This window comes from Podarcis bocagei (genome assembly GCF_964188305.1).
Source record: "Podarcis bocagei genome assembly, chromosome: 8".
Lineage (NCBI taxonomy): Eukaryota > Metazoa > Chordata > Lepidosauria > Squamata > Lacertidae > Podarcis > Podarcis bocagei.
The window spans coordinates 50,852,086-51,325,657 of record NC_138133.1 but is presented as its reverse complement, the minus strand read 5'-3'; the positions used below and the strand labels follow the sequence as shown (position 1 = coordinate 51,325,657).

The 473,572-nt window shown below is 41.3% G+C and overlaps 4 protein-coding genes, 5 long non-coding RNA genes and 1 pseudogene across 49 annotated transcripts in view; 4 read left to right on the top strand and 6 right to left on the bottom strand.

Annotated features, from left to right (window-relative positions):
- Positions 1-4,905: 4,905 nt before the first annotated feature.
- CEBPD (CCAAT enhancer binding protein delta) lies at positions 4,906-6,702 on the top strand. The gene has a single exon (XM_081205931.1). The coding sequence runs from the start codon at positions 5,183-5,185 to the stop codon at positions 6,131-6,133; it is 951 nt and encodes a 316-aa protein (XP_081062057.1). The 5' UTR covers positions 4,906-5,182; the 3' UTR covers positions 6,134-6,702.
- A 1,778-nt stretch (positions 6,703-8,480) lies between these two features.
- On the bottom strand, positions 8,481-169,102 carry SPIDR (scaffold protein involved in DNA repair). 6 transcript variants are annotated; one of them, XM_081205855.1, is made up of 20 exons: positions 168,863-169,100; positions 166,693-166,848; positions 165,680-165,749; positions 164,444-164,611; positions 161,508-161,674; positions 109,737-109,993; positions 105,427-105,521; positions 93,981-94,200; positions 64,336-64,537; positions 62,215-62,489; positions 33,325-33,483; positions 29,493-29,580; positions 27,746-27,892; positions 27,586-27,645; positions 20,786-20,984; positions 18,529-18,681; positions 13,467-13,560; positions 11,661-11,775; positions 10,265-10,318; positions 8,481-9,542 (listed from the first exon to the last, which is right to left on the bottom strand). In XM_081205855.1, exons 1-20 carry the CDS (start codon positions 168,944-168,946, stop codon positions 9,411-9,413), a joined length of 2,895 nt encoding a protein of 964 aa, XP_081061981.1. In that variant the 5' UTR covers positions 168,947-169,100; the 3' UTR covers positions 8,481-9,410. The 6 variants fall into 6 exon arrangements, 5 of the variants coding, with proteins under 5 accessions (XP_081061981.1, XP_081061980.1, XP_081061982.1 ...); XM_081205854.1 differs by having other exon boundaries at positions 27,746-27,895; positions 168,863-169,099; XM_081205856.1 differs by having other exon boundaries at positions 27,746-27,895; positions 161,508-161,675; positions 164,457-164,611; positions 168,863-169,099.
- Positions 78,003-82,250, bottom strand: LOC308593484. The gene is made up of 3 exons (XR_014010979.1): positions 82,142-82,250; positions 79,843-79,951; positions 78,003-78,701 (listed from the first exon to the last, which is right to left on the bottom strand). It is a non-coding gene; the product is annotated as an uncharacterized lncRNA (long non-coding RNA).
- A 1,160-nt stretch (positions 169,103-170,262) lies between the features above and the next one.
- Positions 170,263-259,194, top strand: LOC308593481. 2 transcript variants are annotated; one of them, XR_014010975.1, is made up of 4 exons: positions 170,263-170,488; positions 174,255-174,372; positions 175,927-176,102; positions 257,883-259,194. It is a non-coding gene; the product is annotated as an uncharacterized lncRNA (long non-coding RNA). The 2 variants fall into 2 exon arrangements; XR_014010976.1 differs by lacking the exon at positions 170,263-170,488 and having other exon boundaries at positions 172,402-174,372.
- Positions 192,959-292,522, bottom strand: MAPRE2 (microtubule associated protein RP/EB family member 2). Of its 5 annotated transcripts, none has more exons than XM_081205890.1 (8): positions 292,445-292,522; positions 269,720-269,782; positions 235,502-235,629; positions 218,944-219,089; positions 218,334-218,547; positions 198,338-198,477; positions 197,646-197,804; positions 192,959-194,939 (listed from the first exon to the last, which is right to left on the bottom strand). In XM_081205890.1, the coding sequence occupies exons 3-8, from the start codon at positions 235,620-235,622 to the stop codon at positions 194,868-194,870; spliced, it is 852 nt and encodes a 283-aa protein (XP_081062016.1). In that variant the 5' UTR covers positions 235,623-235,629; positions 269,720-269,782; positions 292,445-292,522; the 3' UTR covers positions 192,959-194,867. The 5 variants fall into 5 exon arrangements, with proteins under 5 accessions (XP_081062016.1, XP_081062018.1, XP_081062017.1 ...); XM_081205892.1 differs by lacking the exon at positions 292,445-292,522 and adding an exon at positions 292,343-292,361; XM_081205891.1 differs by lacking the exon at positions 292,445-292,522 and adding an exon at positions 291,625-291,700.
- LOC308592609 (MICOS complex subunit MIC10 pseudogene) lies at positions 238,165-238,641 on the bottom strand (annotated as a pseudogene). Its single transcript has one exon. The product of its transcript is annotated as an MICOS complex subunit MIC10 pseudogene (transcript).
- A 12,125-nt stretch (positions 292,523-304,647) lies between the features above and the next one.
- DTNA (dystrobrevin alpha) overlaps positions 304,648-473,572 on the bottom strand; it is a 199,365-nt gene continuing 30,440 nt past the window's right edge. For 2 of the 30 annotated variants that reach the window (XM_081205886.1, XM_081205870.1), the window contains 23 exons: positions 395,729-395,796; positions 390,789-390,869; positions 379,146-379,283; positions 376,152-376,365; positions 370,161-370,246; positions 367,689-367,843; positions 366,246-366,351; positions 365,286-365,452; positions 362,448-362,572; positions 354,038-354,118; positions 351,053-351,142; positions 345,889-345,966; positions 344,560-344,652; positions 338,760-338,847; positions 335,828-335,940; positions 334,596-334,709; positions 326,837-326,933; positions 325,537-325,557; positions 320,755-320,914; positions 318,754-318,843; positions 317,910-318,078; positions 313,244-313,376; positions 304,648-308,378 (listed from right to left, as the gene is read on the bottom strand). In XM_081205886.1, the coding sequence (XP_081062012.1) occupies positions 308,229-308,378; positions 313,244-313,376; positions 317,910-318,078; positions 318,754-318,843; positions 320,755-320,914; positions 325,537-325,557; positions 326,837-326,933; positions 334,596-334,709; positions 335,828-335,940; positions 338,760-338,847; positions 344,560-344,652; positions 345,889-345,966; positions 351,053-351,142; positions 354,038-354,118; positions 362,448-362,572; positions 365,286-365,452; positions 366,246-366,351; positions 367,689-367,843; positions 370,161-370,246; positions 376,152-376,365; positions 379,146-379,283; positions 390,789-390,869; positions 395,729-395,795 (2,616 nt within the window). In that variant the 5' untranslated portion in view covers position 395,796 and the 3' untranslated portion in view covers positions 304,648-308,228. Of the gene's footprint in view, positions 308,379-310,970; positions 311,019-313,243; positions 313,377-317,909; positions 318,079-318,753; positions 318,844-320,754; positions 320,915-325,536; positions 325,558-326,836; positions 326,934-334,595; positions 334,710-335,827; positions 335,941-338,759; positions 338,848-344,559; positions 344,653-345,888; positions 345,967-351,052; positions 351,143-354,037; positions 354,119-362,447; positions 362,573-365,285; positions 365,453-366,245; positions 366,352-367,688; positions 367,844-370,160; positions 370,247-376,151; positions 376,366-379,145; positions 379,284-380,268; positions 380,423-390,788; positions 390,870-395,728; positions 395,797-402,384; positions 402,433-428,510; positions 428,698-437,438; positions 437,498-461,983; positions 462,075-462,284; positions 462,460-462,662; positions 462,799-473,572 lie in introns of those variants that run through there. The other 28 variants (XM_081205869.1, XM_081205877.1, XM_081205879.1 and 25 more) reach the window with 26 other exon arrangements.
- LOC308593482 lies at positions 363,160-365,279 on the bottom strand. The gene is made up of 2 exons (XR_014010977.1): positions 364,963-365,279; positions 363,160-363,900 (listed from the first exon to the last, which is right to left on the bottom strand). It is a non-coding gene; the product is annotated as an uncharacterized lncRNA (long non-coding RNA).
- The window catches only part of LOC308593486, a 94,355-nt gene continuing 26,810 nt past the window's right edge, over positions 406,028-473,572 (top strand). The window contains exons 1-2 of the long non-coding RNA XR_014010980.1: positions 406,028-406,381; positions 426,699-426,868. This is a non-coding gene — a long non-coding RNA (uncharacterized lncRNA). The remainder of the gene's footprint in view (positions 406,382-426,698; positions 426,869-473,572) is intronic.
- On the top strand, positions 433,969-445,111 carry LOC308593483. Its single transcript, XR_014010978.1, has 3 exons — positions 433,969-434,133; positions 440,952-441,011; positions 444,753-445,111. It is a non-coding gene; the product is annotated as an uncharacterized lncRNA (long non-coding RNA).

Sequence of the window (473,572 nt, the reverse complement as noted above, 5' to 3'; positions counted from 1 at the left end):
CACACACAAAAAACACAACCTTGCTGCACCAAATCCAAATAGTTAGTTAAGGTTCTTGGTTATTTGTACCCCTAACTGTACCTCCACAACTACAACTCCATATGGGGGGAAATTAAAGACTTGGAGAAATGGAATAAAGCCAACTTCACCCTCTCAGAATGCCCATGATCAAATTTTATAACGCAACCAAAAGTAACCTACTTATTCCAAACTCTCCCAATGTGAATTTCCCCAACCCAACTCCGTAAATGGCAGAAAAAAGCTACATTCATTGATCTCACACAACAAGCCATGAATAATACCCAAATACCTGCATCTCCTCAGCAGGAGGATGAATTCTCAACATAGAACTGTATTACATCACCAACCAAGTGTGCCACACAATCCCATACAACCTAGATGAAACAAAACAATAGGTGCATATGGAGATGGATACAATTCCCACAGTGTATCCATTCCTCCCACAAATTAAGGAGAATCCCCACAACACTAAACAGGTTCATACAGGAAAGAAAAGTAGGAAAACTACCCCATCCCCATGAACCCCCCTGGCTCACCACCCAATATTCTACCACACAGCCCAAAGCTTCCCAAAAAAAACATGGCACACCAAAGGCCTACACTGCATAACAAGACATCTACAAAATGACAAACCAACACAGGAAATATTAAACAAACTAGGAGACTATTGTAGTCTCGTGCTGAGCAACAATGAGCAGAGCTAAGGGGAGTGGGAGGCCAGCCAACCAGAAGAGTCTCTGAGGTGTACTTGCCTGGAGGCAGAGTTGGTAGCCAAAGTCAGGTCCAGTCCTGGGGTCAGGCAAACAGCAATCCATGTGGTCAAGCGGTCCAGGGGCTTAGGGAATCGAATGGTCAAGGGTCAACAGAAGCAGGAAGCAACAAGGTAGGGCCAGAAACTACAAGCACAGTTACCAGCACCTGACTGCTGCTGGAAGCTCTGCTTAAGAAGGCTGAAGCCAGCTGGTTCTCATCAGCTTTCTCCTCTGAGTCCTTGATGGCTGATCAGTTGCAGGTGGAGTCACTCCCTCTTCGGGCTGCTGTTCAGCAGGCAAAGCTGACTCCTGGCCCATGACAGAGACACTCAAATATCCTGGCTGACTCACAACCAACTACACACCTTAAATAATCCAGCAATAAAAGCAGCAGCCACTAGGCCTGACTGACTTTGAAAAACTCCTCCTAATAACTGAGGAACACAGCAGGGGAATGGTATTCACAATATACAAAATAGTAGTCCATGACCCCTCACAATAAAGACCAATGAGAGAATGAGATAGGATATGAAATAAGCCCTACCCAATGGTCTAAACCAGTGGTTTTCAACCAGTGTGCCGTGGCACCCTCAGGTGCCTTGAATGATGGTCAGGCCTCTTAGAAAAGCTAAGCAACATATTGAAATTAACACTGGGACAAACAAAAGAGGATGCCTTCACCCTGGTGTGGCTTCCCTTCAAGACAACAACCTAAACTCCCCAACAGCAAATGAATTGATATGGCTAACCCAGGCATCCCCAACCTTCAGCCCTCCAGATGTTTTGGACTACAATTCCCATAATCCCTGACCACTGGTCCTGTTAGCTAGGGATCATGGTAGCTGTAGGCCAAAACATCTGGAGGTCCGTAGGTTGGGGATGCCTGGGCTAACCTGACCCAATGACCCACCCCCCATGCACGCAACCAAAACTTGCAACAATCAATGAAATGCAGCCAACCAGGCCCTGGGATCTCCTTTATCTCACACCAACAAAAACAAATAAATGAATAAGCTAACTAACCACATGACGCTGACACAAATCTCCACACAGAAACCATCATTACCCCACTTATTTCTCTCACGTCTCACTCCTACTCACCTCCCCTGCACTTCACAGATAGCAGTGGCTTACAGCAAATGTAACTGACCTGTAGAAAGGACTTTATGAACTGAAAACAGAGACCTATGTACCTTTGTTATCCATTAAAATCTCTCAATTAAAAAAAAAAACCCTATACAAGCACCTTACCTTACAGCAGCCTTCTACTCATGTGGCAGAAAGCATCCACATCCAGAAACCTATTTCCTATACATAGTTCAGCCTCTGCTGGATAAGGGCCAATGAATTTTGTTTCTTCTCTGCAGATTTCACTGGTTCTGCTGCCCTAGTCCCACTATTATTAGTATGTTATAATTTTTTAATTATTTTTTTAAAAAACAGAACAAATATATAAATGTAGTTTTCTGATGCAACTGAAAGCCTAGGAGGAACATGGAAAGCTGCCTTATACCAAGTCAGACTGTTCATCCATGGTGCCCAGTATGGGCTAGACAGTACTGCCTAGCAGCCATTCCCAGCCCAGACTGGAGATGCCAGGGATTGAACCTATAACCTTTTGAATGCAAAGCATGTGCTCTTATCTACAACCCTTTGCTGACCCAGTGAATGAGAACCTATCTACATTTTAAACTCACATTTCGTGAATGACATTGACATGGTACAGTATTAAGAAAACTGGGACTTGTATCTTAGTGAGGGTGCTGAGACACATCTGCCGGAGAGTCCCAACCTGTCTCATAAAACTGCAATTCTCTGTATCCCTCAAGGAGAGGGAATAACTGATTGGACAGATTTCAGCAAAATACCAAGCACCTTCTACGTCACACTGGCAGTTGAATGCACATCTCTCCTGAATGCCACCAAATTATTTCCCTATGGATCATACCCTTAAGCAGAAGGAGAAGTGGAGAACCTGTGAGGTTTTTCTAGGAGCTAAACAGGAGGCTGAGCTCTGTGGATGCCCAAGTGCAAGATGCCAAACCAAGGATTTTATTCATCAGTGGTTACCTGCTAGGTAGGTGCCTGGATTTTTTTAATCCTTGCCCTTAACTGAGACATTTTACCAGTTGCCACTAGGCTCACTTTTTGTTGTTGTTATTGTTTACCCATATTCATAAATAAATTGTTAGTTGCACTGTTAGTATACTAGGTTGTCATTAAGTGTCCCAAGGCAAGCTGTGAGACTTGCAGTGCAACTTTAGAGTTTTGTTGCTGAACATTTTCATTTGTTTGCAATAGCTGTCAACTTGCTCTAAAAAAAAAAAATACAAGGCAAAAGAGCTGTGAAGCTTGCATTTTTTAATAAACCAACTGTGCTAAGCTCAATACGCTTTGTTGTTGTGATTCTCTAAATTATTTGTGGTACTTTACCTGAAAAATACCTCCTACTTAAACTTCAGTCTGTGCTATTTCTGGCCTTAAATGTTTCCTCCTTGGAGGAATAATTGTGGAAAAGCTTACTAAATGTTTTTATAGATATTCCTCCCTTTCTGATGTTCATTTTCAGCATGAAATTTATGATTTATTTGTCCTCTACTTCATGCATACCTATTTCTAATGATCATATGGAAACAGAATCACCTGTTGTTACTCTGCAGTTTGCACATACTTTTATCATCCAGAATATTACTACTGTGCAGTATTATTGCGATATTCAGCCACAAGGGGGCAATGCTTTGACGGTTATACTAAAGAGATAAATCAGCGGGTATTTTCTGTGGCAAGTAAACATAAAAGCAGCTACAGTGGGGAAAACTGGCACGACAAAGCAAAAGAGAAATATTACTTTGTGTTTTTAAAAGATGGACCAGTTTTACGTCAAGGGCTGACGAGGAGGCCAGTGCATATTTTGGCCATTTTTTCTAGCAATGAAATGGGAGCAAAATGTCACTCAAGTCTATAGCAAGGGAAGTTAACTTTTTAAAAATTCCGATGGACTCAGATATCCAGCTTTAAGGGCAACGTTGGTAAACGCAAGATAAGCTCAGCTTCGGATGTTTTCAAGGCACGTCCTGCTACTCAAATCAGCGTACCCCTGACCCTTCTGACGTTACAGTAAATGTGCCTCTAGCCTGTCTTGCTAAACTAACATCCAAAGCCTGGGTTCAAATGTCACTTCTGGGTTCAACTAGCCTTCAGCGAGTCGCAACGATCTACGACGATTCCAGGAACGGAGGCAAAGTCAGGCGAAGTCGCCAACGGGAATAGCTGCAACCACATGTGGCTGCCAGAAGCAAAACCCGAGGGCTCCCCTTCTCTCAAACGCTGCCGTCGGTTCTCTTGACGTCTCACTGACATCAGTAGCTGCGCTGCCTAACCCAACAGCCAAGAGGGGAGGCGAGCGGTTGTTAGGAACAGATCCATTCCTTCAAATCCGGACGCAAGCACAGAAAACAAAACAAAAGGGGGAGAGACCCAGGAAATGGCGCCATCCCAACCCTCCCCCCCCCCGCTGCACATTATGGGAAATCCCACCACGGCTCCCAGCGGAAAGTGCTGCCCCGTGCAGCTTAGGGTGCGGGGGTTTAAGCTTCGTGCGCCCCAGGTGTCCCTGCTCCAACTGCCCTAGTTACACCTGGCAGGACGGCGTGTGGCCCCACTTCTTCCTGCGCGGAGGGCTTGAGGAATTTGACCTGGGGAGGGAATCCGCTTCAAAGCCCCTGGGCCGGAGAGACGACACTGTCGCTGCTCGCGGCTCCCCAGACGCGGCAGGACACCAACTCGAGTGGGTTCGGGCCTTTCCTTCCTCCAGGGGGCGTCCTCGATGTACGGCAGTGGGGGGGGAGTGGGCGGGAGGAGGAAACGGCAGTCCCCGGTCGCTGCCCTCCGGATCAAAGGTGGCAAGGCGGGGGGGGGGGGGGAGAAGGAGAGCACATCCCGCCCAGACCAATCCCTGACGGCTGCGGCTGCTGCCGCTCCCGCCGCCCCCTTGGCAGCGAGGCCCGAGAGCGCGCAGGGCTCTCCCCACCCTCCCTTCCCGCCCCGCGGGGCTTCTCCAGCAACACCCTCCCGCAGTCACAAGGGCCAGGAGGTGGGGCCCGAGGTTCCTCTATAAAGGGCCGAGGCGGCACCTCGCTGCCAGGTTCACCCTGCCCCACACGCACACGTGCAGCTCCGGACAGGAGGCGAAGTCCGGCGTGAAGCAGAGTCCCAAAGAGGAGCCGACGGACGGGCGGGGGAGGCCGAAAGCAAGGTGCCTGACTCTGAGGCAAAGTCCACGCCCGGCCAGGTGCGCTGCCGCTCACACACACACGCGCGCGCCGCCTCCACCTGCGAGCGGGGAGAAAAAGGGCTCGAACTCGGCTCTCCGCCCGCTGCTCACTCACCTCGCGGCCCCCGGGCCCTCCATGAGCGCCGCCACCCTGGACTGCCTGGACTCGCTGTCGTGCTACAGGAGCTGGTCCTCCCTGGAGCCCGCCAATTTCTACGACGCCAAGGCGGGCGGCGCGCTGAGTCCTTCGTGCAAAGCGGGCGGCATGAGCGCCAGCGCCGAGGAGGTCTCGTCAGCAGCGCCCGGCGGCGGCGGCGGCAGCCGCGACCTGGCCGAGCTGAGCGCCGCCGCGCCGGCCATGTACGAGGACGAGAGCGCCATCGACTTTAGCTCCTACATCGACTCGATGGCGGCCGTGCCCAACCTGGAGCTGTGCAACGACGAGCTGTTCGCCGACCTCTTCAACAGCAACCACAAGGGCAGCGAGCGCGGAGGAAGCAGCGGCGGCGCCTACGGGGACTACCTGCCGCCGCCGCCTCCTCCTCCGGCTCAGCACGCGCCCGCGGGCGGCTCCTTGGCCAGCCTGCTGCACGCCAGCGTCCCGCCGGGCCCGCTGCGCGGCGCCGTCAAGCAGGAGCCCGACTGGGGCGACGAGGCGTCGGGCTCGCTGCTGCCCTCTCAGATCGCCACCTGCGCCCAGACCATCGTCAACCTGAGCGGGCAGCCCACGCCGCCCACCTCCCCGGAGCCTCCGGGCAGCGCCTCGCCGTCCAGCTACAGCAGCCGCTCGTCCGGGTCGTCGTCGTCGGGCGGCGGCAAAGAGCGCGCCGCCAAGAAGTGCGTGGACAGGTTCAGCCCGGAGTACCGGCAGCGGCGGGAGCGCAACAACATCGCCGTGCGCAAGAGCCGCGACAAGGCCAAGCGCCGGAACCAGGAGATGCAGCAGAAGGTGGTGGAGCTGTCGGCCGAGAACGAGCGGCTGCACAAGAAGTGCGAGCAGCTCACCAGGGACCTCACCAGCCTCAGGCACTTCTTCAAGCAGCTGCCCAGCAACCCTTTCCTGCAGGCGGCCACGGACTGCCGGTAACCGGCTGCAGAGGGAGCCGCCCCCCGGGCTGGCTCTGCCACAGACTTTGAACTTCTTCCAGAATACCTCAGAGCGAGCCGCACAGGACTGCAGCGGGGGCTGCGCGGGAGGGAGGGAGGGGGGTTGCGGGGAGGAGAGGCCTGCGGCGCCGCCACGGACTGGGCCAAAGGGCGCCTTTCCCCTCTCCGGACTTCTTCCCTGCTGAGGAAGAAGCAGCCTAAGCTACAAGGCCGGAAAGAAACGCCTCGTGAAAATGTGTTGCCTTTCACGTTTCTTTCTTCGAATATGGGCTAAGCTTGGGTCTTTTAACCACAAAACTTGCCCCAAAAAATAGGTGAAAGAAAAAGCTAAATGTCTCCTTTTATCTTCCTAAATTATTTTTGTAATGATAGTTTTCGTTTTTCTACATCTTACTTATACGGATGCAGCTACGGTACTTTGTAAGAAGCACATGATTTGCAAATACTTTTTATTGTAAACAGCAAGAGGGGGAAATAGACTGAGCATGCTCAAAACTTTTATATAAATTTTTACAGCATTTCTAAAAATAAAAAAACTTTTGAATTTTACTTTTGACTTTGTATTTATTATGGTGGGGGCAGCTGCTGAGGGATGCAGCAAGAAATAGTGCTCCATGCAAGAGTTAAGTGTGCGGTTTCTTGACTTTAAGCATGTAAAAAGGCACCATGATTACTGCTGTGTTAAATGACATTTAAATGCCAGTTTTATGGTGGACAGATGCTAATAAAACGGGAGTTAAAGGGAAGGTATCCATATTGTACTCTTAATTGCAAAAACACACTGGCTGCAGATTTCTGCATCAGGGTGGGTGGTTAACCCTGCATAAGAACCAACTGTATGATCCTAACCCAGGGTTTCCTAAACTTGGGTCTCCAGCTGTTTTTGGACTGCAGTTTCCATCATCCCTGACCACTGACTGCTACCTAGGGATGATGGGAGCTGTAGTCCAAAAACAGCTGGAGACCCAAGTTTGGGAAATCCTGCCCTAACCTGTAAGAGAGAAGCTGAACTTTAAGCACACACTCAGTGCAACTGCACACACACACATATTTGGGGGGAATACATAAAGGGTTGTAGCCAATTAAGTTTTACTCAGATTACACATCTTTAAATTAATGCACGTAAGTTGTTTCTGTTCATTAATTTCAGTTTGGTCTACCAGGACTAGCATTGGATCCACATGTCAGTTTTCAAACAGATACATGTACCCCATGTTTCCTGAAAACTGCCATCTTTACATCAGAGGGCAGCATTGCAAAGTGGTAAAATCTCAGTGCAAACAGAAGGTAGTTTGGTTAGGAGATTGAATAGCTAGCAGAAGTAATTTTAAGCAGTGATTGTAATGACGCTTGTGAAGGCAAACGAAGCCACAGAAAGATTGAACCTGTAAACAAGAACACAAATATGAGTAGTGTTAGTAGGCCTTTTCCAGCTCTAAACATAACCTTGGCTTGGTTTCAAAATCTTGAACTTTAATTACCTCTTAACACAAATCATTGAGGGGAGGGGAGGGGAGGGGAGGAAAGGGGGGTTTGGCCTTAATTGTTGTTGCTACAGGGCCATGCTACTGGGTTACTTCAAATGTTGACAGCATTCCGGCACAAAAAACACTTTTAGGAGCTGCTGTTCAATCTGCATCCAAATAGTCATACACAATGACCACACACATGTATTTTGTTCCGTGTTTGTGTGTTGGGAAGTCATAGTGATGGCTTCCAAGTGCACAGCAATGTGCATAGCTGTAGCTTCATCACAAGAGGGTAGCATTTAAAACATTTACATCCAACCTTTCTGTCCATCAAGGAAACCTCCCTTTCCACTGCTAAAAATAAAAACGTGAGCCACTTTCATTTTGTTGCCCACAGAAAATATGCACGACCTAGATTTCATACTGCTTCTTGGCTAAAAGCCCCAAATAAGGCAGAACTATTACTCGTTTTAGAATTACAAATAGGTAGGCACAAACTTGAAGTCTCTAGGCACTGTTCTGAAAAATTTGGAATTTGATAATTAAAAAACAAACACACCTGAAGTATGCATGCTTAGGATTCAAGATCCCAATATATTCTCTCTATCTCTCTCCACCTCCAATACAGAAATTCAACACCTGAGTATGCGAATGTATGCAGGGAGTTCCCTGTTCTCTGCAAAAGCAGTTCATACACACACAAGACTTTGTATCACAACTATCACAAGAAAGTCCAGCTATTCCCAGGATTTTACCTGACATTTGCAGGATTGTGGTATTATTAACATATATTATTATCACTAGCACCTGCCCTTTACCCAGGTTGGGTTAAAACATTTCAAGTCCAATTAAAAACAGTTTAAAGCAAACTTATTTTATTTTGTTTAGTGCAAAAAATTATTATGATTCCTTAAAGAAATAAGTGTAGATAAAATGACAATATGTTTAAAATCACAATATATCTGATATGGTTAGAAACTATTCTGAAGCCACTGTTCTTTAGTTTTTATGAACTATATAGCCCATTTATGTGAATTTGTTTTAAAGATACAACAGTTCAGTATTTATATTTAGATGATGGTTAATGCTGCACACATGCCCCTGACACCCTTCATCACCTCCGCAGGAAAAAAAAAATCTTATTTAACTCTTTGTAATATTTAATCAATTTTTGTAACAAATATAAATTAGCATTACTCCATGTAATATTAGACACACTGTTTCAATGCATACCATTCAGGAAAGCTTCATTAGAACATATGTTACTGGAGTAATAGCCACAGTTTATGTTAAAACGTATAGATAAGAAATTATTTTAAAATACCTCTTCAAACATGCATAATTGATTTTTACATCTACTGGGGGAGGTGGGGAGGATAGCTTGTGAAACCCATTACAAAAAATACCTTACAGATAGATTGAGACAATTGTTAGAAAAATACATTTCGCTTCAGTGCTCCAAAAATTACTTATGGATTACCAGAAAAACATACACAGTAGAAAAAGTCCCATCACAATTAAGCATTTGCAAGTTCCACTGGTTTCAATGGCAGATGTAGAAGCACATCCATTTGCCTTCTCTCATGGAAATCAATGGAAGCTGAACATGCTTAATATTGCCTGGCACATGCCCAATGTCCACGTTCAAAAAAGTAGCAGTTTCTTTTCAGAGTAATCTTTTTTTAAAATGCAGTATTTATCATGTCTGCATTACACATTATATACAAGAATAGTCCATAAATAACTATATTACAAAGTTCATAGACAGAGTAGCAGACGGTATTTCCTTTAGTTTCTTCCTGCATCTGGGAGAACAATTTCTTCCAATCCAACATAGCTAGTTGGGTGGCTGGTTACAGACTGAACATAACAATATAAAAACCCCACCTCTTTTCCCAGCACACTCTTCACTTCATAACTCTGTAATGATAAAGCACATTCATTAAAACAAACAATCTTGTACATTTTGTCCCAGTCACCAAACAGCTGAAATATACCCAGTGCAAGGTGATATCCAAAGTAAAATTTCTTGTTTTTTCTTGCTCAAAAAGAAAAGTAGCATGCATAGACATCATTTCTGCGACTGCAAGTAGTTTTCAACTGCTTTTATGATCATGTTTTAATTGCTGTAACTAGCCTTGGTCAAGTGTGAAGGGCAGGTAAATGTTGTTGTTGTTGTTATTACATTCCTAATGGGTTTGAAAAACAATCACTTTGATAAACAAATGTGAATTAAAATGTGATAAATACAGTATCACAAAAATTGCTTAATCAGGCTTGCTAATCATATATACACTACCCTGGGAGTAAGTCCCACTGAATGCAATGGGACTTAATTCTGAGTAGACATGTACAGAATTGTTCTGTCTGTGTTCAATTTAAGTGAAAACCAAACTGCCTCTAGGGAACATTCCAAGCATCCAATAGAAAGGATCTTTAGACCAAAAGGTGAATCAATTAATATTTGTGTTTTCTACAGAGACAGTTGTTTTTATTGATGCTTCAATAAACTTAAACCATTATCAATTGCCCATGTTCACTGCACCTTCATATGACACAGCCCACTTTTAAATGTCACCCTTTTACAGCTAGAATGATGACATTTCAATTTCTTTAATCAATGTGTTTTTAAGTATACATACCCCATTCTCAGAGGGGGAGGACTCCAGGAGTGAAGAAATTGTATTTTGCAGCAGCTAATATAACACATGGAGATAAAGAAAAGAATTATGTTAAAATTTTATTTGGCCACATAAAACAACAACAGTATTTAGTAAAAGTTAAAATTGTATGCCTATAATGATCTGTTCTCTTGATTATGATAAAGCCAAACAGAAATCAGCTTATGTCCCTTAAGGTCTAAGTTTCCAACAAGTTGTATTATATGTAACATGATGATGATCCCAGTAAAACCCCTCAAAGAAATTTCCCCACATTTAAGACCTTAGAAATTATTGCAGAAATATTATTTTAAAAAAGAGTTGCACCGTGGATTTATAATTCAACAGGACATAGCTGACAGACTCAAAACTTTGTTAAATCTTGAAATTCATTAGGTGGCCTTGGGGAAGCAGCTCTATCTCATCTTAGCCTCATAAACAACCTTGTGAAGTCAGAGTGAAAGATAAAGACACATTGTAGCCTGCCCTGAGTCATCATGATACAAATGAATAATAACATTGGAGCAGAGCTTTAAATTCTTGTCCCTTCTCCCATTGGGCAAGGGTGGCTAATGTGTGAGGCTCCAGATGTTGGAACACACAACTTCCATTAACCCTGACCATTGGCCCATGCTGGCCAGGAGTTGGAGATAAACAACATGTGGAGGGTTGAAGGTTACCAAACCTTGCCATAGAAATAATACTAGTCCTTGGTCCATATATACTTGGAAGTATTTCTCTAGAAATAGGAACTAACAAAGGAGCATGTGTTCCATTTGTTTCTGAAGGCCTGTAGTCCAAATTCCAAGGCTGATCACTCCACATGGCAATCCACCCATAACTCTTTACAGATCAACCAAGTTCATCTACATTATAAATATCCCATAAAAAAGGGTTCTGAGCATTGCAATTAAAGAATATATTTCTTCAGGTAAGATTGTTCATTCCAGAAATTGGCACACAAGTCTCAATACAATCCTATTTCTCTGTAAGATATGAATTGGTAGTCTGTGTGTGTCCCCAGCCAGTGCCTGGATGCAGTCATGGGTCAGATGACACCTCATCAACTGCAACTCAGTCCTGTCAAGACAGAGACCCTGTGGATAGGTGGTAAGGTGGTACCCAGGAACTGGGCTGCACTCCCTCTGAAAGAGCAGGTACATACAGTAATTTGGGAGTGCTCCTAGATCCATCACTGTGAAGACAGATCAAGGTGACCTCAGTGGCTTCTTTGAGTGCCCATTACCAACTTGGTTTGATATGTCAAATTTTACTGAATGTCATATTGTTATTACTTTTTTTGTTAAACAGCTTATATATTAAGCTGTATTTTTTAAAGGACATAAATCTTATAACCTGTACTTTGTTCTTCTCATACCTTTACTTTTACTATGCATAGTGGTCTGGACTGGCAGTGCAGAAAGACTTCCAGGTGCATCTTGAGAACTGGTGAAGTTATGGCATCACAACATTGGTTGCAGTAGAGCAAGCCTCTGAAATACAGGGAAAGGTCCATGTTATACATGCATCCAGCACCTCATTTTTCTTTATTCCTTTGACAGTTTGAAGGTGACCAAAATCATTCTTCTTGATGTGAATTTTGATCATTAGCTGGGAGAACTAAAAGCTATCTTTCCCCCATGTTCTCTTCATGCTAATGCCAGAGAAGAAGGAATCTGAAAAGGAGAACAGGGGTAAGAGGGGAGCTTAACCTTTCCATCCTCACCAATTATCCCCCCTATGCTCCCCCCCAGCAAGGCTCAAAGACCAAAATTAACCCAGTTTAAGGAAAAACTAATTAGGAAGGCACATACATGTAAGAGAAGCAACAGAGTTAAGTACCCCTCAATCCTACCCTGCTATTTTATTCCAATATTCCAGCAGTAATGTCCTTAGGAATTTTGTTCAGGGGTTATTTGTTTTTATATCTTTTTTTTAACATGCTCTTTTGCCAAAAAAGCTCCCAGAGTGGCTTACATAAGATTACTAAAAACAAGCTGTTCCCTGCCCACAGGCTTACAATCTAAAAGACACGTGAGGGGGGGAAAGGGGGGGAGAGGGGAGGATGAAGAAGAAAGAGCCAAACAACGCAGGCACCAATTCTTCAGGTAACGTTATATCCAGCTGAAATAGAAACAACTCCAAAAGGAGAAGCTCAGTGGACCTGGTCTCTCAGCAGAGCTGATGGAGGAGCCATATCTTCCATGCCTCCTTATGCTACAGCCTGATGGAATGCACTGTGAACAAGGAGATTATGAGAAATCCATCCTGTGTTGTTTGTTCCCAGCAATATTCATAGAGATACAGGTTTTGTTCTTAGTTACAGCAACGATTGACAGATCCATTCCCTCTGGTTCTGTCTAACCCTATAAAATGGCATCCTGTGGCACTGGATTGCAAATGTTATGTGCTGCATGCACGAAATAGTACTTTTTGTCTCTCCCAAATATACTGCCAATCAATTTTATTGGATGGCGAAGAGAACAAAATGTCTTAGGAGATAAAATATTTCCTTTTTACTTTCTTCATGCTATTCAGTTTTATAAACTGACCCAGCTCCAAGTGGGCCCAGTCAGTGTCCATATGCAGAGGGTTTAATAGAGCCATGCTTTGCCCCCTTCACATTCCCCATCCATTCCTCTCTTCCTGAGGTCCAGAGCTTGTGTTATTTGATCAAGCGGAGGGAAGGAGATGGACAGAAATTATAGGAGACATACACATAACTCCCACTCTCTGTAACGTCCAGTCGTGCTGCTTGCATGTGCATTGGGAAGGAGGAAAGAAAGCATAGTGGGAAGTCCTCTATATCTGGGCACACTGCCTATATGGGGAAGACTCACATCCAAGTATTCTGATGCTTCTTTGAGAAACAATTGGCTGGGTAATTATATTTAAAAAACCCGAGGGGTGTAACATTAAAATATGAGATATATCTCTGCACCACAACTTTTAATCCACTAGATGAAATTAAATAGAAACACCTTTGTAACATCTTGATCAAAATTTGGTAAGGCCACAAATTGCCCAACACTACATTAAGGGAACTTTTCTCCTATCCCTTTACTTCTAAATTTCCTTACAGCCTTTGGCAATGCACTCTGTCAAAAGGCTGAGACTCCCAAATATACAGTGCACAATAGGACTGCCCTTATCTGTATGTCAGTTGGCACAAGCTTGTTCTTACCTGTCTTGTGGACGCTGCTCTACTTTCCCATTGCCACATCTGTTACACGCAGGCCATGAGAAAGCAGTTCTTTCATTAACACCAGCAACAGTGCCTGGAATAAAGAAAGGAAATGTTTCTAAAGGCTTAATAGCCATCAGAGCTCTTGGCTTGTTATAGGATGGCTCCTTTTTCTCTGCCAAAATTAAGCATTTTTTTCATAAAGCGGGGGCAGGGGGGATTTCAGGTATGTGACAACCTGTTTCATTTTTGAAAATATCTTTAGATTAGCTTCACAACATCTAGAAACATTTTTCTAATGCCATTTATTTAAAAGCCCCATCAAAGGCAATTCACATGTTTCATACACAATACTACTTGGGGATGCACTACCAGAAGATGTAGCAATGGCCACCAACTTGGGCAGCTTTAAAAGGGGAGTAGGCAAAATTATGGAGAATAAAGCTTCCATTGGCTACGATTCATTATGGCTGTGTACTACTTCCAGTATCAGAGACAAAATTGTTACAGAGGTTGTGTGCCACTCCTATCCCTGTTGAGTGGTAGAGGGAATCCAGGGAATTTCCAGGTGCTCACCCAGGGTCTGTGTTCCTCTTAGAATCAAGATGAGGCGGAGACTGTCATAGCTTTAAGAAATATGATTTATTCACACATTTTACCCTTGAGTTTGGCTGGAGGGAGTCCTGCTCTTACAGCACGGTCATCTCAAGAGGGGCTTGTTCCCCACAGCAGTGCAGCACTGGAGTCCAACGCATTGCTCCCAGCTAGCCTGACAGAATGGTTCTGTTTTTGTTCTTCCTTCTTGTTCCCAGAACACCCTGCTAAATACACTCTTTTTCTGTCACCTCACACACACACTTGGCAACCTCTGTCCGCCCAGGCCCAAGGATTCCTCTCTCCAATATGGGCCATCACCACCTTTTGTCATGTTAACATCTCGATCCCAGAGGAGGATTGGAAAGGAAGTTTAGCCTGTGTTTTCCATTGGGCTGGAATCTTCCCTTCAATGCTCCAAATATTAGCTAAATCCCGACATTCATTAATTTCTACTATAAACTAATAGAATCTAGTACCCCAACTGTAACAGTATGTTTCTGAATGCTAGTAACGATAGACAACTGTTGTGTTCGTGTCCTGCTTGCGGGCTTCTCATAAGCATTGCTGGCCACTGTGAGAACAGTATGCAAAACAGATGGGCCTTTGGCCTGCTTCAGCAGGGCTCTTATTATGTTCTCACCCGACAGCTTTTAAAAATTCTGTCACTATTCTACATTTCCGCATTAGAGAGCAAATGTTCTTAGTCACAATGGTTTCAATCCTATATCTGGAAAATGCCAGAGGGATGGGTGTGGAATATCAACAGATAAGATAGCTTTCTTAAAACATTTACAATGGTCTAAAACCGGGACTTACTTTTTATTTATATCCACATAATTGGAAACTGAAACCTCTAAAAAGCCCTGACATACGTGACTAGAAACATTAGGGAACCGAAGGTCAGAGAGATATTCTGGATCGCGAAGCATTGTTGCCAAGTATTATAAAGCAAATAAATTGGGCATTTTATGGGAAGGCTAGTAAAAAGATTTAGAACAATGGCGATTTGTTGATCCAAGCAGTAAACATTAAGGATGTAGCACTGTTTGTGAGCAAAACATACAAATGGATAATCTTGGGACACCTGCAAGTAAAGGGATTACAGTTGCCAAGCCTACAGTGTTTATGTCAAAGGCCAATCACCTAGTAATCCTTGTTATGTTGATTAAGAGGCACTTAATTCTATGGTAAACTAAAATGTTGGAGAATCAAAACTGGCAAAGTCATGTATACTGGAGTAGCAAGGCTGGAACACTTTATTTAAAGTGAAAAAAAGGAAAGCATCCATGTAAGACTTTTTGTTGCTTCATATCCAATGTTAGGAGCTTCCGAAACATTTTAGGGTTGACAGCTATTTCCAACTGTATGTAAAAAAAAGTAGTACCGTATTTTTCTCTCTATAACACTCACATTTTTTCTCCTAAAAAGTAAGGGGAAATGTCTGTGCGTGTTATTGAGCGAATGTGTGGTCCCTGGAGCCGACTGGCCCGAGTGAGGGCAAAAATCAGATCGCGCGCTGCAGAGAGGAGGCTGCTGCTTTCCTGCATTCTGCCTCAGGGTCTTATTGCCGACCCTCTTCTGTTTTTGGTTGCTTTGTTTACAAAGTTGTAAAAGCTGTTTTCGGTTGCTGTGGTTACAAAGCACAGATCCACATGGATTCTCAGGATTTTTGCATTGGCCTACCCCAAACTCACCGTCAAATCACATGTCTGTAGCCACAGCATGAAGCACCAAAATGATACACCCACTGTTTCATTCAGAATTTTTTTTTCTTGTTTTCCTCCTCTAAAAACTATGTGCGTGTTATGGTCAGGTGCGTGTTATAGAGCGAAAAATACGGTAATTCTCAAGGAAAGCCTGAACCACAGTGAGAAGCATCAATAGATTAAGTGCAGCAGATTGACTGGTCACATTTGTATCTCACTTTCCCTCTAGGGAACTCAAGCTGGCATATATTGGTTTTCCCAAACTTATCCTTGCATTGATCCTGTCAAATAAGTAATACCTCTGAGATGACATTATGAGATAACACAATTATGTCTGGTGACATAATGAGGTCACCAAACCCCACTCCCTAATTAAGCTGAATTCCTGAGCATGGATTTGAATTCCGACCCAAGCCAAGCACTCTAGCTGCTCCATCACGCTGGTGACTAAGCCAATGTTTCAATTAGGTAATACAGGCAGTAAGTTTGAAATAGGGTGCAAAGCTACCTAAACAAGTGAATCAATTATCATTATTCAGAAATACGAGGGGCAGAGGCCACTGTTTCATACACACATCAATATTAAGTGAATGTAATAAAACATTCTGAAATGGGAGCTTTTGCTGTACAGAAGAGGGAAAAACATCAACTGAAAGCAAGTGCTATACTGTAACTGCAGCCATTTACTGTAGCTTTACTTACATCCAACCAGCTAGGTGATGCTGCAGAGTATTGTGCAGCAGAGTAAAGTGACATAGCTCCCAAACAGACATTCAATGATTAATTCAATGTTATAGGCCTCCTTTCATGGGCATCACCAAGATATTTTTTTTGGGGGGGCAGAACCGACACGATTGGTCAGTTAAATATTTATATTGTTTTACTTGATTTACTTGATTGTTTTACTGTATTTGTCCTGTACTGTATATGGGGCAGGCCTGCTCACCTGATCTGAAATAGTAGCAGGAGAAAAGGCTTTTGTGACTCTCAGCCCATTTTAGGCCTATACCTGGTGGAAGAGCCTAGCAGGAGCCACTATTTATTCCCTATTGACCCAAATGTTCCAGAGCTTAAGGGTGAGCAGCAACAGCATCACTACCTGCTGGTACTCTCTGTAAACTTCCTTCATGGTGAAGAGATGCAAGGAGGGGAAAACATAATTATTCCTCCCTCTACTGCGCTGCTCTGTCTAAGGATTTAGCAGTGAAAGATGGGTTTGAAATGAAAGCAGAAAGGCAAAGGAGAGAAATATATTATTTCCCCCTACCTCTGCTCTTCCCAGGGACGCGGACTTATAAAAAATATTGGGGGGGGCCCGGGAAAGCTCATGAATAATAAATAAGCTCATGAATATGCAAATAAAGTGGCTCCGGCTGAAACCGCCAGGAGGAAGGAAATTCCCCCCGGCAGTGCCTTGGCAGTGGCGGTGGTGCTGCGAAGCAGCGAGGCAGGAGCCCCCGCCCCCGGCGCTCTGCTGGAAGGGCGCCCGAGATTATTGGGGGGGCTGAGCCCCCCCAAAAATTTTTTTGAGGGGGCTCGAGCCCCCTCAAGCCCCATGGAGTCGGCGCCTATGGCTCTTCCCATACCTGTTAAGAGACGGGGAAGAATGTGGGAAAGGAAATTCTTCCATCTCTTTCCTGTCCCCTTGAACACACGGGTGAAGAGGAGCATTCGTCACTGCACTGTGACTCTGCTTGCAAGTAGTGATTAAAGTCTACTATGTGGCATAGCTACCTGAAGCTTTTCTCCTTGTTAGGAGATTGCCAAATGGAGAAGAGAGCAATGTCCCTGGTAAAGTTTGTCCAGACATCACTAGGAACATTGAAGTGAAACATGTATTTCTTTAGTAAAGTACTCAACCTTTTGCAAAAGAAATTGGTAAGAGAGATCTAAATGAGGGACTCCACCAGCTGCTCCCAGGACTTAGCCCAAGAAAAATAGCTCGCACACACATGCCCTTAGAAGATGCAACTGGAAAAATGCCTACGTTTGTAGGGAACAAACAGATTAAATAACTGAGGGAATGTTTGCCACCTTCACAACCTGCGATATCACACAGGGGCTGCACTTCTGTAAAGGTGGGCAATGTTGATGCCTTTGAGTGGTTCAATCCCTATTGCTGACTTGAGATCAAATTCTGTTATAAATTGCCATGGATTAGTAGAATACAGGTAAGGGCTAGGGTTATGAACAAAGTAGCTGGTATGCTAAGTGTTACAGGGGAAAACAAATTAGAAATAGTAATGGAGCAAACATTCTACAAAGTACAAGTACCCATCTATAAATTGACCTTCATTTTAAGAAATACTGCAAAAGTTTACATAAACCCAGTTCATATAAACCTGAATTTAGATCTATATAAATGTAATATCTGCTAATAATGCCACATAAGGGCTACAGTGAGGTATCTTTCAATTTATCCCAATAGCATACACCATTTTTCATTGCTGTTTTATTATTCCATACACCACCTAAAAAGTACTAGTGAGTTGCAGTGCTAGAGAGTTGGACTAGGACTGAGGGGGAACCCAGTTTAAAATCTCAACAAAGCTATGAAGTGATGCTGGGCAATCCTGAGCCTATCACATACACTCCCACCTAACATGCATCACGGGGTTGCTGGAAATTTAAGATGGGGAGAAGCCATGCAAACTGCCCTAAGCTTTTTGGAGGAAGGGCAAGATAAAACACAATGAAATTAAAGTTTCCAGTACGCAAGAAAGACTGATCAACTTTTGCTTTGGGAAAAGCTTACTAACCTCTTACAGTACAAATGGAATTGACTTGGGTTGCAGAATCCAGCTCATCTAGTTTGACAGGACCAGTCAGTTCAGTGATGTCAGCACCAACAGCCTTATACAAAAGGGGCCTTTGTAACAAGAGAACGGTACGTTCAATGCAAATAATCCTACCTGCCAACAAAGACATTTTGATATGTTACAGTAACAAGGAAAAAGGTGACCATGTTAATTGTCTGGGCCAATAAAGACAACATTCCCAGCCAGTCTTTCACAGAGCTTGATTTGGTCCACTTTACTCACAAACTCTGAAATGAAGCACATGCTATGCTCTTGCTAAAGCAGCTTCCAGTCCAAACTATCTTATGTGTCAATTATTTAAAGGGGAGAAAATCTAAGTGGCTTGAGATTGCTTGTGGGATCTCTCTCTCTCTCTCGTGGTGCCAAGCTGTTCTGAGGCTAGACATGTTGCACTTTGCTCTCAAAAGCAGGAGACAGGAGGGCCAAACCTTTGCTCAGCAGAGTGTCACGTGGATGATTCAATGGGTCTGGATGCATGAAAGGAGTCTTTTGTAAGTAGGTCAGTGGCTCAAATGCAACAGAGGTTCACAATGACCAAAGGTCATAATCATCTAATGAAAAACTTACCCTAAGCATGAGCACAATCCAATTCTATTTTTTTCCAGCACAACCATTGATACTATGTTAGCCATTCTAGGTGGGAAGAAAGGGACAGTGGTCATTATTGGACACTGTATTAGGAGGACCGCAGGAGGGACCACAGTAGTGGTTAGAGGGGTGGACTAGGACCTGGGAGATCAGGGTTCAAATCCCCACTTGGCCACAAAGTTGGCTGGGTGACCTTGGGCCAGTTACTGCCTCTCGTCCTAACCTTCTTCACAGTGTTGTTGTGGGGATTAAATGGGGAGGGGGAGAACCAGGTATACCACTTTAGGCTGCTTGAATGAAAGGTGGGATATAACAAAATGAAACCAACATTATGTGTGCAGCAACGTAAGTAGTTTTCAAAGTAGACAGGAGATCTCACACCAGTGCATCTTTCTTTCAACTGCCTTCTCAATAACTACACTAATGTGGTGTGCAAGACATAACTCTCACTTTGGCAAATGTATCTTGATTACATATACATAAATGTGTCCCAACAACAACTTGCTATGTACAACAATGCTACCTGAAGAGGCTAAAGTAGAGGCAAGAATGAGAAGCAGGAGTACTCCACGGATTCTACTGATATACCAATTCCACTGAGCGAATCCCTCCCTCCTTCACATGCCAGCATCCATTCCATCAGGATGTGGCAGAGGGAGAGAGATAGGAATCAAGACCACTGCACTGAATCTGCTGTGAGACCAGTTTCGTTTTCTTTCCATTCCAGCTGGTCATTATAACTACTGTACTCTGCTGTTTTGTGACCTTGTGCCCAAGTTCACTTATTTTGTTTCTTTCCTTCTCATCCCTTTTTCCTTTTGCGCTGCATCTTTTAGGGCCAAATTACACACTAGGTTTTGGGACGCGGGTGGCGCTGTGGGTAAAACCTCAGCGCCTAGGACTTGCCGATCATATGGTCGGCGGTTCGAATCCCCGCGGCGGGGTGAGCTCCCGTCGTTCGGTCCCAGCTCCTGCCCACCTAGCAGTTCGAAAGCACTCCTAAGTGCAAGTAGATAAATAGGTACCGCTTTATAGCGGGAAGGTAAATGGCGTTTCCGTGTGCTGCGCTGGTGCCGGCTCGCCAGAGCAGCTTCGTCACGCTGGCCACGTGACCCGGAAGTGTCTGCGGACAGCGCTGGCCCCCGGCCTCTTAAGCGAGATGGGCGCGCAACCCCAGAGTCGGTCACGACTGGCCCGTACGGGCAGGGGTACCTTTACCTTTACACACTAGGTTTAAGGTGCAGCATGCAGCTACATTGATGGTTTTTCTTTCAGGAATTACTGGTGCAGTGGGGTGATTGTTTTTGGGATTGTTAAAAAAGAGAGCAAGAAAAGCATTTTAGCAATAATTAATAAACAACATAAAAATGGCATCCAAGAATTACAGTGAATGGCTACAAATGGCCCCATTTACAGCATTGTGCCATGCTCACTGGTGTGGACAGATCATATTTATTTATTAAATTTGTATACCACCCTTGTGGGAAGTCAATTGCAGACAGCAGTAGGAGCCACCCTAGGGACTCATTAGGCTGTAATTTGCAATGGCACGAGGAAGCTTATGAATCTTATTTAAGATTTATCTGTCTCCACTTGTGCTGGAGCTTACCATTTCCACATAGAGCATCTTTGAAGAAAACTGCACATGGGGATGTGTTCTTCAGTGCCTCCATTACTTCTACACTGATCACACATGATGAAGCAATATAAACTGGCAGAGTTTTTGGAGTTCCAGCCCCACTTTGCAGGGAGAAAGTAGTCACAAACAGCCAAAATTGCCTTTGGCTTGAAGGAGTGCTGCCTGTTACCTAGAATTTGAAAGAAAAAGCATAAGTAATACATTAAAATTTAACAAAGCATTACTTTTTCTCTCCAGGATTAGATCAAAACTATTAATCAGTTCAGTGGGTATAATCCACAGTTTAGCAGGTAGCATTTAAACCTTTAATTCTGAAGGCTGAATTTTATAATACTTAACGTGATATAGATCTTGGTTCTATGTTTTGCTGTGTCACAATAGTACAGCAAAGGACTGAGTATAAGACTCACAGTATGTCTGTAATTCTCTATTATGAAATTTTTTAATTTTATTTTTAAGACTCAAAGTATCACTGTATGCATAGGGACAGCATCAATTACCACCACTACTGCCTTCAGACTGCAGGGAAGTCCTTATGTGGCATTACTATACAGTGGTACCTCGGGTTAAGTACTTAATTCGTTCCGGAGGTCTGTTCTTAACCTGAAACTGTTCTTAACCTGAAGCACCACTTTAGCTAATGGGGCCTCCTGCTGCTGCTGCGCCGCTGGCGCATGATTTCTGTTCTCATCCTGAAGCAAAGTTCTTAACCTGAAGCACTATTTCTGGGTTAGCGGAGTCTGTAACCTGAAGCATATGTAACCTGAAGCATATGTAACCTGAAGCGTATGTAGCCCAAGGTACTACTGTACGTAACCAGAGGTACCACTGTACTAAAAGGACAGCATTTGCTTTCACACCCGAAGCTATTATACAACCTTGAACCAGCACATGATTGCAATAAACTGTAGTTGTTTGAAGTCCTATGGACAGTGCCTGATTTACGTATAAGCTAAACAAGCTATAGCTTAGGGCCCCACTCTCTTGGGGGCCCCAAAAAAATTTAAAGGAAAAAAACAACTGGATGTACATTTCCAAAATATAAGATAAAAACAAATAAAATAAAACCTACATACAGCAACAGTGTTTTGTGTTGTGTAGGCTCCTATGATGTAAGTAATGGGCCCCGCCTGCTATATAAAGGGCCCCATTACCTTCAGTAGCTTAGGGCCTCATCAAACCTAAATCTGACCCTGCATATGGAACAGAACTGCATGAATCTTGCCTTGCCACAGATTGCTGCTTAACTGTTGTAGCATAAATCTTAGCAGTTGAACTGGCAGCTAAGACGGAAGGATAAACATTTTCCTTTTCCAGAGGGGTAGCCTGCTACTTGAAACCAGTGAATTACAATCAATGAAGAAGTTCAATGATGTCGCTTGTAGAATGAATTAGGACAAATGGTTTTTCTTTTTAAAAAAGCACGCTACATGTATTGATTGGCTTTGGAATTTCTGGATGTCAATGTTATCAATGTGCATGACCACTGTTAACACAATTATCACCAACTGTATTTTCCTGCTTTTCATTATCTTTTGACCTCGTTGTCTACAATTTCCCCCTGCCCAGCATACCTAAAACTCAAGGCAAAACTTCTGATAAAGTGGGCTGTAGCCCATAAAAGCTTACATAATAATGCATTTGTTATTCTTGAAGGTGCCACAATGGTCCACACCGTGTGAAATCGCTTCAAGATGCTTCATAGGAAGCAGCTCCTAAATGAAATAAGTAAATGTTTCCTTGTAATGTTTTCCTTGCCTGCACTAGGGCTTTCAAACGTATTACCTGAGCATTTCTTTACTAATCAACTAAAAAAAGCACTTCTTATTCATGATGTCAGATTATGACTTTGACCTAGTTCATTTAAAGAAATCTACAAATTTACATTTTTTCCCTCTGAATAAGAAAAACACCAGAAGCATTATTATTAAGCTGCGTAATATGCTCCACTCCCTTGGTAAAAACTGCAGTTGGTATGAACCTAGAATCTTTCCTCTTGGATAAATGTCAACATTTTTCAAGGATGCATTTAAACCAGATGATTCATAAAAGATAATGGGAGAAACAAATACATCTACCCAAACAACATAAATATCCTGCCCAGAACAGTGGGGAAAACAAGCTAAAGGTAAAGGATACAAAAACAAATGAACTCGTAGTAAAAGTGCCTACCCTTTGGGTTGACACTGGAAGTAGTTCCAGCTCAAAATTAGGACATTTAATTATTTTACTGGAAAGATATATAGCTAATGCAATTTGATTAAATTTGTCTGTAGTTTTTATAACTTTTTCATGTTTATCACTAAACTGCCTAGGGGCTGAATCCAATCATGGAAGGATGGCTCCTATCTCTAGCAGCAGCTTTCATGAATAGAAGGCATGGGGAGAAGATTTTCACTGATTCTCTCTTCCTTTTGTAGACCCCCAAATCTCCCCACCCCACCCACTAAAAAAAAATAATCTAATCTGCCCTTGGAAGCCCTTTGGAGCAGTGTTAGAAGTTGTACAGGGAGATTCTGGAGAAAGGGGGAATCAGTGAACTTTTGCCTTTCCCCACTTCTGTTCACAGAAACCTCCACTAGAACAAAAAGCCTTCTGGGAGGAGTCACATAACCCTAAATGTCTTCACTGTTTCTGCAAAATGGCGTCTTGTAAGCATCTACATAATACTACCATAAGTGTTTACATAATGTTACAGACTGAAAATATCAATGCAGTTACTGATTTATTTATTTTAACCCAAAATATAAATGAACACTTGAGGAGCTCTTTGGTCCTATACCATCAGTGCTAATGGCAAAAACAGTCATGCTATTCCCTGAATTTATACCCTATATTCCCTATAAGGAAAACATGGTTCTCCAGCTCCTCCATTCTCCAGGGGACAAGTTAGGCTGAGAGACAGGCTACCCAATGAGCTTCATGATTGAGTGGGGATTTGAATCCAGGCCTCCACAATACTAGTCTGATACTATTCACAGAAACCTTATAGCTGCCTTTGGGCTCCTTTAGGACCCAAGTAGTTTACTAGAAATATGGTGTGTGTATATATTAATAAGCAAAGGTTACTGAAGTAAGTATGCTTAGGTAAAAGCATACAATGTTGTTTTATTTCTCTCTCTCATTTGCAGCTTGTTACAATGAAGTATTTGTACTTTTAAAGAATAAAACAGTATTGTCTGGGAAACAACAAACAGATTTGCAGCACTCTAAAAGGCTAAAAAAATATTGTGGCAAATGCTTTGGTGGCCAGAATAAGTTGATTAGTCTTTAAAGCGACACAAGAATATCATTTTGCCTCCTTTTTGTTGATATTTCTACCCTTCTGGAAGTTGTAGAGTTAAGGTTTCATTCGGATGTCACCACTTATATAAATATTTATTTTTTTAAAAAAACCATATACCCATCTAATGATTTATTTAATAGCTGCATAGCAGAGAGGTTGGAAAATATTAATGACAAAATATTTGGCTAAAGATATGGCAATTTATTAAATTCAGTTTTGCTATTGTTCTTAAAAAAAAAACTTTTATATTTCATACCCAGAACTTACTTTCCATAACTACAGATTTTAAAAGTTAATTGAAAGACTCAGGGGTTTTTTTGCTTTTAAAAAAAGAATCACATGGAGAAACATTAGAAATCTGAAACTCTAACCTTTAGATTCTGACCAATGGGACAGTCAGCCAAAAAGTAAATAACAATAAATCATTTTAATACCATCATCTTTCTGTTTCTGTGTCAATTTGTTCTGAACAGAAAGGACAAAACAGACAAAACAGCAGCAGGATTGAGTTATGCGACAGTACAGCTCCCTGAAGCACAGATGGAATATATTTCCTTATTTTCCTTTTGTACCATAATACTTATTTTGAATAGTAATAATAAAAATGGCCATGTTTCCATTTCTCACTTCACATTAAGTGAAGTTCTGGAGAGTTCTAGTTCAAAGAGCTATACTGAACAACACTGGTGATTAAAAATAAAATAAAAATCTTATCATTGTTAAGCACAAAACTTATTTTAGAAATAAAATGCATAAAATCATACAGGGTTCATACAGCGGTTTCTCTCTCTTTCTCTGTGTGTGTTCTGAAAAAGTTAGTCAACAAGAGAAAACCAAACTAAGCCAAGGTCTTCACCTTCATATTTTATGATGCACTAGACTTGTGCGAAGGACGAATCTTTACTGGCAAAGACTGAAGCAGTAAACAAGTTTCAGCCATGGCATTTTGTTTCCAAAATGTTTACAAAAGGTAAGTTCCTTTTTTATCTTCACAGCTGCAAAATCAAACTCTTTTGGTTCTTTCAAATCATTCTTGAAGATTTAAACACTGGATTGTGGCTATAAAACACTATATCTAGAATTATCACTTATTAAAGACATCTGGGGTGAATTACTTGAGTAGCTATGATATCTTTTCAACATATCTGCCCAGGGATAAGGAAGCATCCAGTAAACACTGAGCTGAAATTAGAAGTGGAAACCAATTTAAACAGAGCTTGCTGGTGTCTTGAGTCTCTGGATGTTAACTCCCTCCAAATGTGAGGCCCATGTATCCAGAAGGCATACAAATTTATGTGAGAGCAGAGCACAACCAGCTTGAAGCAATGTTGGGGCATGCGACTTGCCAACAATTAATTTGTTGGGTAACACACAAGATTTATTTTTTTAAAAAAGAATTTTCTATTATAAAAAAGACCAATTCAATCTTTGGAGTTAACGCTTCAACAACATATAATGGCTTTAAGACAATTAATCATGCATCGCTTAAGTTAAAAGAAAGGGACAGCCTAAGTTTGGCTATCTTTAGGAAGTGGACTATTTCTAATCATTTACCTGAACTTTCTAGAGTTACATCCAAAATGACAAGTTTCCGATTTTGTTCATGTTTAACTGGATTTTAATTTAATGGGCCATTTTACACATATTTTTATGCGTTGTTAGCCACCCAATAAGAGACATCAAATATGTTTTGCTAGCATTGAAGAACTACATCCATTGGCAGGGTTGCTCTGTACTGCAGCTACAAAACCTCCCCCCCCCCCAGCAAGTGCCCACTATTTAATATAGAAATGTTAAGTGAGGGGAAAACACCAGGACTTGTAGGACTATTGCAGAAGAAGAGAAAAACAACAACACGATTGTTTTCCTGGATTGTTAAGAGACAGAGGGAGGGGCAGGTGAAATATGGCTCAGTCGTATGCAGTTTTTGTAATGCAATTTTTAGGTGTAGGAACTTTAGTCATCGCTCCTATAATTATATAACAGTGCTTGTTTTGTTCCCCAAATATAAATCTGATGTCAGATTTATGCATCTCAGGGTGGTTTCTGGTTACGGCAATAGCAAATGCCCCAATTCATACCATAGTAAAAATTTCTCTCCAATCTGCCAATCTTTTTGTAATCGGCCCATTTGCAATGCTATAGCCTCAACTGTCCAAATCACAGGTTGACAACCCCTGGCCTGCATTCACTCCTCAAATGCATGCTGGGACTGTTGGGAAAAGGGCTTTAACCTCCCACCCGTAGCACTCCTCATCCACCTTTTGCCGATGCTTCCCCAATCTTTTTCAGTACAAGTTAGGGTCCCTGCAGGTACACCCACCTTCCATCTATTTTTTATTCCCTACAACCCGTATATATACTATTAGCTGAATTGCAAATGCTTTGGTAAACTTCTTTCTTTATATCAGGAGCACGATACTGTGGCCCTCCTGATATTACTGGACTACAGCTTCCATCATCCCTGACCTTGCCGACTAGGGCAGAAAGCGGCTGGAATCTAATTAACAGCTGAAGGGGCAAAGGTACCTTGTCAAACTTAACCTATTCCAGGAGTCCGTTCGACTCTTGAAACTATTTGAAAACCAAGGCGCGGCTTCCGATTGGCAAGCGGAAGCCGTGTTGGATGTTTGGCTTCCGAAAAATGTTCGTAAAGCGGAACACTTACTTCTGGGTTAGTGGCGTCCAGGAGCCAAGCCAAGGTACCACTGTATAAGAATGTAAGAAGGGCCTGTTGGAAGAGGCCAAAAGTCCACCTGCTCCAGTACTCTGTTCTGTGGTTAACCAGATGTCCATGGGTTTCCCATTTCTGCTCTATAGACAGCCGGCAGTCAGGCCAAATCCCGTGAGGCAGAATCACATCATAGGTAATCAGGGACAGCCAATGTGGTGCCTCCAGAAGTTGCTGAACTGCAACACTCAGCATCTCTTATGCTGGGTGGTACTGATAGGAGCTGTAGAAACCTGTTATTCTGATTGTTATCGAATGGCATCAGTTACCTGTTGCTTGCTTTAAACAGTGCAAATGTATGCGCTCTCAAAGAATTTGGATAAATTCTGTCTCCTTTCCACTAACTGGAAACAGTATCCCCCTGCTCAAGGTTGCAAAATGATATCCAAAAAAGACTAAATAGAGAGAGAGGAGCCATCTACATATGCAGTGGTACCTCGGGTTACAGATGCTTCAGGTTACAGACTCCGCTAACCCAGAATAGTACCTCAGGTTAAGAACTTTGCTTCAGGATGATAACAGAAATCGTGCTCTGGCAGCGCAGCGGCAGCAGGAGGCCCCATTAGCTAAAGTGGTACCTCAGGTTAAGAACAGTTTCAGGTTAAGAACGGACCTCCAGAACGAATTAAGTTCTTAACCCAAGGTACCGCTGTATATATTGTCTGGACCAGCTATGTTTAAACAGAAATGTTTTGTTAGTTTGCAAAGACACAGACCTCTAAAACCAACTAACCAGCCCACTCAAAGAATTACCTGCAGTCTTCGATGTACAACATGTGCCCAAAAGCTGCAACACTGATGTGAGCCAACCATCTGAAATGCAATTAAAATGTAAGCAAAATGCATAATTTCAAACATGTTAATATGCTAATAAATATGCCACTTGTAAAACCTGTGATGACAACAAGAATACCTGAAGAATTTCCTCGAGATTGTGCACGGCTGGGGGGAAATACAAATCTGAAATTTGTTCTTCGCCGTCATCTACATCAATTTGTGTTTGGTCCGGTTGAGCAGCAATAATGTAACAGAAACTAGGAGCAGGCAGGTTAGCAGTAATCTGCTGAAAATTAAGCAATCAAAATAGGCATAGTCATAAAATGTGAATGCTCTACATTAAACTTATTTACTTGGTGAAGTAAAGTAGTGAAAATGATTGGGAATGGCACATTTGATTTAGGGAAACTTTTTCTTAAGGCATGGTTAATCGTAGCTTGTCCTCCAAATGTCAGAAGGCTGACCCTTTTGGCATAATCTGGAACAATATATCATTTATACATTCCTGAGTGGATACACCCATGAATCTATGTCACAAGAAAACATAGCTAAGCACAATCAACAATCAAAAAATCTTTTTTTTGTCATGGTAGTCACGGATGAAATGGATTCCATTATTTTCATGCCTTTCGATGATTTCTATGACATTTGAGAATTTTAGCACGTGGGTGAATTTGACAATAAACAGATGAAGTCGCATCACTGAGAAACATGAATGCTGCCAAATTAAATCTTAAGCAGCGAGAGAATAATAGGGAACATGAAGCAACGTGACTCTCTCCCCTTGTTATGATGAGAACAAATCTTTTTTGTTTCAGGAGAATATCCACTATTTATACAGATTATAGATCAATGTGTTTATCTCTCGTTTAGTGCTATAGAAGTAATACATTATTCATTTTGGGAGTCATTGCCTGAGAGTTACTAAAAACATAAATAAATTAGGATTAATGAAAACAGCTGTTTAGCTATTAATCCCTGTCCCTGACTTGCTCACAAAATGTCAGCCCGGGACTGGATTTCTTCCCGTTTCTCGTTGATACGCTGGGTTCTGATGACTCACAGATCCTTCCAGGAAGAAACAATAAATTAACATAAAGATTTAAATTTAGAAGGAGAAGAATGTGTACTGTACGGACACATTTGTGTTGCTAAAAATGATGGACATGAACAAATATATATAGAAACTGGCAGCGATTAAAAATAGCTCCTAGGATTGCTTATGACATCCCTGGCTCAAAGAAGAGCTAGCAAAGTGTTGGAGAACACTATCTACAATATGGGAAGACACAAATTCTAAATCTTGTTTCAGCTTCAGCTCTCTACCTTCATCTGTAACACAGGCTAAACAGTAGTACTGGCCTACGTGTCAAACACTTGAAATGTGCTACGCAAATGCTAGGCATTATGATAATGTAAACACAGCTGCAGCAGAGGGAGAGGAGGGAAGATCTACTCTAATGGCTCCATTTGGCTCTCACTAGCCCTAAACCATTTCAGTGCCAGTCGGTTCTTTGTAACTGATGCTTGAGTTTGTTGTTTTTCTCTTCCATCCTCATTCCTTTTTCCTTCTGTGTCATGTCTTTAGATTATAAGCATGAGGGCAGGGACTGTCTTGAGTTTTTGCTGATATGGAAACTACTTTGGAAGCCTTTTTGGGTGAAAAGGGGGATGGGGAAGAGTGATACAAGAAAGAAAGAAAGAAAGAAAGAAAGAAAGAAAGAAAGAAAGAAAGAAAGAAAGAAAGAAAAAAAAAGAAAAAAGAAAAAAAGAAAAAAAGAAAAAAAAAGAAATGGGTAATTAAAAGTTACTGCCATTTGAAAGCACTACTTGAAACGAAGAACAAATGAAAAGGAAAGGAGGAGTTTGAAAGAGCAGCTTACCATTTCACTCTCTTGACTTTGACCATGAACTTTTACAGGCAATAATGGTGGCCATAAACTGTCTATTAGGCTAAAAAGTCCCGGCACTCTTTGAAGAAAAGAAGAAAACAAAAAACAGAACAAAACAAAACAGACAACACACAAACATGGTGAAATTTAGCTTTACAATGCTGTATTACGATGCTTTAAAATGCTATATTCAGATAATTTCAATAATTTGAAACACCACAAAACCAAATTCCTGCCATATTGAACATTGCATTCTAGATTTTAATTTCCCTAATGGAATTCCATTTTGCTGTTACAAGGGGGAGGGGGGAATTGACTGCTGCTTTTAAAAAAGTTGAATAAGCTAATTTAATTCTAGTGCTATCTACATATTTCTAATATTATTATTGGATATTATTTCTTAGGCAAAGAAATAGTATCTACTACCTAGGGTTAAGAAATTGTCTCCATTTGTAGACACTAACTATTAACAATATAGAAGAAGAACATATATATGAACAAACTGTGTTGAAACTGCCCAAGTTTCAGAATGAGCTTGTGTATGATACAACAACTTGTTACACAGTAATATGATCTGAGCCCATAGTACACAAAGCATTCTCTCATCATACTCTTTTTTTTTTTAAGGAAGTAAAACCCCAAACCAGTTGTCATGCACTTTCATAAAATTAAAATTATATGTATGCTGGAAAATACAATCTTACAGGTCTGATGAGTTGTGCTAGGTGCTCTTTTTGCTAATATCAGAAGCTGAATCTTGCTAGAGATATCTTGGGCATTGGGTCGTGGTAGACTAAAAAGGAATGGGAGAAGAAAACCAAGGGAATAGTTGACAGAGAAGCCGGCCCCAAAGTGTGTGAAGTAAACAGAAGAATAAGGAGAAGTATAAGAACCAAATACATAGCTAATCAGATTCATTTTTTGCAATTTCTATAAAGAAGAACAATGCCAGTCAGGCAACTTATGTGATTCTTTCCCATGCCAGCACCACCAACTACAGAGCGGGGCAATGATAACATGGGAAGGATAATAGAATTCATCCAATCTACCAGCGCTGGCTGTAGGGAAGAAGAATGTCTAGGACAACAGGCCTTGGCAAAGAGGTAGAGCATGTTAAATGTAAAAAGTGTTTGAAGTAGATATACAGTAGAAAACAACAGTGTGCCAATGCAGAGATTAAAGGTCAGGATCATTGCATTAGCATAGCAAAAGGAGGCATAATTCAGAATTCCCCCTGCTGAAACAACTGAAGTGATAAAAAAAGGCAGGATGGAAGGCTAGCAAACTGATGCAAAAACCTAACAAGAGATTACTAGCCTTTAAAAAAAAGAGGTTTATCAGTAGATACAAAGATGAAAGCAGTAGTTCTTAAGAGTCACCAACTTTGGGAGGAGAAAAAAAAGGGAAAGGTGGTGGTATGTCTGTGAAAAAGTAGAGATAAAGGTTTTTCCCAAATCGACTGAGAAATGGGAAGGGGGAAGAGCTCCACATTTACAGTGTACAGCTAGAGACATTGACTCAGGAGGAAATGTCAAGAGATATGGGACTAATGAAAGATGAAGATAAGTATGTTGCAAAAGAGACAGAGGAGAGATGGAAAGGCCACCAAAACAGAATAATTCCATGGAAACACAATGATGGCAAGTAGTGATATCTTCCTGGCAATACAAGAGTTAATTGGCAAGTTCCAGGGCTAAACTCCACTCAAGTGGAGTTGGAGCCCTAATGTTGTTACAACTCCCCTGTGATCCATGAATGAAGGATGGCTTATAAATTTAGTTAAAAAATAAAATAAATAATGTGATCAGTGGAATTGGAAGGGGCACACCTCTGGCGAGCTAGTATTTAATCTCTGTGGATTACTGCTGATTCAAAGTATGTATCATCAGGAAAACACAAGACTATTGTGCTCATATTGCTTATGGGCTTACAACTCTTGGGCACTACACAGCAAATAAAACAGTCTGGGATAAGGATGACAAATCAAGGGAAAGGTGGGTTTTAATTGTTTTTAAGACATAAGGTTTTAATGACAGAGCCTCTATTCAGTGGAAGATTTTACCTAAATTGCTAGGAATCACTGAGGACTGGTTCTAGTTCTTTTCCTACACAGAATGACAGAAACCTGACAAATTCTGAAAGATATAATTCAGCACATTGCTCTCTTTTCCTAGTTTTATCACCATCTCTCATTAGTCACCCTTTGTTAGGCAGCGACAAAGTATTCAGGTTAAGGTAGCAGAGCTCAGGGAAGGCTGGTAGTCATGTGAGTAAGAGCAATAGCATGCAAGGATGCCAGGAAACAATGATACTGCCCTACATGCTGATAATGCGTCAGATTTAGTAACAACTGCATGCAGTTCTAGTCCCCCCTCTCAAAAACTCAGAAGAGCAATAAAAAAAGGTCAGGGATAACAAATGTCTTCTTTATGAGGAAAAGCTGAAGCGATAGTCACCCTTTAGGTTACACTGTCAAGTCCATGAGAACAGAACGCCCTGGAGAAATGCTAGCATGAACTGGGGCAGAGCAGCAATATATTTATAATGTATGTTTAATGGTAAAGCACCATGGATAAGAGTGCTTTAGAAGAGTAGTCTTCCAGCCTTTCAGGCCCAGGACCTTTATGCATTCCCAAACTGCAACATGGGACCCACTTCAACTTGTTATTACAATACAGTATATGCCCATTATGAGCCTTCTCTCTTTAATGTGGAGAGTAGGAAAGGCTCATTTTTAAAATATTTGTACAAAACACAGCATTTCGTAAAGTGCAGCTTGTGATGGTGGAGTGAAAAAGCAATAGCCACTCATGCAGGGTACCTACCTCCCCCTTTTCTCTCTCTTCTTAAAGAGAAACCCAAACAAAACTGTGGTCATGGCACTGTGCTCTTAACTCACCTGCTTAAGCATCATGCTTCAGAACAGGGGGTAAGCCCTGTGGACTACAACTCCCATCATCTGAGTGGAGAGAAGAACTAAAAGGTTTCAAAGGATCGATCATTTTTACCCAAGCATCAAATCTTACTTGAAAACAGGATAATTGGTTCGTTACATTGACATTTTTAATTTTCTAAATGTAAACTATTTTCTAATTTTTAAATAATAAGAGCGAGATTGCTTGAATGCAACTCTCCCCCTCCCTTTTTTTACAGGTTCCAAATTGTGTGACTACTGAGCAATCTAGAGGACCCTGGCCAATCTTTCTGCCAAGTCACAATAGAGTGGCACACTGCCATGCACCATAGTCCCATATGCAGCATTCCCCCAATGCTCTGCTGTGGCTTTGTGTCTGGCAAGCAGCACAGTGCAGGTATGTGAAGCCTGAGTTTCTGTATTAGTCAGATTCTTGCTCTCTCTGCCTCAAATCCTGTCAGTGCCACTTATAGCATTCATAATGCAGGTTTGTCACTCATTGTTTATATCCGGGATGGCAGGGACCTGTGGCCTTCCGAATATTGTTCCAACTCCTACCAGCTTAGCTAGCATGGCTGAGGGTCAGGAATGATGAGAGTTGTAGTCCAGAGACATCATAAAAACATAATCTTAAAGCACAGACAACAATGAATCTTGTGACACTTCAAAGACCATGGGAGTTATTAGGCTTTAATAAAACCGTTAGTGTTTAAGGTGCTGGTGTTTTTGCTGTATTACACAAGGACAGAATTGTAGAGTTGGAAGGGATCCTGAGGGACATGTAGTCCAATCCCCTGCACGGCAGGACTCTTTTGCCCAACGTAGGGCTCAAACCCGGGATAAAGAGTCTGGGCCATTAGACTAACACAGATACTGTTCTGGAAGATAAACTTATGGTGTTATTCTTACCTCCCTCTAGTAAGTCTCTGCAAAATTTTAATTCCTGATAAACGACAGTATTTTCCTTCCCATTTTTGGATACATTCTTCTATCTGTTCTGAAGAAAACAGGCCATGAAATTGTACCTCACTGAATATTCCATAGGCATCCTGAACGAGGAGGCACAACCTGCAAAAAGGTGTATAAAATTTAGTCTGTTAGTGGCATGCCCAAAGGAGCTCTCTAACATCTCAGAATTAAACATTTGTTCACAGGACAGAAGCCTTGGGTTTTCGTAAATTCTGATGATATCTTAATTCATCGCAACTGGTAGCAAAACTGATTTACCGTAGCTACACAAGTTAAAAAGATCCAAATGATGGGACGTCCTCTGCCTGTGGCCTTGGAGAGCAGCCACCAATCAAGGAAGACAGTATGTAGCCTCTGACTCTACAGAAGGCAGCTTCATTATCTTTATATGTACCCATGAAGAAATTTCACATGGTGCTTTAAAATATAAGGATGTAACAAAAAATTAATCTCCTCCACCCCACAAGGCAATGATTCCTAGTACTTTTTACTATCAGAGGCAGTAAGTTTCTGTATACCAATTGCTAAGAATTGCAAGTGCTGCTCTCAGATCCTGCTTTCAGTCCTTCCACAGGCAACTGTGAGAACTGGAAATTGGACTAGATGGGCCACTGACCTGACGTTCACCAAACTAAAAAGGCATGAGAGGCAAGAATAGCTGGGGGGGGGGGGATGTCAGTGAAACAAGCCATGGTTTGTTTGATAGTCTGTGGGACCCCTTGTGGTTAACATGTGATTTCTTAAGCCAGTGCCGGGCCCAGGATGTTTAGCCGCTTGAGGCAAAACAAAAAATGCCACCCTGCCCTTATCCATCACCTCCTTCTGTCGCCATTACATCCTCCTCTGCTGCTGCCTGAGGCAACTGAAGGAGGCCCAAGGAAGCCCCGGCATGCTGAAGGCGGTGGAGGAGGGAAAAGGAGGCTGGAGAGGAGCAGGCAGCAGTGGAAGCAGCAGAGGAGGCAGTGGTGGGTGAAAAGTGGTGGCAGCAAGCAGTGCACTTCCGCCCGCCCCCCATCTGCCAACCCTCCCAGCTGTCCCCAGTCTGCCACCTGAGGCAACTGCCTCACCAAGCCTCATGAGCAGGCTGGCCCTGTCTTAAACAAACCATGACTTATAGAGTTTTGTGTGAATCCATGTCTCGTAAAGTCTCGTAAAGTCACAATGTGTTCTGCAGGAGTCCAGTGTATAACCTATTCCATTTAAAATCTACTTGAAACCCTTGGGGGAAGTCATCTGTGGTTTGAGGTGATGTGTCATCAATACAAAATGACACCCAGTTCTATTTCTCCATGTCAACAGGAGAGACATAAGAAACTCAGTTAATGTGCTGGATTAGGGTGAATAAACTGAGGTTCTGGTAAGACACAGCCTGCTCCAATGGGAACCCCCCACCCCAGGGCCATCTACCAGCAACTGTTCTGTGGGAAGGATTACAAGAGAGGAGAAGAGGCATATTTAAACATATTCAAGGCTAGAATTTCTTGTCCTTCCCTCCCAGGCCTTCCAGTAAGTGCCCTACAGGAAGCATCCTTATGAATTATTACACTAATATTCTTATTGTGAGCTTCCGTGGAAGGACATGTATAATAAAATGCAATATACAAATAAGTTTAATGAATAAGTAAAGCTGCTACAGTCAGAAAGGTAGAACTAAGCTAGGCAGCCATCCAATGTGACTCCAATACAGTTTCACTTTGACTTTCTGCCAAGAAAGTACAACTCGGGATGTTGTTACTTTGTTGAAAACGCGCTCTAAAACTAGCAATCACCACCACCTTGCTAACCCAGCAAACAAAAACATCCCCATCTAACTGATATCAATACTGTTTGCTGTTATCATGGAACTATTGTTGATTTTCAAACTGCATTTTTGTTACCGAAACTTGTTATGAACCTTTTCATGAAAAGCAGTATATAAATACTGAAAAAAGTCAGTAATCATTGATTGCCATTTTATCCCTCCTTTCTCCAAGTTTAGAGTTGCATTCATGGTTCTCTCTTATTGTCTCCAAATAATGGTTACAACTGTACCTAGGTGCCTTGCAGGCACAACAGGACGTCTCCTTTTCTTCTTTTTGCAAAAAGGTGGGGCAGAAATTTGAAATAAATAAAAAAGTTAAGCGTGGTTAGAGTCAATTCATTAGCGGTAAGGAAATAACCTTCAGGGAAAGAGATGCCTACTTCTAGCTCAACATCAAAACAGGTGGAAACCATCCCGGGGTAAAAATGATTTTCCCTGCAGTTAACGCTGCAACAACATGTGCAGATGCCCCAAGACAAAAAGATACCATTAGGTGTGTGGTTAACTCTGGAGAATGCACAAAGGATGGGAGTGTGAGAACAGATGGATGAAAAATGCACATGTGATTCAGTGGGAAGAGCAAAGAAACAAAGGCAAGACGCGATAAGAAGGGAGGCAAAGATTAGGATTTTTATTTCCTCCCACTATGAGCTTCACTTACTTCTCCTTAAAATGTTAACAATGTGCTTGACATATATTGTGGAGGTTAGAATGATTTAGGGGTGTATGGGGTGTTAGCGGAGGGATAGCACCTCTGATAGGGGAGACATCGTGCTCCTTCCAGAGTGCTTTTTCCACCTTTGGTCCCTAGCCTGCACTCAGCTCTCACCTGTGGCTCTTAGAAGCTATCAGCAACCACACCCTGGGAATGGCTTTGACTGGCCAGCTAAACCAGGTGAGGGTAGCCAATAGGTCTCAAACCCTCAGTGAGTTAGGGTCTTCTCCTGCATGAAAAGATAGGCTCTGGCAGAATGAGTGAACGAGACCAGCAGTGGGTTCAACGGTCAAGAAGGCAGTTTGGGCACATGCTGTAGAGGGAAATGAGGGGCAGATGGAGCTTGTCAACCTGGGAAGGTAGCCCATCTGACAGGAGAAGGAAAACTCTCTTCCTAAACCTCCGATGCCTTGTGGGATATCTTCAGGAGAAGAAAAGGATAAGGATGAACCCTAAACAAATCTTGAGTGGAGTCCCTAATATGGTTGGACGGCGCCTTGTATGCCTCCTTCTGGCAAGTCCTGCAGCCAAGCTGGTGCCAGATATATTGCTCTGCTTTCCTTTGGGGCACATCAGCAAGAACAAGAGGGGAGTATTGTTGGCTGGGCAGATCAGGACATCCATACACACTGCCCAGGCTTGTGCACTGGGCAGGTATGACATCTATGCAGGGCCGTGAGGGCCCATGTCCCCCCCTCATTTCACTGAGGGGGCCAGGCCCCCTCAATATTCGCAGCCGGGCGGGCTCCATTGGGCCCTCCTGCGGCTGCAACCAGGTCACCTCAGGCCTTTGGGAGGGTACAACGGCCCTGTCAGCCCTCCTCCCATCATTTGATGTCACACACATGCACTGGGCACCTGCAATGTTGGGCAGAACCTGGTGTGCCTGACGCCGGGGAGGTCTCTCGGGTGCTGCTAACACAGCACTTTGACTTCACCCTAAGAGGCGCACACCATTGTCTCTCAAGACAGACAGATGACAACCATCAGGATTTAACATTCCTCCACACCAAATATAAAAACATATTTTTAAAAGTCCTACACAAAAAAACTGGCATGTCAGGTTTTTAAGGCTAAAGTAAGCCTGTCCTTCATAACACTGAGTTTTCTCTACTGAGCAACTATTTATTTTAATTTTTGTATTGGGGGGCATATATCTGCAATGGCACAGGCTAGACACAGATTTACCAATCTGTGAACTAGGCCACGGTGAATCTCATTTCAAAGCTTGGGAATATTCTGTTAATTTCCTAAAAGAGCTGGAGGCAGGGGAGAGGGAAGGCGAGGCCAATTATTTTGCATTTTTATGAGTGTGGTGGTAATGCTTAGATTTATTCACTTCCAAGTGGATATTTGGAAATGATTATGGTATTATGTCATCATGCCCCCTCCTAGTTAGTCATCCTTCTTGGAAAAGGTGGAAAAGGGATTTCTATTCAGTAATTATACAAGTCAACCCCACAACATGGTTAGAGGCTTGTGTTTCCTTGTATACATTTTGCTCCCCCAAAGGAGTAAGACTGAATAGCGCTCCATAAGACAGACAGGTGCAGCTCAAAAGAAAGGCATTAGAACAAGAAGAATGTACTGAGAACATGGGGTCTGCAATTGCTGTTGCAGAAAGGAGTAAAGAAGACACACACAAATTAGTGGGAACAATTATATGCTTTACAACAGGAGACTGACCCCTCAGGCTTCTGTTGATGTATTTATTTCTTCAAAGCTCAGATGAGGAGGGAGGAAAAAAGGAGACACTATAAAAAAGTTTAAGTGTATAGCCCACCCTCCTGATATATATGGCAACATTTGCTCATCCAAGATAGGGTGCTGCTGATTATGTCTGCTCCCTGACAGGAGACTCTTATCTCTTTGCGTATGTGCCCTCCTAGAAGCAACTAAAGCATGAGGAGGTGCACGCACACAAAATAAGATTTCTGTGCTGCTTTGTAAAAACAACAACAAAAAAACAGGCACAAAACTGTGCCTACAGAGTTCCAATCCACCAACATGTCTGGTCAAGTCTTGAGGTGGAGCTCCTTAACTTCTCCTGATGTGGCTTACAATCAACAGCAACCTTTGAAACTCCACCCAAACGGGATTTAATTTATCTGAATCTCTCAAACACAAACAAAATCCCTCCACCCACTGCAAATGTTATCTCCAGTGCAATCAGAATCAGAGACACATGTGTAGGAACAAAAGGACACAAAACACAACCTATTTTTGTCTGTAACCCTAGAGGGGCTCTTCTGTACATCTTACTTGTAGCAATTTAAAGTGTTCCATATCACTTTTAAAGTGCTCCGCATCACTTTTATCAGATGTATAATATTCTCACACCCCCACAGCAGATGCTGGCTATTGCATCCTCCTTGAAATACATCCCAAAAAAATAAAAGCTAGAATAACTAGAACCTGAATAGCACTAATCAGAATTACATCTAAGCAGTGATGTGGTTTTTGCAGAAAAAAATTGAATTGGAAAATGTTTCTGTACAAATTAGCAATCATAAAATTTCTGTTCCCCTACAGGTATCTTCTTTAGCTTTTTTGGGGGTAGGGGGTATTTAGTAAACTAAGCTAAAAACTTTGAAACTGTCACGCTTGCTATTATTTATTTGTTAGTGACATCCATTCATTCATACTAATGAACTTATGAAATGGAAAATTTCCCACATCATGACAGCTAACTTGAAAATCTATGCTAGAAATCCTTTCATATCTACAGAGAAGCAAATATGACTATTTCCATGTTTAGCAGATTTATTATTATTATTATTATTAGTAGTAGTAGTAGTAGTAGTAGTAGTAGCAGTATACCCGCAGGTCTCAGAGTGGTTCACAGCATAAAATCACAATATAAAAACACAAAACACATAATAAAATCAAAAACAAGAACAACCCAATAACCCCTCCTCCCCAACACATTTTAAAAGGGTGCTGAATGTCAATCAGTCTAAGGCCTGGTTAAAGAAGAACATTTTTGCCTGGTGCCTAAAGGTGTATAATGAAGGATGGTTCCATAAAAGCTATTGTGTCCAAAATTGATAAGATTAGTTCGCTCAGGCATGGGCATAGCCAGGATTTTTGTTGGGGGAAGGGCCAGGCCTTTTCTTGGGGGAGGACAAAACCTCAGTTTGCTATGGATTTTCATGGATTTTCATTGATTTGGGGGGGGGCAGCTGCCACTCACTGCCCCCCCCCCCGGCTACACCCATGCTCTCAAGGTGAAATCTTGTACACACCTAAGAGCCTGTCAGATTAAACTCAGTGGGGTTTAGTTCTGAATAGACATGTTTAGGATTGCACTGTTACATTATTCTGCAATCTCTAGGCAGAATTGCTCCCCAAGTATTGCATTTTAATATTTTCCCTGGTATCTTTCAATGTTTTAAGTCCTTATTTGTGATCATTTTATTTTTCTTCAAACAGGATTATAGTACACCATCTTCATACAACCAGTAGAATAGTGCTATTGTCTTGCCCTTTGATGGTGGTCTTTATGTTAATATCCCCTTTTCTACACTTTTCTCTTTTAAGCTGCATTACTTGCCTGCACCTTTCCCATTCAACACTTCCTGGTGTTCACCTTTTGTTTACTTTTTCTTCTTCACAGAAGCACAATAACACAAAAACAATTTGTTTTGTAATTGATGCACTAACATATGATTACACATAACCAACCTCAGTAGTTTTGTTTTCTTTTGAATGGCAAGGTTGGAAACAATTGCTGCAAACCGTACCACTAGGCACAGTTGAGCATAAACCATATTTGGTTAAGAATCACAGGTTTACAAATGTCTTTTACAGCCAATAAAATAAACAGAACCTGGGTGACTGCCCACTTGTAATGTGCCATATGTGCCAACCTCTTATGAATTTGTAGTATGCATGGGGTCAGGGAATGTCAGCAGGAAAAACAGTTTGAAGTGTGCAACCACAGCTGAAATTCCAACTCTAGCAGATTGCACTAGAGCAGTGGTTTGCCCACTGTTTCCCCCCACATGCCACCTGTAAATTGCTGCGGGTCTTGGTTGACCACTTAATGAGTTTTCTGCCCCATTGTAGTAATTGTAATTGCTATGCCAGATATTGTGTGATTTTTAATTGTATTTTTACAGATAAGCCAGAACGAAGTTCATGGGCAACTGGTGGTCCATGGCACATGGTTTGGGAACCCCTGCACTAGAGCATTAATTATGTAGCATTAAAGGAAACATGCAGAAACATCCTTATATGCTACATTACAGCACTGTCCTAGCTATACTCATGATGACCTCAATGGGATTTATGCTTAGGGCCACAGTCTTCCCTCAAGATACTGTTAAAAATGTACAGATTTCCTGAAATGTAAATAGAAGGCCACCTGCATTAGTATGTCTTGTGGCATACACAGAGGTACAAAATGCCTCAGCACTCTTCAGTATTTGCTAAGGACATCTCCTCCCCCTTTTTCACCCTCTGAAACCTTCCTCCTCTGTGCTATACACAGCAAAAGGTCTCAGGGATGATCAATGGCTGCCAGCTCTGAACTTCAGCTCTTTAGAGAGGAAGAGTAGCCGACATATATTGTTGGATTTCCAACTCCCATTAGCCCCAGCCAGCATGGCTGATGGTCAGGGATGATAGGAGTTGCAACTCAACAACATCTAGAGGGCACCACTTTGACTACCATAGGTTCATAGAATTGTAGAGCTGGAAGGGACCAAAATGGTCATCTAGCCCAAACCACTGCAATGCAGGAATCTCGACTAAATAACTTGAAGCCATTGGTGCGGGTCCTAGTCTCTGGAGCAGCAGAAAACATGCTTGCTCCATCCTGGCATGACTTGTTTCTGAGAAACCAATGCTGGGTCTTACTAATCTCAGCATCCTTTTATAAATGCTCACAGTTTAATTATCTGTTCTAGGACCTTTCATAGTATCAATATCAAGCTCACAGGTCAGTAGTTACCTAGATCTTCTCTCTCTCTCCCCCCCCTCCTTTTTGAAGATAGGGAAACACCCATTATACAAAGGGTTTAGGGAGCATACCAGGAGGAAGAAAGTGTTTTAATTTCATGGTTCACAACCCCCGGCTCTTATGTTCTATAAGGCCATTTCCAACATTTTTGTGGCTCAACTGCCTTAAACCACAGACTTAATTCATTTAAACCATTTTCTTTTCTTCCCCAGAGAAGAAGTAAGTTGCCAATATGAAACAATGGAGAAATCCATATCCCATTTCTCCTTCCACCCCAAAGAAGTGGTAGCAGCAAGGGGAATAGTCCCTGTCTGGAAAAGGTTTGTCTGGTTTCAGAGTGATTGCCAATTAGGGCCTAAGTACACATTATGTTAATGATATGATTAACCATTATGTCATGGGTTTTTAAAACATTAAATACCAGGAACCAGGGCGGAAGATGCCATCAGTAGAACAGTAGCGTAGATCCAGTTGTGATCATGGTAATAATCCCACACATACTCTGCAATTAGAATTAAAGGGGGAACTCCCATTTTCAGCAATGGAATATTCTTTTCATAATGCTAATTGCTGCATAAGGAGGAGAGATTTTTATTGAGTGTGATTGAGAAGGGAATACTTAAACCCCTCCACCTAGTGTGCTGTGGTGCCAATAGCACCTCAACTTTCCTGGTAGTTTTTTAAAAACAATGGCATGATTGCCAATCGTATCTCCAACATTACAGGCATTGAGTTACTCCAAAATTTGCTTATCTCTATATCTTTGCCATTTTAACAGTTTAAATTGGGCTTGGGAGTGAACTGGCAACCAGTGCAAGTCTTTCAAGGCTGGCACAATATGCATCTAGCTTAAGACACACACCAGCAGCCTCAGTGCTGCTCTCTGTATGTCTCTGCACAATAATTACTGGTGAGCACAAGTGGGGAAGTTGATGAGAGTTTTCAAAATGTACGGTATATGGTTGACCAATGTGAGAATAGGATGCTGCACTAGATGGGTGCTAGATCTGATCCAACAGGGCTTCTCTTATATTCTTATGGTCACAATAAATCAGCATGACCAGAAGATCTTATGGTTGGAAGCATGCCCCTCAGGTTGATCTGAAGCAACTGAATAAGGCAAAAATCAGGGAGATACATGACAGAGGGTCAGGGAGAGGAAGGAAAGTTGGACGGTGGTACCACACTCACTTTGTATGAAATACCATATAAAAAGCAGAAGCAGCATAAGAGAATTCTGTTGCAAGCCCAACCTCCATCAGATTATGGGGCTACCTCCCCCAAAGATCCAGGAATTGATGTTGAGACTGAGTTAAGAGAGAGCGTAAGGTAAAGCTAATCAAACTAAAGAAAAGGACATATGTGGGATCTTACGTGGATTTAATTAAGCAGCATTAAATTCTCACCCCTAAAACATGGGTTAATTAATCTACTTACAAAACTTGTGAAGGCAAGTCTTTTAAAAAAATGTTTTTTAGTCTTTTTGATGCATCTATGCCTTGAGGAATAGAAGCACAAGCAAACTGGCATTATGAAATGTTGGCTTGTGAACTGTTTAGGTTGTTTAGAGTTAACTGTTGTTTATTTTTAAAGTTACCTATCTGCTTCCCGTCCCCTTGATATTTCCATCCCTAATCTTAATAAATCTTCTAAACTTAGAACTTATTTCTTGACAACTCAGGGGAATCTTACTCCTCTTTGCCAGATCACATGCAACACGCTTTGACCAAAGTGAAAGAAAGGCTGAACTAGCTCAGATGCAACTCAGTAATTAGGTGGTGGTTGCCCCCCTTAGAATGAAATTAAAGATGTAACTCTTATAATTCCTTCACTCAAGAGTTAGAGTAAATTAAGAGCTGGTTGTTGCCTACAGCAGCTGGGTATCACCACAGAAGATTGTAAGAGTCAGTTGATTTGATATGATATGTCAACTAGAGATAGATAATGGTTATCTGGATCACTGGTGAGCAAATGCCACATACTACAGGATGTCCCCACAACCCTAGCCTGTTCTGCAGTGGATGTGAGAGCTCCTGCTTTTTACCTCTTATTCAAAGAGAGCTGAGGAGAAAGGAGAATGATTCCATAGCAGAGGGAGGAGAGGTGCTCTAGTCTCTAAACGTGAGAAACCCATGTGGGTTGGTTAAAGAGAGGGTCCAATTCTCCCAACTGAAGAAGCTGGACAAGCAGCATCAGAAAGCACCTTCCGATGGGAAAATCCAGACCATGTATATTTTTGACAACTAGTTTGTGACAAAGTTAAAAAGAGATCAGATCTTTCAAAGACAATGCAAACATGAATTCTCAAAAATTACATTTAAAAAATGCAAACAAAATTGTACTGGTTCAGAGATAGATAATCTCTAATGGAATGATTTAACCTTCGAACAATCAGACGTAATTTGTATGCAGAGATGAGAATGGATTTGGAAGCATTTCTCTACAGCTGCCCTCTGAATGGGATGCTAAGATAATTTGTAAATACACCACAGAACTAGAACTTTAAAAAAAGAAAGAAAAAAACCAGAAAACTGTAGGACCGTTCCAAAATTATCTTAGTAACATGAAGCAAATATAAACATCACAGCTTCAATGGATGCACAAAGCAAGTGAAATAAAACATAGTTGATTGTGGAATGGTGCCTACATTTGAGATATTCTTTCTGTTGAACTGCCACTGAACTAAAAATATATCCTACACCAGCAAAATAAACTACACAACAGAGAGGGGAAATAGCAGGAAAGGGATCTGCTGGAGATCCTTGTTTGGCAAAAGACAATTCCTGCTTCAGGTTACTAATCTTGGTTCTCTTCCCCCTCCTCCTCTCTAAAACACACGCAGAGACTTTTCAATTGTTTTCGGTTCTGAGTGCTTTTGCTGGCTCTGTTTCATATGTGCATGCCTCTGAGAGAGAGAGAGAGTCTTGTGTGAGCAGACTGTTTACAAAAGTTATGGTAGTGCTTCTCAGCAGCCCATCGAGAATTCCAGGAAATGGCCTCTGTTATTTCATTCTAGGTAAATGTCGGCTCATGACAAGCAGCAAAGCTGACACAGGACATCTCCCTCTGCTTTACAGTCCTGCAGTGAGGCCTCAATCGGAGGGAGAGCGAAAGCGAGAGCAGGAATGAGCCATGAGTGGGCGGAGTGCCTTCCCAGCACTCTACCAACCACAGCACAAGGAATTATGATAAACACCACTCTGGAAACAAGATACAACAGTACATTGTGTTCTTCAGAAAAACATCCAGACTTCAGTTCACTTCAAGTAAACAGTTAATCTTGTTTACCTTTTTAAAAAAATTGATGAGATGTTAACTGAACAATCCAGCGTGCAGATGAAACGAGGTTTTTCCCCCTCTATACAATTCAACTTTTGTGTTTGCTTTGCTCTCAGCAACAGCCTGCCACAAATTAGTCCAATATGCTAAGTTCTTATTATCTGCATGCACCATAGATTTCCCCCTCCTCCCTTTTTATTGTTTTTTTTATATATATATATTATTTATTTACTTACTTACTCACTTTGACTTAGCATGGTGCCAAAATAATGTTTTTTGCAAGCAGAAGAGATGTTGGAATAATTAAGAGTGCTTTGCTTCTTGCAAAGTTTGTAACAGAAATGTAAATAAATGATTAATTAATAAAGTGGGAAAACAACAGTCAAGCAATGAAGACCACATCCTAGGCTACCACTCTAAACACCTGGAGAAAAAAATGTGCACCCTGGGAAGCTTGTAGTCTGTTCTCAACAGAACTAAGATTAGTAATTATCCACAAATACAAACTAAAGAAAAAGTTGAAATTGCTTATTGTAACATATTTACTTAAAATATTGGTTTATTATCTATGCCTCATATATTATCATATATGGTAATAAGGTACAATTTAGGAATACAACAGAATGCAGTGTTAAAGTATGATAGTTACTGATAAATATTTTGAATAATGAAAAATTATCTGTAGTTACCGAACATAAAAGGTTTATTTTTGTGTTGTGAGGCAAACGAGTATATGCCCATTCTAACTTTGGATTTTAAGAATTTGTAGCAACAAGATAAAGTGCCACTTTGTATCTCTTTATTAGCTAATGGTAGCTTCTCTCTGTGGGACAATTCTACCTTCTGGGAAATAAGAAATACTGAAAAGGAATTTTGAATATTTATGACTGAAAGGTAAGAAACTGATTTAATAAGGTAATATGTACTAAGCACTCCTTTTAGGATTTAACTCAATGAGGTTTTGCATAAAACATTTTAAAAATCACATAGATTATAATTTTTATTATTATTGATTGATAATATATTAAAAACTCTTCAGTATTAAATTATGTCCACTTTTTTTAATCTGAGGCTGAGGATTTGATAACAGGCTATAACTTCTGGGTGCCCAAATTTCCTTGCATCTATGATTCTTTCAGTCACATGATTAAGAGGGCAGTCAGTCACAGTTGTCTGCAACACTGTATTTGTACAACTCAGCCCAGTCAAATCTTCCTTCTCCAACCACCCTTCTTCTCCATATCTGAGAGTCAAAGAGCAGAGTAAAAATATTTATTAACTGCAATCATACTAGCTATCCTCCACCCTGCAATTACTATTTCAACTTGTACCTTGTAACAGGTAATGGGCAATATTTAGAGGGTTCCCCCCCCCATGTACATACAAGCAGTGCTCACAACAAAGGGACACTCTCTGAAGCTATTCAAACAGCATGTGGCCATTCAACACATTTGTTTCTCTGCTGTGTTCTGCCTGCAATGCACAACGTGAGGGTGCACAGAGCCAGGGTCACAGGCAGGAGGAGGCATAGCACTGGGAGATGATTCTGCCACTTAATGGAAAGAAGTGGCAGATATCTTAAGTGTTGTAGACCCTTCAAGGTCATCTCTCAGCTGACAAGATTTGGGTTGCCATGTTAGCTTGCCCTCAAACCTGGTGGTACTGTTATTATGTGCCACGTCAGTCCACGAGAAAGCACCTCTCATTCAAGATTTGATCATGGATGAGATGGCTGACCTGGAATGTATTATTGAGGTGGATGAACCAGGTGGACCAGATCTATCTGCCAAAGTTTTCAGGTATAAACCAATCCAGTTTGGAGAGGAGACAGAATTGCTATCATCCATAAAAATGCAATCTTCTTCACCAGGAAACCATTCTTCCTGGGTACTGGATTTGAGGGGCAGTTCCTCATGCTGGGTCTGAGACACAGAACAGGAATAGTGTTGGCGTACTGCCCATCAGCCTCCCTGAGCTGCAAGAAGTGGTCTTGGGGTGGTGTGGGGTGCCCACACATTTCAACATCCATGCTAGGGCTAACTTGTTTAAACCAGCTCAGGACTTCATGGAGCTGTCTTACTACATTGGGTATTTGCCACACAAGGACCCTTCATCTAGTGCTTCCCATAAAACAGTTTGGAATTGGTTCTGTGCTGGTTACAGTCATTCCACTGTCACGGACAGCCCATTTCCTTGTAGTCTGGACTAGCAAAGGAAGATGGCATTTCCCTAAAGACTTAGGGAACCTAAGGAACTTCTGATTGCTCTGATATGCTTAGTGCTCCTGTCAAGGCCTGGTCTCACTATGGAATAGTGAGAAGAGGAAGGACACTGGCACAACTACTTCTAAGTGTCCTCTCCAGTGCTGTGGTGCTTAATTGGCTCCCTGGGCAGCTCAGAATGCTGAAATAGGCAGGGTGATAGCCTTGACTACAGGTGATGTATTTCTCACAGTGAATGAGCACAGATGAAAGGACAGGCTCATGGCAGTGATGGTGGCAAGGAAATTAAGTCCTCGGGTAGCCATCCAGCACAACTCTTTGGACTGGTATGGACTGGTTAAAATGGAGTCTCTCAGTGGTCTGCTGTGACAAATTTGCAAAGCACAGTCACTCATACTAGCCTGAATGAGACACCATTGTTTGTAGAGGCGGTGTTCAGTGCACCAGTGCTATTGTACTCCAGTCTTGTTTCAGGCCTCCCAGTATTTCTGGTTAGCCACTATGAGAATAGGCTGCTGGCCTAGCTGAGCCTCTGGCATGATCCAGCAGTAACCTTAAGTAAAATGGTATGAGATCAGATTCAGGGCTTGTGGATATTCTGAGATTATGGACAAGTTGCTTGAAGGAGTTTGGCTACCACAGGTACCCTCAAGCCTTGCCCATCTTGGCTTGTAACAGCTAAACAGAAGGCATTGACTGGTTGGGTCCAGTGGGTTGCAAATGCCTGATTCACTGGCAACTGTGCTTTCTCCCCATGGTGTTCAACATCTATACATAGCCACTGGAAGAAGTTATCTTTACATAATGAGCATGGTGTCATCAATATGTGAATGAGTGCCTGGACCCCATGAGGGCTGCTGCTGCCAGCCCGTATTGCCAAGCGAGAGCAAGTGCACTGGCTTAGATTCCTCCCTGACTCTTGCGCTTTGCTCCGCATGCATGCTTTAGCTGAGATTTCTGCCTTGCAGGCGGTTGGACTAGATAACCCTTGAGGTACCTTCCAACTCTACAATTCTATGATACAGTTTTTTCTCTATAACATTTGAATTAGTTGAGGCCACATACGTGCTGGAAGTAGTAATGGGGTGGATGAAGACTGAATGCCAGCAACTACTCTGGGTATTTGGTTCTTGGGTTTGGGTGGTGGTGGTGGTCAGTACCTTAAAAAAAAGCACTGGTTGTAGGGATTACACAAGGAGGAGAACCACGTACACCATCTTGGCCTCCTTGGAGAAAAAGGTGGGATATAAATGTAAGAAACAAACAAACAAGACTGTCTGGAAGCTGCAAGTGATGCAGATGCAGCCACTATAGTGCCAAATGGTATATTTAATTGCACCCATATAACATCCATTTTGCAGGGGGAAACATGGTTCTGAATAAAAGTATTGGGTGTTAAGCCCTACCCTGCAATTCTGTTTTAGGATGGTAATGCAGGAAACCTTAGCAGACTTGACTGGATTAGAGCTGTGCCTTGTGCAAAACAGAACATTCAGGAGAGGAGGCATGCAGGAAAGAAAAGCATTGGAAAAACAGAACAAGTCATTACCACACTTGACTCTAGCACTGATCAGAATTTCTGATGCCTTAAGGCCGATAACAGCAGTTCAAAATAGTTTCTTATTTATTATCTGAAACTTAATTTTGGAAAGTGCACCAGGTATATGTAATCAACAGACGACAAATCAGTGATGCTACTTAATGGGCACAGAACAGGTTCTAGTATTCCCTTGGTACAAAGTCCTAACTTTTAATGAAGTTGTATAGCTCTGCATTGAGATGAAAGGTACAACTAGATAGAACAGGATGACGTCTGGCCCTTTATCATCACATGCAGATTTGTCACCAAATGGTTTGATGGGGGTTTTTTGTTTGTTTGTTTGTCAGCCAGTCTTCCAGCTGATGAAGGATACACACATGAATTTTAAAACATTAAAACGTGATAAAGATATACCAGCATTTAGCTGGTATAATTTTGTGTGAGAAGAACTGTTTCTATTTTTAACATTTCTTTAAAAATGGTTTAGAAAGAGACATAGTTAAACTGCTGTGAACACATGAAGAATGGCAATCAAAGTTAATCAACAGCCGTCTCGCACTTATATATGACTTTTCATCACAAAAAACCTCAAAGAGCTTGACAAACTATCTTCAGGATAGATCTTGGTTCTTCTTTTCTGCTCCACCCACATAAGCAGTATTTCCCTGAAAGGGATGAGATTTTCTTTATCAGCACTGAAAAACAGGTCTATTTACTACTAGCCATAAGCTTAACACAAAAGCAAAGAATGCTATTATCTAATCTAAACTACAGAGGGAATTGAGGGAGACTGAAGGTAATCACACAAATTAGGATTGGACAAGGGCATTTTGTTAACATCATCAGCTAACGCATTCAAAATTACTCATGCAGTTTGGATATGAGTAGCTTAGCCTTTGATTTTATCCCTCATGTGAATGAAAATATAGATAGCAGAACACTATGATACAAACATACTGGACAGTAGCTCAGTACTGATTGGGGGTGGGGAAGGAAGGGGAGTATTGTAAAGAACCAGCTATATCATATTTTTGAATGTCACAGAAATCTGTAGTTTAACTGGTTCTGAATATGAATTTGTTCAACTAACAGCATCTCCTTGGCACTTCTGCCACATCTTCTCTAATTTGTAACATAAAACAATATATTGCTAGATTCTGAGCGTTTTCTGTCAGAAGACTTGCTGCACAAGAGCCAGCTGGTTTGTAGATGTGTGCACAAAAGTCTTAAACCCCTTCCTCTCAATGAAACTCTTTCTGATTGCTATGAAACTATATTAACTGCTGAACTAATGACTTTGTGAAACTATAGAGTTATTTAACATTAAGTCTCGCTCTTGCTAAAACGCCGACTGCTGTAAATTACAAGAGCAGACACACAAAACCAAGCAGATTTTTTGCTTGCCAAACATCTTCTCTTGGGGGGGAGTGGTTCTCTCACGTCTCTTATAAACATGGTTGTTCTCATGCTCACAGATAGAGGTTTGTTTCATTTTCACTCTAGAAGCTATCTCAGATAAAAATTCAGTTTTAAAACTCCGTATTTAAAGTACTCTTTATGGTTCAACAAAAGGTGTTTTTGCATGCTCATCTCTTACTCAGCTTTCTAGATTACCGGCCAATACTTTACTTTACATTTTATTTTATTTTATTTTATTTTATTTTTTTATTTTATTTCAAACCAGCTCTTCATTAGGGATATATGATGTGGTAGAGAGGGCACATCAGCATGATCTTTCATCAATGCAAGTTGTTGCAAAGATATACATTTATCTTAACTAGGTGAACCCTCTCATTTATTGAGGCAAGACTCCATGGTCTACTATACTTTACTGCAACAATGCTTCTTGATGTACTACAGTCATGGGGAGACTCTGGCTAGCATGCCAAATTTGGCCATCCATTTGGCCTGCAAAGCCATTTTTGGGAAACTACACTGACCCACCCTACACTTTGTCCCATTTGAACGACTGTTCATGCAAACAGGACTTTCCCACCCTCTCCCCCTTCCTGAACACTGTTGTATGCCTCCAAAATATGCCACGGACAGTTGATAACAGGGTGCTTGAGGGGAAGGAGAGAAACAGAAAGCCCTGTCAGGTCTGCTGAACTGACATTAGATCTCATCATTATTATTATTTTCATAACTGGGTGAATCTGAAACACCTGCGAGTTTATTAACGCAAAATGGTTCAGCTAAAACTAGTTATACACCATACTTTTAGAGTGCTTATGCTACTACAATAGAAAATAAGAATTTTATCAAAAGGTGGCTGTTATGTAATTTATTAGCCAGTGGATAATTTTGCTTTCTATATGCAAATATATTGTGCTTATTAATGGTGGGTATTGTAACTGTTCTGTTCATAAGTCATATCGACCTAGGGAGTGATAATCTACAAAGTGAAAATGGTTAAGCACTGCAATGGCTCCAAGGTACCCATAACATTCTCAGGTGTAAATGGAATCTTTATTTACTTTCTAAATCATATCACAGGACATAGTTCTTGCAGCCTACTGCTCACTGATATTAAAGCTGCTGGACCAAAAAAGAAAACAAACTATCAGACCAATGAATAAGTAAAATCCAGGGGTTAAAGTAAAACAGGCTCACTTAGCTGTTCCCCCACTGGCATTACTTACTTAGATAATTTCATACCACATGCTGCTCCAACATATCAAAAAGGGGAAGAAAGCAGGAGGGATCCATCATTGTACTGGATTTAAAGACAGGAATGATATGATGGGGTGGGTGGGATGATCCCACTGAGATCAATCTAGTTGAAACGACATGTTTCTATCATGATAGGGATTTTACACTTTTTTTCTTTACAAAAACACAGATGCAACCAGTGCTTGGGAGAAGGGAGGTTTAAGCCTCCACAGGCCAAGCTTCCGTTTGCAATATTGAACTGTGATGCTGCAAATAAAATAGAAGTAGAGCCTATGGTTTTATTTTGTTTTATCTGTGGTACCACAGGGACATGTGTTTTCAGAAAGTTTGAAGTTCAGCCTTCCACCCATCTGCAAGATAAGAGAAATATTTCAGCTCTATCTTGCACATTTATATTTCAACATCAGATACTGTGCTATCTGTAAAAATGCTATGTAATTATCAATTTAACATTTTATTCTTTCCCCCATAAGGTTGCAAACTGTACTATGGAGTTCAGAAATACAATTTTTTTTTTGCCATGTAAATTAGCCAGCCAAATGCCTCCTGTCAAATGTCCTTTCACAGCCTCACTTTTTAAACTAATCAGCTGCCACCAAATGATGTTTATGGGTTGAAAGAGGCTAAATTTTAGAACATTGCATTTTTCTTTTATTCTATACACAGTTCCTCAAGAAAAAGGCAATCCTATGTATCCCACAATTTTTAGAAATTAACTCATAAGCCCTCTTCACCCATTATATATATGAAGAAGGTTCCATAATAGAAAGGGCAGTGGGACACGTCACTGGCCCTGCCCACAATGTTTTGTAGCTCCTTGCCTCAAAGATCCACACACTGTGTGGATATCTGAGTAGGGAAGCCAATGCAAACTAGAACCCTGATTCCATTGAAAACTATGTGTAGGCTTCTCTACAGGGCAGCTGAGCAACATGGGGACGGGCAAGGCCGTCTCCTTCACATGCACAACACAGGAAGGCAAATTTAGTTACAGCATGGGTAGGCAAACTAAGGCCTGGGGACCGGATCAGTCCCGCAGACAGTCCAGGAATCAGCATGTTTTTACATGAGTGGAATGTGTCCTTTTATTTAAAATGCATCTCTGGGTTATTTGTGGGGCCTGCCTGGTGTTTTTACATGAGTAGAATGAGTGCTTTTATTTAAAATGCATCTCTGGGTTATTTGTGGGGCATAGGAGTTCACCCCCCCAAAAAAAATATAGTCCAGCCCCCCCCCCAAAGGTCTGAGGGACAGTGGACTGGCCCCCTGCTGAAAACGTTTGCTGACCCCTGAGTTACAGACACAAATGAAAGAGACAGAAGTCTACTTACCAGTAAATACTAACCAGTCGATCTACCACCTATTGTATGGTCAACTACAGTAATTCACACAATATTCTAGACAATATTCTAGGGTGGCTCATATCCATATAGCTCAGAGCCCCCATGTGAACCTGCAGCCATGTGGAAAACCACGAGCTTAGAATACAGAAGGTCTTAGGTCCCATCCCTGGTAATGGGGACTGACAAAAAAAGGGTGGGAGAGCTACACTTAAAACAAGAAACAGTGCAAATGGTAACAGGGAGGAGTAGGACCTCTTCCTTATTGTACTAATATCGCTGTGGCAAAGCCATGGGCAAGACACATCCTTCAATCTCAAACAGAGTGACATGGTAGGGAGCCCACTTCTTCTCATTGTATGCTTCCTTTTATGAAACTGAGTACTTTCTGAAAGCATCAGAGAGGACTGGGGAAGTCATTTCCCTGTTCCTGCAGTGTCCCTGCACATGACAAAGCTGTGTGATAAAAGTAGCAGCAGATACAAGCTTTCCCCATTGCTAAATTGCCATGCTGGGTAGGGTAGAACTGCACCTGCTATACTGTTGAGTGTAAGTCAGGAGATAGGATCATGCTGTAACACTTAGAACTTGAGAGAAAAGCTGAGTGGGAAACACAATGAAGTGCATTCAAAGCCTCAAGGGAAATGTTAAGATACTATTTATGTTCTGTTATTTTCAGTTTATTTCAAAGCACTCTTGGGAAGGTTAATTAGTTCATAGGTTTATAACACTTTGAAGATGTCAGGATTCAGTGAAAAATCTGTGCCAAAACCCTTGCTGCTATCTGGTTGTTGGTGTTCCCAAAGAAGTGCTGAGAAAAACTTATTAGTATCCATTGTATCTTAGTTAAACATCAGAAAGCTGAGTAGCTGCATTAGGCACATTAAAATAGGAAGCTGCCTTATAGGAAGTCAGGCCATAGTCAGGGTTGTCTAACAGGCGCCTCTTCAGGGTGCTGGCTATTGAACCTGGAATCTTCTGCATGCAAAGCATGCCCTCTAACATTGCTCTATGGCCCTCCGTCTAATATAACAAACAATATAAAAATATTGAAAAGGATTGAAAAACTATACTCCAAAAAGCTGGTAGACTTCCAAGACGTTTAAATAATCAGGCACTACTTCTGCAAGCTTGCACTGAGGTAAGACTTGTGAAGGGCACTGTGAATCTGACTGAACTGGTCTTTTACAAGTTTTACAAAAACTGCTACTACATACAGGGTGAGTCTTTTAAAAGAGGCCCTGTGGAACATGTGTACTCTGTATCCACGGGGCCTCTTTGAAAGGACTCACCCTGTACAAGCGCCCCCCCCCCTTACCTGGGGGTTACGTTCCGCCATAAGTGAAATCCCATAAAGCAAGGAGCACCCTCTAAATGCCTATTTTCCCCTGCTCTCCCACTCTCTCTCCCCACAATTGTCTCTTCAACTAGAGTTGAAGCTCTTTGGCTGGCTGGGGGGACTGTGGGAAAGCGGAGGTGGCAGCTGTGCTACCCAGCAGATCAGCTGTTAGGCAGGGAGGCTGAGCAGCCTAAACGAAGCCCTGCTGCACCTCCAGTCTCTCTGGGACTTCCTCTGCCCTCACTGACATCCTCTTTGGGCTCCAGGAAGGGTCTCCTCATGGGCCATGAGAACTCTCCAGCTCTTTCCTGCCTTTTCCTGGTATGAGTTTGTTTATTTATTTACTTATTTCCCAGTGCTACGCACAAGGTGCTATAGTCATCCACAAGTAGAATGTGTGTATGTGGGTGAGTGTATATATATTTCAATTTCAGGCCAGGCTTATTTTCCCCTTGCAAGTGTTCTTGGTTTTATAGCAATTGGTGGCTCTTCTTCCTTTGGTCAACGGATGGGGCCAGACTGTTATTTTCCTTTCTTGCTAAAATCCCAGGACAACACACAGCTGGGAGCTCAATGTTCTTTCAGGCAGGGAGGAGAGAAGCAAGTTCCAGCATCTGCTTCTTCCCTGATCGATGGATGGGGACAGCGTGGTCTCTCCCAGGTCAATGTTCTTTCTGGAAGGCATGGGCTGTAGCCTCCTGGTGGCCCTAGATTCCCTGGCTGATGACAAATGCCAGAGTGTGCATCCCTTCTGCTCTCCAGTCCAACAGCAAATGCTCAAATGTCACTTCAAATGTTTTGGAAGAGCAGTATTTAAATGCCTTAGCTAAATTTCTCCAGATGCCAGTTCTCAGGCGCAAACAGCAGGTCCAGAAGGAATGACCACAATATATGCCTTTCACTCACTCTGCATAGAATAGCAAGGGCCACATACAGACTCAAATCCAAGTAATCTACTCTTGCACCAACTAAGAACAGGAGTCAGCATTAAATAAGGGTTCATTAAACTGAAGTGTCTCTGAAAATCAGCTGTTAAGATCCCAAACAGATATGAAATCTCAGTTGCTAGTTAATCACTCCAACATTGCTTTGCTTTAGATCTGTGCTTTTTACCTGCATAAATGTACAATACATACTAGGTTCAAAGATCTTAGGCCAATAGGTTTGCTTGTGCATGATTTACAACTACCTAAAGGATTTTTTTTTAAAAAAAGTCTCCCGTAACCATATTTCCTTAAAACTTAAATCTGATTAAAAATAAAACCACAAGTCTTGCTATCTGTTCTGTACAAAGTGCCTCCTTGGGTGCAGGAGCAATCTAAACTCTTGCGTTTAAAACAGATGTGTACTGTTCTAATATATAATCTATGACAAGTTGGAGAGCCTTCTTGTAAACGAATGATACGATGACTAACAACTCCATTTCCATCAGAAGCCGTTAATCCTACGTAAGAAGTCTGCACGCTAATAGATGTCAGAGGCAAATGTTAACCAGCTACAGCTGGCTACAAGCTATAAAAAGCATTAATGAAAACACAAATACTAACTTTTGCCACCCCCTCTCTACTTCTTCTTAGTTCCTACGTCAAGGCTGTGCACAGGCATCACTTTCCAAGGGCTCTGTGTGAATGAACTCCCTGCTCTGAACTAGCTTGGTCTGGTTCCCTGAAGTTTGTTTACTGAACAGCATGTGCAGAGACACTGATCATGGGGGAAATGGGGGGAGAAACAAATCACATGATTGCTTGGCTCATACAATGGGTATTACTGATAGCCTTGAAATATGTGCTTTTTTAGAGCAAATAAGAACAGGAAGTGGATGGGAGGAGGTTCTAATAATGAAAAGTACAAATCCCAATACAGGAGAGAATGAATGTGCATTAATACAGTACACTTAAGTGAATGTAGAAAATACAAAGTGGAATGTATTTGACTTTGGGAAAGCAGAACATTATTTCTTTGTTCTCCTATATTACAAAACATTTAGTGTGTCAAATGTAACATGAACTTCCTAGAAATGTGGGGTTGCATTGTCACTTTTTAAAATAGAATAAAATGTGGACACAAATGCTTGAGAAGCTTTAACATAAAGAAATACTCCTGATTATTTCATAGACTCTGCACTACTTGCAGATTATTAAATTAGTGAAACCAAATTAGCTTAAAACCACTTTTACTTAATGGGCTGAGGAATGACTTGTTACAAAATGAGTAACACTTACAATATAGACAAAGCTAGTTTTAATATGACAGCACTATGTATAACAGAGCTGCACAGCTATTATGCTGAATATTCTGAATCATCAAAATATAATTTACAGACGTAATGCAGCCTGTCCTGAACTATTGTTAAGGGATCAGGAACTGGCTGAGAGGCAGCATGCTGCATTCCCTGAGCTTTTCTGTTCTCCAACACAAATCCCTGTCTTCAATCTTAACTATGATTAAGGCTTACCCTGGCACCAACCTTGACCATAGCTAATACTATGTGTATCCTGTGTGCATCCTGCAATAGTATAAAAGGATGAATTCAACCACACTCTACTAAAAATGAATACCAAAACTGGCTGGAGAGTATCATAATACTATATGACCCCATATGATATTTTAAGTAGGGGTGTTGTGACAAGTAGGAGAGCTAGCATATCTCTGATTGGTTTCTCTGAGCAGCAGCACATTAGCATTTTTTGCCTGGATGATGTTACCAAACTTATTAACTTTTTAGTGCTTGTCCACCCAATACTTCTATCTAGGTGTGTTCTCGATCACCTTTTTGCAGTGTGTGATTATAACCTCAGAAGATATGATATAGAATAAATATATATGTTGCCATAGTGACATAAAGAAAAATAATGGCTATAATATTTCAGCCTATACTAAAATACAACATCTACAGCACAATCTCACCATGTATAATTAAAAGTGCAACCCATCCTGCATTGAGCCCTGAAGCATGCTGTAGCCTGCTTGGGGTGGATTTCAACAATGGACAAAAATAATATCTCACAAAAATGTTGCCATAAGGAAGGGGTCAGCAAGGTTTACCTTGCCTGGGCCGGTTCATTCCAGTGGAGATCCCTCCGTGGGCCGGATCACACGCACGCCCACAATTTCTGGCATCTGCACATGCCCAGACATGATTTCCAGTGTCTGCATCTACAAAGACACGATTTCCGGCATCTGCACATGTGCAGACGCAATTTCCGGTGCTACAGAAGGGAGTCCCCAGTTCACTGTGCTGGTTTAGCGCAGCGGGGACTCGCCAAGCGGGCGGCTCAGTTCGGGGGTGGCTTGTGGGCCAGTTAAACAACCCCCGTGGGCCGCTTGTGACCCATGGGCCTTAGGTTGCCGACCCCTGCCATAAGACATGAAAAAAAAGTTAACGAGAAGCCAAAACTAAATTCCATTTGGAAGGCAACCTAAATTTGTCTAGACTACAAAAAGTGAGTTGGGTCCAATGAATGAGGAACATTTCTGTCAAAAATGTTGTGATGCACTCTACATCTGAGACATGATGGGCTTTCTGAGATGAACAGTGAATTTGGGGGGAGGGGGTTTAGGTGCTGATATCAGTAGATCTCCAATGAGACAGCCCATAAGAAATGTCTTTAAATTGAAATAATTAACATTGCTCTTCTAAATACCTGTATTCTGCTGCATCCCTCTTACTGTCTGTTAAAAGAAATACTACACCCCATATGATGGTTTCTTTTAAAAAAATTAAACCTGAATTCATAAGTAAATATTTTACAAATTGAGCCATCTAATCCTATACCTATTAATATTAACTCTATATACAGCACATCCAACAACATTGTACTGGGGTGCCAGGAGCTATTCTCTTTATAGTACTATACATAGCTTCACTTGCCTAGATTTCATTAGACTTCTGATGAGCTGCTCCAACATGATTATAGCACAACTTTTAGCCAGGCCAGAACTGAAGTGGGAGGTAGGGTTATGTTGTATACCTACTTGGACTTCTGCTTTTCAGCAAAACATTTAAAAGGCACAAATATCGAAAATGAAGAAATGTCAGAAAGAAAAGGAAAATTCCACACCTTTGATGTACACCATCTCAGAATACTTGACATATACCAGGTGCTGGAAAATTACTATTCTCAGGTGAAACTACTGACTAATAAGTAGTATCGCACATACTGGATCGCTGCTCTAGGGCAGGAAAGTTACCTTTACAAGTTGCCTATGACAGGCTCCTTACACTTTAAACCACTAGATAACTCACACAGAAACAGTACATCTTCTAATTTGCTCCACGGCAAATTGCATCCTGAATATATTGCAAAAAATATAATAAGAGAAAGAATAGAGTACTCAAACAAATAAGCAGCACTTATACAGCATCTTAGAGTACCACCTATGTAAGTTCTCAGTAATCCTTTCTACAACCCTACCAGGTAGGTTAGCATTATTATTCCCATACTGCAGATGTGGGGAAGGGAATACAAGATAGCATCAGCGCTCAGGTTAGGTTCCAGGAAGTTAGGTTCCAGAATACAGGGGAGCTTCCTGTCAGACCACGCTGATGAGAAGCAAGTGTGTTATTCAAAATAGGCAGGGATTGAATTTCAGAGCACTAAACTATGATAACAGGGCCCAAAGGAAGGTACATAGGTAACATCCACATCATACATTTAAAACATTTACTTCTCCAAATAATCCTAAGAACTGCGGTTTGTTAAGTGTGTTGGGAATTGTAGCTTTGTGATGGGTAAGTATGGTTCCTTGGGTTCTTGGAAGAAGCCATGACTACTGAAGCTGTGTAAATGTGCTTTAAAAGTATGGTGTGGATGCATCAAAACCAAGCAGGGGTGAGGATCCAATGCAGCAATCAGGGGAAAGGAGGTGGACAATTACACAGTATCATTAAGCAGGTAAAGATTTGTTTGTTTGTTCGTTCATTCATTCATTCATTCTGCTGTTATCATTATTATTTCCCAAGGAATAGGAGCTTCATATAAACCTCTCTAGGCTACTCAAAAGAAAGAGAGAGATTTTAAGGGAAATAATAAAATGTAATCATTTGGGGATGGCACCCATGCTTTCAATATGTGAATTACTGATTCCACCACTACATTTCCTTAGGATGAAACTTTACAGTACAATTTGATTATCACACTTTAATCTGCCATGGGATTAATCTTGCTCAACTAAGGAAAAAACTAAGGGAAATAATGTAAGAGCCCTTAAATAGCAATGAGACATCTTTATGAAAATACTACAAATTGGAGTCTCTTATTTACGAGATACTGAAACATTTCTATCATATGGAGTTCAGTGAGGCACATTTAGGTTGTCTGCTTCCTGTTTATCTTGTACTTGAAAAAAAAGTCCCATAAGTATTAAAGTTCTTAAAAATCATGCTCATGAATGCTTTGTTTAGAAACATTTACTTGAAAAAAATGAATGGTATGTTGTAAACAGAATGGAAGTTGCCCACAAAAGAAAACGATTTGACAGATGCTAACATCTGTGAACATGGATTTTCTACAAATGTCCTTTCCCTCTTGAGCTGCAATAAACACTAATTTAAAATGTCTTGTGTAACACAGGCTTGGGTTTTCCTTAAGGTAAACACAATAGTGACCTCAATTCAAATTTGCCTACCTTGAAACGTTAGCAATAGCATTGGACCCATTATCTTTACTCAGATAAAGAACTTGCAATAAATTGAATGGTGTTTGTGTTGAGATAGGTATAAGTAGATACATAAAAGTTCAGCACGGAAAAGCAAAAAATGTAAAGAAGCTTATGAATAATTCACATCCGAATCAGCTAAGTCTGATGTAGTCTACGTACCACTGTACAAACAAAAATGCTTTACAGAAACTCATTAAAAGTTGCTGGAGCATAATCACTCCCACTGAAAGGCACATATTGCATAATTCAAATTAAAAAATTATATTTTGCTCATTACCTACATCTTTTAGATCTAATCTAAACAACTAAGCACTTCACACTATTTTATTAATTACTGACAGGCACAGGTGGGCACAATGTTGTGTTTAAAGCAGGATGCAGCTTTTTCTTAATCCCTGCAAAACAACATGGGTGCTTCTTACACCCACCAAATTAAGCCAGAACACACACAACACATTAAGAAATCATATAGTTGGAAGGGATCACAAGGGTCATCTAGTCCAACGCCCTGCGAGGCAGAAATCTTTTGCCCAACATGGGGCTGAAACCCACAACCCTAGGTTAAAAATCTCATCTCACACCTACTGAGCTATTCCTCTGAACACTAGGGAAGAAGGCTTGGATTTCCCAAGGCTATTTCTAAAGCAAGGGTGCACAACTCTTGGCTGGGTGTGAATGTTAGTCATTGTTTCTAGTAGCTGCAAAGCTCAGTTTTCTAATTTCTCACTCCACTGGAGAAAAGTATATTCTTGTTGCTTTGTGTCTGTATGTATGGCTATAAGAACCCACCCCAAGCCATGCCACTGAGGCTGCATCTCAGCACATGACACGGACTCCCTTTTCACGCAAGCATACTCTGCATCTCTGTATTGCTGGTGGCTTTTGTCAAATGTGCCATTCAAGTGGCAGAATTTACTGGGGGCTTTCCCTCTTAATCACCAAAATTAATTTTTTGTTTGCCAATAGAGACTGTATTTGTGAAATAAGTTCAAATCTGAGTCTACTGTATTAACCTGTCCTGAAACATCTTAGGAAGATTTCCCCCTTTTATGGTACCTAGGTTCAAGAGTAATCTTTACAACTGTTTTTTTTATTATTATTTTATTTCTATGCTGGGCCCCTGTGAACTGAAACAACAGAATACCTGATGAACTACCATTTCAGATTAGATGGAAAATCAAAAACACAAATATGCACAATCCAACCTTCACTACAATGGTATCAGGATGGGGTACAGTAAAATTAATTGCAGAGTGAAACAATAAAAAAATTAATAAAGCAGTTAAAACAGTAAATACATTCAGCCACATGAAACTGAAGAGTGAAAATTGATATCAATCTGGGCTGACAATTCACAACTCATAAAAACTTGAGAAACCTGTATCTTAACTTGGTATTGTAATGTAAAAAAGAATCAGTGCCAAACATGTGAGCATGTGTAAGAGCGCCGGGTAACAGGGCTGTTGGCATGTGACCGTTGGAGGGATTCCCAGAGAGTAACATAACCTTAAGGCCAAGAAAAAGATTAGCCACCTGTGCCCTAGACAATGAAGGTAATTTGAATAGTCATATCTTGCCATCTGCAGGACCTCCATCAACACTGCCCAGCTTGTGCCCCAGGGAGGTTACTACGTTCCTGCTATGGCTGCAATCCCAGGGGGGTGCACTCTACTGTCTCTTGAGACCAGTGGTGGAGCAAGCCGATCAGGCACCTGTGGTGGCACGCATGCCCTGTGCCCAGGGGCAGGGCCAGCCGCCCATGGGGGCACCGCGGGGCCTCCGAGGAGTCTGCCTGCCTCCTCCCACTCAGCTGCCCTACAGCTGAGGGGGAAGGCAACGGGCGGACTGTTTGGGGCAACGCAGAGCCTGCGGGCTCTCAAGCCACCGCAACACTCCCAGGAGAGACACATGGCTCAGGTATGCTGCAGGCCCCATGGTGAGTGCTGCCTGGCATTATGTCACCCCCCCTCAGTGGGGACACCTGGGGCGGACCGCACCTACCGCACCCCCTTGCTATACCCCTGCTTGAGACAGGCAGATCTGCCAACTACAACAATAATCTGGAAGCACTCTGATTTCCTTGCAAATATGGCAGACTAACTACAAATTAACCCTTTCATCCCAACTGAAATAAACTGAGATAAACTGGTATTTGATTTTGCCGGGGACTATGAAAACAGACATCTCACTCAGAGCAAGAAAATATTAGAAAACCCAAGTATGTATGGTGCCAACAGTACAAAAACTGAAACAGTGAATTAGATTTTCCACCCTTCAATTGTCAACAATCTACATTTCTTTCCCAATATTTCCATCAACAAGATCTATGCGCCACTGCAAGCTGGTGGATTTCTTCTTTCAAGGTACTTTTCACAAGCTGTGTCCAATTCCTTTCGGGTAAACAGAAATTAAGCTCACTGGTATCTGACAGAGGAGGAGGTGAGAGTGAGAAAAGATGCTTTGATTAAGCATCACATCTCTCCTCCCCCAACTTTATACTGACTACAACATTAATGTCTCACATCAAATATAACTGATCAGTAGAAAGGACTTCATGATCTGAAAACAGAGACGATGTATGTACTTTTGTAACCCAAAAATCTTTAATAAAAACAATTTAAAAAAAGAAGAGTTCTGTTATAGGGAGACCTTGGATGAGCCAAGTTCTCTCGATATCAGTTTCCTATGCACAAAAAAATTGCTCTACAAAAAACTATATGAAGATTAAGAAGAAACTGAGAGCATTAATAGGGTAAAAACTAATTTCAGACGAGAACAACAATTGAGAATAACATGGGAAACATAATGAGACTGCAAATTTAATACAGCTACTTGATGAGTAAAATGTCCTGGTTTCTTAAGTACTTGGAGTCTCCAGGCAGGATTGGGTGAGATTAGCTGCTGCTAGCCAGTGAATAGTCAATATTAAGCTAAATGAACCAATGGCATGAAACAGCTCCCTATGTCCCAAACTGTAGTTTGGCATCACCAACATTATTATAATGATACAAATAACTGGGTAATTACATGGCTCACTACAAGAAAATTAGTTAGACAATTCAAACTCATGACAGATTTTGGATATGGGCTGCAAATGATGAATAAGTTATCTAGTCCTACTCTTTTACTTAAAAAAAAAGGAAAGGAGCACCTTGTTTTTAGCTAAAAGGTAGGATTGTTCTAGGCTTCATACAAAACTCAGGACCGCCTTATCAACATGTTCAGTCTAGCTTGTCTTGTAATTTGACTGTTCCCATCAATGCTGAGATTCACACTAGGCCAATTTCTAATACTCACCTAACATTTGGCAGGTGTGAATTTAACAATGGTGCAGTGTTCTCGGAAGTGTTGTTTTTCTGAAGGCGACACCTTAAACCGTCTTTAGCAGGCAAATAATACACCCTTTGAACAACCACTTGGACCTGGATTCCTCTCCCTCCAGCTCTTCCTTGTGTCTCCACAATATCAAGAAGAGAGTCGCTTAAGGGAGTAACTGCAAAGTGAGATAATTTGGGCTCACTGTTGCTATCGGTATGCACAGTCTTCAAAGTCTTCATATTGAGACAGGGGATCTGGCAAAAAAGGCACAAACCAAATCATTGTACAGATTGCAGGAAAACATACAGGAAAGAAAGGTTTTGCTTACCACAAATTCCCATCCTTCTAGCATAGAGGTGGACAATGTGTGGTCCAGAGACCCACCTCATTTTATATGCTCCCACTCCTCAACATCTCCAGAAGCTACCCTAATATTTCATCTCATCAGAGCTCCTTTCTTTCTGTTTGTTTCCTCCTTATTGTTCCTGGCATTAAACATGTTTCCTCTTTCTGTGTTTTTTGGGAGCAATTGGAAGGAATAGTATTTGATTTTGGGGGGAGGGGGGAATAAAGAACGTTTTTCCTGGTTGTATGACTTGAGGAAAAGAAGTCGTTCCCTCAGCAGCAATAACTGTCTCAGAACAAATTGGCAGGGGTCTTCCATATAATCATCTCTGTGTTTGAGTAGAAAAATGTGTGTGAGGTAGACATGGTGAAACCAAAGCAGGACAATCTTTATTCTGAATTAGTTCGTCTAGATGACAAACTGGTGAAAGAAATGGCAGTAGCTTTCTCAAAGCAATTTGTTCTTTTGTCTCTTAATAAAGCCATGTGAAGGTGAGCATTTTCTGCTTGGCCAGTCAGTTTTTGCCTAGGAAAGCACGGATAATCTCCCTCTGATGAGGTTGAAGACTGAATCTACCAACCAAGAGGAGATAAGCTGGATGTTCCAGCCTTTGTACTCCTATTACAGCGGCAGGGCAACTTTCCTTTTTCTGTCTAGGGCTGCATTCCCTTGGGAACAAACATGGTAACAGAAAAAACAGAACCGCAGTCACAAAAAATTAAGGCTACAATCCTATACAAACACTAGGAAGCCGACTGCTGACCACAGTGGGTCTTACTTTTCAGTAAACATGAATAGATGGCACTTTGAGATCTATAACAAACACAAATAACTGATAATATGGAGACAGTGAATCCCTATTTGTCGCCCCCCATTCCTTTTCAATTTGTGTCTATAGGTGCAGATCAGCCTAAACCTTAACCATGAGTGAACAGACTGCCCCGTCTTTACTCTGAAAAGAACAGGAGATACTGGTAAATAAAAATATATTTTGCTCTTGGGAGAGCAGAGGCCAATGCTTATATTCTAGAAGTAATCTCATTTGAGTATGTCTTCAGTTTGATCCTCCACATCCAAAGGCAGGACCTTTGGGCAGAAAATCCACTTTATAATGCCTGCTGTATGTGTGAAGAAGCTCAGAGATTTTCCAAGCATAAGCGAAGCTCACTAACAGAACCTTCTTAAGAGGAGGTTCAGGTCAGGAAACATTAACTAAGAGTTCAAAAGGACAGATTAGAGCCATGACCACCCAGTTCAAGTTTCATATAGGAATGCTGTGGACTTCTCCATGTGTTGTACAGTGTTGTACACTGTGCGTTTCCCCACCTTCCCTGCCACTAAAGGTAAGATGGAAAATGCTGCACAATGACTTCAGAACACATCCCTAGAGCTTATGCACAGGGAGGGTGGGAACACCACTGGCTTGCTGTTTGACAACATGTAGCTATCCCTTTAGAAAGGCTGGTAATTTTAAGTAGCTGAGCAGCAAATCAGATGAAAAGTAATTGCTAAATATATGACAGCAATACTACTCAAGACAGTAGTGAGGCTAAAGCAAAGTATCACATCAGTTCAGTGTGTCAACATGTAGGGAAAAATCTTGATTGTAAAATATTAATATTATTCACTAGCAAACTCTAAATCTTGCTTAAATGAAGGATATTGAGCGTACATAAACGTTCCTGCATGCACTGTTTGCAAATATTTGTTCATCAACTCGCTACAAAGTGTTAAGCTGTAAAATTAAACATTACCTGGTTAACTGCAGATGTTTGAGGCCAATTGTCTTTTATGGTGGAAAAATTGAATACCCAAGCCAAAGATATCTTTCTTTTAATAAGCAATGTTTCTTGAAGATGTTGCCTTTCCATCTCTGTTGGTTCTTTAATAACTTTCTGACTGAAGTAAGTATTCATGATAACTGGAATGCTATCATTTGGAAGAAGAAGCCTTTGCCTGAAAAACAGAATCATGGTTATCTCATTTACTTTAACAAGTTAGAGCTGTAGACTAGTAAGCAAACCTATAATCATGAATTAGAATCTGCTTCAGAAGTATATGTAGATTACTTTCCTGCAATCTTTTAAAATATTTTTTACTAACAAATTAAGACTCACTTTTTCCCTCCTAAAAAGTAAGGGGGAATGTGTGTGCGTCTTATGGAGCGAATGCAGGCTGCGCAGCTATCCCAGAAGCCAGAACAGCAAGAGGGATTGCTGCTTTCACTGCGCAGCAATCCCTCTTGCTGTTCTGGCTTCTGAGATTCAGAATATTTTTTTTCTTGTTTTCCTCCTCCAAAAACTAGGTGTGTCTTGTGGTCTGGTGCGTCTTATAGAGGGAAAAATAGGGTAAGTTTATTGACTATTGTAAGAAATATTAGTTACCACCAGCCATACATTATGGGTTTACAAAAGACATTAGGTTATGTGTTGTAAGCGTTTGATGTATTGGTTTAATTGTCAATTTTTTAAAAGGGCAGATTTGTGTATTAATCTGGACCAATATATGATTTAGCCTCATTAATTGCCCGTTACAAGCTTTTGTAAAATCTGGTACAACTGAGCAGTTTGATGTGTATTATGTGCTTTTGAACAACAAAAACAACAACAACGAGTCCATTCCCATACTTGGCTATGCAGAAGCAGTGCAACATAGCACAACACCCAGGGCTCCCAATATTAGCACAACAGAAACACTCCTCCCATTTTGATGCTGGAAGGCGGCTCTGCCTGCTTTGCTAAACAATAATCAGCACAACCGCTTTGATGTAGAGAAGAATATGTTATAATACACCTGCTTTGTTGAAGGGGAGGGGCCATCACTGGTTTCCTTACTTCCAAGTAAAGAATGTGGACAGAATCTGTGGAAGTATGAGATCTTTCACTGTATACTTGATCCCTGATTATGTCAGCTGCACGGGGTGTAGCCAAGTAAGTCAAGAGTGTAGTAAATGCCCATCCCTCTCTAAAGGATAATATATTTGCACCCATAGTTAAGATGGCTGTGTCCCATTCATGGTGAAAACACATTTGGTTTGGCTGCACTAGCTGCACCAGTATTGAGAAACAGCTTGCCCCTTGAAGTTCATATAACTTCCTTTCTGATTGCTTCTACTAGTTTGTATAGTCATCCCCCACACCCCACAGGCTTTTAACTTACAAGGTTGACATTATTTCATTGAAGACTGCTTTATCTGCTATGCTTGTCTTGTTACGCTCGGGTTACAGACACTTCAGGTTATGCGTTTTCGGGTTGCGCACCGCGCCAAACCTGAAAGCACCGGAGCGGGTTACTTCCAGGTTTCGGCACTCGCGCATGCGCCAAAACACTAAATCGCGCTTTGCGCATGTGCAGAAGTGCCGAATCACGACCCGTGCGTGTGCAGATGCGGCACTGCGTGTTGCGAATGTCCCTCCCGCACGGATCATGTTCGCAACCCGAGGTTCCACTGTATTGGAAAGGCACAGTATAAACCTTTAGAATAAATAATAAAAGTTTAAGAGTGAACTCCTAGCAACCAGCATAGCTTATTATTTACTATTGGCTTTTCCCTTTACTCTATCCCCTTTGTCTTGCACAAAATGACAAGAGATATTAGGATGCAAGCCTAAGGAAACAGATACGACATGCCTACTATGCTGAGAAAAAGGGAGTAAGAGGTCATCTAATGTATGACAATGCTGCCTATGCATTCATAAGTTTGTTTATTTAGTTTGATTTATTAAATTTCCATAGCGCCCTTATTCTGAGGATTACAGAGCAGTTTACAACATAAAAACACAAAAGTACATAATATAGTAACAAAGAAAAACAGTATCACCACTATCCCAGCACAGTTTAATAGGCCATAGATTGTTTAACTAGCCAAACGCCTGGAAGATGAATGTTTTTGCCTGGCATCTAAAGATATGTAATGCAGGCGCCAAGTAAGCCTTCCTGGGGACAGCATTCTACAGGCGGGGAGCCACTGCAGAAGAGGCCCATTCTTATGTTGCCACCCTCTTGACCTCTCATGGAGGAGGCACATGAAGAAGGGCTTCAGATGGTGATCAAATGGTGCACTCAGTTTATATAGGGAGAGGTAGTCCCTGAGGTTTTGTGGTCCTGAGATGTTTAAGGCTTTACAGCTCAAAACCTGCACTTTGAATTGGGCCCAGAAACTAATTGGCAGCCAATTGCCTCCCTCTCTGCTCGAGTTAGGTTGGTGAGTGTCTATGTTACAGATGGTGACTATTCACTTGTTTGAATAAACATAGAACTCTGTTTGCAGAGATTGCTAAAACTACAGGCATATGATGGGAAAAGGCATGGCAAAGTTTTCAAATAGTTAACTAAGTAGTGCAGCAGTAGCAAAATCAAACAGGTTGAGACACTGCTGAACTATATTTACATTCTGTTACTGCATTTACTTTCCAGGGTTTTTAATTAGTTCCTCCTATTCATTACCTGGGGTGTGTGGAAAGTTGTGACGCTCAGTCATACAGAAACTGCCTGACTACGGTAAATGAAACAATGATGGGAACATCACTCCAGGTTTGTCATAACAGGGCACACTTTCTTTTTGGGTTCTGTCGAAACCTCAATTCACAGCATAGTAATGGTGTCTGCAGATCAGAGCAGCTAACATTCCATAAATGCACTGGGAAATTATGGTAGGTACTTTTTAATGTAAAGCCACTTGTACATTAGTAGAACAATTCTGAACCAAACTGAAATAGACAAGTGATAAGAAGGGGTTGCATCCAACCCTGTTCTATAAAGAGTAAGCCTACTGAAATTAATGCACCTAGATTAATCATGCCCGCTAATTTAAATAGGTCTACTTTGAGTAGAAGTAGCACTAGATCTGCCCCATCTGCTGCCTATCTTGCTCATGCAAGGTGGCAGTCGTCCTATGGATCCTGAAGGTGGTGTTGACCAGTTTCAAATATATCCTTCATAGGCAAATTTGTAGCCAGACAACTACAGACACTGAATGACACTGATTATCTGGATCAATTTCAATTTACTGTTCAGCATTGAAACAGTTCTAGTAGGCCCAGGGAATGACCTAATACAAGGAAATATATATACTTCTGAGTGTTGCCCTGTTTGAGGCCCTCTTGGACCTCAAAGAGTGTTTTGATATCATGGTATACTACTGGATAGACTGTCCAAAATGGGGAATGTCATGTTCTAGCACAGGGGTCAGCAAACTTTTTCAGCAGGGGGCTGGTCCACTGTCCCTCAGACCTTGTGGAGGGCTGGACTAGATTTTTGGGGGGAGAAATGAACAAATTCCTATGCCCCACAAATAACCCAGAGATGCATTTTAAATAAAAGCACACATTCTACTCATGTAAAAACATGCTGATTCCCGGACCGTCCACAGGCTGGATTCAGAAGGCAATTGGGCCAGATCTGCCCCCCCTGGGCCTTAGTTTGCCTACCCATGTTCTAGCAGTTCTGATCCTCTCTGGATGGTTGTTCCAGAAGGTGGTACATGGCATCTATTGCTTTGCCCTAAGCTGTGCAACTGAGTGCTCCTATATACCATCTATATGAAACTGCTTAGGTCATTGAAGGATTTGGGGTGATATGAAGGCCGCTCTAGAGAAGACAGAAGTGTTGTTGTCTGACCTAGGAGGTGATGGTCAGCCTATGCTGGAGAGCACTGTACTTCCTCTGAAGGCTGGAAATGCTCTTCACTCCAGCCTTGTCTGTAGAGATCCAGCTGGAACCCATGACATGAAGCACCTTTAATTCAGGCTGGTGACCCAGCTACAACCTTTCTTGGCTAGAGATGTCCTAATCTCGGAAATCCATGCTTGGAATAACATCTACCTGGAGTGCTGCAATGTATTATATGCAGGGCTGCCTCTGATAACTATTCGAAAACTACATTTGGTTCAAAATACTGCAGCTAGATTGCCAACTGGGACTGAGTGAAGGGTCCATAATGTAAGTTTTAACACAACTACACTTCCTCCTGGGCCATTTCTATGCACAAATCAACATGCCAGTTTCTAAAACCCTAAGTTGTTTGAGACCTAACTACTTAAAAAAATGGCTGGCTGTTCTACCAGAAAATTACAGGACACATAAACCAGCAATATATTGATTGGGCAGGTAAAAATATTATGGCAATTTGTGGTGGCACACAGCATAGTGGGACAGGATATGAGAAGCCATGTGGTCACAAGAGAAGGATTTTAGAATTACAGCAAAAGACTCAGGATGTGTGAATTGGGGGGGGGGGCATGAATTAGGCACTCATTTCAGATTGTCAGCATACCAAGATCCAGTTATTCATAAACAAATATTAGTGAAATGTAAATCAGAAAGCAACAAGCGAACCATTTTCAACATGACACACACTTACCAGGGAACCAATGCTCTTTAGCTACTGGCAGCGAACTGCCAAGCTGTGTATTAACGTTATATCTTTTGTACAGGTGCCTGCTCTCAACTAAATGACAAGCAATGCCAAGAAGTAGAGGCCAATATAAAACAGACACATATTTTTCCTGATTATCATTTACAATTACACTTATTGTTCCCCACAATGGCATTAATCCAGTGCTCTCTAGAGCAGAAAAAAACTTGGATACAACTAGAACACATAAGCCACCTTTAAGAAACAACTGCCTGTTGTTTGACATTATTTTTATCAGGAGTGCTTATGTAAACAGTTGCTACTACAGTTATTAGCAGAAATCAGACCTTGTTCCGTGATCTATGCATTCTCCCAAAATGTTCCATGGCTAGGCCATGCTCAGACTTAATGGTATGTGCTAGCTGTGAACTGTTGGAAACTGTGGTTTATTTTCTAACACATACACAGATTACGTCATAAGTAATACACAAAGTAATACACATACACAAAGTACTTTTTAAATTTTAAATGCATTTTAAATATTTTAAAGTATTTTATTAAATTTATATACTGCCTATATAGCTGAGTTCTTGTATCTGCTATCAATAAAGCCATTGGTTTTCTGGACAGCTCCATCCCCCATAGCATGAAGAGCTGTTTGCACACTATTGGGATTTCACAAAGGGATATGATACGGTTAGCCTGTATAATATAATTACAAAATTTGGGTCCTTCATAACTCTCTAATTCCCCATATCAGATAAGAAATGAACAACAATACACTTTGAAATACAAAAAAGTAAAGTAAATAAAGCAATTGTAATTTCATTGGAGATCTGAAGTAAGATGGTGCTCACTGAGGCAGACAGATTCGGCAAGATAAACAATCAAGCTGAAGTTATTCTCAAGTGTTGGCAAATTCCACAACACAAAGTAAAGGCAAAGCTAAGACTGAAATTCTGTCCTCATATAACCCCACTGAGTTTAGCAAGCCCCCCTCCTTTTTTTCTTTGCTAAGAGCAAGAACAGCCATTGCACACTACAAAGTAAAGACTAATTTGCCATGTTTACTTTTCTCCCAATTCTGTGGAGTTCAAGATACATCTCAAATACATTTCAGTGTGCATTATTTTTTTAATTTTTATTTTAAATCTTACTGCCAAGCTGTAGCACTCTTTGCCAGGTTCCTGCACAAAGAAAACTTTATTGCCAACTTTAATCACTTGAGAATTATTAGGAGCTCATAATGAAAATATTGGCAGGTTTAACCAGTCCTTCAGTACTTCAGTTATTTCAAATTCCCAGAAGCTTCATTGTTCATATACTTCGTATTACTGTTTAACTCCAAAACAGAAATGGACTACCACTTCAGAATGCCCCGAGACTTGGGTTTTTTATTACACACAGGAAACAGAGAAGAAGGCAAAGGCTGTGATCAGGTCAACCATTAATTCAAGCATATTTAGCAATTGGAAACTAAGCTCAATTCTAGTTGGAGGAGAACTAAAAAGAAAAAAGATCTCTCATTTTCCTGTAATTAGTTATACTCTTGTAAGTAAAGAATATTATCTACGTGTTTTACATGCTTAATCAGAGGCTGGAAACCTGTGATCCACATCCAGCTCACAGCCAAGTTCCTGACTGAGTATGGTGACAATGAACTTTGATTAATGATCTCCCTAAAAAAATCCATAATTTTTTAATGACCTCCCTAAAAAAATCCATAATTTTTTTAGAGGATAAAGTGTAGACAGTCAAAATATAGCAATTAGGAATAGGTTCATTATAAATATTCCATGAGAATATTCCCAGAGTATCAAAAAGTTACATAAATTAGCTTTTAACACATTACAAAAAAATTGTTCAGATATTGCCGGGGTGAAGCAAGAGCAGAGAGAAAAGAGGTGGCTCCATCCACCATTGGCTCTGGCCCCTGATTTGACCTTCCCTCGAAAAAGGATACTTAAATAATCAAGCAGAGGTAAGAACATGAGAAAAGTCCTGCTGAATCAGACCAATGGCCCATCTACTCCAGGATTTTGTTCCCAGTGGCCAACCACATGCCTATGGAAAGTCCACAAGCAGCACAACACTCTCCTCCTCACGTTCCCAAGAAAGTAGTATTCAGAGGGATATTGCCTCCAATACTGATGGTATTATAACCAGTAGGACTAATAGTCACTGACTGCCTTAATTTTCCATGAATTTGTCTAATCTTCTTTTAAATCTTTCCAACAAAACCAATTAAGCAATCTTCCTATCCAGCTGTATTTCGAGAGAGAAAAATCATATGGGCATAACTATTTGCATGAAATAGCTTTACAAGAGCAGACTTGAAGGTTATAGCACCTTCATTTTATGGCTTCCGGAGAATGCACCTCTTTACCCTGTTTTCTGACACTTGAGGGGCATTTTTTTTTTTAAAGGATCCGCATTAATTCATTAATTCTATGATTGCAAGTTGTTTGAAACTGTTTTTAAGGTTGTAACCTGCCCTGGGACCTTAGGGAGGAAGGTGGCAAGTAAGTAAGTAAGCAAAGCTGAAAAAAATGTGAAGGGTACTTAGCACCACATTTCATCAAGAGAAGATTTCTTGCCTTCCTAGGAAATGTTAGAGGGTGCAGAATAAAGATTGTCAAAGGATTAGAAATGGTTTGAGCATTACAGTACCAACCCCTAATCCTAGGACGTAAGTAACTGCTGCTTTCTTGCATTATTAACATCCTAATCACTATATACAACACTTCTTAAAAACATTATCTGTTTGTCTGCTCAAAGCAGTTCTATCATGATGACCATGACAGGCTCTGGGCAAAGATGAGAGATCCTGTGCAGACCATATCAGTATCCAATTCCTGCTGGACACTTGCCAGAAGAGCAATATTACAGCCTTGGTGGAGACTGTCGGCTCCCTTCGCCTTAGGGCTAATTTTGAAATATACTACAGATGCTGATGAATAGGAAAGGGGTATGTTAGGACTGAAAGGAAAACAAGATGAATGAAAGAAAAACTCTTAACATGAACTGATTTTAGTTTTTCATTTATGTCACACTGAACCCACACAGAACTCTTTATTTGAGCTCAGTTTTTGACACATCTGGCCTATTACTGATTTCATGAACCAGTGACTAGGTATTTTAGCAGAAGTATGGACTCCTATAATTCATTTAAAAACAACAGCTACAATTAACTGTTGTTGTTGGCATCTGTCTGTCTCAAGAGACAGTGGAGAGCACCTCTGGGGGTGAAGTTAGCAACAGTGACCTCCCCGTGATGCAAGCCCAGGCAGAGTATGTATAATGGCCCTGGGCTGCCCAGATGACAAGATTCCCCTCTCAGCCTCACTCATGTAGTCCAAAGGAAAGCAGAGCAAGACATTTTGCACCAAAATGGCTACAGGAGTTTCCAGAAGAAGGTGTACAAGGCGCCATCCACACATTTTAGGGACTCCACTCCAGATTTATGTAGGGTTTACTTCTTAGAATTTTCTTCTCCTGAAGATATTCCGCAAGGCCAGTCCACTTCTGGGTGGGCCAGTGCTGTGAGCAGACCACACGGTCTCTCACTCACAAAGGGGGTTGGATGTTGCCCCTGCATCATCAGGAGAGCCCCTGCCGTGTCATGGCCCCTGGCCAACCAATCCGGTCAGCTGAGGGGCGTGGCTTAGGCAATTTAACCAGCCGCGTGGCAGGGGAATGTCCTTTTGGGTTCCAGCTTTGAGGATGTCCCGCCCTCCTGCCCTCTTTTCAGGTCTTTGATATTGGCCTCGTTATGGACCTCGGTTGGTCACCGTTGAGGGGCCTGGTAGGAATTTTTCCACTTGGCAAATTGGTACTGGCCAAGATTTGGCGTTAGGCATTTTTAAAAACTTTTTCTGGGGAGGGGAGGTGTGGCCATCACCTGCCCCTCCATACTAAAGGGTATTCTGTTAAAGGAATCCGGTGCTAGTGGTTCCTGTCCGAAGCCTGGGTGGTGGCTAGAGCCATGGCACCACCTTCCAGTGACTCTAGGTGGAGCTTCCAGTTGATGTGCATCAACAAGTTCCCCCTCCTGGTGGTTAACCCTTGTGAGACTTCCTGCAGGCGGGCAGGAGTCAGATATAGTCGGTTCAATACCAATGCCTAAGCCAATACCGCTCACATTCTGTAACCAATAAAGTTGTGGCCTAAATTTTGCCCATTAACCATTAGCCTAATATGCTGTGTCCTAGTGTCTTTATTCATCATGGGGGGAGGCCTCAGGGTCTTGACGTGCAACAGGACCAAAGGTGGACAAACTTCCCCAGAAGTAACATGACATGTCCCCCAACAAAAGTACCACCCCTCTTCTAAAACCCACTGCAATTAATAGAAGTAAACATAAAATCTAGGGCCAGATACAACTAGTCGGCACTAGTGGCAGCCAGTGCAATGTGTCCCGCTAAATTGGCTACGGAGAAAAGCACACAGGGGGAGGACTTTATTACTACGCTTCAATCCAAGAGTTGCTAGCATGAAAGGAAAGACACTTCCAATCGCACAATTTGGCCCCCAATTTCCTATTCCCCCATTCAGCTATAGTGAGCTTTGGTCTCTTCACTACATCTCATTCCATTCCATTCCATAAGATCCCTCAACCCTTAGGAATGGTGAAGGGGTGGGGATGGTACAACAGGCTGGCAGTTGGGAGTTCAAGGCAAAAAACAACAACACCCATTCTGTGAGTGGAACTCTGCTTCTGGTTCATAAGGTAGTGAGCTTACCAGTATTATTTTATGCGGAATGAAGTTTAGTAATTGCAGAACACCAACAGGAGAGCAGAAATAAACTATTTTGAGTGTTTGTGTAATGTAGGATTCCCAAGTTTTCTTCCACAATACCTAGTGGTAGCCTCAAAACAAATGTTTTTATGGAAGGGAGAAGTACTAGAAACAACAACACCAGCCTACAACATTTTCCCACTCACAAGTGTAGATTTACAACTTGCTTCATGCTACTGGTGTACTGAATGCCTTAATGCAGAATTGTCACCCTTGAAGCTAAATATTAAAATCTTAATCTTTCCAGAATGCAAAAGAGTTCTCTTCTGCACTTTAAAGTTTTATGTGCCTGTGTTGGATAACAGAAATGATGGATGAGAAAATAGAAAAGAAATCAAGTAGAAAAACAAGCTTTGCTTTTAGTAAATAAATATATAGTTCTGCAATTATTTTTATTATCTGCATGAGTAAATTCCTACACTAGTAAGTTCTGTCTCTCAGGCTATGAGCCTTGCCTGTACACTCAACAGTGTATTCACTGCTTCAATGAAATGCAACTGGAGAGGAGGTCAACTTCCTCAGGCCATGAAGATTCAGAGACATTGAGATAAGAGTCTACTGACGTGAGAGAACAAAACCAGAAACCAAATAGATGCATAGAATTTTCAAAGATACTTGCATTCATATATGGAGGAGAAAGAGACATTTTGATGTAGATAAATTCACTGCTCTCAAAGTTCTAGAATTAAGAAAACAATTCCATAGTCACTTTAGTTAACCTACAAATAGAGTAATTAATGTTAATCCTGCAACTAAGCCAAAAATTTGCTTCTGTATCCCCTTTTTCTTGGGGTGGAAGGCCATACCAAATTCTCTTTTCCTCCTCTGCCTCTGGCCTGGTGACACCTCTTGACCCAGTAGAGAAAGACACCGTCATAATCCTTTACCTTCTAAGCTGTTTGATTCCACTATCACGGGGAAGGATGTTCCAGCCCCTATATCAGACAGGATAGTTTTACAGGGACAGTTTTGGCTTTACAAAACTCACAGCTTCTGTTTATCTGGCAGCAGACCAGTTACTTACAGGGGCTGAAAAGTAATTTAATATGAAGGCAACTACCATCCATTTACCTGTGAGTAAGCCACCTGAACTAAGCAGGACTTAATTCTGAATAGACATGGTTACGACTGCATTGTATAGTACAAGCTAGATTTCAAAGGAGCAGAGGAACCAGAGACCAAATCGCAAATCAGCCCTGAGTGCTCACTGGAAGGACACGACTAAACAACAAAACTCAGTTAAGGAATAAAGTCTTAAATCTGAAGAGGAAGCTTTCCTTCACATCATATATATGTTTTCATAATCCACAATCAACATTTATGTCCAAAACATTTATGTCCCAACCATAAATGTACACATACAGCAGTACAGCACAGAGCAGTGCACTAAACCAGTAATTCTGGGAAGGTTTGGATCAGGGATCAGTGGCCAAGGATGAAGGGAGATGGAATACAACAACATCTAGAGCAGCAGTTCTCAACCTGTGGGTCCCCAGATGTTGTTGGACTACAACTCCCATCATCCCTGAGCCTTGCTAGCTAGGGGTGATGGGAGTTGTAGTTCAACAACATCTGGGGACCCACAGGTTGAGAACTGCTGCTCTAGAGGATCACCAGTCCCATCCCAAGCATAGATGACTCTGTTGCTGTATTTATATTGACTGAAAACAAAATAACCCCTACAATATTATTCAAATCCATGGCAATTACAATAGTAGCTTAATTTTCGGTTTCTAGAATAGCAGATAAAAGTGGTTCCAAAAGAATGGAAACCATTTTGCCTCCTTCTCAGGCTTTACAACTTTTCATATGATACTAGGAATAAAAAAAGTAAATGCGGATGTGCCCCAGATCAGATTCCATAGAAATGCAAGATTGGATATCAGTATGTGAACAGATTTGTTCTTCTATTGTCTATATATGTTCAATTTGTGATCTTTGGATATTACATAAAGATAGTGTCTTAAACCATCAGTCAAGCACCAGAGCTCGTATTATTATTTCAAACAAATGACGCAATGGAACAGCATGCTTTCAATCACACATTCCACTACAAAGGAATTGTGCATAATTATTTGGTGCTATAACAACAAGATGAAGGTTAACTTTACAATTACATGAAAAGAAAGTATTGTTAAAATGTTTTCAGTGATATTCAAAATCACATTTTAGATTAAAAACTGTTACTTAATTCTGAATATATTACACATCCTATATTCTTATATACACGTCCTATATTCTCAACTCAATCTCAACATGGGCAAAATATCCAGATTTCTCTCTCTCTCTCTCATTAGCTATGAGCTTTCGTGTGCATGCACACTTCTTCAGATACACTGTGTATCTGAAGAAGTGTGCATGCACACGAAAGCTTATACCAAGAACTAACTTAGTTGGTCTTTAAGGTGCTACAGGAAGGAATTTTTTAAATTTTTTTATTTTGACTATGGCAGACCAACACGGCTACCCATCTGTCATTAGCTATGCTTCGACACAACTCTAAAGTGATAAACCAGAGGTGGCTAGCTGTTCAGGGGTTTTACCCAGACCTCAAAACAAAATTTTTCAAGCCCCTCCAAAAACCCACATTTTGGCAGCAGTGGCAAAAAAAAAAAAGAAAATTAAAGTAGGCACACTACCAGTATGGAAGGAGAGGTCTAAACCCTGATGGGAATGCAAATCATGCCCCCACCATCAATAATTTGATGAGTGGGAACAGATGATAACCCCCTATTCTGCATGTGCATGCCTTAGTGTTGTCAATGTGATGCACATCCACTTCTAGAGCCCTTGGGGCAAAAGATTAGCCACTCAGTTGTAGCAATTGGAGGGAGGGGGCAGAATGCCAGTTTTATCTTGCTCAGCATTATCTACACGGACAGGCAGCAGCTCTCCAGAGTTTCAGGAAAAGGTTTTTCCCAGCCCTACCCAGAAACACCAGGGACTGAACACGACTAGGCAAATTAAACTGCACACAAGCTGCAATCTAACCAGAGTGGCTGCCTTGCTGTTTCATACAAACCAGTGCATGTATGTTTCTCCTGAACAAACCGGGAAGCTTAAAACAAATCTTGGTTGTTTGTTTGCTAGTTCAGATGCAACACTAAGCTAGATGCTCCATTACTTGTTTCTCCAACTGGAGGAAGAGAGGAGCAAAGCGGCAGAGCACAAGTTGCATGCAGCTCATGGACAGACTGATTTGTTGAACCATGCTTTACGGCCTCTCTGCGTTGCAATTAGGTGCCCTGGACTCTCAATGCATTTTCTGTTCTTCCACTATGTGAACAATCATAAACATTTTCACCCTCGTTCCTGGAGGATGATTTGTTCCAAACTGAAAACTATTCAGCTCTGTTTGGCTTTCCTGCCGCAATCAGTTTAAAAGATGCTCTGCCACTTTTTTAGGTTTTCAGTGCTTCACACGGTCCATAATTAAATATAGAACTTGCTGCCACAGAAAGAAGTGATGGCCACCAACTTGGATGGCTTTAAAAGAGGACTGGATGAATAAATTCATGGAGGATAAGGCTATCAATGGCTACTAGTCATGATGGGTATGTTCTGCCTCTACAGTCACAAGCAATAATATTTCTAAATACCAGCTGATAGAAGCCACAGAAATGGACAGTGCTCTTGAGTTCAAGTTCTACTTGCCAGTGTCCCACAGACATCTGGCTGGTCTCTGTGAGAATAGGATATACAAAAAAGTTGTTTACACCTTGTATGAATTGTTATCCAAGAGCTTTACCTAACAATCATGTGTTTTCCCAGGGTCATTTTAGAAGAATAACAGAAGAATAGTGCAGGCACAAGGTTAAAAGTAACACAGGTTTTTTTGGATGTGTGCTGTAATTGTTCATTATTCTTCCGGTTTTTTGAATATTTAAATATACAAAACTGAATATAAAAATGGGGAAACAGCAGTCTTACTTTGCTCACATTTTGAGTTGTAACATAGTAAAACACAGTATTTCAAAGGAGTCAGCTACCACGAATAAAGAGCACTTTTGATGAAGGGTGGTATATAAATCTAATAAATAAAATTAGTAAAAATAATAATCTTTTAGATTTCAGAAGCTGAAAACCTTTATCTCTAAGCCTTTACTCATGAACATGATACTCATACTAGCACTTTTAAAAAGCTAACCTGATAAACTAAAAAGCAGCCATGTTGAAATTTGTTTTAATGTATTTTGACATGCTACTCAAACAGAGCTTATGAAGAAAAGTTGAAATTTTATGAGAGTATCATACAATGGACTATGAGTTGACCTCTGGCACAGAACATAAATGAACTCATTCACCTCTGTGGGTTTCCCCCTCTTTTTCCCCACGATTCTGTTCTCCCAGGGAGTTGCTCATTTTAGTCAGTTACGGTACTTGGAAGAAGGCAGACAGCCAAACTGCAAACACAATGACTGGATTGAGTTCTTAAGCAAATACACAAGAATGGCATTCAATCTCTTACAAGAGGAATATAATTTTCATCATAAGTGTAACAAGAAACCTGGTCTAAAGCAAGGGTAGGTCATCACTTAAAACAGATATTTTGTTTTTTAGGAGCAAACTTTCATCTAATGATAACCCAAAAGAGCAAAGCAGAAGACTGCTAAAAACCACAAACATTTATCTCACAGCAAGTAAGTGGAGCAGGAGCCAGCAAATTTATCTGTTAAATGGTTGCGAACAGGCTAGCGTCAAAGAATGGGCCGAGGCAGAGCCAAAGGTAATAGTGGAGAAAATTACATTAGGGAGGCTCTATAAGAACTCACCTAATACTGTACTGAAAACAACAGCACCCTACACCCAAAGCAGATTCTACGCTTAACAAATAAGGGAAAAAACTGATCAGGATTCCTCTCATTCTCCACCCTACTACTCTGGTGTGTTTTGTTGCTTTTTTTAGTTTGTATGCCTGAGGGAAGGGTCTGACTCTCATTTTTATTTTGATGGGAGAAGTATTCATCTGAAAAGCAGAATAAAAGTACAATAAAATAAGTTAGCGTTATAATGGAGACTTACAGAAAACAGACAAAATTTCTCATAAAGGATCAGGACATTCTAAAAGCTTTGACTTATAAAAGCAGTTGTCCTGAGGAAGAGTCCTCAGGGAACGTCCTCCCACCCCCCAAAAAAGATTTTTAAAATAGTTATAGCTGCAGAAGCCTCCTACTGCAATATTAGTTGCTGACAATACCTAGGATTCTCAAAGTTCTGGGATTCCTTGTCACTAGCAGAATATACTAAAGTCTACTAGTCACCACCAGAAGGGCAACCCTGTGATTCCCACCCCCCTCATCTTACAAAATAGAAATCTGAATTCAAGCAGGCTAGACAGGTGGATGAGACGATCTAGAGCAATTTACCATTGCCTCTATTCGTCTCTTCCTTTACTCTTTGCTCCCCCATGTCTTTATTTTGATTGTAAACTCCTTGGTGTAGGGATTTGTTAAACTACTTAGTATGGCAGTGCACATAAACGACACTTTATTTACACTAAATAGAATAGGGTGGGGGGCGCCAAGCCTATCTTGAGCTAAATTGAAATATTCTCCCCTTCTGAAGCGCAAGCGCGCGCACAAACACAAAATATGCACATTTTGAGACTTCAGAGGCTTGACTTCAATTTCTTGGTGCATCTGGTGAAAGCCTCCACTCACAACTCCAATCCCACCCTGAGGAACGGATTATGAAACCTCTGTGAGGGGGGTGAGTGATGGGCATATCACCCCTAAATAGAGGACACACTTCAGGGGACCCACTGGGAAAGACGGGGAGATAGGGAGCTCAGAGAGTCTGGAGAAATCAGAGGTAGGCTGGGGGAGGATTGATCAAGCGCTTCCTGGCCCTGTTCTTTGTCCCTCAGCTCAGGAATAAGGAATTACAGAAGTCCTCCTGGAAATTCCTAGGTGAATGCTTCGCTGGTCTAGGTTCCCTAATTAGACTAAAAACAGTGATGGGGGTGGGGAGAAGAAGAAAACAACAGTCTTCTTTCTCATTCCTCCATGTTAAAGTTTTCAGTTTGCTTTTCAAATAATAATGTTGCTAACAAATGGCTTTGGAAGAGGTCTCACTGAGACCTGCCTGCTCCAAGGCAGGAAACATACTTGTTAGATGAGAAAGTCCACCTTCACCCAGGAAGTTAGTGTCCTTTTTCTGCCTTCTGTTGACCCAGAGAAGGGGACTTCCCAATCCTTTCAGCATGTCTTGCTGCTCCTGGTAGAGAATACACACACACAGCACGCAGTACGGGCATTTATTTCATTTGTTTATCAGTGAGGGAGTTCAACTATAGATAACAATTTATATTTCAAACTCTCCATTCTCAAATATCCCACAAGGACTATAACACGTATGATTAGGGGTGAGGGATTTGCTGATTAACTATTCCAATATTCTAACTAAATAAACACATTTGGAAGGAATGTATTCCTCCTTGACACAATTTTAAGCTGTGCTTGTACAATCCAGCTTCAGAATGTGAAAATCTGCAATATTTTCAATGTACGCATGTTAAGAGTGAACAAACACTTTCATCACAGACATTTTAGATCAAGTATTCCAAGTACAACCACAATAATACCACTACCAGCACACATCAACACATTATTTCCCGTTCCTGCTATAACAATTTGAACCTCTTTCTGCAAAACAAATCACGTGCAGCAACAGCTTTCCAAATGAAAGATTTGCTAACACTGGAATGTTCCTGCTCATCCTGGCTTTTCACTTCTAAACTCAACAAAAATGTTATGCATTTCAAAACTATGCCTGCAAGCACAGTTCAGATAAAAGTGACTTTATTGTGGCTGTTCACTACATTAATTAAAAAGTAGTTATTTGACTTCTATTTACATACAAACTTGGATGTTCTTTGAATACAGACTGTACCCATCATAGGCTGAAACATCTAAATATCATTTCTGACATTTGGCTTATGACTTACGCTCCTCCTCAATGAACCGTGGAACAAATTCCAAACACCACACTGACATTGACAAGACAGCATGTTCTTTCTATATTAAAAACATTGCATAGTCTTGTAAAGAATGCTAAATGCCTTAACAGAAAATGCTTTGAACCAAGGGCTTTCCTACACTAAAAACTACTCACTGTTTGAAAAGCTTCACTTTGTGTGGACAATAATGATTTCTTTCTGTTACCTAAGAACAGAGATCAAATCATTTCACTACAAATAAACTATTACCTGAAATTTGACTGAAGGCTAAAATGTAATTCTACTCAACGACACATTTTAACACATTGCAGAAAATCTTAGAAATGATTAGTATTAATATTTATTTACAAATTGCTGTTCATATGGAAGCAGAGTTTGTAACAATGCCTAACGCACAATGCAATACAAACATTAATTGGGAACTCCTAGATGGTGCATATGTTCATATATGTACATACATGATGACCATGTACTACTAGGCAAATACCACTGGCTGTGTTCACACACAATGATTTACTATGGATATGTATATACTTTCCTCCTGCCCAAATGTGGCTTGTCTGAGCAACATACAACACGATTCTCAGTTTAGATGCAACATTAAGCCCCGGATTACCGTTTGTTGCTCACACACAAACTAGAAGAAGAATAAAGTATGAGTAATCTCCACATTCACAATAAACCATGAACTATTGTTTAAGATGCAGCCAATAAAAAACATCAACTAATAAGTTTGATTTGGCTCTAAAAAGCTATCAAGTGTGATACAGAACTAGTTCCTGGGGTAAAGTTCAGGAAGACCCCCTCTGCCTCTATAGTATTTGGTCAACATTAGAGAAAACATATATTTCTGCTTTAGAATCTATATGCATTTGGAATTTTCCCTTTGAAGTGAAAGTGACTACTACCATTCATATTACAAATTCTCTTTTTTTATTTTTGCATAAATCCAACATATGATCCATGAGGTTCAAAACGGCTTCCTAAAACGTGAATCAAATATTGGTAGACTATACAATTCCAACAAGTTTTTTGGATCTATGGGTGATATCCAACTAAATCACATATTGAAATTAATGGACTTTAGTAACTTGTCCATTGATTCCATTGACTTTACTCTGACTTAATTGGGAAATCACCTTCTTATTTACATCTTTAAAGCCACTATGATCTACTGTTAACAGCTGAAGTGCCTTTTACAAGGCCTTAACAATGTTTTTTTGGGGGGAGGGGACAGACAGCAAAGGGCAGTAATGTCAGAAAAACAATTTGCTTTCCAAATACTAAAAATAGATAAAGAAATAACTCAAACTGTGAAATGTCGGTCAGCAAGCATTTTATGCTAAGCAAAACAGCCTCCCCCCACCTTGCTAAAAATAAAATTGTATGTTACTGCAATACTTTTCAGTTGCTTCAGCCAAGAACTCCAAAACCTCCCTGAAACTAACCTCAGCTGGATAACTTGCTTGTGTACTATGAGTCAGCAGTTCTCAACATTTCTGGAAATTCCTCAGTTTTAACTCCTCCCATATAGCAGGAAACTGCAGATCCAATTCAGTGTATACCAGGAAAGACACAAAGATTTGCACATTTCACTGGAGCCACATAAGCATTAGATTACATTTTTGGGCAGTTACCAACCATGCTGCTTTCAGTGATTCTCTTTGTTGCAGAAAAATAAAGCTTAGCTATTTTAATAGTGGGGATATTTCTTCTTCATCAGTGAACATTGTATATAAAGATATGAAACATAAGCACTGTTCAGCTTATGAGTAAGTTATTCTTACCTATGTGATTTAAGCCTCAAAGACAACATCAAATAGCAAAGCATAAAATGTTCATATTATACTGAACCTTAACCCCAAGATACTGGTTTCAAAACTGGTAAAGCTGTTATGTAGTACAACTACTCCCCAAACAAGGGTGTTCAGATACAAAACAGGACATAAGAGTGGTTCTTTGAAATGTTATACAAAAAGAACACCAGCAAGTACAGCTTTCTCATTACTGCATGACAAGCATTCCCTGGCCAAATATCCCTCTTCTACACAATTATTAAGGTACAGGACCTTTGTTTTCCTTTGCACCGAGTCATCCTATTATTCAGGAGAGTGCTTGTTTTATAACATGGGTAGGCAAACAAAGGCCCGGGGCCCAGATCCTGCCCAATCGCCTTCTAAATCCGGCCCGCGGATGGTCCGGGAATCAGCGTGTTTTTACATGAGTAGAATGTGCCCTTTTGTTTAAAATGCATCTCTGGGTTATTTGTGGGGCCTGCCTGGTGTATTCACATGAGTAGAACATGTGCTTTTATTTAAAATACATCTCTGGGTTATTTGTGGAGCATAGGAATTCGTTCATATTTTTTTTCAAAATCTAGTCTGGCCCCGCACAAGGTCTGAGGGACAGTGGACCGGCCCCCTGCTGAAAAAGTTTGCTGACCCCTGTTTTATAATAAATAACGTAAAGGGGAGGATTCATACCAATGCTTTGTAGCTTGAGAAGATTAAAACAACAACAATAAGCTTTGGATTCCCAGTCAGAAACATTCCAGGACCTAAGTATGTTGACATTTTCTGCAGTCTGGTGCCTATTAATGCACTTAGAAGTAGGAAGTGATAGGTAGATAATATTGAAATTTTGAACTCTTTGATGCCGTCTTGTCATCCCATTGCCATTGTCTCCTTGCCTGCAATATTAATTTGGCAAGACATGCCTACCACATATAAGATGCACTTGTTGTATTACGATCTTCAGTGCAGAATGTCACATACCACAAAAGGATCACATGGAATTCAGTTTTAATAAATAATGTTAACAAAGGAACTTCATCCCAGCAATATTATTTGTCCAAATTCTATAGTCTAATAATTAGACGGTGCTGTCAGACTAATTACTGGTGTACTCAAGTGGATGGAATTCTGTGTAGTGCTATGGCACAAGAATTTCAGCTTGCCAGACAGAATGATTCCCCATTCCTCTATGCCAAGTGCTTTTCCGGAGGCTCTTCCAAACCCCTGAACCATATTCAAGGAGGCATGAGGAATGTGTGGTGGAAGAGAGGGGGGAACCACATTGCACTAATGGAAGTCCTTACACAGGCCTCCACAACTGGAACTTGGTAGCTGAATCCAGCCCAGTTAGAACAAACGTAAGAAAAATATTCTCATCCAACATCATGGAAACCATATAAGAAGCTTCGATAAAAACAGCAGAAAGATCAATGTAGAATGCACACTTATGTGTCATTTCCCTCAATAAACCGTAGCCAATGTTTGCTAGAGGATAGTGGTGTGACAAGAAACAAGCAGTTGTCTGATATGGTCTAAATACCTTTTGATATTTTATCTAGGGATGCTAGAACCAACCACTTTACACTCTGAAAAAGTATTGATGGGCCCAGAATATTTTCTGAAGTCCACCAAAAACTCTAGACTCAAAGCAACCAACCTGCACACTGCATAAACCTCCAGAGTTTCACCAAACTGATCACAAAATTGACTCAAAGATGCACTGGTACATCACATACTACTTCATCAATTCGACAATGTCATCACAACATTCCAGAGATCTCTGAAGCATCACACAACAATGCAGAGTTGATGACACAGCTGACCTGCAAAGTGTATCAGATACTTTTAAAGATGAATGTTGAAATTTGGCATGGCCTAGGGACATCACCAGGTCACAATAGGTCTTAGTACACATGGACAAGTAGAGATTTGCTCCAGAATATTGTGATGAGATCCATAAGCCACATCCACATTTATGGCAATTTCTAGTGCTCCCTAGAAATTTTTGACTAGAATCCATTCTGGTCCAGACACAATTCCTCCCAATACAGAATTTAAATCCCAATCTAGCTTGAATTTCAGTGAGTGAGGAATCCTCAGAGAATTCTCAGCAGGGCCCACATTTCATGTTATAAAGTAAGGAGTAGCCATTAACTTCAGATGCTCCATTAATATTTTGCTCAAATTAAATATGCAGTTTCACTGGTAATGCTATAGACAGCAGATGCCAAGCTAAATACTTTGCAAATAAACTGTTGTTATATATGTGAACAACTAAAGATATTCACTCTTCCATTTATAATCTTTAGTATCACTACATTTCTCATTTCATGATGAACTGAATATATTATTTTACAGCAATAACAACATAATTAAGAAGTATGTATCTCATTGGCCCTTTTATATTGCACAGCTTTCTGCTAAAAGAGACTTCCTGCCCTCAAATTATTCTCCAAAAATACTAGTCTAAAGCTCAGTAACAAAACAAAACAAAAATCTGTTTTTCTCAACCTTTTTATTTTTCTTTTCAGTACAGAGCAATGAGATTAAAAGTGTGGCAGACAGCCAAATACTTCAGCCATCGCAGTCACTAATAGATGCATTTAACATTTATGCAGCTTTCAAATGTGAAGCATCTGGTTCCAATTTCAAATCTGGCTTGCATTGAAAGTGCCTCCTCCACAATACTTTTATTATAAACTGTTCTTTTCCCTACTTGTTCCCTCCCCCCTCCTTTTTGGAAGAGGCTGTTCCTTCCTTCTTGCTGGAAGCCACCTGACCACTGCCAGGAAGAGGAATGCAAAACATTCCCAGGAGCAGCTCCTGACGTCAGCAGAGCATTTCATCTCCCAATGTTCAGAACGGTCTGGAAATTCCAGTCTCTAGTAGAACTAATTGAATGCGATAGCAGCTGTAGCCTGCAATGAATCACATTAAAAACTGCTTCATGTTAAGATTATTGATGGTGGTATGAACTGCTCAAAACAAACACAAATCTGATTATTTTCCTATTGAACTAATGCACACTGTGATTGTGCCAACTTTGTTTGTTGTTACTTTTATCAGATCCTTGAACCTTGAGTAGTTGCCCTTAGAAAATTAAATACATACATAAAAGGACTGTGCATTGTTTCTCTACTTCTTCCATACATCTGAGGGGGAAGGGAGATGGAACAAAGAAGGGTTTAGTTATGCTAACAGAGGGTTAAACATGACTCAGCTAGAAATTCCTCAGATGGGTTCATGCCATGCATGGTTGTTCACGTCATCCTATCCAGCCTTCAGGATATTAACTACTTCTACACTAGAAGTTATCCAGCTCAGCATATTTACATTCCCTTTTGATTTTTAGTCAGAATCAGCAGTGAACCTTATTGCTAACCTACAGACAATGAAATGCTTGTGTTTTATTTCTTCACATGTAGTACCTTAAGCAAAACTACAGTCCCCAGAGTAGAACATCAAAGTAATAGATACCAAATGTCAGGTACAAAGTTCTGTACTTCCATAGAACGTTATATCCACCACTTCCACAGTGCTGCAAAGGTAGCTTTTTATTTTATTTTAAACATTTTGGCTATGGGAGCATGGAGGGGAAGGGAAGAAGACACAATGTGAGTAGTGGAATATCTAGAGCTTAGACAATATCCCCCCTCTCTAGAAAATGCTTATTATATTCTAAAAAAGAAGGAATGTGAAGCACTGAATTACTCCTTCACTCTCAGACTACAGTTTAGCACTTTGTCCATGAAATATAACGCTTTCACCATATTTGTTAAGCAATGTAGCTGTGAGTTCCATAGACCAATTGTTCACAGAATGAGTAACAAAATTGACTGATTCCACAGTATGATCAAGGAATATGCACAACCCTAAATTTAATTAGACGGGTCTATGGTTTTAACACAGGCAAGGCCCAAATAAATAACATAAAACAAGGTTTCCCAAACTTGGATCTCCAATTCCCATCATCCCTGACCACTGGTCCTGCTAGCTAGGGTTGATGGGAATTGTAGTCCAAAAACAATTTGAGACTCATTGTTTGGGAAACCCTGACCTAAAACATGATTTGAAATGATTCCGGATGTTTCCTGGGTTATCTTAATTATGACATTATATTTTTTATATAAACACAGTTTGATTATAAACCATACATGGTTTAGGGGTGTATTCTGGATTTGAAATAAATAACACAAACCTTTTAACATCCTTTGTTTCACAAAAAACAAAACACCACATTATTTATTTATGCCACATTCATACACTGTAGCAAGATTAGACTCCAAAAGAGACAAATTTTCATTTGAGCAGATTTTCAGCAAAATATATCCTCTGCCACTATATATGTATATAAAATTGGGTGCTGTCTACTACAACAGTTTTAGTTATTGAGAACAACAACTTTTCACAAGGCCAAAAAAGTTAATATCCAGGAAGGAGGGGTTGCAAAGGGATGTGGAGTTATGCTAAACAATTTATCATAACAAATTTTTCCATGTGTATACTACAGGGAAGAAGGTTGTTCAAAAAGATGCCTCAAAATCCCATGACTCTCCTGAGTCCCATTCCAGGGATTTGTGGTCATGCAGTCACATCCAAGTTTCCCTGGCCCAAATTCGGTAAGAGATTCGATTCCCTTTAAATCACTAAAGGGAACATTTGGCATGAAACTGTAAATTCAGAGATTCCCAGGAACATATAAACTTAAACTGAGAAAACATAATTTAGCAACATGCCATGACATAATTTTAACTTAGTTGTTAGTGAGCAAAATATTTTACAATGTATTGACTAGCAGCAAACTATCATAATGTCCACAGAAAGGATGAATTTGTATACTTGCTGGTAGTTTGAAAGACAAAGTGCAGCGTTGAAAGAGGAGTTGTGTGTGTAGGCAAGCTGGAAGCTGGAAGCAAGGCAGCAGGCTGGGAAGGCAGAGTCAGAGCCATGCCTGATTTTTGCTGGAATGCAAGGCTGTAGCTATGAAAGAACCAATACCTCATTGGGGTGTTATTGCTGTGAACCCCTCTATCAGGTTGTATATATGTGTAAACAAACCATATATCATATACCATATATCACGAAAAGATCGACAGAGGACGCTGTGTAGAGAGCATTGTTGGCTGCCCACTGTTCCACCTTAGAGCAGATTTATGCCACAAGGTGCCATAGGAAGGCACTGGACATAGTAAAAGATCCATCGCATCCTGGTCACTGTCTCTTCGAGCTCCTGCCGTCGGGACGGAGATACAGGACGATGAAGACAAGAACGAGCCGTCTTAAGAACAGCTTCTTCTCCAGAGCGATCTCGGCCCTGAATGGGAAGCCTGGACTTTGAAAGTCATCTAATCTTCCTTGCTGTATTATACTGTATTGTTTTAATTAGTGTTTTTATAGTTGTTTTGATTTTGTGTGGAGTGCTCTACCTGGGTGGATGGAGCAGCCAAGTAATTTCGTTGTCCCCGAGAGGGGGCAATGACAATAAAGATATTAATATTATTATTATTATTATTATTATTATTATTATTATTATTATTAAGGACATCTTGCTGCAAAGGAAACACGGACCATGGGTAAGCACTTGGAACCCCAAACCTAACATATAAAGAATTACTAGCCATGCTGATACACTAACAGAACTGAAACATAATTAATGAGAATAAAGACGTTTGCAAATGAAATGGTTGTGAACTTTTAAAACAAGCGTGCCCTGTTAGAAGAGTTCACCTGAAAGTGTGTCATTCCATTTATGACACTTTATTGGAAACTTTCAACTTTGACTAAAAACTGTCAAATTTATTTAGTAAATGGTATTTTTGCAACCAAAAACAAAAACACATGCACTTCTAAGGCTATGTTATAATAGAGTTCTGATGTTAATTTTTACCATAATTTATTACATTGTTAAACAAACTATAAACCTTCCAGTAGCACCTTAAAGACCAACTAAGTTAGTTCTTGGTATGAGCTTTCGTGTGCATGCACGAAAGCTCATACCAAGAACTAACTTAGTTGGTCTTTAAGGTGCTACTGGAAGGAATTTTTTTTATTTTGACTATGGCAGACCAACACGGCTACCTATCTGTAACTGAAACTATAAACCCTTTAACTAATCATATGTTGTAGCTTACACAACAGCTAAAGAAAGTAGTATGTGGCTTGAATCAGTTTGGTATTCTCTCTGCACCCAATGCTTTATTTTGTTATTAATTGCTCGTTTGTTATCTTTTGTCTTGTTTTCAGAGTTTCCCTGTATGGAGCGCAACATCACATAGAGATTAAATACTTCAGTCACATTAAATAGCAGCACTACCTCAATATTCATTACAAAATATAGAATCATAAAAATAGGAAATGGAAAAAATAACCTTAAGGTATGAATGGCTCAGAAATATGACATTTCCAGCATTAACAGCAATCAGACCTTGTGTTGGAACCATACTGTGCTTGGAATACCATGCACTTCAAATGGGCTCCCCTTTCTTAAACTACCTATCTTTCATACCTGACCAAAAAGGGAGTACATCCACATGACATTCATCCTGGATACAAGCAAAGTGCCTGATATTATGTCAGTTGGGATGTGCGTGGAAGGAAAATGCTACTCTGAAGTGATTCCTTAGGGCAGTGTGCGTGTATTCCCACTGGACCGTCAATGAAATCTGATTCAATCAGCCTCATGTGTGGTAGACAGGTTTTACCCCTAAAATAAAGCTGTCACCTAGTACAGCATTTCACTTTCCCTCAGAAGAGTGAATGACAGCATTTTACAAAGAAAATGTAAAAGGGTACACCCGGGATAAACACCGGGGGCTACCTTTTCCACTTGTCCATGAAGACCCCACTGTCCGGGGAAGAGGCAGTTCCCCAAACCATTTGCATTCCAATCTTCAGCCTGCTTACTCTATTCTATAGAATCAAATTAGAACTAATGCTGCCCCTTCATTTGCACAGTCCCATACTGAACTCTATATTGGACACGCTGGAGTGGAATACAATACTCCATGGGTAGGGAAACTAAGGCCCGGGGGCCGGATCCAATCACCTTCTAAATCAGGCCCGCCAGAAAAAATATTAAAATGAATAGGACTGAGAATCATGGAACTGGAATAAAGCAAAAGAGCATTCAGTCAAACCCTGATCAAAGGAAGTCCTTCCATTCACTAATCACTATACGGAATGGATTGCAGAGCGCTAGGGGGAAGAAAGAAACTGAACTGCAGAAAGATGCTTAAGGCAAATATTTCAAAGTAATACAAGTCTGCTTTAAGAAAAGGCAAAATACATCAAGGACCCTGGAAATCAGACCTTTGTGGGTGAGTATTCTTTTGTAACACAAAACATGCTGATCAGCTGGCACCTGAACCTGACCAAAGCCATCAGCTCACTCATTCTAAGGATACACCTGAACAATATCTTTTCCCTGTTGCAACATTCCATCAGACCTGGTGTTACAGCAGAGTACAGTGGTACCCCGCAAGACGAATGCCTCGCCCCTCGTGCGGGGCAGACATTCACAGCTTGGGGAGCCCTGCAGGACTTCCCCGCAGGGCTCTCCAAGCTGCGGATAGCAGCCTGCTGCCCCGCACGAGGGGCGCTCTTTAGCAGAGCGCCCCTCGTGCAGGGCAGACATTCACAGCTTGGGGAGCCCTGCAGGACTTCCCCGCAGGGCTCTCCAAGCTGCAGATAGCAGCCTGCTGCGCCTATCCGCAGCTTGCAGAGCCCTGCGGGGAAGTCCTGCAGGGCTCCCCAAGCTGTGAATGTCTGCCCCGCGCGAGGGGCGCTCTGCTAAAGAGCGCCCCTCGTGCGGGGCAGCAGGCTGCTATCCGCAGCTTGGAGAGCCCTGCGGGGAAGTCCTGCAGGGCTCCCCAAGCTGCAGATGTCTGCCTCGCACCAGGCAGCAGGCTGCTATCCGCAGCCTAGGCAGCCCTCCGGAAACTCTTCTGAAGGCTGGCGGCGGGACAAGGGCTTTTCTTCAGGCTGTTCTGAAGGCTGGCGGTGGGGAGAAAAGTCCTTCTTCCCCCGCCAGCCTTCAGAAGAGGTCTGGGGACAGACTGTCCCTGGACCTGGTCTGAAGGCGGTCTCCATAGGAACGCATTAATTGATTTTCAATGCATTCCTATGGGAAACCGTGCTTCGCAAGACGAAAAACTCGCAAGAAGAAAAAACTTGCGGAACGAATTAATTTCGTCTTGCGAGGCACCACTGTATTGCCCCAGGGCTTCTGGAGGGCCCACTGCCAAGTCTACCTCTTGAAGACTTCTCTGACCTTTGTCTGTTTCCTTGCAGACCACCCAGGATAATCACCATCAGTGTTAGAAGCGAAGATTTGAAACCTAGGTTATGGGCTCAATAATGGAATGTCTAGGTGCAATTAAAACTGCAGAGTGGAAGGAAAGGAGGACCTTTTTCTGCCTCCCCACTTCCAGCTACTCTCTGAAGACTGGAGAAGAGATCCTCTTAAGAATATTAGGGGAGTGGACAGGGGAAGGACTACACCATGTGAAAAATGAATATAATATTTTAGCTGCAGTTCATTCATTTTCAGCTTTGTATTCTTATTACTAAAAAATCGCACCTATCTCTGCAACACTGTCGATTAATCCTTAAAATCCTATTGTGATAAGATTTATTTTTAGTAGTTACATTAAGACTGAAAATTAGACATGATTCCCCCCCGCCCCCCATGAATAACTGTTTCAGGTAGCAGACAGGTCATTCATTGCTGGCAGGGGGCCATTAACTTGGCTAAGCCATTTGAAAATATTTTAGTGTGCTTTCTATCCAAAACTGTCAAAAGCAAAATTATTATCTTCTAACACGGCCAGATTTCAGTTTTACCACTTCATCTTTAAACAAAATGTGGAATTTATAATGGGATTAAATACACATGGGAATACTCTTAAAAAGAGTCATATATAATTTAAAGTTCTGCATCTAGCCCAGAGTTAATTCCTACTATACATTTTTACTGACTTTAACAAAACTGTCTGCTATCCCTTATTGACGTCAGTAGACAAAAGCCCAATAGCAATTTCTGTCACTGTAGTATCTTTGGAATTTCCTCTTTCATATGAGTTAGAGATTTCCAAGTCTAGAATATTCTTTTTTATGGATCACTAGAATAAAACAGGTATGTTCATAATGCATGACTCAGTTCACACATTTGTCAGAGGAACAGAAAATAAAATAAATATTCCTCCCTTCAAGGCAAAAGTTGACTTTTACAAACTTATCCTTTGACAACAATTATATTTTTTAAAGTATAATATTTTTGCTTATAAATAATGGGCAAAAGTATATTGAAGTTGCTACTACTATATTTCAAATGTATTTACTAATTGTATGATCCTGCCATATACTAAAAAAGCTAACATGAAGTATTAACAAATATTTGTTTGCTGGTGCATTCACCTCTGATCTTACCTATTTTGCTGTAAGAAGATTACATAACCAATTTACTTCTTAATAACACCCATTCTCTTAAATGTTTAACACCCACAGAGGATAAGTATTGCCAAAACAGATATTGATGGATTATCATAATAATGAGCCAACAGATCAATATGGCCTCTCTTGCTTTTGCAGGCTCAGTGTATTAGGTGATTGTGGCTGACATTTTGATCTATTTAGGTTGTAGCTAGGTCTTAAATTGGAAGTACACTGATGGATACTTCAGATCTGTAAGATTTGCATTATTCCACATTCATTTCTTATGTACACTGGATGCACATGACTGCACAACCATTGTTTAAGGCAGATTAATTTACTCAACACCATCATCCCACACTCCACTATTCCTAAGCTTCACATGTACCGTATTTTTTGCACCATAACACTCACTTTTTTCCTCCTAGAAAGTAAGGGGAAATGTCTGTGCGTGTTATGGAGCGAATGCCTGCGGGTGGCGGGGGAGATCTGCTGCAGTCGTGAGCAGAGGATCCATGGTTCCCCTTCCTTCCCTCCTCCGTGGTTACAAAGCATGGATCCACATGGATCCTCAGGATTTTTGCATTGGACTACTCCAAACTCACTGTCAGATCACATGTCTGTGGCCACATCATGAACCACAAAAATCATATATCCACTATTTCGTTTAGAATATTTTTTTTTCTTGTTTTCCTCCTCTAAAAACTACGTGCGTGTTATGGTCTGGTGCGTGTTATAGAGCGAAAAATACGGTATTATGTGTACCTTGACACTCCTCCCCCAACTTGCCATATCAATTCTGCAGCTCCACATGGCACAAGATAACATAATGCCAAAAAACAAACAAAAAACCACAAAGTCAAGCCACAGTAACACCACTGGCATTCGAAATCCACACTGAAAGTGTGTGAGAAAAGCTCAAAAAATGACAAACAAAAGTTATCCATTAAAAAAAATAAAGATACAAATTAGTATCCTCATCATTGCCTAGGGAATAGTTTAAAAGAGGAAGACATTCTGAAGAGCCTAAGTCCACATTAAAAGCATTACATTTATGAAGATTTTAATATCAAACACTTAGTACAATAATATAGAAGAATAAGAAAAGTTTAAGTTGTTTAAGACACTAGCCGATGACAATGCCTTTCTTTAAGAAACTGATTGTTTTAAGATGTAGGCTGCAGAATCTCAAAATATACTGTATTGGGAATTATTATATTGGATACAAGCTAGCCAAGGTTGCTACATTTCTCTCTCTCTCTCTCTCTCTCTCTCTCTCTCTCTCTGGATAGTTTATAATCTCCAACTCTAAAGTCTTTGAAGGAGTAATCATCAACAGATTGTATAATTAAATCTTTCTTCCAGCAGTGTTCTTGCAGTCAGTTACTTTGAATTTTGTTAAATTTTATTGTGGGGTGGCTGAGCTTCTTTTCCTTATCAGAGCTCTACTCTTTCTGCTTTTGCAAAAACTTCAAAGGAAGAATTTAAAAGACAACTAACTCTCTTTTTGATGGTAGGGATTTGTTTGGGGGTTTTTTGGTCCACATTGTCTGCTTGAATATCTATAACTTTTTAAATGCATACATTCTATCAAAGGGTTCTGCAGGAACAATATCCCTTGTTGGTCCTGGTCTGACTGATGAATGATTGATCCAGGGAGCTTGTGTTTATCAATGTGATAAATAGAGAAACTTAAAGATATACAACTTCCAGAAGTACAGCAGCATTTATTTGATTTGTTCTTGCTTGGTGCTCTCCCTCCCCAATAGTAGCTGGAGAACTCAACAAGGTACAATGCATTCCCCATCAGACAGGTAAAGGATTGATGTCCGCTAGGAAAGAACCAAAACTTCTTGTTCATCACTTGAAAGACCATTACAGTGTCTCATTTCATTATGCTTCACACATTTGAATTTAAAGTATTTTTCACAGTTATATCATTACATACACCTTGAAATGCAGCCTGGCCCAATAAGGTAAAATAAATACATTTATGGAGATACACGAGCATGCCAAGAACAGACTGTGAATATTTTAATAAATAATTAAAAATAAAAATACTTACCAAGGAGGATGGATATATAAGACATCCTGCAGAGCTAGCTTGAGGTGAGCTGCTGTTTCTTTTGCAAAAAGAACTTTAAGCCTAGGCTCAACGGCGGCAATTTTTTCTATGGAAGAACTGCCAGCACAAATTTGTCCCAACTGATGGCAGACGGTTATGCAGAGAGTGCATTCTTCGTGCATTTCTTCGATCTTCACAGCTAGTACGCCAGATTTAACACCTGGAAATTAAGCAATAAAGCAGCTAAGATAAGTACTCCATGGGATGCAGAATACACACACGAGGACACAGCCCTACTTCTTCTACAGACATCTATGTGTGCAAGTAGGTCTTTAGATAATGAGCTTAGTTGCACTTTTTTCATGGTTGCGTAGGTCAGATGTTACAACTCCCACCATCCCTGATCATTGGCTCTGCTGTCTGGAGCTGATGGGAGTTGGAGTCCATCAAATGGAGGTCCACAATTTCCCCACCTCTGGTATAGGTATTCAATACATAAAAAGCATTCCATCTTATTTAACTGTACAATCTATTAAAAACAATCTATTAATATTTACCAAGACAACTTTAAATAATATTTCAGTACTGTGCAACATTAAATAAATACACAAGACAAACTGAAATTATATCTGAGTCCATATGAACCATAGCTCACTGGTAGAGCACATGGTCAGGTAGCACATGGTCAGGTAGCAGATGGCAAGGAGAATCTCTACCAGAGATGCTTGGGCTACATAGGCTAATAGTCTGGTCTCCTATAGGGAAGCTTCCTATGCTCCTATCTGAAAGATATTGCTCTGCAGGCAAACAGTAAATGATAATATTGCACTTGACAAAAAGTGGGTTACCTAAAGGTTTGGGGGAACTTAAGTTATCCTCAGTCAGCCCAGAGGTTTTCAAAACAGAATAAAGATTTGCCTATAAAAAGTATTGCTTAAAATGAGTAAGGACATGCCGCATAAATTTTAGCAATGTATATGCTAATAGTGAGCTACAAATTTGTTGCTTAAATATGCAAACAACAACAGGCAATAGCTTCAGTGTGCAGCAAATCTATGAATTTGGACATAGATTAAAAGCTGCGTACCTAGAGAAAAAACACTTGACACTTGAAATATTTAAGTATCAGAAAAGATGCTTAAGTATAGCGTACCAGGGCTTCTGAGCAGCTAGAAAGTACAGCCAAGAAGGGGTTTAAAGCACCACATCAAAGGAGTTATGTTCCAGTAATACTTAAGTGTAGTGCATGCAGCTGCCATTTCAATTAGGTCTTACATGACATTTGTATGACAAGCTTATATTACTTTTATTGTCTTTTTGCTCTCATTTGTTTTCAAATACAGTACTGAACTAGAGAAAGAAAGGATATCACTTCATGAAAATTAGGCACTCCATGAAAATTAGGGCGGCAGGGTGATGGTGGAGAGAGAATCTACAGATAATCAGAAAACCAGAAATGTACTACTGCAGAGTATCGCAGACCTACATTTTTGAATATAGGTCTTCATTTTTGAATGAAGCTTGAACTGTTATGTTATGGGGAAACAAGATCTAAGTAGCCACTGTTATCTTCTTCAATGGAGTTGTTCCAGATCACCACACCTTTACATCTGTGCTACTGGCTCTCAACCTTTGGGAATGTTGAAATACACACACACACACACAAATAATTTAAAAATTGAGTTGTGCAAATCAAATTGGATCTACTAGACCCAAAATTCTTAAACAATGTGGACTAAATTCTTTTCTGGGGACCCTGAAGCTTAAGCTTCATTAGTTTCATGGCAGATCCGCTCCTGACTACAGGACAGCTGGAATTATTAGATGCAACTTTTTTAAGTCCACTCAGTACAATAATTTAGAGATGCCAACTCCAATGTACAGCCCTTTAGTCAAAGTGTAACATCTCAAAAATACGTTCAGAAAAAAGCAGATACTATTTGCTTTGACAATTTCAAATTGTTTTAAAATAAGACTGCTATGCTTTCTTAGAAAGTTCAGACTCATAAAATAAATTATACTAAGGGGCCAAAATATCTCCCCAAGAAAGCAAGAATATAGTTTTCCCCCAGTAATGCCCCTGAACCAAACTTAAACATATAAGCATTTTCCAACATGTTCCTGAACTCAGGCTAAAGTCAGCAAACTTAACTCAATCAGAAAACACTGCCAGTTATTCTTGCTTTAAATGCACACAAAGTTCAAGGTCTTTTTTTCAGTAATTCATTATATTAAGACAGGAGTAGGGAACCTGTGACCTTCCAGATGTTGTAGGACTAACAACTCCTATCATCCCTGGCTATTGGCCATGATAACTAGGACTAATGTGAGTCAAAGTCCAATGTCATCTGGAGGGCCAAAAGTTACCCAAACTGCACTAAGAGGTACACAGGCTGCTGGATTTCCTTGTGCCTCAGATGCTGATCCTTGTTTAAAGAAGAAATCACATGACTCTTGTTCTAGCACACTGAGTAAGTGGGTAGATATCAAAGAGAAACTGGAATAAAGTGATACAATTTGTGACGTCTTAATTGTACCAGTACATACATTATTCACTTCCTGAATACAGATATGCTATCTGAGTCCTGGTTTGATTTACAATGGGTTAGATAGCAAACTTTGAACTATCAAAGTTAGACCGACTACTGCAACTCTAGTTCTATGCCCTGCACAAAGGTACTTGGGACTGAAGGCCTTCCTAATCATACCACCTTAAAGTTTGAACCACCTTAAAGCTTTCAGCAAGGCGTTTCAAATACATATGTAAAGATATGTTACTAATTCAAGCAATTGAAAATTACATCTTTTCTCATCAGTTGAGTGCATGAGCATTGTTAGAAGTCGACAAATGTCCTCAAGTTTCTCTTTCCCCCACCCCTGTGCTTCTTTTTTTAAAAACACAAAACTTATTATTTTACTACTTTGCTTATAGAGTAGTTGGGCACAAGGCAAAATGCAGTACCAGTTAGACTCCAGCCACCTGGCATCTGAATATCTATAGATATCAGCATACACAAATTTATGTCCAGGGCACAAGGATTTGGGAGTGGGGAATATAGAACAGGGGTTAAAAACCTGAGTTTCTCCAAATGCTTCTGGACTACAACTTCCATCATCCCCTGAACAGTGGCTCTGATGGGTAGAGCTGATGGGAATTGGAGTCCTGCACTATCTGAAAAGCCACAATTCCCCCCAAGTCTGCCTTGCAGTGACACTCAATTTATTTTAATCACAATTTCCATTTTAGAGTGTTGAAGTGGTACAAGAACACCACATGGCAAGGGATCATAGCACAGAGATAGGACACAAGCTGTGAATACAGATGGACAGGTTCAACCTCTTGCATCTCCAGCAGCTGATGAGAAAGACCCAAAGACCCTAGAAAGCCACTGCTCATCAAAGCAGACTTTACTGGGTTAGACAGACTCTGACCCACTATAAAGTAGCTTCCTATGCTCCTAGGGTTGCCATAAGTCAAACTCTCTTAGCTTCTCTCCTTAATCTGCATTATGGGAATATTATTATAATACATTTATTTATACCCTGCCTTTTCCCCAGACAGAAGAAACAAGAATCACTAAAATATAGAGAAAATAATTAGGGGGGACATTAATAATAATAATAATAATAATAATAATAATAATAATAATACCCTTGTTATTATTAATAATAATACCCCGCCCATCTGGCTGGGCTTCCCCAGCCACTCTGGGTGGCTTCCAACCAAGTATTAAAATACAGTAATACATCAAACATTAAAAGCTTCCATAAACAGGGCTGCCTTCAGATGTCTTCTTAATTAATAGAATTAAAACTTTATATGGGTATAATAGCCTTTTAAAACATAGAAATAATTACAATAAAAATAGCATGGCAACAGCTCTTTTATTAAAAGCATTCAATTCCCCAAAGTCTGTTGGAACAAGGTCTTCACCTGCTGGTGGAAGGACAAAAAGGATGGAGCCAGTCTAGTGTCTCTAGGGAGGTAGCTCTGGGAGCAGCCACTGAGAAGGCCCTTTCCTGTGTCCCCACCAATCGTGCCTGTGAGGGTGGCAGGACCAAGAGAAGGACCTTTACTGAAGATTTCAAAACCCAGGTAGGTTTGTATGAAGAAATACGGTCTTTCAGATGGAGCTGAGCCATTTAGGGCTTTATAGGTCATAACCAGCACTTTACAGGGCTGTCTTAAGTTACTTTGCTATCTATAAGATGTAATATAATAGCAAAACTAGAGTACCATACAGCATTGTCCACACCCTCTCTTAGTCTTGGACCTTCCCCCTCATCACACTATTCACACAATTTCTTTCAGATTCCTGTCATCTATCTCTAATAGGGTGATAGCACTGGAAAGTTCATTTCTTCCCTCCTAATGCAGCAAGTGAACATTTGTCTTTGTTTCTATTTTTGACCTGGGGTGGGGAACACTATTGCCAAATTACTGCAGCAGTGAGGTCCTGTATTTCTAGACTGTTTCCTATGAGAAGCTGTTATTGTTAACACACTAATGAAATGGTAGAGGCATAAAAAAATCAGGTCCACAGATTAAGCAACTGTCAAATATATCTATCTATCTATCTATCTATCTATCTATCTATCTATCTATCTACCAAGGATTTGGCAACAAACAGCAAAGTGCAGGATGCAGTGCATAAATCGCAACTAAGATTTGGAAGCGAATAAAAACAGAGAATATTTCATAAGAAACTGCTGTTTCATACTTGCTGAACTTATAGTACTACAAGTTCTGTTACATGACTGTGCTCCACCCACTGGCAAGTGATGACCCCAATTTTCTTCTCTCACCCACACAATTATACTTAATGTGCAGCTAAAGCTTGTAACCAGAGAAGTGCTTTGGCCCCGTTGAGGAGATTAATACTGGTCCTTGTGACACTGCCACATGAGTGAGATCTGGATTCGGTTGGCTTGCTGTGCCTGGAGATCAGGACAGAGAGAAAGATCCAGGGCTGGTTTGAGGCAATGTTGGGTATCCCTGTTGCAGTAGCTAGATATTTTAAAAATCAACTGATATCTGTAGAGGATCTGAACTGTTCTTCAGTCTGCAATGACTCAATCTGATGATATGGTAGTGACAACTTCTTGGCTTCCAGGCTTGGCAGGCACTTTGGAGGGTCAGTCTGCCTTGCCCTCTAAAGACACCCTGAGCCTTCCACATGTTAAGACTGGGTCATTACAGGCCTGCACCTTGGACTCATGAAGGTGGAGTTTTAGGTTTGGCTGTGCCATTAGTTTGCTGCCTGCTCTTGTGCAAGTGACTTGATCTCTTTAATCCCCACTTTCTCTACGTACATAAAAAGAAAACAGCAAACATTTCTTCTGTATGGTGCCTGGAGTCTGAGTAACCAGAGCTATGCAAGCAATATCATTATGTAAACTCTTTTGCCATACTACAGATCTGAGTTCCGTAACCATATGAATACACGTCTACGCAAAACCTTTTGGTTTGAAACTGGAGTCTTACTAGTTTACCTGTTCAGGTTGTCAACACACTGTCAATTATGTGGAAATTGAAGTGGATCTTTTTCAATCATGAAAACATATCTGCCTTTTAAACAATTGGAGTTTATCTCCTCCACATCTATTGCATAAATCCTTTGTTTCTAATCCATCTAATTAACCTTGAGTCAGACATATTAACAAACACAAATGTTTACACATGCCACCTATAATATGAAATCCACAGCCAATGATTCAAAATTCTAACCTCTTGGCTCTAAACTCTAAACCTCAAACAAAAGAATAATTATTGTGTGACAACTGGATGTACAAACAGGGCTCTAAATACTGTGTTTATACTGATTACACAAACACACCAATACATGGAATATCAACATGGGGGACAAAATCATGCAATGGATAGTGTAGTGCCACTGAAAATGGGAGACTCTGTTCTAATCCCTAACCAGGTAAGACGTTCACAACCAGAGAAGTTACATTTTCTTAGTCATTCTTACTTCATAGGATAACAACTGTTAATAAACATTCACAATAAATGTGTTTTAAAATATTATGCAGTGGGCAAGACATGCAAGTTAGGGATGGAGAAGAATTTTGTTTGGTCTGCATTTTTAAGTGAACTACCGTATTTTTCGCTCTATAACATGCACCCGACCATAACACGCACATAGTTTTTAGAGAAGGAAAACAAGAAAAAAAAATATTCTAAACGAAACAGCTGATGTATGATTTTTGTGGTTCATGCTGTGGCCACAGACATGTGATCTGACGGTGAATTTGGGGTAGCCCAATGCAAAAATCCTGAGGATCCATGTGGATCCATGCTTTGTAACCACGTTTTTGCACCACTGCGGCCCCAGGCAACAGTGGGTGTGTGATTTTTTTGGTGCAAGCTGTAGCCATGGACATGCTATGTGATCTGATGGTGAATTTGGGGTGACCCAGTGCAAAAATCCTGAGGATCCATGTGGATCCGTGCTTTGTAACCACGTTTTAAGTGGGGAGGGAAGGAAAAGCACTCAAGGGACAAGGAACACGCGTGGGGTGGGTGGAGAAGGATGCTGTTAATAATGCAGAAGAGGGGTATAAGAGGAGAAGGCTCCTCTCCTCTCCCGCTTTGCTCCTTTAAAGCAAGCAAGCTTTCTGTCCCTCTCTCCTCCTCACTCAGCGGCTCTTCTCCCGCTTTGCTGTTTCAAAGCGAGCCACGGAGGAGGGAAGGAAGGGGAACCATGGATCCTCTGCTCACAACTGCAGCAGATCCCCCCGCCATCCGTAGGCATTCGCTCCATAATACGCACAGACATTTCCCCTTACTTTCTAGGAGGAAAAAAGTGAGTGTTATGGTGCAAAAAATACGGTAGTTAAGCGAAGTCCTACTGAAATGAACTTTGCAAGCCCTTCTTTGAATTTTTGTGATATAGGATTCATTTCAAAAAAATAGTTAACATCAGTAACATGTGTATTTTAGGATAAAACTAGTTTAGAAATATGAACATTAAAATAAACCACATATTTAAATATATAATTGAGATTAAATCTGTATTTAAATACAGATTTTGTAATAAAATAATACTGATGTGTTTAAATTTTCATATTGAAACCGACTTACGAATAAACATTTGCAAAACTGGCACAGACTAGAAATCAACTGGTCTGACTGTCCCCAATGCATGATCATAATGTTGACTGTTGTTAAAAGAAGCCCACAGTGCTATTTAAAGCCATACTCCTTTTGAAAGTTGTTGCCTTTCCAAGCTGTCAAGTCTGCTTCCCTGCAGATTTTCAAAGATCTAGAAGGCTTTCTTTGGGGAACTTTTCCATACTGAACACTTAGGATGGGTTGTTTCCACAAGTATAATTCTGTTAAGTCTGCAAACGAAACGTCATTCTTTCATTGTTCTTGTTTTCTGTTGAAGACAGTTCCACATACTTGAGCACAGGTGTACCCAACTCAGCCAGAAGGCATCTGGCAAGGGAAGCTTTTGAACATAAAAACCAATGACTCAAGCCAAAGAGAGGGGAGTTGTTAACTTTACACACACTGTACAAACTCCTGTAAGTGCTACTTTATGCCTAATCATAAAATCTTATATTTGAAAATGTTTACTTTTACCCAAGCAACACTTTGGATAGGAATATGTAGGCGAACAACAATGAACACTTAATCCTGCTTGGAACTAAAACGTAGTCAAACTTCTTTTTTTAACTGACATGCTCTTACTTTCTTCTCTCTGCTTTTCCTAAGAACTCCTATGTTAAAAAGAAAAATAGAAGCTTTTATTTCTGTGCTTTGTTTCCAACACCATAAAATATGAGGTGATAGGAGGACACAAAGAGAACATTGGCCACTTGCCATTCCCCTGTGGGTCTAAAACAACAATTTCTAGCATTCATTACAATTGTCAACAAGAAAACCATCAAATACAGTGCCAAAGAAGTAAAGCTGAAACACTTAGGAGGATGAAAAATGCCACAAAAAACTGTTCACACAAACTTTACTGCTAAGAGTGCCAGCCCAATGTGGACTGATACTGTATCGTTGAACCATAGATGAGTGGGACAGAATCTTTACAGCAGGAGGAATAGCCATGATGCAGGGAGATTGCCTAGTCACCTTATTAGTTTCAAACAATGAATATGCACAATTTAAAGTTGGAACTAGGAGCACAATGAAGACTCAACTTTAAATTTCCCTGTGAAGAAAAACAATCTCAGGAGGCTCAAAAGCTTAAACAGGCAAGTGCTGAATGAGTGGGGAAGATGGAAGATTTTAATCCTTTAACTATTGGCTGTTTTCTAGCTTCCCAACATCCCCAACTGCAACTTACAGACAGGCAAGTAGCTAGCGAAATTATGAACATGGAAACCCCCAGAAAGTTAAGGGTTAAGTGCCCCTTCCTCCCCCAGGTTGCTTATTAATATAAATAAATTAGGCCTCTGTTACATATATTTGCATGTAACATCTAGTTTGGCTCTAGGAATGTGCCTTAGCACCTCCATTGGTATATTTCAGCAAGAAGTATGCAGCCTAAAAGCCTTTTGAACTTAAATCTCAATGGCTAGTGATTAATGGGAATGAGAAAGAAGGGATAACTTGGAAGTGTGGAAGAATTTTGGCCCAGAATCCAGATTCCTATCTGTCCCCACCCCACAGGTTAACTTTGATGGGTGGGTAGGACAACCCACCTGTCAAAGGCCTTCCTGAAGCAATTTGGAAGCCATGTGCTCATCTCATCTCAAGCTCTGAGCACAGGGCTTGCAAAGTTCATTTCAGTAGGACTTACAGCAGCTGTGTGATCAGGTTCCCCAAGAGAAACTGAATCACACAGGTGGTCCAGCTGCATCTCTATATGCCCTACACATGATGTCAGGTATGGGACAGCTGAATCTTCCAATAATGCTCAAGGCTTTGCCCACAGACATTTCAATAATCAAATCATTGAAGACTAGTAGCAACTAGATGATTGCTATATCCAGATGTGAGGGGAAGAATAAAGTAAAGGGGGGTGGGGGTGGGAAGTGTTTGTAGGCATTGCCACCAGCTGATAGTCCAGATACAGCAGCATACTAAGAAACTCAAGGCAACAAATTAATTAACATTGAGGTCTGGACCCCATCAATACCAGTCCCCTTCCTCTGCAAACAGGTCTGTTAACCAAACATATTTGTGGAAGCAACTACATGTGACATCTGGAAATGCATGGTTGGACCTCCAGTAGGTTTTTGTTTAAGTTTAATTGAGTTGCATGGGCTCCCAACTACAGTTGAAGCTGAAGCACTGGTGGAAGCAGGGTTACACACTTTCTTTATGCTCCCCGCCCCCATGACACTCTCCCAGCTCCTATTTGCACTTCAAGGGGAAATATATAAATCCTATACCAGATAACTCATTCTGGGACGAAAATAAAGCCAGAACCTAGGATTTACCTACATCAGAAAAGTAGTCGCTTCTCTTTCATCACTGACCTTATGGTCTATGTGACTGTATGTTATAGAGTTTCTAAAGGGATTTAACAAGACTCCAAAAGTTAAGATGATCCAATCTCATCTCATTGATCTCTGAGCTCATCTGTCTCTTGCATGTTTGCCTTGAGCAACAACACAGAAGCAAGAAAAGTACAGATATCCCAAAAAATCCTGTGAGCCGCTGTATTTTAAGAAATATTAATAGGGAAACAAAACAAATAAAACCTCAAATGGCAGCAAGACAGCAGATGAATTGCTGCTAGATTTCCAGTAAAGATACTTTTATAATAATTTGCTTTAATGTATCACAGCAGGACACTACTTTTTTCTACATTCCACTTCTCTTATCAGCCACTGTGGATATATATTGGTCAGCTATCTAATACAGCTTTCTTTTAACATATGTTAAACCCCACAATAAAAAGAAGCTAAATGCATGCGCAAGCAATGAAATGTGCAGTCAAACTTAGAAAAGGCTTTTACTGCAACAGCTACCATGCTTGAAGAACCAAATCAAAGTTCACTTTTCAAAGTGGTTAGCCTCTTCAGCTGTCAAATTTGCTACAGCTCCATATATATATTTTTGTTAAAAAATAAAAATTACTCTGCTCTTCAAGCCAAAAATGGCTCCTAGGCTGGTCTGTAAATCACTAAACACAGATAGTTCCTGCCCTTTAGCTTACCCTTAAAAAGATAGTTCCTGCCCTTATAAAGAAAAACGTATTAGGGGGGAGAAGGAAACAAGCAAACTCAGGAACAAGTTCTTAATTGCAAGTTCTTCTAAAGACCAGATGCGACGGAAAAGCTTAAGGAGAGGAGGTGTCAGAAGTTGCTGATCTCTTGACTATGTTGATGGAGTGGCCCTCACTCCATCTGTTCCGTCCTCTGCTGCAGTCAGATGTAAAAGCTGCCATCAGGTAGCAGTTCATAGACAGAGGAGCCTGGCTTCTTGCTGATGGTAGCCCTGCATCTCTCCTCTCTTACAGCCTAATGCAGGGGTCAGCAACCTACGGCCTATGGGCCACAAGCGGCCTATGGGGGTTGTTCAACCGGCCCATGGACCCCCGCTGCCCACTCGGTTGGCTCCCGTGCACCACACTAAACCGGCGCGGAACAGAGCGGGGACTGTCTTCCGCGACGCTGGCTGGCTTCCCATTGGCTCCTGCAGCCAATGGGAAGCTGCACACGCCTCCTCCGTGCTGGAAGGAGTGCCGGAAATTGTGTTTGCGCATGCGTGCATGCGTGCGCACTCCGGCCCACTGCGGCGTCTGCGCGACCGTGAACCGGCCCAAGCCACAAAAACTTTGACAACCCCTGGTCTAATGGAATGGCTGTTAAGCTTAAAATAAAAAATGAGGCCCTGCCTTTTAAGTATTTCTTTGCACAACGTACTTCATAAAGAACAACAGAATTAAATGATGGGCACAGTTTGATTTCACTCCCAAAGGTGCACTATTCCACTGTCTCACAAGACAGACAGGTGTCAACAAAACCTGCCACTAAGTAGCAACAGTCCTCAGCCTTCTCATGTATTTTTCTGATATAGCCACAATACAGAACAGGTTGTCTACTTCTAAGACAATATAGTTGTTTTGTGTCTCATTAGTGTTAAATGACTTTTAGCATTAATTGATCAATGCCTTAATAGTATCACAGTCACATAGTGAAATCTTTAGTTTGAGGTAAGAACTATGAAAATATCAAATAGGTTTTTGTAGCACAACTGCAATCAGGACACCCTATTGCTGTTGCAAACTTCTTCCTGTTTGCAGTGAATATCCTAAGTAGTATTAGCAAGTACAGGGGTACAGCCTGGGAGTGGTGCACAGAGAACTGCTCAAAAACATAGGCAGCATATATTTTAGAAGTACAACTGTATTAATAATACAGGCTGTCCAACTTCACATCACTAATATAAGGATGTGTCTTCAGTGAAAACAAAAGCAAAAGCAGTACACTCTGCCCCAAGTAGTTTTCATAGTAATCAAATGTTTCTTACCAATGTGATCATCAGAATTACACTGATGCTTCCAAAAGCTAATGGCGGCCCTCTTTCGGTTCTGGAGTCTGTTCAGTCTCTCTGCAAGCCCGCCCCTACGGAGAATGAAGAATTATTCAGTTATACCAATATTTTACCTTTGTTCCCCAAAGTGCCAAGGAACAGACATGATGCCTCATTTAGAGCCAAAGGGGTGCTATAAATCAACACTTGCATATATTTGTAAAGCACATCAGCATATTATATAATCTACATTTAGTATAAGTTGTTTTCATACACAGTTTTTCCAGGAATAAAAACCAGAGCAATTCTGAAAGGGGCACTCCTTGGGTCAAAGCGGCTCTTCTGCTGAAGAGTGTAATTTCAGCCACAACTGAGTGCACTTTTGACCATTAGCCTAGAGCAGATTACTGGAAGATGTGTGACCACTGGCAAGGAACGCATCCCAAAATACTTCTCACACATACTTGACCTCATGATTCATATCATAAGCTGGGTCAAGTATGTACTTTCAGTGGTCTGAAAATTGTCCACGGCAGAAGCAGTTCAGTGTTCACAAGGGGAAGTGGCAAGCAAAGCAAATAAACTGAAGGTAATATTGTAGCAACCTATCTACAATTCAGATCAAAAACAGCCTATGTTAAAAACAAATATCATTTTATCTGAAGTTACCTTTTTGCTAATGACTGTCAGGTAAATGGCTGAATTATGCAGTGAATTATCTTTAACTACTCAGGTGAGCTCTCTTAGGATCCCCTCTTTGTGAGGTTAAATTTGTTGTGAAGGTAGGATGAAGAGCATAACAAGGCCCAATCTCCTAGGACCCAGTGTTATATATTTTTTAGTATTTCTAAACTGCTTATTACCGTATTTTTCACTCTATAGGACGCACTTTTTCCCCTTCAAAAATGAAGGGGAAATGTATGTGCGTCCTATGGAGCGAAGACGCCATAGCCCCGCGACCCTCTCCCAGCTGGGGGTCGCGGGGTGCTGCTTTATCCCCGGGCGCGCTCTCCCGGCTGGAGAGGTGACGCGGGGCTGTAGAGGCTTCTGCCATTGCCCTGCGTCACCTCCCCAGCCGGGAGAGGGTCGCGGGGGCTGCTTTAGCCCCGCCCGTGCTCTCCCGGCTGGGGAGGTGACGCGGCTATGGCAGGAGCCTCTCCGCTGCCCCTTTCCGCTGCTCCCTGACCTGCTCTTTGGGGCTGGTGGAGGGCTTCCCCCCGCCAGCCCCAAAGAGCAGGTCGAAAGGAACCTGAAGCCTGGAGAGCGAGAGGGGTCAGTGCACACCGACCCCTCTCGCTCTCCAGGCTTCCAAGGTAGCCGCCTGAACGCACCTTAAATGGCACCTTGTTTTAGAGCGGGAAAACAAGAGGGCGAAAGTTCTCCCCCTCTCTGTGCAGTGCCTCCTGCCGCTTCACTGAAGGGGCGCTGGGCAGAGAGGGCGAGAATTTTTTTTCCTTGTTCTCCCCCCTCTAAAACAAAGTGCATCCTATTGTCCGGTGCGTCCTATCGTGCGAAAAATACGGTACTTTAAAAACTGTCTAAGCGGTATACAAAATCACAATATAAAAACAAAAGAGTACCTATAGAGTTCCAGCTGAACTGAGCTACTTGGTAATTTATTTGGAACGTGAATCCTGTAATTTTTAAAAGCCAATATCCTAATTTTACCAATTGTGCTTTCAAGAAAACAGCTAAAGTCACAAGAATTGAGAAGCAAATAGAGGTAAATGATTGATTTGTACTTTGGTAGTAATAAAAAGCTCAAGGAGTCCGGAGTATTTTATAATCACTTGGGACCTCTTAACCAATTATTTGCCGGACAAAAAGTAAATTGAGAGAATTGAAGAAAGAAGAAAATATGCAAATACTGCATAAATGCCATTGTCTCTCGCTACCTAGCCCTTTTCTTTTTGTGTACAATGGCAAAACTCTTAAAATTAATTGCATCACTGCCCATGAATGCAAGGACAGCATGCAGGCTCAAATGACCCTATATTCAGTCTTGCATTCAAACCTTTGACAGTCTTCTTAGTTTCCATTGAAGACAAATCTGATCACAACAGCAATAAAAAAATGAGATAATCACAGCAACAATGAGAGTAACAGATGAGCTCAGCCTGTTAATTCTTTCACATAAGAAGAGAGAGTGCTACTGTGAGCATGTCCTACTCAGGGGCTTCTCATAGGAATAGAATGCTGAACTAAATAGGCATTTGGTCTGAACAAGCAGGGCTCTTCTTATGAGAAACATGCAATTTTTCAATATACCACTTCCTGAAGAGTATGTCTGGCTCTTCTAAAGTCAGTGTATGTGCCCACTTGTGCATGAATGTGTATGCACAAACACCTCCTGTTCCATCAGCAATAACAGTGAGAATTGCTCTTACTGGGGAAACTGAAACAGTAAATGCAGAGGGGATAGGGATTGAACAAACGGACTAAGGACAAATATAGATACAGAAAATGGAAACAGGGATAGATAAAACGTATGGTAAATAGCTGAAGTGCTTCAACTGTTATGTGTGTTTGCACATCTTTAATTGTGTATTGAAAAACAAAACTGAATGCAACTCATGACGTGGAGGAGTTATTTATTTTCACATTCAGTCTATTAACATTTTGGAGTAGTCTACCACATAGAAGCTTGGTCAACTAAAGCTGGAATATGAATCATTTGTTTGAAGCTTAAAATAAGATGGAACTTTTGGGTTCAGAGCAGTTTACATTTGATGTCATGTAGGCCTGCTACAGAGGCAATGCTGCATCATGTTATCAAGCATTTGTCCCTCCTCACCTTTCGTACAAGCATTCTATACCCCCCTTTCCATTTTGGAGGCAACCATGGTTGGTAGAGAAATGATTCTAACCACAGTACCAACTGAAGCTGGAAACCACAGTTAAAAGCAGATTTGAAGCCTGGTTTGATGCCAACTATAGGAGTGAGAGGGAAGAGAGTCGGAACATACCAGATGCACTCAATCACCAAACTACGGTGCTATATCTGCGCAATGGTATGTTGCGTAGAGCACAGTGAAGTTTTGACATTTATCTACCTCTTAATTTCTTCTCAAAAGAGGTTTGCAGAGCCATTTCTTACTTTGCCCTCTCATAAGCATAGGCTGTGGCCTAATACATACTCTGAGCATTACTCCATTTAGCTGTGGCTCTCCAGGGTTTCAGGTAAGCGTTTATCTCATCCCATCTGGAGATGCCAGGGACTGAACCTAGAGCCTTTTGCATGCAAGGCAGATGTTCTACCACTGAGTTGCTTACAGCATTGAGAGATATGCTATGAAGGGGCTCACAAAATGTACTGACTGGAATAGGAAGAAAAAGAAGGGCATCTATGAGACTGGTAGAATGTTAACTTATTCAATTAACAGATACGCACTTGTGCCATTCAACTAAAAACCCATTTAATTTCAGTGCTCTCTTTTCCTGTAGAATGCATTTTACTTCAAAGTTATTGCTCATCTCACAGGAAAAAGACTTTGTTTTACTGTGTGGTATTTTAGAACATTCTGTATTTCTACAACTTTGATAAGGTTAAGTCTATTAAATCGGTCAGATATTAATGTTTAACTATTCAACAGCAGAAAGCGTGTTTATATAACAATATGAAAGTTTTGTTTTGTTTTCTATCACAAATATTACAATGTGGAGAAAAGCTAAGACCAGCACTACTAAAATGTGAGTAACTTTACAGGGGGAGGAAATGCTATAAAATTGATCATCATTATCTACGGTAATTTGTTCAAATATATGACTCACATCTATGAAAATATTAATGTGATGGTGTGGTGCATTATTGCTATTTTTACTTCAAACTTACCCAATGACAACAGCCCCACCCACACTTCCAAACAATATAATTGTGGCGCACAATGTGAATGGAACTTAGCACTTTCAAATGAACTACAAACATTGTGTTCAAAATTCAGATAAGTAATTATATGTATCGATATGAAAAACAGATATGACACAGTTGTGCAAGATAGAAATATTTGAATCAGCACTGTAGAAGGAAATGTTAAGATGGTGGTTATTGTAGTAAACTCATGATAAGATGATTTGCTGCAGTAACTGTGTGAATGCTTTGAAAAACTGTATACATATATCACTAGAGAGCTAAAAATGAATTAACTCATGACTTACAGTGACTTAAAATGGCATGATTCATGATTTAAAATGGCCAACCCTTTCAAAAAGCCTTTGAATGTTAAAACTCTTAGATTTTGCTCATGTTGAAACTACTCTTGTTATTATTACCAGAATGCTACAATGAAAAAAACCCAAAACATATATACCTCAGAAATTTTCTTTTCTTTGCAGAATCTTCTGGAGTCTTCATGTTCTTGTCTCTCTTTTTCTCTGGTGTCTGTAGAAGCATCTGAGCAGATTTTAACCAGTCACTTGCTGACCTTCCTGTATCTGTTTCAATCCCTGCTCCAAAATTGAACTCGGGCTTTTTATGGAATTCTAAATCAGCAGCTTTAGTTTCTGCTTGGCATTTTTCCAGACTTTCACTGTCTGATGAATATTCTGAAATTTCTAAAGAAATTGTCTGCATAAAAGAAATATATAATTCAATAATTAGAAGAGAAGCAAACCAAATGTCACATCAATTAATAGGAACACAAAAATGTATTGCTTTGGCAAGCAGTACTAGTAATTTGTCCAATATATTCAGAAAGTCATAACAGTATAGATGTATACATTTGATAAATCAAAAGCTTGTCAGAAAGCAATTTTTTTTTTTAGTCATTGGCAGAACACTGGTAAAGAAGGAGCCAAATGAAGCTTCCAAAGCAGGGAGTTCCACGTTATGGGTGCCACACCCTCACCATCACAATGGATAGGCAGATTCACTTGGGAAGAGCGGGTCACAAGCCATTTAGTGTTTTAAAGGTAATGTACAGCATTTTGTACCCCTAAACTGTGAACCTGCTTTTAATGAGTGTGCAACCCCATTGGGAAACACTCACAATTCCCATTTCCTCCCATAATTTCAAAGTAGAGAAAATCAAGTTATGCCCAAGAGCCTCTCATGCTAACAGGCTTCTCCTAAAAGAGCTTATTTATGAAGGTACTTAATAAATTACACATGTAACAAATATATGCGGTCTATACTTTGGAACACACAACGTTCTGCACAATATGAAAGAAGTTCAAAACAAGAGAAAATCTGAACAACATGAGGGCTAAATTACAGCGCAGAAGGGAGCAATTGGGAAAACCAGACACTAAAGGGATGCACAACCCTTTCCCCACTCTAAACTGCTCTGACCCTAGGCACCCTAAGCTTAGTTCTGAAGGAACTCCTGAATGCCCTCTCCTGAGATGGCTGTTCATGCCAAAAAGAAGGCTAAAGCTATGTCTGTGTAACATGTAGCTTGGCTCTTCCTCTTTATTAATTTAAACCAGAAGGTTTCTATTTTAAAAAACTTGCACCTGCACACTTGCAATGAGCACATGCAGCTCCACATTCATTCCAGTGAAGAGTTCAAATCTGTGCATGCCTGATCTACATGTACATGGATCTCAGGACTGGGGTCATATGACAATGGGCCCCTCCCTCACAGCTTTCTGCTCTTTTGCTTAACTTTATACACCTCTTATCCTATCTCCTTCCTATCTCTATTAACAAACAAACAAAATACAGTAACAGATTTCAGCCAAGAACATATATCTCTGCAATTACACATTCTGAACAAACATAATGTGCTCAATAGGATATTTGGGAGGAAAAACACATTTAGATTTGCTCAATTTAGCCTTTACAGTGTGGATGAACAAGTATATATGTACATGCAGAATTGGGAGGAGGTTTTGGCACGTAATACAGTGGTACCTCAGTTTAAGAACAGCCCTGTTTACGAACGATTTGGTTTATGAACTCCGCAAAACCGGAAGTAGTGTCGAGGGTTGCGAACTTTACCTCTGTCCAAGAATGGAATCCAAATGGTGGAAGGGCACTGGTGGCGGGAGGCCTCATTAGGGAAAGCGCACCTCGGTTTAAGAATGGTTTCAGTTTAAGAATGGACTTCCAGAACGGATTAGGTTCGTAAACCGAGGTACCACTGTACTTCCAACACTGCTTTAAATAAAAATTAGCAGCAAAAATGTATCTCCCTTTGTTCGCTGTTCTTGTCTATTACTTGCTTTGACAGTGTCCCCATAGTGCTTTATTGTCTACATTAAATACTTGCAGTGCATGCCAAATATTTATACTTGAAAATGTATTTTATTTGTTCCATTAGTACACACTCAGAAAAGCCAATATAAACCTTTCCCAATTTACATCTGCTGATTTAAGTTTATGTTTGCACCTACTTAGTTTTCCGTATTGCACACAACGTTTTGAGTTAATCTGGTATTTCAACATGCTACCTGTGCCAAATCAAAAGTTTGTTTAGCTTCTCACATTTCTTTCTAAATCACTTTTAATCAGTAGTAAGTACTTGCCAAGTTCTAAGTAGACTTGAAGTGACATTTTTGACACATGAAAGCATATGAAGTGAGTAAGATTTTGTAATTCAGCCTGTTCGCCTTCCCAATATTATGCTGTTAACACTGATGTTTAAATTCCCCTCTAAATGTTCTAGGGTCTTTTTAAGTTCAACAGTACAGGAGGAGCCAGTTGTACTTCACTTCCCATCTCCAAAATGGGGAAGGCAATAACAGCTTATGAAACAGCCTCCTAGTTCCCCCTTTCTATCATTCTATGTATATAATATTTCACATTACTTCCCTCATTTTTTCATTTTCTCTTCAGAATTCTACATTTTTTATTTAAAATACTTTTCTTTACAATCTGTCTCTTTGAAGGATATTTTCTGAACCTCCCCCCCCCCAAAGAAAAAAAGGCAGTGTCTACTTTTTCCACTCACATTGATATGCAAAATCAGATGAGCTTGGCCTTAGGACAAGAAAAGTTACACTGGTTGAAGATGTTACATTAGTGACAAAAACATACTCTTCCCCACCCCCTTAACAACTGAAAATAAAAATTCATATATTTGAACTTTATTCTCTTCTTTGAGGTTCTTAGCATTAAGAAAATGTGATATGATCTAAAATGTGTTTTACATACATTTATTGTGACCAACATAACACAACAAAAGTTAAACCTGCATAGCATAAATGTGCTGTCATTTAAACCTTCTTTTAGAACTGTCATATTAACGTATTTTTAATCTTTTGTTGGAAGTTGCCCAGAGTGGCTGGGGGAACCCAGCCAGATGGGCGGGGTATAAATAGTAAATTATTATTATTATTATTATTATTATTATTATTATTATTATTATTATTATTATTATTATTATTATTATGCCCCTGATAATTTAATAATTATTAGAGAAGCAATCCTATGCACAAGAAACTGGCATAAAGGAAGCTGGTGTAAGGTAAGCCAGAGTAAATTTACACAAGATCCAAACTGTGTTCCGCAGCAGGATTGCTGCTGTTGCCCTGCCTTAGCCTGGCAGAGAGAAATCAAGACTTTAAAATAAGAGTTCCACATCAGGTCGCTTTGTTAAGTGGCTGAGGTGAACAGGCTTGAGATAAAGCCTCTCAGCTAGTTAAGACCCCGCTGAGCTGAGCTGAACAAGTTATACCACTGCATCTTTGGCTGAGCCAGGGTTGGGGTTTAATGCTGATGGAAATTCAATGGAACTTAAGGTGCTCATTCCAGCAGATCTTGCCACAGGATTGCCACCCAAGCCATCAATGTAGGGCATCCTAAAGTTTTACAGAAAAGAGACAGGTGTCTGCCCTTGTCTGAAAGAAAAGTCAGGGTGGCCGTGGACATATGTTATTGCTTTTAGAAGAAAGATAATACAGTATAATTATGTGTTAATATGTTTTGAATCGAATGCCTTTGTAGGGTTAATTTTCATCCTGATTGTCTCTCTCTAGCAAAACTGAATAGGTGGGTTAGTCTACAGCAGGCACCCCCAAACTTGGCCTCCAGCTGTTTTGGGACTACAACTCCCATCATCCCTGAACACTGGTCCTGTTAGCTAGGGATGATGGGAGCTGTAGTCCCAAAACAGCTGGAGGGCCAAGTTTGGGGATGCCCGGGCTACAGTATAGCTGAGGAAGCTTTACAGCTCTGTGAGCCAGGTCCTTATTGGGATCTGCATCACAGGCTAAAGGTGATGTCTAAAATCCCTTTTGCTCTCATCAAAGTGAGATCAGGTTTAAAAGAGAAAGGGGAAGCCTTTAGGATTCCCTTTTGAATCCAATCTCACTGCAATCTTAAACAGGGAGGTGTGACTCCCAAAGGCTTTTGAGAGAGGGCTCTCTGGTATGCTCAAACTCAGCAAGAATACTCTCCCTTTGTATCAGCTAATGTGAAAGGGGAGCAATCGTGTTTAGTGCTGGGTTCCTGCTTTGCGCAGCGCCTCAAAGGCTCCTAACAATCAGCTGTTTGCTGGGTGCTTTGGAAACGTGATTATGCTGAAATAAATTGCAGAAGCAGACGCAGCCTTTGAAATACAGGTGTCAACTGACTACCTTTGTTATTTTTGAGATTGAGACTGGGAAATAAAAAATAAAATCTGTTAGCCAGGTGATGCAATATGATACTCATTAGTATGAAATCCTTAGTATGAAATCCTTGGCTGGCTGACTGACCGAACCCAAAGGGTGCTCATCAATGGTTCCTCTTCATCCTGGAGAAGAGTGACTAGTGGGGTGCCACAGGGTTCTGTCTTGGGCCCGGTCTTATTCAACATCTTTATCAACGACTTGGATGATGGACTCAAGGGCATCCTGCTCAAATTTGCAGATGACACCAAACTGGGAGGGGTGGCTAACACCCCAGAGGACAGGAACACACTTCAAAACGACCTTGACAGATTAGAGAACTGGGCAAAAACAAACAAGATGAATTTTAACAGGGAGAAATGTAAAGTATTGCACTTGGGCAAAAAAATGAGAGGCACAAATACAAGATGGGGGACACCTGGCTTGAGAGCAGTACATGTGAAAAGGATCTAGGGGTCTTGGTTGACCACAAACTTGACATGAGCCAACAGTGTGACGCGGCAGCTAAAAAAGCCAATGCAATTCTGGGCTGCATCAATAGGAGTATAGCATCTAGATCAAGGGAAGTAATAGTGCCACTGTATTCTGCTCTGGTCAGACCTCACCTGGAGTACTGTGTCCAGTTCTGGGCACCACAGTTCAAGAAGGACACTGACAAACTGGAACGTGTCCAGAGGAGGGCAACCAAAATGGTCAAAGGCCTGGAAACGATGCCTTATGAGGAACGGCTAAGGGAGCTGGGCATGTTTAGCCTGGAGAAGAGGAGGTTAAGGGGTGATATGATAGTCATGTTCAAATATATAAAAGGATGTCACATAGAGGAGGGAGAAAGGTTGTTTTCTGCTGCTCCAGAGAAGCGGACACGGAGCAATGGATCCAAACTACAAGAAAGAAGATTCCACCTAAACATTAGGAAGAACTTCCTGACAGTAAGAGCTGTTCGACAGTGGAATTTGCTGCCAAGGAGTGTGGTGGAGTCTCCTCCTTTGGAGGTCTTTAAGCAGAGGCTTGACAACCATATGTCAGGAGTGCTCTGATGGTGTTTCCTGCTTGGCAGGGGGTTGGACTCGATGGCCCTTGTGGTCTCTTCCAACTCTATGATTCTATGATTTGATTCTCTTCTTAAAAAGAGAGACTTCTGTGACATTTGTCTTCCCAGCAAATGATAAATGTTGCATTGAAAAGGCACAAATCTTTAGGGTGTTGCCACAGCAAAGTGTACATTCCTTTGGCCATGACATTAACTTTGATGCTGTCCTGCAATTTGTGAGTGCATAAAGTCACATGCACAAGGTCTTGCTTTGGAGGCATTTGTTTGTGGAAGCCCATCAATGTATTTCCGCATGTTACATTAGTCATTGGCCAGAAAAACCCTTTTCCACAGATTTCAATAAACATTGCCATAGATTTGACACTTGCCCAAACTCTTCATGAATATTGCAGCGGACAGTGTGGAAACTGATTCATACTTTAGAGAAAACATGTATCCATGTTACAGTTTGTTTGCTTTTTGTGTTTTTTGTTTGTTTTTTGAGATTGTAACACTATTACATTGGCCACATCTTTTAAAACACAAGAAAGCATTGAAACAACTTGTGGCGTAGTTCTTGAGTTTTCCTGCAGCCCTACTTGGAGATGAAAAGCCCTGAACATGGGACCTTCAGCATGCAAACAGTTGATGTAACATCAAGCTACAGTTTCTCCTTTGCACATTAAGAAAAGTAGCAGAAGGCTGCTTTCAAACCAAGATCTCACTGATACATATTACTTTGATTTTGCAGCATTCCATTTAAAATTGTGAAACATTTTTGCCCCCCTTTTTGGATACCACCTGTGGGGTTCCTTTGATAGTAGTATGCAAAGGGAAAATCAGATACACACCCATGTTTTCACTTACCTACTTGTTTGTGTGTGCAGTATTGTGGTGACATCTCATCACTTCAAAGCATAAAACCACAGAGGCAACAGTCAGAATGTGAAAGATTAAACTGCCATGCGTAGGCAGAGTTAACAAAAACAAAAAAAGACAAACAACAACTAACATGACTGATAAATCACTGGCTTCTTATTTTTTTTCCACAGAGTGGCAAGCCCAAACAGAGTAAAATAATCAGTCACACAGGACTGACAATTATGCTTTATAGATGCAGGACATTTTGTTTCTTAGCATGTAATATTGCAGCTTTCCAAGATACAAGTAGGTAAAAGAACTAAATTTTAAATACTATAAGAACCATATTTCTGCATGAAATGTAACACTAGCAGACCTATTCAAACCTAGTTCTACTACAATCGTTTTAAGAGTTTTAGAGGAAAGGGGACACACAGGTGGAGGGGGATGCTAATTTCTCACTGAGACCACAGCCTGCAGTCTCTCTGCAGTCAGCTCACCCAGGTGTTTCTCTCCTCAGCTGAGTTTTGCTAATGGAAATAAGCTCGGTTGGCAGGAAACCATTTGGTGGGAGAAGGCTATGCAATGTTAAGACAGTAGACAAGAGAAGCACTCATCTCCCATTATCCGTGCAACCTTTTTCTTTTTGCTTAAAACTAGATTCAGTTCCCACTTTATACATGGCTGGGGCAGAATCAGTTTTAAACAAAGAGGCTTGTTGCCTAACACTGATATATATGGCTTTTGTCTTCTAAGGGCTGCATGTAAGCTACTAAACATTTTCAGCATTGGGGGGGGGGGGGGATAGCTTGTTTGAAGCCTGACTCACCATATATATTGCCCAATGCGGACGCTTTCTGTAACTGTCGAACTGATTGCTGCTGATGGCTACAGCTAGATGGCTATGTCTTTCCCAGCATGCCTCTAACATGACAGCTCCAAAAATATTTACTCAAAAGCAAACCCCATTAATACTATGAGTGGTGTTCAACTAAGTTTTACCCACAGTAGACCCCCTGAAATAAGCTTTGTCATGTTTATTAATTGTAATAGGTCTACTCTGAGCTAAACTAAGTTGAATACCAACCCCATGTTTAAGATTTCAGCCTTAGTAATACTAGGTCACCGCAACAAAATATGAAGACAAAGTGATTTGCCCAAAATTACCAACACACCTCTGCAAAGATCTGAAGCAGGTTAGGTATTATGAACTGCATCTCTCAATTCATTGTCTGCAAACCTCAACATCAGGAAGCTACAATCTTCGAAGTCACACTACTTACTACAAACAAATCTTTAGGCCAGTGCCAACTACACTGTATCCTAAACTGACATGTCAATTTAGGACAAGCAGTGGAGAAAAATAATATATATATATATATACTATATACACATATATAGTAGAACTTTAATCAGATCACAACTCATCAGATTAGAATTTAGTTAGAGCCACCACCCCATCTCTTCAGAACAGCGGTAGAGCGATCTTTAAAATGTGGTTATAACATTAATGTTATGACTCATTATCAGGGAAGATCTCACTTCCAGAAGCTGAGCACCTTATCACATTGGGGCATATTATCTCTATGTGAAAGTGGCCATCAATATCAATTCCTAGGCTCTTTGCACATTTTTAAAAAATATTGTAGGTATGCATCTGCCAACTGTATGTTCTGACAAGACTCCAGCCTAAGCATCATTATTAAAAATGGAAATTCATAGAACATTTTTAGGTAAAATTTATAGGAAAAACTGACCAGCAATACCTCTTTAAGCAACGGCAAGTGCCATATAAGAACATATATTTACACTTTCTATTCCAACATACTTCATGAGCTAAGGAAGATAATAATACCTTTTAATACAAGTTAACACAGAATATAACAATTATTTATCATATATACACATATGTTTTCTAATCATAACATTTAACCTTAAACTATTCAAAATAAATTAGGTTGGCAGAAAGTGATTAGTCACTCAGCTGTAACAGCATCCAGATTCTTCAAGATTTTACAAGTGAGTGTCAGCGCATTGAAACAACCACAAACAACAACCTAGTGCTTTCAAAGTCTTCCACATGCATTATATTGCTATAATTTTTGCACTGTTCCCATAAGGGCCTGGTTCACACATAACACAAGCCTTGTTTAATGCTAACTATAGTTATATGTAAGGTATCTGACAAATAACCATTTAAATCTTGCTTTATTCTGCACCCTCACCCCATGGCCTGGCTTTCTCCTGTCAAAGGAGACACCAGAAATAGTCACACTTCACATGCCACTCTGGAGCTTTCGGCCAGTGCCAACTCCTTAACCGTACTTAAGGAGGACATCCAGATTCACACCTCATACTAAGTCATGGTTAATTTTAACTAAGGATTATAAACCAATTACAGTGGTACCTTGGTTAAGTACTTAATTCGTTCCGGAGGTCCGTTCTTAACCTGAAACTGTTCTTAACCTGAAGCACCACTTTAGCTAATGGGGCCTTCTGCTGCTGCCACGCTGCCAGAGCCCGATTTCTGTTCTCATCCTGAAGCAAAGTTATTAACCTGAAGCACTATTTCTGGGTTAGTGGACTCTGTAACCTGAAGTGTCTGTAACCTGAAGCGTATGTAACCTGAGGTACCACTGTACAAATCTTGGTCAATGAGTGACCTTAATAAACCATAGTTAAGCTGCTGGCCTGGGTTCACCCATAACACTAAGCATAAGGTGTTAACCCGGTAGAAGTATACCAATATTATGAACCCCAAACCATAGAGGTGGCTGCTTGGCAGGGGGAAAGGCTTGCCTGGGGCCATCTAATAAGTTCATGTCAGAGGCAAGATTCAAATCAAGAACTTCACAATTCATAGTCCAGTATTTTATCTACTATAATCTGCCAGATCTCTCAGCACAAGTAGAGTCCCTTAAAAACTGCTGTGATATGCTCCCTGTAATTGGCAACTACCACAAGATGGAAGTGCTCTTCCCCAAACCCATGCATACAGCCGTATACCAGCATATTATAATAATCTAGCTTTCACAACTATGAAGGTATGAATAAACTTTCTATTTGAATAGACTCAGGGAAAGTCCCAGGAAGGTGATGAGCCAACAGTATCATCCTTGGTGCCTCCCTGCCAAGAATAAGTGGAGCCTGAGGAACATTGTTCCATGGTGTATATGAATTCTGTCGTCAACAAACACACATGAAATATATATATTATTGTATAGAGTCATCACCATGATTTCAGAAAGGTATACTGTTTACTTCCAGTGCTGTAACAACAGATTTAAAGTAATCTGTACAGTGTCAAGGTTTTTGTCCTCCTGTCATCATTCTATTAATCTTTCACTTCTGACAACATTGACCACATTCATCTCCATGCTCTTTCAATTTTGCGCACTGATTCTAGTCATATTTTATTTCCACAGTTCACTCAAGGTTTCTTTGTTAAGAGTTCTCTCTTTTCTCATTTCCACTATCCACTGGTGGTCTCAAGTCTATTTTGGCTTTGTTGTTTTACTTTTGGATCTCCATATGATTTCTATGTTATCTTTCATTCTTTCTTTGCCCGTATCATATTTACCTTACCAAGATTTCTGGTATTTGCTTCACTATTATTTCCAGTGCAATCTAATTTACTAAAACAAGTCAGCTAAAATTGAACTTCAAAATTGAACTTCTGCCTCTACTCTGCCATCACTTACCTCTTCTTTGATACTAAGTTCTGCTGTCTCATCTAACTTCTCTCTCTTAAATTTGAAACCTCCAGGCAACTTCTGCTTGAGCTTTTTCTTTTACCTCCACAATGTTCACTCAATTCATCTTTAACACTTGCCCTTCTCTCTTTGGCTACAAATCCAAATCCTTGTCCAGTCTCTCATTATTTCTCACACGGACGATTTAAACACTTTGCTCAGCCTTCTTGCCTCTTCTCATATACCTATTTCCTTCTGATGAAAGCAGTGTGGCAGGGAACTGAGACCAGGATTAAATTTTATCAATCCTTTCTTTGCAGGGGGTGGGGGGAACGAATCAGAATTCCATAAATTCAAAATAAAAAAAGCTAGCTCTGCACTAGCAATAGATTTGCTGGAATATCAAAATAGTAATATAATTAAAATGTAAATTAATATAATTTAAAGTTTTGAAAAACAAATGTTCAACAGAACCTAAATTACATTTTTTCAACTAAGAAAAGGGGAAATCAGTCACTTTGTCTGAAGATCAACTAACATTCTCATTAAACTAGCGCCAATCTGGAAGAAGACTCACTTGGGTGCTCTTAAGCATCTCAAGGTATCTGTTAATAAAGGTCTATATAGGGGGAGGGGGGGAATCACCATTATTTTTCAGAAAAAAATGAAGAAACATTATATTGCACATCATTAACCAGAGATTTGAACAACAGCTACCCTGGCAAAATTTTGCCTACAGTTTACATGTGCACACTCAGTCAGATGAGAGTACATAATCCGGGGGGGGGGCTGGTCCCACAGTTGCTTTGATTCCTATCGCCTGCTTCAACCTTTTCTCCTCTATAAGAGATGTAATTTGCAGTGTTTAAGTGACAAGGATCATTTTTATCTTGCAGCAACATTCATAGTATTCCAGAGAGTAGAGTTGAGTAGAGACAACAAAGTAAAGAAAAATAAAGGTGAGACAGAAAGTATGAAGTAGAGAAGCTGCAGCCCTCTTAGAGTTAAATAAGTTTTAGTCTCCAACTCTGATCAGAAACTTATTTTATGAAGCAAAGCAGGTTTCACAAGTTATACTGTTGGAAGCAGATGTACAGGAAAATGAAACAGGGAGGGGCTGATTGGCACCATCCTGGCAGCTGCCTGCTCTGCTCTCCCAGCCAACGTGTGTGTGTGTGTGTGTGTGTGTGGCCTGTATCAGTTTGTCCTGTTAGATACCTGACTGCAGGTAACAGCATGCTTGTGCTGATTGCAGTGATGGTACTGCTTGTTTGATTGCTGGCTAAATGAATATAGATAGGATTTAGTCTAGAGCTTGCCTTAGAAACACAGCCAGATGGGTGGGTTATAAATAATAACAGTAGTAGCAGTAGGGCAGGTGCACTACCAACCTGATCAATTAGGATACAGGCTTGCAGGCCAGGAGACAGGTCTGTGCCCTTTACCCAGAGGTGAGAGTTTTGGGGGTGGGGAAGTTGGTGGGTCCCACCTGAGTGAGAGACAGACGGAAGAGAGCTATACTATTTTTCACCCAACAGTGTGGGATGTGCCCACCACTTAGCCTAAGTTTATGTGACCCTAATTTCTCACTGGTCTAGTGTGAAACTTGATGATGGTCCTAGGATGTGTCTAGTTGGGCAGGTAGCAGGCAGTTGCAAAGATGTTGCCCCAGTTTCAGTGGTGGTGGGCAGAAGGAGGTATAGTTGGATTAAAGTGGCTGACCACCAACTGGGACACAGACCTAGATGATTGGTACCCGTCCCCCATTTCAGCCCTCCTACTCCTCCAGAAGTTACTGATACTGCTGAGCTCTCCAGTTTGGTGGTACTGTTACTGAATGGCAGAACGGACCATAATAACACCATGCCCATTCGTGACATGATTGTGGATGATGGAGCTGACCTGGCATATATTACCGAGACTTGGATGGCTGGCCCTGATATAACTCAGCTGTACGGCACTAGACCAAGGGCTGGTGTGGGGGGGTGGGGGGGTGTTGCTATTGCCCATAGAAATAAATCTCCTTTACTGGAAAACCTCTTGCTCTTGGGATGGGCTGTCCTGCACACACCCAGCCAAGGAAGGCAACTGGTCCATAATCAATTATTTATTGAAAATAAATAAATAATTTACACACTTACAGCAGCTCCTTACAAACACACACTCCTAGTGTCTACATAGCTGGCATTAACTTTTCCAGGCTTGTGCCCCATGGACTAGTTGAAGCAACAGTGGGACCACACCCTCCTGGGCTTATGTACCCTTGTTTGATGGGAGTACGCAAACGCAACCTGAGACTTCTGCTGCACAGAAGTCACAGAACCCCCTCCTGGTTCTAAGAGACAGTGGGGCAGAGGATGGTGGGCATTAGACCAAACCACCCCTCACACTAATAACTTCTCCCTCTGCTTCTGACATATCCTGAGCCTCCACCTCCAACTACTCAGACCCTTTCTCTTCTTCTTGCCCTGGCTCCTGCCTCATGGGTAGTACCAAACCTTATATATCACTTGTTCCCCTCTCCTGCCCCCCCCCCGGTATTTCTGTCACACATTCTTCAGAACCCTGCCAGTTCCTGACATGGACTTAGTGGGACTGCACTAGTGATGGACCAGTGAAACAGACTGGGAACAGTGATGGTCTATTGACCAGCCTTTTACACAGTGGTATCCCTGACCAAGGTGGTCTCTGACATGGTGGTGGAGGATTGTCAGCCTGGGTATTTCAGCATCCATGCAGAGATTGCCACTAGAACAAAAAATCTGAACCCCTCTAAAATTAACAAGTGGAAATAGGGTGGTTGCATAATTAAGAATTTCCAGTAGTACCGTTTAAAAGGGAAACTTTCAGTCTCCAACATAGCAATACATGGCACAGCACCAGTCTTACAGACGTTTCATACAAAAAACCTTATACTTGGAAACAGATTTCCAAGCACAACACACATACATATTGAATCAGTTAAAGGACCAAACTACATATTACATGGAGTTCTAAATAACATTCCTGTCACATCTCTTCAACCCCGCCCCCCAAGAAAATAATGAAAAGCAGCTGCAAGGCAGCAGAAAAAGGAGCTGGGAGCTCTGAAAGGAAAAAGGACAGCTGTACAAAGATGGTACTTAAGCATTACTCAGCACCTATTTTTCCTCTCAGTATTTTTATTTATTTAAACCATTTATAAGCTGCTTAAAACTTTTAAAATGTTGAATAGGTATAGACATAAAACAGTATTCTATACTGTATAATTAAACCAAAAATACAACATAAAACCAGTTAAACAGTAGTATAAAAGCATTCAAAATCAATATAAACAAGGATTTAGCTAAAACATACAGATAAAAAAAGGGGCTGATCTTATGAATGAGGGAAAATCTGGACGAAAAGGTATGTCCTTACAAGATGGCAGAGGGAAAGGTATGCCATAGTAGAGTGGCAATAGAGGAAAATGCCCATTTCCAGGTCACTTATGTCATTCTGTAGGATGTGATGCCCCATGTACAATTTCCTCAGATGATCTAAATGATCTTACATAAGGTCATAATGGTTCTGAGTTTTTCAAGGATTTATACGTTTAACAACAAGACTTTGAACATGGGCTGTTACCAAACTGGCAGCTAGTGCATCAACTCAAAAACCTGCATCTCTAAAGCTGCTCTTTCCCCCCCCCATGGGATAAAAGATACTGCTATAACCCAACCCATTGTATAGCCCAACAGTTCTCTGCAAATTAACTGCACTGTTGGAGCATTCCAAGTGGTTCATTCAGTGAAGGGACAAATCTTGGCAGGTCCTTTACAAAAAGGGGAACTGTGTCAGGCCTTATACATGGAGGGGTACATATCACTATTGACAAAGAGTACACTCAAGTGAGAAGGAAGGGAAGTCTTAAACTAACTTACAGTCCAAGAGCATTTCAGAGTCCTTAGTCACTCAGGCCCTACAATCTTATACACCCCACCATACTAAAATAATACACCATCATCTACAACAAGGGTGGAAACTTTCATACTCAAAGGCCAATGCAGTCATCCAGGCCTCTCTATTGATCGCTTGGTTGTGTCTGGCCACATCCACCTCAAATAATTCTGTATGAGGTTAATGTGGCCTCAGGATGAAAAAGATTCCCCTGCTCTGGTCTACACTTACATATGGCAGGAAGCTAACCTAACAACTAAAGTTGCGAAAAGCTAGAGTTCTTTTGTTTAAGTGAGACATACTTTTCTTATGGATATACTTTTGTCATGAATAAAGCAAACCACATTCCAAGTATTTTAGGGACTTTAAATAAAGTTATAATTCCTTAAATATATGTGTTGTTTGAAGTATCTTCCATATTTAATACACACTTTGCTTCTTAGGAGAAAAATGTGAGAAAGAAATGCAAACAATTTGTGTCTGCATTATGTCTGATCTTCATAGGGGAATGGAGAATTTTAGAAGTGGAAGTTGTTATCCTGTTTTCCTCATACTGCCGTTAATCATCCTGTACTGCCCTCCCCCAAAAAGGGGGGCAAGAAAAAGTTGAATATCATACTCAATGAAGTTCTTTAACAAAGGCTGCAATTGCAAACACATATGCTCTGGAATAAGTTCCACTGAACTGAGTGGGACTACGTGTTTAGCGTTGTCTTGAAAAGTTAGTGGAACAAAAAAGGATTATAGCTTCTAATCTAACTCTAAATCTCTATAAACCTTTTACTAACTGTAAATTTTTCAGCTGTTCTTAAAGGAGAATTTATGTGGAGAAAAACAAAGTTTGGTCAGTCTCAAAAAATCTCTTAAAAAACAATGACCTCTTAAAAACAGACACAGAAAGTTTAGAAAATATGTTACTTGGATTTGAAACACTTTTTAGTTCCCAGTATGATGGATCAACGTGCTTTTCTATACCATCAATTTTGCCCTTCTTTTTTAAAGAGACGCAATTCATTCATTACAACTTTTCTATAACATCCTGAGCACTACTTACTACCTATCTATCTAAAAGTAGCCTTATTCGCCTATAGGAAAAAAACTCCAAAATTCACAGATGAACAATAAAGGTATTAGGACCAATGCAGATCGTCACAGAAGCATTACAAGTTTTTGAGTTCTCCAGAAGGGTATTGAGGAAAATAAATGTTTTTACTATAAACTCATTCTAGCCATATGAATATAGATGAAAAGGACAAGAGGGACATGATGACAATAATTAAAGATGTTTGTAGAATAAACCAAAAATATTACAGAACATTTTATTTGTAAAAGTTCCAGAAACTAACATAGAGAAATGAAATGGAACAAGGAGTTCTCACATATTAAGTACTATGTTTAGAGAAGTTAGAAAAATTGAAAGTTTAAAATACAGAAGCAGTTAATACTTCTAAAGCATTAAGACAGACAACTCTGAGGCACCCAAAAATAACAATCTTGATTACAGAGAAATGTGAAACATTTTGAAAAAAATAAATGTAAATATTTTCAAGGAGATAAAAAAAGCATACTATGTGCGCATCCTTGTAATACAGAAAGAAAATCAAAACATTTGGCAGGTGATCTCCTAAGCCCTAAGGATTAACTTACATCAGTATCAATCAACCGTGGCTTTTGGGGATCACTTTGCTCCATGTCCTGTGTATAAACCTTGGAGCAGCATATCAGAGCCTGAAGAACAATAGTATTGTCAAGGGGGCCCACAGAAGATGGCTAGTAGTTTCGAATGCTTTCAAGAATGCCTAAGTTAGATTGTCTCACTATACTTGGACATCAGATGGGAATGGTCAGTTATTTCCCAAGCTGGAATCCCAGAACTGCCTACCAAATACTCAAAAATGAAACATACTGTATAGTAGTCACAGGAGATTTCAACTACCCTGATATCTGTTGGAACTCAAACTCTGCCAATAATGTAAGGTCCAACAAATTCCTCAATTGTCTTGCTGACAACTTCATTTCCCAGAAGGTGGAAGAAGCAACAAATGGATCATCTCTCTTGGACCTGGTCCTCACCAACAGGGAGGAACTGACTGATGAAATGAAAGTATACGGAGCTTGGGAGGAAGTGATCATGCCCTCTTGGGTTTCATTATACACAGGCAAGGGAAACCTGAGTATAGTCAGATATGCACTATGGTCTTTAAGAAGTCTGATTTCCTAAAGCTTAAGGAACTACTGTGTGAAGTCCTATGGTCAGAAATACTCAAAGGGAAGGAAGTCCAAGGTGGATGGGAGTTTCTTAAAGATGAAATATTGAAGGTACAAGAATAGATAATTCCAACAATAAAGAAAAGTGGGAGGCATCTAAAGAAACCAGTGTGGCTGCATAAAGAACTTACAGATGAGCTGAGATATATAAGAAATTGAAGAAAAGTGAAATCACAAAGGAAGAGTATAAACGAGTAGCCAACAGTTGAAGGGAAAAGGTCAGGCGGGCCAAAGCTCAGAATGAACTCAGGCTTGTAAGAAAGGTTAAAAGCAATTTTAAAAAAATTATTTGGCTATGTCCGAAGCAAGAGGAAGAACAAGCAAATAGTAGGTCCCTTGTGTCAAGAAGAGGTAGAAATGCTACTGGGTGACAGAGAGATGGCGGAACTGCTCAACACCTACTTTGCCTCTGTCTTCACCCAAAAGGAAAGCAATGCCCAACCTAGTGATAACAGAACAAACAATGAAAGGAGGAAGCTGCAGTTCAAGATAGGAAGAGGTGGTTAGGGAACACCTAGTATGAACTCAAATATCCAGGGCCTGATGAGCTGCACTTAAGGGTACTAAAGGTACTACCCTGAGGAGGTGTAATCTCAGAGCCTTTGTCTATAATCTTTGAAAATTTATAGAGAACAGGTGAGGTCCCAGCAGATTGCTGTCCCAATCTTCAAAAAGGGGGGGGGGGGAAGAAGACCCAGGTAACTACTGACTGGTGAGCATGACATTGATACCAGGAAAGATTATAGAATAGATAACTAAACAGTAAGTCTGTGAGCATTTAACAAATGATGCTGTGATTACTAAGATGCAGCAAGGGTTTCTCAAAAGCAAGTCATGTCTGATGAATCGTATTTCTTTTTTTTGATAACTTATGTGTGTGCCCCCATCCAGCACTGATTTAATCCATGTCCACTGGCTTGCAGTCCCTAATTAGCTACCAACACATGCGGACCTTAAAGTCAAAAAAGTTGAAGTAGCAATCAAAAGAGAATTCCCATGACAGAAAGGTCAAAACAAGATCCAACAGCTATGAGACAGACTAAAATGATATATTTCCATTAGGTGAAAATGAAATGTTGATTTCTCATAAGTAGAGTAGAAATATTAATATTTGACAAATGATCAAATTTATTCTTCATTTACATAGAATAGCTCTCTTTAATACAGCATATCTAGTAGAGGCATTGATTATGTTTCAAAGATAATCATAAGGTTACCACATTAATAGTGAGATAATTTATATTAACGTAGTAGTTTTTTTTAGAAACCTAATGTTAACAATTAAAAAAAACCTATTACAAATTTGGTTTCAATTTTTTTAAAAAAAACCATGCGTGCGTGCGTGCGTGCATGTCTCTGAATCCACTCTGTAATTTACCACAAAGATTAACTGAAGTATGAATGTGCTTTGAACTCACAAGTTACTGTAAGCATTATGTAATGTTTTCCGTAAATAAACTAAAAAAATAAATCATTCTGAGCCTCCACCTTCAACCCCAAAAAGCAAAAATAAAATTTAAAAAAAATGACAATAGAAAACTTTCTGTTATCTGGCACTTCTGGGCATTGTTTAATCTATAGAAACCTTTTGGATATATTTGGATTATGTACCAGAACATTACAACTTGATCTACTTCTCATTATTTAGGACACAAGGCAAAGTCATTTCCTTCTACAGTTCCTCAATTTTACAAGTGATGAAATTCCAGCACTGTACTGAACGTAAGAGCAGTCCTGTCAGATTAGAAAGTAGATCCATCTTATCCACTACATTGTTTTGAGTAATGGGCAAGCAAATGCATCAGGGTATGAAGGCATTTATCTTCCACTGTGTATGTTCTTTATGTCTTTTGTGTTGCAATGATTCCAACAATTAGACAAAAAGGCAAACTGTAAAGTTAATGTCAAAAACTTTGAATTCATATAGGAAGTTGTTTCTCCAAGGGAAATTGCAAATTCACCCCAAAGGGGAAGTTGCGGAACAGAATTAAATGTTCTAAACAATTCAGACGTCAAAGTATCGAGGTCACACCCAGAAAGAAAATCATTAATTGAAGAGTCTAGAGCTTATCAATATGCATAGCACACTTAAAAAACACTTGCTCTTTAAAATATACTTACTCATGATACTGTATAAGACACTAGCAATAGTCCTTTTGAGTATGATCCTATTTGTATAAGTTTACCACCATTCTCAAGCAAGTTAGCAATGCAACCTTACTTGTCCCACCCCTTTCTTCCTCACCCGCTCAAGTGGCCCTGCTTCCTCTCCTCTTCCTAGCCTTGGAATAAAAGCTCTAGCCAACTTTTTAAAATAAAAAAACCCAATAACTGGCTGAGAAACTGTAGTTGTTTTGTAATCCAAGATTGCTCGTATATTTTTAATTATTCCACAAAAGGTGAGAGGTGTGGAGAGAAATAGCAGAACAATTTATTCATTCTTCAAATTCCTCATTTCTCACTGCCATCTTTTACATAAGATTTCTCTCCAACTGTAGAATTCAGTCTTTGGAACAGTTAGGACATTAATCCAAAACTGGCTTGCAAAGAGAAGTAGCAAAAGAGAAATGCCAACTCAAAATTCTTCAGTACATTGTGTTATTTTTTTAAGCACAAACCTGGACACAATATTAACTCAGAAGTACTAAATAGTTACAATTACAGTGGTACCTCGGGTTAAGTACAGTACTTAATTCGTTCCGGAGGCCTGTTCTTAACCTGAAACTGTTCTTAACCTGAAGCACCACTTTAGCTAATGGGGCCTCCCACTGCTGCCACCGCGCCACCAGAGCACGATTTCTGTTCTCATCCTGAAGCAAAGTACTTAACCTGAGGTACTATTTCTGGGTTAGCGGAGTCTGTAACCTGAAGCGTATGTAACCTGAAGCGTATGTAACCTGAGGTACCACTGTATACCCCAAACTGGCACAAGAGCAGTATACTGCTTCTGATGATATAAAGCAATGAGACAGTAGATAAGCAGCCCAGAGGGAATAAGGATGAGTAGAAACAGGGGGTTTGGCTTTGTCCTTTTTCTTCCTCCGAGAGAAATTAACAAAAGATTATGGAAAACACACAACTATTAACAGTGCAGAAAGGACGGTCTCTTAGACCTGGTTCTCATGATACTGTAAGCCAAGCTATGGCTCAGCAAGACCACACAAATGTGTGGGCTTCCAGAGAGGAGCTTGCAGTCACTTTGCTTCTTCTTTTTACTGCTGGGCTGAACTAACTCATGGTTAAGTTTGGCTTGCTGTGTTCTGCGAACCAGCCCATTGTCAGCATAGGTCATTTCCTCATCCATACTGAGAATATATTTTTAATGGGCCTAATGATAGAGCTGCTCATATAAATCAATGGAGAAATCCAATATAACTATGTAGCTGGGAATAGGCACCAGTGTCCCCCTGCCACCCCAAAAAAGTCAACAGCAAGGAGGAGAGTCTCTGTTCTAACATTATTCTTATTAGTGTAAGAGTTTTTAAAATTGACCCTGCTAATGTAATATCCAAAGAAAGTGCAGTTCAATGTCCCCATAATGAAGGTTATTAGGGGCTATGGCTGTGAGAGTAGCTTATGACAGTCCTACCATTTAATTTCCAAGTAATTTAGCTCAAACTGAATATTACCCAGAGTAGTCTGTAGCATTTCCAGAGTTGTTGTTATGGAACTGAAAAAGTAGCTTATAACAACCCTACAATGTAATTTGCTTTTATGCCCATATTGCAGGGTGTGGGGCAGCAGCTTGAGAGAGCAACTTACAGCAGCCCTACACTGGATTCCACGGTTAATATCACAGATCAGATATAGGGCTGTGGCTGGTTTTGATTCCAGTTGAAAATTGTTCCTTACTCTCAGGATGTACCAAAAGTCTATCTACTTAATGCCTCCTTCTAGACCACATCAAACGCACGCACGCGCGCACACACACACACACACACACACACACACATTGTGGCCCATACATGAGAGACAACAGTCCATAAAAAAAGATTTAATGTTATTAATTTAATTTTAAAAAATGGATTCACAGAATCACAGAGCTGGAAGGGACCCTGAGGATCATCTAGTCCAACCCCCTGCAATGCAGGAACATGCAGCTATCCCATATGGGGATTATACCTGCAACCTAGGCATTATCAGAACTATGCTCTAACCAGGTGAGCTATTCAGGTTGACCAGAAGAGACATTTTGTAATCCACATGAATTTTAAGAGAAAGACATCATGGATTTTCCACCTCAAATATGTGGTCATTTGACAACAATTAAGAAAGCTGTCATAGATTTACATATTTTTAAATGAACATCTATAGTTCAAAGAGCCTACTGACCTCAGTTGTGATCTCTGTAGGTCAGGAATCTCTCTTTAAATCTGACAGACTCCTCAAAGATACTGAAAACAGTGTTGGAACCAAGTCCTTTTGTTTCTTCCTGCACTGTTATGCACTGTTCTTGTAAGCAGTGTGTATGGCATAAGGGGATTCAAACCCCTGCCTTGCATGCAGTGGAGATGGGTGTGTGCTGTCTGCAATGGGAAACTGCTCTGGAGGCATGCTCCATCACTGCAAGTACATGGGTCCTTTCCACATTCAAGTCCTGCTCATTCCTAGAACTTTTGAGTCCCCACAAAAGATGAGCAGGGGGAGAAGGATCCCCCGTCCTCACAGATCTCCACACTTCCAGTGCTCTAGACATCCATGCCCCAAGACCAGAAGCCTACACAGGAGTTGCAAGGTTCCTGACCAACTCTTAGACGCCCCTCCCACCTTACAACCCCAAGGTCTGAGGAGACAGGGGCATCAGGGCCACCCGCAAAATACCCATCAATCTAAATGTGAGGCTGCTTGGGAAGATAATGAAGTATGTGTAAACACTTGATTAAATCAGGCTAGCTGAGAACCTGGAAGGGATGAAACTTCCAACTCCTATACTGTGTAAGTTCTCTGCCTGACTGGAACTGAACTGAGAAAATGGACAGTGTAGTCAAAATGGGAGTAACACCATGAACTCTCTGTGATACAGTAATGTCACTTCTGTAACATCACCATAACAGCTCATGAATTATGGGCACCAGCAATAGTGCCACAAGCATGGGATAAGTGCTGCTGCTGCTGATCCATCTTGTGGAGCATATTGTACAGTGGTACCTTGGGTTACATACGCTTCAGGTTACAGACTCCGCTAACCCAGAAATAGTACCTCGGGTTAAGAACTTTGCTTCAGGATGAGAACAGAAATCGTGCTCTGGTGGCGCGGCGGCAGCAGGAGGCCCCATTAGCTAAAGTGGTGCTTCAGGTTAAGAACAGTTTCAGGTTAAGAACAGACCTCCAGAACGAATTAAGTACTTAACCCAAGGTACCACTGTATTTCCTGTTCTGGGCTGGACATATATAGTGCATACTGGATATCGCACTGACATAACGGCAACATCTCTCCCCAACCCCCGACATAACTTGAGCATAGGTCTGCTTTGTTGGTTACCCCACCTAAAACAGAGGTACATCATCACCTTCATCAATTTTATCATCAATTTAAGTGTCAAAATAAGACATCCATCTCTTGTTTTATTTCCACTGTAGCAGGGAAGATCTCAGATAACTAACGGGTGTATCTGTAGCAGATCTCAGATTGGGATGTATGCTGTTATAGAATTGCATCACTTGAGTTCTGGGGGGGAAAAATATTTTAACTATTTCCAATTGTTTGTGGATTTGATTAAACTCTTATTTTAAAAGGCACAATTTGTATGCATGTATATTGTGTTTTTTCTCTATGCTATGATTGTTTAGATATACTGTATTTTATATTTGCCTTATTTATGATTATTATCAGAGACCCTTCTGCAGTTGCTCCCCCCATATGAAGCAAGGAAAGGGGAAACAGGGAAATGGTTTTCTCTTTAGAGGGACCTCAGTTCTGGAATGCTCTCCCTAAGGACTGGTCTCCTGGTGTGATCAACTGCAGCTGCCAGACCAATTTTTAAAAAATTGTCCAGAATTTAATTGTGAGCTTTCTACTTGCAGCTGGCTATTAATGTTCTGAGTATTGCTTTGATTTATTTTTATTTAATTTTTTGGTTATTTATTCTAATTCAAGTGTTGTTCAGTTTTTAAGGCTGTGAACATATCTGTAAGCCAATGAAACAGTGCTGGCCACCCATAAACCACAACCAATCACACACACACACACACACACACACACACACACACACACACGTTCCATTTGCTACAATAAAGTGCTTCTTTCAAGGCTAATTTCAGTGGGGGTGGGCGGGCTGTGACCCCCATTTTAGTACAGTGGTACCTCAGGTTATGAACTTAATTTGTTCCGGAGGTCCGTTCTTAACCTGAAACTGTTCTTAACCTGAGGCGCACTTTCGCTAATGGGGCTTCCCACTGGTGCCAGCGTGCGATTTCCCTTCTCATCCTGGGGCAAAGTTCTAAACCCGAGGTACTACTTCCAGGTTAGTGGAGTCTGTAACCCGAAGTTTTTGTAACCCAAGGTACCACTGTATTTAGTACTTACTGTTAGTTTTTGTAAAACACTTACAGATCTTTTAGATGATCAGACAGACTATAGTGTGGTGTAGTGGTTAATCACTATAGATGGTGACAGCAGTCACAAAATTAAAAGACAACTGCTTCTTGGGAGAAAAGCAACGACAAACCTAGACAGCATCTTAAAAAGCAGAAACATCACCTTGCCGACAAGGTCCGTATAGTTAAAGCTGTGGTTTTCCCAGTAGTGATGTATGGAAGTGAGAGCTGGACCATAAAGAAGGCTGATTGCCGAAGAATTGATGCTTTTGAAATATGGTGCTGGAGGAGACTCTTGAGAGTCCCATGGACTGCAAGAAGATCAAACCTATCCATTCTTAAGGAAATCAGCCCTGAGTGCTCACTGGAAGGACAGATCGTGAAGCTGAGGCTCCAATACTTTGGCCATCTCATGAGAAGAGAAGACTCCGTGGAAAAGACCCTGATGTTGGGAAAGATGGAGGGCACAAGGAGAAGGGGACGACAGAGGACGAGATGGTTGGACAATGTTCTGGAAGCTACCAGCATGAGTTTGACCAAACTGCAGGAGGCAGTGGAAGACAGAGTGTTTGTTGTGGGAGAGGAAGGGAAAGGAGATTGTTAGCTGCTTTGAGACTCCTTAGGGTAGTGATAAAGTGGGATATCAAATCCAAATCCAAACATTCATAGATCACTTTTAGTTGCACCAAAAACCCTTATGCGCTTCTTAGGAAGGCTTCTGAACAGCAGTATCTTCTCTCTTTCAAACTGTTTCTGTACTGCAGAGTTGCTGGCACCTGTTTTATCTCCTCTCACAATGTCTTATATAATGAGATATGCTTTAGTCATGGGAACCAATATTTCTTGACTTGGATACCCTTATCTTTTCTTTAGTGTCTTTATCAATGCAAATCCTCTCCCTGGGGTTTCTCCACCTGCACCATTACACTCCTGCCCACCCACATCCTTTACCTGCTCCTCTGTAGGTTTATCATGGAACTACACTAAAGTTGTTGACAAAATCTTACAAGTTAGAACAGATACTATATTCTCAGTACAATCATTTTCAGTATGCAAGGCTGAGCAAGTAAAGGTTTTCTAAATTCCTTTTCTGTAGAAACAACACCTATTTCATAGCGCATAACAAATTTTATTTGATCGTATTGGCTGCAGCGTGAAACAGGCATTCATCCTTCAACATGCAAAAATTAGTTTTAAAAGTGTAAAAGACCCTCAAAACACTTTAAAAATGCTGGGTCTACATGTTATCAGCACCATCCATAGTTGCCGCTAGTCACACCAAAACGTAAAAATGCCTATTGCAGAAGTCCTGGTCATGCTTCTGGGACTGTTTTACTTTCTCCACAGCACAGACTAGAACACTATAAAAAGACCTGCAAGCTGAATGGCTTGGAGACTCTGGCAAGACCCCCAAAAGGAGTGTATACACAGCAAGTAATGATAGCTCTATAGTGCTATCTTCAAGTTTCTGAAAAACGATTATCTGAACATTGTCAACGCAACCACAAATCAGAAAGGAACCAATTAAAATCTAGATTAAGCTCCAAATGTTTAGAAGCACACTTGCTACTTAGTGGATGGAATAAAATAAAGACATGCCTAAAACCAAAGAAACAATGGCATGGTTCATTAACCCCCCCCACTATAAATGGACCAGGGATGGAGGGGAGATGAAAGCTGGATGCTGAATCATGAGGTGTTCCTCCTTTCTTTGGAGGAAGCTCTTCTGGATTCAACTTCCTTTCTGGTTGTACCAATTCAGGTTTACATGACTGAATGCTTCTCCATGCAATAAAATAAAATTAAAAAAAATAAATCCCCGCAGATTTAGATAGTGGGGTTCCAGCCTTTCTCCCTGATTTCCTAGTTTTCTATGTGTCGAAATATTTTTTTGTGTGGAGGGCATTCCACTGTGGGAGCCTTCATCTGCAATCTGATACATAGGTTTATCAATTCAATGTACAAAGTTGCAAAAATAGGTAAGGTTTTATAAACTACTTTGAAACCAAAGCACCATTTTAGATGTAAAACTAAAGCAAACAAGGCAAGCAAGTAAATACCAAAAAACTTTTTATTGGCAGAAAAAGAACAATAAAAATTCCTTCTTCTCTTTCTCCCCACAGGAAAAAGAAAACAAGGCAAGGTCTTTTACACAAGATACAGGAAATCATTGAAACCAAGTGACACCTAGTGATGAGCACCAAGTTGATCAGACTTAACTCTCCCACATAGTTAAGATAAGGGAGCAAGCTCTGACAGGTAGCTGTTCAGGAGTGGGTGTTGAACCATGGGAACCTGGTACAACTCTGTTTCTCTCCCTTAAAAACTAAACATCAAGTGAACTAAGACCCAGAGCTGAGACATAACTCCAAAAAACAAGCTGGTAATGAAACCAGATGAAACAACATTTTCAGTTAATTATCTACTTAATTCTCTCCCTCCTTCTCTCAGGCAAGAACTCCCCCCTCCACCCAAAATGGACTGGTTCCAGTTCCTTTATTAATGGACAAACCCCCAAACACAAACAAATCCTAAGATAAAGGGTGGCGGTGGATTATTTCCATTTGTGCTTTATATATCAACAATCGTTTTGAAGACAGATTAGTGGCAGCCAGACTTTATATTTGTTGTAACAAATATCATACTGCTAGCTATTTTATGGCATTGTCAAACAGATTCTTTTGCCAGGGTTCCCAAATTCTTGCGAACAGTGCTGTTACTGGAAATGAGGAAAGGGGAGGGCGACAGGGATGCAGTGTGATTTGTGGCAGGGCTACAGGAAGGAAAAGCTATGCAAAGTAGAAGCAACGGCAGTCCACTAAACAGGAAGATGGAGCAAGATGAATAAAGTTGGTTGGGGTTTTTTGACAATTACATAGTGCAGCCTTGAGGAAGGATCCATCAAAGTTCACTTCTTTAAAAATGAAGCCTATCAAACAGACTTGCATTTCTGCTGCTGTAGCAGACACTCTCAGAAGAACTCCCAGATTTGTGGACAGTAATTAAAACACATATAAACAAATAGCCAAGATTGGGACCGGAACTATTTTTATCACAAACAGAGACAGAACACCGAGACATCAACAGAACTCTCAGTGCCAAGAAAAAGAGGCATGTATGCCTTGCATTTCTCTTAAGCAAAAGGGGGAAAAGAATATCATTAAACCATATCAGCCAAGTCACACTTTTATGTTTTAAAACATAAGCGTTCCCTCAAAAACTCACTTTTAAATCAATTTCAGTTACATTAAACCCCCCTTTCATTTCTTTGCAGAGTTTCCCGTGACAGAGGTACGTTTCATGCAAAGACAGGATTGGCATTCCTCACCCAGCGAGAGCCTACGCTGAAACTTATTTGAATGAACTTGACCCTCCTTGGCTGCAGGCCACTACGCAACGTCACTCAATGACTTAACAGAACACAGTGTTCTTGGCACAAACACAAAAATGTGCTGAAAGCCATGCTGGAGAGAATCTAAGTATAACATTTCACATTAATAAAAAGAACAAGTAATAAAGAGATAGTAAACACAACGCCAGAAGTAGTAATCTGAATGTTTGTTTGCTGAAGGAAGTTGTTTTTAATGGCCCTCAGTGCTTCTCCTTCCTCACCCCCACTTAACAGAAAAGTAAATTTACGGGCAAGGTTCTCTGAACTGAGCCCCTATCTCGCCACACCCTCAATTCCTCTTCAAATCCAAGCCCACACACATTCCCTGTCCTGCTTTCCCTCACTGCTATACCTGGAAAATTCCAATTCACCTTTTAGCTTATAAGAGAAGGGAGGGACAGCCTGTTAAACCAACAACAATCCATGATTCACTTCCTGTAAAAATCTTGCTGCAGATGCTACATGGCAAGCTTTTCCCACAATTCTTCTGTTAGAATAAGTTATGTCATTTGTAAATGGCATATGCTAATCCTGTCATGAGATTAAACAGCAAGTAGTGGAGGCTACCAAAATCAATTTAATGTATCATGAACTCAGTGCACTTCCTGCATGCAAATAAGCTGATATTACCACCTCCCCCATTTCCTCATTTGGGATTTCCCCGCATTTTCTTCCCAGTGCCCTGTGCCAACTACCACCTCTCTCCTTTTTGCACTCAATTTCTATCACAGCTGACCTACTTTTTCCTACCTCCCCCTTTAGTAGTGAGGGGCCAGATAAATTTTTTAGATCTTCCTCTGCTGTATCTGTAAACAAAAAAATTGAAAATTGTTTGAAAACTGTTTACATATTCAAATAAGTAAGGTGGCAATCATATAGATTCGCATAATTTACAATAACAAATGTGTATTCTTGGTATAGAATTTGGGACTCTGACATAGGTTTTTTTCCTACTTCAAGCGTAACTAAAAAAGGTAAAGGATCCATGACAGTTGAGTCCAGTCGCAAATGACTCTGGGGTTGCGGCGCTCATCGCGCTTTACTGGCTGAGGGAGTCAACATTTGTCCGCAGACAAGTTTTCTGGATCATGTGGATAGCATGACTAAGTGGCTTCTGGTGAAACCAAAGCAGCACACAGAAATGCCGTTTACCTTCCTGCCAGAGCGGTACCTATTTATCTGCTTGCACTTTGAGGTGCTTTCAAACTGCTAGGATGGTAGGAGCTGCGTAACTAGAATGATAAAAAAGGAGTAGAATTAGAATAAATAGCATGGAATTTATCTTCACCTGGAATCCTATGCACAATTACACAGGAGTAACCCCATTGGATTTGGTGGAGATTTTGAGAAAACTGCACAGGCCAAGATTCTTAATTTGAGAATGTAAATTACGCACTGAAAATTATGCAAATCTATATATAACAGTCATGCTTAGTCATGCTGGCCACATGACCCGGAAGCTGTACGCCGGCTCCCTCGGCCAATAAAGCGAGATGAGTGCCGCAACCCCAGAGTTAGTCACGACTGGACCTAATGGTCAGGGGTCCCTTTACCTTACACATATAATATGTCTAAATTGATCTACATATTGCCAGATTTTGAGATCAGAATATAAGTGTCATAGTACAGCAACAAACAGTTCAGATTTCATTATCTATTTAGATAAACTGTACAATGTACAAAAATATATTTTTCATCAATTCATTTTAAACTTATACAAATTTGTTTGGATCTGTACTAACCAGTTCAGGCTCTTTTGAAAACAGCACTCAAATGGCATTTAATAAGCCTAGAGCCTGTTCTACTCAACCACCCACTATTTGCAAGATTTAAACTCAAACTGTTTCTGAATTAACAAACAAAACAGCACCAAATAGAAGCTGGAGCTCCACACAAGGCTAAGCTCCCCCAGTTGATTTCTTCCTATTAAAAAAGTTCTACTTATATCAGAGAAAAATATACAGTATGCCATCCTCATCTGATTAAAATAAATCTAGTTAAATTCAAAATAATGCTACTTTCCTTGGGAAGCCGCTGCCAATGATTGAAGACTGTACACAGCTAAATGGACTAATGGTCTGATACAGTATAAAATAGGTGATATTTACCGTATATCTTCACAGTTTCACAGTAATATAGAGTGCTTTATCGGATGTAAATAAAACGCTACTTACAAAATGGAAGCAGAAATGTGCACTTTTGCCAAATCACATGGGTTTATTTTTATTTTTTAAATGCTTTTTACGAGTTTTCCACAAACAAAAATAAAACTTAATCTTATACAGTCATCATTTTATGTCATCTTATTTACACTGCGTAGATTCACGCCCAGACTTCCTTCCTTCCCTGCTTCGGTTTTCTTAATATATATCTTCTCTTGCAGATTCTTATTCACCTTCTATACACATCACAGGATTTATGTTAGCCCTGCTGCAGTTTTTAAACTTCTACAGTTAGTTCTTATTTTGCAACAAATTTACCCCACTCTTCTTCAAACTTTGTCCCTTTTTGGTCTCAAATTTTATAAGTTATTTTAGCTAATTCTGTATACTCAAAAAATTTAGCCTGCCACTCCATTACCTTTGGGGTCTCCTGTAATTTCCACTTTTGAGCCACAAGCCAAATCACATGGGTTTAAATCCAGACTTATTCATGCATATGGCAGGCCCATTGAAATCAATGGAACATAAATTAATCCAGACTGAATTCAACACATTATTTCTCTTCTGGTCTATGACCGTAATAAACTATTCACCATTCACCAACACATTATTTCTTAAATGGGGAGCTACATTATTCTGACTTCAACTCCTTCAGGTGCCAAGGTGCCATCAGTATGCTGGTGACATTCAGCTCTATTTCTCCATAACATCTGAATCAAGAGAGACAGTGTGGGCACTGGACTCGTGCCTGGATGCAGTGGTGGAACAGATGAGAGAAAATAAGCTAAGCTTGAACCATGACAAGACTAGGGCACTGTTCCTGAGATATTGGTCCGTTGCCTTCCCTGGATAGGTCCATTCCCCTGAAGGAGCAGGCACTCAGTTTGGGGGTGTTTCTGGATCCATCTCTACGACTGGAGGCCCCAGTAGACTTAGTGTATAGAAGCACCTTACAAATGGTATGACAGGTACATTTGGTCCTGGACCTGATCCAGAAGCTGCAGTTAGTGCAGAATGTTGCAGCACAGTTGCTGACAGAAGGAAGACCCTGTCACTATATAACACATCTTCAGGGTGTTAATATTAGTGTATAAAGCCCCTAATAGCTTGAGACCAATAAACTTGTGGGATCGCCTTAACCCATATATGCCCACTCAACCACTTCAGTTTGCAGAACTGGCACTATTACAGGTGCCACACAAGACTCTCTCCACACTTGTAAGAAATCAATATTTTAGTTTGGCAACGCCTATACCTTGGAATTCCCCAACTACTGGTATATTTTATTGGCACCTGCTTGGAACGTTTTCATTTAGGCAAGCCTATACAGACATGTAGAAGTTACATGTGTGGTTTTTTCTTTTCCTCTTTACCCACTGTTGATTTTAAATATCATTTCAGTGTTTTAAAATATTTAGCTGCTTTTATCAAGAACTGAAATGTTTTAATTTATATTTTTGAAAAATGCTTAGAAGTTTTCTTACAATCAAGCAGTATATAAATTTTGTTAAATAAAAAAGATAAAAATCCCCCCTCACTACTCTCTAGAATTGACCCTGCAAAAACCACCATGAATCAATGTCCCAGAGACTCATTCCACACAGTCCAGAAGGATATCAGGTTTGGTAGTATCGAAGCCATGGACAAATCAAGCAGAAGAAGCAAGACCACACTCTCCTTATCCCTCTGCCAATGAAGATCATCCATCAGGGTGACCAAGGAAGATTCAGTCCCAAGACCAGACCTGAACCCAGACTGAAATTTGTCAAGATAACCAGTTTCATCCAAGGTGAAATGTCATTGCACTGTAATATGGGGCAGAACTTAAGAAGAAAAATAACTGATCTTGTCAATATGGTTCTGATGATAGGTAAGAAAAGATGGCATGGCAGGGACAAGGTTTCATTTCCATTGGATATTGTATTCACTTGAAAATAAAGATTTGGTCTGGATGCTGATGCTGTTTATTACTATTTTTAAAGGAAATAAAAACAATTTGCTTAAAAGAACATGCACTATCTTATGTAAGTGATCAGCCAGGTATTCTATATGCATGTATTGGGGGTGGAGGATGAAAGAAGTAAGGGTGTGTATATTAATATGATGTTGTATAGGTGGGTATGACCAGAGATAATTATAATCTAGACAAGTCTGTAGCTTCTATCATTTTCCCAGGTCTGTAATTATCAGCCAGATAGTATATGATAAATACTACTAGATATATTACTCATCATCATGTACTTTAACAGCCATTATTCCTTCTCCCCTTTTACCACTTAAGACTGCCGGCTCTCCATCTTCAAACAATGAAGGAATTCTGGTTTTTAAATTTTAAGTTTGGCTTTGTTTGGCAGAATGGAGCCATGAGGAAAGAAACATACACTGTGGTACAATGTTTCTGGGTTTTTAACATTAATTGGAACGAAGTGATGGACAGACAAAGCTATATAAAGCCTCCATAGCCTTGCTACTGCACAAGGCAGAATATAAGCCCACAGCGTTGTATTCTCTCCAGCTGCAACATTAAATGCTTTTCTTATCTGATGATAGGAGAAAAATGCTCAGTGTCCATTGCACTGTTTTTTGCTTAACAGAATACATCACTATGGAAGCTGTGTGCATAGCTGTATTGCCTTGGCAGGATCACTTTGCCACTAAGTTTCTTACCCAGAAGAAGCAAGTAACAAACTGCAAGGCAGCCTCTATCTTCACAGCTCACTGGTACATTCTTTGGTGGCAAAAGGCCCCAGGTTTGACCCCTTGCACCCCCAGTCTAAAAGGATCAGGTAGCCAGTGATGTGTAAGTCCCCTGTTGGAGACACTGGAGAGCCACTGCTATTCAGAGAAGACATCACTGGTCTAGATAATCTAACCTCAGAGCTTCCCCTGTAAGAGTGCAAAAAATTCATATGGTGGTCTAGCACCCAAACTGAAGCTTTTTGTTTAAATTCTCTTCAACAATATTTTATAGTTTGAGAAAGACAACAGGGGATTCAGAGAAAATATACTATTTTCCAGCTGCAAAAGCCTGACCCCCAAAATGCAAACTCCATGTGGCATAAGAAAAATATCCTGTCATGTGTGAAGGAAAATACCAGGAATATGTTATTATTATTGAGCAAACAATTACAATAGTCCACGAAAATGGAAATTCAGATTATTTCTACTGCCAATATGCTAGCAGTATCAAAACCTTCCCAGTCAGGCTCAGTGGAGTCGGAAAGTTTGCTTGAGAACCAGATCTACAAGTTGGTGAGGTTTCTAGAGCCACTCCCTGTTGGTTAGTGGGAAACCAAAAAGAACTACCATCACCTCTAAGGAGGGCAGAGTTGAAAAGAGAAGGATGTGACACATTTACCACAGGCAACTGGTCTTTGTAATAAAGTGCTAGCAGCTTGTAATCACTTAAATAGATCAGACTGTTGCTCAGGCAGGATGAGATTAATTTTTCAGTGTATTGGAAAATGATAAGAGGAGTGCACTTAAAGAATCTATAAAATATTATTTGGAAGAGTTGGATAAGATATGCAGAACTACTCCTTTACACCAGAGGTATCAGCAGCAGGTATGATTATCCACACGCACATGTACACATACAGAAAGGTGCAGACAGCCTTCCCTCCTTAGATCAGCTCAATAGGGAAGTCCTTACCCCCATCTACACTTACAAATGATCAACCTGACCACCAGGGAAGGGGCAATTTACATCCCCATCAATACACTAGGCACCTCTCCCCACTCATCCCACTCTGTGTGCAGTTTCAACTTTCTTTACTTTTTCTTGCTGCTGCTGCTGCCGCCGCCGCCACAAAATCAGAAGGTTGGAGGCAGGAAGAAAAAATATATATGTCAGATTAAGCCCCTGATGTGCTTTACATGCACACCAACAGAGCAAGCATACTTTTCAAAAATTTGTGAAGTGAAAGTGCCAATTTGGTTTCTCAAATGCTTTCAGAGTTGAGAGTTCATTCCCAAGTCTGTGCAGCATGTTTCCCTCGCCTCAAACAGGAGACCCAAACAATGCTAAACAACCGTTCTAGATGGCCATGTGTTCAGCCTCTCTCTTTGCTTCATGAGCCCAACCATCAGCATCAAGTAAATGCAGCAGAGAAGCAGCAAAGCTAGTAATGCTCTTTCTGGTTTTATGGTGCAACTCTGCGAGAGAGGGAGAGTGAGCAAAATGGTTGCTGATAGGACATAATTGGTTAGAGATGTTCCATCATACGCATGGCTACCTGGAAGTAAATACCACTGAACACAGTGGATGTTTTTATCTATTAAATACATATCCTGCCCTTCCTCCAGGTTATGGCAAAATATAAACAAGCATGGATAAGATGGTGCTGTTAGATTAAGTTTGCCAGTGCCTGGAATTCTCCACTGCTTCTACCTTTTTCAGTTGCAGAGAACATGTAGTGACACTATATACTTCTCTCTCACACACATCTCTATAGCCCTTGTACACCTCTCTACACATTACGTGGAATACCTGTCACTAAGCTGGACCTAGATCAGCCAACAATAGGGAGGTTTCTAGGGTCTGCTTCACAATACAGTGGTACCTCGAGTTACAAACACCTCAGGTTACAAACGCTTCAGGTTACAAACTCCACTAACCTGGAAGAGGTACCTCGAGTTGAGAACTTTGCCCCAGAATGAGAACAGAAATCGTGTGCCGGCAGTGCAGCGGCAGCGAGAGGCCCCATTAGCGAAAGCACACCTCTAGTTAAGAACAGTTTCAGGCTAAGAACGGACCTCTGGAACGAATTAAGTTCGTAACTAGAGGTACCACTGTACTGCATAAACAAAACGCACTGCCATCTTGCTATCAAATGGTGGATTTGCCACTTTTCCATGGTAAAACCAGCCACCCACTAACCATCTTGTCTTATGTCTCAAAATCAGCCCCAGGGATACACAGTTTGGCTAGTGTGTAGCAGACATGCATTGCACTTTTCTTCTGATCCTCCTTCTGCATCATTATACAAATATTGCTTCATCTGCCCCCACTGCATTGTGAATTAGATTGTGCAAGTTGGAATAATTTGTTTCTACTCCTGCAGGTGACATCATATAATGGAGTGGGCTTTTTCTTGTTCATATTTAGAACAGAGAACTGTTTTTTGAGCTGAAGTGATGAGGAAAAAGCCAGTCAGATTTCTCTTAATGTATGTATGAGGCAGAGGATGATACTAGCACATAGAAAATATTCAGTTCTCTGCAACTCACATGCTTTAACTTTATATATTAATGAATTGTCTGCGTTATTGTCTTTACAGTAAGGTAACTTGAAAGCGGAGCCTTTATGCATACCTGAAGCTGCACAGAAGAGAAGAAGAAGAGTTTGGATTTGATATCCCGCTTTATCACTACCCGAAGGAGTTTCAAAGCGGCCAACAATCTCCTTTCCCTTCCTCCCCCACAACAAACACTCTGTGAGGTGAGTGGGGCTGAGACTTCAGAGTAGTGTGACTAGCCCAAGGTCACCCAGCAGCTGCATGTGGAGGAGCGGGGAATCAAACCCGGTTCACCAGATTACGAGTCTACCGCTCTTAACCACTACACCAAGCTGGCCTCATTCTTCCCAGGAATTCACAAATATTATGTTTCACAAATATATTATGTTTTTGAAGATGGTCTAGTAATTGTCACTGCTACTGCTCTTGATAATATAAGAAAAATATTTTATAATATTAAGTGGATTTATTAACATGACTACATAACCTTCATACAACATCCTACCTTTATAATAAAATTTCTAGTGAACAAATTAGTGCCATGTTTCATCTACATCAACCCGTACTTTTGTGCAACCCACACATCTGTTCAAGTATATGCAGTACAACACTCACCACCACATATCTCTAGTGAATACTATAAAGATTTTTGCTGCCACCAAATCTGTGGCTACCCTTCTAATGAAAAGGGTGACAGAGTTTGCAGATCTCACAAGAGAAGGGATTGTTTCTGTATGGTCATGGTCACCTCTCTCTAACCCACAAAATAGTTATTACTTTTTTCTGATCCATGAGGATGAAAAAAGGGACACTAATGAAATCTGAAGTGACACCAGCCTTAATCACACAGTCACTAGTCAATCATCAGCTAATAGGCCACACAGCATCCACTTCTGCTGACACTTCCTTTACTTGCAGCAATCTTTGTCATGAAAAGGCACTGCATGACCTCTGTAATGAAAATGCAATTTAGATCTGTGATTAGGCTTTGGAGGAAATCACAATGAAATGCACATATCTATGCTGTTAGCTTATCAAACAATTCATTCTAGTAATAAATGTTCCTTATAGACCTTTCTAAAAGCTGATAATATAAAGAATTCTGAACCACAAAATATAGCCAGTAAGGCAGAATTTGGTAGCTTCTTTGGAAAGAAAGACGTGAAATCAGCAGTAGTAGAATTGGCAGTTTCTGCACAACCCAATTTTCCTGTCTTTGAATCCCTAGCCATCTGACCCTATAGTGCAACACAGCCTTTTGTTTAAACACTACCAGGTAGTCATAGGGGCAGAGCTGTAACTAAGAGGTGGTGAAGTGGGCCCCTGCCAGGGGCGCAGAGAGAGGGACGCAAAATCGGCTTTAAAAATATCCATAAATATGTCTGTAAATAAAAATATTGATTGTTGCCTCATGAGAAAATGTTTTAAATAGAGGGTTAATTGAATGGGTGGAGGGAGGGTTGGAGGAGAGGCAGAAAGAAGAACTAATTTGTTCATGGCTAGGGGGCACAATCTGGAGGGTTCTGCCAGGAGCGCAAGATCACCTAGCTACGGCTTTGCACAGGGGAGAAGGGATTGCCTGCAGTAAGAGAGCTGACAGAGAGGGGACAATGTACTTTATCCCTCCTTTGATCCCAGAGAAGAAACCAAGTGGGCTTGCTAGAGTGAGCTTTAGGGTGAGCTTAGAGGGTGTTTCAATTGACATCCAACTTCTAGCCAAAATACCACTGGGCTCTCCAACTGCCCAAACCACTCTACAGTGGTACCTCTAATTATGAACTTACAGTGGTACCTCGCAAGACGAATGCCTCGCAAGACAAAAAACTCGCTAGACGAAAGGTTTTTCCATTTGCGATTTGCCTCGCAAGACGAATTTCCCTATGGGCTTGCTTCGCAAGATGAAAACGTCTTGCGACTTTGTTAAACCGTTAAAACCGTGCTTCGCAAGACGAAAAATTCGCTAGACGGCAAAACTTGCGGAACGAATTAATTTCGTCTTGCAAGGCACCACTGTAATTCATTCCAGAAGTCCATTCTTAACCTGAAACTGTTCTTAACTAGAGGTGTGCTTTCGCTAATGGGGCCTCTCGCTGCCGCTGCACTGCCGGCACACGATTTCTGTTCTCATTCTGGGGCAAAGTTCTCAACTCGAGGTAACTGTTCCAGGTTAGCGGAGTTTGTAACCTGAAGCGTTTGTAACCTGAGGCATTTGTAACTCGAGGTACCACTGTATAAGGTTACCGATATATAGAAAGAAATATATCGAAAATATATGTAGAAAGTTTACTGATCCAGGAAAGATTCCCAGTGAAAGGCTTTCCCCCAGCACCATCCCCACACTGTTCCAGAGAAGGCAGAGAGGAATCTGCAAAAATCATCCCTTCTCTTCTGCCAGCAGGGACAGCCCCTGAGAGTTCGAATCCAACCCAGTAACCTAACATAGGCGCCGACTCCATGGGGCCTGAGGGGGCCCGAGCCCCCTCAAAAATTCGATTGGGGGGCCGAGCCCCCCCAATAATTTAAGAAAATTATTAGTGCGCGAACCTTCGTGTAAAGTCTGGCGGGCCAGCGCTGCGGCCGCGGCGACAGGACTGGAGAGTCCTGAGGAGATGGCACGGCGGGGGAGAGAGAGAGGGAGAGAGAGGCAGGAGGTGCACTCGCTCGCCGCGCGCACGCACACGCAAATACAAACACACCGAGGGAGAGGGGAAAGTGTTTTGCAGGAGGAGCTGCTGCCGCTGCTGCTGCCAGGACGCGCCAGAGGAGCCGCCGGGTGGGAGGGGGAATCCGAACGGAACAACAACAAGAGAGAGAGAGAGAGAGAGAGAGAGAGAGAGAGAGAGAGAGAGCAGCAGCAGCGTCTCTGAATGGGCTGGATATTCCTCCTCAGGCGGCGCTGGCTCTGTGGCTCCCAGGGCCTGGGCGGCAGCAAGCAAAGCAAAGGAGCCGCCGACCGAACAGCAGCAGCAGCCGCCTGCCTGCCTGCCTGCCTGCCTGCCTGCCTGCCTGCAAGCCTGCCTTCTATACCAAGGTCCAGGTTCTTACCCGGTCTACCTGGAAGAAGGAAGGCAGGCAGGAAGGCAGGCAGGCAGGCATGGGGCGTCCACGCACCCTGGCCTGCAGCCTTCCTGCCTGCCTGCGGCCGCCTGGCACTTCTATACGAAGGTACAGGTTCTTACCCGGTCTACCTGGAAGCAGGCAGGCAGGCAGGCAGGCAGGGGACGGCCATGCTGCCTGCCTGCCTCCCGCCTGTCACTTCTATACAAAGGGCCAGGTTCCTACCCGGTCTACCTGGAGGGAGGCGGGCAGGCACGGGGGTCCTGCTCAAGCAAGGAACCGACGCCTACCCGGCCAACCCGCTGCCTTGAGGCAGGAGCAGCAGCTGCGCGGGGTCTCGCGTTCTCTCAGAGGCTCGCGCTGCTTCTCGCGTTCTCCCTCCCCCAGGACCCCGGTATGGGCCCCCCAATATTTTTTATAAGTCGGCGCCCCTGTAACCTAAGCTTATTCTCAGTTGCTTTTGGTATGTTCTCATGTTTATTCCTCACTACTGAAATCACTACTATGAAGTTTATATAACCACAAAGAAAGACAGTTTTCTGTAAATCCAGCCAAGTGGGTACATGTGTTTGATAAAATTTTCACCACCGGTTGGGACTTTCAAAACGAGCAGCTTCTGTGTGATTGAAACCAGTTTTCATGGATGAAAATATGCAAGATTTCCAGATATTCTGATCCACTATTGCTGAGTCATTATCTCAGTTTTACTCTGGTGCATATAAAACAATTATAAAATCCTAATGCTTCAAGCACTGCTATTGCTCCCAGGGATGGAAAGAGAAACAAACATTTTTGTGACTAGGGGAATTCCCCAGTAACTAAAGTAGAAAAATAGGAAAGGATGTTTAGCTCAAAAACCTGTAAAATATTTTCTCTTTCATAATGGTGAGCGAATTGTTTTAAAACAAAGCTCTAAAAATAAATAATTGCTACAGTCAGTTAATGCTGCCGCAGATCTCTCGGATTGTTTCAAAAGTGGTAACATTAATACAAATAGCATTGCTACTACATCTGGCTGAATTACTAAACAAGCAACACTTGCTGTTAAGAAAAGTACTTTCAGGTATCTGGTGCAAGTGTACAATCTGGTACTCTTACAACACAGTAGCAAGACTTTTGCACAACTCTTGCTTCTCACTTTCATGAAATAAACCAGCAGTGCTGGCGAGGGCTGATGGAAGTAGTTGTCCACAACATCTGGAGTGCACCACATTGGGAAGGCTGCTATAGACATGCAAGTCAAGGAATAAGCTACGTTGTGAAAGAGGTGAAGCCTGATTCAGTTCTCTACTTCCAAGTTATGAAGCTCAAAGTGAAAGCTCAAAATCAGAAGATATGGATCTTCCTGACTCAGATTCTGATTAAAGCAATAAATCTGAGTTATGTTAGTTATTTCTGAGCAGCTAGTATTTGAAGGATTGAGATAGATATAAATTATAGGTTCTGCTATCAAAATTTGCATATTATAGGCTCAGATACCTAGTTTTGTATACAATTACTATGACAGCTACAGCTTGATTTACTTGCATGTTTACTCAGAAGCAAGTTGCTCTGAACTCTGTGGAGCTTATAGCTAGGATTTGTTGAGAAAAAATTGCAGCTACTCCTTAATTACATTATAGGGAAATTGTTTTCTGAAACCTAATTCCCTAAAAATGTTTATTCTGCATGATGATGATCTACACCCATACACAGCCAAGAGTTTGAAGGTGCCTATCTGCTCACCCCCACAAGCTTGCACATTTCCCCCTTTGGCATGGCTGTGAGACTGATTCTCATTAATCACAGTTCAACCACATCCTAAACTTTAACACAAAATGTGCCTTGCTGGACCAGACCAAAGGCACATTATGTTGTTCCAGTAAAAGGCCAGTTGCTGATGGGAAGACTACAAGCAGGACATGAGCACAATAGCTTTCTTATGACTTGTGATTCCCAGCAACTGATATTCAGAGGCACATTGCCTCTGACAATGGAGGTAGAACATGGTGCTCACACACGCATGTTGCCCTTGATGATTTCCCTAAGGTCCCATGCTTGCTACACCCTGCAGTGAGGGTGTCTACCCTTGCCTCCTCTTGAAAAGTACATGCAGCGGAAGGAAGTTGGAGAAGTGATGTTCTTTCCCATTTCCTCTTTCAGTTTTTCAATGTTCCATCAGCAGCTCAGCAGAAATGAAATGCATGAGAAGACAGTAGAATCACAGGGTAATCAGGGAGACAGAGGGGATGGAGGAAAGTCCCTGAGAGAGAAAATCCAGGCGTGTGTTCATGAACACACATACAAAATAACCAGCAAAGTGGGAGTTCTGGGAATTGCATTATTTTCTTCAGTTTCCTCCTGCAAACAAGCATCAAATCACAGAGCACATCTGTCTCCACTGCCTGAACTACAAAAATAATGAAAACAACATTTTCCAGTACGGACAGCGAGGTACAGCTACTTATGGATCCCCATTTTTTTTATGAAGGATTCCCTCGAAACTTCCATTAAATCACAGGTCACTTCTGGCCATCAATTTATTCGGTGACTTTTTGGGGAGAGGTAGTGTTGGTGTCATCATGTAGTCAAAAAGACTACAGTTTTTGTGGGCCTGGCAAACACCAAATCTGGGATTTTTACTGTGCCATTTGCCATATAACCTACCATTTTATGGTGGGTTGCTTTGGAGGGGGAGCATGTAAAACCATGCAAATTCAAGCAGATCTGTTTTAGTTCTATTGGCTCCAACTTTTACCCATTCTCCTTGGAAAAATGAAGAAAATGGGTGGTACTCACTGCACTCCCTCAAAATTCTAAATATGCCCACAGTTCCAAAACAACTAGTGAGCCCTACCCAAATCTGGTTAAATTTAACTATGATTAATGAAAAAAGGCCAGCTTCATAAATGACAGCCTGAAGTTGGATTCTTTCTAGCATAGTTAATATTAATCACAGTATAGGGTCCAAACAGCACAACAAACTGCAATTTATTTATTTTTTAATGGAAGTGCAAGTTTCTGCTACCCTCCTCATGGCTGCATTACTAGAGAAGAGGGAAGGTGCAAGCCTGGAATCTAGGCTAGCTCTTCATACACTAAACTATAGTCAAAATAAAAAATTCCTTCCAGTAGCACCTTAAAGACCAACTAAGTTAGTTCTTGGTATGAGCTTTCGTGTGCATGCACACTTCTTCAGATACACTGAAACAGAAGTTGCCAGATCCTTCTATACCTATCTGACACTAAACTATAGTTTAGTATTACATCCAAACTGTTTCTGAATGAATACAAGTTGCTGGAAACTGCAGGATGAGATAACACTGTTGTGTTGAGCTCTTGCTTGTGGGCTTCCCATAGGCCACTGTGAGAACAGGATACTGGTCTAGATGGGTCATTGTTCTGATTCAGCAGGCTCTTCCTCTGTTCCCAAACCATAGACATGGAGCTTAAATTGAACACTGTGTGTAAAATGGTCATTAACTTGAGCTTGTTCTCAATGTACTGCTTTAGCATTAAGTTAAACTTATTACTTTACCTTTTGTATTAGAATGAGAGCTGATGGGCAAAGTAAATATAACTTTGTAAGTACAGACATCCCTCGGGTTACAGACGCTTCGGGTTGCACGATTTTGGGTTGCGCACCGCACCGAACCCGGAAGTACCAGAATGGGTTACTTCCGGGTTTTGGCGCTTGCGCATAAGTGCTAAATCGCGCTTTGTGCATGCGTAGAAGCGCCAAATCGCAACCCGCGCGTGCGGGTTGTGAACGTGCCTCCTGCACAGATCACGTTCGCAACCCACGAGTCCACTGTATTATCTAACAAGTGCTAAAATCTTTATTAAAGCTTTTTAAGAAAAGGTCACACAAGAATATTAACATATCACAAATCCCAAAGGAAATGAAATATATATTTGGTCATTTTGTGAAAGCTATGCAATGTGACATTAAAAACACTAAAAAACTGGCTGAAGGTGGTAAGGATATTTAAAATACGAAACTACCACTGCTAATTCAAATTATTCAATTATATTTCCCTAGTTCTGTGGCGATTTAATTTGTATACTAAACTAAAAAATCTTAAACAGTGTTTATCTGTCATAGATAAAGCTTTTTCTGCAACAAGGAAATAGTATTTGGTTTCTTATATTGGCTGCATGTGCTTTCTGGCACTATAATACTGTGAACACAATCTTTCTAATATCAAAACAATCCTAACAATTGTTGATGCATGACACAGGTCAAGTGTAGTATCATCATGCAAATACTGAAAATAAATGTGAAGGGCAAAATCATGAATTACCTCTGTTAACATTTGTTCACTGAACTCACTCAGATATTGTGGGCCTTACAATAATGTAGGGGGAGGAGACGATATTTGTAGGAAAGAATTGGCAAGCAAACCTTCCCACACCTGTCACTTCTCTTTTGCAAAAGCCCCATCCCTGATAATTTGCTTGTTTTTCTCCTAGTTCATCTTATTTACCCCTTTTGAGCAGGGTGGGAATGACAGATTAAAAAGAGTAGGGGAGAAGTGGAAGCATTGCACATTCAGTTCTTCTCCCCTGTTCTGCCTTGCTGCTGTCTTTCTCTCCCACATCAGTGTTAGAAGCCAAGCATAGGTTTGGGAATAACGTGCTTGTCTCACAGTATGCGAGTACATGTATCTAGAATTACACAGTCTGAATTTGGTGCAAAGAATCTATGTGTCCCTTGTTAAACAGCCCACTTCCCATGAGCCCCTAATCTAGCTAAGTTTCATAAGGCTATGGTTGTTGTTTTTAGTGTGAATGAGTGTGGTGTGAAAAAATGAAGTGGTGAAGGATAAACAGGGGATATGTGAGAATGAATGTTTGAAAAAGAAAATGAATTGATAAATGGATGATGAAGGTGAGAAGAGAATGTAATGTGGAGGGCACCTGCAGATGGATGAGTGTGAATGGAACATGGATTACCTATAAGGAAAGGAAGCGTCTGGACTGAAAAAGGTTTCACATCTCTATGCCATTTCAGTTTCTGTAGAAGATCAAATGTTCCTATTATCAAAACTGAGGCACCATAACAAAACTATGACTTAGACAGAAGAGACTACAGTGACTTTCAAAAACATTATGCCGTTGCTGTGTTTGGGCAGAGAAAGATCGTGAACTTGATAGGAGCAAAACAGTACTTTAAGCCCTTAGTCAGAAGAGATGAATGATAAATTAGCTGCTGGGGGGAGAATTTAAAAGTTAGGAGACTGAGTGACTAATTGAGTAAATTAATGAACTAGAAGAGGGTCGTTCAATGCAAGAACGCAAGCTATTGGATTCAATTCAGATGTGGGGGGAAGGACTAGCCTATACTTAAAGCAAAAAAGTTAAAATTATTTAAATCCTAATGAGAGATAGTTAAACATACACCTTTTGCCAGCTTATGATAAATGTAAAATGGTACCTTGTGAATATATAATTCTGTTAGGGGTGGAAGCCCAAAAAGAGAACTGATTTATGCAGTAGAGTACAGAACTGAAAGAAAGGAACATCTGAAAGAATCACAGTGAAGTAAATAGAGATGGGGCTTGCTTGTGCTGGCTTTCATAAAAAGATAATCTAAGATTCCAGCTTGAGCTGGTTTATGTGCCTAGTCTGTAAACCCAATGCACAAGATACTTCTTAAGCACAAGTCCGCACAAGCTCTACTCAGAAACCTCCCATTATTCACATAAACTATTTGCTCGGAATGTCCTGATAAGAGAGGAATTGTAAATATGAATGGCAGGTTATTGATGGAGAAGATGTTTGCTTTATGACCCACCTATATCTTTGTAGAGATAATACAAGACTGTAGCCTGAATGGTCTTCATAAGAAAACATTGGTAACTTCTCACTTGATTTTGCCCTAAGCTCAAACAACAAGGTAAGTTCATATCAATAACAGTTGGTAACTAAGGGGCGTCCTACAAAGTCCTACTTAGACAGACTGCAGTTGATGGACTTAACTAACATTGGCCCATTAATTTCAGTGGGTCTGCTCCAAGTAGGACTTGACTATAGCTCTTGACTGTTGAAAAACGATGACAATATCCTTTAGGGATACCACATGTTGTAGTCAATTGTCATACTCAAAGTAGACCCACTGAAAAATCAATGGAGTTAAGTTAGTTATGACTAACTTAAGTATTGATTTAAATGGGTCTACCCAAAGTATGACTTGGTTGAATACCACCCCATTTGTTAAAATACTCAAAACAACAAAACACTTTGAAATCTGTCCACTTGCTTTTTGACTCAACCCAGATTTTCAGCAATTAAGTAGGAGATACAGAGCCACAATCTTGCAGCATGTCACAGCATACATGTGAATGGTTATCCTGCTTCCCACTCCTCCCCCCCCCCACCGAAAATAACTACATGGTGCCTTTATCACCTCAATTATCCATATGAATCCCTTTTAGGATGCACTAGAAATTAGATTATGTCCTCAACAATGCAACGTGAAAGGGTACATGAAAAGGTGGGGAAAGACAGTGAAGCAACAAATCAAAGTGCAACAGGACCGCGTCTTGCAATGGGAGTTATATGGGGGGGGGGGGAGAGAAGGGCAGTGTTAGCGCCTAAAGCCAAAATCGGCTATAGTCAAAGCATCCCCCTGGAGCTATCTGTACATGACTAATCTTACCCTCTGCAGCCAGCATGAGATCTCGGGGGACCATATGAGATCTCCAGAGCCCACAAGAGAGTTTCCCAGAGCCAAATAAGCAAAGCAGAGAGATTAAAAGTTCTTTCCATGGCGGGAAAACCTGGTGCTCTCTGCCTTGCATGCATTTAATTTCTGCTATATCAGCTGGCCAGCCACCAATCACATAAAGCTGCGATCACACAGATTAAATGCGTGCAAGTTACAATCCTACTGTGGTCTCATGAAATAGGGGAGATGCTATGCCACACATGTCACTCTGGAGGGTAGTGGCTTGCACACAGACACTACTGTTGTGATTGGCTTTCTAGATATCCTAACTGGAAAAGGTTTGTAGTTGCTGTTATGGCTGAAAGGGTTTCAAACATTCTTCACATTGGAGAGATTTATTATGACAACCTGTGAGCTCCCCCAATGCAAGTGACATAGATACCATCGATGGAATGCAAACAATTGTTTGTCTCCTTCCTCCTGCTCCAGCTTGTTCCACCCACAGTAACCAGTAATATCAGAAGTTTTTACCACCCTGCCCACTTTTTATCATATGCTGTTTGGCTATTCCCCCTCTAAGCAATGGCCAGCAGCAGCATGAAAGAAAACTCAAATATGTAGCCAGCCTCTCCCTTGTGAAATAAAACAGGCGTAAAATTATACAGATACGCATCTAAGAACTCCGTCTATCTAAAAAATGGAAGGAAAACAGATGCACAGGCCTCAAGTGACCATGTTTCTGGAATCCCAATCTTCCTAAAATGCCAAGAGCTAGCAAACACTGTAGAAGTCTTCCACTAGATTAAGAAGATCCTAATGAAAGCAAGAAACAGAACAGGCCTCTTATGCACAGCACACTTTCCATAAATGAACTAGTTGTGTTCCTCCCTCAAGGAAGTCATGGGGTCAAATATAAGCAACGTCTTCAGCCCAAAGGTGACCACTTGTGAGGGATATATAGCACTAATATGCAGCTTTTCAGCATTATACCTACCACATGGAATCCATGAGGAAGCATTTTTTAAGCAGTCTACATATGGTAGCCATGCAATTTAAATCAGCCCTGCTCCATTAAATCAACACTGGACATTAGGACAAAGCATTTGAAATAAAACCTGGTTTCGTGGTTTTAAAAAGGGCAAATTTTGAAGTACTTTCAAAATAAATCAGAATTTACCACTGCCAAATGAAGTTCAATTAAAACGCATTAAAAACTAGCACTTTCATTAATCCAAAAATAAGACTTGAAAACTGAGAAGCAGTGGGAACTACAGGTATGGTTTGACTATTTTAAACACATTTAAATATTTGCAAGGCCTGTTGTTTGGTGGTTGATAACAGTGCTACAGTTGTTGCAATTTGTTTCTACTGCAAATAAGACCACCATCAGAAAGATAAACTGAGCTGAAAAATTGGCATCCCAATCCTAAATGTGTAATGCACAGCACTACACAAGTACATTTTTCATACAGATTCATACTGAGCTTCCTAGCTGGATATAGGGAACATGGCATTTGGTATGTCATCATCATCAATGGGTACCGGAAGAAAACACTTGCAACAGAAACAGACATATAACCTCTCATCAGGCATTAAGTCATCAGTCTGGCACAGATTCCGTTTCATGTAACAGTGATAACTCATTATAATGTTCTAAACTCATAGTCTTCAAAAATAACTCATCATATTACACAACAAAGGGAACAGTCATAGCCAAACTATCAGAAAGTATCAAAGAAAACAAACCTAAATGTGTGTGAATTACACATATATCTCCTTTTTTATATTATTTTATTTTTAAAGTTATCTAAGACAGTGGGCAATTCAGCTAGCAGCATGCAAGCAGCTCCACTAAACATTGCCATTAACTTCAGTTGAACACAGATTGTACTGAAAGTGCTACTTAGGCTTATGCAAGTAACCCAGTTATTGTACTTAATACCTCACAATCTACTTTTGAAGCTCCCCTCTTTCAAAAGCAGCTTACCAAAAGGGATGGGGCTGAGCCTGCTGCTCAAAAAACAAAACAAAAACGCTTCACCCCAAGTCAGCCATGAAGCTCAGTGGGTGAACTTGAGCCAGTCTCTCTTTCAGATAGCCTACCTCACAGAGTTGTTGTGAAGATGAAATGGAGAGAAGAACCATGTACACCACCTTGAGCTCCTTAAATAAGTACAAATCCCAGAGCTCACAGATGTTTCAGTTTTTTGGTTCCTGGCCAATGTCTTTTCAAATATATTACCTGTTCTCAGCTCTCAGACTCAGAATTATGGGACGCGGGTGGTGCTGTGGTCTAAAGTAAACCACTGGACTATTGAACTTTCCGATCAGAATGTTGGCAGTTCGAATTCGCACAACAGGGTGAGCTCTGGTTGCTCTGTCCCAGCTTTTGCCAACCTAACAGTTCGAATGGTAAGCAACATTTCCATGAGCTCTGACACTCATCACAGTCCTCCATGCGCCAGTAGCAGTTTGTCATGCTGGCCACATGACCCAGAAAGCTGTCTGTGAACAAACGCCGGCTCCCTCAGCCTGAAAAACGAGATGAGCGCCGCACCCCATAGTCGCCTTTGACCGGACGTCCAGGCGTCCTTTACCTATCTTGAACACTTTCAAAAGACCATGAAAGCTTTCCCCAATATTTGTACATTAAATATGAAAAGGGACAGTCTTTAACTTAGTTAACTTGATGCTACTATTATATTTTAATGTACCCAAGTGTTTGGGATAGATTAGATAGATAGACAGATAGATAGATAAATAGATAGATACGCATGCACCCACAGTAGAAAAATAAACAGTTTACCACCTATCCCTAAGCCTGTGAACAGCTTTAAGGGGTTACTTAATACTATTACTGTTATTTTTATTTTATTTATTTTTATTTTTCCGTTCCCACCCCCCTCAAAATCCACCGTACAAAGGTTTTTTTTAAAAAATGGAAGTTTTTCTCCATGAACATCCATAACAGAGCAACCAACATCCAAGTTATTAATAGGCTGCAAACTACTTGCAGATATCAGCAACTTTGTAACACAACAAAGATGCCTGTAGGACAAGGATAGTGTCTGACACACACGAATTGAGATGACTCAGGCCCTGAGCCACACTGTATGCAGCAACAGAAGTCACCAACCATTTAACTTTGGATGAAATTCCTTCCTGTCACTGGGTGACCTTGGACCAGTCACTACCTCTTGGTCTAACCTCCCTCACAGGCTTGTTGTGGATATTAAATGAGGAGGGAGAAACCATGTACACCACCTTGAGGTCCTTAGAGGAAAAGGTGGAATATTAGTGCAATAAAAAAATAAAAAATAGCAGCTACCAATTAAAATCTGTATCTAGCTACAGTGAGCTGGTTTAGCCATAACACTATGAGGCTACTCTGGCAACCCACTAACTGCCACTCTGCCATACAACCTGCAAAGTAAATCCTATACCTGCTTCCCTGCCCATCTTATTCTCTCCCTTTCCTGACCCTCAGATAATATCATCTTAGGGAAGACCAGAAATCAACCAAGCATCCTTCAAAGTTTAAGGCATGGTGATTCCACATGGTACAGGTGTGCCGGTGCAGCAACTTTCACTACATTTTCATATTTTCTACAATTTGCACTAATGCAATGCAATTAAAAGTATGACAACTATGAGAGCAGCCCCTTCCCACAGATTGCTCATAATGTGCTTTGAGCAGCAACCCACACACCTACTTACCCATAATTCTCTATGTGCTGTGTTAGTAAAAACTGTGATGATACTACTACATGGGCATAAGAGATGGGTATAAGAGATGACTACGGCTAGCAATTTTAAGCCAGTCATAATAATTAATTATAGCAATGATCTGTCATTATTACACACAATGCAATAAAGAGTCCTGCATCTTGAAAGCTGTGCAAAAATCGCCCCATAATAATAATAAAAAAGAAAATTATGGTGGTCAAGGTTGTTTCCCCTCTGCCATACCTTTAAAAAATCTTTTACCAGGAATGTTAAGAAACTATGAAAAGGGCTTTAAAAAATGTACACATTTTTCTAAATTTGTTCTTACACATTTGACAAAAACTGAGTACCTGTACTCTGGTGGCTGAATCACACCTAGGCATTTCAGCATGTGCCTTACATTACTATTTCAAGATTCTTTATTTTGCACAATGGGTACCACAGTATTTTCAACAAAATAAGCTGGCAAATAAATAAAGATGTTGGTTACTGGAATACCCTGTCAATTTTTTTAATTGCATTTAAGAAAATGTTCCTCTGATCACTAACCTTCTAATACCAAATTAACTCTGTTGAAATTTTGAGGGTAACAAGAACAAATTCTGCACATTCTCTCACCCTTCTCACATCTAAAACAGATCACTTACAAAAAAAGTTTCCATAAAGTACTTGCTGACTGAAAGTAGATATATAAGATTTCAGCTCTGCATAGAGGCATTACTTGCATATTTTATGTAAAATCTAATATGAGTTTCAAATGTTGGTGTATGACACAGTTAAACTTTCACCAGCAAAAAAAACAAACAAAAAAACTTTGTTTTCTAAGTAAAACCCATCACCAAAACTATTTTTTCCATACTCATCTTAAATAATAATTCTTTCTAGTAGTCAATCCTGTCTTTCTCCTCAAGCTAAAAAATATTCCTAGGACTATGACGTACCTCATGTACTAAACAGTGAAATAAAGTATGTAAAGTATGTAGGGAGTCTGTAATTATGATGGCAGTGATCTCTCATGCAACGTGAGTCAACTCCCAAAGCCATGTTTGATGACCCAGACAGGCCACTGCCCTGGAAATTCCCACAAAAGGACACACCACTAAGATGATATCTGGTAAGCAGACTGTATTTTGGATTACGCTACTACAATTTGGATACAAGAGCAGGAAACACATAGAAATTGCACTTAAGAACTGGGGCATCCACCATGGAAAGAGAACTTTGAAACATCAGTGACATCATGCCTGGCGTAAACAGACAACCTCTTTTCATTTCCCCCCTTCTCCAAAAATCTGAAATGTAAACAATGGCACAACATCATGAATATTGGCAAAGATCTCTTTCCCTTTCCAGACCATGTGAGGAAATCATTCCACCTATTTAGTGCTAGGTTGCATATCTCAACGGACATATAGTTGATAGTTTCTTTTAGGTTCATAAAGGCCTGCCACTCCCTTCTCTTTAGGAAAAGAAATCTATGCACCTCAAAGTGGACAGTTTGTGGATCAGTTAATGTGCAATATCATATTATTGTCTGGCATTAAGTTACTAAGCCTCAGGCTTACACACTCCCTTCTCCCCCTCTTGCATTCCATCTGGTTTGTTAACTTTCTGGTTTGCAGCACAACATAGTTTGCACTTGCCCTCCAAAACAGGATTGCAAACCAGCTTCAAATCATGATGAACCATCCTTGTTTGAACAGCAAATACAAACCAGTTTGCCAATTCAGATTCAACAGCACAGAATCAGTCTGCAATAGATCAGGAAGCTACTCTTTAAGGAGATAATGAAAAGGGAGGTAGGAGTATAGAAACACAAGGCTTGCTCCCATAGTACCAAAATATGGCTGGCCATTATATATGAACTTACTGTACTTTGCCGACAATGGGACTGAATCCTTGGGCTCACCATGCATTACACAGAGTACAGTGTTAACCTTGGTTTAAGAACAGCTTAGTTTATGAACAACTTGTATTAAGAATTTGGCAAACCCGGTAGGTGTTTTGGTTTGTGAACTTTGCCTTGGAATAAGAATATGTTTTGCTTCCTGTTGAGTGTGTTCCATTTGTAAATTGAGTCCCCCACTGCTATCGGAAAGCACACCTTGGTTTAAGAACACTTTGGTTTAAGAACGGACTTCCGGAACGGATTAAGTTCGTAAACCAATGTACCACTGTAATTGCATGCAATTAAAAAAGTAAAAAAGATAACATATACAAACTAAGCACACATGCAGGGACTCCTGTCAGTTATCTTGTAACAAGACATGAAGTCAAGAAAACTAAGCAAAGCAAAGTCTCCTGGTAGAAACTATACAGTGGTACCTTGGTTCTCAAACTTAATCCATTCCAGAAGTCTGTTCCAAAACCAAAGTGTTCCAAAATCAAGGCGCGCTTTCCCATAGAAAGTAATGCAAAACGGATTGATCCATTCCAGACTTTTAAAAACAACCCTAAAACAGCAATTTAACATGAATTTTACTATCTAATGAGACCATTGATCTATAAAATGAAAGCAATAATCAATGTACTGTACTATAAAATAAATAAGACAGTACAGTAGTACCTTGGTTTGCATACATTCTGGATTACAAACACATCAAACCTGGAAGTGCATTTCCCGGTTTGCAACCTTTTTTTGGAGTACAATGCATTTTTTTGGATTACAAACAATTTGGGGGGGGAGGCCCCCCCCGGCCAAATCACGCCTTGGGTTCCAACCTGTTTTGGTTTACAAACAGACCTCCGGAAAGGATTATGGTTGTAAACCAAGGTACCACTGTATTGTAGATGACAGTATTTTTCTTACCTGCACTAATGATAGTCATTGTTTGGATGGAGGACTTTTATCCATTTCTGCAGTCACACAATCAATCAATCAATCAATCAATCATAAAATGAAGAACAAGCCACAGTCACAAAAACAAAAAGCCACACAAACAAAAACACAAAAAATAGCAAAAACAAAAGCACCAAATATAAGCTCCAAATATCACCTCAGAACACTGCAATCGGAAATGGAAGGCTTTGATTACAATGGGGGGGGGGTGCAAATTAGCAGTGCAACAGTGAAAACGGAAGCTCAGGAGTATGTTCATCTTCTAAAGTAAAGTTCGCAAACTCCGGGTTTGCAGTGTTCGAGTTCCAAGTTGTTTGGAAACTAAGCTGTTCGAAAACCGAGGTACCACTGTTGTACAATTTCTATACAACTCCCCAACACATTCACTCTCCATCAAAGATCAGGTAAAAAACCCTCAAAGCTGGTTCTCTTTCAAACGGTATTGTTCTATTCTACAAAATGTTGGTTAGCTGGCAGGGCTGAATAAAATTGCCCAGTCCCTGCATTTAACAGGCCAAACTCGTCAATAAGATAACTAAGCAAAGAAACCTGAACCACTGATATCAGAGAAACAACATTTCTATTACAAAAATAAATGAATATGATCAGTTCTCATCCTACCAGGGAATAGTTTTCATATATGGCAAAAAGGTTGTAACAGAAAATATGGTCTCTCAAAGCTCTCAGCACCTCCACTAAGAATAACTCAACAAGCTAGCAAAATGAATTCAACAAAGCTTGCATAATATGATTAGTAGCTTCTGAGGGGGGAAACTATAAAATTATGGAAGGATATGCACAACCCATGAATGCATACAGGACAGACGGTTAATGAGGAACTTCCAAGGAGACAGATGAATCTCATTTCATAAGAAATGCTGAGAATTCAGAATTGTGATTGTAAGAATACTAGTACCAAGAAGGGGACAGACCAAACAGTTTTCTTCAACTCTTATATCTTGCAGAACAATTGGGTGAAATACAGGATGGATATATACAGTATAAGTAAATACCTCACTAAATTATATTGAAACTATGCTTGCTTACAGTATTAATTTTTTAGGTGCACTGTAAATACTTTTCTTGTTCTTGAAACCTTGATCCCCCACCTGCTTATTAATTCTAAAATGTTCTCACAGCTTAATAAAAAACTGAAAAAGGTCAGACCCTATGAATCCAATGTCCTGTTTTATTATATCTCAGTGGATCAAGAGGCAAACACCCTAAACACTCTCAGATCTCTAGGTCAGTTAAACCTGCTTATGCTGCTTAAATGCAAAAACAGGGCACATGGTGTATCAAACATGTAAGTACTCTTCTCTAACTAATTCCCAAATAAAAGCAAGCAAGAAACAAAAAGATGGTTCTTGTCTCCCCCTACTGGAAGTTCAGTAGTACTTTGGAATAGAACCAAAAGCTGTTAGGTGCCAGAATGTCAGCAAAATGGCTTCAGCCTATCTATACCCTGAATTCTTAAGCATCTATAGGTCTATTCACCTGGAGTGCATCTATGCATTACAGTCAACACTACAACCAATATTTAAAAGAAAAATTCTACTGGGTTCTGTGAAGATAAAACAAAACTTTTTCAAATGTGCAGAGAAAATGGAACCACAAAACACTGAGGTTGGGTTTAAAAAGCAGAAACAAATTATTCAAATAAGTACTTAGTTCGGAATCTTAACCACACATACCTGTGAGTAACCTCACTGAATTCAATAGGACTTCTAAATAAATAAGTTTAGGATTGCGCTATAGATAACAAAACCCTCACACCCTCCAAAGGTACAGTACAGTAAACAAATAAGCAGTGGCTCTGCTGAAATGAAGCAAATCTTTTCTACATGCATCAGGTATGTGTACCAAAAGTTTTTTTAAAAGAAAGTTTTGCTGTCATTGATTTCAATGGGTCTGCTCTGAGTAAGACAGAGGTTGGATATTGCACCGAACTCTTTTATCCCAAACTCACCAAGTATTCCAAAGTAAACCCTTTTCAAGAAAGGTTTATGTAAAGTGTGCTACTATCTACCTGAAACACTTCTTATCAAGATTACTTTGGCAATCTCCAAACCATTTTGGCAACTGACATTTGAGGAAACAAAATTTTAAAGTAGACCAGTCCTCCGATTCCTGAAATATTTGCAATCAAGAAAAGTCTTACCTTTGAAGGTTCGTGTTCCTTTTCTTCATCAGACATAATATTGCTGTCTGTACAAGAATCAGTGTCTGATATGTCCAAAGAAGTACCATCAGTCTTTGATTCACTGCGCTGGTCAACATTATCTTCACAATCACTATCATTGTCCCAATCAATGGTGTGTGATTCACCTTAAGGGGAAATAAAAAACAGAAATACTAGAACGGACTTTTAAAAATGCTAACATCCTCACAAATATCTTTCACATATGCCTGACTCTATATGCAATACATACACTTACAAATTTAACTGTTTATTGGGAAAACTGGTGGCAGACAAGACTAGCCCTTATATCCCAGAAAAGTAGGTCATTCCAGAGTGGGAACATAATCCATACAGAGCTAGCTTCTTTCTTACTAGCTTCGCTCTTAACAGAATGACGTGGAATTTTTTTTGCAACCTCTTATTTCCACAACAGCAAAGCCTCACCTAGTAAATGCCTGTATCAGAAATAAGACTAGGGAAAGCTGTGGTGGGAAGACAGCATTGAGGTTGCAATCACGTGTAGAACACTTACTTATCTGAAGAACTATATAAAAGTATGTTTATTAGTTATAAGTCTTCCCCAGTACTAAGCCAAAGTAACTGGATTAATCTAAAAAAGTAACTGATACATCTTAAGTGATAATACATAATGAAAGCCTTTTTATATTTCTGCAGAATGTATTTCTAGTTAAGCCAGCTGCTTTAAATGACCAAAGAGTCACCATCTTCAACGGAAAAGCACATTCAAAAAACCCTTGAGAAAATCAGTAGCACTTCTGAAAAGCTCCAACTTAACAACATAAAATGAAGGGTTTTTTAAGCAGTAGTATAAGAAAGAGTAGACATGTCCTCAGAGATTAAAATGAACAGTGGAAAGAATAACATGCAAGTGATAAGATCATAGAACACAGATCTAGTATGTTTTTAACCATCTCCTCTACATTTGTTCAGTGTTTACAGAAGCAGCAGGCAACATGTTTGACATTGAAAGTGCATGTTGTCAGATAAACAACAGTCAATAATCAGGAAAACAATCATTTCTTCTATTTCACTAAGAACAGTAGGAAAGTACAAAATGTTATTATTATCAGCTGTGCCTGACCTACTTACATTAGTGCAACATTTACTGAACTAATAAACAAATGCTGGGATTGCTTACTAAGGAAAGATGGCCATCTAGTGTTTCTCACAATAGCAGCAACAAAATAAATAGCATGGAGAAGCTACTATACAGAAAATAAAGGCCTCTTCACACATTATTTCAAAAGAATACAGTAAAAGAAAAAATGTATATTGTGTACCTAAACACTTAAAAACAGGGGCTGCCACCTTTTGGGGCCTGTGGGCTCATTTACAAACTATGATGGGCATCAGACAGAAACCAAAAATCAAGAACGCTTCTTTCAAGCCTAATTTCAGCAGTGTGAGGGGAAGAGATCCTGTGGGTACCAGGGGAGGTCTCTGCAGGCAAAGGCGAATCTGCAGGAGCTGCGCTGGCAACGCCTGATGTAAACTATGAATGTGAAAAAGATATATTTGAAAATTTATGTAGACCTCATGAGAGACCAGGGATACGATACAACTTCCTGCTGTTTGTTTATATATATACACAGGTCCCACTTATCCAATCACAAGGAATTAGTACCCAAACCTCGCCATACACCCCACAGGTTTTGGCATCGAAACAGCTGGACTTGCGCGCAGTACAGTAAACAAATAAGCAGCTTTAAGCAAGCCTTCCTTTTTGTGTTTTGCTGGTGTGTGGCAACTGTTTCCCCAGAAATCATGGTGGGAGTGGGGGGAGAGATCTTGTTTAAGGTTGCTTATTTCTTTACAGTACGTGGGGTGGGGGGGAGACTCAGTTCTGACACAATAGGGAACCAGAGTTTCCCACTCTTTGAAAAGCATGCATATACTAGAATGCTCACCCCTCCACCTGTTCCCCATGCAAGGAAGAGGAGAACAAAAGCTTCCAGTCTTAAAATAACTACTATTTCTTGTGGCATCCCCAAATCACGGAACTGTGGTTTGTTTAACTACAGTTAGCAAGAATAAGCCAGAATCAAACCATGGTTTCAGACCTTTCCCCCCTCAGTAACATTAGCTTTATCCAGGGGTGGGGGACTTGATCATCACATATACAAAGCTCTTGGTCCTTTACTGCTTACTTCCTTTATCAATGCTCACAATGGAGGCCATGCACAAGCCAGATCTGACCATGTTAGAGAATGAAGGTAGTGGCTACATAGGTAGGTCCTTTTCAGCACGCCCCACTCTGACTCATATGATTCAAGATCTGCCTGCCTCCTTCTCCGGCCTGCTGCCCCCATACCCTGCACCAAGGCATCACCTTTTACTCCCCACTCTAGCCCACATGATTCAAGGCCAACTATCTGCCTCCACCCTTCTACAACTCTCCCCAGTCTCACTTCTCACTACCCACTCTGGCCCACAAGAGGCCAGCCTGTCTTACTACCTTTCACAGTGGCCCTTACCAAAGTCACACTTCTTGATTCTTGCTCCTAGCTCCTGCCCACATTCCCTGCCCTCAATCGCCATTTGACTGGAAATCTGCCTGTATGCCTCCTTGCTCCCGCTCCCCACAATTCAGGTTGTTTTCCTGCCCCTTCCCCCACAGCCCCTGCCTACACTGGCCCACATCATTTGATGCCTGCTTCCCGCCTGCCAGGCTTCCACCATGGTTCCTACCTCTCAATTCCACTCACCACTCCTGCCCCCATTTCTTTCTCACGCAAACACAGAATACAGTAATACATAGTATAGCAGTGAAAACTTGGATTCTAGGGAATGATAAAGGTACTGTGTATTACTGGTAAACCAATTTTCACAATTCCACAGATAAAGGTTTCTGGACCTTCATTTAATGTATACAAAACAGATACAAAGAGCCTCACCTTCATTACATCCATCCCTGGAGATCAAGCCATGTTTTCTGTACTTCTTCACTTTCAGACTAGGAAACCTTGAAGTCAAAGTCTTATCGTCATCATCTGAGAAGTCGCTTCCACTGGAGCTCCATACTATATCAGTTAACTCACTTAGTCTCTCACTCTGAGAGATTTCTGCAGAGCAGAATAAGCAACTATTTAGCACATTTCATATTCATCCTGTCCTCTACTGTAACACTACAATGTACACATCACAATATTTATAATTAACCCGTGAGGTTATATTTTTAAAACTGATATGAAATAAACTAACTTGAACAATGGATTAGGCTTATAGCGATTTAAGACAAGGATGAAGGACTATTTTTTAAAGCTCTGACTCAAGAGGTTGAAGGGGGTCAATGGTTTCCTGACAGCTCTTGAGGATCTTCCTGTCACAGAACCTCCAGAAAGTGTTGAAGGCCTGCTTGGCCTGTGGAATAGGGAAATGAACCAGGCAGCTGACATAATCACTGCTGAGCACCCTCTCCCATTTAACAAAGCTAAACAAACTCCCTGGTTTGCTGGGGAGCTCAGGGTGGGACAATGGTTAGAGAGATATTGGCAGTAAACACAGAACATAACTGACCAAACACAGGCTACAACTCAGATGAAGACTTTTTGCAAGGCAGTGAGCGAAGCAAAGGAATCACACTTCACCACCCACACTGCATATTTACAGTGTTGTCCAACTGAACTTTATGGTGTCGTTAATAGTCTGCTGCATCCTGGCCCACGAGATAGCAATGGGGAATACTTGACAGTACATTGTACATTTTAAGACACAGTGCAGATAAAACAATGACCTGGATGCCATAACTACATAGATCCATTTGATGTACTGTTGGATCTTACCTGTTCAGTTATCATGAATATTTCTCTATGGTGGTGGGCAACCCTTGGTGATATGAGACCCACTACATGTGCTCAACCCTTGACCTTTGTTAGCTTATAGCTCCTGTCACAATGCTAAATTACTCCTCCCAAATTAACTGTGCATGCCACAAATGTTATGTTTTTAGTTTATCAGTTTATGAACTCATTTTACAAGGCTGGGCTCAAACTGGATTACAAACAGAAGAAGCAGTCATGCAAATCTACCCTAGATCAAGATAGAAGTTGTAACCTGAGAAAAAAGCTTGCAGGTAATACAAACAAAACCTCTTATGCTGCTAATGTGAAATAATACAGTAGATGTTGTACCTTCAATTGAGCTAAGCAATGATGCAAAGCATGTTTTAACTCTAGATGTTTTTTCTGACAATTCTTTAGTCTGTTTAAAAAGAAAAGGAATGAAAACAAAATGAATACTAATTAATATGAAAACCATTCTTGGACATATTAATGCATCATTAAATATATATATAATTTTCATTATTACCATTTCTAAAATCACATTCACATTCAAATATGCATTTCCACCATTAATATCTTTCTTTATAATAAAACATGCAATGACTTCCCTTCTTCCCCTTCCCTTGTTTCTTTGATTTTCCCACCATTCCTGCATGTTCTTATATATTCATTGAATGCATCATATTTATTAATTAAATCACCTATACTATGAATCTTCCAACACAAAGGTCCCCAGAGATGCTTACAATTGAAATATATATATATATATATATATATATATACACATACACAATAAAACACATCAAGAGCTTTAATTGAAGAAATGTTACTAAAATGAATCAAACCCCAAAAAACACAACTGATGTTGGCAGAATCAGAGACAGCAGACAATATCACAAAAGTGCATTCAAACAGATGATCTTCACTCTCCACCTAAACACACCAAGAGGAGAGCCAAACCTCTACAGATAAAAAATTCCATAACTTCCACGTCAGCAGGGAGGGCATTTTACACCTTACTCCAAATAGGGGTATTAGAGACTGGGCAGCAATTATCAAATACTTCAGGATCCAGGGAGAGTTTCCTTGGGGGTTGTCATGCCACCATTCCCTTCAAATTGGTGGGGAAATCTTCTCACACAAGGATGCATTAACTGTCCCCTAGATCCCCCTCTAGTCATCCCCAATTTGCCAATTATGAATTGTCAATCATCACCATATGGATATTTTTGTAATTAATTTGTTGGAAAAGCAGATGATTAAACAACTATAAATTATTTAATAGACAATGAGCCCTAATAAAATTTAATGTGTCTTCACTAGCATGAAGTTCTAAACTCAGTAAAATAGCATCATTTTACCTCCAGTGAAGAAGCTGCCTGAAATCCGTCACCGCAACGAAGCCATGCATTTGAAACTGAAGCAGCATCTACCGCTGCCCCAGAATTTCTCTTCCCTTCATCTATAGGCTTCTTATCTGGAAAAGAGGCAAGTTCTGAGCACCATGTTCGTTTCCTCTGCAAAGAAAAATATTTTTATTTAGGAAAATATATAGACCACCAAGCACTGACAAGTATCATAGTGTTGTACAACAATTAAAATAAATAAATAAGGCAGGTTTTTAAAAATCTGATACTGCCTGTAAGTTAACACATCCTACTGGGGAAGCTTATAGAAACAGAAGAACTTTTAGAAACTAACGAAATGTGTATAATGTCAGAGCCTTCAATGGGCAGTATGTTCCACAAAGCAGCTGTCACTGCACTGAAGGACCCAATTCCGAGCCACCATAAAACAAACCTCTGCTACATTGGGAATCACAAGGAGGGCTCCTGGAGATGACAGCAGTATAGCTATATGGGGCCCTAAATTATTTAGGGCTTCATACACTAACAATAAAACCTTAAATTTGCCCTGGTTGCATACTGGCAGCCAGTACATTCATAACTGCTACATATCTCTACAGTCAGACACAACGAAAGTTCAGAGACTCCTATCACTCACAGCTGCCATCAACATGTTGTCAAACATCCTACTCAGAAGTAAAAGGTAAAGGACCCTTGACAGTTAAGTCCAGTCATGAACGACTCTGGGGTTGCGGTGCTCATCTCGCTTTACTGGCCAAGGGAGCTGGCGTTTGTTCGCAGAGTTTTTCCGGGTCACGTGGCCAGCATGACTAAGTCGCTTCTGGCGAAACCAGAGCAGTGCACGGAAACACCATTTACCTTCCTGCCGGAGTGGTACCTATTTCTCTACTTGCACTTTGACATGCTTTTGAATTGCAACGTGGGCAGGAGCTGGGACCGAGCAACGGGAGCTCATCCCGTTGCGGGGATTCGAACTGCCGACCTTTCAATCGGCAAGCCCTAGGCTCAGTGGTTTAGACCACAGCGCCACCCGCTTATTAAATGCAATATACTTTTATTTTTTATTTATTTATTTGCCATGTGTAAATCCTGCTTTTCCTCCATGGAGCTCTAAGCAGCATACATGGTTCTCCTCCCCATTTTATTTTCACAACAACCATGTGAGGTAAATTAGGGTGAGATAAGAACACTGCCTATTCCTATTCCCCTCTCCATACACATTTTAATGCAGGTGAATCAAAGGAAGACACCTAATGCCCTTGCCAACTCCCAAAACAATGAGAGAGAATATGGTATGGCAAATATCCTACCCCTTTGAGTTTTTCTATTGAAAGAGAAAGGTAACATTTAAATGAACAGTGCAGCCTCTGCATGCTTTCTCTCCATAGGCAGTCCCCCATTAGAACATATTTGTCCCCTAAAGTTCTCCACAAGTCTTTGTGAACTTTTACACAGAATGTCTGCCAGATATTTGCCATACTATGACATTTCAGTTCAGCATTTGACATGCAATGTTCTTTAGCATTTGACATCTTTCCAAATCAAACCCATCATGAGATTCCAGTAATCCCATTGCATTGCAAATAATCAAATTCAAAATATTTTCAGCTCTGCTCTCTACAGATAAATTAGGTTTGAAACACACACATTCATAATTCCTACCACAGAGTTTAAACCTTTATTTCCCAACCCGTGAACAAAGGCACATCAGTGTGTGTGTGTGGTGTTTATGTACCGGTTTCTTCCCCATGGCCATATGCATTTAATCTTTATTGATTTTTTAAAATATACATCACACTTATCATTCTCCATCAAATATGTACACTTAACTTCCCAGTAGCCGTTGTTTAGAATTAAACCTAGCAACTATTTCCCTTAAAAAAGGCGCCAGTACACGCTCCCTGACACACCTTCTCACTATTGTACACGTAAAACGCATAAAGTTTCCACTCCCGCTCAAAACCTGTGATATTCCCTCGGGAGCATAATTTGACCAGGCGCTCGACCTAGAACAGCAAATATATGTGCCTCTGGGCGCGTGCAGAGCGCCCTTCCCTCTTACACTCCACACAATGCTGGCCAGCTTCCAAATATTCAGAGTTATCGAGAAGAAAGCCCAGGATCCAGCTTTCAGGCACTCCCTTATTCCGCAGCCAATACAGACCCTCGCAATTCCCACTCCTCGGATGCTGCCCGCCGCCGCCGCCCGCCCCGTCCTCCGTTGCCCTGATACCTTCCTCACTAGCATCTCCGCCACTTAGGACCAGCCTTCCCTGTGCCACGTGACGTGAGCGAGAGCACCGTGGCTTGTGGAGGAGGAGGAGGAGAGCAGAGAGGCCCGAGCGAATTCCACTCACGGGCCAAGAAGAAAACTTCTTCCAGCAACAGAGGGGAAGACCACGCCCCCTCCCTTCCAGCTTGGCGCCGTTTCATCGGCGGAGCCACTGATTGGGTGGGACGTGGCGAAAGGTGCGTGACGCGCGACGCAATAGAGGGCTGCCGGCGCCTCTTTCTGACGTTTCTCGCTCTCGCCGCACGGGGGCTCCCGAGCATCAAGGCGCTGCACCCCGTTCGCAACGGCTTTTACCCTCGCTGCGCATGCGCCCTGTATGTTCTCCGCATCAGCTGCAGTGTGCGCGCGGGCTTCGCCGTTGAGATAACGGGACGCAATTACATCGCCTCAGAGCCCCCAGTAAAATTTTCCCAGTCGGTTGCAGTTATATACGGATTCTCTCTTTTTCTTACAGGAAACCGTATGGTACCTGCTTTAGGAGATATTTGCGTGAGAAAGATTATAAGGGCTTATTTATTGATGCTAAATCAGTATTTATGCAGTTAGCCACCTTCAGTTTTTTACTCCAGTCCCAGAGTGCACATGACGCTGGCCACAATCCATCCATATTCTGAAATTTCTTGAGTAATAATGCTGTTTGGTGCTTTCCCCCTCAAACAGCCTTCCCATTTGGTTTGAAAACACTGTTGAGGTGAGGTGTGTACATTTGAAAACACTGTTGAGGTGAGGTGTGTACATTTGAGGCAACAGATGCACATGTGCAGATGGTGTTTGGTGCAAGTAAACAAATCCAGTAATACACATGAGGTGAAGACATCCGCACCCTCCTCAATGGTGGCTATATCAACATAATTTTTTTAAAAAACCAACTGGAAATGCCACAGGATCCAGCAGCCTCACCTTGTCTCCACCCCCATCGTTCAGCCCGGACACTGAGATCCAGCGCCGAGGGCCTTTTGGCGATTCCCTCATTGCGAGAAGTGAGGCTACAGGGAACCAGACAGAGGGCCTTCTCAGTAGTGGCGCCCGCCCTGTGGAACGGCCTCCCATCAGATGTCAAAGAGATAAATAATTACCTGACATTCAGAAGACATCTTAAGGCAGCCCTGTTCAGGGAAGTTTTTAATATGTAACGCTGTATTGTTTTTAACACTGATTGGGAGCCGCCCAGAGTGGCTGGGGAAACTCAGCCAGATGGGCAGGGTATAAATAATAAATTATTATTATTATTATTATTATTATTATTATTATTATTATTATTATTATTATATGGAGCCACTAATGTATATATAGTCTTAAGACTGTGAGAGGAAAGTTGAATTTGCTACTGAACCATGAAACTCGCTAGGTAACCAGGCCAAGGGCTGGCCAAGACATTTGGTGGAGTGAGATGGCGGAAACCCCTAAGGCAGTAGCCCTGTGGGTGCCCTGCTGCCTTTGCCCGTGGCACAGAAGCAGTGCCAGCGCTGATTTCCAGCAAGATCTCACCTGAAATTGGTGCGGATGCCAGCACCAATATTCTGCCAGTGATGGAGGCAATAGCAAGGGCAGCACAGGCAGAAGCAGCAGCATTCTAAGGAAAAGTGGGACATTCTGATATATAATCAGAAACCTCTAAATCAGGGATGTCCCCGGAAAATAGGGACAATTGAAGGGTTTGAAATAGTAAACATAATCATTTTAATGCTTCATGCTGTTTCTTTGAGTTTTTCAACCATTTAAAATACGCATATGTGGCTTGAAAATCACAGCACATATAAGAAATGGAAGAAAGGGGAAATCACAAGGGAGGAGTATACAAGAGTAGCCAACAGTTGCAGGGAGAAGGTCAGGTGGGTCAAAGCTCAGGTTGAGCTCAGGCTTACAAAAGAGGAATGCGTTCCCTTGAGAGTTGGTCAGGGATTAATATGGCTTTTCGACCAAAAAATGTTAGCCACTCCTAGCATAAATGGTTTGGGAACTTTATCTATAGGCTTTATCCTAAGCATTACTGAATAAAGGCAAATTCAAGTTAAATCACTTGATGTGACTTGCTCCCAAGTAATGTGTTTCAGACTGGAGTGCTGTGAATATAGTTTCCACTGAAATCAATGGACTCTAATTCCAAATAAATATGTTTTGAATTGAATGATCTCAGTAACATTTTCAGTGACACTGTGTAAAAAGATTTATCACTCCGCAGGGGGAAGTATGTGGACTTCACAGCAGGCATCAAGTGAATTAATAACTGAATGGATTCAGACTAAATTCTCTTTAGAATACTTCTTTATATAGTATATATACGGTGGGTATGAGAATAAATTGTTTCATAAAGGATGGTGACTGAAAGGGTCTGCTATTATGTCACAGGTTTTTAAAAGCAAAAATTACAAAAAGTAGAAACATTTTAATTCATGTATGGGTTTCACAACAATTTCTGATTGCTGCACAAATAAAATATGCATTCATTTATGCACAGTGTGATATGCCAGGAAGAATTGCACTGCTGGTAATATAGTTCAGTAATTATTATAGTATTTGAGTAAAAGCTACCAGAACATCAGGAGACTCATTACAATGCTGACAGTTTCAAACATCAAAAAGGTATTACAGAGTGCTACAAATCAAATGAAGTTAAATTACATTCTCTTTTATAGCGTCTGACTCTTATATAAGGCAGTGGGCTTTTTATTGTTAATAAAAAGTGCAGAAATATTACTCCAGTACTACTAGTATATGAAATTTCTTATTTAGTTCCCAGCCAAATACATTTCCCCTAACTATTTTTTGAAGCTTTTCCAAAATAAATAAGACACAATTCTAATTTAAAAAGTCACAGACTTGGTGAGAGTGTGGTGCTGATAACACCAAAGTTGCAGGTTCGATCCTCATAAGGGACAGCTGCATATTCCTGCATTGCAGGGGGTCTGTCTCCCACCAGTTGGGACTAGATGATCCTCAGTGTTTCTTCTAACTCTACAGTATGATTCTGTGATTCTAAGATGCTTGCCTCTTGGCTTATGTCATATCCCCATAAAAGAAAAAGAACAGTATTATAAAATTTAGCAAGATGACCCAAAATGCTAAATACATAGTGGACAAAGAAATGCTGACTTTTTCATTATCTCAGGTGCAGAGAGAGAAAAAGCAGAGAACCCGAGAGCAAGAGCACTCTGTACACCTGCAATTCCCAACAACTTCCATTTAGAAACATACTGCCTCTGACAGGGAAGATGGAACAGAGCCATCATGGCTGGTAGGTGGCCACTGATAGCCTTATCCTTCATGAATTTGACTCTTTTAAAGCTATGAACGTTGGAGGCCATCACTACCTTATGTGGGAGTGGATTCCATTGTTTAATACTGCACTTTGTGAAGTACTTCCCTTTGTCTGTCCTGAATTTTCAAACATTCAGCTTTATTGAATGTCCAGAAGTTCTATTGTTATGAGAAAGGGAGAATAGGTTTTCTCTACCTGCTTTCTTCACATCATGCGAACTTTTCTCATATCACCTCTTACCTTTTTCTAAGCTAAAAAGTCCCAAATGTTGCAACGTTTCCTCTATGATTCTATGCTTGTCATAGAATTGTAGGGTTAGAAGGGACCCAGAGGATCATCTAGTCCAACCCCCTGCAATGCAGGAATATGTCCCATATGGGGGATCAAACCTGCAACCTTTGCACTACCAGCCCCACAAGCAAGCTATGTCCAGGGGAGTAATACATTGGCAACAATATGCAGGGATTTCTTCAGCTGGAACGAACCAGAACTCAGTTCCAGCACCTGTCAGGTGTATGTCATTGCCATTCTAAGAGAATGAGGGAGGTGTTCATGGTGAGTTCCAATACCTCTTTCTAGAAAAATAGCACTTAAATATGTAGTTAATAAAATAATTGCCTGAATTCTCATTGTGTTGATGAAAGTGTGAGAGGCATAAATGCAGTCTTTGCATTTTGTTTCGTGGTATGACCTGAGACACCTAGCCCACACAGAAGAAACTTTTAGATTAGTGCCAGGGAAATTGAGTGTCAATTCTTCTTTATTGTTAATTAAAGTTGCATGCTGGATTCCTGTTCTATCCGATAATGGCATTAGCATTGCTTATCCTACCTAAGAGCCTTTAATAAAAGGGTTACATATCCTCTTTCCTCTTTGTTATGTTTTATAAGAACTTAATAGGAATGCTTTCCCTACTATAATATCACTCTGCTGTGCTCACTTTTAATTGTCTGATTAAACTTTAGCTATATTGCTTGGATATAATTAAACACCTTAACAGTACGTTTGTAGTATTATCAACTAAAACAGTTTTATAAATATATTGAAGAATTGTAGTTTGCAGAGGATGGAATATGAGTGATAAGGAGATGAGTCCCCTTAATCCCTTCCTCAAATTTCCTGTACCACTTTTAGGATCTGCTTTTCAAGTGGTATTGGTGGTATTTTCTCCCTCCCCATTTCTAAAAAATTAAAAATCCTCCCCCCTCAAGTGTTGATAGGAGTTAAACATGCTTTTTTGTATTGCTTGTGGGTTGGACCTTTGCTAAATAAATAATTCTTTTATTAATTCATTGAGAGAACCCTACAAATACTTCAATACCCATTTTTCTGCTGGGGAGGCCCTATTCTACATTTGTAACATTATCTGCAGTCTGAAAAGTTCCTCCTACCAACTCCTTGCTACTTCTTTTAAGCCTAATGCCTCCCTTCCTTTTATTGACCAAGTTTGCATGTCAGTGTAAACCATATTTAATGGTCTACTGCAATGACCTGCTTAGCAAAAACAGAAGCAACAAACCAGTAACCCTGACTTAGTGTTGCAGCTGGACCCAATATCATGGTTTGTTTTCCTCCATTGGGAAAATAATGTTGATGGAGAATCCAGGAGGTTGAAACAGAATTTATTCCAAGCCCAATGCACTTTGAAACAAATTGTTACTCGAGGACATGTTTTAGCAGCAATTTCTATCTAATACATGGGATGTCACATGATAGTGACTCCATTATATAGGAATCACATGCAATAAGCTCCTCGAGCTCCCCACCCCCAACATTCTGCCAGTAGTGTTTTCCTGGTTTGGCGATTGGTTTTATTGTTCCACTCCAAACAAGCCATGGTTGCTAACTTATCCCTGGCTCAAATGTAATGCTAAGCCAGGGATAATGGCTTGTCACTTCCACTAGCGGAGAAGTGAAGCGAGAGCCATTTGCACATTCACAGTAAACTATGTACTATGCCATTATGAGATTATCTTAAAACATTGTTAGAAATTGTCTTGGCAGAAACTGTGCTGTTTGTGTGTTTTTTGTGCTGCACCCATCCAATGGTTTAATATATGGCACAGCTACTTGGATGCGATTTGGTGATTGGGAAAGAACATAGCTGAACTATACTGATAAGGCGAGTACAGGTGCTTGAGAAAGATTCATGCTGCTTGGCTAAGAAATGGCGCAGTGCATTAGAGGTGCTGCCACTATGCTGCCTGAGCATGAAATGCACCTTTCCTTTATTGCTTGTCATTAAAAGATGTGGCAGCTAATTTAGCAAGAAAAGTAACAACCCTTCTTGTACTTGCTAAGCCATGGAGGAGGCTTTATTTCACACTCCTCATGCTAAGAAGATTTGTGGAAGATTGGTTAAAGCTTTAAAATCCCCAGAAGCGAATCTTCCTCTTTTCATTTGCATTCAACCAAAAACAACCTTTAGGCACACTCTGCTATCATGTAAGGGTTGCAACATGGATTCAGTGGTTCACATGCAAGAGAGCTGTGAATAATTTTTCAAAGCAGGAAAATGTAACTTTTCTTCCTTCAGTATTCTAGGGAGATTAGATGTGTTTCTAAGGGAGGCTGTTCCGGTCTACCTTTTGACACAATGGTTATTGCCATTCAAGAGGAAAATCTTATTCCTGGGATGTAATTTATCTGAGAAAATACATACATATATAATATTTCTAAGGCTATCAGTAGAAAAATAAATGTGTTTTGCACCATTTCTCCTGTTCTGGTGTAACCCAATGTAATATCCCCCATTTTCATTTTTGCAAAATTCAAGATTGGCCCTATAGTCTACCTTCATATCTACTATCTTTAGGTGCCAAGCAAAAATATTTCTCTTCAACCAGGTGGTTAGCTGATTAACATTCTATGGCTTTTTGAATGTATTTGTGGGGAGGAGGGGTTTGTTGGTTAGTTTTTGTTTTATTATATATTTTGTATTCTCATTTTGTATTTTTCTGTTGCGAACCACCCTGTGACCTTTAGATGAAGATAAAACTTGATACAAATTTAAAATGAATTGAATCAACAACAAAAACTTCAACACCTTTCTTAGAGCTGATTTGCATGGTTCTTAGGCCAGTCCACAATGAGCTGAATTTTTGGCTTGTATTAATTTCCTCATGTAAGGACAGGTGGTTAGGACACATGGTGAAAGCACCATGTAACCATTTTATCAAACAGTCAGCAGCAAACAGATTCAGTCAATTTGCATCATGGTAAATTAGTGGCCCTTTGGCCATTGGGATCATGTACCATATTGTTTGAAAATTGAAAGCGGAAAGGAAAAAACAAGATTGCACTTTGTGCACATTTTCATGTGATTCTGCCACACTGAGTGCAGTGGGACTTATTTGTGAATAAACATGCACTGCATGACCCCTTTTCACAAAAAAAGACTGAAGTGCTTTTGAGCCTCCCACTCTCTGTTGTGGTACATGTGAGTGTTGTTGTTGCAGTACAGAACACAGGAGGGCAATTAAGTGTACATTGTGCTAGTAATGTATAGGCTTTTGTTTGTATTTAAAGAAAAGCTATCCAAACCTCACATGTAAAAACACCCTGAAGTATTAAACTGATGCCTTGTAGTTATTCATTTTGTAGAAAAAAGAGACAAACTGATCATTGCAATTTTGCTGACAGCAGCAGTAAATTATTGGTTTTATTATTTATAAAGCATCTAGGAATAGCCGGAGTGCTGTGCACAGATAAAAATAAAAGATAGACCCTGCAGGCTTGGAGTGTAAAAAGCAAGTCTAAGTAAAAGGAAAAGAGAAAATAGATGAAAGGAGGAAGTTTGCTTTAGAAAAGCCAAGATGAAGCACTGAATCTTGAGGAGTCTTTTGAAGGAAGGTAACACACAGGCCAATTAATTGCCAGAAGGAAGGTTGCCATACTGAAACTACCCATTCACTTATAAATTAACTGTGTTAATGCTGGGTTGATTCTGCAGCCAAATGCTTTAGTTAATGGAGCTCTTATCCCACACCACTCCACTGAAAGTTGTGCAATAGCCATGAAATGAAGTGATGCTTGCATAGATCATTCTGAGTTGTGGATATAAGCCGAGGGATACAAAACTGTATTTACCATGATGATCCCAAAAACATTTATTTCTTTAGTAGGTTAAATTGACATTTTCTATTATCTTAGCATCTTAAAGGAAAGAAAAACAAAGCAATATTAAAAGGCTCTCATACTTTTCTTGATTGTTTCCCAGGCTCCCCATGGGGGGGCCATTAAGTACTAATTGGCATCATGTAGCCATTGGGTGACATTTATTAGTCACTACTGAACATTTGACAGTGATCCCCTATTACTGCGATCACTACTTGTCAAAAGCATCTGAGTGCAAAGTTTTGTGGATTTTTGCATATGTAAAAATGCACTAGGTTACCCCCAGGAGTTGAATTTTCACTCTTGCTTTACCTACCAGCAAAGAATTCAGAAGTTCAACATTGTAATCTAGAATTAATATATGAATCAAGATTGCTTCAGATGTTCTTTCCTTCAGTTATTCACCCTGTGAAGTAATAGTTGTTGTAGTAGTAGTACTGTACGTATTCTGTACCATCTGAAAGACAGTGCAAGTATATTTTCATCATGCCATTTTAGAGAGAAGGCTGGACTAGAACTGTCTAAGTGTCTCACATGTTAGCCTGCAATCTGAGGTGGTATAATTTGCTTAGTCTATTAAGACTCTGTCTCTGTTTCATGGATTGTTAAAGTAAAGTAGATCACTGTAAAGGGAGGCACCTTTGACTCTACCACCTTCATGTGTTTCTGCTCATGTTAGTAACATCATTTTCCTCATCCTGTGCATTATGATACTAATCACATAGCAGCATGTTTCTGATATTAGTAGTTTTCTTAATTTTTCACATTAGTGTAAGGTGAAAATGGATAATTGGTTGATAGATATGGGAGTTAACTGCGTGAAACGGGTCTTTTCCGCTACGGCGAAGCGGGGACCCTGCTAAAAATCACAGGCGGATGAAGCCTGTGGCCATGGGACTCGGCGGGCACCCTTAGCGCCCCCTCAACCCACAAAGGAACCCACTAACGGGCTCCGAAGTGAAGAGGGGAAAGTGGCGCGGTGCTGTGAGTCAACTGCTATTTCCGTGGAGCGAAGCTGCACAGCCGTTGCCGGAGAGCGCTGCCTTTTTCCTGGGACAATTTGGCTTCTAAAATAAGCACCCATGAGTACTTAAACTTTGAATAATCGGACTTTAAATAAGGACTTGCGAGCAGAAAGGAATTGGACTTAAAAAATTACTTTAATTTGGTACTGAAACGGGAAGGTCTAAACAGGAAGTCAGCCTTCCGTTTCTTTGTAGACAGAATAAAGCAAAGACAACGTAAACTAGAGCTCAGAAAATCGCTTCTAAAGGATTGGCTTTCATCATTTAAAATTGTTGAACCCCCCTTCGGCAGCAGGAGAAGAAGGGGGATCTTTTTTTTGGACTGTTTAAACCTGCAGAAGTGAGTTTAAAGTAAAGTAACTTTCCACCGTCCTGATCCTGGAGTGGGGTGTCAGGACTGACGTTTGAAGCTCATTGACCAGAGACAAACGTTTTTGACAGATAGTTAAAGGAAGAGAAACATAGTGATTCCATTGTTCCCTTTCGCACTTTAAAGGAACAAATATTGACAAAATATCTTAAAAAGGATACTTTGTTGCAAGAACAAATAGAAGTTCTCCCCCTAGAGGGAGACTATGAAACTGTAACTAATTCCAGGGAGCTTGCAGCTGTCTCAGATTACAATCGTGGGAATGGACTTGTGACCTTGTAGGACAATGTATTCAGAGGCTCTGTTGTGTGCTCTCTGTAAAACAAGTGCCCTACTGGAACAGTTAAGTGAGAAGATGGATTTGATGACTAATGCGGCCAGAATTTTTGAACAGGCAGTGGGAAACTATGTGGAGCCCACCCAGGAATTAGATCAGGAGTGTGTCCTGACAGAGCAGATGAGAGAAGAGGATGTTGCTGAATCTTGGGCGCCAGAGATGGAGGGAGCTGCGGCCTTGCAGGAACAAGAGCTTTTGGATTTGACAAATGAACTTGGAAAAAGCCAGATTTGGAAAGATAAAGTTTGGATTGGTTTGGAAATGGGGGGTTGGATAGACCCCCCTATGCAGGGATGTTTGGACTTTCCGAGACTGGCAATGGGCCGTGAGATGTTTGGAGCTGTGGGGGCTCTCAATTTTGGAGGGATTCTGAAACATCTCCTTAAATACCACATGGAGTTGAGTCTGGACTATGGAAAAGGGGCTGATTTGTTTAAAAGGGTCAAAAACATCACCAAGCTGGAGTTCCCACGAGTGAAAAGAGAATATGAAGAAGAGCTGCGGAAGGGACATGGAAGAGATTTAAGGGCCTCGGATATAAGGTTACCAGGTTAATGCGCTAGATCGATGGGATAAAAAGGACTGACGAAACCCGGGACCAGGAGGAAGGGACGCTGGATGAAGATTGGATTGTTTCTATTTCTCTTTTTATTATCAGGATTGTTTTATAAAATTGATGAATGTTAGAAAAATGTTGGAACGAAATTACTTGGTTCTAGCAAAAATGTTTAAAGAATTAGGTAAGAATATTATGGTTGTGAGAAGTCGGTAAAAATAAGATTTAAGTTTTAAGTTTTTAAGGTTTTCTATAAGATAAGATGAAAATAGATTAAGGTAATATAATGACAGAATACTATGAAATATGGAAAGGATTTGCTGCATAATTATTAACCAGGATACAAAAAAAGGGAGGAGGAGGAGGTCAAAGAAAGAAGGTAATGAGAGTTGAGGATTTGAGAATGATGGATTTATTTTTGTTTGCTTGTGGTGTATTTTTGTTTTTTGAATTTGTATTGTTTGATGTGGTTTGTTTTTTCTTTTTTTTCTATTTTCTTTTTCTGCTTTGTTTTTTCTTTGTAATTTCAAAATTTTTCAATAAATATCATATTAAAAAAAAAGATAGATATGGGAGTTAGCAATAGCTAAAGATACATTCATTCAGAAAGGTGCTAGCAACAGGAATAGTTCACAGGAATAAATGTTAAAATAGCCCAAGGAACTCCACCTGCCCTCTTTAGAAAACAAATGAGAATTGAGGGAACTCTGTTTCAGAATGGTTGTGGTCATTGTGTTCTTCTTAGTCAAAAACTGCACTTCATATAAAGAATAGTGAGCAGCTAATACTTTCTGACTGCTAATTTTAGTCTAAGGTTCTATTTCTACTCTTCTTGGTTGCTTTTCTTTTAACAAATCATACTTTAGGATTGCAGTAGGAAATTTAGATTTAACCTCAAGCACCATGGTTTTGTCTCATCTCTATCCTAATGCAGTGCAGATGTTTAACTGCTGTATGTAAGTCAAGGCTTTATTGCAAAGGTTCTCCTTAATGGAAACCATATGCAGGATTGACAATAGGCAACTCTGAGAGCAGGAAGCTCAAAATCATACAGGAAGGTATTCAAAATACCTGAGATTCTTATTTTTGCAGGACACCATCCAGATGTTATACATAGTGCAGCTGTTATTTCTATTTTTAGGGAAGTGGAGGGGGAATGAGGAGTAATTACATTCTTAAGATAATAAACATTGTGTAGAGTGACATAAAGAAAAAAAATATTAATATTACTGAGGCTTACCATAAACTTTTGATTATCACATTTGCAATCACTATGCGGTCTGCACAACGTAAGACTCCAAGCCCATTTCAGCCTTCTATCTGTGGTCTCCAGTCTGAATTCCAGATTATCAAGGATTGCCATTTATATGTTTTCTCTTTTGAGTCTGCTGCATATTTCTTTCCCTTCCACAGATGTTCTACAACATTCATAATAATAATAATAATAATAATTTATTATTTATACCCCGCCCATCTGGCTGGGCCTCCCCAGCCACTCTGGGCGGCTTCCATAAAAACCAAAAATACAGTAAAATGTCACACGTTAAAAACTTCCCTGAACAGGGCTGCCTTAAGATGTCTCCTGAATGTCAGATAGTTGTTTATCGCTTTGACATCTGCTGGAAGGGTGTTCCACAGGGCGGGCGCCACTACCGAGAAGGCCCTCTGTCTGGTTCCCTGTAGCCTCACTTCTCGCAATGAGGGAACCGCCAGAAGGCCCTCGGCGCTGGACCTCAGCGTCCGGGCAGACTGATGGGGGTGGAGACGCTCCTTCAGGTATACTGGACCGAGGCCGTTTAGGGCTTTAAAGGTCAGCACCAACACTTTGAATTGTGCTCGGAAACGTACTGGGAGCCAATGCAGGTCTTTCAAGACCGGTGTTATATGGTCTCGGCGGCCGCTCCCAGTCACCAGTCTAGCTGCCGCATTCTGGATTAGTTGTAGTTTCCGCGTCACCTTCAAAGGTAGCCCCACGTAGAGCGCATTGCAGTAGTCCAAGCGGGAGATAACCAGAGCATGCACCACTCTGGCGAGACAGTCCGCAGGCAGATAGGGTCTCAGCCTACGTACCAGATGGAGCTGGTAAACAGCTGCCCTGGACACAGATTTGACCTGTGCCTCCATGGACAGCCGTGAGTCCAAAATGACTCCCAGGCTGCGCACCTGGTCCTTCAGGGGCACAGTTACCCCATTCAGGACCAGGGAATCCTCCACACCTGCCCGCCTCCTGTCCCCCAAAAACAGTACTTCTGTCTTGTCAGGATTCAACCTCAATCTGTTAGCCGCCATCCATCCTCCAACCGCCTCCAGACACTCACACAGGACCTTCACCGCCTTCACTGGTTCTGATTTAAAAGAGAGGTAGAGCTGGGTGTCATCCGCATACTGATGAACACCCAGCCCAAACCTCCTGATGATCTCTCCCAGCGGCTTCATATAGATGTTAAAAAGCATGGGGGAGAGGACAGAACCCTGAGGCACCCCACAAGTGAGGGCCCAAGGGTCTGAACACTCATCCCCCACCACCACTTTCTGAACACGGCCCAGGAGGAAGGAGCGGAACCACTGTATAACAGTGCCCCCAGCTCCCAGCCCCTCAAGACGGTCCAGAAGGATGCTATGGTCGATGGTATCAAACGCCGCTGAGAGATCCAGCAGAACTAGGAAACAGCTCTCACCTTTGTCCCTAGCCCGCCGGAGATCATCAACCAGTGCGACCAAGGCAGTTTCAGTCCCATGATGAGGCCTGAATCCCGACTGGAAGGGATCCAAATGGTCCGCTTCTTCCAGGCGTGCCTGGAGTTGTTCAGCAACCACTCGCTCAATCACCTTGCCCAGGAATGGAAGATTTGAGACTGGGCGATAGTTGGCCATCGTGGCCGCATCTAAAGATGGTTTTTTAAGAAGCGGTTTAATAACCGCCTCTTTCAGCGGGTCTGGGAAGGCTCCCTCACGGAGGGAAGCATTCACCACCCCACGAAGCCCATCGCCCAGTCCTTCCCGGCTAGCTTTTATAAGCCAGGATGGGCAAGGATCCAGGAGACAGGTGGTTGGTTTCACTCGTCCAAGCAGCCTGTCCACATCCTCGGAGGTAACAGATTGAAATTGATCCCACTCAACTTGACTAGACAGAACTCTAGCACTCTCCCGCCCCGGCCCTGCTCCCACGGTGGAGTCTACTTCTTCCCGAATCTGGGCGATTTTATCTGCAAAAAACTTTGCAAAATCATTGCAGGAGAACATGTGGCCCGTACTGGGCCCCGATGTTGCAGGTGGTTCCGCTAAATTGTGAACCACCTGAAAAAGTCTCCTGCTGCTGTTTTCTGCAGATGCAATAGAGGCGGTGAAGAAATTCTTCTTCGCCGTCGCTATCGCCACTTGGTAGGCTCGACGTTGAGCTCTAACCTGTGTCCGGTCAGATTCGGAATGAGTTATCCGCCACCGGCGCTCTAGCCGTCTCAACGATTGTTTCATTGCCCTCAGATCCGTGGAAAACCACGGGGCTGTCCGGGCTCCATGCAATCGGAGAGGGCGCTTCGGAGCCAAACAGTCAATAGCCCTGGTTAACTCCACATTCCAGCGGGCCACCAGGGAATCGGCTGAAAGGCCATCAACATGGGATAAAGCATCCCCTACCACTCTCTGGAAACCATTTGGATCCATTAAGTGGCGGGGGCGGACCATCCGAATTGGTCCCACCTCCCTGCAGAGGGGATGGGTCGCAGAGAAGTCCAGTTGCACCAGGAAGTGATCTGACCATGGCACTTCTTTCATTTCGCTTTTACTTAGTGTCAGATCACCAACATCCATAGAGGTAAACACCAGGTCCAAGGCATGTCCACGGCTATGGGTTGGGCCAGACTTATTCAGGGACAGCCCCATGGAGGCCATGCTTTCCACGAAGTCCCGAGCGGCCCCTTGTAAGGTCGTGTCGGCATGGATGTTAAAATCCCCTAGGACGACCAGGCTAGGTGTCTCCAGGAGAACATCCGCCACGACCTGGAGCAGCTCGGGCAGGGAATCCTTGGTGCAGCGGGGAGGTCGGTACACCAAAAGGAATCCTGTACTGCCCCTATTGCCCAACTTCCAGAACATGCACTCAGAAAACTGGGTCTTCCCAATAGGACGCCTGGTGCAAACTAATGACTTCCTAAAAATCACTGCAACCCCCCCTCCCCGCCCACGTGACCTGGGTTGCTGTGCGTAAGAGAAACCTGGTGGACAAGCAGCGGCAAGGACAGGCCCATCTGCTTCATCCAACCAAGTCTCTGTTACACATGCCAGGTCAAATCCTCCATCCATGATCAAGTCATGGATGGCAGTGGTCTTACGAATCATTGACCTGGCATTGCACAGCAGCACCTTCAGGTCACGTGGGTATCCCTTGCTGATTCTAGTATCCATCCGGACAGGACCAGACCCGGAGGCAGGGATAGTCCTCAGACAACGACTAAACCTGCCTCCTCTGTAATGACATGGTCTGGTCTTAGCGTAACTCCTCCTCCTACCCGTGATCACTGAGATCGGTTGTCCCAGTGCATCCCCCCCTGTGGAACATGCCCCAGCCATTTTGTGGGCTGGGGCCCACTCCCCGGCAGCCCTGAACCCTCCCCCTAAAAACAAAATAACAACTTAAACAAACAAACAAAACCAATAAAACAATACAAACAAAAAAATGTAAAAATTACAAAAACATCAAAATAAAAAAAATAATAATTCCCCAAGCCCAACCAAACATCCATCCCACCCCCACCCCCCACATACAAAAAATCCAAAGAAAATTTTTAAAAAACATTTTAAAAACACTCTGTGCCTCTCCGGCAGTAACAACTGTCCTAGTGAGGCCTGTCAGGCCCCGCCCCGGGCCAGGTGGTAAGTGGCAGGGAGGAGCAGGGCCCTCAGGCACTCACTCAGGGGACTCCTCCTGGGCAGCAGGCAGCAAGCAGCACACAGTCCTTGTGAGGCTTCAGGCCCCGCCCCAGGCCAGATGGTAAGTGGCAAAAGCAGGGCCCACAAGCACTCACTCAGGGGAGTCTTCCTGGGCAGCAGGCAGCAAGCAGCATGCAGTCCTTGTGAGGCCCCAGGCCCCGCCCCAAGCCAGATGGTAGGTGGCAAAAGCAGGGCCCACAAGCACTCACTCAGGGAGTCTTCCTGGGCAGCAGGCCGCAAGCAGCACGCAGTCCTTATGAGGCTTCAGGCCCCGCCCCAAGCCAGATGGTAAGTGGCAAAAGCAGGGCCCACAAGCACTCACTCAGGGGAGTCTTCCTGGGCAGCAGGCCGCAAGCAGCACGCAGTCCTTGTGAGGCCCCAGGCCCCGCCCCAAGCCAGATGGTAAGTGGCAAGAGCAGGGCCCACAAGCACTCACTCAGGGGAGTCTTCCTGGGCAGCAGGCAGCAAGCAGCACACAGTCCTTATGAGGCCCCAGGCCCCGCCCCAGCCAGATGGTAAGTGGCAAAAGCAGGGCCCACAAGCACTCACTCAGGGAGTCTTCCTGGGCAGCAGGCCGCAAGCAGCACGCAGTCCTTGTGAGGCCCCAGGCCCCGCCCCAAGCCAGATGGTAAGTGGCCAAAGCAGGGCCCACAAGCACTCACTCAGGGAGTCTTCCTGGGCAGCAGGCCGCAAGCAGCACGCAGTCCTTATGAGGCCCCAGGCCCCGCCCCAAGCCAGATGGTAAGTGGCCAAAGCAGGGCCCACAAGCACTCACTCAGGGAGTCTTCCTGGGCAGCAGGCCGCAAGCAGCACGCAGTCCTTATGAGGCCCCAGGCCCCGCCCCAAGCCAGATGGTAAGTGGCAAAAGCAGGGCCCACAAGCACTCACTCAGGGAGTCTTCCTGGGCAGCAGGCCGCAAGCAGCACGCGGTCCTTATGAGGCTTCAGGCCCCGCCCCAAGCCAGATGGTAAGTGGCAAAAGCAGGGCCCACAAGCACTCACTCAGGGGAGTCTTCCTGGGCAGCAGGCCGCAAGCAGCACGCAGTCCTTGTGAGGCCCCAGGCCCCGCCCCAAGCCAGATGGTAAGTGGCAAGAGCAGGGCCCACAAGCACACACAGATATGTCAGCTTAAGTAATGTTCTATTCTTCCACTTCAGTCATTATACCTCTGGCTTTCCCTTTTAGTGAAATGCATTTAATGTTTCAACATGTGTGTTCTGTTTCGGCCAGCTGCTGGCCTGCTGTGGCCCAACAAGTTTGCACTATGTGGGATGCTAGGATTCTCTCCTTTTCCCTTTTCCCTCTTTCCAATTTCCTGTCTATGATCAACCCTGGTTCTGTTTCAGAACCATAATGCTATAAGGTTCAGGGCTAGTGTTCTGCATTAATTCACTGCTGGAAACAATGGTTGGAGTTTTACTCAGAATTAGAGCTGGGTGATGTTAGGTTTTCAACATCGCCATGTATCACCAGCCAAACATTGTGGTTTGGTGATAAACAGTGGTGATGAAAGAAGCTGCATTGGCCCCAGCTGACAAGGCGCAGGATAAAACTGCCTTACCTCTCAACGCAGCAGCTGAGGCGCTTATCAATATATCACCCAGGACTACTCAGAATAGATCCATTTAAAGTAACAAGTTAGTCATGTTCATTAATTTCTATGGTTCTACCCTGAGTATGACTAATGTTGAATACAACCCAGTACTTTGTTTTTATTGCAACTGACATTTCACTAGGTTTCCTCATTTGACATAAAAGAGGTGATTCCTGTGCTGTCTCCATTATGTAATTCATCAGGATGTACCTACTTCACTGAATTGTTTATAGATCTGGGGTAATCTATTCTTTAAAATATTTAGCTGGATGCTTACCTAATTGAAATAATAGGCACAGCAGCTAAACTGTTGTATATAGCAGGTACGTAGTTCAGTATGCAGTTCAGTAAGTGATTATTACACTAAGCTGTAATAACTCCTTTATCATATTTTTACTACCACCAATGGCTGGTTAAAGCTAGTGTGTCTGCAGGTTCACTCATTAATATGCATTTAATCAGAGCCAAGGTATAAATATAAGACATGGCAGGGTTTCTTACTTGTAGAGCAGCTCCTCCAAATACTCTCTTCTGCTTTAAGATCTGTCTTCAGAGGTATTGTGTGTTGCCTTTTTTCATTAGGGCATTTGCTCTTCACAACTTCAATAGAGGATCTCCTTTTTAGAACTGTGTGAATGACCTATTTATTAGACCCAACTGTTTCTGCAGAGTGTGCTGAATCTTTTTTACTATTATTTATTATTTTGGATGCATTTTGTTGCAAATCACTACGGGGAAAGTGTTGTTTAAAATAAACAAAATGAAAGAAACAAAAACACTAATGTTCATCACCACATAGGCAAATTATTATTATTATTAACAACATTTGTATACCACCCTATACCTGCAGGTCTCAGGGTTGTTCACAAGATAAAATCACAAAATACTAGTAATCTAGTCCTGGACCAGGGTTGGGGAAATGTGTGTTCTTCCAAATGCTGTTGGACTATACCTCCCATAATCCCCGACAACTGGCTCTCTCGGCTGAAGCTGACAAAATTTGGGAGACTCTGGAGGGCCACAAATTTCTCTATCCCTGTCTTAGAGAAGAGTCACCATAGTTTGAATATCTAGCCAAAGTATCATGTTATATATAGTTATATTATTTTCAAATATTTAAAACTAAAGACACAAAAGCTGCTGTGGATATATCTTTTCTAGATTGCATTACACCGCAAATTTTAAACATTACTTTTATTTGTATACCTATTATGCCTCCAGACATAAGCACACTTTAGAACTTGCATCCAGCCTTGCTTAAAGCAAGACAAGATTTATTACAGAATGATTTTCATACTGAGTGGATGCTTTTTGCTAGAGTTCAGGCGATGTTCCTCAATAAGAAAAACTTGCTTTGGCATTTCCTGCTCCTGATACTACCCAGACATATCTGAGCCAATAATGTTGAGATGTTTGCAAGAGAATAAATACTGGCAGATGTTCCTTGTTAGGCAGCAATTTACTGTGGATTTTACAGTAAAATGTGTGTTTCAAGGCAATGATTTACAGAAATGACTACTGTTGTGTTAGAAAAAATTACATGACTGAAAACCTGAGTTTATTTCATAAACCCAAAGAGTCACATTCTTACTACTTCTCTTCCAGGCCTCTTAAAAATTGCGGGGGCCCCCCCTCCAAGCTGAAGGCAGCACAAGGAAGCTTAGTTACTAAAAGGAAAAATAACAAGTAGTCACACATCCCCCAAAATGGAAGGCATTATTCCTTTTCATTTTGTCTAGTCCCCAAATTCTTTCTGAAGGCAGTCAGAAACGTATTTCCATACTTTTAAAATGCAATCTGTATTTATTAGTAATTATGATAAAAGCTCATATTTTACCACACAGACTCCATTGTGGATATGAGCAGCAACAACAAAAATGGTGAATGCAGCAAGTATTATTTCCTCCAATCTGCCTTGAAATCCAGTTGTTGCTGTGTAGATCAGAAGAGCCAATGGAGCAATAAGCCAATGAAGCAATTCAGATCTTGTGTTGGCTATCTGGCACATTATTAATATGCACTGTTGAAATAAAAGTCAGGTTAAGTGGTAAAGGAAACACCAGTTTCACTTGCAGTTCTCGAAAAGGCAAGGAAAAGTAGGACAGCACCAAGATTGAGATTTGCCATATATCATTTGCTTTTGCTGCTTTATTGACCAGGGTCATCAAAGCACTTCAGAGAAATGTGGTTCTCCAGAGGATAAAAATACAACTGAGAGAGACTGCTTTCATCTCTAACCCAATCAGTCATAATCTCTGCTGATTGATTTTTTATGTAACTATTTATCTGTGTCATGAATGTCCCAAATTCTTTCCCAAAAGGCAACAATTGCAGTAAAATAGGAAGCTTTATTAGAAGCAATATTGCAGGCATTATAGAGCAGCTAGCCAAGTATTAAGGTCAATGTTTCTCCTTGGTGGATAAAGCCTTGGAATATATAGAAAGAAATGTAGCTTCTGGGTCATGTGTCATGTCCACACATAATAGACCAAACTCCATGAAAAGCCCCATGCTTGTGCATGCAAACCAATCACTCCTTCTTTGCTCCTACTCTCGCAAAAGTGGAATTAGCTATCAGGAGGCCTTGGCTTTTCATTACATCTGAACTATGGATAGTGGTTTGTTGCACCCTAAAAAGTAATTATTGCCAGCTGACCTTCAAACATGGCTTGTTGTTTCTATTATTTCTGTTTTTATTGTTGCTTAGAGGCACCTCAGTGCAAAAATGCAAGTAATTAATTAATTGCTCGGTACAGGAGGACAGGCATTAAGGGTGGAATGACAAAGTTTTACATTACTTGGAAACAATTTTAAGGCAACAAGTTCTCCTCTCCCCAAATACCTGGGAAGAGGGATACATTCTACCAGTGCTTCCCTTGGCCCAATTTCTGTACCCATGCAGTAACAGCCATTGGCATTCTCAAACACATCAGGATTTGAGACTGCCTGGTTACCCATGTGCATTGCGTTTCCTAGAGGAAATTAATGTAATCAACCAATCAATTTGGCAAACTAAATTAATGCTCCTTTGTGATAATGACACTCACCAGCTTGTTTACACTAATGATTTCTTTAGGATTGATCTTAACAGATAGATATTTTGCGTGGAATACGTGGAAAAGCTTCCTTGGAAAAGCAAATTATCACTGCTGTACAAGTCAAGTGATAGCGGAAGAAGCCAAAGCAACACACATTAGTATCACAATTATTAACAGAGATTTATTTGGGTCAAATTTTATGCTTGCATAGATAACAGAAGCTAATTTCCTTCAGTCTTGTCTAACCATTCTACTTCATTAACATATTTTATGTAAAGAAGAATTTCAATGAGGACAGTAGCATTTATCTAAAGTTCCTTTAAATGCTACGTGATTAGGAGAACAGTTTGGCTATTGGCTGATGTATACATTCCATTTTCTAATAAAGATGTCCATTATTTTTATGTTTCTAAGTGAAACAATTGAGCCAACATTTCACAATCTACAAGAAGTGAACAAGAAACAATGCCACACGCACAGTATCAACACTACCAAATATAACATTTTTTGTAGAAATATGGAATAAAACACCTTTTTAAAAAACAAAAACAAAAGTAGGTGTATTCAAAGTGAAGCAACAAATTATCAGAAGTTCTAACTAAAAGGGTTTAAGATGTGATTCTATAGCTGATATTGCAGATCATCCTGAGGACTGTTCCTTTTTGCTCTCACTAATTAAGGATTTCCCAAACTTGGGGCTCCAGCTGTTTTGGGGCTATAATTCCCATCATTTATTTATTTATTTATATTTAATTTCTATGCCGCCCTATACCCGAAGGTCTCAGGGCAGTTCTCATAAAATATCAAATACATAAAATCAAAACAAAATGCAACAACCCAATAAAAAAACCCCCCAAAGAGCCAGCATTTTAAAAAAGGGTATAGGATGCAGATCAAGTCAGGCAAAGGCATGGTTGAAAAGGAACATTTTTGCCTGGCGCCTAAAGGTGTATAGTGAAGGCGCCAGGCGGATTTCCCTGGGGAGAGCATTCCACAGATGGGGAGCCACTGCAGAGAAGGCCTGTTCTTGTGCTGCCATCCTCTGGACCTCTCGTGGAGGCGGCACATGAAAAAGGGCCTCAGAAGATTATCTCAGGGTCTGGGTAGGTTCATATGGAAAGAGGCGGTCCTTGAGGCATTGTGGTCCTGAGGCATTTAAGGCTTTATAGGTCGAAACCAGCACTTTGAATTGGGCCCGGAAACTAATTGGTAGCCAGTGCAGGCGGACCAGGATCTGCGTAATATGCTGAAACCATCTTGCTCCAGTGAGCAACCCAGCCAGTGAATTCTGCACCAGCTGAAGTTTCCGAATCCCATCATCCCAGACTACTGGTCCTGCTAGCTAGATATTTTGACTGTTTCTGCCCTATCCCTAGTTTTTCTTCTGGAACTGCTATCCCTTTCTTCTGCAAATAAAAAACTCATGTCAAACGGTTTTATCATCACAAATTATTGGTGCTTAAGTATATCCATTTGCTATATACTGTATGTCTTAAATTAAGAAAGACTATACGGAAATGATGCAATAAATTATCAAATTATCTCAAATTGTTTTATGTTTTCATAATACTACATGCTATACAGTGGTGCCCCGCAAGACGAATGCCTCGCAAGACGGAAAACCCGCTAGACGAAAGGGTTTTCCGTTTTTGAGCTGCTTCGCAAGACGATTTTCCCTATGGGCTTGCTTTGCAAGACGAAAACGTCTTGCGAGTGTTCCGATTTTTTTCCGCTTCCCCCCCTTTTTCTAAGCCGCTAATAGCCTTTTAGCTGCTAATCTGCTAAGCCTTTAATAGCCGCTAAGCCTTTAATAGCCGCTAAACCGCTAATAGCACTAATTCGCTAATAGGGTTGCTTCGCAAGACAAAAAAAACGCTAGACGAAGAGACTCGCGGAACGGATTAATTTCATCTTGCGAGGCACCACTGTATTTATTTTATTTGATCCTCAGAAAGAGTATTATATTCAAGAATTTGGACAAAAACAGAGGGTGCCTTCAGACTGTCATTATTTTGAATTTTAGGTTTGCACAAAGTGGATTAAAACACTCTGTTGCCGTGGCACAACAAATGCACTTTTTAAAAAAAGGGTGTGGGTTTTTTTGGTGTTTGGAAAGTGACAGGAAAATGTATTGAAAAGTGTGGGATAAATAAATAATGGGAAGATGTGTAAAAAAATCCACAAGCAAATCAGCATGAATGCAAAGTCTCGTCATGCAACTGCCTATAAGCAAATCTAACAAATAATCAATGAAAACTGGACATAGTCTAGGTTTTTAAATCTTCTGCAAGCAAATCGTGCTGAATGATCAAGAAACAGGTCATCTGAAGGAGCTGGCAGCACTGACATTAGACAAAATATATTCAAATGGTACACCTTCCACTCTTCAAATGCAGCTCAGTCCTGAAATGGGTTTTCTTAATCTGCTTTGTGGGACTTTGTTTCAAATAAGTAACAACACACCAATACAACTCCCTAGTCTTACATCTCCACCTCAACCTGTTCAGGCTGATCTTGCTGGGTCTCAAATAAATCATTCACAGTTTCCTCCATTCCTTTTGAGGTTGTAAGAAGTGTATCAGATTCTCAGCAAGGAGCAGCTAGTGTTTAAGCTGTGCTTCAAAACATATTCATGAATAGTGATCACTAGAATAATATATTATTGTGAAATTAACTTCATGTTATTTTCCAATGATTCTGGCTTGATTGCATATGTAAAGTTGCATTATAAAGAGCATATTGTTTAATGCATGCAATAGAATCATACATCCTCTCAATCAGCCAGTGGATCAGGCCCTGAGCAGGACATGTTTCTGCTGGTAGGAAGCCTGGACCCAACTTAGTGAAATCTACTATGAGCACACTTACTTTGAATAATATTAATACTGTAATATTAAACTCATTTCCTCTGTCACCTGTAAGGAAACAAGAAGTACCTTTGGTAACCGAGAGATCATGGGAAGGAGCCACGGAGGGGGTTAAAATGGGGAGAACAATTTCAAGTAGGTATTTCCTCTTGGAGTGAAACAGCACTGAGCTTTCCTCCCAGTTCTTAATTACCTGTAAAAGTTCTAATAAAATGTCAGCATTGAACTGGAGCCGTAGGGTTGACTTTCCCACACGGAACAATTATTGTTGCACCTTATTTAATTCAGCATTAATGGACAGAGAAAGGAAAGCCCCAAAGCCTCCTTCAGATAGTAACCAGGAAGTTCCTTCTGAACTTGATTAGGCCCTTCATAGAACACATGACCTGCTTTGTGTAAATTTTTCTGGAAGCTTCACCAGATGTGGATGTGAATGGCTAAACTCCAAAATCAAGGCCATCTTGGAGGAGGTCATTAAAACAGTGATATATTGTATTGGCTTTAATTAATAAATGAGTGTTTAAAATATAACACTCTAGTGTGAGCATGCGCTAAAGATTTTCTTCTGCTACAGAGGCACCTTGTATACTCAGAAGGGCCAGTACACATGCAAGGCTTCCATACGTTCAAGACTTGGCCCAGCTGCTACCCTCTTAAGGACTGTCCCAACACACTTTCTTGCTGTGTGCATTTATGTCCACCTGCAGTTCTGGAAATGCATTGGGCCTTCTTCTGTGGAGCTTTGGACTGCATTCCATCTCTCAGTCTGTGTTTCTTAATATGTTCACAGTAGATGCAGGAGAAATTTATTTTTATTGCCATTCGCTTTGTTTCAAAATGTGATGCAAAGAAAGACATGTACATGGATTAAATAGCCTTTTGCTTTAAAAGTACTTGGCTTTAACCCAACTCAAAGTACCTGAATGAAACTGGTTTATCTGTTAGAAAATCGAACACATATAGCCTCATGAAAGTCTATTGAGCTAGGCACCTTGTAACATATACTTTTTTTTATTAAATATGTAAAAAGATAACGCAAGTCAAGTTATTCACATATTCAGAGACCAAAAAAAGTCTACTCTATCATGCGACAATTGGTGGGTAACGTAAAATGATTGATACATCTGAATAAGACTTTTTGCATCTATTAAGTCATTACTTATCTATTTATAATTAACAATACATATGTTTACATTCCTTTCAGTTTACATTTAATATATAACCAAAGCTTTATGGTGTGCTATTTAGTAAAAGTAATTACAAATGCATATTAAAACCATAACGGAATAACAGGGTTACTCACCACGGTGGGGGTTGTCCTCTTTCCCTTTCCAGAGTCTCTCACTCCCCTCAGCACAACTGAGCAGATCAGGCTCCTATATATAATTGTGTACATTATAAATGACTATCCTCCTGCCTCCTAGGCCAGCCACTTTCTGTCTCCTAACAAAAAAGTGGCAGAGTGAAACTGCCCCACAGGTCGATTATACAAAAACAACAGAAGAAAATCAGACACAGTCCACCCCCCTCCCTTTCACACACACATACACACATAGAAGCTAAGTGACAGGACTAGGGGGCAAAGAGGCTTTGATGGGAACTCTCAGGGAACAAAGAAACCCAGAAAAGCCCAGAAAGCACTTCAAAAGGAAGTGATCTGAAAATTTGCTCAAGAGGAAAAATGAAACGGATACAACTGCATTTGTGACAATGACTGGGTGCTTAAAGGCTGGTTCAGGAAACTTGGAACTGCCCAATCTTCCCTTTGATCACAATGGGCATTTTGGAAACAGCAAAACTAGAATCTTGGGAGACAGCAAGACTAGAAGTAATAATACAATTGTGGGCACTGTAAAACAGAATATGCATTTCCCCCCCTATTCTTCATCATGATAGCATACTACATCCTTCTGAAAGTAACTGTTCTTTTATTGTTTTATGTATAAAGCCTTTAAGTGAAACCAAATCACTTTGAACAATTAAGAATGGGTAGGGTTAAAAAGGGGGGGCACGTCGATTTTCATGGTGATAATGGGGGGCCAAGCTGTGTAAATATTTCCAATATGAAGAGATTGATTACAGCTCTGTTGAGCTAAAGGGGTTAAGCTAAGGAGATGCAAACATTTCTTCGAAGGTTTAACTGTATTATACATGCTGCCTGAGTTGAATGACTACATATGAGCCACTTTACTGCAAAAAAGTAGCAATTTAAAGATGTGAGAGCTTCTTGCTTGAATCAATGAAAAGGTAAAGATAAAGGTAAATGAACCCTGGATGGTTAAGTCCAGTCAAAGGCGACTATGGGGTGCGGCGCTCATCTTCTGGAGTTCATAAGGCTACATGGACACCTTCAGTATTTGTAGCCTGCAGGTTGATATTCCATTAGATTTCTGTTGCTGTACTTGCCTAGCCAAATAACCAGTCAAATATCAAACTGAGGATGAGGAATGAAGTAGCAAGGGGAAAAACCCCACAAATAAATAAAAACAAATAAACCTACAACTGGACTAAGAAAATGTGCAATTTAAGTTTAGGAAATAAGGAATGTTTTAATACATGGTTTGCTATTTTTCTACTACAAAATGTCACCATCTAACTGCAAGATAAATAAAGGTAATATTAAAACCTGTGGCAATGAAACAATTCTGTAAACTAACACTTTGTTCCTGCATTCTGCCAATGCTTTCAGGAGTTGCAGACCACAGAACCATTCCTGTTTTGCATCTCGGGGTAGGCTAAGCCTGAAAAGTGGCACTAGCATCTGTATGGAAAAGAGGTGCTCAATGAACAATACATTTCAAAGAAGACTATAAAGACTTCAGAGGAAAAACAATGTACGATTGTGCTGGTAAATCTTTTGGCATGTCCAATTCTACAATAAAAAAAAAAATCCCCCCAATTTCATGTACACACGAGTAAGAGGAAAGTGGTTGATTCACATAATTGCCATTTCCAACAGTGGAAGTTTGTAGCCAAGTGAAATCTGCAGGTGCAGCTACAGTGGTGAAAGTTTCACGAATGCTTGAACCAACAAGACACTGAATATGGAATTGGGGGGAAAGAACATTTACAGTAGCAAGGAAAGTGTCACAGAGCTCTCAGTGTAAGAATTAGGCAGGCATGTATGCATATTCCAAAATAAAACATATACTGTATAGATTTCTAACATGCTTTGGTGTACAACATCAGGAGGGTTACAGTTCTGCTTTTTTAAAATTAAAAAAGGGAAAAAGTTGCTCACTTGTGTGTTGTGATAAAAGACAGGGACCAGTATAATTTGAGTGTGGTTTCAATAGTTTCCTCTCCTTTGCACGGTCTGACCAAATTTATGCCCTGTTAAAGGCCAAAATTACCACGAAATTGGAGAAATCGAACAGAACAGTACTTTTTGTCATAAGAGATGCCCATATAAATAGTTTTGAACAAATTACAAATGTATCATACTTAAGACAAAAGGAAAAAAAATAAATATATATTTTATATATATATATATTTTTAAAAGCTGAACAAATCTCAAGCAGCCAAATATTTGAAGTTGCATTGGTAGAAAATGGGGACAGAGCCCGGAGACCTTCTCAGGTGCATATCCTGAAAGGAGACTTCTGCAAACACATGTTGACAAAGGATGGGCACAGAATGCAGCTGCTGGCTGACACTCACTATGGTACATTTATGTTAATGGCAGACTGAGAGTGATTGGTTTCAAGTCTGAGGCCACACACGTTCCATTCTTCAGAAGATAAGTTCCCACACAAAATTAAAAAGTAGCAAATGTGCCAGGCTTTTTCAGTACTCTTCCTGCTGCTGGGGCTGTTCATGAACCTGGTCCTCAGCTTCATGTTCATCTGTGTGGCTCTCCTGTGTGTTTAACATGGGGGAAAAAATTACAACCATTGAATGAGTGTGTGTGAAGCCTTAGCCAAGTCAACAATATACTGAAAATACCCCGCCTTGTCTGCTAAAAATGGTGACTATTAATGTATATTTAAATGAACCAAAGGATTATTAAAACCAGAAAATATCAGCATCATTCAATTATTGATTTAATGCAAACCCCAGGACTATGTATGGGAAAGAAGATAATTTCTAAAGTTTCAATAGCCTTTAAAATCCAAATATGTAGCTGTGGGGAAGGTTACAGTGCTGAGGCACAGTGGCTGAACCAGAAATCTACACCTTTATTTCATTAAATGCAAGTTAATGTGTTGCCAACATTCAAATCCTACCTGCCCCACACCTTGAATGGGCTCAAATCTCAAATAACAAATCTGATTGCTTATATGGCATCCCCCTACTGGTTGCACTATCTGAGAAAGGCCAGATCACATAACCATCAAAAAAGATTATCAGCTTCTTTTTTTAAAATAGCACTAAAGGAACAGCCCAGAGGGATAACAAACAACTTCATATAGATGGAGATGTTGTGGATTAAACCAGATCCTTCTGCATGCAAAGATTGTGCTCAATCATTATGCAATAACCTTTTCTCCAATCCAGATAGATGAATCAGAAGTGTGTTTTTAAAAAGAAAAAAAAATTGATAATGTTTTTTCATTGATGTGGTACATCTGCAGAATATGAATAGGGATGAGATGCTATTTAAACAACAACCACCACCAATACATACACACAATGGAACATTTTCATTTAAGTGAATGCATTTTTCCAAATTGGCAGTACTTGTTTTTGAAGCTTAAGAGAACTGAGGGTTGTATACAGAGACAAAATTATATCCTTGTAAAAGATTTAAAGCACTTTATCCAACGAAAAATCCACTTCCTGCTTGTGGCATTTTAGACCATTTACATTTGGGTATTTAGCTCAAAGACTGGCATGCTTGCAACTAGGAGAAGAATATGCAAAGTTAAAGAACACCTTTGTACTGCCCCTCACTAGGGTAAAGATAGTTCAGGCATAGGCAAACTCAGCCCTCCAGATGTTTTGGGACTACAACTCCCATCATCCATGACCACTGGTCCTGTTAGCTAGGGATGATGGGAGTTGTAGTCCCAAAACATCTGGAGGGCTGAGTTTGCCTATGCCTGAGATAGTTTTACACAGGTTTCAATAAAGAAGAACCTGGGTTGTGGTGCACATGGGTGAACCTTGCTCTGGAACTCAAGTAAAACACAAGTAGTAATATTACAGGATGCACAGAGCCGGATTTAGGTTTGATGAGACCCTAAGCTACTGAAGGTAATGGGGCCCTTTATATGTCCAGCTGTCCTTTGTCAACAACAAATTGTCGCTGTTTCTTGTGTTGAATAAATGCTATATGGTAATTTATGGACCTAATAGTTATCTAAAGCCATTTGCACACAACAAATGTGCAAATAACAATTTGTGGGGCCCAACATAGGAGCCTACACAACACAACACACTGCTGATGTATGTAGGTTTTATTTTATTTGTTTTTTATCTTATATTTTGGAAATGTATATCCAGTTTTTTTCCCTTTAAATTTTTTTTGGGCCCCCAAGAGTGTGGGGCCCTAAGCTATAGCTTGTTTAGCTTATACATAAATCTAGCACTGGATGCACCATTCCTCTGCAGAAGGCTCTTAGAATAAATGGGTGGTCTGGGCACAGCTCTCTTATCCCAATCAGATCTTCCCTTCCATCCAGCTTCCACTCAGCGCAAGCTGTTACGGATATGAAAGGAACTCACAGAAGACCAACAGGACAAATGGAGGCCTGTACACAGGCAGGAAGATTTGCTGGGTGAGGTAGAAACACAGAGCTCTGCTGAATCTATAGAAAGTCTTCACACATGGGTGCTGCGCCCTTTTGTGTTCTAGACATCTAACCATCTATCTGTTAATCACATTTACATTATATTTGCTAGCCAAAAGAGGCTTCGAGAACTGCTCTGTCTCAGGCTGCACCTGTACATTTTCATGACTTGTGAATGCAATCTGCTTATCATCTCCAGACACACACGCAGTTAAGAACAGGAGGTAGACTGCACAGAAAGAGGGACACGGCAAAATGCTGCTTTACTTGCTTAACATAGCTAAACGAAGCCGTCTTCTTTAACTAGATGTGCTACTGTTTTAAGGATCATTGGAATCAATGAATCCACTTCCACAGCAGATTGAAGGAATTAAGGTATAAAGCAGAAGCTTACAGTTAAAGTGTTTGGAATACACCCAGAATGTTCCTGGAAAGGAGTCATCTCTGTAATACTAGCACAAGATGTTGACACCTCTCCAAGCTCTTGATACCAGAGGGTCAGTTTGCACAGTATTTTCCTGGTCACTTTACCCCTAATTATTCTTGAACATGCATGTGCTTGCTGAAGGATGGATAAACTGCTGCATTGCACAGATATGAGCACACTCAGTTAATGATTTCCATGAACGTGGTACCCCTCTGATGACAGGTATAAGTCCAGAGTATATCTAGTGGCTCGTGAGTACTTCCCCGCCCCATACAAGGCTTACCTAGCAATGGCAGGCAGGCACATAAAAAGTGGACAGGGAAATGTGGCAGTGGACGCATGAGTGGCTCACATCTCCTACACTCCTCATGTAATGAAAAATGCAAGTGATTGCCTTGGACTTACGTGTTCTTCTGAAGCATACAGAACTTCCATTAGCCGCTGGACAAGGTCATTATTTTCCTGCCCATGTTCTTGACAGAGAAGCTCGATCTCCCTTAGCTTTCCAAAATAGAAATCCCTTTCCTTCTCCACACCTTCAAGTGCAAGTTTTAATGAATGTACCTGCAAAAACACAGCAGTTCTTAACACTGGATATGCTGCATTTGTCAGTCTGCACAATTGTTAGGGACACTGCATACTTACATACCATAAACACAAATAGAATTGAATTTATACTCTTACACTCTGAAAAACAAGTGTCTATCTCCCAATTAATCACCAGTACCCTCAAGAACCATTTAAGACAGTGTTTAAACTAGTGCTATATGCACTTGTAAGTATTTCTTTCACAACTGATATTCCAGGCAAGGAAATATGAACTTCTAGAGGGTCAACATGGACATAAATGTGAGTAAGGAAGGAAAGAAGCAAGACATATTGTTTCCCTTTTCCCATTAAGGCATTTTTCTGTGACAGCTGGGCTAGAGCTGGACAACTCTGCTGCACTTGCCAAGTTTGATGCTGTTAGAACTCATTTAGCAGCACAAAGCTATCAGGAAAGACACACTGTCATCACCTTGTTTGGAAACCTAGGAAATGTCACTAAAACACTCAGGCAAATGGTAGCTTCCCATTTGGTGACTTAAGCACGTTACCTGTTCGCTGAGCTGTATGACTTGTGTCTCCAAATCTTTATCAGATTTGGATGCTGAGCTGCTTGGTGGTGTCTTTTTTGCTGATGATGGACGAGACGGTGTAGAGCCCGGTTTTGAAGCAGGACTGGATTTGGCAGCACCTGGGGGAAATAAAAACACATTAAGATGTTTTCGAAATGCTACTTGTGACCTTTACTGCAGAATTGATTTTCATTCAATGTTTACAATTTTAATTGGAAAATGTTTAATGTATTTGACAGAATTGCCCAAATTGTTCAAAGTGGTCTGTTTTCTAGCAGCCATCAAACTTGCAGTTTATTTAACTTCATAACTGAGAAAACAAAGTAACTGCTTCATGTATGTTTTGAATCTGTACATATGATTCAGCAGACCAACACAATGCTGCACAATTGAAAACAATTGAGAGAAAAAACCCAAAAACCTTCCTGGTACATTTACATTGGGTGCCTCTTAAACACAAACCTTTTCCTTAATCTAAGAAAGAAAGAATGAATGAATTTGGGCCATCTCTGTGATGGACTCAATGCAGTTCACACATGCAAGTTTTCTGCAGTATCCACAAGATGTCATCCTCATTAAAATATTTCCCCATATGAGCCTGTATTTACTATTTATGTGGGTTTTAAATGATAATAGTAATACTGGCTCTTCTGAACAAATGCCAAACCTGTGTTAGCGTTTGGCTTACTGTATTTTCTGAACGAAGTCTCATGGTTAAACTCTTTTCTCACTTACAATAAATGGTAGCCAAGGTTAGTTCTTACTAAGGTTAAGGTTAGTTCTTAGGAAAACACCTACCTCCTATCAATAAAACAATTTCCTCAAAATATTCTTTGACCCGTATATCAGATCATTAGCCACCTCCAACTTTGACTCATTCAGATGCACGAGTCATTCCATATAATTTTGTTCACATCACAAATGATGTTCCCAACAGTTCTACACTCTTTTCATAAGCAGCAATTTATTTTTTGCCCTAAAGTGATACATAAACTGGATATAACAAGTTTCAAGCATATTACAAAACTCACTGTCATTATATTACTACATGTCCTAAAAGCATAATTACTTCACTTTCATTAGGATTAAAAAGATTTTCCCTTGCATCACCTATTTTTTCTTGCTGCAAAAACAAATTATTAGAGTAATACTAAAAATCCCAAATAGAACTCATTCAGGTTGCCTGAATTCCTATGGCTTCATACCTTTTATAGATCAGACTCACCAGATATATATATATCTTATTTGGAGAGATTTCCAAAAATTGATTTAATCATGGCTTTTGCCAAAATTTAAAAATTAGTATTACTTTAGTTTAACCAATGGCAAAAGCTGTTTTGCACATAATGGTAAGACAAACTATGGCTTAATGTGAATGTATGAGCTCCCAGAGAAGACACTGCTACTGTGGAGGCTCTTCACCATGTCTTCCTGCTGCTGTGCTGCTCTGAACTAACCCATGGTTTGGGCTTAGCATGTTATCCAAACCCGGGCTCATGGTTTGTCTTGCTCCAGGACAAACTATGAGCTGTAATCTAGGTTTCTTCTTGGGCTGACTAGAGCCCAAGCTTCATGGTTTGACTAGAGCAAGAAAAACCATGGCTTAGTTCATGGCAGTGCAAAAGCAGAATGAGAACCAGGGGAGATCAGCAGCCATTAGTTCACCTTAAGGAGCATTCATGCTTAGGCATTCATGCTAAGTCATGGTTTGGCTTAGGGTGACCCCACTCTTCTGCCTTACATAATTACAGTCACAAGAGCTTGAATGCCTGAAGTTTGCTTGTTATCTGTGGTTTGTACAGTCCATTGTAAGCGCTATGTGGATTAAGCATGCCATTAACACAGTTTTAAACTGCATACCATATGCAATATTATGTCAAATGAAAGGACCAGATTTTCTCCTGAATCTTGATGATCTTTCTTTGGCTAAACTACTTTTGTTCTGTGTTATTGAATACCATGTTGGAGTCCTAAAACTACTACATAATTAATGTATTCCCAAATGGTATATTTTTTTAAAAAAATCTCCCCCTCCATATATTCAGCACTTTTCCTTAGATGTTAATGAAGGAGTGTATAAATGTCACTTCGGGCTAAAAACTCTCTCTCTCTCTCTCTCTCTCTCTCTCTCTCTCTCTTGACTCCATTATGAATGCCAAACTGCAAGGGAACTGTAATAAGAAATGTGAAAAGTTCTAGTAAAATCTAATTAAGGAACCAAAGGAGGTGATAGCCATTAAAACAACTGGCCTAAGGGTCAATGTTTCAAGCAGCAAAATATAAAATATATCTAGGAATGTTTGCTCTTACTTAACTTATTTGAATACTAACAATGGGATAGAAATGGGATTCTTAAGTTTGTTAAAGAAGTGCAAATGCTGAGGGAAGTCAGACTTATCCACACATATCTAACGGCAGAATCGTAAGTATTCAGATGAAAACTATTGTTTTAAAATTACACTCCAATAAATATTAATAGATCTGTCTACACAAAAATAAACAAAGTTGCAACCAGGAATCCTGATCGCGTGCAAACACCCCACAACAATAAAACAATAAATTTCCCGCTGTCCCCTGACTTGGTTAGAAGGCTGGCGGGGGGGAGAAGCCTGCTCCTCCCCGTCGCCAGCCCCGCAAACTCGGGGGACAGCGGGAGGCACAGCGCGCCTTTCCCGCTGTCCCCCGACTTGGATAGAAGGCTAGCAGAGGGCTTCCCCCTCCTCCAGCCCCGCAAGCTCCCAGAGCGATGCCAAAGCTGCATGCAGCTTCGGCATGGCTCTGGGTCCCGTTCTGGGGGCTGGGGGAGGGGGAAGTCCGAGCTTCCCCTGCCCCAGCCCCGCGCCTGGGGGGGGGAATAATTATTTTCCCCTTTATCCCCCCCCCCAAATCTAGGTGCATCCTATGGGCCGGTGCGTCCTATAGGGCGAAAAATACGGTACATTGCTTATAAACAAAACTGGGATGACTAGCAGAGCAAAGGGCATCCCTACAAGCAAAGAGTACATGAACAAGACATTCACACAAAATGGTCTATGCATAGGCGCTCAGAGGAACCACCCATATTGTACGCATAATCCTTTGTTATGTTTTATATTTAGCTGGTCTTATGTGCTGGCACATTGGAGGAGCTTTGTTGTTGCTTGGTTTGTGATGTCATGCACTTTTGTGCTGTCTGACATGGTTGTTTTTGTGCTGATAGTCAATGCCAATCTCTCAATATATTTCCACCTTCAGATAAGAACATAAATCAATGTTTTTCTTATGAAAGGAATGCTAGACACCCACAATCGCTGCTAGCCTCCCATAGATAGATAGATACATTTGCAAATCAAAGTGGGGTCTGTTAAAGGCTCCAGCAATTAGATAGGTTGCTCTGGCAGGACTACTTAATTATATTGAGTCACTTTCCTCTTTTTAGCCATCAAACACCTCTGGGCAATCCTTATATAAAACTTTAACCCCCTCCCAAGAAAACAGCATAGAATTTGCATAGTTCAGTATTTATAAAACCATGAATTTGCTGCTGTTTTGGTGCTGAATTAGGATTTATTGGTGTAAATTTATATCTGACTTTCATAAAACCATAGTTTTTAATCTCCAATAGTTTTCATCTTGTACCTCTGCAAAGTTTATTGAAATTATCAGGGGGGAAACAAAAACAGTTTAACCTTATTTACAAGGGCACTAAGCTGATGCAAGACATGGGCTCTTTTGAAAAGCTTGAGGTTTATATTTTCATCAGTAGAGCCCACGCTCTGCATGTGGAAGGTCTTGGTTCAATCTCTGGCATCTCCAGCTTAAAAATGAAGAGACAACCGAATGATCAGGGGGCTTGGAGCAACTTCCCTACAAGGAAAGAGTTCTGCATAGGGGGCTTTTTATTTTTAGAAAAGGCAATTTAAGAGGATGCATGACAGAGGTATCTAAAATGGTGCCTTTCTCCCTCTGCCATCATACTATACCCTCAGGGTCATCAAAAGAAAATGATCAGCGGGAGAATGAAGACAGACAAAAGGAAATAATTCTGCAACAGATGGAACTCACTGCCACAAGATACAATAATGTCCACTAGCTCCCATCAGAGAGGATTAGACTCTTGGAAGGCAAAGCCATTACTGGAGTCTAGTCAGGAAGGCCACACGGAAGCTCAAGATTCAGAGGCACTCTGCCACTCCATACCAGTGACAAGAAACTGTGGGAGGGGTCTATTGGCCTCAGTGTTGGCTTTTTGCAGTATGGTAGCGCTGCAGAGAGCTTGCTGGGGAGATCATGCATTAAAAAGAAAGGACTCAAAAATAACTTAAAGAAGGTTTTAATAAGAAAAACAAAAACTCCATTTACACTAAGTATATTAACAAACAAACATGACCCAACCACCAACCCATCCCCCAGGGGAAATGGGAGAGCTAGGTGCTGCTCCTTATATACTCTACCCAAATGCTGACACGCCTTAATCAAATACAACTCAGCAGCACCTGCTATGTTTCACAACTGTAAAGCTGGGTCTCGTTATCTTGCTCTGGCCCTTGCTCTGGCCCCTTAAAGACATACACATGGAGTGGAACAATGATGAACCTTTACATTTAAAGAAACCATTCAACATTTCCCCTGCGGTTCATCATTGTGGAACAAAAACAAAGCATACTTTGTACATGTTTTTCATGTGTGATGTAAACTGCAACCTATAATGTTTGGTATGTTTAAGGTACATTACCACTCTCTTAAGAGCAGAGAAACATTGCATAGTGGGCTTTTCCACATTGTGATGCATCTTTTAACAAAAGCTTAACTGTTTCATATTTTACACTTAATGAATAACACCAAACATAATCTTCACCTGGAATTTGTTGAAAACCCCTAGCAACTATTTTTGCCTTGTACCTTACAACTTCATTTTTGTCATTCATTTTAACTCTATAAACCCATTTTGAATCAATAAGTCTCATATCTGGGGTTTGTGGTACAAGAGACCAAGTGTTATGCTCTTTTAAAGAAGCTATCTCAGAGTTCATAGCTTTATACCAATTTTCAGCTTGGTGCTTAGGTAAATTCTGAACATCATTGTAGCTTTTTGGCTCAAAAACCACCTTATTGGCATACACAGTATTAAAATGTTCATCTGCGAAACGTTGTGGCTTCTGCCTCTTTCTATCTGAACGTCTCAGTCCGGAAGGAGAGTCAGACTCCTCAGACTTAATGGGACTCAATGAACTACTAGTTTCAGGTTGTAAATCATCATTGTCAGACTGAAGAGGTGCCTGTAGGCTAAGCTCACGGTCAGAAAACTCAAGAGAATCTAACCTCCCCTCAGGTGCCTGTGACTTTAAGTCAAACAAATTATCCGATTCAACAGGCTTTTTGTCTTTTTCTATTAATTCAGAATCACCATTTCCTCCTGCTGCTGCTCCTGCTTCCTCTTCTTCCTCAGTATCATTTATACCATCAGTATCTTGGAAAACAGCAACCCCATTCCAATTTACAGTTTGTATCATGCTTCTGGTAATATGAAATTTGCCAGTTGCTGGTATGTAAATTCTGTATGCCCCCTGCTGGTAGCCCTGCCTGAGCGCTTTCCAGAGGCATCTAGGTGGCGACTGTAGGAAACAGAATGCTGGACGATGGAGCTTTTGGTGTGATCCATCACTTATGTTCTTACAATGAAATAGTTTGAGCCATATAATTCCCTATGCAGTTCAAAGCAAACTGAGGGCACCCTTATTATTTTTGTGGCCCAAAACAGATTTATTTGTTTGAAGCATTTATAAACAGCTTAACTACAGACAGAAGGCCTTCTTGATAGTGACGCCCTCCCTGTGGAACACCCTCCCTTCAGATGTCAAGAAAATAAATAACTATCTGACTTTTGGAAGACATCTGAGGTAGCCCTGTATCAGGACGTTTTTAATGTTTGATGTTTTTGTATGTTTTGATATATGCTGTGAGCCGCCCAGAGTGGCTGGGGAAACCCAGCCAAATGGATGGGGTATAACAACAACAACAACAACAACAACAACAACAACAACAACAACAACATACACTCATTTCTAAGTGGTGTAATGTTGCATGTTGCATTTTAAATTATGGGTGTTCACATATATGCATCATGATTTTTTGTTATACAACTCCATACAGCCAGATCCTGTTTGTAGCTTTAATTCCTTTCTTGTGTGGGGGGTGGGGTGGCGGGTGGGGTGGGGTGGGTGGGGAAGCTTTAGGAATGTTTTGTAGTGTATTAAATAATTTCTTGCTTTACCATTTTGTCCCAACTCCCAATAGTACAGGCAATCCTGAGAGCAATAACATTATCCAGTAGCATCCACAGGTCACCAACTCTGTAATAAGTCAACTCTACTTTCCAAGTAAGAGGCAAGACAACATCAGGGTGGTCAAGAGATTAGTCCTAAGGAACTATTTATGCTACAATTTCCAAGCTGCATTATCCCTGACCTGCAATGACTTGCTAGAACAGTTGCCCTCTTAAGGCACAAGAGATTTTCTGCCATTCTTCACTCATTTAAGTGGGTGAAGTTTGTATTTCTCATATTTAGTCTCACAGCTCTATTTTAACAAACACAACATGCTTCATATATGAAATAACTTGCTTTTTAAAATGCATTCTATTTCCAGGGGGGAAAAGAAAAGAAACAGATGCTAGACTCCATGGGGCACCAAAAGTTTCTTATTAAGATACTGATAATAATTCCATCTTGTTATAGTGTTGCTGGGGGGAGGGGTTTACTTTTGAAACCAGTCTGTGGAAAATTGGGAAGCTAAAGTGAAGTTTGTTAAATACACATACAGTAATGCTTTTCAAAGTAAACTTTGAGGGTCAACCCCTTATTTTGCCATAACATATTTCTGCCTCGATTACAAATGGCCCATATGTGTTTCAAACACGCCTTATCTCTTTAAAATAAATGGCCGTAGTAAGAATAAAAAGACTGAGATTTGGGTAAAAGCCAGGGAAGCATGCTCTGAAATGCATCTTTTATTACTGAGCCATACCACTTTACAAATTTCCTATCAGAAGCAACTATGAGATTAACAATTGTACATCATGATTGGTTTTAACACCTCACTACTTGTGCTGATAACAATATTAAAGAACACCTTCAGGTTTGTTTTTCAAAGTATGTATAGTTTGTCACATGCAACCCTGATGTTACCCTTGATTAAAATGGACACTCTTTATTCCTTACTCAAGTGGGATTTGCCTTTACTAACACAGCTATCATGCTGAGAGAAAGGTCACAGCCAAATCAGCTTATATTGTGTGTGCATTGTGAATATATGCAAGAGAATTATCAGACGTCCCCGGGGATGTAAATATTCCCAACCAGTACCGCTTAGAAGATAATAATGCAACACTTCAACTCATAATTATTAAAGCAGAACAACATATTATAACTCCCAGTCCAGAAAGCCACATAACACAAGCTAACTTTAAAAAACTCAAAAGCTTAGATCAAATCGTTTGAGGAGGAGGAGCTCCTGTTGCAGCAGCCACCAAGCCCTAGTTAAGAGCAGTATTCCAAAAAGGCTCTCCGGGATAAAACTGTCTTTGAAAAGAAAGCACCAAAGGAGCCAGGCCTGGATGGGCCTGTGTGGTGGAGGTGGCTCACTCTCCCAACATATGGGGGGACAGGACGATGACACACCAACCAGAGCACCTGATCAGCTTTGTTGGTGCAGTTGCGCAGCACCAACCTCACCACTGTTCTGCCCCGCCCTATCCAGGTAAGATGCAGCAACACCCCTGTCAGGAAGAAGGCTCCACCCCACTGAATTGGACTGCTATTGAGCCAGACACACCTCTCTCAGAGGTTGCTCTAAAGCTGTTAACAACTAAATAATGGCAAGGATGGTATTTTTCTGCCTCTTCAAGTGACTGCAGCACAATAACAACTGCCTGGTGGTGGTCTAGTACCCACTCAACTACATGGTTACCAAATGATTAACAACAACAACAATAATAATAATATATTTTATTTATACCCCGCCCTCCCCAGCCAAGGCCGGGCTCAGGGCGGCTAACAAGCAATAATAAAAACAAGTTGAATGAATACAACTTAAAAACAAGATTAAAATACAACATTAAAATATTGAAACATTAAAATATTAATAGTCATAACTTCTAATTCAGGGGTAGGCAACCTAAGGCCTGGGGGGCCGGATGTGGCCCAATCGCCTCCTCAATCCGGCCCACAGATGGTCCAGGAATCAGTGTGTTTTTACATGAGTAGAATGTGTGCTTTTATTTAAAATGCATCTCTGGGTTATTTGTGGGGCATAGGAATTCGTTCATTTTTTCCCCTTCAAAATATAGTCCGGGTCCCCACAAGGTCTGACGGACAGTGGACCAGCCCCCTGCTGAAAAAGTTTGCTGGCCCTTGTTCTAATTAGTTTAACTAAGGGGAAAGCGATGGAGTACTGTAAGAACTTGCGTGCCACACTAGTGGTCTCCCTCGCCTCAAGATGCCCCCTTGCTTAAGCCAACACACCCTTTACCTCAGCAGCCAATGCTTGCAGCTAGAACAGAAAGGAAGAATGGGGTCAGCCATGGTCTGCTGGAGGCCAAAGGATCAGTTTAGACACACTGTTTTGCTACACAAAGGCAGGAACAGTTTGAGGCTGCTTGGTAGCAGAGATACCCTTTAGCAGCTGCTCAAAGCAGAAGGGAAACCAAGAGATAGAGAAAGACTGGGAAGCTGTGGAGGTTCAAAGAGAGTCCCTTTCTTGGGGAGATAAAGAGCAGAGGACAAGGGGGAGTAGCTCCCTTCCCCTTCCCCAGTCAAAAAATGAGGCTTTATTTGCTATTGCTTGTCCTTGCATGCCCTCTAGTGGTTACTAACAGGAGTGTAAATAAAAAAATTCCTTCCTGTAGCACCTTAAATCATGGAACTTTGGAGTGTCAGGCATAGCCCTACTGGCTTTAGCCCAAACGTAGCAGAGTTTTCCTGCACAGCGAAGAAGCTAGTTGCGGTAGTAATGACTAGTCAGCTAGACTCAGAATAACTATTTACAGGATTTATTAAAAGGAAAAAATAAAACCAGCAGAGTTTCTGCATACAAATAAAAGCAAAATAAACCCTCTTTCTTTCTTTCTCTCTCTCTCTCTCATAACCATACACAGCACTTCTAACTCCTAACACACCTCACATCAAACTGTGCTAGCAATCCCTAGATAACAGAGTTGAGTGCTGCTCGTTAACCAATCAGAGTGAGTAGTTTCTAGGTCAAGCAGACCTGGGCTTTCTGCCAAGAGTAAATTGACACCAGCTTGAGTTAATTGGTGAAGCTAGAATCTGCAAGTTTCCCACGAGAACCAATTAACAGAAACTGAACACCCCCTCACAGATTCTGCTGAACAATTAACTCCAAATACACCTATGTAGGAGATTATTTTTCCAGCAAACCTAAACCCTTGCACATACGCTTGTTCTTTATCTTTGCCAATGGTTTAGTTAACACATCTGCTACATTTTCTTCACTTGACACATAAGTACAGGTGATTACATTGTCTTGTACACAGCAACGTACATTTTGGTATTTTACAGAGATATGTTTTGAACGCGATTTGAAGCCCTCTGTTTTACTTAAGGTTATACAAGCTTGATTATCAATGCAAACTTGTACTGGTTCTCCACAATTCACATTTAAATCTGCCATCAAATGCTTGAAATAAATCACCTCGTTGCACAATTCACTCAATGCAGCATACTCTGATTCCGTTGATGACACACTTACAACGTCTTGCTTGCGTGACCGCCAGCTGATTAAAGCTCCACCGACCATTATAACTAGTCCTGTGACAGATTTTCTATCTGGCAAATTTCCCCAGTCACTATCACAGTAGCAACTCAACATTTCATCCTCTGAAGAATTTAATTGTAACATATAGCCAATTGTCTGTTTGAGATACCTCAGAACTTGTTTTACCCCTTTCCAGGCATTTAGTGTGGGTTTTGAGACCAATCTACTTAATATGCCTACTGCATAGCTAATATCAGGTCTGGACCACTGTGCTATATACAATAAACTTCCAATTACAGAGTGATATACATCAGGATGTTCAAATTCAGGACTCTCATCTGTATGAAGTGTTTTTATGAAACCTGGATCCATAGGCACCGCTGCCCCTTTGCAATCCTGCATCCTGTATGTAGTCAGTAGTTGTTTAACTTTGTTCTGCTGACTAATTAGGCAGCTGCCATCTTGGGCCCAGCACACTTCCAACCCTAGATATGTCCTAACCGGGCCTAAGTCCTTCACTTTGAACTTACTGGACAATTGCTTGGCAAACCTTTTAGTTTGTTTATCTGTTTTACAGGCATACAATACATCATCTACATAAATCAGACAAAATTCTTGATCACTGCCTGTACCACGTACATAAACACAATTGTCAGCTGTACTCTGCTTGAAACCAAATGACACTAAGGCCTCATGGAAACATCTGTTCCAAGATCTTGCAGCCTGTTTGAGACCGTATAAAGCTTTGTTTAATTTCAACACTCTATTGGAACCTGTCTCATAACCAGGCGGTTCGGCTAGATACAGGTCTTCTGATATTGATGCATGTAAATATGCAGTCTGGATATCAAAATGGTTTAACAGGAGTTTTCTCTTTGCTCCAAGCGTTAAAATCAGCCTTACACTGTCCCCCTTAGCAGTAGGGGAAAAAGTTTCGTCATAATCTTTTCCAGGCCTCTGAGAATATCCTTGAGCAACTAAACGAGCTTTGTATTTGTACTCTCCTGTCACCAGAGGTTTAAGTTTGTACACCCACCTGCAGCCTACAATCTTTGCCCCCTCAGGCGCTGCTACTGGTGTAAAAACCTTGTGCTCATTCAGAGAGGACATCTCTTCCTCCATTGCCTGTTTCCAGCGCTCTGCCTCCTCTTTTGGTAACTTTAACACCTCCTGAAAACTCTTGGGTTCTGCACTTACACTAAACACATTTGCAGTATCTGGGGAAAAACGCACCGGAGGCACTCCTTTGTTTTGTCTTTTAGATCTTCTGGGAGAAAATTTTTCTTCTGACCCACTTTCCTCCTCAGAACTATGACCTCTCTTTTGTTGCTTAGCAACTGGTCTTTGGCTAACTTCACTTTCCTGAGAGCTCTTATCTGAACTTTCCTCCCCCTCAGACTCTGATTCCCTGTGTCTACCTTCAGAGTCATGAAGCTCCTGGGAAGGTTCAAACCAAACCTCAGAATTGGCATGTAGTCTCTCCCAGCCACTATGTTCACAAAAACTGGCATTCCTGGAGATCACAATGCCATTCGTCCCTTCAGCAAAGCGGAAACCTTTTCCCAGCTCCTGGTAACCCACAAACACTAGCTGTTTGGTCTTAGGATCTCCCTTCTTTCTCATTTGTTTCGGAATTAATACCCAGGCTTTTGATCCAAACACATGCAAATGGTCAATTTTGGGTTTTTTCTGAAACAATTTAAAGTACGGGGTTGTACCTATTGTTTGATGGAAGAGCCTGTTTTGGAGATAACACGCGGTGAGCATGCTCTCCCCCCAATAAGACATGGGCAAATCAGCATCATCAAGCATGGCAAACATCATATCTTGTAAAGATCTGTTTTTTCGTTCTGCAACACCATTCTCCTCTGGGGAAAAAACGTTCGTTTTTCTATGCCCAATGCCACGCTTTTGTAACCAATCTTTAAAGGCATTTGACATAAATTCGCCACCTCTGTCCGTCTGAATCCTTTTGAGTTTAACAGACAGAAATCTTTCCACAGATGCCACCCAGCCTTTAAACTTAGTGAACACGTCACCCTTATTTTTCATGGGAAAAACCCAAGAATAACGCGTGGCGTCATCCACAATTGTTAGTGAAAAACGCGATCCACCCCTGCTTACAGCAAATGGACCAATTACGTCCATGTGAACCAGCTGTAGCGGTGACTCACTAACTCTGTCACTTCTGGGGTAAGAGACTCTGTGGGTTTTAACCTTTTTACAGACATTACAATCAAGGTACTTGTTACAACTCTTTAAATTACCCCCATCAGCCAATTCAGACATTTTTAGTACACTTTTCCAGCAAGCATGCCCCATTTTCCTATGCAATAAGTGCACACAGTTGTCATGTATAGCTTTGTTATTCACTGCAGGCTGAGATTTACTGACTACTGCTGCAACTTGAGATCCTGCTTTAAGCCAAAACAAGCCTCCCTCTGACTTAGCAGTGCCTAAAATCTCACCAGCCTTCTTAATAATGCAACTGTCTCCTTCAAAATGCACTTTAAACCCAGCTTTCAGCAAACAATCTACAGACATCAGATTGCTTCTTAATGACGGCACACAAAGTACATTTTGCAGGCATTCACGAAGACAAGGAACAAAAACTGCACCCCCCGAAATCACTTCGGAAGTACTTCCGTCTGCTAGAGCCACCTGGCTGCGCTGTGCTGAGTTCTTGGAAACAAACAATTCATCTGAATTTACGATGTGGCGAGACGCTCCCGAATCGACCACCCAGACAGCTTGTTTCTCATCAGCAATCTTGACCTCGCCGGTCACCAGCTGAGCCGACTGTTTTCGTTTGAAGAAGTTCTTTTTCCGCTGCTGCTGCTGCTGATCTCGTCTCTGCTCCTGCACCGGCAACTGAGACTTGACCAACTCCGGACATTGTCGTTTTAGATGCGCTGAAGACCCACATCGGAAACAACGCCTAACAGCAAACGCTGACTCCTCACCAGTACGCTGCTTTTGCTCCACCTCTGGCACGGCATGAGAACTCCTTCCAAACCGTCCACCTGTAGAAGCCTCTGCAGCCACCGACCTTTCTTCCCTCTTCTGCCATTCTTCAATCAAACGCCCAGTAACGTAACCGACTGATAAATCACGCTCCTGTATGCCTTCTAGAGACAAAACTAAATTATCCCAGCTTTCCGGGAGAGAACTCAAAATAATAGCCACCTTCTCCTGCTGGTCTAGTGCACAGTCTCTTTCCTGTAGCGCAACAAACTTTAACTGTAAACTGTGTAGGTGTTCCTGCATTGTAACCCCAGGCTGTAACATTGCCTTGTACAATGCCTTGCGAATGAACAGCTTGGAAACCGCTGTCTCACGCACATGGAGTTCTTTAAGTGCTTGCCACACACCTCTAGCTGTCTTGATTCCCCTCACATACGGCAACTGGGAATCTTCCAGCCCCAAGACAATTGTGACCCTTGCTCTTTGGTCTTTATCGAGGTCTTCATCATCAGGCTTCGTAGGAAACTTACTCACCACTTGCCAGAGACGATCCCTCTGCAGCACTGCCTGCATGCGTTCCGACCACAGCAAGTAATTGGAGTCATTCAGACGCTCAAAAGCCATCTGAACTGGTTGTGAGGCCATCTTGAGAGCGATGTCCCTGGAACCCGGAACCAGCTACTCACGACCACCGAGAGAGAAAACAGGAACCACAGCACCCAGCACTCACACGCTGCAGCTGTTGTCCTTGTGTCCACTGCGTCACCAGCTCACAACAGTCAGGAACCAGCCACTGTCCATCTGCTGCACCGACAGGAACAACAACTTCTGGGACTACTGGAACCAACACCGTTGATGCTGACACCACCACAACTCAGGCTGGCAGCACAATGCCCATAACCTCATGGAACTTTGGAGTGTCAGGCATAGCCCTACTGGCTTTAGCCCAAACGTAGCAGAGTTTTCCTGCACAGCGAAGAAGCTAGTTGCGGTAGTAATGACTAGTCAGCTAGACTCAGAATAACTATTTACAGGATTTATTAAAAGGAAAAAATAAAACCAGCAGAGTTTCTGCATACAAATAAAAGCAAAATAAACCCTCTTTCTTTCTTTCTCTCTCTCTCTCTCATAACCATACACAGCACTTCTAACTCCTAACACACCTCACATCAAACTGTGCTAGCAATCCCTAGATAACAGAGTTGAGTGCTGCTCGTTAACCAATCAGAGTGAGTAGTTTCTAGGTCAAGCAGACCTGGGCTTTCTGCCAAGAGTAAATTGACACCAGCTTGAGTTAATTGGTGAAGCTAGAATCTGCAAGTTTCCCACGAGAACCAATTAACAGAAACTGAACATTAAAGACCAACTAAGTTAGTTCTTGGTATAAGCTTTCGTGTGCATGCACACTTCTTCAGATACACTGAAACAGAAGTTGCCAGATCCTTCTATATATTGAGAAGGTGGGGAGGGGTATTACTCAGAAGGGTGGTGGGAATCGGAGATTGGCAGATAGCTGAGATGAGCCTGTTGACGACTCTTAACGACTGTAATAGGTCTTACAGGAAAAGGCAAGGGGTGAGGAGGTGAGAGATGGCTTAGTCATGTATAATGAGATAAGAATCCAATGTCTCTATTCAGACCAGGTCGCTCCATTGTTTTAAGTTTGGTAATGAGTTGTAATTCAGCAGCTTCTCTTTCCAGTCTATTTCTGAAATTCCTTTGTAGTAAAACAGCTACTTTGAGATCTTGTATAGAATGTCCTGGGAGATTGAAGTGTTCTCCTACTGGTTTCTCTGTTTTGTGATTCTTGATGTCAAATTTATGTCCATTTATTCTTTGGCGTAAGGTTTGGCCTGTTTGTCCAATATAGAGAGCTGAAGGACACTGTTGGCATTTGATGGCATACACAATGTTAGACGATGAGCAATTAAATAGTCCCGAGATGGTATGTGTGATGTTGTTGGGGCCAGTAATGGTGTTGTCCGGGTGTATGTGGCAGCAAAGTTGACATCTGGGTTTATTGCAGGCTCTGGTGCCAGTGTCCGTGTTAAGTCTGGTTGTAGTATTATTGTGGGTTAGGAGTTGTTTAAGATTGGGTGGCTGTCTGTAGGCAATGAAAGGTCTTCCTCCCAGAGCTTGAGAAAGAGAACTGTCATTGTCCAGGAGAGGTTGTAGATCTCTGATGATGCGTTGAACTGTTTTAACTTGGGAGCTGTATGTGATGACTAGTGGTGTTCTGTTATTTTCTTTTTTGGGTCTGTCTTGCAGCAAGTTCTCTCTGGGTATCAGTCTGGCTCTGTTGATCTGTTGTCTAACTTCATCTGCTGGGTATTTTAGTTCTGAAAAGGTTTGCTGTAGATCTCTTAGGTGAGAGTCTCTGTCTGTAGAATTGGAACAGATGCGGCTGTAACGTAGTGCCTGGCTATATACAATGGACTGTTTGGTATGTTTGGGATGGTAGCTAGAGGCATGTAGATATGTTTGTCGGTCAGTTGGTTTACGGTATAAGGTGGTGTCTATGCGTCCATCCTGTATTTTTATAGTAGTGTCCAAAAAATGTATTTCTTGCATAGATTGATTCATTGTAAGGTTGATTGTGGGGTGAAAATCATTGAATTTCTGGTGAAAGGTGTCCAGGGTCTGTTGACCATGTGTCCAGATGATAAAAATATCGTCAATGTATCGCAGGTACAAGAGAGGTTTGAGTGGGTAGGAGTTTAGGAAACGTTGTTCTAAATCTGCCATGAAGATGTTGGCATACTGTGGGGCCATGCGGGTGCCCATTGCTGTGCCGCTGATCTGAAGGAACAGGTCATCACCGAATTTGAAGTTGTTGTGGGTAAGGACAAATTGGCAGAGTTTGGTAGCAAGGTCCGCTGTGGTTTTATCTGAAATGGTGTTCCTTATAGCTTGTAAACCATCGTTGTGTGGGATGTTGGTATACAGAGATTCCACGTCCATAGTAGCTAGTATAGTATTGTTGGGAAGATTATTTAAAGATTGTATTTTTCTCAGAAAATCTGTGGTGTCACGTACATAGCTGGGAGCACTGATGGCATATGGTTTCAGAACAGAGTCCATATAACCGGAGACACCCACTGTAATAGTGCCAATACCTGAAATGATGGGGCGTCCTGGATTTCCTGGTTTGTGTATTTTAGGTAGAAGATAGAAAGTTCCTGGTCGAGGTTCTGTTGGTGTGTTGGTGAGGATCTGTTCTTGGATGTGTGGGGGTAGCTCCTTAACAATCTTGTTCAGTTCTTTCTTGTATTCTTGTGTGGGGTCTGAGTCCAATTTTGTGTAAAAGGCGGTATTGGAAAGTTGTCTGTGAGCCTCCTGAATGTAGTCAGTTTTGTTCATGATGACAACAGCTCCCCCTTTGTCTGCTTCTTTAATTATAATGTTAGGGTTGTTTCTGAGATTATCTATGGCTCTCCTTTCAGCATGGTTTAGATTTTGTTGTAAGCGATGGTGTTTTCTGGTTACATCTGTTTGGATTCTGTGGCGGAAGCAGTCAATGTACAAGTCCAGTGTGGTATTGCGTCCATCAGGAGGGGTCCATGTGGAGTCCCTTTTTGTGTAACACTTTTTCAGTGGTAGTTGGTGGTCAGTGTTCTGTTGGGAGGGTGGTTGTTGTTCTCCAGTGGGTTGAGAGGTGTTGTGTTGTGAAGTTGTTGTTTGTTCTGATTTGTCTTGTTGTTGTGTGTGTTGAAAATACTCCTTCAGGCGTAAACGGCGGAAAAAAGCTTCCAAGTCCCCGTAGAACTGGATCATGTGTGGGGATTTGGCAGGGCAGAATGACAGTCCACGTGAAAGGACTGATTCCTCGGCTGGGCTGAGTGCTTGCTGTGAGAGATTGACAATATTGTTGATCTTGTTTTGATTAGTAGCCTGTAGGACTAACAGGAGTGTAATAACCCAAAGCCTTATTAGTGTCAAGAAGAATTCCTTCCTGTAGCACCTTAAAGACCAACTAAGTTAGTTCTTGGTATAAGCTTTCGTGTGCATGCACACTTCTTCAGATACACGAAAGCTTATACCAAGAACTAAGAGTGTATCTGAAGAAGTGTGCATGCACACGAAAGCTTATACCAAGTGTGCATGCACACGAAAGCTTATACCAAGAACTAACTTAGTTGGTCTTTAAGGTGCTACAGGAAGGAATTTTTTTATTTGGACTATGGCAGACCAACACGGCTACCCATCTGTAACTAGTGTCAAGAAGGTTTTATTATTATTATTACGCAGCCCTTGTCTGGCCCCTCTCTCAGAAGAACTGTGGAACCCCTTTCATTTTTCCACTTTGTGTTATTAAAAGCTTAAGTGCCCTGCTGGGAGTTGGGAGTCCAGCATAGCACCACTCTGATAAGAATGTGCAAGCTTCTGTTTCCACGCTCTTGCCCTTTCCATGACCAGAGCTTGGATAAAGCCTTCTGTGCAATGAAATATGAAGGCAGGCCTTTCCCCTATCTCCCTCACACTGGAACATCCAGTGCCCCAGAAAAACAGCTCCCAATGGTGGGGGGATCTTTTGAACATTGTGGAATATGGCATGGGGGAGAATAATGGGAAGGGAAAAGCTGGTGCAAATTGCAGAAGCACCCTCTATCACTCCATTTAGTCCAATGCATTTACATTGTCTTGTAATGCGGAGCGAGTGGCTTAATAATGTTCCAGTTTCAAGACTGTCTAGAATATGTACATTATAGGTACTTATCACTCATATTTATTTCTGTTCAGAATACAAATACCCTTCTACAATCAGGCCCAATTAAAGGTCTGAAAAGCAAGAGAGCCAGCCAATCTTTTTTAAAATTATGCAGACAGCATTCAAATGAATGTCTCCACAAAGGAAAATCTATATGCTGGTGGGGCGGAACTCTCCAGAAAAGTTTAGTGATCATTACAGCATAAATGTGGAATACTCCCACCCCCGTCAGGGACCGCATGCCAGTGGTGGACAGGAGGCCAAGACAGTGGTTGGTAGCAGAGCTGTCTTTCCTAGTGGGCTTACTGGGCGCATTGCGCCAGGGCGCTGGCCTCTCAGGGGTGCCCCAGCGAGTGGGAGAGCTGTGTGGCTTTGCTGGCAGCCTCCCTCTCCTTTCCCTGCACACATGCCAGCTGTGCCCTGTCAACCATATGGCTGGCAGGCGTGCAGCTTCTTTCCAGGGACGCGGACTTATGAAAAATATTGGGGGGGGGGCCCGGGAAAGCTCATGAATAATAAATAAGCTCATGAATATGCAAATAAAGTGGCTCCGGCCCTAAATAGGGCAAGCCACGCCCCCCAGCCAGCCGATTGGCTGGCTGGGAGGTGTGGCCAGTCGGGATTTCCCTGTTCTCGCGGGATTTCCGGCAGTGCCTTGGCAGTGGCGGTGGTGCTGCGAGGCAGGAGCCCCCGCCCCCGGGGATTCCCTAATCTCGCGGGGGACGGCCGGGGCTCTCCGATTAGGGCGCGCGGCTGGCTGGCTGGCGAAGGAGCAGGTGGGGAGGAGGCGGGGGACGGCGGCGGCGCTCTGCTGGAAGGGCGCCCGAGATTATTGGGGGGGCTGAGCCCCCCAAAAAATTTTTTTGAGGGGGCTCGAGCCCCCTCAAGCCCCATGGAGTCGGCGCCTATGCTTCTTTCCCAAGCCTCCATGGGAGGAGAGCAATCCCCACAGAGGCTTGGGAAAAGGTCAACAACTCTGGGAAACGGGGGAGGGGGGCACGCTGGAGGGATCTTTGAACCACGGCGCCGGTTATGCTTAAGACAGCACTGGTTGGTAGGACTACCCCTTTTATCCCCCCTAAATTCTGCCACCCTCTTTCATCTCTGTCTTTCCATCTCTTTCTCTGTCTCTCCCCCTTCCCACTCTTCTTACCTAGTAGGCTGCTGGGGGGAAGGAGAGATTGCTCCTGCAAAAGATCGGAACTGCTCACTAGTGGAAGACTTCCCTCCTTTGTTATTCCATCACTTCACCTATTCTGGTTCTTCTATTCCCCCTCACCAGCATGAAATGAGCCCTTTGGCAGTCCATTCCTGATTTCAGAAAGGTAAACAGGTACCCTAACAATTCATTAGAGGGATACCTCAAGACATGCCCATTCGCCTTTCAGCGGGTATTGATATATGTGGCTCAGTAACTTAAATCATAACCAAACCAAAACAACATTCTGCCTGTGGTTCCTGAGTGACACATTTGACCTGTATAAAAGTAATGCTTTGGACTCACAAAATTTTCTGTTTTACCCATTGTTGCCACTGTATCACCAATACAAATAAAATAAGAGACAAAAAAATAACCACTAAATGGAATCCCCACATCCCAATGAGCAATCATCTATCTATCTATCTACAGTATATCATCTAAACATATTTTAAATAAACATATATTGATATATTTTCTATTCCTGAGCCAGCACTTAGGATGTGGAACCTTTCCAATCACCATAAAACTAGATTATGCTAGCAGTTTCCTGTAAGGATAAACGTGAATAAGAAATAAGAGGAGCCACTCATCCTATTTCTTAACACCTCCTATGCCTATCAGCAGGAACGCTAGCTAGGAATTTGCTCTCCTTTAAGTACAAAAGGACTCCAAGGGATTTATTACCTACGATTTAGTACTCTAGTGAATCATAGCACAGCTTTTTAAAAGGAACGGAAAAAGGCCAAAAGATTTATATCATTTAAAGCATATTAGCATTTAAAATCCTTCACTTGGAAGCTTCATAGCGGATATTCTGTCCTTTTTACAAAATAAATTGCAAGCAATTAATGAGAAAATAAAATAGGCACACTACCATAGTGCTAACTGATCAGCACAGTGCTTTTTACCAATGGAAATAGGTTTTGTTTTTTTAAAAACATTTCAGATTAAAGGTGTGTATGGGGGAAGATAAGGACTCATATTTTGATGCCAACAATATCATGTGGTTTAGGGGAATTTCTAGGCAAGAGAAAAGCTAAAAATGAAGTATCCCAAAGAGCAGCACTACGAGGCTGGATTTACTATGCTTACCTAAAATAAAATACTATCAGTCCCTTTATACACCATCATAACTGGAATTTCATATATCACTATATATCACTATGGGGCATCATAGTTTCAAAATATTTATGGCACAGTGCCCATGGATGACGTGAAGTGCAAAAGAGTCCCCTCTTTACAACTCAAGATACCCCTCTAATTATACTCTGTGTTAAAACAATTGTATTATTGTACCGTTAACAAAATCCATCTGCAGAAAAACCAGAAGTTTAGAACAATGGTAATACCTGCTGTAGGAGAGTTTGCATGATGAGATTTTTTTGGCAAATTAAAGATCTGTTCACCAGGATCAGGCGGTGGAATAGCATCTTGGCCTTGCCGGGCCTCCACTGGATCATATTCTTTCCCATCATAGTTAGCATCAAAGAATTTCTTAAACCACTGTATGAAATCCAAGTTGTCTTGGAAGCGCCCCTTCACTAATTTCTCAACTGGAATAACCTGCACAAAACAAAGCAAGACACACCAGTGATTTAAAGTGATAACTGAGGCGTGTCAGTGCCAATTCATTTAAGAATTTTAAAACCATACATTGTCTAACAAAACAATATCCAGTGCCATATATCTTATTCTGTTTTGCTGAGTTAGACGGCAGCCTCATCTTAAGACATCCTCAGAGTAATATTACTTTATTGCTTCTACTTCTGCTGCTACTACTACTTCTTTTGAGATTTGCTAGACAGAGAGAGCATATGTTTTGAAGGGCTGGATAAAAATTGTTCGAATAAATCAATGAAATAAAAATTGAGAAATATAGTGAGCCAGAAAACACATCTCTGAAATATATGACTATAAGTTATCCTTTCAAAACTCTGTCATAACATGTTCTATAGTTACCTTATCCACATTCATTCGTTTAAATGATGCTTGTAGAAGTTTGAAGTTATGAATATATTCATGTTCCAGCTTTGCTTGAAATTTAACTTTCTTCAAGCTAATACAGCCTGGGAACAACATATCCATGAACTGGCAGTAAGCTGCACCTGAAACAAGAACAAGAAAACACAGCATATGAATCACAATGCAAGTCACTGAAATGGTAAACATTTGTTCACAGAAGACAAAGTAACCCGGCTTACAATCTGCTGCTGCAATATTGTGCATGCATAAAATCCGTATCTTATCTTGGTACTGAATACATGCAAAATGCAGAGTTATTTTCATACACTGGGCAAATCTTTTAAGAAGGTTTTCTAGTTAAATCAGCATCATTAACAGATAAGGGCAAACTGGGTGGGGAACCACATGTTGAGATTCCTTCATTGCAGGGGGCTGGACTAGATGACCCTCGGTGGTCCTTTCCAACTCTACAATTCTATGTTCTTTGACACATCCATTGGATTTAGGTTCCATTGATTTTGTATGACTTGTTCTTCTAAATCATGCATAAAATAGAGACACAGGAATCTGCAATTAGCCATTTAGGATGCTAGATTGTATGCCTCTGAATCCTAGTTGTTGGGGCGAGAGAGAGAGAGAGAGAGAGAGAGAGAGAGAGAGAGAGAGAGAGCGCTATTGCACTCATCCTGCTTGTGCGCTTCCCATATGCATCTGGTCAGCCCCTGTGAGAATAGACTGCTGGACTATTTGAGACTTTAGAAGAGCACTGCTGGATCAGACTAATGCTCTTAGGTTGTGTTTTGTTTACAGCAGGGGTGGAAAGAGGATCTAGCAGGCAGGCAGAATCTGAGCTCCCCCCATGAGCCATTGTGACAGGGGGGGCGGGGCAGCTGATCCCAGTGGTTCTTGGCAGCCAGCACTGCTTGCCAAGGCACAATTGGGAGTGCACTTCAAGCTTCCTGGTGGTTCCTCTGCAGTCACATTTTGACCTGCCCCATCCTATTATGTCAGGTGTGGGGCAGGTTGACATGACTTGGGGAAAAAGCAGTATCATGGGCTGAACCAGGACCCCCTACTAGGTCTAATTTGGCCCAAAAGCCACAGTTTCCCCATGCCTGGTTTACAGGATGGCATGAGTAGCAACAAATGTAAATTTGATTGCAGTTCACAAATTCTAGTCCATGGCCATCAATTCCAAGAAGCCACTTCCATTGTTAGGAAGCCAGGACAAGGACTACTGAGCATAAGGCAAGGATGAAAAGGAGCTGGAAGGCAAAGACACAAAATTGGAGAATGATCTCTGTTGAAGAGGCAGAAAGGTTCTGCTAGGTTTCTGTTTTTGAGGTCTCAAGATGATGAGCTGCAGTGGGGAAAATGTGCTGGACCATCAAGGCTCAAAGTTTTCCAACTGTCCCACCTCAACCCATTGACTAGAGATCCTTATAAGAAGGAGCTGTTCCCTAAGGATTTATTCCTGCTCCCTCTCAACATCTTTTTCTTTGGGGTGGGGGCTGCCCTTTGCCTTTCGTCAGGAATATGAATGTATTCGGCTTTTAGTTGTTGTTTCTTAACTATAACATTTTGCTGTATTACTGTATTTTTCGCCCCATAGGACACACTTTTTCCCCTCCAAAAATGAAGGGGAAATGTGTGTGCATCCTATGGGGTGAATGCAGGCTTTCGCTGAAGCCTGGAGAGCGAGAGGCATCGGTGCGCACCGACCCCTCTCGTTCTCCAGGCTTCAGGAAGCTATCCGCAAGCCTTGCAAGCCCGGTGGGAGTTCCCGCGGGCTCACAAGGCTTGCGGGCAGCAGCCTGCAGCCCCCGCGAGTGTCCGCAAGCCTTGCGCGCCCGGCAGGAGGTCCCGCCGAGCGCGCGAGGCTTGGGGCGGCAGCCTGTCACCCGAAGCACAGGGAGCCCTCCGGAGGGCTCCCTGTGCTTCGGGCGAGTGTCTGCAAGCCTTGCGCGCCCGGCAGGAGGTCCCGCCCGGTGCGCGAGGCTTGGGGCGGCAGCCTGTCGCCCGAAGCACGGGGAGCCCTCCGGAGGGTGCCCCGTGCTTCGGGCAGGTGAGTGCAAGGCTTGGGGCGGCAGCTAGGGCGGGGGGAATTTTTTTAAAAAAATTCATTTCCCCCCCAAAAAACGAGGTGCGTCCTATGGGCCGGTGCGCCCTATAGGACGAAAAATACGGTGGGTTTTTTTGTAAGTTGCTGTGAGGTTTTTTTTCACTTTCATTTTGTATTTATGTGTTACCTTTGTGAGCTGCCTTGGGGGCCTTTTATGGCCAAAAGATATAGAAATAAACAGAAACAACAGAAACAAGCAATAATGATGGTGGCAGATGCTTTCAGCTTGCATACGTATAGATGAGGATCAGAGTTCTCATTCAGACTTCCTCAGACTGGTGCAAGTCCTACCAGTCAGCATTAAAATCCTATACACCATTACATGAAGTTCCACTGAGATGAGTGGAGCTTTTGCTAAGTATATACACAAATCTCTTTTTGTCTTAATTCACTGCTTACAGGTATTTACAACACAAAATGTGTGTGCATGGCTATTGGAACAACTTGTACATTTGTTTGCACCTGCCAAGTTGATTATATACAACTGTGCCACAGACTACTTGCCCATTATCAGCACTATTCAATTAGTGTTTACAGGCCATCATTCCTTGTCCCTTAATATTCGGCAAGCTTTGTTGCCAATGACAGATACTTGTGTTTCTCCATCTCCCTGGCATCTATTTTGTCCTTTCTATTCAGGAACCCAATTTCATGATAATCTTCCATACAAATACTGAAGATGGGGAGAAGAGAGAAAGGAGAACTGCAGGCGGTTGACTTATTAACACACTCTCTTCCCAATTCAAAGTATAATGTTTCTTTAAAGCAGATGTCTACCTACAGAACCTTTCTGGTTAGTTTTCACAAAATGTAGAACACTCCTCAAACCTGATTTGGAAGTAGAACCTGTCATCACATGAAACAGTGAAAAGGAACAACATGTTAAGAGAATACTAATCCACGTTATGGGATTTGGAAGATATGCCCTCAAGAGGCATGTAGCAATAACCCTAGCTAGTATTAAAAGCCATAAGCAAGAGAATCAGCAGAAGAATAACATAATTAGAAGATAACTGCTTAGGAAACCAACCTTTTATGAACCACAAAAATGAGCCCATACCAGGAACTGCACAAACCAAATGTTTGCTTCAGGCACACCCTCCTCAATATGCTATTTTTGTTGGGAGAGGTAACTAACAATGACTGTGTTCTCACGTATAATACTAACATGTTTTGTGCTGTCTGAACAATATCTTGTTTAGGCTCATGTATGTCACACTGACTCCTGCCAACCTAGCAGTTCGAAAGCACGTCAAAGTGCAAGTAGATAAATAGGTACCACTCCAGCGGGAAGGTAAACGGCGTTTCCATGCGCTGCTCTGGTTCGCCAGAAGTGACTTAGTGATGCTGGCCACATGACCCAGAAGCTATACGCCGGCTCCCTTGGCCAATAAAGCGAGATGAGCGCCGCAACCCCAGAGTCGGCCACGACTGGACCTAATGGTCAGGGGTCCCTTTACCTTTATGTCACACTCAACACTCCCTCTCCCACATGGCCAGAAGGACCTGGACATCTGCTGCATTTAGTTTCACTTTCCATGCATCTTAGTTTGTCCTCACTTACAAACCAGAGATCTGTAAACAAATTTTGGTTGAACAAACCAGCTTCATAACCCATGGGCTGAAGCTGACTTGGTTTGAAGTTGACTTGTTTTCAAATCAGCCAGAATTTGTTTTAAACCATGATCTCTGGTTCATAATAAGGCCAGAGCATGATTCAGGGAGATTGAAACTTAATGCTTCAGAAGTTGTTCAGTAAATGTTTTAAAAGCTTTAATGGATTTGTTGTTGTTGTTGTTTTGGGCAGTAGATGTTATTTGTTCTTAAGGTACTTGATTTAGGATTTATGGCATAAGGGTGGATTAAATCTCTAGCTGAGAGAGCACAGGGCTCAGTGCTGGAAGTCATTTCCACAAATGGAAGCCATTACCCTTATCACTATTGTGGAGAGCGGAGACTGGGAACGTCTGACCCTCCAGATGCTGTTGGACCCTAACTCCCATCAGCCCCAGGTGGGTGGGCAATGGCCAGGGTTCATGAGAGCTGGAGGCAAGCAGGATCTGGAAAACTAGAGGTACCACACCCATGGTGCAGAGAACAGCTGACGTTTCAGAGTAGGAAAACCACAGAACTCTGCACATGATTAAAAAGTACTCTTTCCTTTGTTAGTACTGGACAATTACTGGTTTGGAGAAGGAAGCAACTATTTAAAAAATGTTCCAAAAGTCATCATTTGTCACTGCTGCAAAGGACCCTAACCAGAGCTGTCAGCATTAAATATACCTTTTGGGGGGCATCTTTCTGAAAGTGGTCCAGTATTTCCTTTGATAGCATAATGTGCTTTATTTCCTCTGGGGTATTGATTTAGTCATCAATGTTTTCAATATTTACAGGCTGGGTTACAGATTGTATTTGCAAACGTGGCTGTGTTGGGTACATGCATGAGTGGTAACTTCTTTTTGACCCAATTAGAATGCAGAAATTCTATACTGCTTCTAGAACTGAACAGAAGGCAACAGACAGCAGATTATACCACTGCTAGTCATTACACAGATCTGGCAAACTAACCCTTCCTTTTCGTTAACTTCCATTACATGTTTGTTTATGTACAAAAACAGAGTCACGCCCTATCACGTGCCATCACAAAAAGACTCCTTAACTAATTCGGCATAGCAGGCCAAATATTGCTATTTTTAAAGTTTTAGTTATTTTCTTTTTTAAAAAAAGGAAAGAAAGGGACATAACTGCAGTTTGACCAACTTCACAGTATATACTGTCACTAATACGTACAGCCTTCAGAAGCTGATAAAAGAATAATTCAAGCTTGGTTTAACAATCAATCTCTGTTCACAGGAAATTCTTGGAATTGTAGCTCTGGAAGGGTAATAGGGGGCTCATAACAATTCTCTGAACCTTTATGAAACTACAGCTCCCAGGATTCTTTGGGAGAAGACATGACTGTTTAAAGTATTATCATACTGCTTTAAATGTATGGTGTGAATATAGCCTAGGTGTCCAACAAATCTATAGAAGCCATCAGGCACAGAAGGCGGATATACAGTTGGGTGATATATTTATCTCTCCTTCTACACAAGTGCCATAAGAACCCTGAATCTTATAGTCAGGCACAGAATTCAGTTTTTATCCCAAAAGACACAGCTTTCTTTAAAAAGACAAATGAACAAACCTGGTGATAATCAGAAAGGGCAGAAGGGTTGCTGAGAACGATTAAGCTGGAAGCAAAGCTCCAGTTCCCTTTATAACACTTTACTATGACCAGTAAGAGTGGAATAAATAGAATAAAACAGAACAGAATCAGCATGTTGAATTATGTTAAGGGTGTGCAAATTTGTTTAACATGCACCATCTAAACAGGATGAGGAATTCAGCTTTGATTGGCACAGAATTTGTGTTACCTGAACACATGATATACACTGGCTAGATTCGATTAAACTTTCTGTTAAGCTGCTGAGTTCTATCTGTCTGACGCTATTCTGATTCACTTATTTGTACATGGAAACTGCTGTATATATGTGGCTGGTTGCAATGGGAGGGGTGTGCGCGAGAAGTCTAATTCTCCTGGGCCTTGATACATCATTCCTTACATCTCTCTTCAGCACCACTCCCATGGCCCAGAAAATTCTTAGTGTCACATTGCTTCTTCTCCCTGTTAGATTCAGCTCAGGTATGGTGAGGGAGTTCTCCCCCTACGCCCAATCCAGTAAGACATCATGGCCTTGTTAGCTTAGGAGTCAGGTTTGTTGCACCTTTGCAACAAAGCCAAAACCTGGCAGCTACTGCTGCTGCTATGACCTCTGAGTGTCTCTCATGTTCATCTTTGTGGGTATGTGGGTGTGTCACACAGCCAGAAGAGATCCCAGACAACTGGCTTTTGAGCACAAATTATTTTTCTACCAAGAATACATGCACACACACAGTTTCCAAAGAAGAACATAATTGGTAAGCTGGGGACAGCACATCCAGTACTCCTACTGTCAGGGACTGGGCAGAGGAGGAGTAACAGTGGAGACCGCCTCCCATCCTGACCCTTCCAGGGAGTAGTAGGAGGAAGACAGTAGAGAGTTACAACAAGGGTTTGAAGGAGGTCGTAGCTCAGAGGCAGAAAGGGAAAGTTGGGAAATCATGGGAGAGACAAAATACACCCAGCTGACATGTTGTCATTAGATAGCATTCCAGACCCTCCATCTCCCGGAACCCGGCAAGCCTTAAAAATAGGAGAGCAGAGAACTCAAAGACAGAAGGCATGTAGCAAGACCCGTAGAGATGATTATGATGACGACGATGAATGAGGAAGTGGGAGAGAGGGGGGAGGAGGTTCACTCAGGACACCGCCATTATCCAAGAGGCTGGGTTCTACAGCCTCTCTGTGTAAAGTCTGAAATAAAAAAGGACTGTAAGAATCTTTTCCTTGTCTTTATACTTTCCTGAGCAACCAGCCAGCAGCCACTGACAGCATCCTGACACCTACACCTCTTGCACTGCTGAACAGGTAAGTGCAGTCACAGCTCAAAACGCTGATCATCAGTCTGGGCAGGGGCGAAATCTAAGCACTCCTTCCTTCTGTTCTCTATGTAATCAGTGAAGTCAGAACTGACATAGTTTGCCAGCTGACTGATGGGTGGAGACAGGAATATCCTTGTGGATGAAGTGAGTACATAACTATGTGTGAACACTTTTGGATGGAGGCCCATATCACCATATAAAAGATGTGCTTATCTGAATACACAACTTGCAAATACTTCCTTGTTGAAATGAAAGTTACTGCCTTCACTTTAATGCATCCCACTCCTTCACATGTATGACCACTTGCATACAGAAAGCTATTTCCCAAAAGAACTATAATATTAAAGGGTCTGGACACCAGAATCTTAGGAGTCTACTGGGTAGCAGCTGAGGAACAAGCTCTCTACAAATTCACAGATGGGACCCGCACAGCAGCATCTTGCAATAAAGTATGCATGATGTTACTTTTTTGGCAAGAACAGAAATAGCTGCAGAGCAAAAGCAGATTTGTTTCACAGTGACAACATTCCAAAATTGTGAAAGAAACTTGTTAACATTCTTACTTATGGAAGCTACTTTGGGTTAAATGTTTGGTTTTGCTTTCTAGATACTTAGTTGGACAATGAGTTTCGAGAAAGAGCACTGTATGTTGTTTACAAGTTGGTGTAATGGGTTTTCCCACCCCACCCCCCAACTCGACTCACACATATGAAAACAAGTTTCACCAAGTTCAGAGGCTGCACACAGCTAAAAAACTGTATCAAATATACATACATATGGGAAATCTTTGGCTCTCCAGATGTTGCCAAAGTACAACTCCCATCATCCCTGGCCAATGACCATGCCAAGTCAGGTCAGGTCAAGTCGTTTTATTATGGCCAATGACCAGTATCAAGATAAAAATACCAATTACAAAATTTAAAAGCTCAAAGCGGTTAGAATGTCTTATTACTTCAACTAATTGGGAAATGTATTTTTTAAACTTATATTCAGATACTATTTCTGGAAAAGCCATCTTAAGGACCATCTCCCAATATGGCAGCCTGTATCTGTGTCTGAAATTTATAGTCTTGTAGCCCAACTAAAATCAGGGAAGGCCCTAGAGCAGAATTTAATCCCACCACAAGTTATTAAAAACAATTTGGGCTCCTGGGCTCCTATTCTGGCCTCTCTCTTTATTTGCATCAATCAATATGGATAAGCTCCCTTTGACTGAAGGTTGGCAGTCATAGTTCCCATTTTCAAAAAAAGGTCAAAGAATGATCTGGCAAACTACAGATCGATTCGTCTACTTAATACCATTAGCAAGTTCTATGCAAGACACCTACATAGGAAACTCTTGGATTAGCTGGAGCAAGAGAACATTCTAGCAGACAAAAAAGCTGGTTTTAGGGAAAGGCGATCTATTATCGATCAGTGTTCCATATTACATCATTTGATTAGAAAATATTCCTCTAGTGCAGCGGTTCTCAACCTGTGGGTCCCCAGATGTTGTTGGACTACAACTCCCATCATCTCTGAGCTCTGGCCTTGCTAGCTGGGGTGATGGGAGTTGTAGTTCAACAACATCTGGGGACCCGACCCACAGGTTGAGAAAGGCTGCTCTAGTGATACAACCTCTCTATATGCTGCCTTTATGGGCTTTAGAGCAGCCTTTGACTCTATAGCCTGACCCACCTTGTGGGGAAAACTGGATACATCTTTGATCAACAGACAGTTACCCTATCTAATATGAACATTACACAAAGGGACTTCTCTTAAAGTAAGATATACTCCCCAGGGGTCATCTTACTAGAGCAATTAAAACTGAGAAGGGAATTAAGCAAGGCTGCATACTGGCATTGGTCATTCTTTCTGGGGCTGATGGAATCACAGTTCAACAACATCTGGAAGGCCAAAGGTTCCCCAGACCTGTCTAGATTTTGCTAATGTGATCAGAATGTAGAGGCCTATCTGAAAACAAGCAAGATAACCACATCCCTATAGATCTTGTGATTAATTTCAGGAAGTAAATTTACTGAAATAGAAGTATGGCTTGAGGATTTGCAGATAAGCAGCAATAATCACAAGAAAGTCAATACAGTAAAATAATTAAAAATCTGTAAACCGATGCAGCCTATGTAAAGAAGCAAGATCTGTTTAATCTCACTCTGCCTTGATCTAAATTCTCAGGAGAGCAAAGTGTAACCAATTAACCAAACATATCACACAGCCTCCATTCCACAGCTATAGAGAGAATGTTCTTTCAATTAAAAGTACATATTGCTTTCACTCCATGAATTCACATTACAATTTTAATCTGGAACATAACTGGATCCTTTAAAAAAAAAAAGCTAGCAGTGCAGTCAAGTTGTTTAACCTTTGATGATCTGCTGCTATAACTATTGAGAAATAAGAATATGTGAAAGGCTTTAGAAAGACACCACAGGCACTATAGAAGTAAAATTACAGCAAGCAACATATAAACAGAACTGCAGGGTTCTGCTAAGGAAATGTCTGGACAATCTGGATTTCTGAAATGAGAATCTGCCAAAGCTTCTGGATTAGAGCAGAAACAATCACAGGGCCTTGCTAAATATGTGCTGAGTCATCTAATAAGATGCATTGCAAATCTTATTTATCAACGACTTGGATGATGGACCCAAGGGCATCCTGATCAAATTTGCAGATGACACCAAACTGGGACGGGTGGCTAACACCCCAGAGGACAGGATCACACTTCAAAACGACCTTGACAGATTAGAGAACTGGGCAAAAACAAACAAGATGAATTTTAACAGGGAGAAATGTAAAGTATTGCACTTGGGCAAAAAAAATGAGAGGCACAAATACAAGATGGGGGACACCTGGCTTGAGAGCAGTACATGTGAAAAGGATCTAGGAGTCTTGGTTGACTACAAACTTGACATGAGCCAACAGTGTGACGCGGCAGCTAAAAAAGCCAATGCAATTCTGGGCTGCATCAATAGCAATATAGCATCTAGATCAAGGGAAGTAATAGTGCCACTGTATTCTGCTCTGGTCAGACCTCACCTGGAGTACTGTGTCCAGTTCTGGGCACCACAGTTCAAGAAGGACACTGACAAACTGGAACGTGTCCAGAGGAGGGCAACCAAAATGGTCAAAGGCCTGGAAACGATGCCTTATGAGGAACGGCTAAGGGAGCTGGGTATGTTTAGCCTGGAGAAGAGGAGGTTAAGGGGTGATATGATAGCCATGTTCAAATATATAAAAGGATGTCACATAGAGGAGGGAGAAAGGTTGTTTTCTGCTGCTCCAGAGAAGCGGACACGGAGCAATGGATTCAAACTACAAGAAAGAAGATTCCACCTAAACATTAGGAATAACTTCCTGACAGTAAGAGCTGTTCGACAGTGGAATTTGCTGCCAAGGAGTGTGGTGGAGTCTCCTTCTTTGGAGGTCTTTAAGCAGAGACTTGACAACCATATGTCAGGAGTGCTCTGATGGTGTTTCCTGCTTGGCAGGGGGTTGGACTCGATGGCCCTTGTGGTCTCTTCCAACTCTATGATTCTATGATTCTATGATTCTAAATCACACTAAGCCAAAGCATGGCTTAGTTTGAACACCTAAATTTAAGAGTTCATGGAGACGAGATGGCAGCCTTTTCAGCAGCCCTCCTGCTAAGCTGAACCAAGATAAGGTTTGGTTTAGCTTGTGGTTTTCTCCTTCAGGGACATACCATGAGCCCAGGTTTGGACAACACCCTAAACCAAACCATGGCTTAGATTAGAACAGCATGGCAGTAGCAAGAATGGGGGAGTAAAATGACCACAACCTCCTCTCCAGGAGCCCATGCATTTGCCAGGTTCGATTTCAGTTGCTGTTCCACCTAAGTGGTATCTCAAGTCTACAATCCAAATTTAGCCTTATCTGAATGTCATTAGCACCCCTACTGTAAACTACAACCCAAAATTAAAATATTAAATGGGAAGCAATCTAGATTTGTGCCAGAACTCAGCTCCAGAATCTGTTTTCAACATCAGGACTTCTGGATGCATATCAAGGAAGAATAGCCACACCAGGAATTAGGCAATATGTGTGTTGTGACATCTGTATTGTTCTCTGCCTTGAATCCCATTTTGACATTTGCAATAATGGCAATAGTTTTGTCACTCTGTCTTCTCTGCCAGCCGTTGCATATCCTCTGCAGAGATGTATCCTGGGTTCCTCTATAATCCATGCTTATCCAGGAGTAAATCTTAAAAACTCAATTTTGAAAACGAAGGTGCAATTTTCTTACACCCACAAGTTTCATGCTAACTGGAAACACATCTTGTTTTATCTTTTCTTTTTGCCATTTAATACTTTTATAGGAGTGCCCCTAGATGTCACTGAAAGAAAATACCTAGGGTAAAAGCATGCAAAGGAAAAGCTGCTTACAGGCTATCTATTCTTCTTGGTTGTGTGTTTGTCTCTGCTAAGTAGGCAGAATGCAGAACAGGGTTCCCTGTGCTTTCTGACAGCCCACTTAACAGTTATGTGCCAAATGACCTCAGTTCTAAATTTAGCATGCAGATCTACTGACACTGATTTGTGAAAATGAAAGCTAAAGTCTTTTCCATGCATAGAAAGGCCTAACATTCTTAATTCGGGGTGTGTGCATGTTCTCATTGAGAAATGGATTTTTTTTGTCCCTAGGCAATAGGGTTGGGTCCTGTATATATCCATGCACTTTTGGGAAAACCTGAGTAGAGTTAAGAGTATTCCAATTACAGCTGAACAGAATGCACAGTTCAAATGCACAGAATGGAATGCAAAATCTTAAGAGACAAATAATTGTTCTCATAAGGGATGAATGAATCTGTCAGTTTCTTTTTTTGCTAATCCCAAGATCAGATATCAGGAAAGTTCATATACATTTAGATAAGCATTTCACCTAATACACAGTTTTGTGAGCAATTTTCTTCATTATAATGATTTTTTTTACAACCCCTCCCCAATGTATACATTTTTATACACACTTTTGGTTGGAGAACTGCACTGCAAAATCCAGAGGAGCACAATTTTTAAAAAATGAATATAGCTGTGCTTTGGTTTGCATATTGGTTTCAGAGGTGCATGTCAGATAGATTTGCATTCAAAATTAAACTGGACAAATTTCTGCTCCATTTCTAGTTTTTATCCCATCAATTATTTCAAGTAATATGTTACTGGACAAACATTTTATTTTGTATTGCCATTGTTTTTGATTTTTTCAAATGTTTTGACCCCCCCCTATTTTAAATTAGTCCCATAGTTTGCATTTTATTAAGTTATTTATAATTCGGACAAACTAACCCTTCATTCAAAAGTTGAATTTCCTCCTGCCTTTTAATTTTAGATTGCTCTATACCAGGCATAGGCAAACTCAGCCCCCCAGATGTTTTGGTACTACAACTCCCACGATCCCTAGCTAACAGGACCAGTGGTCAGAGATAATGGGAATTATAGTCCCCAAACATCTGGAGGGCTGAGTTTGCCTATGCCTGCTCTATGCAGTCAAACCAAAGTCTGAATGTGCCACTCTTTCTTCTAGAGCTCCCTTCCTACCCCAGCAGACTTACCAGCTCTTGAAAAACAAAAATCTAGCACCTGTGTGTGGTACAGGTGTGGCCACCAGGCATGAGAGTGTTTATATAACTACACAGCTATTTCATGTACACACATACCAGATGTATAACACACATCTATGCAGAAATCTACTTTAAAAATGTAATGCTTTGAAGGAGAGCAAAGGAGTATCCAAAGATGAATCCATGGCCAAGAACCCAAATCACATGCAGAGTTCACCTACGAAAATGAACCAGGCTAGATTACAGATGAAGACCACATACGAGGTGTAATGTGGCCATGAAGTAATATACAGATCAAGTATTTACCCACTGTACACTGCTCTTCAAAAATAAGGACACACACATGGATGTGTTTTCTCACATTGCTCTGATAACACAAACTCCCTTCCTCCCTCTGTCTCAGTATCTCTCACACACCCACACTCAAGGAACTTGTTCCTGATTTAGCTGCTGCTACTTATTCCTTGCCCCTTTTCTGTGTTGCTGCTTGTTCATTCAGAAGGGTACTCTACCTCGAAAAGGTTGCTGGGCTGGCCATAACAGCAAGCTCAAACCTCAGCCTCCTGTAGGGGGCCAGAGCAGTAAATGAGCAAGGCTGCTAATCTGGCTCCTTTTTTGCTATCACTTGTGAGGGAGTGACTTAGGATAGAAGACAACCACTAGGAGTGATGTAGTACAGTGGTACCTCCGCTTGTGCTCGGGATCCATTCCAGAGCTCCGGTTGGATCCTGAGGTGTGCGTATCTGGAGGTGTTGCTTCTGCGCATGTGCACAGTGCGCAAAGCGCTTCTGCGCATGTGCGCATGGCAAAACCCAGAAAAATACTTCCGGGTGTGCTGCGTACGTATTCCAAAGGATATGTAACCAGAGGTGAACGTAAGCAGAGGTACCACTGTACCTGATAGTCGTTTCTCACATCTGCACAACTAGGGATGAGGTGAGCAGCCAAAGCAGAGGTGCTTGAATATGTAGGTATCCCTGCTCAAAAGAATGAGTTGGCATGGAGCAAAGAGCAACTCACCACTTAAGACCCCCTAGTCCCAAGGCTCTTCAGTGCTGGGTCACTTTTACTACACTTACCAGCTATTTTAGAAGTGTACAGTGGATTTAAGTGTGCTTACAGAAATCAGAGGGGGATCACCATTGATTTCAAGTGATGGGTGGGGGGAGATATGAGACTTTAACCTGCTGCATACCGTCAAAGGGCTAGTTGCAGGGTAGCATCAGAAGCAACTCACCCCTGAAGCTTTGGGCAAATCTGTGTATTGAAATGAATGGGGATATTACACCTCCATTGATTCAATGGGAACACCAGGTTCTTCCAAGCATTGTTTTCCGAGCACTATTTTCTGTAAACAGTTGAAGGAAGTTGTCACAAAACCATGAACAATTGCAGGCGGACAACTCTTTGAAATGCTTGTGCATCCTTACTACAGCACACACATACAGCTTGGCCTCTGGTTCATCATGAATGCAAAGGCAAAATAAATAAAACTAATATTTTTTTAAAGCAAAAATTGGACAGGCATGGGATTACTGACTTTTCATATATTTTTCAAAACAAGGGGCCTTCATACCTGCCAGGGTGGTTGTTTTCTGGTTAGTTGCCAACGTATTTCCCCAAATATAAATCCAGAATGCCACAACACTTCAAGCATTTTATACAATCCAATTATCTGGCTTGTTCTGAAGTTCACTGTTAATGCTAAGAAATGCTCCTGAATATTGCAGTGCTTCCCACACTCTCTCTTGCCCTTTGAAGTCTCCTGTAAATGCAGATATTTTATGGGGGCTAATGTTACGCTGCATGAAGACTGGAAACGCTTCAAGGAACACTCGTTTTAAAAGGGGGGAGGGGAAGGAAGGAAAGAAGGATAAAAGACCAAATTAGATCAGCATAGAGGTTCAAAGATCTGCAGAGTACTACTGAATGACCCGCATACAGCTGGCTATTCGTCTGAAATAATTTCTTCGTCTTGTTCTATCTTACAAATGTGCTTAAGTAGAAACAGTGAGACAACCTGAAATACAGTACTGCAGAATTTCATTAGAACTCCCAAGAATCCTAGCCTTCATTGGGAAAGGTTTCTGACCCTCATGACTTAAAAAAGAAACAGGATGCAATACCATGGTTTCAGAACCTGGCAAAACACAGTAACCGTAAGGTTAATCATGGCTAAGGTTAACACCAGTAGTGCCAGTGCTTCCCCTTTCATGAGATTAAAAGGCAGGGGGAAGGTAACACACAGAAGACCAGGAAGAGACTGGGAATGAGCATTCTTGAGCTGGGTCCCCCATGATTCATAGGGAGTGGTTTGTGCATGCAGTGAAGGCATATAAAGGGGACTCCCATTAATAATAATATTCAGATAATTTCACCTTCAAGAATTGATTCCAGCTTTCAGTTGTTTTCATAATAATAATAATAATAATAATAATAATAATAATGTAGATTTAGAGTACGTGGGGGAAATCAAAATATGAAACTTGGCAACAATCATGATGATACTACATTAATAACATCCATATTCAGTAGTTCACTATCTATATCTAACACAGCTCTAAAGTTTGACACAGAGTATGGGCTCTTTAAGGACAAGTTGCCCTCACATGTTCTAAAAGCCAACATTTTAGGGCATGCGACTCTTAGCAATCAATGGTTTGCTTGTTTGCTTGTTTTATTAACCTTCTATACCACACTTCATCTGATGATCACAGGGCAGTTTACAATATGAAAACACAAAAATGCATAACATATATTATGACATAGCACCTTATACTTTTATTGCAATCATTATGTGGTCTTCAGCAAGCATGGTAAAGTCTTCAGATACCACAGAACAACATTACAGCTGCTAAGTGCAAACACTCCATCAGGAAATTGTATGTGATGCAGGGTAAGAAAGCAGACAACTTTAAAACCGGTTAGGGTTTTCTCCATATTTACACCCCACTATCTAAATACAAGAACAATGGAGAGTAACAGTTACAGGTGTGCAGGTCAGAAATAAAAGCAAAATAAATAAATGAAAGCTATGAAATTGGTGAATAAGGACAACTTACTAGAATTCCAAGAAACCGAAGTAAGGCTATACTTTCCTTGTAACATGAACTAAAATCATTATTAAAAAGATGATGGAGGAGACGCCACAAAAGAATTATCTGCTTATCACATGTGAACAAGACAGGCAGAGCCACATTTACCATTCCACTGTTCAAAGCCTTTTTGCCCTAGCAAGTCTCGATCAATATATGGCATTGCCACAACCCAAAGATGCAGACCCTTGTTGGATTGAAAGCATGGCTGCAGCATGGCTGCTCAAGCTCAAAGCTAAACAATATATCAAAGACTGAAGCAATTCTGCTAGACATTCCTGCCAGCTAGTCTTTGATTCAGCAGCAGATCAGTGTCCCAAGGTGCCAAAGAATGCACATCAAACAGAGCTACATGCAGGTTCACTTGGAAAAAGTCCCTCATCTCAACTTGTTGCTTGAAACCTTGGAAAGAGAGGTCTACAATCGACATAACAAGACAACCACCCTACTTTCTGTACCAAAATAAAATGTAACATTTCAATATTACAAGGTTCCAAGTAACACAAATGGGTTAACGTTATCCTGTACTGTATTGTTCCAGTACATTATAAAGAGACTCCATTTCTCTGTAAGACATTATCTTGCTGTCTACCCTCCTCTGGTTCTAACCATTTGTGTGATGATTTTTACCATGCAAATGATGTCCAAGATTTTAGTTGTCCATTCTCTCATAGATGGGGTTCTCTCCCCTATGCCCCTCCTCCATTTTGACAAATGATAAAGTATAGGTAAAGTATAGTGCATTACTACTTTGATTTCCACAGATCAACTTTTCAAATAAAGGTGTGAATTTGTGATTCACACAGTATTTATTATATTATTTATATATTCATTTACAGACTGCCCTTCATCTAATTAGGATCACAGCGATGTTCACATTACAGTAAAAAAGCACTACACATAAAGCTCTTAACCGGTAAAGTTCAGATCGAAACAGCAATTGGCAACTAATGTCAAAATAGCTCTGTAATTTACTCAAGTCCATTCTATAGATTTGAATATTTAGAGAGCTAAAGAATGGTTTTTTAAAAAAATAAAAATAATGTGTATCCTTTAAAATGAATAACATCATGTAAAAAACACCGTAACACAGTCAAAAATACAAATATATGTGTTTGATACCGAGAAAGCTTTTATTCTTCTTCATTATTATTTACAGTATGTCTACACCACTTTTCAGGCAGACCACTGATACAATGTTATTGATAAAATACCAGTCTTTTAAAAAAGTTGCATCTTACCTGAACATAGTTGTTCAACTTTTGTGTAGTTTAAAGCTACTATATCGTTCACCCATGCAATGATGTCATGTCTGCTCATAGTCTCTTGGGTTATAGAGGTAGAATACACGTTGACCGCCATTCCCCAACTGCAAAATCAAATAAGCAGATATATAAGATTGGTTATAATTCTTATGAGGCGCATGCCATCAACAATGTAATTCTCCCCTTACAATCTTCATGTCATAGAGGTCCTCTTAAGAGCTCCAAGCTCAACTTTTGTTATTATTGAAGCAGCATACAAATATAAAATCAAATCATATTTGAAAAACATTGTAAAGATTCTGGCTAGCACATCCTGAAACACTTTAAAGAAAATTAGCATTTAGGGTATATATTACGCCTCTAGGTACTTATCTCTTGGAAATGCTAAGTCACTGCATCACATAAAATTGCAACAAGATTCATCTAATCAAAAGTGAGCCAGCCCTCTCTTAAGAAGGCTTTATCAGGAAGCTGAAACACATGTGTCAACCCCGGCGCCAATTTTTCACAGGAAAATGAGGCGTTGCATCTTTTTGTAATTGGTGTTTGACCAGAGACAGTATTTTAATGCATTCTTATCCTGAACTCTCGCCCAAAAAAGCAACATTTAATAGGTGTAGCATGCATTTTCTTACTGTGCATATGGTTTTTTTAACACCATTCAGATCTTTATCTTATACTGGGACTTATCCCCTGTATCAGCTGGTTTGGTAAATTATCTGTTTTACTTGGGAACTGGACTTACAGATTTACTAGGATGTGCTTATATTTTGAAATTCTGAAAGCATTCGTAAAATTAGGAGTGAGATGACAAGCACCACTGAAAAGTATGTAAATATAGTGCATTATAAATGTGTAGATGAGCTTTCTTGTTGTAGCACAATTTTTTTTAAAAAGGATGCTATGAATGGTGGCTACATGGTAGCATTTGCTTTTTGCTCCAGGAGAACTCTGTATCAGGATTACATAGTGGGATCAGAAACAAGGCTATGAGAACACAAAATGCCCAAATGATGCTTCAGGGGTGGGGATACTTTTTCAGCCCTTTTTTTTTGTAGGCAACCTCTGGGAGTGACGTCCCAGTTGTGGGCAAAACAATGGATGTGACAATAGGATATGCAAAAGACAGAGGTGTCTTCATTCTCTCTTGCCTCCATTTACACATCTCTGCATCCTCCTCCTAGACAAACAGGAGCCATTATAATAGTTCCAGGACAGAGTAACAGTTGAAGGAAGATGTGGCACAGGACTAGTGACGAGCATTTTTGGGGTTGAGGGTTGGGGGTAGTCCTGAGGGCTGAGCACAGAGGACTGGAGTATTTCCCACTCCATTCTAGTCCTTGGCAAGGATGGGGGGAAATCACATGTGACAAGTAGTATCTATCGACATAGTCAAACTGATGCTTTGCATACTTGAGACAAAAGGAATTTGGCTCTTCAGATATTCTTCATGTCATCAATTCCTCAGCCCCCAAATTTGCAGAGCAGCCTTTGGCCTTCAACTTACTCAAAGCAGACCCATTTAAATCAATGAACATGCCTTAGTTAGGTCCATTAATTTCAATAGGTCTACTATCAGTTGAATACCACCCTGTGCCAAATGACCATACCCAGCAACAAATGATTGATTTAGCAAACTGGAGATTTTAAAAAATAAAATAAATAAAAGATAATGCATTTGAACTGAGCTGGAAACAACTAACAAGATTTTACATCATGTTTCTATTATTTTTATTAGCACACATGTGTTCTGCGCAATCTTGCACACACATTATTGGCAACTGATTAATATTTTATTTACCACAGGAAAATGCAGTGATTCTGCCTGTGGGGCAAGGCCCCGTGAAGCGGAGTTAGTAGCCTGAATAAAGAGAATGAAAACATTAAATATATGTGTATGGATAAAGTAAGCTGTTAAAGCACCTTTTGCAAAAGCATGTGCACATGTGTGCGGGCACACACACCCCTACAGACAAGGTTTACTGGAAGAAATGGTCAGGTTTTAAAAAAATAAACGCTGCTTACAATTAAGCAACATATTCATATTCTGATACCACCACTATGCTCCATTAATGAGCTAAACTGGCTCAAGGCTAATATCAGATTGCCTGCCTGTCACTCTTCTTTCTTCCTCTAACACTCTTGCCATTTCCTTTTTCAGCTGCTTTGATCTGGGTGGGCTTTTCGGATGGTCTGGGTTAACACCAGGGGAAAAACTGGGTCATCTCAGCTCACTCTGTGTGTCTCCCCCCCCCCCCCCCATTCACAGCTCAGCTCAGTCTCACCCTTTTAGCCTGACATATTACAAGCATCATTCATCCTGGAGAGTGGAGGAGAGAATGAGAAAGAATTTACATTTCAATCCCCTGACTGCCCTCAAGATTATTGCCTTCTGTGTTTTACGTCTGTACATACCAGTCTCTTCAAGTTGTTTTGTGACAAGAGCTAATGGGATTTCTGCAACTGCATAGGGTGACAAGATACAGTCTGAGTAGCTGCCGGTTTCTCACAACTTGTGGGGGTCTTGTAATAAGATATATTTTATTTCCATAGGTTGGCATGACTAAGGCCATGTTCACATGACTGCTGACTCCACATCCAGTGTGCTCCCCAATGTTTTTAAGGGGGTAGACCTCGTTTTTATTTTACTTTCCAGAACAGCACCTTTCTCATTTTCGTTTCCAAAAGAGGGATTACAAAAAAAAAGAAAGAAAATATATTCGGACCCAGGTGTCACAGGAAAAAGAGCAACGGGCCAAGCGCTTCCAAAGGCTGTTGCCTCAAGGCTGGGACGCTTCGACCTTCCCAAGGAATTGCCAAGGTGAAACTGTTCCTCTGACAAAAGAGAGGTGTGGGTTGGGCCTGCGTCATTGCTCCTTGACAAACTGCCCATGGAGAAGGTAAGGAGACCGGAAGTTATGCTGGCAGTTTGAATAAGCCATTCCTAAACCCATTCCTGACCCAAGAGTGATGGGCCACATTGTCCTTTTGAAGATGATGACCGAGAAGACAACACCCAACCCAAAGCCAGCACCCAGCTTGACGGTGGAATCAGCCAAGCACCGGTCCCACTACCTGCCCAAATCACCCTCCGATGCCATCTTGGCCACCGCCTCCTCTGTGCTCCCCAATGTTAATTTTGGAAGCAGCCTTCACACATTAGCCACAATCCATACTGATCCTGCAGTCTGACAAATACTGCTGTTTGATGCATTTATTTCTCAAACCAGCTTCAGTTTGATTAGAATACTGGATGCAGAGCACAGATGACAAGCTTAATGAACAGGAGTTCCCAGAGATCTCCAGCGGTGGGGGAATCAAAAAGGTCATGCACATCAGGTGAAGACATCCCTGCTGCATCTCTGATATGAACAATGTGGCTTGAAACAAACAGGGGTGGGGGTGGGGGAACGAGCTCACTGTGTTTCAAGCTACTAATGTGAACATGCCCTCCTAAGACTCAGCTGATTGCTGCCATGTTCTCTGGCTTTAATGCCCACTGTCTCAAAGGGAAATAAGGGAGGAGACAAGACAGAGAGCTATCCTCCACACTGCACAACCTGTCAGGCCAGAGGACATGGCTTTACCCAGCTCCTCAGATTCTGAGAATACCTCCCTCTCAATGGTCTCCTCACTACCACCATGCCATAGGAACCAGCAAAATTGAACAATGGTCTTTTAAAAAACTGACTACTCTTCAGAAGGGCAGGGTTAACCGCAGCTCCAGACCAGCGAACCTTTATAAGGCCTAAGCATGTCAATGAGACAACAGTTCTCCTTGTATGAGTTCCAGCCAGCATCTGTCATAGTCCATGATCTTGACAGATCATGCTCTGCACTGCCTATCATGATCCTACATAGGGAAGGGCCAAGGCAGCCTATCCAACAACAGCCTGCTCCTCCAGTAAGTGCCGCAGCTTCAGCTCAGCCTCCCTTGTAAGACTTGAACCAAGCTAGGACAGGCTTACCACCCTGCCTTTGAGAACCACACTGGGACAGTGTATATTATTGGTCAGGGCTTCTTTGATATATTCACTATATCTGGGAACCCATAAGAAAACGATACATAAGGCTGTTATGGGTTTCCAGGTTTTCATGCCACTGGGCATTAGTCACCTCAAATAACTCTGCTGACAGTCCTGTCTGGTTGACTTTGTTGGAGTGTAGTTTTTCTGCACTGGACCGTTTCCTGTCTGAGTTATATTTACATTACAGATACATAAAGAAGTGGCAAAAGTTCAAATTTGTCCTTTGTCTCCTATTTCTTTCCTAGGTCCTGGACCAACAGCAAATGAACTGGGTTGCTACAGGGAATCAGGTTCAAACAGGAGACCCAGATTCAAAAGCTAGTTTAGTCATGAAGTTCATGGGTTACCTTTCACAAGTCCAGATCTAAATCTTATTGCTCAGGCTATTTGCACAGACAGGCAATAAAAACAAGACAGGTACACAAAAACAAATTGATCTATACTATGGTATGATTAAAAGTTATAATACCTTAGTCTTTTTTGTGGATGAAAAGTATATGTATGTACATATACTGTATTGCAACTCAGCCTAATCCATTGTATGAGAAGTCTAAAATAAGGTTGTAATTTGAGACACATTAGATTTGTTGTTCAAGTTTTTTTTTTAAAAAAAATCATCTAAAAGATTTATATACCATCCCATCAGCAGTTTCCAGGGTGTTTTTCAAAAGCAAGATAAAACAAACATAACAACCAACATATTAAAAGAGGACAAAAGACATTTAAAGTTCTGAGAGAATAAATATACCTTTGCCAGGCAATGAAAGGAGTAAAATGTCGGTGCCAACCAGGCCTTTCTAGGGAGAAATTTGCTCAGTAAGGGCACAACTACTGAGAAGGCCCCCTCTCTAGTTTCCATGCATTCTCACAGGGGGAAGGCTTACCAGAATAGTCAATGGTCAATGATGATGAGAGTTGTAGCCCAACAAAATGTGTAGGGCACCTTGTTGGCTAGCCCTGGTAAAAGGGCAGATATTCCTTCTGGTTCTTTGGTCCTAAACCAGGGGTCAGCAACCTTTTTCAGCCGTGGGCCTGTCCACCGTCCCTCAGACCATGTGGTGGGCCAGACTATATTTTGGGGAAAAAAACTGAACGAATTCCTAAGCCCCACAAATAACCCAGAGATGCATTTTAGATAAAAGCACACATTCTACTCATGTAAAAATACCAGGCAGGCTCCACAAATAACTTGGAGATGCATTTTAAATAAAAGGACACATTCTACTCATGTAAAAACACGCGTGCCGGATTGAGAAGGCGATTGGGCCGCATCTGGCCCATGGGCCTTAGGTTGCCTACCCCTGTCCTAAACCATGAAGGGCTTGGAAAGTAAGTACTAACAATTTGAACTCTCCTTGAAAACAAAAGTGAAATCCAGTGAAGCTAATACCATTGAGATATGTTACCATTGACTAGTTAACAAGCAAAGCAGCTATCATATTTTTCTGTCTATAAGATGCCCCCATGTATAAGACACCCTCTATTTTGGGGGACTCAGATTTATGAAAATTGGGGGGAACACTATCCATGAATAAGACGCTCCCTAATTTTTGACATTATTTTTTAGGGGGGAAAACCTAGTTTTATACACAGAAAAATATAGTATATTTTGCATAACCTGCAGTTTCCAAATAATCCTCAAAGGAAGCCTCAAGTACTATGCATTAATAGTACTCAAACTTGGGTGTTGTCTAAGCAATTGAAAGGAACTAATTGCCACAGAAGCTACCTGATCCTGGATACACCTAGATGATGAATTTAAGCACACTTACGACACATCCCCTCAATTCTGTGAATTACTTCTCCCAGCAATTTCATGTAAAATGCTAAAAACCAGGTGAGACAAGATATGCAATGGGGTCCTGCAGAGTTCTAGGCAGAATGGAGCTAAGCAGCAGTCCTTGAGCAACACCTTCTGGAACTGCCCCTTCAGGTAAGAATTTGACCCATGATGTCTCCAACCCCCCAGTCCAAGGAATCTACCCAGAAGGATACAATGCTTGATAGTATAGAACGCTATGGTTCAAGGAGAATTAGCAGAGTTACACTTCCCCATCAGGGTGACCAAGGCTGTATCCATTGCAAAATCAGGCCTGAAACCAGACACTAATGGGCTCATATAAACAGTTTCACCCACCACTATCACACAGCCTTCATCTGCTTGAGTATCTTTGCCCAATAAGGAGATATTAGCAGCCATGCAATAATTGTAACAATCCTTGATATCTAAGGAAGCCTTCTTTAGGACTATCAAAACATATAGGCCAATATGACAGATAAACTCTTCCAGAATTTCATTTTTAATTTTATAGATACCACACCTTTCTTTCCAATAACAAACCAACAGTTTTACAATGCCTATTAATAATACGTGCACAAAATAAACAGGATATAATATATACCAAAAGATAGATAAGGGACATATTGTAGTGTTTTTAAAACTATGATCAAAGTGTAACAGTACTGGGCTCTAGTAGACTACCTCAAGGAGAGTTCTACACCCATAATGTTACAGTGGTACCTCGTGTTAAGAACTTAATTCGTTTTGCAGGTCTGTTCTTAACCTGAAACTGCTCTTAACCTGAGGTACCACTTTAGCTAATGGGGCCTCCTGCTGCCGCCTCACCACCGCCGCACCATTTCTGTTCTCATCCTGAAGCAAAGTTCTTAACCCGAGATACTATTTCTGGGTTAGCGGAAACTGTAACCTGAAGCGCCTGTAACCTGAAGTTTCTGTAACCCGAGGTACCACTGTACAAGCAACTTGTTCCACATTGTAGCAGATCTTATTTCCTGCATGGATAGCTCCCAAACCAGGGCGTCCCTCACAGGTGGCTTCATTACTGCAACATGACCAGAAATATCAGCTTGTGCAAAAAGGCTGCCATCAGATTGCCAACTGTTACTGGATAACTGATTACTCCAACATTAAACACTCTGCATTGCATATCTTTGTTTCTTCAACTGTTTCAGATTCAAAGTTCTTACATATAAATTAAGTAGTGCTGCAGACTTTGTGGAATGCCTCCTTAAAGGAAGTCCACCTATACCTGATACTCTATACCTTCAGGCAACAGGTAAAATCCTGGCTTTTTCACAGAAGGCTTATCTGGCTAGTTGACACAGTCTACAGATGCTTTCATTTGCTCACTGCATTTTGGGGGGGGGCGGGGGGTTCAAATGCTTTATTCATGCAGGAATTATTTACAGGATAGACAGAGATGAGCGACAACAATAGACATATTGTCTCAACAGGTTGGGAGAGAACAATAAGCAAAATGGCTCAGCTTTTAAGGGTGGAGTTAACTTAGAGAGCCACAAACGAATGCTGGATAGATTGCTGCACACACAGTACTCACTGCATTATTGACTAGATTTTTGTTCACTGCTGCCACATAATTTTTACTATTTGCTTTTTGTGAAAGATATGTTTGTGCATCTCTCTGTGCATGTGTGTGTGTCTCACCCATGAAAATATTTTGAAAACGTGATCTGAAAGCCACTTAGTATTTTATGAAGAAAAGGGGGGCAAAAAAATTCAAAATAAAAAGGTGTATCCAAAACGAGGGTGGCTGATACAGGAGAAGTCACTCTCAATACACAAATGATTGTTTGAAGAAGCTAGATGGAAATGGCACTGCTTTTAGTGAGGGGCTTCACTTTTTTCTTTTTCAAGAAAAGGAATCTGCAAAATAGGAAGACAGGTCAGGATGCTGTCTGGTAAGAAAGACTGGAATTCTCAGACAACCATGATGAAGGATGAAGCATGACTGTAGATAACATTGGCCAAGAGGGAGAAAGTCCCTGAACCTTTACTCAATGTTTTTCCAGTAGTTTCCTCTCTTCCTAATAAAATGGCATGTTTAGAGGCCACCAGCTCTAGCTAGGGACTTTAAGCTGGAAAATAAACATTCTTGGTTCAACAAACTGGTGAACTGAAGCTCCTTCTACTGTCTTTGCAAGCTGAAGATTTCAACATCTATGGACTGTAATAGCAAGATTTCAGAGGAAGAAGTCACCTAAAAGGAGAATACTCACCTGAAATATGATTATAAATTTTCCAGGCTGTATAACCTGCATGCTACCAATCTGCTATCAAGTCAAGTTCCAGGTGCTGGTACAAATATTTATGATCCCATACATTTCAGGACCAGGTTATTTGAATGATCATCTTGTTCCTTATATACACAGTCAATGGATGCAGTCTGTGAGAGCTTCTCCTGAATGTTCCAAAGATCTCAGAAGCAACTAGGAGCAGGGTTTTTAGTGTGGCTGTACCAGTTCTGTGGAATGGCATTCCTGTAGAGATATGACAGGTGCCAACGATCTGTACTTTCCGGAAACAACTGAAGTCATTTTTGTTTCAAAAGGCTTTTCCAGCTGGAAAAAATAGGTATTTGCCATGAGTATCTATTTTGTATGGTGCCAGTTTAGCTTTAAATGAATTTACGGTTGTATTGTATTTTAAACTGTTTTTTTATTGATTGTATTGAACAGTGCCTTAAGATGGTTGTATAGACGGTGGTTAATAAATTAACAATAACAGATAATAAAATAAAGTTCTACACAGTCAGAGAGCTAGTATTCGTACAGTTTAAATAAAGGAAAGTTAGAACTGGCAGTATTTTATTTTTTGCTGCTTGTTCACTTTGACAGGTGTCACACCGTATAAAGAAAGGGAGAGCTGGATTAGCAGGTCAAAGCTGTTGCTCAGCAAGGGGAAATGAGAGGGGATAGTCTTAGATATCAGTGCTAATGAACAGGTACCCCTTCCTTTTAAGGTTCTCTGGCTTAGAATATGTGCTTACACTCTGAACAACTCTATTCATGATGCATTCCCAAAGTTAATAGTTCTTAACTTTAGACAGACTACTAATACAACCAAGGGAATACTTGCAGACAGAAGAAAGAAGCAGAGATAGAAGTAGAGAAAGGAAGACATTTCCTGGAAGTGCAAAAGAAAATCAATAAACCTAAGCATTTTGAACTTTATGTTAGTCTATCCGTCCTTGCTTCCAACTTTGAACAACATAGGGACTGCGGGTGCATTTTTAGAACAGAAATCTCAACACCATGCTGTATTCTCAAATTGGTTCCAAAAGTTTATTAGCAACTTTAACAAGTTCAGAGGGACCCAATCATCTTTTCCAAGGCTGCATATTAATGACCACATAATGCAATTAGTTAACCCTTAACTTGAGCACTTTAACTGTACCCACATGAGGACAGTAGACAGACTTCCTCCACCCTTTCAGTCTAGTGCAGGAGTGGGGAGCAGGAAAAAAAAATGTTTGCTATGGTTATATGAACCTGTTTAGGATTGGGGCATTAGCCATGTTTAAAAGTTGAAATTGAAAACGACAAAAGCTAAAGTGCTTTTATTGCTTCAAACACCATCAATTGTAAAGTCTACTTCTATGCTAATTTTATTTTTGTAGGTTTCGTTTCCCATAATATGCAATTATGAATATTTTGACAAAAGCAAGCTTAGAATTGGGCCTTGCAACCTAAATAAGACATTCTTCTAAGCAGCCTGCCACTACTGAAGGATTTCCGATAAATGCTACGTCCTTAATCCTCCTCTCACTGATTAATGTTTACATTTCCTTGTGATGAAGAGAAGTATTTTCAAAAGTACAGTAGGAAAAAGAAATCCTACTACATCCTGTTCCCACTAAGAATGCTAGACATTACATGCAAGAACATTAAATGGGTCAAGGGCAATCACTCGAAAGCCACATTTTATTTAGGATTCCACATGCTTTGTGTTCTGATGAATGTATTAAACACTGCCCAAAAGTACTCTTATAGATCAACAGACCCATATGTGTCTACTCAAGTCCTAATGAGTTCAATACTGTTTTCTCCCAGGTAAGTGCACATAGAACTGCAACCTTCAGCAAACAAATTGAACTGAAACCATCGCAGTTACTGGTGTAGGTGGACGTAGCATTCAAAGGTGCAGTGAAAATAGTTTAGACACCAGCCACTGAAGTGGACAGAATACAACAGGCAACCCATAGGTCATCACCTGTATCAGCAGAGCACAGAAAAGCCCGTTCCACCCTCTTTTCCAGCCACTTCTGGGTTGCAGCAATGCGCATGTGTGCAGTTGGCCACCAATTGGACGTGTGTAAATAGGTCATTGTCTGTAGTTTGCTTCTGTCAGACTAAAAAGCTGTTCTCAGAAATTTAGTGGTTCTTAATTTTGAGGTCAGTTTTGTATGCCCCTCTTTGATGTATGTATATTCTTATTACTATGAATGGGTGATATATCTCCTTCCTAATTATTCATATGATGTCTTCAGTTCCATATTCTCTAGAAGAGAATGAGAAAGCTGACAATGAATTGGAAAACCCGACTCCGGAAGAAGAAGAAATAGCAAGGTATATTTCTCTGTTCTGGATGGTGGTCATACTCAGCCAGAAGGAGCAGATTTGCAGCCTGGAGGTCTGGCAATGATTCTGGCTAGGAAAACCTTTAATCAGCAAAAGCCAATGAGCTGACTGAAACCCTTTCTTTGATGAAAGGGACTTGGGCCATATATATCTACAACCCCCATCACTCCTGACCACTGGCTATACTGGCTGGGGCTGATGGGATCTGAAGTCCAACAACATCTGGAGGACCACAGCTGTGTTCTCCGTTCTTGGTCTAGAAACTTCCATTTATGAAACATCCCACTTTCCCATCTCATACAGAAATGGGCTATGGAGAAAATATGAGATTATGGTAAGTCTTATTCAGTAGTCAACTTATAGTGTCAAGAAGTGCATTCCAAGTATTTCACAAAAGCCACAATTAAATATGTTTTATTTCTATTGACACAATTAAAAGTAATTGTGTGAAAGTCTCATCTCATTTGAATAACCAATGAAATCACTAGTACATCTGGCATTGCTAAAACCAGATATACAGAAATCCTCATTAATACACTTGAAATAATATTAGATAGGAAGGTAGATATGGGGTTCCTATTTGTATTCTGGCTACAGCACTTTAAAAAGTACACTGCTCTTGTGTATCCCAAAATAGTTGCAATCATGAAGACTGCTCATTTTTCAGTATTTTTAAATAAAAACTGGATTTGGCCCCACAAACCTATACTGTAAACTGCAAAACAAAGGAAATACAAAGCAGCGGAACTGCCTTGGGACTGAACCAAATGTTCCTCTGTCCAGGGTTTCCAGCATCCTCATCTGCAAATCCCCCTTTCAAAATCCAACCAAATATAACAGTGCAGCAGACTCTTTGACCTCCACATATTCTTATTTTTAAAAGGTTTTCTTATTACATCGCCAATGAATTAAACTTATTCAAATATCTGTCAACCAAAGCGGCAGATTAGCTGCGACAGTGTAATCAAAATAAGACCTAATATGTAGCCTTCTAGTGCAGTAAAGACTTTTTTATGCAGGAATCTAGGTGATCCAGATTGTTAACACACACTCTGTCTCAGTCTAAAAACAACTGTAGAATCACAGCTGGGATTTAACCCCGGCTGCACAGAAGGTTTGGTATCCATAACAGCTATGCAGACAGGCTGAAAACCAATGCCAAATTGTTACATTCGTATCCTGTTCTTCTCTCTAAGGAACTAGCAGAAGCATTTATTTTCACAACAATACAGTTAGGTATGGGTAAGCCAAGAGAATGTACTTGCTCAAAAAACAACAGAGCAATCTTCATAAATGAATGGAAACATGTATCCGAGTTGCCTTAATCTGACTGTGCCAAACTTACTTGTTAAATAACATTTCTCACCTACATCATAGGATTGAGAACCTACGGTAAACACAGGATGATGCAGGCAGACCAGTGCTTGGCTGTACTACATTTTAATGCATATTAAAAAGCAGAGGCATGACCTGACCCCGCGGGATTCTGCAACAGCAGCAGTAATATGTGCTCTTGTGGAGAAATGTGTGCCTGTAATTATGCTATATTTCCCATAATAGTAGGCATTATATGGTGTGGGCTTGCTATTCTCAGCTGTGGCCTGTCCTAAGCTGGAATGCAATGTAAAGCTAACTCCCAAGTCCCATAGCAGACGGTGAGTGTGGTGATTGTATGGCACAGCGGCACCCAGGCTGTATCACACTGTACGATAGATTATGTTCCAAGTAGCCACATCTAAATTTCCATTCAATTTACATGAGTCCCAAATCCTCAAGGAAAACTTCCATGCATCTAATGAAGTATTCAAATCTTAACACTTCAAAACATCCATCAAACTGGGGACTTGAAAACAGTGGTCCCAGAACTGGCCTCAAAGAGAGGTGCTGTCTTGTCTCATTTGTGCAGGGTTCTTCACATTGCTCCCTGCAACTGCAACAGAACTAGGGAGAGTGGGTTTATGCCAAGAACAAATAATGGCTTGGTTTACTGGCCAGTCAAATTTATGGGCTCATTAAGACATCCTTTGTCCACCATCTCTGGTCAAGGTGGAGACTAAGTTGAAGAGTAGTTGCCTCATTAAACGCAATCCATTTTTTCAGTTAGCACTTCTATTTTGCAGGGCCCACAGGAAGCAGACATTTGATTATTAGGAAGGAGCTGTTTCTGAATGCAGGATTAAGACACCAGAAATGTGTTGATGAAAATGTATCATTCAGTTACTGGCAAATATAAATAGCACTCACAAACCCACTTTGTTAGTACACAGCTTTAGAAAATACATTAACTGGGTGATTGCTATGAAGAATAAGACTGAAATACTTTGCCTTTGCAGACTTCTTTTGTCTATTTCTGCACTTCCTGATGAATTTTCACCTAATTTTACACCAGTGTTATTTGCTACAATACCAGTAACAAAGAATGGCAACCAATTCTGGAAAGTTCTGGGCACTTATCTCTGTAAGTAAGAGCTCTTAGGCTAAATTCAGACAACCCTCAAGCCATAGTTGTGATAAATTAGGGGAAGCTCCATATGTTTACATGCTCCCTCTTCTCCTTTCTTGTGCAGTGTTCCTGTTAACCATAATTTGCTGTAGTGACTAAATAGGTGTATGTCACTCCAAAACAAGAGTGTTCCTGATTCTTAGCTATAGCTTGCCAGTTCATATAACCATAGCAAACGTGTCACGGACAGGGCATGGAAAAAGCCACACTCAAGAGGGGTGGGGGAAAGACCATGCAAGCCCATAACGAATAGTTAACTCCTGGAGAAGGGATTACCAACCCTTTTAGGCCCATGAGTACATTTGGAACTGTCAAAGTGCCATGGGTACTATCCTCTCTGGTTGCTTCTTTCCTCAATTCCCCAGCTCAACCGCATTCCCCAACAGACAGAAAGAGAAAAAGCATGCACTCATGCACATATTTGCTTTTCCAAGGGGTTTGGGTCAAAGTTAGGCTCTGTAGAATAAGACAGATCCTCCTGAATTTGCCTGACACAGGGTCTACCAATAGCAGCATCAAATAAAAGCTTATTTTGGTAGAGAGCACATTAAAAATCACAGATCTGGTGCTTGCTAGATCCAAGGCATGGATCCTCATGAGTTTTACACAAGATGGCAATACCACCAGGAAATCATGGAACAAATCTGTGTACACAGAGGTGATCTATGATTTGATGGCTGTTCTAGAAGAGATTCCTTCTAGAAATATACAAGGAATAGATAAAATATAGAAGAATCCATGCCTTGGATTCTCAGCCAAAACAGCACCCCTTTCAGTCAATAGAGACATGTGTGTAGGGGTGTGTGTATGCAAATTCACACACACATACATCTTTTCCCTCTCTCTGGCACTCCATTTTCTCTTTCACCTCTCAACTCCTGTGTCAATCATATTTCTTCTTGCTGCCTCCCTACATTGCTATTCCCCCCCCCCAACAATTGACCAGATAACTCCCTGTCACCTCAGTCACTTCATTGCCTGTTCAGCTGCTGATATGAGTTTTGAGAAACACATAGAGCTGAAAAAAGAAAAGGAAAAGAGAGTCGTTCTCTCCCATTTCCTCCTTCAGCTTTCTGTACTTTCCAAAAAGGGGAGGGGCAGACAGCACCCTTGACACCACATGACAGTGAAGCGGGGAGAGAGGGCTCAGAAGACTCATGGCCACCTGAGGAAATCTGCAAGGGTTCCACTGTACCCATGGATATAACCTTTGAGGCCGCAGGTCACCTGGATGGAGCCTTACTAATATCCTTGCATGAATACTTTGAAAGGAAAACAATTTCAAAATTAAGCTTCTTATGTTATCTTCTTACTATCAATGTCTACTAGCCGCAATGGCTACGCTCTGTGTCTACTGTTGGACATATGTCTCTGAATACCAGTTTTGGGGAAACTGCAGAATGGGAAAATGTTGCTGCACTCAGGTTCTGCTTGTGGGCTTCCTATGGGCATCTGCTTGACCACTGCGAGGACAGAATGCTGGCCTAGATGGGCTTTTGGCTTGATCCAAAAGGCCTGTTCTAACAAGTTTCTGCTTGGCTATCCAAATAACCAAATTCTGTAATTCAAAAAGCATGTGAGCTGCATGACTTTTTTTATTATTATGCTCCTAGGTACAATGAAGTATCTATTTACTTGCAAACAGATATACTTTGCTAATGCAGCCAGTTAGTGTGCATGTTTTTTCAGGAATTATGTGAATTAAACGACTGGATATTAATTAGACAATTGGAAACATTATCTAACTTGGTTTAAATAACTGGACTTTGGCTACATAATAAAGATTTAGATTTAAATAACTGGCTTTTTTCAGGAGGATGCCTTGCTTGAACCATCTTTAGGTGTGACTATGAGAGTGTCTTGTTTTCACCAGCTTAATCTGATGTATCTGAGAGTCTTCATTACTGAACACAGTGGAATTCATTTCTATGTAGGCATGCACGGGGTCTCATTGAAAATATAAGCAAGACTTGCATCATAGTTGCACAGATTTCCTTCTGGAAGTCAGTACAGAAGGAATAATACAGTATAATGCTAGTTGGCATCCTGCTGCATCACAAATTGCTGCTATATTTGTTCACTTTCATATAAAGGCTCCCATCTCAAGTTGATCTTGGCATACTTCAGAGAACCAGACCAGCTGAGGTAATGACAATTTCATGGTGGCTGCTAAGAATGCACCCTGTTGAAATTCGAACTGCCTGATCTACCACTTTCAGAACCCAGTCTTCAGATTATTCATGGATTTGGGTTTTGAGAGCTTTTATTTTGTTCAGTTTTTGTCTTAAATATATATAGGGAAATACAAGCGCTATGAGTTGCACAACGAGTCATATAGTTAGTAGGTGTCAGAGTCAAGAACACAGAGTCCATCGTCCAGTTCCAATTAGTGTACTGGAGGCAACGCTCAGCATTAAATCAGCTCCAAAATCCCTTACACAAATATCCAGGAAAGAGGAGGGAAAGAACAAGCCAAAAGCTTTATAAACTGAGTAATGCTGTGATAAAGTAATCCCACACTAGCAAATGATAGAAGGTCAGGGCATGTATTATCAGACTCCTAAAAAGACTATCTGCAGTTATCCCCAAAGTCATATGCTACATTCCATCCTACATCGATCATCAAGCCAATTCCACAGAATGTAGTTTTCGGAACATCTTGGATTAGGCTTTTATGAACGAAACCCCTATTTTTATCCTGATGAAAAATTCCCATTGTAACTGGCTAAAGCATTCTTTTTAAAAAGAATCTGCATGTATGATTAAGCAATAATTTAAGCAGTCCTATGGGACATGGTATTCTTTTCGCTTAGCAGTTTATAAACATACACAAAGCACTCTTTTCGTTCAAGACATACTGATGTAATTAAAATGAAGCAGTTACCAGTTTTCACATTTTCGTGGGGTGGGGGGGGGGAAATAGGCCAAATTATGTCCATTTCTCTTAACAGGAAGCTGTTCAGGAGAATTAAGAAATGTGAACAGAGGAAATGAGGGTTTCAGTTTATTATCAGTTAAGGCTTTTTAAAAGCTAAAATTTTAAAAACTGGCAGAACAGTAGGCACCAAATCCCCATTCTATATTTCAATTTTCAAATGGCTCAGCACCTTTTTATTCTCTTACTGAATATACTTAAAAGTATCTGCACAGTCTTAAGAAGCCACTGTGTTTTTGAAGAAGTGCTGGCTGAATGTATGTGTTAAAGGGGGGCAGGGGGTGGAGAAGCACTTGGATTCCACAAATAATTCAGCACCTTAAGTCTTAAAAACATTGTTGTGACCTTACCTACTCAAGTAGGAAAGGAAGGGTCTTTAGTTTTCACTGAGCTGGTGGCAAACAGAGCAAAGCCATTTCTACACAATATTCACAGGCTATCCAATACTCAGCTGAGCAAACACACACACTTTTTGTTCCAATTCTACATTTCACTACGCACTGTAGCTTAGCCAAATATTTTTATAACGGTTTCAGGGACAGTTTCATTTCCTGTAGCTTGCTCAATGGCATGAACTCTTTTTTTTTTTTAAAGCAAGCAAGCAAACAACAACAACACATCACATCACAACACAACCCCAAGCATGATTCTGGGGTGGGGGGGGGAGGGGAAAGGGCAGGAAGGAAATTCACTTAGATATGCCTGTCTACTATTCTAACCTTTCAGAATGCACACACTGATAAAAGCCCCTCAAAACTAGTTGCATTATTTGCTATAGTGTTATACTTGCTGAAGCAATCTTAATGAGCTTATCTAGGGGAACATATTGTCAGATATGTTAATGCAAAAAAGAAAAAAACCCACCCTGCTGCCAAAAGGTGCAATATGCCAAGCCATTAATCAAAAATGCTGAGGACTGTGACAAAGAAAATAGGCACCATCCTCCTTTTCAAGCAAGGAACACAATGAAAATGTATCACACACACACACAAAAATAACACTAAGCAGGAAGGTCAGCGTCCCCTATAAGAAAGCATGATGATATGGCACATAGGCGAAGTGCCACTTGCTTTTAGAAGCCTCTGTACAACGCACCTCATTTCAAAACCCAATATTTGCAGCAGGAATTTTTTTTAGTGTATTCCTGACACCCTGACCTCTGCTGTCAAGCTTTCCACCAATCAGGATGTGCAATTCTTACAAAGCTCCATCAATCTGGTGGTTTAACATCACAGACTGCAGTTTAATCTAGAGGATTCCATTTTCCCTTCCACACAACCAAGGCAGTGCACCACCACCATCACAAGACCCTGTGTTCTTTCTTCTCTCCCCCAACCTTCCCTTTCCCTGCCCCCGAAATGTCTCCTCTGACAAGACACACAGACCAAGAGGACACTGGTATTACGGCTATTATTTATTTATTTGCGCGCACCTCCCTCCCACGCCTTGTAAACGTTATCAATACGCACAGCAGAAAGCTAAAAAGCGCGGGGGGAGGGGGAGGGGAGGGGATCAAGACAGGCGGAGTATTCGCAAGATGTTTTCCATTTGGACAATGCAAAGCGCCCGTTCAAACAGAGCTAGACCACGCTGCACGCTTAGGAGAGGAGACACGCCAGATTAGGTTTAAAGCGCCGCTGTTTTTGTTATGCAATACGCTGCAACCCCCGCTCCTCCTCCTCCCCTCCACCCGGCTCTGCTGCAGCAGTTCCCCGAGTATGTGTGTCCGTCCGTCCGTCCGTCCGTCCACGCACACGTACGCGCACGCCCAACACACACAGAGAGAAAGAGAGCGGCTTACCTGTAGGAACGCTCCCCTCGCACTGTGTGCTTCCTGAAAGGGATGATGGTGGTGCCGTTATCTTGGATGATGTCGTTGTTGTTCTCTCCATTTGGGGACAGCGCTTGGGTAGGTCCAGGCATTGGAGCGCTCCCAAAGGCAAGCAGCCCTCACCCGGCTGCCTGTGTGCGGAGAAGCTGGGGCGGGCGGGCTCGCCGTGCGCGCGTCGACTCCTTCGCTACTGACTCGCTCCGTCTCTCTCTCTTTGCGCCGCCGGCCCCCTCCCCTTTCCTCCCTGGCCGGTGACGTCAAACCGCCGGGAGCAGCGCCCGGGCCACGTGACACGGCTCCTCGCCATAGCAACCAGCTAACTCATCAGATCTCCCCAATTCACACAGGGCTCGAGCATGACCACAGCCAGGCAGCCAAACAGGCGCACGGGGCAGGCCTAACATCTGGCACGTAAAAACACCAAGCCAGGCGCCCTCCCTCTCTTCCTCCTCGGCTTCCCCTTCAGTCTCACCCTCGGTAAATGCAGCTGTATATACAAAGAGCCAGCCTCTCTTTTCTTTCGTTTTTAAACAAGGGATCGGGGGCTTAAAAAGGCCAACACTATCCACCCATCCACCCCTTTAAAATTAGCCATGCAACAATGCGATGCGGAAACCTTGCTGCACGTATCAGAAAATAAGGTCCAGTTCCAACCACACTAGTCCTAATGTAAGCGGGGGCTGATGGGCGTAGGCAAAACATGCGACAAAACGCGTGGAAAGCCTCAGGTTTAAAATTATGGGGGTCTCTCAAAATGTAATCATCACCCTCGGAAGCTTGGATGAAGCACAACGCGAGTTCTCAATGGCTAAAGCAAGGGGGCGGGATGGCAGCTTTCCACGAGTATATTTACAAGGCTATTAACCTCTTCTTATTTTAAGGAGCATTTAAGAGAATTTCAGGGGAAGGGCTGCATAGCAAAATGCACGTTCTTCCGCCAAGATAAGCACAGAGACAGAAAAGACACAGCATCCCTCCTCCCCCAACAATCCCTTGCTCTTAAGCACTCAAGTCGTTTATTTTTTGTCCTACATTTAAGAGACACAAACAAAACAAAATAAAAACCCAAGCTTTCCCCCCCTCAAAGCCTCATAATCCATCATCATCTATTCCCTGGATAATACCAGGTTATTTTGGGTCTCAAGCTACTGGAATTAGTATCAAAACCAGTCTCTCATGTACTAAACCCAGATGGCAGCAATAATCCAAACATCAGCAACAGGGCACACAGTCTCTAGTTTTCCTTACAGATTAAGAGCATGTCGTATATTCTGATCCTTGCTATTTCAAAAATTGCTTCTTCCTTCGAATGCATAATGATTCCCCCCCTCCTTATTTATTGGTAATAAAAAAAACCTGAATGAGAAACAGCGGCTGGATTTTTGCAAGGTATTTTAATAAAGTATTTTAATAACTGCTCATATTCCTAATAAAATGTTTTTCAACATTCTGTTACAAACCACTGGCAGGAAAGGGTGTCTAAGAACTCTTTTCTTAAACAAAGACTGCTGAAATCACCTTGAAAAGTTCAAATGCATTTAACAGCCTCAGGCCATATACTGAAGCCATTGATGGCTTTCTTCCTTTTGAATATGCTTGCATGAAGAGGGGGTGGGATAGAGGTACATTTCCAAGAATCTACTTGCATTAACACTTTGTTAAAATAGACATGTTAAGTATCTTCCTTTTGTTTCGCTATTCCTGATAGCATCATAGTATCAGACAGACTCCTTTGGTCTCCAGTGTCTCTGCATGGCAACAGTTCTTGTTGGATTAGCATATGGTGGTAAACAAAACTTTGATCTTGAAAACTATTTTAAATATCAGGAAACTATATTCACCAGAGTCAAAGGCTATGGGGTAACAAAAACTATACTACTGTATTGCCATTCTTTCTGTCAGACAATGGAATATTCAGTACAACTTCTGCTATGTCAGTTCAAATGAGAAAGCAAAAGTCTTTAATATCTTAAGATATATCTAGGGATGCTAGTTGTGTTAGTCTGTTCCCACAAAAAAGCACATTCTTGAGGCATTTCAAAAGCTAATGTGCCACAAAAAAATTAAGGTGCTACAAGACTCTCTCATTTTCTTTTTCTGTGTTTAATCATCATTCTACTAAATATGTATGTCATCTTTCCTCCAAAGGAGCACTGGATAGCTAGTGTACATGGTTCTTTCTGCATGTTATACTTACATGATATGAGGTGTAGATGAGAGACTGCAACTGGTCCTAGGTCACACAATGAGATTCACAGGCTGAGTGGAGATCTGAACATAAACCCTCATGGTCCTTAGCAAACACTCCAAAATCACAACACCACACTTAATTCAGCTGTATGGTCAATCCATGTTTCCAAATGAATTGTGATGGGGTTGAAAGATGCCTGCCCACCTGCCTCCAGAGGGATTTCTGGGGGATGAAGAGCGTGATAAGAGAGATGCATAGCACAGATGCAGAGGCAGAAATCAGCTGCAGTAAGGGATGGAACTTGTGGAGAGAGAACTTTAACAGGGAAGCATTGTGCATATCTAACAAAATTAACAAATCTCAGAGAAACTAAGGAATCTCAGAGGAAGGGACCTCATAAACTGCCATAATTATCCAGATGAGTTAGTTGCCCAGGTAAGGACTTTACCAACCAAAATTCACACCTCCAGCCTGTGTTGCAGCTAGGCCTTGCACCTTTACCATTCAACAGAAAGGGTATCAAACTATCTACTTGTCTAGAAAGGAAAGCCTTTAGGAAGCCATCCCAACTCCTTCCGCCAGCCTAGGATAGCCCTTCTCTCTGACACAGCCCACCCACCTATTCAGTAGCTAAGGAAATCGCCACTCACCTCACAAACACAGTATGCTTTGCCTGTTCTGTTGTACTGTATCTTTGTATTAAGGCAACAAACTATATTGCTTAAGCAAAGCATGCTTCCTGAGCTTTATTTCAGCTTTACCACATTGTGGCATTCTTTCAGGGCATAATCTGAGCCAGAGTCCACCAAAACCTATATAAACTCATGCAGACTCCAAAAGTGCTTTAAGGGCTGAGCTCTAAAACATGTAAAACAACATAAAGAGACTGAAGGGTACACATTTCCCTCACATTTTGCCCTCACTTAGCATGGATTAGAGAAGGTCCAGTCACAGTCTCAACAATTCACATTTTCGAATAATAGGCACTCCAAATATGTGTTGGCACCTTATACTGCAAAATGATGCCAAGAGGATGACAAATATCAAACCAGCAAAAATAAAAAAATATTTCCGTTCACAAACATCTACTTTGATCCTTTTTTCACAAGCCTCCACCACACACAATGGAACTATCATGAAAGCAATGAAAAACATCACTTCCTTCCAGCCAACAGAAGTGCAGTGACAAAATTTGCTGCCTTCCACAGGCAGCCAGGTTAGTAAAGATGAAAAAACAAATTCAGCTCTCTGTTCAACACTAATTGGAAGGCTTTGGGCAAGTCTCTCAGCCTGACCTTCCTACCTTATAGGCAATCAAGAGGCAAAATGCTCTGACCTCATCTGAGAAGGGGCAAGAGACCAAAAACAAAAACAAAACCCCATACCTATTGCAACCTTGAAATAGGTAGTCTGCTATCTCTTATTGTCAAATCAACCAGAGGGCAGTAGTTCTTGCTCAGCGTAACAGCTTTTACAATTTTGCATACAGAAGCCAGCACACCCTACAATTTTCATTAAAAGATATATCATAGAGGTTCATAAAAGCTCAAAGTCCAAATCTTGGGAGCTTCAGGGGTATAAATGTAGGCATCACATCTAAAAGAGATGGAAGGCCCAGATTCCCTTTACTTGGGTAGATCCTGTCAGCTGATTCAGAATATGCTTCATTGGGTGCCAAGTGCTATCTCCAAGTCAGTAGTCAGAGTGCTGAAATTCAGTGTCTGTCCTGCAGCAATGCTCTAATTCTAAACCTAACCTACTTTACTGTGTTATTAAAAGAATAAAAAAATAAATTAGAAGGGTTAATGCAGATTTTTTGCATTTATTTCCCCCCTCACCCAATATATAGTATACCTCAAATATGTAACAGGACAGAGGTACAGAAGCAATGTGGGAAGAAAATTATAGGCTCTTCATTTATGGTGTAGAAAAAAGGACGTTTGAGAGAAAAGCAAATTTAAACTTGTAATCTAACAACTTTCTTTTTAAGCAGAGTGTGCACATCTTCCAATAGCTCTCCACAGAGCTGCAGGCAGAGAATTGATGTACCATCTCTTATAAGAAATGTGTCCTGTGTAAATATCTTTGTAGCATCAGATGTTGGATTCAGTCAGCCTGCTCATCAAGAGGGTGTGGCATCGGGCATTGCTTTCCGTACAGTTTCTTCCTAAGAACTGAGCATGCTGTCAGTGATGCCACAGATATAGCAATCCTGTGTCCATCTAGAACACAGCAAGAAAAGCATGCTTCCTCATTTACTAATGGTAGACTTGTGAATAATGACACCAAGAATACTGATTGCATAACAGGTGTGGGGTTTTTTTGCCCGTTTCATTATGTTACTTAATAAGTTGCTGTATATTAATTATGTTAAGAGTTTTGTAAGCTGCTATCTCCCTGCTTATTTAACTTATATGCAGAATTCATCATGCGAAAGGCTGGGCTGGATGAATCCCAAGCCAGAATTAAGATTGCCGGAAGAAATATCAACAATCTCAGATATGCAGATGACACAACCTTGATGGCAGAAAGTGAGGAGGAATTAAAGAACCTTTTAATAAGGGTGAAAGAGGAGAGCGCAAAATATGGTCTGAAGCTCAACATCAAAAAAACGAAGATCATGGCCACTGGGCCCATCACCTCCTGGCAAATAGAAGGGGAAGAAATAGAGGCAATGAGAGATTTTACTTTCTTGTGCTCCATGATTACTGCAGATGGTGACAGCAGTCACGAAATTAAAAGACGTCTGCTTCTTGGGAGAAAAGCAATGACAAACCTAGACAGCATCTTAAAAAGCAGAGACATCACCTTGCCGACAAAGGTCCGTATAGTTAAAGGGGATGTGCTTTAATCTTCCATTTCCTATGCTTTCTGCCTGCTTTGGTGACAAACTCACTGAACAATTGTCAACATAATGGGACAAAGCCTGTTGAACAGGCACATAGATTTAACTCAATTACTTTTTCATCTTCACCCCCCCATATTTAGTCCATGGGGTCCTCCAAATGACCTATTCATTTTGCGTCCACAAAGCTTACATGTAGGTTAGACCATGTCTGGTCTTTATTGAGAATCCATTCTGATTTATTTATGGAGGATTTACATGAAAATGAACATTCATCCCAATTTGTTTGCAGGGTGTCTACACATCTTTCCATTAGTCATTCATTTACCTCATGCTTTCCAATGCATTTGTCTATGACTTTCCAAACCACAAAATATCCATTTGTTTATAAGTGGGTTGTTGTGCAAGAGCAACAAAGCACTTTAACAGCACAAACCTAAAGTTCTGATATGTGCTTGGCTCTCTCCTGCAAGATATGGACAGTTTGAAGGCACCCCATGGTCAGGTCAGGTCACTTCTCCCTGCCCCCATCAACAGAAATTCTGGTCATGTCTGGCCATTTCTCAGCTATACCCTACAGTCTTCTCCTCTGATCTCCCCTTGTCTCACCAGAGTTCCCTTACATCTATCCACGCCTGTGCTGTCAAATACTTTATCTCTATAAGAGATCTGACCACATGGCACCCTACATTTAACCCTTCCTATATACTCCCCAATCCTACAGAAGGTCCTTGTCCTTATCTTTACATCTATCCATGTTCTTGCTCCCTTATTTTCGCTACTGTTATATCTCAATACTTTCCTGTGATCTTCACTCCTCCAGTTACATTACCCTCAACCACCCAAAGGTGTCCTGCTCCCTCAAAAGACTTTGCCCTTTCTCCCCCATATGCTTGGAACTGCCTCCTAGAACACCTGCAGGATATCAACCTGTCACCAGTTGTTCCTTTGCAGATGTGGTTTGCATTCAGCACTGTTTAAATCTGGCACCAAATGGAAGTCATGGTTGCAAAGGAACAATCAGGAGCACACTCTAAACTGTGCATGCCTGATAGGCCCCCCCCCCCCCGTGCCTGACATCATATGCCAGTTGATGGGTGTGGCCACCTGCCTGTCAATCCACCCAATGTCGCTTACAGAAGGTTGGCCACTTCTGGTTCCCACCGTCTGGCCAAAAGGGTGCTCTCCTGTAACTAAGCTTAAGCACATGTAACCAACATAATATTTATTCCCTGTTAGCCTTTCCTTACTTCTGTCCCCTTCCATTGCCTCTTTGTTCAATTCTAATTGTAAGCTCCTCAGGAAAGGGATCTCTGTTCTTCTAAAAGCATCATTGAGGATGATGACAGTATATAAATGATAATGATAAAATGGCACATAAGGTTTCCCATGGCTTGCCAGAAGTGAGGAATGAAGGATGAGCTTTGACACATGTTTGTGCATTTAAAAGATCATTGACAACCACAAAAAGTAATTGACAGGTTGGCAAATGGATACTGGTTGGATGAGAACTCATCTCAGTGTAAAGATGAGAACTGGATAGCCCCCAAATGTCCTAGAACATGAAGATTTGCCGTTCTCTGATGAAAATAGGGATGTCCCGTTCCATAATGATAATTTTACTATTTATACCCCACACACCTTACTGGGTTGCCCCAGCACTCTGGGCAGCTTCCAACATATATAAAAACATAATAAAACATTTTTAAAAAACCCTTCCTCATACAGGATTGCCTTCAGATGGCTCTGGGGTCGGAAAACTCCATTTCCTCCCACATATCTCCAATGAAAATAGGGACATCCTAGGAAAAGCGGGACATTCTGGGATCAAATCAGAAACTGGGATGTCTCTGGAAAATAGGGATACTTGGAGGGTCTGGGAGAACAATACAGAAAATGAAATGCCTGCTCATTTTCACTACTTTGGGTGGGACGGGGGGGGGGAGACACATACACATATCAAACTAAGAGTATGAAAAGACAACATTTTGTTGTTGTTGTTGTTGTTAATGTAGCTGCAGCACATTTACTACTTTTCCTGGCAGATCTGAACCCCTTAAATGCTCTTTTCTTCTCACTGTGTCTCTTAAAATTATGGTGCAAGCACAGAGAGGGGAGGGGAAGCTTTATCTTCTTTCCCTTTACAGCTACAACCCTGCCAATGCAATACTGAGAACAGAGGGGAGGAATAATATGGGTTCCATATGGATGACATACCTTTTGGCCTAGCTGACATTTTAACATTTTTAAACAATGCACATATTACAGATGTAGTTAATTTGGTCCTTACTGCAAACCACTACATATACAGTAAATCATCTTGTAGGTTTCCTCCTCCCACATTCATAGCTGTGTGCAGAACAATTCCAATAAGCAGCAGACCAACTGACATAAAATGTAGACCACAAGCCAGTTGTTAGAATGCAATTCCAGTCTCTAGAGAGTTCCATTAAGTAAATAGAAGGAACAACAGTTTGGAGGGTTGGAGGTTTATAGCAGAAGCGGGTGTAATGCTAATGAAAGCCAAAGACTTTTATCAAATGTTACTTCAATGAATAATAGGAGAAACCTCTTTTTTAATGGACAGTCTGCTTCTTCTATGGCTTCCGTCTCTGAAATTCCCTTCCTTTTCATACGAGATTTCATTCAAAAGGAGCACTTTCAGGAAATTCCAACAATATTTTCAGTCAATAATGCAAATACTCAATTTGACCAATTCTTACTAAAATATGAAAATAATCTGGTGATTTACATTTGTAGTAATCTACATTTTGGAAAGCCGACAAGCAGCATTTCAGGGAAGTGCTTTATTTTCACAATTTCTTTATTATGTCCTCTACCAAACTAGTGTACAGGCCAAAAACTTTTATAAGGTTGTCCAGATTGTGTACAGATGAGCATCCTATTCCACACAAGTGATGTCAACACAGACTTGGAGACTGATCCAGGAAACAGAAAGAGACTTTTCAACATGTGTAATAAAAAATGCAATATCTGTGTTGGTTAGAATGCTCTTCCACACTACAACCACTTTCTCTAGCACATTCATATTGATATGTTTACATGATTAGCAGAAGAGAGGCTCAAAGGAGATTTCACCCTAAGAATGTTTTGTGAACAATGACTGCTCTCCTTCGCCTTCAGTGCTAAGCTGTCAAGGCACTTGTCCAGCTATCCAGATGCAGCACAGCAAAGCTTTAATTCTCTGAGAATAGAAAGGTGGTTGAGCAGTTAAACTGCCCAAGTACTTGGGGTGACCAAAAACAATTTTTTAAAAATCTGTGGGATTATCTCATCATCCCAGTAATGGAAAGAGTATTGGACTATAACTTTGAATACCCAAGTTAGATTCCCTTCTCAGCAGTGAAGATCACCTTCAGTGACTCCTCCTTAGTCTAACCAGCCACATTAAGTTGTCTTATGGATAAAATATGTGACGGAGAGCCATATTAAGGTTACCAGATTTTTTTAAATGAATCCAGGGACACTTTTCAACTTCAATGGATTTTGTATGGGGACTGATTTGTAAATCCAGGGATTGTCCCTGGGAAACGGGGACATCTGGTAACCTTACCATATATGCCATCTTGAGCTCCTTGGAAGGAAGGCAGGATATAAGTGTAATAAATAGATAAATAAACTCAAAGAGCCTAAGCCATTTCTGGATCAATATGGCAACCCTACCTTCTTTTTTTCTTCTCAAAAAAAGCCACCATAGGGTTATACTAGTGCAAACTAGTATTTTAAGTGTCAGCACAGACATACATACAAACTTCCCAGCACTATTCCCTTCCTTGGGCAGCAGCTCATTTTCACACTGCATACTCAAGAAGGTGCATATTAGAGCTAAAACCTAGATAGATATTTTATTCCTCTTTTATGAGGTGTTTGCAATCCCTCCTAGTTGTGCGTTATCTGCAAATCTAAGGATCCTCTCCACCTCAAGTCATTGAAGATTGTTTGGTCCAGGACAGAGTCCTGAGGCACCCAACTTGAAACCTCCCTCAAAAGTTTGATGAGAAACCACTGGTACTCTCTATGAATTTACAACCAGCTGTGAATCCACTCAATGGTACAGTGTGCCCAGAGCTTTGATGATCTGCTTTTTCAATCTCATCCCAACAGTGTTTTCCTTTAAAATACGTATATTATTTCTATGGTCAGGTTTATATTTATTCAATGAGAACTTTATTGTGCCAGGAAGCTGGGCAACAAAATGTCATCTAGCAATTGCTCAATAGGCAGATGTAATTAAGCAACTTATTTATGGTACATAGACTCATGGCACATTATAATAACCAATAATGTATTGCTATTTTGCATTATCACATGCATATGCTAGACTAACAAGTAGCAGCTAACAATCATCTTGAGCACATCAGATCAGACACAGTATAAAGCATTTATACTAAGGTTTTGCAGGAAGAGTACATATTTCATTTGCTTACCATAGGCTATTGTAACCACACTGGTTAGCCCACTGAGAATATCTAAATGTTATAATAAATCTTATCTCGGGACTTTACTATCAGTTTGATAAATATTTCAGGTAATTTCAGTAGTGACTTTACAAACTACATATCTTTAAGAACAGAATAGTAAAGATGCTACAAACTTCCTTCCACACTTCCTGTATATAAAGAGCAAGCCTTCCTATTCTTTTATGATACAATACTGCCGTTTCCTGGTACCCTATTTTGTTACTCACAGAAAGAGTCCACAAACATGTATCCCCCACATGAAAGGGATTGACATTGATGTAGAACAAAGGAGTCACTTCCTCTAAGAGAAGCCCCACCACCACCATAAAAAAACATTCAACTTGTTGCTTAATTTAGTACTACCATTAAAGAAAGCATCATGGTGAGTGGGTCAGGGGAGCCACACAAAAAGAGGAGGGGGGGGGGAAAAGGTAGCGTTGGCAGAGTTCCATCACTGTGTCTTTTATTATTGGTAGCCTCAGCCATAAGTTTTTTTGGGACAGTCACAAAAGCCAAACTGATCTGGCAGGAAAGAGAGATGACGGTAATGATTATATAGATGGAAATAGGCAAGTATGCTGAAGTTTATGGCACAGCAGGAAACTAGGCCATATTGTGCTACATACTAGGCTTGTTGCAAATGCAAAAGAACTGATTTGTTCCCAATAATTAACACAGTCTTCAAAAAGGAAAAAGAAATCCAGTCAATAGAGATCAGGAACCTGCTTGTAGGTCAGCATCATTACCCAGAACTGAGGCTAAGTTGGAATAGGGAACTGGGTCTGAAAAATGACTTCTTGTGCCTTTGAGAACTGTAGAGCAGTGTTTCCCAAACGTTTTTGGGCAACGGCACACCTGCTTACCAGAAAAAAATCTCGCGGCACACCACCATTAAAGCCCCGCCCCCGTGACGTCAGCGCGCAGCGTCACGCCGGGAGGGACGCACAAAAATGAAAGTTTTTTCCCTCCCCCTTGCCGGGGTGGGAGGAGGCAGCAGAGCGAGGGCAGCTGAGGCGGCGGCGGCAGCTGAGGCGGCGGCGGCTGCGATAGCGGGCGGAGGAGGAGCCGTCGCCGGGAGTTGCTGCTGCTGCTGTTGCTGCTGCTGCCCGGACATGCCGGCCTCCTCCTCCTCCGCTGTCTCGCGCTCCTCCCTTTTGCGCGCGCTGCCCCGCCGCTCGGCACGACCACCGCGGAGCCGCCCCGGCTCGACGCGGATCCTCCCTGCCGCCTCTCGCCGCCGCCTCTCGCCCGCCTCCCTCCCACGGCACACCAGCCGGTGTCTCACGGCACACTAGTGTGCCGCGGAACACCGGTTGGGAAACACTGCTGTAGAGCACCAAAAAGACATGTTTTAACAGTGAGGGAAGCACTACAAAGGGATGCATGTAGGTGAGGCCTTTCCCTTCAATAGATAATCATGGATAGCGACTGCATGCCTAATCCTTACCAGAGTCAGGACTACTTTCCTTCTGTTCCACAGTGACACATTCAGACACAACCAAAGTAGTTTATTGCTGGTTTGGCCTTCCTTACATTGTGCAACAGTATAGACCATGGCAAAGGACTGTGGTAAGGAAGGGCAGTATGAAAAGCTGAATGAAAATATAAAAACACTAGGAAAGTGTTCTGGAGTTGTGTCACACATTTATTACAGCAGAAAGAAAGAAACATGCCACTATTCCTCTGTGCTGATAAAATCCAACATATTTATATTTAAAAAACTTAAATTTAGGTGTTACATTTTCACATTTCTCTTATTTGTTATCAATATTTATTACATTTCTATACTGTCCTCTATCTGAGGAACAGGGCAGTTTACAGTATAACTGGGGACTGTGTACACTGGGTATTAAAAGGGGGAGAAACTATCCCAACTCCATGTCTGAATTTCATGCAAGTTCAAATTCAGAGCACTTTGTGTCTGCTTTCATATATTTGGAATGTATATTTGAAATATACATCTGAACACTAGAATTTTTAATGAGGTATCACATAAAAAATGTGTTGTGCGTTCTCTGTATTTTTTATCAAGTTTTCCTAAATATATTACAGATGGACTTCATAGAACATTAGCTGCAAATATTACTAGATCCTGCCTTCACATGCAGGGGAAGTCCCTAACGCACAGAGGGTTTGAGACTCATTGGCTACCCTCACCTTGATAAGCCAGCCAGTTGAAGCCATTGCTCTGATATGGCTTTTGTTGCATGCTAGCAACTTCTAAGAGCCACAGGTGAGAGCTGAGTGCAGCGTGGGACCAAAGGTGGACAAACCTTTGCCTTCAGCTGTGGATGGCAAGGAGCAGGAGGCCGTGCACTGCCACTCCACCACCTTTCTACCTAGCCTTGGTCCACTGCCTGAGTCATGAGACTTGCTTTGGCTCACTGGAGGAACAGCCCTGCACCCAGTAACCAGAGTAATTTACTGGGAGGTGGTATGTTCCTATTTATTTCTGGACTCAATTTAAAATGCTAGTCTTAGCCCAGGGGTCAGCAACCTTTTTCAGCAGTGGGCTGGTCCACCGTCCCTCACACCATGTGGTGAGCCGGACTATTTTTTTGGGGGGGGGGAATGAACAAATTCCTAGGCCCCACAAATAACCCACAGATGCATTTTAAATAAAAGGACACATTCTACTCATGTAAAAACATGCTGATTCCCGGACCATCTGGGGGGCCGGATTCAGAAGGCGATTGGGCCACATCTGGCCCATGGGCCTTAGGTTGCCTACCCCTGTCTTAGCCTATAAAGCTCTAAGAAACTTTGATGAAGTTGGAAGATGGAATCCTCTTTGTGGTCACACCAATATGAATCATTGTAGCGCAAGGGTGGGGAATCTTAGGTTTGGTGACCAAACACAACGCTCCAAGCCCCTCTCTATCTAGCCCTTGGGACCCTCTCCAGGCCATGTTTTTCACTGATGCTTCTCTACAACCAAACAGTCGCTCAACCACCCAGTGCTTTTGCCTGGCGGGATTGTTTCTGTGAACTGAATACTGTACTTCTTGCTTGCCTGAATAGAGGGTAGAGAGTGGAGAGGTGTGGCCGTGTGTATAAATTTCTGGTTTTTGCATGGCTGGAATGCAGGGCTAATGTGCAAATGAAAGAGTTGCATCTCTTTTCACCCACTTTTCACAACTGACCACACCCACTTTTACTTCTGGTTCCCAAAAGCCTAAATTGTCCACATTTAGGCTGAAATAAGATTCCCTACTGCTATTGTGGAGATTTGCCTGGCTCTTAACTGTTATCTTTCATATAGTTATTGAAATTATTTTTATTCAAAAAGGCTTTTAATACCTCATTCTGTTACTGTGTTCAGTGATTTCAACAACTATTTTTCATGCCTAGTTTGTAACCTGCTCTAGCAGAAAGATGGCGTATAGATACAAAAATAAATAATAAATAATCATATAATTTCTGGCAACTCTCCACCCCATGAATAGTTGCAGAGTCAGCATCATATTCCTTAATTTCAAATCTACTATTTTTAGGGGTTTGTTATTGTTTTTCCTTAAGCATGGGAAGACACTGATACTTTCCCCCTTGATGGGGAAATGTTAACTTAAATGGAATGTTTGTTTATACTTTTAGATTGCTTGTTTATTTTAGTAATAGTAAGCTAGGCTCAGTGCCCTTGTAAGGACCTGTTTAAAAATGATCTGGAATTTTTTATACAGCTCCCCCCCCCCCCCCGTTCTATTACCGGATATTATCCCTTGGGAGTTATACTAACTGACTAGTAAAAACCTGCCTCCTAGGCAGCAAAGTCTGATTCATTCAAACAAGTTTCCTGCTTGGCAGGGGGTTGGACTCGATGGCCCTTGTGGTCTATTCCAACTCTATGATTCTATGATTCTAAGTAAAATAAAATTAAGGATGAACATTTGCAATTACTTCTGAATTAACAAAATCTCACTAATTTTGTAGAATCCTTTATGTTTGATTTTGGGAATGTGTTTCTGTTAGATATAGGTTCCAGTTGTGACTCTGAGTTTAGCAAGCATTTTGCAGCAAAAAAAATATTCTCCTTCGAATGTTGGTTATTTTGGAGATCAAGCACACATGATGATTTCCTTTTACCTTTGTCAAATGATCAAGATGATAGATTCTAGTAACCCCACCATACATCCTTTAAGCTTTGCTTTTTTCCTCTGCTGGCTTCTGTGTGCTGCAGAATAGTATCTTCTTCCTACAGGGGACCTGCTATTCCACTGACCCCCTGCTGTCTTATTGTTTCTTTGTGCTCCCTCTTCTCTTACTCTCTTGTTGTCTTTAGATTTATCACCTATCCTTTCCAAGGTCTTGGGGTTGAGTAACAATCTGTTTCCCTAAAAAAAAGCCCATGCTAGAATGCAAACATAAAGTTAATGGCTCTGTTTCTCTCCATAGACTTCAACCCAGTATGCTAACAGTGGTTGTTATCTGAAAGAGTATTGTTAGTTGTCCCCCATGTTACAGAGGCCAACCAGAAGCTGTGCATTTAGTGCCACTGGTTCCATGATGCAGAAAACCCTTACAAACAGAGACTCAGCAGGCATCCTTGCTTTTGCCTTTTGACTCTTGAAGACATTTTCATGCTGACAGGGCCTATACAGTTGTTTTGAATTTTCTTGAGTAGCTAGTCATTTCAATGATGGTACTGTACTATTTTTAATGGCTTATCTTTTTATATTGTTGTACACCACACTTATATTTTATGAGAGAGCAGCATATAAATACTTCTATAAATATAAATATATAGCAAACAATATGTTCAACATAAACTGGTAAAATATTTCAGGCCGCGGGATAAATATAGCTGCATATGAAAATTGTAATTGATTTTACAAGCCCCAGACAAGTGCCAAGTAAAAGCTTCTGAACAAAACTTGCTACTTCTACAACATCACGATGAAGCCATGTACTGTGAAGTTGCAATGCAGCTTATTATGCTATAAAATATATTGTAATAGATGATGGCATCCCTTTGGGGGGGGGATATTACATGGCAGGCAGAATTCAATGGGGAATTATTTAGGAAACTGACTGTTGATCTAGGGTAGAGACACTCCCGGAAACATATGGCTTCCAAGATCAGTTTTTATTATCTATGGCACTGTTCTAAGTGGGCTTCTGTAGTCCCTCAGTGGTATTTAACATTCCTTCCACTTGTAAGTTATAACACTGCCAGTTTTGATACACTGTAGTGTAGTGTAGTGTAGTGTAGTGTAGTGTAGTGTAGTGTAGGTTGTCAGAATTTGTTTTAAGAGCAATAGCAGGAAGCAGATACTCACAAGTAGCAGCTAGACTTGGACCTGCTTTGCATGTAACTCTAAGCCAATGCTGGGAAAGCTGTGTAGCTGGACTCAAACTCCCACTATCCCTGACTGCAGACCATGCTGGCTGGTGCTGAAATAAGTTGGAGATCAGTAACATCTAGAGGGCCATAGGTTCCCCAGCGCTTTTCCAAAGCCAAACCATGGCTTAGCGTGACTGAGCAAATGTACAGGCTTCCAGTGAGAAGATTGTGGTTGCTTTGCTTCTGTATTGTAACTGTGGGCTAATCTGTCATTTGGCTTACTGTTACATCCTAACCTGGGCTCATGGTTTATCTCTTCCAGACAGACCACAAGCAATGCATCATAGAACAAGTATTGACTGCATCTTATGGTTTGTCTGGAGCAAAATAAACCGTGAGCCCAGGTTTGGCTGCAATGCTAAGCCAAATCACAGTGAAGCTCAAAGCAGTGTGGCAGCAGCAAAACTAGGAGGAGCACAGCAGCTGCAATGTTCTCAATGGGAGCCCACATGTTTGCTCATTCAAGATAAGCCATGGTTTGCTTTCATGTTAAGTGTGAATTGGGCATTAGTGACATGGCAGGCTACATGTTTCTTGAATCATCTGCACAGGCAGCACCTCTGTCTTGCTTGAACTTAACATCAGCTTGTTTCCCTCATCCATCCCCAAACTGCACTAGTTTGAATTTCCACAGGCTCTGAGATTTTTTTTAAAAAAGTGGAGATGAGAGATGGAAACTCAGAAACATACCAACAATACTATAGCTTAAACTTCCAGATGACTTTCCCCAGCATTATCATGATAGATGTTTAAGATCAGGAGGTACAATATCGATTCTGTGGAACCCCTTTGGCCAAAGGCCAGGGAATGGAGCTAAGTCCTGCAGTATCACCTTATGGAAACAACCAAAACAATGCCTCCTAAGCCCAGCCCAAGAGATCCAGAAAGATGCCATGGTTGATGGTATGAGAAACCAATGAGAGGTCCAGAAAAACTAGCAGGGTAGCGTTCCTCACATAGATTATCTTGCTCAAGTCATCTGTCAAGGCAACCAAAACTGTTTCCATCCCACAACCAAGCTTGAAACCAGATTGGAATTGATGCTTCGTTCAAGTCTACCTTGAGATGGCAGGCTGCCCAGTAAGACAGAAAGCATGCATACTTGCATACATACATACTACATACTTAAACCAAATTCCATACTATAAATTTCTCTTGCATTTAAAATCCAGGGCACATAAAAGAAGCGTTAGTTTTTGAAAGAAGCATTTTTAGAATAGTACATTCTGCCACAGCATCTTCTTATTTCACGCTTCTATTTTAGAAAGACTTTCTACACATTGCCACCTTGTGGATATATCACCTAACTGTATTATTGTTCTCCAGTCTTCACATCACATTGCTTTTCATGTTTTATACAGCTTGCTGTATATATTGGATTAGTTACTGGATCAGTTAGTTAAGGGAGAAACTTAAACTAATATTTTAAAAATCCAATAACATTCTCAGTCATTTGTCATTATAAATATGGTATGCCATTGAAGGGCTTTATTGTTTAGAAATATTTATTGCAATGTTTTTGAATTGTTTTACATGTACTGCCAGCCACTTTAGGCTTCCTGTAGGAAGAAAAAGAAGGTCATAAATATGAAATTCAGTCACTATCTATCTTAGTAATGCAACAAAAATACAAAACTTACTTTGTGCATTCATGCACCTTCCCCAATTGCCAGAATGAAATGATTCTTTGCAGCAGTTCAGTTCTGAAAAAGAAAATAAAGCATTGTTTAGCTCAACAAGAAAATCAGAAGCAGCAACCTAAGACATTTATTTTTACAGAGGCACAGTCATATAGCCATAGAAAGATGAGAAACTATTCATTACAGTGCACACTATCAAACACAGAGCTACTGTTAACAAGATGCATCTCCTATATTGTGATGTCTCCTTGATCTAGGCATAACACATGCCTGAAATCTGAAAAAACACAAAAGGTAATTGGAAAGATAGACTGTAATCACTTCTCCATTCTAATGAGCAGGCCCCACTAAGCCCTGGGAATTCAACATGGTGCAATCCTTACACAATTATTTATATAAATAGTTAGAGTGTGAATACCCATAGGACACATCAGGATATCTGTATGAATGTTACATCATGCTGCAGTACAAAGGTGTTTATCTCCAAGATAAAAAAAACACACAGAGAGAAACTGTTCAGAGATGTTTGAACCTAAGCAAAAAACAAAAAGTGTTTTATATGTCTTCTCCAGAATAAAACGCTGGTTGATATCCTAAATGTGAAAATACTGAAATTTAGGCCTGTAATATAAAATGAAGGATATGGCAGATAAGCAGTGTGGTAGGTAAGAAAGCAGGCAGGTGCAGGGTGGGCTGAGGGTAGACTGAGGTTGGTGGGACGATCCCCACGCAGCAGCAGTAATATCCCAACTTGTTCTTCTTTTGGTATCTGTACACATGGAAAAGCACTATTTGTTTGCAACGTTCAGTCATGTAACACTGTGTGTGAGCTATCTGGGGTAGCTAAATACTTAACCACCTCACAGCCATCTTCTAGTTGCTATGGTTAGGTAAGATTTGTTCTCCTTGCACCCTCCAAACAGATTGCCTCTCAGGACACCGAGATCCTTCAGATTCATAGTGAAGCAATACTTTCCCCTCTTGAATGGCAACATTCGAAAACGCGTCAAGTGAACTGATATTACCCTTCATTTACTTTCCAGTTCTTAACAGCTTCCATTCGCTTCAGCATATCACTTGCTATCTTCCAAGTACAAGCTGTCAGTTCCCCTGAAACTCTTACCCCCGAGCACCAAGACCTTGCCACATTTCCTTTCCAACACTTTCATGCACATGACAGAAAGGTGCAAATTTAAATTTCCCAGTTATATGGAGTGCTAAACCAAGTGATTTCAATGATTAATATTCATTAAATGATGCATGGAATAGGAAGCTACTTAAGGAAGCAGGACAAAAAGCTGAGTCAGATCATTGCTCCATCTCACTGAGTATTGTCCAATGCAGCCAACGTGGTGCCCCCCAGGTGTTGTTGGGACTACAACTGCTATCAGTGCCAGTCAACAATGGTCAGAGACAATGGAAGCCGTAGCCCATCAACTATTGCTGACCCTGCGCCACATATATATTTGTGTGGCTGGAACATGTCCTTGAGCTATAGTGTAGTGGATGGTAGGGAGGGGTATGAAAGTCTGTGCAGAAGCTGGCCTAGTGTACAAAGATAAAATTCACACCCATTGCTCTGCTTGCTTTTGCCTCTGGCTTCATCCACCACTGGTGTGTGCCCCTCAGAAGATTGCTCAGCAAGGAATGGAGTCCCCAGGCTGAAAATGGATTCTCAGCCCTGATTTAGGTAGAGGATCATTCTCTGAAGAGAAACTCCCTTAAGCTATTAGCTCACCTCAGTTCTCCAATCTTAGAAGCACACACTACTATGTGTTCCATTACAACAAATGAAAATGTATTATAAGCCAGGCACAAAAGCTCTGCAAGATAAGGGAGATCACTAACTTCTGGACTATACCAGGTTCCTTGACTGATACATGGTAACCTTCTGGGTTGTCAACCTAGTTTGTGTGTGTGCACAAGTAGGATAGCACTAGGGGCTCTGTTTTTGTATGCTTGTGTGTGTGTGTGCGCGCGCGCATACCTAGCACCAATTGAAGAGGGAAGATAAAGGCTTTCTAACTTATACTTTTATTCACAAATCTCTTAGTTCTTTCATTTTGGTTGGGGCAGGCAGTGTGGTACCCTCCAGATGTTTTGGACTCCAATATCCACCAGTTCCAGTCAGCATGGTCAGAGATCAGGGATGGTGGGAGTTGTAGCTCAAGAAGGTCTGCATGGAATCATGTTGACTATTTTTGCCTCAATGAGTTGGCAGTTGGATGCCTCCCTCTCTTCTTGTCATCAGAGGTTTCCTCTGCCAATCTTTGGTCAAATCAATTCTGCCCAGCAGCAACTCCTCTGCCTCAACTCAATTCGGGACATCAAGCAGGCCACATTTTTCTTCTGTGTTCAGGGAATCTGACATCTTACAAGGTTGAAGGTATGACATATTATGTCAGTTGTTTTGCTTTGAGAAATCATGATGAGGTGCAAAAAGCAATGAAAGGCACTGAAGCATCACTTCCAGACCACTGAAAATGCTACCCATTTGCCACCCCTGCCACCTGTACTGCCTTGCTTTGGTTGCTGACCGTTCTCCAGGCATAGCATACTTATAGACTTGGAAGGCTAATTTGCCAGTGGTACCCTCAGGGCAGGACTTTGGGGCAGGTATCCAGAGCCTCACTCAGCAGAATGAGGTTCCCCCAAACTCATCAGGGTTGGCTTACCACAATTTGAAGTGAATGAAGCAATACAGCCATCTAAAGAAGGGAGGCCCTATTAAACTACCAAGTTCAGAGTCTGAGGTTACTGAACTGTACTACTGAACTTGATTTAGAAAGGGGGAGTGAATTAGATAAAAAGTCGATAATCTTAGGATGTTGGATCAATGGCAGTTTTCTATACAGTCCTGTTCATGATCCACTTCTGTGGAAAACCACAAAAAAATGGAGATACCACCAAAAAACAATGCAAAGAGAACTGGGAAGTTCCATAGAAAATTGATTCACATACACACAAAATTTAAAAGCCACAGTGAGTCTTCTGCTACACAGATCTACTTCTGAAGAGAAATGGGGGAAAATGCTTTTTGCACGTATTGCAAAGAACTATCACAGTAATCACAAACAATCATCTTATGTTCCACTGTATTCTCTCCCATCATTATTATTTGCCCCAGCCTATGAGCCAGTTCTTTCATTATAGGAGCCACATGGCTGCCACTCCCTTCTTACTCCACCCCACACTCCCCATAGCAACATAAGAACATAGGGAACAACATGGGAGGGAAGGACATGATTGTATGGAAAAAATGATGCTGGCATCAGAGTGTGGAGGATTACCATGGCTCTTGCAGTGAGATCCTTCCATGTGGTTTCTATGTGGTATGGGGCCCTCAAAGAGAAGTAACCACTAAGCTCTTGTAATATAAGAACAAAAGGGCAGAACATAAGAGCAAAAAGTCTGAAGCATGGGGGGGGGGATCCACCCAGATGATGTGAAGATGTTCTAGATCTTCTATTGCTCAGGACGTATGCAGTGTATATGTTTTCCCCACCCCAACAATAGCCAAAGTCCATAAATTCTTTAGAGTAACAAGCTTTCGTGTTATCAGTCCACATATACAGGATATTCACTTCCACACTCAGGGGCTGGGGTGCCTATTAGAGGGAATGATAGAACTGCAGATACATTCCAGACCAGTCTGTACAGGTAAGTAAAGGACTCAGAATTCTGCTAATGTCACATCAAAGACACCAGGGACATAGCTACATTAGTAAAGAAATAGTGTTTTAAATGCATTATAACACTGGGACACCAGATGGTGCTTTGGAGTTCCATCTTTCACCAATGTGCTTTCCCATTACAGTGGTACCTTGGGTTACAGACGCCTCAGGTTACGCGATTTTGGGTTGTGCACTGCGCTGAACCCGAAAGTACCAGAACGGGTTACTTCCGGGTTTTGGTGCTCAGGCATGAACAGAAGTGCTAAATCGTGCTTTGTGCAGAAGCACCGAATCACGACCCGCACACGCAGACGTGGCGCTGTGGGTTGTGAACACTGCGAGTTTCGAATGTGCCTCCCACACAGATCACATTAGCAACCCGAGGGTCCACTGTATGAGGTTTACAACACGTTTTCCCGAAACATTTTTTTTATGTGTCTAGATCCAGTCCGGTACTGCTAGATTGTTACTCCAGTGCTGAAGGTCAAATAATGACTTATGCAAATATAAAGACGGTGCTACTGGGCTGGTTTAGGCAGCAATCCTAAACATGCATTATGAAATCAGTTCCATGGAACTTAGTAGGACTTCATTCCAAACTTGTTTAAGAAACTAACTAACTTGTTAGTTTCAGAACTCGATAATCATCCACTTAAATACCCAGTAGACACACACAGAAGCAGCAACACAAGAAACATTTCACTGTAGAAAACAATATGTGAGATTATTTTTAGTACCGTTTAAGTCTCTGCAATAAATGCACTTTAAAGCTCTTACCAACATTATGTCCCCTAATCTTCAGGGCCAAGGATACCACTTTTCATTATCAATGAGCCTGACAAGCATTCATCTGAACAACTCTCACTCGAGCCCTCTGGTGCTCAATTGATTTCACAGTGAGTTAAGAGCTTGCAGCACCTGACATTCCATAACAAGATCTATAGAATTCACTCAAGGCCACGGGCAGAACTGTCGAAGTTCTCCATCATGCTGTCTAAAGACGTCTTCAAAATTTTCATAGGCAAGTGATCATATCCATAGGAATACAGTCATAAATATTTTATTGGTTACTATTAAACGATGGACAACAGAGCAAGCAGAACAAGTATGTTGACATACATGGTGGCCTTTTGTAATTGTAAGTAAGCCTATGCAAAGCTATCCAAACTGCTTCCAGATTAGAATACTAGATGATGTAGTTTCTTGTGAACTTAACTGAACAAAAGCTGTCTATCTCACAGTCAAATTAAATAGGACATCAGTGATGCATTAATACAATTCCAATGTCTCTTTGCTCTCTCAGTCTTTTTGCTAATTGTAGCCACTGGGCATTCAAAGTTGGATCAGATTGTGTCAGGAGGGCGGAAGACCCTTAACGGCTACTTTCAGCCAAAGGGAGAGAAAGAGACAGATGCCTTCACACATCTAACACCATGTCGAGTTTGGCTCCCAGCTATATAGTTTTGCTCACAAATATCTTATCAGAACATTCTTGTGGTATTTCAGCCCCAGGAACTTGACTTTCTGAAGTATCAAGGAGTCAGGGGTTATTAAAGTGAACACCAGGTTAACTGCCTGATATAATAACATGAAAAGGCCCTGCTCCATTTGCTATTCTCCAGAGACAGTTCTGTAAATCAAAAGAGGCAACTTGTTTCAAAGTTAGCCTTTACTCTGCATTTCTATTCCCAGTCCAACCATTGCTCCAAGGCCCAGATCCCAGCAGCAAGTGATCATGCACTGAGGCACACAGTCACATAAAAAAATGTTAAGTGGGACTCAGCTGCATACACAGGGGAATCCACAACAATTTCTGTTACTGGTCTAGAAGTTATGGTTCCTGAATATATGCTAGCATGGAGAAGATAAAGCACTGCCTGTTTATATGAATCAGCTCTATGGTATATTTAAAGCACTGCCCCAAATCACTCTTTCTTCAGGATAACCTTTGAATACCCATAGGTAAAGGTAAAGGTACCCCTGCCCGTATGGGCCAGTCTTGACAGACTCTAGGGTTGTGCGCTCATCTCACTCTATAGGCCGGGAGCCAGCGCTGTCCGCAGACACTTCCGGGTCACGTGGCCAGCATGACAAGCTGCATCTGGCGAGCCAGCACAGCACACGGAATGCCGTTTACCTTCCCGCTGGTAAGCGGTCCCTATTTATCTACTTGCACTTAATTGTGCTTTCGAACTGCTAGGTTGGCAGGTGCTGGGACCGAACGACGGGAGCGCACCCCGCCGCGGGGATTTGAACCGCCAACCATGCGATCGGCAAGTCCTAGGCGCTCAGGTTTTACCCACAGCACCACCCGCGTCCCCCATAGCTGCATGCAAAATGCATACCCATAGCTGCATGCAAAATGTCCTAGGTTAAAATTGTGGCTACTGCAATTAAAAGTATCATGGGGGACTGAGAAAGATTTATTCCCAAGACTTTGGAGTGCTATTGCCAAAGCAGACAGTACTAGATGGACAAATGGTCTGGCTAAGTATAAAGCATCTGTATAAGATGACATTTATGCACCACTATATTAATCCAAGCACCATTCCAGATTCTGTTTCCTGCGTTTTAATATGCTAAAGGAAAAAGGCTGAGAATCTTTAGAAAGGTTCTTCAAAACATGGGGAAACAGCCATTGCCGATTCCTTCTCAGCAACCATCAGTGCATCCTGAAATTATTCTGCATCTGGCAGAGACTAATTTAATTAAGTATTCCTACCATCCCCTGTAATCCACCTTAACACTATTACACACAACAGACTTTGAAGTCTCCCAACAAACATCATGCCCAGGCAGGACAAGTGCAAGACATTCCACCATCTCAAGATGGGATGGTGTTGCCGCCACCTTCTCCTCATTTTCCCCGCTGCCACCTCTTCCATCTTCCTTCTCTTCCTCCAGCACTGCTGCCACTCCCCCATGCTGTCAACAAAGTGGCAGCAGTGCCGACATTCCATGTCTTGCACGAAGGGGTCATTCCACAGAGAGAAGCATTGTGGGCAAGGTTGCCTAGAGGGCACATATGCCGCTGATGCTTAACCACAATGGTGGCAAATTTCCTGTCTAAAGTTACATGAAACCTTTAAAAGTATCTGGACTATTCCAGTTTCTTTACTGTGAAGTAGAAACAATAACCCAAAGACATACTGAGACTTTTAAAAGGACCTAGCTACACTTACAGCCAGCATTAAAAATGATATTTTATAAAAGCAACTGTAGCTATGATCAGATCTCTAACAGCAAGACTATGAGTATGATCAGTAGGAAGAATTGGAGGACAGAGTGATATATGTCGCTACCCTCAACACTGAACCTGCCCTGATTTAGACCATTTATTCATGGCTGAGATCAGACACCATCACTTTGCGGATGGTAAGTCTGGAATCTTACTTGTTGATTTTACTAGCTCTAACTTGTGACTTAGTTACAGGGGACAGAAGCCCACTGGAGTAAGAAAGCCAGTATGTAAAAAGTATCCCTATTCCAAAAAGGATAGAGTTGTTACTTTTTAAAAAACAGCAATAACAACACCAAACAAGAAAGGGATCTGTTCTATGTAGAAATGCAGTAAGGAATTGTATTTTGTAGTGATGTTCAACAGATGATCAGCAATGCCAGGCACAAAGAAGGGTTGCTTTCTAATAGGTCAGTTGAAAGGGAAATGGATTAATGGCTCCATCCAACTGAGTGTGATTCATTTCAAGGAACAAAAGCAGTGCCAGTAACCAGTAGCTCTTTTCAAGTAGAAGAAAACAATATCTATGCCCCCATTCAGGAAGATATGTCTGGCTGCCAAGAAATCATCAGTGTTTTTGGTCCTATCACTTTGCAACCTTATCAAAGTATTCTGTTTCCTTTTCCATCACATTTGTTTGCCAGCTGAAGCCCAGAACAAACTCCGCATAAAACAACCTCTGCAAAAATGCAGGCTTATTAGAAACCTCTAATGTGTAATCTTTTTGACAATTACATCTTATGCAACAAAAGTTAATAGTTTCAGAAAACTTCACTTAGATAAGGAAATCTGATTTAAACACAGACCTGCAATTAAACATTATACAGTTACTCAAATATTATAAACATTAGTTATTGAAATGTTGAAATAAAAGTACAAATAGCACATAATAGTTATCACAAACAACTTATCCGGTTATCAGAAGAGGACAAATGTCACTATGCTATTTAAATAAACTCAAACACAATGCTGTAAATGACACAAAATGACTATAAATATTATTACTAAATTGCAGTAGAATGTTGCAGAGTAATTTTTTTTGTAAATCTACACAGTATGCAATACTGAGCACATAGAACGGTTTCAACCTACAGTCAACTGACCAGACCAAAGAAGACTGTCAAACAGCTTAGCGGTAAAGTTTATTTTAGTGTGCTTACAAAATTGAAAAGCAGTGTAATTTTTTTCAAATACTGTAACTGCAAACTGAACTTCAGCTATGTGTATCTAGGTTCTGCAGTTTCTGCTCTCTGCTACAAAAGTCAGACCACACTCATTTCTTCTTCAACCCAAATCCTATAGGAGACAACAGCTGCCATCTAGACTGCAGAGCAATGAACCACTAGGTGACAATCTAACAACAGGAGATGTCTCCTGGTTAGCAGCCATATCTGTACCTGGGATTACAAGCACTGATAGCATTATTTGACGTATGCATAGCTAGTGGCTCTGCACTGAGGAACTCAATGGAGATCAAGGCAGCACTGATCATGTGACATGAAAGGGCAGGAGGGTATTAGAAATTTAAGAATTTCATTTGATAAGGGTTTGCCATTCTGCGGCTGCATACACACCATACAAAGCACCCACCCACACCAAGAGTCATGGGAATTGTGGGTGCTGGGAACTGTAGCTCTGTGAGAGGTAAATTACAGCTCCCAAGAGCCTTTTTGGAGGGGGTGCAGATGTGCTTTAAATGTATGGTGTGTATACAGCCATGTGCTCAATGTTGCAATGCTATGCACACATCTCTATGAGAAAGATCCGCTGAATAAAGGGCATTGCCTGGTCTTCTTTTCAGCAACCTTACTATTCACCCAGGCCTTTTAAAATTTAAGTTTTGTAATTTCTCTGTTTGGCCTGCAAAGTTACCAGATGTGACACTGTTCCGTCCTCCAGGCTCCAGTGCTTTACAGTCCCAGATAACATAACTGATCTCTCTGTTAGCCACACTTTCTCTAGCTAAATATACTGTAATTTTAGAGAGCCAAGTTCTGCCTAATTTTTGAATTTTAGTACTGTATACTCAATCCTTGATGTGATGGGTCTCTGAACATTTACCTCGCTCCCATAGATATTGTATAACATTCATAACCTAAACTGAAATCTAAATTTGAAGCAAATTGCAAGCAAGACAAAAATAATAATTAGCAGTGCAATTTCTTATTCGCCTAGGACAAATCAGAGCTGTGCCAAGGCAAGGATTCAAGATTCAGCTGCATTGCTGTTGCTCTTTTTGCTCATGTTCCCATAGCTTCAGTTTCCTTTATCACTGCTACAACCAACAAAATGTAGTACACCTCCATAACAAACAGCTTTGTATAAACTCTCTTCTAGTCCATGCTTTATATGGAAAATGCCCTAAAGACCAGAGTAAGAAAGACATGCATTCTAATACCGACTCAGAAAGAGCAGCAATCATTGCAGAACCCATACAGGAAGTAGCAGCAACAGAGGAGGAGCTGCAGTGAGAAAAGTTGCTGATAGACAGAAAGGGAGAATCAGTCCAGAGAACTGATTTTTCAAGACAGTTGATGACCTTTTGCTACAATGAACAAACTCCATTTACCGGTAAATGCAGGCACACTTAACATAAACAGGTTAAGATGTATCTTGGATGCTCTGAAACCATTGCATAGCGTAGGGTAGCTTTTGCCCAAAAGGTACCCTCTTAATGTTTTGGACTACAACTCCCATCAACCATAACCAGCATGTGCTGGTGTAGGACATCAGAAAATCAAAAGGTATTACAGTAGAAGGCACTATGACACCAGTTAGGATCAAAGAACTCTAAGCTACAGCAAGTATGCAATTAGATGCAGGGCAGCCCCTATGAGTTCTACGTGGAAAGGATAGTATTAATACTTTCTTACATGGGATGCACAAGAAAATAATGGCATCCACCTCTATACTCAGTTTTGCAGTGTTTCTAAATCCTAGAGAGTCCATTACATTCTGCAAAGATGGATATAAAAAACTAACTCCGTTGCTTACCTTGCATTATTCAGCATAAGAGGCGTTTAAAGAGCTATTCCCTACAGTGAAGATTTTGAAGTGCCTTGGCATGGGAACCACAAAATCAGGCAATAAGCAAACCACAGTACAATCATACGGATGAATACAGTGCTTTAAAGCTTTCTTTAAAATACAGCAAGCCACCCAGAGAAGCATCTTTTCTAAGCCTGCTCATGGGGTAGAGATTCACATTTTCACCTTTCCTAACTTTGCCTAGAGTTAGCATAGAATAGCCTTCCCCAACCTCATGCCTTCCAGAGGTCCCCATCTGCTCCAGCCAGCACAATCATCCCAATCAGGTTTTGTTTACAGTGGTACCTTGGGTTACATACGCTTTGGGTTACAGACGCTTCAGGTTACAGACTCCACTAACCCAGAAATAGTACCACAGGTTAAGAACTTTGCTTCAGGATGAGAACAGAAATCGTCTCCGGTGGCACGGCGGCAGCAGGAGGCCCCATTAGCTAAAGTGGTGCTTCAGGTTAAGAACAGTTTCAGGTTAAGAACGGACCTCCGGAACGAATTAAGTTCTTAACCCAAGGTACCACTGTACTGGTGGAGTGACAAACAGGTTTTGTGTATCAGTTTAAAGGGTATGGAGAAAGAGTAGCCCACACTACACAACCAATGTACAGAAGTTGTTTTATAATTTATGATCAACATGTGACCTTTACTCAGAAATAAGTCCCATTGAGTTCAATAGGCATCACTCCTAGCCCAGCTAAATGGTGTGTATCTGGGAGTACTGCAATCCATTGCTGTTCATTATTTCAATGCTGTATTAAAAAAACATGAGAAGTCTGACAGAAGGTAATTTCTAAAGCAATGTTAGTTTGCTTTAAAAAGAAAAGAAAAAAGCCCAGTGATTTTTCACACTTTCTTGGTTTGCCCACATCTCTGTCATAGCCAAAGTTATTTTATATCTCATTAGTTCCTATCCAGAATGGGGAAGTAATTCTGACTTTTCATCAGTTATGTCATCACTGAGAATAGAATACTATCTGTAGGCCTTCTGGAGTGGAATCCACATATGAGCTATCTGGTGGTGTTCCAACATCTAGCCACGTCCCTAACATTTTACAGTTGTCTCATATACTTTCACAGGCTATGCATTTCCTAACAAGAACTGCACAAGCAACAGCCCACCAACTACTACCTTAACCACTTCCTTTGTTTAAGCCTGATGACAGGGCTTTCCTTCCTGAAGTGAATTAGCAAGCAATGACTTTATTCTGAAGCCCCTCATTTACTAACACAAACACTTTCCCTTTTTGATATCTTTATCTAGCTTTGGAAGAAAGTAAGAAAGTAAGAGACAGTTTGAAAGTATTATTTAGACTGCAACCTTTTAATAACTACTTTGGAGTAAGTTCTATTAAACACAGAGGGATGAATTTAGAAGTAAAATTGATAGGTCTTTACTGCTAGATAAATCAATATCCATATTTTCAGCATCACAAACTAACTACTTATTGCCTCGATTTTTAACTAGACTTTAACTAGTAGCCTTGGGAGTCAAGCTGGATGATATTAGGAGTTGGTTAGAAGAGAGAAAAGAAAGAAGAAAACAGCTTAGGAGAGACAGGGAAGGAAGTAACTATGCTTGCAGTTCTGCTTACCTGGGAGTAAGCCCCACTGGATTCAATGTAACTTACGCCATGGCTAAGGAGCACACTGTAACTAACAGCACCATGCATTTAAAGGTTATTCAATGCACTATAGAACACATGACTCCCTCACAGAATCCTAGGAAGTGTAGTTTCCCCCCCACAGAGCTTCAATTACCAGCACTCTTAAACTACACTTCCCAGGATTCTTTGGGGTTGGAGTCATGTGTTTTGAATATGTGTTGAATAAGCTTTAAATGTATGGTGTGGATCTGCCCCACCTGGGGCATTCAGAAAGAAGGGGATAGAGCCAGTGGAGTAGCGTGGGGGGTGCAGGGGGGGCCGGCTGCACCGGGCGCAACATCTGGGGGTTAGGGGGCGCAAATCCACAGGTTAGGGGGCGCAAATTACTTGCCTTGCCCCGGGTGCTGACAACCCACACTACGCCACTGGATAGAGCTGTCTCCTGCTTTCTTTTTACCCCTCTGCAATTTTATAGAAAAAAGCTTTGGTTTAGCTAGTTTTAAAAATTGTACTCCTGGGAAATACCATTGATTATAAATAGCTTCAACTCAAAGTTTGTTTGTTTGGCACTATGATTCACAATTTCTTTGAACAGATTTAATGACTCATGTACCATAGCATACAGTATAAGGAAAATGTGGTTTAAAATCCATCTAAAGAAGTTTAATGTTGTCCTTCAATACTTGTTAATTTCAAGATGTCTTCACCATTTTAGTGAGGATCCCATAGGGAACTTGAGATGTTGTATGTGAAAGTAATGGAATGTGTATTATTAAAAATTTCCCTAGGTCTAGCTGCATACAGAAAGTAATAGCAAGCATGTCCTGTTCTCCTTTCCCAAGTCATTAACTTCCTCCCTTAAGCATTTCATTTGCTAGGTGGCCTTAGCTTTGCTTTGCCATACCAGATTGTGAAACTAAGTATTAAACTTAGATGTAAAAGAAGGAATCTTTTTCTGATGTTAATCTAATAAAAAGAAAGAGATCAGCTACAAGTTGGAGTAGCTCAGTTGGTAGAGCATGAGGCTCTTAATCTTAGGGTCGTGGGTTTGAGCCCCATGTTGGGCAAAAGATTTCTGCACTGCAGAGGGTTGGACTAGATAATCCTCGGGGTCCCTTCCAACTCTACTATTCTATGATTCCAAGTTACAAAGCTGTTACAACTCAGAGAATAAGGGCCATTATAACTGCAAGAAAGGTTACTCTAAAATTAAATGCAACTTCGCAGTTTGATAGAAGACGTATATGATATGAGCTGAGTCATATTTCTATCATCTTTGATAAAGATGAAATTAACTGAAAATAGTTGTTTATATTTTAGCAATTATCATTTAATATCTCATTTACTGATGTCTAGGGCAAAAGTCTAGGGCTGTAGTAAGTTGCACTACAGACAAGCTTTATTTGCTTAGATAGACTAAAAGGTAAAAACTTTAGTATTTTAATTAGGGAGGCATTAATGAAATCCAGAAGCCCCAGATTCTCCCCCACATCCATTTTAGTCATTATGGTCCCCATGCTGTTAAGGGGGCTTCCCCCTGTAATTCAAACACTGCAAAATTTCCTACAAAAGCACACTGTCACATTGGCAGAAATCCTGTTTACTGTTATCCACAGTTAATTGCAAAGTCCTGCAATTCCATTCTGCTATGGCAACAGCTTTGGGTTCACGGTACAAGATCTCTAGTTCCTGTACTACTGGAGTCAAACACCGCCTTGGGATGCAAATGGTAGTAGTACTGTCCTGCTCTGGTATTTTGGGTATGCTGTACAAATGTATTATTTGGCACAGGACAGCGCCCCTGGTGGAACAGTGATACTAAAAATAATATTTACATTGCAGTTAAAATGGATGCACAAGTTGTTTCAAATGCTGATAAGAGAGTGGGGGAAATGGTTGGAAGGTCAGAAAGGTCTTTAGAGTGAGAATGGCCAGGTGCAAATCAGGCTTGCAGGATAGTTTCAGGCGTTCTGCAAGGCCCATTTGTCAAACTCATATCTGTTCCTTCTCAAATTAAATAACTGAGCAAGGGAAAGTTCATTTCCAAAGTGGCCTATATCTGTAGTGGCTAAGGGTATTTCAAAGAGAGAGAAATGCAACTTGAAAGTGAAACATGTCCTGTGGTATATTTTGACAACATCTCCCCTGATCCAAGTTTATGTATTCAGATGTAGCGTGTGAAACACCTCAGACTCCGGTTTCTCTTACAGCTGAGCTGCTTTTGGAAGATTTTTTTTTGAAAGAGGAACCAGGGATCCAAACTGACTCCTTACATTGAAAGAGATGCTGCCACATTTACATGTTATCAAGTGAGAACTGCACCAACCACCAAAGCTCAAAGTCCCCTGCAGTGTTCACCTTTTAATGGTGCTGAATTCTCAAAGAGGCATATTTCTTAGAATATTTTATTTCAGGGCTATATCCACAAATGGATTTACTAGGATAGTCCCCCTCTCCTAAACTCCAACTCTAATCACCCACAGTGCAACTGATTCTCCTTGCCTTTTCAACCTTCAGAATCCTATTTCACAGTAGTTTACCAATATTATGTGGCCTTTCCATTGCAACAGGTCAACTTCCAAGCATTGTGCAGTCAGTAGGTCCTTGTGGCTAATCTGCTGTGAGTGCTATTCAGAATAAAGGTGGCTTTCAGCCTTAGAATTTGTTTCAGCCTTTGAATTTGTTTGTGCCTTTGAATTTTAAGTCAGTTTGTAATCCATGCGGAAATTGAAGAAGAACAACTAAAGGAGAGACAATAGCAGCAGAATAAAATCCCCTGCCAGAATTCTTCTGGGCAGTTCCTTCACCACTGTCTCTTTCAAGAACAATGCAGTATTGTGCATGTCTACTGACTAGCAAGTCCTCACTCCCACCAGAGCATTGAGTCCCAATAGTGTCCCCTAGTTTTTAAGACTTAGCTGTCATTCCTAGTTAAACACCACCTATATTACAGCACCTCTCTTAACCTGTTTTTCTGAGGTTTTGTTAAGGGCTCCAAAAGCAGAGTCATTCATGCAGCATTTATTCTGCAGCATTTCCCCCACACTTGGGTATATTGGGTGGAGCACCAGCTCTGCCCTTACTCTGAAACCACAAACTGAGTTGTTTATATCTCTTGACATATTTAATCATAGAACAGGATGATTAAAAGAGCATGGGAAGCTAGCTTAAGTTACAAAAATGTTAAGGGTTGAAAGAACAATCAACGATGCAAAAATGTTAGCCAGCTTCTGTCCTAGATGCCATATGAAGCAAAATCAGTAGTGAGGACCGTAATTCACAAACTTTAGGTGTGTATTTTAGGAGTAAATAACACAGGAATCCTATACTAAATGATTTCCCATAATTTCTGTTGTCCATTCATTTCTCCCCTTAATTTTGCACATTACTTTAAGTTCATGGTCCTTACCTCTAAAGTTGTCTGCCCGTGTCCCCAAATACTCTTCCATGATTTCCCCTTTCTCCCATTTCTATTCTCTTGTTCAGAGCATCTACTATTATTAGTATTCTATGTCTACATAGTGCCATCAGGGTGCCCAGAGTTGTACAGAACTTAGAAGTAACCAAGTCCTTGCTCACCAGACCTGCTTGACAACACAAGGCTAGCACTGGTTTCCACTGCAGATGTGTTTTCTTTTGTTCTGCCCCACAAGATAGACTAATGATCCTGGGTACTGTAGTTTGCTAACGTGGCTGGGAATTGTAGGGGCAAGGCATGTCTTTTAAATGTGTGTTGGACATGTTCTAAAAGTATAGTGTGGATTTGCCTTCCATCCCTCCCTTTAAGTCTTTCCTCAAAGCTTATTTGGACTTTGCCCAAATTTATTCATTCTGAGCTCACTGTCTGCTACCATCTAACTCCCTTAACTTTACTATAAAACACAGATCCTTTTCTCTGAAATTGTGTTCATCTCATTTAGCGTAAAAAACCCACAGCTCAAGTGACCCCGTCAGTTCTGCGTGCTGTACAATGTCCAGCACACATTGTTGGTGGGTTACTAATAATAATCTAACCTTGAATAACACAAGCAACAGACTGGTGGCTGATTGCCCAAAAAACTATTTTTAAACCCAGACTTCAGTCTTGCTCATATTTAAAAGCAAAGTACTTATGCAGCTAGCAGATAAGAGCTGCCCACCATACGAGCAAATTAACTCCTGACATAAGCCCATGAAGTGGAGCAAGTTCAAAGCAGGATCCCCATAATTCTGAATCATACTCAGTGTTGGGTGTAGCCTGTGAGTAATTTGTTGCCTACTTCTGCTGCAAACTATTTGACTTTCCACTGTGATAACAAACAGTTCAGTCCCTAATGTCATTCAACCCTATTTAGAGGAAGGTCCTAGAAGAGGATAGATTCTAAAAACATTGTATTTTGAGGGGGGAAGGGGTCAGGATAAAAATTTCAGTGACTGCTTTTCCACCCTGCTTATATTATTCTTTCAGTAGACCTCCAGTGACCTCCCCCCATATGACTCAGTAGGATTAAACACTGTCACAAATCATAGGCTTCAACAAGGGGTCAACAAATCGTCATGTCTGAATCCTGTCCTAAAGTATTCCCTTGGAACAATAAAATGTAGATTCCAGGCTTGCTGTTGACAGAAGAAGCATAAGGGCAGATGCTCTTCTCCTTTGACAGGCCCACTGAGAGTTGCATTCTGACACATCATGTACAAGGCACATTAGAGTGGCTGGCATAATTCTTGTTCACCAAAGAATTGCTTCTTCTCAAGGTGCAGACAGACATATATTCTAAAATTGCCGTCATGTGCTCACTTTCCTGGGAGAAAGCCCCACTGAACTAAGTTGGACATACTTATGAGTAGGTGTGTATAGGATTGCACTACTAATAGGGTGGAGGTGCTTTGAATGCACAATTATCTGCCTCAGAAACATGCCTCATAATGCAGTGAATGTGGTGGCAAATGCACTTCCACCACACCCCAAGCACTCCCTACCACATCAGCTCCTTGTCAGTTTCACTCAAGAGTTTACAGTGTTTGACAATGAATACCTAAGTGCTGATTGCTTTAACAATGTTGTTCCATATTTCTCTAGTCCTAATTGATATGGTGAGGCACAATGCAAACAAAAGGAGCGGTGGCTATGAAAGACATACAGGCACCTGCACAGAAATGGGTCCAGACTATGTAGCATTTGATCACCTGCAATCCGACTTGCATACTCTTCATTCTGAAATAAGGCTTGGCCTAATTTGCAAAGTTATTCATAAACAGACTTTTAAAAGAGAACATATAGACATATAAATATTTTATGTAAAGTATGAGATGTTAAATAGAAATGTCTTGGCCTTTTATCTCTAAAGGTATACAGTGGTACCTCGGGTTAAGAACTTAATTCATTCCGGAGGTCCATTCTTAACCTGAAACTGTTCTTAACCTGAAGAATCTCCTTTAGCTAATGGGGCCTCCTGCTGCCACCGCGCCGCCATAGCGTGATTTCTGTTCTCATCCTGAAGCAAAGTTCTTAACCCAAGGTACTATTTCTGGGTTAGCGGAGTCTGTAACCTGAAGTGTCTGTAACCCGAGGTACCACTGTACATCCTTTGCACCCAAAAGGAAACTGTCTCAGACATGCATGGATGTAGTTCAATAATATCTTACCCCCTCAAAATGGGTATTTGTTGCCATTAGAAAGTAATGTTTGCCAAACTTTTGAATGAGCCATGCTTTTAACAAAAAGGATATTTGTTTGAGCATAAGAAATTTGACCACCATCTAATTCCTCTTTAGGACAGGTGGTGTTAAAAGATGCCCTGGACGTCAGTTAAAATAAGGGAATCCATATCCCATTTTAAACTTTTAGAATATACCTTTGTTTGACTGCAAACTAGTGAGCATGCATCTGAGTGCAACAGAATGTGCTTGTACCAAAATAAGCAGATCTGCCACACAGAGGTGTACCTAGGCTCCCTTGTGCCCCTGGCAATGAGCTGTGTTGGCACCCTTCCATCCCTTGCGCCCTTGCCAGAGGAACCTGTGCACTTTGCCCGGCTTCCTAGAGCAGCAGAGGAGCAACCCAGGAAGCGTGTGGATGGGCAAACAGGCTTCTTCTAGCCATTCTGAGCCACAGGCCTTTGGCATAAGCTGCCCTAACCAAGCCCTAGATACACCTCTGCTCCCACATACTGTTGGGATTTAAGGGTATATTATCCCTCTCAAGATTTCAATGTAAGTAACGCTTACCACTGTTTGGAACAATCAGTAGATGTGCCTGTGTAGGAAACAGAACTGTGAAGTTAATAATTTATGCAAGTTAAGTTCTTCTGCAGAACCTTACATGAAGTTTTGCTGTAGTTTGAGCCTTTTTATGACTGCTATTCTCAATAAAGGCCAAGTAGCAAATTCTCCTAGTGTCTCTCAGGGTCCATAGAAAAAGTGGCTCTAGTTAACTACTACTCAACTACTGCAAAAAGATTTCTAGTTTACATAATCGAAAGGTATTGATACTGTATGCAATGACAAATAAATACAATGGTCCCAATCCATCTATAGCTAGTTGTGTAACTAACAGTGCAATCCTATGTATATTTACTCAGAAGTCTCAGTGTTTTCAGTTACCATATTTTTCTCTCTATAAGACGCACCAGACCACAAGACGCACCTAGTTTTTGGAGGAGGAAAACAAGAAAAAAAATATTCTGAATCTCAGAAGCCAGAACAGCAAGAGGGATCGCTGCGCAGTGAAAGCAGCAATCCCTCTTTCTGTTCTGGCTTCTGGGATAGCTGCGCAGCCTGCATTTGCTCCATAAGACGCACACAAATTTCCCCTTATTTTTCAGGGGGGAAAAAGTGAGTCTTATAGAGCAAAAAATACGGTAACTTGTCCCATTGGCTTCAATGGAATTTGGTTACAGCTAACTTTAGATGAATTAGGACAGGACCTCATTGCAGCCTATTCATCAGTTGTATTGCCAAAGTGGGGGAAACCCAGCTAAAAGTAAGTTTATATTTCAGTATTAAATGGTCCCCGTTCTTTTTTTACACAGCTTAATTACAGGAAGGATTTCTACCACCTACAGTTGTTGCATTTACTTTCTACATGGCAGCATCAGCTGTGCACTCTCAATTAATGCCACCTTCCCCTGCAAGAAACAGCGGAACAAAGTGCCTTTAATATGATTTAGTAGCCAAATGATTCCTGACATTAGTCAATATGCCTTGTCCCTCCCCTGTGGCTGTTATGGCACTTTCAGATGCCTGCTTCCCCGCACCCCCCACCCCGAGATCATAGTGCTTTTGAGAGTGCCTATCACACTGATATGCTAAACATCTACAAGCCAGATGTAAAATTTATTCCCATTTCAAACATACTAGCAGGATCTGCAGAGGAGAAAAACAACCATCACATAACACACACACAAAAAGCCCTGCAACACCTTTATGATACTTCCTGCTTTTCTGTAAGGTTTATTTATTTAACAACATGTTTTAATCCAAAAAAGGTATCCAAGGTGGTTAACAAATCAATAAAAGTTAAAAGGAATTTTAAAAAATCAGCATATTAACATCTTCATTTATATAGGGGCAGTGGTTAAAACTTTCAAAACTTTGAAATGAAACAGTAGAATAGCCTGGTAAGGGCCTTGGTATAACCAAGTTTCTATTGGTCTCCTTAGAGACAAAGCCTAGCAGACTTCAGTTGGCAGAGCATTCTATAGGGTAGGTGCCACTACAGAAAATACTCTTTCCCTGGTAGCTGCCCACTGGGCTTCACAGGGTTGAAGGCTCTGAAGTAGAGCCTCTGTTGATGAGCAGAGCATGCAGGGAAGAATGCACAGAAGAAGCCAGTCCTTAAAATACTCAGATCTCATGCCATTTGGGGCTTTAAAGGTTAACACCAGCACCTTCAATTCAGCATGGAAACAAACTGTATCTTACTTTTCTCCACTGCGAAACAAGAATAATGTCAAATAGACTTTCAGATAAAAACACCACTGTGTTTTTGTTAGACTCTACTACCATTCCTATCACACAACTGAGCATGGAGAACAAGGTTTCCTGGAAAAACCTAGTCTATATACCTACTGCCCCTGAGACCAGCTGGAGATAACACATATATTGGAATATTTCAGGGCACAGGGGAATCTTGGATGTTAACTAGCTGCTGAGGTCACACCAGTTAATGTTCAATTCAAACAGCTGTGCATTTTATCTACTGAATTTTTTATTAAACTCTCTCTCTCTCCCCTCTCTCTCACACGACAGCAAGACCTAACTAAAGCATTTAGCATAAATAAATCAGCAGCCCTTACTGATTTTAAGACAGAATAATCCTGAGAGTGACTGTAACTCAAAGCAACCAAAGATTTATTATTTCCATATCTAGCGGTAGTACTGTCCATACACAATGCTAGATGAACTATGCAAAGCTGGGGTGGGGGGAGTCAGCGGCGTAGCGTGAGTTGTCAGCACCCGGAGCAACGCAAGTAATTTGCGCCCCCTAACCCGGGGCAAGGCAAGTAATTTGCGCCCCCCCAACCCCTAACCTGCGAGTTTCCGCTGGCGCTGCCGCGCAAACAACGCTGCTTGCCCGGAGGAGGATGGAGGCAGAAGCAGCCGCCGCCTGTGCCTGGGCCGAGGGGATGGCGGCGGCGGCAGGGTGCAGAGGCTGCCCGTGCCCGGCCAGGTGTCGGTGGCGGCGTCGGCGCTGCTGCAGCGGCTGCTCCTCCTGCGAGCAGTGAGCGGAGCGCAGCCACAGCGACGGCGGGGGGCGCGCGCGCTAGGGCGCAAGGCTGGCGGCGGTGGCGGCGGGGAGCCCGGCGGAGGAAGGAACTTGTCCCTTCCCTCTGGACTCGCGCCCCCCCCAGATGTTGCGCCCGGTGCGGTCGGCACCCCTGGCACCCCCCACGCTACGCCACTGGGGGGAGTGAATAGCTAGCACTGAAATATTATTTTTGTAGCTATTCTGCTTATTTGTACAACATCCATAATTTGTACAGGGCTTGGTTTGTTAAGGAGATCCCTGAACAGATCAGGCCAAGTTTGCTTTTTTTTTAAGTGAAGTGAGAAACTGAATCTTTCCTGCCTCCAGATCGTATCTAACCTTTTAGACATCCTTGATGAATGTAGCTGTTCTTCAAGATGAGCATGTCTTAAAATAGATAACTAATGAGCAAATCCCTATGCCCAATGAAATTAAATACCCTCTTCCCTACATACACACAGGGTTCACAGCTTGCCAGAGTTATTTGTGTGTGCATGAATCCCTTTGCCCACCCACAGAAAGAGGCCAAATGGTTTAAGCTGCACCACTCTCTCTATGGCATTGATTTGCAAACTTTGAAGTGGTCCCCCATAGGGTGTGTGCGCAATACACCTGTGTGCGTGGCATGCATGCGTGCATATTGAAGTTTGAGGGGAGGATAGAAACCTGCACCAAAGCAGGGGCAGGAACACATCCCCCCCCCCCGCTACAGTGATCTAGCATTACAGACATCAAAATGCCAAGCATGAGTGCCTCAGAGAACTTTTCATTCCAGCCTCCTTCCCCAGCTTTAGGAGGGAGTCTGAGGGCCAAAGTTTAAACAAACATCCTCCGCCTGGAAGTTTTTACTTTGTAGAAAAAGCAGTGATGGCCCCCAGATCCAGAACATGCACCTGATCAGGGTCAGAGTCCAAGACCAGTTTTCTGCTGAAAAAGGCCGCCTGCCTGCCTGCTATTTGGCCCCAAGTGTACTCATTTCAGAGAGTACACTCTGAAAATTGAGCAGAAAATTGGTGTTGGGCCATGATCCAAATCAAGAGCACATTGTGGTCCCTCCCAGTTCTATGATTCTATGGGGCATCTAAAGCTGCCCCCCCCACTATAGAAGTGACAAAATTAAGTAAGCTTGCTCGTTTAAACACACAACCAATGTCACACACAGTTCCAATACAGCATTGGCTTAGGGCCCCTGCCCATAGATCTCTGGGCACACAGCAATGCTTACATACAGCTGTGTGTATGTAGGAGGGCCCTGTGTGTTGCCAAAAGATTGGCTAGGACTGGGGTAGGAAAGTCAGCTAAATTTTGATGGAGCTTGAGTTTAAAAAGTTTGAAAGTAACTATGTGTTAAAACGTAGAATGCCCTCAATAGCTAACATTTCAGTTGACCGTCTGGCAAGTTTAAGACCAGTGCTTCAACTACTTCAATTCCTACACCAAGCAATCCAGCCCCTCCCAACAAGGAAACACCTTTTTCCAAGGGAACAGGTAGGGTTGCTGCCATCTAGAAAGTATTTGCACACTTGCCTATCCAGTGTGCTTGCCAATGTTTGGGAAGCAGGTGTTTACTATGTCTACTCTGGAGCCTCAATTTCGTTTTTAGGCAGCTTACTCACAGCTCACAGTCTGTCTCCTGGCAGCTTTTCTCCCTTCCTTCAGGGATGCCGTGTTAGGAATGCAGCCTTAGATGATTCAAGCGGTGGTGCCATTTCTCCTGCTATTGAGGCCACCTCCCAGCTCACTAGTCCACCTTGTGCTCCTCCACTGAAACCTGCCAAGCAAAGCCCCTGACCTGTCAAAACTTCACGGAGCTCCGCCCACTAGCCCATCCTGCCTCTGCCCATTGGCCCGTTTTTTTAAACCTCAAGTTGGCAACCCAAGGCGCGGGGGGGTGGAGTGCCGCGGGTTTCATCCCCAGCCCTGGCAGCTTTGTTTTGAGAGGCTCCTCCTGGGGCTGGCAGCGACTTCCCTCCTCGGCAAACAGGGCTTCTTTGTACCTCGGCTGCCTCTTGCCAATCTCCTGGCGCTTCGTGGCGAGAGCCTCCCTCTCCGCTTCCTCTCCTTCCCACGCAGACCAAAAACAACTCCTCTCTCCCTTCCTCCCGAGCTTCACTTCAGCCGCGCAATGACGCCCCTGCCCACCGCGGAAAGCGCGCGCCTCGGCTCCTTTCGCCGGCTCTGTGGAAAGCCCCTCAGAGCGCCGCTCGTCGCTCCTGCCAGCGTGGCAGCCCCGAGTTCCCCCCTCGCCCTGGCAGCCCGGGCAAGAGCGAGTCCCGTTCCCTCGCACCAGGCAGACGTCGAACCCAACCTGGAGCCAGCCGGCCAGCTACCTACCGGCGGGCTGCTCTGCGGGCAACTAAGTCTGAGGCGCGCGCTGAGGTGAGGGGAGAGAAGCGCCGTCGCCACCTTCTTCTCCTCACGCGGCACGTCACTCACCTGCTACTGCCGGGCTGGGCCGCCGCTGCCGCCAAACGCGCCGCTCTCCTCCTTTGACAGCTGCCTTTTGTTTTCCCCACCCTCCTCGGTCTCCGCTTCGGCTGCCGCTCCACCCCGAGAGCCACGTGAATCAAGCCGGGCGGGCGAGGCGGGCTACTCCGGGGAGGGGCGGTCCTGGCGCGCCGCGAGGGAGCGGCGGGCGAAAAAGGGAAGAGGGACTGGAGCCAACGGCGAGAGCCCAGCCCAGAGGCGGAGTGCGTCACGCGCCTGTGTGGGGCTGCCGGCGGAGGCGGGAGAGCGCTCTCTGTCACGCCGGCGACCAACGCCGCGCGCCTTCCTTATCTTCCTGCTTGCTCAGACATCGCCTCGGTGAGCTCAGGTCACCTCCAGTAACAGCAGCATCCACAGCCCTGCTGCAGCGGCAGCAGCACAAAGGAGCACTTCCTGTGTCACTCTGCTCCTTAGGAGATGCTTTGCCTTTCAGCAGCTGCGAAATGGGAACTTTCAAGTCGGCACGTGCAGATATCTGGAGGTCCCTTGCCTATGCAGAGGATGCAACCTGATAATCTGGTGTCACAGAAACGGGGAACCTGTGGCCGGCTGCAGGTGTTATTGGACTCCAGCTCCCTTGGCCGAGGGCACTGCTGGTTGCCAAACTTAATGTACTGCTATCAGAAGATTGCACACATAACCAGCCCTGCCATCTGTTAAACTGGACAAGGAGTAAACATGGACGGGGGGGGGGGCAAGGTGGTAGTGAGGTCAGTGCAGGCACAGTGGCAGAGCCAGTCCAGTGCTTTTGCCACATGCCCACGCTGTGCCACTCTTCCTGCCACCTTGCCTCTTCCCCTCTCAGTTACTGGCAGCAACGTCAACATTGGGAAGCAGGGGGAGCCATGTTGCCCCACTCTGCACCTCTGGCTGCTACTGTGACTAGTTCATTAAAGGACAATGAATCAACACATGTATTTCTTGTCTAATTTTCTGGGAGTCTCTTTTTGCAAATCCTGATGGAAAAGAGGAAATTTGCCATCAGTGTAAGACTTAAACTGTACCGTCACTGTGGCCACTTCAGCATGTGGCAGCTGTAGGTAGCACTGAGCTATTTCAGCCTGTGGAAAAACTGGTCATACTGCATATATGCCTCCATCCACAGGATTCAGTTTCTGGTGCTGCTTTTTTTTTGGGGGGGGGGTTGCAACTAGCACGACAAAAGCCAACCACAGTGTGCACTACCGAAAGATCACAAACATAATTGGTTTACCAGCTGCTAAAAGTGATTGGGAGCAAACATGGGCAAGACTCTTACCATGACCATGAGTACCAAAAGACAAAGTCACAGGAACCTGTGAGACAATAATGGCTATAGCTTGGAGAATACATGTTTGTATTTTGTATTCAATCCGCATATACCCATGTGCGTACATATGTAATAATATTGAAAAAACATTTCATTTCATTGTCTCTTGAGTTCCTGTCACTCTGTCAATGGGTACTTACTTATAATTGCCAACTCCCTCATCTGTTTTTTGCATCCTGTGTGATGGCCATCATGTCCTCTCATGATTGTGGGACTAGTTTCTGTCACAAAATGTAGGTACTGCTTGACTGTAAAACAACAACCCTTAAATAATACTTCATTACAATTTAACAAACTAAAGCTGCAGTCCTCGATAGAGGATATATTGAATTGCCAACTATTATTTACTGGTTTCATATGTTATTATTTATAATTCTTATTTATAATCTTGTAACCTACTTCCCCCTTATTATCTGTCAGTTAGACACGCTTCTGATTTAATCTCATTTCTGTTTGTTCATGTTTTACCATCTCTTTATCATGCTTCAGAACCTGTCAATGTTGCAATTATTTTACAAGTTATATTAAAATGCAGTTTGGAATTTCTCTTGTTTGGTCAGGTGAATGGAAATCCAGTGCTGACAGAGGATAGAAGTGCAATGTTGTGTCTTTACTAATGAATATCTGGGGTGGCGTTTAGCAGGCAACATACTGCTGGCTTTGTTCAGAATAATTGGGTCTGGTAAGGTTAAAGATCCCATCACCACTGCAAAGGCCAGTCTGACTGAGCTGTCTCCACTTGCCTGGAGCTCCAGGGCATCTGATCTCTAAGCTGGCCGGCAAGGTCAAAGCAACTTGGTCAGAAAAACAACAAAAGCCAGTCTGACTGAACTGCTGCTGCTGCTATTCAACCCATGAGGAGCATCTGATAATATAGACTGCAATGCAGTGCTTTTTTAAAGAAAAAAGGGTGCTGGTATTCACCATGAAGTTGTTACAGTAAGTGCCACACTTTTAACGTTTGGGGAAAAAAAGGTGTTGGCACTCTGTACCCTTGAGTACTCCCAGAAAAAAGTACCGGTACTACTGCAATGGTTTGTGTGTGAGAGATGTGCATTTATAGGTACACTTTACTAAATTCATTTTTGTAGACATTCCTTGTATAGAAAACTGCATTGCAAAATTCAGGGAAATGTGTATTTTGAAGGATAACTGTGTTGTGGTTTATCAACTGTTTTAGAAAGTGTAGGTTTAGTAGGTTTGTCTTTAAATGTGAACTGACTCAGATTACTCCTCCATCCCTGTTTATGGTATAAGGCTCAACTGGGGATAGGAACAGGGTTACAGAAAATTCTGTGTCCTGACAGCAAGATTCCCATTTGGTTTCCTCCCCTAATGAAATGAAATAGGACAAATAAACAGGAATAATAAATATAGAATAAACAGGAAAAGTGGATACAGTAGTATGTTTTATTTGCCTTTTAAAAAATGCATGTAGCTCTTTTTAAAAAGGAGTTTTACTCTTCATGAGCTTGAAAAATATGCAGATATTAACAGCACATAGCTTATGGCACACCATGTATATAATAATGCCACTATGATAATGGATTGCTAAATATTCCCTCATATTTTATATAAGTGAATACCCAGGTTCAGAAATGAGCTACTTCCTCTAGCATGGGTATGATTTAATGTCAAGCATCAGGTAAGTTTTCCAAAATAGCAAAAGGCAGATGACACATGCCTGAACAAAGATAAAAAACCTTTCAGTCCTCTAAGCTGTTAGTTCCCATAATAATAAGCATGAATATTAATATAATGTCAGCAGCATATGAAGTAGCTAACACTTGCAGCATTGTTCATGCTTTCTCATGCATGTAGTATAATGTTCCAAGTTTTTTGTTTTTTGTTTAAAAAAAGCTGGTCTCTGTGGTTAGAGCTGTTTTTCTGCTAAGTTGGTCAAAGCCTCAATCTCCATCATTAATGTTGCTAGCACCATGCTTACAAGTGCAAGGATAGTAAGCTGAAAAGCTGGATGGAAGCATAGCAATGAAATACATCGTTTGGTGGTTTCATCTCAATTCCTTTAATAATTGCCTGGAGGAATATGGATTTAATGCTTGTCAATCAAATACACAAGCTCCTTGGATCTAGGGTGACAACTGCAACATTTTCCTTCACTCATGCTCTGTTCTTTGCATATTCTATCAACATTGAGAAAGATAACTAGTTGGCTGCTCCAAATATTTGAAAATAGCTATTAGGTAGATGGTTCCAACGCAGCACCTGAAAAAGGGACTATTTTGCTTTCCACTGAACTCAGAAGTCACTTTCAAAAAATGGGATTGCTCACTCACATTAAGTTCTCTGCTGCCATTCAGCAGATTGTTCTGAGACTGCAGTGCAGCTGAGTAGTTTTAGACCCTGTGCGAAGTGGTCTTAAGGGGAGGGGGCTCACGCTAATCTACCCCTGCTGTGTTTGGGCAGCTTTCTGCTCACTTTGCGGTGTGAGGCCTTGGACCTCTGCCCCAAAGTCTTGCACTCATGGCACCACTGCCTGAGAACTCCCTAAATCAGTACTGAGAGAACCAGAAGATGAGAAATTAATTGGGGGGGACGACGACACATAATTATAAGTGGAATACAAAAATACTATCCTGAAAGCCCTGCATGGTTACCAAGCTTGCAGTTTTGTTAATTAGAGCTTTTGTCTGCTTCCGTTAGCTTAAAAATGGGGAAACTTTTATTTCCTGTTGAAAATCTTGAGAGTAATTTTTTTAGGGGCCACATGCCAACAGTGTGGGAGGCCAGAGTTAAAAGCAGGCAGAGCTACTCTTCTTTCTCTCTGCCATCCCCTTTTATCTCTCCCTCCCACCCTTATCCAACAGACTACAGAGGGAAGAACAGATCACTCATCAGAGCTCTCCTCACACTACCATCTCCATCTGCTTTTGTTCTTCCCCTCTTCCATGCTCCTTCTCTCTCTCCCTCTCCCCCTTTCGGTATTCCCACATTCCCCGAGTTTAGGCCAGCCTTTACAGGGTACCAAGGACCAAGCCCTTACTGTGGTAGGCTTGCCAATAGAGGTTTGGCAGGAGCCGTACTTGCTAGTTTTTAGGTATGTCCTGAAAACGGTATTATTTAGACAAGCTTTTCAAACTTGAGATACTTTGGCAGCAAGCTCTTACTGATTTGTTTGTTTTTTTATAACTGTAATACTGTGTTTCTAGTCTGTATACTGCCTTGTGATGTTTTGTGTGAATACTAAAACCCCCCAGATAAATCTATAAATGAAGTGGCTGAGAACCTACTGTAGGGCTGCAGGATTCCCATGTGCACTCTGCATAAAGAAACTTGGCCCTGCAGAGGTTGTTGAATTCCAACTCCAATCAGCCCCAGTCAGCATATTCGACAATCAGGGATGATGGAACTTGTAGTACAACAACATATGGAGGGCTACAGGTCTCTCAAACCTATGTTAAGAGAATGAGTTATTAGCTGCAAAGTCCCCAGTGCATTTTTCACTTCAGCCATAAATATGACGCCACCTGTGACACAGGTATAATAATACAGGTATTATACAAATACAGTAGTATTATTAGTTATAATAATGCTCCCTATCTTACTTTGGGGGTTGGTTGTGTGGGCATGTGTGTTTCTGCAATTATTAATGAGAGAGTGTACCTGAAGTACAGCTACTCTTAACTCCTTGGAAAATCACTCTGTAAATAATGTTATGCTTAATGGGAAAGTTTTTGAAGAGGAAAATACAATATTAATGCAAATTGCAACACATTTCTCTATCTATAGTGATAATTTCCCCCATGTCCCCAGTACAGCTAGTTAGCCATACTTTTTTCTCCTTTGCTATGGAAGACTCAGGGAACAAAGATTTTTAGTTAACCCATTATACTTTTAATTCATCACAATTAAGAACTTTAAATCCCAGACACATCTTTTAAATCTGCAGAAATATCTTGGAGTCGGACAAGGACCTAGAGGGTGAGGAAAGAAGGGCCCTGCAGACAGCAGCAAACACCTCCATGTGATTTAAATGAAGTGTAGCAAAAATTACTCTAATTCCAGTGTGATGGGTCAGCAGAACATGTCTAAGTTTCTTTTACCCATTTCTGTTCTTGTTTAAAGAAAAAGAAGGCTGAATGCATTTAGGAGGAACAGTGGTGCTTTTCAATGGTAATAGCTTGCAAGTGATTTAACATATTCCATTGTAATAAACAGAACACTTCTTTTTAAAACGGGACTTCGGGGTGGGGAGGGTTAAATGGTCTTTCCTTTGGGGCTTTGCAATAATTTGCTCAAAGCAGGTCTGTTGAATTCTGGAAGAGGGAGTCTGAGCATACTTGAAATCTTCAACAATCTGCTTCCTGTTTGTATGTTATAATAGCAGTTACTCATGGTGTGATTATTGATGGGCTATGCTTTCAAATGCACTGAATGTGTTAGTGAAAAAGACCCACATTTGAAAAATATACTATTATATACACAAGCTGCTCTGCACTTCTTTGTTAATCAATAACCAACCTGATTCTGCCTGGTACTAATTCATTGAAAAGTGTGTTTCAAACATTCCATAGGTTTTTTAAAAAGTGTTTCTTTAAAAAGAATACGACATCAAAGTTGCTGGGAGATTCTGTCTGAGTCTTTCTTACTGCACACCCCCTCTATTCCTGGTGCTCCATCATGTATATGTTAAAATTAAATCAAAGTGCAAGGCATTTAAAGAGCAATCCTGTACTTGCATTACAGTGGAGAGGGTAGGTGGGGGATACAACACAGATAAGCCACCGTATTCAGTCTATGTGCTCAGCCCACAAGGGAGTGGAACAGCCAAAAAATACAAAAAAGGTGTACAAATAAGAGACATGCCCACAGCATCCTTGGAACATGCTACCACTGCCCACACTATGCTGGTGTTGCTGTGCACACAGAGGCAGCCAATGAGCTCATTGTTCATTGAACACATGGCCCCAGTACACCCTCTCCTTCAGCACATGCAACTGTGCCAAAGCACACACTCCAGGCATCAACCCCAGTACTACAGCCAGCAGCCACTCTGCTACTGTCACTCCCCAGGCATCCCTCCAGGCAGACACTTGAATCCCTTTATGCTCCTTACCTGCATGGTATAACATGGGATAAAAGGCAAACTTAAAAAAATAGCCTGTTATTTATATGGAAAAGTTATACAACAGTACAAAAGGCATAAATAACAAAAACAGGTAAAAGAAAAGTTAAAACTCTGGAGTTTTGGGGTATATTAACAGTGCATTAGCACTGGGTATCATGTTACTGGGGATGCGGGTTAAACCACAGAGCCTAGGACTTGCCAATCAGAAGGTCGACAGTTCGAATCCCCGCGACGGGGTGAGCTCCCATTGTTTGGTCCCAGCTCCTGCCAACCTAGCAGTTCGAAAGCACACCATTGTAAGTAGATAAATAGGTAACACTCCGGCGGGAAGGTAAACGGCATTTCCGTGCGCTGCTCTGGTTCGTCAGAAGCGGCTTAGTCATGCTGGCCACATGACCCTGAAGCTGTATGCCGGCTCCCTCGGCCAATAAAGCGAGATGAGTGCCGCAACCCCAGAGTCGGTCACTACTGGACCTAATGGTCAGGGGTCCCTTTACCTTTAATAATAATAATGATAATAATAATAAAATAATAATAATAATAATAATAATAATAATAATAATAATAATAATAAATTTCATTTATATCCTGCCCTCCCCAGCCGAAGCCGGGCTCAGGGCAGCTAACAACAATAACCTATCATGTTACCGAGGGCAATTTGTAAATCATACGTTTTGTGAAGCGTTATTGTTAAAGTGTATATACAGTCAAACCTCAGCTCCCGAATGGCTCAATTTTCGAACAATTTGGCTCCCAAACACCAAAAACCCAGAAGTAAAAGTTCCAGTTCTTGAATGTTTTTTTGGCAGCCCAACATCCGACGCAGCTTCCGCTGAGTGCAGGAAGCTCCTGCAACCAATCGGAAGCTGTGATTCGGTTGTCAAACGTTTTGGAAGCTGAACAAACTTCTGGAACATATTACATCTGACAACCCAGGTTTGACTGTACTTAAATAGGTTCAGTCCTCTGAAGTTAGGAGTTAGGAGGCCTAAACTATATCAAGAGCAACTTGTGTGATATGCACAAAATCAGCAAGGGAAAGCAGCAATGATTTTATCTCTATTTACTCATTACTATTTACTCATTTTAAAGGCTGGTAGCCTACCCTTGAGTGGGGTAGGGCATAAAATAAACAACAGCAGATAGGTAAACATGTAGTTAAATCTAATAATATAATAAAGGCATAAGATCATAAACTAATTTACAGTTTACTTCAAATAAACCATTTTGAATTGTTCTATGCAGCAAACCACACTGGATTCATCTTTTAAAAATGCCCTTTAAAATCTGCTTTATCAATTCTCAAGTTATTCCTTGGTTAAGCTTTCTAATTATTATAACCTTCCCTGGTGCCTGCTGAACTGCAGATTGAAAATGAAGAGAAACATGGATCAAATAAAGGAACCCATTTCCTAAACCAAACTGGAAAAAACATCTGTTACTGCTGGGGGGGATGGGAGGAAATGGAGGAAAACTGTACAGAATTGCCTCATTAAACAGTAACCTCTTTGTGGGTGCATCACATGTAACAAATGGAGCTGTTCAAAGCTCCGGTATAAAGACAAATTAAAAAACAACAACACAAATCAGTGCTTGTCAATTTTTTTGTTTACTATCAGGAAGAGGAGAGGAAACAATATATTGTTTAAAACATAAAATAGATTTTATTTCACTTTATCAAGACTTTGAGACTTTTCTTGCAAATATTACAGTTGCACACCTCTATAGCTTCTCATCTTTGGAATGTTGGGCTTAGGAGCAGTGGCGGAGCTTCATGCTCTGGCACTGGGGGGGTGGAGAGCAGGCGGGGGTGGGGCTGGCGTGCGTCCTGGGGGCGTGGTGCACCGTCCGCAAGGGTGTGGCATGCGTCCTGGGGACGTGACGCATTGTCTGCGGGGGCGTAGCGCCCAGCGTGGGCAGGAGGGCAGCTGCAATGGCACCCCACCAGGACCGCGACGGGGTGAGCTCCTGTTGCTCGGTCCCTGCTCCTGCCCACCTAGCAGTTCGAAAGCACACCAAAGTGCAAGTAGATAAATAGGTACCGCTCCGACAGGAAGGTAAACGGTGTTTCCGTGTGCTGCTCTGGTTCGCCAGAAGCGGCTTAGTCATGCTGGCCACATGACCCGGAAGCTGTACACCAGCTCCCTTGGCCAATAAAGCGAGATGAGTGTTGCAACCCCAGAGTCGGCCACGACTGGACCTAATGGTCAGGGATCGCTTTACCTTTACCTAGCATAGTCTATAAACCTCTCCCTGGAATTTATAGCAAGGCTGCCATACAAATATTTAAAAAAATATATTAAAAAATAAAAATGCATTTGGGAATAAATGAACATGTCAAGTTCCAGTCCAGCTAACATTAGTCATTTCTAAATCCTGTTGTAACCAATGGCACCAGTCTGTCACAAATCCCATTCCTTTCCATTGACCTTGAGGCCAAACTGTATGCAATGCTGTTCATGTAGTTGCGAGTTCTGTGAAACTAATTTGAAAGTCCATCCCTTTCTCTCCTCCACTCCTCCCATTTGCATCAGGATAGTGGTAGAAGAGCTTTAATCCTTTGTGTGTCACTGAGGTACCAAAACAGATTGGGAATCCTAGTTTCAACTGGATGGGAAAGGAGCTCTCATTAGAGCAAATTGCAGTCATTACTAGCTAAGGTGGATTGAAACTTGTGTGTTTACATCATCATAATTATTTGAAGCAGCACCCAAATTTATTGTATGCAGATTATGTAGAAACCTGTTTTATTACCAGACCAGCAAAATGCCTGTCATTATATTTGCAAGGATCCCCAGGAAAGGTGCCAGACATCATACAATCAGGAAAGCAATGCCTTCCCTTATGGAGATCTTCTCTATTGAGGCTAGCCAGCTATAAGAACTCAGGTAAATAGAAGTAGAGCAGAATCATTAAATTTGTTTATTCAGCTGATTCAGCAGAATCTGCACAGGGTAAACAATACTTCCATCACTTGTTTACTGCGACTGGGGACATATCTCACCATTTTTTGCATGTTGGCGATTAGATAGTTTCACATTCCAAGTTCTTTCTCAGTTAAGCACACCAATAAGAAAGGGAATATTGCATGCCTGAATTTCAGTGTAAGCATACAAATTAGCATGGCTGGCTTGATAACATTTACTTGGAAGTAAGTCCCTTTCATTTATTTATACAGAGTTTTGTGAGTCATCTTTCTATAAAGTATTAAATACCTTCCTATATAAAATGTAAATAACCAATGAACTATTGAGTTTTAGCATGAAAAACAATCACTTTTGAGTTAGATCCAGACCAAGTGAGTTGAACCAGGTGGTCTAATTGAAATCAATGGACAAGTGAATTATTGCTTAAATCCTACTGATTTCAATGGGAACAATGTTCAAGTTTCCTTACACTTGATCCAACCCAATGTCATTTTAATTTCATATTCCAGGAAACCAAATTATTGATGCCATACTGCAAAGTTGTTGTTGTTGTTGTTGTTGTTGTTGTTGTTGTTGTTGTTGTTGTTGTTGTTGTTGAAACCTAGCTCTTATTCCAGGCCATAAGCAGCTTCCCCCCCCCCGTTTCTTCTTCAAGGACTGCAGAGGGAATGTCCAAACAGCACAGTCCCCTTGAGTGTTAATTATTCTGTTTTCCAAACCCAGTGAGGGTTCTCCAGTCAGCACAGAAGTTTTGGGATATGTGATCATTTGTTTGGTCTTTGAAAGGAAATAAGACAGTGTAAAGATTTAACCACCCCCACAGACACTTTAAAATTACAGTGCATACAAAATGAAACATTTTACCTTTGATGTTCTAAAATTGAAGAAAACTCTCCAGGTTCTAAAGAGCATTGCTCAGAACCGCTGCCTTGGAAACAGGGCCAGATTTGGGGCTTGATGCCTTTGGGGCCTGTCTTGGTTCTGCCCTGGGGGATAGAATTACCTGTGCTGGCAGTGGCTGCTGCTTTCTTTCAAAGCACACCTGATACCTTGGCCTTCCCTTTTCTTTTCTTCAGCCCCACATACCCATGTGGCTTTCAGCCAAAAAGGAATCCATGTGTTACATGGCTTGAATGATTATCCCAATTAACTAAAATTGCTTCCAATCTGTGTACTACTCCTTGAACTGCTTTGTTCCCACAAAAGAGAATCTGGTGTTTCCAAGCTGTTCCTGATGGCAAACCTAATTTAGCCATAATATAATTTTCTTTGCTTCTGCCTATTTGGTTAATTAACAACGCAGTCTTATATATGTCGTTTGGAAGTAAGTCCCATTGTTTTCAGTGTTGCTTGCTCCCAGTCTAGAATTGTAGCCTTAATAACATGCAGTTATTAAAAACATAGCAGCCTTGGCAAGAGGGAAAGGGATGAGGGAGATAGCAATTCAAAGAAAACTCATCTCTTATTGGAATTATAACTACCAGCACACCACTTCTCTGAAAGTGTATTCATAACCAATCAAGACAAAATAACATCCATGCTGTTCCCTGCAGTATTTCTCTGTCATGATGCCCAAACTGTGGAACTCCTTGCCCCTGGAGTTCCCTGTCCCTTTCCTGAGGTGATTCTAAACACTGCCAAAACTGCAAAATTATCTCTGGCTACCTTGCTGTTCAGGACACGGGTGGCGCCGATAGGAAGGTTGGCAGTTCGAATCCCGACGATGGGGTGAGCTCCCGTTGTTCGGTCCCAGCTCCTGCCAACCTAGCAGTTTGAAAGCACGTCAAAGTGGAAGTAGATAAATAGGGACCACTCTGGTGGGAAGGTAAACGGTGTTTCCATGTGTTGCTCTGGTTTCGCCCAGCTTAGTCATTCTGGCCACATGACCCAGAAAAACTGTCTGCGGACAAACGTCGGCTCCCTTGGCCAGTAAAGCGAGATGAGCGCTGCAACCCCAGAGTCGTTTGCGACTGGACTTAACTGTCAGGGGTCCTTTACCTTTACCTTGCTGTTCACTGAGGGTTTGAGACCCATCAACTACCCTCACTTGTTGTAATTGGCCAGTCGAAGCCATTTCCTGAAGTATGGCTGCTGTCACTTAGTGACAACTTCTAGGAGCCACAGGTGAGAGCTGAGTGGGGTGGGGACCAAAGGCAGACAAACTACCCCAGAAAGAGCATGGCATGTCTCCTACCAGAGGTACTACCTGTCCCCTAACACCCCACACATCCAGGACGGTTGGATGACACCTTGTATGCCTCCTTCCGGCAACTCCTGCAGACAAGATGGTGTCAAATGTATTGCTCTGCTTTCCTTTGGACCACATCAGTGTGGCTGAGAGGGGGGTCATGTCATCTTCCCAGGCTTGCGTCCCTGGGAGGTCACTTTGGTATTGCTAATGAAACGGTTTGACTTTAACCCCGGAGGCGCACTCCATTGTCTCTTGAGGCAGACAGATGCCAACAACCACCTTGCAGTGAGTAATTTTATCTGCTTTCCCTTTGGTTTTGAATTGTGTTCTTGTAATTTTAAATATTTGAGATTGTTTTTAATTGGCCAAACATAACATAATTATTTTTTCTTGGCTAACGTAACATAATTATGAGTGGTATTCAACTCAGTTTAACTCCGAGTAGAGCCACTGAAATTAAAGGACCCAACTTGGTCACACCCTTTGATTTTAATGGCTCTACTCTGAATAAAACTTACTGTAGTTGGAATACCACACAATGTTAAAATAGGAAAGTAGAGTAGAAACCATTTTATAAATAAAATTTATGAGTGAGCCTGTGGGACAGTGTAAACAACAAAACAGAGTCTTCTTGAATTACTTTTAAAAATTATTTTTTTTTAATGAAGAAATAATTCCATTCCAAAATATAGACACACAATTAAATAGTTTAATCACTTCAAAATATAACATGTCCCCAGTAGGTTTGAACACACGCACGCACACACAAAACAATACTTAACAACAATACAAAAAAACCCCATACAATAATAGTTGTTTACAATACCAATGAACAATGTAAAATTTGTAGTGTGAGTCTGTCTGGACTGGTGTGAAATAACAGTAGTTAAAAACATCAGACAGTAGCCTCAAGATGTAACTCTTCATACATTTTTGGTTCACAAGTAAGATGCCCTCTCTTCTCAGGACACAGCAGCGTACTCGTTGTTCAAGGCTCCTTTCACTGAATTGAACCAACCTAACTGTTGCAACCTGAGGTTGCAGTATTTACAATAAATATCTACAGCAATTCCAAGAAACTAATAAAGATGGGAGAAGATGATTAAAGTAAAGGCAGACATCTGTGCTAAATAATGATGCAACATTTTGTCTCATGCATATAAGAAAATACATATTATCACAACAAAGGCCACACACCTTTTAATGCAGTTTTTAGTTAACATTACTACTTACAGAGAATCTATTCTCCATCTTTTCTTTCAACATTCAAGAATCATATTCCTCTTCACATTCTCATTCCTCTCTCTTAACTACCTTTCCACTGACAATCCACAACAGGAGTTTTTGGCTGCGGTAACTGGCCATAATTTTTTAAATAAAAGGCCAGTTCAACCCTTTCTGTAACTTTAATGTTCACAATCCAAACCAAGTTTAACAAATAGATGAGGACTGAGTGGGCTAAAACATAGACCCATTTGGGAAAAAACTTTCATCTGACCACTCTCCTACATGTGCATGTGTGTCAGTTTTGTGGGAGGTGATGCCTTCCAGTGTCACCCTCTAGACAGACACCCACATCTGTGCATAATGTTTAAATGGGGCACCCACACATAAAATCCAACTCATGGAGGCCTGAACAGCACAAATAAAATCCAGGAATTGAAAATGTGGTCTGGTCACAGAATAACATCTGTGGAACTTTATCACATATATATCTTTATTTAAATATGCATTATAATGACTGATGGCCTTGGAGGTTGGTTGGTTGGTTGGATGGATGGTAGCATTGGATAGATGGTGGCACTCCTGCTCCCTCCACAACACATGCTGCAGAGAAACTGGGGGAAGGACTGTCCTTTCTGGGCCACTACCAGCTCAAAAGCTGGGTAATATTGTAAAACGAGGTTTTTCTTTGTGGAGAGGCAAATTAAAAAGTGCTTAATCTTAGAGTTCCGGAGCATAACAGGCCACCTAGAGCACTGCTTGGGGGTTATGTGCTGAAACCAGGCTGAGAGAATGAAGATGGCAATGGTGCTACATAAACCTTGAAATGTAAGACTCATGCATGGATCTTACATGCAATATAGGTGTGCAAATAAAATGTTTTAAAGCAACGTGGTTATTACTCCCAACTGCAATTATGCGACTGGATTTGGGTCATTCAGACAGAGCTGTGTTCTGGTCCAGTTTGTCTCTCTTCAGGAAACACCTGACTGGAATCCTGAGCGACATGTCAGCAAGATTTCTTAACACTGTAGTGGTTTTATCTGCTGAGTGCTAGGCACTAGTAGAGTTCTGGTTCCTGAGAGAAGGTTACAGGAGAGGTAAGTGGTCACAGGTTATGTATAACCTGTGATGTATCTACCTGTTGGCAGATATGAACAGGAGTAAGGATTATTTATTGCAAATGTTGGGTTAGGGAGTGTCTCTATGTAAACATATTTTATATTCTGCAGTTGTCTGACTCGTGAGATTTGACTACATAGAGACAGTGCTGAAACATACACAAAGAGGAAGGTGGCCAGTGGTAGCAATGATTTCATGCATCTGTGAAAAGTACTAGTAACTATTTTTAACTCAAGTAAATTTGTCCAATCCTTATTTCCAGTAGAATCAGAAGAGGGATTAAACTTCTAATTTGGACAAACTCTGAAGTAGCTCTTTGGGAGAAGCTTTATTATGGTTAATGATAGGACATTTTCTACGATGTTTCCATTAAACACGGTATTTATAAAACTGACCCTTTCCCAAACTGACATCCATTATTAGAATTGCTGTGCCATGTATTCAAAACCTTAGTGGAATCCTAGAAATTTCCAGCTTACTTAATGTTTTATTCCTAGCTAAAATATCATTGGTGTGAGTTGCTACTGGCTAACTCAATGCATACCAATGGCTGGGAAATCTCATTGCAACTCCCCTCCCCCCTTTTTATAATCCAGATGAATGCAAAGGCCAATGGTCTCTCTCCTCCCTGTTATATAGTTGAAATAGGATGTTAAGTGTTACTCAAAGAGACACCTTTGTAACTACATATAGTTAGTAGAAGGACTGTACTCCCCTCTGTGTTTTTCATAGATATACTTAGTATCCCCATTCAGTCCTGAAAGAAAGTCTCATTACACATTTCCAAGAATGCATGCAGAACATCTGGTGGCTGGCTAAGGCAATGCACATTCAGAAATAAAATAAAATAGTTGCAAGCGCACTTTTAAAGCCTGTACATTTAAAGCTGAAGGCCTCAACAAACAGGATATGAAGGATGGAGAAATGTGAAAGAACACATGCTTACTAAAGTTCTAAAACAGCTATTAAACAATACTATGAAAGATTATACGTTAACGTGAGTTAGTTTAGGGATTTTATGGCACCTGTGGTTTATAAACAGCTTTAGCAACGAGTATTTCAAAACATAGTTCACAGTTTTAAGAAGATCTGTGCTGATTTTAAAAACTAGATTCTATATCATTTGAATGTTGCCTTTTGTATATGATATCTATTTGAAAAGAAAATATTTACACTAACTTCTATGGCTGATTTGTTAGATTACTTTGAAAGAAAACATTCCTAAGTTATGTAGTAGCCCTAAATCATAGATATACTTCTTAGTGCATTTTGTACAAGTCTTTTTTCGTTTCTTTTTTCTTTTTTGCAGAAAGACTGTAAAACAAATTGCAATCTAAGTCTGCAATCCTGCAGCTGGACATGTGCACTGAAGTCCCACAGATACTGGCGGGATTCAGCACATACAGCCGGCTGGAGGATTGCAGCCATAGTCTAGCGTCTGGGCTATAAATATGTACACTCAGGAGTATATTCATTCAGTGTTAAATGCATCATTTGTAGCTTTTAAAATTTCCTCTGTGGAAAAACAATGTACAGTGTAGGAAAGTGTTCTAAAATCTCAAACTATTCAGAAATCAAACTCCTAATATAAACAGTATATTAATATTGTCATTGTAAACTGAAGAGGTTCAACATTATGTGCAAAGGTCTTAAGTGTTTTGTTAGTACTGCCATTAACTGTAATAACGGCATTTTGTTTCAGCCTGTGTTCTTCACCAGTAATGAGCCATGTTACAAAGAATGTAGCTGATATAAGTTAGCTTTAAATAAAAAGTCTTTTTTTTCTCTCTTCAAAACAAACACCTACAAACTACAACTGGTAGAACAAAAATACTGTGCTACAGTCTTCAAAACTAGTTGGTTATCTTATGTCAGAGGGGCTGCATTTGTTGTTGTTCTGCTTCTTCTGTGAATCTGGCAGCCAGGCTCTCTCTGTCATCCGTCTGAGTGCAGCTCTCCTCCTCCTCCTCCTCCTCCTCCTTTCTTCTGTCACTTTCATTGTCCATTTGACTGCAGCTTTCCTGTCAATATATATAATATACTGTCAAGCTTGCATAATGCATATTGGCAGTGCAGGGGGAGAGGAAGACGTATTAAAAATACACAGCCCTTCTCTGATCCATGACATACATGGAGTTCCTGTACACACACACACACACACGCAAAATTTAAGGACGGTATCCTGCTTTCCAAAGGCAGCCCCACATACAATGCATTGCAGTAGATAAATGGGTTGTGGGTAAATGTAGCCTGGCTCTCTCTGTTCAGAGACTTTGAAGAGACTTAAATTTGACAAATTTTCTATAGATTGGACCACGCAACTGAATTTTGGACTCGTGAAATTAATTTTAAGCTTCCTGAAACAGAGAAAAGTGTGTATTTGTTTTACATTATAAGCCACAAAGGGATGTTAAGCAAACCTTTTGGAATAATCTTATGTTGCTATTAAAGGGTATAATGGTACAATTCTTTTAAAAAGAATGTTAGAATTTGTCCTTCAGTATTAAAGGTGCCTGGTGTAATGCAGGATAAAGTACAGTATAAAAACACAACCTCGCAGGTTATTTTTTAAAACAAATTCTGCCATAAGCAATCACCAACTGTATCTTTGCCATCTAGAATCTTGTAACACTATTTACATAATGTTTTCAAAAGTATAGCAAGCTGTTGCTGGCATATGATAGATAACACATTTTTACAAATCATAGTAGTGGCCAGTTTGATTGAATCCAGATGGCACATTTCTAAACTGAAATCAGTTGAATCTAAATACGAACAATGGTATTGGGCTGGATTCCATATCATTCATCTTGTTACTTAGGGACAGTACATTTGATATCCCAGGGTGACAGTTTTACCTTAACAATATGATACACTCCTCTTCAGGTTGGTAACTTTACCAGTACTGTTCAGCAAGCATAGGTTGTGACTTGGCACTTACCGTATAATATACAGGTGGAGTAAAAGCATGGAGGTGTACAAGAACATATTGAGCTGTACACATTGCTCGAGTTCTGCTGTGGAAATGCTAGTTTCTATAGAAACTATCATTTCTATAATTTCTGTAATACGCATAGCTACCATGTGGAAATCGTCAGTATGTGGGAGAGCCAGTGTGCTGCAATGAACAGAATGTTGGTTTAGGACTTGAAAGATCCAGCTTCAAGTTGCCACTCAGCCATTAAGCTCATTGGGTGGCTTTGCATCAGTCCCCAACTCTCAGCCTAACCTATCTCACAGGGGTGTTTTTGAAGGGAAAAGGCTGTGTGTGTGTGTGTGTGTGTGTGTACTGTGCACAACACTTTTAGCTCTTTGAAGGACAGGTGGGCTAGAAGTACAATATATTAAGAGCACCTTTGATTTTTCACACCTAATTAATGCTAAGTGCCTGTGAGGCTGAATGAAATGGAGGAAGAGATTCATTGTGAAAAGCATTTCTTAGGTAATCAAACATCTTAGCTGCTCAATCACACTTTCACAGATATAGAGAACGCTCTCTTTCTTAACAATGCCCCAAAGTAAAGCAGCCATGGAGAGGGACAGTGGACAAATTTCATTAATAATGAATATTGATGGCACTGCTGTTTGCATTCTAGCCCAGTTCATTTATTTTGCTTTTAAGTTATAGTTGTTTATAAAATGCACTGTACCCAGAAAAAGAAGAAGCAAATTAAAACCTGCAAATTAGAGAATTATAACTGGGGAGAATTCTGAGAGATGGCTTGAATTGACTAGTTAATACATGTAGCAAACTGCAAGGTTGCGCACGTGTTTTAGATGGTACTTAAATTTAAAAGTGCCAGCTTTCAGATGAAATCGTTCCACTAGACCAGGTGTTCCTAAACTATGGTCTGTGAGCTTCATTGAGGTGGTCCATCTTCATTCAGATGCCCATATTAAATATCCATATTGATTTTTAATTTCATTTTAATTGCCTTTTTTCTTTCTTATATTCTATGGAATGCAAACTGTAATGCAATGCAATACAAGAAAGAAAAGAAGTACTAAAAATACTATTAGCATTCACATAACATTTAACACAGCTGTTACAATTGCTACAACAGGAACAAAAATCATTAAGTGATCCACTGAAACCATCAACAATTTTCAAGTGGTCGGGGGGGGGAGTTTGAGCACCTCTGTACTAGACTAAAGGTCAGAAACTGGCAGTGCATGGGTTCAGTCTGGTCCTTGAGGGGTGCCATAGGTTCCAAAACTGCTAGCCTCTCTCTGTTTCTTAAGGGAGAGGAAAAATATGGGAGGCAGACTCTTGGTGTGGATAAACTGAAGTACACAAGCAAACGCAGAAACTCATCTCACTTAAGCCCCTGCTTGCCTTGCCAGTTGCATTACAAAGTAAAAAAGCAAGAGAATAGGAAAGAGAGACCCACAGGAACATGCCAGCAATAGGAGGATCTAGCAGTAGGAGAACTAGTGCTACACACTAGTCTCTGTGCCCAATTTTAGGTAGCGGAAAGGAGAGGAGGGAAGAGAAGGATGTCTGAATTTAGCAACAGTCCACTTTGGGCTTGAACAGTTCTCTCCTTCACACACAACCAGTTCATCCTGCCTGTAAAACCACCTGCTGACCAGAGATCTAGACTAACAGAATACTTACTTGAGAGGAGAGTGATACTAGTTACTCATCCTTGCAAGCTGACCTATAAATAAAAAGAGAGTCAAAACTGAAGATGTGAGCAGCCAAACCAGTGTAGCATTCTGGAGACAGCAGTGGACAAGAAAGGTGAGCGAGTGTTCATGACCAGTATCACTACACATTTATAAGGAAAGAAGTTTGCATGCCAGGTGATCCTGTAAGAAGGCTGCTGTTCTGAATACAAAGGTCATTTACTACAAGCACCAGAGCAGAGAGGAAAGAAATACTCTCTAATTCTTGTGCCTAGACCGTCTATAGTTCAGTGCCTTGTAGTATAAAAGGAATGTGATTTCTTTGACAGGCAAGGTTCCTGTAAGTTCAAACCAGTCAACTGTTCATTTATAAAGTAATTTTCTATGCAGATATACAGTGGCGAATGTAAATTTTGGGGGCCCTGAAGCTTGAACCAGCATTGAGGTCTAGGTAACTATTGTTATCTTTTTCAATGGGGTTGTTCCACGACAGATCATCATACCTTTACAACATCCATGCTACTGACCCTCAAACTTTGGGATTGTTGAAACATGTACAACCAAAAATTAATCAAATTGAGTCTACTAGACCCACAATTTTCAAACAATGCAGACTAAAGTTTCTTCTGGGGTCCCTCTGGGATTAGAGGCCCTGAATCTTAAGTTTCCTTAGTTTCATAGCAGATCCGCCCTGGCACATGTGCCTGGAACACTATCTTCAAGGGATCTAACTAGGCCAAGGACTGCAGCCTATGATACAATCCTTTCCTTGATTTATGCCTGGTGGGTAACAAGAGGATTTCTATGACATATCTTATGCCAGGAGTCAGGGCAAGGATGGGTTGCTTTCACTGTAATCCCTGGGATATGGCACCAGCTGCACAGGAAAAAGCAACGTGGTCTGTTCCTGACAATGTGATCATAATGTGACACTATCACAGTTTTTGTGCTATCATTCCATGGCGATTGCTTTATGCGATGCTATGTTATAATTAGTAGGTAGCAACAGAGTTGCAACAGAGTTGCTAGGGGAAAATAGGAAACATAAGCAGCAGCCTTACACAGAGTCAGGCCATTGGTCCATTGAGATCAATATTATCATTGCACTGATTGGTAGCAGCAGCTCTTCAGGGTTTCAGGCAGGAGTCTTTCCTAGCCTTACCTGGATATGCCAGGGATTGATATTGGGACTGTCTGCATGCAAACCAAGTGCTCTACCACTGGTATCTTCCCGGTGGGGGAGTGGCCATGGCGACAGTGCCTCTTTCGTATTGCTATGGCTGCATTTTTTTTTACAGTGCTGGGAGGGGCGTTAGTTGGACAGGATTCCAACTAGCTCCGCTTTGGCATAGTGGCAATCATTTTACAGGTTGGATCGGTCAGTTGGTTAGAACATAGTGCCGACAACGCCAAGGTTGCAGGTTTGATTCCCTTAAAGGACAGCTGCATGTTCCAGCAGTGCAAGGGGTAGGACAAGGTGGTTCTCAGGGTCCCTTCTATGAGATATCTTCTATGAGAAGTGATATGCAAGGAATATACATCTGCTACATAGATGTTTTGGTAACTTGAACATATGTTTACCTAGACCACAGGACTGGACTACCTGTCTGCTGATCCTTTTTTCATTTGTTTGTATGCCTGCATGACGACTCTTGAGATTCACTTTTATGAGAATAGCCCCTTAATGCAGAAGGCCACAGCCTAACTTTCTTTGAATGAAATAACATATAGAGCTGGTTTCCATATGCATATCATCACTTTGTTTCTCATTACTTCATTACTCAAAACTTGATTGCGTTGCTCCATTGAGCACATTCTTTGAGCTGGCGATGGATAACATGGAAGGTCAACCTTCAGAGATTAAATCAGTGATGGCTCATTTACACATGCAAATCTTCACTCTATTCTCCAGCTAATAAGTGCCAAACATGCACACGTGAGCCAAGCACCACTCTATTGCAAATCAGTAAAAACAGTTGGCAAAGCACATTGTTGACAGAGAATGCTATTAGCATTTGTGATGCATCAACTAACAGCCTGTTGAGGTTAATGTCAGCCTTGTTCAGTTCAATACCTACAGCACTTCCTGATTACTCACACATAGAAACATGAATGAATATAATACTAGCTGGAATCTGACGCCTCAGCTCTACAGAGAACACATTTGAGATCCAACCAAAATAGAATCCAGCACAGTGTCATTTGTGGATTCTAATTTTACCTAGATACTTTGCCGAGCTCTCTTTTTTATTTTTACCTGATAAGCTTCATCCTGCAGCTTTTGTTTCAAATATTCCTCCATCTTGAGCTCATGCTCTAGCTGGCGAACAGAGTCATTTTCATAGTTCTCATCATCTGCTCTAACGTAAGGGTCTCCATCTTCTGTAACCCTAAAGACAATTATTAATAAACAGCTTCCTAAAATTTTAAAAATGCTAACATTCAGAACTCATTGCGTTTTTCTCATGAACTCTGAAAGGCAAGTCCTGTTTTGTGTATTTCTTAAAAACTCCATATACTGTATATTCTTTCAAAACAGAGGACTTATTTGTTTGCACATTCACATTTCATCTTTCAAATGGATCTGTTCATTCACAGAGAGATTCCTACTTGCAGTGCCTTTGGGGATAATTACTGTATGCTAGACCCTAACTACTGTTCTGAAAAATGAATTCCTAGACTGCACCATGCCAGCCTAAAATTTGGGGGCTATATTTGCTTCCTCACATAATAAATAAATACTATCTGTATGTTGTAAACTAGAAATATGATAGATTTCTACTGGCAGGGAGTCTTCTCTCTCTTACTTCGAAGAGACAACAACATATGAGAATTACAATATGACCCTCAACACCTGCAGTGTGAAATGGTATAATCTAGGAAGGAGATAACGTAGCCATCTATGTCAGAACTGTGTTTATGATTCTGGTCTGGGTAGGAATTCACAGCTGAGAACACAGGAAGTACCCTGGGGGAAAAGATAAGCACTGCTTTCTCTAAAGCACACTCACTAGCCCAGTTAGCACATAACATTAAGCCAAACTGTGGCTAAGCATGAATGAGCAAGCGTTCAGGTACTCACAGCTAAGATCATGGGTGCTTTATTCTTTCCACAAAATTTCTCAGCTGCATGCCACCAACTGAGTTGTCGAAAGAAACCCACTGCTTCTGTGCTATCCAAAGCAAAGTCAGAGTTTGGCTTTGCAGTATGTATTAACCCAGGCTTGCAGTTTGTCTCCCCCAAACAAACAATGAGCAGTAAACCACGAACATGCTTGATTAAACATGCTTAGGATTCTTTTGCACAGTGTTAGTTGATTTAACAGTGCAATCCTATGTATGTTTACTTGGAGGTAAGTCCCACTTTGTCAGTAAAGCTTACTCCCTAGTAACCACACTTAGAATTGCAGCTTAAACTTCTGATTAATTGAATTAAAACATGCATATTTAAAGAAATCACAAACAATTCTTTAATCAGGGCATCTCCTACTTTACTTTTTTTATTTATTTCAGCAACTGAAATACCACTTAACACCATAGTTTTTAAGCTGTGCACAATGAGATTACAAAAAGATACAAAGATAAAATCAGTTAAAACTAAACATAAAGTAAAAAAGGCTAACTTAAGATGCCTGCTAAAGTTTTTAAAAAGTCTTCACCATGTACCTGAATAGAGGATATAAGGCATAGGCATGTATTGGTATGCATTTTTCCTACATTTGTGACTCATCAGTATGTCTTTAATGCTTTGGCATAACTGATATGCAGAATTTCTCTCTGAATCTGAGACAAAGCAAAGTTCTGCAAATGTCATATTCTACATTGCAAAAGACTGTTTTGTAAATGGGTGGTAAGGCAACACTGGAAATTCTGTATACAGAAATTAGGTTTAGATTGTCTTGGTAGTGACTGACTTTCCCCCTGCAGCTAGAATGGCTTTGTCCTACTGCAAATCCACCTGCTTAAATCGTGTATGTATAAAGATCGAAACTGAGCAAAAAAATGCAGAACACTTGACACTTGATTCAGGTAGGTAGCCGTGCTGGTCTGATGCAGTCAAAAAAACACACCAAAAAACAACAACCACCAAAACACTTGAGGAAGAGTGCAAATAAGAGATTCCTTTGGACTTCCGGGTTGACGCGATCTGGAAATGGCGGATTCCCTCCGAGCTGCGGAGGGAATCGGCTCTACCGAGGACGGGTCTTTGCCGCGCCGGCGACGCGGGGACCCTTAAAAACCGCAGGCGCGAATGCCTGCGGACTGAAGACTCGGCGGGTGCCTTAAGCGCCCCCCCTGATCCACGAAGAGCCTTTTTAAAGGCTGCGGAGAGGATACGGGGGTGGTGTGGCACTGAGAGTCGATCGCTACCTCGGTGGAGCGAAGCCGCGAGCCATGACCAGAGAGCGCTGACTTCCTTCCTTGAAAATTTGGACTGAAAGAATCACCCGTGAGTAAGACGGATTGGGACTTTAAAAATTTACCCTGAATTGGAGACGACCGGGGTGTGTGCTAAAAGGAAGTCCGCACCCCCCCCTTGCAGACGATCTACGCAACGACATAAGAGCTAAGCTGGAGAGCCTACCCTTGGTGGGGTGAGTTAAAAAGGACATTAACTTTCAAGATTTGGCTAAAGGAAATTTTGGGCTGGAGAGTGGAGTTTTGGAAACCTTCTTTTTGTTTTAAACAACCCCCCCTCCCGGGCTCGGGAAAGTCCTGCCTTTGTGCCTGTGTAAGAGCAGCGGGGTTTGACAGCTGTCAAAGCTGTCAAACGGGCGGTTTAAAGTGGAAAAATCGCTATCTAAGATCCCTCTGGACTAAGACGAGTTATATGTGAGCCAAAATTGTTGGAAACAAAGTAATAATAATTTGTTAAAGGACTGTTGGAGAAAAGACTAATAAGTAACCAGATTCCCTCTAGGGGGAATTCTGTGTAACTACAATGGATACAATGGCTGTGGAAGGAAAGTTACTAGTGGAAATCGAAAGGATGTTTCAACTGGTGGGAACCTTACAAGAGCAGAGCTTGGCCATGAATAAACAACTTGTGACTATGACCTTGGGAACAGGCAACTCTGCTCTCTGTATTGAGGACCTGAATGAGAAAGAATTCACAGCTGAATGGGAAACAATATCTACAGAGGTGGAAGAGACTAAACAACAAGAAAAAGAAGAAGTAACCTTGGGAAGTAACAACCAAAAGTTGACATCTGTGGAACACAAGCAAGGAGATGCTGGGAACTTATCTACCACAAGTCTGCGAAAGTCACAGAAGAAGAAGGAGGAGGTCCCGGGACAATATGGAATACAGGAACTTAAAATAAAGAAATATGACTGGGGCCTCAGTTTGGACTTTGATTCTGAAGATACAGGCTTTGTGGAAACTTTTCAGCAGTTACTTTCAAATCTCCTTGTGGGAAGAGAATACACTTTGATGGTGAAAGAACTCTTTCCAGACTCGACGACTGACATAAAGGACTACCAACAAGACAGGCGGAGAGGGACTGAAATGGACTTGAAAGCCTCGGACGTGAGGAACCCAGGCTGAGAATCTCGAATTTGGATTTCTATTGGGAAGGGACAAAAACCGGGGATGGGAGGGAGGGAAGAGGAGATTCTTAAAAACTCTTAAGACTTTTAGGTTTGGTTAATATGACTCTTAATTAAGACAAAATGAAAATCGATGGAAGAGAACTTAAGTCCAACTTAGGAAAATCAATTTTTATTATAAAAGAGGTAATAAGATGAATAAGATGGTTAAGAGGAGAAACACCAACTTGCTGATATAATCTTGGGAACTGGGATGCACGAGGGGGGGTGGGGGGAAGTCAGGGAACAAGGTTATGAAATGGGGATTTGCTGATTTTATACATGTTTTTGTTGTGTGTTTGTGTGTTTTGTTTTTATAAAAGCAGAAAACCAAATAAAAATTAAAAAAAAAAAAGAGATTCCTTTGGGATAATTTATTAGAGACCAAATTCCAGTGATGGCTTTTAATTAAGGTCTAACATACATAAGTAGAAGGCAGAGCAGAGGAAGGGGCCATGTATTACAGGGACCCTGCTGGGGGTGCAACCTGTTTCTGTGTCCTCTATATATACAGACTGAAGGGGTAGCTCAGTTGGTAGAGCATGAGACTTTTAATCTCAGGATCATGGGTTTGAGCAAGAATAGGGGCAAATTGGCCATGATTTCTACTCTTAAGTACCTGCATGCTTGCTCATTCATGCTTAGCCATGGTTTGGCTCAGCATTACATGTGAACCAGGTCACAGTGTGTGCAGAAGGTCAGCAGTGTGGACTGTGCAACTGCTGGTTTTGTCTACTCTGTGAACCAATAGGGGCCAGCAGTTTCTAAGGATTAGGAGTAATGAAATAAAATTTCAAGAGCAGTTTTTGTTATGTGGAATGGGAAGGGGAGGCTAATTTCTGAGCCATTTCCCCTGTTCCCTTAAAGGCCCATGGCTATCACCTCACCAAGAAGCTAGCCTGGATATCTCAGGAATTAGAAGGGGCCCAGGCCTACGGCCTACCACCCCACAAACATATACAGTACTGTAACAATATCCACTGGAAACATTATTTTCCTCTAGCTGGAGGTCAGCAATTGCTAAATTCATCTCCTAGTAAAGGGTTCTGCCCTGAAAACAAACAGCTTCTACATTTATTTGCTTTAGTGCTGAATTTCCAAGTTAAAATCACCGCATAATTGTTTTTCTTTTGAAGGCTGTGAGATTCATAAAATGGATTTAAACACAATAGCCCTCATTGCTATTCTTGGCCTAATATTTGGTTAAGAGAGCAACTCCATATTACATGTACATACCACATTTGCTTAGCTTCAGAGATGGTTTATTGAAGACAATATGGAATATATATTATTTAAAAAGGAAAGAGAGATAATGAGCACAAGGGGTTACCCACATATCACTGCGGATGGTGCCAGAGGCAGCTGCACTGTGAAGGTATCCTGGCTTCCGGGCATGAATCTGCGCAAGGAAAGCCTTTTCAGAAGTTGGCGATGGAACAAGGTCATCAAAATGAGTCCGACCAAACTCAGAATCCACATTACTCTCTGTCTCACTTCCAACTTCTGTGGGAAGAAAGGCGCCAATGGTACTATGATTACATGAACTCTAGGAAGTTTCTCTCATGTTTCTAGCACAGACTGACTTTACACCATCATCCTAAATAGCTATAAACACACAGTTGCATACAGTTTTTAACTAAAGAGTTTGCTTACTTTACTCATATACTGCTGATACTCATTCTGACATATGCGCAGAGATTATTTATTGTGTAGCAGGTGTGATTATTTAGTGCACCTTGACATCCCTTAACTACACAGGCATTAGGCCAATCCCCATGCTGATTCCCTTTAACCAATGAAGGGGTCAGCATGGGCACCACAGTGCCACAGCTCTAACAATAGGTTGCTGCCAAACCTTCTTATGCAAAACAGCACAGAGTTTTGGATCTCTTTTGTTACCCATGTAGCGTTAAACTATGCAACTCTGCTTCAAGAGTAAAAAATTGATTTTGTGTGTGAGTGAGTGGGAGAGAGAAAGAAACTCTGAGCGTTGCACTCTAGTTACCTTGGATGGGGGCAACTGTCTTCAACAGAATTTGCCACACATTTCTCCTTACATATTAAAAACATATTCTACATAACATACTGTACATCTCTTTTTGTAGTCTATAAACATTATGGTTTTTTAAAAAGAGTGTTGAATGGTTAAATATTAATTCTGCTTTTAAATAATCAGACCTGAGTTCAGTTCTTTCACCAGAGAAGACATAGTGTTGGTGATTGAATCTGCTGCTACCAGCAAGTCATTCCTTAAATTTCTTCTTGAACCTGGGAAGACAAGCAAAGCTTTATGTTCAGAGGTCTCCTTACCCCTTGTAAGCTTAACAACCTAGAGAGTGTAATTAAACTGCAGTGCAGTAAATGAAAAACACATTTTAGATCTATATTCATGTAGCTTTCATGTGGGCATCGTTTCCCCTTTCCTACACCACACAGCAACCACTGCTCAGTGTTTCATCTAATGCTGGTGCCACCAATCTAGAATAAACTATGGACCAGGATCCAAAGGAATGGGATATCCAGACAGCTTTCCATGTCACAATCAACTTTGGAAACTCAGAGGGCATTCCAAAGCAAGGTTTGCTATGGTGTTGTGATCAGCCAACGAAAACAAAACCTCAGAGAGTTCATGGTGCCTGCCCAAGCCCTCAAAAACCCAGCTTCACTAAACTCATGTTGGCCACTGATCTTAAACTGGTAGAACCAGGGTAGGGGATGTCTGGCCCCACAAATATTGTTGAGGTCAAGCTCCCATCATCTCTTGCCAGCATGGCCAACAGTCAGGGATAATGAAGTCCCAACATCATCTGAAGGGACACAGGTTCCCCATCCCTTCCGATAAAACTTTCTAATGAGCTAGTTCCATGATGAACACTACAAAAACAAACAAATAAAAAACCAACCCCATTTTCCACTGAGTTAAAAACAGCAACCTGGCTTTTAATCCTTCCCATGCTTATTCTTTATTTGCTATGGATCTTCATTGCTTACGAACCAAATACAAAATTCATATATTTTGCATTTTCTAACACAGTTTCCCAGTTTCTTACCCACTTCCTCCTCCATTGGAAGCTTATACTTTCAGCAACTGTTTACTGCTCCAGCCCACATGCACTATCCACAAAGACTGAGGAGGGGGATCTTCTTCAGCCCAAAGCCTACATTCCCCTGTGGGCAATCTTCCAGAGACTACATGCTGGACTGGTGATCAGGGCCAGAAGCAAAAAGCAGGCTGAGCAGTGGAGGGACTTTTAACCCTTTCTTACAGCCTTTCATTGAGGTTATATTCTAGTGGAGGCTATGTTCAAACCACACAGTTCAGAATTATCCATACATACACCCCCACGTCTTCCTACCTTCTATCCAGGCAAGCAAGAGGCATTAGAACCCAAGGACAATACACATTCAGACAAGAGAACAGAGCACAGTCTATGAGAGATGCAGCCTGGGGAGGGTGTGTGGCCTGCAGAGAGTCCTGAGGTCCAAATACACAGCCCTGGAGGACTGCATTTGGTCCCTGGGCTCTGTATTTCGTCCTCGCCTCTGCACTAAAGCAATACCGGGGAATTGGTGCTTCTAACAAAAGAATCGCTTTTGTTATAGGGACTTGGAGGCCAATGAAGAGGACTCGGAGGAGTCAAGCAGCTGGCATGAGAAATTATCATGCAACAATGTGGCACATTATGAAGAAGTATAATTGCTATGGCCAGAGAATACAATGCATCTTTATGTACACTTGATTAATAGAGGATGTTGTGTCTGTTGCAGATAATCTAGAAAGCCTGGCTTGTTTAGTTAGTTAGGCCAAATCTTTTCCTCATGCTTTTCATTATGGTGAAACAATACTAACTTTTTACAATTGTTTTATGCCATTAGGAATCCTCTCACTGATACCACTTGTTCTAAACACAAGCTTTTAATTAGCCTAAATCGGGGTGCCTTCCAGATGTTGTTGGAGTACAGCTCTCATCAACCCCAACCATTGGCCATGCTTCCGGGGCTGATCTGGATGCATCAGTGGCTATGCCCACCTTAAATGATAAAAAACTCATTTGTAGATGACATGGCATATGTATGATAAGGGAAGAAGTCATTGAGTTGCAGGGCATTTCCCCCACCCCCTGCTGACTATTCCTAAGCACATCCACTTTGTAGCAAAGGATGCTCTGCACAACTTACCTTGCGCAAAGGCTTCCTGCACATCTCCTCCCACGCCTGTCAGAGAGTCCTGAGGTGTGTGGGCTGGAGTCGAGCAGGCAGACGCAGATCTGATGGGCATAGGAATAGGCCGGCTGATAGTGTGGCTGGGAGAAGAGCGTGGGGAGCCTGCCCCTTGGGTCTGGAATAAAAAGGTTTGCTAAGTGGGTTAAGCACGACTTACAGCAGAGAGCGCCCCAGTGCTGCCATCGCCAATTATATTCCTCCTGTGCAAACAGTCAGAAAATGCCATGTCATGCTGAATACTGGGATCATCCTGATGGAAAGCGAGCACATCAGTCTCTTTGTTAGTTAATAGGGTCAGGCGTGCAGACTAGTAAAACAGCAGAAATGCAAAAATGTAGTGAAGTAAGACAGGAGAAATGGCCAAAAGGATAAGTTCCAGCGTTCAAATGGACATTAAAAAAACCCATATATGGAACTTCCACCCCCCCATGGAAAATATAACAATGTTATCTTTTATATTTTACATGTTAACAATGTGCATAGTAATACAATACAGTCTTCTATTTTGCATTACTATTATTACTGTTACTATTATATTCTGCTTAATGCCAAAATATGCTTCTAGGTGTTTTACAAAGCATATAAGAAAAGTTGCACAGATGCAGAAGTCTTTGCATTATGAAGACTGGAAGTCTTGGCTAGAATTGTTAACTTTTCATACAGAAAAGAACTCTGTTCAAAAATTAGACGTAGGAACTCCTTTCTAAAACAAATACTAGAAGTGTGGGGTCCTGAAATGGACCCAGTACTCCATGCCATCCTCATGCCCAGTGCTTCTCTGCCCTGGCTGTCTTTCAATGGCTTCTGCTTATGGTGGTGCAAGGTAGGGAAGGAAATTGCTAAGCGTGATGATGTCAGGTCACACCTTCTGCTTTAATTAAAGCTTGTTAGGAGATGATGCAAGTTATCATTGGCTGTATGTTTAAGGCAATGCACAGTTTGGCCCTAAAACACAGCACAAATAGCTATTGTTAAGAAACAAAACCAAACAGCAAACCCCAGCATGAGTGCATGCAAGCCTTTTATGTGAGTCTAAGGAGGGTCTCTTAATCCTGGACAAAGTGTTTTAACATCAGTCATAAGAAAGACATGTAGTTGGTCAGTGAAAGTGAGCAGAACACGTCACAGAATACACCAAGATCTTATACTCATCGATTCTCTACCAGCTAATCCTGTTTTTCTCATCCCACGTAGGGAGCAGCAGCAGGTGGTTTACTGAGCCTCACCTGGTTGCCATACAGAGTTGATGAGCAGCATTCAGCTTGGTGGGTTACAGGTTTTGCAGACCTGCTTTAGAGTTACGAACTCTGTGCAAGGAATGGGAATGGACTGCAGAGATAGGAGTCTATACATGGAACTAATGAGCGGTATTCAACTAAGTTTTTCTCAGGGTAGAGCCATCGAAGTTTAACATGTCTAGGTTAGGGCCCTTCATTTCAATGGGTCTACTTTGAACAAAACTTAATTGACTTTACTTTTTAGAAGTAGAGTACAGTTGCTAATAGGCTCATAGTGGGAAGTGGACAGCCAAAGAGGTGTGGTCCATTCTTCCAAGTTCTTTCCACAGCAACACCCCACTTTCAAGTCACTGTTTTGCTCCTGATGTGGCAAAAATGTTTGGGAATCCTGGGAATTTGTAGGGAAACTGTCGCTGGGCTGAAGTGACATCGAAGCTACTTCCGCCAGGCCTGGGGGCACTCCAAGCTCAGCTCACTTCCTGTTTGAGGGCTGCCAACTCCTGAGAACAGTAGTTCTGGTGTTTGGGTGGATAGGGCCCTCAGGGCCAGGGAGAGGGGCTCAAATATTCTAGAGGGTAGAGTTCAGTGGACTCTGATATACTGGGGTAGAGCCTCGTGCAAAAATTGTCACACCAGGTGAGGTAGTGGTGTGTTTGTGGGGCGAAAGGCTTCGTCCCTTGATTCTTGGCCTTGAAACTGAGAGACCTAGGCAGATAATTGTTTTCCTTTCAGTTGCTTAGAAGAAAGGATGAATGGGGGTAGATTGGGAGCTTGCAGAGTCGTGACAGAGAGTGGATTGTTTCAATTCTGCCCTACCAAAATTTTGAACTGGATCATGGAAGCAGGAATGGTTTCCTCAGTCCACTCTAATTCAGTAAGGCAAAGGTAAAACACAACACAACACAACACAACACAACACAACACAACACAACACAACACAACACAACACAACACACTGTATAGAAGACCTTCAAATGCAACTGGGGCATTCAGCTGCATTTTTGCACTAGCGCAAGGCAGGAGGGAACATCCTCAACCCCACACCAGAAATTTCTCTTTATTTCTGGATTGTGTCTTGAACCTGCTGTAAGTTCTGTGTCCACTCTGGAATTACCGGTACTATCCCCATTTCTGGAAGCCATGGTTCCAATGTGGATTTCTGTATGGAGATAGCTCCATTCTATCCCTTAACTGCCAACCCCACAGTTTACACTATTCATTGTGGCTAGAATCTTGATGCCCAGACAAACACTAGTAGAGCCTGGAGAAAAGTATGGGAGCTGCTTTGGGTTCTTAGTTCTGGAAGTATCTATTTGGCATTTCTAGGTTTTTAAAAAAAATATTTTAGTCAAGCTCACACTGCTGTTATGTCTGCAAACAGACAAATCCGTTTCCTGTTACAGCAGCTATGATTCAGACAATGACAATTTTAATGAGAAATGTCATCTGTATCTTCTCATTGAGTGCACTGATAAGAAACTAGTAGTAAGATACTTAAGTTTTATCTACAATCACCCTCCCCTCAGTTCGGTAAAACTTAAAACAAATCTCTTCTGTTAGTCTTTGGTATGTAGCTCCCTCTGCTGGAACCTAGAGTGGCTCACAGGTTAGAATCACCAGGGTAGAAATCTATACAAAATAAAAGAGCTACATTTCTGAACAGAAAAATTAGGAACATGGAAAACAGAAATGCTTAGTACACTAAGCAGAAAATATATATGATAGATTTGTATATCTTTGCCCTTTATAACGGTATGCACTTATGCTGAGCTGAAACAGAGTGGGTCCCCCCCTTTACAAATCTTTTCACCCCTCATGAAAAGCTCCCACTTTGCTGGCTGAACACCCTTTTGTGAAAAAGTATTCACAAATGGATGGGGTTTGGGGAAAGTGAGGAGGAGGAAAGACAGAAGGTAGATGCTCCTTTGTTCCTCCTAGTTAAATGTTCTCGACTGGTTGTGGTACAATATGGGTGGAGATGTGCAAGTGGATGTGCAGCCTGTGAAAGTAACACAGTGTAGATAGAGAAAACTGGTATTCAGATGCACCTTCAAATGGGGATGTCGTCCTTTCTTACTGCATTGCTGTCACTAGTAGTCAGATGCAAAAATGTGTGGCAAAAGTTTTGCCATGCAGTGTAGTCAACTTGGATATTCCACAGCCCACTCCCCAGAAAGGTAGGACATGAATATTTTAAAATGAAAGCACAACCCTCAGTGTTGTCTGTTAGACAAATGTGATTTTTATGCTCTGGTGCCACCAGTAGCTCTATGTGATCACTGATTGGCAGGGATCTTGCACTGAAGGAGAAAGAAACCATTGAAGTTGCAAAGAAGCAGTAACATTTTGGGGCCATGATCAGGTATAACCTTCCCAACACCATAAAAATGTGGAGTGGGGAGGTCAGGATGCTTTTCACACTCCTCAAAACCTACTTTTCATATTGAAAATATCTGAGTGAAAATTCAGCATAAAACTGCAATTTGAATGATTGTTCACTTAAATGAGTTCAGTGAGTTGGGTTCAATAAAAAAGTGGGCTCAAATCTTACATTATGAAAAGTAACAATAGTACTTTTAATGCAGATACAGTGGTACCTCAGGTTACAGATGATTCTGGTTACAGACTCTGCTAACCCAGAAATAGTACCTCGGGTTAAGAACTTTGCTTCAGGATGAGAACAGAAATCGTGTGGTGGTGGTGCGGCGGCAGCAGCAGGAGGCCCCATTAGCTAAAGTGGTGCCTCAGGTTAAGAACAGTTTCAGGTTAAGAACAGTTTCAGGTTCTTAACCCGAGGTACCACTGTATACCAATAGATCAGCTATGGCTCAATACTACCAGTTTTCTCCTTGTCTGTGTGCACATAGTTCCAGCTACTGCACATTGATTTCGTAGCTGAACCAAGAAACAAAACTCTGCTTTATTATAGTGAGAAATCCCTCAACACTTCCTGAGCCAGTGAGAATGGTACACTTTAGTCACTTAAGCGACATTATTCCATTGGCTTTAGTGTGATTTAATGCATCTGGAAAGATAACTACAAACATAACCTTAGTGCATTTTCAGTACAAATAGGTTATGGAATTATTTTTCAAATATTCTCAAAGCTGTTACTTGGGTTGGGGGATGGACTTAGCATTTAATCAATCTGAAGTACCTCTTCATTTTCAACTTCAAGGAGTTTGCTCACGTTCACACAATTCAATAGTTTGTGTTGGACAGCATTGAAGAGTTATTGCTCTTCATGCCAAAGATACCATTATATCAGTAGTGAGCCACAGAGATCTGTTATGTTTGTTGCTGACCTCTCAAGAAAGCCATAACAGCTGACTGTTTAAAGTACCTTAACTTCTCAGATAAAAGGTTAAAGACATGCGAGGTAGTGTTATTTATTGGTCCAGAGCATGTAAACGCATTTCAAGCAGATGTAGTAAGCACACATTTGGATCACAGGAGCACTTCTTAAGAGTTAGTGACATCTACAGAGTAAATAACTTACTCCCTGCTTCAATTCTTCTTCCTAAAGAAAGATTGGATCATTGCGAGTCAGATGAGTCTGAGCTTAAAGTATGAGATAGGGGAGAGAGCTGCAGCCACAGAGCAGGATTGTCAGCCCTTGGTCTTAGAACAGCATACTTCTGAACATCAATTTCGGGGGGGGGGCAATAATGAAGGAGAGCTGTTGCCTTTTTCTCCCATTTGAGAAGTTTTGGAACAACCTGGCTAATCACTGCTAGAGTACCGTAGATGGTCAGATTCAGCAGGACTCTTACATTTTAAATGTTCTCACTGTACATACATAACAACAGGAGTGGCTGTATAGCAACACAGCTCCAAGTTAAGTGGTGCACTCAAACCATAAAAGGGGCCAGCCTCAAATTTCCAAAAGCTTGTCATGTTGCTGGATGCAAATATATTTTACGTATATATTATGAGCCTCCTTCCTTGGATGTTTTTATGCAGAGGATGGATGGCCATCTGTCATGGATGTTTTAGCTGAGATTCCTGCATTGCAGGGGGTTGGACTAAATGACCCTTGGGTCCCTTCTATGATTCTATACAGGATTGAGAAACAGCAAAGATGGCTTAATAGCTCTTTTGCTGTGCACCTCTGTATATCAACAAATATACTTTGTTAAATAGGGGTAGCTAACAGGAAAATAATATAATTTTAGCCCCTGCAGGTATTAATGAGACTAGGCTAGTTTATGCCAGGACTGATTTTTTAAAATATGAACAAAATTCCAAACAAAGAAGTTGAGTCCTTGCCCATCTGCCCCCTCCCCTCCCCAACTGAATTTCTGTTATCAAAGGGATGCATTTCTGCACATTAGTCCCTTTCCAAATCATTTAGGTTGAAGGGGGTGTATATAACAAAATATGACAACTAGCAACAACACTCTTTAGCCCCTCAGTACTAAGTACCTGGAGGAAAGGGCATTTAAAAGGATATACTAAGTACATGGAGAAAAGGGCACTCTCCATTGCTGCTGTTTTTGTGGAAAGAATGGTCAAATTGTAGGTTGAAAAGATAACAGCAACAGCAACCTATTTGTCTGGGCAATGGGAATGATTAATATCTGAAGTTAGTGGGAGGTATTTCCCAGAACAAACATCTATGGCAGGGATGGGAAATCTGGAGTCCCCTGAGCTGCTGTTAGACTCCATCAACCCCAATCAGCATGGCCAATGCTCAGGGAAGGGTGAAGTTATAGTCATACATCATCTGGAGGGCTACAGGTTCCACATCCCTGGTCTAGGAGAGAAATCGTATAGGCTTGGGAATTAAAATAGTTTACCTTTAGCAGTTTCATGAGGCCTTCTAACTGAACCATGAGTTCTCTCCGGCTTTCCTGAAGAGCTGACATCCTCTGTTCAAGCTCATCTTTCCTCTGCCTAAGAAATAAGCATTTAAGATCAGGGCATATAGCTAACCATTCCAAAGTTTCCCAGACAAATGAACATGCAGTGGAAAAGCCTGCTGTTAGGGATTGATTAGCTGCTTGTGCGTAAAATCGTGCTCCCTCAGAGTTTGTGCGACCCCACAAACCTCAGTGTGTGACGGAGCTCCTCAGACATGTCTGCTCTAGTCACTAGTAGAGTCCGACAGTGGCTGTCTGCGGAAGCGTTTCCAGCAAAGGAGCTCCTTAACGGAAACGCGTCTCCTGAACTCACGGCGTGACAGTTTCCGGCGAGGTGTAGGTCTCCCTATGTGAGACTCAGATACCTCCCCACTGTTTTCGCTGGAAGCGTCCCTGAGCCCTCCCTCCTGCTCACATTCCCTCAGAGAATCACTCCTCCCCCTGCTGGTGCCTGCTTCAGCTGTTGAGTCTCTTTCTTCCTCCCTGAGCCCCTCCACCACCTGATGCTCCGATGGCAGTTCCCTGACATCCACCTCCCCTCCAGGGCCCCCCTCACCCCCTCCCATTACCTCCCCTCTGGGAGGTGAAGGGCTAAAACCCCGAAAAGAATCTTCCTCATCTTCAGACGTCTCGAACAACTCCCTCCATCGATCGTCGTCCTGGCTCGCTGAATCCTCTTCCTCTTCAGAATCTGGGAACCCCTCCAACTCCTCTTCCTCATCGGTGGTGGCAAAGTATTCCCTTCGGAACCTCGCTACAGGCTGAGGTTTACGTGGGAACCTCTGATGAAAAGTCTCTATTAAAACTTCGTCATTGACATCCTCTGCCCTAACCCAGGTGTTTTCCGACTCCGGTTCCCCTTCCCACATTACCAAATACTCTACTTGATCTCCCTTCCACCTGGAATCAAGGATCTCCGCTACATGGTAGCTGTGTTCCTTCTCCTCCATTGCTGGTCCCCTAGTGACCCTCCCTTCACTGTCTCCTCTATACGGTGACAGCAACGACCTGTGAAAAACTGGGTGCAGCTTCATGTGGTTCGGTAACCGGAGTCTGAAAGCCACTGGGTTGACCTGCTGCATGATTTCAAACGGACCCAGCCTTTTGGGTCTTAACTTCTTACAACCTCCTTTGAATGGCAACCCTTGGGTTGACAGCCACACCTGGTCCCCCACCCTAATGCTTTCACCTTCTCTTCTGTTTTTGTCTGCCTGCCTCTTATATTCCTCCTTAGCCCTGTTTAAGTTGAGTTGGAGCTGGCGATGAATCGCTTCCATTTCTTCAACGAACTGTTCTGCAGCTGGAACGCTCCAGTTCTCCCCTTCCCCCCCTGGGAAGGCTCTGGGATGGCACCCGTGATTAGCCAAAAAGGGGCTCATCCCCGTGGACACGTTCTCTGCATTGTTGTAGGCAAATTCTGCCAACGCCAGCTTCTCCACCCAATCATTCTCTCTGTCATTAACGTAACACCTCAAATATTGCTGGAGAACCCCATTTGCTCTTTCCGCCTGCCCGTTGGTTTCTGGATGACGGGCCGTTGAGAAATTAACCTCTACATGCAGTAAGCTCATGAGCTTCCTCCAGAACCTGGAAGTAAATTGTTTTCCCCGGTCTGAAACCACCCTCAAGGGGGCGCCATGCAGCCGAAACACATTCTCTACAAACAATTTGGCTGTTTCTTCTGCTGTGACCGCATGTGAGCAGGCTATAAAGTGGGCCATTTTAGTTAACAGGTCTACCACCACCATGATGGCTGTTTTCCCTCTAGACCTTGGCAGATCAGTCATGAAATCTATTGCCACTGCTTCCCACGGTCTTTCAGGTGTGGGCAGTGGTTCTAATAAACCAGCCGGCGCCCGCCTCTCCCCCTTGGCTCTTTGGCATTGTTCACACCCTCTCACATACTCCCGCACATCTTCCCTGACCTTGGGCCACCAAAATTCCCTAGTAACCAGCCACATGGTCTTGTGTTGCCCAAAATGCCCTGCTGTGGGACTATCGTGCAACTGCTTGAGTACCTTCTCCCTCAATTCCCCTTCGGGTATATATAACGCTCCCTTGTAATACAATGCCCCATTTCTCTCCTCAAAACCACCGGGTTTGTCTTCCTCCCTCCTGAGACCCCTGAGTTTGTCCTGGGCGTATGCATCAAGCACCGTACCCTCTACCAATTCCCTTTGTCCCACCAAAGTCGCCCCACACACCCAGCGATCCTCTGGGATGATATGGGTTTCTTCAGGTGCTCCCTCCCCCTCCAAATATTCAGGTTTGCGTGAGAGAGCGTCCGCCCTAACATTCTCTGGGCCTGGCACGTAACAAATCTCAAAGTTAAATTTGGAGAACTCCTGGGCCCATCTCAACTGCCTTTGGTTGAGCACTCGCGCAGTTCTCCAATACTCTAGATTTTTATGGTCCGTGCACACTTGCACCTTATGTTGTGCACCAATTAGCAGATGCCTCCATCTCCGGAACGCCTCATGAATCGCAAGAAGTTCTCGGTCGTACACCGTGTAGTTCCTCTCGGATTTGTTCAGCTTTCGCGAAAAGAAGGCACACGGTCGCCACTCTGACTCCTCCTTTCCCGGCTGCAGAAGAAGCACCGCCCCTATGGCTCTGTCAGATGCGTCTGTTTCGACCCTTAGCTTCCTTTGTAAATCCACATGCAGAAGTTGTTCTTCAGAGGCGAAGGCCCTTTTCAGCTCCTCAAACGCTCGCTCCGCCTCCGCCGTCCATACAAACTTCTTTTTACTGCTGAGACAGTCAGTAATGGGCGCCGTCAGATGGGCGAAGTTGCGGATGAACTTACGATAAAAGTTTCCAAACCCTAGGAACCTCTGCACATCCTTCTTGGTTTTTGGTGTTTTCCAGTCCAGCACCGCCTGCACCTTGCCGGGATCCATGGCCAATCCCTTGTCTGACAGGCGGTACCCCAGGAATTCCACCTCCTTGGTATGAAACTGACACTTCTCCAGTTTCACCCACAGCCTGTTGGCTTGCAGTCTCCTCAACACTTCTCTGACGTCTCTCACATGTTGCTCCTCATTCTCCGAATACACCAACACATCATCTAGGAAAGCAACGCAATTCTTGTAGAGCAAAGGGCCCAGTACATGGTTCATAAAAGATTGAAAGCACGCGGAGCCTGCTTGTAATCCAAATGGCATAACGAGATATTCAAATGCCCCCAAAGGGGTAAACATGGTGGTTTTCCATTCATCTCCTTTCCTTATGCGTATCAGGTTGTACGCCCCCCTTAGATCCAGCTTTGTAAAAATCTTTCCCTTCCGCACCCTGGTCAAAATATCATCAATCCTGGGCATAGGGAACACCACTGGTTCAGTCACTGCGTTCAACCTCCTAAAGTCACATACAAGTCTCGGCTTGTCCGCGTTTTTTTTGTCCACAAAAAACACTGGGCTACCCCCCGCTGCTTTGGACTCTCTGATGAAACCTCTCTTCAGGTTCTTGTCAATAAACTCTCGCAACTCCTGCATTTCCCTGTCTGACATGGCATACAACTTGCCCACAGGAAGCTGTGCTCCAGGGAGTAAATTGATCTGGCAATCAAAGGGCCTATGCGGGGGTAGTTGGTCAGCTTCCTTCTCGCTGAACACGTCGCTGAGATCTGCATACTGTGGTGGTACCTTCACCTTCTCCATTACTTCAGTCCCTGCTAGGGTGGCTTGGGCCCCTGCTGAACCCTTTTCCCCTTTGCAGTGTTCTAAGCAATGTGCTGAACCAAAGGACACCACTCTTTGATGCCAGCCAACCAGCGGATCATGTAGAGCTAGCCAGCTCATTCCCAAAATAATGGGAGCGCCTCCCAAGGTGGCCACATTAAACGCTATCAGTTCTGTGTGCCTTGCCACCCTCATGATCATTGGGACCGTCTGCAAGCTGACTCCTCCTCCCAACAACTCCCTGCCATCGATCGTGGTCACCTGCAGGGGGTTGCTTAAAGGGATAGTCTGTATCTGGTGTTCAGCAGCAAACTCCTTGCTCATAAAATTGCAGGAGCTGCCTGAGTCCAATAGCGCCTTTATTTTTAGGGGGTGTCCATTTTGCAGCTCTAGCAACACTTCAATCACTAGAGCAGGTCGAGGAGCTTCTGGCACGGGCACTTTCACTGCTCTTTGGCCTGGCTGCAGTGCCCCGATTGTGGCAACCAGGCGTTGGCTTTTACCTGCTCCGTCTCCCCCTGCTCTTCCCCCTCAACAGCTCCCACCATCCCTTGCCATTCCTTCCTCTGGGGGCAGACTCTGGCAAAGTGGCCTGGCTGTTGGCAGAGATAGCATTTCCGGGCGCCCTTTCCCTCCTTCTTAGCCCCCTCGCTGGGTTTTGAAAATGCGCGCGCGCGCGCTGTCCCGATTTCCATCGGCTCTGCCGGCGGGAAAGCTGGCTCAGGAATGTCTGGAATGCGGAACTCCTTCCAACGTTCCCCTCTCCCTTCCCGCCTCTCCAAGGCTCTTGCCTCCTGACGCGCTCCTATGGTCAGCGCAGATTTGGTCAGCTGATCCATAGACCCCGCCCTGGGGCTCCGTGACAGCTCGTCTTTCACAGCCGACGAAAGACCTTCTTCAAATAGCATCTGAATGGGTGCCGCCGATAAATCCCAACCCAGTCTGTGAACCAGCATGGTAAACTCAGTCCAGTACTCACGGACAGATCGGCTTCCCTGCTTGCAAGCCATTAGCTGTCTGCGCACCACCCCTTCCTCAATATCGCTGGAAAACATGATATCCATTGCACGAAAGAACTTCATCGTGTCCTTTAGTACGTCATTGTGCGTTGCCATCAGGGGTCGAACCCAGTCTCTCGCCCCCCTCTCAAGATGCCCAATCACGAAAGCAACTCGTGATTCCTCATCAGGGAATTCATCAAACTGCACATTAAGTGCATATTGCATCTCTGTCCTAAAGGCATGGTAATCCTTGGGGTCCCCCCCAAACTTCTGCACCAATCCTGGTACCTTTCTGGGGAACTGAGTGGCTCTCCCCTTCTTGTCTGCATCCTGAGCCCTTCTCTCCTCCAGCCTCGCCGTCTGCAGCGCCAGTTGGACCTCCAACGCTCGGTATCTATCTTCCAAGCTTGGACCAGCCCCAACCCCAGCTCCTCCGGTTCCGGTTGGTTCGCTCATGATGCTTTCTCTTGCACAGGCAGCGTACAAAGACTGTCGGACTGCTGTTAGGGATTGATTAGCTGCTTGTGCGTAAAATCGTGCTCCCTCAGAGTTTGTGCGACCCCACAAACCTCAGTGTGTGACGGAGCTCCTCAGACATGTCTGCTCTAGTCACTAGTAGAGTCCGACAGTGGCTGTCTGCGGAAGCGTTTCCAGCAAAGGAGCTCCTTAACGGAAACGCGTCTCCTGGACTCACGGCGTGACAGTTTCCGGCGAGGTGTAGGTCTCCCTATGTGAGACTCAGATACCTCCCCACTGTTTTCGCTGGAAGCGTCCCTGAGCCCTCCCTCCTGCTCACATTCCCTCAGAGAATCACTCCTCCCCCTGCTGGTGCCTGCTTCAGCTGTTGAGTCTCTTTCTTCCTCCCTGAGCCCCTCCACCACCTGATGCTCCGATGGCAGTTCCCTGACACCTGCATTTGTAATCCAAAACATGTTGCACCTGATATCCTGTTCAGTAGGTTTTTGCCCCAAGACTGCCCATGAGCACAATTCAAAACATGGAGCCTGGTTCCACTCTTGCAGCAGATGACAAGCCCTCCAGAATCTTTTCCTAGCTCACCACTATGCTACTCCAATGCACCAAATATATATTTATTTTATTATTTGTTTTTATCTGTCTCTTATTCAAAGAAGCTCAGAACAACATGCATAGATAGTCCTTTCCTCACTTCTTAATTTGTCTCCACAACAATCCATAAAATGGGTTAGGCTGAGATGGGATAACTTGCTCAAGGTGACCCATTCAAGAAGCTGGCACTCCCTTGTCCTAGTCTGATACTCAATATTGATTCTCTAATGGATCAAATGTTTACCGGCTAAAAGTCTGCCCACACAAAAGGCTGACATTTCCTGAACATCCTGGATTTTTGTCAGAATCTGCGCTCCTTCTGCCATTGTGAATTCAAGTTGGTAAAGCCTATTTAACTGTTGGCTGGGTTTGGAACCATAAGTTGCTTTTTCAATATGTGTTACTCTAGTTCTTGGGATTCCTTTCCCTGGTAATTCAGCTATTCCACAAGGTCTCCTGATCCAGGACAAACTGATGCCACACTGCTGAGTATGATCTTGCATCTATTTGCTGATTATTTGGCACAACACACATTGCCTCAAAGGTGCATTCACATACATGTTCATCCCCTGCTGACTACAGTATCAACAGATATAGGTTCAAACACTATCCTTTTCAATGTAAGGAACATGTTCAGTGTCCTTTAAGGAGGTACTAACTTCTGGGTTGTTGTTTTTTTGTTTCTTTTAAAGTTGAGTGTTAATTGGGGATAACATAGAGCTGCTGAAATAACAAGCACAAATCATGATGAATGCTCAATAGAAAAGGATGTCTGGAAGAGTCCTTACAGACATTATCTTAACTTCCACTCTCAACTTCTTAGCCAACTAGAATGACAATTTAATAATTAAGTTTCCTTCCCCACCACCTGATTTCAGTTTACTGGGCTGACTTTTTGAGCTTTCTGGGATCTTTTGAACTCCCCCCCCAAGCAAGAACAGCCTTTAAGCAGAATGCAGATTAGTGTTCTAGTCAGTGCTTTTCTTCGAGAAAAAAAGGTGCTGGTACTGCATACCTTTGCATACCCCCAGAAAAAAAGCACTGGTTGTAGTTCAAAACACCTGGAGGGCACTAGATTGGCAAAGCCTGGTGTTCAGGTTAGAGAACCAAAGTGATATTTTTATTCGAGAACCTGGGACTGTGAAATAGCCAGTACACTGCACAAAACACTTGGGGAACAACCACATAGTCCCTACTTATATTTTCATTATGTTGAGAAGCTTTCATTTGGCTATTTTGCAAATGTTGTGCAAGGAATTAAAATAAGCCCCTTTAACTGTTAATTAACTATTACTATTCTGACCTCACACAAGCTTGGACAGATACTGCTTCCTGTAACATTGCAAATTAAAATGGAGGACAGATCTCTGTTGACAAAGCTCCCTAAGGACATTCAGTGTCAATAAATTTAAAGAAAGTTATTATGCTTTTTTTTATCTGTGAAGCAAAATCAAAGAAATGCAAAAACAAGCACCACACACACTGTCTTACCCCTAGGATAGTGTACACAGGATTACAGCCTCAGAGAGTCAAGTAAAAATTCCAGCACTGCATAATCAAGGGACTTTTTTTTTAAAAAAGTAAAACTATTTCACCCTATTTGTAGTATTTTAAAACACATTTTAGGATGGGTCTCCAAAAGGGAAACAGTTAAACTTGAACATTGATCTTGCTCACTTTCTAATCAGTTCTACAACACTAATGTTGCATGTTGCTGCCATTATTTTTTTCTAGTTAGAGGAAGAGTTATCTTTTGACAACTCCATTAGTAAAATCAATGATGGAAAAGCACAACCTCAAAACAATATATGCTAGCTGGTAGTGTGCCCTACTGAACTCAATGTGGCTTATTTCTGAGCAGAGATGTGTAAGATTGTGTTATTATTATTTTTTATATAAAAAACCTCTGAAGTCATTGGCTGAATATAATATACTGTATGTACTTACCTCAGGAGCCGAAGTTCTGCCAGGAGAGTAGGATTCTGCGCTGCCTTCTCTGGAGTGGGTTGAGACGCCTGCTCATGTTCAAGTCGCAGCCTGTGAATCTCTTGTAAGATTTCTCTTACAGAAGTAGAGAAGAAGAAGAGGTAAGCTGTCAGTAACGTTTTCACCGAGGGCCCCTCTAAATGACCTGTTTATTGGGCATTCATCCTGGCTTGTGCCTGCACAAAAGCACATCAGGAGCAGCTGGTGACAGGGGAACTGCTTCACTAACTGGCAGGTGGGTTACTGTTGCTTACCTCGAGGGAGAGGCGGCAGGGAGGTAAATATGGTGCAAAAGCACCAGCAGGAGCACCTAGTGTGTTTGCACTGTGCCGACTTCCCTGCCATCTAGCTCCTCCCTCTCTTGGTAAGCAAGAGCGTCCCACCTGCCTGGAAGATAGCACAGCACCTTCACTCTCAAGTGATGCAACACTTCTGGATTTACCTAGTTGGACTCTGTTGAACATTCTTTCTGATTTGTTTGTGGGGTGGTTAAACAATGATGAGCATTTGTCCTGCATTCATTCCGATTTCTTATGGGGTGTTTATATGTATTCTCATTAGTCAACTGTTCATCTCACACTTTTCAATGCATTTCCCCATCACTTAACAAACCACAAAGTGTCTGTTTCTTCTTTTTTGTTGTGCTAGAGCAAAGGTTTTCATTTTTTTTGGGTCCACGGTTCCCTTGACCAACTACATTCTTTCTGTGGCACCCCTGTGGGGCTCAGGAGCCCAGTTATGTCATCGCTTGCCTGCAGAGCTGGCAGCCTCTCACCCTTTTTCAAACACCCTCCCTTGTGGAGTGTTCCCTCAGCCTCCTCTCCTCTCACCTCTCATTGTGAGTCCTTCAGGCAGCCTCTGCTGCTGCCCCTGGACTCTGAGATGCCTCCCCCCTCCCCATCCCAAAGAGAGGTACCTCTTCACACTGCCCCGAAATCTGCTACATGGAAAAACTGAAAGCTCAGATGCTGCAACTAGGAGGCACTGTTTAAGTACAGATTGTCTTATTGCTTATTGAATTAAATCCAAAACCCAGAAACAAACAGTGGCCCCAAGGTATTATACTGCATCTATAGGTTCCCTCATGACAGACTCACCACAGTTTTGGTCAACTCTGCCTTGATACTTGATACACTTTGTTTCTATCTGCAGACATACATTTAGCTTGGAGGTAGGTTACAACAGACTCTTACCTGTTCTTATTTTCAAGTTCTGCAATAAGCTGTCTTTGTTGCTTATTAGCATCAATAGAGAATGAGATATCTGGAGCACCTCTCTGTTGTGGTTGTGGTTGCTGTTGCAGTTGCTGGAAGACAGGTTGTTCATGTCAATAACAATGGCAAATAAAAGTATATTGTTTAAAGATAGACATGCCCATCTTTTGTCCTTTCTGTATTCATACACATATTAACCATATGACTGATATCGTACAGCAATGCTTGTGTAAAGGTGTTTATTCAACTTCAATTAATTACAAAAATTTATACCCTGCCTGATTTTCAAAGAAACTCAAGGTGGTCCACACAATACAAAAACAAAACTGAAATCCCCATCATTCCCTTTCCCACTGCAGCCTTCTGCACACCCACAAAATGTGCTCTGGAGGGTTGAGGTAAAGAAGAAGAAAGGGAAATCCAATTGCGTGACCAAAAGTCCACTGTGTGATATTGGGTGGAAGAACCAAATACATACACCTGAGACACTGCACTGAAAGTGACTAGCAATTAACTGATTTCTGGCCCACATAAATTATTTTGGCCTTCATTCCATCCAGTCACACTTCTCTCATAACCACTTGGTTAATTGACAGTATCTGTTAAGAATTTCCTCAGAAGACCTTGTGATCAATCTCCCTCCCTCCCTGTTCCTCCTCATGACAGAAGCACTCCTTGGTTTACGACACCATCAGTAATTTAAAAGAGTCAGGATAATATTTGGCCATTGGCACAGTCTACATCATTGTAGCTGGTGCTCCAGTGGCAAAGCTATAGAGAAGATGCACACTCTCGGCCTAGTATACCTGAAGGACCGTCTCCACCCCCATAGTTCTGCCCGGACACTGAGGTCCAGTGCCGAGGGCCTTCTGGCTGTTCCCTCACTGTGAGAAGCCAAATTACAGGGAACCAGGCAGAGGGCCTTCTTGGTAGTGGCGCCCGCCCTGTGGAACGCCCTCCCACCAGATGTCAAAGAGAACAACAGCTACCAGACTTTTAGAAGACATCTGAAGGCAGCCCTGTTTAGAGAAGCTTTTAATGTTTGATGTATTACGGTATTTTAATATTTTGTTGGAAGCTGCCCAGAGTGGCTAGGGAATCCCAGCCAGATGGGTGGGGTATAAATAATAATAATACTACTAAATTATTATTATTATTATTATTATTATTATTAGTCTGCTGTTCCCCTCCCATTTTGAAGACAACTGAGATGAGTAACAAGGGGAGGGGGAAGGAGCTCATTACTTGCTAACTATCAATAGAATACTAGCACAGCTGAAGCAGTCCTGGCTATATTGAACAGGGTCAGTTGGGGAATGGCAGCATCACAGAGGCCTGAGGCCACAGCACTTGAAACATACCCAACAAAATCTGACTAACTAATGCTCTGAATGTATTCACTGGCTGTATTTTAATCAGAATTGCACATAAGTAGCTATGGATTCAAGTGATTTTACTGTTCCAAGTGCTTAGCAAATAAGTCATAATGAGCATGATCTCACTTTCTTCTCCTAGATGGAGAAGGTCCTCTGGTGGGTGGCACAACATCTCTGAAAAACTTCTTGAAAAACCTCTGCTTGGTGGCACTAGCCAATATTTTGTTCCACTGATGCAAGAGAACTCTCTCTACAGCAGTAGTGACTTTCCTTCAACTGTCATGTAATAATTTTCAGAGACAAGTCTCACAGAATGACGAACATGATAAGTAGCTTTTACAGTGAGAAACTGTGCTGCACATGCAGCAATGGTGGGGGAATAATGTCTGTCATTAACTGGAAATCATGGTCTATTTTAGGGATGACTGAGTTCTTCCAAAGTCCCCTTGGATTAGCTTGGAAATGACCTGAGCCCTCAAAACCTGGATCATTTCTCTGAGGCAATCCAAGGCCTGGAAATAGAAACCCCATTCTCAGCCTGTGATACTTGCAGGAATATGTTTTGGAGGATGAAAGGACAAAGCGAACAGTAGTGGTGATGGGGAACCCTACCTGCCGCTAAGGACCCTCTTGTCCTAAGGGTGTTATGTGGCAGATGGGCCTTGGATTTTGCTTTTGCCCCTGCAGTATTGCCAAAGCAGCCTCAGAGATTGAGCATTTGCTGTGGCAGCAGCCAGAAATCATGTATGCTCACAGAGATGTCAGTATTTCCAATCTTCAACTTTAATGCGACAATCCTAACCCACCTCAGCTGGGAGCAGGCACCACTGAATTCAGTAGGACTTCCTTCTGAATAGTCATGTGCCTTTCGAATGGTGACTGGGAGTGGCTGCCGAGACCACATAACACCAGTCTTGAAAGACCTACATTGGCTCCCAGTACATTTCTGAGCACAATTCAAAGTGTTGGTGCTGACCTTTAAAGCCCTAAACAGCCTCGGCCTAATATACCTGAAGGAACGTCTCTACCCCCATCGTTCAACCCAGACACTGAGGTCCAGTGCTGAGGGCCTTCTGGCAGTTCCCTCACTGTGAGAAGCGAAGTTACAGGGAACCAGGCAGAGGGCCTTCTCGGTAGTGGCGCCTGCCCTGTGGAACGCCCTTCCATCAGATGTCAAAGAAATAAACAACTATATGATATTTAGAAGACATTTGAAGGCAGCCATGTTTAGGGAAGTTTTTAATGACTGATCTTTTAATGTATTTTTAATTTTTTGTTGGAAGCCACCGGAAACCCAGCCAGATGGGTGGGGTATAAAAATAAATTATTATTATTATTATTATTATTATTATTATTATTATTATTGATTGCAGTGACTTCTAGACTTGTGCCAATCAATCTTTCAGCATGGCTAGAGATAGTTCCTCCTAAGTAAACAAGCCTATCCCAGGGAATAGTGGTAGCTTTCTTCAACCCTTTTATTTCAGCAAGTTCAAACAAAACAAAACCACCTCCTCCTAATGAAAGCCACTTACTGATGAAGTAGTCTCGGCTGCCAGTCTTGCTGCATACCTTGCGATCAGTCTGTGCTCTTCATCTAGACGGTTTGGGCTGTCGAGCAAACTGTTGTGAGGGAAGGGCAAGCAAAAATTGGGAGAGACATTAATATATAGGTCGAGAGGAAAATATTCCGTAACCTATATAAAAAAAGTTACATAATAGAGGTTAATAAAACTATGAATCGTGTGGAGAATGTGGACAGAGGAAAATTACTCTCTCTTGAAACTCTAGCACTCAAGATCGCTTCGTGAAATTCCCTGGCAGTTGAATCAGGCCAGACAAAATGAAGTATTAATATATTGCACAATTAGCTTGTGGAATTTATGGCTAAAAGATGCTGTGATACGTGCTGACAGAGGCAGCTTCAAAAGGATTTCACAAAGTTCATGGAGGAGAAGTCTATCAGTGGCTATAAACCATTCCAGCTAAATGCATCTCCCAAGTTCAGGGATAGTATACCTCTAAACACCATGGGAAATACTAGAGGAGGGCAAATAGCTGCTTTCCTGGCCAGTTTTTGGACTTTCCAAAAGCATCTGGCTGGCTATGCTAGGGAAATGGATGCTTGACCTGGAGCTGATCTGGCAGGGCTTTTCTTATGTTTCCAGCATGGCCTCTTTGCCATTTTGAATTTTTAAAAATCAAGTAAACTTATTTTCCTCCTTCAGGAAGCTTGTCTTTGAAAGTAAAATATTTTTCTTTTGAAGATGAAGTATCTTTAATATCTTCTTTCATGTTTGATGTCACGTTAACATGTTATAACTATCTCCCAAAGGGAGCTAAAGGCACATTTGCTTATTCTTTTAGGCTACTGCTATTCGAATATATTTACTGTAACATTAAACATTGAAGAAAACATTAAATATATCGATTCCTAACAATGAGTGGTAACTTTACAGTACAATTCTATGCACATCTATTCAGAAGTAAGTCCCATTAAGTTCAATGGGACTTACTCCTAGGTAAGTGTAACCTTAATCACAACCCCATGATTTTAACCTTAGTTTATTAGATTTTAAGATTCCTCACATTGTCTTTACGGTAATGAAAGAGTACCTATAATTATGTATTGGTGATACATAAATTAATAGATGAATTGTCAATAAATGGATTAAATTTAAATTAAACTGGTTGACAGTCCTCTTTTTATTATAACTTATTAATGGTTATTGACTGCTCAGAAGTCAGTCCTACTGAGCTCAGTGATGCTTATGCTATGGTAAATGGGTATAGGATTACAGCCCAAGACTCCATTTTTATGCTCTGTTCCATGGGGGAAAGCCCCACTGAGCACTGTGGGACTGACTTCCTGCTAAACAGAATTGTGTTGCGTAGCTTTAAGTTGAATTAGCAGTGCAAAGTCATGAATGTTTAGTCAGAGGCAAGTCCCACTCTAATGTGACCGACTCCCTGGTGTGTTTAGACCTGCAGCCTAAACTACTGATTAAATGAAGTAAAGCATGCTGGTTTTAATGTCAATAACAATTCTTTAACGAGTAGTACTCCAATTAAAAATTAATACAATTATGAGGCATATGGACATGTATTTGTATGAGATTTTCCTTCATATGAAACTTTTTGAGGTATTTAAATGCTTCAGCTTTGTTGATAACGCAGGATTTATCTTTGAATCTGGGATGAGACAAAGTTCTGCAAATTTTATCTTCTACATCACAACACACTGTTTTCTAAATGCAAGGTAAGAGACCACTGGGAATTCTGTGTATGGTTTAGATTGTCTTGCTACAGACTCTCTCTCTCTCTCCACCCCCCCACTCCCTTGAGAATGGATTCATCCTTCAGTAAAAACCATCTGCTTAAATGGTGTATGTATAAAAACTGAAACTGAACAAAAAATGTGAAAGAAACAACACTTGAGGAAGAGTGAAGATAAGTGTTTCATTCAGGACAACTTATTAGAAGCAAATTTTTCAGTCATATAGTTTTTAATTAAGCACCGGAATATATGATAATTTTAAAAAATCAATAGATTGTGTTCAAGAAAATAAGCATGGCAAGGCAGAGTAGATGAAGGGCCCACAAGGACACTGTTGGAGATGCAACCCATGCCTGTGTCCTTTATACGTACAGACACACTGTGACCACAGTGGCCTGGTTCACACACACACTGCTAAGCAAAATCATGGCACAGCACACACAAGCAAACATGGGGTTTCTGGGAAGAAGACAGTGGCCGTGTTGCTCCTCCTCTGGTTCTACTGCTGTTGCGCTGCTATAAGATAAGCCATGGTTTGGCCTAGCAGTACATCCAGACTTAGGCTTGTGACAAATCAAGAGCAGTAAGCCATAGAACAAACCTTGGGGAGATCAAGCCTAAGTTTGAATGTAACACTAAACCAAATCAAGGCTTAGTTCACAGCAGTGGAGCAGAACTGGAGGAAGAGTGATGTGGCTGTGATCTTCTTTCTAGGAACCCACATATTTGCTTGTTCCCAATAAGGCATGGTTTGAATTGTGCGAACTGGGCCACTGTAACTATAAGGGAAGGGTGGAGGAGGTGCAACATTGTCCCCAATAAAAGTATTCTACTTTTTCCCATTAAGAGTAGATAGCAGTTAGTCACAAATAAGGAAGAAAGGCTGAAGCTGCACCACAGTTACCAGAGTCTGGTGGTGTAGGCAGGATCCTTCCTTCCAAATATTCCATGCATGTCTAATAGTGCCTATTGAATTGTGGGAGAAAGTAAAGCAAAACTGCTTCCAAATATGCTGTGAAAGGCCGGGGGTATCCCAAATAATTCTCGTAGTGAAAAAGTCATTAGATAGGATGGAAAAAGTCATTAGATAGGATGGAAAACCAGAACAATCCTATATATCCTCTCCTCTAGGCAAGTCAAGAGGTGACAATTCCATCACTTGTTTGCTGTCATGACAACAGAACATATGAACATACACTTGGACACTGTGGTTGCAAGTTTGTGGGAGAAAGTAATTCTATGTATTATTTTGATATATACTTGTATAATATTAAGTGGGAAAGGGCAAGGCAACACCACTAGCTATTTCTCAGTTGATAGATTTCCTGAGACTACTAGAGTCTGCTAATTCACCCGAAGTCAACTCAGATGGCTCAAACAAATTAGTCATATCACACTTGCCTGGGAAAGGAAACAAAGACACCCACACTCCAGTAAACACAAGCCACTCTGATTTGAAGGAAAATTACTCCCCGTGCCCACATGCCAAAAATAAATGCAAGTTAAAAGTACATTTCATTTTTGAAATTTGCATGAGAAAAATGTTTATGGAACCAACACGCCTCAATCTTGGCTATTCAAATATCTTGATTGATTGAAGTCATTTATGTCCCACATGTCAGTGCAGCCCTTTGGGGACATTACTCCTATTTAACTGCGAGTATCCTTGGAGTTGTCAACTTTTCAACTGGCTGCTGTAAATATGTCTCTTAGCAGAAGGTTGATGCACCAAGATTAGCAAGTGATATTATTTCCATGCCATGAAAGTTTCAGAAATTCTGTGCATTAAACATACAACAGCAGGCTAGGGCAGCTAGCAATCCATTCAATATCACTGATGCCTCCCAGACCATTTGGATGAGGCTGTACAGTATGTAGAGTTCAGAACTAATGTTATGTTAGCATCTGTGAAGATATGCTGTTTTGCTTTATTTGAGGATTTTTTGTTTTGTTTTTTAGTGTTAGTATTTCATTAGGATGATAATGGCTTTTGGAAATGGATCACATGCACTGTGGCAGTATCAGGCATTGCTGCTACATGTGATCATTTGCTACCACACTGAATAGCAATCAGACCTGTATTGGATAAAGCTGTGGCTTGCATTCAAATGGCAATGGAAGATTCCCAATTGTCTCTACTCTGCATGCTCCATTACTTGTTATAAAAAGTTGCCCTAAACCTTTATCTGAGTTTGTCTCTTTGCAATTTCAACTAAATTGCTTCTGGTCCTAGTATCAGTGGACATAGTGAACAGTGGTTTAGACTGTAAGCGGCAGACCTTTATTAGTTAGAGCTGGGAATTTTGTGGCCTGCTGTACAAAAACTTTATGGCCACTTACCAATTCAATGCATAACCACAGACAATAGCAGACGGACAGTATCAGGACTGATGCCAGTCTTTATATATTATATAATGCTCAGGAATAACATATTGCCTGAGCTCTTAAATATTCAGAACTATGCACTTCTCCACTCCCTACCACAAAGCATTATGTAATACATGGTTAAGTCTGTTAGCTAAATTTGCCTGTTAATATAATGGGAATGACTGGTGCTCTTTTCAATCAAGTACGTTAATACTGAAATCTTTGAATGTCAATAATCATATGTTATGCACTACACATTGCTTCAGTTTGAACTATAAAGGATTTCATTATTTCTTTACCCATCCAAACCTTCAAAAGCATTCAATTTAAGGGTTTATCATGGCACACAGTTTCTTCTCCGCACTGAGCATGTGGACTCAAACTACCTCAGCTCCATCTAGCAAGTGTATACAAAAAGGAATGGGCCTCAATTTGACTGATATCAAAAACAATTGGCAAGTAAATGGCTATAGCTAGCAAGAAGCATAGACAGAGCAGGATGGCTTATTATACCAGAACACTCTGTTCAGAAAATGCCCATCAGTTATCTAACCATGTAAAAGGATATATTCACATGTCACAACACAGGGAGCTTTCCAGTCTTACATCAAAAAAGGCGTCCTTTTAAATGTCTGCTGAGGAAAATGTGTTTTACAGAATCCAAAACCAAGTTTAAGTCACGATCCCATACCTTAAATACTTCATGAGTGTGATGCCCAGCCTTCATTATTCTGTAGACACTATAGGGTGGACCACCACATGCTTTCAACCAACCTTTTATCAACTGCTTTTGAGATCAGTCTAAGGTACAGCTCTACAGTGGCAACAGAGCAGGCAAATAAAAAGTCCTCTTATTCAACCACTGTATTTCTTCACTTGAAAAAATATTCCAAAGAATACTTGAATCTGTGCATTCTGTCATACACACTCTAGCATGGACTAACTGATAGGGTGTTGGACCTGAGGGATTTGAGATGAAATTTCTGCTTAGCCGTGAACCCCTTGGATGCTTGGATAAGTAACTGTCTTTATCTGAAACGACTGTTTTAGGTATAAACAGCATAAAGCCAGGAAAGCAATATGCACATTAAAAGCGCAAAAGAAACGATTATTAGTAACAACCACTGCCAACAGTACAATCTGAAAAAACACCTAATTATGCTGATTACTGTATTTGGATTTAATGCTGCTTATTCATCAAGGCATTCAGATGTCACTTCCATATAAGAAAGTTGTAGATCAATATGTAATGATGAACATACACTTTATGTGAATTGAAGAGTGATGGTCATGTGTATCTTTTCAGTGAAATCATGTGCCTTTGACAACTGGATGTGAGAATTTTCATACAGATTTCACACAAAAAGAAACTTAAGAATATTCCTTACATATGCAGCAATTCTGTGGTGGCTCATGTAGATTGTCACCCAGTTGGTCAGTTAGTAGGATAAATGGGTCAGAGTATGTATAATATTGATAAGCACACTAATGATTGCCTTTTAGAGACTAACACAAATCAATGTGCATGGTAGTGATTCTACTGTTTGTAATATTTAACAGTGCTGAAATCCAATGGAACGAGGACCAGGCCAGTCAGTTTAGTTTCTGCACAGTCCTTTGAGGAGTTGCATTCTGTAATGGCCTGGATTCGTTTCTAAAGTTCCCCACCAAGGTGCCCAGCCTGCACTAACCGTGAGGGGTTGTTCTGGAGCATGTTGACATACAACCCAATGAGAACATGTTCATCAGCCAGCCTGTCTGCAACATCGAGGCTATACTGTAACCTGAAACAGGGTTGGGGGGAAAAGGGTATAGTCCGGACAGACAAAGAGAAATAAACAGAGAAAGCAGGAGCAAGTAAGAGTGTGAAATGGGAATTTGTAAATGAGCAGTCAAATGTATTTTTTCTCTCTTCATAAAACAAGTGTTGAAATGGTTATCAATTCCATCCAATCAAGGTAGAACTTAGAGATATTAAGAAAGTGGGCCTGCAAGACAAGAATATCAGCACCTACAAAAGCTAAAGCAGCAGAGATGCTCAAGGACCATGCAGGATCTGGCCTTGGATTAGTGCTACAATGAAGCATAATTTAGAATATAAGAAATTGCTAACCTTTAGCTCAAGTACTAAGCACACTTATTTTAAAGGGGAATTCAACTGACATCAGTCAGGCGAGCCAATCTACACATGCAAAAAGAAACCAACCAACAACCATGTGACACAGTTCTTAGAATGAACCATTTCAAATGATACGTAGAAGACTACATGTCAGAATGCTTGCCCACGCAAAATGTTTTTTGGACCTAGCAAACTAGTGGTTAGGTTAGAACACTCTCACACAATGTGCAAGGTTTTTGTGGCTGGGTATGTTTTGATGCGAGGGGGTTGAACAAACAGGTGATTTCCGCCAGAGGCATAGCTTGGGGTATGGTGGCGCACTGGGCACCACACTGTGGGGGCAGCACTTACAGCGCAAGCCACATGTCTCTCCTGGGAGTGATGCGGTGGCTCGGGTGCCTGCAGGCTCTGAGCTGCCTCAAACAGCAACGTGGGGCTTGCATCTGCCCTACAGCTGACGAGGCGGCGGCCTCCATGAAAGCTCCACTTGCCCCACCCTGTGGGCAGCTCGTGCCACCCAAGGCGCCCAAGCAGGTACTACACCCCTGATTTTCCCAATATAGAATGAAATGCTACAGTCCTAGGAACTGTGCACTCCATTATCTTTCGATCTGTATAGATTGGCTCTTAGGACTGAAGTGCAAAATTTAACTACGCATATACAAATCTACATCAAAATGTAGAATTACCTGTATTTTAAGATGTCATAGCAAGACCTCAAGTGTGCTACTATATTTCATATGTCTCTGTTTATTTGTGCTTAATCCAGCTGGCAGATAAATTATGAGGAAATTAAAATTCTCCCGTTGATACTTTTTTGGAATGCATAGTATAGTCAGAGGAGAAGGCATTTGCTTTAGTTGTGTTAGTGCAAGCTACTGATGCACTTTTTAAAACTTACCCTTTGCCTTTCAAAAAAGCTGGAGCAGCCCTAGCCAGCAATTTGTTCTGCTCTACTTCATTATTCTTGTAAGGAGAGCTAGTTAATGAGACAGGACAACTAAGACAGTAAACCATGAAGGCTGAAATCCACTGAACTCTACAACATAGGTAAGTTATTTAAATAACAGATAATGCTAAAATTGCTCTAAAAGTCTAAAATGGACTATCAGATTTGTACAAAACAGAATGGTGATTTTCTACAAGTCTACTTCTTTGATTTATAAACATTTTAGAGGAAGCTGATACATCCTAAGCTTCAGCCAAAATGGTTTCTAGAACCCTATTTAAATTGCAATCCTACACATATCCACTTGAAAATAAGATCCACCGAGCTCATTGGAGCTTAGGAAGGTACATTTAGGTTTGCAGCCTTAACTTGTTAAGCTGCAAGCCACGTACTGTGTGGAGTGAGACTTAATGCTGCCAACTCTTTAGAAAGCATTTTCTAGGGTAGCATTTCAGCTAGGCGGGGTGGGGATGAAGTTAAGACACAGTTCTTCTCTTTGCCATTATAGAAGGATATTCTCTCCATTATGGATGATCTCCAAGAAAATGTTCACATTGAACAAGTATTTTTGAAATGACCTCTGATTTAAACATAGTCAAGTATATAGTGCTCTACCATGCTTATTTGTTATTATATTCTTTTACGTTTGCATTTTTATGTTTAAATATATACAGAACCACAACAACATTTCTTGATGCAATTCTGAAACACGGCATAAATACTTTTTTTTCTGCTCCAGGTTTTCCATTCCGATTTCTCCATTCCATAGCAATCCTTTCATGCCAGCTATTATAAATAAAATGCATATTATAGCCAAAGGGCTGTGTGCCATGTAGAGGAATGGATTTCTCCATTTACAACATCATATAAGAGGCGATTAAAGTAGTTGTGGTATAATGGAGGAGAATCCTTTCCTTACTAAAATCTGTTTGGGTTCCATTGAAATTGATGGCTTAGAAGTGAATATTTTAGCACACTAATTTGGAAGCAGTTTCCCATGAAATCAGTGATCTCTGCTTCACATAGTGGGAATTATATGAAAAACTATGGTGTTCCATTGTTCAACTGGAACTCCATGAGTGCAAGGGAATACGCTATTCTTTTTAATACTGGGAATGTTCTATGTAAAGGAGAATTGTTCCACGCGCACAATGTAAGTCTTCAAATTTCAGTAGAAGAGCAGCACTTCATATGCACATTGGGGGCCCATATCTGTATCTAGGCCACAGGATCCTGGTGAACACGTCAGGTTACAAATGATACAGTGTCTGCTCCTGGTTATGTTTACCACTCAGTACCACTCCAGAAGAGTTATCTATCTGTGGTCTTTCTTTCATGCTTCTAGAATCTGAAACAGATTCCAGTCTCCAGTTCTGCTTAACTTGTGGGTGACATAGGCTTTTGCAGCATGGTTGGCCTTACCATGCCTGCACAGATCTCTGTGTCAATAGTAGATAGGTAGCCGTGTTGGTCTGCCATAGTCAAAATAAAAAAAAATTCCTTCCAGTAGCACCTTAAAGACCAACTAAGTTAGTTCTTGGTATGAGCTTTCGTGTGCATGCACACTTGTATCTGAAGAAGTGTGCATGCACACGAAAGCTCATACCAAGAACTAACTTAGTTGGTCTTTAAGGTGCTACTGGAAGGAATTTTTTTTTACTCTGTGTCAATGTGATGCATTCATACCATTGTAGAATGCAGGTGGGGGAATCCCCCAAGCAAGCTAAAAACTCTCCAACATGGTGATTATCTACAGCTGTGTACAAATAGCCTATCTATTTTACACTCTCTGTAATGCACTGGAGCTAGTATATTTTTCTGGTGCATTGTATGATGGGGGCAAGGGCAAGGGAAGCAGGGAGACAGCAACCACCAGACACAAAAAAGTGCTGAGAATATTTAGGTAAAATTCTCCTGACCTGATGCTTTTTCTAGTTAGTTGAGAGAAAGATATGTCCCAGAAATCATCTCAGAAAAATATGTTCTGAGAGATTTCATCTCAGCTCTAGCTGTATCCTGTAACTTGTATGTTGACATTCGTTTTTCATCAACTAACTGAATAAAAGTGCAAAGAGAGGCTGTATTTAAGTAACATACCAAATCAAAATGATGCCATATTCCCATGAAGGTGAGAAAAATCACCACCTGTTCTAGACTTCTCAGACTGCCAGTGATCTTGCTTCCTTACAAATATTTGTGCTAGCACTGTATCAGTGAAATCTCTTCTCAGTCACAAACATGCCCTGAGAAAGGTTTTTTTAAAAACATACTTTGATATTAATAGAAGGCAGTAGCTAAGCTATGGAAGAGAAATCTTGTTTCAACCTAGTTAAACATGGCATAATTCCAACATGAACACAATAAGGGACCTACTAAGGCTCCCTATCCAAGGCCCAGAAGACGCTATTATCACTCTCTCTTTTAATAATAAGGCCTGGGAGCTAGCCTAGCATTGCATTACCTGATATGTTCACAGATATGGACCATACAAGTGCTACCTCAAAAATGATATTGTACAGGTGGAAAAGGTACAGAAAAGGGCAAATGATCACAGGACTGGAAAGAGGAAACTTTACAACACCTGAGATTTTTTAGTCTGGAAACAGAGTGGGCATTATAGAGGAGTATATAAGTATTCAAAGTATGGATAGCAAGATTTATTTCCCCCTCTCTCATTGTTCTAGAACCCATGCAATCCAGTAAAGGTGAATTGGAAGATTCAGTACAGACAAATACAGTTCAGATATGGAATTCAATCCCACAAAATGGTAGTAATGACCAGAGGATAAGACTAGCCACGATAAAAGTCTCCTCAGTTATGTGACATAGGCAACTCCTGTTCAGGAAAAAACACACGTTTAAAGACTAATTGGTCTCATGGGGTTAGTTTCACAATTAGATCATGTCCATAATATATTAATGGAAGTGTAGGATGATATTCCATTGCTTTGAAGTCTGACAATTTATTGTGCCCGCACACATTCACTTCTTCCTATCTTGACTTACATTTTATATCAGTTTGACGTAACAGTTTAGTTTTAGTTGTTCAGTTATAAAAATGGCATGAGTATGCTTTTAGCTATCTAACAGAAAGAGTGTGACATCTACCATTTTCTGAAATGAGCCTAACATGCACAGTTAACTGGATCATTTATGGTCCTTCTATAAGCTTGTTGTTTCTAAACATTTTGACCAGTAACCTCTTAGTTGCTTTTACCAGGAGAGAAAATATCATGCTTTAATAATAATAATAATCCTGTCCCAGAAAAAGCACCCAGGGGTTTAGCAAAGTAACTTTGAGTCTAACACCCAGTGTTCAAAATAGGGGTGTTTGTACATGGCATGCAGAAACCATCATTAAAATTTCACATCTCTGCATAGATGCTACAAAGCTACTTTCTGAACATTTGCATTATTATATAATTTCTCCACTTCTAACCTAAGAGCACAGAATTGGCACTAAAATTTCTATTCACAATTGTGCCCGTTCATATATAAACAAAACAGTGCATCAAACATTTAAAATTCACATTTATATTTGTATTCTGAGCCCTTGGCCCAATTTAAAGTGAGTTTACAGCTCCAATATCCATGTCACAGTAATTCACAAGTGATAAAATTTGCTCCTGACATCACTTGTAAAAATGTCCTCTGTGGACTAACTGGCTTTAATTAAGTATGTGAAGAATCAAGATAGGTATGGTTCCTGCATGCAGTTTTTTATGCTTGTTCCTGGACCTCCAAAATTGCATACACGTGACTAAGAACATAAACTTAGCCCTGTTGGATGAAACCAACAGGTCCATCTAGTCAACATGTTTTAACCAGCAGCGGCCAATCAGGTACTTTTGGGAAGCCCACAAGTAGGGGATGAAGAACAGGTAGTTTCACCATACAAAAAGAGGCAACACCAGAATATTTATGTGGAAATTATTTGAGACTATGTTATTCGAGCATCACTGCAGAATGTATGAATCAGTGCTATACACTAGAATTCCACGGGAAAAATATTTATGGGAAGTAAAGTGAAAGAGCAACATAAACTATTAGATTTCAATACACTGGATAGTAAATTATTGTCAAAGAGTACAGATCCTCTAAAATATAATGTCCACAGTGAACAAAGAGCAAGAGATATGTGAACTCAAGTGATATTAAATGCATTGATTTTATACAGGCATTTCACACTTACTGCGGGAATTTCTTCACTACTGTAACATAAAAGATGCTGCTGCTGCTGCTATTTTACTATATTGTTTTGTTACCTTCTTAGTAAGTCAGGGTCACAAACAACAGAATGTATGTAATAACATTCAAGAAACACCCAGGACTGCTCAGATAAAAAGCAGGTTTTATAGATTTCCAAGTTTCATGTTAAAATAATTCTGCACAACTAACCATCTACTTAAAAGTTGACATTATATTTCAATGTCAGTGGCAAGCTGCAGTTTCTGTATGATGTATTTCAGCAGGGAAACAGCACCAGATGAAAAGGTTAAATCCTATCCCCATGCTGTCAATCTGGATCAGAGCCATTGCAGTTGCTTTTTAAAGAAAAATGTATGGGGAATCCCAAGCACAGGACTCGAACACACCATTAAAACAACTTCTATTTTAACCCTCTGTAGTCCTTAGTGGGTCCACTGGCTATTAGGGACACTGAGAGGCATCACTTACAGCTGTGCTGATTGTACATAATTTAACATTGCCCACTCTGTAACTGGTTTGCCAAGCCAACCTCAACTATATGCAGGAAGCTGCATCCCTGTGTGAATTGGTGTGCCTTTGTGAGGATTATGTAGCTTCTTTTTGAGCTGCGTTTTGGAGGAAAGGCACTAAAATTAAACTAGACAGGTCAGCAGGCCTAAGGGTTAAACTGGGGCAAGCGCATGTTATTCATTTAAATACTTGCCCTGTGCAAAATGCAAGATAAAAGGATGGTTCAAGCTCAGCATGAGATCCATTTGAAGTCTCATTAAAACCACAGTATTCCTTTGTCTAAAAAACAACCCCCGTTAGTATTTCTGAAGAATGACTAATATATTAATGTACTGATTTTAATGTACTAGCTACAGAACTACATCAGTTAGTAGTTTAGTGCTCTTCTTATACTGACCGTAAATTGTTGTGAAGCTGATTTACATACAGCTTTATAAGAGAGTGCTCATCAGCCACAGGACTGGCTACATTTATACCCTCATGTAACCTGAATGATTCAAACAATGAAATCTCATTAACAGTCTGTGCAAACAGAAATACATGGGGATACGTTTGGTGGGAAAAGCATTTAGTTTACAGCCATAGTGGATAGGATACTGACATAAATGAATGAATGAATGAATGAATGAATGAAGGTTTCAAATTAATAAGGACTGGAAGCAAAACACACACACACACACACACACACACACACACACAAAAACACCCCACCACGATTGGATCAGACTGCACATTAATTCACTGAGATGTCATTCGGAGAGGGAAACATAAGGTTCAAAGAAAATGTAGACAAGTGACCTCTGGGATCCATCACAGAATAGGACAACAGTTGACATGGATAACAAAACTTGGCTGGCAATAAAGGAGATTGAACATCAATATTCAGGTAATAAGCCTCCTTGCACCTAGGAAGTTGTTATTTCATCCATGCCCAATTCATAGTACCTGAGCATGGAGTACAACCAACCTTTGCATTCAAACATCGAGAAACAGCTTACCAGGTGAGGCAAAGCTGCTATGCTGGATTCCTGGCCAAGTGGGTTGCTGTTGCTTATTCGGATGGAGAGTGGTGAGTGGGAGGGAGGTTGGCACAGGACAAACACTCAGGCAGAGCCAATCCAGTGCTCCTGCCAGTGCATTGGGCCAACCTCCCTGTCACTGTTCCTCTCCCGGGAAGCAATAGTGGCCAACCTACTGGGAAGCTAGCACAGAGGCTCAATCCTGCCCAGCAAGCCATTTCAGCAAACATCCTGGAATCTCTCTTACTTTACTTAAATACACAAAGGATGGCAAACATGTTGCCCTGCTATCAGGGAGGCAAGCCAGGTGGATCATATTAGGTAGGCAGCACTGGATTTAGGGCAGTGCAAGTGCTTCACCCACACAGGGCACTGAGCTGAGGGGGCACAAAATTATTATTATTATTATTATTATTATTATTATTATTATTATTATTATTAATACCATATTGATCCATTAAAAAGCAACTGTGCCAAAATGAATTATTGTGAAAATAAGAATAAGGCATATTTAGGGGACGTGCCCAATTTTGTTCTTGCCAAGGGCATTATATTATCAAAGTCTGCCCCTGGGGTGGGGCAGAGCAATGCTTTGTAAGACATAGAGACATCTAACCTGCAGCTTAATAAATGCAGAGTGGATTCAACAGGAGCAGAAGGTCTGAAGGAGGTAAAGTGAGGAGAGATGGTCAGAGAAATTGAGACACAGCCAGAAAGGAGTATAAGTGAAGCAGTGCAGTGAAAGAAAAAAAAAACACTGGTAAGAGGGAAAGAGGGGGAGGCTAGAGGCAAAGAAGTGGATGCAATTAAAAACAGTAGGAGGATAGTGAGAGATTGAAAAGTTAGAATAGAGACTGAGAAAAGAAGCAAGAGCAGCAAGGAGGGAGCGAAGAGTGAAAAAGACAGTGAAGTGGAAGGGACTGAGCAAGCCCTGCTCCAAAAGAGCAATTGACAGGTTAGAGGGGCAATAAAAGGAATTGTGAAGGGTGACTTAAACCATCTTAGTGGCAAGCTATCAAGAAACACAAAATAAGTGGGCGTTTGCCAGGATTCAGGTTACATAGAATCCTTAAATCATTGTGTGTGTTTTTTCATATCAGAACAACTTGGCAGCAGGTCCTCATCTGTTTCTTGGTATTTAAGTGCCTACAGTCTGCTTCTAAGGATACTTTCAGATGTATCCTGTGGAAGCTTCAACCCTCTGGATTACACCGATTATGGATTGCATCCCAACCCGTTCCATACTGTGGCCATGCCTCTCAAACCAGTCCTAGTGCTAATCTCTATGGTCACAGTTGACTTGGATTGATTAGAGATGAACGGATCATTCTCTCTCTGGTCCATGTAATTTTTGCATGGGTTCATCTGTAGATGCATTGCAGCCCATTAATCTGTGATTTTAAAAAATAATAATAAAAGAAATCTGCATGCATGCATATAAAAATCACATTTAAATATGTATTTTAAAATGTATTTCCTCTTAAAATATGCATTTTAAAACATACTTGATTGCTTGTTTGTTTGTCAAGACCTGCTAAATGCAATGGGTAGCTATATTTTCATCTGCACATTAGTCCAGGAAGTGTGGATCAGGTCAGTTCATATCTGAATTTGCAAAGACTGAGTTCCCCAAACATCCCTAATTCTGCGTCACTAGAACAAAAAAAATAAAAAAAGCAAAAAAGCACCTAAATGAGCAACTCTATGGATCAAACTCAATGCTTCAATTTCAACAAACAATGCTATGTTAGAGAATTAATAGCAAGCTCAATGACTCATCTTTCCTCATCTTGTATACTCATCTTCAGAACAACTTCTTGGTTTGTTATATCATAGTTTCCCTGTGATTTCCAAGCCAGGAGACTGGTTTAAGTGTTCCCTACAAACCAGGATTGCAAACTAGGATCCAACTATGGTTTACAATTCTGGTTTGCACAGAATACTTAAATCGCTGTTTCTTAGTTTGTATGTCACAGAAAACTGGCTTAATAACCAAGGGAGGATTGTGAGAGGAGGAGAAAGAAGAAAAAAAGGAGTTATTGAGGCGGTTGCTCATTCTTCCTCCAACAAATCAGTGATTTAGATGGAGATGTTATGTCCCTGTATTCATGTGCATCTCTGAACCCTGGGCATGGTTTGAAAGCATAGGATATAGCGAACCTGATGAAACAAAGCAGATTTGGAAGAAAAGTGGAGATATTAATGTAACAAATAAGTTTAGTTTCTCAGTTTAAAACAATGAAGATATTGAGCATTCTATGCCTGTTTTCCATTATTGCTTTCATGAAGTTTGAGAAGAAGTTATACAATAAAACAGGTATTTGAGAACTCTTATTTGAAAACATATCAGGAAGAAGACTCACCTTCTGTTTGTGAAAGGGCTTCCTGAGGGAACAGAGTGGGAGAACAATGTGTCATTCATGCTGGTGACTGGTCTGGGAGGCCTTGACAAAAAAAACAAACCACACAGTTAAGTATATTGTTTATCATGAGCATCAAATACAGAAGCTCAACACCCACAAACATATTTAGTCAATAAGAAGCTGGAATATTCTATTTTTGTACTCTAAATCTATATTTTAAAAAATAAAAGCTACAATCCTGAACACACTGGGAGTGATCCCCATTGAACTGGGACTTACTTCTGAGTAAACATTAACTTTTACATGGAGTAACAGATCTGAGTGTTAGAAAAATATTAATTTTTTTTAGATTCTGAAGTATTCTGTGTGCAATTTGCTTGCTCTATCCTGCTTCAGTAAAATCATTGACTGTGTTGTATTTTTGCAAAGCTAATGGAAGCAGTTCATAAAGGAGAATTGATGTAGAATTGTTTCAACAGCCTTCAAACTGTACTGTTTGACTTCTTGTTGGTTTAATATTCTAAGATTCTTTTTCAAAGAAGAAGCACAAAGTCCCTTTTTTGAGAGCCCTCTCTGACTCAAATGTCTCAATTTCCATTCTAACAACAAAAAATCTCAATTTAGATGGCCACATAGTGGCTGCTTTAAACCTAAATTGTGTGGAAGCTTCTGTGTAGGGAGTCCTTCATATGTGACAGCTGTATGAACTTACATTTTCACAATGCCATAACAAACAGTTCCTTTAGTATGTTTGCCATGGTGTAAACCAGGGGATCCACTTGGTGCAGAATTCACACAAACTCCACATTCAGAGTGTAGACACTATTTGAATTTTTAGTCATCACATGTTAACATGAAACATCAGCCCTCCAGAGATTACAAATGGAAAGAACCAAACAGAACCCATTTATTCAATAACACATTTATGATGAAGAGGAGTCAGTTTTTCCTTAAGCCTGAAGATGTTATGTTCAAGTAGCAATGAAAGGGAATTTGAAATATACAGGTATCACGCCAAGTTGACTAAGACACATACAACAGGAGTTTTGCAAAAGATTTATCCTTCATTTGCTGTTTAGAAGGTTCAGATAGGAATTGTACTATGATTCTTACGTTAATGAAGATCTTTAGGTTATTTCATGCTATAAATGTACACAGAAACCCACTTGGACAGCAGACAACAGCCCCTTTCACACAGGGTTATTAGTTCCTTTGCATTCTTTTACTCATACCTTAGAAATTGCTTTAAAATTATCTGTAGGACAATCAGAAGGGTACTGGAGTTTAGACTGGGGTCTCTCCCATCCTACCAGGAGATGCTGGGTATTGAATCTGGGACACTCTCCAAATGAGACAGATGCTCTATGGTCCTTCCTGTTAATCACCCTTCTTATGCCACCTCTTGTTGCCAGAACAAGTGGGGAAGCTGCTGTGCTCCAGTGACTACAGCACAGGTTGTGTATTGTTCTATACTTGGGCCCTATGATAGAGGACATCTCAGCCCCAAATATTTGCATTTCAGCAATGTAATATCAAATGCCCTGTTGCAGAGAATGCAACCTGCATGCAGAAACAGGTTCCTGTATGCGGTGCCTATGTGTCAAATATGCAAAAGCCAGCTGTGTGAGGAAAGCAGTAAGCTGTCACTGTTGGCTCCTCCTGCCTGTGAATAGCAAATCCCAGCAGGAACTAAGGAATTCTTCTAGTTCTTGAGAGAAATCACCACACTTCTCTCTGTTGGTTGGGGTTGATGGGAGTTGGGGGTCTAGCAACATTTAGAGGGCACCAGGTCGGGGAAGGCTGTCAAAGTGTTTCCCATATAAATTCGCTCTCTCTCTCTCTCTCTCTCACTATTCCAGAGAAGGTGCTAAGCCTACAGCTCACTGCTCAGAGTGATGTTGATTCTGTTTTAATAGTGCTTCTGATTGGCTCCAGCAAATCTCACAAGGTCTGTTCTTCACCACCTAGAATACATAGGTACAAGCTTGCAAAAACATCTTCAGTGATGTCCTACAATTTATCATCAACTGTTTCCTCATGGTAATGGGCTTGCAGTCCCCAGGCACCTATACCTCCACCCATACTTGGGTCTTGTATTCTCACAGTAGTAATAAGCAGTAAGGCATGGAAAGAAGGATGTCCAGTCATAATCTGGATCCCTTTCTCCCTGTTCTCTAGTCATGGGATCTTCTAGAGACTTCAGGAGAAAGGTTGATAGTAGAAAAAGAACCCTCCTGAGAAATAAAATTGCATACTCAATAATTTGTATGAGATTTCCAACGATATCAAAAATGTACTAAGGGTTAATGCTTTACTTACCAGGTATCTCTTTTGCAGCAAAAAAAATGAAATAAAAAGAAGCTATTAATTAAGTTGAAAGATTTAATTTTTAGAAAGTGTCAAAGTTAGGGAAATTCTATCTATGCCATAGTTAATACTCATCTTATAGGCTCAGCCCCTCTTTCCTGACAAGTTGCCCCATGATGGGGTAACAGAATGGGTCATGCATGTAGGGCTACTGAAGTTTATCTCCACAAGATAACAAGTTATTTATTTTGTCAGAATTTCTAGCAAATTCCTATGTCTAGAACACTGAAACTATCTAGAGGCTATATATATTGAAATGAAATTGAAATAGTTTATTGTCACTTGTACAACTTGCATACAGTGAGATTACACGAGCACCCCCCACTCAGCTCTCTTAGTCTTAATTCCCCTCGTTTACTGACGCACACCCACGAAACCCAAAAGTCAGTTGCCCTGTTGTTATCTTTTCATTCAGCAGCCTAACAGCCCACGGAGAGAAGCTGTTCTTTACCCTGTTGGTGTGACTAATCATGCTTCTATATCTTCTGCCCAAGGTAAATATATATATGGCTACCAGTTTTAATATTCACTTTTCTCAAATTCAGCTGGTACAGATTAGAATTTGAAAAATATGTATGCTCTCTGTTAACTGGGTTGAAACAGTTGATTATACCTCCCTTCTGCCCTTCCCCCATGTTATATGGCAAGCAGCCTTTAATGCTCAGGGGAGTGAGCTGCATTTGAAACTCAGGTGAGTTTCCCATATTCAACTGTGTATCAAAATCAGTTTGTGAAATGGCACACAAGAGAAGGAAAGACTCCAGCTCAGTGTTCGCAAGTGCTTGTCTGTGCTTGATCTTGAATCCCAGCTATAGGATATGATGCAGTAAATATGAAAATCAAGCTGTTGACATTTAAGATGTTTCTGATGGCTGTCAAGTAAAATATACGTTAAATACTGAATTTTCTCCAATAGCTAATAAGTAATTAACAAAACCTGAGGAACACTTTGTAGAGACTCTTGACAGTTTAGTCAGCCAGTGGTTGCATTTGCTTGTTTGTAGGCAATGGCCATTACAACAGACAGGTACAGTGTTTAAATCCCATATGGGCAACTCATGGCCCACAGGTGGACCTCAGACAACTTCTGTGCAGCCCACACATCCCATTTTCACTATAGGTCGCAGGTACAGTTGCAAAGCACTTGGATGGGAGTGCTCCTCACCTATTCCCAGCACCTATCAGCAGGAGAAGACTTGGGATAGGATTGCTGAGATCCCATTGTGTGCCTCTGACCCTCACGACCCTCCAGCTGCTTAGTGAAGAGAACTTAGTGAGGAGGACAAGGAATTATGTGCTGGGATGTTCTCATCCCTGCATGGAGAGACAGGGGGGAAATGTGTTTGTGTGTGGGGAGGTTTTATATTTCTCTGTGTTTTGGAGGTGGGGGGAGGGGAGGCTAGGCTCCACCCATGTCCTCCACTAGCCCTGTCCAAGTCCTGTATGGGACCATTATTGAACACCTGCCATTGCATGAAACCCTTAGGGCAGAATCTAGTCTCAATGGAAAACAGTGAGCAGCTGCAGTATCTTGGTGAACATATCAATATCATCATGCAAAATGTTAAATTCAAGATTGCAGTTTACTACTTGGTTGCTTACAGCATTTACTCAATGGAATTTAACAATGTTTGAACCAAGTGTTTACTGCTGTGCCCCCACTTACACTGGTAGAGTCACTCATGGTAGTAAATACAATGTTAAAACCAGCATATAATGAAAGTGCAAATGCAAGCGTAGCTCTACAAAAGATTTCTGTCCTTACTGTAAGTGGCTGCTGCAGGGGGAAGGAAGACTTTCCTTACATGAAGCCTACCATTAAAAGTGGCTGTAAATACCCCTTTTGCTGGGATGCTTGCCTAGAGCTTTTTCTCATGATACGGTTTATCTTCCATTACATTTAAGAATAAAAATCAGTCTAGTAAGAATAAATTCCCAAGGACTGCATGCAGCATATCTTTCCCCCTGTGCTAATTTATATCAGCTGTGTTGCATATGATGCTCACTCCACAACTGGTTCATTTTAATTTCTGTATTATTGTATTCAACATTGCTTTCAATCCCCCCCACCAGAAAAAGTGAAAATAAAATAGCAAACACTCTCACTGTCAGGAACAGATATTTTCTCTTAGGAAGGAGGTAATGTCCTAGGGCAGGTGTGAGGAAACGTTGGCCCTCCAGATGTTGCTGAACCACAACTCCCATCAGCCTCAGCAAGCATGGTCAATAGCCAGAGATGATGGGAGTTGTAGTTCAGCAACATATGGGCTCCCTACACCTGTCCTAGGAACCAGATTGCTGGTTGTTTTTGAAATCCTTATAAGAACAGTGCTCAATTCCCTTTCGCATCCTGGTATATTTTCTTGTACATGAATAAATTGACTCCAGTCCAGCTGAAGCTAATTGTGACAAAAGTTGAATCGTCTGCACACTTCCAATAAGTGAACAATCCCCACTGAAAACGTTGGGGGGAAAATACTTTCTTGCATTGATCTTAATGGGATATGATCTCAACTAACTTTAGTGAAGTGCAGCCATTGCCTTCTGTATAAAAATACAGGTAGAAAAGAGTTATGCAGAAGTCCTTTCTCAGAGTAGCTGATCCTGGATAATGCAAAGAAGAGGATCATGTTTTGCTTCAATTTCACATTTCTCTCTCTCCTCCTCAGATTTTTGCAAGTGGAGATATAGTATAATAAGAGTAGTTGTTCAGGGCCTTGCCAAGTAGGAGAGTTAGGTGACCTGCTTCAGGAGGCACTGAGAGAGGTAGGGGATAGAGGAAGGCATAGCTTGGCATCTGAATGCTGCAGGAAGGCATTTTAGTGTTGGCCCCAGCTGGAGGTGTGGGGGTGTGGGGAGGAATGAAGGCTCTGCTTCGAACAGAAAGATATTTCAAGTGGAAAAATGCACATATTTGCAGCATATTTATTTGAAGTCCCCATACAGTTATTCTTTTCTTCTTAAACCATGAAGGTACTGGCTAATTTGCGATTTTCATTTACGGCTATAAGGGCAAGTCTGAAGACCTAACTATACTAACCTGAACTAAATAGCAAAACTCTCATCAATACGTTATGGCTCTCAGCTATATACCATAGCATTACATCAACTATTCACAAAAATGTTTCCTTTTGAGCATAACTGCTTGATTCATTTGGCTTTCATCAATTTTTCAGTAGATTGCTTCCATTTAACCTGGGTGGGGGAACCTGTGGTCCTCCAAACACTGCAGTCTCACATCACTTCTGATCATTGGCTATAGTTGCTGTGGCTGATGGGAAATAGACTCCATAAACATCTTGAGGGCCACAGGTTCTCCATCCCTGACATAAGTAGTCAACCTTTTATTTTTGACATCTAAGGAATGGAATAAGTAGAGGGTCTAGCATTTCAAACTAATATTCTTAGCAGGTGCAAATTTAATTTAAAAGGAATTATCAAGTAATATGCTGTTTTGAAAAGCACTATCGATGATTCTATGATTTTGGAAGGTTAAACAAATAGTGTGCTTCCATTACAGCTTCATCATAATGAGAACAATACACTGTTCAGTCTTCCAATGACAGCTCATTGCTTTAGACTGATCTTAGTTAATAATCATAGCCCAGTATTTAATATCTGCATGAGAGTCTTCATGTCAAAGCAGGCTAAGTGACTTCCAACAGTGCTGCCAACCACAGACAGTCATTATGTAATATAATGTCCCTTGTATTTTCTACAAAACACATGCAACAGTGAATACAGAATGAACAGCCACATGAAGGAAGTTTTGACTTGAGGTAAATGGAACACAGAACATAAAAATAAATCTCTGTGATGGAGATCTGAACCACTTTAAGAACCACAGGAGTGGTAGTAGTTACCGTAAAAAAAACCAAACCCCATTAAGCAAATCACAATTATTATCTGAATATGCTGGGAATTATCCTTGTCAGAATGATCCTATCTAAACAGCTGACTATCTGAATGTTTATATATCCCTGTGCCCACTCAGCTATATGAATGTATAATTTAAAAGTGCTTGTGGGAACATAATTACCTACAAGTCACTCAGATGCTCTAGGGATTCAGAGAAGAAATCACTGGAATATCAGAAGCCCACTTCCTATTGATCTGATTTTGAACTGAGCAGTAAAGGAAGTCCAGAGCTTATAATACATGCTGCTCCTTTTAAGACAACTAAGCTTTTGAGCAGGCTTTTGAGGCTACAAAGTTATCCTCTCACAACTCTATAGTGGCAGACGCTCCTCTGTGCTTGCCTTAAGGCAGGAGTAGTCAATGTGGTTGTCCTTCAGATGTTGTTGAACTACAACTTCCATCAGTCCCAGCAAGCATGACAAATGGTCAAGGATGCTGAGAGTTGTTGTTCAATAACATTTGGAGGGTACCACATTGGCTACCCCTGCTTTAAAGCCATTTCCAAACACCATTTTTTGTAAAGACTGTTTCCAAAGAGAGGTGAAAAATATATATCATAGGAGTTTGGAGTAACCGGTGCTGGGAAAATACACCAGTTGTTAGGTACACAGAGATATGAATTGAGATTCTGCATGTACATCTGAAGCAAAAGTGATTAGAATGTATATGGCTGCTGTTGGATCTCTAGCTTGCCAGATTCTAACATGCTGAATTACCATGCCAGTCATTTCTCACATAACCACAATCCCAGAAATCAGATATCCAGTCCTGCATATGGAGTGCTTCATGTAAATACTTTTATCAAGGTTGTTTTTATTCTGCATTCCTGGATATCACCAGTATCTTCCTCAACTCCAGATACTTACTTCTCCCATCCCTGTGGGCCAACGTTGACAGGTAGGCAGGACTGTCTACCTGTCAAATCATCAGGTCTCCTAATGATAGCAGGTGACTGACACCTGTCCAAGTTCAGAGGACGTTGCTGTAACTGCCGATCAACAGTTATAGGAAGGACCTTTGAAGTCTCTGAGAAAGCATTTTGAATTCAAAGCACTTCCTCTAGTGCTTTACACCCCATGGGGAACTCCTTAGGACAGCCCCAACTATCAGCTGACTGTCAGCTATGCAGGGCTCTCTTGAAGCAGTAACAATCAGCGGCTAGCCAGAGCTTCAAAGTGCCTTGCAAATGGCTTTGCAGACATCATCAATCATCTGATCAGCAGTGTCCGAAAGCTTTTTTTATTGGCCCAGCCACTCTGATGTCATATATGATATCAGATGCAGGGCCAGTGGGCAGGGCTTAGCCAAAATGGCCTAGTGGGTCTCATTAGGCCTAAGGACTAGAGGTTTCTCACCCTTGACTTACAGGGTCCCTGAAAAGACTGCTGAGAGATGAACTTCCTACTTCTTCAAATGGCAATTTCTTTAGTTTGTAGAAATGTAGCTTTCCTACATTTTTGACTGTGCTTCCCTATTTCTTAAAAGGAGCACATTGCAGCTGCCACATAATACATATCTAAGTTATGGAAAAATCAAGGCATAGTTATGTGAAACAGTTAAAGGAAACAATTCAAAGCACCTTTGTTCCACCTTGTCTCACACAGGCTATCAGATTTCATAATTCATAACTGTAATTCCTGCAGGAAACCATTGCCTGTGTGTGAACTGAGGCATGTATTTTAGAAAATCTCAATTTTGAGAGAACTGGTAAGATAAATAATTTGAAATCTGCTTCCATACTGGAGCATGTCAATTTCTACTTTCCTTTCTTTACCTTTTAGATATTTAACTGTTTCACTGGTCAAAACAGAACAGAGTCATTCAGCTCTAGCCTCCTGGTATACTGAAGACTCACTAAACTGAAATTTTAAAAAACACACACCAATATTTCAGAATGCTATACTATGATGCTAAGCAAAAATGAAAAAAAAATCCAGTGTTTCCCGTTACTTTTCAGTATCATGAAGGTAAGTTATGCTTAAATCCATAATACAACTGGATAGTTTAATAAGCAGCATTTCTAGAGAACACGTGAAGAGGCCTCCCTCCATCTGCCTTCAAACCAGGATGAACAGTAGGTCACCTAGAACAAAGGATATTATCTACAGAGCACACAAATACTTACACAATATGAGCCAAGTTTAGAGGTTTTTCAGGCTGGTCAGGGAACATTGGGTGCAAAGGTTCACGGCTGGAAGCACAGCTTAAAGACTTGCTAAGTGCATTAGTTAGCTTCTTAGCAGGTGATTTCTGGGAGGAACAAGGAAGGTAAAGGTAATTTGGACAGGTAAGGTTTAAATTGTTTTTGCAACCACAGAACTATGGGGAAACAAAGCAATGCTCTACTAGTTAAAGGCATATCTCTCCCCCGACCCCAACCCCAAGTCCCAATTATTCAGTGGCTCCGTATTATGTCCTGAGTTGCATCCTCATGAGGGCGGAGGAACATCGCCCGGCTATTGTTTTATTGATTTAATATGCTGTAAACTGCTTTGAGATTTTTTAATTAAAAATATAAAGAGGTATAGAAATAAAATAAATAAAATCCTTTAAAGAGAGAGAAGCTGCACAATCTCCCAGTTCATCTTTCTCCTTTCTCCCACAGCGAGAGGATTGAGAGAGAGGACCCAAGGCCTGCATCTGATCTCTCCACTGGCACAATCCCCGGTGAAAAGTACATTTGAAAAGCTGCTGATGACATAGTCAGAAGTGAGAGCAAACATTTCTATGACTGAAAAGACCATGTTTGCCCTAAAAGGATTAGGGACAACTAACAGATATGTATAGAGTATGTACACTTCCTTTAGTAGCCTATCAAGGGTATAAATGAGTCCCCCCCCCCAGTAAAGGAACCAGGTACCTGAGTGTATGATCCCCAGGCAGAATTTTCTACCCATGAACAAAGGCAAGATCAGATACAGTTTGTTTTCTAAATGTGCAGACCTTTGCATAAACTGGGTTTCTAAGGTACACATCATCAGTACAAAAAGCTGTGTGATAAACATCAGCACAACACTCAATCAAACCTGACCCCCCCCCACAAAAATATAGATTGAAAAATAAAATAATTACGGTGAATCATACTTCATTCAGGCCCACTTTACTCAGTCCTTAATACTTAAAACACTTAAAACATGGTAATCCGTGCCAAAGAAGTGTGAGTTCAGAGGCCATTACTAGAATAATATTTTCCATATTCCTGATTCACTACCTAACTGTGCACTACCTATCTTCATTCATTTAGGGCTGCCATATATCTGGATTTTACTGGACATTACCAGGATTTCGAAGGTGGAATTGACATCCGGGGGGGGGGGGCATTTCCTAAAGAAAGCACTTTGTCCTAAAAAAAGCTCTTAATAACTTTCGGGGTCTCCTGGTTATTACTTTTTGAAATATGGCAACCCTAATTTCTTAATCATTGCGAATTATATATCATTGTAATTTCAGAAGCACCAGCTTTAATATATAATGCTGTTTGTACTGCAATTGCTTAGTTTGCTTTCATTATCCTTATTGCAATTCCCTCCTTTCCAGTTTTCGCAGGTAAGATATTCTCTGTATTCAGCACTTTTTTTCTGGGGGGAAGCAAAGGTACACATACCCCTAAACATTTTGTGAATCTAAAAGCATGTAACTTATTTATATATATATAAAATCTGTTGCATAGACTCAAATGTGCATCTGATATGAGCTTAAGTCCCAGATATGTATATTAACTGAGTTGTGGCTTAAGGGGACCATACACTGGGACTCTTATAGAAATAATCTTATTAAATATTAATAATAATAGAATGCATATTCTACCTTTAATTTTAAAAAGAAGCTAAAATGTGGTTTACAAACAAATAAAACAAAACACACAAAATAAAAACAGTTCAATAAACAAAGTTAAAATAGAAATTGCAGTAACCACCAATACCTGGCACTGGTATTGTGAACTGCCTCGTAATCTTCAGACGAAGGGCGGTATAATTTTTTTAAATAATAATAATAACAATAATAAGTCAGGAAAATGCCTGGGTAAACAGGTATACTTCCAGTTGTTGACATAAACATTCCATGGTTGCAGCCTGCCTGACCTTCAAGAGGAGATAATTTCACTGCTCAGGAGCCACCATGGAGAAAACCCTTCTCTGCCCCACGGTAAGATGTATACCTGTGGACCATGGCATGCTAACAGGGTAACCAGTGCAAATTATGGAGACCTGGATGGTCTACACAGAAGGAGGCATTGTTTCAGAGAACTGGTTCCAAGCTGTTCACAGCCTTGTAAACTAGAACTAGAATGTTACACTTGACTCTGTAGCTAACTGGCAGCTACCAAAATGAGACAAGATCACACATATGTTTCATCTGAGTGCAATATAGAGTTCATGTTGTTAGAGATAGTCTGAAAAAGGTTAAGAAACTATGGTGGCTGAATGTTAATGAATATATAGCATGCCTACACTTCTACTGACTTTATATAAACATATTTCATAAAGTAGCTGAATGGTAAATCAACATCTTCCATTGTTCTTCTTAGATCTAGATTTTTAAGATTCCATTTTAGATATTGATCTCTTATCATATAAAGCAGATAATATGAGAGAAAAGCCAACATATTTGACTATGTCCTACAAAAATGAACAACTTACTGTGGAAATAGTTTTATATTCCAAGACCTTCCTGCAGCTCTCCTGACATCCAGAACAGTATTAACATGTTGGACTGCTCAAATCCACACTGAGGATAGCCATACTGTTCAGTTCTTCCCATTTTTCATCTCAGAACTGACTGGGAACAAGGACCACAACTGGGGCTTCTCCATTACAGAGACGCTTAGCTAAACTGGCAAAGTTAGTTTCCTATATGTGGTTTTAAGGGAAAAGGATTCGGTCAGTTCCAACTCCCATCCTTGAGATTTTCTCTGACTGGTGGAGTTCAAACAGTCTGCAGCAATTCATGAACCTTCCCTTACCCATGACGTGTATTCTTTCATTTGGTGCTGGTTGCTATGGGAACCACTGGCATGTCCCCTCCAGAAGCAATCTTGACAGAGCTGGTAATTGTGACACTGCTGGCATCGATAGCGAAATCCCATCATGCTCTCGCTATGGCAGTAGGAACACTCGACAGGGTGGAAGACTACAAGGGGAGACGGATTTAAAAACAAAACAAAAGACAATCAGCACAGCGTTAAAACTGAAGCCACTAAAAGGTCTTAGCAACCTACGTTTGTGTCTGAAGTCATTTTCCACAGCAAATGTTATTCGTAAGGTTCCTGAAATTTAAAAGCTTCACAATTTTCTCTGAAGACAAACAAGCATCTGCTACTGTCTAAGAGAAAACCTCTTATAGCAGCAGAAAACCAAAACAGGAAAAGGTGGAAGTGTGGAAGAAAGAATGAGGGGTTGGATTCAACTAGCCCAGTGAAATGCTGAAGCCAGCATAAGGACTCCCAGTAGCTCAGTGGGGTTTCCCCCCTCTCCTCCCCACACTGCTCCCCCAAATCTGCTTTGGAGAGTCAGGGAGTCTTAAGGGAGACTGTTCTGTCTGGCAAGCAGAAATACTGGTGCTGAAGGAACAATTGTATTAATGCAGTGTTGAATTCCACCCTAGGACTAGTGTGGATGTGAAGAATCTACTGTGGTCAACTTGAAAAGGCAGAAGGAGAGATACTAAAGGTAGCAAGCATATCAGTTTATGCTGTGTATGATTTTGCAAGAGGGGCAACACTAACTAGGTTTACAACTTGCAGCCTGAAACTATGCTGAGTTCAGTATGTCTGAGCACATTGAAATCAAGGGACAAGCCGACCTTATCATTAGGAACTGAAATTGGCACCACATTCTTAGCCATTCTTCCTTTTCCTGGGGAAAACACAATCACTGTGAACCACATTGATATTCCACATGCCACTCATCCTTTGACTACATACCATTCTCAACATTTGCCAATCGATGCAGAAGTGGTAACCAGACCAGGCATTGTGGTGGAGGATCAGACATGAGTGTGTCCAAAAAAGCATTCAGTGTGACTTTTTTCTGTTTACATGAACAAAGCAGAAACAATTTAGCATTGGAAGCTGAAAGGGGAATTTTACTTTCCTCATGGGTCACATGCGCATGGGTGAAATAATTAAGCAGATACATTTCAATATCTTAAACAGGGGAAGGGAACTCTTTTCAGCCCGAGATGCATTCTTTTCCGGGCAACCATCTGAGGCAACCTTTAAGTGATAGGCAGGATCTGGAGCAAAAGTGAGCAAAGCAACAGATGTAATTTAATCTCTGTACAGTAGGCTAGCTTCTACACATACTTCAACGGCCCTCTCTGTTCTCCACCCAGACATTATCAGAGGTCAAGGACACAATGAAGGAGTAAAGCAGAGCCAATGAAGGGCATGGCCCAGGAAGAGTTCTGAGGGACACCAAGTCATGGGCACAGCCAGGATTTTTATGGGGGGGGCAGGACTTTGTTAGAGGGGCAGAACCAATGTGATTGGTCAGTTAGTTAAGTATTTCTATTGTTTTACTTGATGGGGGTCAGCTGTCCCCCTTGCCTCTTCCTGGCTACGCCCATGCATCAAGTCCATGTTGCTACAAGGGGGATTTGCTCTGTTGTAATTCAAAGGCAAGAAGCTTTGTATGGTAGTTGATCCAGGCTGTGAGTATCTCAGTCAGCCATTTGGGAGCCTTTTGAAAAGGAGTAGGGGAGATCAGGGGCAGTGTTGTAGTCCTGGAACCATCTTGTAAGTACTTGTATTTTTTTTAAATGGCATTATTTGAAGACTTTAAAGGATTTTCCATTTAAATCTGCACATAAACAGGATGGGCTGGACGTAGTCCTGTGTCCATGCAGAACTGGGAAGGACCAAACCTCAGTGCATACCTAGTCCCAATATTGCTCATCTCTATAATACTGGAGGCAATAGTTTATTGGTCTATAAATCTAATATCATTGTTATCTTAACCAGTGCTATTTTTCTAGAAAAAGATGTGCCTGAGCTCACCATGAACATCTCCCAGTGGTGCCCACCTGAGAGCTGAGCCCTAATCATAATCCATACTTATGTAGGAGCATTTCGGAAAACAATACAGGGGCTCCTCCTCCTGCTGCTGCTGCTGCTGTGAACCAATTCATAGCTACCCTGCAGCATCTTGTTAGCATTTTTTCCAAATCATATTAGGTGATCGTTCACACATCTTCCAAGTCATATCTAATTTGGTTCTTAAACAAAATACAGTTCTCTTCTGGTTTACAATTGCCAAAGTGTCCAGTACACAATCTACAGTATAAACAAATAAAAAGCACATAACATTTTGTCACTGCATGTCATTATGGGAAGGGCGAAAAGGAGGCACTGAATGTTTTTATCTACCTGTTGAGAAAAACAGGATTTTGCTGACTGCTCTGTGTATCCAAAAGAAGGACCTTCAAAGACTGCCGTGGGTAGTTTAAGGACTTCTCGCAGAAACATGTCATATTTACCATAAACCATTACACCGCTGGTGTCTGAAATCATTGAGAAAATATCTGATGGAATAAAGAGGGAAAATATGAAATGGTTTATTTGGTTTAAGCCACTAGTTACAAATCTAACAGTGTTTCTTTTCAAATGAAAATAATAATTAGAGTTATCCCCTTTTTTATATTGCAAAAGTAGGGATACGCCTTTGTTAGGACTCACTAAAGGGAGTAAGCAAGCACTTTTCTAATGCTCAAAATTCTTTTCTAGTTTTAGGGGAAAAATGATGCAAATCGGAAAAAAATGGTAATTTAGCATGATAAAAGAGATCCAAAGTACAAAATGCAAACTTCTTGCCCCTGGAGCAACTTTCTACTTCAAATAATGATAATGGTGATGATTTGTTAAATTTATATACCACCCTTTATCTGAAGATCACTAGGTAGCTTACAGTATAAAAATACAAAATACATAACAAAACAATGACCTTCCCCTCAACACACTTAAAAGGCCTGCGTGAAGAGGAATGTTCTCACCTGGGACCTCAAGTTATGTAAGGTGCCAGCCAGCCTCCCTAGGGAGAGCATTCCACAAATAGGGAGCCCATTCTCGTGCTGTCACCCTCTGAACCTCTTGTGGAGGAGGAACACGAAGAAGAGCCTCAGATTACTATCACAGGGTCTGGTTTGGTTCAAGTGGGGAGAGGTGGTCCATGATCTGGGAACTGAGTATTTAGATATGGGTGGTTAACCTGTGGCCTACCAGAAATTGTTGGACTCCAGTTCCCATCATCCCTAACCTCTGGTCATGCCAGCTGGGACTGATGAGAGTTGATGTCCTACAACACCTGGAGGGCCACAGGTAGGCAACCTTGATTTGGATTATTGGAGAACTGGGTATTTGTGTGCGCGCTTTAAAATATTCAATGCATTATAAAGGGTGATTTCACTTCAGACAATAAAGTTGTGTCTGTTCCTCTTGTGTGTTATGTGTTTGGATCTATGAATGGATTAATTTAATCCATATTGGTTTTAACTAGGGCTGCAACCTGATTAAAGAAGCTTTAATTGATCAATCTTTCTAATGCATACGCATGTTTCCCAAAGATTTTGCTAACTGCTTTTCTGCTCTTGCTTTCTGAGTCAAAGAGCAATTCTTTAAAATTGTTAAATGCTTTACAGATGTTGACTATGCAAAACTTAAACAGAAAACTGCATGTAGCAGAAAACACTGTTAGTTCTTTTCAAACTTGGGCCTGGCTGCCAATTCAGTGGTGTCCTGTTGTTTTAGTATAATAGAATCAAAGAACCGTAGAGCTGGAAGGGACCCCAAGAAGAAGAAGAGTTTGTATTTGATATCCCGCTTTATCACTATCCTAAGGAGTCTCAAAGCAGCTAACATTCTCCATTCCCTTCCTCCCCCACAAGAAACACTCTGTGAGGTGAGTGGGGCTGAGAGACTTCAGAGAAGTGTGACTAGCCCAAGGTCACCCAGCAGCTGCATGCGGAGGAGCGGAGCCCCGAACCCGGTTCACCAGATTACGAGTCTACTGCTCTTAACCACTACACCACACTGGCTCTCATCCCAAGGGTAATCTAGTCCAGTGTTTCCCAAACTTTTTTGGGCAACGGCACACCTGTTTACTGAAAAAAAATCTCGCGGCACACCACCATTAAAGCCCCGCCCCGTGACGTCAGCGCGCAGCGTCATGCCGGGAGGGACGCACGAAAGTGAAAGTTTTTTCCCTCCCCCCTCAGTCCCTCGCTCGGAATTCAGCTCGTTTGGGGCATCGCTCCGGCTGCTCCCTCTCCCGCCGCGCAGGAGCGATGCCTCTCTCTGGCTCTCCCTCCGCGCAGGCTGAGGGAGGGAGGGAGGTGCGCGTGTGACCCGTCTCTGCTGGGAGACCAAACCCAGCGAGGCAGAGTCGCGCGGAGGCGCCCAGGCAGCGCTGCCGGCTGCGAGGAGGAGCGCCAGGCAGCAGCAGGAGGCGCGGCCTCTCCTCGCCGCCGCCGCCCCGCCTCTCGCCGCCCGACTCGCCCGCCTCCCTCCAGGCATCTCGCGGCACACGAGGCAACGTCTCACGGCACACTCGTGTGCCGCGGAACACCGGTTGGGAAACACTGATCTAGTCCAATCCCCTACAATGCAGGAATCTCAGCACACAGTCTCCCATCTAATTTGAAACCGTACTGGACCCTGCTTAGCTTTGCAAATGTGCTAGCAGTTTTATTGCTGGGGGACTTTGTACTCTGCATTGTTTAGTAGAGTAGCTCTTTGGGTCTTGATTCATATCACTATTATCTAAACCAAATTCCGGTTCTATTCCATATTGAAAGGAAAGGAACAACATTAGTAAAATATAAACAATAGAGGACAAAGACTTACATCTCAATTTGTCCATGATCTTTCCTCCACAAAGTGTTGCCAAGGCCATTTTGACAGCAAAGACAGACATTTTCCCATGTCCTTCTCTATACAGAAACAAGAAAACAAATATGATGACATCAATATGGCAATATTTTTGCACTGCTGTTGAATTATGCCATACAAATATTCTTATGCTTGGAAATTAAAATTTTGTAAACAACCATAAAACTTTTAAAAAGAATACAAGAGAAAACAAGCTATTTATTGTAGTTCCGATTTGAACAGTGGTTATCTGAGTGTTGTACGGTAAAAACAGTTTAAAAAGATAAAGCTGGAGAAATGAATCAAATATAACAATTAGAGCACAACACTAAATTCCATCAAAACCAGAACACGAAACGTTGCCCAATCTAGTCTGCTCAGGCTCTGGCAGGGAAGAAGGCTCTAGCCAGCATTTCTCTGTCCCTGCCTTCTTTTCCTGGGCAGTTGTGTGTGTTCCCTGAAGATTTCCCCTCATATTAATCCCAATGGAGAGAATATAAGTATACCTAATGTACTCCCCCCCCCCCCATTCTGGGTGTGTGTCAGAAGCCTGGAAGGGTTTTTGATCTGGGTGATCAAGAACTTAATAGCTTTCACTTAACCCCCACCCCCAAAAAACCTTTTATTTATGCAATTTTAACAGCTTCTATACACACATCGTACAGTATCCATCTCTTTTCCTAAGACTTCCCAATCCATTTCTCTGTTGCATTCTAGGGAAATCAGCTGCATATCCTGATATTTCACCCATTATCATCTCAAGTCTCCCTTTTTATGTTATCTGCTGCTCATATATTAACTCCTACTTGTAGGTTAAATCGTATATTGTACCCTCTAAGATAATCTCCAAAACACCTCCACTCTTCTCTTTAACTTACCTTATTTCTTAGTTTTCTGGTCATGGCACTAATTCTATATATTCTATCAATTTGTTCTGCCAAATTTCCTTCGTGGGTATCTCTTCTTTCCAATTTTTCGCATATACTATTCTAGCTGCAGCAGTCATGTACAAAAAGATATTGAGTGCCTTTTTGGAATGTCGTCACCTATTATCCCTAACAGAAAGGCCTCCAGTCTTTTGGGAAATGTGAGTTTTAGAATCTTTTTTAATTCTGTGTGAATCATTTCTCAATACTCTCTAGCATATTTACATGAACACTACATATGAATCAGGGTTCCCTCCACCTTGTGGCACTTTTTAAAAATGTAATAATGGTAGGGAGAAACAACTTTATTGTTTGAAGTCAATGGATTATTATTATTATTTTAAGTGTGACCTATGGCAATTGTACAAATTTAATGGTTCCTTCTTCAGTAAGGGGATGAACTGTGAATAGCAGATAAGTAAGTTTTCTCTGTATCCCAAATGGAATGGTATTTTCCATAGCTGAATACTTCTGAGAAGAGAAGGTATGAAAGGAATATTTTCCATTTTTAAAAAAAATATTGCAGTTTGACTTGATAGATTTGGACACCGTATTTCATCTGAGTCATTTATATTCATACATCTCTACCTAGACTCAGTGTAAATTCAATTTCCCCATGAAAATATGTATTGACATGGCTTGTGACTAGGTGAGATAAATGGGCACCTTGGCATTTAGGTGCCCCTAGGGTCTGGCAATTATCAAAGCAGCTCTGTTGTACAATGAAACTCCTTTATCACAGTAGTTTTTTAAGTTTTCATGAGTAAAATATGGCTGCTTAAGAGCAAGTATTCTGCCTTGTGACAGCTGCTGGTGAAGATGCTCAGTGAAGGGATCATTGTTGTGAAGTCATAAACGGGGAGAAAAGCTTCAGAGTGTGTTGAAACTAAAGGTGAAATGTTCCAGAAGGCCTAAAATGCCATCTTGATAGTCAAGATAACTCCAAAACAAATTGGTAGTTGTTGCAAGAAGGAGCTTGCAACAGCTCATATATGTTTATATTCACTTGCTTTCGTATATACTAATTAGCTTGCTTTGATGCTGTGCTTATCTGTAGACCCTGGGATGCTGGGCTCTTGGCCCAGAGAGAAGAGCTATCTGTAAGCTTTGGATAGTAGCCATCTATGGCCTCACCGGTCAGGTGAATTGATGGGCCAAACTGAAGTAGGCTGCTTTGTGTAGAAAGAATGCCTAAACATTTGCTTGGGTGTGGACAAGTAATGGTGACTTCCCACTGTTGCAGTGTTTGCCCTGCGTCTGCCAAGGCAGTGTGGCTCTGCTGGCTCTGCTGTGAGTTTACAATTTCTTATAAGCATTAGAATGAATCACTCTGGTGTTTTTGACATCCCTGCACTAAACCACTCCCGCAAGCCCATGGGCTAGTGGAGCAGGGCACAACGGCAGAAAATAAATGAAGAAGTCAACTGCGTTACTTGTAGAGATGGAGAAAATATTTCTATTTAAATGTTACTCAGTTCTCTACAAGAATGAACAACACTCAAAGAACCAACTGTGCCATCAGAGAAATGTATTGTGGTGCTCATCTAGCCAACAATTGTATATACAGTTGGGTAGTAGACTGACCAACAACTTCACTTGTCAAAACATGATCACACTGACTTTAACAATCATAAGAGATGTACAGAAAACTTGTGCTTATTACATGAATGGGCAGCATTCCTCTGTACTGGCCATGGGCTGTTGTAAAGGCATCAGAAGGACTTATGAAGCAAACAGAATGAAGGGCTGAGAATCCCCTTGTAATTCTCTTTCACGCTGTACTTGTCTGCAAAAGTGAGGAGGTAGGGAACTGCCCTTTGCTCTCCTGCCTCTAACGCATATGAAACATCAGTAAAAGACCTGAGGCCACAGGGTACTCCAGCTGTCCAATGCCAATAGTACTACGCTATACCATATTAGCTAGAGGCTATCACAAAACAAAATCTATAGCATATGACTAAAACCGTGCGCATGCTTTTGCATACTCTATCAGAGCCAATAGCACTTCCAAGCTGATTTAACAAAACCTCACCTAGATTTCCCTTTGGAAATAAGCTGTATTATTCTCCATAAGAGTAGGTGAAAGTTTAAAAATAATGAAGCATGAGCCCCCCTTTTATTTGTATTTTATTTCTACTATTCTGATAATATATTCTGAAAAAATGTATTTTACTGAGCAGAGCGTGTGTGCCATGAACATTGGAAGAGGTGTGTGTGTGTGTGTGTGTGTTTTAATGGCATGAATGCAGCAGATAATCAAAGCTGTAAGTGGGTTGTAACCAGTAGCAAAAAAGATGAGCAGGTGGCCTCCCCACTCCCTAGCATTACTTAATGTTGCCCTGTCCCATTTATAAAACAGTTTAATATATTTCAGGGCAAAAATAAGGAGTCTGGTTTAAAAGGAAGCAAGAAGAAATCCCTGTCTCTCTGCACATGCAATTGCTGTGATTGCTGAGAAAAAGAACTGAGTGACAAGCTGCGTCAGGGAACCAAACTAGATGTGATCAGAAGAAAATGCCTTCATTTGCACCTCTTGGTAGACATCAAAGACCCTATACTCTGACCTTGGAAAAGCCTTCCTTACACACACCTATGATTTGTGGGCCTTCACCAAATGTATTTCCAAATGAGTTCCCTGCAATTCTGAGTACAGTTTGTCTAAAAGATTTCCATCCTGGCTTGCAGCAAAATGCACTTGGATATCGCCTTACAACTTGACTTGTTAGGATTGCTCACTCTGATTGCTCTGGATAAAATGGCGGCCGCTACTAATTTGCTGGCAGCCCATTGGGATAATATAATTAACATGATGACATTACAATGTCATATAATTAAGTAGATCTATGAAGCCAATTCACGGTGAGACCAGTGTTTCCTGCTCTCACTGCTGTTATTGGCATCCATCTGTCTTGGGAGACAATGGAGGAGTGTGCATTTGGGGGTAAAGTCAAACCATTGGAGAGTTACAGTGTCTGCTGTGGCTGTAGAGATCAATATAGAGAAGACATGCTTTGTTGCAGACGAAGGCATCCAGATGCAAATAACACAGGGAGTCATATTTAGCTAGGGGAGCTGCTTTGCTATACGTAATTCCCTGGGAAGAAGCCCCATTGAACTCAGTGGGGCCTAAGCATGAGTAGATAGGCCTGCATTGTTAATATAACTCAAACCTTCAGTCCAAAATTGCTAAGCTGCATCTTAAGTAGCAACAAAAATGGAAACTCTGTTAACATTTCTATGGTCATTCTACTTGACTGAGTCTTTAATATTTTGCCACACCAGGTGACATTAATAAAATGCATTTCCTGCCCAGAACTCCTGGGATTCTTCATCCATCCTAACAGGCTATATGGCTCATTGAGGCTCACATTTAGGATTTCTGATTACCCCTCTATTAATTCAATCACAAATTCCAAGCACTATGCCAGCATAGTGAGGACAGCTCTGATTTACAGTACTTGAAATGAAAGCAGTTGCTATTTTAGAACAATTTGCATTTTTGGATATACTCCAGGTCCTACAATTACCTAGCTACCAAAAGTGTATAGAATAGTTGTGGAGCACATTCTATGTGAGAGCAGTACTGTGTTAACATAGATCACCCCATCATTTACAAAAGCAATACTTTTTCATTCCTTCCTTTGTGGGATGGTGTTTTGTATGCATCTTCAAAGCCTTGCAGTGCTAAACTCCAGAAACAAAATGGGTATTACGAATGATCTCATTTTCACAGTGATGGTTTTGTTGGGAGGGAGACAGACTTACAGGCAGTGGGCAGCAAAACATGTGCCCAGGCATTCTCAGTTGGTTTCTTCCCTGTTCTTGTGAAGAGTCAAGAATTCAGGGTTTACTGTTACTTCTTTTTTTAAAAGAGCTTCCGCCTTGTTGTGGAATCTTTTCCAAACACTGAAGGCCACAGTTTCACAGTCTACTGACAATTTCTCCTTGGAGAGGGCAGGAGAGCTGGTTGGATACAGGCACACAGTGCCTCTGCTACTTTGTCATGTGGAACGGTTGCTCCCTTCCACCTCACCCCAGGTGTTGCCATGGTGACTAAGCTGTACCAGTTGATCTGACTCTGGAAGGTACACAATGCCAAGCAAGAACTCCATCAAGTGTGTGCTGGGGAGGAGGGCAAGAGGGGGGTGGGTAGGCAAGCGGGAACACGAGGCAACTTATTTTAATGGTACTTTAATAGTGTGGATTTCCAACCAGTGCATTTTCATAATAGAAAACAGTAATGAGGTAATAGATAATTTGCACCTGTCGAAGCACAAAGCTGATCCCAGTCAATCCAGTTTGTAATTTCAGGCTATTCAGATGCTTTTAAGAATGCCAATAACATGCTGATGGATCCTATGCTCAATTACCGTAATTTACATATATACACAGAACGCTCATCTGTAACATGACATTAGGGATGTCTCTTTCCCATAAATTCACATTTGTTTGGTTGTCTCCACCTCCCCTAGGCCTTCAAATGCAAGGTTTCAGGCTGTAGTAATAATATGAATTCTATTGCCATTTTTTTCTGTTGGAATCTCACAGTTTGCTACATTAACAAGGAAAAGGGGGAAATTGCTCACAGCTGCCTAAGCTTGCAGCAAAAAGAGTTTCCTTCAAACAATAAGCCACTAACCCCATGCCACTGCTACAGAATAAACACTGCTGCAGATGTTTCCACCAGCAATAATAATACCCAAAGAATGGAACAATTTTGCATTTTGAAGTGTTCTGCTTGGGGCCAAACTCGACGTTACATGCACATTACTGCAATGGCCCTTTTGGTAAAGCTGTGTGTGTGTGTGTGTGTGTGTGTGTGTGTGTGAGAGAGAGAGAGAGAGAGAGAGAGAGAGAGAGAGAGAGCACACATCTACATGTGTAACATATAGCCTTTATAGTCATAATTAAGAAATTTCTGAACAATAACAGTAATTCGGGAATTTCACTTTGTCCAAGGCCCAGCTCAAACCGATATTTCACTTTGGTACTATTTTTCTGTGTAAAGATTAAAATCAATAACATTAGAAGGAAAACTTACGGATCAAAAGCTGCCAGCAGGAAGTTGAGTAGCAAGCTGATGGATTGCTCTATGTTGATCTGGTGGGTAGTTGGCATGCGTTTGTTCAGTTGGTAAAAAACCGTGGACAGGACAGCTTCAATTCGAGCCACATTCAGTTCTATGTTCGGATCCAGGTTGTTCAATGAATTTTCCCGCAATGCTTCTATTACATTCCAAATATCCACTAAGTGCACTATGTAGGATGCAAGATAGTACTAACAATCAGATAAATGCCCACAAAAGAGACAGAAAATAATCCTATCTTAGGTTATAGCATTTTGACAGATAGATATATAAAATATATACTTAGATCTGCTTGAAATGACACCTTCTCCCCCCATCGCTGGTTTGAGAGTGGGGCTTCATTTTGTTTTTGTTTTTTTGCGGGGGTGTACAAAATTGTTTCAAGGGAAATTGGTGGAGTGAAACAATTTCAGTGGCTTCCTTTTGCTTTTCCCATGATGCCATGTTTACAGGTATAGTTTGGGTAAAAATCAAAATAGCAGTCCTGTGTCCACTGACATGCATGTGGGGGAAGCAAAGGGTACACCCCCCAAAAAAAAGCTCACCCTTGTCATGGGCTTTTGGGACAAAAGGGTCCTCAGCAGAGGATGGGTTTCCTCCCCCAAGCCATTTTTGGAGGGATAGTCTTTCTCTGTCCCCCGAACCAATGCACAGCAAGGGAATCCGTGATGTCTTCTGTGCTTTCCATATGGAAGAAAAAAGGTGCACCCTGAAAATGGCTGGCTTAAGGGAAAAGCTCACCCCTTACCAATGACGCATGGGGGCCAGACACTCCTTGATGGTTTTTTTTAGGGAGCCAGCAGCAGTAAGGGGAGGCAAGAGGAGGAGATGCAACAGCTCTAAAAAATAAAATCATTTGCCCACCAAAACATTGTCATTTTTATACACAAAGGAAACATAGGTCTCCTTTTCAGGTGCTCATTTCATTAGACCAGAATGGAATTAAAAAGAAAATACAACTACAGGCAATTGGATACATATTTATAGAGAACTGTAGAGAATTATAAAACATGTTGTGTGCCAAAGCAGTATTGAAACTAAATTAATAAAAGGCCAAATATATTTTATAAAGCAAAAAGAAGAAAAAGAAAGGCACGAGGTGGTTTTTGTTTTCAGTTTTGAAGCTTTATGTAGCCTTTGCACCTAGAAGCTGAAGTCCAGTCCTAACAGGCTGCTCCAGCACTGATTGGCTCTCTCCAGCATTCCATTTAACGTCCATCAACTTCCACACAAACTACTTTGACATGTGGCAAACCCTTTGAGATGACCTGAATTCCAAGACATTTGGTGATTCAGGACTGCAGTATGCTAGAAGCCCTTTTGATCTCATGCATGAAATTAGTAGAATCCATATATAAAAAGGTAAAGGACCCCTGACAGTTAAGTCAAGTCACAAACGACTCTGGGGTTGCAGCGCTCATCTCGCTTTACTGGCCGAGGGAGCTGACGTTTGTCCGCAGACAGTTTTTCCGGATCATGTGGCCAGCATGACTAAGCTGCTTCTGGCGAAACCAGAGCAGCGCACAGAAATGCCGCTTACCTTCCTGCTTGAGTGGTGCCTATTTATCTACTTGCACTTTGACGTGCTTTCAAACTGCTAGGTTAGCAGGAGCTGGGACCGAGCAACGGGAGCTCACCCCATCGTGGGGATTCGAACCACCAACCTTCTGGTCAGCAATCCCAAGGCTCAGTGGTTTAGACCATATACCACACAGGGCAAGGAAGCACAAACAAATTATGACACATAAATTATATGAAGCAATCTCCTGACTTTTCATTTTATTTTAAAGCAGTTTGGGGAAGGTGACATTGACTGGAAGGGCTCTGCTAGGGAAGAGGTTTTTAACCTTCCACAGCATCATTTGTCTGATCTAAATCACACACGCCCTGATTCTGTTAGTCACACTGAAGTCGTGGGGGAAGGAGAAGAGGTCAAGTAACTGTATTTATTTCTAAAACAGTTATATACTGCTATATCAGAAGAAGAAGAAATATCAAAGCGATTTACAGCAATAAACATACAATAACAAATCATGTATTCAAAAGTTAAAAACAGACCTCAATTAACCATTATGGAAAGATACATTCTTAATTGCCTGGCAGAATAAAAAAGTTTTCAGTAGGCATTTAAAATTTGACCCAGAAGGCGCATGCTGGATCTCTATTGGCAAAAAATCCCATAAGCCTGGTGCCTGTGTTCTGCACCCCCACCCCACCCAGGAGTGCTAACAATGGCTTTGTGGAGGGAGATAATTTGTAAGGATGCATTAACATCTCTGTGTTCAAGCTTAAAAACAATCAGGCTTTTGCAAACATTTCCTTTGGATAATCGACATCTCAAGGGTTTTTGCAAGTAATCAATAAAAAAAATCTTGCAAAACCCAGATATGTCTATTGAAATAAATGGAGACACAACAGAAAACCTTTGGGCCAATAGATGCCCCTCACCAGTCATTTTGGGCATGCAGCCTTTTAAAAATCTGTCTACTGAATAGAAACACGGAAGGTCTCCCTTAGTTCTCTCTTGCCCCAAGGGTTTCCAGTGGTGGATTGTATTTTGCTGCAGGCTCTTTAAACTCTGCTTACTGAATAAATAAACTGAGACTTCAAACTTGTTTTGTTCTCTCCCATCCTGTTAATGAGAACACTTTAAATGGTAAGGAAAACCCAACTGAATATGGCACAGCCTCTAAAGAAGCTCACAAAAGTTACCAGCCTGTAAAAAGAATTGAGCGGCCTCTTTATGGACAGAACAGAATTGCAAATGGCTACTTAGCAGTTGGGTCTCTTTTTATTCACTGGGCCTAATCTCGCTGCACAACTGAAGTGGGGTGCTGCCTGCTCAGTCATCGCCATATGCATCACAGCTGTTGCAAAGCATTATAAACAAAGGGGGGGATAGGCAGTCTGTCAGACCTTATTCTTGAAGCCCCCCCCCAATATTCTTGCCTGCATACAATTTCTTGTCATCATGGCTATCCTGTATGAACCTCTCCCAGACCTTTAGGCCATCACTGGTGGTCCTCTTCTGGGTACCCCCTCTGGCCAAGGTGCAGAGGGTGGTGGCGTTGGAGAGGGCAGCAGACACTGGAGGAGGAGGAGGAAGAGGCAGCTCCTGAGCCTAGCACAGGCTCACAACTTTACATTATGTCCAGATTTGGCCTATGCTTTTGTGACATGGGTGAAACTGAGGATCTCGTAACATTTGGATTTTAAAAAATACTCTGCTTATACTGTATATTGGTTAGAAACATGTTTCTTCCCCAACTGCTTTTGGGTAAGGGAAACCAGTCAGATCTTGAAACGATCAGATAATTGATATAAAGAATTACTCATTAAGTCAGCATCTCACACTTTAGCATTATCCAAATCTCATACTGCTTCTATTGAATCTCTTCTTGTAAATTGCTATCATCTGTGACTGCTGTAATGAAAACTAATTTTGGCTGGCTGAGCTATTGCTCATTGTAACTATCTACAAATTGTGAGTTGTGTTGTCCACCCCATTATGCACTGTGTTGTAACATTTTTTCTTAGGGACTATGGCCAATATGGAACTCAAACTCAACTAAACTGTTCGCCTAACAGGAATTATATGGCATAGTCTGGTGAACTTTGGGGTGGATTTTTGCTAGCCAGCTCCTATTCATTTATCATACAGTGCCTCTAACTAAATATAAGATACAATCCAAATGAATGAATGAATGAATGAATGAGCTACTGCATTACTGTTTCATACACAATCCTCAAAGGATTTACCGTATGTCGGAAGAGATTACAAATAATCTTCCTTTCAAGGACCTGTTCACATCTTACACCTGAGAATGAAAGAAGCTACAGAAACTTAGCAGTTACCTTTTACACGCTTCCTGCAATCTCTCCACTGTACAGAAGAGGGCATATATTTGGTTAGAAAACAGTAATTACATCAGAAGAAGGAGAAATCTGATTATCAACACAACTTCCTTTTATTCTCTTAAAAATTAATTCAACCCACCCACAACGTTATACAGAAATGCACCTAATGCGGGAATAAAAGGGGGAGGGCGAGAGACAATGAATATTTGCTTGCCTGCCCTGTAGGTCGATCTTTCCAGTTTGATTTAGCTGCTGCACAGCACAGACAAGATTCTGTGCAGTTCTGTTGCTCAGCTTCTAACCATTGGGCAGAGCCACACAGATCCTGCACCCTGCAGGAAGCAAACCTTGCTGCTAGGAAAGACCAGCTGCGAGGAAAGACTGGCTTTTTTTTCCACCCTAGCAACCTACTGGTTGCGAGGATGCCCTACTATGAGGCAATTCATACTATGATGTCTTTTCAGTCTCACTAGTATGTCACAAACATTCCTAAAGTGTAAGATCTCTCCCCCCCCCTCTCTCTCTCTCTCTGTGTGTGTGTGTGTGTGTGTGTGTGTGTGTGAGAGAGAGAGAGAGAGAGAGAGAGAGAGAGAGAGAGAGAGCCTCTTCAAACCCTAACCACTTTCTTCCTATATGAACTCTTAGCAGGTGGTCAATAGGACCATGGTAGGACAGCAGAGCATGGTATAGAATTGCAGAGTTAGAAGGGACCCTGAGAACCATCTAGTCCAACCCCTTGCATTGTAAGAATATTTGGAGATGGGAAACCCAGTTGACATCAGGCCTTGCTTGATGAAAACCATCCCTTTAAATCTTTTTTCCAGGAGGTCTTGTAAACCTAGATTCAAGTGTTTCCCCTACTTGCTAGTGACCATGAGCATAGCCAAGGGGGGCAGGGAGGGGTAGCTGCCCCCAATCAATAAAAATGAGTAAAAATACATGGCTAACCGAGGTTCTGCCCCCCTAACAAAAGGCCTGTCGCCCGCCCCAATCCTGGCTACGCCTATGCTGGTGACAGGGGGTTGTGCTTTCCCTGCTGCTGGAGCCACTCCCCCTTTAACATTTTTACCCATAAGTTATCACAGTGAGGGCAGCAAGCATTGCACTTACCCCAAATCGGCTTTGGGATTATGCCACACAGGCAATGGTGGCGGCCAAGCCCGAAGCTGAGCAAAAGCAAATATGCCTGCCCTCACTCCAGGCTTATGTCTTAGGGGTAAATGTTACACAGCAGTAGAAACATGTGTGCAAAGACCACAGAAAGGTGGGAAGGGCGGGGGGGGGGGCTTTCATGAAACCTTGCCCCAGCTCCTATTTTGAGACAAAATCCTGAGAATTTTGATCTCATCCCACACTAAAATCAGTCCTAAGCCACAAAGCTCCCTAAATGGCTTTAACGAGGGTGTTATGAGCAGGATGAAGGAGAGAAGAATTATAAAAGCATTTTGGCTAGAACTCTACAAAGCTATGTGAGCCTCCTCTCAGCTTGAAGCACATGTGCAGCCAGAGGAATCTTGGATGTGTGTACTTAAGCTGCTCTTGTGAATGAACAGGAAATTACTTTTTGGTTTAAAACCACCTGTTCAGGAATGTAGATTAGTGCTGTACAAATGCCAAGGACATATCTATTTGTATCCAGGGCTGCATCAAGAGATGTTTTCTACCTGAGGAAAAGATAGCACCCACCGGCAATTCCTTGTACAGAATCCAACCAGACTTGCCGCTGACAACACCCTCCCACTACACCTGAGAGCATCAGGCTAGCTTATGGGGCACAGGGCAGGCCACTTGGCCTCCTCCTGTAGCTCTTTCCTTCAGCCATTTGCCAGGATTCCCTGCTCCACACTCATCACCAGCCGTCTGAGGCTGTCATCCTATCCTGCTTAACATTAGGGTAGGCCCTTTGTGTTGTGGTGTGCACACATACCTCTGAAGGATTACATATTTAGGGCACTCAAGGAAGCTATAGAAACTACACACTGTTATTTAAATATTCCAGTGGATAGAAACCAGCCAGAGAAGCAGTAGGACCATTAAGAGACGAGGTTGAAAACTGGGTACACAAGAAAAGCATTTACCGTATTTTTCGCACTATAGGACGCACTTTTCCCCCTCCAAAACTGAAGGGGAAATGTGTGTGCGTCCTATGGTGCGAATGCAGGCTTTCGCTGAAGCCTGGAGAGCGAGAGGGGTCGGTGCGCACTGACCCCTCTCGCTCTCCAGGCTTCAGGAGAGCCCCACCGCCAGCCCCACAAGCTCGGGGGACAGCGGGAGAGGCGCAGCGCGCCCTTCCCGCTGTCCCCTGACTTGGTTAGAAGGCTGGCGGGGGGAGAAGCCTGCTCCTCCCCGTCGCCAGCCCCGCAAACTCGGGAGACAGCGGGAGAGGCGCAGCGCGCCATTCCCGCTGTCCCCCGACTTGGCTAGAAGGCTGGCGGGGGGAGAAGCCTGCTCCTCCCCGTCGCCAGCCCCGCAAACTCGGGAGACAGCGGCAGGGGCACAGCGCGCCCTTCCCGCTGTCCCCCGACTTGGTTAGAAGGCTGGCGGGGGAGGGGGAGCCTGGTTTCGCGGGAGGTGGGGGAATCCCCCCGCCTCCCAGGAAATCCAGGAGAAGCCGTGCAGCCCTTTTAAAAGGCGCGCGGCTTCTGCCGGTTTCGCGGGAGGCGGGGGAATCCCCCCGCCTCCCAGGAAATCCAGGAGAAGCCGTGCAGCCCTTTTAAAAGGCGCACGGCTTCTGCCGGATTCGCGGGTGGCGGGGGAATCCCCCCGCATCCCAAGAAATCCAGGAGAAGCCGTGCAGCCCTTTTAAAAGGCGAGCGGCTTCTGCCGGTTTCGCGGGAGGCGGGGGAATCCCCCCGCCTCCCAGGAAATCCAGGAGAAGCCGTGCAGCCCTTTTAAAAGGCGCGCGGCTTCTGCCGGTTTTGCGGGAGGCGGGGGAATCCCCCCGCCTCCCAGGAAAGCCAGGAGAAGCCGCGATCTCTTTAAAGGGTTTGCACGGCTTCTGCGGGCTTTTGGGAGAGGTGAGGGAATCCCCCCACCTCCCAGTAAAGCCAGGAAAGCCCTGTGCAGCCCCTCCGCCAAGGAGAGGCTGCACGGGGCTAAAGGGGAAGCCAAAACAGCGAGCGGGATCCATCCCGCTCGCTGCCTTGGCTTCCTCCATAGCTGCGCGCAACCCCTCTGCCAAGGAAAGGCTGCACGGGGCTATGGATTCTTTAGCCCCACGCAGCCTCTCCCGGGAGGGAGAGGCTGCACGGGGCTAGGGGAAGCCAAAACAGCGAGCGGGATCCATCCCGCTCGCTGCCTTGGCTTGATCCATAGCTGCACGCAACCCCTCCGGCAGGGAGAGGTTGTGTGCAGCCTGTACGCTGCTCTTTGGGGCTGCGGGGAAAAAAAAGATTTTTTTTCTTGAATTCCCTCCCTAAAAACTGGGTGCGCCCTATGGTCCGGTGCGCCCTATGGTGCGAAAAATACGGTACTTTCTTTGTGCCAAGCCCTCACAAAGCACCTTATAAGACTTGCAGAATGAAGCTGGGAAGTCAAGCGAATTCCTTGTATTATTCTTTGCTTCACAAGATGGGTCAGTGAATAACAAGCAAGCATGTTTTTCTTCTTCCTAAGAAAAGTTGCAATGGGTCTTCCATTACAACTCCCATACCCACAGTTGGCTTCCAGTGGCTCAGCTGAGATTGGCTTAAATTTAATAATGGCCCAATTTGTCTCCAGACTTCAGACAAAGGTATGTGAGAGACAGCCACACATGAACCAGCTTTTCAGTGAGTGCAGCTGAATAGCTGTCTAATACAGCTGGCAAGGAATACATGTGTAGTGTTCATTCACAAACTAAAACAACTACTGTAGTTAGTCATTAGGACCAGATGGCTTTCACTCAACATTTCTAAGAGCTCAAAATAGTTTTTGTTTAAAACATATAAGCTTGCTAGGACTGGCATCCATGTTGGAGAATTAGTAGACTACCATTGTTTAAGGGGATCTCAGACAATCCAGGAATTTACAGACCTGTTTCCCTAACTTCTGTCCAAAATAAATTGATGGGAAGTATATTAAAGCAACAACACTGAATAAAATTAGCAAGCCTTGCTTGGGAAATACTGAAAGGTCAAGCAGTATTTAACCAGTAGCAGCTTGAGATTTCATATAAAAGAGGAAACACTTGCATTTTGTCAAGAGCCTGCCTCAGATATTGAGTTCTATACCACTTCCTGAGGATGAGGTAATACAGATTAGAGAAAGCTACATTACTAGCCACTAGATGGCAGTGTGCATATTTTAGTAAGTGCCACATATATGTGCTCTTACATATTAACCATATATTCGTATTGCATCAAATTAACAAAAACCAAGGTGTATGGATTTCTGCTGTTCCCTTAAGAAATCTGTTTCAAAGGGGGGGAAATATATTTGTATTTGCACCAATGTCTGTATAGACTGGTTACAGAGTTAGCTTTCTCATTTTCTCAGCATGACTAAATAAGAAATTATGGAGGTGCAAGAAGAAAAAAATGCTTTATTGAGAATTGTTATTATGGCAACTGACCTGTCAAATGCTGGTCATGACTTCACCCCATTTCTAATTTACAATGTTACTGAGTCAGGCACACAACAGTCCTAGCTAGTAAAGTCTGAACTGTGAAATGAGCTGCCCACAGTTAAAATCTCCTCTCACTCATAAACTTGCTAGGTGCCCTTAGGCTTTGCTCACTGCCCTTAACCCTACTTCTGTAATATGGGAATAATAATACTAGCCTACCTTACAAAATTGTGATGATTACAAAGATAATGTATGAGTTCTGAACAGCGTAATGATACAAAAAGTGAAACATTAATATATAGGAAAGACATGAATAATAGAACCACGACACTAACTGACCAAGCAGAAATGAAAGAAGAGAAGTGCCATTCTGAACTTGAGTTAACCAGACATTAAGTTTCTGTAACCCAACCAGTAAAACTGCATTCTGAAAAGTAACCAGCATTAGTGTCTGAAGAAGCAGTAAACTTCAAGGTTACTGGGGAATTTGGTTGATGTTTTGTTTGCTACTAAACCCACTCAATACACTAAATCACACTGTTCCACTGGGCTACATCTTGTTGGGTAGGGTCAGTCTTTTTGCAATTGACACCTGTCCATTTTGGGTTGTATACATCATTATGCTCAGCTGCATATTTACTGTTACAGTACATTATCAATAACATAATTAATTTTATCTGGCAAACCTAGCCAACCCACATTCAGAAAATGTATGTGATTTAAAGGAATATATTGAAGTAACTAGAATAAATGTAAACTCGGCTGCAGATTATATGGTAGTCAAATAATGCTTGTAAAGCTGTGAGTCCCTAACAGTTCAATGCTAACCATGTTTTCCAAGAAGTAATTAAGAAGTCCAACTGACTTTAAAGATAAGGTAAAGGTAAAGGGACCCCTGACCATTAGGTCCAGTCGTGACCGACTCTGGGGTTGCGGCGCTCATCTCGCTTTCTTGGCCAAGGGAACCGGCATACAGCTTCCGGGTCATGTGGCCAGCATGACTAAGCCGCTTCTGGCGAACCAGAGCAGCGCACGGAAACGCCGTTTACCTTCCCACTGGAGCGGTACCTATTTATCTACTTGCACTCTGATTTGCTTTCTTACTGCTAGGTTGGCAGGAGCAGGGACTGAGCAACGGGAGGTCATCCCGTCACGGGGATTCGAACCGCCGACCTTCTGATCGGCAAGTCCTAGGCTCTGTGGTTTAACCCACAGCGCCATCCGTGTCTTTAAAGATACTTCCAAATAAATATGTTTAGAGTTACACTGCATCATTCTCTACTGATACTTCACCCATCCATCTCCGTTCCCTGACTAATACTAGAATCCAGTGTTTATTGCCTCGGTAGCACCTCAGCAAAATTGTATGCTGCATCATCAAATGCACTGGATGACAGCAGGAAGCAATAGAATAGAGGAACAGTTTCGGTTAACACAAAAATATCTTGGGCTATCAGCAATAAATGGAAATAATATAAATTAGAAAAGCAAGAAATAAATGGGATTTGGGTAAAATATTATGCACACTGAAATTTATATATAAGTTTATACTCTGTTGGAACATGGCAACAGCCATTTTAGATGATGTTCCCTGAACCCCTAGGTGGAGTAAGAGTCTGGGTATCTTAAATAGATATTTTTAATCTTACACAATGTGAAGATGATTTGCAAATCCAAAGCAAAGACATTTTCAGGGAAGAGAGGAAAATGAGATTATTTGATGGTCACAAAAACAGAGGCATAGTAAATAAATGAAAGAAATAGGTAATCAGAGAACAGGATGGCATTACACTCTGGTCCAAGTTAAAATAAATTACTACTTATGTCATTATACTGTAAGGGTGAAGCTAGATTATAACTTTTAAAGTATGGTGGAACTTAGAACAGGAATGCCACAAATCCTCACCACCTGCCACACAGCTTAGCCCCCATCACCTTGGAATTATGCTCATTTATTTTGACTGCATCCCTTTAGCAACAAAAGCCAAAGCACTGATTTTGCAAGGAATGCAGGTAAATTGGAGAACAAGGATCCTGTCCTATCGTGAGCTGAGTGCAAGTGACGTAAATGTTATTTGCTTCAGAACTGCATAGGATTGAACCACACCTAGGAAACTGGTTTAAAAAGCATGGGCTGCAAATCCATATTGGAACTTCATTTTTGCATCCTAGTCTAACACTCTGATTCTAGTTCCTTTGCTGCTGGCTTGATGATATAATAGCCACTGATGTGAGGCTGGCCCAGAGCACGATGTGTTTAAAAATATCTGAAGTGAGTGCATCTTTAATAGCACTTGCATTTAATTTACAGATGTGAATTATTGTTCATTAGACAGGGTGGGACACAAGGCTAACATAAAGTGACAGGCAGAAGAGAAAGAGGCCCCGAGGTATGTAAGAAATTGAAGCTGACTAGCCTACATGCCTCTGAGGCCTAGCTACTATTTGAACTGAGCAGAAGAGTATGAGGAAGAGAAGGATTAGAGTTGGGGAAGGCGTGGAAGTTAACAAGGTCGCCTCCGCGGTCATCACACTACGCCATTCCCAATGAAAACAGCTGTATTGTTCTCCTGATGAGACACAGCAAAAAGTATTTCATTCAAAAGAGAACAGAGGAGAAAAACAACACTGAAACCCCCAAGGTGCCAAATTAAAAACCATCAGGGATATGAACTCCCGGTTTGTCAGCTCTAATTAAACCCCATATTAGAATCATCAGCCTGGCTTTAAATCCAAGGTTTTCAACTGCCAACTGTTTATTCTGATCTAGGGAAATCAGCAGCCTTGCTTTTTCAACAGCCAGCACTGGAGAATAACTATGCAGCACAATGAGTAAGGCCCACCAAGGATGGCGGTTGTTTTCCAGCCGTACAGTACTGTTTAATTGTATAATGGAGTTTTGATTATGGTATGTTGTTAGGTTCTGCCTCCGCTGCTGTGGTCCACAGAGAGATCATATGTGTGCTTGAGATTTCATCATCCTAATAACTGCTACAAGTAATAAAATACGAAAAGCCATAGTTTCCAGCAAATGAAACATTTTATGCTGAGGAAGAAGGTATTCTGGAAATCCAGATTTCTGGTGCTCATACAGTGTTTCAGGCTATAGAAGCTGACACTTCCCATTTTCGACTCAGTTCTGTTGTTCATGATCCTGCTATCTTAGCACCTAAACTATTGAACCCTAACTGTTCTCTACTGAAGTTTTGACATGTGTTTCCATAACCATGAATGGCACCTACTGCTTGCTTCAACTACCTATCCATTAAACCTAAGCTGCATGACCAAGCTCAAATACTGCAGTAAAATTATATTGTGATGATTGTGTATTTCCTAGATCTGTTATATTTCACATGTTGGGAACTTTGGCACTCCAGATCTTGCTGAACTACAATTCCCATGAGCCTCAACAAGTATGGCCAATGGGTAGAGATGATGGTAGTTGTAGTTCAGCAACACCTGGAGGGCCAAAGGTTAACCATACATGTTATATTTATACCAATGTATTAGCTGACATTGGCTCTCACTTCGCTCATCTCCTTGGATGTGCAGGAGCAACTAACCATGGCATACTGGCATTTGATAATTGACCTAGTGGTACATTTCAACTGGACATTATGGTTTGTTTTGTTCACAGCAAATTATGATGTCAAGTCAAGGCTTATTAGCTCTGGTTTGTCTGAGCAAAACAAACCACGATCCCTGGTTCAGACATAACACTGAACCAGTAAGGTGTGTGTCATTTTAGGGGGTGAAACTTAATTTTTGCAGATTTCTTGAATGAGTGGTCTTTAAAATATGTTTTTGGGTGTGAGGAATTCAAATTTGCTGTTGTTTTTGTGGCTGGACAACTTGGCTTGCTAAGTCTAATTGATAAGGAAGCATATAAACTGCTTTTGGAAAACCAAAGAATTTTAAATTTACCTTATGAAAAATGTAAGGCAATGTGATATTTCACACACACACACACACACACACACACACACACACACACACACACACTGCAATTACTAGGTGTTCATGAACAGTCAAAAGCTCTTTTAAAGCCACCCATCACCAAATCCTATGGCAGATAACTTTTGTGCATTTGTCAGCAGTGTGCTGAGAATACTCTTCTAGAATCTTGGCGATATGTATGGAGTACAAGTTGTGGGTGAACCTGGATTTATTAAAGTGGTTATAGTCTAGTAAAAGGAAGTAGCTAAGGAGCAGTGTGTGTTTTAGCTGCCTGCTGAGAATAAAAAATCCTCAAATTGCTTTGAAGCAATGGAGTACAGCTGAATATGTTAGTACTTGGGCTGCAGTCCTGTGTCAAGGACTGAAAATGTAAAGCCCATTACAAAAAAATAGGTACATAATCAGGCCATAGGACTCTCTATATAATTATTGATATGAGTTCTTTCACTGGCAAATGAGCTTGTAAAATCCAGAACACAGACCACACAGCAACATTGCAAATTGTGGCATTTACTGATGAGGCAACGCAGACCAGGGCACTGAGCTAGTGTTTAATTACTATTGTGAATGATCATTGGATATAGTGTAACTACATCAGTATAAAGCAACAGATATGGCAGAGACATGTCTGGAGAAAGGCAGAAGGTACTTGACTGGCAACAACTCACTAATAAAGGCATTTTGTCCATTACACAACCACCCTAGATGCTGGATATACACGTGCAACCTGTTGAAATGGATACACATCGCAGGACAGACTTGCCCCATTTGCCTCCTATCGGCTATTGTTGTAGTTCTATTTACTTAAACCAATACACAACAGATCAGTACAGCTACACTCATGTACAAGTGGTATCTCGGGTTAAGTACTTAATTCATTCCGGAGGACTGTTCTTAACCTGAAGCACCACTTTAGCTAATGGGGCCTCCTGCTGCTGCCATGCCACCGGAGCACGATTTCTGTTCTCATCCTGAAGCAAAGTTCTTAACCCAAGGTACTATTTCTGGGTTAGAGGAGTCTGTAACCTGAAGCGTATGTAACCCGAGGTACCACTGTATGGGACAACAGCAAAGGGGTTTACTGAGTTCAGCAGCTCTGATGAAGCAAGCAGGCTGGCTGGCTTCACCCTTTTTTGTATCTTCCAATAATACCTAAAAAGATAAGTTCTGTTTTGTTTTTTTTAAATAAGGCAAGCAGGCATGCAGAATACCACCGGATTCAGCCATATGCCAATATTAAGTACAGGGTATGCAGTGCAGGGAATCTTATTAGGAACTTCTCATATTCCATTTGGGAAACAGAGTCAATATAGGAGCTTTCCCTCTAGCAAATCCCAGAGACACATCCTTCAGATCTGCATAGTGGCCATAATTTATTTTATGTATTAATTACATTTATATCCCATCTTTCCACCCAACAAACTCAAGGTGGCACCATGGTTCCCCCTCCTCATTTAATCCCCACAACAACCCTGTGAGATAGGTTAGATTGAGAGACAGTCACTGGCCCAGGGTCACCCAGTGAGCTTCATGGCTGAATGGGGATTTGAACCCTGGGCGTTCCAAATCCTAATCCAGCACGCTAACCACTACACCACACTGGCTCTCACCATACATACACAAAAATAATCAGATGCCATCAACGCCATGTTAATTATTTCAGGAGCTGTTTTGGTCCTATTATATGCAAAATATTATATAAAAGCTGTAAATAATGGTATAAGGAGGATGTAGCATTCTTAAGAATGGCTTGTTATAATGACCTATTTACCACTTAAAATTTGCTTTCCATTCTAATAATGAAAATTCTGAAGGTAAAAATTAGTATCTATTGGGACTGTAGATGCTTAAAATAAGTTCCACCCAGCTGCACAAGGTAATCTTAGACGTAAGATGAACAAATCTAATCGTGTTGAAAAGAAACAAAAAAAAGGGGGGGGAGATTTTATTTATTTTATAGTTCATCTCATCATTTTGATAATGGAAAAGTAGATGTGCTTAAAAAGCTCCACCCACTCTCTCTTACCCTCATCCACATGCAAACATTTAAACTTTAAAGTATAATTAGCAGTAGTGTAATAACATGCTCTTCTGGAGAACCAGGTGTTCTTATTAGCATCTTGCGTATTAAAATAAATTCCTATTTGCATTTCAACTGGGGAACAAACACAACTCTAAAGTGGAAGATAAGATTAATGATGGTAATTCGAATTAACCAGTGGCATACTTACAGTTGCATTTCTTCTGTACAAATCTAAGCTTGCATGCTGTTCTGTAGGTGGATAAACGGATGCGATCCAGATCTTGAGCCCCTAGTGGCAGAAAATTATGCATATGCTATGATAGTTGCAATTTGTGCATGTACCTCACAGACAAAAGAGAGAAAACAAAGAAATGTTCCCTTCAGCATTTTCAAGGCTGTCTTTTCTAACTAGGGAGAATGGGAAGAATGCAGTGTTAAAAATAGTTTAGCAGTGGATAAAGAATAAACCTTCTGTATCTGTCATTCAGAAAAAACACACAATCTGATCTAACCACAGGCTAAAAAACAAAATGGCTGTGCCCCAATTCTAGGACAACACTGTGTAATTTTAATATTTTAACTATGAAGTTTACAACAAATACCCACAACTGATGAGAATCAGTTCAGAATAAGATATCAGACATGCAAACTACTAATCTATTTTAGCTGCAAACCATATATTTAGGTGAAAGATTTGTACGAGGAGGTAGGAGTACAAAATTAAAAAATTATGGGGCAAATGGGAAGGAGGGTCATGCAACAACCTTTCTGGAACCATTTGGATAATTAAAAGTCAAAAGGTAGGCCTCTGCTACCTTTTCATTAAGCCAAATTTAGTGGTTTTTAAAGTGTTGCTGTTTATAAAGCTGCTTTGCATATGCATGTGAGAGAGGAGACTTTGGACAGCCAGTTTGAGCAATTGCAGCTGTGGGGGAAATATGCAAAGTCGAGCTGAATGAAGCTGGGAAGCGTTATATTTAGCTGATTTGCATGACCCTACAAAAACACAAAGGCCTTGGAAGAAGCCTTTCCAAGAAAACTTTTGTAAAACTAAAAAAGACAGGACAAATTCTGAATGCACTAATGACATTTAACAAGTTCTGATTGATTGATTGATTGATACTCTCCTGAGAAAAAGATCACAGCATGTGCACATCACGATACTTCAGGGAACAGATCATAACAAGAGATTGGAGACAGAAAGAAAGAAGCACCATTATTTCTCCCCTCTCTCAGTTCTGCTCACTACACTTTTGCTTACTTTTCTCCTTTCTCTTCTCCATCTGCCAAGCATTCTCAACTAGATCCTTTTACCAATTGGCTGCTTGGATGCCATCTGTCCCTGCCAGAAGTTCCCTTGAACTATTTACTGTCTCATCCTCAAAGTTTTTCATTTGTCCACAAGATGGTTTATCCTTGGTGGACTAAGACTTTGCTTGGAAGACCCCTTCTAGTGGTCCCAGCAGTTTCCCTCAGCTCAAGTGACAAACACAGCGCAATACTCAAATTTACTTTCCTCCTTCCTCTTTTTTTTTAATAAAAAAGAAACATTCCTATTCCTATCAAGAGTCATATATCCATTCCTCTCCCATCTGGGCTGCAAGAGTAAGTGGGAGGAGGGTAGTAGCCGCAACTACCACAGAGTATGACCCACCGGCAGCAAGAAAGTGGGTGGTAGAAGCTTCTCTTGAGTGTTCCTCCATCACAGGAGCAACTCCCCTGTGAAGAAAGGTCGCAGTGTTTGGGACATTTTAGTTTAGAGGAAAGGCGAGTAAGAAGTGACACGATGGAAGTTCTCCACGGTATGAAGAAAATGAATAGGAAAACGTCTTTCTCACACTCTCGTAACACCAGAACTAGTAGACATCTACTGAAGATGAATGTTGGAAGATTCAGGACAGATAAAAGAAAGTACTTCTTCATGTAGCACATGGTTAAACTATGGAACTTGCTCTCATGGTATTGACCACCAACTTGGATGGCTTTAAAAGAGGATTAGACAAATTCTTGGGAGACAAGGCTATTGACAGACACTAGCCATGATGGCCATGTTCCACCTCCACTGTCAAGAGTCAGTATACCTCCGAATATCAGTTGGTGCGAATCACAGGTGGGCAGAGTGCTGTTGTCCTCAGGTCCTGCTTGTGGGTTTCCCACAGGCATCTGGCTGGTCACTGTGAGACAGGATGCTGGACCATATGGGCCTTTGGCTTCATCAAGCAAACTCTTCTGCTCTTTATCTGTCAGCTAGATACCCGATTCTGCCTAATGATTCTGTTTGCTTATCACTGAATTGTATTACTGAATGAGAAACCCATGGTAAAAAAAGCAGCTTTTGTTGGCATACATCCAGAAACAAAAAGGATTGTGATTTTTGCTTCTGTCCCAGATGAATGTAGTTTTGTTATCATTGTTATTTGTATTTTGGCTACCGCTCAACATTTTTTTCTACAAATGAAAGACTTCCGATCTGGATGCTGAAGAACAACAAAAAGCAAGTTATCAGATGAATAAGCAACAATGTAATTTTTTAAAAAAGAAAAAATGGTTTCATGTGCCATGATGATTAACAGTTTGTAGACAAAATACAGTAATACACTGTAAGAGCTGGCTGCTGTTTTGTGTTCAGCAGAACTGTATTTCTAATAGATAGCATAAGCCAGCAGCAACTTAAGAGTGGATACATTCACTTTTCAACGTATGTATCAGGAAACATCTGTCTCTCCTATTATTATTAATTAGGTGCCAGCTCAATGGAAGGTGTGCTGTTTATTAGAACCCCTCATGGCCTTTGACCTTCGTGCCAATTACAATCTTGTCTTTGTACGTCAAATGGGGAACAGTGATGTGTAAAACGTAAGAGACTATTGTTGGCAGATTGAAGAGTGTCCTCTTTGCAGAAATGAAAGATCAGCCATCATGGACTATCTTCACCAGTAACTTCTGCATCACATCTTAAAACTCAGTTAAGCTCATTCTGCTGAAACAGGGTTAGTCCCAACTGGTCAGGGTTCAAGCAGCAGTGTTCTAGCAGAACCTGGGTAGCTCAGTTGGTTTAGAGCATGGTGCTGATAACACCAAAGTTACAGGTCTGATCCCTGTACGAGACAGCTGCATATTCCTGCACTGCAGGGCATTGGACTAGATGATCCTCAGGGTCTCTTCCAACTCTGTGTGAAACTTGCTAAGTCAAAGATAGTGGAAGCTGCCTTTTCCCATATCCATTCACATTCTATTAGGAGTAGATCTAGCTCTTCTTCTAACTCAGGAGTTCCCAAACTGTGGTCTATGATCCACCAGTGGTCCATGAGGTTCACTCAGGTGGCATGTCCGCATTAAATATTGATTTCAAATAGTATTTTTATTGCTTCTTTTAATTCTTTTTTTGTATTACAATTTGAATTCAACCAAAACCCATACAGCATTTAGCACAGAGCATTACCACTGCTACAACAGGCAGAGAAATCATTAAGTGGTCCACCAAAACCATAATCAATGTTCATGTGGTCCATGGGGAACCACGGCTCTAGCTTACACCAAGCTTTACACAGACCCTCAGCTAAATGTGCTTCAAGCTGTAAGTTAGTTGAAGTTAAAGGTAAAGGTAAAGGTAAAGGTAAAGGGACCCCTGACCATTAGGTCCAGTCGTGACCGACTCTGGGGTTGTGGCGCTCATCTCGCTTTCTTGGCCGAGGGAGCCGGCATACAGCTTCCAGGTCACGTGGCCAGCATGACTAAGCTGCTTCTGGCGAACCAGAGCAGCACACGGAAACGCCATTTTATCTTTGCCGACCTTCTGATCGGCAAGTCCTAGGCTCTGTAGTTTAACCCACAGCGCCACCTGCCTCCCTTTAGTTGAAGTTAGGTCCCATTTAATTCAATAGCACAATTAATTTACATGAGAACTAACCTCAGCCAACTTTGTCTGGATCCAACCCATTGCAACATTTATTTAAGCATAGTACAGTCAGCTTCAGTTACTTGTGGTCCTTGTTCCTAGAAGGTAAAGGTAGCTTTACTCTGTAAAGCAACCCACATATTGGCATCTAATCTGGCAAAAGAGGAGAGCCTCTTGATTAGCAGTCAGCTGATCAAGAATCTCAGCTTCTGAAGCTCTCTACTTCTTGAGAGCTTCTTTGGTTAACTAGAAAGCAGTTTTTTAATGTATGTTTATAATCACTAACATTTGCAATCATCCTAAATCCAACTTGTATTATCCAGTTTTATACATCATGGTTCTGTAAAGACCTGCTGGATTGAACTATATAGCCAAGGTTGCCTCACGCTCTCTGGTAGGGACCATTTTGAATGGAGAAAAAGTGATAAAGCTTCACTTTTCTCCTAATATAAGTGAGTACAATGAAGAGACTATTGGCTTTGACTTGAAAAGACCTGCATATGACTTCCACACTGGAAATATGGGCTAGGTTCTGACATATTCTGACATCTTTCTGCTTCAATTGCTCATTTGTGAAATGGGAATAATCCTGATCAACTTCACACGTCTGATACAAAAACAAACACAAGGTTTACAAAACAGTTTACACACTAGGATGACAATGCTCAGCATATTTATTTGAAATTAAAGTTGCATCCAGGGGTTGGCGCTTGTCATTCCTCAGTGACAGGAAGCATTTCTTATCAGGACAGTGTTAACATTCTCTAATTAAGAAAATGAAAACCCAGACACTTTAGTAAAGCTAGGAAGATTTCAGTCTAGGGCTCAAAAGTACAGGGCATCCACAGTAAAGAGGATCACCAAATATGCTTGACATTTGATGCTGTAAATGAGAGCCAGTGCTTATGATTGCTCACACTCCTTTTTCTCTCCAAGCCCTCTCCCTCCCCCCTCTCTCAAATCTCCTCACCTTGGATCTCTTAGCAGTAACTGATATGGTAGAAAACCAGCTTTTAAATAATCCACAGAACTACAAAAAGACAGCATTAGGTCAATTAAGTACACATTCTTGCAACTTGCCTCACACTAAAAGCACTTTTAAAGCACTTTAAAGCCACTGTTTTGCAGAACAACTGCCTATTTGCCCAAGGCACAAATCCATGGAATATTTACCAAAGTTACATTCTGTCTTGCTGGTCTTTTGCAAGAAAGAATTCATCTACTGGGGGAAAGAATGCCACAGTACTTACGCATTTCTGCAAACAGCTGTCTCCTTTCTGCCATGGTGGTTCCTCTTTTCCCACAGTCTTCAATCATTCTAGACAACAAAAATATTAAACATATCTTCAGAATCATTCGTAAGCTGAACACATTTGCAAAAATGTCTGAAATGTTCCAGTGTACTATTTCCCCCCGTTATATATCCAAAGAACACTGGGGATATCTTTGTCAACAATGTATGATTTAGATTTTGCCCTCAAGCACCTCCTTTCTTCTAGCATTGTCTCTTCCAAAGAATAATGTTTGGTTCTGTTTGAAAGTATCAGTGCCAACTTTTAAACATACCATTTCATCATTTTGCTTAGGGTGCCTCTTGTTTTAAGATGAACTGCTAAACCCTTTTCACAGGCAGTCAATGTGAAATACTGCATTTGAGTTGTCCCTATGAGGCTTTTTACCATGGGTTGATGTCTATTTTAAACAGATAATAATTTTTCTACAGTGGTATCTCGCGTTACAAATGCTTCATGTTACAAACACTTCGGGTTACAAACTCCACTAATCTGGAAGTAGTACCCTGGGTTGAGAACTTTGCCCCAGGATGAGAACGGAAATCGCGTGCTGGTGGTGCGCCGGCAGCGGAAGGCCCCATTAGCGAAAGCACGCCTCAGATAAAGAACAGTTTCGGGTTAAGTGCAGACCTCCAGAACGAATTAAATTCGTAACCTGAGGTACCACTATATTATAAAAATGTGAGGAAATTTGAAAACCATACAGACATGAAAAGGGGCAAGCTTCCTTTGCGGTGACCATTATAGCAAGAATGACTGGACAGAACACATTACTGTATGTTGAAATTTGCTGACCACATGGACTTAAGACAGGGGTTAAGGATCCTCTGGGTCAAAGGCCAGTCTTGGCCTACCCAATGGGTCCAATTTGGCCTGTGAGGTCATTTTCTGCAAACCACAGCAACCTCTCAATTAGCTGACATCGCTTCTGTTCTTTTGCAGGTGCCTGTTCCCAGCAGGATTTAACCCCCACTTAAAAACTGACAGGTGGTTGTTAAATCCTGCTCTATTTGGTATGCATGCCTGCTTCTCATTGAAACAGATGGACACAACCAAAAGAAGATGAAAACTACTGGGTTTGCTTGCTCTTAGTGCACGTGCCTGTTCCTTGGGAAAAAGTGCCAATAGCGAAAGAAAGCAAACTCCCTCTCACCCCCATTGCTGCACAAAGAAGTCACATTTGGAGTGGCTTTTAAAGGAGAGAGGAAGTGGTTCAGGGAGCAGTTTGCCAAACTGGTCTTTAAAGCACCTTCCTCTTCATTTTAACATTGCTCCAGCAAGGGATTTTGACAAACAGGCAGGGCCACTCATCTGTCATCCATAGGATATTATGATGATGTCACATGACTGACAACTGGGTGGACCCATGAGGTCAATTCTGGTAAGGATCTGGTTCACAGAGCCAAAAAGGTTTCCCACTTGACTTAAGAAAACATGAACAGAAAATTATACTGCAGCTGGCTTCAGCTCTTGCAACTATCTTATCTAGAAAAAAACTCCAGAAGGATATCAAGGATGTAACATTTTTATGTTTATGCCTTCCAGTAGCAGATTGGTGCAGATAAAATAAATTCTGATACAAAATAGATGATGCTGTACTCATTTTAGCGAAGTCATGTCTCCTTATTTCTGACCTGAATACAGGCTGGTGAAGAGGAGGTTAAGTTACTTTGTTGGGCGAAACCACATTTGCAAAGTTACCAAGTTCAGCAATCCTTGAAGCTAATAGCTGAAATGGAGAAAGGTTATTGCAGAGCCCTACTTGCCTTAATGGATTTACAGCTGCATCGTGAATCCCTTGTTACATTTCTTCTAATAAAACATTTCTCCAGCAGGCAGTATTTCTCAGCTATACATTTCAGCATTTCAGCACTAATCTTTGGCAATATCATAAAATTGCTGCCTGCTCTTTCCTAAGGCTACTTATAATTGCAATGCACTTATAGCATTTGTTTGCACTCATGTAGATGAACTACCTATGGTTTTGTGAGAGGGAGGGGGGAGAGCTGTTAATCCACACCAAGTATAACAACTCAGTAACTGACTCCTCATGTTTTGCCTTGTTTTTCAAACATCTACATCTTACAAAAAAGGAAATTTCATCTTCATGATTCATCTTTTCTATCAAAATAATATAGAGACAATCCCAGCAGGTTCTTTCCATTATACACACTCTTCCACAGATTCTGTAAGATTTGAAGATGGGATTGAAAATAATGCTTTGACCTACTTGTGTTGCTGGTAATAAAAGCAGCATTTATTTTTATTTCACTATAAACTATTTTATGTCAAATTCACATGTACCCAATCACAGGTCTCATCATGTCCCATTTTAAGGTATTTTTTTTTCTTTTACAGAAGGTCACACTGAAATTCTACACATTTGATACGCTTTTTACATGCATTCTTTGTGTATTCCATGCATTTTCTTTAAAATAAGCATTTCTGTGCACATGTCTTAAACCTGAAACTGCACTGCAAAATTCTGATTGACTCTGATCTGCATCTGAAACTGGGACTGGTAAATAGGCCTATTCTCTTTGGACCAAGTAGAGCTGGGAACAGTTCAGAAAAGGGGCACATGATCAATGTGCTTAAGCAATTCCTGTATGTGGAAAGGTTACAACACTTGGGGCTTTTTAGTTTAGGAAAAAAGATGAGAAAGTGAGGAAATGACAAAGGCATCTAAACGTATGCATGGTGAGAAGGAATTGGATGGAGGTAAGTTTTTCTCCCTCTCTAATAATACTTGACCCTGGGGAGGTTGTCATCCAATGAAGCTGAATATTGGAATATTCAAGACGGACAAAAGGAAGTACTTCTTCACACAGCACGTAGAATTGGCTACCACAAGAGCCAGTGATGGCCTCCTTTAAAATGAGGTTAGGAAAATTAATGGAGGATGAGACTGTCAAAAGTTACTAGCCATGATTGTTGTGTGCTTCCTTGAACACCAGAGGTACTGTGCATCTGAATATAAGGGAAAGTGCTGTTGTGCTCATGCCCTGCTTGGTATAGGCTTCTCATAGGACTCTGGCTAGTCACAATGAGAACAGGATATTGTACTACATAGAACTTTGGTCTGATCTAGAAGGACTCTTGCTATGTTCTTATGAGACCACCTAGAAAGGAAACCACCAGCATTCATTCACTCTGCCCTTATGCTTACAGAAATGACATGATAAAAATGTAGCAGTCACTAAATCCCATTCTAAATCAAGAAGGATGTGTCAAATGGCAATCCTAATCCATATACATTGACAAACAGCCAGCTGTACAAACACCTCTAGAAATACTCCAGAAGTAACTGAAACTGCCCATTACATGAACTACTGCTACCTTTCATTATAGGTCTTAATGGTTCATGAATACTGATACAGTATATTCAATAACTAAAAATAACTTTAAAAAACAACAACAAACAGGTAATATTGGTAATCATTCCCTCTAATAACAAACTCAGTTGGCTGAGTGCCAACAGGACTGGAACTGAAGTAGTAGCTGAGAAACAAGATGGAGATACCAGCCTTCTCAGATGAAGCCAGAGGCATGGAGAACCACAACACATTAATAAAAAGAACAATTTCAAAAGTCGACACCCCATCAGCCCTATGAGAACTGTTCAGGGCCTTCAAAACCCAAAATGTGTTGAGCTTTGGTCAGCAAACACACAAAACTGGGGACAGGGAGCAGAAGAGATGGTCTACATGAGCCTCTTATAACTTTTATCCTGGAGGCAGGTCTAGTTAGCTTGCTGCAAACCTGAGCAAGAACCCTCCTGTGTAGGGGCAATACATTCTCACCATTACTTGTAGGTCCCACTGGTGTTCTCTGTTCTCAGCACATCATTAGAAAGCAAACTAACATTGTTATGAGAAATATGGTAACTCTTACTTCCAAACGCTCAATGTTTTGAAATATAGCTATTTGCCCTGCCTGTTTTCTGTGTGTTTCAAAACATGTCAACATCCATCTGCCCTGGACCATATGAGTAAGAAATGCCAAGTTCACAGAGGTGCATTTAGAAATGTAACTCTCAGGATAATGGAAAAGTGTGGGTTTTGGTGGGTTTTTTTTAAAGCAGATTTGATCATAATGGCAGCAACATTTCATACCCTTTCATGGAAGGCCAGTTTTAAATGTTGTACTTGCTCAATGTGTCCTGTGTAACAGGAAAAGCACATATGATAGCAGCTCAAGGTTCTGTATCTCTCTTGCCTTCAGGGTTCTTTTCATTTCATTTGACTAGGTCAGGGGAAAACATGACATCTACCAAAGAAAGCCAGAGTGAAGCTGCAGGGAGAGGGAGTATGAAGTTCTGAAAAAGAAGTATCATGAAGACAAAAGGCTTTTCCTCAAGACAATGCGTGTTGACTTTTGCATTCTCTCGTGTTGCTGATTTGGCCAGGCAGGGCTACAAGGCAGGCTGCAACACTTCACATGTCATTAAGCTCCTACTTAGTCAATAGGATCTCTTGAACTGCCTAGTGGTGGCATGATTAAAACCAAATTCACTTTAAAAGAAGTGATCAGTGACAGAATTAGGTTGGGTAGGATTGCTGGCCTTGTAATAATTCGGTGGTTCTGAGTCTGGAATGTGGTATATTAGAATATTATCATTACATTGTTTCGACTGGGGCACCACTTCTTGTCTCTCTGCTGACAGTTTCCATCATAACCAGCAGGATAAGTAAAGGTGCAATTCCGGCCCAAACATATGATATTTGTATAATAATAATGGGGGAGACAATGATTAGATTAAAATGTTTTCTCATTGCTCCACAAAATACAAAACTGCCTGAAACAGTTCTTCAAATAACTGACTAGTGGGTAGAAGAGCTGAAAACAATGCCAATATACTTCACATCTGGCAACCAATGTGCCCCTTTGATTTCAGATAGTGTATGGGTAGACATGTTTAAAAAGGCCAGGACACAAATTTTCACGGTCCTCCACCAGGCACCCACTCTAATGCCTTTTAGGGGCCAGGCAGTGACGTTTCTCTTCTCTGAGGCCTTTTAGCATCCTTCTACCATATTTTAATGTTCGCTAAATTTTATTTAATATTAGTCTCTGCCACACAAACATCAATTAGATGGATTCAGCTTATGTGTGGGTGTTTTAGCTCTTTCTAATTGCTGAACTGATTTTTTTTCCTGGGGATGATATTTATTTCTATGGTAGGCTAGATTGTTAGTGTGAACTGTGGTTTTTGTGTTTTGATGTGTTTTGATGTTTGTCTAATACTCGTGTAGTGCATTGCCTAGAGACAGTTGCCTAGAGATTTGCAGGAGGCAACTGACAAACGAACATGACAACTAAATAACAAATAAAATGAGCAATTAAAAAACTCCATTCACAGAGCTCACACTGAAGAGATTAATGAGGTGAAGCCACCAAAAAATTATTTTTTCTCCATAGTGATTAGTTCTAAGACTGCTCTTTAACACTGTAGACAGAGCTACAGATCATAGCTCCAATGTTCATGGAAAACACACATGTCAGTGATTCTATAATTGTGATCCTTGCTTTGCAGGGAACTAGACTAGATGATCCTTTGGGTCCCTTCCCACAATTCTATGAAAACCTGCTTGAGCCAGAAGGTTGGTGGGCTACTACAACAGCTTAGACTGGAATCCCTGGCTTATATTGAAGCAGAGAGCAAGTCCATTTCCCAATCTTGGAACTTTTCATCCAGTCCACTGCCACAATTCCTACCCTGTATTGGGGAACAGGGTCCTTGATGAAGATGGCAGTGGCTTAGACCATGGATGGCAAAAGCTGCTTCCAGCCTCCCACTGGCCCTTCTCATGCCCCCAACTTCCTGTAAAGGGCCTCCAAATCTCACCTTGTTCTTCCGATGCAAAGAGGTTGGATGGTGATGTATGGATTCTTGCAGTGACTTTACCAACAGAGCTCACAGTACTAGCATGTTGACCACTTAGGAAACCCATTTTTTAAAAAGGGGGACATATAGTTTCAGAAAGTTAAAAAGTTTAACTTATAAATGAGCACTGTGTTTGAATGAAAATCTAACCATCAAGTTTCTACTTCTTGTGAAGAAAGCTAGTTTTTAAAAAATTGAGTGATGACTAGAAGTCAAAATTAGTATGTGGCTACTGATTCATAATTTGATATTAATAAAAACGAATGCTCTGCACAGAATTCTGTTGGAACGCAATACAAAGCAGGGAAACAAAGTGATAAATTAATGCAATTTTTAAATCTCTTTCTTCTTCTCACCTACCTATGTGTTTGTTGAGCTAAGTTGTACTTTAAACATTTCATCCTAGAACAGGAGTGGCTGACCCAGTGGGGCAGAGCCATAGCAACAGCCTCTCAGCAGCACCATTGCTGCCATTTACCAGAAGGCATGGGGCTACATCAGACTCAGGGTTGTACAGGTACATCAGTAAGAACTGCTGCTGGGGGTGGGGGCTATGCTGCAGCTCTGCCTCACACAGCGAGCCACTCCTGCCCTAGAATATTCCATTAAATTAACTGAATAACTCTTCTTTATGCTCATCACATGATACTGGTTTATCTTCTCAACATATTCTACTACAGCGGGTTAATAAAAACTCCTTCATTATAAAGCCAACTTTGATACAAACCTATGCTGTTTTTCGCCCCTGAGAAAATCCAGCTTGTTCGGTATCTAGCTGATAAAAAATACATCACCATAGATCAGACATTTAATTTGCTGTCCATGATTAATATAGAGCTAGAAACATATTACAGGGAATATGCAAAAATAATTAACCAAGAACATATTTGACATCATTTATTTATTTTCTTACATTTATATCCCTCATAGAACCCAATAAGGCACTTGTGAGGTCTATAGGAGGCCTCACATAATCTATGCTCACTGGAACTCTCAAGGAGGTCAAGAGCAGTGTGACACAATGCTCAGTTTGCACACACTGACCCTTCTAGGTTAAGAGTCACTTGCCTGAAAGAAACCAAAATTTGGGTGCCAGAACTACTATGACCTCTTCAAAAAGTTTGTGTGAAAACTACTTTGCATTAGGGCACCCAGTTGGCCTGCAGATATTGCTGGACTGCTCCTCCCATCATCCACTGGTCACAGTGGTTGGAATGGATGGGGACTGAAGGTCCAACAATATCTGGAGGACCATAGGCTCCCTTCCTTTCTTTGGGCCAAACTACACATTGTGTACTTTGATTTCCTGAGCTATTTTTCTTCTGCTCGGCAGTGCAGTGGGGGATTTGGATTGGGCTTTCAGTACAGGTCTTTGGGCCAAACTACACATTGTGTACTTTGATTTCCTGAGCTATTTTTCTTCTGCTCGGCAGTGCAGTGGGGGATTTGGATTGGGCTTTCAGTACAGGTCTGAGTAACCCTTTCCCTTCAAGGTGATTTTCCAAAGCAAGTCACCTCACACTGCTATTAGCAGTGGAGTGGAAAATATACATGACACTGCCAGGATGCAAAGAGGTCAAAACAGGCAGGTGGTTAAGTTCTGGAGTAGACAAATAAGGATCCAAGAGGTGGATGAAGTGGTCTGATAGGTCAGTAGTCAGGCCCCTTACCTCCATATTAACCTGTTCTGATGCAGCTTGGGGCTCATAGAGAAAAGCATAAGCAATAAAAAGGTGAAGCAGGTTAAGCTAGGTGCAGACAAAGGTCTCAAGTAGGCACAGCTGTCTGTGCTTTGGAAGTTTCTATCTGAGCCAAGAGCTGAGGTCATATGAGGATTTATGTAGGCTGGCAAGGTCAATACTGCAGTTGGCTCAAAATTTCTAAACTGTGGATGGGATGAAAGTATTATTGAGGGCTCATCCTCTAAATCTGAGGAAGTCAGGAGAGGTATGTCTCAGGCCAGGAGAGTCTAGGGAGAGGTGCTGAGGGTATTCTCTTCAAGTGAAGCAGCCTGTATTTTCTCCTCATATGTGTGTTCCTCAGGGTAGTATGAGGGGGCTGTTCTCCTCTCAGAGTCTTAACAATAGCTCAGAGGTGGGGGAAGATATTGGCACTTAGGAACTGTGGCTGGAAGAAAAGGTTAACCCTCTCATACACCTACTATGGGCCCAGTTCAAATCACCATCCCCCTTGCAGCTAGTTTTAGGAAAAGAAAACTAAATTGGCAGATCTAATTGCATGCTTCCCACAAAACTATTGGCCCCTAGATTAGGGAGTTTTAGGTTCTCTGCTCTGAGGTGGCCTTGGGCAAAGCTTGCTCCACTAAACTGGAATTTAGCAGTGACCTATATATAGCTCTGGTAGATAAGGCTGGTAAAAACTGCATCTTCAATACGATAGTAATTATTAATAAAGAAAAAGAAATTAGAATGATGGAAACCTAAATTAAACTAACTGGAGTTTTTTGTGTTTTTTTTGGTTACGTTCCTAAATTTCCCCCCAAAATGAACTCAGTTTATTACTTTTACTCCAATTAATTGTTATTCATTATTCAACATTATTCATTATTCATCATTATTTTACAATAACACAAAGGGCAGAATGATGTACAGCATCATTAAACATAAAATTTATTTATACAAGGACGCCAAGGAAATATATGGTATATAAAGCTCAACATCCAACAGTGCTAATACACAGCTGAAACCAGAACACACTACTAGAGACTGACCCTATTCTTCTCTGATACCCTCACCTGCTAAGGTCACTCTGAAAAATTATTGGTATGGTAGGCAGTACAAAGTGCAGTTGAAAAAGAACATTTCTAATAACCCAAAATTTATTAGTGTGAGGAGATTCTTTTCAGGAGCATTGTATGAGGGAAAGGGGGCAGTCATATTTTTTTTCATACAATGCTCCTGGAAGTAATGCTGTGTCTTCACATAATCATTCCCATTGTTTTCTTGGCCCATTTTGAAAACACACAGTGGGAGTCATGCTACGTAGTCACTTGGGTTGGCTTTTACCCATAAAATAATGCTTTGAACTGAAGAAACAAACCCTACCGATTGCTTCTTACCTCCCATCAAAAGTATGCGTCCTTCACTGGAACACCTGCTTCCTGCTCCTGCTAGTCAGATGAGCTCACCCCCCCCCCAGCACAACCTCCAGAATTTGGCTGGGCCAAGAAAGCAAATGGGGAATGATACTGGTAATTGCGGAAGTCTATGAAAAGAAACTTAAAATTACCCCCCCCATGTGAAGTATACATTTCTCTAGTGTGGCAAAACAGACAAATTGTGGGAACAACTGCAATGGTAACTTCCCAGGTGGTGTTCAAGTATATACTTAATTGTTTGTGTGTGAGAGAGAAAACACAATGGCCCGCAAAATGCAGTAGCAATGACAACCACACAGGTCTCTCTCTTCAGTGGCATAATACTTTTCAATGTGTTACTTGAAGTTGGCAAAGGCATATCCTCTGGACTGTTTTAAAAGAGGGTTATTAGACCAATCGCTGGTGTCTGTGCATTGCCTCCAGTACTTGAGGCAGTATCAGTTGCTGGGGAATGCAAATTGGGAGAGTGTTGTTGTACTCATGTCCTCCTTGTGGGCTTCCCATAGGCATCTGGTTGGTCACAGTGAGAACACAATGCTAGACCTCAATGGATCTTTGGTCTAACCCAGATGGGTTCTCCCTGTGTTATAATGTGTATTGTACTGTGATGAAGACTACTGTGCATATAGGTATATGGTGGAACTGAATGCAGTAACAGAGTGGTGGGGCAGCAACCCTCATGTGACCTTCTGACAGCTGAGCTGCTTCTGCTACCTGGGAAGGAGAGGGGAGGAGGCAGTTGGTGCAGTGATAATGCACCAGTATAACAGAAGGATTGACTCTGCCTTTGAATTTGCACCACTGATTTCCCCTCCCCCTTACCCTCCCCCTCCTGATAAGCGATAGTGACTCAGCTGTTGGGAGGTCAGGTGAGTGCTGCCACCAGCATAAGGCCCACTACTGATTAAATGCACATCTAAAGCCTTCCTTTCTTGCTCAGTATTGTTGGCAACAGGCTAGAAAAGATTAAGGGGAATATGTATTCCTATAAATCCTGCTCTCTCGGGATGATAAAGTAGGTATTTCTAAAACAAATCCAAAGCTGACATGAGCTTATATAGCCCCAATATTGTCACATTATTTTACACCATCTGAGAATCTGTCTGGAAACCTCACAGTTATATGAAGCTGTTTTAATGGCCATTGAACACATACATGTCTCTCATTCCAAGCATCTTCTCCCCTCCCCTCCTTCCTTGATCTTTCCCCCTCTTTTCTGTACTTTCTGTTTCTCTCTCATGTTGCCCCTTTCAACTGCTTTATTCTTCCAGCCACACCTAGTTGTGCTGTGACAAATCATACTGCTTTCTGATGTCTTTCACTTCACAATTTGCTTTGTAGGTAAAGAACAAAGGAGCAAAATGGTGAACTCAGCTGGGCTCTAGACACCGTGGCCCTGATCACTTCTTTCATTGCTCAATGTGCCCCGCAGGCTGCAAACTAAAACTGACCAAAGAGGTAGTGAACTTGCAGTTCACAGGTGCTGCGAACAAACTGTTTAACACACCGCTGAAAGATACCATCAAGAAGATATGCAGCAGTCTCAGCAGTGAGCAACATCACTGGAAGAAGTCTAGAAAAATGCAGCCATCTGAACAAACATCAGGTAGTAGTTTTCTTGGTCAGATTTACTAGTTACAGTGGTACCTCGGGTTACATACGCTTCAGGTTACATACGCTTCAGGTTGCAGACTCCACTAACCCAGAAATAGTACCTCGGGTTAAGAACTTTGCTTCAGGATGAGGACAGAAATCGTGCTTCGGCGGCACGGCGGCAGCGGGAGGCCCCATTAGCTAAAGTGGTGCTTCAGGTTAAGAACAGTTTCAGGTTAAGAACGCATCTCCAGAACGAATTAAGTACTTAACCCGAGGTACCACTGTATTTATTTATAAAACCGGTTACCTTTTTCCATAAAGAGCACCAAGATGGTGTGCACTAGATACAAAACCAATATAAGCAATACAAACACAAAAGGATAATATTACGCAACAACAGAAGCAATGTTATACTCATAGACAGCAGTAGGTAGCACTGTCTGTGAAGTTTTGCAGGAAAAGGGCACACCCCGTGTGGTGTAGTGGTTAGTGTTTTGGACTAGGACGTAAGAGGCCAGAGTTCAAATCTCCACTTGGCCATGAACCGCACTGTGTGGCTTTGGACCAGTTGCCAACTCTCAGCCTAACCTACCTCACGGGGTTGTTCTGACTTCATTGGTGGATGCGTGGGATATAAATGCAATAATAAAATAAATAATTATAAATAATCAGAGGTGTTGATTAAATTTCCAACCTGGAAGTGTTTGAGCAGCATTGTACAAATAGGGATCACTTTCTGTTTTTTTTTATAAAAAATTTTTATTGGTTTTACAAATTTTTTTAAGACAATACAAACATATAAAAAGACATACAAACACGTATAATTTCATAACCTTTTTTTCATAGACCGTGTTTCTCAGACTTCCCCATACCTCCCCTTTCTGCATCCCAATGTCCAAAAGTTTTTAGCAACTCTAAATATATCTGTCAATCCTCTGTCCTCTCAATCTTTCCTTCAATCTAATCTTGTATCGCTGTAACCCTTTCTTACTCAAACCTCGACATTCTAACATTCATCAAGTTTATAATAGTCCTTAAGGTAGATTTTAAATTTCTTCCATTCTTCTTCCGCCGTCTCCTTTCCCTGATCGCGGATTCTGCCAGGGAAGTTTTTAACGTGTGACATTTTACTGTATTTTTGGTTTTTATGGAAGCCGCCCAGAGTGGCTGGGGAGGCCCAGCCAGATGGGCGGGGTATAAATAATAAATTATTATTATTATATTATTATCTCAGCTAATGTCATATAGTCCATCACTTTCATCTGCCATTCTTCCAGGGTGGGTAAATCTTGTGTCTTCCAATACTTTGCGATGAGTATTCTTGCTGCTGTTGTAGCATACATAAAGAAAGTTCTGTCCTTCTTTGACACCAATTGGCCGACAATGCCCAAGAGAAAGGCCTCTGGTTTTTTAGGGAAAGTACATTTAAGTATCTTTTTCATTTCATTGTATATCATTTCCCAGAAAGCCTTAATCTTCGGGCATGTCCACCAAAGGTGATAGAAAGTGCCTTCAGTTTCTTTACATTTCCAACACTTATTATCAGGCAAATGATAGATTTTTGCTAGCTTGACTGGGGTCATGTACCACCTGTAAATCATTTTCATAATGTTTTCCTTTAAGGCATTACATGCCGTGAATTTGATACCGGTGTTCCACAACCATTCCCAGTCAGCAAACATAATGTTATGACCAATGTCCTGTGCCCACTTAATCATAGCCGATTTGACTGTTTCATCTTGTGTATTCCATTTCAGCAGCAAATTATACATTCTTGACAAGTTTTTAGTATTGGGTTCTAACAGTTCAGTCTCTAATTTTGATTTTTCCACCTGAAAGCCAATTTTCCTGTCCTGTTTGAAGGTCTCCATTATTTGGTAATATTGAAGCCAATCTTGTACTTTAGATTTCATTTTCTCATGGCTTTGTAATTTCAGTTTATCTCCCTCCTGTTCCAAGATTTCCCAATACTTCGGCCATCCGACCTCCATATTGAGTTTCTTCAATGCCTTAGCCTCCACGGGTGACACCCATCTAGGGGTTTTGTTTTCCAACAGATCTTTATATCTTATCCAGACATTAAACAATGCTTTTCTGACAATATGGTTTTTAAAGGCCCTATGCACCTTGATTTTATCATACCATAGATATGCATGCCAACCAAATGCATTATTAAAACCTTCCAAATCTAAAATGTCTGTGTTCTCGAGGAGCATCCACTCTTTCAGCCAGCAAAACGCTGCTGCTTCATAGTACAATTTTAAGTCTGGCAGGGCAAATCCCCCTCTTTCTTTAGCATCTGTCAGTATTTTAAATTTAATTCTGGGCTTTTTGCCCTGCCAGACAAATTTCGAAATATCTTTCTGCCACCTCTTGAAACAATCCATCTTGTCAAGAATCTGCAAGGTTTGAAACAAAAATAACATTCTAGGCAATACATTCATCTTAATCACTGCAATTCGGCCTAACATTGACAATTTCAAATTTGACCATATTTCTAGATCTTTTTTAATTTCTGACCAGCATTTTTCATAGTTGTCCTTATACAAATTCAAATTTTTTGATGTCAAATAAACCCCTAGCTATTTCACCTTCTTAACCAGTGTCAATCCTGTCTCTTCTTGAAATTTCTCCTTCTCCGTGGCTGTTAAATTTTTTTCTAAGACTTTAGTTTTTTGTTTGTTCAATTTAAATCCAGCTACCTGGCCAAATTGTTGGATTATCTCCAACACCCTTTTCGTACTAGTGTCAGGCTCTTGTAGGGTCAATACTAAGTCATCTGCAAATGCCCTTAACTTATAATGTTTAGCTCCGACCTGTACACCTTTAACCTGCTGGTCATTTCTAATCATATTCAGCAACACCTCCAGAACCGAGATAAAAAGCAATGGGGAGATTGGGCATCCCTGTCGTGTTCCTTTTTCTATCCTGAGTTCCTCAGTTACCACATTATTTACAATTAGCTTAGCTTTTTGTTCAGAGTATATCGCACCCAAACCATTCTCAAATCCTTGGCCTACCCCCATCCCGTGAAGATTCTTTTTCATAAAACTCCAAGAAATATTGTCAAAGGCTTTCTCCGCGTCCACAAAAATCAGCACTGCTTTAGTGTTAATTTTCACCTCTAGCAATTCCAAAATATCTATTATATTCCTTACATTGTCTGATAGGTGTCTTTTTGGGAGAAAGCCTGCTTGGTCCTTATGAATCTTCTCCATCAACACTCTTTTAAATCTTTTTGCCAAAATGTCTGCAAAAATTTTGTAATCCACATTAAGTAATGATATTGGGCGGTAGTTCTTAAGTTGAGTCTTTTCAGTCTCTGTCTTTGGTATGAGTGAAATATACGCTTCTTTCCATGATTCTGGTGCCCTTTTCCCCTCTAAGATCTCATTGCAGACTTCCTTTAACGGATGAACCAACCACTCCTTCAAAGATTTGTAATATCTGGAAGTCAATCCATCCGGCCCTGGAGATTTGCCCAATTGCATGTGTTGAATGGCACCCTCTATCTCTTGTTCTGTTATTCTCTGATTTAGATCCACCTTGCATTGATGAGAGATTTTTTGTAATCCATATTTATTAAGGAATTTATCTATGTCCTCTTCATTTTGTGGTCCTTGAGAATAAAGTTTTTTAAAATAACTCAAAAAACAGTTTCTGATCTCGTTGGGTTTAGATATGTTCTTTCCGTCCACTTCTAGGCTTGTAACTGTATTTAGTTTCTGCCTTTTCTTCAATTGCCATGCCAGAAGTTTGCCACATTTATCTGCCGATTCGAATGTCTTTTGTTTCATTTGCTTTATCTTCCATTCAATCTCTTGATTCATCAATTCCATATATTGTGTTTGATATAACTTAATCTCTCTCAAAATCTCCTGGGACTTCGGTTTTGATCTTAATTTTTTCTCTCCTTCTTTTATCTTTTCCAAAATCTTTTCCTTCTAATAGGGATCACTTTCTGGACCATGTAAAAGAGCTTTGAAATGGACCTGACTGCTCTGAACATTATTGTATATGGGAATAAGAAATGGCAACTGGAGAAACCATCAGCGTAGCATCTACTCTCTTTAGTCACCCACGTTTTGCATTCTCTCCGCTGATGGAGACAGTTGTCAAAAATTGCTGTGGCCTCCAAAACCTCCAGATTCTGGCAGAAGCGATCTCAACGTCCTAGGGGGAAATTAATTCTGCCGTTGTAAGCTGCAGCTGAGCACAGGGCACTTCTTGCCTTTTCCCCTTCACTTTCTGTAGCATCAACGTGATGTTGTCAGAGAAACAGCTGCAGGGAAACATTTCTACTGCAGTGGAGCACATCACTGGGAGTATTCTACCTCCCGTATGCAAATCACAGGAAATTTGAAGAGGAATGTGGACAAGAATGGGAGATCCTAACACCAACCATTTGTATGGTCTTGATTCTAGGTGCATGCAGCTTCCTTTGACAGGAGAAGATGTTTACACAGCTCAATTTAATTGTCAGCTTTTAAGCACTGAAGACCATCCACTCCCCCGATTCTCACTGAGAAGCTTGAAATATGCCATTCTGGTGACAAGGAAATCCTTTTTTCCCTTACATGTTACTTCCCACCCTTCTTCTTGCATTAAAGGCTGGATCTAGACACATCAAAAAAGCATTTCAGGAAAGCGCGTTGTAAACCTCATAGAGGGAAATCACGTTGGCAAAAGACAGGACTCCACAGCTCCACCTGGTGTCACAGTGTTATAACACACATAAAGCACTTTTTCTTTACCAATGTAGCTTAGTCCAAAGTCTCCACTATAGAGCTTTTAGGTTTCCTGAAAGTTTTAACATAACCCTCAACTCAAAACACATGTAATTTGCAAGAAGATACTCTCATGGCCTAAATCCCAGCCAAGACAAGGAATATTCCATGGAAGTGGGGTGGGGGGAGAGGATCAGTCCCTTAGCCAATTAAAATAAATCCACCCTGCCTACAATATAGACTGATCAGCTGAAGCAAAGTGTGATCCTCTGCCTCAGACTTCTAGACAGGAAATGGAACTTGATATCTGAAACCTCACAAATCATGAGGAATATACCTAAATGGCTTGCTCTTGCAAAATCCCTCTTTTTTTTGCTGGTCAAAGGAAGTCCCTTCTTTTTGTGCACAGTTCTCTAAAAACACAGCAGAAAGATACTGTATTGCACATGACCATTTTTAAAGCACCCACATGCAGAACCTCTTACAGTGCAACTGGCATGGAAGTTCTTGTTTCTTAACTGTCAGAATGAAACTTAAGGAAGAATACATTTTGAGACTGTCAATGCAAAATGAGACATGTCCAATGCAAATATCCAGAGTTGCAGCCCAGGCTCTGAATTGCAGTTAATTAACAGAAGTACCTCTTCTGACAGTGTTCCTTTCCTCTCTGTCCTAAAAAATCAGGCTGCCGTGGTGTTGTAGGTTTGTATGTGTGTAATATTACACAGATGCCAAAATGCATGCTCATTTCAACAGGGTATTGTTTGTTTTTTGTCTGATACAGTGCTACAAACATACCTGCCTGGATTAAAGTAACCCTGAAATTAAGACAGCATGCTTATATATAGGAACAATGTGTTTTGTTATTATCTCATGTGCCATATCTAAAGAGCAGTACTTAAGAGAACTTTCCCTAGGAGTATTATCAGCAAGGGAAGAATGTCACCCAGACTACACCTATTAATTTTATCTAGTGTCACTGGGTGGTACTCAGAGAAGACCCACTGAAATGAATGAACCTAACCTTTATAAGAAGACCAAAATCATTACTGGAATTTTCCGTCATTGGTCAAGTTTCGAAAAACCTCATGCAATAATAGGGGAGCAATGCCTGAATATAAATATGTCTTGTAGATTTTCAGCAGAAATGTTTTCCAAAATCTCCGTTCATCCTCCTACAACAGCTGTGGTGCAATCACTCTGGGGAGAATTCATGCATCATTATGTCAGCTCATTTTTATATATCTTTAGTCACGTCTGATAACTCAGGATTGGAAATTACAGGCTGTTTTACAAAGAGAGGAAATTAACTGAATGGCCTTGATGTAGTCATTTGGGTTACTCATTCCAATAAATGTTATCTGTCTCTTAGCTCTGCTGAATTCTGAAGACAAACAGTATTAATAAATGTACAAAATGGAAAGAAAAAAACTTGATATGGAGTATATTATCTCTTTGAATTGGGACCGATGGCTATATTAATGTAGCAAACAAATCCTTGAGTTAACAAAAATGAAAGTGGGGAAAATCTACTGCTATCAGCAGTCAATTGTGGGTTTGCATTTGATGAAATTGCTTAAACTAAAGGTAGATTTTTCAAACCCACTCACTCCTCCAATCAAGGAGTTTTGCAACAGCACAAGAATTTTACCATTCCTAGGTTGATTGGTAATTTTTAAAATTTATTAATCACCTAATACCAGCAAGTCACTAGGTGACAAGCAACAAACATACAGAAGCTTAAAACAACCAAAGGACCAACTTTTTAGAAGCTTTTAAATGTAAAATGGTATAAGTTTTCACAGGTGAAAACCTACTTCATCAGATGATGAGTTGGAACTTGAGTTGGGTGAGACTGAACAAAGTTTGATAAACTGTGCTTATAGCTGACCGAGAGGAGCCATTCTAAGACTAAAGTTCTAGACTCAAGAAAAGTGTTCCTCCACCTACCAATCCATGCTTGAAACCAGTTGAAAACTCTTTAAAAAGAAATCAATTTAAGGTTATAATTAAAAGGCTGAGGCCCTGGGGAAATATATTCTTCAGGAGACAGCCTCAGATGATTGCTTCTTGGTATGAGAACTCTTATATCAGTGAAAGCTAATAGTTCAGCTAGTGGTTACAACATTTCCAAGGACTGTTAACCATTCTTCACAGGCAAGACATGCTATATTTGATTCCAAGTACAGTGGTACCTCTGGTTACATACTTAATTCGTTCCGGAGGTCCGTTCTTAACCTGAAACTGTTCTTCACCTGAAGCACCACTTTAGCTAATGGGGCCTCCTGCTGCCGCCGTGCCGCCGGAGCACGATTGCTGTTCTCATCCTGAATCAAAGTTCTTAACCCGAGGTACTATTTCTGGGTTAGCGGAGTCTGTAACCTGAAGCGTATGTAACCTGAGGTACCACTGTATATAAATTTTGCTTCTGTTTTAGAACCACCTTCCTGGTCTTTTTTTGTTGTATGACTAAGATTTTGCTTCTCTTTTCCATAATGGTAAAATTTCAAAGTCCCATTTCCCAGTCTTCAAATCATATTTTAGAGATTGGGAACATGCTGCAGGCTGATTTGCATTGCCCTTCCTCCCCCCTTGCAAAATCTTCCCTTTTATCATTTGTGATAACTATAATTTGACATTAACATCTGAATCAGGTTAACTAAGGTTAGGAACAATCAGGTTGTTGTTGAGACGTTTAGTCGTGTCTGATTCTTCGTGACCCCAAGGGCCAGAGCACACCAGGCACTCCTGTCTTCCACTGCCTCCCGCAGCTTGGTCAAACTCATGTTAGTAGCTTCGAGAACACTATCCAACCATCTCATCCTCTGTCGTCCCCTTCTCCTTGTGCCCTCAATCTTTCCCAAGATCAGGGTTTTTCTAGGAGTCTTCTCTTCTCATGAGGTGGCCAAAGTATTGGAGCCTCAGCTTCAGCTTCAAGCTTCAGCTTCAGCTGGAGCTGGGACAATCAGGAATTGCCTCCTAATCATGACTGAAGCCTTAGTTTGAAGCTGTTTAGCGAGCCATAGTTTTGAGGCAATCCTGGTTTGTTCCAATGCAACCCAAACACATTTACAAAATTATGGTCATTGCAAATGAAGAAAAGGGGTTTGGGGGATTACAGTGGAAGAGTGGAGGATGGAGTGTTCCAACTATGGCATGTTCCAATCACCACTCCCTAAACCTTCTCTGTGTTGGGGACTGAATGTCGTAATAATCAGCCTTTTCTACTTGTATACACTCCCTGCCCGATTTAGAATCATGATACTCCAAGGTTCTGAGTTTCACCCATCACATGTGGAGATGGTGATGGCGTTCAATGGATTGTGGGGAGCGCAGTGTTGCCCTTCCCTCATGAAATGGTATATTGCATTGGGGAGGGGAAGAGAACACCTGAAAAGCTTTACGTCTTACCCATTACCTGGAGGCAGTAGAAATCAATGGAACAAAGCCTACTGTATGGATGGTTATATAAGCAGCCCTAAGCACTGGTCCATAAGTCTTCACTCATTGCAAATCTGGCTTTCGTCTGGAATGTACCCTGTAATTTTTGAAGAGCCTATGCTTTTTAATTAGCTCAGGTACTCCGGATATGTACACATGGTAGAAAGTTAGTGTGCATCCATTTCAGATGCTACTGAGTATAACACAAATTAACGTGGAAATGTGTCTGCTATATATTCGATGTGTAAGTGTCCACTACCTTCTCTATTTGAATGAGCCACATGCAATTTTGTCCTCCACCACTAAGGCTGCAATCTTAACCCCATGACCCTCCTGGGAACGAACTCCACTAAATTCAGCAAGATTTACTTTGAACTAGATATAGTTAGGATTGCAATGTAAATGTTACTGTTTCTCTCCCTTTAACATAATGCAAATGCGTCTTGAAAACAAAGCAGGGACAAGTTCTGAGCATCTGTCATAGTGATAGCAATCCTTCTAATTTGGGAACAGAATATCTTAATCATCAGTTTCATTTTCTAAATTGATCTTCTCTTTGAAATGCTAAGGAAGGAAGATATCCCAGAGTAAAGTAATACACCAAAGTTATTCCCCCCCATCCCACTTTCAAAATATTAGACGTTAACCCATTTCCTAGGTAACTAGCAACTATGGCGTCACATACCATCACACTTTGAACATGCTTGGGCAAAATATATAATTTTGTCTCCATAAATTGACAGCATGTTGTATTTTTTTAAATTTTTTTTTACAATTACTCCAGAAATAGTTTTCTATGAGCATGGCTCAGTCAATATAAAAACAGCATATGAATAATTGATGCTCTTTTTTTAGTTGCTTTGATCTCTCACAGTAGACATTTCTAGGGGAAAACTTTGATGACGTAGAGAAGTTTTTGGCAAAGCGGGTAAGGGAGAAAGCAGGAGTCATCTCAGCAAACACACGCTTTGAAGTCGACATTTGCAAAGATAATAGGTTTTATCCAAGGTTGTACAAGTGGAAGACAGCTCAACACAACTGATTTTTCCTTTCCTTTCTTCATTCTGCAGCCCCCTGTACCCCAGCAAGCTTTTCCAGAGGGCACCTACCAAATATTATTGGCAGTGTCTTATTGGGCTGAAGCGGGAGGGGAATAGCACTCAAAATCAGTAACCTTGAGAGAGCAGTGCAAGATTCCTTGGCCTGTTTTTCAGCAATTCCACCATCCCTCTGCAGCCCTGTAAGACATAGTGCATAGTGTTTGGTAGAATAAGCTGTTCAGGGGGTATGGGGGGCAATAGAGGAGACGGAAAAGAGTTGTACAATGGATCCAGCTCAGTGTGAATACAGGGATGAGGTGGACCCTTGCAGGAGATATATTGGTGGTCTGTAAAGGCTGAAGCACTCCCAATCCCCATGCCCTCTCTTCTACATTACAAGGGAATCACAGGGTTTGAATGTCTTTCAATTTCACCCTGTGTCCAATAACTTTAATAGTTGTCCCAGATATTATATAAAACTGCACAATGAAGATATAGTGGGAACAATATTAAACAACCCCCCCAGAATGTTTTTACTGCTACTGTTGGATGCTTCCTGCTTTTTATTTTTATTGCTGGTCATCTCCTCTGTTGTCTCTAAATTAATTTTTGTTTTATTGCTGTAAGAAAGCTTTGAAAGGCTATTTTGGCCAAAAAAAGAAGCTTATTGATTTAACATAGGAGAGTTGGTGGTTGAGTACCATCAGAATATAAATGAAACTGGTGACCCACTAACATGATGGTAGATTGTACATATTGAAAGAATCTCTACATACACAGAAGCGTGGAAGTTTCCAAGTTAGAATATTAAAATACCAAAACGCCATGACAAGAACTTGTGAGCTTTCAAGATTTATCATCTTCATCATCATCATCATCATCCATGTTAATTTAATTAATTACCCACCCTTCACCCTAAGGTCCCAGGGTGGGTTGTAACAATTTAAAATAAAGTTTAAAACAGTTTAAAAACCTACAGTTAAAAAATACAATCACAAAAAGGGTGGGTCCTGAAAGTGTGCATGTCACATTTCAAAGGCAAGGGTACAGAGGTACGATAATGAAGTTGTCAGTTGCACCTCTGTGGGGAGGGACTTCCACAACTTAAGGGTTGCCTCAGATAATGCTCCCTCTCAGACATAGCTGTCAACTTTCAGATTTGAAAATAAGGGATCAGCAGCCTCATCTGTCCCGGGGACAGTCTATGGGATATCTAACAATCCGGGATAGCAGCAGGAAGCAGCCGGAAACGGCGCTGGAATAAGGGAATTTCCCGCAAAAAAAGGGAAGGTTGACAGCTATGCTCTCAGACCTCTACCACCCCAGCTTCAAGAGGGCCCTTTCTGCCAAATGTAGTATCCGAGAGGGTCTGCAAGAAAGGAGGCAGCTTTTCATATATTGGGGGCATAAGTCATTTAGGGCAATAAACTCTAATGTGAGTGCCTTGAATTAGGTCTGGCAACCAATGCAGGTTTTTAGAACAGGGGTTATATTTGATCTAAATGGAACCCTGGTACAAAGACCAAGTCATTTTTGTTCAAAAGAGACTGGGAAAAGGAACTCCTATCAACTTAAGGAATTTTGATGGCGGTTAAGCCTACAGATATAAGAAAAGTTAAGCTTCCTGTTTTCTAGAGATGCAGATTCTAGATCCTGAATGAATATCAAAGACAAAAACTCCTGTCCTCACTTATTTTAACTGGGGAACATCACAGCATTATTTTATACAAGCAGCTCTCACTTCTGCCCCTGGAGAGGGTGGGAAAGGCAGCATTTCCCAACCTTGGATCTCCAGATGTTGTCCGAGTATGACTCTCATTATACCCCACCTGCAAGGCCAACTGTCCGGATGGTAGAACTAGCAGCAGAACAATATCTGAGGACTCAAGGTTGAGAAGGTCTGCTCTATAAAGCAGTCAGGTAGAATAGACGAGTTTATGAATTCAGTCTATGGCTGAGAGTTGTTGAGACACAGAATGTTAGGGTGTTCAGAGGAAGAAAAATGGAAAGCGCTAATGCAATAGGTGAATAAAGAAGATGAATTATATTGGAATGGATGGAAGATTTGGCTTAATTATCTGTGATTGATGCGAGACACCATGATCACTGAAAAGCCATTCAACTTTCCACCTTGATATGGGGAGAACTTAAGAGCATGACAATTCTCTTCTGTAGCTGCTTCCACTCTAGTTTTGGCAATATGGAGGTTTATCTATGTGAATACACATATACAGCTATACAATGGAAGCAAAAGCCGCTGTTCAACAATAACTATTAGTGAAGTCCATTTCCTTGGTTTGGGTTTACCCTGCAATATTTTAACATGAAAGTTATTTCCCTGACTCTTTCAAGGAAAGTACTGGTAAGGGTTTATCCACACTTACCTTTTGCCCTGCTCTTTCCAGGCAGAAATCCCCGCTTTTAACGTTTTGTGTCTGAGCTTTTGTTGTTGTTGCCCCAAGCTTTCCCCATGAAAACCCACTCTTTAGAGCTCAGTTGGAGCAAACATCCATCCATGGAAAATTGGAATTGGTGTTTGCTATGATTTGGCTTTAAAGAGCAGCTTTCTGCAGGGAAAATTGGGGGCAACCCACCCCTACAAACACTTGGACATGCAGCGTTAAAAGCGCAGACCTCTGCTTCAAAAGGGTGAGGCTAAAGTAAGTATGGATGAGCCCAAAGTTTGCAAAAAGTCTCTTCATTGTACTTGAACAATAGATCTGATTAAACTATTTAATCCAATGTCGTTAGCATTTTATACCTGCCTAACCCGAGATGAATGGTTTAATGCTGAAAACATTTTACTTTATAATTCACTGTGCTTTTCTTTATATCTTTGTACTGCAGCAGCACAATTAGAATGGATGCTCAGTACAGTTCAGGTTTATTTGTGGTGAGCCAGTGTGGTGTAGTGGTTAAGAGCGGTAGTCACGTAATCTGGGTAACCGGGTTCGTGTCTCCGCTCCTCCACATGCAGCTGCTGGGTGACCTTGGGCCAGTCAAACTTCTTTGAAGTCTCTCAGCCCCACTCACCTCACAGAGTGTTTGTTGTGGGGGAGGAAGGGAAAGGAGATTGTTAGCCGCTTTGAGACTCCTGAAGGGGAGTGAAAGGCGGGATATCAAATCCAAACTCCTCTTCTTCTTCTTAAGTCAGACAAAAACATACAATAAGGAGCAGCTAATACATATCAGAGAATCTATTCCTAATACTAAAATCCTGGTAAATATATATGCTCAGGGATAATCCAGATGACATTTAGCACATTAATCTTAACAGAATTTGCATGCTTTTTTAGACCCTAGGCAAAAGTAGTCATTACCCACAGGTCCCCCATTATTATTAACAAGCAAAACATGTACATTTTGAGATAGACTAAAAATAATATTCTTGCCCCTACAAAGGAAGAAACTTTCCCCAAGAAACATCTGCCCTAATAGGCAATAAAACAAATAACGTCTCAAATAGTCAGCTGTTTCAGAACTACATATACAAATCTTACAAATACATCATAAAGTACCTGTTGACATCTTCCCTTGAGAACTGCAGAACACATTAAATTTAATTCAAAAAGGGCAAGGCTACAAAACATATGCAGACTTGGAATTAACCCCTTCTGAATACAATTAGAAACTCCTGAGCAAACATGACTAGTGGTTGTGCTGTACCTATATTGAGTAATTGCTAGTGATGTCAGAAAGTACTCTAATGCATGCTGGTACTTAAATTTCGCAAACCAAGGGGAAATCCTGGGACTTGCTCTCCAGGGACTGGTCTTTTCTGAATGTAAGTATCCCTTAATCATGTTTTGATTATGACTGTCCAAGAACTGGAAAAATAATCTGTTGAAAACTCATAGTAGGACTATCTGCCTAACCCTTTCCAGCCATGTTGTACTAAACCAACTGCTCTGAGAAACAATTTTCTGCAAGTATACCATCACCATTAAACAATATTTTTAATCCAATAATTAAATAAGTGTCTGTCTGTATGTCAATTATAATGTATGTATAAAACAACATTTTTTTAAAAAAATATATATTGCAAAACCAAGTTTGAATTCATATAAACTCTTGCAAAGGTTAAAAGTGAAGCATTCATTTGGACCAGTAACATGGCAGCTGTTTTGAACCGCTATTCAATAAGTTAAAATTTCAAAGAGTGTGAAGTACCCAGAAAACCTAGCAAAAGCTATAATAAAAGAAATGTATTGCTTTATGTGATTCAGATTTTAAGATTAACTTAAAGCTGGAACATCTGTCTTCATTTTCTGAAGCTTACAAACTTTATGAAATCAACAAATAAATACATCTGCAAAACACAAGAACCAAAATAGAGTCCTGTATTTTCACTAGGAAGAAGTAAAATGATGAGACAAAAATGATCAGTGTTTAGCTTACCTGAGTCTATTGTTTAAAACAGCAACACAGCACTAATTCTGCTCTTTGGAGCTGGACCATTTGCCCATAAACATTTATAAGCAAGGAACTCCAAAGTAACCTTTAACTTTAGTGATCATTCTCTCTCTTGTGCTCAGAGCAGAGCAATCTAATACACCTTATCATGTGGTGTGTTGCTATAGCAACAGTGAATCCAGCTGCTGCAATACAAAAGACTGACAAAAACTTGTTTTCTCCCCTTCCGCCCACCTAGTTAGAGTCAGGGTGCTTTCCTTATGGTTGCATAGCCTGATCTCCATTTACTTCTAGTACCGACTGATCTGGATTAATGTAGGCAGCAGAATGTAAAAATAAAATAAAATGGGCATTCAAGTGCTTTTAGTCAATACACTTAAATGACATCTTATCATATAAAATTGCCACTCATTGCTTAAAATCACTTAGCTATAAGGAATCCAAAGATTATAAAGGGAAACAAACTATACCCTAAGACAGAATTCTCTGTATGTTCACTCTTGTCCCGTCAAACAGTACAGCGGTAGATCAAATATAAATAACCATAGTAGCCAAGATGGCTACTCTATATTGTAACTACCAGAAGTTATAATACAAGATTCTTTAAAAACAAACACATGCTGAGGTGTTTTTTTTAAGCAACTGTATAGTCAAATGAAATGGTTTTTATGTTGTATAGCCAACAGAAAAACCAAAAGTGAAAAACAATTACAGAGCTCATGTCACATTATTTGCAAAGGATTGGGGTATGGGTGACCAGAAATAATCCAGTTGTGATCTGCCTTTGGTAAAGTAATACAAGATTCTTCCATAGCAACCTTAGCCCCTTCATTGTCCTCCATTTGCCCCAGCTGCTGGGAAGTGGTAGTCCAAAACATCTGGAGGGCAATGGTTGTTCTACCCCCCTCAGGGGTTGCCAACATTTTTGGGCCTGTGGGCACATTTGCAAACAGATGAGAACCACACATATACTGCAAACAAGCAAAGAACACAACCTATTATAGTAACTACAAGAGGATGCTTCTTTCAAAGTCTAATTTCAGTGAGACAAGGGGACACCGTGGGCACCAGGGGAGGCCTCTACAGGGTCTTGTGCACCCGGGGGGGGGCACATTGGCAGCCTCCTGTTTTATGGAGAATCCGTAACGTAACATATAATTGGGCATGAGCCCCCCATGCTAAGAAAATAGATAGGTGGCACAAATTCAATATTTAAAAACAGAATTAATTGACAGTGATTATTGTCAGATCTGAATTTCTGAAAAAATATTCAGTTTTCAGACTGCTGTATGCTCATCTTCCAGATTTGGTTCCTAAACTGAAGACACAAAAATGATGAGTCTGAGGGAGAAAATAAGTGGAAAATGGAGACCTCCCCTTGCATGAGCCACTGGGCTTACTGGATTAGCATGTGTGGCAAGGGATACCTGCAAAACACTTTGCAATCAGTGCTCATATTCTGCAACAGATGGCTCACCAATTTTAACAGCGCAGTTATAATTTCTTGGACAAAATAATCACTTTCTGATCCAAACAACTCAAATATTTACTTAACATGTCCATATCTACCTTTAACAACAATACACAATTGCAAAATGTATACAACTAATAGAATAAAGAACCTCCCAAAATAACAAAGTTTCCTCAGGCCAAGAAAACGTTGTACTGCAATCCATGTCTATCATACAGAGTTCAGTATGGCTTACTCCCAAGTAAGTGGGTATAAGATTGCAGCCTACATGAATTCTGGCTCTCTTGTGAAAAGCTTATTCACAAATCCTTTGATTAAGACTTTCAGTGGACTTATACCCACACGTTGCAAGCAAAGTACATTTCCCAAGGAAGTCACATGATTAATTTTATTGCCTTTCATGTCTACATTTAATGAGGTCAAGAAAACAGAAAATGCAAATATAAAAATATTTTTAAAGCCTAGGAGAATATGAAAAGAAGGTCACCTGTGTCAACAGCAAAAAAAAAGTGTACAGATGTTTTGCATAGCAGTATTTCTTGTTGTTTTGCAAAACAAAGCATGGGGGTGCAGAATGAGACTTGTGTTTTGCAAATACTCAGTACAACACAAAACTTCCATATTCTGCAAATTAGGGTGCAGGGTGGCTATTCAAGGTAGAAGCAAAGCTCCAAATGTAGCACCTGCTAACTCTCTACAGATGGTCTGATAAGGAAAAGATGAATAGAGCTACTGCTTGAATAATTTATGCCTGTTCTGGTATGCAAGGAGTAAAAACTGACTTAGGTGTCTTTCATGGGTAGTTTGGCAGGCCTTTCCCTTATCAAGACTGTATTTTAGTAAACCAAAATAGTAAGTATGTTGATCTAAATAATTCAACCTAATTCAATTCAGCCGTATTCAAGATGAAAATAATTTCCCCATCGTAAGGTAGAAGCATTCCTTGTTTGTTTTTAAAAAAGAAAGCATGCATTAACGTATCCTTAAAACAGTGAAGTTAAACTATATACAGTAACAATCTTAGAAAGGGTATTTGTTTCTTATGCAACATTATTCGATGATTTTGTGATGCAAAACACAACAAGATTAAGAAAACAGTTTTGTCTGCTGGCTGTCAGAATGTGACTCAATGGGCGTTTTATTCCTAATGATTAATTCTTAGCAACTTTGGAGCATGCATATCCTTTCACCAATAGATGTTGATCCAACAAAAGCTAGCAGCTTTTCTGGATCTAGAACCAACAAGCAAAATCTATCAAAAACAGCATTGCACTGTGCAAAGCACAGTACATTCCTGGTCATAAAATGATGAACTGGCTTTGCAGTTAGCAATCTCTAATTAGAATGGACATTTTGCTGCGGTGAGGTTATGCAAGAATACCTTGTAAGGTCACAGGGCAACTGGAATCCCAAAGTGATTAAAATATGGTGATCATTCCCTTATTTACATAACAAAGGGAAAATAAAAAGATGCTTTTCTAGGCTGCATTAACAGATCAAAGGAAGTAATGGTACTGCTCTATTCTGTCTTTGTCAGACCACACCTGGAGTACTGTGTCCAGTTCTGAGTGTCACAGTTTAAGAAGAACGTTGACAGGCCAGAATGTGTGCAGAGGAGGGTGACCAAGATGATCTAACTTTATGAGGAATGGTTCAGGGAGTTGGGTATGTTTCTGCAGAAAATGGAGGGCTCTGAGGCAGATGAGTAACCCATAAGGGATAAGGTTTAGTGGTGACATGACCTAAATAAAGATTTTATAGTTTTATGAAGACTATAAATGTGTGTGTTTGCCTTTTTTATTTGCCAGAATCAATACATCAATACAAAACCTTATTGATAAATATTTACATATTTATGTATTTAAATATAGCTTATTATTGTTAGTGCCTAGGGTAATTCATATATAAATCTGTCAACCGTATTTCCCAGATAAAAAGTCACATAAGAGAAATGTAAAGCCTGCTATTAATCTTTTCCTGTGTAGCTTAAAATACATTAGAAACATATTTCATAGTCCCAAATGCAAATGTGACAACAACTACATTGGATATGCTTCCCGTATACAATAATTATCCATTCCTTATTGGCATACTGCAGTGCTTATGGTGCCAAGTTAGATTAATCTGATTTCTGAAGACGTTCAATATTTTCCATTAGTTTTATTATGCTTTATATCAAAAAAGTCTTCAGTGTACACACACACACACACACACACACACCCTGTAGCATGAAATAACCTCTAATCCTGAAATAAAATATTGGAATGTAACCAACATTTTAGCAAGCATTTTAACATAAATCTGAAGGGCCTGCCTCATTCTATTATTAACACCACTCAAGACAGAATTGGTAATGCAGAGTGTAGGTGGCCAAAGATGGCTCTGAATGTCCAGTTTAAGTACCAAGCACCACTTGAGCCTCCCACCTAGGGTCACCTGTTGGGCAGTAGCTTGACCTGATGTGTGATGATTCACAATATGTGATGAGTGATTCTGGTTATAAAGTGAGCTCTGCGCTTATTTTTTAAATGGAACTAGCAAAAGCAACTGGATTTTCTAAGGCAAAGCCCAATAGCACTAATTTTAAAATGATATGTGATTAATTACTCTCCTTGTAATGCTGCTTTCTCAGTGTTTTCCTTTTCTTTCTTTTGAGCACAGATACCCCCACATAGGTGCCCTTCCAGATATTTTATATTCCTTTGTGCAGCCTTTCCATTAAGGTAATAAACTCGAAACAGGCAGAAAAAGTTTATATTAAGAAAATATAAGTCATTAATTAGCTGTCCAAAAATCCCCTGCTTTATAAAACTGGAATTATTGAAATGCAGCGGATCCTCTCCTCATAAATATCTTTTGGTAATATGCATTTTAAATCATTCAATAAAAGTAAAATCTATTTTTGTACAATGCCAAAAGGAGAGACATAATGAAATATATGAGCCACTACTGGTCAATGATTAAAATGTGCTCTCATTACTGTGCCCTTCTGCTATTAGCATGAGAAATGAGAATAAGATGGTGATGGGGGCATCATGATGAATATAATAATCTTGCAAAAAGATTTGTGAGAAGTCTAACGATGGAGACTATGGATAATTATAGGGGGTGCAATCCTGCTAAAGCTAAGAATGCTTATATCCTGCCCATTTCAATGGCAAGGTTAATCACATGTTTAACAAAGCCTTCCATTCAGTAGGGCTTATATTTGCTTAACTTCGGTTGGCTTCTGCCCAGTATAGAGTGAAGTAAAATACCCCACAACTCTTTTGGGGGTTTCCATTTCTTTCTGTCCCTCTCCCTCTCCCTCTCTCTCTCTCTCTCACACACACATCTTCTTCTTCTTTGGCGATCACTCGTAGCCGAGTAAGATTGTCTTCCATAAACACGGTTTTAACAATGAGTCTGTAAGTGCCTGTGGAGGCCAATTCTGGATCCACACATCCTTCCACATTGGGGACATTGGTTTCCGGGTGGGAGTTGATCACGGTGTGGATTTGCCAAGCGTGCCTTCCTCCTAGCCCGTTTCTCCCTTGCGTCCTGAGTTCGAGCGTCTTCAAAGCCCATGACACTTTTGGTAAAGGCTGTTCTCCAACTGGAGCACTCGCAGTCCAGTGTTTCCTAGTTGTCAGTGTATATACTACATTTTTAAAGATTTGCCTTGAGACAGTCTTTAAACCTCTTTTGTTGACCACCAATATTACACTTTCCATTTTTAAGTTCAGAATAGAGTAGTTGCTTTGGAAGACGATCATCAGGTATCCGCACAACATGACTAGTCCAACAAAGTTGATGTTGAAGAATCATTGCTTCAACACTGGTGAACTTTGCTTCTTCCAGTACACTGATATTAGTTCGCCTATCTTCCCAAGTCATGTGTAAAAATTTTTGGAGACACCGTTGATGGAATTTTTCCAGGAGTTGGAGATGGCACACACACACACACACACACACACACACACACACACACACACACACTGCTCCCACTACATGTTGAAGTTTTTCATTGAAATGAAAAAAATAAATCATTGAATTTTCGTTTCATTTCATTATTTCATTGAAAATGATGGTATTTTCTGTAAAGAAGTGCTTCCTCAAAGCATTTCAAAATATTTTCACCTTACGGTCACATTTCCCTGTATAAATTGGGCACATTTACGCAAACTCGCATGCAATTTAATACAAAGAGGTCCATTCCAATTCTCAATCACTGGCAAAAATGCAACTCTTAATATAGTAAAAGGTAAAGGTACCCCTGCCCGTACGGGCCAGTCTTGACAGACTCTAGGGTTGTGCGCTCATCTCACTCTAGAGGCCGGGAGCCAGTGCTGTCCGCAGACACTTCCGGGTCACGTGGCCAGTGTGACGAAGCTACTCTGGCGAGCCAGAGCCGCACACGGAAACGCCGTTTACCTTCCCGCTAGTAAGCGGTCCCTATTTATCTACTTGCACCCGGGGGTGCTTTCGAACAGCTAGGTTGGCAGGCGCTGGGATCGAGCAACGGGAGCGCACCCCGCCGTGGGGATTCGAACCGCCGACCATGCGATCGGCAAGTCCTAGGCGCTGAGGTTTAACCCACAGCGCCACCCGCGTCCCTTCTTAATATAGAAGTATTAATAATTACACAAGTCTTAGTTCTGTGATAGTTAAAGTACAACTATCTGAAAATAGAAGCCTACAAAATTGATCGGTTTGTTTTGTTTTTTTAAACAGTTCCCTTGAAAGGCACTCCAAAGTTTAATTACCCATATTTCTAGGAGGGCTGTCTCTGGCACTGAGCTACCCATTTATAAGGCAAATTCAATATTATATTCATCCAATTTTAGCTTCCAAGTAAATGCATCATGCAATGCCTCTATATTTTTGGAAGATGGATGAACTCACAATTACCAGATATATTCACAATGTGTGATTATTACAACTGGTAAACAATAATGTTAATAATTATTATGATGATTATTATTTTGTATCACACAAACATGATCCTAGAAATCTTTATACCCTTCAAAGCACTTTCAATCAATGGGTTTCTTTTCATTTAATTTTTGCCTTTTCCACCCCAAGGAACTTAAGGGTAAAATGATAAAGCCATACAGTTGTGAAAGAGACAATTAAAACAGCTTAATTATAACTAGAAAGGGACACAAAAAGAGCTTGGGACACTAATGAAGCATTTCTGTAAGATATGACAGAATCCTGGCACCCCTACTCATTTTGCTTTTCTTTCCTCTGCAGTGGTCATTAGGAAATCTGTTCCGTTTCTGAAACTATGCAGATCAGAAAGCATCACAGCGCCAAACAACCATGACTAACCGGAGTATGACAGATCATTCAACTGTGGTGAAAAGATGCTTAATGAAACAGATCAAGGACCTTGCCTCTAAAGATGAAGGCTCCACAGGAAGGTAGGAATGCCCTAAATATGCATCAGATAAAGGAATATTTTACATAAGAGTTAGTGGCAAAGAGGCAACACATTCAAATGCATTTAAGTCTACAGCAGTGCCAGGAATAATATCTTGCAGGTACTACACCTTCTTATAAATCAGATTATATAGCTTCAATCATGGCATTTTTCTACATCAGCTATATTTGGTCCATAATAATTGGTTTAAAATACTTCTACATTTTGCAAAGTCTACAGACTGGTGAAATTCAACGTGCTGGTTTGGATCTACGAGGCCTGAACAGGTCGGGCTACCATAGCTTGTCCCCTGTACTTTAATAAGACAAACTATGTAAAAACGAGTTCTGAAAATGAGGTGGAATCTTGCAGAAGTTTAGCATTCATTTCTGCTTTAATGGCTTTCAGAAAAGGTCTCTTTAGAGCCCCATTAAATCGTGGGAAGTTTGTGCCATATTTTCCCTGTTGGTTCCGTGGATCATGTGATGAAACCTGGGGTGGTATGCCAGCATACAGTTCTTTCCCCACTGGTTTCATGGGTAAATCACATGGGAACAGAAGCATGCATGTTCATAAAGAGTGGTGACATGCTCAACTGGGCCAGCTGTTGTATCACATCACGCCCACTGGCATGGATGAAATTCAGTGCAACATGGCAGTATATCAGTAAAAAAGACAGAGTTCCAAAACACAGCATGTTACACTGTGTAAAAGGAACATTAGAAACCAGGCCAGAAGTGCTAGCATTATCACCAGAAAAACTAACACAATAAACCTCATGTTGGAAGGCACCCTGCGAAAAGCCTCCTGAGCTGACATGCCATCCTAGAGAGACATCCTCAGTGGCTGCATTAAAAAAGGTAAAAGGTAAAGGACCCCTGGATGTCTAAGTCCAGTCAAAGGTGACTATGGGGTGCGGCGCTCATCTCGCTTTAAGCAAAGGGAGACAGGTTTCTGGGTCATGTGGCCAGCAAGATTAAACTGCTTCAGGCACAATGGAACATCATGACGGAAGCCAGAGTGCATGGAAACACCATATACCTTCCCACCGCAGTGGTACCTATTATCTACTTGCACTGGTGTGCTTTCGAACTACTAGAGAAGGGGAATAATTTTCAGCACCACACTTGTCTGTCAACCTCTAAAACAGAGTAGTAACTGAGGCTCAATATGTTGTATGGACAACTCTTCGCTCTGCTTTTATGAGTGTGTGTGCTTCTTACCAGCATTACTGGATGTATCAGTGGCAGGTTTCCCATTGTTAAAGATTATGGCCAGTGCAAAATTAATAATATGTATTTTTTAAGATTGCAGAACTAGAAAGCCACAACTGGCATGTAAACAAGCCCTGTGGTGAAGGGCAGGACCAACCAACCAAGCACTGGGCTGTATAAATCAACCCACACAACTGAGCCACAGCATGCCACAGATTACAGTAGGGAGAACCTTTACAGCAAATTATTCCAGCATCACATACTCAAGAGGAAGTCAAGAACAAGCAATAGCCATTGGATCAGTACTCACCAAACTTGGGAAAAATTCCTTCCTAATCACAAATATGAAGAGTGTTATTGAGCTCTGGATATTTAGATTGGTGCACATAAAAATTAAACATACCTATATCAAATACTGTATGTAATTACCACTGTAATGATACCAAAGGTGCATATGCCATGTTTGTATGAACCTCTTTCCTGGTTCAGACAAGGAGAAGCATTGTCCTGAAGCTGAGTGGGGTGGAAGAGGGTAATGGGCTGTGTTTGGGAACCTGCAAGCCTTCACAAGAGACCTAATTGACCATCCTCTCCCCCCACACTCCAGGAAATGCACAAGGGGGACAAGATAGATTCTTGCAGATTCAGAGGGTTAGCTAGGCCTTTGTGACATCATCAGCCCTCTCCATTCAAGCCTTTTTTGACGCCTAGCAACCACAGAGCATCAGTAATAGTCATGGTGATTGGTGTAATGGCTGCTTTGTGTTTTATCCAGGGTTGAACTGAATGTACTGTACATGTGTTTCATATGATGGTGGTAGGATATTTCCCCACCCCCACTTTGTTCCCTGCCATTGTTTTCTTCTACTACTACTGTCTTGAAGCCACTGGCTAATGAAATGTCAGGCTTTTTACTGAAAAGAATTTCTGGACATTTCCATGAAGAAAGTATCCCTTTTACTTCAACCTCAGTTTTGTCCCCCAGTTATTTTTATTAATTAAATTAATTCGTTATTTTCCTAGGCTTTTAAATTGATACACTTTTAGATATTGGCACAAATTACTTTCCATGAACTGGATTGAGGGTGCCTTATTTTGATTTCATGCTGTTATGCTCTGTTTTATAGGTGGATTTTGGCTTATTTTTATGCTAATGTTCATACATTTTTGAACACTGCTTTTAATCTATGCTCTGTATTTGAGTGTACTTTTATACTGTTTTGTGAACTGCTCCCTGAAAGTGCAGTATGCAGATGCCATACACAAATGCACACACATATTATATATGTTAGCATTTTGTGATGTTATAATCTCTGTGCAGCAGTCCCCTAAACATAATATGCTCTGTAGAGAGATACAAAGCAGTATTTTGAGATGCTGGTTATTAATTCAAGTCAATGGCCTTTTCTCTGTCATCGCTGCAGTGATGAGGGGTTCACAAATCTTAACACTGGCTCATTTGGAAGAAAAAGCCATGCATTCGATATGTAATGAAAATGGTTTACCTATGAGACAGAGCTCATGCTTTGCATGCAGGTACCAGGGCTGGTAAATTATCCTTGCCTGAGACATTGCCAGCCAGAGATGAATAGTACTTGACTAGATAGATTTTCTGATCTGATGCTATAATGCAGCTTCAGGTGTTTATTGGGCTCTGGCAATGATACTGCTAAGAACCTAGGGAGATCTTTGACCTTTGGTTGAAAGTTATCTATAATTGAGACATGCACACTTTTTCCGATCATTGCACTCTGCAGGAAAGGGGCTCCTACAGTTAGCATCTCATCAGGTGGTCCACCTCGTACAATGTAGGAATTGGGCCCTTAGTATGGTGGCATCTACCTTTTCATTATGTATTAGACCATGGGCAGGCAAACTAAGGCCCGGGGGCTGGATCTGGCCCAATCGCCTTCTCAATCCGGCCCGCGGACAGTTCGGGAATCATTATGTTTTTACATGAGTAGAATGTGTGCTTTTATTTAAAATGCATCTCTGGGTTATTTGTGGGGCATAGGAATTCGTTCATCCTCCCACCAAAAAATATATTCCGGCCCCCCACAAGGTCTGAGAGACAGTGGACCGGCCCCCTGCTGAAAACGTTTGCTGACCCCTATATTAGACAAATGCTGTCTCTACTGTCTTTTCAGCACCTATCAAATATCTTCCTTTTTCAACAACCTTTTTTAGTAGATATTCTGTTCTCAGTCTGTATTGCATTTGAAATTGTTTTTATGTTTGTTAGAGCCAGGGTCAGAGTGGTGAAGCAAAATTCCTCTGAGCATGCATGCCCTGGAAGGACTTCTTCCCATGAACATGGTGAAATAGTTTGTAGATGTGGTAGCACAAGGGTGTTAGCAATGTTCATAAAGGAATAAACAGATGACTAATGGTCCTTTGCACTTTTGTTCTCTCCAAAGCACAAAAGCATGTTCTGAGAAATAAATCGAGGGACAAAATGTGAACTTTCTCTTCATCCTGTTATAAATATAGAAGAGTTCTAGTATCATTCCAGGATGAGCCTTTGTAAAATCCTTCATTCTAGCTAGGAGTTGTACTATTTCAGATGGCGTAAATGGTGAATCTGTCATTGAACACTGCTGCCGTTTTGAAAGCAAGTGACCTGTTTTTTTGCTGTCATTTAGTTAGAATTAGTTTTCATCAATCTTTCATACTAAACTTGCAGCAGCTGGGTGGTACTTTTCTTTCTTCCCCCAAGGGTTGAAGGTTATGCACCATCAGCAACATGGCTTGGTGTTTTTGCATTTGTATTTAGGGTGCATAAAGAAAGGAGGGAAGTTCTCCCTAGTGACACACCTGATTTATTGCTCAATTACTAGAGTGCACCTCATCAGCTCTGTGTGAGGATCTGTAAAAGCCATAGATTTCTTCCTGATGTCTATTAGCAGTGTATCTTCATAACTGCCTTTGCCCCTTTGTGTCTAGGAGCAAGATGTTCGAAAGCTCTTTTAGTGAATGAGTGGGTTGGAGAAAGAGGAACAGGAGCTGGTTCTGATAAATGATGCTCTTCTTTATTTTTGATCACTTGCGTTTTGACAATAAAATCCAAGCAAAGCTATAATGTTGGCTGCCATTCTCTAATCTCCTTTATTTATATACTGGTTTAGAGAAAAGCTGTTGGTAGTATTAGGAGATGGAATGAGAAGGAATGTGTATTCAACTTACTTCTGGTTTCCTTCTGTCATGTTCTATACAGTGTAAAGGCTACAACCTATGTGCCTCCTATAGGTATGCACCATAAGATGGTGTTTATCTAAATTATGCTGTCATTTGACGCTGACAGAGTGATTCTCATTGCATTTACATCTTCATGCCAATCTAAAATGATTTGGGAGCAAGCCAAACCCAAGTTCCACCAGGATGAGTGGGGTTTGGCTGAGCCTGGGCTCAGTGAGTGCTACAGAGGGTGGAGTGCCCCACATCCTGATTCAGTCAGAGAAACACTGGTGTAATTTCTCCATCCTAGCTCAGTTGAAGCCAGCTCAGCCAAGCCTGGGATAAATCCTAAAAAAGGGGTGTATCAGGGGTAGGATGGGGCAGTGGGAGATTCACCTCTATTCCAAACTCTGTTCTATCTGGTCACATGACCTAGCAACGCATCAGAATTTAGACTGGCACAAAGGATGCTGTAAATCAAACCTCATTTTAAAGAAGAAGAAGAAGAAGAAGAAGAAGAAGAAGAGGAGGATGAGTTTGGATTTGATATCCCGCCTTTCACTCCCTTTAAGGAGTCTCAAAGTGGCTAACATTCTCCTTTCCCTTCCTCCCCCACAAAATAAAAAAATTCCTTCCAGTAGCACCTTAAAGACCAACTAAGTTAGTTCTTGGTATGAGCTTTCGTGTGCATGCACACTTCTTCAGATACTACTGGAAGGAATTTTTTATTTTGACTATGGCAGACCAACACGGCTACCTATCTGTAACTCCCCCACAAAAAACACTCTGTGAGGTGAGTGGGGCTGAGAGACTTCAAAGAAGTGTGACTGGCCCAAGGTCACCCAGCAGCTGTATGTGGAGGAGCGGAGATGCGAACCCGGTTCACCAGATTACGAGACTACCACTCTTAACCACTACACCACACTAGCTTGTTGAAAGGCTTGTTTTCCCTCTGCCAGGCTCCAGCCAGCTCAGTCAGCAGTTGCATGACTCTTAAACAGAATTTGGAATAGGGGCAAGTTACACTAGAATAATTCCTCCTGATATTAATTACACCAATGTCCCATAGTTTGGATTGGTCTGCCCGAATGTAAAATCAAGTAGCTAAAAGTTACGCACAGTGCAACTGAATTATAGAAACAGACTGATTTGGATTAGCAAGATTGTAACGATGTATGTATTTGGGTTCCAAGCCATTCAGAGTTTTAAAAGGTTGTAGCTTTAAAGTTCTAGCACACCAGAAAAAATTGTTTATGTATGCAACAACGGGCGCCAGGATGCTGTTAGCACAAAGGTGGAAAGAGAAAGCAGTCTCGACTAAAAATGATTGGCAAACCAAGTTAATGGACTACGCTGAAATGGCTAAATTAACTGGAAAGCTCAGAAATGAAGATGACAAGAAATTTAAAAATAACCGGAGGACAAAACTGAGGTTGAAGTAAAAGGGATACTTTTATCCTCACCCACTACAAAAATATTACAATGCAGGCACCAAGCAAGCCTCTCTGGGGATGTTGTTTCATAATTGGGGTGCTTCACTGAAAAGGCCCTCTCCCTTGAGGCCAGTCGCCTCACTTCTGTAACCTTTCAATAGCTGAATATAATTTCTTTTCTCATTTTGGCCATTGAACTGCCACAACTTGGGTAATATTAGGAGTTAACAGCCTAAAATGTGGACATCAAGGTTTTCACTAATACTCCCAAATACAGAGAAAAAGGAGTTTTCAATAAGATTGTAGCAGTCTCCTTTGGTTATGGTATGCCTTGTACATTTAGCCCAAACATAATGCACAGTAAGACATCCACAAGCTATACAATTAGTGAAGTGCTTAGCAGTTGATAGGAATGTGTATTCAAAGTGTAGCCATTAATTAATAGGCTAAAGCTGTGTTACTGGGGAGTGTCAGCCTGCAAGCTCCCTCTTGAAGTGGATAAACTTCACCTTTCTCCCCCATGCCCCTTCCGAACTCCTGCTCCCTTTCCCAATCCCTTACAACTCTCAGCTCAGTCTGCTGTCTATCGGGCACTCGGGCTTCAAACCTCTGCCTCTTTCACCTCTTCTCTTCACCACTGTTCAACTGTAGCTCATGTTTATAGATACATAAGGGACACTTGCCTGGCACCTTCATTATATATATTTAGGCTTCAGGCAAAAATGTTTCTCTACAGACTTTTGGCGGATTAACATTCTGTAGCCTTTTAAATGTGTTTGTGTGAGGGGGTGGGTGGGTTTGTTTTTGTTCTGTAATGTATTTTCTGTATGTTGTGAACAGCCCTCTGATCTTCAGATAAAGGGTGGTATACAAATTTAATTAATTAATTTAATTAATAAAAATAACTGGGGGACAAAACTGAGGTTGAAGTAAAAGGGATACTTTCTTCATGGAAACGTCCATAAATTCTTTTCAGTAAAAAGCCTGACATTTCATTAGCCAGTGGCTTCAAGACAGAAGTAGTAGAAGAAAACAATGGCAGGGAACAAGGTGGTGGTGGGAAAATATGAAACACATGTACAGTATATTGAATTCAACCCTGGATAAAACACAAAGCAGCCATTACACCAATCACCATGACTATTACTGATGCTCTGTGGTTGCTAGGCGTGAAAAGAGGCTTGAATGGAGAGGGCTGATGATGTCACAAAGGCCTAGCTAATCCTCTGAATCTGCAAGAATCTATCTTGTCCCCCTTGTGCATTTCCTGGAGTGTGGGGGGAGAGGATGGGCAATTAGGTCTCTTGTGAAGGCTTGCAGGTTCCCAAATACAGCCCATTACCCTCTTCCACCCCACTCAGCTTCAGGACAATGCTTCTCCTTGTCTGAACCAGGAAAGAGGTTCATACAAACATGGCATATGCACCTTTGGTATCATTACAGTGGTAAGTACATATTTGATATAGGTATGTTTAATTTTTATGTGCACCAATCTAAATATCCAGAGCTCAGTAACACTCTTCATATTTGTGATTAGGAAGGAATTTTCCCCAAGTTTGGTGAGTACTGATCTAATGGCTATTGCTTGTTCTTGACTTCCTCTTGAGTATGTGGTGCTGGAATAATTTGCTGTAAAGGTTCTCCCTACTGTAATCTGTGGCATGCTGTGGCTCAGTTGTGTGGTTTGATTTATACAGCCCAGTGCTTGGTTGGTTGGTCCTGCCCTTCACCACAGGGCTGGTTTACATGCCAGTTGTGGCTTCCTAGTTCTACAATCTTAAAAAATACATATTATTAATTTTGCACTGGCCATAATCTTTAACAATGGGAAACCTGCCACTGATACATCCAGTAATACCGATAAGAAGCACACACACTCATAAATGCAGAGAGAAGAGTTATGTATACAACATATTGAGCCTCAGTTACTACTCTGTATTAGAGGATGATAGACAAACATGGTGCTGAGAATTATTCCCCTTCTCTTTGTCTAATGAGGGCTGAAAATATTTGGTATGAATTCTTGCATAAACTGCACACAGACATGAACCATAAATTATTCATGACCTATAATACGATTATTTACTGTCCTTGTGTATAAAAGCCATCCGTATTACAGCAGTGCCGCTCTCCTCACCATAAATTCCAAAATAGAAGAGACAGTTCCTTGGATATTATTTTAACTGCCTAACAAGCACAGAGGGATCTGCAATTTCCTTGTCTGGACTGCTCTAAAGTGGCCAAATCCTGGATTGGCAAATTGATAGCAGAGCCTGCAGCATCCAGAGTTGCTATTCATCCCACAGTGATGAGTGAGAGATGAGCAACTGGATCTGGGAGGCACAGCTGGAATAGGAACATCTGTCCTTATTTCATAATAGACTGGTGCACTGCCCCATTTTACCTGAAGTAGGCAAGTGTAGCTTAGAATCAGGTAAGGAAAGGAAATACAAAAGCTTATGTATGCTACTACAGCAGCAAGAATACTCATCGCAAAGTATTGGAAAACTCAAGATCTACCCACCCTGGAAGAATGGCAGATGAAGGTGATGGACTATATGACATTGGCGGAAATGACTGGCAGAATCCGTGATCAGGGGAAAGAGACGGCGGAAGAAGATTGGAAGAAATTTAAAAGCTACCTTAAGAAACATTATAAAATTGATGAATGCTAAAATGTTGAGGTTTTTAGAAAGAAAAGGAGATTACAGCGACAAAAGATTAAGTAAAAGAAAAGAATAAAGAAGGAATACATTTGATAAAATTAAGTTTAGGATTTGCTGAAATAATTTTGGAAATTGGGATGTAGAAAGGGGAGGTTTGGGGGAGTCAGAGAAGTGAGGGATATGAAAAGAAAGGATATGAAATTATACATGTTTGTTTGTTTCTTTTATTGTTTGTACTGTCTATAAAAATTTTGTAAAACCAATAAAAATATTTTTTTTAAAAAAGGAAATACAAAAGCTTGCAGCACAACACTTTGGTAGTATCCAAGGTAAGTCCAAGTGGCAGTTTAGACCAGAGCTGATCTTAGACTTGAGTTCAAATCCTTCCTTAGCAGTGTCCATGTTCTTCAGCCTGGTATATTAATTATACCAGATTATTCAGTTGCATCTTGTGGAGAGAAGGAGTCCCTACTTTTGTAGAAGGGGAGTGGATCCAGCAAAGCTTCCGTGAATGGAACTTGCAGTGGAGGGAGGAGGCAATTTTTGCCATTTCCCTCTTCACTACCTCCCACACTGTTCCAGAGGGTCCCTCAACCCTCTGGAGCAGACTGAGGAAAGGGGGGATACAGAGAGGAGGGAAGGGACACAGCAGTGTCCCATGGATGCAAGCAGAGGCGTCTTTCCCATTGGGGTTACTGGTGCGTTCCACCAGGGTGCCGGCCTCTCGGGGCGCCCCAGTGAGTGGGGGAGCTGTGTGGCTTTGCTGGCGGCCTCCCCTTTCCCTGCACACCAGCCAGCTGCGCCTTGCCAACCATATGGCTGGCTGAGTGCAGCTTCCTTCCCAAGCCTCAGCGGGAGGAGAGCGATCCCTGGCAGAGGCTTAGGGTGGAAGCTGTGCCCGCCAACTATATGGCTGGCAGGCATGCAGCGCTCTCTCTCTCTCGTCCGCCCTGTGGGAAGAGGGAGGCGGGCGATGGCAAGGGGAAAGCGGAGCATGAGGAGGAGGAAGGAAGGAAGGAAGGAAGGAAGGAAGGAAGGAAGGAAGGAAGGAAGGAAGGAATTGCCCCCTTTCTTCCTCCTGGGTTTGCAGCCCTGCTTGCATGGTCCCCTTACCTGTCCTGTTCAGCTACATCTAGCCCGAGCCCTGAGTAGCAGCAGCTGCTGCCCTGGTTTCTCTCTCTCCCTGGAATTGTGCCCTGTGTTTAATGTTACGGGCAACTCTATTCTGGGGAAGGGAAGCCTCCTCACTTTTCTTCTTCTTCTTCTTGGGGGGTGGGCTCCTTCTCCGGCCCCTCCACCCCACCAACAAGGTCCCTAGGGGTTGTAAAGCAAGCCAGACCATTTAGCACCTACCCCATTCATTCCAGCAGCTGGCCATCACCCTCTCACTCCAAGCCCTGCGAAAAATATCATCACCATTACTATTACTATTATTATTATTACCACTAGTAGTAGTACTACTAATACTGCCCTCCACCCATAGATATCAGGGCAGCTCACAACCTGACACAAACTACGGTACCAAACACGTTAAAAACTAAAACAAAGGCAAACTTTGTACTTAAACACAAATTGGCCGGGAACTTCATTGTCTGTGTCTTTATTAATTTATTTAAAGAACAACAAACTGGTGGTTGCTTTAACGTTTTGATATGTGGTGATTTGAATCATGAGGATGAAATAGAAGAACTGCTGAGTACTTGAATGAGTCTTGCTTTGGAATTGAGGACTTCATTAGATTTTCTTCTGCCTTTTCATTTTATTTTCATTTGTTCTAAGGGCTTGTTAGAGATAATGTGTAAGCGAGCGTGGTGCCGATTCCCTAAAAAAAAGGTCAACAACTCTGGGGAATGGGGGGGACGGACGCCAGAGGGATCTTTGCACCACAGCCCCGGATATGGTTAAGACGGCCCTGGATGCAAGACTGTTCCATTCCATGAGCAGAACTCCACTCAGGTAACTCAAGATCCAACCCACTTGTTTATTTTTAAAAGCCGCTTAGTAACATTAAATATTCACAATGAACTCAAACAGGAGGTAAAATCTCAGTTACATAAACAGTTAATCATGGACATTATGCTCACATTTTTATTCTTGTACCCTCAGGGTCCCTTCCAACTTTACAATTCTATGATTTGCAGCCCTGAACGTAAAAGAGATAAAGTTTTCTGTTACAGTTCTCTTAGTGCTGGTTAGCTTTTTTCTTTTAGAGATTCGACCAAGCTTTTAGTCTAAGGCTTTCAAGCTGTAGGGATTTTTTTTAGTTTACACTCTCAAATCTTTATTGGAATATATAACAAAACAGCTTTTCAATAACCGCTTCCTGCAAATGAAGCGGCAACTCATTATTTCCTAGTCACAACCTTCTAAGGTGGGAATGAGAGTGGTTTATCTTGTGGTGTTGTGAGGGTTAGGAAGATAAGGACTGCTAAGTGAGAGAGTTCCAGACACCCAGGCTTGAGGGTAGGAGTCCTCATAAAACTGCAGAGAAGTATAAACACATGTTTTATTCTGGATACCTTCCTTGCTTTAAATGCATTATTCCTGTACTGTGTTCTAGGGAAAAGAAACAATAGAAATGTAAACGGGATGGGGGAGATTGTAATGTACTATGTTAATTGTCTTCAATAACCACCATCACCAAAATGAGACTCTCAAATTAAGGAACACTCTTAATTGTCGATTGGCTCCATGGAACGATAGTGAACTGAGGGAATTGTGAAACGAATGATCACCTTTGAGAAAGATAGAGCTGTAATGAGCTGAAATGAAGGACAGCTCCTTAAACTATATAAGGAGCATCTAACAATCCTACAAATAAGTTAAGCTGGTCACACTAGTTCTGATTGATTGTATTATAGCATTTGAAAGACTGGAAACGGCAGACTATCATAGACATTATAATGGACTTGGGGGTGGGGAAACCATTTGTTTTAGAAAATGATTTCTGCATCCACTTCCCCCCTCCCTGCTCATATTTGATTATGCAAAGAGGCAGAAGTGTTGATTTTACAAATGATACATCGAGACAGTTCCTTGCTCTTGGGCCTCGCCTGTTCTTCACATTGTTTGCATAGATATGTGCACTGACACTTCATTGCACATGACCTTTTATGTACAATATTGTGACTCAATACATGTAACTGTTAGGAAAGCAGGACTGAGAGCTACCACCTTGATTTTCAATGTTGACCTCAGCAAGCTTTTATTTGATTCTTATTAATTGCCTTCAGATGTCACAATAACCATGGTTCATCATGACAGGAACAAGTATGTGCAGGCCTCAGGCTCACTTACTCCCTGCTACTGTGCAGCCATGAGGAAAAGTTTGGAAACTTTTGCCTGTGTTTTCATTAATTATCTGAATACAACGAAGTGTGGTTAATTTTATTCATGGGTTAGCTTGGTTTATTTATTTTTAAAAAATGTCAGCCTCAAACCATAGAGTATAGAGCTGGTTTGTTTCAACAAACCACAGTTAAGAGCATGGGTTGGCAAACTAAGGCCCATGGGCCGGATCAGGCTCAATTGCCTTCTAAATCTAGCCTGTGGACAGTTCGGGAATCACTGTGCACGCATTCTTTCCCTTTCCCTCACATGGTGCCGGCACCGGCCCCTCCTCCTGGATTCTCCCCGCTCTGCCTAGAGGAGGAAGGGGGCTGGGCTTTGTTCGTGCCAGCCCCTCTCTGGAGAACTTTTGTGTGCCGCTCATTGTCCCTCCGCCGCTGCTGGTGCCATGGTTGGCTGAGTGCCCCTCTCAAGTGGCCGCCATTTAAAGCAGCCCCCCTCTGGAGCCCTTTCGCGCACCACTCATCGTCTCTCCGCCGCCGCCAGCCCCTGCCGCTCGCAAGACACAGGAGGGACAGTGGACCGGCACCCTGCTGAAAGAGTTTGAGGACCTCTGGTTAAGAGGAACCACTGTTTAGGGTTCAGACATAACACTGAACTGCAGCTAATAAAAAAGTGAAAATGTTCAATCTGCTCCTTTCCTTCATACCAGAGGTAGGAGGGAAACAAACAAACCCAAGGCTTGCAAACTGATACAATTAGCCACGGTCACAATAAACCATCGTGCATTGTGACACCTGAATGCTGCTGAGAAAAACCCTACACAAATTTGAAGAAGGGTGACTGTCTTCTGCAACTGTTTCTCTGCTCTGTCCTTTCCTAGATACTGCACCCTAAAATAACCTGATAGACTGAAGCACAATTGCTCTTACAAGCACAATGCTTCATTATGTATGTTGTTTTGAAAACAGTTTCCAGAGCTTCAAATATGTCAGCTAAAGCAAGAGAAAAGGCTGTTGATGCTGTTATAAGGTCAGCTTTTCAGCGACTGTGGGCAGCATTTGATGGCATACTGCCAAACAATCACCATAGCAAACATGGCTGCTCACAGGCAATGATTTAGCTGCTTTGACAATACTAAGTCTCCAGTGAAGTCTAAAGATAAGAATTACTCACCCTGCACAGAAACAATTATTTAAAGAAGGGCGCAAAGCATGGTTCAAGCTACAAAACATTACGTATTTTATCCCGTATCTTTAGGGGAGAGGTCCCACACTTGTGTAGTCAAAACCACAGTACCCCCACACAATACAGAAATATTGGCAGACAGTGGAACCCTGAGGTTTACAGAAGTATAAAAACATCTTGTGGGGGAGGAATATGCAAAGCGTGCATAAAGAATACAGACATTTTAAATGCAGGCTTCTTGTGCATTCTTTCAAAAATATCCACAGAAAACGTGATGTTTCCAGCAAACTGAAAAAGGATAGAATTAGGCTCCTCACTTCTTCCTTATCACACACACAGGACGCACAGCCCACTTCTCCTCAACTGCTGTGTGCAGAAAAGCTGAGGAGAGGGTTAAGGCCTGCCTCTCAACTCATCTGTTTATCAGGGAGACAACAACTTAAACTTCCATTAGAGTGTGAGCTGGGCAGAGATCTCCACACACCCCATACTTTTCTATTTTAACTTGTTTTCTGTTTGCCACTGTAGTCAAAATTGAGAGGCTGGTGGGGACGGACTTACTTGGTAAGCCTGATATGTCTCCTGGGCCAGTGGTGGCATTGGTGAGCCAACCCTGTGAGAAAGCCACTCGTATTAGTGACATGCCTCTATAAACAAATGCAAAGTGCTCCAATACTGGGCAGCAATTATAGGTAAAGTAAAAGGGAGTTCAAGGATGGAGGAGAGCTGTAACTCACTCAGCTTTCTATGAAGTTGGCCAGGCATAGGCAAACTCAGCCCTCCAGAAGTTTTGGGACTACAATTCCCATCATCTCTGACCACTGGTCCTGTTAGCTAGGGATGATGGGAGTTGTAGTCCCAAAACATCTCACAGGCCGAGTTTGCCTATGCCTGGAGTTGGCTATAGAGAAGTTCTTCTACCTATACCTCTTTAACTGAAATGTTTTAGCAAAGCAATTACTCACTGGGTTGCATAACATGAGATTCAACTGGATTGAAACCTGCTGTACTGTTTTAGTTTCCAACATAAGGAATTATATCTACTGGATTGTTGCCCTCTGGTAGACTAAAAAAATATCCTGTCGTTCTTTCCCTTATTTCAACTTGTACAACAAACTCAGAAACAAGAGTGAGAAACAAATATTTCCTGCACACACATCCAGAGAATTCACAGCAAGTCTGTAAGTAATTGGGTATAAATCTTGTTCTGAGCTTAACTGCAATTTAGTTGATGTATACCAATCCTACTGTTACCCACACGTAAATGGCAAAATCTCTCAAAGGAGCAGCAAGGTCAGGTCATAGGCAACAGAACTTGCAACAAAAAAGGTGTGTCTAATGCTTGCCAGTGAAACATATTTAGACTCTGCTGAAACAAGGTCACCATACTGACCCACATTTAAGGCAGACCTGCAAGTTCTCCTGCTCTCATCAAGAAATGCTTGTATGGCTAGCTAAACTCCCTGTCTGAAACCGGATCCTCCAAGTTCATCTTCCTTCTGGTCAGTTTCACCTTCACTGAGATTTTCCAGCAATGCTATTGACAATTAAACTGTCCAAGAACTCAGCCTGAGGAATCTAAGCAAATCACTTTGCAATGCAACTCAGCACTTTGTCAGCTAATTAGCTTGTATTGTGTAACACAGTTCACAGCTCAGTCTGCCTGGAAGTCACCGGGTTTCTACCCCACACAGCTCTATCATTCTTGCCTTTCTGAGCTTAATGGTTTTGCTGAACCTTCTGCCAATAGAGATCAGGGCAGATCTTCCCACAACACCGTCTCTCTGTAGCTTACCAAATCCAAGCTGCTAAATTGCTCAGCTCTACCTTTACAGAAATCCCCTAGCTTAAAATTTTCAACCAATAGATTAATAAGGGCTTGGACCTACTCATGACTCATAAACAAGGCAATAAGCAGCATCCTAATGCATTTAATTTTAAGATGCATTTAAGAAAGAGCATCCCTAAGAAAGCAAATATTAATACATCCACCTTATTTTACTATTATAACAGGCTGAATTCCTGAGATAGGGAACAGCACCTATTTCACTTACTTGGAGTTTCCATAATTGATCATGCCTTTTGCAAGTGACACCTCCATCTAAAGTTCAGAGGGTGGCTATGAGAAAGAGGGTCTTTCAGTGGTGCCTCCCTACACCCCTGCCAGCCATGGAATGCTATCCCTAAAAAAATATTAAGCTGGTCATTCATTTATATCGGAAGACATAGCCCTCCCAAAGCTTTACATTTTGTGCTTGCGGGAGGTTTTCTGCCTTTTTCCCCTGGCTGGAGTCTCAGCTCTGTAATATGTCTCTTCCATATATATCACCATCATTATATCACAGACTTCTGGAGTTGGAAGGGACCACAAGGGTCATCTAGTCCAACGCCCTGCAATGCCAATCTACATGTGACATTAAATGCTTCTCTGTATTAAGCATGCAGAGTTTTTTTCAGAGGCAAATAGCATCAGGTTGGGGGGAGTTGGTGGTTATTGGGACTGTAGCAGGCACAGAGGGGAAGTTTAACCCTATCCCCCCTGCCCCCCATGACCCTGACGGCAACCCCACATTCTGAAGCTGCTATTTTCTCCTCCTTTTCCCCTCCTCCTGCAACTTTCACCCACTCTCTCCATCTTTCTTCCCTCCGAGCTACACCAGGCACTCAGCTCACACTTCTAATAGCACCGCCAGCCAACTGGGGAGGGGACCCTGTAGGGCTGCTGCAATGGCCCATGCCAGCAACCAGATTCCTCTGCCAAGGCATCCAGAGGTGCTTGCGTGCCTCACTCAGCCACCTAGAATGCTGGAAGAGCAGCCTGGGAAGTACATGGACGGATGGGCTCCAAGCCGTTCAATGGAGAGGCATGATCTCTGCACACACACACCCCAGGCCTGCATCCTTGACAGAGGCCAACCCCTACATACACCTCTGCTGAACCCATTAATCATCAGCATTTAAAAATCTGTAATATAAAAAGCTTGCAGGTTAGATTCAAATACACATTTAGCATCATGTGTAGTTTGGTTCTAAAAGTTTTTTAAAATGTTGACCAGTGAAAGGTCCAGTTAACAGGGCAGCTTGTTGTAGCTCTGATATATTTTTTGCATTTACTGCTTTGAGTGAATTCATGGAACAGTCCAAAGTAAAATTCTGGCAGACTAGTACTATGAAGTGTTGAGGCCAGATACATTTTATACCCATATTAGGCTGTGGAGCAAGTTCAGAGCTGGATTCAACAGTTCCCTTGTTTGCAACTTTGAAGAAGTGAGTGATAGCATCTTAACAGTACAATCACAATCCACAGGGGTTCCATGGAAACATAGGCTATCATCAGTAATAGCACCAGCTACTTAATAAATAAAACAATATAGCTAAGATGAAATCAGAAAAAAACACCAAATCACTGAAGAGGGTAGAAATAGTAACAAACTTGTCAGAAAAAATAGATGACACACGGAAATCTATAGAAACCTCATAATAGAACAAAGTGAATAGAAACATACAGTTTAAAAAAACTAAGGCTGGAGCATACTTATGTGATAGTAAGTACCAGTGAAGCCAATGAGACTTCCTTTCAAGTAATCCTGCTAAGATCAGGTTGCACATTGGAAAATTGAGTTGTGAATCAAATCATACATTTTACGTTTTACAAAACTTCACCACTGACAGCCCTGTGTTAACTGACTGGATACCTATGTATCTGAAAAAACCAGAGTGTCATTCTTAGCATTTCCCTATCTAGTCATTTATGCAATCCCTTTCATTACAATATTCAAGTGCGGTCGTATTATCCAAAACACTCAGCTGACCAGCTGACAAACTACCTACTCAGCAAATTCTCACTTCAAAATATACCATCAACAAATGGCTAGAAAAGGGATGCTGATCAAGGAAAGCAGCATATAGCATGTGTTTAAATCCATGCTCATTCAGGAATGCACTATGTACTCAAGTTACTTCCTGAATAAGGAATCTCTCTCCATTAAGAGCTATTAAAGCTATCTTGCAGTTCTCTTGCCCATGGGTTTGCTTGTAGATACAGCTCCAGAGAGAATTTGCCACATTACCAAACTTACTGAATCACTGAAAAGTCCAATCTCACGGCAACAGTTCTTTCAGCAAAATATTTTATTTATTAGCATGCACATCCAAATTACATCACACCCTTTGGGGAGAGGAAGACTGAATGTTGCAATGTGAAATTCAACATCAGCAAGTAAAGTACACTGGATATGCAAATTCAAAATATTGTGCCTGGACTGGATGAGTACAGCTTCTGTGTCAACTATGAAGTTATTTCTCTGTTACCTGCTGCTTTTGTTAACAAACTCTTCATTTTTGCACTTGACCCCCACTCCATTTTCTAGCTTGCCTTGGAATGGTACTGGATCCCCATGTAAATGCAATGCATAAATATGCACCCATTCATCTATGAACTCTGGGGTCAGATTTAGAGACCTATAAGACTGGCGCTGTTGGAGCCAGTTATTTTTGTTATTTTGCACAAAGCTCATAAGACAGCATCTGCTTAACATGGTAGAACAAATACTATGAAATCCTAATACAAAATCAATAAAAGCTGCCAAAGCAATTATTACTGGAAGATTAAAAAAACAAAAAAGTAATAAGAACTGCACAGAAACCAGCTATATCACATTGCAGGGGGTTGGACTAAATGGCCCTTGGGGTTCCCCCAACTCTAAAATTCTATGATTCTATGAATGCCTAGCCAAAAACATTAAAAAGCATTTGCCTACTACTAAATTTTTTATTAAGGTTGGTGCTGGTAAGATTTCTGTGGGTGGCATTCCATTAATACAGCAGCACAACTGGAAAGCTCTCAAAAACAGGATCGGCTGAGAGGAGGTCTCCAAAGATGGTCTAATCGCAGTGGCTGCAAAGCTGCTTCCCTCCCTCAGGATGACAGCAAGCTGCAATCCCACCACCAACCAAAGAAAAAGGGCAAGTGTGGGAGACTGCAGATGCACCATGGTGGGTCCTCCCAGGACACTGGGGCTTTGGCACATGCCTGACAATGCTGGTGCTCGATGCAATATGAATTACCCGAGATCACACTGGCCTATCTATTCTGAATGTATTCTGATTGTTCTTATATGATGGCAATAAAGGTTACTTGACTTGACTTGAATATGAATTACCAACCCTTATAATTACTTTCAAAATCTGACTTTTGACTTGTTCCCAAGTCAAAGAAGCATAGAAACTGCTGGTGCGACTTAAACCATATGGGACAGCAAAAGCCCATGCAAGAGGCAGTCCAAGAACATACCAAATAAAGGAGGCCCCTGGGCACACAGACATCTGCTGCCCTGATAGGTCAAACTACCTACAGTTTTCAGAAAGCACACTTGGATGTTTGGAGCTGCAGACTTTATAAAAGGGTGCTCCAAGAGAATGAAATTTTGGAGGAAGTAAGCTTTACTTAATACTGTGCAACTCTTTCACAAAGAAGAAAGGGTGGTGGATGCCGGAGGTTTCAATTCCTTGTTGTGACCCTAGAATTGCTTCCCATCATACACCCAATCATGGGAACAGTTTGGTCTCTACTATCATTACATATAACATTTGGGGTAGAAAATATTACTCCTCACATCTTACAGGTCTTCTTATCATTCTGCCTCTTGATGTAGTCTCAGGCATCTCAGTGTCTGAAACTCTCTCTGCCAATTTGTACTGCAATCATTTCATTGTTCTGCCTTGAGACTCTAGTCTCGCTTGTGACAAGGTCTTTTTGAAATCCCTCAAGGAAAAACAGGCCCTTTGCATTTTTTATTTCTGAAGGTTTGACATTTTGTACATGGCTGTATCAAGTCTTCAATTTGAGCACACATACCTGGCTGATAAACAGCTTCTTGAGCCCTTCTTTCATCTACTTCCAAACCCAGTATATCTAGTATTAGTTCCTTGTGGCACTATAATGTTGTTATTTATTTCAAAAATAAACTAGTACATAATGGACCATTAATTCATCTCCATAAGCATAGATATCTCCTAGAACTTCCACTTTTCTTTCTGGCAATTTTTGTAAAAATCCATTAAAAAAGAAGCTATCATTTGCAGTAGCCATTCAAAATTCCAGCAGGTGAAGGGTAGTACCTCTGGTGCGAAACATGTCATGCTCCTAGTGGAGTAGTTTGTCCCCCTTTGGTCCCTGTTCTGCACTTAGCTCTCACCCGTGGCTCCTAGAACTGTCAGCATGCAACAGTGGCCACACCCCAGGAAACGGCTTTGATTGGCCAGCTAAACCAGTGAGGGGAACCAATGGGTCTCAAGCCCTCAGTGGGTTCCCCTGCATGTGAAGACAGGCTTCAGTGGATTGAGTGGATGAGACTAATAGTGGGTCTAATAGTCAAGAAGCCAGTTTCTACATGTGCTGTAGAGGGAAGTGAGGGATAGATGTGGCTCATCAACCTGGGAAGGTAGTCCATCTAGGAGAAGGAAAACTGATTCTAAACTTCCATTGCCTTGCAGCCATACTCATTCATGAGAAAGACTTTGGGAGTAAACCTTGAGGAAAAATCTGTACCTGCTGTCTTGCAGGAAATCTTTGGGAGCAGAAAAGGCTAATACGTAAACCCTACCCAAATCTGGAGTGCAGTCCCTAAGACGGTTGGATGGCATCTTGTATGCCTCTTTCTGGCAACTCCTGCAGCCACACTGCTGCCAAATATATTGCTCTGCCTCTCTTTGGATCACATTAGCAATGCAGAGAGGAAGGTCTTTTCTCCTGGGCCGCTGAGAACCTCCATACACACTGCCCAGGCTTGTGCCCTGGAGAGGTCACTTACATGCTGCTAGCACAGCAAAAACAACATGGGAGACAGCCGATATGAGTTACCAGTCTTTGCAGCCACAGCTGGTACTGTGATTCTCCAGTGTGAGTTCACCCTTGAAGGTGCCCTCCATTGTGTCTCAGGACAGATGGATGCCAACAAAAGTCTCAGTTCTGGTATTGACAAGGATGACATCATAAAGGACATCAGGTTCCACAGTTTCGAGTCTCTGCTGGGGTTCCCCAAAACATAGGGGTGGAATTTTTTTGCTTTCCAAAACATCTGAAGGGCACCAGTTTGGAGAAGGCTGGTTGACAGCTTTAGTCACAGAGAAAGCAGCAGTCTGAAGCTAAAGAAACTGAAAAGTCTGTGGTGACATCATCAAATAAAACACGAGAGTTCCCATGCTGCATTTCTGCCTGTCCATGATTAGAAACATCCATAGAAATCAATGGGCCAACAAACAGGAAGATCTGTAACCCCCACAACATTGAATGTACAGCTCTGAAGCCTGGGTCACTTGAACCCTGGTTACTGTCCTGAGCAGCACCACACCATCAAGGGCTTGGGAATGCTTACCAACTGGTTGAAGAATGTAGTGCTCATCTACACAGAAGGGGTCTAGGGAGCCAAGATGGAATCTACATCCTGAGGAAGTGTTTATGAACACAAGTATCAATAATAGAAGATTCCTGGATCTTAATGATCACTACAACAGCAGGATCTGGCTGCTCCAGACCTTTTGTAATTACTAACCCAGCAGGGAGACTCATAAACAGAAAACTCCTCAGCAAAAGTCCAGTTAAGTATGTTTATAGCAAACCTATAGATTACAACTGAAGACCTGGTCTCCAAAGATAACACAATGCAATTAAAAAGAGAGTAATTTTGGTCAAACCAATAAGCAAGGTCTCAGACATAACACAAACTGAAGGCAATGCACACAATTTAATAGCAATCTTACTAGGATTGCCTCTTCAGAGAAGTAGGATTACAAGTCAGAAGGAATTCACTTTGGGTTTCCAACTCTAGGGAACACTGTGGTGAAACACAAAGCCTTATGAAAACATGTACTGTAACCTGGAAACAATTGAGGCTTCAATCACTCACAGTGGAATGCTTACATTCATGTAAGACTAAAAGAAGAAAATGCTCAGCATTCAGTGACAGGATTTCATGGTGAATAATTGCATGGATTTAGGGAGAGAAAAAACCCTGTTATGGATTCTGAAAATCCGGCTGCCAGCAAGATTCTCTCTGGAATGTGATCAAGCTGTGATATGAGATTTCCATGCTAAAGACTTTTGCATGTTTTCCAAATACCTAAAGGAAATATTAATCTCTCATTATATAAAAACATAGGAGGAAAAACAACAAACCCCAGAATGTTAACTAGCCTATCCAGCTTATGTCCAAAATGAATAGTTCTGTCTCCCTATGTCAGACCATAGTCCTGACTGAGCCAGAGATGCAAGCAACTTGTCATGCATAATGTGTAGTGACTATGGATGGGGACATTAATTCCCACTTTGATCAAAATGATGACTCTAGTCAGTCCAGTTAGGTTTAGCTGAAGTTTTCTCCTGCAGATGGGCATATGTATCTGTAGGGAGCCTCCTTCCTACAGTTACAAAGAGGAATCTCTTTTGCAGGACCCAATATTGCCCCATTATTCAATTCATATTAGCATAATTTTCCTCTGGAATGTGATGAAGCTGAGAGCTGTGACCTTTGCTTGTGAAATAAAAAACATTAAACCTTTCAAATGTAAACCTCATGGCTTTTTGCAGGAGGAGCATGGTCCTGGCAACCACAAATTTTTGGTCAGTTATGCATATGTCCAAGGTCAGCTTAAATTTATAGACCCTTGGTGTGTGCATGTGTGATCACTTTCTCAGGACCCCATTTTCAATGGCAACCCCAGAGTAAATGTTGCATGCCCTTAGAACAGTGTCCTTCAGCCTTGGGCCCACATATGTTGTTTGACAACAATTCCCATTACCTATTGGCTACGTTGGCTGGGAATGATGGGAATTGTAGTGAACTGCCCTGAGACCTCTGGCTATAGGGCGGTATATACCGTATTTTTCGCTCTATAACACACACCAGACCATAACACGCACGTAGTTTTTAGAGGAGGAAAACAAGAAAAAAATTATTCTAAACGAAATAGTGGATATATGATTTTTGTGGTTCATGCTGTGGCCACAGACATGTGATCTGACAGTGAGTTTGGAGTAGCCCAATGCAAAAATCCTGAGGATCCATGTGGATCCATGCTTTGTAACCACGGAGGAAGAAAGGAAGGGGAACCATGGATCCTCTGCTCACGACTGCAGCAGATCCCCCCGCCACCCGCAGGCATTCACTCCATAACACGCACAGACATTTCCCCTTACTTTCTAGGAGGAAAAAAATGAGTGTTATGGTGCAAAAAATACGGTAAATTCAATAAATAATAATAATAATAATAATAAAGAAATTAATCAGTAAGTGTTCAGTTAAAAAGGTAAAGGGACCCCTGACCATTAGGTCCTGTTGCGGACGACTCTGGGGTTGCGGCGCTCATCTCGCTTTATTGGCCGAGGGAGCCGGCGTACAGCTTCTGGGTCATGTGGCCAGCATGACTAAGCCGCTTCTGGCGAACCAGAGCAGCACACGGAAACACCGTTTACCTTCCCGCCGGAGTGGTACCTAATTATCTACTTGCACTTTGACGTGCTTTCGAACTGCTAGGTTGGCAGGAGCTGAGACCGGGCAACGGGAGCTCACCCCATTGCAGGGATTCGAACCGCCGACCTTCTGATCTGCAAGCCCTAGGCTCTGTGGTTTAACCCACAGCGCCACCCGCATCCCTATGTTCAGGGGCCTTCAGTAAATACAATGCCCTTTCTCTAGAAATTTTAGTATGAGTTATTATTGAAAATATATACTGGACTCTAGGTTACATTTTTCACCACAGGCCTTTTTTCAAATGCAAACCAGGCCTTATTTGAATGACTTATTCCTAGGAGGATTCTTTTTACAGGCCCAATAATCTTGGACATAACTGAAACTTGTGAAACCAAGTGTAAGAGAAGAGGGTAAGAGTCATTTGTAATCCCAATGGTAAATTATAAAATGGGTTTTGATCTCTCTGTTGTGTAGCCCCCCACCCCCACCCAAAAGAAGTTCTTCCCCATCACAAGCGATGTAAAGGTTTTCAAAAACTTTTTAAAATGCATGAAAAAATAAATAAAAATCCTGTCTTTATTTTAGTATTCCTCATTTTCTGCTACGCATTGTGTGCTACATTCCATTAAAGAGAAACCATATTTTATCACAAAATTGGCTGCAACTCAGTTGGGTTAAATGACCCACACATATCCCTTACCTACTTCACAAGGGTATTGTAAAACTTATCTAAATAAATTCTACAAAGCACTGTGAAATCCTTGGATGACACATGCTTTGAATAAAAAGCATTATCACTGTATTGAAGTTGTTGTACACATGCCATTGTTCCATGACAAAATATGGAGACTGGCAGGCAGATGCATATTTATTAGCACTCTGTTCTAAGATTAGTTTGCTATTATCCTGCTCTAATCTCTAAAGCAGGGGTGGGGAGTGGGGGTTACCCAAGGATGAGAACTGATCTTGACTGGAACCAGACATATTTTTGGAGAGTGCAAAATATTGGAAGGAAAGACCGCTAGACCTTGTGTGGAGGCAAGTGGATGCTTCTGTTTACTTTGATATGAATGCATTTAATAAGCATGGACTAAGTCCCATCGATTCTCTCAAGGTCAGGCATGCGGAGGTCCCACGGTTTGAGTCACTTTGGAACACTGATTGGAGAGATTATATTGGCAGAACAACACAGAAGTGGTGGGAAAGGCAATTTGAGGTGGAGGCTGATACTAGACCCAGGAAAGAAGATACCTTTAAACAACCACATGCCCTTCTATTTTTGAGCTGGAAGGGACACAGGATACAGGCAGGCATTTGGAGCAGGGGGAAACCAATGCTTGCCTACCCAGAGGAAGAATATGCCATTACGGAACTGAGCAGACTCCAGTTTTTTATTGTTCAAGCACCATTTATGGCCATTTCACTTATTTCAAAGGCAGCACACAGACTCCAATTAACTCTGCATCCAGTGTGAGCTGACTGCTGCTTTGTGAAGCCATGGGCGTAGCTTCTCCCCCTAAATGAAGTAAATAAATAAAAATACTTAACTAAAAGCAGAAAGAATCAGAATATTTGAAATTGAAATGCTCATTGAGGTCACTTGGATGATGTTGTGGCACATTTTAGCAACGCAACAGGCAACATGACTGAGCGATAGGTGTGGCTTCCGCGAACTGATCAATTGCATAGCAGGTAGCTCCATTCTGGAAGAGAACAAGTGGGTGTCTGTCCTGCCGCCACCCCCCCCCCCAATCCTGGCTATGCCCATGTGTGAAGCTGTGTACATACAACATGAACCACAACCCACAGCTATCCTATAGTTTCATGAGAAAAACTGTGTTTGGGGCATTCTCCCCCAACCAGCTTCAATCCAATTTGAAAATGTAAGCCATATAAAGATATCCATTCCCCCTCTTCACCTACTGTTGTGGACTGACCGTGGACAACTTGGAAAAACACCCAAGCACACTGATGTGTACAGTGATGTGCACATGCAATTTTAAACACAGTGGGGATTACCACCTTGCTGCCTTTTAATCTGATAATAATAAGAGTGGCTGGAGAAACCCAGCCAGATGGGCGGGGTACAAATAATAAATTATTATTATTATTAATATGTGCACAGCCTAAATCTGGGTGCGCTGTGGCTGCACTCTGCAGCTAGTCACAGATCCCCAGAGAGAACAGCTGCTGTATATGTGCGTTTGCAAATACATGTGGGTGTGAATTCATATTTTTAGGGATACTCTTGAAACATCTTGTGTGTGAAGTAGCAGGACATGTTGGTGCTAGACATGCCTAATTGTTCTCCCACAGCTTTTTGTAAGATGAGATACTGTATCTAATCAGCAGGGCTCCATTTTCAGCTATCATGGCTAATGGTCACTGGTAGATTTAACCAGGGCCTTTTTTCTGGGGGGTACGCAGATTCACACAGTTTGTGAATCTTTGTACTTTTGTCCATTTACTGTATTTATTTCCCCCGATCTGAACTATAAAATGGTGACTTTCTTGAGTCAAAATGAGAATACCCCTAAACATTTTTTTAGAAAAAAGCACTACATGAACTTATCTGATTTTTGTTTAAAGCCATTGTAGTAGCCATCATCACATTATTTGGTAATGAATCAGAAATTGATTATTTGTTTACTTAGTCAAGAACAGATTCTAATCATCGTCTTATTTCCTTTTGCCCATCCTGAATCTACTGCCAATCTGTTTCTAGACATGTCCATTATTTGTAGAGGAAAATGCAGGCATTTTACAGATAATAATGCTGACCTTGCTTAACAACAACAACAACAATAACAACAACAACAACAACAACCCAAAGTTATTCATTGGTTCAGGCAGCTGCTTCCATATTTGTATATGAGTTTGAGGATTTTAAAAAATCTTTATTAACATGTGTTCCTAAAGCTTTCTGCCTAGTTCAACTAATGTGAAGTGACACCTCCTTGCTAAGAGCTCAAATTTAACCTTCTGTTCTGTGTAGCACAATGAGCAGGATTGTCAACATAATAGATTTTATATTTTAATAAGATTTTCAGAAAACATTTTATTTCCAAATATGTATAGTGTAGGTTGCCATATTCCGAAGAGCAAAAAAGAGGACACATTTGTAGGTGGGCCGGGAGCCGGGGGTTGGGAGGAAGAAAAATGGCAGTAATAGTATGTGTGCAGTAAAAGGCAAAAGGTATATTGAAATATTTAATAATGGTAATTAGAAATGAAAACGACGTACCCTCCAACATTTTGTGAGAAAAATTCAGGGTATGTGTGAAATATTTAATAATGGTAATTAGAAATGAAAATGACATACCCTCCAACATTTTATGAGAAAAATTCAGGGTATGTGTAGTAGACTAGTGAGGCAATAACCCATATGAAACCAACCCCATTGCCCCCCCCCATCCATGCCAACTTTGCAGCCACATGCTCAAAGCTACTCTCCTTTTATATCTCAGTATTCATCCAAGATGCTCTGTAACTCAGGGAATATGCTGGCACAGTTGGAAGGCGATGCCAAACAGCACGTGCTGCTCTGTCACTTTACAAATACAAGCAAGCGACAACTTTGAGCCAGTTGGCACTGGAGATGGCAGAGCCATCATTTTGGCCACTATTCTTGCAAGCAGGAGCCACAGCAGGGAGAATTTCAGAATTCACTGTTTTGCATGAAAGGGAAAACAACAACAACAACAACAACAACCTGGATTTATCTCCCAGAGTTTCTGCTCCTCAGAGCCACTTCGAGGCCTTGCATGGCACAGAGCAACCCACAGGGCCTGTCTTGTGCCTGATTTACATCTGTAATTTGCCCATATGGAAGGATCTTAATTAACCTCTTGCAAGCACTGACCTGGATCTATGCAGCTGCCGCACTACACCGCCTCTCATCTCTAACACAACAACCCACTTAGCTTAGCAGAGGCATCTAATGCAAAAAGAGCCCTCATAGGGGCTGGACATACCTGGGGTTTAGAATGGGTCAATTCAGCAACCGTACAAAGCTAATTAATATTTGGGCTTTTGAAACCTAATCAGAGATGCTTTGAAGCATAAGACAGTCATTTAATAGGCACTGCCTGAGGCATTGTTTGGCCATTGTACAGCTCCTGTGCTGGCAGCTGCATTCAGTAGAACTGAAGGGCATTGTTACTGTTCCTGGAAGGTTTTTACTTCCAGCCAGACTTTCACTCCCTGCCATTTCATTACCTTAGAATTCAGTAGGGAGGACTAGCATAAGAAAAAATAAAATGCAACTGAAGGGACACCTCCAACTCATAGGTTGTTGGGGTGTGAAAGGTCCCATTCCTGGGAACTTATCAAGAGTCACTGTCAGTAATTTGCATCAGCTGGATCGATGGATGTAAACCTCCAAAATGTATTTTGTATAGTTAAGTTTTTACCTCTATCTTCAGTACATTTTATTTTATTGCTATGGCTGGTGGCTGATGCAGATAGAGATTCTTCTGATCTGATCAGTGGTCATCATATGACATCTTTGGGTTTGAAGGGGGTTATATAGCATAAATAAAATGGCCCAGGTCACCCAGGCACCATCTACACATGCAGTAACTTATGGGGTTTGGCTAGATGTTATGCAGGTTCCATAGATGCAGCGTTATGTGAACACTGAAGGATAACTGCATTCTGAACAGTCCAGGAAGCATGCGATGGTTTGGTTTGCTTAAAAATGCAAATCAAATGAAATCTTCAAGCACCCCTAGTGATTACCCATCTCTGATTTTTGCATCATCATAGCAACCTGTGCTCTGCCCATCTTGCATTCTTATGTTCAATAAAAGAACACAGCAAGTTCTCACGGGACTCTCTGACACATTTTGGCCATAGGGTGAGAACAAAGTGATCTCTTATTACTGGGAGCACAGAGAGAGAGAGAGAGAGAGAGAGAGAGAGAGAGAGAGAGAGAGAAAGGAAGGAAGGAAGGAAGGAAGGAAGGAAGGAAGGAAGGAAGCATACTGTTGCAGTAGCGCACCAGGGTTAGTAAAAAGAAGATACAAAACCACTAATGGATGGGGAGATTGCAGCCCTTGAATGTCCACTTTTCATATTAATAAAAAACATTAATGGCAGCACTATGTTTGTTAAGTAGAGGCACCTTTCTTCTCCACCATACTTCATACTCTTTGGTATCCACATCAAAGTGTTCACTGACTTAGGTAGCGACACCTTAGACACTGGACAAAATGGGGTCATCTCCAAGAATTAAGTTGAGACAATTAATCATGTTTTCTATCTTGCAGCTATGCTTCCTCCTAGAATTGTTAAGAAAATCTCCTTATGCAATGGAAAGGGACAGTTTCTCTTCTGTATTTTAAGTAGGTCAATGCAAATGTATTGTAGGGAGGATTAAACTGTTACCCTGCCTTCCCCTTCCCAGCAGTGGTAACTTCAAATCATCCTGATTGAATTATGCTTCCCATGTCAATAGTAATGAAATTATACGGTCATTAACAGCTGATACTCTGGTGGTCCCAAGTTCTGTCTTCTGATATTTGAAGCCTGTGGCCTCAAGCGTGAGGCCCATGAAGAATATAGGGTTGCACAGCTAGAAATGCTGCAGAAAAATGTGTAAAATAATATAATATAATCAATGCCTAATTATAATCTACTTTAGCAAATTAACCAATAATATATCTGAGCTGAACACTGAAAGCACATTGCAATATTAAAATAAAACATGATCAGAATTAACCAAAAGGAATGTGTCAGAGACACTGAGTAAACTACATTTCCAAGGGGGGGGGGAATCCCTTCCAGTAGCACCTTAGAGACCAACTAAGTTTGTTATTGGTATGACCTGTTACTGTAGCAGTGCCAGGTGCTGGAGGGGATGGAGCCATTTCTCCATTCTCACTTCCTGCATCCGGTGCAGCAGCAAAGAAAGCAGACAGCTGGAAGACAGGGGGTGGAGGCTTGTGGATGGGAGAAGTTCAATTCTTCACTGCCTCAGATTAAATTCTGAGCCAGAGAAGAATTCGGGAGAATGTAGTGCTCATCTTGTATTTGATGTATCAGAATTTGCTTAAGTCCATATTCTGAGTGAAGGGGTATGGATCTCAGGCAAACATTGCTGAACAGGACAGCGAAAAACCATCTGTAGTATTCCTGCAAAATATTAGTATTAATGAGATACTAAGAAAGCAAGATAGGAGTGCCTGGTGTGCTCTGGTCCATGGGGTCACGAAGAGTCGGACATGACTAAACAACTAAACAACAACAAAGAAAGCAACATTAACTCATGAATTAGGCCCAAACTGATGTGATGTTGAACACATTTTTCTTTTTACCCATGACAATGCATTTGGATGTACATCTGATGTACATCTATGGAGCATTCACAAATCATGGCAAATGACCATGATGAATACAATTCAAGGATGAACTGTGTTCACCACTATGAATGATCACTTCAGCATCAGAATATCCTGAGTGCACATCTAGTATCAATAGAGGGACACAAAGCTTGCACCTAAGACTAATTAGACAAATTAGCCTATTAACCTAAAGGAGAGACTTTATTTAAACCACTTGCACGGGAAAGATGATGAAGAATAATTGAACAGGTTGTTTAGCATGAAATGCTTAGAGGTGTAAAATAAGGTTACACTGGGACTGGTACCAGGTGGAGGCTTTAAAAAAAAAAAGATTACTGGAAACGACAATATGATAGTTTGAGGAATTGAGTCAAGTGGGTAAACAGGCTGGAAGACAGAGAATTTTCGGAAACAAGACTTTAATAGCACTCAGGTGTAAAAGTAAGTGCTGTGAAATGTCTTCAATTACTAAGTCCATTCTAGAGTCACAAAAATAAATTCAGTTTATACTCATACAGTCCTAACCTTTCTGATACAACAGGGAAGGATAACATGGCAATCTACCTCAGTTCAGGAACTATTTCTAGGAACTGAACTGTACAAAGATAAGAAAACTACTGCTATAATTATAAATCCAAATAGATTATGCAGAATTGTAAATCATTAAAATGTGAAGTACTTCCTGAATACAGACCAAAAGAGGTCTTGTTCTATATTACCACAGTGAGTTGAGTGTACGTTTGCAAAGATTTATGAATGCTGACTCATTTTGGAAGTCAAACCTTTGCCAGCTTTAATGAAGAATATGACAAAACTAAGTAGCATTGCACAAGCACAATTCATTTCCGCCCATTTCACTTCTGCAAACAGTTTTATAAAACTCTCTTTTCAAGGAAAAGTGTGTATTTCCCTGCTTTGTCCTTACTGCATACTGGCTACTCTGATCACAAAGCTTAACATTATCTACAGTGCAGTACAACAGAAAAGGGCAGAATTAATGACCTGTGAAATAGGTACAGTCAGTGCTGGTTAATCTATGCCTGGCTTAGCCTGAAGCTTTGAGATATAACAGAGGCCAGCTGAAAGCTGCTGAACACTCCTAAGTGTGAGGGAAGCAAAATATAGTCAAAGAGTATATTTCTATTTTAAGAACAGTCGGTCAATACAAATTTTCCTTGCTTACCCAGTGCATCATTTTCATAAGAAATGCACCATTCCTGCAGAAATACGGATAATAGTTTTTTCACATTATATTCATGAAAGAGTCATTAATGGAAAAGTCATTCCTGGTTTCTGTGTACTATTCACCTTCACCCACTGCAGTCCTATAACGTTGCGGAAAAGCTTGCATTTCAAGTCACTTATACGGTGGTGCCTTGGTTCTCAAACTTAATCCATTCTGGGAGTCTATTCAAACCAAGGCGTGGCTTCTGATTGGCTGCAGGAGCTTCCTGCACTCAAGCCGAAGCAGCATTGGATGTCCGGCTTCTGAAAAACGTTCGCAAACTGGAACACTTACTTCTGGGTTTGTGGCATTCAGGAGCCAAAACGTACGAGTACCAAAGCATTCGAGAACCAAGGTACGAGTGTAGTATAACATCATCTGCAGTTATCCTAGGGAGGGACCATATCTCAGTGGGAGGGCACCTGTCTTGCATGCAGAGGATCTCAGGTTCAATACTTGGTATTCCCAGTTGTTGTTGCTTATAAGAAAATATTAAGTAGCAGGTGATGGGTGGGGGGGTGGACTTGCCAGAGCCTAGAGAGCCTGTGCTAGTCAATGCAACAGACAATAGTAAGTTAGACCCTCATATGCACTATACATTTAAAGAAGTATCATACTGCTTTAAACAGTCATGGCTTATCCCAAAGAATCCCGGGAATGGCAATTTGTTAAGGGTTAGGATATCTCTGCTCCCCTCAGAGAGTTACAATTCCCAGTGTGGTTTTAACAATCAATCCCTTTTCCCATAGAACATCAAGAATTGTAGCTCTGTGAAGGGAATAGGGGGTCTCCTAACAGCATTTAAAACATTCACATCTAGGAACCCGTGGCAAGCCTCCAGGAAACTTCTGGGTTCTCCAGAAGTTGTGAACAACAACAACAACCACCCAGCCAATTGCTCTGTTTTATATTTGTAGCAAAGGAGAAGAGTTCCATAGCACTAAAAGAGCAATGGGTGGCACAGATTAATATTCATGTTGCTCTATTGGAAAGCGCTTACATTTAAGCGTGAACAGTTCGTTCACAATTTGATTAGTTTTTGTCAAACAATTCAGTATTATGGATGTACAATGGCCTTGCCACTGGAAGATTTCTAGTGAAAGATTAGTTATTCTGGTAATAAACTTAGATGCTGCTTGCCATTCTCTAAATGGGTTTTATAAAAATTTATTGTTATTATCTTAGTCTTATAGATACGTAAAACAGGCACACTTCCTCTATTGACTTTACTAAGGTTACAGAAGCATACAGTGGCAGAACAAACCTATTCATGTGTACTCAAAAGCAAGTCCCCCTACCTTCAGGTAAGTGGATGTTTGATATCATACTAAATTACCTGGCCAAGCTAAGGTGCATACTATAGGTATTTTTTTAAAAAGGTTGAAAGTCCTGACTTTACTGGACTTCTCTGTTAATGTGTTCTTTTTTGACAAATGCATCTCTAAACTCTTTTATACTTTTCACAACAGCCATTTGCAACACTTTGTGTCATTGAATAAAATCCCAGTGTGAAATGATTTTGTTATGAGATTGAGTGTATCTAATGAAATGGACAAAAATATACAAATATACAAAAGTATATTCTGTATTCTTCCTTAAGGTGCCACAAAACTGTTTGCTACTTTTTATCCTAAGTATCTCAGTTACTTGTCTAAAAGCCCTGGTATCTTTAAAGCAAACATTTTGTCCACAAATGTAAGATTTCTAAAGGCTTCATTGGCACTTTGAACCTTAAAAAAAGCTGTCAGACAACAATTCCCTACCCATCGCAGTTGTTAGGGTACTTTTAGATATCTGACTCATTATTTTTAACCACTCTACAAAAAGTCACTGCCCTTTATGAGCATAAGGAACCACAGATAGGAAACTGTGCAGTGATGGAGTACTATGGGAGGAATTCAACATTGTGCTACGCATATCAATCATTCTGTCAGGGCAAGCATTTCAGCTTGCCAGATGGAACAACTCTTCTCCCCACACGGTTCTGGTAGTTCTCCCTACCACTGCTGAGACAATTTCATGGGGTGGGGCATGGGGGGAGGGGAGGGGGAAAACCCACTACACAAGCGGAAGTCCTTGCACGAGCTTTTGCCCACAGGACTCATAAGTTGAATCCAATGTTGTTACAAATGAAAGTGAATAGGGAAGTGATAAGGCTCCAGCTTGCCCAGACACAATGTAGAAGCTTGTGTGTGTGAGAGGACTGGTTTTGGTCAGCCATTCTTATTATGACTTCATGTTTGAGCCTGAGCTAAATCAGATTGCCATTAATCTCTGTGTGGTCCTCCATGAGTACGTTCATGCTAGCCATTTACCACAGGACTTAACACAATTCTAGCTTGAGAAGTGTCCTTCGTTCATGTTAACTGCCACCAAGCAACAAGCAGAAATTCCTGGCCACCCTGATATCAGTGTTAAGTTGCCAGTGTGATCACTGCCCCTGGAAAGGCTATTGCATTTCTATTTCCTGGATAAAAGTCAATGTAAGAACATCCCTGGAATCTGTTCTGTGCCACGCCTATGAGGTTTTAGACTTGAAGGCAACCAAGAATTTCTTTCTGGAATGACTTTCCACTGGTATGGGTACATTAAAAAAAAACTTTTTACCACCATGAGGATTATCCAAAAGAAACATAAGGCATATATCTAAGAATAATAAAACATATAATGGTATAATCCAGTCAAAAAACCTGGCTGCACACTAGAGTTTCACTAGTTTCAATCAGAGTTGAGCATGTGCTTAGCTTTGTTCCACTGAAATCAGCATGCGAGGCTATGCATCTTTACTTAGAAGCAAGCCCATTTATGTTCAGTAGGGCTGATTCCCAGGTCAGTGTGCAATGGACTGAGGAATTAAAGGGATTCGTTTTTACAAGTTAAATGTGAAAACTTACATTTGGCTTAGAGGAACTAGAAAAGTACAATTTTCTAGCTTCTGAAAGCTACGTAAGAGTTTTCATATTTAACTTTTCAACCATGATTTATTTATACCCTTTATACCTTTATAAATAAATAAAAAAGAAACATCTAGAACCAAGTCTGGGAAACTTCCCAGCACTCAGAATTTACAACTGCAGCTGAGGCTATGCATTTCAAGCTGCTTTCTTATGCTGCTGTAAACACCAGAGGGGGAGGCGATGCCTCCACCCAATGTGTAATTACCTGATTTGTTTCCTCACACCCAACTCCAATTCACTGAGGCTGTAATCTGTGCATTTGCTGTCACCTGTGCATGCACAATGGCTGTCTGAAATGTAACTTCCAGCTGAACCGTGGCTTCCATTCCCCCCCCCCCAATCAGATGGCAGCTGGGTTGAGGGAAAGCGCATCAAACCAGAGTACAGTGGTGCCTCGGGTTACATAAGCTTCAGGTTACAGACTCCGCTAACCCAGAAATATTACCTCGGGTTAAGAACTTTGCTTCAGGATGAGAACATAAATCATGCTCCAGTGGCGCGGCGGCAGCGGGAGGCCCCATTAGCTAAAGTGGTGCTTCAGGTTAAGAACAGTTTCAGGTTAAGAACGGACCTCCGGAACGAATTAAGTACTCAACCCGAGGTACTACTGTATTTCTCAAAAAGCCACAGGGTACAGATGGATTATGACCAACATTATGTGTGCATTGCTTCCAACACTAGGGGCAGGAGTGCGCTGGGGTGAGAGCAAATGGTAATGTGTACAGAGTCCAACCCTCCTGCAACATATAGATGCTAGAACTGCCCAGTCCTAAGAAAACTGGACCTGCCCCACTCATAAAATGGCCTAGCGATCTCCCTGGCTCAAGTTGTTTGTAGCCTGCTTTGTGGCTTCTGAAGCTAGGGTACAATGAAATACACACAGGGACACTAACACGTAAACAGATACTGTCACTGGAATTTCCAGTATCGAAATACACTGCTGGAACTACATGAAACATGAGAGATTAGCAGTAACACAAGACTTAAGAGTTAAGAACTCACTCAACTAGTTATAATCCCCAAATTCTTCTCCAACATTTTTAGCATAAGAATAAGTTATTAAAAAATACATTAATACAAAATGCATGGTACATAATTTCTGCTTCTTTTCAATTGCATTCACTAGGAAATGGCATACAGACTTCGCGCTTCAACTTTATTTTGTTGTTTATAAAGCCCCCCCCCCCGCCCAAACCCCGTGCAGAGAATACTGTTGTGAGCACTGTGACAAATGGAATTAGTTAACAAGGAAAAAGGGCAAACTGTCAGGTGCAGCAGCTTTTCCGTCAAAAGAAGGAAACGGAATGCAGCCAGTTTTGCTCTTTATGTTTTCAAGGCAAAGATTCCCTTGTGGCATTAAAACAACTCTTCAAAATATAAACTAGAATATCAGGAATAATAAAATTGGTCTCTCTCTACAGTCAGCTACCACAAAAAGTTTTTTTACAGAAAGAATTTCAGAAAGTCAACAGCACAAGCGGAAAGCAGGAAATATATTTTACACCATAGTAAAAAATGCAAGCTGTAAATTACTAAACAGAAGATCTGACATTTTACAAATTGTAATAAAGCAACCCACAGCCGGTATTAAATCCTCACAATAAAATTCTTTTTTTGGCAGAGAAGCAGGTATGCCCAAACCCCCTCATACTTACATTAAAAGGAACCTCTTAAATATTCTCATAAAATCCCTTTCCCCAGAGCAGAAGATATAATCCTGCCATTAGTTTCATGCAAGAGTCCCACTGCTTTAAATGCATAACAAAACTGAGAATAGGATTACAGTTCAAATGAGGATCAGAAAATGATGCAAAATCTAAGCAAACACATTTGATAATAAAGCACTTATTAATCAAGAGGTCATTTTGTACCTTATATCTAAACAATCCTGTCTTGGATCACTGTTACTATGCAGTGGGACATAAACTTATAAAGCACAGAACAAAGCAGCCTGAAAACCAAGCAAGTTTCACAGAACTAAAAATCTGTTTCTGTTCATAATTACACATTGCAAAGTGACATAGAAAAAGAGCCAAGACCAGAATGGAAGCACTAGGCTGCAACTATGATGGCCTGCTACTACTAACAATAAAACATTTTTTTAAAACCCCACTTGACTTTAGGTTTGTTGCTACAGAATTTCTCTTCTCTACTCACTTGAATTTTGCAAGTGAAACAGATCCAGCATATTGGGTAGGGAAAAAATAAATCTAGCAGGAATGAAACACCACTTTTAAACCGTTGTGTCAGGATACTGAAATAAGAAGAGATCTGAAACATGCCGCAGCAAGTAAAGTTGTATAATGCCAGCTCACCGAGGCATGCATTCCAAGCCACTCATAAAGGGCAAACAAGCAGCGTTACCTATAAGCATGCCTGCGTCTAACATTTAGATCAGAGGAAAGTGAGCATGTATAGTTAAAAGCAAGAAGGAGCTCCAATCAAGCTTGCTACTTACCCAGCAGTATGAACCATGATCTTCTCACCCACCCTCCCTAACAATTCCAGTACACTAAAAGTCCTTTTATTGTCTGGAGGAAATACAAACAAAGTCCCGGAGGAGGCAAGAAGAAAAGCTCCAGAGCAAGGAATTGTGAGAGACTGAATTTAAACCCCTACCCAAGATGCTGTGTACTCTGCGTCTATCTTTAACTTGTAAATGATTTGGTTTCACATTCCACTGAAGTCCTGCTGGCAGATGCTTTTGCAAAGCTTACCAATCACAAGCACTCAGATATACTCCCTTTCTCTCCTCTCCCCCACTTCTTGTCACTCCACCCCCCTCATTTCTCTCCTTTGGAGAGCCCCACACAGCTGCTGCTTTTTTTTTTTTTACCTGTCTCTGCAAGATGAAAGGAGAAGCTTTCATTGATCCTTGCTCTGTGGGCAGAGATGGAAATCAAAGTTCTCTTGCTATCATGTCTCCCCATTCAGACACCCGCACAGTTTTGCAGCCAGGAATAAACTAGCTTCCAAACTTGGCTGCCCAGGAAAGGAATGTTCTGCAAGTGACATTCCTCAGAGCCTGCAGCAAGAGGGCACAGGAGTTATTCTGCCTCTGAACAACATGCATAATTTTGTAGGTTTACATCACTGAATATTAAAAGAATAACATCCATCGTATTCCACAACTACACTGGCAAGATCATGTTTACATCCTGACCCCAAACATCTTTATTTCCATGTTCAATATTTTTCAGTGAAACAAATTTCTGATGAGGCGTGCTTGGGATCACAGTCTTAAGTATGTTAAAAGCTGCTTTGTGAAATTAAACTACAATCTATCTAATTCAGTATTCTCCTTCCAGAAGTGGCCAACCAGATGTCACTGTGAGAGGCTCGGAAGCAGGGCTTCCCTGTAATTTTCTAACCAACATAGGTAATCAGAATTATATTGCTAACATTTTAGCAGTGCGGGCAGCCAGTTATAGAAAACTGAGCTGATTAATGGCAATCATTTAAATTAAGTAGTTGACGGTCACCTGCAAATTTATACAGATTTCCAAGCAGAATTAAAAAGTTTTGCTGTTTTATTTGATTTTTTTTTAAAAATGTGTGTACATGTGACAGCAGGCATTAAATCTGAGAAGAGACATTAAATTTGTCTATGTGAAAAAGCAGGGAACGGCTCTTCTAAAACAGTACCCACGGTTTTCATAGGCACTTGTCCACATCTGGTCCACAGCATCCTGCTCTCACAGCAGGCAAGAAGATGCCTATGGGAAGCCCACAAGCAGCAACTCTCTCCCCGCTTGTACTTCCCAAGCAACTTGTATTCAGAGGAAAAGTGCTTCTGATGGCGATTCACCATGAGCCATGGAGACTTAGTGTTCAAGAAACACAAGCTCAAAGTTTCCTTGGACACACAGAAGTAGTTGTGCATTTCTTTGGATCCCAGCGGATGCCTCAACTTATGCAGGCTCTTCTGAACGTACAAGGAAGCACTTGACACGCATTGAATATAAGAGGCATCTAGCAGAAGCACATTCGACAAAGGAAGAGCCTCAAAGATTTCAAAAAAGAGCGCAACAGCACTCTCCTCACCGGTGATTCACAGCAATTGATATTTAGAGACAGGCCGCCTCTGGCAGTGGAGGGAGAATATAGTCATTGTGGCTTGTAGCCACTGTTAGTCTTATCCTTTGGTAATTTGTGATAAACCATAGATCCGTATACTGGCATTATGAATTGGCAGTTTTATTTTCAACAGCTGTCTTAATGATCCTTAACATGGAATTTGCCTTTTTCAAAGCAGCTGCATATTGAGTCAACATTTTCATTGAGCCATCTACTAACAACCTCAATCTCACTTTTCTGGTCAGTCACCACTAGTTCAGACCCCTTTAGTGCATATGTGAATTATACAAAGAATATATTGGATTCTTTGTCCCGATGGGCATCACTTTACATTTGCTTGTCCTACTGAATCACAGTTGCCATCTTAATGCCCATTCACATAGCTTGGAGAGACCCTATTGAATCCCATTTTTGTTTTACCACCCTGAACAATTAGGTGATTAATTTGGGCTCCATTTTAATCAATCAGAAAGGTTTTTTATTAACTTATCTAACTAATTAAATGGAACGCATGTTGCAGTGCTGGTTTTTATTTAATAATTAAAATACCCATTTGTAGATGTATCAGTCATGAATTTGTCTGTTTCTTCTTGAAGCCATCTAAGCCATTTACCAAAAGAACACAGAATTCACCTTTGGGCAACTCACACAGCTGAAAGAGCTTAAGTTTTACAGTTACCTTGTTTTCTCCTAGAATTTAAAAATATATTAATGAGATTTAGAAAACAGACTGGAGCAGAAACATCGGGGAAGGATGCCAAGGTTTTCCAGGAAAGAAGTAGCTGAAATCTGATATGCCTGCCAGATCTAATATTAGTTAATGGCCAAGTCCATCTTAAACCTAGAACCACTGATTAAATAACAATGCAGAATGGGATCACAGACAAGCATTATCCAGGGAGGTTTCATAATGCTGTCAGATCAATATAGGAAGAAAGAGGCAAAATAGGAGACCGGATCCTCTTCCATATCTAGTTCTGGCAGGGAATCCAATCTTGAAATGAGCAGGTGTGTGTGAACGGGGCTGGCTAAACTGCCACCCACTGGTCACTGCCAAAATCACCCCACCAGTGTAGAACTTTCCCAGAAGACTGAAGTTTTGCACAAAACCATAATTTGGCTTAATGTTATGTGCAAAACACACACACACACACACTTATTATCAGGCTGCTTATTTTTCCCTCTTAACTGTTAGTCTATCAGTAGTTCAAAAAAAAAAAAGCAGCAGTTGAATGACAAGGATAAAAATGTTAAATGTGTGCTAGAAGAAATACATGACTAAAGTGGAGGAGCCTACGATCATTATCCGGAATCTAAAATTACCTACCTGCACCCAGGCCCTTCATTCAAAGCCTACCCACTTGAGATCACTGCAGGTCAGCCGATGGGGTCATTTAATCCTTAAAGTCAGCTGATCACTTGATCATTCCTGTCTGTGTAACAGAGGCTTAGGCTGCAATCTATACATGCTTTGGAGTAGAGCCTACTGAACACCGTGGAACTTTTGAAGCAAACATGTGTAGGAGCAGAGTATGTATTTGTGTACATATTAAATGTCTTAAAATGCAGCTTAGTTGTTCTTTTTCTCCATTTGCTTCAAAGCTGTTTTTTTGGGGGGATGCATCAAAATGCAGTATTTCATAAGAAATGACAAGATACATATGGATTGTGGCGAATGTGTGTACACCAGTGGTTCAAATTTGCTGGACACAGAGTGAGTGGGAATGTGCACACAGCCAAGAAGTATGTTGCCATACTAACAATTGTTCTAAGGCCAACTCAACCCTCTAATTTCCCCTTTCTAAATATCCATCTTGCAGTTTTAATTTTGCAAAGATCAAATGCACATTCAAATATGGATTTTCTTACTGCACACATTTCAGTAAGTGGGTGAGGAACAAGCACCAAGACGGAAAGTAAAGCATATGAATTATTGAGCCATTTCAAATGAAGCCTGGAAAAATATCAATTTACAGTCACGCCAATTTATACAGGATAGCATGGCAAAACATTTGTATTATACAGAGGTTCAAGTCTTGCCAGAGCTACAAAATAAAGCCTTTGTCGACAGTTGTTGTTAACAACGTTTGAAACTAAAGCGATACTACATACACGGGTCAGCTACGCATGTACACAGGAACAAATTGTGTTCTGAACCAGCTTGGCTGCAGACAAGGCTAATGGCATTTCTTACTGCTCAGCTGTACAGAAAAGGCTTTGAAACATTTTGAACACCAGCACTAAGGGATTAAGTGCCTGGCCACTAAAAACGCCAACATACACATAGTACTTCATACTAACAAGGAAAACAGCTCAATATTTTGCAACTGAATCTATAATGGAGAGGGACCATACTTTATAAGTAACTAATAAATGTCACCAATTTGTTGCTAATTCTACTTCTTCACGGAGTCCTTGTTATTCAACAGAGAGTCTGGCTCTTCTGGCAAAAGCCATTTCTCTTAACAAGGCCTGAAGAGAAGCTACCTAACGATTTCAAGATTTGTATATTGGCGGGGAAGGAAACACTTCTCTTCTGAACTAATAACTATTCTCTCTCATGTCAGTTCTCATTTCTGCAAATGTGTAAAACTTGCACTTCTCCATAAATGATTGTGTGAGATACGGCTTGATGCAAAACAACAACAACAAAGTATATCCACAACTATTTCCCCTTGAAGTCTCATACATACTAAACTTGTAATTTAGAGACTGCCACAATTTATTTGTGTTCCATTCGCTGGATGGGCTTGCTGTGATATGCAATTATTAAAGGCCACAAGTAGATGGAGTAGATGATAACAATACCTTCCCTTTCTCTCTGTCCCTCTATTTTTCTTTGTTTTCTACCTTCACAGACTTCATACTTTCACAGGGGACCTGTCTTTACGTATTATGCAGCATCTAGCTTGAATTTAGGAATAATAATAATTTCCAGAAGAGATTTAACCAACATTACTGCATTCAAACAGAACTTGAAAATGTAATTTTCAATGAATTAAAAAATGAAAATCTCCAACCACCATAAATAAGGAATAAGCACTTTGCAGGGCTACATTAATTTGTTTATTTATTCCTGGTTGTGTAGCTTGTTTTTCAGCCTACTGTTATGGAAGCTTGCAAAACAAAATCACGCCATAAATTATAGTCATTAAAACCAATAACCTTAAAACCACACACACAAAAATGAGTAAAGCTCAATGAACAGTCTGAAGGCACATGACAGAGTTCAACTGTGGGTCTTGCACGCTACAATAGATGGAAGACCAATTGGAAATCATATGTCAGCCACTCAGCTCCTCAGAGAAAAAGCAGGTTATAGTGTAATTAAAAAGAAAAAAGAAATCACAACATTCTACTTTTAAGTCAGCCAAACAGTCCCAAGGGACTGGCAAACCAGACAGAGGTTTTGCTAATTTTCTCAAGGTCTCATAGAATAGTAGATCTCTGTAGGGAAGGAACATGCACCCATGAATTAACAAGGATGAAATAGTATGGAACACACAGCATTTCAACTAATGGCTGATTTTCACAATAACTGAGTTGAGCAAATAAAAAGCACACATTCTTTCACACACTTGCAGATGTGTAAAGGCAGCTTGTACCTGTATTCATCTTAACATGTGAACAAGCTTATAGGCACAAAGCTTTGTGGAGATAGAAGAAGAAGAGTTTAGATTTGATATCCCGCTTTATCACTACCCGAAGAAGTCTCAAAGTGGCTAACAATCTCCTTTCCCTTCCTCCCCCACAACAAACACTCTGTGAGGTGAGTGGGGCTGAGAGACTTCAAAGAAGTGTGACTAGCCCAAGGTCACCCGGCAGCTGCATGTGGAGGAGCGGAGATGCAAACCCGGTTCCCCACATTACGAATCTACTGCTCTTAACCACTACACCACACTGGCTGAACACCGTGATACATGGGGACTCAATTCAGACAGACAAGAATGTGTGAATGAATGGCAATTTACACATGGCTGAAAAAAAAGAACGGCATCATCCAGAAAGAGAACAGACAAAACAGCAACTGCATAAAAATTGCACATGCTAATTTATACAGACAGATGCAAATTTTGGAAAAAATACTGTATTGTAATTCGAAATACAATACAGCTCATCATAGTTGGGAAGACTGACCAGGTGACCTGCTTAGGTGCTAACTGTTGATGAGCAACTTCATGGCCCCGATCTCCCTTCTTTATTTCTAAACTAAACTTGGATTGGGCAATCCTTCAAACAGTGGGTTTTCCTCCTTAAAATAGGGCACATGGCCATTCTACATAAACTGTGGTGGGTTCCCTCCTCTATCCTTTCTAATATCTTGCACGCTCTCTCTTGATGCAGGGCTGTTTATTAGGTTAAACACAATTTATATGCATTGCATTCGATTTACCCCCTTGAATGGCATGATCCTTTGACTGAATTCTGAATTGGGGTCCCATACTACATCTGATTCTTGAAATTAGTGGTGTCTAGGCATGTATTTTAAGTCAGGGTTGAAGAAATGAGAAATTGGGGAGGTGAGAAATAGATTTCTCCCTCCTCCCGTTTGTTTTATATGCTCCACCGCACCTAAGGATGAGGAAACTAGTCTTAGCTGCTATTTAGTCTAGAACTACTAAGTCATAAGAACTAAAGAACCAAGTGAAAGAGGATAACATCTAAGCATGCTGCATTAGCATTTTTATATCTAATGATGTGCCTGTCTTTGGCTTCATGTTGGTGCTGAATGTGGAAGTTAACCACATGGCAATTGCATGCAGGCAATGCAAGAGAAAATCTTTCCCCTTTGTTTAGAAATCTTTGCTCTCTCTTTCTACAACAGGCAGCTTATTAAAGATAATGATCTCATTTTAAGAGAAAGGGGGATGTTATGATTAGCTGCTTTGAGCTGCCTGGGTTTTTTCCCTCCTTTCCCCCCAAATGCCCATGAAGCCATCCAAGCACAGTTGCTTACAGCAAGAGACTGACAAGTTATATAATGTAGTCAGTAAATACTTCACATTCTGTGGTTCACTGCAGACTTCAGAAGGAACAAAACCCACGATTCACAGTAATGCCGCTCTGGTTTAAAAAGAGAATTTAAAATCCTGCTGCAAGCAAAAAGAGGAAACAATGGCTTATAAAAGATGACATTGTATGTGGTAATCTTTAACGTGCTGTTGATAAACATACCACAGAATTACTGAAGGGTTAAAAAAATAAACTCCATTAACTACCCCCAACTAATAGCATGCAAAGCTTTTTCTCTTTACAGACTTTATATGTAAAAGGGAGACAGCAGTACAATCTTGGGTTTGTTTCTTATTTGATAAAACCAGCTTTGTAATAACTTTGGTTTATATATATATGTCTAACATACCATAATCTCAGAGTATGCTTACATTATGGCCAACAGATACATTATACAGTGGTACCTCAGGTTAAGTACTTAATTCGTTCTGGAGGTCCGTACATAACCTGAAACTGTTCTTAACCTGAAGCACCACTTTCGCTGATGGGGCCTCCTGCTGCCGCCACGCTGCCGGAGCACGATTTTTGTTCTCATCCTGAAGCAAAGTTCTTAACCTGAAGCACTATTTCTGGGTTAGCTGAGTCTGTAACCTGAAGCATATGTAACCTGAAGCGTATGTAACCTGAGGTACCACTGTATATAAAAAGACATGAGTTTGTCATGACACTTGATATTTGTGTACCAAGCAATAATGCTACAGTGTGGTGTTTTCATGTTTCAAGAAAACTTCAGCATTCTGGTCAAATTTAACTCAAGCTGCCTCCTGATAAAGTTTTGGTGCATTTGTTCTATAAGGATATTTTCAGATGTTCTATTGACCCATTCTGTGTGATCATGTGTCTCTTTGCAGCATGGAAATAGACAAATATGAGCCTGGGATATGTGATTAGCCAAAAATGCCTCAAGAAAAGGGACAGCAGTGGCAGAAGGAGAAGGGCTACAGCTCAGTGGTAGAACACACAACTTCCATGTAGAAACGTCCCATTTTCAATCACTAGCATCTTGAGGTAGGACTGGAAAAGACACCTCCTGAAACCCTGAAGAGCCACTTCCGGCCATGACAGACCAGCTGTTGTTGAACTACAACTTTCATTATCGCTGGCTGCTTGCCATGCTGGCTGAGGCTGATGGGACTTGTAGTTCAGCAATATCTGGAGGGTCACATGTTAATAATCCCCCTTGTTGTGTAGACGGTACTGAGCTAAATGGACCAATGACCTGATATTGTAGAACAGAGCTTCCTGTGTTCTGATGGGAACAGGCGCAGAGGTGTCTTTGCCTTGTGACATTTTGAGGAAGACCGAAAAAAGCTGAGGCTCACCTGTTACCCTTAACCCTACTGAAAGTTGTACGTCTGCCCAGAACATTAAATGCTTCTGAAAGCACCACATTAAAATCCTATGCATGTTTACTAAGAAACAGGTCCCACTGTGTTCAGTGGCGCTTGCTCCAAGGAAAATGAAAATAGGATTACAGCCACAAGCCTCTTTCATTGTTCAACAATTTCAATTAAATGCATACAGAGTTATTCTAGCTATATGCATATATTTGGTTGGGGTTTCTCCCACCCCTCAAGAGGCTTAACTATGAATGCAATTAAACAGTTATTTGTAAAAGCCACACCTATATACCTCATTAACCTCAAGGACAGATCTGGATTTAGAGATTTCTGGCACTCTGCTGTCATGAAAACAGCCCAAACCACCACAGAAATGACTTACAGAATTTTCTTGTGTGTCTTGAAAGGTATAATTGCTTTTTGGAGGGGGACCTTTGTTTTTTAAGTCCTAAGTGGCTTTTTTTTGGGGGGGGACCTTTGTTTTTTAAGTCCTAAGTGGCTGGTCCAAGACACTGAGGCACTGTAATGTAAACTATTATTTATGGCTGCTGCTTTTACTAAAGCCTTGCCCCATTGCCCCAGGGTTTTGTGACTGAACACCACATACCTTGGAGTGATGAAATTAAAAGGCAGCTAGGACGGATTTATTCAAGGTGTGGTTTCCCACAGATAGAAATGGCCATCTCTGTAAGCCTCCAAATTGCTCACACTTCCAGTCAGGTTATTTAAAAACAACAACATAAAAGAGGCAGATTTTTTTTTAAAAAAGAGCTTTGGATTCTGAAGCAGGTTCCACAACCAAAGCTGTTAAAACATCTACAACTGCTGTTATAGAGATGTTGCTTCCCCAGCTCCAAAGAAATGGATCTGATCAATCCATATGTGACAGCTTTGTTTCCCTATGGAACACTCAAATAGAATAAAATAATAATGCATGTGGTTCTCAGATGAATATGTGCTGAATTTCCTTCCTGGAGAAGAAATGTCCTTCCCCTTCTTCAGTAGTGATTGTGGAAGGGTTCCTTACCTGACCTCCCATTGCTGCCATCCCTGTGGCATACTGGGAGGGCAAGGTGATGACAAGGCTGGAACATTTGAAATGCACTGACTGCAGTGCTACAGCAGCTCTGCCCCTTGTAATGCTCATTATCTAGAAAGAGAGCGTTTTGCTGCTTGAGACAGAGAAGGAAATGTGGCCCATTCCACCCAAATAAAGGGGCACAGCAGCCATTACATCTCCATTTGCTACACTTTTGCGTTACCCAAAGTCAGCTGCCTGAGGAAGTCACCTCACTCTGCCTAATGGTAGGACCAGGCCCAGAAGAGAGTCATGTTTATGCAACACCTTGATTATGCAACAAGAAAAATGAAGGAAAGACTTAGCCAACAACCATCATCCCAACCTCTAACCGCCTTCACATTCAATTTTACATTTTGTCTAACCAGAATTCAAGGTTAAGGTGAGTTCATATATAATCGTCAGGATAAATGACCATATATATTTTAGAAAAGCACATGCCTTTTTCAAAGGAAGAGAGATCTTGTTAATTAAGTGTTGAGCTAAAGGTGTGACTTATGGAAGACAAGATGCACTCAACTCTGCTACATACTTTTCTAACAATTGTTGTTGAATTTCTTTATGCATAGGCACAATATTTATCCTCATCTCATTTATCCTCCTTACCAGAATGTAAATTTTCTGAGATTTGCTCTTTTCTACGCCTTTCCCCCAAAGTATGTCCTTACCTTTGAAAAACAAATACGGTTTGTTCAACAAATTGATTACTCTCCATTTTACAGGGTATCAGTTAGGAGTTCTTCATTAGAAAATATCATCAGTATCAGAATATTAAAAATCAGTGCAAAAATTTTGTTAGACACAAAACTAATTTTTGCATGGGCAGTGAAAAACAACAAAAAAGGATCACACACACACAACAGATAAATGACATCAAGGCTGCATTTACTTTTTTTACATTTAAGACATTATGCAGTACAGGATCAAAGTCAGTTCTATTTGGAGCAAATCAGACAAATCCATCACTGAGACAGAATGTTTGTGTGATTTCATCTGGTGTGACATGCAGACCTGCACTACCACCTGTTTCAACTCCAATGCAAAAGATATCCAATGGCAGTGACAAGTAGCAAAAATGTCAGATGTACAGTCCTAGATTTAAAGACATATGTAGCCTGCATCGTTAAGTGAAACCACAAAATGCTAAATCAAATGCAGAATGCCCTTTCAATAAAACAAAGTGCAGCATTGTCAGTCACAGAGAGAACACTACATTAGTGTTTCCTCTTACTATAACTTCATATATTGTAGTCTTAAAGAGATTCTAGTGAAATGTATGATACGGATAACATGTAATAAAATGTTGCATTTTTTAAAATCCTCCAGGCACTTTCCTGAAAAATGCTTTTATATGTACTGAAGCAACAGTTTGTGCAAAAACTACGTTCACCAAGCATTATTTTTCATTCAGGAATGACACAACAAACACCTAGCTATGGTCTGCTTTTAAAACTCAGAGGAGCTTTTAAAACAGATGAGTGGCACACACACTGGATAAGTAAAAGAAACAGTCAATAAACCTGAGATTCACAGAATTGCAGTAAAGTGTCACTGGAATTGTGGTTTAATGTGTCTTCTAACTATGGCACCCCCTGAAGAACATTCTTAAAAACAAACAGCACAACCTGAAGGCTGCATGTGGCCAGCTCACACAACACATTTTTCGCTTCTCCTTACTTCTATCCCGCTTCCATTGTCTACTTCCCTGCTATTCCGCTGTTTGTCCTATATAGTTCCCCCTCTGTTCTGTATACTTGCCCTGCCTCTTCTCACATTTATTGTTAGGTTAAAGTTAGAGGTTGTGATTAAGTGTGTATTCCTAAACCCAGCTGCTGCTCAGTGGGGGTGAACAGAGCTGTGCTGCATCCACAGCCCTGCTGAGCATGCCAGTCTGGCCAGAAGTGAGGCAGGTTGATCTTTGGTCCAAATCAGGCCTGATACCATCATGTATGGCAATGCAGTTGTCCCAGGATCCAATAAACCTCAGATTGGCTCAGTCATTCCCCCTCCCCGCCCAGGATTATCCAATTTGGGTGGCTTTTCAGTGGCCACTGCCTGCATGTCTGGCAGCCGGAAGGGAGAGCTGCACCCTGGTTTTGTGAAGTGCCTAATTAGGTTATTGAGCTAAACTCCCATGGAAGAAAAGACTACTGACAGGATTAGCAGTGCTAGACAGGACCTTTAGAAAGTCAGTGAAGCCACCAAAGAATTAATTGCAGACCTCTACAAGTAATGTTA

Coding starts and splice junctions, on each gene's coding strand:
- CEBPD (XM_081205931.1), top strand. CDS start 5,183: ATGAGCGCCGCCACCCTGGACTGCCTGGACTCGCTGTCGTGCTACAGG.
- SPIDR (XM_081205854.1), bottom strand. CDS start 168,946: ATGCTAGTGAGGAAGGTATCAGGGCAACGGAGGACGGGGCGGGCGGCG. Junction 27,896..29,492: donor AAAGTCAAGAGAGTGAAATG/GTAAGCTGCTCT, acceptor CTTAATTTTCAG/CAGATTACTGCTAACCTGCC. Junction 18,682..20,785: donor AGATGCTCTATGTGGAAATG/GTAAGCTCCAGC, acceptor CTTTGTTGGCAG/GTAGGATTATTTGCATTGAA.
- MAPRE2 (XM_081205889.1), bottom strand. CDS start 253,313: ATGCCTGGACCTACCCAAGCGCTGTCCCCAAATGGAGAGAACAACAAC. Junction 235,630..253,191: donor CGAGGGGAGCGTTCCTACAG/GTAAGCCGCTCT, acceptor TTGATTTTGCAG/TTGGGGAATGGCGGTCAACG. Junction 219,090..235,501: donor AGTTGAACAACTATGTTCAG/GTAAGATGCAAC, acceptor TTCTTGTTTCAG/GTGCAGCTTACTGCCAGTTC.